Below are 576,716 nucleotides of genomic sequence, written 5' to 3' on the forward strand. Positions count from 1 at the left end.
ATATTTTCTGCCATTCTGTAGGTGGTCTTTTCGTTTTGTTTATGGTTTCCTTAGATGTGCAAAAGCTTATAAGTGTGATTAGGTCCCATTTGTTTATTTTTGGTTTTATTTCTATTGTTAAGGCATTGACTCTTAATCACTGGAGACAAGTCTGGACTCTTAACAGCCACTGAGAAGAATCTACCTAACAAATCTTACTAAATTAACCCTTATCTTTCATTAGTTTTCCTCCACGTATTATTTTCCCACAATTTTCCATCCCTAAAAGCCTAAACCACGTTTCCTTTGTCTTGTTGCTTCTTCTACAGATTTGTTGTTTTCTGTTGAGATGCTATTTAAGTCTAAGTTCTAACTGTCTCTTTGAGTTACTCACATCCCTGCATGTATGTGTACTGCATGTGTTAATAAACTTGTTTTTATCTTGTTAATCTGTCTTTTGACAGTTTAATTATCAGGGTCCCCGGCCACTGAACCTAGGAGCATAGAGGGAAAAAATTTCTTCCCCTACAAGAGGAAACCGCAGGATGCATCTAGACTTGAGCTCAGATCATGCAGGATGAGACTGACAGCCCTAAAGAGGCAGGCAGGCCAAATGTTGGCTGCTCACCTGGCACAGTGGAGAATCTAGAACCTCTCAGCCTCTTAGCTGAGATCCTTAATGTAGAAAAGGTGTACAAATGCCAGGGGGTGGTCAGGAAATGAGCTTGGAGCCCCAGGCTGGCTCCCTATGGCACCAGTCTCCCCTCCTGTGGACACTCCAGACTCTCCCCACACAGAGCTACTCAGCATTTCTGCCCTTCTTTTCCATACCTTCCTCCTCTCACCTCATCTCCAGATCAGCAGGGTAGTAGTAGGTTGTGTCAGTCAGCATCTAACCAGGAAAACAGAATCCTCATCTGGTACAGAGGGAATTTAGTATGGTGAAGTGGTTTTTGGAAGAGCTGTATGGCCAAACTGGAGACAGTGAGGCAGCCCAGAAATTAGCAATAGCAAGAAGCTCAGGTGATAAATGGAGAAAGTCATATAGCCCAGGAGGCACAGCTACCTGATGGGAGCTAGAAATGAGGTTGGGGCTTGCTCGGTAGCACCGAGGAAGACAGAGGGTGGAGTTTTCTTGGAGCTGGAATCCTGGAGATGAGACAAATGCTGCTGGAGACATTGCCCAAAGCAGAGAGTGGGGGGTGAGCTTTCTGGCTTCCCCTTCCTTCTGTCCCAGTATCTTCCCCTCACCCCACCTGCAGCCCCAGGCTCAAATAGGCTGAACCCAGATGGAAGTCAGTAGGAAGTGAGCCTAAGAAATGTAGTTTGCAGGTGTCAGCCTCCTGCAACACAGAGCAAAGCAGGGGAAGTATGGGGGGAATGGAAGCAAAAGCAAATGGAGAGCTAATCAGCACACGGATGAAGATGTCAGGACAGAGGGAGGGTTCTAGGATCCTATAGTTTATTTTAGTCTATGCATAGACTCTTACCAGACCTTATAGGACTAGCTTCTGTACTCTAAGCATCCCTGGACCTTGAATGCCTAAAGGAAGTTGTGGGGATCTCTGGGCTCTTAGACCCAGCCAAGGTGGTGAGCACAGAAGTATGTGGTCTGGTCTGAGTATGTGTCCTAAAGAGGACCAGTCTCAGCATCTCCATTCTGCATACAGAACCCATGAGCTGGCATGTGCATCACAGAGAGGCACTCTGACAAGCTCTAGCTAACAGAGGCTCAGTGGGATGGGCCTGAGGAATGAGTTAACTTCAGTGATTTCCCTGGGCCTGTGGAATGGAAGGCAAACTAAAATTGGAAGCTTCCAGCAGGAGTGAGGGGTGCAGCTTGTGGAAAAGAGATACAGTTTGTGGAAAGCAGAGCAGCACTGGGTAGAGTTATAGCACTCTGTGCCTTCTGAGGTGTTTTAAAGGAAATCAACGATATAAGGAGTCTATTACAAACCTCATAATGGCATTTCAGGGTCTGGAGTGAAACAGGAGGGGAGAATTTTGAATTTTGACTCTGCTGTTTACCAGCTCTGTGACCTCAACAAAGTTATCTAGTCTCCCACAGACTCAGTCTCTCCTCTATAAAATGAGGATAATTGTAATATCTCGTAAGATTGTTGAGATGATAAATATAAAACGATTTTCTCTATGCTTGGTATGTAGTAAGCACGCAATAAACAGTGTTAAGTTTTACTGAGTGCTCACTGCATGCCCAACAATAATTTTTGTATTGTTTATAACAATACTTAGAATAATAATTATTATTGTGAGATTTGTTATACATATTAGCCCATGACTAGAGTGGGACTTCTAGAATGGATCTACCATAATCTGCTATCTTAAGATTCCCTCAGGAGATAAAAATGGGGGTCAAGCCCTCCCCAATGTCCAGGATATAGCAAAGGAGGACACCTGTCTTTGAATGTCAGTCTACAGGTGAGCTACAAAGATGTGAATTGTATAAATGCTCACACTGCAGCAGCTGTGTTTGGGGAGAGATGTTTTAAACGCATGGTGTTGTCCCAGGTGCCATATAAGCTCTCTAAGGCCCTTTTGCCATCAGCCTATGCCTTGAACCTCTATCTAGAAACTGGTGTTGGACATAGCTGAGAGGTCCAATATTATGATAGGATCTTGCCCAGCAAGGTGGGCAGTCTGGTATATTGCAAAGAGCAGGGAATTTGGGTCAAAGGATCTGGATTCCAAACCTGGCTGAATGGGATCTTAGGCTTAATAGACTCTGAGCCTTAGTTTGTCCATTTGTAAAATAGTGATAATATAATCTGTTCTCTTCTTAACCACAGAGTTTTTGTGAAAGTTTTTGGAAATGATAAACATTTACATGTGCTGATATTATCATTTTGATATTATCATTACTGCCCTCAGGCACAATAGAAAGTCTTCTTTATCTATATAAATATAGAAAAATAATAAATGTACTAAAGGGATGAGAGGAGATGTTTTGTTCAGAAACCTAGAGAGATCTGATTTAGCGAAGAAGCTTTTGCCTACAGAAAGACAAGTACTGCATGATATCACTTACATGTGGAATCTAAAACAGTCAAACTGATAGAGGCAGAAACTAGAATGGTGGTTGCCAGGGGATGGGGGTGCATAGGGACAATGTTGGTCAAAGGGTTTAAAGGTTCAGTTATGCAGGGTGAATACATTCTGGGGATCTCATGTACAACATGGTGACTATAGTTAACAGTATCCTACTGTATACTTGAAATGTGCTATGAGAGTAGATCTTAAATTGTCATCACATACACACATACATGGTAACTATGTGAGGTGATAGATTTGTTAATTAACTTGATTGTGGCAATCATTTCACAATGTATATGTATATCAAAACATCACATTGTATACCGTAAATGTATACAATTTTTCTTTGTCAATTATACCTCAGTAGAGCTGGAAATAAAATTTAAAAAAGGAAGCACAGAAGAACATTGGAGTCTATGTAATTGTGCCCTTCACCCCACAGTGAGGTACCACCCCTTTGTCCTCCTATGGTTGTGTCAGTTAAGAAGTAGCTTCCAAAAAAAAGGTAGTTTCTGAATCACATGCAATCTGCCCAGCACTGCAGACTTTCTAGGATGTATTTCATAATGACTCTCAAGACAATTTTCTGAATCATTTGGGGGTAATGCTTCTCAGATCTTCATTCTGACATCTCAGTTTGAGACGGACATTTTGATGACATATGTTGGATGAGCCCACTGCTCTCATTTAAGAAAATTGCCTCTATTTGAATCCAGATGACTAGATCCCTTTTCCCCAAACATCTGCTTGGCTTATGTAAAGGGAGCTGGATGGTGTTCACAATCAGAGCTTAAAAATCTGTATGGGTCTGTCTGTATGTTTCTCTCTTTCCGGAAAAGTTAAAGACAAAATGAATTCAGATTTATGTTAAGTTTTGAATTAGTCTGTCCTCATTATAGTATTGGGTAAGTCATTTGCTCAGAGGGTATCAAAGTAAAATGGCTTTCCAACGGAATACCAAGCAATTACTTCTCTGTAAACTTTCCCACAGTCCTTACATACGGACAGGCTCTTCTGTTCGAACATCCATCTCTCTTCTAAATACTCAGGATACAGGCTAGTCTTACATCCTTTGATTAATAATGCACCCTTTGAGGTTTGTGATTATACAGAATGATGTTTCATTGTACCAAGTTTTCAGCCTGAAGTGGAGATCATGGAGACAATGAGAAGTCACATCAACATTCAATTCAGTTCTTTTTCACTAAAATCCAGTTTGGAATGAACCAAAAGAGCTCATCTGAAATTATAAATGACTATGAATACATTAAAGGGATAAAACAAGACAGCTCTTTGGAAAAGAGCAAAGGATAAATTAGTCAAGAATTATACTAAACTATCAACGAAGAGATTTTTAAAATATTATACTTCACATTTTCTTTGCTCTTTTTTTCAGGTTTTGTGATCCTTTCATGTCTTTTCAGCTTTAGATACTCAGGATTAAAATAATTACTTTCTATATAGTTTCTTCTGTTTCCTTGGTAGATCTTTCTTCAGAGACTCAGTTTAGTCATTCTCCAAACTTAGCTTTCTGTTAAGCGTGGCCTCTGAAATCTAATACTGGTCTAGGAAATTGGAAGCTTATAGGAATTGTGTCAACTTCACATACACATACACTCTTATTTTTTCTTTCTTTCTTTTTTTTTTTAAAGTCTTTCCTCTGAAAAGAATCTGCATCAAGTTTCCAAGAGTGGACAGTAGCTGTTGCCCCACTGATAGAGCACAACTCACGTCCAGTTCACTCATGACCTCCCTTGTGCGTTTCCAAGTTCCTCCTCTTTTTCTAGACCTGTCCAAGCCATCACTGTCTGCCCCATGTCTTAGACTTCAAACCTGATAGTTGGAAACATTGGATCCTGCTTTCCCCTCTTTCCATCTAATCCAGTTAGCCACCAAGCCCAATTCTGCCGATGAAATATTTTTCTAAACAATTGTGTTCAAGTCACTCTTCTGAACCAGAAAGATTTAGTGCTCCATATTGTTTATAGAATAAAGATCAAATTCCTCAACCTGGCGCTGTAGAATCTCCATGTCTTCATCCCAGCCTACCTTTGGCCTTATGTCTAATTTTACCCATGTGTTTATTTTATGCTTCTGGGAAACCAAGTTTATAAAGGTTTCCTGATTATATCTGGTTCTAAATCATACACATTTCTACCTTATTTTACATTAATTTAAAAAGTTATATAGTAACATATGGTGATTTTAGAAACCGTAGAAAATACAAATGAGCAAAATTTAAAAAAATCTATAACTCAAACTCAGAGATGATTACTGCCAACATTTTGCTGCATTTTCTTTCAGACTTTTTTCCATACATATTTTATACATATGTAAATTTATAAAACTGAATTTTACTATACATATACTGTAATCTAACTGTTTCAATAATTATATTTCTGAACATAATTACATGTTTACATTTCCATATCTTGGCTATCAAATGTATGGATGTTTAATTATTTATCTAATCTCTTATTTTGATCACGTAGGTTGTTTTCAATTTTTTTCACAATTAAAATTTCTTTTCCTACAAACTTTATTGTAGCAAACATTTTGTACAAATTCTTAGTTAATTTCTTGGGGTTAATTCCTACAATGAAATTGGTTCTTGAACATCTTTAATGTTTTCTTTTCTTTTTTTTTTTTTGCTGTACGCGGGCCTCTCACTGTTGTGGCCTCTCCCATTGCAGAGCACAGGCTCCAGACGTGCAGGCTCAGCAGCCGTGGCTCACGGGCCTAGCCACTCCGCGGCATGTGGGATCTTACCAGACCGGGGCACGAACCCGTTTCCCGTGCATCGGCAGGCGGACTCTCACCCACTGTGCCACCAGGGAAACCCTTTAATGTTTTCTTATCACTCACTTTCTAACTTGTAATAATTTTGATATTTCTTTTTTGGATCGAATTCAACTTCTTAATACCAGTGATTACAGAAAATCAGAGCTGGGGAGGACCTCTCGAGATCGTCTAGATCAGCACCTTCATCAACCAAAGGGAACCCGAGGCTCCAAGGGAATGTGCTTTGTCCCAGACCCCAAAGCCAGGGAGTGGAGCGGTCCTCCTGGAACCCAGGTGTCCTGACAGTCCAGGATTCATTCCAACACCTGAGGGTTTACGACCCACCTTCCTGCTTCCTGCTTCTTCCCTCTTCTCTGTACATGCTCACGCTGGTATCCCTTTTACCAGCTTTTGTGGTGCTAGGAAGATTTGCTACTATCTGCCATCTGTCTCCCAAGAAACCTACTTTAAACTGCTTTGTTTTAGATTTTAGAGAATAGAGCATTGTCTTTTGTTTTTGTTTTTTTTAATGAGAGAAGCTTAAAGAATTTGATCTCTGCTACAGTACAGTACAAATTAATATTTGAAATTTAAGAATATGCCTAATATACCTAATTGGAACATACCTAATTTCGACCAAAAAAGAAAAAGAAAAAGAAAAGATCAGGTCAGATCAGAGCTAAGGATAAGGTAGAGATGACATTTTGGCTCTTACAGTTCATAACGCTTATTAACTCCAACCAGAATTACATGTGCTGTTAATATAAAATTTGCTCGCAACATGGTTTATGTTTGGTTGGCCCCCATCCTCTCATCTCTGAGTGAATCAGCTCAGTCACTTCCCACAGTGCTGTTGATCCAGTTTAAGCTTTGTTACTGTGATATAAACTTTGTAAGTTTAGGTTTGCCTGGCTAGCTGCCAGAGACTGTTTTTTTTCTTAAGGGCAGTTGGTCTGTTATTCAGCCAATCCACCACTGAATGGATGTTCGTTTTATTCTCTTAATTGAAAAAAGCATTTATTGAGCCCTATTGTGAATATGACTCTGCTAGGCTCTGGGGCACAGTGACAAATAGGACAGGCTCTCCCAAGATGCTTAAGGTCTAGTAGGGAGGCTGACATGCAAATACCTAGATTCTTTCTCTGTCACGTGCAGCAATAGAAGCACGTGCAAGGTAACAGAGATAGTAACTCTTTAGGGAGGGGTCAGGGAAGGCAGCCTAGAACAGGGGACAGCTGAGATGCCTTTTTGAGGATAAACAGGAGTTTGTTTTTTGGTTGTGTAATGAGATGGGTAGCGAAGAGAGGGAAGAGGGAGAGCAGTATTTTTAAACACAAAGAAGACTAAAACAATATGGTGTACTTAGGAAACAATATGCAGTCTGTATTATCGGGAAAAATGCTGTGGAGAGAGGAAAGAGTGTGTGACAAGGTTTAGAGGAGGCCAGTGGCCAGGTCGTGAATGGCTTTGTGCTATCGTGAGCTTGGACTTGACTCTGGAGGCATTGGTGACTTGATGAGATTGTTGTTTTAGAAAGATGTATCAGATAGCAACACAGTGCCTGGATTTCAGATGAGAGGTACTGGAAAACAAGAAGACTAGTTAGGAGATAATAATAATTACCCACGAAAGAAATGAACGGAGTTGGGGACAGGAGAGTGATGATGGTAGAAAAGTACAGATGCCCAGGGTACTGGACCAGGGCAGGGACCTAGAGGGCTTGAATGGGCACAACACTGAGACAGGACTTGAAAAAAAAAAAAGAAACAGGGCAGGGCAGTTGAATGATTTACGAGCATCCGGGGGGACAAAATTAAGAGCCAGTGATTCTAAAAGAGAGAGGACAAGGTGGAGTAGAGAGAAGCCACGTGAGATACAACAGACTGGGCTCTGGGAATGCCAGGGAATACCCAGAGTATAAAATCCATGAATTTTCTAAGTAGGACAAACAAAAAAGCATCAACAGGGATATCCATAAATAGACTACAAAGTAAAATTTTCCTCCAACCTGGAAATCTGTAAAATACCAGCAAAAGAGAAGTCCTTGGAGAAAAATGTTGAATTGATTCCATGGTAATCTTGATCTGGATGTGGAAATCTCATTTAGAATAAAATTCCCTGGGCAACTCTAATAGGTACTGAACACTTCCCCTATTTTACTGGCTTCTTTATATCTCTGGTAGGGAGAAATTTTGTACACTTGCTTATAACCTTTACTGGATAAAGAGGCAAAAATATGTCATTTATAGATGCTGAAAACCATCCCTCTATGTGCTAACATTTGCCAGTTACCCTCTCCTTTTCCATGGGTATCATTCACTTCCTTTGGTTTGCACTGTGTTCTAGTTATGTAACACTGTGTAAACAAACCAGTTCAAAAGTTAGTGGCTTAAAACAACAATATTTTGCTTATGAACCTGTAACTTAGCAAGGTCTTGGCTGGGGCAGCTTGACTCTGATCCATTTGATGTAAGCTTTGGCAGAGGCATGGAAATCTCCCCACTGGCATATCTAGTGGAAGACTCAAACGGATGGGGTATGGAACAACTGGAGCTCCGTGGCCATCTCTCACTGTTTCTATGTAATCTCTCTAGTGCGGTGGCTTCAAGGTAGCCAGACATTCTTTGTATGTTGGTAGAGGGCTCCCAAGGCATGGAGAGAGGAAGAGAGAGAGAGAGTGTGAGAGCAAGAGCCAGGAGGGAGCCATAATGCCTTTTCTAACCTACCTTAGAAGACAGCGAGTATCTCTTTTGCTATATTAAAGTTATTAGAAATGAGTCACTAATGCCAGCCCACATACAGGGGAAGGGAATTAGATTCCACTTTCGGTAGGAGTGACAAATAATTTGTTTTAAACCAAAGCAGTCTAAATGAGGGATAGTTTGCAGGAAAGGAGAGCACACCTACCATTGTAGCCATAGTTTGGTTGTAGACCCTTTATTTTAGAGACCCTTAGCAGAGACTTTTTTTTTTTTTTAATGCCTGGAAGATTTTTGTTGTTGTTGTTGTTGGGGGTAGAAGTTTATTAATTAATTTATTTTTGCTGTGTTGGGTCTTCGTTTCTGTGCGAGGGCTTTCTCTAGTTGTGGCAAGCGGGGGCCACTGTTCATCGCGGTGTGCGGGCCTCTCACTATCGCGGCCTCTCTTGTTGCAGAGCACAGGCTCCAGATACGCAGGCTCAGTAGTTGTGGCTCACGGGCCTAGTTTCTCTGTGGCATGTGGGATCTTCCCAGACCAGGGCTCGAACCCGTGTCCCCTGCATTAACAGGCAGATTCTTAACCACTGTGCCACCAGGGAAGCCCCCAGAGACATTTTTGACTCCTCCCAAACCCTGCTTGGGTTCCACCTGACATAACCTTCCCAACTTCAGGCTTCCATAACTTCTGATGGCCCCAAAACAACATGGTATAGTGGAAAGAGCAGGTATTCAGAGTCAGAAAGGCCTGATTAGTACTCTCCTGGTCTCAGGTGTGCTACTGACTTGCTATGATTGCCCTGTGACTCAGACAAGCTTCTCACGGGGGTTGGGTGGGGGGTTTGGTCAGACCACAGTTGATATGCTTTTTCCTTTAGTTAGAAACAACCATAGGATTTATGTATGGAGCAATTAGCAAGTTTTCCTGAGCTCTTCTTACATGAGAAATGTTTGCTGGGCTCTGTGGAAGCACCAAAGACTGGCCCAGGAGCAGTGGAGTCTGGTTCTAATCAACAAGTGGGAGCAGGCTGTGCAGACAGAAACCAACAGCATTATTGTACTTAGACCTGGGGCAAGTGAAGCTCCCTGTGCCCTCCACTGCTCCTCTCCCCTGGCCCCCATAGACTGCAGGGCTCCTATGCTTTGAAATACCTTCCTCAAATTTTTTTAAGTGCCTCTCCAGTGTTAGTTCCAGCTAGGGCCCTTAGTGCCATCTGAGCAAAGGTGCTCTGACTCTGTACCAGGTCCAGCATAGGCCCTGGTCTCCCTTTCTCTCCTTCAGGGTGCTCTCTGACTCTACACCTCTGTGTGTAGGGTTGACCAGATGTCCAGGAGCTTCAGGACTCATGACTATAGGGTTGTTCCAGGATTCTGTGGCAGGGTCCAGGTTCTAGAAAAGCATCCTGGCAAGCAGATAGCTTCTCTTGGCTAGCAGAACATTTCTCTTGTAGGTGACTTATCAGAATATGCTGACATGCTGATTCTGAGGCCTGAGAATGTGAATTTCTAACAAGTTTCCAGATGATGTTGTTGATGCTTCTGGTCATAAACCACTGCACTAGCAAGAAACTGCCTTATGAGTGAACTGTGTTCTATTCTTTTTAGTCCTTTGAGAACTTTTGTTCTTACATCCTGTGGTATTGGTAAAATGCCTAGCTCAAGAGCAATACAGGTCTAAATGTCCTCATTCCAATACTAGACACACACAATGAAACTGACTCAGGCATCGCCCTGTGAAACGACCTCTGTAAATGCCTTTCCCGGCTGACCTGCACTATTGGTCAATGCTCAGTCAGAGCAATGGGTTTCTCATCTGTGTGGCTCACACAAACATGATACGTGATAGGCCAAGTACTTGGCTTGAGGACCAGAAGTGTGACTCTGCAGCTCTAGGACTATCTGACTCTTACTGTGGTTAAATGCCATGGGGATGGGTATGAGTGTGCCTTCTTTTACATATTTTCTCAAATTTTTGGTGAAAATAAGGTTTTAAAAAATCGAATCAATGTTTGCTGGAGGAAGTAGCTCTTCAAAGGAAAATGATAATGGATATTTGAAAGGCAGCATTGCTTTGGGAGTTTGGATTTTAAAGAAGGGGCTGAGTTTGTGGCCAGGGTTTCTGAAGTAAAAGAGACTAAAGTCACCCAAGGGGGACCAGCAGGCCAAATGATCCCTGAAGGGTTTTGGGACTTTGCAAAGACATCTCTAGTCCCTGTGACTGAAAACAGCAGGGGATCTTCAACAGTCAACATTTACTAAATAACAGGTGAGGACCAGGTCCACCCCAAGATGTGGGTTCAGATAATGTGGAGGCCTCCTTGGGCTCAAGTACAGTTGCCGCACATATAAGGCACTAAGGAGCATTGCTGATCAGGGAGGGAACTGAGAGGTGTCAACCAGGTGGTGATGCAGAAACCAGGGGAGGGAGGTGTGTGTGTGGGAAAGCGGAATGCAGTAAGGATTCCCATACGTTATCTTAGTTGTCATTCTATTTACTTAAGGAGGGATTATTATTCCTCTTTTCTAGGACTCAGGGGTTTGCTCGAGATCCTACAGCTAAAGTATCGCAGCCAGGATTTCAATCACCTACACATACATGGTGTATGTAGAAATGGATCTCTAGAATAGGTGATCTGTGTCAAATCATCACTCAACCATCTGCTGGCTAGTTAGCTCTTATAGAAAATAGGGTTGTTTACATAAACCAGGCTTATCAAGAGGAAGAGAGAGACAAGAGATATAAAGTGCCTACCTAGCCTGGTGTTGGACACAAAGTAGATGCTAGAAAGCTTGGCTTCCTTTCCTTCCCTTCTCTTCTCTGCCGAGGAGCCTAAGGACAGGGATTCACTCTGATTCACCAAGAGACACAAAACACAGGTTTTCTCTCAAGCAAGTTACTTAACCTTTTCAGGCCTCAATTTCCTCATTTACAAAATGGAGATAATAGTGCTTCCTACTTTATAGAATTGTTGGGGCATTTAAATGGGAAAATGCTTGTCAAGGTCTTAGCGTAATGCACAGCATGTGATTAGTACTCAGTAAATGTTAACTGTACATAATAATAAAAAAAAAGTGAAGATTTAAGAACCTAGGGTCATCAGAGCCAGAGGAACAGTAAGCCCTATACCTGTAGATTTGTATGCTGTGCCTGGCATGCCCTTCAATGCCGAGTTAGGGCAGGCCTAGGCCCAGGAGAAGGCCTAGAGGCCCCAGGAGGAATTCGGGACTCTTCTGAGTCATCCTATTTTATTTACTGTGCATGCTATGCAGCTCTTGCCAAGGAGATGGCAGGATTTTCTTTCAAATAAAACTGAATTTTGCACAGTTCTAAGAAGAAGGATTTTTTTCCCCCTCTGTTGCTAAACTAAGCTTCCTAAGGGCTTCTCGCTGGAATGAAGAGAATGAAATGCTTGACTTTTCAATAACAGCCTCTGGTTTAATAATTAGACATTCCAGGAATAACTGCTTTGGCAGAAGTCAGCTACGTTTTTTGACAGTGAAAGCGTCTTCTATTTTCTCCCTTCTTTCTATCCCATCATAATAATGGAAGAAACTATTTGGAAGCCTGGTGTTTTTGTAACACATTTCACTGTTTAAGGACATCATGTGTGCTAAGATTTTCCCCAAAGGTCACAACTAGAAATATTTTATGGTGGAGAGATCATGGAAAAGGCCAACTTCGTGTGTATCCCAGCCAGTAGTATCAATTTGAGAAGTTTTCAACTTAAAGCTATATTATAACTCCTCAAAATTTCATTCTATCTTTGCAATAGGGGGCTGGCACTGTGGAGTTTAAAGACTGGGAAGCTTTGGGGCAGAGAGACCAAAGCATAGATTCCAGCCCAGCCATTAACTTGTCCCTGGCAAGTTATTGAAAATCTGTAACCCTCAGTGTCCTCATCTGGAAAATGCTGGTGATAAACCAATGTTGCAGGATGGTTTGAAGGACGAAGGAATGTATATAAAGCCCACAGTGTGGCATGTGGTTAGCACTCACTCAGTACATTTCAATAAATACTGGATCTTTTCACTTACTTCCTCCACTGCTTTATAATTAGGTAATCATAGGCAAGTCTCTTAGGCCCCCCTGGTATCAGTTTACTCATCTGTAAAACTAAGGGGCTTGGCCAGGGACCAGAAGAATCTATGATTCTGTGATTCTTGATGATGTTATCATTCACTCACAAGCTGCTCCAACACTGAATTGAATCAGCTCCAAGGTGAAAGGTGGAATGACCACAGGGGGCTGGATGGCCTGTGTGGCCAAGGTGGCCCCTGGAAGACTTAGGTTTACAATTCAACAGGAAGAGATCCTCTCTCCCCCGTGTCCACATACCAAATCCTGTGGAAGGGCTCTGATTGGATTTTGTTCATTATAGCTTGTAAATGACATACCACAGTGCTCAAAATACAAAGGCCTGGATGATGTGGCCACCAATATGATGTAGGCCTTGTGATTTATAGTCCAATGATATCTACATGGAATAGAGGAGTTGCCATTTACCAACAAAAAAAGACATGCCAGGCAAAAACTAACAATCACAACCCAAGAGATACCCATGGCAGGAGGCCCAGCAAGCAGAACTAAATCCTTGTATTGATCTCAGCCTCCTGTCCACTCAGCCCTGACCCTTCAGAGACCACAGAGAAACAGCAGTGAACCAATGGGCCTGGCCTGCAAGAACTTGACCTTTTTTTTTTTTTCTATCAGCAGCTTCTTCTTTTCAGTGTCTTGTTCACAGATCTTACATATCATTATCCATCACATGTCTTTCCGGTGCCAATCTCCTCAACCCCCCATTGGGCTTCCATCCCACCTGCCTGAAAAAACCCAGCTTTGGGTCAACCAAACCATCCCATTTCTCCATGCTTACACCTCGACTGCTGAGCACTCCAGGGACAACCACAGGCCAGCACTCACAAGTGCCACTGAAATTCATGGCCTCCCACCTCAGGCAGGCCCCATCCCTAGGCAACTCCTCATCCATCTTCCACAGTGGCCATTTCAAACATTCTCCACTTGCTGGTTATTTGCTGTTTCTCCTGTGGATCAACTCTCCCCCATGTCTTTTCTGTGCCCTGACTGTCTGAACTCTACAGATGACATCATCTGGTTTCTTGCCCTCTAGCTTCCTGTTGGGTTTGGTCAAGGGAGGCGCCCACAGACGAATCAGAGGCCAAGAGGACAGAGAGGTTGGGTTTTCTGTTTCTGTGCTTCCTCCCTATCTCCGCATGGGCCTGGCAAGGGCCAAGTCCCTCTGACTAATGTCTGTGTTGAGCAATTCCCCTTTCGTGGCTCCAGCACTCAAGGGCTCCCTTCCCTCTTCCTGCCCACTGTTGCTAGTTCCTGGGTACCTCATCCTCCCTTATTTGTTCCCTTAACCCAGTCCACATCTATTTGACTCATTCCCTTTTTAATTATCTTTAGTTAAACTCTTTGGAGTGTGCCATCTGTTTCCTCCTGCAAAGCACCTGAGCACATCCTCTCTTCAAACACATGGCCTCGCCAATGACTCCTTAATCCCCATAAGGGAAGTGACCCCTTCATTATTACATCACAGAGAGGACAGAGACCACCAGAAGGCAGCCTTCTCAATTTCCTTCCATTAACTCTAAACCCTCCTGCATCTGTATCCACCCTCTTCCCACCATTTCTCCTGTGGTACTAACAGATTGTCCAGCCCCTGCCTGAAACCAATATATCTACTTGTGCTCTGGACTCCCTGACCCCATCTACTGGGGACCTTGTTCTGTCTGTCATCTTTTCTTTCTAGGATCTTCAGCCTGTCCCTCATACTGGATTCTCCCTTCCTTACAGCAATCAAATTTGCTCGAGCCTGTCCCATCTTTAAAACTCCTCCTCAACACCTACTTCTCTTTAGCTACCATCATATTCTCTCCCCCACGTCACTGCAATCTTCTGAAAAAGATTGTCTGCAATCTCCATATCCTCATCTCCTGTTTTCTGGGATGACACATGGCCTCTCTAGCCCCAGATGGGCAGCATATCTGTTTAGAGGATCACACCATCCTTTACTGACACATTTATAAAACACTCTAGGTGTTAAAATGTAAATAAAGTAATAATAAATGATAAGATGTTATCATAATAATGTCTACAGTTTTATTGAGCACTATACTTTCTACTCATTATCTATAATTCTCATAGAAATTGTAATCTGTACTTCCTTCTTGTGCCAATGGGGACACTGGGACTCAGAGAAGTTAATCAAATTTCCCAGGTCACACAGCTCATTCACAGCAGAGCCTGGGTTGCCAACCTCTGTCTGATGTGAAATCTCATTAAACTACTTCTGCTTCTCCAGATTTAAGTGATCTCTCAGACTCTCTTTTCATTAGACAACCACTTCCTTAAATACATGTCTTGTTTTACTGTTGCCAGTCACGTTCTCATTCATCATGTTTGTGGATTTTATTAATGAGGCTCCTCTTAACTTGAGGAAATGTGATCATCACATGGAAGATATCAGTGAGAGCCTTCTTCAGAATATTTTAGTGAGTTTAATCTTACACAAAATGGTATTCCTGAGGATGAAGAATGGGTGGGAAATGGAGTCACTTTTTCTACCAGGTAGTGAGGCAGTATCAGCCTACAAAAGGTGGGAACAATACATCAGAAATGTGGGCCATTACTTGCTTTTCCAACGTGGGGCTGAAGAAATATTTGACTTCATACTGAACTGCATGCTAAGAGCCCAGGTTTGTTATTTTTATTGTAAGTGATTGAATTGGGGTCAGCCCGTAGGACTGGGACCTAAATAGGAACTTGGTCAAAATCATCACCGCATCAATACTCCAACAAGGGAGGAGTGGATTTAGATATTGGACCCCAAAATAGTTTTTATGAACTGGAAGTACTTTCTAAGTCTATTAACAAGTGGTCTTTCAAGTTTTAAAGGAAGAAGTTTGAGTGAATTATAGCAATAAATGGCAAAGTTCGGGACAGGATTGTTGTTGGTCTGACATCCCAGACGTTTCCTGTAATCTCACAAAATGTCATTGATCCTGGTTGTTGCCTAGGAATAGGGTCTGCCTCAGGTTCGAGGCCATGAATTTAAGTGGCACTTATCATCAGAACTTGTCTACCTTAAAAAATAAGAAAATAATTACCTCCCATTTTGTACACTCTCTACTTTTCCTTTTTGGGACCCCTCTTCTCCTTCAAAGGGGAGAAGATGGAGAAAATGTAGATGATTTCTAAGTCTCTAGATTCTGTAAGAGGCTATAAAGCCTCATAGAGGAGAGTTGTTTTTTCCTGTTAAGCATTTTTTAATTTAAGTATAGTTGATTTATAATGTTGTGTTAGTTTCTGGTGTATCTCAATGTGATTCTGTTTTGTGTGTGTGTGTAAACACATATATTCTTTTTCATATTTTATTCCATTATGGTTTATTACAAGATATTGAATGTAGTTCCCTGTGCTATACAGTAGGACCTTACTGTTTGTCTGTTTTACGTACAGCAGTGTGTATCTGCTAATCCCAAACTCCTAATTTATCCCTCCCCATCTCTTTCCCCTTTGGTAACCATAAGTTTTTTTCTATGTCTGTGAGTCTGTTTCTGTTTTGTAAATTAGTTCATTTGTGTCATACTTTAGATTCCACATACAAGTGATATCATATGGTATTTGTCTTTCTCCTTCTGACTTACTTCACTTAGTATGATCATCTCTAGGTCCATCCATGTTGCTGCAGATGGCATTATTTCATTCTTTTTTATGGTTGAGTAATATTCCATTATATATATATGTACCACATCTTCTTCATCCATTTATCCGTTGATGGACATTTAGGTTGCTTCCATGTCTTGGCTATTGTAAATCGTGCTGCTGTGAACGCTGGGGAGCATGTATCTTTTCGAATTAGAGTTTTCTTCAGATATATGCCCAGGAGTGGGATTGCAGGATCATACTGTAATACTGCAGGACCTATTTTTAGTTTTTTAGGAACCTCCATACTGTTTTCCAAAGTGGTTGTACCAATTTACATTCCTACCAACAGTGTAGGAGGGTTCCCTTCTCTTCATACCAAGAGTGGTTTTTTCTGATGTTTCCCTAAAGCAGTGATTGCAGAGATAGCATAGCTTTCAGCACACATAGCACTGATGGCTTCAGGGTGTTTTCTTTGTTTACCAAACACTTAAATATTTTCAGAGAGGGTTGCTCCATGCTTTTTAAATAGCAATATTCTAAAATCTATCAAGAGGAACTGCATTTTCTTTCAACAATGGTATTCTAAAAGAAATGTGTAGCCTATTAAAGCAGCAAAAATGCTGTAGGAATACAAAGTGACCCACTACAAAGGGTTAAGCATTTAAAAGATAATAAAGATGACCAATAGCAATCCATGGTTAGCAAATTAACAGGAAAGAAGAAACCAACCTTATAACAGGCAGGTAAAGAAAAAAATCCAAGGCTTTAGTGGAGCAAAGAACCCATATGCTGTTTATTAATATCATAAACTGAGAGTGACAGGCAGTGACCTCTTAAGAAATATTCAGTGCATAGAGAGTTTGCTCCTGGATAGAATCCAGATTATTGGTGGTGTAAAGGACTCTTCTCCATGTCTCTGGGTGCTAGTCCTTAAACTGGCGATTTAAGGAAATTTATGGAACACAGTATCTGGATTTGAGTCCCTGAAAGCTGGTTAAAGTCAAGCAAGTCACACAACCTCTCTGGACCTGCATTTCCTCATCTAAAAATGGAGAATGAAATGTGAATACATGTGAAAGTACTTCGAATCTCTAGCCGCATGGGTATTAGCCATTGTGATAAATATTGTTGTTATTCTGACTGAAAGTAGTGACCCTCATTTGGAAAAGGCTCTGGTTCAAACTTCTTCCTGCTGAAACTTGAATGTTAGTATCCTCATGCTCTTCCCTCTAAACTCTACCCATCATAGCCTATATATGCAATCTTGCCTGTGGCAGATATACGTGTGATTCACTTACCTGGGAATGGCCTGATGGGTTCCACTAAGTTCCACCAAGTTCAGATGATGCAGGGGGACACTGAAACTATAAAAATATCAACAGTCTTAGGACGAGAGTTGAAAGAGTTTTAAATTTTACACAGACATTGCAGTCAGGAATACAAAAACATCAATATTCCTCAGTGTCTAGCTTATAAAACCTTCATTTCCGTTGAGAACTGAACAAAAATTCTGCCAATTCAAGATCAACAGTCACTTCTGAATGTTAAATTCAGTCAGTTTCAGATTGTCTCCTTGCCTCCTTTCTTTTTTGGGTGATCTAAGTTTCTAGGGGGACTTATATATTGTCTTGACCATAGGAAGACTGTCTGGTCTCAGTGCAATCCTCGACCCTGACAGGCCTGTACTTCAGGGCTGCTCGGCACCCTGGGGTAAGACTTCCTTCCCTCACATCAGACCACTTTGGAATTTCCTTTATCTTGACCCAGCTTTCATCACTGCTGGCTTCCCTCAGCATTTCTGGATGCCTTTTGATGGGAAGGACCACTGCTACAGAAACAGTGGATGCTGTTCCATATGATGCTGAGGGTTAGGGTGGACACTGCCAGGTTTCGCCTGTTGTTTCTATGTAATTGTTATTAATAGCACTCTCTTCACTCTCAAACCTGTCCTAGTTTCACAGTACATTCTACAGTCACCTTGGTATGTGGGACCCAGGGAGCCCTGCCCCCTCAGGCCCACATGGCTAAATGCCTCCCTCAGCCATTGCTTTCCTCCCACTCAGATGCCTTCTTTGATACAGAGTAGTAGACAGCTCCCAGTGGCATCTCAGTTCTAATAACTCCACTCCTATTCTCTCATCCTGCCTCAAGTTTCTTTTTGTTCTGAGAGAAAGCAGAGAAGGAAAATAATTCTTATGTAGTCAAATATCCTTCCCCACATCATGAACTTATGCTCTATGCTTTCACTCTTACTATTCAAATACAAGTTTCTAGAAATAAAGCAAAACAAAACCTTTCTTTTTCAGGTTCCTGGCCTTGTCATTGGCCTTCAAGAACTATGTTGGTGATGAAAGAGAAAGATACAGTGGATAGGACGCTGAAGGTGTGTGTGAAAGGAGGTACAGAGGAGAGAGACTAAGAGTAGGTGAAAGGGGGCAGGACATACATCAGAGAGAGCAAAATAGTCCAAGACAGCAGTAAAGAAGTTGTCACAAAGGCATGTGTGAACAAGGTACCCTAATTAGTTCAGACAATAGGGATGAAATGAGCAGTGAAGGAAATGCTCCTTTCAGGCTATAGGAGTCAGAGGAGGCCTATGACAGCCTGGGATTTCAATGAGGAAATAAGAAAGTGGGTAGGTAGAAAGCATTACTAATGGGAAGAAAGGGGAAGGGGTGATTAAAATGAGGTAGCAGGAAACAGTAGGTACTTCAGGGGACCAGTGAGCTAGCCAGGAGTAAAGCAGTCGAATTAGAACACATTCTTTGTGGAGAGAGGCAGCTGGATATGAAACTGAAAATCTAGACTGGAGACAGATAATGATTTGCCTTTAAAATCAGTTTGATAGGGAGTTCCCTGATGGTCCAGTAGTTAGGACTCTGGGCTGTCACTGCTGAGGGCCTGGGTTCAATCCCTGGTTGGGGAACTAAGATCCCACGTCCACAAGCTTCAAGCCATGGCCAAAAAATAAATAAGTAAATAAAATCAGTTTGATGAATTTCAACATTATCCTCTGGTATAATGGAAACGTTGAACGATTTGGGGCAAGATAGAGATATAATTTAAACATGTTTCTCTTCCCCCACTTCCATTTGTTTGTTTGTTTTTAAGAGAAATTTATCTGTCAGTTATGTAGACTGGATAAAACTTTGAAATGATTAGTGAGAGAAAGACCAGATAACGATTTAAAATCAGCTATTATAACTCTGCTCAGTGAGGTAAAGGAAAATATGCTTGCAGTGAATGAAAAGATAAGAAATCTCATCAGAGTAATAAAACTATAGAAAACAACCAAATGAAAATTCTAGAACTGAATAATACACAATCTGAAATTAAAAAGCTACTGGATACACTTAACATCAGAATATAGACAAAATGAGCTTGAAGAGAGATCAATAAAATTATCCAATCTAAAGAAGAGAAAAATAAGAATGAAAAACAATGAACAGAGCCTCACAAACATGAGGAACTGTATGAAAAGAGCTAATATAAGTGTTATTGGAGTCCCAGAGGAGAAGAGACTATAAAAATAATGGCCAAAGTTTCTCCATATTTGGTGAAAGACAAAAATTTACAGATTCAAGAAGCTCAGCAAATCCCAAGCAGTATAAATACAAAGAAAACCTGAGCACATCAGGGCCAAACTGTTCAGAACCAAAGATAAATAGAAAATATTGAAAACATCCAGCAAGAACTCAACCCACTGCAAACAAGGAAAAATAACTTGACATCACTGATTTCTCATCAGAAAATGTGGAGGTCAGAAGACAAGATGAAAAAACATCTTGAAAGTTATGGACGAAGAAGAACCCAGAGAAAATACCCATAAAGAATGAAGGTAAAATAGAGTTAGTTTTAGATAAAAGAGAATTTGTTGCTAATAGATCTATAAGAAATATTGAATGAAGTTCTTCAGACTGTAGGAAATGATAATGGATGGAAACATGGATCCTCAGAGCATCAAAAATGGAATATGTGAGTAAACACAAAGCAACCCTCTAATTACACACACTCCCACCCAGCAAACTTGAGGCTCCTGCATCTTCCCAGTCTCAGCAAATGGCTCAGGTCAAAATCCTTTGGGCCATTCTTAACTCCTCTCATTCTTTTATTTTGCTTTCCTGGTAGCAGTCCACCAGGAAATTCTGTCCTTTTCACCTCCAAAATATGCATGCAGTCTGAACAGTTTTTTTTTAACCTCCATTGTTTACCCCCTGGTTGTCTCTCCTAGATTATTGCAGCAGTCTCCAAACTGCCCTCTCTTCTGCTTCCCTTGACCCGCTACAGTCTGTTCTAGCAGAGTAGCCAGAAAGGTGCTTTTAATACATAAACCTGATCATATCACTCCTTTCCCACTGCCTTCTAAAACTCCCCATTTCAGGGTTTTCAGGGGATAGATATTAATACATAATTTAAAAATGATACAACATTGTGATTTTTATATATTTATCTGAGAAGACAATTAAAGAATGAATAATTTTACTATAGTAAAAAGTCTTCAATTTCCATTTATTTATCTATATGAACAAGGTCTCCCAGAACATATATCTTTAAAAGTAGAAAAAAAAAAAGGGAATAGACTTGATACTGAATCTTGTCTCATTCTACCAATAAATACTATTACTCTATGGTTACATGACCTAATTCAGAAAAAAAAAAATCCCAACCCTATCCATGTCATTAAAATATACATTTTCAACAAAATTTTATTTTTTATGTAAAGCAGTAACTTATCAAAATTTAGAAAATCTAGTTCTGACCAATTATGTCCAATAATAATTGTCACAATAATTCAACCCCTAAGATATTTTATAATACTTAGTCTTATGGACACAGAATATAAAAATTTAACATTTTAATTTATGTCCATATATTTGTTGCAGGGAATTATTTGATAGGGACATCTGTAAAATATTTTCCCACATACAAGTATTTTATATCAGAATAAAATTCTAGGTGAGGGATAAACAAACCTAAGGAGAAACATAGTAATCAAATTGACAAAAGACAAAGGAAAATTATTAAAAGCAACAAGGGAAAAATGACAAATAACATACAAGGGAATTCCCATAAGGTTAACAGCTGATTTCTTAGCAGAAACTCTACAAGCCAGAAGGGAGTGGAACGATATATTTAAAGTGATGAAAGGGAAGAACCTACAACCAAGATTACTCTACCTGGCAAGGATCTCATTCAGATTTGACAGAGAAATCAAAAGCTTTACAGACATGCAAAAGCTAAGAGAATTCAGCACTACCAAACCAGCTCTACAACAAATGCTAAAGGAACTTCTCTAAGTGGGAAACATAAGAGAAGAAAAGGACCTACAAAAACAAACCCAAAACAATTAAGAAAATGGTAATGGGAACATACATATTGATAATTACCTTAATTTGAATGGATTAAATGCTCCAACCAAAAGACACAGGCTTGCTGAATGGATACAAAAACATATTTATGCTGTCTACCAGAGACCCACTTCAGACCTACGGACACATACAGACTGAAAGTGAGGGGATGGAAAAAGATATTCCATGGAAATGGAAATCAAAAGAAAGCTGGAGTAGCAATACTAGTATCAGATAAAATAGACTTTAAAATAAAGAATGTTACAAGAGACAAGGAAGGTCACTACATAATGATCAAGGGATCAATCCAAGAAGAAGATATAACAATTATATATGCACCCAACATAGGAGCACCTCAATACATAAGGGAACTGCTAACAGCTATAAAAGAGGAAATCGACAGTAACACAGTAATAGTGGGGGACTTTAACACCTCACTTACACTAATGGACAGATAATCCAGACAGAAAATTAATAAGGAAACAGAAGCTTTAAATGACACAATAGGCCAGATAGATTTAATTGATATTTATAGGACATTCCATCCAAAAACAGCAGATTACACTTTCTTCTCAAGTGCACATGGAACATTCCCCAGGATAGATTACATCTCGGGTCACAAATCAAGTCTCAGTAAATTTAAGAAAATAGAACTCATATCAAGCATCTTTTCTGACTGCAATGCTATGAGATTAGAAATAAATTACAGGGAAAAAAACGTAAAAAACACAAACACATGGAGGCTAAACAATATGCTGCTAAATAACCAAGAGATCACTGAAGAAATCAAAGAGGAAATCAGAAAATACCTAGAGACAAATGACAATGAAAACAGGATGATCCAAAACCTATAGGATGCAGCAAAAGCAGTTCTAAGAGGGAAGTTTATAGCAATACAATCCTACCTCAAGAAATAAGAAAAATCTCAAATAGACAATCTAACCTTACACCTAAAGGAATTAGAGAAGGAAGAACAAAGAAAACCCAAGTTTAGTAGAAGGAAAGAAATAATAAAGATCAGAGCAGAAATAAATGAAATAGACACAAAGAAAACAATAGCAAAGATCAATAAAACTAAAAACTTGTTCTTTGAGAAGTAAACAAAATTGATAAACTTTTAGCCAGACTCATCAAGAAAAAGAGGGAGAGGACTCAAATCAATAAAATTAGAAATGAAAAAGGAGAAGTTACAGTGGACACCACAGAAATACAAAGCATCATAAGAGACTACTACAAGCAACTTTATGCCAACAAAATGGACAACCAGGAAGAAATGGACAACTTCTTAGAAAGGTATAAACTTCCAAGACTGAAACAGGCAGAAACAGAAAATATGAACAGACCAATGACAAGTAACAAAATTGAAACTGTGATTAAAAATCTTCCAACAAACAAAAGTCCATATCCAGATGGCTTCACAGGTGAATTCTATCAAACATTTAGAGAAGAGGTAACATCCATCCTTCTCAAACTCTTCCAAAAAATTGCAGAGGAAGGAACACTCCCAAACTCATTCTATGAGGCCACCAACACCCTGATACCAAAACCAGACAAAGATACTACAAAAAAGAAAATTACAGACCAATATCACTGATGAATATAAATGCAGAAACCCTCAACAAAATACTAGCAAACAGAATCCAACAACACATTAAAAGGATCATACACCATGATCAAGTGGGATTTATCCCAGGGATGCAAGGATTCTTCAATATATACAAATCAATCAATGTGATACACCGTATTAACAAATTGAAGAAGAAAAACCATATGATCATCTCAATAGATGCAGAAAAAGCTTTTGACAAAATTCAACACCCATTTATAATAAAAGCTCTCCAGAAAGTAGGCATAGAGGGAACTTACCTGAACATAATAAAGGCTATATACAACAAACTCACAGCAAACATCATTCTCAATGGTGAAAAAATGAAAGCATTTCCTCTAAGATCAGGAACAAGACAAGGATGTCCACTCTCGCCACTATTATTCAACATAGTTTTGAAGTCCTAGTCATGGTGATCAGAGAAGAAAAAGAAATAAAAGGAATACAAATTGGAAAAGAAGAAGTAAAACTGTCACTGTTTGCAGATGACATGATATTTAGGATTTTCTAAATCCTAAATCTTTAGGATTTTAAAAATCCTAAAGATGCCACCAGAAAACTACTAGAGGTAATCAATGAATCTGGTAAAGTTGCAGGATACAAAATTAATGCACAGAAATCTCTTACATTCCTATACACTAACAATGAAAGATCAGAAAGAGAAATTAAGGAAACAATCCCATTATCCATTGCAACAAAAAAGAATAAAATACCTAGGAATAAGCCTACCTAAGGAGACAAAAGACCTGTACTCAGAAAACTATAAGACACTGATGAAAGAAATCAAAGATGACACAAACAGATTAAGAGATATACCATGTTCTTGGATTGGAAGAATCAACACTGTGAAAATGACTCTACTACCCAAAACAATCTACAGATTCAATGCAATCCCTATTAAATTACCAGTGGCATTTTTTATAGAACTAGAACAAAAAATCTTAAAATTTGTATGAAGACACAAAAGATCCCAAATAGTCAAAGCAATCTTGAAGGAAGAAAACAGAGCTGGAGGAATCAGACTCCTTGACTTCAGACTATACTACAAAGCTACAGTAATCAAAACAATATGGTACTGGCACAAAAACAGAAATATAGATCAATGGAACAGGATGGAAAGCCCAGAGATAAACCCACACACCTATGGTCAACTAATCTATGACAAAAGAGGCAAGAATATACAATGGAGAAAAGCCAGTCTCCTCAATAAGTGGTGCTGGGAAAACTGGAGAGCTACATGTAAAAGAATGAAATTAGAACGTGTCCTAACACCACACACAAAAATAAACTCAAAATGGATTAAAGACATAAATGTAAGACCAGACACTATAAAACTCTTAGAGGAAAACACAGGAAGACACTCTTTGACATAAATCACAGCATGATCTTTTTTGACCCACCTCCTAGAGTAATGGAAATAAAAACAAAAATAAACAAATGGGGCCTAATGAGACTTAAAAGCTTTTGCACAGCAAAGGAAACTATAAACAAGCCGAAAAGACAACCCTCAGAATGGGAGAAAATATTTGCAAATGAATCAATGGACAAAGGATTAATCTCCAAAATATATAAACAGCTCATGCAGCTCAATATTAAGAAAACAAACAATGCAATCCAAAAATGGGCAGAAGACCTAAATAGACATTTCTCCAAAGAAGATATACAGATTGCCAAGAAGCACATGAAAGAATGCTCAACATCACTAATTATTAGAGAAATGCAAATCAAAACTACAATGAGGTATCACCTCACACTGGTTAGAATGGGCATCATCAGAAAATCTACAAACAACAAATGCTGGAGAGGGTGTGGAGAAAAGGGAACCCTCTTGCGCTGTTGGTGGGAATGTAGATTGATACAGCCACTCTGAAGAACAGTATGGAGGTTCCTTAAGAAACTAAAAATAGAGTTACCATATGACCCAGCAATCCCACTACTGGGCATATACCCAGAGAAAACCATAATTCAGAAAGACACATGCACCCCAATGTTCATTGCAGCACTCTTTACAATAGCCAGGTCATGGAAGCAACCTTAATGCCCATTGACAGACGAATGGATAAAGAAGATGTGGTACATATATACAATGGAATATTACTCAAGCATAAAAAGGAACAAAATTGAGTCATTTGTAGAGACATGGATGGACCTAGAGACTGTCATACAGAGTGAAGTAAGTCAGAAAGAGAAAAACAAATATCGTATATTAACACATGTATGTGGAATATAGAAAAATGGTACAGAAGAACTGGTTTACAGGGCAGAAATTGAGACATAGATGTAGAGAACAAACGTATGGACACCAACGGGGGAAATCTGGGGGTGGTGGTGGTGGTGGTGGGATGAATTGGGAGATTGGGATTGACATATATACACTAATGTGTATAAAATAGATAATAAGAACCTGCTGTATAAAAAATTAAAAAAAAAGAGACTGAGGCAGAAAAAAAAATTCTGGGTGGGGAAGATACTGGAAAAACAAGTTCAGAAAGAAAAAGGAGGAATGTAAAATTTCCAACTGCTAAAGAAGAGCATGTTCATGAATTTTTAATATGGATGACGATAGATATCAAATAGTTCTAGGATTTAAATTCCACTGGATACATTTAAGATAGTGATGTAACAATATCATTTTAAAAATAGCAATACTTATAATATGCTGGATGTGGCATCCTTTGTGACTATTTAAGTTTATGATGACAAATGTTGCATATTTAAAAATGTTTTAAGTTGATGCTTAGTTTTTCAAAAATTCAAAAGGGAAACATAAGCAGAAAGTTTGAATTCTAGTGCTGCAGTAGAATCTAACCTGGAGAATAAATATTAATACTTATTAAATGTTAATATATGCCAGACATTGTTCTAAGTATTTTATAACATTTTGTTAAAGATTTATAATAAGGGTGTATATAATAATGATGATCCAGACTTTATTAGCAGTAAGAAAGCAACTTTTATTTAGCTCACAGTGCTGTGGGTTAGGAACTTGGGCGGGGCTTGTGCCGTTCTCACTCGGGATATCTCATACAGTTGCAATCAGATGTTGGCTGGGAGTAGTCATCTGAAGGATTGACTGAGCCCGAATACCCAAGCTGGCTTGTTCCCAGAGTTGGTGGTTGACGTTGGACATTGTCTGACAACTTGTCTGGGGCTACTCATGAGAGCACCTACATGAGACTCTCCACCATGACGCTCTCAAGGTAGTCAGGTTCCTTAAATGGTAGCTCGCTTCCTCCAGAATGAACGTTCCAAGAGTGATGGATGAAAGCCATATGGCCTTTCCGAGGTAGCCGTGGAAGTCATATAGCATCTCTTTTACCGTATTTTACTGATGAAAGCGTAAGGAGGCGAGGCAGACGTGTGGCCGTTAGCGCACGACCATCATCTCGCGAGACCCTTAGTTCGGTGGTTAGAGGTTGCGCTCTGCTAATGGCTGGCGGCGGGACAGTAGTCCTCGCGGCGGACAGTGAGGTAAGAGGTGGGTGGAACTTCTCCCCCGGGTTATCTGGCCTCGGGCTGGCCGGTGAGCGGGGTGGGGGGTGGGGGCAGCCAGGGACAGGCTGAGGGCTGTGTCCTGCAGAGCTCCGGAGGCCTCGCCAATGCTGCCCACTGGCCGGGCCCAGGCCTGGAGGCAGCCGCTAACCTCTCCCCGATCCCCGTCTCCGCGACCTAATGGCAGTGGCTGTCACCCTGGGTTGCAGTCCACGGGACCTGGTACCCCGTCCCCCATTTGGGCGGCCTGAGGAGCCTTAGGACCGGCTGGGCCCTGGGCACCTGGCTCCCTCCCGGCTGGGCAGGGTCTGGGGACCTGGTCCTGAGGGCGTTGCCAGCTGAGGTCTGCCTCCTCAGCTGGACCTGGGCACTGGTGGGAGGACCCAGACTGGGTGCTGGGCTCCGGGGCAGGGTAACCGGCCCCCCCAGGGACCCCCTCCTCATAACTAGGGCCTGGACCTCAGAGGGCGAAAGTTGAGCCTTGCCCTTTCTTGTCAGAACAGAGAGTAACATTTTGGTGGAGGTTTCTGGGAACGTCGTGACCTGACCTCAAGAACAAAGAGTGACAGCAAGAATTTTGCAACAACTAATTGCACCCCTCCCTTGCCTTTCCTATGAAAGGGCTTTGCTGAAAGCTTTTGGGATTTGGGGTTTTTAAGGCATGAGCCACGCATTTCCTTGCAGGGCCCTGCAATAAACCTTTCTCTGCTCCAAACTCGGCCTTTTGGTATTGCTTGGCCTCACTGTGCCTCGGGCACAGGGACTTGTGTTTGGTAACAAAAGCAGTCAGAAGCCCACTCAGACTCAGGGGAAGGGAAACAGACCCCACCTCTCAATGAAAGGAATGTCAAAGAATTTTGAGGGCTGTATTTTAAAAATGCCACACATTTAAAATTACCTCTGGTTTTTGTTGTTGTTTTTATTAGATGAGGAAACTAAAGCACGGTGGGGTTAAGTGATTTGCCTAAGATCACAGAGCAGGTGGGTGATGGAGTTAGGATTCAAATCCAGGCAGTCTGACTCCAGAGCAGAGCTCTTAAACAAAACAACCCTGCCTCCTGAGAAAGGCAAGCCAAGGGGAGTGTGAAGCCCGCTCGGCTGAATGAGCATAGACTCCCCTCCCCAGTTCCACCGCAGAGCCCCCTGTTGACACATCCCCAACAATATCAATCTGCGGAGACTGTCCCCAGAGTCTACACTTTCAGGAGTCTGTTGCTATGGATACCATGTTGCCAGAGCTCTTCAATGACTCAAGGGATGGAGGGCAGGGAGAGCAGCTGGAGAGGCTGCAGACACTGGTGTTACAGGTTCCCGATCCCCCAGACTCAGGTGGGACAGATCTGGTGCTTGGTAGCAGCTGTCCTGTGGCCCTTTGATAGTTGTTTCAGGTGGCTCACAGCTTGGTGGTCACGGTTCTAAGACTACCCTGGATACTAATATTAAACAGCTTCTACCTAAATGTGGGAGAGTCCACGTGGTATGATTTGTTGTTCCCTCATCCTTGGCTTGGATTGACTAACAGCCAAGCTGCTCAGAGCTAACTCTTTAAGAAGGGCCTCTTCCCTTCTTTCTCTCCTGCCATTCTCAGAGGCTATAAGACCTCACTATACCTCTATGATTTATAATTTATGGTCTTGCATGGACAGAGAAATTCACTAACTTTCCTGAGTTCTTTACATGTAGCTGACACTGAGGCAGTTCATACAGGAGGTACTGAGGTTGGTTAGGGAGATGCCTGGGGCTTAGGGCATCACCAAATAACTTTGTGGTAGACATCTAAGTGGGCACTGATATCACTGTCCTCTGAGCTAGGACAGAGGTCAGACTGGTTGGTAGGCATGTGGGTCAGTCCCATGCATCTTAACCACAAGGGTCATTAACTGAATTGTCTTTCCATCTTCCAGAGCTAGTTTTCACGTGCAGTGGGCACATACCCCCCGCCCACACACACATCTGGACCTATGCACACATAGGCTCTCACCACTTCCTATCTACTGTTTTTTTTCATTCCAACTTAAGCCTCAGTCTCCTCGATTGTAAGGTGATTCTTATGCTTCCACCCATCATAAGTATTGAGAGGGTCAGTTACTGAATCAGTTGTGGTAGGCTGCAGAAATGAAAGCATGTTTAACATATATGGTTCACTGATATTCGAAAAACCTCCTTCTCCCAAAGGATTATAAAATAGATTGAAAATATTATTTTAAGGTTTACACAAAAGGAATAATCCTGCCCGTGCTTTGGTATTGTTAAACTTACTTGAGGAAATTCACATTAAAACTTTAAAAACTCAAAAAAAAACCTTTAAAAACTCTAAAGGGACTCTAATTAAGAATGCCTAATGAGCCTCCAGTTGTTATAACTCTGAAATGATGATCAAATATAATTTACCAAACTCTGCGGTTCAGAGTTATCATTGTTAAATGAAGCAGAAGTCCAAAGTTTGCAGAAGGAATAGCACCATAAAACTTCAGTGTTACCGAGTCGTTGGGGGTTGTTTTTAAAATTTCCATGTTCCAGGATATCACAAATAGTGGCCGCCTTAGCTCTTCCTTAGGAAACTTAGAGATACCCTTTCATCCCCAGCCGGCTCAATTACAGCTTTGCGGCAGGATAAGGTTAAGGGGATGGGGGAGGACAGGAAAGAGGAGGGAGGCGGAAACAGAAAAATCAATTCAAATTACTTTGATGACAGTGACTTCAAGTCTTCTCTGAAAGACAGACACGAACCTCCAGGATGCTGGCAGCCCGGACCCGGACGGTAGGGAGTCAGATCTCGGAAGAGGACCCCAAGTTAAGGAAACTATCTGGGCTTCCCATAGAGAGCAAAGACAAATCTCCCAAGAAAGCTTCAGAAAGTGGGAAAGACAGCAGCCTCAGCCCCTCGGGGCAAACCCAACTCAGGGCTCGGCAACTGGCTCTGGTGCGGGAAGTGGAGGTGAACTGGTACCTAAAACTCTGGGAGCTGTCCAGTGAGCACACCACTGCCTACACCACCGGCATGCCTCACAGGTAAGCCTTGCCCCTCCCCGTACTGGCTTTATGAGACCCTGTTTGGAAGTGCTCTCCAGAGTGGATGCTTAGATTTCTTTTCCCGTGCTGCTGGAGATTTAACAACTCTAACTGCCTTACAGATGATTGACATTTCAGAATGTGTAACTACAAAGAGCAGGAACTTGGTGAAAATGGCAAATAATACTCCCTGTATTGTTATTCAGAAAACACCCTTGTAAGGAGGCAGTAGACACTCAAGAGCTGAGAGGAAGAAGGAGTATGGCATTAAGATTTGTCTTAAGTAACAATCAGAGGAGTTCAAAGATTGTGTGAAAATGCCCCCTTCCAAAGCAACAACAAATTCTTTGCAATCTTTCTCTACTTCCTTTACCTTAAGACCTTGGCGATGAGGAAGGGAAATGTGTTTTGCCTCTTTGAAAAGTGTACAGTTGAATAGTGTGAACTTGTTGAATGAGAGCTCAGCGTGCAATGGGGGTACGGAGGAGAACACATTGAACACCAACCTGGGGATCTGGGCCCCCTGTCTAAGACAGAGAGCATCAGGAGAAAAAGGTACTTTTTTTAAAAAAGAGGTCAACGTAAGACAAATCCCTGTAGATTTTCTCTCTGTCCTTTTCTCAGCCTCAGCTTCAAATAATGCAGAGGAGGAATAATTTCACAAATCCCAATCTTATAAGGCAAAATGTATGGAGTAAAAGTGTCTGGAGTCCTGAAATTTAAGAATACTTACTCACTGTAACTGTTACTTTCAATGAAATGGTCAAAGAGTGGAAAACTTCTTTTGTAGAGACTGGTAGCATAGAAATTCTGGAATGTATTCTGTTTATCAAAGCATCCCAGTTTGCTCTGAGCTGCCCCATTTTTATATTTCTAATTCTAAAAAGATATTATAGGAAAACATTTAGCAATTGAATTAACTGATGCATATAAATTAAAAATTTGTTGGACCACAAACTTCAAAACACCTGAACTTTCATTTTTCAAACCTTTCCAAGGCAGGAATAAAATAGATATTTCTAAATCTAAGCCACTATTTAAAAATCAGCATTTAAAAAGTAGAAGAGGATAAAGTGTCTGGAAGTGTTTGGTGAAACACATTTAGTATTTATGGCTGAAGTGATTTGTCTGAAGCTCCTGTAAGCTGCTGTGCCTACATTTGGGATATAATAGAGGAAGGAGCAAGAACATTCTCAGTCAAAGAAAGCATGAATGAGTTTGTCCGTGTTGGGAATGTACCTCATATCTATAAATCTTAAACCTTAAAGCCATTATTAAAGAACTTCTGGAAAAAGAGTTAGATGGCAAAGGAAAGTCTCGATAATGTTTTCCTTCCTTAACATAGTCTTTTACTTACTCCAGACCAGAAACTTTCCATAAAGGAGTCTAACACAGAACTATAAAATTCCTACACTATTACATTGGAATAACATTTATCAGGTCAGAGGTGAATATAAATTAAGGTAATCGGTTTGAGCCAGCAACTTTTGGGAAAAGAAAAACAAACTCCCTTCTTTTCTGCTTTACTCAGACAATAACAATTTGTCATTATTCAGGAGAGATGATCCGGATGTGATTGTTTCCATGGTAACAATGGACATATTATTAATTATTGATTCACAATAGCCTTGTGAGTCCCTTGTCTAGTGACTGTGTTAAAGAACAGTGAAACTCATGTCTATCTTACATCATCAAACATGAAAAATGTCTCCTCCCCCTTTATTTTTATAGCATGACGTTTCCAGGAGGAAACTAGTGTGTGCAGATGGCACTAATCCCATTTATAAATTAGATTTATTGCAGAGCTCAATGTGTGTATAATTCAGAAAAAGGCAGTTTTACTTACCGCCAGCTCCTTTCCATTTTACACCCCAATGTTAGAACTACTGCCTCAGCTGAGTTCTTGAGGTTAGTGGGGCAATGACAATGAGCCGTGGTGCAGTCCCTTCAAATTGTAATGTAAGCATTAGAACGTGCAGTTCCCCAGGCCACCTGTTTTTCTTTCATTTATAGAGGTTGCCTGTGAAGAAGTTACAGAAAGTTTTTCTGGACTGCCAATTGTCCTTTCTTCCAACAGCACAGCCCAAGAGTGATATCTCCATTAGAGACCTGTAGGTAGAAGATAAATATGATTAATATAAAATATAAACAAACATATCCATCTGTGAAATTTTACTTAACAGGACAGAATATGAAATGCTTTGAAGAGTCCTTGAAGACATTGCACATTTGCTATGGGCAATAATTCTTTGGGTCTTTGGTTAATGGCCATCAGTAGGGAATTGCTAGAGAGCTGTCACTCCAATTTCTTTTCTGAGAAGATGGAATGAAAATATTTTACAGCAGGTTAATTCTAGTTCATGAGGGATTTGAGGACTGTCTTATGCCCAGATTCAATGGTAACTTATATTTGAAACAAAAGGTATTATTAATTGATTGGAAGAAATTGTTAGAGAAGGGTCCAGTAGTTTTGGTATATTTAAGAAATAAAATTACAGGAATCAGGGCAGACAATGCACATTAGTCTGGTGGTAAGTAGTTCTGACTCCCTTTCTGGGACTGTGTTTGCATATAGGACTATGTATGAAACAATCTAATATAATTTGCTTCATACTGACTGGCCATTTTGCATAGTTGTCTGATGACCCAGTGATGCTGATGTATTTATATGATGGCTCATTCCTCTGCATAGCGAGGGAGGGTAGTGCAGGGGCCAGAGTCCTGGAGTTGGAGGCAAAGGGCTAGCATTTACTTCCTGTGTAACTGTGGATGTGATTTTTAAAAAATTTATTTGTTGTTTTTATTTTTTATTTATAAATTTATTTATTATTTTTGGCTGCATTGGGTCTTCACTGCTGCACACAGGCTTTCTCTAGTTGCAGCGAGCGGGGTCTACTCTTCGTTGCGGTGCGCGGTCTTCTTATTGCAGTGGCTTCTCTTGTTGCTGAGCCCGGGCTCTAGGCGCGTGGGCTCAGTAGTTGTGGCGCGTGGGCTCTAGAGCACAGGCTCAGTAGTTGTGGCGCACGGGCTTAGTTGCTCTGCAGCATGTGGGATCTTCCCAGACCAGGGCTCGAACCCGTGTCCCCTGCATTGGCAGGTGGATTCTTAACCACTGCACTACAGGGAAGCCCTGTTGTTCTTAAATAACATTTTTTTTTATTTTACAAAAGTAACATCTGAACTTGGTAGGAAGTTTTAAAAACAGAAACATAAAAAGAAAGGGTAACCACTGGTAACATTTTGGTGTGCTTTCACCTAGCCTTTTGAATTGGAATCATACTATATTTTTTCACTTAATAGTATGACAGCCTATTTTGTTATCTTAAAAACCATTTAAAATTTTCTAAGGACTATATATTATGGCTGTATTATTGCTTAGCCATTCTTATTTTACTATTTATCATTATCATAAATAATATTATAATAAACATCTATATCAGACTTTAAAAAATCATATCTCTGATTATTTTCTTAGGCTCTATTTCTAGAATTGGAATTAATGGGAAATATTACATATATAATATTACCTATACATATATAAACTTGTATATATTTATTCTTAATGCAATTGCTTTCTGAAAATATTTTTGCAGTGTACATTCCCTCTGGTAATATTCTAGAGTGCTTATCTCATTGTTTTTTCTATACTAGATAGTGTTTATTTGGAACCTATAGGTTGAGTTTTATAGTTTAACAAATTGTTAGGTAGGTTAATTAACTTTCCTGAGTTTCAGTTTCTTCAACTGCAAAAGAGGACTAATAGCATTATAAAGGACTGTTGTAAAAATTAAATGAGATAATGTAGAAATGATTTGAAAAGTAATGTATTTTGCTTTCAAACTCTTTGAAGTAAGGGTCAAGATGAGTCCCCATGTTGTGTATGGTGTATTTAAGGCTTTCGAAGATAATTAAGGGTGACTCAACATATCTAGCAAAAATGTGCACTTCACCTAGAACCTGACTGCCGAGGATCCTATTGTGCTCAATTAAAATTTATGAGCGACCACTGTGTGTTCTTACAGAGGCTTTTTAGGAATTCATACGATCACCACCCTCCTGGAGAAAAGTGACTTACAGATCGAATAGAAAGAGCTTTTAAATACTATCAGAATTAACATTCCAAACCAGAACTGACTGAACTTATTTATTTGAACTGACTGGACATTTAGTCGGACAAGGCAACATATGAATGAATGTTGAGCTATAGCATTTCAATAGTGATTTCTACCATCTTAATAAATGTTTATTAGTTGGAGAGTAGTTACAGTGAGTAGTTATATTTCTAATATTTCCTCTCTGCTGTCAAAGCTCCCTGACTTCTTAGAAGTTATTAACTTTTGTGCGCTTCCAGAGGATCAGACATGGTCCTACGGAAAGACAGGCAGTTCTCCCAGGTGAGTTTTGGTGGACTCAGTTCCTGCCAGCAGGGCAGCAGGTGATCCATGAGCATAGCAACCTCTGGCTTGGGTTTATGCAGGAAGATCTGGCTGTTGAGAATCAAGCCTGCGGTCAGGGAATGAACACTGAAGAGCTGTTGATTGAACATCCTTTCTGTACAAAGACCTGTAGGTGACACAAAGGTGAATTAATTAAGAATTCTGCCCTCAAGTTAGGTGAAGCTTAGGGGAGATGAGACATGTATGTAAATAAGAAGTGCTACATAAAAGAATCATAACAGAGCTCGGAGGAAGGAGTGAGTGCTCCCAGCTGCAATGATTAGATCTGGAACCGCAAGATGCACAGGACTTGAGCAAGAGGAGATGGGGGCCGGGGAAGGCAACCCATGTGGGGAAGAGTGTGAGCAAAGGCACAGACGTTTGAAAGTATGGAATGGGAATGGAGAGCTGCTTCTATTCACAAGGCTCCTGCAAGCATCCTGGAAGTGTTCTCAGAGGCTGGAGCTGGGAGCATGGCCAGGAGAATGAGAAGAGAGGAGACCATTTCAGAGACTTGGGAGTTGGGCAGAGACCAAGTGTAAAGGAGAGGTGGAGCATGGAGGCTACTCTCAAGAAGATACAGTGGAGGTGGGGAGGGAGGATGATAGTTGAAGTCTGAAGCAGGGTCGGGGAGAAGTATGCAGGAGAAAGCAGATGTGTAGAAGTTTGTGAGCAGATTGGAGGAATCCAGGGGATAGAGAAAGTATGTAATGCAAGTAGTGAAGCAAAGTCCCTAAAGAGGAAGAAAATGGATTTAAGGGCACCAAATGCAGGTGCTGGCTTTGGCAAAGGGAAGTGTTGGTGGAATCCGGTGATGAAGAACACACTTCTGTAGTCCTGTAGTCTGCAGGCTGCACCCCAGTGGCACCACCTGCCAGATGGAGACTCTGGGCCTGACAGAGGCAGCTGACTTGGGGATTAAGGTCATAGATCCTGGAGCCAGGTTGTTGGGTTCAAGCCCTGCCTCTGGCACATAGTAAGTGTATTATTATACAAAAGTTCTAAGCATAATCCCTGCCCTTGTTATTATCATAAAACTATTATTGGATCTATCAAAATTAGGGATGCCTCCACTTTCTGCAGTCTACTGACTCTACTCTGGTTCTGTAAATGGGTATAAGAATATCAAGCTCAGAAGACTAGTTTTAAATGATGTTTAAAACTAGACATGTTTTAAATGATGTAAAACATATGCTGTAGATTGGACACGTGATCAATTTTGGTCCCCTTGTCACTTCCTCTTCCCCCTCCTCTATCGACCTACAACATGGTGAACAGCACCAGTAAAATGATGTCAGGAACCAGACAAAGATGTCACAAAGAAAGAAAACTACAGGCCAATATCACTGATGAACATAGATGCAAAAATCCTCAACAAAGTACTAGCGAACAGAATCCAACAGCACATTAAAAGGATCATACACTATGATCAAGTGGCGTTTATCCCAGGAATGCAAGGATTCTTCAATATATGCAAATCAATCAACATGATACACCATATTAACAAATTGAAGGAGAAAAACCATATGATCATCTCAATAGATGCAGAGAAAGCTTTTGACAAAATTCAACACCGATTTATGATAAAAACCCTGCAGAAAGTAGGCATAGAGGGAACTTTCCTCAACACAATAAAGGCCATATATGACAAACCCACAGCCAACATTGTCCTCAATGGTGAAAAACTGAAACCATTTCCACTAAGATCAGGAACAAGACAAGGTTTCCCACTCTCACCATTATTATTCAACATAGTCTTGGAAGTTTTAGCCACAGCAATTAGAGAAGAAAAAGAAATAAAAGGAATCCAAATCGGAAAACAAGAAGTAAAGCTGTCACTGTTTGCAGATGACATGATACTATATATGGAGAATCCTAAAGATGCTACCAGAAAACTACTAGAGCTAATCAATGAATTTGGTAAAGTAGCAGGATACAAAATTAATGCACAGAAATCTCTTGCATTCCTATACACTAATGATGAAAAATCTGAAAGTGAAATTAAGAAAACACTCCCATTTACCATTGCAACAAAAAGAATAAAATATCTAGGAATAAACCTACCTAAGGAGACAAAAGACCTGTATGCAGAAAATTATAAGACACTGATGAAAGAAATTAAAGATGATACAAATAGATGGAGAGACATACCATGTTCTTGGATTGGACGAATCAACATTGTGAAAATGACTCTACTACCCAAAGCAATCTACAGATTCAATGCAATCCCTATCAGACTACCACTGGCATTTTTCACAGAACTAGAGCAAAAAATTTTACAAAAGACCCCGAATAGCCAAAGCAATCTTGAGGAAGAAAAACGGAGCTGGAGGAATCAGGCTCCCTGACTTCAGACTATACTACAAAGCTACAGTAATAAAGACAGTATGGTACTGGCACAAAAACAGAAATATAGATCAATGTAACGGGATAGAAAGCCCAGAGATAAACCCATGCATGTATGGTCACCTTATCTTTGATAAAGGAGGCAAGTATATACATTGGAGAACAGACAGCCTCTTCAATAAGTGGTGCTGGGAAAACTGGACAGCTACATGTAAAAGAATGAAATTAGAACCTTCCTAACACCATACACAAAAATAAACTCAAAATGGATTAAAGACCTAACTGTAAGGCCAGACACCATCAAACTCTTAGAGGAAAACATAGGCAGAACACTCTTTGACATAAATCACAGCAAGATCCTTTTTGACCCACCTCCTAGAGAAATGGAAATAAAAACAAAAATAAACAAATGGGACCTAATGAAACTTCAAAGCTTTTGCACAGCAAAGGAAACCATAAACAAGATAAAAAGACAACCCTCAGAATGGGAGAAAATATTTGCAAATGAAGCAACTGACAAAGGATTAATCTCCAAAATATACAAGCAGCTCAATATCAAAAAAACAAACAACCCAATCCAAAAATGGGCAGAAGACCTAAATAGACATTTCTCCAAAGAAGATATACAGATTGCCAACAAACACATGAAAGAATGCTCAACATCATTAATCATTAGACAAATGCAAATCAAAACTACAAGAGATATCATCTCACACTGGTCAGAATGGCCATCAGCAAAAAATCTAGAAACAATAAATGCTGGAGAGGGTGTGGAGAAAAGGGAACCCTCTTGCACTGTTGGTGGGAATGTAAATTGATACAGCCACTATGGGAACAGTATGTATGGAGGTTCCTTAAAAAACCAAAAATAGAACTACCATATGACCCAGCAATCCCACTACTGGGCATATACCCTGAGAAAACCATAATTCAAAAAGAGTCATGTACCAAAATGTTCATTGCAGCTCTATTTACAACAGCCAGGACATGGAAGCAACCTAAGTGTCCATTGACAGATGGATGGATAAAGAAGATGTGGCACATATATACAATGGAATATTATTTAGCCATAAAAAGGTACAAAACTGAGTTATTTGTTGTGAGGTGGATGGACCTAGAGACTGTCAGAGTGAAGTAAGTCAGAAAAGGATAAACAAATACCATATGCTAACACATATATATGGAATCTACAAAAAAAAAGAAAATGGTCAGAAGAACCTAGGGGCAAGACGAGAATAAAGATGCAGACCTACTAGAGAATGAAGATACGGGATGGGGGGGAAAGGTAAGCTGGGACAAAGTGAGAAAGTGGCATGGACATATATACACTACCAAACATAAAATCGATAGCTAGTGGGAAGCAGCCGCATAGCACAGGGAGATGAGCTCGGTGCTTTGTGACCACCTAGAAGGGTGGGATAGGGAGTGTGGGAGAGAGGGAGATGCAAGAGGGAAGAGATATGGGGACATATGTATATGTATAATTGATTCACTTTGTTATAAAGCAGAAACTGATACACCATTATAAAGCAATTATACTCTAATAAAGATGTTAAAAAATGATATCAGGGATGACAGAGTGATGGAAATAGGCTACAATGGAATAACTCTAAATTTTTAAACCAATATTTTTTTCTTAGAAAACACTCTTGATTAGATTTTTTTCTTATTAAAGAGAAAGCTCTTCTTTTTTTAAAAAGATGATATATATTTCTTAGAGCAGGCACACTTTCTTTAAGTCTATAACTCTTGGAATATCTATATGAGAAATTACATAGAAGTATCTTTCCAGAGATATTAGAATATGAGGACATTGTTGGGTAGTTTACTGTGATTTTAGACATATGCTAGAAAGAATGCTTCCTAGCTCGTTGTCCTGTTGTTTTGAATATTAGCGTAAATCAGTCTGCTGAACGATTGGATGAGGAATGAGAGGGTGAACCTGAATAGGACAGGGATTAGGTAGCCAGAGCAAGTTCCTAGCATCCCAGCAGCAGCCTCTAGGGAGACGTGGGTCCTTAATGGTGACGATGATGTCCTGTGACTTAAGGACCATAAGGCTGTACTTGCCGTGTGCAGCTGTACCTCCAGGGTGGTGAGTCAGAAGCAGACATACCTGGGCAGGCACACCCACCCTCACCGTAGGGACTTGCTTCAGTCTGCATCTCTGTGATTGCTATTTGGGTTGTCTGGAGAAAATTGACCCAGTTTCTCACTGTTACATTCCTATGTTGGGCCATGTTGCTGCGTGTCCATTTCCTTCAGAAGAATTGCAGACACGTTGAAGGCACTGTCTATGTCTTGGTCCTCTGACTTGCTGTCAGGGTTCTCTCCTAACTGGATGTTAGTGGATTATATAGAGCACAGCAGCTGCAGTTCCTCTTCCCCTGGTATCCTCTGCCTTTCCAGAGGACAGGCTCGTGCAATGGCAGTAGCATTGGTTGAGGGGTTTGGAGACATGATTTGAATCCCATTTTGCTCCGTGACCATAGTTAGGTTTTAAAAGTTCTCCAGAACCACTGCCCCCTCTGTAAAATAGAAGACTAGGCAAGATGATCTCTTTGGGCTCTTTCCAGCTCCGAGAATACATGGTATAATGATATCATAATCCAGAGCGAAGGAGCAGAGTTTGATTTTCTGCTCACTGACCTTTATAGGGACTGTGCAGTTGTGTTAACTCTGAAAGAAAAAGGAAATGAGTTGATGCTTCGTTCTGAAGTTCTAAGAGCAGTAGAAAATTCTCTTTGATATTTAGAGTATATCATTTTAGTAATTGGTTGACCACTGCCAGATATGTTTGATTTTTTAGAAAATAAATTATTTAATAAATTCTTTAATAGAAGGAGAGTCACACAAACACCTTCAATTTGTAATGTCCCTGCTTATGAAATGTTTTCACCTTCATTATCTCGTGTGCCTTCTCGCAACATAAATCACATGTTCTTATTTCCTACTTTCTGATGGGAGAACGTGCCTCATGAAGGTGGCCTGTCTGATCGTCCAGGCCTAGACCTTGGGTCTCCTGGTACCTCAGCCAGGGCTCTTTACTTGCTTTCAGTGTTTCCAAAACTATGGCACACTAGTTGTACCTGAGATGATGTTGGGGGACATGTGGACATTAAATCTCTCAGTGGTTTTATATTTGTTTTCATGAGCATTAGGAAAAAATGTATAACTTACACCTTAAACTTATGAATTCATGGTTATCGTGTCAGGGGACAAAGCTAAGATTTAAAGTGAGTCAGTTTAAAGGAAAATATTCAGTAAATATGAGTAGAGGTGGAACTCAGATCTGACAAAATCCTGAAGATGGTTCACAGAAGACTATTTAGTTCATCTCCTTCATATTTATCAAGCACCTATAGAGCATCATGCCATCTGCCCAGGGCTTCTTATATTCATTCTATTTAATCCATACAACAGCCCCATGGACTTGTTACAACCCACATCCTCTCTGATGAAGAACATGGCTCTGCTTATTCACTTTCTGTCTATTGCTGCTTAATTTTTTCTTCTCTTCCCATCAAGAGACTAAAAGATTCCCTGGGCTGCCTCTCTGAGAATAGGCTCAAGTATATTCCAGGTTACCTCTTTGAGCCATTGCTATTTTACTCCATGTCCAAGGTCAGCCTTTCTAGTTCTGTCTCTGTATATTGAATATGCTTCTCCTGGGGTGGGGTGACATCATGCTGTGATTTTAAAATTTAGCTTTAGTTATTTAGCTTTATTTTATACAGCTTAGGTATATTTTATATAGCTTGGTTTATTAATTTTTTACATTCACCCTTCAGCTTGTTGTGTACTTCTGGTGTTAGTCAACGAGGGACATTGTACATCTTGCTTTCTGTATAAGCCTCCGGGGCTATATAACCTGGGGGCAGATCAGCACGAGCTCTGATGTCAGGCCAGCCCAGTTCTGAACTCTGACTCCACTGTGCACTACCCACGACTATCTATGTGACTTTGGACCTCAGTCTCCTTACTTGTAAAATGGGAATAACAATATTAGACATTCATAGAGTTGGGAATATTAAATGAGATATCTATCAAAGGTTTAGCACAGTGCTGAGTGCATAGAAAGGACCCTTCAGCAAATGCTATTATCACTGTTCCCCTTTGGAGTGCCATCAGCCTTCATCTGTTACTTTACTTCCACGGTCTTTCTTTCTCTGGATTCCTTCCGTGTGCTTCCTAAGCCTGGGAAGATTCCTGGACTCTAAGAGAAAGGTCTTGACATGCTGCTTCCCTCCTTGCTTCACTTAGAACCCTGTTCTTCTAAGTTTTACATTTATGCCCTCATTTAAAATCCTTTTTGATTAGCAAGGACCAAATGTCTGTCTGACATGTCCTCTCTCCATGTGGAGAGGATCAGTCCATTGTCTTTGGAATAGAGAGGCCTGGGTTTAAAGTATGGCTCTGTTGCTGGTTAGCTGTGTGGATTTCAGCAAATCGTGTAGCATCACTGAGCCTCAGTTTGTTCATCTCTATGGTGGAAATAGAAACATCTGCATTCTCTATCTTCCAGGATTTTAAAGGTTAGATCCAATAGTATGTGTGAAAATCCTTGGTATGCTATAAACCACTATCTATATATAAATAATCTATATATCTATATCTATATAAACCATAACCACTATATGTTTGCTACTTTATTATTTTTATTTTCTTCTGCCCTGAGACGTTGGCTCTGATTCAGTCTAGAACATGGCTTGAGAGCATGGTTACCCCTAATCTGCTTCTCTAGTAAACACAAGGGTAGATACAGCCACACTTCTCTCCCAGACCGTGGGCAGGGTTTCTTGGGTACACTGCAAAGACCATAACACCTGCCTTCCTTTCCTAATATCAGCAACTGCTTACTGAATACCTATTATAGACCCAGCCCTTTCCTTATATTATTCAATTTAATCCTTTCTAATAATCCGTGGTGTGGCTATTTTTTATCATCTCCACTTCATGGGAGGAAACTGAAACTTAGAAAAGATCCTCCCCATGGTCAGATTCGAGTAAGCAATAGAAATAGCACTTGAACCTGGATAGTGGGCTGCAGATGTTACCTCTTAACCCCACAGAATATTTCCTCCCCAAGTTTGGGTTAATTGTGGATGGCTACTGAGATGTTACTTTAGTAATTTTTCCTTCCACTTTCCATCACAGTACAAGGTTCTTTACTGGAACACAGTAAGGAATAACAGCTTCCCTCTTCCTGCTTAAGGTCCTTGCCTTTGCCCTGAAGGGCTGGGAGATGTCAGGCAGCAGCTCAGATGGGGAGGAAGTCACTCAGGTGGAGAGCAAAGCTCTGTGCAATAGAGTGGATTATGGATTTCAATATTTCTTCAGGCTTCTCTCCATCAAAAGAGCTATGTAAGAACAGAGGCCCAGGAGCCCCCCAAGCGGCATCCTCTATTAGATGAATTTTATTAGATGAATTTAACTCAATTTCAGATCTTAGGTTTGAGTCAGACTTTGGCCATCTCCCCTCACACAAGCTCTAAGAGGATGCAAAGGTTACACAGCAGCAGCTGCCCCGGCCTTTCCAATATTAGATTATGGTTGTCGCTAAATGGCATGTGCTAACGTTCTGCCAGAGATTTTCACTGTTGTATTTTGTGCTTTTGCTTTGCGGGAGGAGGAAGCCTCATAGTTCTGAGGAGCACTTGCTCCCACTTCTCTGGAAAGGACAGTTGAAACAATGTTTCCTTTCCCCAACAGCCTTTCTAGCGACCAGAGATACCATCAGGTGTCAGTCTTACAGTTTTGGAGGAAAATCTCCATTCCAAGGCAAGACAAATTGGGAGTTTTTTGTGCATTGGCACACACATTGCAACCTAATCACAAACAAAGACTTGCCAAATATTTCTTCAGTCATCAGGAAATTAAACTGGGCTCCAGACCAGATATTTGGTTCTGGTTTCCAATCCAGAAAGAGCTTATTAAGGTTAGGCTGTGGGTAAATGCCCTTTACAAAATAAAAGTCCATTGATTTTTTAATTAAAGGTAACCCTAGCTGCTAAATCCTGAAACCTCATTGACCTGATATAAGAAAGTTTATTTCCTACTCATGTAAGTCTAGTCAAGGGTAGGAAGTTCCAGTTAGGTGGGATCCAGGCTGATGCAAATTCTGTCATCTTCAGCTTTTGTTTTCTAAGCTGGCTGGTGGCTGAGTATTGACATTGATCCAGCAGACAGGAGAAGAATATGGGGGATCATACGGAAGATCACTGTAAGTGGCAGCTGTGGATAGAAGTCACATTGGCTGGAATCTAGTCACATGACCACACTGAACTGCAAGGGAGGCTGGGAATTGTAGTGCAAATGTGTTCCTAGGAAGAGAGGAAAACAGGCAAGGTGAGCAGCTGGCTGGTCTCTGCCACAGAACCATGGTCAGAGCAGAGTGAAGGAGGTGCTGAGGTAGAGTCTGGCTGCTTCCTGTAACAGGGAGGGGCCAAGGCACTACTTTCCCTTCAACGTTATACCTCAGGACTGACCCGCCTGACCTGGCCTTTGCCACATGGTGGGTAAATCTCTTTTGGCTTCTCTACTTGGAACTCAATTTCCCGTTTCACTGAGAAGATTGAAAAGATTGATGGCCTTTCAGAAACCTGCAGATGGTGATTTGATATCAGCTTGGCAGGCATTTGGAACACAGCCTTGCTAATGTCAATCCATGGGTGCTCAGCTCCCATTTTGAACCTCTCAGAGTTTTTTTTAAATTACCCTAAGAGTCACATATGGCTGAATGAGCCAGGAGCCTTCCTGCAGTTTCTGTTTTATTCCTACTGCAGGCGGTTGTGAGGTGGAGTTGCCACAGTGCAGCAGGTCACCCCTTCCCATGGTAACAGCCACAGGCTCTGGCTGACAGCTCATGAGGCAGGATAAGGCACATGGAAACAAAGACCAGAGAGCCTTGTTGAGAGCCAAGAGAGCTCACTGATTCAGTCTGTTGTTTCAGAACTGGGCAGGTATGTGTCTTTAAGAGGAGTATCTACGATAGTATGTTCATTCAAACAATGTAATCATTACATATGTTTTTCTATAATGCACTTGCAGGATTCTTGAAGACAGATAAGCCAGTTGCTCTGTTCCCAGCAGCAGGGTGCACCATGGTTTTGAATATAATATTATTAGTAAAACTGCATATCATTTATGATGTTCTGGCATTCCTTCTCCATTTCGCTATTTTCACACAAGATACATGCACATTTTTGTGTGGAAGGGTGAGGAATTTGAGGAACAATTCAAGAGCCGTTTTTTAATCAAGTTTGAAATAGTTCACTTAAAAAAATCAAAGCCCAAAGTGCATTTTGTAGCTTAATCTTCATATTTAATTTGATTATAGCAGTGAACATTAGGCATGAAACAAGCTGCCCAAAAGGACTGTTGAATTATTCAATTACCTATGGGACTGAGGAGGTGATAGTCAGCATAAACAATTCCACAAGTGGGGTGCATTAGAAAGATCAGCTCTTTCTGTCTCCAAGCTTAGTAAATTGCATTATGTGACTATCCAAACAGCAATTGCTTGTTGAACAAACTATTAAATGCTTAAGTCTGTTTGCAATATTTTAGGTTCCAGATGGTCATTTATATAAAAGAAATGGCAAAAAAATATTAAGTGTAAATGTGTTTTAGAAGTATTTTCAGTTGAATGAATTTCCAATGAAGTCAATATTCAGAATTCAAGGGCACTCTTTCCCTATATACAATATTGAAAAAATTTCTAACAAACTAGAAAATTAAGCAGAAATGCATTCAAGAGGTTTGATCATCTGTTATGTTCATTTCTGGCAATATGGTGATACATGAGGCAGGCTTCTTGCCCTGAATAATCTCAGAGTCTTCTCAGGGAAGACAAGTCTACAATAACATTTGTATCGGTGTGATGTTTGAAGTGTGAATGATGCGCTATGGAAATAAAGATAAGGAAATAATTAGTTCTACCAGGAGGCGGGGAGACGGAATAGAAATGTCAGGGAAAAATACACTCAAAATGCACCATTTCAACTCAACTTTTATAAGAATATGCAGGAATTTGTGTGTATGTGAACCAGCAAAGAGGCAGGTAGGAAAGGGGCAGCAGAAAGAAGTGTGTAGTCTGTAGCTCAAAAAGAAAGTTGACTCTTTCCTGGGCTAGGAATCAGCTAAGCCACTAAGTTACTAGTAACAGGGAAAAAGTTGGTGAGAATTGTCAAGATAATATTCCTAAATGCAGGAAATAATTCACTGTTAGGCCTCGTTCATTTGACATTGTCAGAGAGTGAAAATCTTCAGTCAAGAGATTTTCTCCAGTACCTGAAGCTTTCTAATTTAACTGTCAAGAATTTATTTTAACTTTTTAAACCTGAATAAGCAACTTGACACCGCTAGTTTATCTCAATAAATGTCAACTATTGTGCTATGTTAAAATGTCTTCAGGGACTTTTAAGGTCTATAGAACTATGTGCCTTGAAAATTAGAGGCCTTGTTTTGCTATTTGATTTTTAAATGTTGGCTTCTATATTTTTCCCCCTCCATGACTTTTTCTGTATCCTTACCTTGCTGTAAATTTTCCTTGTGCCTGTCAGGATGTCTGCCTCTAATAGCCCTTTTCATCAAATTTGCTATCTTTGCTGAGGAATGGGAAATAAGAAAATCTGTCTTGAATTATGATCAAGAAGGAGTGGGTTTATGAATTGAGGTACTCTCCCAGGAGGTTTGAAATGTGGGCTTTGTGATATCTTATTTGTTCATTTGTAGATTCCTGGCGATGTTATATCTAACCAGGTTGCTAAAAAGGTGACCTTTAAAAAAATTCAGTTGTGTTTTTAACATCTTTATTGGAGTATAATTGCTTTACAATGGTGTGTTAGTTTCTGCTTTAAAACAGAGTGAATCAGCTATACATATACATATATCCCCATGTCCCCTCCCTCTGCATCTCCCTCCCACCCTCCCTATCCCACTTCGCTAGGTGGTCACAAAGCACCAAGCTGATCTCCTTGTGCTATGCGGCTGGTTCCCACTAGCTATCTATTTTACATTTGGTAGTGTATATATGTCCATGCCACTCTCTCACTTCATCCCAACTTACCTTTCCCCCTCCTGCATCCTCAAGTCCATTCTCTATGTCTGCGTCTTTATTCCTGTCCTGCTCCTAGGTTCTTCAGAACGTTTTTGGTTTTTTTTTAGATTCCATATATATGTGTGAGGATATGGTATTTGTTTTTCTCCTTCTGCCTTACTTCACTCTGTATGACAGACTCTAGGTCCATCCACCTCACTACAAATAACTCAATTTCGTTTCTTTTTATGGCTGAGTAATATTCCATTGTATATATGTGCCACATCTTCTTTATCCATTCATCTGTCGATGGACACTTAGGTTGCTTCCATGTCCTGGCTATTGTAAATAGAGCTGCAATGAACATTTTGGTACATGACTCTTTTTAAATTATGGTTTTCTCAGGGTATATGCCCAGTAGTGGGATTGCTGGGTCATATGGTAGTTCTATTTTTGGTTTTTTAAGGAACCTCCATACATACTGTTCCCATAGTGGCTGTATCAATTTACATTCCCACCGACAGTGCAAGAGGGTTCACTTTTCTCCACACCCTCACCAGCATTTATTGTTTGTAGATTTTTTGATGATGTCCCTTCTGACTGGAGTGAGGTGATACCTCATTGTAGTTTTGATTTGCATTTCTCTAATGATTAGTGATGTTAAGCATCCTTTCATGTGTTTGTTGGCAATCTGTATATCTTCTGTATACCTGTCCATTGGTGAAAGTGGGATGTTAAAATCCCCTACTATGATTGTGTTACTGTCAATTTCCCCTTTTATGGCTGTTGGCATTTGCCTTATGTAATGAAGTGCTCCTATGTTGGGTGCATAAATATTAACAATTGTTATATCTACCTCTTGGATTGATCCCTTGATCATTATGTAGTGTCCTTCTTTGTCTCTTGTAATAGTCTTTATTTTAAAGTCTATTTTGTCTGATATGAGAATTGCTACTCCAGCTTTCTTTTGATTTCCATTTGCATGCATATCTTTTTCCATACCCTCACTTTCAGTGTGTTTGTGTCCCTAGGTCTGAAGTGGGTCTCTTGGAGATAGCATATATATGGGTCTTGTTTTTTTATCCATTCAGCCAGTCTGTGTCTTTTGGTTGGAGCATTTAATCCATTTACGTTTAAAGTAGTGATTGACATGTTTGTTCCTATTACCATTTTCTTAATTGTTTTGGGTTTGTTAATTGTAGGTCTTTTCCTTCTCTTGTGTTTCCTGCCTAGAGAAGTTCCTTTAGCATTTGTTGTAAAGCTGGTTTGGTGGTGCTGAATTCTCTTAGCTTTTGCTTGTTTGTAAAGGTTTTAATTTCTCTGGCGAATCTGAATGAGATCCTTGCTGGGTAGAGTAATCTTGGTTCTAGGTTTTACCCTTTCATCATTTTAAATATGTCCTGCCACTCCCTTCTGGCTTTCAGAGTTTCTGCTGAAAGATCAGCTGTTAACCTTATGGGGATTCCCTTGTGTGTTTTTTGTTGCTTTTCCCTTGCTGCTTTTAATATATATTTTTTGTATTTAATTTTTGATAGTTTGTTTAGTATGTGTCTTGGTGTGTTTCTCCTTGGATTTATCCTGTATGGGACTCTCTTTGCTTCCTGGACTTGATTGACTATTTCCTTTCCCATATTAGGGAAGCTTTCAACTATAATCTCTTCAAATATTTTCTCAGTCCCTTTCTTTTTCTCTTCTTCTGGGACCTCTATAATTCAAATGTTGGTGCATTTAATGTTGTCCCAGAGGTCTCTGAGACTGTCCTCAATTCTTTTCATTCTTTTTTCTTTATTCTGCTCTGCAGTAGTTTTTCCACTATTTTATTTTCCAGGTCACTTATCTGTTCTTCTGCCTCAGTTATTCTGCTATTGATTCCTTCTAGAGAATTTTTAATTTCATTTATTGTGTTGTTCATCATTGTTTGTTTGCTCTTTAATTCTTCTAGATCCTTGTTAAATGTTTCTTGCATTTTGTCTATTCTATTTCCAAGATTTTGGATTATCTTTACTCTCTTACTCTGAATTCTTTTTCAGGTAGACTGCCTATCTCCTCTTCATTTGTTAGGTCTGGTGGGTTTTTCCCTTGTTCCTTCATCTGCTGTGTGTTTCTCTGTCTTCTCATTTTGCTTAACTTACTGTGTTTGGGGTTTCCTTTTCATAGGCTGCAGGTTCGTAGTTCCCGTTGTTTTTGGTGTCTGCCCCCAGTGGCTAAGGTTGGTTCAGTGGGTTGTGTAGGCTTCCTTGTGGAGGGGACTGGCGCCTGTGTTCTGGTGGATGAGGCTGGATCTTGTCTTTCTGGTGGGCCAGGACCACATCTCGTGGTGTGTTTTGGGGTGTCTGTGACCTTATTATGATTTTAGGCAGCCTCTCTGCTAATGGGTGGGGTTGTGTTCCTGTCTTGCTAGTTGTTTGGCATGGGGTGTCTAGCACTGTAGCTTGCTGGTTGTTGAGTGGAGTTGGGTCTTAGCGTTGAGATGGAGATCTCTGGGAGAGCTTTTGCCATTTGATATTACGTGGAGCCGAGAGGTCTCTGGTGGACCAATGTCCTGAACTCGGCTCTCCCACCTCAGAGGCACAGGCCTGACACCTGGCTGGAGCACAAAGACCGTGTCAGCCACACGGCTCAGAAGAAAAGTGAGAATAAAAGAAAGAAAGAAAGAAAAATAAAATAAAATAAAGTTATTAAAATAAAAAATTTTAAAAATTATTAAAATTTTAAAAAACGCAAGCAAGAAAGAAGAGAGCAACCAAACCAAAGAAGAAATCCACCAATGATATCAAGCACTAAAAACTATACTAAAAAAAAACAAAAACAAAACTCAGACAAATGGTAAAAGCAAAGCTATAGAGACAAAATCACACAAAGACACATACACATGCACACTCACAAAAAGAGAAAAAGGAAAGAAATATATATATATAAAAAAAGGAAGAGAGCATCCAAATCAGTAAACGTATCTACCAATGATAATGAACTCTAAATACTAAACTAAGATAAACATAAAACCAGAAACAAATTAGATGCAGAAAGCAAACCCCAAGTGTACAGTTGTTCCCAAAGTCCACTGCCTCAGTTTTGGGATGATTCGTTGTCTATTCAGGTATTCCACAGATGCAGGGTTCAATCTAGTTGATTGTGGAGCTTTAATCCGCTGCTCCTGAGGCTGCTGGGAGAGATTTCCCTTTCTCTTCTTTGTTTGCACAGCTCCCGGGGTTCAGCTTTGGATTTGGCCCCATGTCTGTGTGTAGGTCACTGGAGGGCGTCTGTTCTTCGCCGAGACAGGACAGGGTTAAAGGAGCAGCTGACTCAGGGTCTCCAGCTCACTCAGGTGAGGGGAGGGAGGGGTACTGAGTGCAGGGCGAGCCTGCGGCGGCAGAGACCGGCATGACGTTGCACCTGAGGGGCGCCGTGTGTCCTCCCGGGGAAGTTGTCCCTAGATCACGGGACCCTGGCAGTGGCGGGCTGCACAGGCTCCCGGGAGGGGAGGTGTGGGTAGTGAGCTGTGCTTGCACACAGGCTTCTTGGTGGCGGCAGCAGCAGCCTTAGCGTTTTATGCCCGCCTCTGGGGTCTGCGTTGATAGCTGCGGCTTGCGCCCGTCTCTGGAGCTCCTTTAAGCAGCGCTCTTAATCCCTTCTCCTCGCGCACCAGGAAACAGAGGCAAGAAAAAGTCTCTTGCCTCTTGGGCAGCTCCAGAGTTTTTCCCGGACTCCCTCCAAGGTAGCCGTGGTGCACTAACCCCTTCAGGCTGTGTTCACGCCGCCAACCCCAGTCCTCTCCCTACATCCAACCGAAGCCCAAGCCTCGGCTCACAACCCCGCCCGCCCCGGCGGGTGAGCAGACAAGCCTCTCGGGCTGGTGAGTGCCGTTCGGCACCGATCCTCTGTGAGGGAATCTCTCTGCTTTGCCCTCTGGACCCCTGTTGCTGTGCTCTCCTCCATGGCTCTGAAGCTTCCCCCCCGCCCACCCCCGTCTCCGCCTGCAAAGGGGCTTCCCAGCATGTGGAAACTTTTCCTCCTTTACAGCTCCCTCCCACTGGTGCAGGTCCCGTCCCTATTCTTTTGTCTCTGTTTTTTCTTTTGCCCTACCCAGGTACATGGGGAGTTTCTTGCCTTTTGGGAGGTCTTAGGTCTTCTGCCAGCGTTCAGTAGGTGTTCTGTAGAAGTTGTTCCACGTGTGGATGTATTTCTGATGTATTTGTGGGGAGGAAGGTGATTTCCATGTCTTACTCCTCTTCCATCTTGAAGGTCTCCTCAGTTGTGATTTTATTTGAACTAACATTGGAATCTTTGGGAAAATGCCAAAAGCTGTACATGCCTCCAGTTGAAGTTTATCTTGGAATAACCCTTAGAGACTTTAGAAAAGCAAACCATGTAGATGCAATTTTTCAAAATGTTGATGGGACACTTGTGCTCTTAATTGTATAAATTTCCCCAGGTGAAAAGAACGTTCTATCATAAATAAAGTAAGCAAAGTGAAGCTATTCATTTGTCTTCCACGGCAGAAGCACAGGGCAGGTTTTTCAGCAGATTGATTTTCAGCAGGATTGCCTTGGCACTTTAGTCAGTGATGAAACATTTATAATTATGATACAGTGCAATGACATTTCAAGAGGCAAGGTAGTACACGTGGGGCTTCAAAATACATAAACCAGTATAGCGTAGTTAACTCTGAGGAGGTAATATTGTTTTCCCTATTTTTCTGAGGAAGAAACAGAAAACTCAGCACTCACATCACACAGTAGTACATTGTTGGGCAAGGCTTTAAACTCCTGTCTGTCTGGTTTCTAAAGCTCCTGGAAACTTGTACTTTATTCCAGTCCTTACAATAACTGACTTTTAATGTTGCCAATTTACCTGGATGTTTCTTTCCTCATTGGTAAAACAAGAGAATTGAACCAGCTGATTTCTAAGATTTCTTACAGTTTCAGTAGAATCATAGATTTTTTAGATTAACCTTAAGTGCCCAGAAGAAGATGATGAAGAGGTAGATTGGTTCAGACGGAATGATCCCAATAAGACCTCTCAACAATGTGTCATATCACAGCACTGAAACTATACATTTTTAGGCCTTGGTTTGTAGCTGAGGTTTACCTATAGGCCTCCCAGCCTTGTCTCGGACAAGTTCTAGACCCTGAAAGAATAATGTGCAGAAGACAATGGATGAGCCCGTTGGCAGAGCAGGAGCAGTAACCGCAGAGGTGAGGGAGTCTCTGCTGCTTTCAAATCTGCTTTCTGAGTAGATGCTTAAGGAGGGATGGAGGGATTTCTCGCCAGATGAGGAACAAATCAACTTTATCCAGATAATCTTTCACTTCTCTTTAGGAAGGAGAAAGTGAAGAGGGTAGAGACCCATAGACCCGTATTTAAAGCCATCCCATCCATTTTGCAGTCATGTAGCCCATAGCATTGAAATCTCCTGAAAATTGTTGCTTGCTCAGTCTGTCCACATCGGATGCATATAGCCAGGCCTGCTGTTCACTGCAACACAAGGGCATCATCCACACAGGCTTCAGTGTCGATGGGCAATTCCTTGAGTTGTGCAATGCAGCAGGTGCTATAACAACAACCACCGTTCATTCTGTGCCAGCTATTCAGATACCATATTCCCTTTAATCTTTGCAAGGCTGTGTTGTAATATGGTGAGGTGTATTTTCCAGAGGAAGAAATGGCACTCAGAAAGTGCCCGCGGTCAATCCACTACTTTGCTGTAGGGGTAGGAATCGAACCCAAGTCTTCCTGCTTTCACAGTCCATGCTCTTTCTACCATACTCCACCCCCAATCCATGGAAATTCTCCAAGTCAGGCCAAAGCAGACTGGGATAAGGGGGGAACGTGCTCTTAGCATTTTGGAAGCATTGCTTCAGTGATGATTCGACAGCATGTGACCACAATACTATCCTGACCTCAAGCCTTCTGTGGCTCAACATTACTTAAAAAGAGAGTGTGGGGCTTCCCTGGTGGTGCGGTGGTTGAAAGTCCGCCTGCCGATGCAGGGGACACGGGTTCTTGCCCTGGTCTGGGAAGATCCCACATGCCGCGGAGCGGCTGGGCCCGTGAGCCATGGCTGCTGAGCCTGCGCATCCGGAGCCTGTGCTCCATAACCGGAGAGGCCACAACAGTGAGAGGCCCGTGTACTGCAAAAAAAAAAAAAAAAAAAGAGAGTGTGAAGCCCATATAATAGGACTAAGGCCTCACCTCCCACCTTGCTTCCTCCTCACCTACCTCTTCTCCAAGGCACTCTGTGTCCCCAGTGGCCATATTTCAAGGCATTTCTGGCCACAGAGTGTACTTTTGCACATTGCAGCCCCATTGGCCACTTCCTTTGCATTAGCCTTAGAACAAAGGCCACGTTTTGTCATCTTTTGGGACACTTGCAGAAAGAGCAAGAGAGTCACACCCAAAGTAGTGAAAGGAGACTTGCTGCAAATACCAAAATTCAAAGATGCTTTCTGGTTGTGGATGTGGGTCAGTGTGGGATAAATGCAGGTGCAGTGAGATACCAAGGGTCAGTCCTGCGCACAAGCCCTTTAGTCAAGGAAGAGACCCGAAGACCTGGTGGCCCTTAAGTATGCTTCTATTTTTCTTAAGACAAGGCTACAATGTGTATCTCTCTGCATATATTAGCAATATGACAATTACACCTCGGGGAGGGGTTGTTTTTATGTTGTAGTGCAATAGTGTATAATATACCAGCTGCAAGGATAAGGAGAAGAGATAAAGCAGGCTGAGACTGAGGTGGAGGCGCTGTTTTTGGGAGCTGAGGCTGCCTTAACAGGGGCTCTCCATTACTCCCATGCTGTAACCCCATGCACTGAATGTGTGTCCCTTCCCCAGTCCTGCTGGGACGGTTTTATTCTATTCCTAAACACATTTTGGCCTAAAAGGAGGTGAGAGGGATTGTCTAGAAAAGGTCCAATCAATGATAAACAAACTTTCAAGATTAGCCTTCTTGCTTGATTGCAAACCTCTGAAAGAACTCCCTCCACCCTTCCAACCCCTTCCCTTTCCTGCTGCTGTCACTGACGCTGGGTTTCCATGTCTCCTCACTGCTTGCCGGTATTGTAGCTCATAGTGCTCTGCTCTGTAACCTTTACTGGTCTCCCTCCTCCCCTCTACTGTGAGCTTCTCGCAGTAAAGAGCAAAGATAATGTTTTCTTCATTGTGTGGCGTTCATACGACCCACACATCTTTAACTGTGCTCTCACCACATACAACTAGACCTGCAGGGAGCTCTGGCAAAGGTGAAGAGAAGATGGTAATGACAAGAAGAGAAACTCCTCTGATGGTTCCCAGCGGGATTGGAGGCAGACGTTTCAGTCAGGTGACTGCTTTCTGTCACAGCATCACCTGCAGAGCAAAAGGACGTAGTTCCCATAAGTAATCGGAATGGGAAGGCAGGCTCGGATCTGTGGTCTGGTGTCTCTTGTCTAAATTCATTTGGACAGAACCAGCACTCCTTCACCCCAGCCATGGAAACACAGTCCCATTCCCCTGGCCTCACTAGCTCCTGCTTCAGTTTTCAACTGTAGTCCAAGACAACTTTTAGATGACAGTACCCTGTCCATAAATCTAGGATACGGTGTTTAATAAGTCACCTCTTTAGCCAACAAAAGTTTAAAATTAGGCTATAAATACAATTGGTATATTCCAAGAATAATAGCATCAATCTCATGGGCCTGGTATGTTAGAGAACTAGCTAATAATTCATTGAGTCAACACAGGAAGGGTTTTCATCTCTGCAGAATTTTAGCCCAAGTAATTTTTAAGACTCACAGGACATCAGATCTGGAAGAATCTTAGAGATTACTTAAGCCTGAGCTCATACAAAAACTAAGGGGACAGAGAGGTCAAGACCTGCTCAAGGTCACACAGTTATTTATGAATGCTGAGCAGGTGTGGATAAAGCCTGTTCACCATCCAGGGCTATGTGAGCTTCTATTTGTGACTTCTAAGTCCCAGGGCCTCTTGCACCCCATCAGCAGAACATGGTTGGAAGCATCACTCTCATCAGTTGGCCATGTCATTTTTCCCACACTCTGCTGACCCTGGGTTTGCATAATAGTTCAAGATTCTGAACAGTATGTAGTAATTATCATCCCGAGACACAGAAAGACAGCAAGACATTAACTGTCCCCCTAGCTGCTCAGAGCCATTTCTTATAGTCTTATACTTGTCATTTAAAGTTGATTTTCATTTGCATTGACAGCCAAAGAGACACACAGTTCCCTTATAAATATAGTTTCTACTCCCCATCTTCAAACTGGGACTTTTTATGACAGTTTTCAACTTTTAGAACTTAGTGAAAAGAAACTTCAGTTTCAGACAAATACTGGCTTTCTTATCCCTCTCTCCTCTCTTGGGCCTGGTTCTGTATTCAGAGGGCAGAAAAAAACATTGAAGGGGGCTCATGTCTCATTATTCACGACTGCTCTTGTAGATCACCTCTGTTTCTTCCTTGGCTGGAACTCCACTGGAGGAACCACTTCTGTGGCTGATTTAACCAGTGGCTAGCGTAAGTGATTGAGCAATAGATAGAACTTTACTTGGGAATTCGAGTTTCTCTTTAACTCTGTCCTGCTGCCTGATTTCTCTTCTAACTTTTCTGGCCTTCTCCTTGTAAGCTTTTATTTCTCTCTTGAGTCTCAGAGCTTTGGCTGCTGGGGTGAAAATGGAAACAGATTGACAAGGGGAAAGGTAGCTTTGGGGAATTTAAAATTCAAGCAAGTAAACCATTAATATCCTTGAAGTGTCAGTCATGCACAGAACACCATGCTGATTATTATGGAGGTCACAAGCTTTTGCCAGATACAGTCGTCCCTCCCCTCAAAGAGGAGTAAGTCTAGAGGGGGAGTTAGATGTGCACTTGCAGGAGGAGGTATCTAATACTCTGGGGCAATATATTATCATTCTGTGTTTCCCAAGTTAGGTACAAGTACCACTGGTGGACAAGGAGATGATATTAGTGTGTACACAGATAGAACATTAAATAAATTTGATTCCAATTGTAAAGGTGGTATATTCCAATTTCAATTTCCTCTCAATTCTTCTGATAACCTAAAAAGAAAAAAGAGAGAGGAAAGAAAAGAAAGTCTCAGATCTGTGCTAAAATACCTTAAATACCTCTCTAACTCCTTTTAATCTTCTCAATAAAAACTGAAAAGATAGGACATTTGGACACCAATAATTTCCACCTACAGTTTAATACTATTCTTCATTTTAAATTTTATTTATTTTTTACAGTTTGCATTCTATTTTATTACAAGTGATAAAGTTTTTCTTTTTATGATGCTTGTAATGTTTCCTTACTGAATGTCTTAGTTAGGGTTGCTGTAACAAATTACTATAGAGTATGTGGTTTAAGCAACAAACACTTGCTTTTCATAGTTCTGGAGGTTAGGAAGTCCAAGATCAGGGTGTCAGCATGGTCAGGTTCTGCTGAGAGCCCTCTTCCTGTTTTACAGACAACCATATTTGGCTGTGTCCTTATATGGCAGAAGGAGAGTGAGTTAGCTCTCTGGCCTCTTCTTGTAAGGGCACTAATCCCATTCATGAGGGCTCCACTCTCATGACTTAATCAACTCTCAAAGACCTCATTTTCAAATACCATCACAATGGAGATTAATTTCAACACATGAAAATTTGGAGGGACACAAACATTCAGTTCATAACATTTAGGTTAAAAAACGCAAGCTAACTCCAAACGGTAAACAAATAATGGTATAGGTGTTACAAAAATATGGCAAAAACCATTGGGGATGTGCAAATGTTTGGGAACAGTTTAGAATTGTTAAGTGAATGCCTTAGAAGTGAATTGCAAGATGAATTTCAAGGAATGATTGTATACCAGGGGCTGGGATCTCGGGGAAGAATTCCTAGAGGAGGTGAGCTTTAAGGGAACATTTGAAGGGACTGGCTAGAAGCCAAGTGAGCAAAGATATGGTGATCGGTGGGCTGGGAGCAGGAAGCCTGTTGAACTGGATGAACCATTCATGTCCAGGAGTCATGGTTGGAGGAGAGTCACAGCTGGAATCACAAGGTGGAAGGACCTTATATGAGGAGACTCTTTGCTTTTTTTTAAACTTTGTATTTTCAGATAATTATGGATTCACATGCTGTTGTAAGAAACAATACAGAGAGATCCCATATCCCCTTTACCCAGTTTCCCCCAATGATGACATCTTACATAACTACAGTTCAAAATCTCAATTAGGAAATTGACAATGATACAAGCCACTGACATTATTCAGACTTCACTCATTTTACATGCACTCGTGTGTGTGTGTGTTTGTGTGTGTATTTAGTTCTATGCAGTTTTAGCACGTGTGTAAATTGGTGTGTCCGCCACCATAGTCAAGACATAACAGTCTTCTACCCTTTTATAGCCAGAGGCACCGTCCCCCACTTTCTTCTTCCCTCTCACCTGGCAACCACTAACTGGTTCTCCATCTCTATAATTCTGTCAGTTCAAAAATGTGATATAATTGGAATCATACAGTATGTAACCTTTGGCATTGGCTTTTTGTCATTCAGCATAAGATTTACCCACAATGTTGTTTGTATCAGTAGTTCATTCCTTTTTATTGCTGAGTAGTATTCATAACACGGATATACCATGGTTTACCATTCATCCTTTGTAGAAAATTTGGGTTGTTTCCAGTTTGGGGCTGTTATGAATAAACCTTCTATGAACATCTGTGTACAGGTTTTTGTGTGAACATAGATTTCATTTCTCAAGAGTAAATTTCTGTTTCATATGGTAAGTTTGGTGTGTTTAGCTTTATAAGAAACTGCCATACTCTTTATGGAAGTCGTGGTACAATTTTATATTCCTACCAGCAGTTTATGAGTGATCCAGGTTCTCTGAATCCTTGTCAGCATTTAGTGTTATCATTTTATTTTAGCTATTTTGATAGGTGTGTAGTGATATCTCATTGTGAATTTAGTTTGCATTTTCCCTAATGGTTAATAATTAAACATCTTTTCATGTGCTTATTTGCCATTCCTCCTCAGTGAAATGTCTGTTCATACCTTTTGTCCATTTGCTCATTGGATAGTTTATGCTTTTATTCTTGAGTTTGAGATTTTGTTTCTTTATATGTTCTAGATATAAGTTCTTTGTCAGATATGTGATTTGCAAATACTTTCTCTCAGTCTGTAATTTGCTTTTTTCATTCACTTTACAGGGTCATTCACAGATCAAAAGTTTTGAATGTTGATGTGATCCAATCTATAATTTTTTCCTTTTATGGATTGTGCTTTTGGCATCAAGTCTAAGATTCTTCTCTTAGCCCCGGTTCCTGGAGGTTTTCTCCTAAGTTTTTACCTAGAAGTTTTCTAGTTTTACATTTTACATTTATGTCTGTGATCCATTTTGAGTTAATTTTTGTAAAAGTGTGAGGTTTTAGTCAAGGGTTCGTTAATTTTGTTTGTTTGTTTTTGCTTATGAATGTCCAGTTGCTCCAGCACCGTTTGTCAAAATGCCTGTCCTTCTATTGAATTGCTCTTGCATCTTTGTCAAAAATCAATTGGGCATATTTGTGTGGGTCCTTTGCTTTTTAAAGTCACCTTATTAATATTTCCTATCATTTGACTGTAACATCTGAAAAAGAAAAATGGTGTGGGCCTTTCACCCAAATGAATCATGTCACTAGTATAATAAATTATTTGATTATGGAATATTTGATGATTTAGAGAGATCTCATTACACACTCATGAATCATCCCCAAGGCCTTATGAGAAGAGAATATTTGGCCTATCTCCCACCAAAATATTTCCTTTTACCTAAATAGAAAGACATGGGGAATGGTGCCCATACTTTTTTTTCCCCAGGGCCAATAAGGGGTTGCTTAAGTTCGACTTTTCAAACTTTACAGGGACGAGAAATGCGATTGGCCTTGGTCAGGCTTCGTTTTGCACAGGCTTTGGCAGGGACTTATAACCAGCAGTTCTGCCAGGAGCTCAGGAGCCTGCTCACATACAAAAACGATAAGGGACATCTAAGGAAAACAAGCTGCTCCCTTTTAGGGACACACCAAAGCTAGATAACCCAAGATAATCATAGCAAGATACAGCCAGTCTTAGAGCTAAGTACTGTGAAGTTAACTTTGCTTCCTTGAGTTTTTGAAGTATGCATCTGTATAAACCTGCTTGTGCAGACATCCCCAGCCCCAAGCTGGGTCTGCCCAAATCCAGCGAATCGGCTCTGAAATGTAGACGGCACCTAGCAGTAACAAAGCCTCCGCCTCAGGCAGCCTGTTGGCCTGTTAGGCCCAGTGGAGCAGCGGAACGGAAATATCTGGAGAAGTTTTTACGTGTCCATGGAATTTCGTTGCAGGAAACCACCAGGGCAGAGACGGGCATGGCTTACAGGTACTTGCTGGTTGCAATGTTATCCAACCAGGGCACTGCACTGAAGTCAAAGGTTGTTGTTATTAAAGAAAGAAGGATTGAAATAGCAAAAAAAATACTATATAGCAGAAGGAAAAGAAAAATGAACGCAGTGAGCCCTCTTCTTGGGCTGCCTTAGTCTTTCAAGCTTTAATTTGTCCACTTTCTCTTCGCTTCAAAGATTACATAAAGATAGTCCAATTCACCTGTAGAAGTTCCCAACCTTGTGCCATTAGAAATGTCTTTGGCTTGATACTTAAGCAAAAGTATGTGATTTAGCAGATCGTAATGAAGAATGGGTGCTCTATTCTTCTTAAGGGAATTTATAAATTAAGACTAGAATTTTTTTAATGCTGCCTGGCCTTCAAGGCTGTTATTTTCTTTTAAGCCTGAATCATGTGGTTGTGCTAATAGCTAATAAAGTAGTTCATGAGACTGAGCAGGTTCTTGAAATAACAGCACTTTTTATCAGTGTAGCCCAAGATAAATTACTGTTTGTTCTCTAACCTTCCAATACCATCATTTATTCTGTGAAAGATTAACAAAAAGGGGAAATTTTTTCCTAGTATGGGGTTGGATGTATAATCTTTTAAAATTGCTCTGGAATGGGAAGATCATTCTTTTTTCTGAGCAATTATTGTTCAAACCTCTATAAGATATGTCTGTGCTTAGCTAAATCACCCAGCTGTACCCGCACAAGTACTTCCTTGACAAATGCCTAGAGTTTTAAATATCCAGGAAGCTGAGCAAAAGCTGTTCAGAAGGACAAAGGTGCTGGAAACTGAAAACAAAAACAAAAAACAAAACCCGGAGCCCTTAGCGTTTATAAAGAACAGTTGTTTTAGGTCAAGTCAAAACTTCCAGTTCACAGAATAAGATTGTTTTTGCATAGACAAGATGTCCCTAAATGATTTTATTTTTCTATAATCAAAATGTTTATTTTAATGCAGTACCTACTGCTCTAGTTATCAGCTAATTTGATTAATAAAGCAATTTGCAATGAGATGGCTCATCTCTGGAGAGCAAAGTATTTCACACAGACTCTTTTTGCAGAAAAGGGCTCCTGCAGAAGACGAATGAAGTCTTCTAGGTTTATAGGGCATATAAACATAAGACAGCTCACCCCATCATGCTTTAGAAGTGGAGCCTAAGAAGAATCTAACAACCTTTCCAAGAGAACCTATGGCTCTACACCCTAGGATGGAGGAGATGATGTCATTCCTCACCCACCTTTCCTGAATCTGTCTTTACTAGAAGGAGCTACCTTCTCTCTGACTCTCCGTATTCTCTCACTCTATTCTCCATGCTTTCCTTGACCCTCAGTGGTAATAATGGTGGAATATAGATCTGGTGAAGATGGACTGTTTCGCTGTTTCAAAAACAATGTGTCTTTGCATCTTTGTCCCAGGATGGGTGGTATCACCATGAACACTTTTATAAATCTTCAGAGGGCAGGCCTCTTTCTCTCAAAGTCCTGGTTTGAATATCTACTACATATTTTGTGATGTGTGCCAGTGTTAGACAAAGATATGTTCTAGGACAGTGTTTTCTAAGCACTTATGGAGCACAGGAACGCTCCCCTCAAATAGGTAAGAACAAAGGTCTCCTAGTTGAGGGTGGGGGCTTGGAGCCCACCTGCTTGAGGGGAGCAGTCATCCCAGCTTGGTTTCCCAGGCACGCCTGCAGATCCCATCCTCTGCACGGCTTGAGAGTACAGTTCTGAGGTGACTCTTCAAGATGCCTTGGAGAGCAAGGCTGGCAGGTCCATCTCACAGAGGCAGGCTTTTAGGCAAGCGTATGTGCCACTAGACCACATTCTTGTAGGAAATGGGACTTAGAAGATCATTGTTCCTAGATCAGAATATGAGGAGAGAAAGTACAGTTAAATAGATACTTGGCCCCAGAAAATAGCCAAGGCTTTGAATTATGATGAACTTGCTATTCTCTGCCACCTCTTCCTGACACATGTCACCTTTACCCCTCCCCACTCCTTTCTCCAAATGTCCATAGTACTTTGTCTATTCTTTTTTCAAGGCACTTATTAAGTATCCTTATTTAAAACATTCTCCTTTAAGCATTAGGGATGGATTTTTAAGGAAGAGTATCCAGGTTCTCTTGGTTCCTGCCCAACCTGGCTTTTGACCTTGACTTCTTATAGCTGTAATTGGGGTTAGGTGAGGAGACTTTTTTATTCTTCTTTACCTTGATTTCCACCTCCCCCCAAGACCATGGCTATGTTAAAAGACCTCATTCAACCTGCCTTTTCTGTTTTCTTCTTTCTGAAGGGTATTATTTCATGTGTAGTGGAAAGAGAATGGGCTTTGGAGTTAATCAGGCCAGAGTTCAAATCCCAGCTCTTCTGCTTTACAAACTGTGTGACACTGGGAGTCATATAAGTTGGTGTGACATATAAGTTCCTAACACACAGTAGATGTTCACTAAATGTAGGTTCCGTTCCTGCTTATTCTGTGTCTCCTGTCAATCATTCTGGGGGCAGGGGATGAAAGCCCCCTATAGCTGAAACATACAAATGGAGAAGATAGAGTATTCTCAGAAAGAAAAGAAAGAATTAAAAACTTTGCAATAATAACCCTGTGTATATGCTAAAAATCATTATGTTGTACTTTAAACGGGTGAATTGTATGTATGTAAATTATATCTCAATAAAGTGGTTAAAAATAATAAGAGAAGTTTTTAAAAAATCTGCAGTAATTCACAATCTGTGTAGGTTTCCATGCTGAGCTTAGAATTCTGAGAGGTCTGGAAGAGCTGGGTAAACTGTTTTCTCTTCCTAATTTGGTCAGATGCCATTCCAGCCTTCAGCCCAATACCAGCTGCTCGGGTCCCTCGATCATCTGTGAGAGAGCATTATGTTGTGTTTCCATGGAGATTTGGTTATATTTCTAACTAAGGGTGACCAGGGGAGGGAAAAAAATCAGTAAATATGCAAACACATGTATCAACTGAAAAGAAATGGGAGGAAATTGTTTGAATGTGGTGTAAAAAGTGCCAAGTTGCTGTGTCGATCCTTCTGTTGGCTTAGAATTTTCAGCAAAAATAGAAGTTTTTTGTGAATTCATTTTTAAAATATCTATGAAATAGTCACCCAAGAGGGTCCTTCAGTTATTTCTAGGAGGCTATCTCTATTACAAAGCATTGGACTCTGAGCCAGACAGTGAACCTGAGCTTGTGTCAAAGTAGAAGTACACTGAGAATTAGTTTTATGGACAAAGCACAAAAACAATCTAGATGGAGTAAGGATGCAGTAGACACCCAGCTTTGAAGCAATTTTATAATACTCACATAAGCCGGGAGGAACTCAAATGGATGTAAAATGAAGGTCTAATCCAAGGGACCCCAAACTTTTTCTGTAAAAGGCCACATAGTAGATATTTTAAGATCATGGGCTACATCTGCCTTTGTCCTACCTACTGAACTCTGCCCTTGTAGGTGGAAGCAGCCATTGACAATAAGCAAAGGAGTGGGCGTGGCTATGTTCCAATTACACTTTACTTATGGATGCTGAAATTTGAGTTTCATATAATTTTCTCATACCACAAATCTTCTTCCTTTTTTTCCTCCCAAACCATTAAAAAAAAAAAGCCAATCTTATCTTACAGACCATATGAAAACAAGTGGCAGGCCAGATTTGGCCAGTAGGCCATAATTTGCTGACCCCTGGTCTAGAAAACAAAGCTTTCAGTTGTACAGACTATTTATTTGTTGTGTTTATTTATTTATTTTTAAACCTCCTTGTTTCCAGAGGTATTTAAGGTGCCCAACTGCATATAATTCAGAAAGATAAAAATAAATTAAAAAAGAGGTAATTCACTGGTGGTCCAGTGGTTAGGACTCTGTGCTTTCACTGCCGAGTTCAATCCCCTGGTTAGGGAACTAAGATCTCACAAGCCGCGTGGTGTGGCCAAAAAAAAAAAAAAAAAAAAGTATGAGACCTAGAAAGATTAAGAACAGGAAAGGAAGGCAGCCTGGGGTGAGTGAGGGTGACATGGGCAAGCCATGCCCTTGCACCTGGATTTGGCCCTGCGCTTTCCAGTAGCACCAAGCTGGGAAGAGGGCCGTGGAGCTCTTTACAGCAGTCTCAGGGTCCTTTAGGTGAACACGAGCCAGCTGCTCAGGGAGGGAACACTTCTCTCTGATGTGGAGATCAGAGAGAAAGTTCTCTCGTGGTTCTTCGTTGTGTAAATTAATATCTTCAAAACATGTAGTAAACACAGCAGTGTCCTCGGGCTCTTTCTCGTGGGGCCCCTAATATTAAAAAGGGGCATTATATAAAATAACAATTCAGTAAAAGCAAGTGGGTGTGGTAGAAGAAATGACATTGGTTTAATAGAAACTGCATCAATTAGTTTGAAATTATTTATACTTAAAAAATTCCCCAATAATAATGACACAGATTTTGCTATTTTATAATGACAGGGCTTGTCCAGGTTCATGGAATGAAACAATTGTTTCTCACATTTAAAACAAATGCTATTTGCCAACCAAAGACAAAATTTTCTATAGCCTTGAGCAGAAGGTGGGAGGGGACAAAAGTAGAAAAGGAGAGGTGGGGTGCGAAGTTTTGGAATTATTGATGTGGGACAGACCTCGGAGATAATCTGCTCCAATTTCTGGTCTTACAGCTGGAGAAAACTGAAGCTCAGAGATGTGTTTCCAGCCAACAACAAAGCCCTTGTCCTTTGGGTCCCAGTCCAGTGCTCGCTCCATAATCCATATTTATTCCCAGCCCTCCAACCCCCATCCCACCCTATGCCAACACACACCCTCACACACACACCCCACACCATACACATGCCATACACACACACCACACACACAGACACACCCCTACCACACATAACCTCACACACATCACACACACACCCACATACCCCCTTAGTCCACACACCACACACACCCCCCATACCCACATACCACATATACACACCCCACACACACTCCATATCGCCACACACCACACACATCACATATACAAACATACACACCCACACACCACACCCACACACACACCCATACACACACCACACACATGTACACACCCCCCCACATACCACACCCACACACCCACACCCACATACCACATATACACACCCCACCCACACTCCATATCCCCCACACCCCCCACACCCCCCCCACATCACATACACAAACATACACACCAACACACCACACACACACTCCATATTCCACACACACCACACTCACATCCCACACAGCCCCCACACACCTCCTCCCCTCCCCACACCCCCCTACACATTCCATATCCCCCCCCACACCACACACCCTATGCCCTGCCTCCCGGGGATGCTGCAGTCCCCCTCTAGTCCAGTCTTCCAGGCACTGCTCTCATTGCTCTGCTCTGCAATCTGCGTCAGTCCTACTTCTTGGCACACTGGCCCTCCATCCCTGTCCTGAAACATCGAGTCTCACTCATCATTGCTTTCCCCATCTAGAATATTCGCACACGTCCCCCTTGCTGAGACAAATCCAAACCACAGGCTCTCCCTTCTCTCTCACAGAATGACTTGTCTTTGTTCCATATAGTTTGGATTGTGTGTGTGTGTGTGTGTGTGTGTCTCAAAAGTATGCTGTTGTCATCTTGAGGAGAACAACTAGAGCTTATACTATTTTGCAATCCTCCTGTGCTTTGCACTTAGATAGCATGTATTGCTTCTTTGAGGTATATGCATTCAGAAGTTGGGGAACAGAAAGAAAGACTCGAAAGACAAGTAGGAATGTCCCTTTCCCCCATTTATAGTGCTCTAGCCCCATATTTCCTCCTGTATCTTAGATATAATATGTTACTTAGCCTTGCTGAGTCTCAGTTTCCTCTTCTGTAAAGTGGGCCTAATTCAACTTACCTCATGACAATGTTGTAAGAATTAAATGAAGTCACATTTATGAAAGTGCTTAGCTCACTGCCTGCCATGGTGGGAGCCTAACAAACAGGGTTTCCTCGCTTCACCTCCTTCTTAACCAATCCTAGGAATCCATCGTTTAGTCATCTTCCAGAGATTGAAAGAAAAAGGGTGTGGTGTTTTATCTAAAAAAGAGAGAGGGGCAGAAAATAAACACGTGTAATTAAATCTTGCACAGTTCTGAGCATATCACTCTCCTTTCCTCACTTGCTTACATACATTCTTTTTTTGCTTCTACTATTGGAATATATCCTCAGGATCTATTGAGAAGGTGTTTTTTTTCTTTTTACTTCACACATGGCCTCCTATTTAATGAAAACAGCCTCAGGAAACATTGGAATAAATTACTCTCCAAATGGTGTAATAGAATGATAAAAATCATCTTTTATCAGTCTGTGTATTTCCAGTGCCTAGCATTGTGTCTAGAACAGAAATATTTGAGACAGAATGAAATTAAAAGGGCTAAAATGCCCACTGGTACCTTCTGGTACCTCTCCCATTCACTTGCCACACTGCCTGAGAATTTCTTCAACTAGAAGCTCCAGTTCTGTTAAAATGGAGGTGTGTAATCTAAGCTAATAGACAGTAGAGCAAGAAGGAAACAGGACAACGGCCAGGCCGACCTGAAAACAGAGAAGATAGGAAAGAAGGCTCTAGACTGGATCAAGGGGCAAGCTTGGGTGTCGGGGCGTGGCACAGTGGTACAGGGGCTGTGTGGGGACACCGGCGGGCAGGCCTGAAGAAGAGGGCGGGAAAGCTAGAGAGAAACCTCACTCACCTACCAGCTTGTAACAAAGGTGTCCTGGCAAAGCGTTTGAAAACATTCATTAACTGATAGAATTTTCATTGATCTCTAAATGAAGATTCTAATGATAAGTAAGAACTAGTTTTCGCTCTGAACACTCTTCCCCTGGGTTCCGTCAAGGTGAGACTGTGGTGTCCTGGCTGGAGGATTTGCAGACCACCTTGCCCCCAACCCCTTTCTCTGATCCTCTGATTCCTTATCTATGAAATGAAAATGGACAGAAAGCCCTCCTCCCAGGATAGAGCTATTCACGCAGAGTCACGTAGCGGAAGCTTAGGAAAGACTATCCCTCTTGACTTCTCCGCTTTTCATGATTTCCATGACAGTGTGGAAGTTGAAAATTATTTTTGTTCCTAAATTGAGCTCACTGTCTTCCTCCCAGCCCCCCACCCCCAACCCTCCAAACCCTCCTTCACTGCATACTCCGCTGACCTACTTTTTTCATGGAATGCTTGGCACACTCAGACATGCTTGAAAAGTAGCTATGGCCATGGCCATGAAAATCAAAAGCCTAGAAAAAATGCTAGCTGAGCAGGGGGTTGTATTTTCCACATTAAAAAAAAAAGCCTACATGAGTTATTTTAGACTGGCCTCATTTTGGTCAGTCTCGGGGCCTGTGCTAATTTTCTCTGAGTCCTCTGGCTGTGGCTCTCCTGGCATCAGCTGGGCTGGAGGAACGTTGTAGACACTGAGATGGTCCAGTCTCAGAGCCTATGTGACTACTTGAAACCCTAAGAGCCTGCTGGTAAAGGACCTAGAAGGCTTAGTGAAAGGGGCCTGTTCAGAATGGGGCCGAATATTTATTTACTATTGAATGGAACAGCAGTTCTGAAATGAGTATGTTTTAGAAGTGTCAGTTTAGATAGAAAATGCTTTAAAATTTAAGCAAAAGTGAGAGATGAGTGCCCCTTGGATTTGAAATATTAATTTCATTCTGTTTTGAAATTTCCACATGTGGTTTTCCAGAGGGAAAGTTGTTTTATGCATAATGAAAACACTGGAAATTCAGGGCTCAAGAACAACACTGTGTTATATGAACACTCCCTTTCTCATATAGGAAAAAGTTGCAGCAGTTTCATATTAAAAACAAAGCATTTTGAGACCTGGTTTCCCTGCACAAGGAGCAACTGTGAGTCAAATATATTTTTACCCAAGGGAAAAAATACAAAACCTCTTCCTAAATTTCTCTGCAGTGCCCGTAACTGCCACTAGGATGCACTATTTCATTAAAAAAAATGAAGCGCTTCGTTCAGTTCCCTGAACCACAGAAAGCAGAAATCTTTAAACTTTTTCCAGGCAATCCTAGACCAGAACTTAAATTTGAATCTGTATATTTCCCTTGATTGTGAAAATTAAGAAGCATCTCTTTTTATACCACAATGGGAAATCTTCTATAGTGAGAAAAAGTAAGAAGTTATGACCAGTAACACTTAGGATTCTGAGAATCTTGTAGCAGGGATATGTTATCATAACCTAACCCAGTTAGATATTTGATAGAGCAAATTTTCTACATCTGGGAGTTTCCAAGAATGGGATTCTGAACTACACTACAGACCTCTGTGGGTGACTGGTGGAGAAAAGAAAGGCAGACATGTCATCCCCTTGGCCTTCCTTCAGAGAATGTTCTGTTAATGTTTTCTGCCCCATCTCAGGTGAAGGCATCTTGTCGCACAGTTAAGATGGAGCAGATGTAGTGAATCTGGAAGGATTGTGTTGTCAGGATTGCCTGGGAGAAGTCTGGCTCAGAACCCACGAATGTTCTTAGAACCATGACCCTGCAGGTCTGGCTCAGCACCAAATTAGAAGGTAGTCAAATGATGGTGCCCTTCCTCCTCTGTAACCAGGTTTTTGCTTATCATGGGACACCTCTCCACGCCTAACACTTTAGCCTCTCATCAGTGATTCCTCTGCCTTGCCCTTAGCTAGTTATCAACTGATGCTCCCTAAGATTTCAATTATACATTTTGTGATGTGCGCCAATGTTCAGATAAAGATACATTCCAGGACAGTGTGTTTCAAACAATCATGATGCAGAAAAACACATGAAGGCAAAGCGGTCCCAGTTGAAGGTGGGGTCCTGGGGTATCTGTAAAATATGTCATATCCAAAGAAACCTCTAATGGTGGAAGTTCAGGTAGTAGAGCAGCTATTTTTAGACAACCTGTCTAGTCTTAAAATCAGATTATAAAAAAAAACCTTTTTTATTGGAAAATAATTTCAAATATACAGAAAAATTGCAAGAATAATATATAGAATATCTGTAGCACTTTAATCTTTAATATATTGTTAACATTTTGCTCCATTTGATCGTGTTCTTACCTGCTTGTTTTCTGCATCCTCCCCCCACCTCCAATGTATTTTTCCAAGCCTTTTGAGAGTAAGTTACATCCATAATAGCCCTTTACCCCTCAGTACCTCCTAAGAGTAAGGATATTCTTTCATACACCCCCAAGTACAATTACCAACTTCAGTCAGATTTACCTAGTTTTTATCTGATCTACTGTCTGTATTCTCATTTTGCCAGCAGACACAATAGTGCCCTTTATAGCAATTTTTTTACTCCACCAGTACTGCATCTAGTTCAGGATCAAATATTGTATTTTGTTGTCATGGCTTTTTCATTTCCTTCAATCTGGCATAGTTCGGACTGGAATTAGTTTTAGCACAGGGAGGAGGTCAGTGGGAAAGAGGGTGGTGACTAATTGCAGTGTCTGCTTTGGGTTGGGAGGTGGTGCTATGGCACCAACACAGTCTCTAAGCTCGGCCCGAAGGCCTCCTGGCTACAGCTACCAATTCCGCATGGAGGACTGTGTCTTCCACAGCTCCCCAACAAGGCTACCACATCGTCATCTTGACCTTTAGGTTCAAAGCTGAGGTGGATCTCGAAGACATACTGACCTAACTGACCTACATAAATTCAGTCCCCTATGTTTATCTGCTTAGCACTTCTGCTGAGGGGCGTGCACTGTGGGGGGCTGTTGAGAATTACCAGGACCTGAGTGAGGTCCTCTGAGCACTGACAGGCAGGGAGGGCAGGCAGGGCCAAGTATGTGATTACCTGGGACCCTCTAGCCTCCAAATCAGGCACCATAAAGCTTGGCCAGGGAACCACCCCAAGAAACTAAAGCAGCAGCCAAAGGGAGAGGCCTCTTCCAAACTGGCTGCAGAGCAGAAGAGTGTGGCTTCTGGCCACACATCCTGGTGAGCCCACTGGGAGAGGTGGGAGTAGCTGAGAGGCCACAGCAGCCAGGGAGACACAGGCTCTCAGTGGGTCACGTGGAATATTTTTAGATAAGGGAGTTTTGACCCAATTGTCTCTTTTTCCCTCCATGATATTCCTTTTAATTTGTTAAGGCAGAATGAGATAGAAGCTCTGAAAATTGTAGAGTGTGGGTGCAGAATGTACAGCTCATTAAGTATCTAAGCTCTTGCTTTAGCATTTGGAGGGTCTGTAACAGATCACTGACTCACCCTGCTTTTGAAATTTTGCAGCATTAGATAACTCAACACACAGTGACAACATGTGCATTTAGAAACTGGTTATGGGTTTTAAAAGGAGCCGTGATTGCTTCTTGACATGACCATTGTGTAAGACCAGAATCTCTATGCATAATTTCCCAAAAGGTTAATCCTTGCTGTAACATCTTTGTAAAATTCATCAAATTAGCACCTCCTTCCTTTACCCCTATTTTTCCTCTTACTACTCTTTTTTTCCCCCCTTATGTTTTATGGCTCTAATGTCTTACTTCAAAAGGTCTTCCCCATAAAGGATAATATGTCTTTCTGCAATGTATTCTAGCACATTTATGGTTTCATCCTTCATGTGTAAGTCTCTATCCCAGCTCAAAGTTCTTATATGAGATAGCAACTTAAATTTATACTTTTAAAATTCCCAAAGTCAGTTTTGATAGCCTAAATTTTCCCCACTGATTTGAAATTACAACATATATAGCCCAAATATCAGAAAAACTTACCTTGTCTTTTGCACATCAGATGAAATGGTCTTGAACTGGAAACAAAGAATTCCTTCTACACTCCAGATATTCTTGTGGAAGTTTCTGTTCTTCTAGTCGTTTTGGGCTTAAATTGAATGACCTCAGTTTGTGTTTGTCTGAAAGAAAATTGTATTTAGTTTTCTTTTTCTTCTGTTTTTTTTTCCTCTTACCACTTGTATTTGTTTGTTTCCATATTGTTTGTCTCGTTCACTGGAGTGTGAACTCCAGGAGGACAGGGATGTTATCTGTATTGTTAATTGCAGAATTCCCAGAATCTGGTATCTAGTGTAAAACTCAATAAATGTTTGCTGAATAAATGAATGATTAAGCAAGTGTATGAGGAATAAGCCCTCATTTTTCACTGGCAGACAATCTGCTGGATTATCAGACACAGGGGGCTGCTCCACCAGACTCTCCATCCACAGCCTCCTTCCCACTTACTTCCCAACCATCTCTCTTTACTGAAAAGATCCAAAGTGCCCTCATTTGTTTTAGTGGTACTTGGGGGACAGCATTGTTCTCGTAGGAAATAGGTCCTTAAATCTTGGATGTTAGAATCCTTTGAAGCTGCCCATTATAATGTCATAAGTCCACTTTATTGTTTCTTCTCCTCAGACATCCATCTCGTTTCACTTTCCATTCACTCAGTTATTTCACTCTATTCACAGAGTCTTCACTGTACTTTCCTCCAGAAAGTTCTCTGTGATGTCACTGTCCAGTCCTAGTGGAGTCCTGGGTTGTGACCAGATGAGATACTCACAGCCTTCACTCTGCGTATTCCTTGCTTCTCCTCAGATGTGTTGCTAACATGCCCACATTACGGAGTCATGGGTCTCTCCTCCACTCCTTCCCACCACAAGCTCTCCCCTTCTTACCCCTGTCCATCAATCCCATAGACTAGCCCTCTTTAGTTTACTCTTTTCCTAATCAATTTCCATTTCCATCTCATTACAAGAAGGGTATCGTCTCATTATAATACCCAGGTGTCATTTCCCAAAAGACAGAGATGAGTCTGGAGGGTCAGCCCTCCTGTTGGGATTCCTGGATGACTCTACATCATCCTAAATATACTAGAAGGTTCTCTCTCTACTCAGCAATTGTGGATGATTGTGAGTTCTGATTGGATCTTCTTGTTCTTGGTACAGATCAGACTTTTCCAGGAACAACATGGCATGCAACAAAGGCACTCTTCGGCTGGTGATCAGCAATTGCAAGATGATACCTTGGGGTATCAATAGGTCATTGTGGGGTTTCTCTTTGGCCCCATTCCACCTCCTGAGCAAGACCCTGACCTGTTCAATTCAGTGTTAGTGGGATGGGCAATGGCAACAATAGGGTCGTACTTATCCACTCAGGGGCTTTAATTGCTTGAGGGAGCCTGGTTGAGACTCAATGACAGTGGACAGAGTCCAACTATCTTCTTTCTGCTCCTTCCTCACAACCATTTCCTATCCAAGGACCTTCCATTTCTGACTCCATGTTCACCTGTCCTTGGTTTCTGCATGTCCTGTATAGGTTAAATATTTTCCCTGCTATATCTCATGACCCCTTTAAATTGTTGGGTGATCCAAAACATATTCTCTCAGAAGATGGAAAATCAGGTTCACACAGCCAAATCTACAAATCCATATTTTAGTATTCATTGGTGGCACTCTTTTATGAAGTTATTTTGTACGACCGCTAACCAGTCCTTATTGTTTCGGGTGCAGTATCTCTTGTTCTGTTGAACTCTTTAGCTTATATCCTCCCAGACAGACACAGATTTTATTCTTTCATTCAAGAGCTATTGCCGAGTGCTCACCTGTATTATACACTATTCCAGACATGGGGGACACAGCAGTGACAAAACAGACTAAGTTCCCTGCTTTCTTTAAGATTTCATCCTAGCTGGGGTGAGGTAGACAATAAACTAACAAAATAAAGTGTGTAACATTTCAGAAAGGATAAGTTCTCTATAGAAACACAATACATGGAAGGAAGATGAGTATATGTGTCAGGGGAGAGTTACAATTTTAAATAGTGTAGCTAAGGAAGGCCAACTGAGAAGACAGCAGTTGAATAAATGTCTGAAGGAGGTGAAAAGGACAATCATATGGGCTTCTGGGGGAAGAATACTCCAGACAGAGTGTACAGCACAAGCCTAGAGTAAAAGTGTATAAGGGAGAAACATCACAGAAACCAGTGAGGCATGAGCAGAGTGAATGATCCGTAGAGTAGCAAGAAAACATGTTGAGAAAGTAAAGGAAGTGCTGCAAGTTCAGGAGGTTCCCAAGACCTCCCTAAGGTTCAGTGATTCATTATAAGGACTCACAGAATTCAGCAAAGCTTTTATGTTCACACGTATAGTTTTTATAGGAGAAAGATATAGATTACAATCAGCATAGGGATGAAGTGGCCAGAGTGGGGTCCAGGAGAACCAGGCACAGAGCTTCTAGCTGCCCTTTCCATTGGAGCCATGTGGAGAGCACTTTTCTCCCAGCAACAGTGTGTGACAGTGTGCATAGAACGTTGCCAACTAGGGAAACTTAGCAGAGCCTTGGTGCCCAGAGCTCTCATTGCAGATCGGCCACATAGACACATTGACCACCTGCGTGGTTGACCTTGGTCTCTTGCCTGTATGGAGGTCAAGCTGATTTTTTGTGGCCCAAGGACTCTACTGTATAGCATAGACCATCAGGCATGGCCCAAGGCCTCCAGGTAGATAAACACACTCCTGGTGGGTAGAGCATTCCAAGGGCTTAGAGGTCATCTCTCAGGAGCTGGGGGCAAAGGGTCAAACCTTTCTTTGGTCAAGGTTAATACTTCACTGCACAGAAGCCAAATCATGCAGGTCTTTGTAGGCCATTTACAAGATGTTGGCTTCCAGTCTGTTTGAGATGGAAGACTTTGGAGAGTATTGGTCAGGAGAGTGACATGATTTGATTTAGTTTTACACAGGGTTTCTTTTTTTAACAGGACCATCATGGAATGAATAACATTCCAACAGCTAAGTTGGAAAATAGACTGAAAGGTAGAAGCAGGGCTACTGATCAGGAAGTTACTATTATGGTCCAAGTAAGAGATATCAGTAGGTTGAATGAGGGTGAAAATGGTGAGAGGCAATCTGATTTTGGGTCACTTTTAATAGTGGAGTTAAGAGCATTTGCAAATAAATTAGATGTAGCATATGATAAAAGGAATAATCAAAGATGACTCTAAGTTACTTGGCTGAGCAGTTGGGACAGTCAAGTTGCCCTTAAATGGGATGAGTTAAGACTGCAGGGGAAGATCTGGTGGGAGGAAGAGTAGGAGCATGGCTTTTGGACACGTGAGGCCGAAACACCTATTAGACCACAAGGGAAAAATATCAAGTAGACAAGAGCCTGGAGTTCATGGGAGAGGTCTGGGCTGCAGGTTTATATTCAAGATATAAAGACATACGTCTTGAAGTCACCAATCTATCATGAGAGTGTCAAGCCATGAGACTGCCAAGTAAGTGTCAACAGAAAAGAGAAAAAGCCTAATGAAGAAAAAGCCAAATGAAGGAAGGAGGCTGGAGATATGAACTGTGTTAAATACTGCTGAGAGGTCAGTAAGGTGAGAACTGAGAGATCAAATGGATTTAGGAACATGGAGGCTACTGTTAACCTTAGTAAGAGCAGAGAGAGCTACTTATTTTATTTTATACCCAGAGATGTGCTTGATAGAAGAAAACAAAAAATATTTAGGAAAAATTTTAAAGTTAATTCGGAACTCCTAATTAGCAGAACTCTGACTACCACCCATTGAACAGCATCTCTGGATTTCCTCCTACCTATGAACAAAGAGAAAAATATACAAAATCGTAGCTGAAAACTTAAGTTGACCCAACATATAACCAGAAAATAGAGTGATTTTCTAATAATAATTATGTTTGTAAAGCTGGATTATTAAACAGATAACTCATGGAGTTATCTGTTTGCCTCATGAAACAGAGCTTCTCTGCTTCCTGAATGACATAATGCCTGTACCCTGTTGTCTGCTTTTCTGATTTTGGTGCTCCCTTTGTTCTGACATCTGGAGATTTCCCTTTCTAGGCCTTAAGCTTGCATTTAAATTTATTTTGTTACATTTTATTCAGCAACTCTTTTTGCTTGGAGTGTGTATGTGTGTGCGGGATGTTCCACATCAATTAAGTCTTTCATATGGACCTGAAGTTCACTTTTTAAATCAAGACAAACAGATATCATACTTAACAATCTGAATGGACTCAATTAAAGAAGAAAGGACAGGGCTTCCCTGGTGGCGCAGTGGTTGAGAGTCCACCTGCCGATGCAGGGGACACGGGTTCGTGCCCCGGTCCGGGAAGATCCCACATGCCACGAAGTGGCTGCACCCGTGAGCCATGGCCGCTGAGCCTGCGCGTCTGGAGCCTGTGCTCCGCAACGGGAGAGGCCACAACAGTGAGAGGCCCGCGAACCGCAAAAAAAAAAAAAAAAAAGAAAGAAAGAGAGAAAAAAGGACAGCAAAAAGTTTAGAAGAAAAACCAACCAAATATTAGGAGTTGTTATTTTTAGGTGGTAAGAATGTGAGTGATTTTTCCCCCTTCCTCTATTCCTAATTTCCGAATTTGTATATTACTATTATAAAAGGGAGGAAAATTGCAATTAAAATTAGATTCTAAGAATTTAAGGTACATGCTTTTGAAGTTCTTTTCTGAGCTACCTTGGATCTAAAACAAGTATTGAGATTGAGATTTGGCAGTTTGATCTGCAGTAAGGTTTACAGATAAGGACTCCCATTCTGAATTTAACCTGGAAAAAAATTTGCACCTTTATGTAGATAAATTGAAATGCATTCTATCAAAATGCTCCCATTCTATAGATAACCTTGAATAGCATAGACCATCTCTATCAGAAATATATGGGTTTATTTGTTGTTGTTTTGTTTTGTTTTGCAAGTAACAGAAAAACTAACTCAAGCTGGCTTAAGTAACAAAGGAAACTTACTGGCCATGTAACTAAAAAGTCCAGAGATAGGGAAAACTCCAGAGATAAGGGTGGATTTAAGGTACAAACACTGTAGACAGGATCTAGTTTCTCTCTCTCTCTGTACTTGTGACTTTCTTTTTGGTAATGGCTCCACACTCAGCTCTCTACGATGGAGGGTCTGTGCCAGCTCCAAGCTCTTCTCTCATCTTCAAGATGGCTGACAAAAGCACTCATTCACTTCCAGAAGGAAGGAAGAAAGAAGGAGCTTTCTTTTCCTAGGAGTTCCATCTTCTCATTGATTCCTTGGTTTTGATTGGATGACCTGTCCACTCTGGACCACTTCCTGGATCTGGGTGATGGGAGAAGCTAACTGACTTCTGTGGCTTCATTGCTCAACCCCTCACTGAGAAAGGAGGGGCAGGCTACTCTTGATGGGAGAAAAGGGGAGTAGATCATGGTGAGGCAAAGTCGACTGCATATGTTGACCACACTCCCTACTGATCATATCTGGAGGGGACAGCGTGGCAGTGAACTCATGGCAGTGAGATTCCAGTTAGTCAATCATCTGGAAATTGGGGATGAGGCTACCTCACCATTAACCACCTGTGTGCTGTCTCCATTCCTTGAACTTTAGATCTGGTTCTTAGTTCTCTTCTGGCTCCAAAATCCTCTTTTCATATTCAGAGGGATATTTTCCAATATTAGTCTACATCTCAGGTAGCTTGTGCTACTTAATCATATAACCAAAATAAGCAGAAATCTCATTTAACTAAAGGTAAGAAGGGAAATATCGCCTTTTTTTTAAACATCTTTATTGGAGTATAATTGCTTTACAATGTTGTGTGAGTTTCTACTGTATAACAAAGTAAATCAGCTATACGTATACATATATTCCCATATGCCCTCCCTCTTGCGTCTCCCTCCCACCCTCCCTATCCCACCCCTCTAGGTGGTCACAAAGCACTGAGCTGATCTCCCTGTGCTATGTGGCTGCTTCCCCCTAGCTATTTTACATTCCAAGCCCCTCTCTCATTTCGTCCCAGCTTACCCTTCCCCCTCCCCATGTCCTCAAGTCCATTGTCTACGTCTGCATCTTTATTCCTGTCCTGCCCCTGGGTTCATCAGAACTGTTTTTTTTTAAATTCTATATATATGTGTTAGCATATGGTATTTGTTTTTCTCTTTGTGGCTTACTTCATTCTGTATGACAGACTCTAAGTTAATCCACCTCACTACAAATAACTCAATTTCATTTCTTTTTATGGCTGAGTAATATTCCATTGTATACATGTGCCACATCTTTAACCATTCATCTGTCGATGGGCACTTATATTGCTTCCATGTCCTGGCTATTGTAAATACTGCTGCAATGAACATTGTGGTACATGACTCTTTTATGGTTTTCTCAGGGTATATGCCCAGTAGTGGGATTGCTGGGTCATATGGTAGTTCTATTTTTAGTTATTTCAGGAACCTCCATACTGTTCTCCATAGTGGCTGTATCAATTTACATTCCCACCAGCAGTGCAAGAGGATTCCCTTTTCTCCACACCTTCGCTAGCATTTATTGTTTGTATACTTTTTGATGATGGCCATTCTGACTAGTGTGAGGTGATACCTCATTGCAGTTTTGATTTACATTTCTCTAATGATTTGTGATGTTGAGCATCCTTTCATGTGTTTGTTGGCAATCTGTATATCTTCTTTGGAGAAATGTCTATTTAGGTTCTCTGCCCATTTTTGGATTGGGTTGTTTGTTTTTTTGATATTGAGCTGTATGAACTGCTTGTATATTTTGGAGATTAATCCTTTGTCCGTTGCTTCATTTGCAAATATTATCTCCCCTTCTGAGGGTTATCTTTTCATCTTGTTTATGGTTTCCTTTGCTGTGCAAAAGCTTTTGTTTCATTAGGTCCCATTTGTTTATTTTTGTTTTTATTTCCCTTTCTCTAGGAGGTGGGTCAAAAAGATCTTGCTGTGATTTATGTCATAGAGTGTTCTGCCTATGTTTTCCTCTAAGAGTTGTATAGTGTCTGGCCTTACATTTAGGTCTTTAATCCATTTTGACCTTATTTTTGTGTATGGAGTTAGGGAGTGTTCTAATTTCATTCTTTTACATATAGCTGTCCAGTTTTCCCAGCACCATATTAAAGAGCCTGTCTTTTCTCCATTGTATTTTCTTGCCTCCTTTGTCATAGATTAGTTGACCATATGTGTGTGGGTTTATCTCTGGGCTTTCTATCCTGTTCCATTGATCTATATTTCTGTTTTTGTGCCAGGACCATACTGTATGGATTACTGTAGCTTTGTAGTAGAGTCTGAAGTCAGGGAGCCTGATTCCTCCAGCTCCATTTTTCTTTCTCAAGATTGCTTTGGCTATTCAGGGTCTTTTGTGTTTCCATACAAATTGTAAAATTTTTTGTTCTAGTTCTGTGAAAAATGTCATTGGTAGTTTGATAGGGATTGCATTGAATCTGTAGATTGCTTTGGGTAGTAGAGTCATTTTCACAATGTTGATTCTTCCAATCCAAGAACATGGTATATCTCTCCATCTGTTTGTATTGTCTTTAATTTCTTTCATCAGTGTCTTATAGTTTTCTGCATATAGGTCTTCTGTCTCCTTAGGTAGGTTTATTCCTAGGTATTTTATTCTTTTTGTTGCAATGGTAAATGGGAGTGTTTCCTTAATTTCTCTTTCAGATTTTTCATCATTAGTGTATAGGAATGCAAGAGATTTCTGTGCATTGATTTTGTATCCTGCTACTTTACCAAATTCATTGATTAGCTCTAGTAGTTTTCTGGTAACATCTTTAGGATTCTTTATGTATAGTATCATGTCATCTGCAAACAGTGATAGTTTTACTTCTTTTCCAATTTGGATTCCTTTTATTTCTTTTTTAAAATAATTAATTAATTAATTAATTAATTTTTGGCTGCAGTGGGTCATCATTGCTCTGCGTGGGCTCTTCTCTAATTGTGGCGAATGGGGGCTACTCTTCATTGTGGTGCGCTGGCTTCTCATTGCAGCGGCTTCTCTTGTTGTGGAGCATGGGCTCTAGGCGCACGGGCTTCAGTAGTTGTGTCACGTGGGCTCAGTATTTGTGTCTTGCAGGCTCTAGAGCACAGGCTCATTAGTTGTGGCACATGGGCTTAGTTGCTCTGCGGCATGTGGGATCTTCCTGGACCACGGCTCGAACCTGTGTCCCTTGCTTTGTCAGGTGGATTCTTAACCACTGCGCCACCAGGGAAGCCCCTCCATGTATTTCTTTTTTGTCTCTGATTGCTGTGGCTAAAACTTCTAAAACTATGTTGAACAATAGTGGTGAGAGTGGGCAACCTTGTCTTGTTCCTGATGAAACGTCAGTTTTAAATGCTATTTATCATGGAAAGTAATGCATTTTTAATATGGAACACATTAAAAACTCATAAAGTGGTTTATTTATGAGATGGTTAGCCTCCCCCCCCAGTTACCCCATAAATACAGTTAAGTTCCATCAACTGTTCAGCAAGTGCAATTATACAAATGCTGTGTTTCATTTTGCATCTTATTACAGTAGTTTTCCCTCCACACACACTGTATGCAAAGAGTAAGTGTGCAGAATTTTAGAATCTGAGGAGATAATTGGGGACAATTCAGTACTCACCCCCAATTCCTCCATTAATTTTACAAATAAGTTTTCTGAGGCCTGAAGAGGTTAAACAATCTGCTAATACTCACATAGATGGTTTGCTAAATTCTAGTTAAGAATTTAACCAAAGGCTTTTGATCTACCAGTTTATTCTTTCCACAACACGATTGTTCAAATCAACAAAGATTGACTGAGTACCAGTTATGCCCTGGGTAGTATGCAAATCACTGAGCTCAGAACAAGGAAAGACATGGTTCCTGGCTTCAAGCAACTCCAAGAGCAGTCTAGTAAGGGAAAGAGTCATGTCAAGCAGATAATTAGAGGCTGGTATGACACATGCAATGTCGCTGTTTAAAACATAGTCATAATGTGGTAGAACAAGTTGATGAATGCTCTCTTGAGAGTCAAGGATGACGCTGAAGAGTTGATGATTCATGCACAGGGTTTTGTAGGATGAATAAAAGTTCAACAATTGGTCCAAGACAGGGGTGGGGGTAGCATTTGATATGGAGGGAATAGTATATTTGAAGACCGAGAAGCGATGGTTATAAAACAAGTTTTGGAGACAGATCTGGATTGATTGCTGGTTCTAAGTCTTACTACAAAGATGACTTACACAATTTATTTATCCCTTCTGCCCATTCACTTTTTTCCTCAATAAAATGGAAAGAGCAATACCTATCCCAAAAGGTTATGGAGAAAATGATATAATGTTACAACTATAAAGCACATAACACAGGAGGAACTCAGGAGCAGGCAGGTACTCTTCTCCATCCTGCTTCTCCTTCTCTTCCTCCTTGTGCTGGCCAACCTTCTGGGTGAGGTGAGTGCTAGAACAGGAGCTAAGAGGCAGGAAAGAAATAGATCATTGGAGGAACTGGCCATGGAAAACTGCTGAGGCGTTCCTAGGTAAGAAATAACAAGATCAAATTTACATCCTAAAAGGGTATTTTTGGAAGAATGGTGCATAGGCAACGGGTAGAAAGCTATTTTAATAATCTAGGTGCGAGGGCTTGAAGATATGAGTAAGGGTATGAATAGAAAGAAGAAGGCAGGGGTTGAGAGATTTGGGAGGTTCTGTGAGCGGAATGTATTCTGGTATAATTGTGTTCCCTGCATCCCAGTTTTCATTCCCACGTGTCTGGAAGGGAAATTGCCCACCGATCTAATTAGGCCCCGAGGTACCGCCACTGCCTCAGTAAGGAGGCGGTAGGGGAGTGCTGCACCGTTGCCGCTGCTCGTGGCTCTCGTCTCTAAAGTGCTTCCACACAATCGCTTAACTCATCTACCTTCTCATTCACATGAAAAGAAACCTCAGAGAGAGCCTGCGCTATCAAATCTGTTCTCCCTTGTCTAACTTTAAAGCAACTCCTTAAACTACTACATTCCTGAGGCAATTATCTTTTCACTGCAATTTAGTAACTTGGAGTAACCTCAAATACATTACTTTTAAGCAGCTCAGGACTTCCTTCTAAGGCAGGTCTGTGTCTCCTCTTTAACAGGAATTGAGGGCCTGGTGTGGGCAGGCTGGCTCCCGGGGAGCTCTCATCAAATGCCTGGAATCACCTGTATTACCTCCATCACCTCCAACATCAACGTTTTACTTCCTGTAAAAAAAAAAAAACCCTGTGACCTTAACTACCTGTTTGTCTTTCCTGTCTCATGTTACTATTAACGGCCCTTTTATTGATGCCCAAACTGAAATATGGAGTCATTAGTTTACACACACTCACCTTACCTGCCGTCCCCAGAGGACTGATACAAAGAAAAAGATTGTTGTTATCTGACTGCCAAACTCCTAACACGGGTGTGCCGGGCTCCTGTCAGAGGGAGGTTTTTTTCCCCTATAACTTCATTTCATGCTGATTTGAGATCTAACTAGTATTTCACTTTTGTCTTATTTTCTTTTTGAATATAGCCATCTATGTACATTTTGAAAAATGTTTTTAATTCTACCCACACATGGGTTTCTTCATAATCTCTGAAGGCTAGTCCACAGAAGCAAAGCACTGTGGCTTCACACTTTTCATAAAATGGTTGATCTTTGAATTAAATACCTACAAAGTATCTATGTATGTGAGACCAGATAAAAATGAGTGAAGAATTATTAGCAAGATATTTCTACTTTTATCTGTAAAAATAACTGCTTTGACTATCCATATTAAAAACACATTACTAACAATTTACTCACGATGACACGTATGAATTTTTTGATTTAGGTATGAAAGCATCCTGAGAACTCACAAAACCTCAGAACAAACATTAGAACAGTGCGCTTGGGATACCTGATTTTCAGCATTGGGCACATAAAAGAAGGCTTTGGAAAACTCACATCTGAAGTGCTTTCATCACTTGAAATCGTAACATGGTTTACTAAACATTGCTTGAGGCCAAATTGAATGGATTGTATATTTAGGATATATTTATACTGGATGCTTTAAAGAAAAAAAGAGCATAGGGTAGCAATATACTATCACTGTTTATTTTTGTGCAATATGTAAATCTGGTATTTCTTCCAATTTTAGGTCTATCAATTATGCAACAATCAGCTAATAATTTTGACCACCTCCTACATGCAACATTATGCTAGACGCTAATAAGGCTAACTAGCTCTCAAAACAAAACTTCCCATCAGCTGCCTTCAATCATCTCCCTCCTGACCATCTTGCCAGGACTGTTGTCTTATTTCATTATATGTTCAGCTGAGTCTGCAGCAGTTCAGAGTCAGGTTGAAGAGAATCACAGATGTTATTAACACATGGAGTCTTTTACTTAAAAAAGAATAAGGTGGCCACTAACATCCCTTGTAGACATGTGGTGCCGGAAATTTCTTCATATCATTCTTGTTGGTGACTCAAAGTGAAGCTATTTGCCAGGCAGCATCCCGGCATCCTTGGGTTAAAAAAAAACACAGCTTGACCTTGGAACAGCATGGGAGTCTGACTACTGTGCTGGCTCCAAATGAATAAAACAACTCTTCATCTCCTTTATTTGATTAGCTGCTTCAAGCTTAAACCAAAGGAAACTAGAATCGCCACTGACACTGCTTTAAGACAGAAATAAGATCAGAAAAACAAGGAAAAGCATTTTACAAAGTCAGTTATGGGATTCACAAAACTTTGGTGCTCTGAAGTTAGTAACTCATTGCAGAAGAATTAGGTAGTTTAGAAAACTGCTTTTAATACTTAAATTTAAATGTGGTGGAGTCAGTAGTGTTTGAGAACAGAACTCATACTGTGCTATCCGATATGGTAGCCACTAGTCACATGTGGCTGTATAAGTTAGTTAATTGACATTAAATTCAATTAAAATTAAAATTAAAATTCAGTTCCTCAGGTAGCATTAGCCACAGTCAAGTGCTTAACATTCACATGAGGATAATGGCTACTGTACTGGACAGTGAAGATACAGAACATCTCCATCATCCAATAGAATAGCCCTGCATTAAAATAGCAACTCAAGGCAGGAATCTCAGACTCAAACTCCGTAAGGTTGTCTTTGCTTTTATGAATTTTTTTACAGGTTTTCAAATGAACTATGTTATTAAAAAATTTTTACATAGTCCGCTACCTTGAGCCAAGCCAAGTAAGTAGTGGGGGCTCTGGTTAACCATCATGTCAACCTCATGGTGAAAGTATAGGAATAATGATCATTAAGTATCAAATTACTACCTGGCAGTAAGGTTGATTTAGTAACTTGTAAATAAAACTCTTTTATGGAGAAGATGTCAGAATGTGCCTCACCAAAAAGCATTTATGCTACTCTACATGTTCAGCTATTTTTCAAGTCAATGAGAAGTATTATTTGGCCTTGGTGATCAAATTACCACAGTGAACAGATTCCTGGTACCAGATGAACCCGAAAATTAGGGAAAGAAAAATATGAATTTTGTCTTTATTCTTGTAAGTTCAAATCCAGCCATAACTTTTTGCTGGATGTAGACATTTACATGAAGAAGTACTTTTTTTTTTTTTTTTTAGAAACTATCTGCTTGGTGTTTTTATTTTTACTTTTTTTAAACATCTTTATTGGAGTATAATTGCTTTACATTGCTGTGTTAGTTGCTGCCGTATAACTAAGTGAATCAGCTATACATACACATATATCCCCATGTCCCCTCCCTCTTGTGTCTCCCTCCCATCCTCCTTATCCCACCCTTCTAGGTGGTCACAAAGCACCGAGCTGATCTCCCTGTGTCTTTATTCTTGTCCAGCTCCTAGGTTCTTCAGAATCAATTTTTTCTTTTTTTTAGATTCCATATATATGTGTTAGCATATGGTATTTGTTTTTCCCTTTCTGACTTACTTCACTCTGTATGACAGACTCTAGGTCCATCCACCTCACTACAAATAACTCAATTTCATTTCTTTTTATGGTTGAGTAATATTCCATTGTATATATGTGCCACATCTTCTTTATCAATTCATCTGTTGATGGACACTTAGGTTGCTTCCATGTCCTGGCTATTGTAAATAGTGCTCCAATGAACAATGTGGTACATGACTTTTTGAATTATGGTTTTCTCCAGGTATATGCCCAGTAGTGGGATTGTTTAGTTTTTTAAGGAACCTCCACACTGTTCCCCATTGTGGCTGTATCAATTTACATTCCGACCAACAGTGCAAGAGGGTTCCCTTTGCTCCACACCCTTTCTAGTATTTATTGTGTGTAGACTTTTTGATGATGGCCATTTGACTGGTGTGAGGTGATACTTTGTAGTTTTGATTTGCATTTCTCTAATGATTAGTAACATTGAACATCCTTTCATGTGTTTGTTGGCAATCTGTATATCTTCTTTGGAGAAATGTCTATTTAGATCTTCTGCCCATTTTTGGATTGCGTTGTTTTTTTCTTTGATATTGAGCTGCATGAGCTGCTTGTATATTTTGGAGATTAATCCTTTGTCAGTTGCTTCATTTGCAAATATTTTCTCCCATTCTGAGGGTTGTCTTTTCATCTTGTTTATGGTTTCCTTGCTGTGCAAAAGCTTTTAAGTTTCATTAGGTCTCATTTCTTTATTTTTGTTTTTATTTCCCTTTCTCTAGGAGATGGGTCAAAAAGATCTTGCTGTGATTTATGTCACAGAGTGTTCTGCCTATGTTTTCCTCTAAGAGTTGTACAGTGTCTGGCCTTACATTTAGGTCTTTAATCCATTTTGACCTTATTTTTGTGTATGGAGTTAGGGAGTGTTCTAATTTCTTTCTTTTACATATAGCTGTCCAGTTTTCCCAGCACCATATTGAAGAGCCTGTCTTTTCTCCATTGTATTTTCTTGCCTCCTTTGTCATAGATTAGTTGACCATATGTGTGTGGGTTTATCTCTGGGCTTTCTATCCTGTATCATTGATCAATATTTCTGTTTTTGTGCCAGTACCATACTGTATGGATTACTGTAGTTTTGTACTAGAGTCTGAAGTCAGGGAGCCTGATTCCTCCAGCTCCGTTTTTCTTTCTCAAGATTGCTTTGGCTATTCAGGGTCTTTTGTGTTTCCATACAAATTGTGAAATTTTTTGTTCTAGTTCTGTGAAAAATGCCATTGGTAGTTTGATAGGGATTTCATTGAATCTGTAGATTGCTTTGGGTAGTAGAGTCATTTTCACAATGTTGATTCTTCCAATCCAAGAACATGGTCTATCTCTCCATCTGTTTGTATTGTCTTTAATTTCTTTCATCAGTGTCTTATAGTTTTCTGCATATAGGTCTTTTGTCTCCTTAGCTAGGTTTATTCCTAGGTATTTTATTCTTTTTGTTGCAACGGTAAATGGGAGTGTTTCCTTAATTTCTCTGTCAGATTTTTCATCATTAGTGTATAGGAATGCAAGAGATTTCTCTGCATTATTTTGTATCCTGCTATTTTACCAAATCCATTGATTAGCTCTAGTAGTTTTCTGGTAGCATCTTTAGGATTCTTTATGTATAGTATCATGTCATCTGCAGACAGTGACAGTTTTACTTCTTCTTTTCCTATTTAGATTCCTTTTATTTCTTTTTTGTCTCTGACTGCTGTGGCTAAAACTTCCAAAACTATGTTGAATAATAGTGGTGAGAGTGGACAACCTTGTCTTATTCCTGATCTTAATGGAAATGGTTTCAGATTTTCACCATTGAGAACGATGTTGGCTGTGGGTTTGTCATATATGGCCTTTATTATGTTGAGGTAAGTTCCCTCTATGCCTACTTTCTGGAGGATTTTTATCATAAATGGGTGTTGATTTTTTTTTTTTTTTTTTTTTGCGGTACGCGGGCCTCTCACTGTTGTGGCCTCTCCTGTTGCAGAGCACAGGCTCTGGACGCGCAGACTCAACGGCCATGGCTCACAGGCCCAGCCGCTCCACGGCATGTGGGATCTTCCCAGACCGGGGCACGAACCTGTGTTCCCTGCATCGGCAGGCAGACTCTCAACCACTGCGCCACCAAGGAAGCCCCAATGGGTGTTGATTTTGTTGAAAGCTTTTTCTGCATCTATTGAGATGATCATATGGTTTTTCTCCTTCTGTTGGTTAATATGGTTTATCACATTGATTGATTTGCATATACTGAAAAATCCTTGCATTCCTGGGATAAACCCCACTTGATCATGGTGTATGATCCTTTTAATGTGCTGCTGGATTCTGTTTGCTAGTATTTTATTGAGGATTTTTGCATCTACGTTCATCAGTGATATTGGCCTGAGTTTTCTTTTTTTGTAACATCTTTGTCTGGTTTTGGTATCAGGGTGATGGTGGCCTCATAGAATGAGTTTGGGAGTGTTCCTCCCTCTGCTGTATTTTGGAAGAGCTTGAGAAGGAGAGGTGTTAGCTCTTCTCTAAATGTTGGCTAGAATTCGCCTGTGAATCTATCTGATCCTGGGCTTTTGTTTGTTGGAAGATTTTTAATCACAGTTTCAATTTCAGTGCTTGTGATTGGTCTGTTTATATTTTCTATTGCTTCCTGGTTCAGTCACGGAAGATTGTGCTTTTCTAAGAATTTGTCCATTTCTTCCAGGTTGTCCATTTTATTGGCATATAGTTGCTTGTAGTAATCTCTTGTGATCCTTTGTATTTCTGCAGTGTTAGTTGTTACTTCTCCTTTTTCATTTCTAATCCTGTTGGTTTGAGTCTTCTCCCTTTTTTTCTTGATGAGTCTGGCTAATGTTTATCAATTTTATCTTCTTAAAGAACCAGCTTTTAGTTTTATTGATCTTTGCTAGCGTTTCCTTCATTACTTTTTCATTTATTTCTGATCTGATCTTTATGACTTCTTTCCTTCTGCTAACTTTGGTTTTTTTGGTTCTTCTTTCTCTAATTGCTTTAGGTGTAAAGTTAGGTTGTTTATTTGAGATTTTCTTGTTTCTTGAGGTAGGATTGTATTACTATAAACTTCCCTCTTAGAACTGCTTTTGCTGCATCCCATAGGTTTTGGGTCGTCATGTTTTCATCGTCATTTGTTTCTAGTTAATTTTTGATTTCCTCTGATTTCTTCAGTGATGTCTTGATTATTTAGTAGAGTATCGTTTAGCCTCCATGTTTTTGTATTTTTTACAGTTTTATTCCTGTAATTGATATCTAGTCTCATAGTGTTGTGGTCCGAAAAGATACTTGATACAATTTCAATTTTGTTAAATTTACCAAGGATTGATTTGTGACCCAAGATATGATCTATCCTGGGGAATGTTCCATGAGCACTTGAGAAGAAAGTGTATTCTGTTGTTTTTGGTTGGAATGTCCTATAAATATCAGTTAAGTTCATCTTGTTTAATGTATCATTTAAAGCTTGTGTTTCCTTATTTATTTTCATTTTGGTTGACCTGTCTGTTGGTGAAAGTGGGGTGTTAAAGTCCCCTACTATGATTGTGTTACTGTCGATTTCCTGTTTTATGGCTGTTAGCATTTGCCTTATGTAATGAGGTGCTCCTATGTTGGGTGCAGAAATATTTACAATTGTCACATCTTCTTCTTGGATTGATCCTTTGATCATTATGTAGTGTCCTTCCTTGTCTCTTGTAATAGTCTTTATTTTAAAGTCTATTTTGTCTGATATGAGAATTTCTGCTCCAGCGTTCTTTTTATTTCCATTTGCATGGAATATCTTTTTCCATCCGCTCACTTTCAGTCTGTATGTGTCTCTAGGTCTGAAGTGGGTCTCTTGTAGACAGCATATATATGGGTCTTGTTTTTGTATCTATTCAGCCTGTCTGTGTCTTTTGTTTAGACCATTTAATCCATTTACATTTAAGGTAATTATCAATATGTATGTTCCTATGACCATTTTCTTAATTGTTTTGGGTTTGTTATTGTAGGTCTTTCCTTCTCTTGTGTTTCTTGCCTAGAGAAGTTACTTTAGCTTTTGTTGTAAAGCTGGTTTGGTGGTGCTGAATTCTCTTAGCTTTTGCTTGTCTGTAAATGTTTTAATTTCTCCGCCAAATATGAATGAGATCCTTGCTGGCTAGAGTAATCTTGGTTGTAGGTTTTTCCCTTTCATCACTTTAAATATGTCCTGCCACTCCCTCTGGCTTGCAGAGTTTCTGCTGAAAGATCAGCTGTTAACCTTATGGGGATTCCCTTGTATGTTATTTGTTGCTTTTCCCTTGCTGCTTTTAATATTTTTTCTTTGTATTTAATTTTTGATAGTTTAATTAATATGTGCCTTTCGTGTTTCTCCTTTGATTTATCCTGTATGGGACTCTCTGTGCTTCCTGGACTTGATTAACTATTTCCTTTCCCATATTAGGGAAGTTTTCAACTATAATCTCTGCAAATATTTTCTCAGTCCCTTTCTTTTTCTCTTCTTCTTCTGGAACCCCTATAATTCGAATGTTGGTGCATTTAATGTTGTCCCAGAGGTCTCTGAGACTGTCCTCAGTTCCTTTTTTTCTTTAATCTACTCTGCAGTAGTTATTTCCACTACTTTATCGTCCAGGTCACTTATCCATTCTTCTGCTTCAGTTATTCCGCTCTTGATCCCATCTAGAGTATTTTTCATTTCATTTATTGTGTTGTTCATCAGTGCTTGTTTCATCTTTAGTTCTTCTAGGTCCTTGTTAAATGTTTCTTGCATTTTGTCTATTCTATTTCCAAGATTTTGGATCATCTTTACTATCATTACTCTGAATTCTTTTTCAGGTAGACTGCCTATTTCCTCTTCATTTGTTAGGTCTGGTGGGTTTTTTACCTTGTTCCTTCATCTGCTGTGTGTTTCTCTGTCTTCTCATTTTGCTTAACTTACTGTGTTTGGGGTTTCCTTTTCACAGGCTGCAAGTTTGTAGTTCCCGTTGTGTTTGTTGTCTGCCTCCAGTGGGTAAGGTTGGTTCAGTGAGTTGTGTAGGCTTCCTGGTAGAGGGGACTAGTGCCTGTTTTTTGGTGGATGAGGCTGGATATTGTCTTTTTGGTGGGCAGGACTGTGGCCAGTGATGTGTTTTGTGGTGTGTGTGAACTTAGTATGATTTTCGGCAGCCTCTCTGCTAATGGGTGGGGTTGTGTTCCTGTCTTGCTAGTTGTTTGGTATGGGGTTTCCAGCACTGGAGTTGGCTCGTCATTGAGTGGAGCTGGGTCTTAGTGTTGAGATGGAGGTCTCTGGGAGAGCTGTTGCCGGTTGATATTACATGTGGCCACCAGTTCTATGGTGGTCCAGTGTCCTGAGCTCGGCTCTTCCACCTCAGAGGCTCAGGCCTAACACCTGGCAGGAGCACCAAGATGCTGTCAGCCACACGGCAAAAATTGTGCACTCATTCAACAATTCTTGCTAGTCTTTGGTCGTTCTTCTGGCAATGGCTATCTGTAGCACCATCGACGTACCCTTGGTCCTGGCTGTGGACTTTTCAGTGTCTTGTAAACTGGCTCTCATCCTTCAGCGTGGTCTGGGAGCCCCTGAAGAACCTAGAGTTATACCCAAGGATGAGAGTGCCTTTGTAGAAGTCCAGGAATCCGGTAGAGTAGTTTCAGCATAATAGGCATATGGCCCTTCACCTGTGGCTGGCAGCATGGCTTCCCGAAGTTCGTGCCTCCAACTAGCTGGCCTGCTTGGTGTTTTTAATAAGAGGCAAAAAGAAAAGGCCTCTTAGAAAACACTTTGGGCTTTTGTCTCCTCTTTTCCCTTGATAGCTAGAACAGCCATCACCAGCTGCTGCTGGGAACCCGAAGGATTAGGCTGAGTAATGAGGGCTTCCTGGCTGCTGGCAGTGCCTGGTGGAGGAAAGAACCCTGAGAAACTTTCCCCATGGTCCATGCTCCCTGCTCCTGGTCAGCCAGCTGTCCTGAGGCCAGAGCCACAGGTCACACTCTTGTGAGCTGTGCTCAGACCCCTCATCTACTGAAGAAGTACTTTTAATTAAGCTTCATCTTGTTATTTTATTACCCTTTTCCATCAGTGACGAACTTTGTACAGAATTATAAATCAAGGCCAAACACCGCATGGATGCCACAGCACAAAGATTCATTTAGTGTGCATACAACCTTGTGACCTGCAACGTGATTCATCACTTGTTATCCTGTCTTCCCACTGAGGGATTGGATGACGCACACTAATATACAAAAGTCAATGCTGGGCGTCTAGCTTGCAACGTCTTACATATTATCCTTCTCAGTTCTAACTGATTCTTAACCCACTGGCTTCAGGGAAGGCTGCCTTTTAGAATCAATTACCTAAATATGGTGAACTAATCTGGGGAAGTAGTGAAATATGAAATATGAATTGCCCTATCTCCCCTTTGTCTGTTGACAATTTGCCCAACACTACAGTTTAGATGTGACCAGATAAGAAAGACAGGGAAGTGCGTTCACATATGGTGTCCCATTTGATCCTCACAACATTCTGTATACGAGCATTCGAGCAGGGAAGGTTTTGGTGTCACAAATGAGGCAGCTCTCTTGAGAAGAATTGATCATTTTCTACCTGTGTTCCTCCCTACATGCCTCTGTTTGTAATTATTTGTATACATGACCATCTCTCTCACCAGATTTGAAGGTATCTGGAGTGGGGACCATGTTCATATCCATCTTGTTTTCTGGGCATCTAGCATGATGCCTGGTGTATGAGTTGTTCATTTGCTCAGAAGAAGAAAGGTGAATGTAACACAAAAGATCTGTAAAGGAATTGGGTTTTTTTTTTTAAGGGAGAAAAACATTATGCTGGGTTTTGTTGCTCAGGGTATTTGCTCTACCCAAGTCCAGGAAGGTGCTGTTTAGCATGACCTGGGTCACACGGTAAGTACCCAGTGACGTAGTTGGATCTAGGACTCAGGTCTCCTTTCACAGGACATTTCCCACTAAAACCTCCTATTCTTTTTATACCATTGAATCTTTATTTTAAGACATTCCATCTCTTTTTGTAGCTAGTCCCGCAAAAGGGAGAATGAATTGTACCTGCATGTGGAATAAAAATAGATTACACATGCTTAAGTAGGAAGAATTGAAAAACTTTGCTGCTGATTATACTTTTGCTCCTGGGGATGTTGTGTAAAACCCTTTTGATGTGAAAGGAGATTGTGATGACAGCTAACATGTTACTAAAGTATTATACTGTAAGCTGCGCTGTGATTAATAGACGGATGGGTTAGCTGGTCACTGGTGCACACAGATGTGTGATATTGTGTGTGGTCAGTGCACCAAAGGTCTCAGCCTGAAGATTCAAGAGAAGGGGGAGACAGAGCTTAGATGAGCAGAATAGAGGGGACTGAGGAGGTAGCGGTCCCCACAATCAGCAGGACTTTGTGTTTCTCATGAGTTCATGCTCCTAACTAACAAAATGTAGCACGAAGTTGGCTCTATTAACAAACATCATAATTCCTCTACAGATTTATGTTGCATTCAGTTTTCCTCTTCTGAGCAATTGTTTTGGTATATTTAATGTTTTCACTTATGTTTAACATTCCTTTTGTTTTTTGGACAGGAAAGTAGGATTTATTGGGGGGTGTGAGTAAGGTGGGAACAGCCCTGAGATTCTTATGAGTGCAGGGCCCACCATTTGTCCAAGGGGCCACTATTAGGAATGTACTTGATCCCTCAGTCATCTGGGATGAGCCCCTTTTCTGCCACCATCTCCTCAAATTCTCTTGCATTAAACTTAGTAAATCCCCACTTCTTGGAGATGTGGCTCTTCTGGCAGCCAGGGAAGTTGAACTTGGCCCTGAGTAGGGCCTCAATCATATGTTCCTTGTTCTGCAGCTTGGTGTGGATGGACATGATGACTTGGCTGAAGTGGACCCTGGCCACTATGCTCTAGGGCTTTCCAAAGGTACCCCACATACATGTCTGGAGCCTAGTTTGGGGACAGCATGAGGTCAGGCATGAATGTCCACTGGAAAGGCTTGTCTCCAAGGTCCCTTAGGACAACCCACATGAGCAAAAGGCTGCATACACTACCAAGGAGGCTGCTGTTTGTGGTCATTGCCCGTGGGGCTCCCATGGGGAAAAGAGCATGGTTGGCTTAACTGGCTGCAGAGTAACATTACTTTTATATTTATGGTTTACTTGCCTTTTGTACTTCTGATCACTCCTTGTTTCAGTTTTCAAATGCAAATAATCAGTTCCCATTTTTGAATACCATTTCAAATCTTGTTGAATTGGGGACTTGTTTACTGTGTTCTTACATGCCCTTTCCTCCCCTCTGGATCACAGAGTGATTCCTTGAAGGGTAGTGAGGGATTTCTAGGTTGTGCAAAAGAAAGCCTATTGTGATGTTGGGAACTGAGGTGTGGGAATTGCCCGGCTTCTGGCTGGAGTTTACCTCCCTCCCTCATTTCTTCCCATATGCAGATGTTCAGTGACATGTGTTATTATAAGAGAAAGGGAAATGGCCTTACTGAAATAGAGGTAATGGGCCAAGATAAATTGTAAAAGTCATGAGAAAGTGTAATATGGCAAATAACATGCTGGGCTTGACTTTTAAGTGTAGTATGAGAATCATTCTCAGTGTTATGCTGTGGGAAAAAATAGAAATGAGGTGGCACATTAGTTCCTGCCTTGTGGTCCTGTGGCCTGTGGAGGCCACACTCAGATTCTAGTACAGACGAAGGCCCTGGAGGTTTTAGCCATCCACAGGCAAAGCGAGCAAAGGATGCATTTGAAAACAAATAGTAATGTAATGTAGGGACCTGTAAAGAAATGGTGTGGTAGAACTAGAGAGATAGTAACAGAGTAAGACTGCAAAGTAACAGGTAAGCCCCAAAGAAATAATGTCAATATATTATTTTTATCATTGCACTAGGAAAATTTTAAATTATGTGTATATAAGTAGACAATAACATGGGATATTTTAAAACCACTAATTAATGAAATTCAGTGAGATCTCTGTACTACTTACGTAGTTTTAAATCTGTTACAAGCCTTTCAGATCTTATCTGTTAGCTGTTTGCACAAAGTTTCTTTGCTTTTGTGGTACCTGCACTATTGTGCAGACAACCTTTCCAACTAAATGAATAGTTGAAATTGGTAGACAATGTGTTCAGTGAATAAACTGGTCGATAATTTTTATGACAACATCTTTATTCCATACAGGCTTCTCTCTTCCAAATAAAGTCCTTCTAGAAGATTGGGCTTTTTGAGTAACTTCTTATAAAGATTTTTATGAACGAGTTTATGTTTGAAATGGTTTAGTTTGGCAGAAAATTTGGGAGTCATCAGGACAGACACTGCTTGGCTGTGCTGGGCTATGCCTGCAGGGCAGCATGACTAGTATTGCCCCAGGCAGTCCAGGACCCTACTCTGACCCCAAGAGAGCAAAGAGTCCTTGGGACCCAAGGGATGTGCCCATCCAGCTGCTCCCCTTTCTGGACCATCTTACCTGCATACCCAGAATTCCCTGCCTGAAGGGCCTGTACAGCCTCTTCTATGGATCTCTTCCCTGGATAGTGTGGATGTACGGGCTGGGATGTCCACGTGGGCTGGGATGTCTGCAGCGGGTGGCATATGAGGTTTTTTACAGGGACCAAAGGAGTAGGGGGTGGAAAAGTAGGGAGCTTTCAACAAAGATTAGGCACAAGCTTGTCCCTGACTTATACCTACTAAAAGGCAGTGGCAATGTCATCAATGTTACAATCAAATCACTTCTGCAAATTTCTGAAATGCCCCCTAGGAAGTAATAGTACTACTGTTCTAAGTGAGAAGGTTGGCATGCTTTTCTAACAGATAAACTTCCTCTGAAAATGGCATCAAACAAACCCCAGGGATGTTTTGTACTCTGACAACATAGTACAAAATAAAATAAAAGTGTCTAATTTTCAAAGGTGCTTACTTTGAAGAAAAACTCATTGAAATGTGTAAGATCTGGTATGTTTGATAAAAACAAACAGCCAGTTTTAAACCAAATAGCTTTTTGACCGAAAGGAAAAAATGTCAGCGCAGATTGGGATTATTTATGAAATTTTTATCATGTAAAGTGGTGTGGTACGATGTATTCAGCCAAGAGTCAGGAAAACTGTACTCTGGTTCCAGTCCAAGGTTTCTGCACAAGCCATGTTCTCTCAGTCAGATATGTGACATAACATAATCATCAAATCAAAGATACCATCAGTTGTAAGATGCAGCGTTAATTTGTGTACCATTAAGAAAGAGACCCATTGCCTATGATAATTTTGACTATTGACTGTAAGAAGCATTCTAATTGAGATGTAAAAATATTAAAAAGTATATCTTAAATCTCTAATATACAATAAATCTTATTCATCTAAACATTCTTCACATTCTTGCAGAGTACCTACCACATCTAGTCATTCATTTATTCATTCAATAAATAAATATAAATTTAGTGTCTATTTCAGGCAATACAGCATGCATGTATCAACATGTATTGAATAATGGAATTTAGAAGTACATACACTTACCTTTCATAACATCAGCACGCACATGAAGCTGGAGGTGCTGGTGAGAAATCAGCTCAAGACAGTGGCGAGATTGTCCTCTTTTGAGAACAGCAAAATCACCATTAATCTCTAATGAGGACATTTGCTCCATAGAAATTTATACTGGTAAATGGAAGGCAGGTAAACAAGAATTCCCAGATCAGTTTCTTAGTAATCAAGGTGCCCTGTTTACTTTTTCCACATTTCTATGAAAATCTTGTTGAAAGAAGAACTTCTTAATTCTGAGACTCTAATGAAACTGCTCCTTCATCTGTCATTTCTTTTCCAGTAGGAATAAGGCAAAGAATGAGTGTTCTATGAAACACTTTTATACTATATCATATAAAACAATTTTACATGACTTATTATCATGCTACATTGTTAAATTGATTTTTATACACTTAAATCTTTATATTATCCATTTGTATCTAATAGTAGCCCAAGACGTAAATAAGCCCTTAAAGCAACATTTTGTAAAGAGTGATACTTCCCTAGTGAGCTCACTCTCAGAGTCAGAATCTTAAGTTCACCAGACAAGTGACAAATAAGGTTCATTCAGCCCCAATATCTTCATCTAGAGATGTTGCACTGGGACCTTAGAAAGATGAAAAAAGAATGAGTTGAAAATACCTGGACCTACTCTGTATAATCGAAACCATATGCAGTGATTTTAAGCCTCATTATATACAACAAACACTGATGGTCTGTCCCTCTTCAAGAAGGAACTGGCAAAACCCCTTAGAGAACAGTTTCTATTCTTGTTCTGTTTGAATTTTGCTTCTTGAGCTGTTCTTGCCACATGGGATATTTGACTATTTCTAAATGGCCTTTGCTTTTAGTCTTGTTCAAAGTTTGTTTTAAGCACAATATCCTAATCAACCTCATTTCCAAAGAGGCCCCTTTCCCTTGACTGCTGCAGGCTGCTTATCCCGAGAACGGCTTCTCTCTGGGCTCACAAGGTCCCAGCTTTCTGTTTCTCTTGGATCTGAGCACACTGTGTTTTCTGATCAGCTACGTCTCTTATCCAAACTGGGGTAAAGAGAGGAATTCCACATACTGCTCTCTGGGGGTGAACTGAACAAAACATGCCTGCGAGGACACTTCCTGAGGCATGACTCAAAGGTTATTGCACACTATCTGCTCAGAGTTTCTATGCTTACCCAATTATGTTGTCCTTACCTTTGTGTGATCTACCTGAGGAAAAAAAAATATCATTGGTTAAATATGTTGTTTAGGGCCATTTCTATCAAATCTGAGCATCAGATCAGTCAGAAACTTAATACACACAAACATATACACACACTTAAATCAGTTTCCACTTATATAATTTTGATCTACAATACCCTTTCCAGAAACATCATTGTAAGAGTAAGAATGTTCTATATTGGTTTCTCCCCACCTATAAATGTCATTGAATCATAGCTTTCCTGAGGAATCCTAATACATATGTCTATATTTTAGATATAAATTTCTCCCCAGTGGTCCTTTGGCTATGGAGAAATTAGCACAGGCTATATAAAGCAGAGTGCTTTAAAGAGTCTCCTTGAGGGAAATGGGATAGCAAGAAGGGAAGAGATTTGTACTTTTCATTTAGTGGCAATACTTATTTTATGCAATTTTATATCATTAGGCCCATTAAAGGACAAGAATGTGAAATATGTCCTCCCTGAAGACAGTTCTTTGTGTTTGCATAACATTTTCCACTTTGAATAAACCAATCACAAGGAAGAGTCCAGTGTGTATGTACTTCAGTGCTCTGAGCACTTATTTCAAGGGCTCTCCATTCCCCACCACCACCCCACCCCCCAGAGAGCTGAAAATGTGCAGAGCCTGCAATCTTTAAGTGCATAACCAATTGTTCTCTTTGGACAGTCTGTTTCTGAAAATTCCCTTTGAAATCAATGACAAAAAAGCCCAGCTACGGTGGATTCCATCTTGTAAGCTTCCCTCACAAACCACAGACCCTAATCTTTGTATTTATTCAATTGGACCAAGTCGCCAGAGATTTGGGGGAGTAGAATGTATTTGAGAATGTGAGTGTGTGCCAGGCAAGGAGGTTTCTTTAATAAGAAATGTTATCACAAACACTTTTAAAATGCTTTTCAGCTCAACCTGGACACAGAAGACTGGGTTTTGTATTTCTTGGCAATATGCCCAGTACATAGAATTAAATAAAAATATATATGTATGATTCAAAGATATTTTGAGAAAAATCCTTGAACTAGGAAAAAGATGAATATTTGATGCCCGGTGGATTCACACATAAACCTGGTGATTTTCTTGGTATCTGTATTCATCAGAAGCTGTGAGCAAACACACTCTAATTCCCTCTGGTGGGGAAGGACAGTGGAGTTTCATAACAATTTTTAAGCATTGCCCTATTGTATACTTAAATGACATTCTTTAAAGGGGAATTAAGAATGGTGACGTGGTTGGTCACATATCTAGGCCAGTGGTCAGTGGCAAGTGGTCACTGAGGGAAGATAGAGGCCTTTCTAGGTAAACTGATGCAGTCATCATGAAGTCACGTAGGAAGATAAGACTGGGAGATAAGACTCTCTGGCCAAAGGACTAAGGTGAGATTTGGAACGTCCTGTGGGTGATATCAGAGGCTGGGAAGACTCTCTGAGCCTGGGCCTTACCAACCATAGAAAGAGCTAAGGGCTTCTGATGCTTTTCAAGATAGAGTGGTTCCAGCCTGTCTTTGTAGCCCCACACGACTTCATCGACACCTCTGGATGTAAAGGTTTGGGCTGGGGAAAGATACGGAGGGCTCATCAAAAGCACCTGACAAGAGTTGTCTAGCAGAGAATGCTTCTCTGAAGGGAAAGAAAAGCCTGGAAGAAGATCTGAATGTCAGATGCCTCAACACGCTGTAGTCAACTTCTGAGAGGGGTAAGGGACCTGGTTACAAAACCCTGCCATGAAATTTGTCCGGTAGAAATGGACTCAGCACTTTTCTCATGGCACATCTATGATGTCTTAAGAAGTGCACCCCTGGTTTCACTGTTGGGAGGCAACAGAACTGTTATCAAGATGGCTGATGAGTTGGCCAGAGTGTTTCTGAGATGAAAGAATGATGGGGGACATGGCAAGGCAATGGGAAGAGGAGGAGAAAAAAGGAAGAAAATATTATCTTCTGGAAGGAGGACTCTTCCTCGTTTTAAGCAATTAATTAAAAATGTTAAATGCACCAGAAATGGGTGATGAATTATTTGGGTAATAAGAACAATTACCATACTGTGGTGGTAAGACAAAAAATGGCATAGTCCATCTGGGTTTTATTTCCAGCATGACCATCAAATGTCTGTGAGATTCTGTCTCTTAACTTCACTAGGAACCTCAGTTTCTCCACCTTTAAATGAGAGCATTAACTCCAGTCTCCTCCAGCATTAACAGTCTATGTAACTGACAGAAGTGCCACAAGGTGTAAGTGATGGTTAATTTTATGTGTCATCTTGATGGGCCAAAAAATGTCCACATATTTGTTTAAACATTGTTTCTGGGTTTGTCTGTGTGTTTCAAGCAGAGATTAGCATTTGAATCGGTAGACTGAGTAAAGCCCTCCTCAAAGTGAGTGGACAGCATTCAGTCATTTGAGGGCTTGAATAGATCCAAAAGGCAGAGAAAGGGAGAATTTGCTTTCTGCTTGGCTGCTTGAACTGAGACATTGGTCTTCTCCTGTCCTCAGACTAGGACTTACATCATGGGCTCTCCTGGTCCTTGGGCCTTTGGACTTGGATCTATAGCACCAGTTGTCCTGGGTCCCCAGCTTTCAGATGACAGATTGTGGAACTTCTCAGCCTTCATAATCACATGAAGCAATTCTTTATAATAAATCTCTTTATATGTAAATATATATATACACATATATATGTATATATTCTCTCTCTCTCTCGATACATACACACACATCTCCTATTGGTTCTGTTTCTCTGGAGAACCTAACATCTTGTGCATTTGGGAACAAAGATATTGCTCAGGTCTAGAGTTCTTGTCTCTAATTCACTTAACATAATTTTAGGGACTAAATACTTGGTATTTTCTGTCTTTGCTCCCTTCAAGTAATAATTAATTTTTAATGGGTTGTTCCCAGGTAAGAATTAGAAACATTGTGTGGCTGACAGTGTACTACATGCAGGGCTTATAAGGGGGAGCTGCTTTTCGCAGCTAGCTCCTTGATGAGAATTCAGCAGGAGGAGCTCTTTAGCTGTGCAAACAGCTGTCGGGGGGTGACTCATCAGCAGGGTCTATGGCACTCAAGAGAATAAAATTTTTCCCGCAGTGATCTGCCAGATCCCTCTGTAGGTTGTGTACAGGTGGCTAACTGCCCCTAAGTGTAAGGTGTGGGTAAGGTCCAAAGGGCTGGAGTAGCGGATTATTTAGCAAACGTGGTTGCTTCCGCTGGCTCTCTGGGTCTCACAGTTCAGTGAGAGCAGAAGGCATGGAGCCACTGATGCAGGCATGTAAAGAGGCAGTGGGAAGCCACGTGGCTTCGGCTGCCAATGAGGGAGCATCTTCAGTGAGCTCTCATTTCTAGACGATGTGCCAGCTTCTAGCTGACTCTGTCAGGTGCTAGTGGAATCCTTCAGGGCAACATGATGTTTCTCTGGCTGTCATGTGATGTATTTATTTTTTACTTACCTATTTATTTGTTTGATGGAGAATGCCACAGGGCTTAGAGTGGTCTCAGTCAAATAATCAGTTTGCTCATGAGGCTTCTGATCTTTTGCACTGGGTTTAGATTTATATCTTGCAGGGCTGTCATAAAAGGAAAACAGGGATGCTTTGGGCTTTTGAGGCCCACTTGTCTCCTATTTTCATTCTCCTTTCTCTGTCAGGCTGTCCCCGTTCCTCTGGGTGTGGTGTCCCTGCGGTCCCACTGCCTCCTTCACATCCTCCAAATCTGCTTTCAGCTCCTCCATAGCTCCCTCCATGGGAAGCTATATGATGACTTCATCTCCATTGCGTGTGGTAATGACTTGTTTTATTTCTCCAGGGGCATCTGTATTCAAATAGGGAAAACTAATTATATATTTTATTATATACATAATTATATATAACAAGGAAAATTCAGGCAAAAGTCCAGGGGTACACTGAGGAGTTCTTATACAGCGGGGCTCATACTGCATTCTTCATATCTCATGATGTGAGGGTTTTAACCCCCAGTCAAACATAGCTGGTCCTGTCTTACTCTACCCAGACATTTTGCAGAATTGCCTGGGAAGCAGCCAATGCAAATTTGAACTTATGTTTCTTAAATTTTTGGGTGATGGATCTTTTTGAGAGTTTGTTAAAAGCCATGGACCCTATCCCTAGTTAAATGTACATATTCACACATATCCAAATTTTGTATACAATTTTAGGAGGGTCACCAGACTTCCTAAAGCTCAACTTGGGATTCCAGGGTTAGAGAAGGATTAGTATTTGGAGTAAGCAGACCTGGATTTGAGGTTCCACTGTGATCTTGGGCAGGTTCCTCGTGTTTCCTGTGGACTATGTCAAAATCTTGGGTTTTACCAGTGGTTCTCAACTGGGGACAGTGCTGCAGGCATATTTTACCCCTCACACCATCCAGGACATATCTGAGCCTGGGGGGACAGGCAAGTGTTGTTTTGAAAGATATCCACAAGTGAGCTGATATGCCCCCAAGGGTTTGAGAACCACAGGGCAAGGAGACCTCTAAGATGGCCTCTGGCTCCATTGTTCTACGACTCTGAGGTTTCGCTCCAGAAATTCCACTGCACAAAGTCAGAGACTACTCCGCCAAGAGCTAGTGGAGAGAAGAGGGGTAGCGGGACAGAGAAGGCCAGAAGCTGGGCTTTCCCTTTCTTACAACTTTGCCCCACTGTTCATGGAGGAAGGTGGTGGGAAGGGAGCAGAGCCCTTCTAGAATTCTCTTTTCCTTGAGAGCCCATTGAATTGAGGATTTATCTATTTATTTAATCCTCTTGAGAGGATAGAGAATCTAATATATCTTTATTTTTTGAAAGCCTATGTACTTGGCATATTATAGATACAGAATAAATGTTGTTTGGATGCAATAAGTTTATTTCTCATTAGTTACTTTTTTAAGCAGATCATGTGATGAATTCCTGCCGTCCCATTCTGGTTGACACATTATCTAAGATTTTATTTTACTGAAGTCATTGAAATAGATATTAATTTAGTGATTAATTGAAATTCAAGGAATATTTACTAAGCTCTTATTATGTGCTTGACACAGTAGAGTATTCAATACAGTGGAGATTTGAGAAGAGAGTTAATAGTCCTGTGCTAATACCAAAACCCATATGTAAGTACTAACTATTGAAAAAAATTATTGTCCGTTTATGCTTTTCCTCTGTATTCCAGAAAGGGGTGTATAAACCTTAGAAAACAAAAGATAAATTTTTTGAATATCCTTTGTTATTCCCTGGTTTGGACCCTTCTAGAGTTTTTCTGTCTGAAAGCTCTTGTGGCTTCATGCTGAGGGGCCCAGTTACATATCAGTGTTTTAGGCTGAGGGAACAGCCCATTTTGTCATATAACTGAGCCAGTTTCACCAAGAGCTTTATCTCTCTGTCTACCATTGCATGAAATAACTCTATCATGTAGAGTTCTGGCTGCTAAAAGAGGGCGGTAACCACAGACACCAAAGCTATCAGTAGAAGAGATTAAAAGTGATGAGATTACATATTGTGGTGTCAGTGCTCTAGCTCAAAACCAGTTTCATTTGGGAGAAGATTAAATTCCTTCAAATACTAGAGTCCTCCCTTAGAAACTATAATTGGATGTAATAAAAGACTACTTTTCCCTCATGATAGTAGTTGTACTTTTGATGTAAATCCTCCTGGTAAAAGTAATAATAATAAAAGTGCTACTTATTGGATATCCTCTATGTGGTAGGCTCTGCATTAGACACTTTAATATTGACTTATCATATTACTTGACATATATTGACTATAGACTGTTTCAGGCACCCAAGTCATCAGCCTTATTAGCTTGGAACTATTATTATCATCATCCTCCTTTTATAGTTGAGAAAATTTAGGCTTAGAGCGATTGAGTAATTTGTCACAGGTCACTTAGCTGATAATGGTGGAAAGCTGGGACTCCAACCAGGTTCTCTAATCTTATTTCTAATTCACTCCTCACAGCAATCCTATAAAACAGTTTTGGACATTTCCATCCTACAGGGAAGGAAGCAGAGTTGGAGAGGTGAGCTACTCTAATAATGGTTATATAGCCAGTAAATGGCAGAGCCAGGTGTGGAACCAGGTTAGTCTGACTCATAAACGAATGCTTGTTTCACTCTGCTACACTGACTAGCCATGGACTTATAGCATGTTACAGTGTAAAAAGGGAAAAACTTACCTATGTACACTTTTAAAATAATAGATATTTATTTTGGTTTGCCTAATAACTTTCTTTCCTTGGATATTCAGTGTCAGAGGAAAATGCTTGGTACCTTGGTACCTAGAGTTTCTAGAAAATGTATGACATTTTTGTTACTGCTTACAATGATTTATCTGGTTCCTTTTTTTTTTGGAATACAGAAATATTTAAATGAATTATTCTGCAACAAAATTCTTTTTACTAGAATCCAGTATGTGGTTTTTGAATACTTACCACTTGCAAGGCTCTGAGTTAGGCACAATGATGCCTTAGAGATGAATAAAAAGTAGTCTATTGTGGGGGACGAGGCAGAATCCCAGATACCACACAGAAGGACGAATAAGCAAATAAATAAGCAAATAAGCAGTAACAGACGGTCATATAAGTCCCAAGGAGAGAGAACAGAAAATGTCACGTGGAGAATTTGAAAACAGATGTGGACCTTGAAGGGTGGTACATTAGTTTGCTAGGCAGCCACAACAATGTACCAACAACAGAAAAGAACAGCAAAAGTTTATTTTCTCACAGTCCTGGAGGCTAAAAGTCCAAGAGCAAGGTGTTGGCAGGTTTGGTTTCTTTGGCAGCCTCTTTCCTTGACTTAGAGACAGCTTCTTGCTGTGTCCTCACAGGGTTGTCCCTAGGTCTGCATCATAATCTCCTCTTCTTTTAAGGACATTAGTAATATTGGATGAGGGCCCACCCATATGACCTCATTTTATCTTAACTACCTCTTTAAAGGCCGGATCTTCAAATACAGTCACATTCTGAGGTACTCAGTGTTAGGACTTCAACATATGAATTTGGGGAAGACACAATTCAACCTACAACCGATGGGTAGGTAAACTATCAAAAGAAGGAGAGTCAGAGTTTAGAAGGGAAAAATATATTTGTGGGAGTATTTAGATGGAGAATAAATTACATTTCGGGGAATCCTGAATGCTGGGGTGGGAAGTTGGTGCTTACTTTGGTGGGCAATGGGAAGCCACTGAAAGTCTCCATCAGGAGAGTGACTTGATAATGTGGTACTCGGGGACTGTCAATCAAGCAGTAAGAAAGAATAGCGACAGGAAGCAAGGAGGTCATCTAGGAGGCTTATCCAGAAGTCTAGTCACGGAGAGATGAGGTTATGAGTGAGGGAGCTCATCAACATGGTGGGTACACAAAGAACAGATGAATCAGAGAAATACCACAGGGGTTTAACTCACTGACCTTGGTGCCTAATTGGCTGTGGGAGTTGACATGGAAGAAGGAGTCAAAGGTGGCTCCAAGGCTTGAGTCAAAGAATGGTCTTGTCATTAACTGGAAGAGCAAAGCCAGCGCAGGGCGGGGGGTGGGGGGGGGTTGGATGGGGGGGGTTCTACTTGGGACTGAAGATGTGGAACTAAATTTAGAATGTAAGTTAGATGTTCAATGGGAAGGAATTTGAAACCGTGGATCAAGAATTTGGGGGAGAGATAGGAGTATATGAAAGATTATTAAATTATGTGAAAATTTTTACTAGGAAAGAGATTAAAGAGTTGTACACTAAAGTGTTAGTAATGATTATGGGGGGGTTATAGTTAATTTGCATTCCTTCTTTTTACTTTTTTGGTATTATTCAAAATGTTTACCATGAGCAACATTATTAACTTTATACTACTGGGAAATAGTCTTTCTATTCAGCCTCTCACCTCCTTCCATTCTAGTTTGCAACTTCCATCACTCCAAAACACTGCCCTCGAAAAGGTGATGTGTGCTTTTCCTAAGAGCCACAAGAGAGGTTTCAGGCCTTGTTTTGAACTCTCCATCATTTTGGTGCACCTCTCTTAACTTTTCGGATATTGCTTTCCTGACCCATCTCAGCCCCTTTGACTCCCTCTTTGAATTCTGTCTGACAGGTCCTGTTTCTTCACTGATCATCTAACATTGGTACTCCTCAGAGCTTCATGCTCACCTTGGCTTTCCTTTCCCCTTTCTAATTCCCCATGAGTTATCTCATCTGCACCCTTGGTAGGTGAACTACCACATGTAACTCATAGCTCTGAAATCTTTTTCTCTTGTCCAATTGTCTCTTCTGACAGCCAGATCCATATTATTATTATCTGCCAATTGGGTATTTCTACCTGAATGACCCACAGTCATTTCAACTCAGTATATCCAAAATGAAATGAATTATTCTATTACCTCCTCACCCCCAGTCTGCTTCTTGAACCTCCCCCACTAAGGCTTATTCTTGGAAAAGAATACCATGAGGTAAATCATTGCTAGGTTAGAATCCTGGGCATCCTGCTGGACTCATCCTTCATCCCAACCCCTGCCCCATGAGCACGCAATGTTATTAAGTCCCATCTATGCTATTTCCTAATGACCTCTCACATCTAGATTTAATCTCATTACTTCTTACCATAACCACTGCAAAGCCTGATCTGTCTTCCCTCATTTCACTCCATCATCTACAGTGAAGCCAGCGATTTCAAACACCAATCAAATCATGTCACTTCTGTACTTAAAATACATCAGTGACTTCCTTGGCTTCCAGATTCAAGTCTAGATTCTCCCCCTACCCTCAGTTTTATTGAGATATAATTGACATACAGCACTTTACATGTTTAAAGTATACAGCATAATGATTTGACTTACATACATCATGAAATTATTACCACAATAAAATTAGTGAACATCCATCATCTCATATTGATTAAAAACAAAAACAAAAGTCTTTTTTCCTTGTGATGAGAACTTTTAGGATCTACTCTCTTAACTACTATCAAATGTATCATACCACAGTGTTAACTGTAGTCATCATTTTGAACTTTACATCCCTGGTACTTGTTTATTCTATAACTGGGAGTTTGTACCTTTTGACCACCTTCCTCCAACTCCTCCTCCCCCTCAAGTCTAGACTCTTTAGCACAAAGTAGATTCCTTTTCATTGGGCTTCACCTCCTGGCCTAATTTCTCATCCAGCTTCGCTCTTTCCTACTTGACAAGCTCATGCTGAACCACATGATGTTTCTTTTTTTTTTTTTACATCTTTATTGGAGTATAATTGCTTTACATTGGTGTGTTAGTTTCTGGTAGTTTGATAGGGATTGCATTGAATCTGTAGATTGCTTTCAGTACTAGAGTCATTTTCACAATGTTGATTCTTCCAATCCAAGAACATGGTATATCTCTCCATCTATTTGTATCATCTTTAATTTCTTTCATCAGTGTCTTATAATTTTCTGCATACAGGTCTTTTGTCTCCTTAGGTAGGTTTATTCCTAGATATTTTATTCTTTTTGTTGCAATGGTAAATGGGAGTGTTTTCTTGACTTCACTTTCAGATTTTTCATCATTAGTGTATAGGATTGCCAGAGATTTCTGTGCATTAATTTTGTATCTTGCTACTTTACCAAATTCATTGATTAGCCCTAGTAGTTTTCTGGTAGCATCTTTAGGATTCTGTATGTATAGTATCATGTCATCTGCAAACAGTGACAGCTTTACTTCTTCTTTTCTGATTTGGATTCCTTTTATTTCCTTTTCTTCTCTGATTGCTGCGGCTAAAAGTTCCAAAACTATGTTGAATAAGAGTGGTGAGAGTGGGCAACCTTGTCTTGTTCCTGATCTTTGTGGAAATGGTTTCGGTTTTTCACCATTGAGGACGATGTTGGCTGTGGGTTTGTCATATATGGCCTTTATTATGTTGAGGAAAGTTCCCTCTATGCCTACTTTCTGGAGGGTTTTTATCATAAATGGGTGTTGAATTTTGTGGAAAGCTTTTTCTGCATCTATTGTGATGATCATATGGTTTTTCTCCTTCAATTTGTTAATATGGTGTATCACGTTGATTGATTTGTGTATATTGAATAATCCTTGCATTCCTGGAATAAACCCCACTTGATCATGGCGTATGATCCTTTTAATGTGTTGTTGGATTCTGTTTGCTAGTATTTTGTTGAGGATTTTTGCATCTATGTTCATCAGTGATATTGGCCTGTAGTTTTCTTTCTTTGTGACATCTTTGTCTGGTTTTGGTATCAGGGTGATGGTGGCCTTGTAGAATGAGTTTGGGAGTGTTCCTCCCTCTGCTATATTTTGGAAGAGTTTGAGAAGGATAGGTGTTAGCTCTTTTCTAAATGTTTGATAGAATTCACCTGTGAATCCATATCATCCTGGGCTTTTGTTTGTTGGAAGATTTTTAATCACAGTCTCAATTTCAGTGCTTGTGATTGGTCTGTTCATATTTTCTATTTCCTCCTGATTCAGTCTTGGCAGGTTGTGCATTTCTAAGAATTTGTCCATTTCTTCCAGGTTGTCCATTTTATTGGCATAGTGTTGCTTGTAGTAATCTCTCATGATCTTTTGTATTTCTGCAGTGTCAGTTGTTACTTCTCCTTTTTCATTTCTATTTCTATTGATTTGAGTCTTCTCCCTTTTTTTCTTGATGAGTCTGGCTAATGGTTTGTCAATTTTGTTTATCTTCTCAAAGAACCAGCTTTTAATTTTACTGATCTTTGCAATCATTTCTTCATTTCTTTTTCATTTATTTCTGATCTGATCTTTATGATTTATTTCCTTCTGCTAACTTTGGGGTTTTTTTGTTCTTCTTTCTCTAATTGCTTTAGGTGCAAGATTAGGTTGTTTATTTGAGATGTTTCCTGTTTCTTAAGGTAGGATTGTGTTGCTATAAACTTCCCTCTTAGAACTGCTTTTGCTGCATCCCATAGGTTTTGGGTCGTCGTGTCTCCATTGTCATTTGTTTCTAGGTATTTTTTTATTTCCTCTTTGATTTCTTCAGTGATCACTTCGTTATTAAGTAGTGTATTGTTTAGCCTCCATGTGTTTGTATTTTTTACAGATCTTTTCCTGTAATTGATATCTAGTCTCATAGCGTTGTGGTCTGGTGGGTTTTTATCTTGCTCTTTCATCTGCTGTGTGTTTTTCTGTCTTCTCATTTTGCTTTTCTTACTGTGTTTGGGGTCTCCTTTCTGCAGCCTGCAGGTTCCTAGTTCCTGTTGTTTTTGGTATCTGTCCCCAGTGGCTAAAGTTGGTTCAGTGGGTTTGTAGGCTTCCTGGTGGAGGAGACTACTGCCTGTGTTCTGGTGGATGAGGCTGGATCTTGTCTTCCTGGTGGGCAGGTCCACATCTGGTGTTGTGTTTTGGGCTGTCTGTAGACTTATTATGATTTTAGGCAGCCTCTCTGCTAATGGGTGGGGTTGTGTTCCTGTCTTGCTAGTTGTTTGGCGTAGGGTGTCCAGCACTGTAGCTTGCTGGTCGTTGAGTGAAGCTGGGTATTGGTGTTGAGATGGAGATCTCTGGGAGATTTTCGCTGTTTGACATTTTGTGGTGCTGGGAGGTCTCTTTTGGACCAATGTCCTGAAGTTGGCTCTCCCACCTCAGAGGCACAGCAGTGACTCCTGGCAGCACCACCAAGAGCCTTTCATTCACATGGCTCAGAATAAAAGGGAGAAAAAGTAGACAGACAGAAAGAAAGAGGATAAAAGAAAAGAAAATAAAGTAAGGCAAAATAAAATAAAGTTATTAAAAAGAAAAATAATTATTAAGAAAAAAATTTTTAAGTAAAAAACAAAACAAAAAACAAGGGACGGATAGAACCCTAGGACAAATGGTGAAAGCAAAGCTATACAGACAAAATCTCACACAGAAGCATACACATACATGCTCACAAAAAGCGGAAAAGGGGAAAAAATAACCTATCTTGCTCCTAAAGGTCACCTCCTCAATTTGGGATGGTTCGTTGTCTATTCAGGTATTCCACAGATGCAGGGCACATGAAGTTGATTGTGGAAATTTAATCCGCTGCTCCTGAGGCTGCTGGGAGAGATTTCCCTTTCTCTTCTTTGTTCGCACAGCTCCCGGGGTTCAGCTTTGGATTTGGCCCCATGTCTATGTGTAGGTTACTTGAGGGCGTCTGTTCTTCGCTCAGACACAACAGGGTTAAAGGAGCAGCTGATTCGGGGGCTCTGGCTCACTCAGGACGGGGGGAGGGAGGGGACAGAGTGCGGAGCGAGCCTGCTGCGGTGACGGCATGCCGTGTGTTCTCCCGGGGAAGTTGTCCCTGGATCCCGGGACCCTGGCAGTGGCAGGCTGCACAGCCTCCCCGGAAGGGAAGTGTGGAGAGTGACCTGTGCTCGCACACAGGCTTCTTGGTGGCGGTAGCAGCAGCCTTAGCGTTTCAGGCCTGTCTCTGGGGTCCGCGCTGTTAGCCGCGGCTCGTGCCCGTCTCTGGAGCTCCTTTAAGCAGCGCTCTTAATCCCCTCTCCTCGCGCACCAGGAAACTAAGGGGGAAGAAAAAGTCTCTTGCCTCTTCAGCAGATCCGGACGTTTTCCGGGACTCCCTCCCGGCTAGCCGTGGTGTACTAACCCCTGCAGGCAGTGTTCACGCTGCCAACTTCAGTCCTCTCCCTGCGCTCTGACCGACCGAAGCCTGAGCCTCAACTCCCAGCCCCGCCCGCCCCGGCGGGTGAGCAGACAAGCCTCTCGGGCTGGTGAGTGCTGGTTGGCGCCGATCCTCTGTGCGGGAATCTCTCCACTTTGCCCTCCGCACCCCTGTAGCTGTGCTCTCCTCCGCAGCTCCGAAGCTCCCCCCGTCCGCCACCCACAGTCTCCGCCCACGAAGGGGTTTCTAGTGTGTGGAAACCTTTCCTTCTTCACGGCTCCCTCCCACTGGTGCAGGTTCCGTCCCTATTCTTTTGTCTCTGTTTATTCTTTTTTCTTTTGCCCTACCCAGGTATGTGGGGAGTTTCTTGCCTTTTGGGAGGTGTGAGGTCTTCTGCCAGCGTTCAGTAGGTGTTCTGTAGGAGGTGTTCCACGTGTAGATGTATTTCTGATGTATTTGTGGGGAAGAAGGTGATCTCCGCGTCTTACTCTTCCGCCATCTTCCCCCTCTCCCACCCATTTAACTCATTTCTAAATACAGTCAGTCACTTAGTACAAAGTACAAACACAAATTAAAGAGAGTAAATCGCTGTTATTTGTCTAACAATTGGGTGTCTGCCAGCTCCCTTTGAGACTGAGGGCAAACCACTAACCCTCCCTGAGCCTGATCCCTCATCCCAAAATGGGAGCAATAATAGTGGCCTTGCTTACCTCACATGGCTGTGTGAGGGCCGACTAGGCTGATGCCTAGGAAGTAGGAAAGCACTTTAAAAATGGTGTTTAATAATTTAAACGCATGGGACAGAGGTGATATAAAGGCATGCCTCTTCTAGAATGCAGGAGCGGAGGCTTATAAGGATTTCTGCACTTGCTAGAGATTTGAAGAAGAGATGAATTCACTTGTAATTCACCTGTAGAAATAAGCTAATACCAAATGGTTGGATCACAGAGGAGGAAACTCAGAGCATCACATCAAGAACATGCAGAAAAGATCTCATGGCAGCAGCTGGTCAAGTGAGGGTTTGCCCTGTCCCAGCAGCAGCCTTATAAGAGTTCCATGGTTTCCAAATGTCAGCACGTTATGACTGTGATCTGTCCCCAGGGAACTTAGTCCTTCATCCTTGCAAAGAAACTGCACTCACATCTGGGCCCCAATTTGCTTTGCAGGCCAGCAGCACTGTTCCTGCACAGGGCCTGAGTTTCATTTGAAAAGGATTTCATGGGAATGCTTTCTTGTGTTACCAAATCCTCTCTCATCTTTGTTCCTTACACTGGCTGCTCCTGTCAGTAAAACCTATATGTAACACCCATTTTTTTTTTCTGAATCCAGTTTAGAGACACATAATAAAATTATTATAAGTGAGAAAAGGTCTCAGTCAGAGGTTGACAAAATATGCCTAGAATCTTATAGTTATTGTGGTTTAAGAAAAATCGATTAAAAACCACTTTCAAAAATCTTCTTTGTCCCACAGAAGCAGCTGCATAGCACAGGGAGGTCAGCTCAGTGCTTTGTGACCACCTAGAGGGGTAGGATAGGGAGGGTGGGAGGGAGACACAAGAGGGAGGAGATATGGGGATGTATGTATATGTATAGCTGATTCACTTTGTTATACAGCAGAAACTAACACATCATTGTAAAGCAATTATACTCCAATAAAAATGTTAAAAAAAAACCCAACAAAAAACAAATGTCAAAGCATCAAAACAAACCAAATTCTAAGTAACTTAAAAAAAAAAGTCTTCTTTGTCCCACAGATAGAAACCTAAATAAAGAGCTACTGGCTGTTCATAACATTTGCTTTTGCTGCATTCTTGTTTTCCCTTATTTGTCTGTGCTTCCCCACATCACTTAATGCTATTTCCATGAACAAAGAGAGTCAAAGTCACAATCCCATGTGTTGACTGAGGCAAGCCTCCCAGACAAGGGACTGAATTTGATGTGAAGGAAGAGAAACTAGTTCTCCAAATGTCTTCCTTTCCAGCTGGCTAATATCTGAAGTTTTACAGTTAGAACTTAATTCCTTTGGCATGTGCCTCCATGTCCCCCTTCTTCATCACCAGGCAATCATTGATCTGCCTTCTGTCACTTTAAATTAGTTTGAATTTTCTGAAACTTTATATAAATAGGATCATACAATATGTACTCTTTTATGATCTGGCTTCTTTGACTCAACAAAATGTTGAGATTCATCTATGTTGTGTGTAGCACAAATTCATTCTTTTTATTGCTGAATAGTGCTCCATTAGATGGGTATATTGTTATTTGTTTATTTATTCACCTTTTGATGAGTATTTTGGTAATTTTAAGTTGTCATTAGTATTCTTGTACACGTCTGAGGATTTTCTAGAGATCTTCTTGTTATTAACTTTTATTTCCAAGGGGATTAAAGAACATATTTTATATGATTTGAATTTTTAAAAGTTTTATATTCTCTAGAATAGGTAATGGCAAACTATGGCCAAATCTGGCTCAGTTGCTTTTGTAAATAAAGTTCTGTTGGGAGATATTTACGACCATCCATTAATATATTATCTGTGGCTGCTTTCCCACTACAGTGGCAGAGTTGAGTAGTTGTAACAGAGACTGTATGGCCCATAAAATTGAAAATATTTGCTCTCTGGTCCTTTATAGAAAAAGTTTGCTGACTCCAGGCCTAGAATAATTTAGATAATACTGTATAGAAATGCTATCCATTTCTTGATGTTCTAGAGGAACTCACTTCTGAAACCAGAGCATGGGCTATAGATTAAAATAACATTGGGTTTGAACCCATATCCAGCCTGCATTACTAATGGTGTGCTTGCTGTTGGGTAACATATCCTTCCTATGGACAATTTCCCTCAACTATAAAATGTGAATAATAATAGTACTTATTTAAAATTATGCTATAAGGATGAAATATGTTAATGCATGTTCATAGTACTTGACACAATGCTAAGAACCCATAGATTCTTAACAAATGCAACTTTATTCTTGGGAGAGTTTCTTGACACTGCATTCAAATCATGGTTGGTTTTCTGCAGTACTCAATAGCCTAGCTGGTGCCAATGATGTATTCTTTTTTTTTTTTTTTTTTTTTTTTTTTTTTAAACATCTTTATTGGGGTATAATTGCTTTACAATGGTGTGTTAGTTTCTGCTTTATAACAAAGTGAATCAGCTATACATATACATATGTTCCCATATGTCTTCCCTCTTGCGTCTCCCTCCCTCCCACTCTCCCCATCCCACCCTTCCAGGCTGTCACAAAGCACCGAGCTAATATCCCTGTGCCTTGCGGCTGCTTCCCCCCAACTATCTACCTTACTACGTTTGTTAGTGTGTATATGTCCATGACTCTCTCTCGCCCTGTCAAAACTCACCCCTCCCCCTCCCCATACCCTCAAGTCCGTTCTCCAGTAGGTCTGCGTCTTTATTCCTATCTTACCCCTAGGTTCTTCATGACATTTTTTTCCCTTAAATTCCATATATATGTGTTAGCATACGGTATTTGTCTTTTTCTTTCTGACTTACTTCACTCTGTATGACAGACTCTAGGTCTATCCATCTCATTACAAATAGCTCAATTTCATTTCTTTTTAAGGCTGAGTAATATTCCATTGTGTATATGTGCCACATCTTCTTTATCCATTCATCCGATGATGGGCGCTTAGGTTGTTTCCATGTCCTGGCTATTGTAAATAGAGCTGCAATGAACATTTTGGTACATGACTCTTTTTGAATTTTGGTTTTCTCAGGGTATATGCCAAGTAGTGGGATTGCTGGGTCATATGGTAGTTCTATTTGTAGTTTTTTAAGGAACCTCCATACTGTTCTCCACAGTGGCTGAACCAATTCACATTCCCACCAGCAGTGCAAGAGTGTCCCCTTTTCTCCACACCCTCTCCAGCATTTATTGTTTCTAGATTTTTTGATGATGGCCATTCTGACTGGTGTGAGATGATATCTCATTGTAGTTTTGATTTGCATTTCTCTAATGATTAATGATGTTGAGCATTCTTTCATGTGTTTGTTGGCATTCTGTATATCTTCTTTGGAGAAATGTCTATTTAGGTCTTCTGCCCATTTTTGGATGGGGTTGTTTGTTTTTTTGTTATTGAGCTGCATGAGCTGCTTGTAAATTTTGGAGATTAATCCTTTGTCAGTTGCTTCATTTGCAAATGTTTTCTCCCATTCTGAGGGTTGTCTTTTGGTCTTGGTTATGGTTTCCTTTGCTGTGCAAAAGCTTTGAAGTTTCATTAGGTCCCATTTGTTTATTTTTGTTTTTATTTCCATTACTCTAGGAGGTGGGTCAGAAAGGATCTTGCTGTGATTTATGTCATAGAGTGTTCTTCCTATGTTTTCTTCTAAGAGTTTGATAGTTTCTGGCCTTACATTTAGGTCTTTAATCCATTTTGAGCTTATTTTTGTGTATGGTGTTAGGGAGTGATCTAATCTCATACTTTTACATTGATGTATTCTTATATTCAGTAATTTTAGTTTTTATCTGAAAGTATTTTTTCTAATCCACATTCTTTTTATTAAATACAATGTCTTTTAAAATCTTACTGAAATTACAAATTAAAGATTTCTAAAGTTTACTCTCCATCTTTTCGGGAAGTCTCTTTCATAGAGAAATATTTTCTTTGATTCTTCAGATCGTCTACTTTTAAACTTCTGTGATTCTACATATGTTCCGTGATTGTTTTCTGGTCATGCTTTTCAGGGGATCTTTTCACTCCTTGCTGGAACTGTAGTTAAGTCCGTATTGAACTTATTGGGTCCTTCTCCAATATTTCAGGTCTGGGCAAAGTGTGAAAGGAAGAAGAACAGAAACCAAGTTGTCAGTGGGACATCCACTGTTGTTGAGTTTAGCTATGACGTCAAAAGCTTCAACTGTCCAAACAAGTTTCTTTTCTATGATTATTGTTGCATTCAGAAGCTAGCTGAGCACTCTCCTCTTTCCAACCATCACACTTACTGCATTTTTAGGAGCCATCCACTCCCAGGTACGGTAGGTTTGGCTCTCCTACCGATTGCTGCATGACTCTCCTTTTCTCTAGCTCCTACCACTTGTAGAAGATTGGCTCAGAGGGCCATCCACTTACTTCCCAAGTGGACAATTCTGTTTTAGGTCATGATTCCAGATTCGGTCAACTCTTTCTAAAATCTGCTTTTGTGTGTATTATATCTTACAGATATTCTCAAAGCTATCAGCATATAGAAGACACACTTCCTCTGTCTAGAACTGACACAAATTCTCCACTCCTAGCAATAAGGAGTAGAAATAAGGGCATGCTAATTGGGCAGCTAGGTTGATGATTTTGAAACAGATATCGATTGATTTTCCTAGGTTTTAAATTGCAGTATTCAGACAAAAGAGAAAACATTTCAATGAAATAGTCAATATGTACAACACCAAAATTAAATGTCTCATAAGTGCCCAGGGAAATGATAATTACATATTTAAGTGAGCAGCTCTCTTTCCTTTTAGACTCAGCCTTCCTCTAAGCCCCACCCTCTACACTGCCTGTTCTACATTGTCTTTTTAAAATATGGACCTTGTCACTCCCCTGACTAAATGCTTTAATGCCTTTAAGGATAAGGCCTGAAATGCTTACTATTACATAAAGTGGTTCCAAACATCTTTACAGTCTGGAACATTCCCTAGGTCCCATGACACAGCCATGCTGGAGGTCCCATCATTCCTAGCACTCAACACACTATTTCATATCTCTGTGTGTTTGCACGTGCTGTTTCATTTACCAGGATCACCTTTTCCCCTTCACTACATTATCACGCACCATCTTGTCCTATATGTCCTTTAAGAATCAGGTAAAACGTCACCCAGCCCATTAGGGGAGTTTGTTACTCCCGTTTTCTTGCTTCTGGAACATTTTTGCACCTGTATTTATGTTGTGATGGTTGCTTCCCTGGCATTCATTCCCCTTTACTTCTGCCAACAGCCCTCAAATTGTCCCTTGGGGATCCGTCCCTCCTCCATTGTCAGGATATTGGGGTTAGACTGGCTCCACACTCAATCCAAATGATGGGCTCTCACTGACTTAAGTTTATCTGAGCATTTCGTTTTCCTGGCTCCAGTGACTGATTCAAGGTTGATTTAAGCCTGTCCAATCAGAGTGAATGAGAACTTTACAGGCATTGCTTCTCTTCTGGGTTTGGTGATGAGAGGGTGCAAGGCTTGGATTCCTATAACCATCCCTCCACCACAAAGAGAAACTTTCTGAGCATCTGTGAGGAGCACTGTGAGGAGAAAGAGCTGAGACAAGGAACCTGAAAACGTCAGAGAGCCCCAAATCAGACCAAGGCTGAAGCCAGACCTACCTTCTGAACTACCCTTTTTTGTGAGCCAAAAACAAACAAAAAATAACTACTTACATACCTGCCATCATTTTGGTTTAGCCAACATAGGTACGGTTTATTCGTTCATTTTTATCTTTATATCTCAATGCACTTGAGGAATAGTAGTTCCTTAATAAATGTTTGAAAAAATGTGAAGAAAGGAGAATTGTAGTTTTATCTTAGCATTTTATGCTCGACTATGTGAACCACAAAGCTTCACTCTGATATTTTTATTTTTTTAATTTATTTATTTTTAAAAATAAATTTATTTATTTTTAAAAATAAATTTATTTATTTTTAAAAATAAATTTATTTATTTTTGGCTGTGCTGGGTCGTCGTTGCTGTGTGCGGGCTCCCTCCATTTGGGGCGAGTGGGGGCTACTCCTCATTGCGGTGTGCGGGCTTCTCACCGGGGCGGCCTTTCCTACTGTGGAGCACGGACTCTAGGCTTGCGGGCCTCATCCGTTGTGGCACGTAGGCTCAGTAGTTGTGGCGCATGGGCTCTAGAGCGCAGGCTCAGTAGTTGTGGCGCACGGGCTTAGTTGCTCCGCTGCATGTGGGATCTTCCCGGACCAGGGCTTGAAGACGTGTCCCCGGCACCAGCAGGCAGGTTCCTAACCACTGGGCCACCAGGGAAGCCCCACTCTGATATTTTTAGATTTCAATCCTTTTATTCTTGGCCAAAGGACAGAAAAAATTGTGTCCATAAAAACAAAAGACTCTCACAAGGGAATCTTCCAGAATTTCTATTTTTCACTGATTTTTCAAGAAGCATATTTTTAAAAATTTGCAGAACCTGACATTGTCTGTCCCTGGAGGGGATGGAAATTAAGAAATTTAGACTGTGAACTTATAGCTGTTCTAGGTGAAAGAAAATACTAAATTTTAGTTTTTTAAAATAAAGCTTCTATTTGTGCCAGTTATCTTCTGTTTGCTTCTCCAGATCCACTCTCCATTTCTTCACCCCGGTCTCTGCCCCAGGAGGCAGACCTGTATGGCTTCCATGGGAGCCCTTACCATCTGGTTTAGCCAACGGAAGCCCCAGCTGCAGGGGAGTAAACTGATGTGGGGTATTGACTCCTTCCCTGCAGGGGATCACCTTAGGCTGATTGTGTCAACATTGTCAGGTTGTAAGTCCTTGACAATGAATTCATGGCAGCCTTCTCTGTAAGACTCTTCAATTCAACTGGGGAGACTTGTTTGGTTGCAGTTTTGGCAACCACGCCTTCCTCTCTGCTGCTACTCACCGTGGGTTACTGCAGTGTCTCATAATTCTTCTATACCTGTGCAAATACACCTCTTTTGAATTGACTAATTTGAGTGTGCCATCTGTTTTCTGTTGGGACCCCAAGTGATACATATTTATTTCAGAAATGTAAAAATTAAACATAAAACAAGTCTAATGCACTTTGATGGAGCTACATGAAACACTATCTTTTAAGACTGGTAGAAGAACAGAGTCTATGTTAGCTGTGCTCATGTGAAAATGACTAAAATGACAAACCAGGGAAGGGAAATGCTTAGAGGGCTTTCTTGATTTTTATTCGGGCGAGTCTTCCCATCACACAACCCCAGGGGTGCCATTCACAGGATGATTCAGGCTAACTTTAGGAATGTTTGACCGCCAGAACCATTTCTGCTTAACAAGAAGAGAATGAGAACAGATCAAGCAATTTTATTTGGGTGAAATGAGTTTAAAATGGGTACCAAGAAGAGCCACAAAGAGAAAAACAAATTGCCAAACTAGTTATCTTCTTTTGGCCTTAGAATTTGCTCTTTTAGCTCCAAAGCTGTATATCAGAGTAAGGACAGATAGCTAGCTTTGCTTTGGAGGTTTGGTATAGGTTAGAATATATAGTGGCCTCTAAGATTTTTATCTAATACCAGTTGGCAAAACTCCCAGTTTCCTTAGACCCGCCATACTGAATTCTTGTCCAGTTCTTTGATCAGGGCTAGGAGTGTGCCGTCCTGCACCCCGTTTGGAAAGGGGGTTGATCATGATTTCCTATTTCTTAGGGTTGCCTCTGGTCCATCTTGACCTTTGAAACAGTTCTGTTCTCTGAGAAGTGTTTAAAACTCCTCTCTAGATGCCGACCCTTGTTGATATTCTTTTTCACGGCCATGATTCCCAGGACTTGCTTCCCATCCTGTGAACAGGGCTGTGTCTCTGTCTCAGCTTGGCTTTCTCTGAAGTGCAGCTGTAGTGGTGTGGAGTTAAAAATAAAGAGATCTTGAGAGATTAGGAGGAGGATGGATTGGGGAGGGGGGAGCAGAAAGCATGTTCATTAAGAGCTTTTAAGTTTCCACATGCCCCTTCTGAGTCATTAACACGCTTGGCTAAGAACATCTCCGACAACTCAGAGAGGGAGAGAGGTGTTCCTGTGTTGTAGTGTGCTATGAGTGCTTATGTTAATAAGGAAGGGTAAAAGTACTTGCCCATGCTGAGGATGATGAGCTGGATTCCACACTGTGAGCAAACAGAACAAAATGTTAATTCTGGGTAAGTCAGCTGTCCGAGGAGCCTGCATACTTGGCCACCTGCCCTGTTCCCATAATGGGCAATAATTAGCCAGCACTCTTATTATTTAGGGACATGCTATATATACAAGGCAAGCCAAAGGTTCTGTATTGAAATGTCATTCACTCATACCAACTGAAAGTGACAACTAATGAGACTTGACAAGAAATCTCAGCTCTGGAATATTTATTTCAGAGATATAGTTTCCAAGAATACACAGTAACAAAAATGCATAACGGGCAGATATTCTCTCAGCCCTGTCTTCATGGATAACTAACCACTGTTATTAATGTATTCAGTGCTAAAAGAGGAATAGATTCTATGTTTTTTAAACTTTTTATTTATTTATTTTTAAAAGCTTTTTAAAAATGGGAGGGAAGTCCAAAAGGGAGGGGATATCTGTATGTGTATGGCTGATTCATTTTGTTGTGCAGTGGAGGCTAACACAACATTGTAAAGAAACCATACGCCAATAAAAATGAATAAAAAAAAATAAAACCCTCCTCTTGTAACCTGAAAAAAAGTGCTTTTTAAAAAAGAAACAGACAAGTGGAGAAGTAAATTTGTGTACAGTGACATTTAGAGGTGATAAGTGTCCTAATCAGAGTGTGCACAGTATTAATGGTACACAGAGGAGCCACAGTTTAACTTGGTGGAAAGAGAGCAGGAGCCAAGAAAGCCTTCTGGAAGGAATGTGGAAGTTGAATTGGAGTTGGATTTGGATGAGCATTCTAGGCAGCACAAATAGCATGTGCAAAGGTCCTGTGGCAGAGAAATAGACTGCACTTATGTTAATGGCTATCTTGTTTAAGATTTATTCAGAATGGTGGAGAATGCTTTCTTTTGGGGAATAGTCCTGAGGGGCTACTTCATATGTCAGTATTTATACTAATTAATAAGTCAAAATCCATGTCAATAAACCTTAGTATAAAAGTAGACCCTTTGAGAGTAAAACAGATTGTGCAAATATTTCCTGATAGATGTTATGGTTTTGATATTTTAGACAAAATATATGCCACATGCATTTCTGTTCATGCTGACACAGAGGCTTTCTGAAATGTGAGCATATAAATATTCCATACCGGGTCACAAACTGTCTGGAAAACTCCATAAAGAGACATAATGAAGCATGTTGTGTGGGGGGCTGATGTGGGTGCTCATGTTGGTATGTGAGCAAGCCTGTGAAATTCACTTCGAAGAGTTTATTCTCTTGTCAAGGTGAAACACGCCCAGCATCTTGTTCATGCCATTCATTGCATAGTAAACCTTCTTCAAGAATGGCAAAAAGAAAGATAAGCTGTAGCTTAGAGCACATGATGGAAATCAAAATGAGCTAATTTCACAGGAGTGGACTCTATGTTCCACATTAGAGAACATTTCTTGAAGACTGTTAAAAACATTACCTTGCTACTATTTCTTTAAAACTACTAAGTCATCAGTAGACTGTGCCCATTTCCCTCCCCCACCCCAACACATGGCATCTTCAATGGTCTGGACTCATCACAGGTGCTCACTAAGCAACCGTCAAGTCATATTGGGTTATGGACTTGGAAGGCAATGAGGAATGAGCTGAGCCCCTGATGGCGAGCAGAGGGCTGCTCAGGAGAGCGGCTCGCTGACCAGGAGTGCCTCTGCTTTCTCTTGCTTTGTTTTATTTTTTATATATCTTTTATACTTACTTATTTTTGTCTGTGTTGGGTCTTCGTTGCAGTGGTCAGGCTTCTCATTTTGGTGGCTTCTCTTGTTGCAGAGCATGGGCTTTAGGTGGGAGGGCTTCAGTAGTTGTGGCTCGCAGGCTGTAGAGCGCAGGCTCAGTAGTTGTGGCGCATGGGCTGAGTTGTTCCGTGGCATGTGGGATCTTCCTGCACCAAGGCTCGAACCTGTGTCCCCTGCATTGGCAGGCGGATTCTTAACTGCTGCACCAGCAGGGAAGTCCCTCTTCCTTTGTTTTAGAACATGGTCCTACTCTAGGAAGCCAGTTGCCCCTCCACTTAAATTTGTGTACATTTCACTTTTTCTGGAGCTTTGGATCAAGAGCAGAATTCAGGCCAGACTTGAATGTGTGCAGATTTCATCCTTAGATTTCATACTGTCCTAAATTACGATCCTCCCTCTCCTATGCAGGGAGCAGGATTGCATTTGTAGCATAGAAAATCTAAGCAGTTCCCCCTAGGTTTTGTCTGTGCTTTCCGGAGGTCAGAGGGCTAAAGGAGATCGATGCTGTTTGTCCAGCCTGCATTAGGGGAACAGGAAGCTATAATGCCCAACATTTACAAAACACTCACATTATTTATTCATCCGCTCATCCAAAAGACAGTTATCGATCACATTATGTGGAAGGTACCATACTAGGAGCAGCCATGCTAACTAAAATGGCACTCCACCCATCACCAGACCTAATCCAGAGACAGTCCTAAAATCACAGGAGTAAGTAGCAGCACTGACACCGAAAGCCATGTCTTCTGATCCCAGACCCTGTGCTTTTTCTACTCCCCACAGTGCCTTTGTCAGTGAGCTATGGACTGGCCTCAGCAGGTGCCTGCATCTGGAGCTGCCATTCACTCTCCCTCAGCTACATGCTGCCCTTCTGGAAACTTCCCTTACATTTTCAAGTTCCCTTTATTTTCTTCCTGCTCAAAGAGGACATGGGGTGGAGAAACAAGTGGGTGGGTGCCTTCAAGTATGATTTTCCATAAGGTTTGGTCCAGGAAGCAGGGTTGAACAAATGCAAAGTGGAGATTTCAAAGATTAAGAAAAAAGAAAAGAAAAATTCCTTCATGAGCAATAATGAAATCTGAGCTGCCAGACTGTATTTGATGTCATACAAGGGAAGATCTGAGACGGTCCTCAGTATGAGTGTGGGTAGTGAGGAAAGGGGTTACAGTGGGGTCCTAAGGACAATAGTGTAAGTTAGTCAGGGACAGGAATCAAATTACAGCACCTGAAGCTGCACTTTTCAACACCTTATTTTTATTTGTAGAGGACTACAAATCCCAGGGGAGAATGAGGAAGAGAGTCACAAAATGATGAGAAATTGTCTTTAAGTCTTGCCTACTGCCTGATGCTTTCTAGCAAATTATTATTTTCTGATTTTGTTGGGTAATTATCTGCAACGATTAATATTTGGAATTTGAAAGCATGCCATACTTTCAGACATATGATCAGTGCAATGAGCTGGATGTCTGGACAATTCAGTGGTTGGTTCTTCTGGATATCATCAGAAGGTGCAGATAGATGCCTTTCAGGCCTAATATAATGGACTCAATCCTGAAATGGCTCCCTCAGCTTCATAAACCCAGGTGCTATGCTAATGCACCCATATAGGGTGATCAGTTAAGCACTATTGTGGAAAAGACATTCAAAGGGGAGTTTGCTCATTGCTATCATGTTATGCTCCAACGAAGATGGAAATAGATGATGCATAATGGAAAAATAAGTTAGTTTACTTAACCCGTGACCAACAGACTTGCTTACTTTGATGCTTCTTATAATTCTGTGGTAATTACTCCAAGGAAATGAATGGCTCCAGGAAACTCAGGAATACGTTTGTATCCGTGTGACAATCCCAGATGGTGTCCAGGTATGTGGCAGGCTGCCCAGTGGAATAGAGGTGGAGATGGAGCAGACTCAGCAAGAGATGTTTACAGGAAGATGCTCTGAGGAGGGGCTGTGCTCGAATCAGAGGAAGAGGCTGGGCTCTCAGATCAAAACGGGGAGGGAAATCCGGCCAGAGATGGTGGTACTTACAAATGTGGCTGCACAGAGAGCTTTGTCCCCAAGATTCTAGGGATCCAACAATAATGGCAAGGGCTTTTATTTATCCCACACCTTGTAAGGGAACTTCACGACCCCCATTTATGTTAGGAAGGCAGCTATACTCACCACTATACCACCACACCGTATCCTCCAACCATGTTAGTTCTTGAGGAGAGTCAAGTCTCTTCCTGGTTCCAATAATGGTGGTAATTTACCCACACACGTGGATATAGAAGAGGGAGTGATGTAGAGAACAGAGGCTGCCCCAGTGCCGTGGAAGAGGCAGTAAATTTTTCATCTGGACCATTCATGTGAGCAGAGAAAAATTTTCTAATCTTTCCCAGGGATCATTTCATTTTATTGACCTCCTTAAGAGACTTGAAAATGACATAAAAGATATTTTTTATGAATAAAAAATAAAATATTTCTCATTCAACAATCAACAGCTAATTGTGACGTCCCTACTATGCACAGGCACTAGGCCAAGCTTTAGAGAGAGCCACAAACTGATGGGGGCACTCGTGGAACTGACTGTTTAGTTGGGGAATGCAGTGGGAGACAGAGTAAGATAACTGATTGTAAATGTGCACCCACTGCTAAGTGGCAAAGGGTGATACAAACTTGTTACTCATAGAGTGTGTTGCAAAACAGTTTGACCAAACTGGGCTATTTGCAAGGTAAGCATAGAGGGGAGGTGAACACTCCAAGTAGAAAGACTAGCAGGGGCTTCGGCCTGGGATGGAGGAATCCTGGGGAAGGCAAGGCTCTGAAAGTGTTAGTCACATTGAGAGGGCCCGAGGGAAGGACGTAAGAGGTGCCACTGCAGAGGCAGACGGGGGCCAGACCATGGGGCCTTCTGGACAATGCAGAGTTGTGACCGTATCAGAGGAGCAGTGGGGAGCCGTGGAGGGCTCTGAAGAAATGGAGAGGGATGTTTCAAAATGAAAACACTCTGACTGCCGTTTCAGAATGGATTTAGTGGGGCAAATGGAGAAACAGGGAGCCCAGGGCCAGATTTAAAAGCTACTTAGCAACTAAAACCAGTCGAATTTGAGATGGGCTGAGTATGGGGTGAGGGACTGAGAGCTGTCTTTCTGCAATCCTGTGCCTGTATTCTCTTAGTTACCCAAGTAAAGTACTTAGAGTCTTATCCGTCTAGTCAGCTGGAAGATCCGCCAAGGCTGTGACACCCACACGTCTGCACAGCTTCTAGGGGACATAGGACATGTCCCACTTTCCTCCTGGCAGGCTGGGACTGATTGGGGAAACTCTTGCCACCCCTGTCATTTGCCTTTGATTTGAGGAATCTGATAATACATAATAAGCCTCACTCCTTATCTATCCCTACCCAAGATAAAAAAAATGAAGCCTCATTAAAGATCAAAGTTCCCAAACGTCCTGTCATTGCCCCCATTATTGGAAGAAGGAGAGATTTTGTCACCTCAGAGCAAGTGGTTACCTGCTAAAGCGACCTCAGGGCGGGGCATCCATGTTAATGATTTCGGCCCAACCACAGGGCGTATAGACTTGGGAAACAGCCCTGCCTTTTTCTTGAATGGCAGCAGGATGGAGTGATTTAACAAGCACGCACAGCTCGATTCAAGCCAAACACTGATTTTGCAAAAGCTCAGATCCAGGCATATCTTCCCAGTGGATATGAGAAATAAACGTTGAAACATTCATTCTTGTCACCTGGGCGTAGTGGGATCCGTGTGTTTGCACCAAACACATCAGGCTGTCATGCACAATTAGGAGGTTCTCAAAACCCCAGTCTCTCAGAGAAGGCAGGCTTCTCTGCAAACGTCTGTTCCTCTATCTGCCTCTGGTGTTACTCCTTTTTTAAACCCATTACCCAACAGTTAATTATTTAAGAGGCAATCATAATTATTCTAAGAGTGATAAAATCATACTTGATCTCAGTTCTGAGTCCTTACTCTCTCTGACAGGCAGTACACTAAGTGTCCTCTTACACTATCTCATTTAATCTTTTTAACAACTCAGAGAAGTAGGGTCTCTCTTTGAGATGGCAACAGGGAGGCTATAGAAGTTGGGTAACTTACAGAGTGTAGCTCAGATATTAAATGGCAGAGGTGGGGGTTAAACAAAACCCATGCCCTTGACCTTGATACTGAACAAATCATCAGTCCTGGCAAGTTGGTCTGTGGCCCACAGTCAGTACTCAATTCAGTCAACATTTAATGACCGTCTGCTATGTGCCAGGTACTGTGCTCAGTATAAGGAACACAAGGTGGATAAACTGCGTTTCTTCTTTGACAGGGCTTAAAGTCTTTTGGGAAGTTAAGCTGTTGAAGGAAAATGGGGCGTGGGAGGATGGTCATGTCCCAGGTCTGAGGTGAGGCTGTGGAACTGGCTGCCAAGTGAGGGATATTGGCTTCGCGCAGGAAATAATTCAAGAGGGAGCCATAGTACAGTGAAAGCAAGTTTATTTAGAGAGATACGCATTCTATAGACAGAATGTGGTCCTTAGAAAGTGAGAGTGGCCCTGGAGGATACCAATTCCGTAGACAGAATGTGGGCCCTCTCGTAAGGTGAGACCAGGCCCCGAAATACGGGGTTGTTAGTTTTTATGGGCTGGGTAATTTCATAGGCTAATGAGTAGGAAGAATATTCCAACTATTTTGGAGAAGGGTCAGGGATTTCCAGGAATTGGGGCACTGCCCACTTTTTGGCCTTTCACTGTCATCCTCAGAGCGGTCACGGTGCCTGTGGGCGTGTCATTTGCATATGCCAATGTATTACAATGAGTGCATAATGAGGCTCAAGGTCTGCTGGGAGTCAAATATCCGCCATCTTGGACCTAGTTGGTTCTCACCGGTTTTTGTCGTATCCCGTTTTCCTCAAGGGGTGTGTTATTCTTTCCCTCGCGGCTCGAAACTTAGACGTCCACGTAACACCGAGACTTGTTGTGTTGAATGCTACCCTGGAGGTCAGGCAGAGCTATGGGAGTACTGAGGTGACAGAGGTGAATTCTGACGGGGGTGGAGGTGGGGTGGAAAGCACAAGGAAAAGTTTAGAAGAGGTGCCCTTTTCTGTTGCATCTTGAAAGACCAGCAAGCATCTGACAGGTAGTGGAGACTGCTGGAGGAGGTCATCTCGAGGCTGTGACCTCTGGTTAACCCACAACCTGTACCTGGGCAAGCAGGGTCTCCTCGCTCCCTCCGCTGGCCCAGGAATGTGCGTTCCGCCCGCCATTCCCACAGTGGGAGTCATTTCAAGGATGCAGCCTTGAAAGAGTAATGTGTCACTGGGCCCACGTGGACTGTGTACGGGACTGAACCCCCCGTTAAGGCTGCTGCATAAACTAAGATTCTGGCGGGCCAGTGTGGAGACCTACCTGTCTTGCTGCGCCCAAGACAAGCCTTGGATGTTAGCTCCCTGGCTCATCAGAACTGCCAATCTGGAGCGGCTGCCTCTTTCTTCAGCTGCGTGAGGGACCAGTTTGCGAGCCCACGAGAAGGAAGGGGCTTCCACGTCCATGCGGCAGCGGATCGAAGGCCCTGAGGTGAGAGGGTGCCTGGCGGGCTGGTGCTCCAGGACCGGCTGCTTTGGGGCCAGCACAGGTTGCGGGGAGGAGGGAAGAGGGGGATGCGGGGAGAGGCTGGGCTGGGGTGAGAATGTCTTGCAGTGCCGGCCATAGAAGATTTGTCAAGGAGAGAGGTGACGTGATCACACTCCTTCCGTGGGAGAGCAAAGCTCTCAGGGGTTGTTGCTGGTGCTGTGTGAGGTGCTACATTGAACTCTATAATACCGCTGACCTTTGACCATTTTGACCTGCAAAAATGACAATTTCATACAGTTCGACCTAATACATTTTGGGCTTTTGCTTCTGATTCTGGAAAAGCATTTCTGTATAGTGTGTAGCTATACATTTGGGACTTCCTGGCCTCTGGAGGCCCTAAGAAGTATTTTTGGTGTCCAGTGACTATTTTGAATATATTAGTTTAGCCAATTAGGCAATGAAATAAAATTTTATTTATTTTAGGCTGGAACTAGATTAACTCAGGATGGTAACCCCAGCCATTTCATGGAGATCGGGGTGCTGATTAGTTGTTGATGAAATCAGAAATTTCTGATATCTCTGGGGAAGGAGGTGGATAGGGAATGACGATTAAAGAAGGGCCTGATGGTAAGAACTGCTGGCTGACGTAGACCGCCAGGGAGAGGCAGCAGGAGCACAGACACACCATTCTTCTAAGCAGCCTTGGCTATCCTGGGGCTTGTGCTTACATTTCTTCATCCACAGACTGCTTTCTGAGTATCTAAATGTTTCATGAACAGTTCTAGGCACTGGGGATATGGTTGGATTTAAGCCAGATATATTTGTGTATCTGGTTCCTGGGTTTTAGTGGCAAAAGTAGAATCAATAACAGATGATTAAACTGTTGTTCAGGAAGGTTATATACTGCCAGCCCTGTTCATGAATGTGGCAGAGTAATCTCTCCATGTGGAGAAAGGGTGGGATAGGAGAAAGAGGATCATTTGATGAAGGCCAACTTAGTGCCAGACTTCTTTTAATCCTCTCCACCTCTGGGCACATTTGGTGTTGTTAGCCCCTTTTAACAGATTTAGAAATTGACTCTCAAGAAAATTGAGAAAATTGCTGGGGGGTCACCCAGCTGGAAGGTAGTGCAGCAGGGATTTAAGCCGGATCTGTTTGTCTTCAAAGCCTTAGTTCTTTTCATCAGTTTCCCTAACACGAAGTGATTTTAGGTTTTGCATGACAAACCTGGAGGATCAAATGCTTATTTGTCCAGGGGCTTATTTTCTTTTCAACCAGAATGGAACTAGAAGAGTGTAATCCTGACCATTTTTGTTGAAAATGGCAACACAAGCTGTAGTGATAGAATTAGAGTGTCAAGGCCAGGAGGCTGACATCTGCCGAAGGCATGAAAACAGAATTTCAAACCCAAGGTAAAGATGAAGCAGCATTCCTGCGAGTCAGATTCCACGAGGATTACTATGTTTAGAGAAAGTAGAAAGATATTGCTTAGAGTCAGCAAGCATGATGAGAATTTGGTCCCTGTTTTGATGAATTTGTACAAGTTGCAACCCAGAGGTCATGCTGTTAATTTGAGTGACATGAATTACCGTGGCTTCTCTATCCCAGATGTGTTAAAACAACAACAAAAGTTTACGTGGCTTAAAGCTGCTTTTCACATTATGCTTTGAGATATGTAATCAGGAAAGGAGTAAAATATGCAAAGAATTCCATTTTCTTTGTTTTAAAAATGACTTTCTGCAGACTTGAGTAAAAAAGACTTGTCCCGATGAGTCCATTCATCCTGCAAAGGTTTTTGTTCTTTTTAAAAGTCGTTTAATTTCCACCGTAGTTTGGTGTGAACAAAGAAAACCAGCAACTCTTCCTTTAGTTGGGTGCCAGGGACATAGTGTGCAGAGCTGATTTTCTTCTTATCATTTTAAAAATGCCCGAGTCCTGGAGTTGCTTTGGTATTTATTATTGATATGAAAAGGGAGCTCATCATTTAATACACTTGCTCCTACCTCCAGGTGATGACAAGTCCCTGTTATTGTGGCTCTGAAACAGACTTGTCATAATGTCCCATCAGATATGCATTTGTCAGGGAGTTGTGTACCTCCAGTGGCCTGGAATAGGGACTCAGGGGCTCAGTGGCAGAAAGTTTTATCTCCAAAAGCTTGTGAACAGCCTTCCATGTTTTGATCCTTTCCTCTCATATTCAGAAAACACCCTGCAGCCAAGCCCTGACTGCTTGGGGCTCTTCCTCTCTCTTGTATAAACAACAAGCACCATTAATGGTCCTTTCGGTCTTGATGAATTCTGTGCACAATGCTCAAGAGAGTATTTGGCTTTGGGGCAAGTCAAACCATGTGGAGTATGTAACACAGACATAAGGTATAAACATTTATTAAAAGAGAAAAGCCCAAAGCCTGGAGCTGGCAGGGCTTGCATAGAAATAAAAGCACATAAACATTGAATTCCAACTATACATTAAAAATGCCACAGGGATGATCAAGTACTTTTGGGTTATTCTATTCTATAATTTTTAATGGTTTCTAAAATCTGAGTACTGGTTGGTTATAATGTTAAAAAAAATTATCCATTAGGTCTTTGTGTGAATAGTATTAGGCCATTAAACCACTGATCGGTATCTCATGCAATGAAAAAGGTCTTTTTTATTCTTTTACAACATGAATCTGTTTTGATTTAGTGCTGAAATGACTGGCCTTTTGTAAGAATGTAACCAATTTCAAGGAAAATGGCAAAGGACCTTGTTCTCAAAGGTATTTAATAGGCCCTAAAAGTTTGACTTAGAGAAAAAAAAGTGCTTGGAATATATCCATACCCAGGATGCAGTAAAGTGTGACAATTCTGAGAGGACGGACAAGACTTTCTCTCTGATTTCAGTCAGAATTGTCTTTTCTCACGATGCTCCTACCAAGAGTGGGAAATATATATATATATATGTTTTTTACATGCAGCTTAGCATGTGATTCATGTTCGTTTTGACAATAGGTGATGTAGGTAAGATGGGCATTATCATCGAATTTTAGAAAGGGAGGAAATTGAAGTCAGAGAAGTTAAGAGATTTGTTCCTGGTCATGCAGTAAGTGAATAGAAATGCTTGTACGTGAACCCTGGTCACTCTGACACCAAATGGTTCTTCTCTTTATGTAGAAGCACCAGGGCCCCATTAGCAGGCCCAGTGATCAGTTCTCACCCCAAGCCCCAACACCACGCTTCCAGGGTGCCATCCCCGCTCAGAGCTTTTTCAGCAAGCTGTGCTTAAGGAGGGACCTCCCTGAACACAGCTTTTCTGCCCTGACATGGCTTTCCCCACCAGCCCTCTGTCATGTCAATAGTTCAAAGTCTGAAAGAAACACCACATCAGCAACTGGCGTGGGAAGTGACTGCATGGTCCGCAGTGGCCTCCTGGAGACACAGAAGAGGGGCAGGGAGCTGGTAGGACACGGTTTTAACCTTACCTTCTTGTTGCATAAATTGAAACTAAACATCAGAAATACCTCTCCCTTAAGGTTCTGCTCAGTAATTTCCTGGACCCTGCTCTGTTCATTCCTCTGCTCATTCCTCACGTCTTGATGGAGCCCTGGCCCCCTGGCAGACACTGAGCCTGCCCTCAGGACATGCACAGTCCTCAGGGGACAGGGATGGGAGAAAAGAAGCCAGTGCTGGTTTGGAGGTGGTAGGCAGCTAAAACCTTGCGAGTCCCAGAAAGCCATATATCTCTTGTCCCCAACCCCCTCCTGTGCTCTGCACATAACAGCAGCATTTGATGGTTTTGCCTCCCCCTGACTGTGATGTTCTCCTCAAGCATTTCTGGAAGCCCTTGGAATGTGTCTCATGTGTGGTCATAAACAAGTCTGGTCCGCCTTCACGTAGCATCTGCTGTTTCTTCCCTCTCCTCTCCAGCCTGCCTCTTCTGGGTTTTGTCGTGTCCCACCAGATACCAGAGCTGATGTGCTAGGCCAAGAGGTGGGAAGGCCTCTGTGTGTAGCCCTCTGCTGGAGGGCTTCCAGTGACTTACAGAGTTTTTAGAGAAATAGCTCATTCAGGTTGAGTTCCTGGCTTTCCTTCCCCCAGACCCAAGCTGGAGTTGATGTGAGATGGGCCAGAGAAAAACCTCAGTGACAGCCACTATGTGGTCCTCAGAATTTCCCTCCACTTCTGACGTCCACCATGTCTCTTTCCAATTGAGTGAGTTTTCTATCTGTGCCCACAGTCCCCCTTATAGGCCAATTGCTTCCTTATGTAAAGACTCCTGGGAAGCCCACTCATGAGTTCTGCTGCATGCCTGAACCCCAGCAGGCAGTCGGGGCCACACTGAGAGGGTGCCGTGCTAGTAGGGAGTTCAGGGAGAGGGCCCTGGGCTGTACCCCACTGCACTCTCCCACTCTTCTGTGGCAGGAAGGCTCTGGGGGCCCAGCTGCGGACACAGTCTCTTTGAGGGAGAGGCCTGAAACCCTGTTAAGGAACAAGACAGGTTTTCTTTCTATGGTTAGAAATAAAAATGTGTTACGATTATGTTGGTTACATGAATGGAAAGGACAGCACTTACTCATCCTGGGGTGTAATCAGTGGAGGAGTAAAATGACGTAAGGTCATTTGTTAATTTGACAAGAAGGTGAGGTGAAAAAAGCAGGAAGGCATTGGAGGTCTGACATAAAGGAGCTGGTAGGGAGAGTACAGAAGAGAGAGACAATGGGTGAAAGCAGAAATGTAGCAAAGACCGTCCAGTTTTAATGGGGGCAACACTTTCTCTTCAGTTGGGTGTTGCTTAATATTGGCTGTGCCCAGAGGTCCTTGTTTGTGTGGCAGGTAGTGCCAACCCTGCAATCTATATTTTAAACAGTAAGTTTTTTCTTAAAAACACAGACTACCTCCTATGTCCAAAAATGTGATAGTTGTGTACTCTAGGAAAACATTTCATTCAACTTTTTTTTTGCGGTACGCGGGCCTCTCACTGCTGTGGCCTCTCCCGTTGCAGAGCACAGGCTCTGGACGTGCAGGCTCAGCGGCCATGGCTCACAGGCCTAGCCGCTCCACGGCATGTGGGATCTTCCTGGACCGGGACACGAACCTGGGTCCCCTGCATCGGCAGGCGGACTCTCAACCACTGCACCACCAGGGAAGCCCTCATTCAACATTTGATGCATATTTATTGAGGACTTAATTATGTTTCAGGCATTGTACTGAACATTTATCTTGTGAAGATAAGATCACAGGCCTGGTTTATATGACATGAGCCAAAACAATTCATAGAAGGCACTAGCAGGCTTTGCACACTAACATGGAATTCGTAACAAATTTTGTGCCAATGCTGGTAGACATAGAAAAGGGAACATGGGGTAAGGGAAAGGGGAAGAGGGTTTTTACAATTTATCTGAATCTGAGTGTGGACACTTTATTTTGTTTCGGCAGACCTTGCAAAATATTATAATAATTACGAATTAATCTGTCTGAGAGTGGACACTCTTGAGGGAGGCTTGTGTCATGGAAGTGTCTGGGTTCTCACTCTGCCACTCACTGGGTATGTTTCCTTGGGTAAGTCACTGAATTCATTGCTCTGATACCTAGTTTCCTCATCTACAAAATTTGAAATTAGGCACAAGCTACATGGGATCCCTTCCAGTTTAAGATTTAATCATATTTCGGGCCTTGTGTTCATTTATTCCTTCATTTAACAATATTTACTAAGACATAGCTATGTGTCATATCCACTGTACAAGTCATACACAGTGGCATTGGGTATATAGTGGTAAATAAAGACAAGGAGCTTGGCTTGTGGAGTTTGCATATGAGAGGGAGAGGCAGACAACCAACAAGTCAACGTCCAAATAAATAAGTACATCAGCACGACTTGGGCTAAGAAGTAAACACGTGGGATGATGAGATAAAGAATAATTGTGAGGAGTGGTGCTTCAGAAACGGAAGCCAAGGAAGTCCTTTCTTGATCTGGGTGGTAGACACAGGATGTGTTCATTTGTGAGAATTACATAATTGGGCAATCTTTAGTATGTATTTCAGGAAAAAGACTTATTTGCTTTAACAAAAAGGCCAGGTTAAAATTGTGTGTATATACTTTAGAGATTCAACTAGTTCTGTTGGGTCTCTTGGGAGAAACAGCAGTCCACCTCTGTCTCCTATATTTCCCCTTCCCTGGGGGGAAAACTGCTTTTTCCTCTTAGATGGGTATGTTGGTACCTCCTTGTGTTTATGGTTTGCGGTATTTTAGCTTTCTTCCTCCTCCTTTCACCTGTGGGAAAGGCCCACAAGTGTCCCTTTCCAATCCTCCTGATACAGATTTATCCTCAGTGTGGTTAGAGTAATATTCAATATTCACATTATTATGACCACACAAACACTATTCATAGCTGAACTGTGATTACTTGTAATCACATAGGATGACATTTTTTTTCTGCATAACTTTTTGCTTTTCCTGGAATTAATAATGATCTTGTCTTTGAACTAAGTATATTTCCCATATATGTATCCCTTATTCAATCTCAGATACTCTTCTGGTTGTTGATATATCCTCTCAAAATAGCCATTTACATCAGGCATGCCATTTACATCAGTTTCGTGTTCTTGGAAAAGGCTCTCCTGAATTCTTCCAAGCTATGCCATTTGGGGTTAGCCTCTGTTCCTGCAGCCCAGCTCTCATCCTTCACCTCGCTCCCTCACTCCCCAGTTGGAATGGTTTCCTCAATCCTACATCTTTCCTTTTCATTGGTTTTATCCCTCATTTTGCTGAGGCATACTTCTAATAGTTCCCTGGAAAAGGGTTCATGGGAGGTAAAGTTATTGAAATTTTACTTGTCCAAATACATCTTTATTCTGTCTTCACACTTGCTTGGTGATTTGGTTGTATGGATTTCTAGGTCAGAAATCATCACCAAGAATTTTGAAGGCATTGCTTCCTTCCAGTCTTCCAGGCATTGTTTCTACCTTCCAGTGCTGCTGTTGAACTGTCCAGAGCTGTGGTTCTTTATCCTTTGTATACAACTTGTTTTTTATATTCTCCCTGGAAGCTTTTAAGACCTATTCTTTGGCCCTAGTAAACTGAAATTTCATACCGAATGTGCCACGGTGTGAATCTGTTTTTGTACATGGTGTTGGGCATTTTGTGGGGTCTTTCAGTCTGAGCACTCGTATCTTTTTTTCCTGGAAAGTTTTCTTAATTATTTCATTGTTGATTTCTTCCCCTTGGTTTTCTCTTTTCTCTAAGTACTGTAATTGAAATGTGAGGCCTCCTGAACTGTTTGTCTAATATTTTTATTGTTTTTTTCCCCCCTATTTAGCATCTGTTTGAGTTTTTATCTTTCTAGGAGATATCCTCAATTTTATCTTCAGAATTTTCTATTGAGTTTTTCTTTTCTCCTATCCTGTTTTTCATTTCCAGAGCCCTTTTTTTGTTCTCTGGGTGTCCTAAAAAAACAAACAAAAAAACCCCATCCCTTCCTTCTTTCTCTTCATTTTTTCTTATATCTCTAAAGCTGTTAATGAGTATTTTTTTTTCTTCTCTCTATATAGTTCTGTTTCTTGCAAATAGTCTCCCTGCAACCCTGCCCTTTAAAAATTTGTCTCTGTATTATTAGAGTCTTCCACTAAGTAGGTGGTAAGGTTGTGTTGTCTGCTCACATTGAAGAGTGTTGACCTAAAAGCTGATTAGAAACGTTGAACATGTGGGTAGGGCTTCTTAACTCCAAGTAGATCACTCCAAAGGTGATCCAGCTGGTATTTTTTTGTGGGAGAATCCTGGATGTTCATCATTTGGGGTCTTTCCTCTTGACTGGCCACATTCCCCAATAATTTTTCCAATCTCTTTGTGGAGAGTGAAGTCCTGGGAAAGAGGTCTGGGAGATCTAAGTGTACATTACACAAGCCTTCTCTCTCCCTCCATTTTCTGTATGGTACCCTTGCCCTCAACTGTGCATCATGTTCCCTGTACAGGGGTCCCATATTTCATCTTTTCTGGAGATAAACCTCTGATCTCTTGTTGGGATCGGGTGGGAGAGAGAACAGCGGCCCCGTTGCAGAGTCGGGGAGGGACTTTCTACACAGCTTTGGACTATGTTCCTTGTTTTATACCCCCATTCATCCCACTCCCTGAGGTGCCTAGGGCCACCGTTTTATGAACCATTTAGGATTCTACAGTGTACATCAGGTGTTTCGTAGCCTTTCTACAGCCAACTTAGGAGGCATCTTTCTCAGAACTGCTATCAGTTCTTACACTTCCCATTGCTTCCCAGCCTCCAAAATTTTATTATTGTGGTTTCCTTTTCTCTTTTCCCCATCCTTGTAGGTTTATGTCTTTTTGAAAAATCACTTTACTGTATATTTAGTGAGGTTTCAGGAGGGAATAAAAGTCAATATGTGTGTTTAATCCACCATCTTTACCTGTATGCTCCTGTGTGAAGCCTTTAAGGCATGGATGTGACATGAGCTGATTTATGTTTTAAAATATCATTTCTCTGCTACATTGGAGAATGGATTGGAAAAGAGCAAGGTGGGGCCACTTGCTGCAGTCTGTACTAGCAGAGACAAAGATGGGGCCAGGCAGGGGCAGGCGAGACAGAAAGAAATGCATGGCTCTGAAGCATGTTTTGTGTGTACAAACAAAGGACTTGCTGATGATGAGAAGTGAAGGAGAGGGAGGAACAAGGGTGAGCACTTACAGTTTTTGCTTGAGCAGCTGAATGCATGAAGGTGTTATTTACCAAGATGGAGAAAGCTGGGAGATAAAGGCCTTTCATATTAGAGACAAATAGTTATTTCAGGGCTGCTCAGAGGTCTTTGTAGACCTGGGCTCCAAAGGTTATTGTACAGTGAGAAAACAATTTTTGTATGGTTTTATTTCCTGGCTGTTTGTTTACATGATGGTAGCTTATAGGTGCTTAAGTAGCAGAAGAGTAAAAGGACTGACTGTGGTGTTGGCGTATAGCCAAATGCTACTCTAAGTAAATGTTCGTTCTTGCTGTTTCTTCTCCAGGTAGTGCTGTGCATTACAATAAGGTATGTTTTTTTGTTTTTTTAAAAAACTAAATTTATTTATTTATTTATTTATTTATGGCTGCGTTGGGTCTTCGTTGCTGCGTGTGGGCTTTCTCTAGTTGTGGCCAGCGGGGGCTACTCTTTGTCGCGGTGCACGGGCTTCTCATTGCGGTGACTTCTCTTGTTGCAGAGCGTGGGCTCTAGGTGTGCGGGCTTCAGTAGTTGTGGCACGCGGTCTCTAGAGCACAGGCTCAGTAATTGTGGTGCACGGGCTTAGTTGCTCCGCGGCATGTGGGATCTTCGGAGACCAGGGATGGAACCCATGTCCCCTGCATTGGCAAGTGGACTCTTAAGCACTGCACCACCAGGGAAGTCCCAGGTATGGGTTTTAACATCAGAACAAATCTAAGAAGTCACAGAATCTAAAGACATTCTTTCTGATTTAGGAAGCACCCATAGGAGTCTTAAAATTCTTAAATATCTTTTCTCATTCTCACAGTAGTTTTTAATATCATTTGATTTGACTTTATTTAAGAGCAAAAGAACTTGTTGGTTTAGTTCAACAAATAACCAATATTATAAGAAAATGAATCGAAGTTGCTGTATTCATTTGACATTCAAAGTAGTTAATTTGGTAGTAATTATGTGATCCCTTAGCTGACTTATTTTATGGACACAGATAGTGATATGGAGACAGTTTTACAGACCAACACGTTAAAAAAAAACAACCACCACACTTCCCTTCGTCATTTAAAACTATTTTCTATACCTATTTGTCTTATACAGTGACAATCTTTTTTTTTTTTTTTTTTTTTTTTTTGCGGGCCTCTCACCGCTGTGGCCTCCCCCGTTGCGGAGCACAGGCTCCGGACGCGCAGGCTCAGCGGCCATGGCTCACGGGCCCAGCCGCTCCGCGGCATGTGGGATCTTCCCGGACCGGGGCACAAACCCATGTCCCCTGCATCGGCAGGCGGACTCTCAACCACTGCGCCACCAGGGAAGCCCTACAGTGACAATCTTAGTGAGCTCTTTAATTTAAAGTTCAGTTCAGCAAATCACTTAAGGGACTGTTTAATCTTTACTGTGTTTTCACTGACTGTTTTATAGCGTTACATACTTAAAAAGAAATTACATATTGAAAGCTCAGTTCTAAAGACTTCAGGAGCAAATCTCCTGCTGAAGTCTGGGACGCTTATGACCACAGTGCTCATTTGTAGATTGCTTAAAAGATGTAAGTTTTTTTTTTTTTCCCCCTACAATTAACTGTTAGAGAAGAACTTGTCTCTAGGGTGGAATATGAATGTGTGAATGAAAAGCCATTTGCTGAAGAAGGGGGGAAAAGGAGAGGAAGAAAGTGCTAGATATCCCAATATTAGATCATAGCTATTTAGTAATGCTATCATATAAAAAAATAAAGGAAGAAAGGAAGGAAGGAAATGATTTCTAGTTAATGATTTGTTATAAATACTAGGTTATAGCATGTAGAAATCGATCAATGATCTTACTTAGAATTTAATAGTAAACAAGAGTTATCTGTAACTATGTGATTAGATAGATAACTTGTTTCCTAGTCTCTACTTTCATCCAAACTCTCACCTACCGCCCCCTCCCCCCACCCCCCCATTGGTTAAATGGAAATGTAGATTTGATTTACATGGGTGGTTAACATATGCAAACAAAGCTAAAAATAGATAAAACTATTCTGAATTGTGGTAAATATTAATTTACCTTTCAACACAGTAATACTTACTGGTACTTTTGTTCTGGATCTCAAAGTCCAGGGAAACTAGACTTCAGACTGGCTCTTCCTCACCTCTATCTGGATGCTTTTGTATAAGGAGGCCAATGAGTTCCTTGATTCTTAGTCTATAAGAATAAACACACTTCTCAGTAGTACCTGCACCACTCCTAGATCTCAGGCTTGGCTAAGAGGACAAGGACATGGCCAAGATATTGTACAACAGATCAAAAAACAGAAGCCCACGTGGGAAGGAGACAGAATTATCTTTCCTGTCTTTGTGAATACCCCAGGAATCAGAAATGCAAGGCTTATTTTTCATTTCAAAGTGAGACTGTAATGTTTTTCCTAAGTGTACAAGAATTTTAATCTGGAACTGTGAATTTTAAAAATAAAATTTAACAACTACCAAAGTTTTATAGACCATTTGGGGAGAATGAAGGGCAGGTAGTAATACATAAATACTGAAATACCTTAGTCACCATTCTAAAAATAAAATTACACTATAAAAGTATTTGATTTTCAGAAAAACACAAAGACTGCAGAGAAAAAGTTTTCTTTTGATTTTCCCTTTCTTTGTGGCTTATTTCCTTTCTGGCCTTTCTTCCTTGAGCTGAAAGGTCTCATGCGTTATTACGTCTTGGAGGGCCATCTATTCAGGAGGCTGAGATCTCAATGTTCAACTCTTACATTTATTCAGAAAATAATAGTTCTGCACTAAATCTGTCAGGCACTGTTTTAGGCACAATTTTGGGCATGGACAGGAGTGAACAAAACAGTTAAGTATCTTTGCCCTGTGGAACTTAAAGTGGGTGGCAAAGGGTACAGAAAATAGTAATGTTAATTTAAACATAGAATATATTAGATAGTGATAAGTGCTAAGGAGGACAATGAAATAGGGAGGATGATATGGAAGATGAGGGGGCGGCAATTGTAAACAGCACTGTCAGGGAAGGTCTCACTGAGAAGATGCCACCTGAATAAAAGCCTGAAGGAGATAGGGAGGGAGCCACTCAGAGATCTGGGCAGACAGAACAGCGAGTACAGAGCCCTAAGAAGGAGTGCAACTGATGAACAGAAGGACCAGAAGGAGGCAGGTGCAGCTGGAGGGAGAAGGTGGGTAGTAAGAAGTATCAGAGGGGTGATAGAGGCAAGTTGTGTAGAACCTTGTAGGCCATCAAAAGGACTTTTGCTTTCTCTCCCGAGTGAGATGGGAAGGCATACATTGAGCAATGTCTTAGGATATGGGGCTGAGAATCAAGTGAGGATTGGCAAGGGCAAAAACAGGGACCACTGTTGGGAAGCTCCTGCTGTAATCCAGGTGAAAAACGAGGTGGCCTGGGCCAGCGAAACACAGTGGAAGTGGGGAGGGGTGCTTAGACTCTGGATCTCTTTTGAAGAAAGAGTCGGGAGGATTTGCTGATTGAATGGATGTGAGGAATGAGCAAAAGAGAGGCCTCGAGGATAACTCTAGGGTTTCAAGCCTGAGATGCTGGAAGGGGCGCATGTATCTTCCTGAGAAAGGAAGCCTGTGGGGGAAGTGGAGCTGAGGGGAAGAGCAAGAGCGCAGTTTCGACATGTAACATCGGAAATGACCATCAGCTATCTAAGCAGAGACGTCAGGTGTGCTGCTGGGTATGTAGTTCTGGAGTTTAGGGGAGAAAACTGGCCTAGACATAGAAATTCGGGAGGTGTCAGCTCATAGATGATATTGATAATTCTGAGACCGGTGATATGGACAGAGAAGGGAATTGTTCCAAGCGTGCGACCTGGGGTTGGGAGAGGGCAGGAAGCAGCAAAGATGAGTGGGAAGGAACAGTCAGGGAGGCAGGAGGAAAACCAGGAGTGCGGGGTGCTCTGGAAGCCAGGTGAGGAGCATTTTAGAAGGAGGAGAGCATGATTGGGTCTGGCAAAATGTGTGTGTCTGCTTATGAGAAAGAGCCAGTGGAGAAGGGAAAATTGACACTGTAGGAGACAGAAGGGATGTGATTTCCTTCAGGACCCAAGGGGACCGGACGCAGAATGTAAGTGGGGGATGATTAACTAGGAGAGGACAGTTCATCCACAGTAACAGGGAAGAGGGAGAGGAAAGAGGCGCCTATGTAGGCGGTAAGGAGACCAGTGATGTGAGTATCCCACGCCTTCTGTTTCTCAGTGAAATAGGAAGTGAGGTCCATGGCTGAGACTGGGGATGGGTTGGTGGTGTCTCGAAGGTTTGAAGAGGGAAGACCAGGTGGGAAGAGAGGAAGAGTTAAAGGACTAGGGAAGCAGAGCATTTTCTCTGGACACACGAAAGGCCCCTTCAGGTCTGGATCATGAAGTTACATCAGCACTAGTAGGTATGGGTGTGGGTTTTGCTTCAGTTACAGCTGGCTACCTGGGTGCAAGTATGGAGCAGGAGGGTTAGATTTAAACAGAGTCAGTGTTTGTCCCAGAAAGAAGACTCATGATATCCAAACTCACAGGAGCTGCCGATATATACCAGAGTTGGCTAAAATATGAGAAATGTAGCTATTACTGTCTTTGATCTCTTCTCCTTCTCTGCTTGTACATCAGCACCACTAGATGTTGATTTTCTAGTTTTTAATTTCTTCATGTGAATATTACTGTATCAGCAAAGAGTCAGAACCCCAAGCTTATGTTCCGACATGTCTGTCCTCAGGTGACTGGGCTCGCTCACCAAGGGCTTCCCTCTGACCCAGCAGCCATGTCGTGAGTATAGGATTCCAAGTCATGATTCCAAAAATTCCTTTTTCTGGGAAAGCACAGCTGCTGAATTCATAGACCCCAGCAGTGTCTCTGCTTGGGTTCATGTTTGTCATACACCTTCTTTACTCAGGCTGCCCTGCTGGCATATCACTTACCCTCACATCAGCACACTGACTGCCCGGCATTGCTCTGTTCACATCTGGTGTCCACAACTGTAGCTCTTCATACCACCTTATATTTTGTGTCCTACCATCTCTTGTCCTCAAATCCTCAGCTTAATCTTTATATCCTGTCTGTTGTCTCACGTTGTTCTAATAAATGCTTCCTGACAATGTGGCCTCGCCTTGGCCTTCCTTTCCATTTATTAAATGCTCTTTCCCTTTCAACTCAGTCCACAGGCAGCTTCCCTGGGTGGCAGCCTTACTCAGTGCAAGCCAAGCCCTGGGGCTGGTGGCCCATAAAGCTGGCCCTTGTGTTTGTCGTGTATGACAAGTCTGCCTGGGGCCTGTGAAAAGCAGTGAGGCCACGGCAGATGCCTACGATGGCATATAGTAAAGAAACATAATGTCAAGTCTGTTACTTCTCTGCTTTTGAATGACAGATTCCTGCCAAGTGCAGATCGCCCTTAGCCTGGTTGCAAGAGGCCGAGGAGATGGGGAGGGTGGTTGTTCAGGATCAGGGTTTCTGAGAAGGTGGTCCTTGGATTCTCTGCAACATAATTGTTTGTCAAAGCTAGAAACTTCTGGATCCTGTCTACTGAATCAGAATCTTTGAGTTGCTTATTTAATTAGGGCCCGAGAGGTAGACACGCTCTGAAGTTTTAGGACTACTAGTCTAGAGCAATTGTTCATAAGCCACTGTCTCAGGATGGTTGCAGTGCAGATTCATGAACTTCGTCCCAGACACACTGCAGCAGACTCTGGGTGGGGCCTGAGACTCTGTATTAAAACAATAATACCAATAAAGAACAATAACAGTAACGAAATCAACAGCACTTCTCAAGTGATTCTGATGATCAGCCAGGTTGGAAATGTCAAGCTTTCCTTATGCCAAGTCATTTTCCAGTTCATCTGAAAAAGATCCTTTGTGCTGGAAAACTTTCTCACTCAGTAAGACAGCGGCAGCTTGGGGCGCTGGCTGCTATTCTGCTCCTGCCAAGTTCTACATCATGATGCATTGCAAACTGAGGGCCTGCCAGCTTTGTGCTCTAAAGCTCGGGCTCCCAAACCCGGTTCTGTCACCTGCAGGAGATTTGGGAGAACACAGATTCGGAAGCTCCAACCCAGACCTGATGAATCGTGGTGTCTGGGAGATGAGTCCAGAAATCCCTGTTTTTCAGAAATACCCCGGATGACTGCAAGTCTGAGGCAGGTTTGGGGACCACCAGTCTGTGACCACGATGCAAACTCCCAGTGTGCAGGGCCCATGACAACTCTTTAGAGGTGCTCCGGGAACTGCCAGGTTGATCAAAATGCAGATGAGCCTGCAAACAATACATTTCCTGATCACATCACACCTGACACTTTGTGCTGCCTCTTACCTAAGATCCTTGTCCATGAAAGTAATTTTCAGACTGCCTATTCTCTTACCTCAGCTCCCAGCACACTTCTATTTGTTTACTCACTGCTGCCACCACCTGCCCCCCTGTGTGGCCACCTCCAGTGCTCTGTCACTACTGTGTCTGGTCACTGAAACTGGAATTGTTTATTTCCCAGAATTATGTGTCTACTCTGTGATTGTAGTATTCTAGCTTCTATAATAAGACATATATGACATCTTAGCTGTTGTCAACATGATAAATTTACTAAGTGCAGCAAAACTCCTGGCCAGTTCCCTAACTGGGGCAAAGATGGAAGCAGGACCTGGTAAAAGGCTGAGTTAAAAGAACATTCTTAAGGAATTGCAGTGCTGTTGTTCTCAAGTGTAGGTGATGACCTGGGGCAGAGGTTGGGCTGGGCTTTTTGTAAGGAAGGCATGTAGACAAACGTTTGCTGTCGGTACCAATGGTGTTTGAATGGATAGCCTAGAAAAGAGCAGCTTGAAAACAGTTTATTGGTTTTAGCTCAACATTGGACTAATCACTTTCTTTGGATTACTTCCAATAATGTATTGCAATGGACAATAGCAAGGCAAAGTTCAGTTCACCATGGCCGGAATTGTCCCAGATTTTGAATTTAAAAAGTCTAAGTAAGTGAAGTTTATTAAACAGATAAAAATGATCATTTTCTTCTGAATTTGTATTTTATTGTTTTTAAGAAGGAAAATGAAACTTTTCAGAATAGTTGCTTTTATATTACGTAAGTAATTAATGTTAATTGTAGAGTAATTAGAAATTGCAAGAAATGTAAAGAAGAGAATAAAAGTTGCCCATATTTTTACCACCCAGAAAATGACTATTGATATTTTGTGGAAAAGCCTTTCAGACTTTGAACACACACACACACACACACACACACACACACACACACAATGTGTTGTTATGCAACGTTTAAAAACCATGATTTTAGAGACTGGGATTTTTTTGCAACCAGCTCTGCCTGAAATACTTTACCTACCCTCTCTTAAGTTTTTTTTTCAGATTCAGTGTCTCAGATCAAATGTCACCTCCTCAGAGAGGCCCTTCTGACTGTTCAGTCTAAGACTGCACCCCATTCTCCAGTCATTCCTGATCGATTTACCTCCTATGTCACTGTCTTCATAGTTTATACTTGTTTCCTGTTTGTCTTCCTCACTACAATGTAGGTACCATCATTCTGTCCTAGTCTACCATACCCCATTTCCTGGTGCAAATCCAGAGTAGGGGTTTAATAGGTATTTGTAGAATAAGTGAGGAAATGACTGACTGACTGACTGAATGAATGAATGAGACTGTTGGCCTGGGAGGGTGGAGGCCAGAGGCACAGATGAGAAGGGGAACAGAGCATCTGGGCAAGCAAACAAATGCATGAAGTGTAAGAGGCAGTTCTGAGGACAATCTATCACTTATAATAGGCCCAGAGGGATCTTAAAGGCACTGCTTGGCCCCTAACAAATGGCAAATAGCAAAACATAAAAAAAGTTTGTCTCAGAACCCGATTGAGGGTTTGGTAGGATTCAAATGCCTTTACACTTACCTTAGAGCTTTTAGATTCATATCCTCATTTTTGGTTATAGTTTTGCCTCTTGCAGATTAATTGTTTAAACTGAAAATTTATGATTACTCATCAATTTCCAGTAGTTGACTCCAGAAAAACATGGGTGATTTTCCCAAATGGTATTGCTTTTTGTGTCTTTGATTCGGCTCACTGGCACCTCCTTGCCTGTGATTTAAAATTATGTAAAATGAACAATATGTTGAGATATGAAATTATGCATGAATGCTCAGGCTATAAACTAGCTAGCTGACAATGAAGTTACTGTGAAAAATGTCTACAATAATACTTCGCTTTCGTATCACATAAGACCTTGACTTGAGGCAGGTAGAAAATTAATTATAGGTCCCTTAATTTTAACACTTTTGGGGGAAAAAAAGAGCAGGGTCATTACTCCCATTCAGAGATAAGATAATTGAGAAACAAGTATTTTAATTGAATATTGGTGTGGAAACTGTAATAAACTTGGAGGATTTTATCTAATATTCAGTTTCTCTAGCAGTCAAGGTACACCTGGATTGCATGTGAAATACATAGGGATTTATAAACAAATAGGTGGCCATTCTGCTCCTTTCCTGGGTATTCTGTGCTTGTTGGGGAAATGCTTCTTTTTATTGCCTTTTCTTTCAGGCGTAATATAAAGATAAAAAGATGAACTTAAAGGTAGTAGTTTGTACTCTAAATGACTATTAAGGAAATCCATCTCCTTGCTGTTGTGATCCGGAGCTGCTTAGCAGTCAGCTAGTAGAGTGAAACTGTAAAGTAGGTTAACCTTGTCCCTATCACCTTCCATCTCAAGCTGCTTTCCTCTCCTCCGGCCTAGGTTTCCTTCCCTAACCACCATTCCTCTGGGGTGGTGGAGACCTTATAGTTGTTGAAATGCCCATTCTAACCCTGGCTCTCAGGCAGCCCTCTGGAATGTTCTTCCTCAGGCATGTGCAATCCTCCAAGAAGCCTTGCTCAGCACCTGGTCTAAGTGAGTCTTTTGTGCACTTACTCTCAATCACATCCCACTGTTTAATTCCTTTTATAGCATTTATCATAATCGGTCTCTTGTTTTTTCATTTATTCGGTCTCCCCCATGGGACGTAGGTTCCATAAAAACAATGACTCTGTCTTGATCGTCTTTGTATCCTCTGCCCTCCAAGCCAACGAGGACTTAAGTCTGTCCCCTCATGTTGGGTATTTATTTAGAAAGGGAATAAAAATGCCTTTGAAGGGATGGGGGGGAAAACAAAGCTTCATGAGCTAGAGGTACTTTTTAGACTCCAGTGGCTGCAGGAAAAACATGTTGTGGGGAGAAAAGAAGAGAGAATGAGAACCACACACACGCTAATGAGGTCATTTATAACTTTAGTGAGTAATAGCAGATGTACTTAATTGTTTAAAATATTTCCTACAATAGACATGTTTTATGACTTCATGGTTCTTTAAAATATATTTGCCTAGCTTTGGATTTAACACAAGGCTTGGGGTTAAGGATAACAGTCCAGCTGGGGAAAGGCAGCTTCAGTCGTAAAACATTTTGACATTTCTAAGAGAGCTAGCCTCTTTTATCCTTCTCCTTTTTGAACTTCTTTCCTCTTCTCTCTTCCTTCCTTCCTTCCTCCCTCCCTCCCTCCCTTCTCTTCTCTTCTTTCTTTTTTTCTCAACTAAATGATATCAAAATAGTACATGCTAGGAGTAATGCTATTAAAAGTAATAGTACAATTAAAAGTCAAATGATAATAAAGGGTTTATGTATCAAAATATGGCAATACCTTATCCCTACCTCTCCATTCTCCTGATTTCCTTTTCCCAGAAACACCCACTTTTGATTCTTTCAGCTGTTCTTTCTGACATTTATAGATTTCCATGCTCTTAAATAATATGTGAATACTGCTCTCTTTTGATTCATCGATTAGAGACATAATCTATTGAATTCCTATATAGTAGATGAGGACTTAGCTCTCTTATGTCACCATACCCTCTTATTCTCCCCTATTCTCCTCATATAATTATACGATAAATTTTGGTTAAATATATATTGTTTTAACATTATTATGCCTGCAAGTTTTATTCCCTGAAATTTGTAATATCCAGGTTTCCCAGGAGCAGACCCTAGGGCAAGGATTCTGGTACAAGTAGCTTATTTGGGAGGCACAGGAAACACCAACAGGGAAGCAGGGAAGTGATCAAAGGAAGGAGAGACAGTCATAAAGTGTGCCTTGTCAAGTGGTTACCACTGTGGGTAACTGGAGCTTCAGTTCCATTGAGGGACATTCTGGGAAATGGTGTAGAACACACTACTCATGGCATCCCACCTGGAAGGTAAGGGAGCTAAGGTGTTAATATACTATATTAACATACCTGTTAATATATATTAACAGGTATAATATATATTAATAAACCTGTCAGAAATCTGTGGAGCGTTGCTCCCAAGGACCATTAATTCCTCAACACTTCCAGCATGCTGTGTGCAAATGCTGGCAGTTAGAAGTTGGCTAAGAACACCAACTATATAGTCCATTATGATTATGTTTTCATACTTTTTCCCTGAAATTAATAATTGCCTTTTAAAGTTTGCTTAATTTTCTTGATACCTATTGCAAATTCTCCCCCTGACTTCCAACAGTTTCTCAACACAAGATTTTACAAAGTAAATTATATCAAGTAATCTGTCAGCTCCAGTTTTTTTCCTTGGAGACCCTCCTGGTGGCCTCTATGACTTTCGATGGACTGCATGCTCTGGGGGTCTTTTTCAGAGATGTCATCCTGGAACTTCCTGTGCTCTCATCAAGGGAATGTGCTTTGACTTCTGAGCTGGATTCCTTTCTTTCCTGGTCAAAGTATATTTCCCTTTCTTGGTGGAGCACATTGTTTAGAGCATAGTCCGGTTAGAACACTGCTGGGGAGAGTATCTTATCTCCTGAGTCACACTTCTCTCATCCGGCGGGTTGCCCCACTTGTCTCTGCATTGCGGCCATTCTAGTGTCTCCCTTCTACTGCTAAGAAGACTCCCTTCAACATGATCCTGTGTTGGTTGGATCTCTTTTTTACGGTATTCTGTGTTTTTCTTTTTCTTGGATTATTTCCTCACGTTGATGGAATAAACCTTCTAGTGTCTTAGAAAAAGTGCCTGCGAGATTAATGTTTTAGATCTTGCATGTCTGAAAATGTCTTTATTTTCCCCTTAATTGATGGCTTGGCTGGATAAAGAGTTATATGTTGGAAGTAATTTACTTCCAGAATTGTGAAGACATTTTGGTAGTCTTCTACCTTCCGTATTTGGCCTGTTGTTGACATTAATTTTTAACCTCTGGAAGCTTACAGAATCTCTTCTTTTGTTCCAATATTTGAAACTTTATGATGAAGTCACTTGGTGTGGGCTGACTTGTACCCGTTGTGCTGTGTGCTCTATGGGCTGGGTCCTTTCAATCTGGAAATTAACGTCCTCAGTTCTGGGAAATGTTCTTAATTTTTTTTGTTGATTTTTTACTTTTTCTTTCTGGTGCTCCTGTTTTTCTAATGATGGACTTTCTGCTCTGGATCTCTAGTCATCTTACATTTTCTCTTCTACTTTCCATTTCTTTATTTTTAAAACCCTTCTTTCTGAAAAATCTTCTCAACTTTACCCTTCAGTTATTCCATTAGTTTTTCATTTTAGATAATGTGTTTTAAGTTTCTAAGAGCCCTTTTTAGTTTTTAGAATGTTCTTTTTTTAAAGCATCCTATTAGTACTATTTCATGGATGCAGTATTTTCTCTTAACTTTCCAAATAAACCAGTGATTTCAATGGTTGTTTTTTTTAAAAAAATTATTTATTTATTGATTTAATTGGCTGCACTGGGTCTTAATTGCGGCACGTGGGATCTTCGTTGCCGCATGTGTGATCCTCCTTGTGGCACAGGGGATCTTTATAGTTGCGGCATATGGGGTCTAGTTCCCTGAACAGGGGTCAAAGCCAGGCCCCCTGCATTGGGAGTGGGGAGTCTTAGCCACTGGACCAATAAGTCCCTCAATTGTTAGTTTTGTGTTATATTTTCTTCTCTGTGCATAGTCTCTATTTCCTTCAAGTTGCTTTTTTTGTTTTGATATTGATTTTTGCATCTTGATATGTATTTTTCATGTTCAAAGCTTTCCAGGTGTTTGATAATCCTTGATTGTCAGATTATAAGAGTGAGAAATTTAAACTGTGATTGGAAGCTCCAAGCACATGGGTGGGGCTTGTTGACTTAGAACTTTGCCGAGGGATGAGCTATCTGAGCCCTTTGTAAGGAAACCCCCAGAGCTTGGCTGTGTTTTGTCAGGTTGGCATTACTGCTCCTATTTAAGATTGGGAATTACCTTTCCCAGATCCCTCTTTCCTGTGTGATTAGCTTGAGCAAAGAGGGGAACCTGTGTAAGATTGGGAAAGTGGAGGTGAAGTAGGAGCCATTATTTTCAGAGGTCACAGTGATCAGAGACAATGACATATAGATACAGATGTATAGCCCATGGGATCCAGTCTCTCATCCTGCCTGCTGACCCTGCTAACTGAGAGTGGCCTCAGTCCATCAAGTGCTTGACAACAGTGCTCATAGAGCCATAGCTTCCACAGACCTGCCATGGGCCCCCTATTCACCATTCCATTTGGATGGCCAAACATGTACTCTTTCTGAAAATTTCCTGTATGCTCTATCCACACCCTTGCTTTTGTAAGTGCGTTTGTTTTCTATGTCTGCTATAACAAATCACACCAAACATACTGGTTTAAAACAACACAAATTTTCTTTTTTAAAAAATAATTAATTGATTTTTTTGAATGTTATTTTATTTTTTATACAGCAGGTTGTTATTAGTTATCTATTTTATACATATTAGTATATATATGTCAGTCCCAATCTCCCGATTCATCACACCACCACCACCCTCCCCCCGCCACTTTTCCCCCATTGGTGTCCATACGTAAAACAACACAGATTTATTCTCTTATAGTTCTAGAGTCAGAAGTCTAGAATTAAGGTGTTCCTTCTTGAAGCTTCAGGGGAGAAATCCATTTCCTTGCCTTTCTCAGTTTTTAGGGGCCAACTACGTGGCTCCTGACTCCTTCATCCTCAGAACACATCACTATAACCTCTGGTTTGTCTTCAAATCTCCTTTTCCTCATTTTGATCCTCCTGCCTCTCTCTTATAAGGGCTGCTGTGATAATATTGGGCCCATCTGGGTAATCCAGGATAATCTCCCATCTCAGGATCCCTAGTTTAATCACACCTATGAAGTTTCTATTGCCATGTAAGGGAACATATTCTGGGGAGTAGGATGTGGATGTCTTTGGGAGTTACTGTTTTGTCTACCACAGTGAGTAGTCACTTTCCCTGATCTTCTGATTCCTCTCCTCCAGACTTCCATTTCCCCAGCTCCTCCACATTTGTGCAAGCTCTAATTCCTAGGATAAGCCCCATGGTCCCCTAATACTTCTCTTGGCTCTGATTTCCTGACTGAACCCTGATTGGTACACTTGCAATATCAATATCTCCATGTGTTTTCTCTTGGGCTAGTCAGCTTCCCCCTAAATTATTCTTTTAGTTTCCAGCCTGGAGAATAAATACTTGGCCATCAAGGGTCTGGGAGTCAAGAAGGTGAAAATGGTAGAGGGGCCTTCATTGGTTGTATCCATTCATTGACTTTGCTTTTCTATTTTTGGTTTGACTCTCCCTCACTCATTTGCTATTGGAGTCCCCAGTACAGAGGTCCTTTGGCTTACTGTCTCTGGAACAGAGCTCCAGTCTCTGGCAATGTGTAGGGGGAGGAGCAGAGTTTCAAGGGTAGAGAAGGGGGAGGGGCTCTAGGGACCTAACTACTTCTACAAGAGTCTTTATCAGATCCTGCTTTCATTAGCCTTCACCCTCTCTTCACTCCATTTCCAAGGGGGCCTTTTGTTACCAGTTCCCAAACCTTTTGAAGCTTCTGTGGTTAAATAAGGTTGCTTCTCAACTTTCCTACTGATTTCTTGGAATTTGGCTTCTGGAGTCACCTGAGACAGTTATCACATATCTATCTGCTTGACTGCTTCCAAAATTTTATTGATGTTACCCATTCTTTTTCTTCCTATTTTCTCAGGTTTATTTTTTTAATTAGATTTTTTATTTTGTGATAATTCTATATTCACATGTAATAATAAGAAATAATTCAATATTGTACATCAACTATACTTCAATTTAAAAAATAAAGGAAGAGGGACTTCCCTGGCAGTCCAGTGGTTAAGACTTCGCCTTCCAATGCAGGAGGTGGGAGTTGGATCCCTGGTCGGGGAGCTAAGAACCCACATGCCTCGCAGCCAGAAAACCAAAACGTAAAACAGAAGCAGTATTGTAACAAGTTCAATAAAGACTTAAAAAATGGTCCACATCTAAAAAATCTTTTAAAAAAATAAACAAAGAATTCTGAGAAATCCCGTATACCCTTTACCCAGCTTTCCCAATTATAACATCTTGCATGAATAATACAATATCAGAATCAGGAAATTGACATTGATATAATCCACTGATCTTATTCAGATTTCATCAGTTTTACATGTACTTGTGTGCGTGTGTATTTAGTTCTATGCAATTTTGTAACATGTGTTTTATATTTTTTTGAGGGATAAAGGCTCCTTACTGTAGTTTAGTGGAGTTTTAGAAGGAACAAAATTAGATGCTGTGTCCCATGTGCCATCTTTATATGAAAGTTGAATGACAGAAAACATAACAGAGTATTATGAACTTGTGAACAAAAGCAGAGAGCATGGTCAAATTTTATCTTCTTTACAGCCTTGCCCACAAAGTGACAGGTCAGCTAACAAAGCTGTTCATTTAGCTCACTGGACTGTAAATACTGTTTTGTTTTTTTTTGTTTTTTGGTTTTTTTTCATCAACTCAGAGAAAGGCATTTTGCAACACAAAACTGAATAAACAGACTTTTTAGGATCATGATGTTGTATTTTCTCTGTGGTAGGTGCCTTGTCCATGCTGAATCATAACTGATGAGTTATATTAATTAAGCTTGGCTAAGAAGAGACATAGTATTTTTTTAAAATTTCACATTCTCTTCTAGAGGAAGAAAATTGTATTTTCTGATTTTTGCATAGATAAAGAATTAATAATCCAGTAGGATGTAGGAACAGAGAGGCCATGGGGATCTATCTTGGGATGTGTAGCTCTACCTGAGTCCCCTAAAATCACTCTTAGTAGTTGGGCACTCAGATGATTACATTGTCTCAGTGGATCACTTGGACTCAATTTAATATAGTTGTGGAAAATTCACAGTGTGTATTTACACTCAAAGTCAGGAAGTAAGAGTGGAGGCTATTTGAGACCATCAAAACCAGGCAACTTCTAAACTAAAAGTCAACATAGGCAGTAAAAGAAACCCAACATTTTATGTTTAGTTATTTATGTATATTGCTTCTGAATGTATTTAGTGAAAAAAAGGAATATTACTTTTCCTCTTTTCTTATTGACCTCTTCTAGGAGGTTGCTTCTGTGATTTCATGTACTGTGTTTGATCAGGCAGGGGAGGTGATGAACATGGTGGGTGTAACAGAATGATAACAAGAGAAGATTTTTCTTTTTACCCTTCAGTCTTTTGTTTTACTCTATCTGTGAGGCTGATCTAGAGGATGAGCGCTGCATTATTAAGGATTCATATAAGGAAACTATGATAGTTTAAAAGAATTAATGGAGGGCTTCCCTGGTGGCGCAGTGGTTGAGAGTCCGCCTGCCAATGCGGGGGACACGGGTTCGTGTCCCGGTCTGGGAAGATCCCACATGCTGCAGAGCAGCTGGGCCCGTGAGCCATGGCCGCTGAGCCTGTGCATCCGGAGCCTGTGCTCCGCAACGGGAGAGGCCACAACAGTGAGAGGCCCGCGTACCACAAAAAAAAAAAAAAAAAAAGAATTAATGGAAACTCCAAGAGGCTGATTACTACACTAAGTTAGGACTCAATTCATTCTTCTTCTTCTTAGCCCTAACAAAATTGTAAACTCAATTTGGAAGGAGCTCTTTCCATTAACTATAGATGCATAAGAAACCATTCCAAAATTTACTGTCTTAAAACAACCACCATTTATTATGGCTCATGAGTCTGTGGTTGACCCGAAGAAAAACTAGTGATCTTGACCAGCTCAGGCTGATCTTGGCTGCACTTGGACATGCATCTGTGGTCAGTTGGCAGACTGGCTGGGCCTGGCTGATTTAGGAAGGCTCTCTTCCTTCCGGTTACTCATCCTCTTGAAGACTAGCTTGGGCTTGTTCACATGGTGGTTGCAGGGGTCTGAGATGGTGATGAAAGTGTGCAAAGCCTCATGAGGGCTAGGCTTGGACTTGACACACTGTCACTTCTCTTGCATTCTATTGGCCAAAGTAACTCCCAAAGCCAATTCACATTCAGGCTGAATTCTATGGCAAAGAGAAAAGTACTAACACAGTAACATGATTGATATCTTCCTGTATTATTTTCTGCCCCGATAGGCTTTTTTTTTTTTTTTTTTCTTATGCTCCCAGGCAAACTCTTATTCATCCTTCAGGTCCTAGTTCAAGCACCACCTCCTGTGGCAAGCCTCCTCTGGCCCTTCGCCAAGCAGAGTGGACCACAGCTTCCTTTGTGTTACCACTGAACTATACTGCTACTGTCTGCTTATGGTTTTCAGTACCTTGAGGACAGAGACTATTTTCTAACCTTTTTATATCTCCAGTGCCTAGCACAGTACTTGGCCCAATAAATAATTTGGCCATTATGGCCATTTCTCAGTTCATTTACTTCACCCACTCATATTGTCTTGATGCTGCCATCTTGGGAAAACTCTTTTTTCCCCTCTTAATTTCTCTCTCTTGAATGCCTTAACAAAACTGTACTATTTGACAAATGGTAATCAATGGAATAATAATACTGTAGTCCTCTGTGTTTTGCAGTTAGAGTTTTGAGCATTTGTGAAGTTTACTAATTGCAATGTAGTGTCTCTATTTTAATTTTTCTGCTTGGGGAGGGCTCCCTTCTTTATTCTTTTTTGGTGCAGTTATGAGCACCCTGGTTCTTAGCATTTCCAGCACAGAAATGTTTATGATCAAATGTTCAGAACTCCCTGGCAGTTGTGCAAGACTCAGCTCTTAAAAGTACTTAAGAAAAAGTACTTACTTTAACTGGCTATTTGGTGCCACGGGAAGTTGTTACATAGTTCTTGGGGCCTATAATAAGGTTTCCCTTTTGTAACAAACCCCTCTGTTGCTCAGTGTTGATCTCTTATTGTATGTAATTCCTTAAGGGTATAAGCACTGTAAAATGAGTACCTATAGTTAAGACTCCTGGCATTGAAAGGATCAGAGATAACATGTAGTTCAATATAATCTTATTTTATAGAAGTGACAGTGAAGGGCCACAGAGGTGAAGTAACATACTCGAAGTTACATAGTGACTTTAGGGCTTTAGGAACAGGGTTTGTGCAGTTGGAATAATTCAGAAATGTTCTAGAGAAACAAGCTGCCCAGCCAGATGGTTCTTTTCTTCTAGTTAAGCCAGCTATAGTCCCATGTAATAAAAGTTCTCCCTTAACAGAAATTCATCCTCTTTGAAAATGCATCATTTACCTCCTGGGGGCCAAGTGTGGAGGGCAGCACTTCTTTGACTGGACCAGGAGTCCAGGTACCTATCTGAGGTACATATACATGGCTCAAAGTCACCTGGTTAAATGCAGATTGCTGGGCACCTTCCCAGATGTCCCAATTTCTGGGGATTTGGAACATAAATCTGTATTTTTAGCAAGTGCCCAGGTGATTCTAATGTATTGAAGTCTGAGAATAAGTGAATATAATGTGTAATGTCAGCAACGATAAGTGCTATGGAGAAAAATAAGTTAGAGTGAGGGAGGGTGGAAGGCACACTATTTGAATGGGTAAGTTAGTGGGAATGGCTTTGACCAGAGACCTGGAAAGATAAGAAGTAGCTGGCCATGCAAAGCTCTATGGTAAGAGGGAATATGTAAGAGTAAACACTGAGGAACTGCCCAGGAATGAGCTTTGCAGGTTCAAGGAGAAGGAAGGCCTTGCTGAAAACAGTCCAATGATTTCCTACCAATTGTAGAATAAAATCCAAGCTCCTTACCATGCTCTATGAGACCTTTTATGATCTAAATCTCTGTCCATTGACAAGAACTAGTTTCATGGCCACACATGGCTGTGGGGCTGGTTAGAGTCACTGGGAAAGGTAATTTCTAGTTCAGCATCCATCTCTCAGCATGGCTCCATGCTGTGGAATGGGGAGCACACACCTTTGGGGGAATCAGCTTTAGCAAGGTGAGCTGAAAACTGACCACTGGATTCAGCAAGATGAAGCTCATTAACGACCTCGATGAAAGCTGTTTGAGGGAAGCCAGGGGAAGCTTTGATCAGAGCAATTAATAACTTTTAGAGGATTTCTATTGTGTATGAATGAACAGCATGGTGGCTGGAGGGATGTTGGGTCTGGGAGATGCTATTTTAAATTGGAGGTTCTATAGCATCTTTGAATGTTGTCCGGAATGAGTCAGCTTGGAGGGAGAAACAGACAATTGTAGGAGAGAGGCAAGATCATAAACTTTGAGAAGGGAGGAAAGGAAGGACTTGTGTACCAGGGAGTGGTTGGCTGTAGACTGCAACAGGGACAGCTGTCCTTTTTTAACAGGGAGGAAAGCAAGTTTGAAGAATTTACAAGTGCTGAAGTCACGATCCAAATCAGTTCTGTCTCAAATCCTATTTTATAAATTTGTCCAAAGCCAGCTTTTGTTCAGGAAAAGGGGATTTCATTATTTTTCTCCTCCTCCTTCTTTTCCTCCTCTTCCTCCTATTGTGTACCATGCGGTCCTTTGTTCCTAGATCCTATAGTTCCAGCTAATACTACTTATACATTCAACAAGCTTTTCATGCACCCACTCCGCAGAGTGTGGTGTTCCCAAGTTTGACAGCTGGATGAGGGGTGCTTACCATCAGTGAGGAGCCATTCTCTTTTTCACCGTTGGATAGAGAAGCTGTCAGCATTCCCAGGAGAGCTGATGGTTTTGACTATCTGACCACATTCCTGGGCCTGGACCTGGGAGGAGGGCCCTCTCCCATGAACGGGTGGCCTCAGGGGATGATGTAAGAGAATTTCTGCCCTCTCAGCTAGATGAGCCAAAACACCCTGAGGATGGATGGGTGACAGATGTCACAGTCAGACCTCTCTCAACGCCTGAACTACCTTCAGGTCAATGCCTCATATAACTTAACGAGAATGTTCCTTCAAGGACTAGTTTTCTTGCTAGAAATTGATAAGTGGTTTTATGAATGTATAAGGAAACTCTGTTTATTTTAATATTTTATCTGCACAGGTTTTTTTTGAGTCTACTTTATCTCTCATCATTCTTTGATGCATAACTAAGAAGTTGGAAGGTACCCGGAGAGAGATCTTTATGAAAAATAGAAACTTAAGTTAGATATCCTGCTCATTGAAGAGTTTGGATTACTAATAAATAATTTACTAGGCACCAGGTGAAAACCTGATGCTAGGAGACACAGCCAGCAAAGAGAATACCTGAGTATGTGTACAACGTAAATTTAAATAGGCTTGTGTGAGATAGACTCTTTAAGTAATTTCTATGGTAAAATGTGTTCTGAGTTCCAAAGAATGGACTGAAGCCAAAGTTCGGATATACAAATCACTCATATATAAGAGGAAGTATGCTTAATTGCCTAATTGTCCTTATTACTAATATTTAAGGTAATTAGCAGAAATATATGAAGGATCCTGGGTAGGGAGAAAGGATAGTAATGTTAACACCAGGATTAACACCAGAGCTAAAGTTAATACAGAGAAACATATGCCAAAAGGTTATCTGTACTTGCAAGTAGGCAACAAAGCTTTATGCTTTAAGCTTCTTGGTGACCAGAAGAAAATGGGAAACGTGATTAATTCTGAGTCACAGTGTCCATAAGATGCAATCCGTTTGTAAATTAGAGGCGTTAAACCACTTTAAGGGAAGAACTTCTCTTCTTGAAACAGACAGGCGGGAGCAGCCTTGGGGGAAAAACAACACAATCCATACAGACTGTGGGGGCCACCCTGGACCCTGTCTAGGCCTCCCTGTTTTCTGGCTCACCTTTCTCTGTTCTCCCTTGGTGTGACCTGTTTGGTTTCTGGCACTCTGTACTCTTTTTGGTGGCAGAATGGCTGACTCTTGGCTGCAATCTGCCTGGTTCTGAGCTCTCTCTTCAGAAGCCACCTATAGCCACTGCCTTGTTCTGACTCCCCTAGCATCCTGCAGGCTTCCGACCTGCTCAAAGCTGGGGCTTGTCTCTCCCTTCAAACCCAGTCCCATTCCTTAGGCTCAAATCTCCTACTTGGGCAGATGTACACAAGGGAACAGTTGCCTGCTCTAAAATGGAGTTGCTTGAAATAAATATTACTCAACCTTTTCCTTATGGATATATTTGAATAAACTATTCTTAATGAAATGTGATACATTTTTGAATATTTTCTTTTATGATATTTGTTTATGTTGGTAATTTCTTCCTTCCAACTCTACGTGTTTAAATTTAGGTGCTGTAAAATGATAAAGTTCATGGAGCGGGGTGGGCAGAGTGGTGGCAAACCCTCTAATTTGCATTTGTGATTTGTCGTATCTAAATTAAGGTGGTGATATGTTCTGCTATACGCTTACATGCCTTGGAAGAGGAAGGAAGGAAGGATGGAAGGAAGGAAGGGAGGAAGTTTGTTCTAAGAGTGCAGCAATTGTCTTGAATATTTGGGTATATATTATAATACTGGCAGAAATATAGAACATGTTTGTCCCTGGATAGAGTAGCTGTCAGCATTCCCAGGAGGGCTGATAGCTTTTGCTCATCTGGCCACATTCCTGAGTCTGGGCCTGGAAGGCGCATCCTTTCCCATTAGTGGGTGGCCTCAGAGGATGATGCAGCAGAGAATTCCCACCCATTGGGTGGGTGGATTTATATTGATGAAAATATCTATTCATATGTTCTAAAATTTAGGTGTACAGTTAAACATCAAGAAGGAGCCTAAAATTTCCATAGGTGTGCTCTTTGAGAGTAGATACTCTACGAAATTAAAATTTAGGCTGCTAACTATATTTTAAAACTGTCTGTAAAGAGTCATAAAGTTTGGTGGATCTAATTATATTGTAGGTAAAAAACCCTGCTGCATGTCTATCAAAACCTTGTTAGTCAAAGCTGTGTTGGAGACCGAGAGCTTGTATTTTTCACACAGTCTTCTTTTGAAGGAAGTGTGACTTCTGATCTTGACTGTCCAAGTACCTCTTCCCTGGTCCCTTCCAGTGACAATTCTAGTTTCCTCATTGCTGGTGAGTTGGACCTTTTTCCTGGGCTCTGATGAACCCCCAGGAAATGGAAAGGTCTTACACACTGAGCATAGCAGATTAGAAGCACTGGTCTGCCCCTGACGGAGGGCATCATTGAACCAAACAGCCAAGGACACTCGCCTGGGACACTGCCTCAGCATCGTCTATGCTGGAATCATGTGGCCAGGCAGAGAACAATATGATGTGGATCTGTCCCCTGTCACAATGCTTAATGTTATTCATACCAGAACTAAATCACTGGACTGAAAGTGGTATCTTTTCTTTTACCTCTTATCAGTATATTTTCCTCTCTGTTTTCCCACTGGGTGGGAAGTAGAGCGATACTGTGTACAGTTGATAAGCCAGCACTTTTATTCTTTTGTTGTTTATTTTTTTTGTATTTCAAATTCTGCTTAAATCAGCAGGAGAAAGGCACAGCTAATGGATTTGTCTTTGACAGCACTGTGTTTCAAGAAGCTGATATCCTTTGGTTGAAAGGCAGTATTAGTGTGGTATACAATATATTTTCTCTTCCTTCAATATATGGAGTTACTGAGGCTGTCTTCAAAGAAACTGTCCTCCAGAATTGGCAAACAGATTAGAAGTGCCTCTTGGCTGACTTCAAATATATAAGGAAAAATACCCAGGGCCTTGGTGATAAAGTGGCTGTGAAAAGCTAAGTGCCCATGATGCATCACCTATAATGCTTTCCGTCATAATCCCCAAAGTACTCAGGGAGGACTCCTGTCTTAGTGCGGGAGCTTGGATGGGAATTTATGGCAGAAGAGGATCAACAGTTTCCCCGCACACATTGTTTCATAAGCTTTCATGTCCTGCCTGTTGGATTTTCTGAACAAGAAAGTGCACCCATTAGTCACTCCATGCCTGAATTTGGTTAAATGACCCTAAGCAATCCTTCCTAACACAGCTTAAACCCTAAACTAATGAGAATCAAAACTGTGCAGGGAGCCAACTTACCTTGTGAGGAACAGCCAAGAAAAGACCAAATTAACAGATTATTGAATGCTTTATGTTCTCAGAGCACTGATGGAGCAGTAATATCTGGCTCAGCTCATAGCATAGCTGTAATTAAATACTTGGGTGTTATTGCACATACAGAGAAGGCACATAAAAGGCACCTTGCTGCGCCAGGCTTGTATTTATAAAGTGCGGCTTAGTTCAGTTTAAAGGAGTAATTCAAGGTCATTGGTTGATTGTTTTATTTTGTTTTTTATCATGTTATAAAATGGAGGTTGTTCCCCCAAGACATTGGACTAGAACGACCTGCCAGCTGGTGCTACTTGCAGCTGTGCGTTGGTAAATGTGCCCTCCCATGGGGTCCTCTGGGCTGCATCCAGTGCCGATGGGCCATTGGCCATCTTTGGCGTCAATCAGCTCTGCCTCAGTTCTAGCCCTGAGCTTGTTGGGAGCAGCAGAGCTGAGTGTTATTAATCAGGAGAGCAAGAAGCCGGGCTCAATCTAGACCACAAAAGATTGGCTCTTTGTGAAAAAGTTTAGGTTTTAGTGGCTTCCAACCTAGGAGACTCAGATGGTTGCCATTTAACAGCCGCACACCCACCCTTTTCCTTGCTGAGGAAGCCCTGATTCTGTTCCTTTTCCTCCAAGCAACTGTGTGTTTAAGGGGAGGCTCAGCTTTCTCCCTCCACTTAAGTGTGAACCTTGACTTGTCTAAGCCACTCTCTCCACGCGTGGACCCACAGCATAAACAGCAGTCTGAGAACTTGGTAGAAACGCACGCTCTTAGGGCCCGCTCCAAGCTCACTGAATCAGAAATTCTGGGGAAGGAGACCAGCAACCTATTTCCAGGTGATTCTGACACCCACTCAAGTTTGAGAACCACTGGTCTAAGCCAAATACAGTGGCTTGTGCCCTTGGCTGTGCGATTCGCTTAGGTGGGGGCATGAGATGCATTCCCAGTCGATGAGATGGGCGGGGAAACTGGGGCTTCTTTAAAAAAGGAAGATATGTTCCCTCTTTTTCCCCACTTCTGACATTTATGTGCAAGGATACAGTGCCTTCTGCAGCCAGTTAACTGATGATTTTTATGTAACAAGAGTTGTTTATATAGAGGTTTGACAAACAGCTGTAATTACTACTTTGAAAACATAAACTGTTACACATAATAAGCAAGGAGGGACTAAATATAGTTTCTGTGAAGAATTTATTTGGAGTATTCTGACGGAGTGAGACCTTATTCCACTGCTTGTGTTTAGCAGGACCATACCTCAGTCAGTGCAGAACTGGACACACTAATGTCACCTCAAAGTAAGGCAGTGGCTACAGGGATGGGGCTGTTCAGTCCATGCAGATCCCTTGCCAAATGCTCTGTCTCCTGGGCGCAGCACTTTGCTGGGGCGGTGGAGAATGGTTGTTTGGACATCACTCAGCTCTTCCGTGCTAAGGCAAAGAGGATCCCCAGAGCTGTCTTCAGAGTTGCTCAGTGGCCATTGCTCAAGCCAAGAGCAGTGTTTGCAGAGCTCAACCACTTCTCATCAAGGACTGTTTGCTGTTCTTCCCAGGTTTGTGTGAAGTCTCTCTGTGGACTCCTCACAAGGGCATTCCAGTATCTGATATTTAGTTACAAAGGCTCACTGCTGAAAATGTGACCTTTCAGTTGGCTCCATTTTCTTAACAGAGCCTTAAAGCAGATGAAGCATTAGTTGCTAAGAGCTGAGCTGGGCCCTTTGGCTTCCTTTCCATCTCAGTGAGAGAGGTAACTTTACAATGGTCAATCTTATTTCACACAAGTTCCTTTCTATCCTCCAGTCTTCTGGAACATCAAAATCTGAAGCATTTCCTGATTTGGCCTTTGGGGTTAAGTAATATAGCCTATAAAGGAAGCAGGCTGATTTTTTTCTTTGCATTTTTAATACCAGTTGCCCTGGTAGAAATGAAACTGCTGTGAGTTACAATGGCAGAACATGGAGATTAATTAGCAGGCTCCTTCTCTTTCCCCTGCGGAGTTGACTGTGTGGGCCCCCTCTCTGTACGCACACTGAATTATGGAACATTCAGCCGATTAGTTGGAAGGCCTTTTAGCAACAGTGGCCTATCTGCCCCAGTATGACTATTTATAGGCTACTTTGTTCCAACAAGCCACTTTCGCTCTAGCTCCTTCATCTGGTTGTTATTGAACTATTTCCATTATCCATTAGGGTGCTGTGAGCCAAATTTTATTTACAGTTTGAGGCCATTAATATCATTGGTTGAAGGGATTTAATATGGCACATTAGGGATGAATGCCCTATAGATTTTACCATCACAGAAACAAATTGGGCACAGACACAAGGCAGTAAGATAGAGCAGCTATAGGCAGTGACACTCAAAATAAAACCACAAAAAATATATGTGACATTCATCCTGACCAGACACGGCACCCATCGGAGTCCCTATTACCTTGTGAATAGAGTTAAGTGAGCTGGTATTTAAGATGATCCATGATTTGACCCCAAACCTCTATCCTGCTCCATCTCCCTCTAACGTCCTCTTTCATCACCCCATCCACCTGTACTACCCTGCCCCCTGTGGTCTGCATCATGCTTCCATGTCTCTTCACACTTGACCTTGACTTGAGGTGCTGTTGGGCCCCTGTGTCTTCTAACAATATCCTGCTCATTTCCCAAAGTCCAGAGCTAGCATTACCTCCTCCATGCAGCCTTCTCTGATTTCCCTCAGTCAGAATTAATCTCTGCTTGGCATGCCCCCCAAAATTACCTGAGCCTCTTTTAGCAGGTACTCCATTCTGCCCTGTATTGTGGTTAGCTGTTTTCCTGTTTATCTTATTAGAATTTAAACTGCTTAAAGGAAGGATGGATCTTGTTTATCTAGGAATATTCCTTCTGTTCCTAGCACCTAGAACAGCGTTCAGCATGTGGTAGATATTTGACAAATATTTGTTTAATAAATGGAAGAGTAATGTGACTTCTCTCCCATATTAGCTTCTCCCCAGAAAAAGGTAGACAAAAAGCAGCCTTAGTTGGACTCCTGAGTTTGAATAATTTCAGTGAATTTATTTGTGTCTTTAGGTTTTAGGGGATTAATTTTAAATTAAAAAGTGGAAAAGCATTATGTTTTCGGCACCAGTTGTATTCCTATTTTAATCTTAAATGCAAAGCAATGCTCCCAGAAACCTGAGCTTTCTTTTCTATAATATTTTTCACTTCCTACTTTTCAAACATAATATTTCTTCACATTTTGATTAAAATTAGGTATTTGACTGAAAGAATGGAAGTATCGTATTCAACTGTCTCTTGGGAAATGCCTGAAGGATGGTGAACCCAGCCTTTATAGCTGGTGCCACTTTAAACAGATCACTCAAGATTGTCCTCCCTTTCCAGGGTCAATGTGCACTTAGTGGAGGGGGCAGGTTCTCATTTCATGGTACCCTTAGGCAGGGCAAGCTGGCTCCACCAACAGGAGTGGGTGCTCATTGTCTGGTCAGGCGTTGTCTTTGTTCTCTACTGAAAGCAGGACTGGATTGGCCTGTTGCAGTAAAGACTTATCAATGGGCCATGCTGGTTTGAGATATTTTTGCCTACTTGAAGGAAAATGTAGCTGAAATACATTTCCCCTCCGCCCTGTTTGTTGAATAATTTCCATTTACTGCTCCAGAGCCATGTCCTACCCTTTTCTACTCTACTTTATACCCCTACGAGGCTCCTCCATTCTCCTGTGGCCTCTGGCTTCCAGTTGGGTTCAGCCAATTGGCAGGGGATTGGGGGCAAGGGATATTTATTCCCTGAGCTTCTTCCCTGTGGGCAGGGTCACAGATTCTGCCAGGTAGCCTGCACTCAGCCTCCTCTGTTTCTAGGTTCTGGTAATCGTTCCTTCCAGTTATTCCTTCAGGCCTAGGGGTGGTCATAGACCAAGCTGCTACTAAGCCTGAAGCACCATGGTTTAGAGATATACTCCCTTTAAGGGCCACTTGTCAATAGTCCCTGTAGTACACTCTCCTCAGATGCCCTGTGAGTGTACCATCCTTTACCTGCTAGGACCCGACTGAATCGCCATGTCATATTAGCCAAGCCTGGGTGTTCCCCGCTTGGTTTTGTTTTTGAATCTCCTTCCCCTTGTCAAAAACTGATGCCCAAGCCTTCAGCAGGACAAGGTATTGGGTAGTAGGTGAGGGAAGGAGTAGAATGCATGATGCTCTCTGTTTGGCAACATCCTTTAAAAATCCAAACAGAACAACTGAAAGAGAATTAAAAAGAATTAAAAGAATTAAAAACAGCAACTGAAAGAGAATTAAAAAGAAAAAAAAGGAACTGTAAAAACCTAAAATTGCAAAGGACACTGGCAATTGTTTGAGGAGGGATCTGGTCCCTGCCTAGAGCTACATCCTGAAGACTGCTTCCACATCTACAATATCATTACATAAAAAAGAAGTTTGAAGCTCTAGTCTCTTCCTCTTCTTATAAGGACACTAATCCTATCATGGGTTGCCCCCACTCCCATGACCTCATCTAAACCTAATTACCTCCCAAAGGCCCACCTTCAGATATCACGTTGGCAGTTAGAGCTTCAACATATGAACTTGGGGGTGGGGGCCACAAATATTCAGTCTGTAACAGTGCCTGACATAAGGACAGCACTCCATGGTGGCTGAGTGTGACAGCCATACTTTACTTGGGTGCATCACATGGATGGTGACTGGCTGGTGCAGTCAGGTTCTTTTTCTTGGGGAATTTGAATAAGAAGTTTACCATTAGTCAGTCTGTAGTCCCAGCAGCCTGTGGGAGCAGAGACCAAGTAGCTGAGTCACTGTAACATGGTAGATAAAGCACCAGAGTAGGAAAGAGCAGATACCACTTGCTGAGGGAGGCCAGCAGGAGATGGACCACTAGAGAATGTAGTCTCCCTACTGACCTTCCAGTTCATGCTCCAGCAGGTCCTTTCCTTGGAATAGCCCCTGGATTACTTTAGGCTTGATTAGCTACAAGTCCAGAAGAAAAGGAGTTTCTCTTTTCCAATAAAAGTCCAAGATTTGAGCTGGAGATTATTGAACTGCAGGGTCACATGGCCATCCTGAGTCAATCACTGTGATGTGGGTGATGGAACTCTTTCACTATCTGGGCTGGGTCACATGCCCACACCAGGAGCTTGGGAGTGGGGTCTGTCCCACTTGACACGTAGGATGCTATTATCAGAAGAAAAGAAGAGGGATGTTGGACTTGCCAAAAGAACAAACCCACGTCATCGAAACCCATTCTGGTTTCTTACCGCCTGACAGAACCCATCGAACACAGCTACCATTCTGAGAAGTATTATAAATCCTCTCTTTTCTCTATCATATGCTGACATCTGGTACTGTGGCCACAACTGAAGTACTTGCAGTGACAGCAAGCCTACTGTATCTCCACGTGGGTAGCCTGATGTGCTGTTGAACAGCCCACATTGTCAGTCCTTTAGCCTGGGCCCCAACTTGCCGGTTGCCTGTTCTCCTCTGTTCTGTTTCTGTCCTACGTAACAACGTTCCCAAATGTCCTCCCTCCTCCACATGACAGCCTTTGAATTCAGAAGACAGTTAACAGTGAAGAATAATTACAGGGAAATTAAAATCAAGCAATTATTTGCTGGAAGGAACATATTTTCTCATTTACCTACATGTAACATCAAATAACTCACTCCTACTCAATTTTAAAAAAAAGCCCCAAGCCAAAAACATTAGGAATCCAAATATCTTTCCTCTCCTTCCCCCGCATGGAAGCTTTGCTAACAAACAACCATATTGCTATAAATAATGTGCTGTGCTGTTGAGTGAGTGACCGCTGGGCCTAAGCAATGGTGTTAGCTGTGGAACGGCAAATCCCCCTCTGGATGTGGAACACAACGGCTGTTTATACAGACAATCCAATCTGACTAGCAGGGAAATGGAATGATTCTGCTTCCAATTGGTTTTTGTTTAATGATCTCTCACTTCAAAATGTTACTTAAAGAGTTACAAATGGGTTAGCTGATCTGTAAATGAATCTAGAAACACCTGAGGTATAAACCAAAGAATGCTCTTGGGATCTAGTGTTTAGTGCAGAAGCGAACCCTGGCAGAGCCTCCTGTACCTAGGGAGTTCTCCTAAGGCTCAAAGTGAGAAGATTTCAGTGACAAGAAGCTAGTGCCCCAGCCATTATCTCTGGACACCTTGTCAATCTGCTCAGACCCCGCTTAAGAAGACCCGAGTCACACTCTGATAGGCAAGGAGACTTCCTAAGCTGATAAAGTGAGGTCCCTTTAAACCCAGAAGAGTTGGTCATTGTGGGACATGGAATGTTCTTCCTGGCAGGACAGCCTGGGAGGCTCGAGGTCAAAGGTGACAGCTCACTGGGAGCCTTTCACATCCTGCAAGTGTCCATCAATGGTCAGAAAGAGGAGTTGTTACTGACTGGCCTCTTCTGGTTCTAAAGCCCCTAGTTCTGCTAAGGGCAGGAAGAAGCCTGTAAAGTTAAGGTAATCCGTCGACTTCCTAAATAAAAGGTTTGGGTAATCATTTAGCTAGTTCAGAGTTCCAGCTCCCCATCAGAGCTGGTCTTCCTGCCATTCTCCAGGTTCTTGCTGACCTCCTCCGAGTTGTCCCTTGCTCACCTGGTTCCTCTGTATTCCAAAGCTGTCTCACCTGGTCTTTGGGGGATTCTGCTGCACCTTGTGTCTTTGACTGCAAACCTTGCACTGCCTGGGCACAGCTCTGTGCTCTGTGACCTCTTGTGTGCCCTGGAGGCCCTGATGATCCTTGGCTGCTTCGTTGCCTCACTCCACAATGTGGGTGACTGTGTGAGGCTGCCTCTGGCACCACGCTCTGCCATTGCTGCTCCGCCATCCGTTCAAGCCGTACCAGACCCAGGGTCATGCCCAATATGGAACTTCTTTGGGATGCCTTGGACTCTCCCTCAACCTAGGTAGGGTTTCTAGTATCTCAGCCCTATGATGGAGGAAGCACAGACGCTTCTGGGGAATCCCACAGAAGCTAAACTCATTATGCTTCCTGATCCTGCTTGAAACTCTTCTCAGAGACTTCCCAGACCTCTGACTACTATGGCATATAATAAATTCTATGTTCCAACCTCCAGTTTTTCTTCTAATATAGAAAGGGAAGTCTGGGGCTTAAAAAAACAGACTTTCTCTCTCAACAAAGTCATGCTTTGTTTTTTGTTTAAAAACCCAGCTTTATTGATATATAATTTCTATACCATAAAATTCATGCAAAATAAATGATTTTAGCCAAGAATTTCAGTGAATTTATAAAATCGTACAACCATAATCAGAATTCAGCTTTAGAATATTCCCAAAACCTGAAAAAAAATTTTGTGCCTATTTGTAGTTAATTCCTGTTCCTACTCCCAGTCCCAGGCAACCACTGATCTGTTTTGTCTCTATAAATGTGCCTTTCTAGACCTGTCATAAAAATAGAATTACATAAGATGTAGCCTTTTTGTCTAGCTTCTTTCACTTAGCTTAGTGTTTTTGAGGATGATTCAGGTTGTTAAATGTATCAGTAGTCCATTCTTTTAATTGCTGAATAGAATTATATAAATATAGCACTTTTATCCACTTACCATTTGATGGACATTTGGATAATTTTCTGGTTTTAGTTATTGTGAATAATGCTGTTATGAACATTCATGTACATGTCTTATATATGGCCATATGTTTTCATACTTGGAAGTAGAATTCCTTGGTCATATGGTAAATTTGTGCTTAACATTTTTGGAAACTACCAAACTGCTTTCCATAGTGGCTGTACTATTTGACATTCTCAAGAGCAATGCATGAGTGTTCCAGTTTCTCCACATAATCACTAACTCTTGGTATTATATGGATTTAAAAATATCATAGCCATTCTAGTGGTTGTGTAGGAGTGTCTCGATTTTTTTTGTGCATTTCCTTAGTGACTAATGAGGTTGAACTTCTTTTCATGTGTTTGTTAACCGTTCATATGCCTACTATATTTCACTTGGTAAAATGTTTATTAAAATCTTTCACCCATTTAAAAAAAATTGGGTTGTAAATCTTTCTAATTAGTTACTTGTGTTATTTTTCTGGATACAAATTCTTTACCAAGTGTATGATTTGCAAAATTTTTAAACCAGTCTATGGCTTGTCTTTACATTACTTAATGTTATGTTTTTAAGTAAAATGATTTTTATTTTTAGGAAGTCCTATTTATTTTTTCCCTTTTATGGATTGTGCTTTTGGTGTCATATCTTTGACAAACCAAAGTTCACAGAGATTTCTCCTATGTTTTCTTATAAATGATTTAGAGTTGTTTTTTTTTTTTTTTTTTTACGGTACGCGGGCCTCTGACTGTTGTGGCCTCTCCCGTTGCGGAGCACAGGCTCTGGACGCGCAGGCTCAGCGGCCATGGCTCACGGGCCCATCTGCTCCGTGGCATGTGGGATCTTCCCGGAGCGGGGCACTAACTCGTGTCCCCTGCATCGGCAGGCGGACTCTCAACCACTGCGCCACCAGGGAAGCCCTGATTTAGAGTTTTAGCTCTCAAATTTAGGTCTATGATCCATTTGGAGTTGATTTTTGTAGTGTGTGGGGTAAGGGTCTGAGTTCTTTTTTTGTTTTTTTCCATGTGAATATCCGATTGTACTAGCACGATTCTTTGAAAAGACTATCCTTTCCCAGTTGAATTGTTTTGGACACAATTGCTGAGAATCAATTGACCATAGTAAATTTTGAAATCAGATAGTGTAAGTCCTCTAGCTCTTCTTATTCAAAATGTTTTGGCTATTTAAGATTTCTGCATTTCCATATGAATTTTATAATAAGCTTATCAATTTTTACAAAAAATCTTGCTGAGATTTTGATAGGGATTGTATTGAATTTCAGTTTGGAGAGAATTGCCATCTTGACAATATTGACTATTTCAGTCTGTGAATATGAATATTATTTAGATGTTTAATGTCTCAGCAGTATTTGTAGTATTAAGGATATGACTTGAACCTTTTTTGTTAATTTATTTCTAAGAGTTTTATTCTCTTTGATGTTGCAGATAAATTTGTTTTCTTAATTTTGGATCGTTCATTGCTAGTATATAGAAATATAATAGATTTTTGTATATTGATCTTTTATTCTGTGACCTTGTTAAATTCATTTTGTACTTCTAGACTTACTTTTTTTGTTGATTGCCTTCCTCTCTGTTAAATAAATATTTCAATTCCTTTGTTGACTTTTAAAAGCTATTTCTTTCAGTTATTTTCTTATTGACTGCTCTGATGATTACAATATGCACTTTTAACTTTTTACAATCTACTTCAGAATAAAATTAACTTCATTTTGTTAAAACATAGAAATTTTGCTTCAGTATAGTTCCATGTTCCGTTCATTCCCCATCTTTTGTACTATTACATATATACATACATACATATATATTATATATACTATTATATACCATATATTATTACTATATGTACTGTGATATATATAAATGTATAAAATATTTAAATATATATATTTATATTTTATAATCCCAGCAACATAGTGTTAAAATTATTGATTTATACAGCATTATATCTTTTATTATTATCTTTTATTATTACATCCAAATTCCCTGTAAGTAATTTATGGGGACTAGAAAGTACTTTGGTTTAATATTTTCGGAACTATCCTTCCATTTTAGAGACTGGTCCACTTTGACCTCAGTGACCATTCTGCTGAATCAGTTCCTGACTATCTGTCTCAAGTTGTCCAGATTCCAAACTTCCTTTTTAATGAGCAGTGCTCAGTCCTTTTGGATTTGATGTCATTCCCGGCTCCTTGGTCTTAACATGAGTCATATGACTGAAATCCTCTTTTCTCATAACTGAGTCTGGAATTCAAGTTCCAGTTGAACTTGAGATGCTCTCGTCCTGGACCACATAATGCTATGACTACCAGATTTCAACATCTCTGCTGACATGATGGTTCAAACTTTTACCGAAAAGAAAGATAAACAAAAAACCTTGATCCGGAATATGGTAATAATAGTAAAAAACCAGCAGCCATTTCTTGGGGTTTTATCATTGCCTTGCTAGTTCCTCCATAGCTCGTATACCTCATAGCTTCCATCCTGCTTGTTTCATTGCCAGTTGACTGTGTTATGCTGCTTCTACCTCCCAAGTAGTCCAGACACCATTATCTAACCCCCACCTCCTGCCCAGGCCAATGCTCCTTCCAGAGAAGCCCTCTATTTAGCGAGCCATTCCATTCTCACCATGGATGTGATGATTGATGAACTTTTCCTATGGATCCTTTACGTGTGATCTCTATGCCTAAGCCAGTCCTGTCGTCCCTGGGCAAAGAGCGTCTGTGTGGGGCATGGGCAGGCCCACCTCCCTCATTTGACTGAGGAGAACTCTTCTTGTTCCTCTCTTCTCACCCCATCAAAGAAACCACTCTCAGATGAGAGCTGCTCAAACCTGTACTCTGAATGCCTTTACATCCCCATACAGTCTCAGACTGTTTTGTTGTATTTTCAGTTTTACTCTCTTGTCAGATTGGAAAGCAAGTGCAGTCCATAGCCTTCTCCTCTCCCCATCTTTCTTCTGTCCTCCTCCCACTTAAACCATGCCTTTCCCAAGCTGACTACAGTCAGTTGAATGGGAAGCCCCCAAAAGATATGTCCATGTCCTAATCCCTGAAACCTATTAATGTGACCTTATTTGGAAAAAGTATCTTTACAGATGTAATGAAGTTAAAGATCTTGGAATGAGATCGCTCTGTATTACCTAGGTGGGACTTAGACCCAATGACAATTGTTCTTGTGTCTAAGAGACAGAAGAGAAGACACAGACACATGGAGGAGAAGGCCATCTGAAGGTGGAGTCAGAGGCTGGAATAATACATTCCCAAGGAATGCTGGAAGAGGCAAAGACTGAATTGTCCCCTAGAGCATAGCCCTACTGATACCTTGATGTCAGACTTCTGGCCTCCAGAATTGTAAGAGTATAAATATTTGTTGTCTTAAGCCATCAAGTTTGTGATAATTTTTGATGGCAGTCCTAGGAAACTAATACCCTGACCTTTTCCCAAACCTGACCAACTACCTCCCCAGGGAGTTCAGTCAGCAGATTATGCTCAAACTTTGTGTCTCTCTTCCAAATCAATCCCTACGTTTGATTTTTGCTACAATTTTTTCCTTTCCCCAAACCCTCATTTCTACTCCTTTGTCAATATTTCTAACATCTGCACAGAAATACCATATTACATTTCTCCCCCCTTTCATTTCATCACCGTGGAACTTTGTAAAAAACAAGTAAAACGTAGGGCAAAGGGTGAATGCAGAATACTGGGGAAAAACAACAATCATCAGAGATGTCTTAGAAGTTTCAACATAGTGGTTTGATTTCTATGTAGCAGATTTCCACCCAGTTCTGGCACTACCCCAGGGATTGGTATAAATCCATTTATTCAGTCAAGGGGAATTAGTAAAGCACTCCTCTGCACAACTGTGTGATAGGATGGTTGAAACATGTCCTTTTCTCCTAAGAAGCTCAGCTTGCTTTAACTCAATTAACTACGGACTTGCATAGGTTCCTTCCTTTTAGTAGAGGCCAACTCCAGGGAGGGTCATCCAGGCTTAGGTTGGGAGAATTCATAGTCACTCTTACCAAAAGTCCCTTTAATAGTCCATGTTTAACTACTGCTGTCATTAGTGGATCAGACCACTTCTTGCCTGCCTCCCCAGCAGGAATCCAAAACAAATCTGTAGAGAAACAAATAAACAGTAATTTAATTTGCTAACTTTCTCCACATCAGTCAGCAAAGCTTAATGGTCACATCTAGGATAATCTGCTCCCAGATACTTGTGTGTTAAAAACTAAGCTGAGTTGGCTTAGTGGCATTAATACCACTGTACTGGGTGCTGTGAAATAAAAAATTTAAAAGTCATCAGTCTTTTCTCCCTGATAAGTATACCTACAGGCTCCTCATGGTTCAATCATCACTTCTTTTCTCTAGGTACCACTTTTTCTGTTCCATAATACAAAAATAATATGTATTCATAGCAGAAAATCATATACTATCAAAATAAAGAAAATAAAAATTATCCATAGTTCCACCACCCACAGGTAACTACTGATAGTATTTGGGTATATCTAATATATCCCATATAAGAATATATTTGCGTTCATCTTTTTGTTTATCTGCAGAGATAGGTAATTTTTGTTTCTGTCAAAATAGGCTCATACTGTGCATATTATTTTGTGGACTGTTTTTTCAGCTCACAGTGCTTGTGAACATTCCCATCTATCAGAACTGGCAGTAGGAAGTATCATTCCTCCATCAGCAGGTTTTACCTTATGGCTGGCTGATTCCAGCAGTCTCCTACTTGTCTTCCTGTATTGAGTCTCTTACATCTCCAGGCCACCCTATTGGCTTCCAGATGGATATTCCAAAAATACTGCTTACACCCTGGATCAGAATCCTTGATGAACTTTCTACCTTCAACCTCTCCCAACTGCCCCGAGGGGGGAGTCTTCACCCAGAATTTTATTCCAGGCTGTTCTCAACAGACTCCAATTGATTTATGTACATTTGTTTTGCATAATTTCTTATGTAAATCCCTTTTTCAAACAAGGTCCCATCCAAAATTATTAGTCATTATTCCCCAGTAAGCTCCTCCACCTCCTCATCTTTGCTACAGCTGCTTCCTCTGCTGATGTAGCCTCTCTCCCCTACTCTCTTTCCTTGCCTGGGAGATTCTCTGTACTCAATCTTTCAGATCTTTTCTGACACCACCATAGTTTCTCTAACTGCCACAACTCCCAATGATCGCTCCCTCTTCCTCTAGAGTGTGTATTGGCTATACCATTGTCCTCACATAATAGGGTAGGCAGTAATCGTCACTGAATGTCTGTACATGCCCCAGCCAGGAAGGGAGCCCTGTGAGGAGGCGCTGAGTCCTCTGCCTCTTTGCCTCATAGAACTTGGCAACTGAACAATGAAAAATGCATATTAATGTGAGCAATGCATGGTGAGGAAAAATAATTGACTTAAGGATAGATAATGTCCAAAGATGAAAAAACAAATGAACAAATGCCAAGTGATAGCATGAGGTAACTGATACATACCTTGAACAGTATTCACTTATATAGAACAACAACAGCAACATCAGTAACAACCGCCACAAAACTATGCGTAGAAAAGTAAAAACCCGAAAACCAAAAGAGGCTGTTGACAAAACTCTTAAAAATTGGAAGTCTGGATAAATGCATGATTTTTTTTTCCTTCTTGCTTCCATGTCTCACTGTTTCCTCTCAGCAGAATTTGTGATAAATTTATAATAGATAAAAGAACTTAAAAATTTTATTTATTTATTTATTTATTTACATCGTTATTGGAGTATAATTGCTTTACAGTGGTGTGTTAGTTTCTGCTTTATAACAAAGTGAATTAGTTATACATATACATATGTTCCCATATCTCTTCCCTCTTGTGTCTCCCTCCCTCCCACCCTCCCTATCCCACCAATCCAGGTGGTAACAAAGCACCGAGCTAATCTCCCTGTGCTATGCGGCTGCTTCCCACTAGCTATCTATTTTACGTTTGGTAGTGTATATATGTCCATGCCACTCTCTCACTTTGTAACAGCTTACCCTTCCCCCTCCCCATAACCTCAAGTCCATTCTCTAGTAGGTCTGTGTCTTTATTCCTGTCTTACCCCTAGGTTCTTCATGACACTTTTTTTCTTAAATTCCATATATGTGTTAGCATATGGTATTTGTTTTTCTCTTTCAGACTTACTCTGTATGACAGACTCTAGGTCGATCCACCTCACTACAAATAGCTCAATTTCGTTTCTTTTTATGGCTGAGTAATATTCCATTGTATATATGTGCCACATCTTCTTTATCCATTCATCCGATGATGGACACTTAGGTTGCTGCCATCTCCTGGCTATTGTAAACAGAGCTGCAGTGAACATTTTGGTACATGACTCTTTCTGAATTATGGTTTTCTCAGGGTATATGCCCAGGAGTGGGATTGCTGGGTCATATGGTAGTTCTATTTGTAGTTTTTTAAGGAACCTCCATACTGTTCTCCATAGTGGATGTACCAGTTCACATTCCCACCAGCAGTGCAAGAGTGTTCCCTTTTCTCCACACCCTCTCTAGCATTTACTGTTTCTAGATTTTTTGATGATGGCCATTCTGACTGGTGTGAGATGATATTTCATTATAGTTTTGATTTGCATTTCTCTAATGATTAATGATGTTGAGCATTCTTTCATGTGTTTGTTGGCAATCTGTATATCTTCTTTGGAGAAATGTCTATTTAGGTCTTCTGCCCATTTTTGGATTGGGTTGTTTGTCTTTTTGTTATTGAGCTGCATGAACTGCTTATAAATTTTGGAGATGAATCCTTTGTCAGTTGCTTCATTTGCAAATATTTTCTCCCATTCTGAGGGTTGTCTTTTGGTCTTGTTTATGGTTTCCTTTGCTGTGCAAAAGCTTTGAAGTTTCATTAGGTCCCATTTGTTTGTTTTTATTTCCATTTCTCTAGGAGGTGGGTCCAAAAGGATCTTGCTGTGATTTATGTCATAGAGTGCTCTGCCTATGTTTTCCTCTAAGAGTTTGATAGTTTCTGGCCTTACATTTAGGTCTTTAATCCATTTTGAGCTTATTTTTGTGTATGGTGTTAGAGAGTGTTCTAATCTCATACTTTCACATGTACCTGTCCAGTTTTCCCAGCACCAATTATTGAAGAGGCTGTCCTTTCTCCACTGAACATTCTTGCCTCCTTTATCAAAGATAAGGTGACCATATGTGCGTGGGTTTATCTCTGGGCTTTCTATCCTGTTCCATTGATCTGTCTTTCTGTTTTTGTGCCAGTACCATACTGTCTTGATTACTGTAGCTTTGTAGTATAGTCTGAAGTCAGGGAGCCTGATTCCTCCAGCTCCGTTTTTCGTTCTCAAGCTTGCTTTGGCTATTTGGGGTCTTTTGTGTTTCCATACAAATTGTGAAATTTTTAATTCTAATTCTGTGAAAAATGCCAGTGGTAGTTTGATAGGGATTGCATTGAATCTGTAGATTGCTTTGGGTAGTAGAGTCATTTTCATAATGTTGATTCTTCCAATCCAAGAACATGGTATATCTCTCCATCTATTTGTATCATCTTTAATTTCTTTCAGCAGTGTCTTATAATTTTCTCTATACAGGTCTTTTGTTTCCTTAGGTAGGTTTATTCCTAGGTATTTTATTCTTTTTGTTGCAGTGGTAAATGGGAGTGTTTTCTTGATTATACTTTCAGAGTTTTCATCATTAGTGTATAGGATTGCCAGAGATTTCTGTGCATTGATTTTGTATCCTAATACTTTACCAAATTCATTGATGAACTCTAGTAGTTTTCTGGTAGCATCTTTAGGATTCTCTGTGTATAGCATCATGTCATCTGCAAACAGTGACAGCTTTACTTCTTCTTTTCTGATTTGGATTCCTTTTATTTCCTTTTCTTCTCTGATTGCTGTGGCTAAAAGTTCCAAAACTATGTTGAATAAGAGTGGTGAGAGTGTGCAACCTTGTCTTGTTCCTGATCTTTGTGGAAATGCTTTCAGTTTTTCACGATTGAGGACGATGTTGGCTGTGGGTTTGTCATATGTGGCCTTTATTATGTTGAGGAAAGTTCCCTCTATGCCTACTTTCTGGAGGGTTTTTTCATAAATGGGTGTTGAATTTTGTGAAAAGCTTTCTCTGCATCGATTGAGAGGATCATATGGTTTTTATTCTTCAATTTGTTAATGAGGTGTATCACATTGATTGATTTGCATATACTGAAGAATCCTTGCATTCCTGGAATAAACCCCACTTGATCATGATGTATGATCCTTTTAATGTGCTGTTGGATTCTGTTTGCTAGTATTTTGTTGAGGATTTTTGCATCTATGTTCATCAGTGATATTGGCCTGTAGTTTTCTTTCTTTGTGGCATCCTCGTCTGGTTTCGTATCAGGGTGATGGTGGCCTCATAGAATGAGTTTGGGAGTGTTCCTCCCTCTTCTATATTTTGGAAGTGTTTGAGAAGGATAGGTGTTAGCTCTTCTCTAAATGTTTGATAGAATTCACCAGTAAAGCCATCTGGTCCTGGGATTTTGTTTGTTGGAAGATTTTTAATCACAGTTTCAATTTCAGTGCTTGTGATTGGTCTGTTCATATTTTCTATTTCTTCCTGGTTCAGTCTTGGCAGGTTGTGCATTTCTAAGAAGTTGTCCATTTCTTCCAGGTTGTCCATTTTATTGGCATAGAGTTGTTTGTAGTAATCTCTCATGATATTTTGTATTTCTGCAGTGTCAGTTGTTACTTCTCCTTTTTCATTTCTAATTCTATTGATTTGAGTCTTCTCCCTTTTTTCTTGATGAGTCTGGCTAATGGTTTATCAATTTTGTTTATCTTCTCAAAGAACGAGCTTTTAATTTTATTGATATTTGCAATCGTGTCCTTCATTTCTTTTTCATTTACTATTGATCTGATCTTTATGATTTCTTTCCTTCTGCTAACTTTGGGGGTTTTTTGTTCTTCTTTCTCTAATTGCTTTAGGTGCAAGGTTAGGTTGTTTATTTGAGATGTTTCCTGTTTCTTAAGGTAGGATTGTGTTGCTGTAAACTTCCCTGTTAGAACTGCTTTTGCTGCCTCCCATAGGTTTTGGGTTGTCGTGTCTCCATTGTCATTTGTTTCTAAGTATTTTTTTATTTCCTCTTTGATTTCTTCAGTGATCACTTCGTTATTAAGTAGTGTATTGTTTAGCCTCCATGTGTTTGTATATTTTACAGATCTTTTCCTGCAATTGGTATCTAGTCTTATAGCGTTGTGGTCGGAAAAGATACTTGATACAATTTCAATTTTCTTAAATTTACCAAGGCTTGACTTGTGACCCAAGATATGATCTATCCTGGAGAATGTTCCATGAGCACTTGAGAAAAATGTGTATTCTGTTGTTTTTGGATGGAATGTCCTATAAATATCAATTAAGTCCATCTTGTTTAATGTATCATTTAAAGCTTCTGTTTCCTTATTTATTTTCATTTTGGATGATCTTTCCATTGGTGAATGTGGGGTGTCAAAGTCCCCTACAATGAATGCATTACTGTGGATTTCCCCTTTTATGGCAGTTAGTATTTGCCTTATGTATTGAGGTGCTCCTATGTTGGGTGCATAAATATTTACAATTGTTATATGTTCTTCTTGGATTGATGCCTTGATCATTATGTAGTGTCCTTCTTTGTCTCTTCTAATAGTCTTTATTTTAAAGTCTATTTTGTCTGATATGAGAATTGCTACTCCAGCTTTCTTTTGGTATCCATCTGCATGGAATATCTTTTTCCATCCCCTCACTTTCAGTCTGTATGTGTCTCTGGATCTGAAGTGGGTCTCTTATAGACAGCATATATATGGATCTTGTTTTTTTATCCATTCAGCCAGTCTGTGTCTTTTCGTGGGAGCGTTTAATCCATTTACATTTAACTTAATTATTGATATGTATGTTCCTATTCCCATTTTCTTAATTGTTTTGAGTTTGTTATTGTAGGTCTTTTCCTTCTCTTGTGTTTCTTGCCTAGAGAAGTTTCTTTGGCATTTGTTGTAAAGCTGGTTTGGTGGTGCTCAACTCTCTCAGCTTTTGCTTGTCTGTAAAGGTTTTAATTTCTCCATCAAATCTGAATGAGATCCTTGCTGGGTAGAGTAATCTTGGTTGTAGGTTTTTCTCCTTCATCACTTTAAATATGTCCTGCCACTCCCTTCTGGCTTGCAAAGTTTCTGCTGAAAGATCAGCTGTTAACCTTATGGGGATTCCCTTGTGTGTTATTTGTTGTTTTTCCCTTGCTGCTTTTAATATGTTTTCTTTGTGTTTAATTTTTGACAGTTTGATTAATATGTGTCTCGGCGTGTTTCTCCTTGGATTTATCCTGTATGGGACTCCCTGTGCTTCCTGCACTTGATTAACTATTTCCTTTCCCATATTAGGGAAGTTTTCAACTATAATCTCTGCAAATATTTTCTCAGTCCCTTTCTTTTTCTCTTCTTCTTCTGGAACCTGTATAATTCAAATGTTGGTGCGTTTAATGTTGTCCCAGAGGTCTCTGAGACTGTCCTCAGTTCTTTTCATTCTTTTTTCTTTATTCTGCTCTGCAGTAGCTATTTCCACTATTTTATCTTCCAGGTCACTTATCCGTTCTTCTGCCTCAGTTATTCTGCTCTTGATCCCATCTAGAGTATTTTTCATTTCATTTATTGTGTTGTTCATCATTGCTTGTTTCATCTTTAGTTCTTCTAGGTCCTTGTTAAATGTTTCTTGCATTTTGTCTATTCTGTTTCCAAGATTTTGGATCATCTTTACTATCATTATTCTGAATTCTTTTTCCGGTAGACTGTGTATTTCCTCTTCATTTATTAGGTCTGGTGGGTTTTTATCTTGCTCCTTCATCTGCCGTGTGTTTTTCTGTCTTCTCATTTTACTTATCTTACTGTGTTTGGTGTCTCCTTTTTGCAGGCTGCAGGTTCGTAGTTCCCGTTGTTTTTGGTGTCTGTCCCCAGTGGCTAATGTTGGTTCAGTCGGTTGTGTAGGCTTCCTGGTGGAGCGGACTAGTGCCTGTGTTCTGGTGGATGAGGCTGGATCTTGTCTTTCTGGTGGGCAGGTCCATGTCTGGTGGTGTGCTTTGGGGTGTCTGTGGCCTTATTATGATTTTAGACAGCCTCTCTGCTAATGGGTGGGTTTGTGTTCCTGTCCTGCTAGTTGTTTGGCATAGGGTGTCCAGCCCTGTAGCTTGCTGGTCGTTGAGTGTAGCTGGGTGCTGGTGTTGAGATGGAGATCTCTGGGAGATTTTCGCCATTTGATATTATGTAGAGCTGGGAGGTCTCTTGTGGACCAGTGTCCTGAAGTCGGCTCTCCCACCTCAGAGGCACAGCAGTGACTCCTGGCTGCAGCACCAAGAGCCTTTCATCCACGTGGCTCAGAATAAAAGGGAGAAAAAGTAGAAAAGAAAGAAAGGGAAAGAAAGAAAGGAAGAAGGAGAAAGAAAGAAAGAAAGAAAGAAAGAAAGAGTAAGATAAAATAAAATAATTAAAATAAAAAATAATTATTAAGAAAAAAATTATTAAAAAAATAAATAAAAAGAAAAAAAACTGGACTGATACAGCCCTAGGACAAATGGTGAAAGCAAAGCTATACAGACAAAATCTCACACAGAAGCATACACATACGCACTCACAAAAAGAGGAAAAGGGGAAATAATCATAAATCTTGCTCTCAAAGTCCACCTCCTCAGTTTGGAATGATTTGTTGTCTGTTCATGTATTCCACAGATGCAGGGTACATCAAGTTGATTGTGGAGCTTTAATCCGCTGCTTCTGAGGCTGCTGGGAGAGATTTCCCTTTCTCTTCTTTGTTCATACAGCTCCTGGGGCTCAGCTTTGGATTTGGCCCTGCCTCTGCGTGTAGGTTGCCAGAGTGCGTCTGTTCTTCGCTCAGACAGGACAGGGTTAAAGGAGCAGCTGACTCGGGGGCTCTGGCTCACTCAGGCTGGGGGGAGGGAGGGGTACGGAGTGCGGGGCGAGCCTGCGGCGGCAGAGGCCGGCGGGACATTGCACCAGCCTGAAGCGCGCGGTGCCTTGTCCCGGGGAAGTTGTCCCTGGATCCCGGGACCCTGGCAGTGGCGGGCTGCACAGGCTCTCAGAAGGGAGGTGTGGATAGTGACTTGTGCTTGCACACAGGCCTCTTGGTGGCGGCAGCAGCAGCCTTAGCGTTTCATGCCCATCTCTGGGGTCCGTGCTGTTAGCCGTGGCTCGCGCCTGTCTCTGGAGCTCCTTTAAGCAGTGCTCTTAATCCCCTCTCCTCGCGCACCAGGAAACAAAGAGGGAAGAAAAAGTCCCTTGCCTCTTCGGCAGGTGCAGACTTTTCCCCGGACTCCCTCCCGGCTAGCCGTGGTGCACTAACCCCTTCAGGCTGTGTTCACGCCGCCAACCCCAGTTCTCTCCCTGTTCTCTGACCAAAGCCCAAGCCTCAGCTCCCAACCCCGCCCGCCCCGGCGGGTGAGCAGACAAGCCTCTCGCGCTGGTGAGTGCCGGTCAGGACCGATCCTCTGTGCGGGAATCTCACCTCTTTGCCCTCTGCACCCCTGTTGCTGTGCTCTCCTCTGCGGCTCCGAAGCTTCCCCCCCCCGCCACCCACAGTCTCAGCCCGCGAAGGGGCTTCCTAGTGTGTGGAAACCTTTCCTTCTTCACAGCTCCCTCCCACTGGTGCAGTTCCCATCCCTATTCTTTTGTCTCTGTTTTTTCTTTTTTCTTTTGCCCTACCCAGGTTCGTGGGGAGTTTCTTGCCTTTTGGGAGGTCTGAGGTTTTCTGCCAGTGTTCAGTAGGTGTTCTGCTGTAGGAGTTGTTCCATGTGGTGATGTATTTCTGGTGTATCATAAAGAAGGCTCAGAAATTCTTGGGTGGGTCCAAGGGAGGCACGAGGTGGCTGTGGGGTCAGCTGGTGGCTACAGTGATCACATGGTTCCTTCTGATGGGTTTGCAGCTCGATGTGGAATAGTGAATAAAAGGGTCAGTTCATCCTCAGGATTACTATAATTGACTCTAGAAGCCACCATGAGAGCTAAAATTTTTATTTTATTTTACTTACAAGAGTAATGCATGTAAATTATAAAAACTTCAGACAATACGAGCACTTGATGGAGCATAAGGTGAGAACCTGATATTTATATCATCCAAAATGAGTTTCATTTTAAATGTGGTGAAAGCTTGAAGCGTCTCTTACAAGAACTTCCTGTGATCTGCCACAGGGAAAGACTTAAATGAGAAAGAATCCCATAGGATCTTAGATCTCCTTCTTTTACAACATCTTCCCTTTGAAAATGAACAGAATAAAGAAGTGAAAGAATACATGTTTTATAAAAATATATTAGACATTATGCCGTAGAGTGACATGTGTAATAGTGGCTTTTCTCACCCTAAGAAGACCAACAGATTTGAACTGAAACAAGTGAATTTTTACCCATTAACATATTTTTGGAAAGACCTTCAGTTTGCTTATTTTTCTCAGCCCCATTGGGCAAGGGTGACTTTATGTGGAAAGCTCTTTTGGAGTCTGATTCACTTCTCAGTTTTGGAGGAGTGAAGATGAATGCTTATGTAACTCCACTGAGTTATAGAACACTGAGTTGAGAGCTCAATTAACTTACATGCTTAACAAAGGCTAGCTTTTTTTTCTTCCTTTCTTCTGGAATGAGATAATGGATGGCACATAGTGGCACAATGCCTGGCACATAGTGGGTGCTCAAAAATCTTTCCCTCCTCCCTCCCTTCCTTCCTTCTACAGTATTTTGATTTAAATTGCCATGAAATAAGAGTTTATAATAAACTGTCTTAGAAATCATCAATTCTTTGAAGCACATAGTTTTCCTTTGCTGAAATAGTGACTTGGTCTCTAGTTGCTCCCGGCTATGTGACCATCAAGATGTGGTTGTCAGTGCCTGTAAGTGTGCATCACAACTTTCAGATTAGGTGTCCACAGCTTGGAATAAACTGCCAGAGACTATAGTTGAGCACGTTTTAAAAAAATTCCTGCGTTACCAACACAAAGGATGACTGTGTGGAGAGATGTGGACATTGATGACTCTGAATAAAACATCCAGAAGCATCAAAATATGAATGTAAGGGCTTCCCTGATGGTGCAGTGGTTAAGAATCCGCCTGCCAATGCAGGGGACATGGGTTTGAGCCCTGGTCCGGGAAGATCCCACATGCCACGGAGCAACTAAACCCGTGCACTGTGACTACTGAGCCTGCGCTCTAGAGCTCGTGAGCCACAACTGCTGAGCCTGCGTGCCACAACTACTGAAGCCCACGTGCCTAGAGTCCATGCTCCACAAGAAGAGAAGCCATCGCAATGAGAAGCCCATGCATCGCCACGAAAAGTAGCCCCCGCTCACCACAACTAGGGAAAGCCTGTGCGCAGCAACGAACACCCAATGCAGCCAAAAAAAAAAAAAAAAAAATTCTGAATGTGAATACATTTTGGGAATACTTTAACCAATTTATTGCCCTTACATTTTCTTTTGTATGTATGTACAAGAATGAAATTTTGGGCAGAAAAATGTAAGTCTAAAAAGATTCTTTTGATAAATTGAAAATTGAAAGTTTGAGGGATGAAAAAAAGCATTGTTTTGTAATTAATTGGCCACAATTTCTATTTTAGTGGTGTACAAAATAACGATGTATCTTGTGGTTAATGGTATCTTAAATTGGATGAAGTATAATAATTCTAATTATCTATGAAAACAAATTCTCTGTGTGTTAAGCTCTTTAAGAAAATCTTTTATCCAAAAACATGTCAAATATTTCTGACCAGCTTGTTGTATTATAAGGCAATGGCAGAAATTATACTAATGGCTAATAATTTAGGAAGAACTAATGACATTTGTAAAAAAAATAAATAGGCCTTCTGTCCCTATTTCCTCCCAGCTCTACATCCAGGTTCCAGACAAGCTTATGAGAAATTACTTTCCATGAAGAAGCCTGAGCATAATAGTCTGAATTGTGAATTTTTTATTCTTCCACACCTGCTTCCTATAGCACTATGGTACCTTGCCTTGAATGTATAAAGTGATGGATAAATATTGGAGATCTTGCTGATACATCTGATGTGTCAGAAGTTTCAAATTAAGGAAATATCAGTGACTGAGGGTATAGTTTAAGTGTACATTGAGAAGCTTAACCATTCTTTAATTATATTTGGTTTTGGACTTGTGGCCTGGAGTATGAGAAGATTTGTATTGAGCCTGTCCTCAGGATTCCTGGTAGGGGCTCTCTGTTGAAACTTTTCTTCCTGTGAAGCGGAAGGGTAGACATCTGGAAATTTCTTCTATTCAGCATAGCCTTGAGTGTTTTCTTTTTCTTTTTTTCTTTTTTCTACGAGGACATATTAACATTTATTTATTTAACATCTTTATTGGAGTATAATTGCTTTACAATGGTGTGTTAATTTCTGCTTTATAACAAAGTGAATCAGCTATACATATACATATATCCCCATATCTCTTCCCTCTTGCGTCTCCCTCCCTCCAGCCCTCCCTATCCCACCCCTCTAGGTGGTCACAAAGCACCGAGCTGATCTCCCTGTGCTATGCGACTGCTTCCCACTAGCTATCTGTTTTACATTTGGTAGTGTATATATGTCCATGCCACTCTCTCACTTTGTCCCAGTTTACCCTTCCCCCTCCCCATGTCCTCAAGTCCATTCTCTAGTAGGTCTGTGTCTTCAGTTGGCCTCTCAATTTTACTTTCTCTATTATTGGCCTCTCAATTTTACTTTCTCTATTATTCCAAAACCTGTGCCTGTGCAAATGTGGGCCCCTGCTAATTTTCATGGCTGGTTCAATTTGTCAGAATGTAATAAATTGTTCTCCAAACCCACGTGTTAAGTATTTCTAATAAATAGGAAATTCTCACCCTAAAAATTTCTCTTTTAATCACAAATAATAGGCACATAAAGTGGCTTGCCATCTGTACATTTGCATGTTTAAAATTCTTCAGATATTAACAGATTCTTTTCTGTTTTGAATGAATCCAGTTTTGCCTGGCTGCATAATTAAATGCTTCCGGGCTCCCACAGGCCGTGGTTTCCAATGGAATATAAACCATAAGTTATAAGTGGACTCAGCACAAGTCATTTGGTTCTGACTTTATCTGTGGGAAATTAATCAAACAAATTTGCCAGGTAACTGGGAAATTTTCTTTTTCTTGAGTAATAAGAATAAAGTATTATGAAGTATTTGAAAGGTTGATAAAAAGGTATACTCAAAAGCTACCAAGCATGGCTGATCTAATTGTACTGAAATGTTTAGACTTTCAATATTGAATTTCTTTCTCTCATTCATAGTAAGACTAGGACTTCCTTCAAATTATAGTCATAAAATGGCACCATTTAAAGCCCTTCTCAGAGGAAGTCCTCGCAGTGAGGAGCAGTATGCACAGTGGTTAAGAACCAAGTCTCTGGAGGCAGGCTACCCTGAGGTAAATCCCAGGTCTCTGCCTGCGTCACCTTGGGCAAGTTATTTAACTTCTCTGTGTCTCCTGTTTTTTCATCTGTAGAATGGAGTTGATAACATAGCACCTCCTGTTGAGATTATGTGAGGATTAAGTGAGCTAATATGTGTAAAGTGTTCCTAAGAGTTCCCGGGACATAGGAGTGCTGTGTAAGTGTCACTGATACTGGTAATTGCTGAGGTCTCTGGGTGAGCTTGTTTGGGAGGAGGTTAATGACTTCCCAAAAGCCTGCTTTTAATAAATTGAAATGGATACTGATCAGTTACCAAGTGCCTGCTGTGGGTCACGCACTATTTCATGCCATTCTCAGAGTCATCTGGAGAGGAATGTTCGGGCACCCTGTTTTTCTATGAGGATAGAGGCAGGGAGGTTAAGCATCCCCCTCAGTGGCACATGGGAAGAAGAGGCAGAGCAGAGCTGGGATTCACACCCAGCTCCGACTGAGTCCACACCCTAGAGTCCTCCCATGTTACCATAAAGACTCTATGGACGAGCATGAGAAGACAGGGTGCAAGTTAACCAGCCTGGGTCTCTTCCTAACCAGCTCTGTCACCATGACCCAGTGACCCTTTGACATAAATGCCATAGAATCCCAAATATCAGGTAATGAATAGAGACCAGCTGAGACCCAGGCAAAACTGCAGAATAAGTGATAACTCTTTGTAATCTTGCAACCTCCACATCTCTCTGTAAAAGCACCTCAGGGAATCTTATAGCACAAAAGAGGATCTTGGAAATAAATACGTATCCCTCTTCTGTTTCAGGTGAAAGAACAGAGGCATATGGAATGATAATAACACCCAAGGTCACAGGCAAAGTGACAGAGCTGGGTTTACAGCAAGGCCTAGGCCCGCCAGTGCAGGCCTATCTCCATTGCCTCATGACATTTCTGAGGTTGCCAATTCTGGATGCCCAGGATAAAGCAAGCTCGTAAAAGGGTGAACTGTCAGAATAAGGAGATAATTAAGAACAAGTACTAGAAGTGTCTTGAAAACCACTACCTCTTGTATCAAGAGTCACCATGTAGAGGCTTCATGACTTGGTGGAAAGGAATAAATGGGTTGTATTTGGAACTCTTCTTTGGAGCACATTTGTAATATTTGCTTAGGATGTGTAGAGTGGCATGATAATGGTATCCATCATGGCCTAATAATGACTTTCAGGAGCATTTCTTTGGAGAATTCCAATAGTTTCTCTTGACCAATAATATAAGAATTAAAATAAAAACAATATTTATAGCTGTATTAGTCTGTTAGCACTGCTGTAAGAAAATACCATACATTGGGTGGCTGAAACAACAGAAATCTATTTTTTTTTTCACAATTCTAGAGGCTAGAAGTCCAAGATCAAGGTGTCAGCAGGGTTGATTTCTTCTGAGGCCTCTCTCCTTGGTTTGCAGATGGCTTCCTTCTCTCTGTGTCTTCACATGATCTTCCCTCTGTGAGTGTCTTAGTCTCCTTTTCTTATAAGGCCATCAGTCATGTTGGATTAGGGCCCACTGTAATGACCTCATTTTACCTCAATTACTTCTTTAAAGAGACTATCTCTAATACAGTCACATTCTGAGATACTTAGGGGGTTAGGACTTCAACATATGAATTTGGAGAGGGCCCAATTCTATTCATAGCAATAGCTACATCTATATCTATATCTACTTCTATATTTATATCATTTGTGTGTCTTATTTGAACCTGAAATAATAATAGAATCCTCCAAATCCTATTGTGTGACAATGGAAAGATACATATTTGAAATTTAATTTTCCCAGCTTAATTGGGATGTGGCCTGTTAGCACAAACTTAGGAGGAATGAGCATTCTCACAGCAACCATTATCTAATTTCTGGACCCCTGAGACCTACTGCTCCATTGATGCTGTGAAGGGTGAGCACGGGTGGGGTATGTCACCAAGCTGCTGGCTCGCTGTCAGAAAGCCCATGTAGGGTCAGATCTGGAAAGGCTCACTATGGGCAGCCAGAAAGATGCACTGTGAGCATTCTTCTGGCCTCAGTCCTTTGATTCTCTGAGGCATGTACTAAAGGTGGATACTTGCCTATACACAAGAGGTGCAGACATGAATGTGGGGCAGTTATTGGTACCTTTCAAGTGAGCAGCCTGTGCAAAACTAGAAAGTGCAGGGTTTTCTTTTTCTTTCTTTCTTTTTTTTTAAAGGATTCAAGTTTATCCAAGATTTTGGCAACATCCCATACCCCTTCCTTCCTCCCTGCTTCCCTCTTTCCCCCCTAAGCTTCCTAATCTCCCTCTCTCAATTATTTATAGAGTGAGGGCCTGCTCTAAACAAGGCGCCTTGCTTGGTCCTGTTGGGGCTGAGTAGGTGACTGAGAAGTGCTCTGCCTTGCATGTTTTATTCTGATAACCTAGGCCCTGTTCTGGTCTTGGATATGCTTTCAGGTGTTGCTCTGCTAGTTCCTGTCAAACCTGAAAGCCACTCAGTTAACTGTGTGCAGACCTTACACACCCTGAAACTCTCCCTCCTCCCTGTAGAACTGGCAGCTCTCATACCTTAGCCCTTAGCTGCCTTCCCACACCTCCTCCCCCTCAGTCAGTACCTAAGCCAGAGCCACTGGCTCTTGACCCCTCTGGCCCTATGGTAATCACCATGCTCCGTCTTGCTTCCCAGGATGCTTTATCCCCACCCCCACCCCACTTCTGAGCTGTTCATTCTGATTCCTCCCACTTCTTCCTCTTTTCACTTTGACTATTTTCCTGATTCATATTGACCATCCCCGATGAGCCAGTTTAGCATGAAAAAAATAAAACTTCTAATGATCTGCTTCCTCTCTGCCCACTGTTGTTTATTCCAGGAAAAAAAGCTTTGCTTCAGGAACTACTTCCTTGGAGTTGAGGGTAAAAAAGGAAGCCTAGGTTCATTTGTCCCTTTCTACAACCCTCACCCCATCCTGAAGTTACTTTCTAACCACTGAACAGTAGGCAGTATATTTATTTTTTAAAATGAGTGGGAAGAGCACGGAAGGTAGAGGATGAAATTCCACAATGTAATTTAAACCTCACCTGCAGGTTATAAGATGTTATGATTCTCTAGGCAAGAAACACAAGAGAAGGAAAAGACCTACAATAACAAACGCAAAACAATTAAGAAAATAGGAATAGGAACATACATACCGATAATTACCTTAAATGTAAATGTATTAAATGCTACTACCAAAAGACTTAGATGACTGAATGGATAGAAAAACAAGACCCGTATATATGCTGTCTACAAGAGACCCACTTCAGACCTAGAGACACATACAGACTGAAAGTGAGGGGGTGGAAAAAGATATTCCATGCAAATGGAAACCAAAAGAAAGCTGGAGTAGCAATTCTTATATCAGACAAAATAGACTTTAAAATAAAAACTATTAGAAGAGACAAAGAAGGGCACTACATAATGATCAAGGGATCGATCCAAGAAGAACATATAACAGTTGTAAATATTTATGTATCCAACATAGGAGCACCTCAGTACATAAGACAAATACTAACAGCCATAAAAGGGGAAATTGACAGTAATACATTCATAGTAGGGGACTTTAACACCCCACTTTCACCAATGGACAGATCATCCAAAATGAAAATAAATAAGGAAACACAAGCTTTAAATGATATATTAAACAAGATGGACTTAATTGATATTTATTGGACATTCCATCCAAAAACAACAGAATACACATTTTTCTCAAGTGCTCATGGAACATTCTCCAGGATAGATCATATCTTGGGTCACAAATCAAGCCTTGGTAAATTTAAGAAAATTGAAATTGTATCAAGTATCTTTTCCGACCACAACGCTATGAGACTAGATATCAATTGCAGGAAAAGATCTGTAAAAAATACAAACACATGGAGGCTAAACAATACACTACTTAATAACGAAGTGATCACTGAAGAAATCAAAGAGGAAATCAAAAAATACCTAGAAACAAATGACAATGGAGACACGACGACCCAAAATCTATGGGAGGCAGCAAAAGCAGTTCTAACAGGGAAGTTTACAGCAATACAATCCTACCTTAAGAAAAAGGAAACATCTCAAATAAACAACCTAACCTTGCACCTAAAGCAATTAAAGAAAGAAGAACAAAAAAACCCCAAAGTTAGCAGAAGGAAAGAAATCATAAAGCTCAGATCAGAAATAAATGAAATAGAAATGAAGGACATGATAACAAAGATCAATAAAACTAAAAGCTGGTTCTTTGAGAAGATAAACAAAATTGATAAACCATTAGCCAGACTCATCAAGAAAAAAAGGGAGAAGACTCAAATCAGTAGAATTAGAAATGAAAAAGGAAAAGTAACAACTGACAAAGGATACAAAGGGTCATGAGAGATTACTACAAGCAACTCTGTGCCAATAAAATGGACAACCTGGAAGAAATGGACAAATTCTTAGAAATGCACAACCTGCCAAGACTGAACCAGGAAGAAATAGAAAATATGAACAGACCAATCACAAGCACTGAAATTGAGACTGTGATTAAAAATCTTCCAACAAACAAAAGCCCAGGACCAGATGGCTTTACCGGTGAATTCTATCAAACATTTAGAGAAGAGCTAACACCTATTCTTCTCAAACACTTCCAAAATATAGCAGAGGGAGGAACACTCCCAAACTCAGTCTACGAGGCCACCATCAACCTGATACCAATACCAGACAAAGATATCACAAAGAAAGAAAACTACAGGCCAATATCACTGATGAACATAGATTCAAAAATCCTCAACAAAATAGTAGCAAACAGAATCCAACAGCACATTAGAGGATCATACACCATGATCAAGTGGGGTTTATTCCAGGAATGCAAGGATTCTTCAGTATATGCAAATTAATCAACGTGATACACCTTATCAACAAAATGAAGGAGAAAAACTATATGATCATCTCAATAGATGCAGAGAAAGCTTTTCACAAAATTCAACACCCATTTATGATAAAAACTCTGCAGAAAGTAGGCATAGAGGGCACTTTCTTCAACATAGTAAAGGCCATATATGACAAACCCACAGCCAACATCGTCCTCAGTGGTGAGAAACTGAAACCATTTCCGCTAAGATCAGGAGCAAGACAAGGTTGCCCACTCTCACCACTCTTATTCAACATACTTTTGGAAGTTTTAGCCACAGCAATCAGAGAAGAAAAAGAAATAAAAGGAATCCAAATCGGAAAAGAAGAAGTAAAGCTGTCACTGTTTGCCGATGACATGATACTATCATAGAGAACCCCAAAGATGCTACCAGAAAACTACTAGAGTTAATCAATGAATTTGGTAAAGTAGCAGGATACAAAATTAATGTGCATAAATCGCTGGCATTCCTATACACTAATATGAAAAATCTGAAAATGAAATCAAGAAAACACTCCAATTTACCATTGCAACAAAAAGAGTAAAATATCTAGGAATAAACCTACCTAAGGGGACAAAAGACCTGTATGCAGAAAATTATAAGACACTGATGAAAAAAATTAAAGATGATACAGATAGATGGAGAGATATACCATGTTCTTGGATTGGAAGAATCAACATTGTGAAAATGACTCTACTACCCAAAGCAATCTACAGATTCAATGCAATCCCTATCAAACTACCACTGGCATTTTTCACAGAACTAGAACAAAAAATTTCACAATTTGTATGGAAACACAAAAGACTCCGAATAGCAAAAGCAATCTTGAGAACGAAAAACGGAGCTGGAGGAATCAGGCTCCCTGACTTCAGACTATACTACAAAGCTACAGTAATCAAGACAGTATGGTACTGGCACAAAAACAGAAAGGTAGATCAATGAAACAGGATAGAAAGCCCAGAGATAAGCCCACACACATATGGTCACCTTATCTTTGATAAAAGAGGCAAGAATATACAGCGGAGAAAAGACAGCCTCTTCAATAATTGGTGCTGGGAAAACTGGACAGGTACATGTTAAAGTATAAGATTAGAACACTCCCTAACACCATACACAAAAATAAGCTCAAAATGGATTAAAGATCTATATGTGAGGCCAGAAACTATCAAACTCTTAGAGGAAAACATAGGCAGAACACTCTATGACATAAATCACAGGAAGATCCTTTTTGACCCACCTCATAGAGAAATGGAAATAAAAATAAACAAATGAGACCTAATGAAACTTCAAAGCTTTTGCACAGCAAAAGAAACCATAAACAAGGCCAAAAGACAACCTTCAGAATGGGAGAAAATATTTGCAAACGAAGCAACTGACAAAGGATTAATCTCCAAAATTTACAAGCAGCTCATGCAGCTCAATAACAAAAAACAAACAACGCAATCCAAAAATGGGTAGACGACCTAAATAGACATTTTTCCAAAGAAGATATACAGACTGCCAACAAACATATGAAAGAATGCTCAACATCATTAATCTTTAGAGAAATGCAAATCAAAACTACAATGAGATATCACCTCACACTGGTCAGAATGGCCATCATCAAAAAATCTAGAAACAATAAATGCTGGAGAGGGTGTGGAGAAAAGGGAACACTCCTGCACTGCTGGTGGGAATGTAAATTGATACAGCCAGTATGGAGAACAGTTTCGAGATTACTTAAAAAACTACAAATAGAACTACCATATGACCCAGCAATCCCACTACTGGGCATATACCCTGAGAAAACCATAATTCAAAAAGAGTCATGTACCAAAATGTTCATTGCAGCTCTGTTTACAATAGCCAGGAGATGGCAGCAACCTAAGTGTCCATCATCGGATGAATGGATAAAGAAGATGTGGCACATATATACAATGGAATATTACTCAGCCATAAAAAGAAACGAAATTGAGTTTTTTGTAGTGAGGTGGATGGACCTAGAGTCTGTCATGCAGAGAGAAGTAAGTCAGAAAGAGAAAAACAAATACCGTATGCTAACACATATATATGGAATCAAAAAAAAATGTCATGAAGAACCTAGGAGTAAGAGGGGAATAAAGACACAGACCTACTAGAGAATGGACTTGAGGATATGGTGAGGGGGAAGGGTAGCTGTGACAAAGTGAGAGAGTGACATGGACATATATACACTACCAAATGTAAAATAGATAGCTAGTTGGAAGCAGCTGCATAGCACAGGGAGATCAGGTCGGTGGTTTTTGACCACCTAGAGGGGTGGGATAGGGAGGGTGGGAAGGAGGGAGACGCAAGAGGGAAGAGATATGGGAACATATGTATATGTATAACTGATTCACTTTGTTATAAAGCAGAAACTAACACACCATTGTAAAGCAATTATAGTCCAATAAAGTTGTTAAAAAAAAGATGTTATGATTTATGTCTGGAATGGAATTCAAAACAGGTACCTATTCTACTTGAAAATTTCATTCCTACAACTTAATTTGGGAATAAGTGGTCAGAACTGCCATCTCTCTCCCTCTGTGTCTCTGTGTCTCTGTCTCTCTCTGTCTGTGTCTCTCTGTCTCTCTCTGTCTCTGTCTCTGTCTCTCTCTCTCTCTCTATATATATATATTTATATTTATCACATTGACACAGCCACAGTGTGTGTTCTCCTCACCCCAGCCAATCTCTGGGAAGACTGACCTTCTGCTCTCTAGCTAATCAAATTCATGTCCCAGGCAAAGTCCCGCAGTCTATGAGGGCTGCCTGGGCATCCATGAGCTCTTTGAGGTCCAGCCTCCATGTAAGCTATTTTGTATCCCAGCAACAAGCAGTCAGGTACCTAACTGGCATTCAGTAGAAGTGTAGGAAAATGAGGAACTTTCTCTAGCCTCCTGTAATCACTCCCCTGCTTAACTCTAGTGTACTTGGTGTCGGTACCATTCATTTAAACACTAATGTACCTCTGACATTGTTCATTAGCCTCTTTAAGACTGATTGTTTTATCCTTCCCATCCAGGTTGCCAGTTCCTTGAGGAGAAGGATAGTGCTATATTTTTTTCTCCATATTTCTCTCTAATGCTTAGTACAGAGATGGTGCTCATAAATATTGTTGATTTAAACACGGTTCCTTTTTGCTTGACAGCAGTTTCTGTTGGAAACCACTTTAGAGAACTGATGGTGCAGAAGGCACAATTTTATTGTAAGTACATCTATTAAAAAAACTGTCTGACTTCTATGCATTTCAGACGGAGAGAGAAATTGTTATCAGCCAGTTGGTGCTTAGTTTGGTTCAACCACATTTACTGAGGAGTTGCTTTGCACCTGCTACTAAACCAGGCAATGTTCCTGCCTCACAGGAACATTCCGAGATGACAGGAGGTGTCTTGCTGCCTACCCTTGCCCTGGGGATAATGCTTGTCCTCACCAATGGGTCATAGATGACCAGCAGGCAGTGTACACAGTTCCAGCCACCTGGCCTGGACCTTCCTGGATGGTGACTTGGACCTGCAGCTTACCTAGTGCAGACCCCTTCTGGGTGGTGCCAAATTGCTGCCTCCTCGCCCATCCTTCACCCTCCTTTGGGAGCCAGAAGAGATTTGGCAGTGAGTTAGGTAACTTGACTCTGAAAAGTCTGCACTGTGTCTTTTCAGTAAACTTCAAAGTTATTGGCTTAAGAAGTAATGTACAAAGGGGAAATAAACGCTGGTAAGGCTAATAACAGGGATCTCAAGCTGTGTTTTAACAAACCAGTCACAGAGTATTCACGTGTTCATTCACTGGCATGTTCCGTGGCAGGAGCACCCCCATCCTGCCTTCCCCCGGTTCCAACTGTTGTGCCGCCGCGGGATTTGGTCTGAGCCTGGGCAGAGCCCCCCTTTAAGAGCAGCTCTCCAGCTTCTATCACAGCAAGAGTCTGGTGGAAGTGATTCGTGCCTTCGCGTCGCACACAAAGGCGAGGAGCTCTTTAAAGGGACCTTCCTGCTCCTGCGTGCAGCTGCTAACCCGTGTTGGTGCGGACACAGTGACCCAGGCTTCCGCCTGAAAATGAGTGGGGAGGGGTCTTGAGGAGCCCCCACGACCTCCCGGAGTGGGGCAGGGAGGGAGCTGACAGCCGGAGTGGCTGGAGACCACCGGTCCCCAGGGAGCGGCTTGCGATTAGCTGCTTCTTGGGATGCTCAGCACGCCAGTAGAGCATCCTGCCTGTGGTCCAGAGGGTGCTGGCGGCGCATCTTGCGGTATGCCTGCGTGGATTTGAGCCATCGCCCAGAGGCGAGCCCGCATTCAAGCACCACGGACAGGCTCCTGGCAGGGCTGCGTTCAGTCAGCACAAATGCTTAGCTCCAGGCGTCTGCCCAAGCCTCCCGACTACATGGATTTGGCTGTTTAATCAACCGAGATTACTGTCCGGGAAGATTTGCCAGTCTGATCCGCGCTCCAGCTGCTGTGACAACTTCAGGGCTAGCTGTTTACTTCTCTCGGTGCCTGGGACTCTGTCCTGCACCGCAGTGACTGCTGCCACTTTCCCTAGCTCTGAAGTCAGCTGCAGGGACTCCCCGGCCCCGAGGAAGGGGGAGCAAGGAGGGGTTAAAAGACAAGCAGACCCTCCCAACTGCTCGACCTCTCTTGACTGCTTGTGTTCCGGCGTTCTGAGAGGGACCGTGCACTGCCCGGGGAAGCAATGCAAGTCTCCATAGCCTGCACAGAGCATAATTTGAAGAGTCGGAATGGCGAGGAGCGACTTCTGAGCAAGCAGAGCTCCACCGCCCCCAATGTGGTGAACGCAGCCCGGGCCAAATTCCGCACGGTCGCTATCATCGCACGCAGCCTGGGGACCTTCACCCCTCAGCATCACATCTCTCTCAAAGAGTCCACCGCAAAGCAGACTGGCATGAAATATAGGTATGGATGTAAGATTCTCTCTCTCCCGGGTTTCCGTGTTCTATACAGGTGCAGTGGAGACAGTTCAGCGGTTTTGAAAAGTGACTTACTCATTGGTGGGCTGCTTAATTTAGAATTCTCAGGTGTCTTTAAAATAGCTCCTTAGGAAAACCCAAGGTGGTTGTGTTGTGTTGTGTATGTATAGGATTTAAAAACTGTGGCCCATTTTGTATATTTTAAAGTGTTATGAATACCTTAGGAGCCATATGACTTCCAGTCTGCAGAGAATAACACAGCTGCTGGAAACTGGTATTGAGATCAGGGCAGCTTTTCAAGAGCAAATGTGCTTGTCCTATTTTATGGTGTAGACTGTAGTTTCTGTGATTATACTATTAAAAATAGTTTCTATCTAGTACTGTATAATTTATCTTTTGAAAGCCCAAGGGAACAAATGGTATGAAAGCTTTTAAGGAAGTTTTGTTGCAGGGAAGAAACACCTATAATGGTAAGCTAGTTTGAACGCTGACATACTTAAACCTAAATTACTGCTTGAAATACAATGCAGACCTTGTTGTGAAATATGGAGAAAATGTCAATTGTTGTAATACCGCTGGTTTCTTCATACATTTTTAAGCTCCCTCTTCCTCTATGTTGCTTTCTAGAGTTGGAAATCTTCCTGGTAATGGTTGATATTCTCTTTAATAGGGAATGACTGAAATTCGATAAGTAGAAAATTCCATTATTCAATTCTGTGACTCCTGCCTCCTTATTGTATCTGCTTTGTGCTGAGTCTTCCTGACTTTATTTCTTTAAAACTACTGTGCTTCTAGTCTCTAAAGGTCTTTGCGTATGTAGAGAAGAGCTTATGGTGCATCTCCCAAAGGCTTTGATGACTCTGGTTTGCAGATATGACTTTGTCCATTATTTATATTTAACTATTCCTCATCTTTGTTAGGAACCAGGTTTTAGGATATAAGGAACTTAATGCAATTAAAATAAGGTACACCTAAGACTATGTTTCCCATGTGAGGTTTCTGAAATAAGCATTCAAACCAATTTCTATAAAAGTTGTCCTTGAAAAAGTTTCTTTGCAGAGTTAAGAGGAAACTTTAACAGGAAATCTTCTCATTGAAAAACACCAAGCACTATTGTTTCGGTATATTTTTGAGCCATTAAGAAAGAAAGCGATGAATGGGGTGGATGGACCCACTAAAAATTATAGCTAAAGCTCTTTGCCCCAACTGCAGTACGATGCAAGCAGCTGACTCCAGGCAATTCCTTGAAGTGTTATCAGTGTGAGAACCTCTGCTTTTCTTGATATTTCCATGCTGGAGAATGGGACCCCATGACAGGTTGGTAACTAGGACTGCAATCTCGAGTGCATTGGCATTTTCTATTGCTGCTTCTGTGGCACACACCCAGCCTCTGCCCCGTGGCCATGGCGTTGCTCTGCATGCAGTTCAGCTGGCCAGATGGAGATGGAGAGGAGCTGCTGCCTTCCCGGGCAGCGCCCCTGGGAATGAGACACTCAGGGTTAAGGCAGATCGCAGAGGTGGTTTGAACTGTGGCCTCCAGCAGCACCTTGAGCTTTCTTTTTGTAAACCAGAAGGAATAAAAAGTAACACCCTTAATTTCTTGTGGCAGAGTTTCATACTTGCTTGTGGATCAGTGTATTGGAAGAGTTTGGTCTTATAAAGGCAGGAGATTTCCATTAAGTTTTTTCTGGTAATACAGCTCAGCTCAGATTAGATGGTAATTATCTCTCTTTACCAAAAGCTCAGTGTGTAAGATTCTCTTGGGCATCTTTCATTACTGACAACTAAAGACAGCTCTTTTCTGGCAAAAAGATAGCCATCTGCAGTCTTCAGGATAACTTGAGCTATTTGTTGTTTATGGTGACTGGACAAGTTACCTTGTTTCCACTCCCCCTCTTATTCTGAATTGTTCCATTGATGACAGGCCGGTGGCTTTGTGTGTTTGTGTAAGTGTGACTTAACCCCTTTCTCTTTCAATTTCAAATTCTACTTAGAGTGACCTTTAGGAAAGAGATTAGGAGGTTATACCAAATGTACACTAAGACTTTCTTAGGGTTGGAGAAAGAAAGAGAGAAAGACAGAAGTGGGAGGGAGAGAAACTAACTAATACACTTTATAAAAATGGCAGAAATATTTTTATGAGCTGAGTTATCTTTTTCTTTGACATTGATGTCACTAAAATATAATGTGCATGTAGGGACTATTTATTAATGATAACAAATAGCAAAACATAAAAAATAATGCCATCATGTTGGGGAGGTAATTGGCTTGGGTAAATAATCAGGAGAATGCCTGAAGGAACTAAAATCAGTGGCTAATTGTGTTTACAATAATATTCTCATCCTTGAAAATGATTTCCATATGCATAACTTAATCTGGGATCCATGAATCCTATAGAAAATAAAAAATATAGTCTTTCTGTGTGTATTTTTGAGGAGAGGGTTCATAGCTTTGGTCAGAATTTTAAAAGTGTCTACCACTGAATAATGGTGTAAAAACAGTGTTGTGGAGTGAAGAGGTATTCATTTAGTCAATAAATATTTACTGAAAACCTGTTCTGTATCAGGAACCCTATTAAAACTGGGTACAAAAAGGTGCAGAAACCAGACAATGTTTGGGGCTTGCATTCTTGGGAAAACAGACCATGAATAAGAAAACACACAAATACATAATAATTATCTACTATGAGATATTCTTATGAAAGTCATATTTTGGGGGGTCATAGTCATAGCTCAGCCAACCTGTTTGTCCATTTTGAGGTTACCATCTCTGTTTCAGTTCCAGAGTTATGGTTGCATCTTGGGGCACGAGTCATTGTGCCCATATCTGCCACCTATTTGCCATCCCAAGGACTTTGTTCAGGTTCCATCCTTGCTGTAGGGTGCTACCTGGCCATTGAGGACCTACTTATAACCCTGATAAATGAGTAGAACGCCTTCTACTCATTTAATACCTTATGATTTTTAAAGCACAGCTCTCATATCATAGCCTGTAATTACCATCCATTAATCAGGAACTCATGAACTTGGGATTTTAGAAAAAATTAATATACACTTGTATGGAGTATCTGAATTCTGCAAGAATAAAATACTCAAAGCCACTATTACCGTCACATCAGCATTGTGCAAGAATCTTGCATAAAATTAACTATTGTTTCAAGGCTGAGGATGAGAAAAAAAAAATCCCCTAGAACAATCTGCTATTCAAATGTCACTGTCAGAGCAAGAGAACAAGATTCCACCTACCATTTATCTTGGGGACTATCTTGTGTGTAAATAACACAGGACTATTATGTTTCTTATACTTGTGCCTTGTTAATACATGAGAGGTCCTTTATTTTAGTTTTGCATATATTTTTAATATTAGAGTTCATCATACCGTGTTAGAGTTTGTTGTATACTCTGTGACCATATATGATAGATGTATACATGATATATATATACATGATAGATATCACATAAATGTAAGTACATATGTGAACTTTTTATCCTAAGAAAGCCAAATCACTCAGAACACAAGTTAAGCCAGATTTGTTTGGTTGTTTTTGCTTGTTTGATGGGTGTTTTTTTAAAATAACTTTTTAGAATGATCTAGCTACTAGTGTTGGACATGATCTCAGAGCTTTTGATATTCAGAATTGAGCACATTTGTACTGAGCTACTCCCCTATTCTAAAATTGTTACTTTAGTTCCAGAACAAGTTGAATATCAATGAACCCAATTTCATGAAGAAAAATTTTATCTGTAACATATGCATTGTATCAATATAACCTTGTGTTATATAGTTGCATAAAACATGCTTTGAAATTCTTAAGAGAATTATTTACAAAAAGGAAACTGAGCAATAATCTTTAACTCCACTAGAAAACTTCTCTTTTTTTTTTGGAGTTAATACACTTACCACTTTTGTCATCATTAAATTTTTTTATTCAAATAATTATAGATCACAGGAATACACACACACAAAAAAAATGTACAAGGAATTTTGGCGTACCCTCAATCATGTTTTCTCCACTGGGAATATCTTGTATAACTATAGCACATCAAATCTAGTAGACTGACATTGGTACAATCCACAGAATTTATTCAGATTTTACCAGTTATACATGTATTCATGTGTGTGTATGTTTCTATGTCTATGTAATTTTACCACATATAGAAGTTTGTGTAACTACCACCACAATGAAACATTAGAATTGCTTCATCACCACAAGGCTCCCTCATACTACCTCTTTATAGCCACATCCACGTACTCCTCCCCAGTCCCTAATCCTCAGCAACTAATCTCTGATCCATCTTTATAATTTGTTTCAAGAACATTATACAAATGGGATCATACAGTTTATCATATTTTGGGAATTGGCTTTTTTCCATTCTGCATAACTCTCTTGAGACTTATCCAAATTGTGTGTATCAATAGTTCATTCCTCCTTCTTGCTGAGTAGTAGCTCATGGTATGTATGTTTCACAATTTTTTTTAACCATTCAGTCACTGAAGAGCAATCAGGTTGTTGTCATCATTAGATAACTTCAGATACAATGTTATCCCCAAATTTCTTCAGTGCCATTCTGTAGCTCAGGGGATAAAATCCAGACTACCTAACATGGTACCTGAAGTCCTTCATGGTCTGGCTTCCATCATGCTTTACAGTCACCACTCTCTGTTCTTATCTTATCTCTGACCACTTGTTTTATCAGAAGTACCTACTTGAGAGAGGACTCCTTATAGTACACTGGACCTTCTTGGTTTTTTGTGCCTCTGTATCATTTTCCATGCTCGTCCTTCTACCCTGGAATTCTCCTACCTTACTTGAACCGTTAGGCAAACTCCTATGCATCCTCCAAGACCCAACTCTAGCCTAACCTTCTCTGTGAAACCTTCCTTGGCTCCACCCCTTATAGCATTAAATACTTGTTCTTTAGTGCCGTCACTGCATCAGATTCTTACTTCTGATATGGAAATTATTGATTGCATAGTGTTGCTCTTATCCATTTACATCTATATCTTCCCCATTAGTCCGTAGCAGCTTGAGGTTTGGATTTTGCTCATCTGTGTAACCCCAGAGTCTAACCTGGCACGTGGCACATAATAGCTACTCAATAAATGCCTGGAAAATGTATGACTACATATGTGGGACACTATGTGAAATGCTGTGGTTACAGAGTCCTCTCTTGGGTAGTTCCTCTCTTGGTTGTTTACAGTTTAGTGTGAATAGATATCTACACAAAAAGGCTGCATATGTTAAGTGATACAAAGAAAAACTGTTGCTGTAGTTTGAGGAGCCATCATTCACCAGGGGCTGTAGGAATCAGGGAGAGGTTTCATGAGAAAGATCAGGGAAGCTTAATATTGAGAAAGGAGGAGGAGAGCAGACAGACTGCAGCAGCGGGAATAGCCTGTCCAAAGACTGTGCCTGCTGTGCTGAGAAATCATGGAGTAGGGCAGAGGGTTCATACAGGGAAGTGGTAAGAGAGCATCTTGTAGAGGCAAAGAGGAGTCAGATATGATACACTGGAGGTCAGGGCAACACAGTAAGACATAAGGTGAACATCAGCAATGGAAGAACCATTTCAGATTTTTAAACAAGGTGTCTGGTTACAAAGTTCTATTAAGAAATTAATCTAGCAGCTGTTAAAAAGAAATCTAAGAGTTGTAAGTTTGAAACAAGAGAATTTATGTTGAATTCCATAACACTCTGTATTTTCCTATAGAGAATCAAGACTACATAGAAAAGACTCAGACCAGATGCCTTTCCCAGGCTCTTCCTTCCCTAGCCTCTTTATTAAAGCACACGTCTCATCCACCGTTCTTTACCTCCCACGAATGGTGGGCAGATTTTGAATCAAAGCAATTGAAGTGAAAGATCAACCTTGTCAGCTGATTACGTAAAAGGCACTGAATGTGTGTATGTGTGTGAGTGAGAGTGTGTGTGTGTGTGTGTGTGAATTTGCTCGCGAGCCTCCGCATGGGGAAAAGTGGGAGGAAATAGGTGGGCTGAAGAGGAGGAAGGGGAGCAGTGCCAGCTCTGTGGCTGTGTTTCAAATAGAAATATCTGATTTTAGTCCAGAGAAGAGAGCAGCTTGGTTATTTAAAATGTCATTTTCTTGGGTAAAGATTGCCATTGTCATTTTCACTTACACCCATGGGTGTGGGCTTTCCTCTCTTCCTCAAAGCAAAATGGTGAGAATGGGAGGTGGAGAAACCTTCCCGAAAGTTAGTTGCTGATTCAGTCTCATAGAGTTTATTCCACCTCTGCAAAGCACCAGCCAGAAGTCTGGCATCCATGGGATGGTGAGAAAATGGTAGGAGGGGAGGGAGCCTCCTGGAAGTTGTTAGGCAAGCGTAGTTCCAGTTCTGCCATTCTGGAAGTGTGTGTGTGCACGATATGTGCACGTGTATGTGTGTGCACACATGCAAGTGAAGGAATCTATCCAAAGTGTTTCCAGAAACAGCTTGTCTTCTAGCTGAGATCTTCAATTGGGTTGCTACAGATGGAGCCCTTAATCCCAACTCCATTCAGTGACCCTCTTTAGAAGTGCGCTCATTTTATAGACATTCTTTTTTTAAAAAAATTTTCTGTAAACATTTGCACTTGTGGTAATTTGAGAAATGTTCTGACAGAAGAAGAAAAAAAGTCCCATTACATTAAAAAGGAAAGTCAGATTCATGTTTCACTTTGATTTTTTAAATTCATTTCATCAAATGCATAGTTTATCATTAGTATATGAATTCATGAACAGATGAGATTTTGGACCAGTGAATCTGATCAAAATATGGGACTCTTGGTTTCTTTGAGTATTCTTCAAAACTTTTTTTTTTGGAGAGAATACCACTTTATGAGAATTGAATTCACAAGCATTGATTCATACTTTTCCTTATAAGAATTTCAAAGCCATTCTGAGAAATAGTCATCAGAAATAATAAAAAATGATTTGATGTTGCAAATTAATCATGCTGTATGCTTACAAATATTTCTACAACCAGTTTTCCACTCTTTTCAGAATTAGAAAATAGAGTGATGGAGACTGAAGGATTTAAGGCCAAAAAAGTCTTTCAAATGTCCGTTTCAATATTCAGAAATTTTAATCCTATGTAACCACTAGAAATAAGTGAGTTAGCAGTGGATGTTGGCACTGAGGAAACTTCACATTCCATCTAGTTCAGTCACATCACTTTGTACAGAATGACCAGTGCCTTGGTTAGAGTTACTCAAGGAGCTGATGAAAGGGTCAAGGCCAAACTCAGGTCCTGACTCCAAGAGCAGGATTCCTTATGCTCTGTTAGCTTCTATGCTGCAGCTCCTTGATCATGCCCCATTTTTTAACACAGGAAAAAAGCACAGTGCATGAAACACTTCTAGAAGGGACAATTCCTTTCTATACGAATGCACAGTCTGCGGTTCAAGCTTTTATCTCTAGAAGAAGCAAAGCCCTGCTGTGCACTCAGAGAGCCAGACCCGCTTTCTTCATCTGCTGCCGAGTCGTGAGGACCCCAGAGTGCCCCCGCAGCAGCTCTCTACTTGTACATATTCTGAAGCTGGACATAAATTAACTTTCAGATGATAGTGTGCTTGGTGTCACAGTTTCTAAATAAATGGTGTGTCAGAAAGAAATCTACAAGCCCATGGGCACAGATGATCGGACAGGGCTACATATCAACCCTGGATATGAAATGCTCTTTAGGGCTTTCAGCACTGAACATACTTCACTCTCCTCCATGCTTTGAGAGATTACTTTGAAAACTTGTTCCTGAGAGTCAGAATCAAAATACATTTAAAAACCCTCCTTGCCGGTTGATTTTCAGTTACTCAGGTTGGAAACAAAAACAGAAGCCCAGCAGTGATTTTTTTTTCTTGGAATTGACAACTAGGGAGGACTCTGAGAGCCCTCGCACAGGCCATCTGGTCCAGCCCTCATGAGAAATCTGTCCTGTTTTTCCAGTTTGCACTGTGCAGCAACTACTTGTAAAGGCCCCTGAAGAAATACTGTGTAATCTCCTTTCACGGCAGTCATGAAAAAAATTTTGGCTTTTCTTTCTAAGAATTAGAATCATTTACTAAGCTCTGAAATCCTCAGAGGAAGCATAAAGTGAGGGCTCTTTGAATTCTTGTCTGTTGTCTGGACCTTAACAAAGTCAGGTTGAAAATGATGATAGAAGATTGAGAGGCAAGAAAGCAAGGGCCCAGCAGTGAGGCAAGAGGGGGAACACAGTGGTGTGCCGGAGGCTCCCAACCTCCTGTTGACACTTGGGGAGGGAGATTTCTTCCCATTCTGGTACCAGCACCTGCTCACCTGGCCTGAGTGTTCTGCTGCTAAACCATCCAAGAGTAAAAAAAAAAAACACGTCACCATGAGAAAATTCCTTCTTGCGATCGACTCAGCTCGTTTCAAGCTGCATTGGAAACTTCTTGGCCTGTACTCAATTGAAAGGAAAATGAGCTAGCCATAATTTCCTGCCTTGTAAGTCTTCTGCTACTTGAAAACCATTATTATGACTCAACCTTCTAATATCTATGATGGTTCCTCCTAGATTTAATTTTCTGATTCCCAACTGTAATTGTGACTCTCATCTAAACCCTCTATAACATGACTACATCTCTTTTAAGTCATCCAGAGCTGGATAAAATTTCAAGAAAAGGTCTAGACTTTTCAGTACAGAATCACAAGATTGCCTTAGAACAGAAACATGCTCTGTCCCCTTGTCTGCATTCCATGGTCATGCTTACTGTTTTAGAAGAAAAAAGTCATTTTTAACATTTTGAGCCAGTCTTTGAAAATATTGCTCTGAAACATTTTTAAACATTCTAACCTATTTATTTGAATAATGGAGGATCACTATGCTTATATGTAGCAACTCTTAGGAGATCATCAGCTCTGTACTTTTTAATGGTGACAATTGAAGTCTCTTGGGTTAAAGAAATATGAAAAGTTCAGATCTGGCTTATAGGTTTCAATAGCAGTTGAATATCCAGGTAGAAAAACTAACAGCTTATAATATGATTAATTTGCCTTTTGATTCACTCTTATAGAGTTTTTTTTTAATCAAGCAGATTTAAATGTAAAGGCAACTGTGCATGGCTAGTTTTATGAACAGAAGATGTTTATTGTATTGGTAATCAACATCTTCCAAGACAGTGCTCCTGAAGGGACTTAACTGCAGGAAATTCCAAGCACAGTGTTCTCCATGATGAGTTTGTATCTACTGGAAAGCCCATCTGCTTTGACAGAGCTCTTATATAAGAAAAGTGAGTTTTTCTCTGAAGAACATATGCTATTAAAGCACCCTCTTTTCCATTTCTTTGAAATTAACTTCCACTTTAAACTTGATTTTTATGTTATACGGTTTTTGTTGTTAGTATCTTTGGCCTGAGACCACAGCAACAAGCTCATTATAAAAATCAGTTGAGTAAATAGCATGGCTTTAATGAATACTGTTCTCTCTCAATCAGCAAAGAATTCCTCTGAGGCATTTGATGAAAATAGACCTTTTGACTCACTCCTTCTCCATTTTCTACCTCTATATGAACAAGCACTTCTGCATTATGGAGTTTTTGCACTTAATGAAAAGAGTGGACATGCTCAGAAGATGTCTTCATCTGATTCTAGAGGGTTTTCATCTTGATGGAAAGCATACTTGTTCCATTCTGATGAAGAGAAAATAAACTACTCAAGGAGACTCAAATAGAAAGTGGGAATTGGGAACTTCATGGTTAACATACAACTTCTCACTCAATAGTGGCTTATCTTTCATTTCCAAAGAAGTTTAAGGTTTCAGTTACACTCAAATACAGTTTTTCCAAAAGCAATCTTCTGGAAATCAGGAGGCTTGGATATCTTAGTCCATAAAAACACAGGATAATTCCTTAACCAGAGAAGCAAGTGTATATTTGCCTGAGGAGTCCAGACTCCACCAGATGTTTCCTGAGGGCTTCATCAGGACTTTATGTAGTCCTATATCAAAACAGGAAGTAATTTAGAAGGAGACATGGCAAGTATCTTTAGGAAACAAAGCTGGGCATTTTACACTGTAGTAGTTTCCTATTGCTCCTGCAACAAACTACCACAAAGTTAGTGCCTTAAAACAACACAAATGTATTCGTTCACAGTTCTGGAAGCCAGAAGTCTAAAAATCAAAGTGTCAGTAGGGCTGTGTTCCTTCTGGAAGCCTCAAGGTAGAAATTATTTTCTCACCTTTTCCAGCTTCCAGAGGCCACTTGCATTTCTTAGCTTGTGGCTCCTTCCTCTATCTTCTAAGCACATCTCTCCAACTTCTGGAGACATCTCACATCTCCTCTTTCTCACTTTGACCCTCCTGTCTTCCTCTTATAAGGACTGCTGATATAACATTGGTTCCAGCCGGATAATCTAGGATAATCACCCCATCTCAAAATCTTTAACTTAATCACATCTGCAAAGTCCCCTTTACCATGTAAAGTAATATTATTCACAACTTTCCAGAGATTAGGGTGTGAACATCTTACAGGGGCCATTATACAGCTTACCACATGTATCATGCAAATATGTTATGCAAAAGAGGGGAGAGTAAAGGAAACGAAAGTATCAAGCATTACATCCTCATTACTTTCTCTAGCATCTAAGGCTCATTCAGGTGAGGCAAGATACCAAAAGGAATAATGAGGTAGTGGAAAATGCAGGGCACGGGAATTTTCTCTGTGTAAGGTTACAGCTTAGGTTTGAATCAGAATAAAAAATTGTATTTACAGTGTGTAACTTCAGTGTGAAAAAGTTTAAACAGTTTTATCTTGACCTTGACAATTACTATAATGGCAGCTATTGCCTGAATCTGCTCTGCTTCTTAGGCCCCTTAATGAAACATCTGCCAGAAATATCCCTTTTTGCTTTTTTTTTTAAATCCCAAGACCTAAGTACAAATTTGGAAGTGGACAGTAATAGAAAAGTCAATGGATAGCCATAAAGATCAAGCTGTAATTAAAATTCCCATGACTTCAGAAATATATACCCGCTTCCAAATTTCATGACTATAATCAGTGAGCTATGGAATCTTACTCCTTCTGAGCACCTGGGGTGTGTGAGCCATGGCAACGCCTCTTTCATCCTGATGTGATGCATCTGTGAGGCTCTGTGCACCTCATATAATAACCTTTCCATAAAACTCATACTGTCCCCGCCTCCTTAATGTTGTCAATTAATGGTGGTGTTGGGGAAGAGGAAAGTAGGAGTTTCTTGCAGGGAGGTGAAATTCTTTTTTTGAATCCTTCTATTAAATATTATTCTCTTGAAGCCATTAGGTTGGCCAGTCATTTTATTTTAATCATGCTTTTATTCTTATTCATAAAATTTGTACATATTCTGATACAAATTTTCAAATGTTTTAACTCTCATGCAATTTTCCTCTGTGAAGCTTGGTCTCACATACCAGTAGGAGTATCTGGTTGTTCCTTAGTTCTCTTCATCCCTTTCTAAGACCCAAAGCTCCTCTATCACTGCCTAGAATATTGGACTTTGAAGAATTACACTCTTGATGCCAAATCATTTAAATCTGTGTACCTTCTCTTGGCCTGCAAGCAGTAAGTACCAAATTGTATCAGATTTGGAGAGAAATATTAGTGGCTGCAGATCAAAGTGACTTAGAAAAGATTAATTTGGAATTCAGAAATCAGAAGAGTCAAGAGTTAAAACTCAACCTTGGGTTATGATTCCTTCACTCATGGCCAGATATTATTTCCTGGAGCCTTTAAGGGACACAATACTTGAGTGAGAGGGAAATGAGGAAATGAGCCCTTTGGGACCTTGCTGATTTTGGACTGCACTGCCACACTGAACAACTATAGAGCTGGGATGCAAAGCATGGGTTAGAATGCAATGGAGGAAGTAATTCTACAATAGGAATGGGAAAGTATTGCTATAGAATCCCTTACAGGACTAGACAATACCACATGCATTTTCAACTCAGTTGTACCATCTTTATATTGACATGACAGTGTACTTACAGCCACCAGTGAACACCAAGCCCCTCTAGTAGTACATGGAGGGCAGGAAGGGGAGAAACAAGACCTATCCTTGATGCCCTCCAAATTATTGCCAACAGGGTCTGTATTCTAATTCAGAGAAGATATTTTCCTAATGCATATACAACAATGACAACATTGGCTAATGTTGACAGCAGAAAAGAAAAATAAACAAGTTGAAGTCTGTATGTCTATTCCACCAATAAATTCTGCTTGATTACAGGTCATTGATGGCCACTAATGAAGCAAATGTGGTAAGTTTAATAAGTGTACTTCAATTTTATTTGTTAGCAGGAAAGTGATATTGTCATGTGACAGTACCATTGATCAAAGTATTTGACTTTTAATAATGATTAGTTTTAGAAGTAGAGACATTCATAAAATGTTAGTTTATAATTTTTCTTGTTTGTTACTCTTGCTAAGGATATTAGCCTGAGGTATACCTACTTTGAGATGAAAATACCTTGGGGACAGGGTTTGACAAAGGACAATTACGAATTACCAAAATGTCTGAGTAACATCCTGTGCTACTAAAATCTTACTTTATGTTATTGCTTCACGTAAACATTTCAACCAAGGGATTGAAAGAGCTTAATTAGTATTATCTTTATCCTTGAGCAGAACTCTGACAGGGGTTAGCAAGTAGTGTTATGCCCATTTTCAGTTACAGCAACTCAGGCACAAAAATAGAACATAATGACATCTTGTGCAATCCCAAATATTGAGCTTTAGGTTTCAACTCTAAGTTCAGACAGCTTCCAGCCAATTTTTTCTTATGGTGACCAGCATCTGTTTATGCCAGTCGTGATTCAGGACTAAAAGGAATCCAACATGGGCAAGTGACATTTCTGGGCAAGGTTCTATTTTCCCTTGTTGATATGAGCCATAGAATGGTCCAGGTGCCTGGAGCCGTTCATCTTTACTCTGGCCAGAAAACCAGGGCAGAGTAGTGGTACAAAGAACACATATGCAGGAGCTCAGGACTGATCCAGAATCCACAGGCTGATGGAAGGTTCAGCAGCCATTATGCTTATTTTTGGCAGTTCAAACTATTAGAAGTTTTCCTCAAAGGGAGAATAGGACATCTTCAGGTCTTAGTAGGTAAATTTATATATAGCTCAAGAAGGTAACAAGTATTTTAAAGATGAACTTTTGGCAAATATTTATCACACATATTTAGTCCAGCAAGGTGTGTGTGTGTGTGAGTGTGTGTGTATGTTTAAGTTGCAAACACAAAGCGTGGAGTACTAGCAGTGAATATCTCTGCAGGAGCATGCCCAGTAGCTCAAGGTACTGTAATATTTATTTGCCCAGCTTTGTCTTTTTTTTTTAATTGAAGTATAGCTGATTTACAATGTCATGTTAGTTTCTGATGTATAGCAAAGTGATTTAATTATACATATATATATTCTTTTTCATATTATTTTCCATTATGGTTTACACAGGATATTGAATATAGTTCCTTGTGCTATACAATAGGACCTTGTTGTTTATCCATCCTATATATAATAGTTTGAATCTGCTAGTACCAAACACCAAATCCAACCTTCCCCCACCCTCATCCCCACCCACCCTGCAACCACAAGTCTGTTCTCTATACCTGTGAGTCTGTTTCTGTTTTGTAGATATGTTCATTTGTGCCATTAGAGAGAGAACATATGGTCTTTGTCCTTCTCTTTCTGACTTACTTCGCTTAGTATGATAATCTCCAGGTCCATCCATGTAGCTGCAGATGGCAGTATTTCGTTCCTTTTTATGGCTGAGTAATATTCCATTGTGTGTGTGTGTGTGTGTGTGTGTGTGTGTGTGTGTGTGTGTGTGTATGTGTGTGTGTATTTACATATATACATATATATGCCACATCTTCTTTATCCATTCATCTTTCAATGGACATTTGTTTCCATGTCTTGGCTATTGTAAGTAGTACTGCTATGAACATAAGGGTGCATGTATCTTTTCAAATTATAGTTTTGTCCAGATATATGCTCAGGAGTGGGATTGTACCTATCTTTGTCTTTACTAACAAATTCCTTAATTTCTCTGTGCCCCAGTATCTGTAAGAAGGACCTCGTAATCCTTTATGTGGTTGCTTGGAAGATTGCATGAGATAATATATGTAAAGTACCAACTGTTATCCATTATAATTGTCAATAATATTGAAAACAAGGGGACAAGAATGAATGAGGCTCTATGGGCATATGGTGATACCACTGCAATAGATCTTTCTTTAAACTTTTTTTTTGGAATATTCATATTTTAATCAGCCCCAGTTGCAGCACAGTATCTGACATTTTGCAGGTGATCAATAAAAGTTTGTTGGATGAGTAATTGGATGCATTAATGAGCCAGTTTTCATCAGTTTCTAAGGCTTCTGTGGGATTGTATTACAGTGTAACTCCCTTGGCTTCCCCTGCAGGCTTCATTCTCTACCAGACTTGCCCTCTTCACATTCATGATGAGTTCTCTCTTTTGGAGGCAGGAATCCTGTTTGCTTTTGACCTTGGCTACTGAAGAGCATGACTTATCCTTGCTGTCCCGTACTATTTCTGTTATATCTACTTACACACAGCCTTGTACCAGAAAAGAATGTAAGGTGGTTCCCAAAATGGCATGGATTACAACTGAAAAAAGAAAACTAAAATGACAGAGTAAAGACAGGGATCATGGATGCTTGTAACCATTCGTCCTAAAGCATGCACATTCCTTGAGAAACCTCCGCTGGCCATGCACTGTGTTGCTCCAAAAGAAAAAAGTGCAGCTATTTGCAGAGTCCTGGGGGGAGGATTGTGTGGGGACTACTTGAGTCTTTGTTTTTGTTGGTTTTCTGCTAAGAATGTAGTCTGCATAAGATGGTGATTCCCAAGTTATCACTTGATTCTTTACAAAGAAGGGACAATGAAAACAAGGTGGTTTATAAAACTATAGTTCTTATGGTAGTAAACAGATTAAGTCATAAAAAGAATACCTGCATGCAGACCAGACTTTGTAGGGAAATTATTTATATTGATACATAATATTCACAGGTTTATATTGGTCAATTAAAAAATGATACCCATTCCAAAACTCCTTCAGTGTGTGGATTTTGAACACATGATGCGCAGGTGGAGCTGGCTGAGTCTACTCATGGCATATCCAGTCACTCTGGCCTTTTCTCAAGGGCTACAGCAGCTTGAGGGCCTGAATTCCTTAGGGGTCCAGGTCGCAGGGCCTCTTGAAACCCCAAGTCCAGGTCCACTCCAGCCACACTGAGCTACAACTCCAGCCACAGTGAGCTGCAACATTTTCTTCTGAGATGCAGGAACAGAGAAGGGATCTTCTGGTTTGGTTGCAATGGGGGCTTTCAGTATCCACTGTAAGATGTTAACATATGTGGCTTCTCCCTGCATCTCTCTGCTGTCTTTTCTCCATTCGAGCAAGTAGCTTACGCTTTCTTATTTGCAGAAAGTGTGATTTTGTTTCCCCAAACCTAAGTCTGTTAAAGAGAGTCAGGTTTGAGAGCAAAGCCATTTCCCAGATTAAGCTGAGATTCTGTTGGATGGGAGGTTCAGTGGAAGGTCTATGAGCCCATGAGTCTTGCTCCCTAATAGCATCCAAAGTACATGATAGGATCTCAGAGGAAATGGCCCTGTGGTATCAGAGAGACTGGGTCCCCAGACAGGGGTTCAGCTTCTCCCAAGATCTGTGAAGCAACCTGTGTGGCATCAAAGTAGCAGAGTCAAGGACCGTGTGGTCTGGGACAAAGGCTGTCTCTGGGGTGACAGTGGACAGATGACCAATGATGGGAGGGATTCCCTGATGCCGGAAGGGTAAGACTGGGACCTTGGCCCAACTTCAGCAGCATGGAGAGAGCACAAGAGAGCCAGTATCATCTGAAAGTTAAATCTTCTCTCAGCTCGGCAGGAGGGGGTCCCTGAATTGAAATTAAGTGAATTTATAGAAAAATTTTAACATGCTGTATTTTGCAAACACCTAAGTTTGTGGCCTGAGATTCTTTGCTGCTTTTTGTACATTTTGGAAAGTGGACAAGTTGGACAGGAAGGACAATCCAGGCACCGTTTCAAGATGGGAAACAAGCCAACCAAAGTAAGAAGGACAAGGAAGAGGACAAATGCTTCCTGCTACAGAGACATTAGTGTACAGACTTCTCCCTGCAGACACCACAGTGTCCCTCAGTATCCACTGGGGATTGGGTCCAGGACCCCCACAGATATGAAAATCCCAGGATACTCAAGTCCCCTATATATAATGGCCTAGTATGTGTATGCATATAACCTCACACCTCCTCCTATATACTTTAATCATCTCTAGATCATATATAATACATAATACAATGTAAATGCTATGTAAATAGTTGCCAGCATATGGCAAATTCAAGTTAAGCTTTTTAGAACTTTCTGGAATTTTTTAAGGAATATTTTTGATCTGTGGTTGGTTAAATCTGTACATGTGGAACCTGCAGATACAAAGGGCCAACTATATGTGGGTTTAAGAATGGCAGAAGTTATTTTTATGGAAATAGAGAACTTTTTTTATTTAGAAATATTTTCATTATTTCTTTTTGTTCTACCTTCTCAAGAATAGAAATTATTTATATAGTTAAAAATTTCCTCTTACCAGCACACTTATTTCTCAAAAGAATGATTAAATGGTTTCCACTTCTGTTTAGGACAAGAGAGAATTTTATTAAAATGAAAGCTGAGTTTCATAGTGCAGAGCCAGGTAGAAAGAGAAAATTAAGGGCTCTGAAGTTGTCTTGGTGCTGTTACCGCCACTCGAGGGAGGAGAACTGAGGCCAAGGAAAGTGCAGACGTATAGATAAGGCATAGCGATGCCATCTCAGGGAGGCTGTGACTGACCACATTATTATTAAAATACTGTGCAGTGTTCTAACCATGAAATAGCAGGAATTAGAGGACAGAACTGTCTCATTATTAAACAGTTGGCATTAAAGCTTTTTCATATGTAATTGTGATTATCCACAAGGTAGTAGGTATTTTACAGAATAAATAGTTCCTAGAAGAGCATTTCGCCCATATATATGGATCCTTAACTATTAAGGCTGATGGGATTTCAAATGAATGGATTCATTCAACAAACACTCTCTGAGCACCTGCTCTGTGCCAGGCACTGCTCTGGGTGTTGAGGATAAGGAGGTGAGCAAAATGGAGTCTGCCTTTAAAAAGCTTACATTTTAGAAGAGGGAGAAAGAGAAACAAAGAAGTAAACATTTAGCATATCAGGAGGTGAGACCAGCTATGAAGATAAGCATGGCAAGATGCAGAGGCTCCTCGAGGGTGCTATTTAAAGAGGGTGGACAGACAGAATGGCCATCATCAAAAAGTCTACAATTAACGAATGTTGGTGAGGATGTGTAAAAAAGGGAACTCTTGTACACTGTTGGCGGGTATGTAAATTGCTACAGCCACTATAGAAAACAGGATGGAATTTTCTCAAAAAACTAAACTACTGTATGACCCAGCAATTCCATTCCTGTGTATATATTTGAGAAAACCAAAAACACTAATTTGAAAAGATACATGCACCCCTATGTTCATAGCAGCACTATTCACAATAGCCAAGACATGCAAACAATCTAAGTATCCATCAACAGATGAATGGCTAAAGAAGATGTGATATGTATATACAATGTAATACTACTCAGCCATAAAAATAGAGCAAAATTTTGCCAATTGCAGCAACATGGATGGACTTGAAGGGCATTATGCTAAGTGAAATAAGTCAGAGAAAGACAAATACTGTATGATATCACATGTGGAATCTAAAAAAACAACAAACTACTGAATATAACAAAACAGAGGCAGACTCATAGATATAGAGAACAAGCTAGTGGTTACCAGTGGGGAGGCAGGGGAGGGACAATATAGGGGTGGGGAAGTGGGAGGTACAAACTGTTGTGTGTAAGATAGGTTCAAGGATGCATTATACAACACGGGGAATATAGCCAATATTTTGTAATAACTGTAAATGGAAAGTAACCTTTAAAATTTTCATAAAAATAAAAAAATTTTTTAAATGAAGAGGGTGGAAAGGGATGTCTGTTGATAACTTTTGATCATGGACTGGAAGAAGGTGAGAGAATAAGCCTTTTGAGTATCTGGGGGAAGATCAATCCAGACAGAGGAAACAGCAAGCGCGAAGGCCCTGAGGGCATTTGCTGCATCTGGGAACAGTTGAGAGTCCAGTGAGTTTGGAATGGGCCAGGGAAGGAGAGGAGCAGCCAGGAGCCAGATCTGGAGGGCCTCATGGGCCATGGTGAGAACCTTGGATTTAATTCTGGGTAAGATGGAGCCATTGCAAGATTTTGAGCCGAAGTGTGACAAATCTGTTGTATGCTTTATAAAGATTGTTCGGGTATCTCAGTGGATAAGAGACTGTAGGGTGCAAGTTAAGAGGCCAATCAGGAAGATGCTGCAGTCATCTTCAGGAGGATGAAGGTGGCTGGAACCTGGGGAGTTAGGGATGGAAATAGTCAGATGTTGGGTAGACAAGTCTGTGATGATAATGGGGATGTCCTCTTACATATGGAGCTTCTAGTCTGGATCTGTTCACTGTAGTACTTAGACTCAAGTTTGAATCCCAGCTCTGCTACTTATACTGTCTTTGGTGCTGGACTAGCTTTTCATCAGTCTGGATGATGACAGTATCTATTGTATAGGCTGTTAAGAGGATTAAATAAAGAGCTTAGCACAGCAGTGATCTTAACATTTCAGCATTTTAACTCCATCCTGTTAATGTTAGGAAGCCTGTTACGACCAAAAATGAGTATTATTGTGGTCATGTTTCTTTGTTCTGAATAGCTATTATTAAATGGACCACACGTTTTCAGTTGACGTAATGTTTGAATTTAAGAAATACAGGGTATCAGCATAAAAAATTGGAACATACATATGTATCCTGAGGATTCATTAACATTAGCTTTCAGATTTTCACTAAAAGTTATTTTTCGCTTTTAGTTAGGGATCCATTTCTTATTTTTCCTTATTTTTTCTCTTCTGAAGAGAAAAAAACACCCCTTTCCCCAAATTTCAAAACTGGAAAACCAACATTTCTTTAGGGATGCTAGCAAGTTACTTCTTCTTGCCTTGCCTATTTCTCTCTGGCACTCTACTGATTTGCAAGCAATACATTATTGTTTTAGAAAAAGGAAAACATCCAATCATATGTATATTTTATTCCCCTGATACCATAAATCTGGATTTTAATTCTGGATTACTTGAGTTTTTGATGACCAGAATTAATCTTGACTATCATGCATGTACAGCCTATAGGTCAGCATGTAGCTTCTGCCCTCTCTGTTTCTACATGGCAGTGGGTAGCCACCACAGTTTGCCACAGCACAGGCTCCTGAGGTCTATAGCTCCTGTTGTTCCCCAGTCAAGTCAACAAGTCTATATGTAGTCCCTGTCTATTATGTTCATAGCACCCTGGTAGGGTCTGTGCATAAAGAAAAGGAAATACTGAACACTGCTTGTTCTTTAAGGATCATCTCAGCTTTTACCTTACTGGGGAGAAAAAATTCACCTGCTTAAATGAATTGAGAACAATAGCAGTAATGTAAAATAGATTACTCAGTAGAATTATAACAGTATATCAAGTTGAATGTTATAAACCATAGATCCCAACTCACCCAATTTTTGAGGTCAGCGTCAAAGAAAGAGGAGTTAGCTGACCTGTTCTCACAAAAGGAGGAGCCAAGAGAAGGCTGGAAGCCCCCAGTTTTCCTGCCATCTTGTGACCAACCTGGTCTATTAAGTGTCACATGCCAGAGAATGAAGGAGCAGAAGACTAGGGCTTCACAATTCTAGGAACTAGAGAGAAAGCTAGGTGCCTAGTGCAATGTTTCCCATTGCTCAGGGATTGAGATTAGTCCCATACATACTGTACAGTCCTGTACAACTGCCAAGTACGGTAGTCAACCATGTCCCCCAGGGCTTGCTGAGAGGTGGGATTTCAGCAGAACCAGCCCTGGAACCATCTCTACCAGCCGCTCACCCAAATGAATATAGAGAAACCTACTAGGGAGAGAATGAGAGGTCTCCTTGTAAAGTAGTGTGGTGGTCTTCCTCCTTTCACTAATGCCCTACAAGGGAATGGGGTATTTCACCTCCGACCCCAAAGCCAAGAGGGAGACTCCAGGAGAATCAGTCATCAACCTGCCAAACTGTCCACCATCCTCAAAATCAGGGACAGTGATGGATGCCATTCTGATAGTTATCAAGCCACTGGCAACTGCCAGGGTGTGGAGGAAAGATCAGGGGAGAGCTGGCTGGTACGACCTGGGGCAAGGGCATGAAGGGGCATAAAAGGGTGTGGGACAGCAATTAGGCCCTAAACGTGGAGGGGACAGGAACTCTCCGTAAACAGAGAAGCAGGGAGAGGTCTCTCTCTTCCCTCGTTCTCTTGGATTAGCACCAGGAGAAACGTGCAAGGAAGAGAGGAGAGAGGTATCCAAGGGGCAGAAGGCCTCCATCTTCCTCCACTCTCATGTGCCAAAAGTGTCTTGACTAGGGTAGGGTCAGGGAAGGGGAGGGAAGAAAGATGTGAATTAAATATGAGGTAGACATTTTAAAAGGAGCAGGTCTGAGTCTAGAAAGTGTTTTAAGAAAAGTGCCTAGAAAGATATGGAATTGAGCCAACATAGCCTCATGAAAAACATCACCCAGTGGAGGAGGTGGAGCAGGTCAAGCAGTGGAGTTGGAAGCAGTGACTGGGGAAAATGTTTATAATCCAGTGAGGTAAGAGTCTGTGTGGTGGGAGGTCAGGCAAGGGAGAGGTCAGTTTGACCAGAGAGGTATCAAGAAGACTTCAAGGAGGCGGCGCAGCTTAAGTCCTCTATTGAAGGGTGGGTAGTTGATGAGTGGAGCTGGGAGAACAGGTGAGCCATGTGGGGTGGTGAGGGGCCCAGCCTGGATGAAGTCCAGCCTCAGGGAATGTGACGAGGCTGCACACCTGGACCAGAGGTACCTCAAGCTCCCTGGTGAGAAATTGGGGCTCAGCCAGAAAGCCGGCAGGTAGTCATTGCATGTCCTTTAGCACCAAGTGATGTGATAGGAAGAGTGCCTTAGGAAGATGACCGGTCTGTGAAAGACAGGAGAGGAAAAGGTGCCCTTAGGAAGCTATTCCACCCTCCGTGTGTGGGGCAGAGGGACTCAGAAGCATGACTGTGCCTTGTTACGCCCGCACCTTTATCTAGCCCCATTTATTGACTACAAATAATGTAGTTGTGCACTTGTGCACCCTTCTTTTCAGCATGTAAAAGGCTCACTGGGTAGAGAGGTGGGGGCTTGAAGCTCTGCAGCCTGTTGATAGTTATCCGTACTGAAGCCAAGTCTCCATGTCCTCACCTGTGCAGCGATCAGCTTTGGAAACCCCAAATGTGCAGCACATATTTGATTTATGCTACTTACTTTTCTCCTGTTATCTATAATTTTACACTGCTCTATGCATTAGTCACCGTGGAAACGTGATGCTATGAGAACGGGTAGAACCAGTGACGTGCTCAATGGGATGGCAGTATTAAGGTGGTTTCACGTGACAGCTGGCAGTGTGGATGTCTTTGCTGAGTAAAGTAGGTGGCAGGTATTGTGACCACATTTATGTAGACTGTCACCTCTGGTAGGAGACATGGCTATTAAACTTAAAAAGAAAATAGGGCTACATCGTCACCTTGAAGAAGACCCGTTCCAGAGGTTTTAAATACAATGTAAAATGAACTATTGAGAGTACTAGAAAGAGGGAGACTTCTAATACGCTAAAACCAATCAAATTTCCCCAACATATGTGTACAAAAAAGAACTGTGGACATGTCAAATATCTCATAATAATGAGCGTAGTTCTCTGTGTATTTGAATGGCCCAAACTCTACTGTGAAGAAATGGGATTATTACTGCAAGCTCAGAGGGTGCATGTTGACTGTTCATTTGGCCCTTTCCCCATGGTTGTGGAAATTTCTCTCAAGGAAAGAGGAATGTCGGCAGCTGCCTTTTGGGACAGAAATGGCCCCAAGCCTGGTTCCAGCCAGGATGAGCCCTGAAGCCCTCTCTCACTTTGTGAGCACTCTGTTCCCTGCAGCTGAGTCTCCTTAACCTCTCACCCCACCCAGCATCTCTGACTGGGTCTTTTTTTGCTTCATGTTTCTATTTCTTATGAAATATTGACTATCTTACCCTGCCATGGCACCAGTAGCAAACAACATTTGCTCAAATCCATACATTCAAGTGAGATTCAGTGGAAGAATTTAAATAAATTCTAATTAACAGGAGACACAGTATGACTTGAGTATGTGTCTTACTGACTCACTGACATTTGCTGGATTCAGTGTTAAGATGGACTGGAACAAATCCACATTGTTTGGTAGGAACTTCCTTTCTCCTTATTTTATTGGCTATGGTGGTGGGCTGGATAACGGCCTTCAAAGATATCCAAGTCCTAATCCCTGGAACCTGTGAATATTACCTTATATGGCAAAAAGAACTTTCAGATGTGATTAAGTTGAGGATCTTGAGATGGGGAGATTATCCTGGATGATCCCAGCGGATCTTAAATGTAATCACAACTATCCTTACAAGAGGGCGGCAGAGAGGGATTTGACTACAGGAGAGTCATAGATAATGCATTGTGATGACAGAAGCAATGAGTGATTTGAAGATGTTATGCCACTGGCTTTGGAGATGAAGGACAGGGCCAAGAGTCAAGGAATGAAAAAGCTATAGAATCTGAAAAAGGTAAGGAAATAGATTCTCTCCTAGGGTCCCCAGAAAGAACCGGCCCTGTTTTCATCTGGACTTTAGCTCAGTAAAACTGATTTGGGTCTGACCTCCAGAACAGCAAGGCAATAAATTTGTGTTGTTTTAATTTAAGACACTAAGTTTGTGGTAGTTTGTTACAGCAGCAATAGGAAACTAATACAGCTGCCTATCAAGCTAAACCCAGGAAAATGGAGGGGAAATATCGTCAGTGTTTTAGTGACCAGAGCGTGGAGTGACATTCTTTTTGAGCATTGGCCAGTAGAGGGAGGGGAATGATTTAAGCTCCAAGCCCCCTTCTCCATTTAGCCTTCCTTTCCCATCTGGTCAGAAGGGAGCTCTCTCTTTTGCCTCTGTGTATACAACTCACATACGACTTACTTTCTGCCAAGCATAATTATTAATTATCTGGTAAACATCTTATCTGTCAATTTGACAGTAAACTCCTGGAGGGCAGAAACCCCATCTTATACTTGTCCTTGATTCATACATCCAACATTTATTGAACACCTGCTGTATAGTAGGCACAGTTCAGAGCACTGGAGGGACAGAGTGAGAGGTAGGTGTGAAAAGGCAAAAATGTAAGTAAATTTTTATAATAAGTGCTATGTCAAAAATGTACAGGCTGGAGTTACCACTCATTGCATTCTTACTATGCATAGACACATTGCTAAGTTCTTACATTTCTTCTAATTAAAACTCTTAAAAAAAAAACAACTCTAAACATGTCTGTGAGGTTGGTGCTTTTATCTTCATTTGACAGGCGAGTAAACTGAGGCTTAGAGAGGAAATCAGTCCAAGGTCACCCAACCTGCCTGACTCCACAGGTCAGCCTCTTAACTGTTCTGCTTTATTATTTCAACATGTCTGCCCAGCTAGAAAGCAGTGTGAGCAGGAACTTCAGGGATAAGTAACCTCCACAGCCCTGAGTCAGAATCTTGCACGTCAAAGGCATGGAATGCCAAATGCCTATTGTCTAATTAAAAGCTGGTCATAGATCAGGAGGCTGTGACAAGTGCACAGATAACTCCAGCTCAAGACACAAAGAATTAATTGTCCTTCATCTTTGTGTGGCAACATTTTCTTGGGTCCCTAAAAATATCTTTAGGAATCTTGTGAGCAAGAGGCTGGAAGCTGGTACATACTTTGTTGATAAGAAAATTGAGTCATCAAACAAATTACGTGATATTCCCTGTATCAGAGAATGAGCCAAAAAGATGGCCAAAGGAAGGTGGGCTTATCTCCGTGGTGCTGAGTGCCCAGTTTTCCCTCCTGAGGCTGTGGCTGGCCAACCCTGGCAAAGGGGGAAGAGGCCACTGTCACTGCAGCTATAAGCAGAGCAGTCTGGTGACCAGGGAACACTCAGGGGCTCCAGCTTTGCCTCTGCTTGACGGTGAACATCAGCCAAGTTGCTGAGTTCTCCGGGAGCTCCCTGGCTACCACTTCCACAGCAGGGAGCACCTTGCTCACTGAGCTGTCCTGGATTCCTCATGACCTGAGGCTTTATGGATTAAAACATTGATTCCCATTCCAAGCCAGTGTCCCAGAATATAGTCAAATATCTACCCACTTCCCAGCTTATGTAAAGGAGGGGAATCCATCTTTTCACTGTTCCTTACAGAAGCCTGTATTTATTTTTTTTATCTCAACCATAACCAGTATGGATTTTATATCTCAGCTATAGCGTAAATGAGCCCAATTTAAGAAAAGAGTCCTCGTTCCTGTTCCTGTGGGAGTGAAGCCATTTTATAAAATATATCTTCCTGTCTATATTATAATATTCCCTAAAGTTATAGGTGTGTCTTGTTACACAGGGAATTATCAATGATAAGTGAATTTTTCTTACTTTTTAAACTGATTGAATATAAATGTGGGATCCTAATAGTTAGGACTTACACGTATAAGTTTGAACTGTGGACAAATAGTAGTAGATGCCCTAACAAAGGGTTTGTATCATGGAAGAACAATGATGTTTTAACCTACAGAAAGAATATGACACATTCCACATGTGTGAGCACACACAGACATATATACATAAGTATTTATAGAGAGATCTACATCCTAATGCTGTTACAAATTGTTTTACCCAAGGAGAAATAACTTAAATTTACATAGTACTCACGTCCTTTTAAGGTCTTTTCACATCTCTTATCTCACTTTTATTCTTACAAGAATCCTGAGCAATAATTGGAACAAGTCTATTTCCCCCATTTTGTTTTATTTATGTATTAATTTCTTTCTTGAGGTATAATTGACATATAACATTACAGATCTTCCTCAACTTATGATGAAGTTACGTCCTGATAAACTCATTATAAGTAAGTCAAAACTGCATTTGATGCAAGTAACCTACCCAACATCATATCTCAGCCTAGCCTACCTTAAACGTGCTCAGAACACTTACATGAGTCTACAGTAGGACAAAAATCATCTACACAAAGCCCATTTTATAATAAAGTATTGAATATCTCATGTAATTTATTGAATACTGTACTGAAAGTGAAAAACCGAATGGTTATCTGGGTACAGAATGGTTGTAAGTGTATCCATTATTTACCCTGTGATGTGTGGCTGACTGCTGCCCAACATCCTGAGAGAGAGTATCGTACCACATGTTGCTAGCCTGAGAAAAGATCAACATTCAAAATTTGAAGTACAGTTTCTACTGAATGTGTAGAAAGATTGGCGAAAAATTTTAAGTTGAATCATTGCAAATCAGGAACCGTCTGTATATAGGTTTCAGGTGTACAACATAATGATTTGATATTTGTATACTTAGGAAAATGATCACCACAGTAAGTCTATTTACCACTTATTTACCCCATTTTATAGAAAATAAAACCAAGGTGGCTTTAGAAAACCAACATGGCCCAGTGCAACAGTGGTAAAGTTAAGCTAGCTACTCTTCTTGGGCTGGAAGTCCAGATGCTTTTCTTAACACTTTGCAGAAAACCAACATAATGGGGATTCTGTTATAGACCTTGTTCAGTATTGGGAAAGAGCTTGGGCTAACATCTCAGTTCAAATCTTGACTCTGGCATTTACTAGCTGTACAATCTTGTACATGTTACATAACATGTCAGAGCCTCAATTTTTTTTTTCAGTCTATAGAAGGGAAATGGTAGTACTGTGTTATTCAGAGTCCAGAAAATAGATGGCACTCTCAAAGTAACTGAGAGAGTTTAATGAGGGACTAGTGACAAGAGTATAGGCAGAAATAAGAGCACTCAACAAAGGATGGTAAAAAATCCTGGAGAGAGCAAAGTAGCTCCCATATCTGAAGGGATGAGGAGGGGAGCAATTACCGGAAGCTGAGGAGAGTGTGGTAGCTTTAGGAGAAGACCCCAGACGGGAGCCGGGGTGACAGAGAAAGAGCTAGCTCAGGGCCCCAAAGAGACAGAGGTGGAAGAATAAATACTCAGACTTCACTCTCATCCCACTCTGGGAACCTGACAGAAGCCAGAAGGCGTGGGAACTCGATGATGACATCTATAAAGGTCAGCACCCAGGGCACAGAATAGGATGAGGAAAGATGGAAAATGGACCCAAAGGGTTAAATGGAAAATAAACTGCAGAAGAACCATGTCTTAGGGTAGTCGTGATGATTATACAACATAAGGCAGGTACCATGTTTAGCACAGGGCCTAGAACATAACAAGTTAGCAATAAAAGTTCCTTGTTGAAATTATTTTTTATTATTGTTCCCATTAATATTTGGTGCTGTTTTTCAGCTTCTGGGAGATATTTCTAGAAACTTAACTGAAAGGAAACCACTTTAATCTGGATCTAGAGTAATTATTCTGCTCAGAGGTGGGATAGGTAGGTCAGACATTAGAAATATAATTCTAGACACATCTACAGGACTAATTCATAGGATTAAAAGGGAATATTTATAGGTACATTTTAACATTGTATCTGGTGACAGTGTAATTAAGACTGTGTCAGGGTTTCCCTCGTGTCTTGCTATTTTGAAGCTTTTATAACTTGATTATAAAGTTTTGCTCTGGTGGAAACTTGGCTTACTAAGTCTCAGCCATTAGATGAAAATTTTTACAGAGAAAAATGATCTTTTAGTTGTCTTTCACTTGAGTACTGGAATATGTGTGTGTGTGTGCTGTGGGTGTAGATGTGTGTGTATATATCCATTAAGATGTGTGGTAATAGCTTTGGTGTTCTGACTGACTTCTTCCCTATCTTGATACCATTAACCTGCTACTTATTAAGGAAATGACTCAAAATATGACTCATCTACAACCCCTCAGGAAGAGAGAAGAAAGGAAGAGCAAAAGAACAAGAAAAGAAAGAAATAAAAAGAATTGCTATAGGATAGACGACTTATAATAATCTTGCAAATAATTTTCTAGTACCTACCAGCCCACATACTTTTTACAAAGCCCATTCCCATTGGACCTGAAACACAAAACCATTACTCGGCACCCACATGCGTTCTTGCATTTGCTGTGAAGGAGAATGATGATGCCGTTAGTAAATAACATTGCAGAGCAAACAGAAGATGTTCCAGAATCTTGTTAAAGGGATATGCTAATTTCCATCCAACTGCTGAACTAAAATTTTAGACAGGTAATTAAACATTTAAGATACCTAAGGTATGTGCACCCCTGGTTATTTACAAAGCTAATCTGCATCTCCAGAATGAAAAGCCTGCCAGAGGGCAGCAACAGAGGGAGGGAAGGAGCAGGATTGAAGCCAAGGAGACATGGCAGGTGCTGGGTATATTTCTGTCTTTCCAGAATTGTACAGTCAAGTGAAAGATACTGGGGCAAGGAGGGAGAGAGGGCAGAGGCAATATCCTCTTTTTTACATATATCCACAGCTCAGCTTGTACAATTTGTAACAGTATTAAGATGTAGATTTTCTGTAACACACTTGAAAATACTGTTTTCATTTTATGTTGCCTGTACTTTTAGAATCCTGGCTGTTAGGAATAAAGGACTCTGAGAGGTCACTTAGTCCAAGCATCACAAATTTAGAAGCCTACATTGGCCAGACAGGTAAAGTGAGGGCCTGGCTGGGCCTTCCCCACACCTGCAGAGGTGGGACCCAATACCTAGTCTAAAGGTACAATTACTACTCAGCTTCTCAAGAATTCTTACTGTATTGAAATATGGGCCCCATGTCGCCAGATCTTCCAAATTTTTAAGATAAGCTGGAAATCCTCTAGAATGTTAACTCTAGGAGGGCATGGATTTTTTTTGCTTGTATTGTGTATTGCAGTAAATCCAGTGCTTAGAAGAGTACGTGGCATTCAGTGAGTGCTCAATAAATATTTGTTGAATGGATGCACGTAGAAAAGCAAGCAAGCAATCAGCAAGCTGGATTTTATGTGAATTCTTTTGACTTATAATGTTGACAAATAGATTTTTATGTTGTGACTGTCTGATTAAAATGTAGAAAACCACACCTATGTGGACTGAACAAAACCTATCTCAGGGCTGTATAAAATTCACGGGTTACTACTTTGCTACCTAGGGTCTAATTCAAGTTCCCTGTGCCACAGACAAGGAAACTGAGGCCCCAAAATATTACTGCTTTGTTTAGGGGTCACACAGATGGTTAATGGCAGAGCCAGTAAACCAATAAAACAACTTTCACTTTCTAATTCCCCATCTAGAGCCGTTTTCTCCTTCAAATCTCAATACTGCTTCAAAAACAACAACAGCAACAATGAGAGATCAAGAAATAAAGTTATATGCCTTTATAAGGGGTCAAAGCATAGCTAAGAGCTTTGAAATTAAAATATAATTGCAAGGGGGTCAATAAAATGGTTTAGAAAGATACAGGAGGGGTCCCTCTAGGGATTCCTGCCCAGCCAGCCTGGCAGCGAGAAAAGCTCTCCTATCCCAGTCTTTGTCTGTCAGAACCTAAAGTCCAGGTTATGCTGCAGGAGCAAACAGCCCCCAAATCTCAGTGGCTTCAGACACAAGGTTTATTTCTCACTCCAGCTGGGGACGCTCTGCATTGTCCTTTCTCTGGGACCCATGTTAACAAGCAGCCACCTCTGGGACATTGTCCATCACTCTGGCAGACTGATAAAGAGAGTATGGCAAATGGCACGCTGGCTCTTAGAGCTTCTGCCCAGAAGTGATGCCTGACACCTCTGCTCACATGTCATCGGTCTTGTAAGTCACATGGCCACACCTAACTTAAAAAGGGCAGCAAGGAACAATTTTACCACATGCTAGGAATGCACGGGGCAGAGCCTCTGGTGAAAGACTTCGCTAACACAGCTCGAGAGCCCTGAGAAAAAGACACCACTTGAAAAGCACTTACTTATGCCTAACTTTATTTCTTGGTAAAAGGAAAACTAAGTTTTCAATTTGTCAACATTTCCTATTGAATATTCTCTCTTGTGCTTTCTTTTTTTTTTCCAAATTATTCCTAATACCCTGGTAGTCAAGTGCTTAACCAGTTGGAAGGAAACAAAAAGCTTAGAAATCTGGCTTGTTATTACTCTGGATTTCCGAATAAATATGTGTCTGCTTTGGTGAAGTCCAGTTTTAACGCCAATCAGAGACTCCCCCCACAATTTCATGAGCATTTTTAAACATGCACACGACCAGCATACTCACTCTGGGCAAGAGCAGAGCTGGGTTCACTCCAGAAAATGCAAAATGTACTCAGAGACACCATATGCCCTTTTTACGCACTCTGAGCAACCTCCAGGCTATCAGCAGGGCCGTGCACAGAGAGGGCCAGGGAGCCACACTTTGGAAACTACAGGCTGAGTTGCTGTGTCCCAGCTGTACTGAAAAGCAGAGCTTTGGTTTGTCAACAACCAAAGATAAATAAGTCTGCTTCTAATCAAAGCTGACTATTTGTTCTCCCAGATCTAAACTGTGAGCTCTTTGGGGTAGGAAATATTCCTTAAACGAAAAACAAACAAGTAAAAGGCTTACTTATCCCTTTTTTAATGTTAAAAACTTTATAGTAACAGTTTTATTATGATTTGACTTCACATACAAAGTTAGAATGGCAATTACACTGATGATGAACTCATTAAAAATGTTTAAATATCATATTACAGATATGCACTATTGAAGTTCCAGAAGGTGTTCTCAGAATCTAACAAAATTCTAAACAAAAGATTTACTGAGTATGCGAATAAATGGATGAATGGTGCAAGCAATTGGGATATACTTAAATGCACTGAAAAGGGTCAGGAAATATAATTTTCTTTCCCCAAATATGTTTTATTTGAGGATACCTTTCTTGAGATCGAGAAAGTGGTGAGGATCCACCCAAGATTCTGGGTGTTTTTACTTTGTGTACAATCCACAGTCTTCTGCCATTTTCCTGTGGAGGACATTTGGGAGACCATGGAGAAGATCTAGAAGTGGGAGGCCAGCCAGTGGGCCTGTGTGGTGAAGAGCTAGATGTAGGAAGGCAGGGCTGAGGGGAAGCCCCAGGAAGTAGCCAGAAAAGCTCCCACTTGTCCTCACTGCTCTGGGGCTGCTCTGTAAAGACACTTCCATGAGAAATGTCCAGTGGACTTTGGGAAGCCTGGAGGAATTCTCCTCCCCCTCATCACCTCATGTCCTTATCTGCCCCTGGCTGCAGACACCTCCAGACTGGAGGGGAGCAGAATAGGGGCAGCACAGTGATTGGCCAAGCAAAGAAGCAGGTGTAGGAGCATGGTGAGGGGAACTTCTCCCAGCTCCCTTCTCTCAGCACACACCTCTCTTTTTCACCTTTTGAATTCAATCAAATATTCATTAGAGTGAATGTTTCTATACTAAGCATGATTTGGTTAAGATTTTTGAGTTCCCCCTTCTCAAGAATGGTTGGAATTTGGAGAAACACAGGTACTGGAAATTTTGTAGTGTGTGAGCAGTTCATACCCAGAGAAATAATTGTAGGAGCAAACACAGAACGTTTTAATGTGCAATGTGCATTATTTTGGCTGACTGTATCTTCACACATACCTCTGAGAGAAATACTCTATTAGCCCCATTTTATTGGTGAGCAAACTGAGACAGTTGGTCAAGGCCAAAAGCTAGTGAGCGATGGCCTTTGAACACAGGCAGCCTGGCTCGAGCACTCTTAGCCACTGGATTACATTTCCTTTTCTATACCCCTTTTCCTTGGCAAATACATGTATCTCAGAACAAAGATGTATGTGGTCTATTCTGGGAACACACATACCTTTTGCACCATTTATAGGATTGTTTTTATAGCAAAATGCATTCTGAGTTCCAAACAGCCAGCTTGCAAATAAACTTTTGAGCCTCAGTCTATTTATAAGCTTGATATATTTTGAATATCATTTCAAATCTCAGGTAGGGAAAACAGCATTTGAAAGGAAACAGAAAGTCTGGTTCCAGAAAGTCAATGTCCTCTGACATATCCTAGAATTAAAAATAGGGGAGATGCATTTTACAGGCCAGGTACATTCCAGAGTCAGGGGGTAAGGAGAAAACTAGGTATAATCAAAGTTACCCTTGAAAATCCTTTAGGAAGCCTCCACACTGAAGGCCAGCAGACTACCTCCCAGCCTCCTTGTTCTCCAATGCTGTTGAACACCAGGTGAAGTAGTCAGCTTGTGTTTAAGGCCATGAACTTCAGAATGGCTTAAGCCCAGTGAGATGGTCACTCTGTGTCAGCCATGAGAAACAGTGTTCAGTTGAGGAAATGGCAGACTCTCTCTCCCACCTTCTGCCCACCCCAGAACAGTCCTTAGAGGAAGGAAATCACCAGCAGAACGGCTTGAATTATTTCTCCTCCTTTCATTTTTCTGATCCAGTGCCTTTTGTTAAATTCGAGTATGTTAAATGGATATTTGATGTGACTGAACTCGAAATACATACATAGTAAGCAGGACGTAAGGCCTCAGACTTATCTTAAAAGCTTCACACAAGCTCTCATTCTTACATCTTCATCCACCTCTGAAGAGCACTTTAATATTTAACAGATTCCAAGAGAATTTCCACTAGAAACACGACATTAAGGAGCAGAGGAATACCAGACTGCTCAAAGCGCCTCTGAGGGTCCTGTCTCTCACTTACTGAGCCTGCTTTCTTAGCTCACGGCAGGCCTCAGGTCTTTAAAGTCAACATGTCTGAAGAGGCTTTATGTAGAGAGGGAGCTGCTTGGATTATGAGATATCAGCTCTCCTTTTTCTTTAAAAAAAGAAGATGATGCTACAGATGTGCCAAGAGGTAGCCCACATTTTAAATGATTTTTCTCAGAGGGTGAATCTACACCAATCAGCCCCACCTTTTCTTTGGCCTCTGCTTGGTGCCTAATCAGCAGGTCCCTCAACCCTCTGGTGGACTTATCCTCCATTGTTTGACTCCTAAATCCTTCTCAATTTTTCATGATTTGAAACTCATACAGGAAATGAGTTCTTTTTTCCTTCCACATTGCTGTGTGCATATAAGTGACTGGTTGCCAGAAAAATTCTTTAGGTAAGGTAGTAGATATTAAGGACCAATGACTGGAGTGTGTTGGATGTGCCTTTCAAAGCAGCATAAAACAAATGCTTCAATTGCACTGGTATTTGGGGAAGGGGTGGGAATGGCACTCACTTTCATTAAGCTTTTCCTCTAACCAATGTACACAGGTTCGTATTAATTTACATCATTACAGTAGAACTTCAAGCCAGTTAAACCTGCAAAAATATATAATAATCATTCATGTACTTGGTTCTTCATTTTGTGTATACATTGACCACCTGCTTCCTAAAATCTATCTTTCATCTATTAAAAATAGCATTGGAGAAGTATTTTTTAAACAAATCCCTTGATTCTGTGTGAGATCTGTGTCATTCCGAAGAAAGAATTTGAGGTGTTTCTTTTGTGTGTTTGAGGTTAAGTTGCCATGGTAATGGCTTATTGTTAAATACTGGGAGAAGTGCATTAGAAACATTGCATGTGGCAACTACATATTGGTTGGGTTCCTGTTGTTATAGCCTGGGCAGAACTTGACTTTTCTTGGTTCCAAACAATCTTTCCATACTTTATAAAAACAGGAATTTGCATTTCTAGCCTAAGGCTGCCTTTTTCCTACCCCATGCAGCTTTTAGAACACACACAAAAAGAAAAGGCTTTGTATTTAGGTGTTATAGAGAAACAAAATTCTCATGACTTTTACAGCATTTCAAACATTTAGAGCACTTTATTTTCAATTCCTTCACTTATGCACTGTTACTACTTCTTAAAACCCAGGAACATCACATAGAACAATTGCCAAGGACTGGAACAATTTATTTTGCATTTTTTTACTTTCACTTTCAATTCCTCAGGCTAACACATACGTTTTATGAAAATGCATGAGGAATTGAGTTTGCTTTCAGTTTCTTTCCAAGTAAATGTGACTCATAGACCTAGGAAGAAGTAGATACAATTATTTAATGCATTTCTGAAAGATTTAGGAGTTAAATAAAGAAAATAACTTTTCTTGATTTCCTTTGAATACTTGTTCCACTTTAAAAAAGCAAATTTTATATAGTAAGAAATGCATATTTTATTTTTTAAAATAGTAATGTTTCTGCATTAAGAAAATATAAAGTTTCAGCATAACATGAAAGTCTGTGTCACATGTCTTTGGCTGCTTTAAAGTTTTTCTCTATATCTTTGGTTTTTAGCAGTTTGACTTATGATGTGCTTTAGGGATGGGTTTCTTTGTATTTTGCTTGGGGTTTGCTGACCTTCATGAATCTGTAAATTAATATCTTCACGAAATTAAAATTCCAATACCAAATACTAAAGTTGGTAAGCACTGAGTAGAGCCTGAATTTTACTAACACCTTTGGCCTAATTAGATTTTTTAAGCAACAAAGGCCCCGTTGCTTTGCCTGGAGGAAGGTGGGATTTACTATCAGGATACTCACAATGTAATAGAACATGAATGACAAGTCTCATGGACTTCTCAGAAAATAACCATAGAACAGCCAGTTCTCCCCTGAAGGAGGTGCCAGGAAGCTCTAAAACCCTCAGAAGCAGGAGTTAGTGCATCATCCACCTATGGTGGGTGCTTCTCCCCCAGTCGCATGCAGCTACTCTCTGGCTGTCTGCTCCCTTCTACACCTCTGACTTGCTTATTCATTTTTTCTTTCCTGGATTTTTTCATCTATCACATTGGATCTACTTATTTATAATGTATAACTCATAACTTTCTTTGCCATGACATTTCCATACATCTTTTTATACTACCTGTCAATAACCTCATTTTCTCATGTCTCCTAGCTAGAATTTCTGCAGGAGAGCATCAGATAGGTCCAGTTTATGACCATCTTCTCTGTTCAGACAGAATCCTTGACACCATATGTCAGAACACTGGCAAGTATATAGAAATCTCAACTCCTGTAGGAGGGAACTCACCCATTCTAGTCCCAGCAGCTCTCAGTGTACAAGGGAGTGGGATTCTCATGATGTTGAAAATATGACTTCCTCATTGCTTCTAGAGCAAGGTCAGGAGTGGGATGTTTTCCATTAAGGGAAACTAGAGGCATGGTTGGTGCCGTGATGGACATGTCTAGTTTATTCTGAATACTTATTTCCATATGTAAAATTCCAAAGTTGCCCCCAGAAAACTGCTGTGGACAACTGTGCAGGTTGGGCTTTCTAGCTGGTGGCTTTCAGTGTAGACTATGATGTTTTTAACGAATTTTTCTTTGGTCTGGTTGTTCTGTCAGTTGCTGAAAGCTGAATTATTTCTCTTTTAAATTTTCAATTGTTTCATATATTTTGGAGCTCTGTTATTATACTGTATATAATTGTTATGTTTTCCTGATTAATTAAGTTTTTTTTCCGGACGCGCAGGCTCAGTGGCCATGGCTCACGGGCCTAGCCGCTCTGCGGCATGTGGGATCTTCCTGGACAGGGGCACAAACCCGTGTCCCCTGCATCGGCAGGCGGACTCTCAACCATTGCGCCACCAGGGAAGCCCTAACATTTTTATCATTATAAAATGTTTCACTTTCTTTCTTTTTTTTTTTTTTTTTTTTGCGGTACGTGGGCCCCTCACTGTTGTGGCCTCTCCTGTTGTGGAGCACAGGCTCCGGACGCGCAGGCTCAGCGGCCATGGCTCACGGGCCCAGGCGCTCCGCGGCATGTGGGATCTTCCCAGACCAGGGCACAAACCCACGTTCCCTGCATCAGCAGGCGGACTCTCAACCACTACACCACCAGGGAAGCTCTTCTTTTTTTTTTTAGAAGCAATATTTTTTGGATATTTTTATTTTATTTATTTATTTAGGCTGTGTCAGGTCTTCGTTGTGGTGTGCAGGCTTCTCTCTAGTTGTGGCGTGAGGGTTTTCTCTCTCTAGTTGTGGCGCACAGATTCCAGGGCGTGTGTACTCTGTAGTTTGCAGCATGCAGGCTCTCTTGTTGAGGCAGGCAAGCTCAGTAGTTGTGGCGCCTGGCTTAGTTGCCCCATGGCATGTGGGATCTTAGTTCCCTGACCAGTGATCCAACCCATGTCCCCTGCATTGGAAGGTGGATTTTTTACCACTGGACCACCAGGGAAGTCCCTCACTTTACTTCTGATAATACTCTTTGTCTTAAAGTTTATTTTATCTAATATTAATATAAATTCATATAGCCTCCCCAACATTCTTCTTATTATTGTTGGCATGGTATAATTTTATCCATCTACTTACTTTCAATTTACCTTTATATAAAAAGTGCATCTCTTGGGCTTCCCTGGTGGCACAGTGGCTGAGAGTCCACTTGCTGATGCAGGGGACACGGGTTCGTGACCCGGTCTGGGAAGATCCCACATGCCGTGGAGCGGCTGGGCCTGTGAACCATGGCCGCTGAGCCTGCACGTCCGGAACCTGTGCTCCGCAACAGGAGAGGCCACAGCAGTGAGAGGCCCGTGTACTGCAAAAAAAAAAAAAAAAAAAAAAAAGTGCATCTCTTGAGGAGAACTTATATTTGGATCTTGATTTTTTTTATCCATTCTAACAACCTCTGCTTTTTAGTTAGAGTGTTTAGTGTATTAACATTTAATATAATTATTGATAATGTTGGATTTATGTTTGGATTACGTTTTCTGTTTTTCCCCTCTTTTTTTTTTGATCTTTTTTACTGTCTTATTATGGCATTTTAAAATTGCATTTGTAAAAAAAATTGTATTTTGGTTTACCTATTATCTTTTTAGCTATACCACCTTGCATTATTTTTTTAAGTGGTTGCCCTAGGGAGTATACTATACATCCTTAACTTTTTACAGTTTACTTAGAGTTAATATTTTATTATTATTTTTTAAATTTATTTTTGGCTGCGTTGGGTCTTCATTGCTGTGTGCGGGCTTTTTCTAGTTGCGGTGAGTGGGGGCTACTCTTGGTTGCAGTGCACAGACTTCTCATTGCGGTGGCTTTTGTAATCGCGGGGCATGGGCTCTGGGCACACGGGCTTCAGTAGTTTTGGCTCGCGGGCTTAGCTGCTCCGCAGAATGTGGGATCTTCCCGGATCAGGGCTCGAACCTGTGTCCCCTGCATTGGCAGGCGGATTCTTAACCACTGTGCCACCAGGGAAGCCCAGAGTTAATATTTTAACACTGTATTTAGAATATAGAAACTTTGCAAACATATAGATCCATTTATAGCTACCACATATCCTTTAGATTATGTATGTTTTAAACTCTCAAGACAATGTTATAATTTTAAATTTATAGAGTCAAATGTACTTTAAAGAAATTAAGAGAGAAAGTCATTTTTTATATTTACCCACATATTTATTATTTCCAACACTCTTCATTCCTTCCTAAAGATTTTCTGTCTGGTATTATTTTCTTTCTACTTTAAGAAACTCCTTTAGCATTTCTTATACTAAAGATCTGCTGGTGATACTTTTTTTAGTTTTCTTTTATCTGAAAAATATTTTTATTTTGTGTTTGTTTTGTAGCATATAGAATTCTGGGTTGAAACTTTTCCACAGTAATTTGAAGATGTTGTTCTGTTGGTTTCTGGCTTTCTTATTTTCTACTGAGAGATTAGTCGATTGAAATCATTGTTACTCTGTCGATTATATGTCATGTGTCTTTGGTTGCATTCAAGTTTTTTTCTATATCTTTGGTTTTTAGTAGTTTGTCTATAATGTGCCTAGAGATGATTTTCTTTGTATTTATCTTTCTTAGGGTTTGATGAATATATAAATTAATGTCTTCACCATATTTGGGAAATTTTTAGTCATCACTTTTTAAAGTATATTTTCTTTCACTTACAATTGCATATTTTTAGACTCTTGAATATTATCTCTCTCAAGGGTCTGATCATTTCTTAAAATCTTTTTTTCTCTCATTTTAATTGTGCATCTTCTATTCATCTAGCTCCAGTTATTGAATTTAGTTTATTGAGTTTTTCCTGTTATCTTCATTCTAATGTTAAACCCATCTAGTAATTGTTTTCTCATACATTGTATTATATAATTCTGAGGTATGTATCTTTTAAAATTATGTGGCTTCTATTTATTGTCTGAAATAACCTTTTTTTTCATTATGAGGATATTTTACTTTCCATCCTTGAGCAGTTATAATTGCTGCTTTAAAAGTTTTGTCTGCTAATTCCATCATCTAGGTTACCTTAGGGTCATTCTCTATTTGTTGTTTTTATCTTGAGAATGGGTCATATTTTCTTGTTTCTTTGTATGTTAAATAATTTTGGATTATATTCTGGACCTTGTAAACATGTTGTAAAGACTCTGAATGCTACTATATTTGTCCAGAGAGTTTTTGTTGTTGTTGTTATAGCAGTCAATTAACTTGATTGAATTCAAAGTGCAAACTCTGCTCTTGGGCAGCTGCCTCAATCTTATTTCTGAAATTTTAGTCTCTCCTGGGCCGTTTGGAGTCTGCCTTGTAAACGCATGGTTCAGAGGTCAGCAGACATTTGGGCAAAATTAATACACAGAATTTATAATTCCTCCCTCGGACTCTCTGATTTCTGTGATTTCCCTTTCACTTTCCAGTGGCTGTGGTTGTCCCAAACTCTGCCCTCTGATTGTTTGAGCCAGAAATGCTGCAGGCTTTCTATCAGAGTCTTAGCTACTCCATATGGCATAGACTGAGACCTGCTATCAGGCCAGAAGTCATGAAAATGGAAATCCATCAGGTGCCATTCCCTTCTTTCAAGTGTCTGCTTCCCCTTGTCAAGGTCTGCCATTTGATTTTATGTATGTATAAGCCAGTAAATAAGCCTGGTACTATTTCATGGGTCAGAAACAAGGACACAGCAAGTATCGTGAGTATCAACATGCTGGCATTGATTTCTCTTGCCCTCAGGTCCCACAGGAGTGGCTTCATGGGCCCAGATGGAGGCCTGCACACACAGTGGGTTACATTACAGAGGAGGAATACTGAGGTTGGAGAATCTACCTGTTCTACATTAAGCAGTTAACACGCCCACTGTTTGTCTCTCAGGGAGACCTTATGTAATCCCTCAAGATTTCTCACTGCAAATTCAACCCTGAGTAATGGCCCAGGTATTCTGGGCCTTACCTCCTAGACATACCCAGAAAGAACATGCAAGGGCACTCAGAGTTTACGGCAGGTTGTTTCTCCCAACACTCTCCATAGTGTACCTTCTTTTGGTTGTTCCTCAGTGCCTTCAGGTAGTTGGGCTTTTTAAAATACTTTGTCCAGAGTTTTTTGTCGTTATCCTCAGGAGGATCATTCTGATAGGAGCTTATTTGGCCACTACAGGAAGTGGAGTTGGCAGCTTCGCCATTGTAAACAACATTGCGAATAGATTGGGAAGAGCCCCACCAAGCAGTGGCCCAGAATACATACTGCCTAGTATAGCACCCTAACCTTACAGTAAGTGGGTCTTGTTCAGACATCATAAACCTGGTTGTGTGTGAAAGATCAGCTAGAAGACAAGGCCCTGGGGTTCACAGGCATAGCCTTTCCACCCCTCTTCTTTCACAGTGCATTGAATCAGCAAATCTGACACACGCTTGCTCATCTTGGAGTTTGGTTTAATAAACTGAGTTGCTAGATAAGAAAATGTCAGACAACTAAGGTTCTCATAAATTGTACTAACAGAAAACCTCCGGGCCTGATAAATAGGGGTTTCTGTTGACTCAAGCCAATATAACAGAAGTGTCAGCCCCTTGAGGAAATCCCAGACCAGGATGCACAGGATGAGAAGACAGGTGGATCTGCCTTATTTGCTGATGCCAGAAGATGAGGACTTGCTGTCATCATGGGACTGCTTAATGGGGCAGTCCTCCCAGAGGGCAGAAACTTGGACAGGAAGATTTGCTGACCAAGAGGCTCTTTCTACTGCAAACAAGGTGAAGTAAAGAAGCTGTGCCTGTTGGGTCCATCAGTCTTACCACATTCCTTATCATCTACAAGCATGTGGACTTTACACTGCACTCCCTTCCACTGAAGCTAGAGTGACCCTTTTAAAATACAAATCATACCATTTGATTTGAACAGTTACAAGCCTTTTCAAATCTCCAGTGACTTCCCATCACACTGAGAATAAAATCCAGAATTCTTCTCTGACTCTGCAAGATCTGGCCTCTGGCAACTTCTCCAGCCTCAACTCATCACTGTTTTCCCCATTCACCATCCTAACAGTGATATAGTCTCACCAGTCCTCAAACACTGCAAGCATGTTCCTGCTGTTTCCTCTACTTGGAATGCTAGTATCCAAGCAATTAGCATAATTCCGTTCCCCACTTCATTCAGTTCTGTGCTCACATATTACCTCGTCCTTGAGGTCTTGTCTGGATACATTATCTAAAATGGCAATTGCTGTCTTTCTCTTTCCTTTTACCTCATTTATTTTTCATTACAGTATTTATGACCACCTAGAATAATGTTGTATATTTATTAAATTGTTTGTTTTTCTGCCCTCCCCACTAGAACATAAGGCCCTTGAAGGCAGGATGTTGCCAATTCTGCTGCGTGGTGTATTCCCAGTACCTCGAATAGTGCCTAACACAGTGGGTGCTCAATAAATATTTGTAGAACAAATGAATGACTAAAGCTTATTAGCACTAAGAGTAGAAAGAACATTTATAATATTGTAGCTCAGGCTCCATGCTCTGAAAAGCAGATAAGAAACAACTGACAAGAATGCTGGCCCATGAACCTCTCTGTGTCTAAGTTAGGTGTCATTCTTTTCGAAGTTTTCTCACCTACTTAAGCATATTAAAAAATCTGCTAAAGGCAAATGTAAGAGCAATAATAAAATAGCATGTTTCTATGGTAGGGATGTAGCCCACTCACATATTCAAGATGTGAAGGACAGTGAAAGGGTTTTATGTTAATATCAAGCATTATTATTTCCTTCTAAGCAGAATACTTACAATTCACCTAAATTGGCCCTAAGCATTCAGGAATGCACATAGTGAAGCCATATGATCCAAATGCCTTGCCTTTGAATAGTTATGACTAATTTAGAACATGGATTGAAAAGCATTTTCTACTCAATAATTATTTTTTAAAAAGATGATTCTCTCATAATGAGATAGTTCAGGATGCACTGATTCCTACATGCTAATATTGGCCTTATACCTTGAGAAATATCATTTTCAAGCAAGATTTAACAGGGTAGATTCACCATTAATTTATTAAATATATATTATATACATATATGTATATATATGTGTGTACATGCATACATATAAATACACAGGTGTGTGTATATATTTATATAGTGTATACTATGTGTCAGATACTGTGTTACTGATACAGATGTAGTACTATGGCCTGGATCCTGGGATTACATAGGTAAATCATGGCCATCAAGCAAGCGTTCAGTCCAGTATGAGAATTGGAAATGTAACAAATAATTGAATATCTGGGCTACATGCAATTTTGTTTGTTTTTTTTTTCGGTACGTGGGCCTCTCACTGTTGTGGCCTCTCCCGTTGCGGAGCACAGGCTCCGGATGCGCAGGCTCAGCGGCCATGGCTCACGGGCCCAGCCGCTCCACGGCATGTGGGATCTTCCCGGACCGGGTCACGAACCCGTGTCCCCTGCATCAGCAGGCAGACTCTCAACCACTGCGCCACCAGGGAAACCCCTACATGCAATTTAATAGAGAAATATTCGGGGTACAGAGTTGCTACAAGGAAGAGAGTAGTCAACTCTATCTTGAAGTCAGGAGAGACGGGAAAAATAAAGATTTTTAAAGATTTGGGAAATTATTAAGATAGCAAAGGAGGCAAACATCCCAGGTAGCTGGCTCCCCTCATTCCCACTTAACTCTTTTGCTTAAACTCCTTGACTCTCTACCATAGCTTTGATGTTTCCCTTTGGCACCCACCCAACATTTGGGCTTCCCCAAATGTGCACAACCCCTGTCTTTGTCTGTTACTTTTCATCTGTGCTCTCATGCTGTCCAGTTCCTCACTCCATGGGATTCTGTTCCCCACACCTACCCACTACCCCTAATTCTGGCCCAACAGTCAGCATTCCTTCCCATCCACACTTTCCCATACCTCACAGCAGAGGTGAAATTTTAGACAAGGACAAGCTAGACAAAGAAACAAAAGCACAAAAAAGCATTTGGAGGGAGTTGCATGTTTGGAATGAGACAGCAGGTAGGAAACCAGAACAATGGGAAATGAAACTGGATAGTTGAAGTAGGTCATGTGGGCATGGCACACCATAAAAGGAGCTTGAACTTTGTTCTGGAGGCAGTAAAGAGCTATAGAATGCTTTTGAGGGTGAGCTGTAACACTTGGAGGTTGGATTGAGGAAAGATGTAGTTTTCTAGAACAAACTCTAATGAGATACAGACTTATTATGGATGCGGATCTTCTATTAACACAGCCCCAAATCCACTAGATTTTCCAACTGTCATGTCTCATTCCTGGCACATATTATTATAATGGTTAAGTCTTCTAGGATATGAATTTGGTGCACCTTTGTTATTTAATTGGGTCACCTTTATCCTGTAGTTATGACATTATTATATTAAATATAATTGCAAGGCAGAATTATTATTGAGTTGAGTTTCATCAAGTTAGTCTTGGCCTATTGTTGCAGCCACTCTGTCTGTCCTTCTTAATTGTGAGCCAACTACAAATTTGATAATCACATCTTCTGTTCTCAGCAAAATCATTAATAGACTTGTTGAACAGAGTGCAGTATATTACAAAACAATGTTTCACAGCATTAAAGATTTTCTCCCAAGGAGAAATTGATCTGTAATTCAATAAGCTTCAAGCAAGTTGTTCAGTCAGCTATAAATCCACTTGACTCCACAGTCCATCTGGTGAGTCTTTGCCTTATCAGAATGAAGGTATTTGATATTTATATCATTTTTCTAATCTGCCAATCTAGTATATCTAAGCATCTAGCATCTAAATGGGAAACGAATTTACCTTTCTGTATTATCCAAATTTTCTATAGTGGGTTGTTTTCCGGGTGGGAAGTTATGGTGAAGTTCTACAAATGTACTTTTGCTGCATTTCCTTTTCGCTGGTGAGTACCTTGCATTCAGCCAGTCAACTCAAGCTCTCTAATACTTCCAGAGAGTCGTGGAACCAGGAACAAAACCACGGAATTCTTGACTTTAAAGATCAAAAAGCCAAAAGACGGGAAAAGATTTAAAATGCCTTCAGACTGAGGTAGTCCCCATCTTACTACATCTTCTTCCCTTTATCCCCCTGTATGGATGTAAAATCAAGATACTGGGCAGAGGAAGGAGAAAGTGGAAAGCAAGCAAGAGAGTTAGATTCTGGGGTGGGGTTGAGGGAGCAGGTCCCCTACCTACAGCCATAGGTCAAGAAGAGAATGGAGATAACGGAACTCTACTTTTAGGGATCCAAGAGTAGAGGGAACCTGGGACCTGCTGCTGAGCTGGAGCTTTGGGAGTGAGCTGCCTTGCAGACTGGCGTTATGCACCAGAAGCATGAGATGGGGCTAGTGTGGGTAGTAGAATAGAGAGGGCTGTGAGGAGTGTCTTGGATGAGTGGTCCTAATGCAGCCACACAGAGCTTTCTGTAGCCCCAAAGGAGAGTGGGAAAGCAGCTGAACTCTCCCAGTGTCCCAAGTAAAGCAGAGAAAGATTAAGAGAGTGGGAGGATGAGGCCATTCCACTTTTGCAGAGAGGGAACAGCAGAGAAGAGAGTGGCATGGACCTTCCAATAGATAGCAGTAGGAGGACCAGACCAGCAACTCTTAGCAGATGTGGACATAGAGGTAACTGTCCTTTGATTAACCTCAGGCAATTCTACATTTCAAGAAAGTCCAGACCAGGCTAGATTAAGATGTAGAAGTAAAAGCTTTTCTTCATTCAACACTGGCATTTGCATAAACCCAGAGCTTATAATCAATCCCAGGAGAAAGGAGGTGAATAGAGAAAGGAATCCTGAATAAGACTGAGTTTTAATTGCAAAATGACTTTGAAATCATAACATTTCATTGACTTTCCCCCAATATAATTAGATTAAGTTTTCGGAGAATGAGACCCTGAGATAGTTACATAAAAATTTTAAAACTTGCTTTCTTGCAAACTATATCCCCTCTGCCACACTTTCATAGTAAAACAATGAAAAGTGAGAAAATAGGACTGGCTTTGTCTGGCTTATCCATGCTGTTGGTTAATTATGAGTTATCACCTTTTTCTCTGCTAAGTACATATCACTGGTCCAACTTAACCAGTGTAACACTTCAAGGCCCCATTTTTTTCTCATTAAAAAAAATCACGGCAGCATTTACCTGTCTCTGTTCTTCAGGCACTTCTCCTGCTCACCATGATTTCTCCCAGACCCTTGACCAGTTCTAGAGTCTCGATCTCTAAGCTCATTGACAGTGACCTGGAAGTCTTCCAAACAGAGCATTTATATGGCCACAGGGCTGTTTTATTCTCATTCCCAGTGCTGGGTCTCAGTTCCACTTTGAGTCATTTCTTCTGACATTTTCCCCTTGAGAACATTGTTCTTCAAGGAGAAAGATGGGCTCAAAAGGAGAGCTGAGAAGTTTTGCTCCTAGTTGTCACCAGCCACAGGAGATCACCTGCCCCACACAGTGACCATTCTTTTATGACTCCCCAGGACTGTCTGACACAAGAAAACGTCTGTGGAGTGAATGAGCACTCACAGCATCATCTTCTATGGCCCTTGAGCCGTTTTAGTGGTCCTTTATGCTTCTGGTAAACCTTAGCTCACTCACTTCTCCTCTCAGGACACACAGCAGGCTTTGAGGTCTTCCAAGCTTTGCGGCAAAAAGCCTGGCATTCCTGCTTCTAGGTTCATGTTTGGGGCTTCTCTTTTAGAGTGTGCCCCTTATCCCTTATTAAAGCTGTTTTTAAAGAAAAGGGCAAGGAGACTGAACCTCCCCCTCACTGTGAGTATAGCCATCACCTTAGTCCAGGACGATATTTTGTGGGCATGGACGTGGCTCTGGCCCCAGCGCATTGCTGGAGAGGGACTCCTCATCCATGGTCAACACTCAGGCACTGGAAACCGGTTCCTAGAAGCCTTGAAGTGATTGACTTGGATTTGCAAACAAATATTTTTTAATCAGTTCTTAAAACCTCAGATTCTGTTCTGAACACTTAACCCCATAAATCCTGTAGATATTCTAAAAATGGACAGCACATTCCTGTGTGGACTTGGTATTCAGAGGCAACTAGAAAACAGTCAAGCTGAGGAAATGGAAGAAACAGGCAGGTGCTGTGCAGATCAATGGGATCAAACCACCTGGCTGCATCCCACAACAGTTTTGGAAGAAAATTTCAACAGTACCTGCAGAATTAAAAAAAAAAAAAGTATCCTTCTTAAGATAATTTTAAAAATATTTTTACATGTAGACACATATCTAGTTTTACATGGATGACAGCATATATGTGACTTTTAAAGTAAAATTTAGAGAGAGTATTTCCTTTCACTTTTTGTGGTCTTAAAGGCTTTTTAAAATTTATGAAAGCCTGGTAATAGCAGATGGTGGTGGGCATTTTGTTTGTACATTTGTTAATGTCCTAACATGGCAAAATAAAAGTTAGCCACCTTATGTCCATCCCCCAGCTTCTTTTAGAATCTTTGCTTGTACTTGAAATCCAGACATCTGGAAACCCCTAGTATTGATGAATTTCATGTGCACCAAGTTTTGGCAGTAGGGGGTCGCATTTTTCCCAACAGTCTTGTGTTCTGAGACCCACGGGGATGAGCCAGACAACCAGTAAAAGAAGGGGGGATCGGGAATTTCCTGGTGGTCCAGTGGTTAAGAATTGGCGCTTCCACTGCCATGGGCCTGGGTTCAATCCATGGTCAGGGAATTAAGATCCCATAGGCCTCACGGCGTGGCCAAAAAAAAAAGGGTGTGGGGAGGATCTACATCTAGGTAGAGTTCAGCAGGGATCTGGAAGTTCTCCCCGCCCCTGTCAAATCATTGCTGAGCTCAGAGGTCTAAGGCTGAGATGCAATACGATTGCCTTGCAGCGTTAATCCAAGTGACCACGTGTAAATATTACTCTAACTCGGTCTGATCTTGATCAGTTACACCTCTTGACAAATTTTATTTAAAATAGTAAGCCATGAATAATATGAGCTTTTGTTTTCTTTTTTCCACAGCATGCCTAACTTCTTGGTTGTCTTTAAGATTCTTTATTTTGCTTAACTGTAGGTTTATTTTATTTTTTTATTTTTTTTTAACGTCTTTATTGGAGTATAATTTCTTTACAATGGTGTGTTAGTTTCTGCTTTAAACAAAGCGAGTCAGCTATACGTATACATATATACCCATATCTCCTCCCTCTTGCGTATCCCTCCCACCCTCCCTACCTCACCCCTCTAGGTGATCAAAAAACACCGAGCTGATCTCCCTGTGCTATGCGGCTGCCTCCCACTAGCTATCTGTTTTACATTTGGTAGCGTATATATGTCCATGCCACTCTCTCACTTCGTCCCAGGTTGCCCTTCCCCTTCCCCATGTCCTCAAGTCCATTCTCTACGTGTGCATCTTTATTCACGTCCTGCCCCTAGGTTCTTCAGAATCTTTTTTTTTTTTTTTTAGATTCCATATATATGTGTTAGCATATGGTGTTTGTTTTTCTCTTTCTGACTTACTTCACTCTGTATGACAGACTCTAGGTCCATCCACCTCACTACAAATAACTCAATTTCATTTCTTTTTATGGCTGAGTAATATTCCATTGTATATATGTGCCACATCTTCTTTATCCATTCATCTGTCGATGGACACTTAGGTTGCTTTCAAGTCCTGGCTATTGTAAATAGTGCTGCAGTGAAAATTGTGGTACATGACTCTTTTTGAATTATGGTGTTCTCAGGGTATATGCCCAGTAGTGGGATTGCTGGGTTGTATGGCAGTTCTATTTTTAGTTTTTTAAGGAACCTCCATACTGTTCTCCATAGTGGCTGTATGAATTTACATTCCCACCAACAGTGCAAGAGGGTTCCCTTTTCTCCACACCCTCTCCAGCATTTATTGTTTGTAGATTTTTGGACGATGGCCATTCTGATTGGTGTGAGGTGATACCTCATTTTAATTTTGGTTTGCATTTCTCTAATGATTAGTGAAGTTGAGCATCGTTTCATGACTTTGTTGGCAATCTGTATGTCTTCTTTGGAGAAATGTCTATTTAGGTCTTCTGCCCATTTTTCGATTGGGTTGTTTGTTTTTTCGATATTGAGCTGCATGAGCTGCTTGTAAATGTTGGATATTAATCCTTTGCTTCATTTGCAAATATTTTCTCCCATTCTGAGGATTGTCTTTTCATCTTGTTTATGGTTTCCTTTGCTGTGCAAAAGCTTTTAAGTTTCATTAGGTCCCGTTTGTTTATTTTTGTTTTTATTTCCATTTCTCTAGGAGGTGGGTCAAAAAGGATCTTTCTGTGATTTATGTCATAGAGTGTTCTGCCTATGTTTTCCTTTAAGAGTTTTATAGTGTCTGGCCTTACATTTAGGTCTTTAATCCATTTTGAGTTTATTTTTGTGTATGGTGTTATGGAGTGTTCTAATTTCATTTTTACATGTAGCTGTCCAGTTTTCCCAGCACCACTTACTGAAGAGGCTGTCTTTGCTCCATTGTATATTCTTGCCTACTTTGTCAAAGATAAGGTGACCATATGTGCATGGGTTTATCTCTGGGCTTTCTATCCTGTTCCATTGATCTATATTTCTGTTTTTGTGCCAGTACCATACTGTCTTGATTACTGTAGCTTTGTAGTAGAGTCTGAAGTCTGGGAGCCTGATTCCTCCAGCTCTGTTACTCTTTCTCAAGATTGCTTTGGCTATGCGGGGTCTTTTGTGTTTCCATACAAACTGTGCAGTTTTTGTTCTAGTTCTGTGAAAAATGCCAGTGGTAATTTGATAGGACTTGCATTGAATCTGTAGATTGCTTTGGGTAGTAGAGTCATTTTCACAATGTTGATTCTTCCAGTCAAAGAACATGGTATATCTCTCCATCTGTTTTTATCATCTTTAATTTCTTTTATCAGTGTCTTATAGCTTTCTGCAACAGGTCTTTTGTCTCCTTAGGTAGGTTTATTCCTAGGTATTTTATTCTTTTTGCTGCAATGGTAAATGGAGTATTTCCTTAATTTCTCTTTCAGATTTTTTATCATTAGTGTATAGAAATGTCAGAGATTTCTGTGCATTAATTTTGTATCCTGCTACTTTACCAAATTCATTGATGAGCTCTAGTAGTTTTCTGGTAGCATCTTTAGGATTCTCTATGTATAGTATCATGTCATTTGCAAACACTGGCAGTTTCACTTCGTGTCTTCCGATTTGGATTCCTTTTATTTATTTTCCTTCTCTGATTGCTGTGGCTAAAACGTCCAAAACTATGTTGGATAATAGTGGTAAGAGTGGACAGCCTTGTCTTGTTCTGGGTTTTAGAGGAAATGCTTTCAGTTTTTCACCATTGAGAACGATGTTGGCTGTGCATTTGTCACATGTGGCCTTTATTATGTTGAGGTAAGTTCCCTCTATGCCTACTTTCTGGAGAGTTTTTATCATAAATGGGTGTTGAATTTTGTCAAAAGCTTTTTCTGCATCTATTGAGATGATCATATGGTTTTTCTCTTTCAGTTGGTTAATATGGTTGATCACATTGATTGATTTGCATATATTGAAGACTCCTGGCATTCCTGGGATAAACCCCACTTGATCGTGGTGTATGATCCTTTTAATGTGCTGTTGGATTCTGTTTGCTAGTATTTTGTTGAGGATTTTTGCATCTATGTTCATCAGTGATATTGGCCTGTAGTTTTCTTTCTTTGTGACGTCTTTGTCTGGTGTTGGTATCAGGGTGATGGTGGCCTTGTAGACTGAGTTTGGGAGTGTTCCTCCCTCTGCTATATTTTGGAGGAGTTTGAGAAGGATAGGTGTTAGCTCTTCTCTAAATGTTTGATAGAATTCACCGGTAAAGCCATCTTGTCCTGGGCTTTCGTTTGTTGGAAGATTTTTAATCACAGTTTCAATTTCAGTGCTTGTGATTGGTCTGTTCATAATTTCTATTTCTTCCTGGTTCAGTCTCGGGAGATTGTGTTTTTCTAAGAATTTGTCCATTTTTTCCAGGTTGTCCATTTTATTGGCATATAGTTGCTTGTAGTAATCTCTCATGATTCTTTGTATTTCTGCAGTGTCAGTTGTTACTTCTCCTTTTTCATTTCTAATTCTATTGATTTGAGTCTTCTCCCTTTTTTTCTTGATGAGTCTGGCTAATGGTTTATCAATTTTGTTTATCTTCTCAAAGAACCACTTTTCTTGACCTTTGTTTTCTTGACCTTTGCTATCATTTCCTTCATTTCTTTTTCATTTATTTCTCATCTGATCTTTATGATTTCTTTCCTTCTGCTAACTTTGGGGTTCTTTTGTTCTTCTTTCTCTAATTGCTTTAGGTGTAAGGTTAGGTTGTTTATTTGAGATTTTTCTTGTTTCTTGAGATACGGTTGTATTGCTATAAACTTCCCTGTTAGAACTGCTTTTGCTGCATCCCATAGGTTTTGGGTCATCGTGCTTTCATTGTCATTTTTTTCTAGGTATTTTTTGATTTCCTTTTTGATTTCTTCGGTGATCTCTTGGTTATTTAGGAGTGTATTGTTTAGCCTCCATGTGTTTGTATTTTTTACAGATTTTTCCTGTAATTGGTATCTAGTCACATGGCATTATGGTCAGAAAAGATACTTGATACAATTTCAATTTTCTTAAATTTACCAAGGCTTGATTTGTGACCCAAGATATGATCTATCCTGGAGAATGTTCCATGAGCACTTGAGAAGAAAGTGTATTCTGTTGTTTTTGGATGGAATGTTGTTTAAATATCAATTAAGTCCATCTCGTTTAATGTATCATTTAAAGCTTGTGTTTCCTTATTTATTTTCATTCTGGATGATCTGTCCATTGGTGAAAGTGGGGTGTTAAAGTCCCCTACTATGATTGTGTTACTGTCGATTTCCCCTTTTATGGCTGTTAGCATTTGCTTTATGTATTGAGGTGCTGCTGTGTTGGGTTCATAAATATTTACAATTATTATATCTTCTTCTTGGATTGATCCCTTGATCATTATGTAGTGTCCTTCTTTGTCTCTTCTAATAGTCTTTATTCTAAAGTCTATTTTGTCTGATATGAGAATTGCTACTCCAGCTTTCTTTTGATTTTCATTTTTATGGAATATCTTTTTCCATCCCCTCACTTTCAGTCTGTATGTGTCCCTAGGTCTGAAGTGGGTCTCTTGTAGACAGCATATATATGAGGCTTGTTTTTGTATCCATTCAGCCAGTCTGTGTCTTTTGGTGGGAGCATTTAATCCATTTACATTTCAGATAATTATCGATATGTATGTTCCTATTACCATTTTCTTAATTGTTTTGGGTTTGCTATTGTAGGTCTTTTCCTTCTCTTGTGTTTCCTGCCGGAGAAGTTCCTTCAGCATTTGTTGTAAAGCTGGTTTGGTGGTGCTAAATTCTCTTAGGTTTTGCTTGTCTGTAAAGATTTTAATTTCTCTGACGAATCTGAAAGAATGAGATCCTGCTGGGTAGAGTAATCTTGGTTGTAGGTTTTTCCCTTTCATCACCTTAAATATGTTCTGCCACACACTTCTGGCTTTCAGAGTTTCTGCTGAAAGATCTGCTGTTAAACTTATGAGGATTCCCTTGTATGTCATTTGTTGTTTTTCCCTTGCTGCTTTTAATAATTTTTCTTTGTACTTAATTTTTGATAGTTTGATTAATGTGTGTCTTGGCGTGTTTCTCCTTGGATTTATCCTGTATGGGGCTCTCTGTGCTTCCTGGACTTGACTATTTCCTCTCCCATATTAGGGAAGTTTTCAACTATATCTTTTCAAATATTTTCTCAGACCCTTTCCTTTTCTCTTTTTCTTCTGGGACCCCTATGATTTGAATGTTGGTGCATTTAACATTGTTCCAGAGGTCTCTGAGACTGTCCTCAGTTCTTTTCATTCTTTTTTCTTTATTCTGCTCTGCAGTAGTTATGTACACTATTTTATCTTCCAGGTCACTTATCCATTCTTCTGCCCTAGTTATTCTGCCATTGATTCCTTCTAGAGAATTTTTAATTTCATTTACTGTGTTGTTCATCATTGTTTGTTTGCTCTTTAGTTCTTCTAGGTCCTTGTTAAAACTTTCTTGTATTTTCTCCATTCTATTTCCAAGATTTTGGATCATCTTTACTATCATTACTCTGAATTCTTTTTCAGGTAGACTGCCTATTTCCTCTTCATTGTTTGGTCTGGTGGGTTTTTACCTTTCTCCTTCATCTGCTGTGTGTTTCTCTGTCTTCTCATTTTGCTTAACTTACTGTGTTTGGGGTCTCCTTTTCGCAGGCTGTAGGTTCGTAGTTCCTGTTGTTTTTGGTGTCTGTCCCCAGTGGCTCAGGTTGGTTCAGTGGGTTGTGTACGCTTCCTGGTGGAAGGGACTGGTGCCTGTGTTCTGGTGGTTGAGGCTGGATCTTGTCTTTCTGGTGGGCAGGTCCATGTCCGGTGGTGTGTTTTGGGGTTTCTGTGATCTTGTTATGATTTTAGGCAGCCTCTCTGCTAATGGGTGGGGTTGTGTTCCTGTCTTGCTAGTTGTTTGGCATGGGTTGTCCAGCACTGTAGCTTGCTGGTCATAGAGTTCAGCTGGGTCTTAGTGTTGAGATGGAGATCTGGGAGAGCTTTTGTTGTTTGATATTACTTAGAGCTGGGAGGTCTCTGGTGCACCAGTGTCTTGAACTCAGCTCTCCCACCACAGAGGCACAGGCCTGACCCCTGGCCAGAGCACCAAGACGTGTCAGCCACACAGCTCAGAACAGGGAGGAAAAAAAAGAAAGCAAGAAAATAATAATAAAATAAGGTTATTAAAAATATATAATAGTAAAAATAAAATATTAAAAAGTCATAAAAAAAGAAAGAAGAGTGCAACCAAACCAATAAATAAATCCACCAATGATAACAAGTGCTAAAAAGTATACTAAGAAAAACAAACAAAAAAAACGGACAGACAGAACCCTAGGACAAATGGTAAAAGCAGCAAAGCTATACAGACAAAAATGACAGAAAGACACATACACATACACACACACAAAAAGAGAAAAAGGAAAAAAAATATATATCTATATATATTAAAAAAAGGAAGGGCTTCCCTGGTGGCGCAGTGGTTGAGAGTCTGCCTGCTGATGCAGGGAACACGGGTTCGTGCCCCGGTCCAGGAAGATCCCACATGCTGTGGAGCGGCTGGGCCCGTGAACCATGGCTGCTGAGCCTGCGCGTCCGGAGCCTGTGCTCCGCAACGGGAGAGGCCACAACAGTGAGAGGCCCACGTAACGCAAAAAAAAAAAAAAAGATGAGAGCAACCAAATCAATAAACAAATCTACCAATGATAATAAAGTCTACATAGTAAGCTAAGATAAACATAAAACTGGAAACAACTTAGATGCCGAAAGCAAATGCCAAGTCTACAGTTGCTCCCAAAGTCCACCGCCTCAATTTTGGGATGATTCATTGTCTATTCAGGTATTCCAGAGATGCAGGGTACATCAAGTTGATTGTGGAGATTTAATCCGCAGCTCCTGAGGCTGCTGGGAGAAATTTCCCTTTCTCTTCTTTGTTCACACAGCTCCTCGGGTTCTGCTTTGGATTTGGACCCACCTCTGCATGTAGTTCGCCTGAGGGCATCTCTTCCCCGCCCAGACAGGACAGGGTTAAAGGAGCAGCTGATTGCGGGCTCTGGCTCACTCAGGCCCGGGGTACGGAATGCGGGACAAGCCTGCAGCGGCAGATACCAGCATGACATGACGTTGCACCAGCCTGAGGCACGCCATGCGTTCTCCTGGGGAAGTTGACCCTGGATCACAGGGCCCTGGCAGTGGCGGGCTGCACAGGCTCCCAGGAGGGGAGGTGTGGATAGTGACCTGTGCTTGCACACAGGCTTCTTGGTGGCTGCAGTAGCAGCCTTAGCGTTTCATGCCCGTCTCTGGGGTCTGCGCTGATAGCTGCAGCTCGCACCCGGCTCTGGAGCTCATTTATGCGGTGCTCTGAATACCCTCTCCTCATGTACCCCTAAACAATGGTCTCTTGCCTCTTCAGCAGCTCCATACTTTTTCCCGAACTCCCTCCCGGCTAGCTGTGGTGCACTAGCCCCCTTTAGGTTGTGTTCACGCAGCCAACCCCAGTCCTCTCCCTGGGCTCTGTGGGAAGCCCGAGCCTCAACTCCCAGCCCCGCCCACCCCGGCGGGTGAGCAGACAAGCCTCTCGGGTTGGTGAGTGCCGGTCAGCCCTGATCCTCTGTGCGGGAATCTCCCTGCTTTGCTCTCCGCACCCCTGTTGCTGTGCTCTCCTCTGGGGCTCTGAAGCTCCTCCCTCTGCCCCCCGCAGTCTCCGCCCGCAAAGGGGCTTCTAGTGTGTGGAAACCTTTCCTTCTTCACAGCTCCCTCCCACTGGTGCAGGTCCCGTTCCTATTCTTTTGTCTCTATTTTTTCTTTTTTCTTTTGCCCTACCCAGGTACTTGGGGAGTTTCTTGCCTTTTGGGAGGTCTGAGGTCTTCTGCCAGCGTTCAGTAGGTGTTCTGTAGGAGTTGTTCCACGTGTAGATGTATTTCTGATGTATTTGTGGGGAGGAAGCTGATCTCCATGTCTTACTCCTCCGCCATCTTGAAGGTCTCTCCTAATATGAGTTTTTTAATTAAAATATGTTGGTTTTTAAAAAAGGTTATTTCTTGGCTTTGTGTGTTTGGATTTTTAATTAGAGATTGTGGATGTGCTTTTATTTGAATGGTGTATTTTAAAATATGAAACACTAATGAAACTTTATACATGAGTAAAAAGGTCAGGCATAAGTCATTTGAAGCCAAGTTTTTCTTGCTTGCATACAGGATCCCACTCCTTCACCAAAAGGTTTTCACTAAGTTTGGTCATCCAATTTCTTTTCATAAAGTGGATCGTTTATACTCTGACCGTTTAACCAAATCAGTTGTACAGTATTTACTCATATACCTGTGCATTTCATTTACTTGGAACTGGTGTGTAATGGAATAGTGCGCCCCCTAGTGTGCGGGTTAGTTCCAGCCAGTATTTGTCATGGTCCATTCCTGCACAAGCACAGCTTTTCCACCGAGAAATGTCCAGGCATTTGGCAGATGATTCAAACCAAGTCCTCCTAAAACTGAGTTCCTCTGCTGAGTTTATTATTAACACCTCTATCCAAAATAATATTACCTTTCCTGTCCAACACCTGTTCTCCTCAAGATTGAGGAGTACCAAAGAAAAGGGAGGTTTGTAACTGAGCAGAACCCTGTGGGGCTCCTGGGCACAAAAGCCTTTCTGTGTCCCCAGGTTTCGGCAACATGACTCCACCTGCCAGATGAGGCCGAGGCCTCCATACTCAGTAAACATCTACCCTCCCTGTAAATGCAGTGATTTCCATCCAGTACTCAGACCACAATCAGAGCAAGACCATGGTCAGACCAAGAGGCCTGATTTTTTCTTTTTATCAGAAAATATGGCTATTGTGATATAAACCCTTTTGGTAAAATTTTAAAGTAATAATGAAATTGTGATTTATTGTTATGAAAACTGATTTATCCTTAGGTTAAGGAAAATGACAACACAGTACTGCCTACAATTTGTGACTTCCTCTGGGGAGACCAGTTTCACCCTGGATTTTATGATTAATTGTTGATTTCTAAGTTTTCATAACTGAGTTTGGTAGGAAGTCTAACTGTAAAATAGTTCTTATCTTTTCCTTGGTCCCTTAGCCAACCTTTGTGGGGTTAGCCTTACAGTGTGAAGCCTCAAGGAGCCTTGAAGCTGGCCAGAGATGAATGGGAACAGGGCTAAAATGTGGTTGGTAGTATTCCTGCACTCCTATCCTTCTTGTGCATCATTGCTCACTCCCTTTGCCCTTCTTTATTGCCTTTCTCCTTTTATTTTGGAAGGGGAAATGAATGCACACAGTAAAAAAATTTCAAACAATAAAAAAGGTACACAGTGACAAGTAAATCTCCCTCCCTTATCTGTCCTTAGTTCTTCCACCTTCGACTGTTACCCATTTTCCATGCATTTTAATAGTTTATGAATAGACAGACACATGTACACGCATACATGTATACTTTTTCCTTAAAATATGGTGATATATTACATACATTGTTCTTCTTCTTTCCTTTAAAAATATATCTTGGAAATCAGGTGACTTCCATATGTATCTTCCGCATTCATTTTAGTAGAATATTCTTTGGGTAGCTGTATTATAACTGACTTCGGAGGGTTCCTATTTAAATTGTTCCTAGTTCTTTTCTGCATGCAAACACAATCACTGCACTGATCAGCATGATACATGCATTTTTATGTATAAGTGTAAGTATAATCATAGGAGAAATTTCTAGAAGTAAAATTGCATGGTCAAATGGAAAGTCTATTTAAATTTTCCATGCATATTGCCAAATCACTATGTAATAAGGTAGCTTCATAATATACTCCTACTGATGATACTCGAGAATATCTGTTTCCCATACCGTAGTAATGAATAATAATAACAAAATTTTTGATCTTTGTTAATCTGATAGGTAAAAAGTAGTATCACAATGAAGTTTTAATTTTTGTCTTTTCACATATTTAAAATTCACTTCTGTTTCTGTTTTCTCTCAACTTTCTGTGAAAGTGTTCATTTTTCAATTGGGTTGTTGGTCTTTTCATATTGATGTGTTCGAGCTCTTTATGATTTATTTATTTATTTATTTATTTTTATTTATTTATTTTTGGCAGTGTTGGGTCGTCGTTTCTGTGCGAGGGCTTTCTCTAGTTGCGTCGAGCGGGGTCCACTCTTCATCGCGGTGCGCAGTGCGCGGGCCTTTCACTGTCTCAGCCTCTCTTGTTGCGGAGCACAGGCTCCAGACACGCAGGCTCAGTAGTTGTGGCTCACGGGCCCAGTTGCTCCGTGACATGTGGGATCTTCCCAGACCAGGGCTCGAACCCGTGTTCCCTGCATTGGCAGGCAGGTTCTCAACCACGAGCGCCACCAGGGAAGCCCTTTATGATTTATTAAGAAAATTATCTTTTTGTATAGAAGATTGATTTTTCCAGAAATGTTTAGTTTTTATGTAGTTAAATATATCAGGCTTTAGAGTTTGTGTCATGCTTTGAAAGTTGTTCTAGATCTTTTTTTTTTCTTTGGCCTCGCTGAGAGGCATGTGGGATCTTAGTTCCCTGAGGAGTGATCGAACCCACGCCCCCTGCATTTGGAGGCGCAGAGTCTTAACCACTGGATCGCCCGGGAAGTCCCTCTAGATAATTTTTTTTAAGTCCCAAATTTTCTTCTCAACTTTTTAGGTTTCATCTTTTTACATTTAAGTTCTTGATTCCTCAGAAATTAATTTTGGGGTAGTGAGTATGTGCCTCTCTTTATTTTAGAAGAAATGAACGTTTCCAGTTGTGGCAGCACAGGGTCAGGGAAATAGAGACGCAGAGCCTAGTGGACCAGCTACACCATCAATAAGTAGCCTTCGCTGACCAGAGGCTCCATCTCCCTGGCTCCTTTTGACAAACAAATGACGTGTCGATAGAATGATGCTGTGGGCTCCTGAACACCAAGGCCTGTGGAGAAGTCTTCTTCCTTTGCCTCTTGCTTGCAGCATGGGTTCAGAGGCACACAGACCTGGGAGCGAAGCTCTGCTTTCCCCTTGTGAATAGTGAAGTTTCGGACAACTTATTTTATTTGCCTCAGTTTCTGCACCTGTGAAACTAACAACAACCAGTTCCTATACATGGTAGCTACTGTGAGGGTTAAGAAAGGAAAGGTACATGTTGCTGGCTGGCACTGTGGCAAGCCTCTGAATGCTGCCCAATAAATGCAGTTTGAGCTTTAATTTCCCTTTGGATTTTTTTTTTTAATTTAACTTTGGCTTTTTTTCTCATATAAGTAGAAGTCAAGCCTAGTCAGAAATCATGATCCCTAGCTTCCCATTTTGGGAACACATCTCAACCCCTGCACCCACCCTTTTCTGGGACCTGAGACCCTCCGCACTACACCCATCAGAACTCACCGTGGACCATGTGCACCTTGTGGTGAATATCTAAGCCTGAACCTGGAATTCCACCTGGATTCCCTCAACTTCCAAACTTCCAGACTATCTCAGTGCTAAGATCAGACACTTCCCTCTCGATCATTTCCTTGACTCCAGCCTTGCCCCCTCCTCCAAATGTGTGCTAGAACCTGCTGCTAAATTGCTAGATTCTGCTTCTAAAAACCAATCCGTTCTTGTTACTTCCCTGCTTAAAGGTTAAAACCCCAGTGGCTCTCAACAGATACAGCTCTCCATGTGCTCATTCCTGTTGTCAGGTGCTTCTCTCCAGATGCTTCTAGATTCCCTAACGCTCTGTTCTTTCCCACACCCCCCTGGCTTGTCCCTTGCTATTTTTTCATCCCAGAATGCTCTTTCCTGTATTCTTCTTTTGCCAGAAAACTCTCCCTTATACCTCTAGACCCTGTTCCCGCTTCCTCTTCCTTCTCTCTGCGAGTTCACACCCCTCTCTTCCTTACCACTTCATTACTTTGCCTTTGCCTCCACCTTGACCTGAGAAGGGTGGCTTTGAGTTCCTACTTTACTTCATACACACATGGATTACAACACTTACCACATGACACCTCTTTTATCCTTGCATGGGATTCAGTTATTCATATCTATGTCCGTTTTTTCCCTGGACTGTGAGCTCCTTGCACTTGAGGGCTACAGCTCTATTTACCACCAGCACACTGCCTAATACATAGTACATTCTCAAAATTATTTGTTAAAAATAAAACATTAACCTGTCAATATCCAGACATTTTCTGGGTCTCCAGGAATAATCGAGTTAGGATTTCCAGGCTTTTGGAACATGTCGTTTTCAACTGACACCAAGATACCTCAAGGAAGAGCTTCCATTTTCTTTTCCTCTGTCAGCATTTTATCTGTTGTTTTGTATTTTATAACGTGAACCTATTATAAAACAGTAGCTAATGAATCAGAATTTTGCTTAGATATGAAAAGAGCACAAAGACCTTTTTAAAAAGAGATGCTATAAAGCTGCTTTGGAGTTTTTATTTTTGTTTGTTTTTTGCATCACACAGATAATGAAAATAATAGCTTGACATCCCTTTGGCCAACATTGTGTGTATCTTAACGTTTTTATGAGATTAATTTGTGGTTATCTACTTGGGAGTAAGATATCAGAAACATTGATTACAACCCAAGGAACTATAATTATATGTCTAATTTTTGTAATTGAGAACATATTTAAGAGTAAAAATACTGCTAACCATAGTGCTAAAATCTTGCTTATTATTGAATTAGTTTCACGACTGATGGGGGGCAGCAACAAAGCTCATCTACAGACTAAAACTCTGGACAGCAACTTGAAGAGAATTTGGAGCTTAATTCTGATGATCCATGGAGTTGACATATCCAGGATGGCACAGGTTAAGGAAATGTGGTTGCTGATGTTTATAGTGAGGAAAAATTAGAATAACTTATTTGTACATATGTGACCCTGGCAAATTTCCAGAGATTAATCCAGCACATGACTTACGGAGATTATAAGAGAGCTTGTAGTCAGTCCTCTTCTCTTGGAGATTTTTCTCTCTTTTGAACAAGTCTTCACCATGAGAAAGAAATACAAGGAATGGTCAGGAAAGGAGGATGCCCATTGGGCAGTCCCGTTTGCAGAAACAGTTGTGGAGTTCAGTGAGTTGATACATCACAACTCAGTCATACTCAGGTCTATAAGCAAGTTTCACATGACATATCCAAGGACCACAATTTCAAAACTAAAAGTTTTTATCATAAATGCAGATTAGATCAGAGTATATGTTTATAGCCATTGATTGTGTAAGTATAGGGCATAAGTGCCAGTGAGAGTGCTATTGCCATGTAACAGAATTGGTAGGCAAGTAAAAATCAGTGTCTTACTAATGAGACCCTGTTGTATAGCACTAGGATCTCTACTGCACTTCGCTGTATGGTAGAAACTAACACAACATTGTAAAACAACTATACCCCAATAAAAAAAATGTAATCACTCTATAAGAGGGAGGAGAGGGAGCAAGGGATGTGACTAGGGAGGCAAGAGGGCTGGGGTGAGGTGAGGAAGGGGCCACAAGGCCAGGGATGCAGGTGGTCTGCAGCAGCTAGAAAAGTCAAGGAAACACATTCTCCCCTACAGATTCCCCTACACAGGCTCCTCTACAGCCTCCAGGAGGAACCAGCCCTGCTGACACCTTGACTTTAGCCCAGTGAGACTGTTTCCAGACTCCTGGCTTCCAGATGTAAGAAAATAAATTTGTGTTGTATTAAGTAAGTTAAAAAAAAAGTCAGTGTGTTAAAGTACTACTATTCCTGTCATCATTATTGTCTCATTTTTTTGCCTTTGCTACCAATCTCACTAATTTTAACATAATTCACATAGCGTTTAGATGCACAGAAATTATTCAAATTATTTCCTTCTGCCTGAAGACATCAAAACTCTTCCTCTAGAAATAAAGTTTTGTTATATATCAGTGAGATAAGGTGGAAATAAATCATCATCTGGGGACACTGATGTTGGGAGGTTGCGGGGAGAGGAATTTGCTGTTTTGAAGAGTAGGTGGTGGGTGGCTTCAGAGCTATTTACTGGGAGAGGTGAGAGCATTTTTTATCGGAGTCAGAGAGCTGAGTAATACATTTGACTTGCTTTCACTTTCTTTCTTCCCCACTTTCTTCTTTTTTCCTGTACTTGTCTTTTATCCTCTGTCCTTATTTTTCTTATTCCTTCACCCTTCCTTCTGTTTCCTTTCCTTCTTCCTCTCCTCCATCCTCCCCTAGGAGCCTAGTGACACCAATAGAAACTGCCTTCTCCACTAACAAAGCCCCCTTCGTGGAGCTGTAGCACATCCAGTGATGTGCGACGCCCTATGGGCATTGTACCATGTCCCATGACATGTACAGGGGGTGCATGCATGGTCATTGGTATGTTTCCTTCCATTCTGGGAGCTTCTAGGACAGCATGGTGAGGGTAAAGAGAGCAGACTTGGAGTTAGACAAATCTGGGCTCAAGCCCTACCTTCTCCACTTGGTATTGGTCACTAGTAACCTTAGGTAAGCTACCCAGCCTTACATGTGGAAGGGGAGCAGCAACGCCTATCTCAAACGATTGTTGTGAGAATTAAATACAGTGAGAGTTCAGAGCCTGGCATAGCTACACAGCATGTGTTTGATAAATACCAATTTTCTTCCTTTATCCGGTTCCCCATTCAAAGTATTGCCTATTTCTCTCTTCCAAACCCAGTGCAGTATGAACTAACAGCATACCCCATCCTTAGGAAGCTCATAATCTGGCTGGGAAGCGGATGTATACACTAGCAATGAGACACCAGCACTGTGTGACATGTGCTGCCAGCCTCCAGAGGTGACAGGAGACCCATCTCCATGCCCCTCCCCTCACTGCCTGCCCCTCAGAGGGGTGGTCACAAATCTGATTGATCAAGTTCCAGGACACATGGATTAGGTCAAGTCTGCCAGGCTGGTAGTGGGCAGGGTTCTGTCTGTTCAAAGATTTTGCATATGAGCACAGAACTCTCCTCTCCCTTTTAGGTTGGAAAGCGATGGCCCACTTTCACTTGAGAAGGCAGTCATCTTATACTTATGTTGGCATTTCCACTTCCTTTCACTTCATTAAGGCTTTCAGAGTACGGCAAATTTCAGATTTAAACTTAAGGAGGAAAAAACAGACCCTTTAGATCTCTATCCTTTTCCCATGATTCGGCTCCAGGATTGCCAGCGGATCCCCAGCTGGCAGCAGAGTGAGCGGTTTGCTCATTGCTCATCCTAAGTGTGTCCTTGTCCTGTGCTTGTATCTCCCTTGGTGCCTCATGGGGCTGTGGGATGGGTGGGCAGTATGCCACAGGGCAGGATCAGGCAAAACTAGGACCCCTGACCATGATACCATTACCACCACCAAAACCCACCAACACTTCTAACACACACCTTCGAGAAGATAAAATCAAAATATAGAGAAATTCCCAGAAGGGGAACATTATTCCCAGGAGGGGGGCATAATGAGGGGTGGGGAGGCAGCTCAGATTGGAAGAAGCAGTCAGGAACCTGGCCTAGGCTTGAGGGACAGGGATATGAATGACCCAGGGGGGTTGGTCTACACTAAATGATTGTGACATTTTGTCCAAGAAAGTAGGAATGTGGACCTCGATATTATATTCCAGGTAGAAGTGTGGTATGTCTGTTCTAGCAAATATTTAATAATGGTCCATAGTCACCCTTTTCTGATATCCTGGAACATAAAGACTATCTTATTTACTTCTTATAATAAAGTTTAAAGCAACAGGGTTTATTCCAAATGTTGTATGCCCCAGTTGGGGCCCAAGAAAATAGTAATAGCACCCTCCTCCAATTATTTAAGTGACTACCATGTGTAACCTTCTGATCTTTACAAAAACCCTGGATGGTGACTTTTAACTAATTTTACAGAATAGGAGTTGGTGCTCAGAGAGGTGAAGTGAGCTGCCCAAAGCCTCACAGGTAATAAGTGGCAGAGCCATGATTGGAACTTCAGATTTGTGGCTCCAGTGCCTGAGTTATCATGGCCTCTCCCCACAACTCTGACAACTTCAGTTCAGCCAAAAGACCAGCCCGTTTCAATCACAGTAACACCTGTGTCCATCTACTGACCTTCTTCCCAGGCAGGCAGCAGGCATGTGCTATGGAGTGTCCCAGTAGCAGTCGCAAACCTGCCCCAGGGTGGGTGCCTTCTGTTGCCTTTGTGCCCCTGGAAACTACAGGACCCAGTGGAGGGTAGAGAGCTCACAGGCATCAGGATAATGAGCCTCACTCTGGTTTCGTGGCCTCTTGTCCTCCTCCTGTGTGGGTCCTAGAGAGAGGGATGCTGGTTCATTCCACATCTTTCTGCTGCCTAGTCACATGAGGGAAACTCCTCTCAAGCTTCTGTGTCTCCATTCTCTCACCTGTGACGGTGGATAATAACATCTGCTCAACTTCTCTCAAGCTTATCATAAACATCAAATATGACTGTGAATGTAAAAAACAATTTCTGAAGTTAAAGTACTGTGTATTATCATGGTTTGTATTAAAGGTAACTGGGGGAGGCATTATTTCTTAATATTAGAACAGAAGCATTTCTGAGAGACCCACAGAAGAATCCTACATATCTTGTTGCCTGGATATCAGCGTGACTCTGAAATATCCTTCACTAGGGCCCAGTGGAAAAGTCCATCTTGACTAGCATTCAGCTTAACTAAAAGGAAAAATCCAATGGAAGCTAACTCTGGATAAGCTAAAAAATTATAATCCCTAGAGGTGTTAGCAGTGACTCAGGATTCCTTCTGAAAGGGAGGAAAAACTCTTGACAACCACCCGCCATGACACCTCTTTCAGAGTAACGGGGGGGGGGGGGGGCTTTAAAAACCACCACAGTCCACCATCCCCTGTGGGAAGCTCCTTTCCTGAGAGTTCCAGGTTCCTCCCTCAGGCTTCCAGCCAGAATGCCCTCCTCGCCCCCTCAGACAAGGCTATCGGAAATAAATAACCAACATAGGAACCTTGTAGGCAGAATCACCACCTGCATCTTCAATGGGCCTGTGATGATCTCAACGGATAGGCCAAGTCAGTGAGTGTGAGGAGAGGAAATAGGTTTTATAATTTGGATGCCTTCCCGGATCGTTATTGCCGTTTCCTCATTGGCCATCTTTGCTGCCAAGATAGTAGTGGCTTCTTCCTGACATGTAATAGCAGAATATTTCACTTTTCTTATTGTTGTTATTTTTTACTGAGAGTTTTAGACTCTCCTAACAACCCCCCTCTCCGCTTTGCTACCCACTGCCCCAAATTAAGGTGAGTAGTAGAGAGATCTTGGTCTTACCAAATGATTATCAATGAAAAGAGACCCTCTTCCCTTTGTATAATATGCTGGTTGGGAAATTGTAACATATTTTTACATGTAAGCATATTTTCATGGTAAACTTAATCATTTGAAATGCACTTATAAACTGGACTGTACAAGGAATATAAAAACTTCTTTTGTAATGTAAAGCCACTCTATGTATAGATATATATTTAACATATACATGTTAGTTTCTCTTAGGGTATTACTAACCTATATTTCTGGATAAGTCATAGGGTTGAAATCTGGTAGAAAGTTGTTGACTCTCAATGAAGGAAACTTATAAAATAAAACACAGATCTAGACCTAGGGGGAGTTCTTTTTAGGCCCTTAAACCCATCAGACTCATACCAAGTTTGGGGTGAGTACCAAGAAAAAGCCAAGGTGAGATGGTGAACTCAGCTGTCAGCATCTTAACCACATTGTCTTTCTCTGAATTTGTGCTGCAATTAAAGCCCGACTCCTGCTATTGAACGTCAGTACACATGCTGTTATACCTTCTACTCCTCTTAACGCCTGTTGCTCTCATAGCCCTATCAGTCCCTAAGCTTTGTCCAGCTGAGATCATGGCTTATCTTCCTGGTGGCCTGTCTCATGGTGACATACAGTGCTGTGTCCAATAAAATTTATTTTTTATTCTGTTGCAAAGAAATGTAATCCAGTGGCTCTCAAATTCTTTGACCATAACCATAGAAGGAAATACACTTTCCACTGTAAACAAATATACACATACATATACATGCATACCATAAACCGAAGTTTCACAAAACAGTAATTATCCTTAGAAGGACTCTGAACTCCGATATTTTCTATTCTATTCCACTCCATGCCATTTTATCCTGCTTAAAAATACTGGACGTGACCTTTAAAAGAGATTTTATGACAAACTAATGGGTCACAGCTGTCAACTTGAAAAACACTACCTAGTGTATGTCAGGAAAGGATTATACATATCAGAGCCACCCCCTGGCAGCTGCTCCCTGCCCCATACACAGCCCCATGCTTCCAGTTGAGCTTGGGTCACCCTCAGATCCTCCAGGGGCACCACCCAAACACCTGGCAAAGTCCCCTCAATAATACCCTATTCCCAAAAAACACATGAATTTCAAATAAGGTGTGACTGTGGAGGAAGCTAAACTTCCTTTTACGTCTACATTTCTTTTTCCCTCTACAGCACCAATACTACAGGTAATGCTAAAGGGAGACTACACTTCCGGTTTGGGGAGACCTCAAAGGAATTAAAATATTCAATTGGAAAAGTTGACTGTAAGCTGCATTGCCTGTCCTCTTGATCCAAAGGAAAGCACCACAATAAGTTCAGCTCTTCACATAGGGTCTCCCTATGGACAGGCCCCCGTCTAACTGTCCCCCAGTTCCCTAGTTCTGCAGTATTTCTATGCTGTGGACCTCCATCCCCTGGAGTTGACCGAGGAGCATGTCTAAATGCCACCTCCTTCACCCCCATGGTTTCTTGTGACACACTGTTCACTTTTCAATTCTGGAAGGAGTTAGCCTGACCTGCACACACAGTAGCTTTTTAAAAATATCTCTGCCCAGAGCCTCATCCCCAGGAATTCCCATTTAAGTGGCCTGAAGTGGGGTGTGGGTGTTGGAGTTTATGAGAGCTCTCAGGTGTTCCTGATGAACAACCAGGGCCGAGCAACACTGGGATTGGCTGACATTGCACGGGGGACTTCAGGAACAAAGTCCAGGGGTCTCAGCTTCCAGGCTCAGTTCTCCTCAAGATGTTCTAACCACCCTGAGGTGCACAACGAGAATTCCTCTTGGTCACAGAGATGGGAGCGATGGAATCAGACACACAGGGACTTCTCCCAGACAAATGATTAATTAGTAGAGTCGGTGCAGTTTACATACATGTTAAGGAAAAAAACTCTTACAGCAAACAATCTGCACAGACCCCTTCATTATTATAAAGAATTGTGTCAGCTTGCCTCCCCCCACCCCCTTCTTCAATCTCTACCTTCCAGGCTGTGAACTTAGATCTTCCTGCATAAAATGGGCTCCAGATACAAGCTCTCTAACTGCCACAGCTTTGAAACATTTTTCTCTGTGCCTTAGGCCAATGTTTCTTGTATTTTTTAAAACTTTTTAAAAAACTTTTTCTTTAAATAAATTAATTTACTTTTGGCTGTGTTGGGTCTTCGCTGCTGTGCACGGGCTTTCTCTAGTTGTGGCGAGTGGGAGCTACTCTTTGTTGTGGTGCACGGGCTTCTCATTGTGGTGGCTTCTCTTGTTGCAGAGCACGGGCTCTAGGAGCGCGGACTTCAGTAATTGTGGCACTCAGGCTCAGTAGTTGTGGCTCGTGGGCTCTGGAGTGCAGGCTCAGTAGTTGTATGGCACGGGCTTAGTTGCTCCGCGGCATGTGGGATCTTCCCGGACCAGGGCTCGAACCCGTGTCCCCTGCATTGGCATGCAGATTCTTAACCATTGCACCACTAGGGAAGCCCAGGACAATGTTTTTTAAACTTTAGCATGCACAGGACTCACCTAACGATTCTTGTTAAGTTGCAGTTTGTGATTCAGTAGGTCTGAGGAGGGGCCCCGGGTTCTGCATTCCTAACAAGCTCCCACATGTTGCTAATGCTACTGTTCCACTCTGAGTATAGGTCTTAAACCAGACTGGCTTCTGACCAGGGATCCCCTACATGATATAGATCAGATCTTTAATATCAGATCACAAGATCCTGATCCCAAAGATTCTGCTCTAGTGCATCTGGGATGATTCTGGATGATTCTGATCTGATCTATGGACTGCACTTCTAGAAATACTACGTAAGAGGTAAAAAATAAAGAAGTAAACTGAGAGAGTAGCATACAAGTAAGTAGGATCTGTTTGTAAGTTTATGATCTGAGGCTCCAAGAGCCCATCATGACCTATGTCCAGTCTGGCCTTCCGCTCTCCTGTCATTCTAGACCCCGAGGGGGCAATCCTGAACAGAGGGATATCCCTGCTCCTTCCCGTCAAGGTTAATCATCCAAGTTCTGAGACCTGGCCTCTTTCTTTAATAATTGATAGTAAAACCCTCTGTTTTTTCAGAGGGCCTCACCCTCCACCAGAAGGGGTAGCTCATTATGCCACTGAGTCAATAGGACAACCACATCTGAACCCAAAACAACATGCCTAATAGCTGCTCAAAAAGGAGACATAAACATATAGTGTTAATTAGTGGAGGGTGGGAGTGTGCCATTGGTCGTTAAAGAATAATGTTTAAAAGTTTATAAGTAAACAGCATAATTTGTTTTATCCACTTGTACTTTAATTGCATGCTGTGTTCAGCAAGCAGTAGATCAGATTCAGGAGGCTTTGTAATTCTCCTTTTCCTAGTGACAAAGGGGAAAAACAAATTACTACATTAATAATGTTTGTTTGGGGGCTAAAGAAATGGATTGATGTTTTAGAAATAAATGTACCAGTTTTAAAGTTGCATTTTAATTTGGTTAAATTTTTGGTCCTTAATTCTCTAACTTTATTGTATAATTGAAAATAAATAGTCTATTTGTTCAAGTGTAATCTTAACACGAGGAAAAACTCAAGTTCACTCTGTGAATTTGGAATTTGAGATTATGAAACTTGAATTTAGAACAGATTTATGGATTTGTATCTCCATTGTTAACACCTAATAGCCTACAAAATAAAAATGTTTTAGTTTGGGAATGTTCCATTTGAGATTCCTGGTCTCAAGGTAATGGAAATGTACAAAATTGTTTGTATTATTACATTTTGCTGGAACAAGCTCTATTAGAAGCAGAGTTGATAAGTTGGCCCTGGTGCTGGAGCAGGTTTTAGCCATTAAGTTCCTGGATAGTGGGGACAGATGGAGGGGACAAGGTAGTAGCTGGGACTGTGGTGGTTGGGACACTTGGGGAGAACTCAAGGCAGGAATTATTTTTCAACTGATTTGGAAGTTCTGTGTTAGAATAGTCTCAACCAACCCTAATTTGAACTACAAACAGAGAGAAGAATAATGACCAAATCCAGCCTCTATGTGAAAGGAGTAGAGAAAAAAGGGAAAAGAAGAAGAAAAGAGAAAGGGAAATAAATCGATGAGGGTGTCTCATGCTGTGCTACTGAACAGCGTCTCACCATAGAGCTAACTGAATTAAAACAAATTCAATTTTCCTAAGCCTAATTTTTGGAGACGTCTCATTGTTCTGAACGAACAAGAGCAAGCTCGAATTAAATGAACATTAAGCATTTACACTACCTGAAATAACAGCAAGGTATTTGTGTCTGTCATGGTCTGATAGATAAAATTTCCAAGTTCATATAGTTAATTATATGATCTGGAGTAGTTATTAGCAAAAAACTCTTATCGCAGACACTTGAAGGGAAATAAAGCAAATCAACTACAGTTTAAGCTCTACATTTCATTATTTTTTAACTGGTAGGAGAGAAGCTCAGAGGAAATCATGTAACGCATCCTGTATGAAGTACTGATGTACATGCGGTCCATGACACATTAAAGTCCATTAAAAAATAAGTTAGCAGGAACATCATGTCTCCAGGCAAATAAGGAGCCAGCCACACTTCACTAAGGAGTGTGGTGCCTGGTGCAAAAAGGCTCAGAATTTGGAGTTGACCATGATTTCAGCTCAAAATATGACTTTGTCTCTAAGATGCTATATGATCAGGAGAAATCTTATTGTGTGTCAGTTTTCTTTTCTAAAAAGCAAGTGTAGTAAGCCTCAGGGTTTGTGTGAGGATTAAATGAAGTAACATATGTAAATTATCTTATTCATAAGTGATTGTCCAATGCTAGCTATGATAATCATCAAAAATTAAGTAGTCAAATATGAAGGACTCTAGGAAAAATGAAGTTGATTAATGTTAGGAAAACATGTTTTGTTTTGTTTTTCAGTTATAGCCCTTACATTAATTCAGCAGATGAATTTTCAGATGTTTTTCAGGCATCTTGCCCACGTGATTCTGTTCTTGTCAGCATGCCACTGTCTTAAAACCTGTGAATAGAGCGATCAGAGTGCTAGAATAAACACAACTCTCTCACTGAGATATGTTAAAAAGAGAGAGTAAGGGAGAGAAGAAGAATTTAAATGTGTCTGCAGCATAAATATATAAAGATGAAAAATAATCCTGAAATAGGAAACATGTATTTATTAATATTTTATCCATAAGGTTAAAAAATAACACAAAATTTAATAAGTCAAAAAAACAAAGAAAAAGTAAAAGTTTACCCTCAAGTACCAGGTGAAAAGTGTGATCCAAAATTTGGAATGTGACAAAGGAAACTCTAGAGTCAAGAAAAACAGGGCACCTGGGGCTGAAATAATCCCAGGAGAAATGAGATCACTGGTCACACCTAACTCAGCTGAAAATGCAGTTTTCAGCCCCTAGGAATCAGGCCTGACAGGTGAGTTGGGGCACTGGCACTTGCTGTTGGAGAAAAGGTCATGTTTCTGGGCCTGAGCCCTCTGCAGACTCCTTGTGACCCTAAGAAGATACCTCTGTCTTTCATGGATTTGTCATCAATGAGAACCTGATTCACTGGAAGGAGTTAGAGAGTCAATAGACTTGGGCTTTTATGATTTCACATCATAAGAAACTCATCCACCAGTTAGCATATTATGTACAGAAACGCACCCATTATAGTATTTCATTGCCTCTGTGAGGAGATTAGTCAAAACAGCACTTAAAGAATCTGGAAACTTCCAGCCTTCAAATTCTTTCATAGACTCACATAACAACTAATTGAGAAAGCTTGTGCATCATTTCTGAGTGTTATTTTTCTTCCAAACGTTATTTTTTAGCTCTTTAAAGTTGTGACCTTTAAATTTTTTCAAGATTCACATCTTTGTATATTTTAAACTAACTTGGTGCTTCTGTGAGATTTCCACTGGAATTTCTCCAAATATGTGCAATGTAAATCTGACAGGGCAGAGTCAATGAAACCAGGAACAGAGGGAGGGATCAATTAGGAGGATTCTGATCCAGTCTTCATTCATTTTTATTCAGAAAATATATATGGGCCATCTCTCTGCCAAGGGCCAGACAGTGTTCTAGACAATGGGGAGACAAAAAGAACAGGACACACAGGGCTCCCGTCCTCAAGTCACAAGAAACAAAAACACATTAATAAAGGAATACAGGGGGTAGTCAGAGCTATAAAAGAAAACAAACTAGTAGTTGAGATATAAAGCATGATGGAAGACTTATTTTATATAGAGTGATCAGGGTGGGCTCTTTGAAGCTGTGATATTTAGACTGAAGTCTAAAAATGAAGAGACAGTCAAGAGTGGGTGGAAGAGCATCCTGAGAGTGGGAACAGCATATGCAAAGGCCATATGCTTGGGAGAATGGCTTGGAGGGATGCAGGAGAAGAAGCAAACCAGACAAAGAGCTATGTAGCAGTCCAGACAAGTGATACTAGGGATCAGATTAGGGTGGTTGCAGCAGAGATTCAGGGAAGAGGTTAGAGTTGAGATATATGCTGGAGATGGAACTGACATTTCTTGCTGGTGAATTGGACATGAGAGATTGAGAAACAGGACTTCTCCCTGCTTTCTGGTTTGAGTCATTGGGAGGATGGTGGTGTTATTAACTCAGCTGAGGAGCAGGTTTAGGGAAAAAAATTGAGTTCCATTTTGGACATGTAAGGTTTGAGGTGTGCATGACACGTGGAGCTGTAAGACAGACAGTTGTACTTGTGTCTGAACGCAGAGGAGTGCTCTGATCTGAAGAAATAACTTTGGGAGTCATCAGCGTAAATTCAATATTGCTGTTGAATCCATGGGAATCTATGTGATTCCCTTCAAGGCATGCACCTAGGATGGGCTCTCCTCTGTGTGAAGGGAGAGAGTCATGGTACTCATTCTTGATGAGTCTCTTCATTTTCAAAACCTCAGCTTAAAAATTAGTATTTACGGAGAGTCCTTCCATTCTCCTGGACCCTCCAAAACTCTCTTCTGGACCAAGTCAGGACTCTGACTCATGTCAGATGAGAAAACTGAGGCACAGGGAGGTTAAGTAACTTGTGCTTTGTTTTGCAGTTCCTGAACTGTTAAACACTTCATTTTACCACATTGACTAACAGAAACGGTAACCAGTTCTAGAGGCACTGTCTTCTTTGTCCCTACAAGATTATTTAGGGGCAAATGGAAGAAAAGCAAAAGTAGAGGAATTTCGAGGCAGTACCTTCCTGTCATGTTCCAGCCAATAGTGGGACTGCAGCAGAAACCACCCTTCCTATCTCTAGCCCAGCGCCATATTGGACCACCAGCCCACTAATATTCCCATTAAAATTCCACAGGAGGTCAAAGTTCCCTGTTTAAGCACCTCTTTGTTTCAGGAGTACCTTCTAATGGAGAAAAGATAATCAGTAGCAATTGAGGTAGTTGTTGGTGACCTTCGCCCCACTACCTCAATCTACAACTTCTTGCTTTGTTTCTCTTCTTTAATTTTCATTTCCTACTGAGTTCTTCTCTCCTCTTTATAATTTCTTTGTTTCCCTGTTATTTCTTACACATGCCTAGCCCTATTGCTGTTGGCTAAAACAATTTCTGAGTTTTCTTCTTAGCTTAAGACAGGGAGCATTTGGAATTTTGTTCATCTTTCTTTCACACTATTTTCAAAATGCAGAGCTAAGTATTCTGTTTTACATGTATCAACATTTGTGTGATTATCTTGCTGTTATATTTTTATATTGTTATCTGTGTCTTCCATCATTTTATTTTTGAAACACTTTGTGGACAGTAATCATGTCAGGATAATTAAAAGTTTGCCTCAGTGCTGAGCACACGAGTGCAAGTGGATTTTTTTGTTTGTTTTTTGTTTTAAATAGATTAGATAAGCATATTGATCAAACAAATTAGTTAAAGGAGGTGATTTTCTTCATGAGGAAAAATTATTCTTGGGACGGTAGTGTTCTTAATACCTTCAGATTTTTGTTTGTAGAGCATTTACTTGACAGAGAGGTTGAATGAAGAAAGCTAGAATTCTAAATTGCTTCATAGCCATTGCCCCCTAAAGATGAGCAAAACATAAAAAGAAAGCATTTCAGAAGTTAAAGCATATGTCCATGAAGATACATGTTTTGATTCCCCCTAATTTCCAGGAAAACATTGTGTATGTAGTGCCAGAGACCCTGCATCACAAGTTCAACTTCAGTATTCAATAAGATCTGGTTGAATTAGAGAATTCCAAGTATGTGCCACGTCCCTGGCACCAGGCTAGGTGCAGGGGGAGGTGTTGCCAGGTGCAGCCTCTGCCCTCACCCAGGGGTGGGGAGCAGGAGAGCAGAGACTCAGCAGTTGGAACACCGTGTGTTAAAGATTCTTTGAGAGATACACACGGGGTGCAAGGAGGCACTTGGTGAATGAACGGAATCAGACAGACTAAAAGATGTTGCAGTGGGGGAACAACTTATTTTTTTTTAATCATCCAGTGTGGAAAGGCAATGAAAACCTGAACTAGTCTGGAAGCTCTCATAAGAAAAGTCTCTGAAATTTTTTGAGAAATCTCAGCAGACGCAGCAATACTTTTGTTATTCTCCTAGTTGGCAACACCGAGCAGATCTTGTGCCATATGCGTTGGGGAAGGGAAGGAAGAGAGCAAATGGAATCCTACTGAACAGAAGAGTCAGGGCTAAGCAGACAGCTCTGGGATAACAAAGGAAAGTTCCATGTCACAGGAGAGCGTGGACTTCGAGGAAGAGGCAGCAGAGATGACGGAGGGCGGCAGGAAGAGAGGCAGGCTCTCTGTCCCTCTCGCTGCCCGGGGTGCTGGGCTCAAGCCAGTCTTATAGCATCCCTTCCCCCCCCTCCCCACGTTAATTAAACCCCAGTTTATCTCTAATTTAGCACTTAGTGTCCTATGGTTCAGTGACCCCTGGTTTCCTTTTACTTTTTAATCCTCATTTGGGGTTTAACTGGTAGTACAAACTTCTGGACTCACACAGAGAATTTCTCCCAGCCTGTGTGCAAGTGGAGGGGCCTGGGGTAGTGGGTCATGGCAGAAGATTTCCTCGATCCATAAACCCTCTCATCTGCCCTCCTGACAAGTGGAAGGCACCGAGATGGGTAAGAGTCTCACCCCACCCAGTGAGCTGTGGGAGACCCATGACATTCTTCACTTCTCTGTAACCGAGCTTAATTTTATGTGTTTTGTCCCTCATCCTGGCGGGTGTGTTAAACAATCTCAGGTAATTCAGTGTCTTTCCCTGCACTTCCTCTGGGGCTGTGGCTCTGTTCCAGGGGACTCTCGTGGTGCCAGAGCTAGTGTGAGCCGGGCTGCCCTCGGGCCCATTCAGCCTTGAGTCTCCATCCCCACAGGTCCCACCAGGGAGACTCCTCAGGCCTGGGATGCTGGCCAGGGCCCAGGGCACATACAGCTGGCCCCTTCCTACTCCCCTCCTCGCAGCTGGGGGGAACTGAGGAGCGTTGAGAGGCTGGCCCAGGCTCATCTGCCCAGGCCTCCCACCAGCCATTTCAGCTCAAGTCCACCGTGAGGCCCAGGGCCTGAGACTGGGGGATGTTGCTTCCTCCCCTGGCCACACTTCTGTCCCCAGACTCAGCATCCCCCAGTCTATCTAGAGCATCTACCTCTCCTGAGATTTCCTCTCCAGGACCCACATCAATATCTAGTTCTCTTCCTTCCCTCTTCAGAGTCTGTTGTCCACAGGCTGGGAGGTTCACAGGTTCTTCCAAAGCAGTTATTTGTGCCCAGTGTTCTTTCTCTTCTCCTCTGAGGGTGAACATCCTCATTCTGTGGTGTCACCATCACTCAGCGATGATGAGAATTGCGATTCCAGCTTCTGAAATGGGATGTCATGGAGGCAGGGGTGGTTGAGGTCGCAGGAAGTGCAAGAGAATGACACCTCAGTGAATATGTCACAGTATTATGTCCACACACAGCTTACACTGTTGAAAAGGACCTCAGAGTTTATCCACCCCAATTCCTCACCCCAGTTTAGCCCTTTCTATGTATCTAACACTTTAATGGCAGGTACCTCACCAGACGCTGGGATTAACCCCTTTAGTGGCTGTCTGTCTCCTCTTTACCAAAGTCTCCCAGTCAGATTCTGCCCTGGGGTCCCACTCAACGGATCTCTTCCCTGTTCCCTTGATGTTCCTGGCCACCCAGGCTGCAGGTGAGCAGCCTGGAAAGGAACCACCCCTCCACCCTCAGGAGAAAGGCTTTGACTGGTCCTGGGCAAGGTAAGGCTGCAGCGCCCCCCAGAAGCCAGCTAGCCCCTTCCTGCTGTCTGCCCTCTTCTCTGATAAGCTTCGCCTCACAGATTCCCCACCGGCACCTCCCCGCCATGGGGTGGGATTGGCTACATGGTATCAAGCCCGGCTGTGGACTCCTTTGTGCTGATGCTTAGGCTTGGGCCTCTCACCAGGAGCGGCAGGCTGTCTAGGATAATGGGTCTGGCATTCTGAGCTCACATGTTTGACAAAAGCTCCTGAGATGATTTCAGCACACACCCAAGGGGAGAACTCTGCTAGGAGCAATTGTTAAGCCATTTACCAAATATAAAATTAATTAGAAGTGGAGGTAAAGTCTGTCACAGGCAGTGGGCTGTTAATTCTCAGCTTCTGTAAGCCTGAGTTTCCATTCTTTCACAGATACCTACCTTTTCCCCTTCCTCTCTCCTTCTGCCTGTCATTTTCTCCTTCTTTTTCTACTTCCCTTTCTCAAACATTTATTGAGCTTCTGCTATGTGCCAGGCAGTGTGCTGGGTGCCAGACATACAAGGATGAATCAGACCCAAACTCTGGCCTGGAGGAGCTCACAGACAAGTGAATATAATATTGTAAGTGTTGGAGGTTGTATTAGTTGTTAATTGCTGTGTAACGAATTACTCCAAAATGTAGTGGCTTAAGAACCACACATTATCTCACAGTTTCTCAGGAATCTAGGTGTCACTTCGCTGGGTCCTCTGGCTCCAGGCCTCTCACCAGCTGACATTCAAGTGCTGGCCTGGGCAGCGGTCATCTCAAGGCTGAGCTGGGGGAAGCTCCATTTCCAAACTCACTCACAAGCTCCCACATAGGTCAGCTCCTTGCTGGCTGTTGGCTGGAGGCTTCTCTCAGTTCCTTGCCATACGGTCCTCTCTGTGGAGGAGCTCATGACATAGAGGCTGGCTTCCATCAGAGAGAGCAAGTAAGAGAGCAAGAGAGGGTGAGCAAGAGAGGATAGAAGGAAGCTGGAGTCTTTTTGTAAGCTAATCTTGAAGGTGGCATCCAATCACTCACTGTATTCTGTTTGTTAGAAGCAAGTTACTGAGTCCAGCCCACACTCAAAGGGAGGGGATTACATGAGGGTGTGAATACTGGAGGGAAGGGATGTTGGGGGATGTCAGAGGCTGTCTACCATGAAGGTGTTGCCATAATGTCTTTAAAAACATTTAAGTATCAGATCCCTTGGCTGAAACACAGTGAGTTAAAAATGTCAATTACCCTTTTTTTTTAAGATGCAATGAGGAAGACAGGTGAGAGAATAAAGCCCCAAAGGTAGAATAAAGATGTTTCATTATTCCTGTTTCCTAACTTTGTGAAAATTTACATCTCAGTTTCTGTTTCTAATGGAGAATTGAGATAACCTCAGCAATCCTGTCTGACTGAGCATATTCCTCCCACCCATCCCCCAAAAAGACCAGTGCCAGTGAGGCAAGTAGAGGATGGTCAACTGAATATTAAATATTAAGTTCAATAGTTGTCCCTATTTAGTTCCAGATAAACTAAGTCTCTACAGCTTGTGATGTATCTACTTTGACTCAATATGTTTTGTATTCATTTCCAAACAGCAAAACCTGCTGCCTTAAGAAGAATAGTAGCTCACACAAAATACCCAAATGAAAGATGTCCATTCAAGAATCTACCCTACAAGCCCTGTTATTATTCATTTACTGTGTCAGATGACAGAAAGATTGAAGGCATTCCTAATTGGCTGCCTTGGGATAAGGCATTTGAAATGGAGTCGATTGATATTTCAGTATCTGTTCGACCTTATTTATTGGGACACATGTTTCATTCTAAAAGATTAATAATGTATCATACAAATGGATCCTGTGGTGAAATTTAAGACTTTTAAGAGTATATTCACACTTGGGCTATCATTTTTAAAGAAACAAATGCAGATTGGAAAGATCTAAATATTTTATACAGAACACATGACACATCACCAAAGAATCTACTATTTTTAATTTACATAAGTTTCCAGCATTGAATGAGACCCATGTCCTTAGATTCTAACTCAGACTCACAAGCATTAACACAGTGGCCCTGGAAAGCTCTCTAAGAGGTAGGTCACAGATGGTGGGACTGAGGTAGAGGGGATGTACCACTGCCTGGCCGGTGTCCTCACTCATGGTCAGTGCTCCACTTGCCTTCTTACAAGGCAGTTAGCTCTGTATGTGTTGACCTACTGTAAAGGTTCTTGTTAATTGAAGTACTGCAGCAAATTCATAGTGGAGGGCTTTTTTTGGGAAAAAAATAAAATCATATTTACTCTATAATTCAAAACTTAGAATCATGTTGCTAATTTTGTCAAGGAGTAAATTTGTCTCCACGATCAAAATTCAGTTTGGGAGGGGTTCCCTGGTGGCGCAATGGTTGAGAGTCCGCCTGCTGATGCAGGGGACACGGGTTTGTGCCCTGGTCCGGGAAGATCCCACATGCCGCGGAGTGGCTGGGCCCGTGAGCCATGGCTGCTGAGCCTGTGCGTCCGGAGCCTGTGCTCCGCAATGGGAGAGGCCACAACAGTGAGAGGCCTGCGTACCGCAAAAAAGAAAAAAAAAAAACACACACACACCACACACCACACACACACCACACACACACACACACACATATATATACACACCATATCTTCTTTATCCATTCATCTTTTGATAGACACTTAAGTTGCTTCCATATCTTGGCTATTGTAAATAATATTGCAATGAGTACAAGAGTACATATATCTTTTCTAATTAGTGTTTTCCTTTTTTCTAATAAATACCAAGGAGTGGAATTGCTGGATCATATAATAGTTCTATTTTTAATTTTGAGGGAAATCCCTACACGGTTTTCTATAAGTGGCTGCACCAATTTACATTCCTACCAACAGTGCATGAGGATTCCTTTTTCTCCGCATCATCGCCAACACTTGTTATTTCTTCTCTTTTTGTTGATAGCCATTCTGACAGGTGTGAGGAGTTATCTCATTGTGGTTTTGAGTTGCGTTTCCCTGATGATTAGTGGTGTTGAGCATATTTTCATGTGCCTGTTGTCCATCCATATGTCTTCTTTGGAAAAATGTCTATTCAGATCCTCTGCCTATTTTTTTAATCAGGTTGTTTGGTTTTTTTGATGTTGAGTTGTATGAGTTCTCTGTGTATTTTGGATATTAACTCCTTATCAGATATATCATTTGCAAATATCTTCTCTCATTCAATAGACAGCCTTTTCCCTTTGTGGATAGTTTCCTTCACTGTGCAAAAGCTTTAAACTTGATGTAGCCCCATTTGTTTATTTTTGCTTTTGTTTCCCTTGCCTGAGGAGACATATCCAAAAAAATATTGCTAAGACCAATGTCAAAGAGCATACTGCCTAAGATTTCTTCTAGGAGTTTTATGGTTTCAGGTCTCTAATCTATTTTGAATTTATTTTTGTGCATGGTGGGAGAAAGTAGTCCAGTTTCATTCCTTTGCATGTAGCTGTCCAGTTTTCCAAACAGCATTTATTGAAGAGGCTGTCTTTTCTCCATTGTATATTCTTGCCTCCTTTCTTGTAGATTAATTGCTCGTATAATGTGGGTTTATTTCTGGACTCTCTGTTCTGTTCCATTAATCTATGTGTCTGTTTGGGGCCAATACTCTCCGGTTTTGATGACTGTGAATTTGTAGTATAGTTTGAAATCAGGGATTTTTTTTTAACATCTTTATTGCAGTATAATTGCTTTACAATGGTGTGTTAGTTTCTGCTGTATAACAAAGTGAATCAGCTATACATATACATATATCCCCATATCTCCTCCCTCTTGCTTCTCCCTCCCACCCCTCTAGGTGGTCACAAAGCACCAAGCTGATCTCCCTGTGCTATGCGGCTGCTTCCCACTAGCTATTTTACATTTGGTAGTGTATATATGTCCATGCCACTCTCTTACTTCGTCCCAACTTACCATTCCCCCTCCCCATGTCCTCAAGTCCATTCTCTATGTCTGCATCTTTATTCCTGGCCTGCCCCTAGGTTCTTAAGAATCTTTTTTTTTTTTGATTCCATATATATGTCTTAACATACGGTATTTGTTTTTCTCTTTCTGACTTACTGCACTCTGTATGACAGTCTCTAGGTCCATCCACCTCACTACAAATAACTCAATTTTGTTTCTTTTTATAGGTGAGTAATATTCCATTGTATATATGTGCCACATCTTCTTTATCCATTCATCTGTCGATGGACACTTAGGTTGCTTGCATGTCCTCACTATTGTAAATAGTGCTGCAATGAACATTGTGGTACATGACTCTTTTTGAATTATGGTTTTCTCAGGGTATATGCCTAGGAGTGGGATTGCTGGGTCCTATGGTAGTTCTATTTTTAGTTTCTTGAGGAACCTCCATACTGTTCTCCATAGTGGCTGTACCAATTTACATTCCCACCAACAGTGTAAGAGGGTTCCCTTTTCTCCACACCCTCTCCAGCATTTATTGTTTGTAGATTTTTTGATGATGGCCATTCTCACTGGTGTGAAGTGATACCTCATTGTAGTTTTGACCTGCATTTCTCTAATGATTAGTGATGTTGAGCATCCTTTCATGACTTTGTTGGCAATCTGTATATCTTCTTTGGAGAAATGTCTATTTCGGTCTTCTGCCCATTTTTGGATGGGTTTGTTTGTTTTTTTGATATTGAGCTGCATGAGCTGCTTGTAAATTTTGGAGATTAATCCTTTGTCAATTGCTTTGTTTGCAAATATTTTCTCCCATTCTGAGGATTGTCTTTTCATCTTGTTTATGGTTTCCTTTCCTGTGCAAAAGATTTTTGGTTTCATTAGGTCCCATTTGTTTATACTTGTTTTTATTTCCATTTCTCTATGAGGTGGGTCAAAAAAGATCTTGCTGTGATTTATGTCACAGAGTGTTCTGCCTATGTTTTCCTCTAAGAGTTTTATAGTGTCTGGCCTTACATTTAGGCCTTTAATCCGTTTTGAGTTTATTTTTGTGTATGGTGTTATGGAGTGTTCTAATTTCATTCTTTTACATGTAGCTGTCCAGTTTTCCCAGCACCACTTATTGAAAAGGCTGTCTTTGCTCCATTGTATATTCTTGCCTCCTTTGTCAAAGATAAGGTGACCATATGTGCATGGGTTTATCTCTGGGCTTTCTATCCTGTTCCATTGATCTATATTTCTGTTTTTGTGCCAGTACCATGCTGTTTTGAATACTGTAGGTTTGTAGTAGAGTCTGAAGTCTGGGAGCCTGATTCCTCCAGCTCTGTTTTTCCTTCTCAAGATTGCTTTGGCTATTAGGGGTCTTTAGCGTCTCCATAAAAATTGTGAAAGTTTTTGTTCTAGTTCTGTGAAAAATGCCATTGGTAGTTTGATAGAGATTGCATTCAATCTGTAGATTGCTTTGAGTTGTAGAGTCAATTTCACAATGTTGAATCTGCCAATCCAAGAACATGGTATATCTCTCCATCTGTTGGTATCATCTTTAATTTCTTTCATCAGTGTCTTATAGTTTTCTGCATACAGGTCTTTTGTCTCCTTAGGTAGGCTTATTCCTAGGTATTTTATTCTTTTTGTTGCAATGGTAAATGGGAGTGTTTTCTTCATATCTCTTTCAGATTTTTCATCATCAGTGTATAGGAATGCCAGAGATTTCTATGCATTAATTTTGTATGCTGCTACCTTACCAATTCATTGATTAGCTCTAGTAGTTTTCTGGTAGCATCTTTAGAATTCTCTGTGTATAGTATCATGTCATCTGCAAACAGTGACAGTTTTACTTCTTCTTTTCCAATTTGGATTCCTTTTATTTCTTTCTCTTCTCTGATTGCTGTGGCTAAAACTTCCAAAAGTATGTTGAATAAGAGTGCTGAGAGTGGACAACCTTGTCTTGTTCCTGATATTAGTGGAAGTGGTTTCAGTTTTTCACCATTGAGAATGATGTTGGCTGTGGGTTTGTCATATATGGACTTTATTATGTTAAGGTAGGCTCCCTCTATGCCTATTTTCTGGAGGATTTTTGTCATAAATGGGTGTTGATTTTGTCGAAAGCTTTTTCTGCATCTATTGAGATGATCATATGGTTTTTCTCCTTCTGTTGGTTAATATGGTTTATGACATTGATTTGCGTATACTTAAGAATCCTTGCATTCCTGGGATAAACTCCACTTGATCATAGTGTATGATCCTTTTAATGTGCTGTTGGATTCTGTTTGCTAGTATTTTGTTGAGGATTTTTGCATCTATGTTCATCAGTGATACTGGCCTGTAGTTTTCTTTCTTTGTGACATCTTTGTCTAGTGTTGGTATCAGGGTGATGGTAGCCTCGTAGACTGAGTTTGGGAGTGTTCCTCCCTCTGCTATATTTTGGAGGAGTTTGAGAAGGATAGGTGTTAGTTCTTCTCTAAATGTTTGATAGAATTCGCCTGTGAAGCCATCTGGTCCTGGGCTTTTGTTTGTTGGAAGATTTTTAATCACAGTTTCAATTTCAGTGCTTGTGATTGGTCTGTTTATATTTTCTGTTTCTTCCTGGTTCAGTCTTGGAAGGTTGTGCTTTTCTAAGAATTTGTCCATTTTTTCCAGGTTGTCCATTTTATTGGCATATAGTTGCTTGTAGTAATCTCTCATGATCCTTTGTATTTCTGCAGTGTCAGTTGTTACTTCTCCTTTTTCATTTCTAATTCTATTGATTTGAGTCTTCTCCCTTTTTTTCTTGATGAGTCTGGTTAATGGTTTATCAATTTTGTTTTTCTTCTCAAAGAACCAGCTTTTAGTTTTATTGATCTTTGCTATTGTGTCCTTCATTACTTTTTCATGTATTTATGATCTTATTTTTATGATTTCTTTCTTTCTGCTACCTTTGGGGTTTTATGGTTCTTCTTTCTCCAATTGCTTTAGTTGTAAGGTTAGGTTGTTTATTTGAGATTTTTCTTGTTTCTTGAGATATGGTTGTATTGCTATAAACTTCCCTTTTAGAACTGCTTTTGCTGCATCCCATAGGTTTTGGGTCATAGTGTTTTCATTGTCATTGGTTTCTAGGTATTTTTTTGATTTCCTCTTTGGCTTCTTCAGTGATCTCTTGGTTATTTAGTAATGTATTGTTTAATGTCCATGTGTTTTGTAGTTTTTTACAGATCATTTCCTGTAATTGATATCTAGTCACATAGCCTTGTGGTCAGAAAAGATACTTGATACAATTTCAATTTTCTTAAATTTACCAAGGCTTGATTTGTGACCCACGATATGATCTATCCTGGAGAATGTTCCATGAGCACTTGAGAAGAAAGTGTGTTCTGTTGTTTTTGGATGGAATGTCGTTTAAATATCAATTACATCCATCTCGTTTAATATATCATTTAAAGCTTGTGTTTCCTTACTTATTTTCATTTTGGATGATCTGTCCATTGGTGAAAGTGGGGTGTTAAAGTCCCCTACTATGATTGTGTTACTGTCGATTTCCCCTTTTATGGCTGTTAGCATTTTCCTTATGTATTGAGGTGCTCCTATGTTGGGTGCATAAATATTTACAATTGTTATATCTTCTTCTTGGATTGATCTCTTGATCATTATGTAGTGTTCTTCTTTGTCTCTTGTAATAGTCTTTATTTTAAAGTCTATTTGTCTGATATGAGAATTGCTACTCCAGCTTTCTTTTGATTTCCATTTGCATGGAATATCTTTTCCATTCCCTCACTTTCAGTCTGTATGTGTCCCTAGGTCTGAAGTGGGTCTCCTGTAGACAGCATATATATGGGTCTTGTTTTTCTATCCATTCAGTCATCTATGTCTTTTGGTAGGAGCATTTAATACATTTACATTTAAGGTAATTATTGGTATGTATGTTCCTGTTGCCATTTTCTTAATTGTTTTGGGTTTGTTATTGTAGGTCTTTTCCTTCTCTTGTGTTACCTGCCTAGAGAAGTTCCTTTAGCATTGGTTGTAAAACTGGTTTGGTGGTGCTGAATTCTCTTAGCTTTTACTTATCTGTATAGATTTTAATTTCTCCGACAAATCTGAATGAGATCCTTGCTGGGTAGAGTAATCTGGTTGTAGGTTTTTCCCTTTCATCACCTTAAATATGTCCTGCCACACCCTTCTGGCTTTCAGAGTTTCTGCTGAAAGATCAGCTCTTAACCTTATGAGGATTCCCTTGTATGTTATTTGTTGTTTTTCCCTTGCTGCTTTTAATATTCTTTCTTTGCATTTAATTTTTGATAGTTTGATTAGTATGTGTCTTTGTGTGTTTCTCCTTGGATTTATCCTGTATGGGACTCTCTGTGCTTCCTGGACTTGATTGACTATTTCCTTTCCCATATTAGGGAAGTTTTCAACTATAATCTCTTCGAATATTTTCTCAGACCCTTTCTTTTCCTCTTTTTTGTTCTGTGACCCCCATAATTTGAACGTTGGTGCATTTAACGTTGTTCCAGAGGTCTCTGAGACTGTCCTCAATTCTTTTCATTCTTTTTCTTTATTCTGCTCTGCGGTAGTTATGTACGCTATTTTATCTTCCAGGTCACTTATCCGTTCTTCTACCCTAGTTATTTTGCCATTGATTCTTCCTAGAGAATTTTTAATTTCATTTATTGTGTTGTTCATCATTGTTTGTTTGGTCTTTAGTTCTTCTAGGTCCTTGTGAAATGTTTCTTGTATTTTCTCCATTCTATTTCCAAGATTTTGGATCATCTTTACTATCATTACTCTGAATTCTTTTTCAGGTAGACTGCCTATTTCCTCGTCATTGTTTGGTCTGGTGGGTTTTTACCTTGCTCCTTCATCTGCTGCATATTTCTCTGTCTTCTCATTTTGCTTAACTTACTGTGTTTGGAGTCTCCTCTTCACAGCTGCATGTTTGTCATTCCCGTTGTTTTTGGTGTCTGTCCCCAGTGGCTCAGGTTGGTTCAGTGGGTTGTGTAGGCTTCCTGCTGGGGGGGGGACTAGTGCCTGTGTTCTGGTGGATGAGGCTGGATCTTGTCTTTCTGTTGGGCAGGTCTATGTCCGGTGGTGTGTTTTGGGGTTTCTGTGACCTTGTTATGATTTTAGGCAGCCTCTCTGCTAATGGGTGGGGTTGTTTTCCTGTTTTGCTGTTTGTTTGGCATAGGGTGTCCAGCACTGGAGCTTGCTGGTCGTTGAGTTCAGCTGGATCTTAGCATTGAGACAGAGATCTCTGGGAGAGCTTTTGCTGATTTATATTACGTGGGACCAGAAGGTCTCTCTGGTGCTCCAATATCCTGAACTCGTCTCTCCAACCTCAGAGACTTAGGCCTGAAACCTGGCTGGAGCACCAAGACCCTGTCAGCCACATGGCCAGGTACTTGGGGGGTTTCTTGCCTTTTGGGAAGTCTGAGGTCTTCTTCCAGCATTCAGTAGGTGTTCTGTAGGGGTTTTTCCATATGTAGATGTATTGTTGATGTATTTGTGGGGAGGAAGGTGATCTCCATGTCTTATTCCTCCGTCATCTTGAAGTTCCCCCTGAAATCAGGGATATGTATACTTCCAGCTTTGTTCTTTTTTCTCAAGATTGTTTTGGCTATTCTGGATCTTTTGTGTTTCCATACAGATTTTAGAATTATTTGTTTTAGTTCATGAAAAATGCCATTGACATTTTGATAGGGATTGGAAAATTTAGTAATATAAAAAATACAGTTTCTCAGTTGCATTAGCTACATTTCAAGTGAACAATAGCCACATGTGGCTAGTAGCTACCCTATTAGACAGCACAGGTTTAGAACAATGAATCTTTTCATCATTTCAGCCATCATGAATCTCCCAGCGAATGGACTTATTTTAAAGGATTAGAACTTTTGGCAAAATGAGGCTTAAGAATTTTTCCTGATTATTCCATATCATCCCTTCACTTAAATCAAACCAACACCATTGATAAATGAAAACCCCCAAATCAAAGGTCATGACATAATTTTGGTTGGTCATTTCTGTCCCTCCATCTGCCAACAGCTGTCCAGAGTCAGATAAGCTCCATTCTCCTATGAGGTCTGCATTTTAGGGGAAGGAAGGAGATAGGGAGAGAGGGAACTGTGCTCTGGACCCTGCACAGGATACCAGAAAGGCCAGAGGAGGAGCCCAGAGGAAGCTGAGGCCCTGCTCACCTCACTGTGTTCTCACCTCCTGCAGTGCCTGTCCATTTCCTTCCCTCATGGTGCCTTTCTGTCACTGCAAACAAGCTTATAACAACTTGGACCTCTGAGATTTCCTTGGAAGTCCCTTGGGAAGTGCTAGAAGTTTTCACACAAATTAGAAACTACTGCATATACCAGTGGAAATGATTACAATTTTGGTTTTCCTTGATTTTTTTCCCAATTTTTTGGAAGAAAGAGCCTGAGCCAGCCTTTGGGTCAGACTTCCACTCCCCAACTTCCCACCTGTGTGGCCTCCCATGAGAAAAGATGGCTTAGTTTCCCCATGGTAAAACATGGTTTCGATGAGAATAAAATTAGCCAGTATTTAAAATACTTCTCAGGAGATCTGATGGATGAAAAGTCCTCAAGAAACAGTAGAGCTTATCATTATTGTTTTAGACTATGACCACTTACAAAGTTTAGCAACAAAGAACTATATAACCACTATGCACAAAATATGAGTATTTTAAGGGCAGTGCATTCTACAGTACTCAAAAGAGAAAATGCCTTGTATGATGTGGCAAAAAAAAAAAAAAAAAAATCTTGTGCTTATTTCATATGAATGTACCTAGCAGCAACACCATTCCAATTCCATTCTGAAGAAGAGTATATATTACCTGTAAACCTTCTTTCAAGATTGGATTGAATCGTTCTGTTGGTGTGCATTAAAAATGAATGCAGCTCCTTGCATTGCAGAAAAATTAAAATTCTGCCAGTGGTCACTCTGATTTTCTCTGTGAACTCATGACTTTTTCCTTTTTTTTTTTTTTTTAAAGATTTATTTATTTTTGGCTGCGTTGGGTCTTCGTTGCTGAGCGTGGACTTTCTGTAGTTGTGGCGAGTGGGGGCAACTCTTCATTGCGGTGCACGGGCTTCTCATTGCGGTAGCTTCTCTTGTTGCAGAGCATGGGCTCTAGGCACATGGGCTTCAATAGTTGCAGCATGCGGGCTCTAGAGCACAGGCTCAGTAGCTGTGGTGCACAGGCTTAGTTGCTCCGCAGCATGTGGGATCTTCCTGGACCAGGGGTTGAACCCATGTCCCCTGTGTTGGCAGGCAGATTCTTATCCACTGTGCCACTAGGGAAGTCCAACTTATTCCATTTTTGCCAATTTCTTCTCTCCTCAGCTTCCTAGCCAGCACCCTATGGTATCACGGGCCTCAGGTCTGGCTCGGAAGGCACATAAGAGGCCCAGCTTCTATAGCTCTAAGAGAATTTGTGATGACCTTACACCTTGTCCTTCCTCTCCCATAACACGCTGCCATTGGTTTTTAAAGGGATTTCAAAAGGTGAAGCCCTGTGAATAAGCAGTGATTTCCCTCTAGCTCATCAGCTCACATCAGTGGGCCCTTATTACCTTGAGATTAGAAAGGTCAGTGACCTTCAACCAAGATCCAAGAGGACAAAAATGAGCAAGGACACCAGGAAAGCGACGAATGATTTGCTTATGTAACACTGAGGAAATGATCACCGTGGTGTATGTGAACCATTATGTGAATTTATGCCATCTGCAAATGATCAGATTAGATAGAAGTTGTGCATCACCATGTTATGCAATACATAGAGTGTGTCATTATAGATTCTATTTTTGGGCAACATCCTGAGACACTTAACAGATATTTAGCTGCAATAAACTTTCTATAGATTTGTCATAGAAAAAAGTAAAACTGAGAATGTTACCTTAGAGGCAAACATGGTGTAGAAAACGCCTTGGAAAATACAAGTTTGTATCCTATCCCCCCACGTGCTGGTGGTGACCTTGAGCAAGTCATTTTACCTCATTGAAGCCTCAGTTCCTCATGTAAATGAGCATCAAAATAACTACACCATGGTGTTTGTGTGAGGATTAAACAAAATAACAAATATGGTTTCCAGAGCTATTCTTAACCTCAAGTGTTTGGGTGATGTTTATTTTAAACATATATAATTTTATTTAACATGAGAAAGTGTCCATAATATGTTAAATGAAAACAGTAGATTACCATATTATTCATAAGATAATCTAAATTTTGTAATTAGATATTCACATCACGGTTTCCAGCATGAATTTCTCCCTCAGGCTCTGGATTTGTACCTGCAACTGCCCACTTGACATCTCTGCTTGGATCTTAGACTTGCCGTGTCAAAAACCAAACTCCTGACTCCCCAACCCCACCCAACCTGCCTTTCATCCAGCATTCTCCATCTCAATTAATGACAGTTAATTTCCTCCATCCTCTTAGTTGCAAAAGCCAAAACTTGGGAATCATTCTTGGCTCTTCTTTCAAAATATATACAAATTCCGACTGTTCCTCGCCTCCTCCACTGCTGCCATCCAACTCAACTCCCATCCCTCCCCTGGGTTACTGCCATGGCCTCCTAACTGGTCCTAATGCTATTGCCCTTACACAGCCTACTTGCAACCCAGCGGACAGAAGGATTCTTTTAAACCCTAAGTTATTTCATGTCACTGTTCTGTGTAGAACTCTCCAGTGCCTCTCCATCCACTCAGAGTCAAAGCCAAAGCCTTTACAGTGGTCCAACAAAGCCCTACCTGATCTGGCACTCCCAACTCCACAATCCTTCCTGGCCCTCTTCATTCTTCCTGCCTCTGCTCACTCTGCTCCTGCCACATGGGCCTCTTGCATGTTCCTGACACAGACCAAGTCCACTCATGCTCCAGCGCCTTGTACCTGCATTTACCTGCCTGTTCTTCCCCAGCCAACCGCATGACTACCCCTTCACCACTTTCAGGTCTCATCTCTCAGAGAGCACCTTCTCAGTGAGGTCTTCACAGCTCCCTATTTCATATAGCCACCCCACCTCTACCCTGTACTCCCCATCCCCCTTCCCTGCATTTTTCTTCATGAAACTTCTCACCATTTGACATTACTAACACTTGGTGTGTGTATATGTGTGTATGTATGTGCATATATGTATACACACACAAGCATATGTGTAATTTGTTTATTTGTTCAATGTCAGACAGTCCCCAGTAGCATATAAGCCCCATGAGGGCAGGGATCTCTATCACTGCTATAGCCCCACTACTCAGAATGGTGCCTGGCACAGAGAAGGCTCTGAATAAATATTTTTGGAGTAAGTAAGTGAATTATTTAGCTGTATTTATTAAACAAATGTTTTTGAACCCCCACCCTGTGCCAAGCGTTGTTCCAAGAGGTTGAAATACCACAGTAAATAAAACAGACAAACTGTTCTTACAGAGCCTTATCTATCTATCTATCTATCAACTATCTATCTCTACCTGTACTTGTATCTATATGTATACCTACATATATCTATCTGTTTGTCTGTCTGTCTATCTATTTACCTACTTATCAAACACTGGAAAATATATAGTGATGGGATTATGGGTGATTTTCCATATTTGTGCCCTTCTGTACTTTCTAAGTTTTCTAAGTTGATGGGTGATTGCTAATCAGAAACAACTACGTGGGTAGGAAAGAGGAGTGAAGGAACAGTTAAATGCAGAGGAAAACCTATCGTGTGCTCGTGTGAACTCAGTCAAACATCCGACGAAGTATCAAACCTTTGTATTCCTGGTTGGTTGGTTTGTTTGTTTTGGCTGTGCGGCTTGTGGGATCTCAGTTCCCTGACCAGGGATTAAACCTGGGCCACAGCAGTGAAAGCCAGAATCCTAACCACTAGGCAACCAGGGAACACTCTCCTGCTGTTTTTGAAGCAATTGTGGCATTGAAATTAAGAGCAAGATTGCTGGGGACAAATTGTCTAGGTTTTAATCCCTACTGGTTACATGACCTTAATTAAGCACTTTCTGTAGTTGTTTCCTCATCTGAAATTGGAAATAATAATAGTATCTACTTTATAGGTTCATGTGAGGATTGAGTTGATATATGTAAAGTACTTAGAAAAGTACACAACACAGAACTAATACTCAATCAGTGATACACACTATTATTGTTTTGTTGGCATTATAGTTATCTTTATTATTATTGAATAAAGGGGGGGATATTTATTCTCCAGACCATTTCATTTAATTATGCATCCACTGGCTCCTAGAAAAAAATACTGCTTAGAATTTTACTCTCACACACAAATTTGAACAACTTATTCATAGTAATGTCTTCTGCTGGTAAATTCCTTGGGAACTAAAGAACAATTCTTAGAATAGGAGCAGTCCAGCCTCAGGAGTCCAGTTCAGCTCTTTGAACTGTCTCAGGCACGGTCTGTGGCAGCCGATTTTCTGATCATGTGAGTGGAGAGTCAGGATACCGTCTCCCGAGCTGCTACAGAAAGAGCAGTGACAATGAATCTGTGTAATTGGCACTCCAGTGTGAATGCCTGGATGTTCAAGGTGAAGCTAGTTATATTAACTAGAGAAACACTATGTTGTCTCAGAAAAAATAATTGATTTAACCCCAGATCACATTTAAGATTTATAACACTACTGTGTATCAGGTGAATATAGGTAACTCTTTGAGAAACTTATTTAAATGCCCCATAGTTTGACAAGTGGTTATACCGTATCAAGTTCAACCTTGCAGGTTTTAGTACTTCAGTACTTTAGTAATTATTTATTTGTTCATTTGTTTGTGGTTCTCTGACTATGTCCAGCCCAAACCAATTATATTATTATTTGAAAATGTTTTCATTTAGCATTTTGTTATACTCATTTACAGATAATCCAATTAAGCTGATCAAACATAGTGCTTATTACAGGAAGTAAGTGTTAAGATATCTGTGAATTCTACACTTCAGCAGTTATTTTTATTATAGTTAGGGATGTTTACAAGTGTAGGGGAGGAAAAACGTTCCTCCTACCCTTTTAGATTCTGTGACTGGTCTAACAATAAAAATTGGCTTACGACAGATTACAGGAGAAAAACAAATTTAGTTTTGTACATACAGGAGCCATAAAAATATGAGACCCAAAGGCAGTCCAGCAGTTAAGGCTTATATTCCATCCTGAGCTAAGGAAAGGGATGGGGGCTTGGGGCTTCAAAGGGGAGGAGGGTAATTCACAGAAAGTTAAGAAAAGCAAATGTTTATCCTGTCATGCAGGTTAAGTCTTCCAGATAAAAAAATACCTCTGGTATTAGCTCCTTTTCTGGGCCAGGCCCACTATCTAAATTCTTTTAGACAGTTAAGAGAGAAGTAAGAGTTTTTCCTGAGTCTGCTGGGTCTTCATTGTTTCAGCTCAAAATAATCCATGTGCCAAAGTGCCACATTTTGGGGTGGCATAAACTGCTCCCCTTTGCAAGGCAACTTCATAATATGGTACAAAATCTCAATGTTAACCCATGTCCTCCTAGACTAGGATGCTCCAAGGCAAGACTCCACGACTGCATTCCCATTTCAACAGCTAAACAGAAGTGACAAACTTCAAGTCCATTGCAGTAGCCTAGGTGCGCTTTGCTTATATACTTGACATTTGAACGCTTATTTTCTCTCTGTTCCACACAATACTTAGCACTGTCTCTGTCACTACCTGCTCAATTCTTGTAATTTTAAGAGCCATGCCAGGGTAGCATGCCAAAGAGGGTGCAGAATTATCAGTCTGAAGGAAGTATCAGAGGCAATCTGTTCCATTCCTCTGGTTTCAGGCTGGGTTGGACAATTAAGAGTCTAAACTTGCACAGTCCTTTACCTTCTTCTGAGCAATTGAGATGTTTGCGTAATAAATGAGGTGTATTTGTTTATTTTTTATTTATTTATTTTTGCGGTACGCGGGCCTCTCACTGCTGTGACCTCTCCCATTGCGGAGCACAGGCTCCGGATGTGCAGGCTCAGCGGCCATGGCCCACGGGCCCAGCCGCTCCGCGGCACGCGGGATCTTCCCAGACCGGGGCACGAACCCGTGTCCCCTGCATCGGCAGGCGGACTCTCAACCACTGCGCCACCAGGGAAGCCCAAATGAGGTGTATTTGAACACCAGTGTAGAGTGCTTAATTCTAGTTAAGCTCAGTCCATTTTTCATGTCAGCAGTTCTCCCCTTAGACCTCAGCTGAGCATGAATCCAAGTCCTTTGATGAATATCTAATGATCATCAGCTCATGACAACATGTATTAGGAATCAATCTGGAGTATGTGCCTCTCAGCAGAGAATCGATGATACCTGTGGATGATTTAAAGCTGCAACGCAAATAAACATAGCCATCTGAATGCGAAAAAGAAGCAATATTCAAAAATCTGTTTCATTAAAAGTCCCTTTGTACTTAACTATCAGAGAAGGTGTCCAAGGAGAAATCATGGGAAGGACAACACCCAGGAAGGAGGTAGAATCAAAGCTAAATATCAAACACAATCCATTAGTGATGAAAATGTGGATTGTCCTCTCCTGAAATGAAGTATAATAGTTACTTGAGGGACTTAGACCAGAGCTGTGGAAAGGAAGAGGAAATTCAGGGTTTTTCTAATGTTTGTTGTCCCAGAGACAGGAAGCTTGCCCCAAACCTAGGCTGTGTAGTAAAAGAGTTAAAGAGCAGGGCTGTGGACTAACATGGCCTGGGTTCATATCCTGCTTCTACCAGTTACTGTGTGATCCCAGTCAGTTTGCCAAAGCTCTTGGTTTCCCATTTGTTAAATGGGAAAAACGTAGTCAGTGGTAGCAATGGTACCTACTTCATAAGGGGGTTGGGATGCTTAATGATAGAACATGTGTAAGGGGCCTGGTACATAAATAGTGTCAATAACTATTGGTTTCTTTTCTCTGTATAGAGTAGAATAGGAGACAAATGAGGGCAAGAAGCTCATCTTCCTCCTGACCTCAGGAAGATGCTTATTGCCATTAAAATTCCCTTAGCCCCACAAAATGTCAGCTACATTATTCAGGCAATTTCAATCCCCCCAGATTCTCCCTTTCCAATACAACTCTCCTAGCTTTGCACCCCTTTTCAGTGTTCGCTCTTATGCATCCATATTTTTTCACAATTGTTATCATAGTGACTGCATGCTTTTATATTTGGGTTTTTTATTTTCCTTTGAGTCTAAGCTCCTGCTGGACCACCTTGTGCTCTTTTGTCTGCTGTGACTTGGGAAGTGACTTGGGGGCCAGGACGAATCAAGCTATTTTGTCAGGAAGAGCCTGAGCCCTTTCATCTTGAATTTCAACTCCTGATTGCTCACGATTTTCAAAGCATTTAGCCCCAGCCTCACCCTTCCCAAAATGAATTAAAATAGACAAGGTCCCACCTCCAAGAGTTTACAGTCTTGTACATTCCAAACAGATGCAGACCAGACATGACCCAGGCAAACAAGTTTTGAAAAATTGCAGAAATTAAATTGTATGTGCAGACTGAGAAAGCACAAAGGGTGAACACACTTCCAGCCTAGCAGGGTGGGCTTACTGTTCAGAAAGGCTGGGGCAGGAGGGGGAAATGCTCCTCTTCCAAGCTTTTCTCTTCCTCTCTGTTGAACACTTCGTATTTTGTTCTATACTTGGCCTCTGACATAAAAGTTAATGAAAGATAGAAGTTCTTAGCCCTCAAGGACATGCACGCAATATGGCATTTTCATGAATACTGAAGATGGAAAATAGAAAATATTTATGGTCTACAGTTTCTCTTTTGAGACTATATGTTCCCTCCTCTTCTCCTATCATGTTTAAAATAAATGACAGGATGAGAAGAGGGTAGACTTTGAATAACTGAGCAGAAATTGAAACTGTAGAAGGATGATGCTAGAGGATGGTGGAGGGAGAAAATATGGAATCATGACTTAGTCACTGATTTGTGGTTTGTCTCCTATGCTGAAACATGAACTCCTTAATAGTAAGGATACTGGCAGCCTTATCCAAGTTCCATGTACCTAGAAGAGGGCTGGTCCACAGTAAGTGCTCAATAGACATCCATTAAAAAATAAGAAAATAGAGAACAGAATTTTGACCTCCTGAGGTTGCGGGGTTAATGAAGTTGTGTATGATAGCCTCCCCACTGCCCCTCCCTGGAATATGGAAAGTATACCAATGCAGCATCCAGCTCTCAGCAGCCCTAATATCTTCTAAGGTCACTTGAGGGAGAACTCCAAATCAGGATTTGAGAATTCCCAGCATCTCGTTCTTTAAATTAATGGGAGGAGCACTCCAGAGCCTGCAGCAAAGACTGCCGCACTGCCACCTGAGCCCACATTTAAAGCTATAATTTGGAATCATTACCTAGTTAGAAGGGGAATCCAGTATCTCTGCATCTTAATTTTGTTTTATTAACATTCAAATAGGAAACCGCTTTGCTCAGTGTGAACTTTCATGCAGCATATAGGTTGTGTGTGTCTCATTTTAAAGTCTTAACAGCATTTACATTTAAACCACATGGCTCTCAAGAATAATATTATTTAGCTACTGAGAATAAGCATATAGTTAGCAGAAGGAAGGGACGTGGTCCCTGGAGTATTTCGAGAAACCTGCAAGGGAAGCAGAAAGTCTTAACTGTGTCGTGGCTAATCCAATACCTGGGCAGGTTGATTAGATTCTTGAATTTAAATGGAAAAATTTTAGAGATTTCTGTAGTTCATAAAAGTTCTTTGCATGAATGGTAAGTGCCCTTAACAGTTCCCCTCCCCAGTAAGTGGCATCTCAGAGCCATCTGACCGCCTTAACACAAATCATCTATTTATAAAAAGAAGCTGTCTGGAGAATATGAAAAATCAATTCCCCCCTCAAAAATTGCAGCTGGTGCTATTTTAGTACTTGGCAATTTTGTGGAGACACTTCATTTTCCTTAACAAATTGCCAAATGGAAATGGCTATAGCACAATACCATGAAGGCATAAGAGGGACCCAGTGTTTAGCCCCTCTACCTCCCTGCTTCCAACACTATGGACAAATAAACCAGAAATGTGAAGGAACTCTGTCATAATTCATCTACAAAGCTAGGAGATCTTCCCCCCTTCCCTCTTTTTGAAAGTTGAAGCTCTTTTAACAAAAAACGGACAAGACAAAATTTTTGATGCAAAGTTTCCCTACAAAATTTCCCTTTCCCTACCCTGAACCCCGGGGCTCAACGATTCTCCTTTCCTCACCAAAACTCTTTCAAGGTTGTGTTCGTGTGTGTGCTTGGTTAGTTACACCTAAGCTCTAACTGTGAAATGAAAGGCTCTAGTACTTACGGGTATCATGAAAACAGATGGGATGGGAGCAGGATAAGTTGCCAAATTTAGCAAAAAAAAAAACAACCCACAGTTACTTTTAAATTTGGATCTCAGATAGATAAATCACCAATAATTTTTCAGTATAAGTATCCTGCATGTAATACTTTGGACATACTTATACTAAAATAATTATCCATCATTTGTCTGAAATTCAGATTTAGCCAGGCATCCTCCATATTATCTGGCAACCCCTAGGAGGAACAGTGCCCTGTGCCCCTGAAACCTTAGTGAGTCCATCTGTACATAAACAGACCTGGTCAGCCACCCAAGGAGGGCCAGAGTTTCTTCTGATGAAGACCCTCTGTTGTCTTCTACTACTCTTTGTTGTTGTTGTTTGAAGAGAGTGTCACCCTTTGCTTTGTTATCTTTATTTGCAAATAAAGTTTGCCTTGGAAAGCAGCTCAGTAGAATAGAAAGGGCACCCATCTTGGCAACAACACCTCCTAGATGTAATTCCCACTCTGACATTTATTTGCAGTGTCACCTCAGACTAATTAACTTAGGGATGATAAATACCTGTTCTGCACACCTCCCAGGTGGGAGTGAGAATTAAAAGGAAAAATAAAGTTACTACTAACACAATGCCCAGTATACAAGACATTGCACAATCTGCTCCTTAGCAAAGAAAATGCAGGAATTACTGTATCTCCAAACCTCTTGGTATAGCACTGATGGGTAGTTTTTCCTTCTACAGCTCTTTCTTTGTTTCTTTCTTTAATATTTCTGTTGATATATAATTTATATGTGGTAAAGTACACAAGTATTCAACGTTCAGCTTGATAAATTTTTTCATCTGTGTATGCTCCTGGAGCACAGATCAGGCAGATCAAGATCTAACAACATTTCCATCTCCCCAGAAACTTCCCTCATACATCTTCCCAGTCAGTACCACCTCCACAGAGATAACCGCTATTCTGATTTCTTCTACCACAGATTAGTTTTCCTGTTCTGAAAGTTCACATAAATGAAAGCAAACAGAATGTATCCTTTTGGGTTTGGCTTCTTTCACATAACATTACATGTCTGAGATTCATCTGTACTGTTGTGTCTATCAGTGGTTTGATGTTTTTCATTCCAGTATGACATTCCATTATATGAATATACCATGGTTTACTTACTCATTTTATTGTTGATGGATATTAGGGTTGTTTCCATCGAATTATTATTAATAAAGCCACCCACCATGAACATTCTTGTTTATGTATTTTTGTGAGCAGACGTATTCATTTCTTTAAGATGCATAGGAGTAGAATAGCTGGGGCATAAGATATCTATGTGCTCACTCTTTCAAACTCCAGGTGGAACAGAAGTGCACAGCTTGCATTGTAAAATTCAAATCTTTTTTTTTTAAAAAGAGGGAGGTAGGGAAGAATTAAATAATTCTAGAAGGAACTGCTAGCCTAGTTCCTTCACCAAACCTCACCACATGAAGGTGCATGCTTTAAACTCACATTTCACTATAGGAGAAGCCCCTGGATTTACAGGGAGGAGCTTCTTTGACACAGTTCAGAAAACAGAATCCACAGAGAATCTTGGGACTTATACCCTTAGTCACATAGGAGGGATGTAGTTAATTTAAGTTTAAACAAATATCATTAAATTAAAAGTGGTAGTTTTGTCTTACGTAAAATTTATCTTCCAACTTTCACATTCGTCCTTCATTGATCTTAACAATATTTTTGTCAGTTCTCGAGTTGCTCTGTCACATCATAGCAGATTAACTCTTAGAAAAAAAAAATCAGTATTTTACAGACAAGGTTTTAAAAGTCAAAGATACACGAAATATCATTAAAGTTGAAAGAAAAAATATATTGAATTTTATGCAAAATAAAGTTTTCATAAACAGGGACAATATAATGAGTTCACTTTGAGTTCCCTTGGGCAGTTTGTGCCTCTTACTGCAATTTCCCTGTATAGGGATAAAATTCTCCCTCCTGTTAGGACAGTGAGTGCTGCTGCATTTTCGGCACTAGGAGGGGTGGGGCATTTGGCCTTGAGCTGGATCACCACTTGCAGTCATCCAGTACTGAGATTAGTACTAATCCACACAGGTCTGGGCTGTTGGAACTACTCAGGTAAGGAGGCTTGTGGGGGAACAAGGTCAGGGAGCAGAAGTGAAGACCAAAACACTATTATTATTTATTAGACGTCTTTCTAATAAAACTCCAAAGAGTTAAGAACAGGGTTGTAAAGTAAAATCATTTGTAAGTTGTTGTGAAATGTATTATTCTGCCTAAAAACATATTTCTTTAAATGTATAATTTAAAAAATTTTTTCTTTGAAGTATAGTTGATTTACAATATTGTGTTAGTTTCAGGTATACAGCAAAGTGATTCAGTTATATACATAGAATATATATAAAATATATATAAAAGAATATATCTATTCTTTTTCAGATTCTTTTCCATTATAGGTTATTATAAGACATTGAATGTAGTTCCCTGTGCTGCTGTATACTAAATTGTTGCTGTTTATCTGTTTTATATGTGGTAGTGTGTACCTGTTAATCCCATACTCCTGATTTATCCCTCCCCCACCTTTCTGCTTTGGTAACTGTAAGTGTGTTTTCTGTGTCTGTGAGTCTGTTTCTGTTTTGTAAATAAGTTCCTTTGTACCATTTTCTAGATTCCACATATAAGTGCTGTAAAGACAATATTTGTCTATTTTTTTTTTTGTCACTGAAATAATCAACAATACCAAAAGCCCAGTGCCAGGATTATAAGATTAAGCACTCCAAGGACACATTTATCATGCCACAGGGCACTAGGAGGGATGAGGGCTCTGGCATGGTATCTGTTCTTTCAAAACCCATCTAGCAGGAACTGGTGTACAGGACTAAAGCAGGTAACTGGTAAGGGAGGGAGACCAGAGACAAAAGAAGCTGAGTGCTGGTCCCTGACCTCTAGGATTGATGAATTAAAGCCCTTCCTGAACTGTGCCTCTCCCACCGTCCCCCTCGAGGAGTCAAGGAAATTGATTACAGAGCAACATGGCCCTAGGAGGTAGCAGACCCAGGGCCAAATCTCAGCCTTGCCACTTGCCAGCTCTGTGACTTTGTAAAGATGAACCTTTTGAGCTCCAGTTTCCTCACCTGGAAAAGGTGGCATCCGCAGTGGCCACCACAGGATGCTTGTGAGCGTCAAGTCAAATAAGGAAGTTCATTCAGCAAATGTTAGTTCCTTCCCCCTCCCTCGCCCCACCCTCCCCCATTCTGTGTCTCTGCTCAAATACCCCTAGCCAGTCAGTACTCCCGTCTTCCTCTGGAGATTGTCTTGTCTTGCCTGCTGACACTGTTGTTTCACTTCCTGAGTCTTGATTCTATTTAGAGAAAAATAAGATACCTCAGACTAGAGTCTACGATAACTTTCGGAAAATTACAGAAATGCAATCTGAAATGGGGGTATTCAGGGTAGATTTTTCCCATGAGAGAAAGAAACCAGGGAAACTAGTGTTTAAATTAATTGCAATGCTAATCAATTTGAGAAAACCCTGCCCCTCAGTTTTCACAGTATTTTGCATATGATAAATACTCAGTATAACCAATAGGTGTTGAAACAAATTATAATGGTCATTCTAACTCTGCATGCAACATAAGCAGAGCCAAAGCCAATTTTCCTCATAAAAACTGTTGTTTATAACCAGAAGGCAATGAAACAAAAAAATGGTGAATCTTTAAATCTTTGCCTCTTAGAGAATACTTGAAATGGTTTCAAACTCATTTTATTGCAGCAAACTGTTGATAAAACCTTGTGATTGTTTCATTTTTTCATTCATTAAACAAACGTTCATCGACCGTCAATGCCAGACCAGGCACAGGGTTTAAGATGAATTACTTGCAGCATCTCTGTCCTGGAGGGCCTCACTGGTCTCTGGCAAACGAGAGACTTACAGTTATTTATTATAATAACAAAATATGAAAAGAGAGATTATAGACTGGATACAACATACAGTTCTTCCCTCTCAAGTTTTACCTCTCTTGCAAGTCTTCAGCTACTGGAGGGCAGCACACGCCAGACACCTCATGAGCATTTAATATGTGCTTGTAGGCTGAAAGCATATTAGCAGAAAGGGTAAAATTTTTTTTATTATAAAAATTATAAAGGGCAGCAAGTGACTAGTTAGTATCTTCCTAACTGGGAAAACACAGGCAGTCCTGAGCTTCTAGGCTAAACACAAGACTTCAAGGTAGCTGAGTAGCTGAAACTGTCTCCTTTTGTTATTTCAACCCAACAGAACAGGGCAAATCCACAAAGCAATTTTATCTACTGAAAATCAATTACAGCTGGGTGGGGGAAGAATGTCACAAAAGCCTTGGAAATTTCCTGAGAGCCACGGTATATGAAACCCGGGCAGATTTAATTGCCCTTGCTGCAACCAATCCTTAAATGGAGAGCTTAATCTCATTTTTATTTTTCATAAAAAATAATTTGGAGAGGCTCCAGGAAGTAAGAGGCAAAGCTGCTCCAAGTTCGAGGGAGACCTTGGCAGTTCAAGGGTAAAAGGAAGAAGAAATGTAAAATGAAGGTTTCAGAAGCTGAAGTGCTTTTAAATCTTTATATCCTATAAATCCACCCTTTTAACATGAAATGTTAAGTGTAAAATAATTGTAAGTTACAGAATAACAAAAGAATTTATGTTAAAAAAAACCCCACTAAGTTTCTAAGGTAAGTTCTGTTGTCAGGTTGTGTGATAAAGATCATTTATTTCCACCTTGTCTATGCCTCTCTGAGACTGTGTGTGTGGCCACAGTAAGAGGAATGTCAAAGATCTAAATATGAGGCCCTTCATGATAAGTAGGCCTGGAGCAAATGACCTTTCCAGCCCCGACTATGATAGGCCTTGGCAAGCTAAACCAAAAGGGGTTGAACTCACCTCAGGTATTGATCAGAGGAGGACTCTTAAAGGCTTCTGTCTGTACAGGCCAGACAAGGGACGGGCTCCCCGGCTGTGTCTGTCCTATGTGAAAATGGGATGTGTTGATGTGTCATTGAAGATCCAGAAGGAAGCAGTGAAGAGGAGCCAGATGGCCCGGGGTAGACTCTTGGCACTGCCTTCAGTGGGCAAGTCACTCAACCTCTCTATACTTCAGTTTCTTCAACTGTAAAATGAGGGTGATAATGGTAGCTACCTTACTGAGCTGTTGTGACCATTGAATGACCTAGGTCTTACATATCACTCACCAATAGGCAGTAACCAGATGCCTACCAGCTGTGTGGCCTTATGAAACTCATTTAACCTCTCTGGGCTTTGGTTTCTCAAAGAAGGCAGTTGGATGAGAACCTATGTCTCCATCTCTGAGAACCTTCTTGTTCTGAAACTCTTTGATTCTGTGACCCTGCTGTGAACATGCTGCCTTAAAGTAGAATAGAAATAAAGGGATGGAGAGGAGTGAAAGACTAACTTCTGTTTCCTCTCCTCACTCATTTTGGCCATGAATTCCTGAGTTACTTCAGCGTTTGAACCTCATCCTGAGGACATTTTATAATACTTGCCTTGGGAAGCTTGATTTGTTCCTGACAGTTTGCAAATAGCAAGTATTTATTTGTCAAACGTCATTTTTTAGAAGGTACACCAATAAGGAGGTTTAATTCCTAGTACTAGATAGTTCCAGTCCAAAAGCTTTATGTGGGAAAATTACAGCAGAAATGTCAGCCTTTCTGATCCATTGGGTAGAGAACTTAAAGCAGGACTCCACTGGCCACAGCCCTCAGCATCACTGAGTCCTGGGAACCAGTCCCTTTGCCTTTCCCACTAGAGATGGGCGGCAGAGTGCAGTGGCGAGTGGCACAAACTTCAGCCACATTGAGACAGATGTGGGGACCACACCCTGCTCGGCCATTAACAATGCCTACTTCGGTAAGTTGCTGTAAAGATTAGATTTTTTTTTTAATGTAGGTTAAGTGCTTAACATGATGTTCAAAGTGAGTGCTCAGTAAAAGTGAGCTCTCGTGATAGGCCACATAAATTTAAAATGTTAAACCAGTGTCATTCCTGTGATATAAATATACAAGGGCTATATTCAACATGTAAGTCTCCCTTACTTCTCCCTTTTTTGACCATTGCACTGATATAGTTTAATTTAGTTTTGTGTTTAGAGTAGGTTAAGGCAAAATAATAATAAAGTAACAATATCTTGGGACTTCCCTGGTGGTCCAGTGTTTAAAACTCTGTGCTTTAAAACTCTGTGCTTCCAATGCGGGGGTCGCAGGTTTGATCCCTGGTCGAGGAACTAAGATCCCACATGCCACGCAAAAAAAAAAAAAAAGAAGTAGCAATGTCTTGCATTAGACATTCACCCTTTACAAAGCAATATTGCATGCATTATCTCCTATATTCCACAACCCAGATTTCTTCAAACATGAAAATTAACTCTAGTTTCACAGGGCTGATGAACAGCAGAATGGGGAATAAAATGCTGTTTGCCTGACTCTCTGTTCCTTGCAGAAGCCACAACTTTCCTTTGTTGAGTTTACAAAGCCCACCCATATGCAGCCTCTTATTCCCAGCTGCCCTATGATCGAAGCTGGGCTGGTGTTACTCCCTCTATTAGTTAAGTGAGGACATTGACACTCCAAGAAGTTCAATGACTTTATGAATATCCCATGGCCAGTGAGGGGCAGAGATAAGACCAGACTTGTTCGTTGTCTAGTGACACAAACTGAAATATAAATAAGCAAATCAAAACAACATAATAAGTGTTATAACTCTTTTTAAAATGAATTATAAGGCATTATGGGATCCCAGAGGCCAAAGAAAAAAATTGTGTGTGTGGGTACCTTTGCAGGTATGTGTCGTCCAGGGAAGGATTCCTAGAAGAAGTAATGCTTGAATTGATATTTAAAGGAAGAATAAGCAGCAAAATAGGCACTTGAAGGAAAAGGAGGTAGTGGGGAAACCATGTGCAAAAGGACAGAAGTTCAAAATAACTTTGCCAGGCTGGCAGGAAATTCTCTATGCCTTGCGTTCGGTGTCTTACATTTTGGGGATGTTTTCATTTATGCTTTCAACAGTTCTTTATTGACATCTGCTACGTGCGGGGCTCTGTAAGCTTGAGGTCCCTGTAACCTGTTCAACAGGGTATTCACAGGCAATTGGAAATGCCCACATGGAACTCAGGCATCCTGTGAACAATAATGGGAGGCAGTGGAGTGGATGAAGTCACACGCAGGAGGAGAGAGCAGTGAGAGAAGGGAGGACAGAAGAGGACCAGCTCTGGAGTCCAACATGAAGCAGGGGACAGAAGATGAAAGGTAGCGAAGATTAGAAAACAAAGGTCAGAGGGAGGATGGGGAGAGGATGAAAGGAGAGGATGAAAAATACGGGCGAGGTCAACACTATAACATCCCCTAGAGGAGATAAAGAAGCTGAGGGTGGAAAGGCAACCACAGGAAAGGACTGTTAAGAGGTCACCTCTGGTTTTAATGAGCACAGTTTTAATGACGTGCTGGGGAAAGAAGCTAGACGGTTGTTGGCTGATGAGTAATGAGAGGTAAATAAGGAAAGAGTCTGAGATCAGAGGACTTTGGTAAGCTATTTGGAAAGAAAAGGGAGGCTCTGGGGTAGCCAAGGCGATGGGAGAGCTCAGGACACAACTGAGGAGTTTTTTGGGGTTTTTTTAAGCGTGTAAGAGACTTGAGGAAAACACAAGGCACTGAAGATGAGAGAGGAGATAACAATAGAATAAGGACCCAAGGAGATAGGAGGAGATGTGATCAAGCACATTGGTGGATAGAAGGAAGGACACTTTCTCCCCAGATAGGGGTAGGTCTCTTGTTTTGTTGCAAATAACAGCAGGAACAGAAATTAATCACTGGTTTGCAGAATGAAGGTTTGAGGGTGAGGACGTTCTTGAGGAAAACCAGGGTGCTGTTGGCAGAAAAGTAGCGAAGGATGTTGGGTCAGAAAAATAAATAAATATTAAAAAACAACAAAACCCCAGAAAACTAGGTATCTGCTACCGCTGTGACCAGGAAGTGAGGATACTCTGGAGGAGGGGACACTGAGGAAGTCCAGGTGAACGGCCTCTGTTTCATGTGCGAGGCAGGAGGCCTGACTTGGCAATGCTGTACAGGCTTTGCAGCAGCCTCCATGGACCGCAGCACTCCCACCCACCCACATCCCCCTCTTCCCCTTTCCTCAGGAGTGAGGGGGAATGAAAGTTGATGAGGTGAACTAATACCGAATGAAAGAAGAAATGCCGATCCTGAGTTGGAAAGAGGTCCCGTGCAGAGATGGAAATACCTGTGGGTGTGATGGGGGGTGCGAGGGAGAAAATACAAGCCATGCCAATCAGGGAAGATAGCTTTTCAAGTTCATTACTTAGGGGGAAAAAAAAAGGCCCAGTAAAGATTGCAGAAGAACAAGCTAAGCTCATGGAAAGTGCTGAGAAAAGCTGGTTTATTCTCGGTGCGTCTCCCTATTTTTATAACTTACCTCAACTCTTCTTCAGACAGGAATGGTGGGTCCCAATAATGTTGGGTGGTGAGAGACACCATCAGTGTAGATAATCACGGGGTAGTCTCCAGCTATGGAAGGTGCTGGGGAGCGTGGGTAGTTAGCCTGCCTGGCTTTCTGAACAAGGAGGATTAATGTGCATGTGGACATGCAGAGAGGCATTATCTTCAGAACAGATTTCAGAAATGAAAAAGCACACAAAGCTGATTATGAGGAAAATGGATTTGCCGGAACCAAACTGTAGGAACAGACCGGGGGCAGAAGTAATGGTTACAAGCTCTCCAAAGTCTGAATGCCCCAGAGCTCAGACGTGGAGACTGTGTATGTTTGGGTCTGCCAACTAGGGCGCCTCCGTGGTCCCAGAACAAATCGGGGAGGAATGAGGGAACAGGAGCCATTGTTCTGAGGAGCTGCCCCACCCTTGGAGTCTGCACAGAAAGAAGGCAGACACCTGCCTCCAGCCCGGATTTGGAGGAGGCCCCCGGCCTTGCTCACCCCAGAATTTTGCCCCTAGAATTTGGGCATTGAACTATGGATGTTTGGATGTCTCCAGAAAACCTGCCCCTTCAGATTGGCCTATCTCCTCTCAACCCTTCTGAGCCAATTTCAACTCTGCCTCTTCCATGGACCCTTTGGGCATCCACGTTCCAGGGCTCCCTCATCCCTTCTCGGAATTCCAATGATGGATCCTTCATTTAACACTTAAATGGGGTCCCTCTTCACTGCCTTCCCTTCCTTGTGCATTCGCCTCCTCTCCCCAGTGGGGCTGTAGAATCCTAGAGGGCAGGGTCCTTGACTGGTTCTTTTGGGGTCCCTAGAACCTAGTACAGTGCCTGGCAGGTTGCTGGTGCTCAGAACACGTTTATTGGTTGGATGCTCCCTTGCCTTAAGGTGGCTCTGAGCTCAGGAACCAGGAGGGCCAAAAGACACGTCAGCCCCCACTGAAGCCAGGAGTAGAGGACCAAGGACAGAAGGAGAAGGACATAGGAGAGAGAAATATCCCCAACACCTGGAGGTGCCGTGGAGCCATCCCATAGTCAAAGCCTGTCTCTTTTGACAGTTGCTGCTGAAAGTCCCCAGAGCTGTGGGAGGTCCTTGCCTGCAAGGATCACGCTTCCTGTGGGATTTCCAGTCATCCACTTGCTGATTCATTTGTTTTAACTTCTCTGAGAATTATTCCATGTGAGCATTCCATGGCAGCGCTGTGAAGGCAGGTGGCCCTCCTCCTGGGAGAAGCTGGGTTCCTGTTCACTTCTGAGCTGGGTTCTAGAGTTCCCCCCCTCAGTTCTGTGAGCTACCCCAAGCCATTCATTCATTCACTTGACAAATATTCCCCAGACCCCTCTTACATCTGCTCTAGGCACTGGGGATAGAGCAAAAGCAAAATCGGCAAAAATCCTTGCCCTCGAAGAGCTTACATTTTAGTTTGGGGAAACAGATTATAAAGAAGATGAGAAATGTGTACTGTTAGGTGGATGTAAGTGCATAAAAATAAAAGAAGGAAGGTGGATGAGGGCATTTGTGTGGGAACTGTATTTTTTTAACAAGGCAGTCAGGGAAGTCACCCTTGGGAAAGTGACACATGAGCTGAAGGAGGTGGGGAAGTCAGCCCTGTGATAGTCTAGGGAAGTGTCCAGAGCAGGAATGTGTCCCAGCATGTTAAGGAAAAGCAAGGGGTCAGGGTAGTGACCACAGAGGGAACCAGTGGAGATTACAGAGGAGGTCAGAGAGGCAGTGGAGGCCAGGTCCTGGAGAGCTCCGTATGCTTTGCATGGTGGGAGATGGAAATTCACCAGAAGTTTCGGAGCACAGCAGCAATGAGCTCTGACTTGTGTTTTAACAATATTCCTCTGGCCACCAAGTAAAAGAAAGGTTAGAGGCAAGGAGACCGTCGTGAGGCTATTGCAGTGATCTAGGAGAGAGATGGTGGCAATAGAAGTGGTGAGAAATGACTCAGGTCCAGATATATTTTGAAGGAAGAACAGGCAGAATTTACTTCCCGGTGGGTTGGGTGGGTTGGGTATGGGTGTGAGATGAAGAGAGGAATGAGAACTGATGTCATCTTAGTCCTTTCAAGCTGCTATAACAAAATACCACAGACTGGGTGACCTATAAACAAAATTTAGTTCTCTTAGTTCTGGAGGCTGAAGTCTAAGATCCTGGCATCAGCATGGTCAGGTGAGGACTCCCTTCTAAGTCGCAGAGTTTTGTTTTGTCCTCACATGGTGGAATGGGGCAAGGCAGCTCTCGGGGGTTTCTTTTATAAGGGTATCAATCTCATTAGGTCATGACAATCTTCATGACTTAAGGACCTCCCAAACGCCCCACCTCCAAACACCATCACCTTGAATTTCAACATACAAATTTGGCAGTTGGGGTTTGGGTGGGGCACAAACATTCAGATTATGACAGATGCCATTGTTTTAGCCTGAAGGACTGGAAGGATATGGTTGCTCCAAATCTTTGCAGCAAGTTCCATTTCCTACAGCTTGTGTTTCTAGATATGGGGGTTGCCACTGCAAGCATGTCAGCCACTGGATAGGTGACTTTCTGCTTCCTGATACCTTCCCATCAGCCAAGATCTGTAAACACATTTGGTCCTTCTCCAGCACCTTCCTCTCTATCCTCCATTACCAAGGAAGAGAACAAAAGCCAAGGTGACCAACATGTAGCAGCTTTGTTTTCTCACCCAGCTTGGATTATAGAGAAATACTTGCCATCGTTCTCCTTCAGAGCTGCTTGATTTGATTTATGAATCATGTATTCTGTACATGGCCAATATTTATCTTTGCAAGTGATGTGCGTTCTTTTTGTACTGAGGATTCATCTGGGAAACCCTGAAGGATATTTTGAATCCTTTTGATTTAGATTTAAGAAAACTAAGGCCTAACTCTCACAACAGCACAACTAGTTCACAGAAAAGCAGAATTAGATCCCAGTCTCCAGGTCAAAAAAAAAAAAAAAATTCCTAGTGCACTTACCATATGAAATCATTGCTAAATTGAGTGATATCGGGGATGAGATGTAAATTCAAAGATGAATAACATACAGCCTTAGAGAGATTGGAATCTATGGAGAAAGGTGAAACAACCTTCTCCTTTTCCTTCCTTCCTCCTTTCCTCCTTACTTCCAGAAAGATGTATTCAATGTCAAACATTACAGGAATTATGCAAGATGCTAGAGAGACAAACACGCCAAATAGACCTGGTCCCTTCTCTTGAAGGGCACCCTGCTGAGGGAGACATTGGCCTCCAAGTTAACTAATAAAAGGAAGTGGAAAAAATCTGTTTTAGAAGAGAGCTATAAACAAAGAGCCATTAGATTCTAGAGAAAGGAGTATTTAAACAAATTTTTTTTTTGAAATATAGTTGATTTACACTATTGTGTTTCAGGTATACAGTATAGTGATTTTTTTTTGCAGATATATTTGATTATAGGTTATTGCAAGGTATTGGATATAATTCCCTGTGCTATCCAGTAAATCCTTGTTGCTTATCTATTTCATGTATAATATTGTGTATCTGATAATGCCATACTCCTAATTTGTCCCTCCCCCTCCTTCCTCTCCCCTTTGGCAACCATAAGTTTGTTTTCTATGTCTCTGAGTCTGTTTCTGTTAGTATATAGATTCATTGGTATTATTTTTTAGATTTCACATATAAGTGATATCATATAGTATTTGTCTTTCTCTGTGTGACTTACTTCATTAAGTATGATATCCTCTAGGTCCATCCATGTTGCCCAGAATGACAACATATTATTCTTTTTTATGGCTGGGTAGTATTCCATTGTATATACCACATCATCTTTACTATTCATCTATTGATGGGCACTTGGGTAGCTTCCATGTCTTGGCTATTGTAAACAGTGTTGCTATGAACATTGGGGTGCATATGTCTTGAGAAAGGAGTATTTAATACTGAGTTTTGGGACTAGGGAACTTTGCAGAGAAGTGGCAATACGTGAGCTGGTTAGTTAAAGAATGGAAATTGCAGCAAAAGGGGGTGGAATATTTCAGACTGAGGGAACAGTGAGAGTTGCCATAGCAGGTGGCAGTTTTAGAGAACAGCTCTGAGCTGACACTTGAGGGGGTTTCAGGAGGAGATGAGGAGGTGGGTCAGAAAAGGGAGTGAAACCTCCCTTGTGGAGAGAATAAGCATGTTCACTCACTGTTAAAGTGGGAGTGTGGTCCTCACAGGCTGGCGTTCTCATGTGTTGCCCTCCAAGGAGACACATAGGCAGGGAGAGGCTTGTGGCAGAGCTCCCTCCTGGACTTTTCAGGGGAATGTACGGAACATCTCATCTAACTAAGTAAATCAGTGCACACAGAGAGAGAAGGCACTTACCAGCTAGGCCAGAAACACAGTGAGGAAAGGACCTGGTTTGGGGAAGGGGAGGAGCTTCGGTGGGCAGGACACACAGGGAAGTGGACCAAACAGACTCTTCTACCTCATTCCTCCCTGCTCACCCCAATATCCTCTTGCCTCTGGAAAAGCTGGGGCCTGGGTAAAATTGGGAGGGCCCATCAACTTATCTGACATGTGAGGGAGTACCCAAGATTCCAAAAACTGCCCATTGGTCTCACACAGATGCTCAATATTTCATGAAAGACTTAATCCTTTAGCTGAAAAAAAAAAAGATAAAATGCAAACTCTTTTGAGGAAGCAGTGCAGCTTGAAAGAGCACTGGATCAAGAGTCCAGAAACCTGACCTCATTTGACTCTTCACCTAAGTAGATCACCTCATCTGTAGTTTCCCAACAGGCTGCCCCTTCTAAAATCCTGGAGAGTCTTCAAATCTACCTTGATCCCCAGGTTTCACTCAGATCCACTGAATCAGAAGCTCCATGAAGCTGAATTCAGTACCTGCATTGTATAGGCTTTTTGTGTACTCAGTGCTATTCACTGGCTATTTCCTGTCCAGCTCACTTCTGGGAACCAGGCAGAGTTGCATTCCGTGGCCCTCCTGCAGTTATGTGGGGCTCTGTGACCGGTTCTGGCCACTGAGTTGTGAGTGGAAAGGACCATTGTCTGCTCCTGGATGAGCACTGAATGGACAGAGTGAGATAGTCCCCCATTGCCTTTTCCTTCTGGCATGGGATCAGCCACTTTGGGGTCTCTGAGTTACCACAAGAAGCAGAGCACTCTGCCTGCCTGCAATAGATACAGATAGAGCCTGAGTAGAAAGTAACCCTTGTCATGATAAGCCACTGGAATGGGGAGCTTGCTGCTTACACAGCATAACCTGGTTCAGACCAACTGATAAACATCCTCGAGTGATTCTTGTACAGCCAGCCTGACACTGGACAGACCTCAAAGAACCCCTGCCTAGGTGACATTTCAGGTGCTTTCCAAATCTAAACGTTTTTGGTTTTGGAAGCAGGTTATTAGCTATTAACCACTGATAAGATGCTAACTGGCCATCAGATTGGTAAGGCGTTTCTGAGGTGTTTCTGCTGAAGAATGGGATGTGTGGGGAGATCAGACTGGTGAAGGGGGTATCTAGAGTAGGAGGTACAGCAGAGCTCTCAGAGAGCAGCTATAGGTGAGGGCAAGGCTGGACATATTCTCAAGACTCAGATCACCATTGGGCGGAGGGCCAACTCAGCAGCTAGGATTCCTGCCTTTACCATGTCAAATTTTCCTGGCATTAGAAATTTTAGAATGGGTTGATAATCTGCTTTTGCAGGGAGGCAGTTCATCATGGGTGAAGACAGTCCTTTAAAATTCCATTGCCTGGAAACTCTTTTGTGAGTTTGAGGCCTAATCTCCTTAGCACCAGAATTTGGGTCACCTCAACCCAGTTTTAGGGTAAGCAATCATCCTGGTGTTCCCAGAACTATTCTGGTTTTAGCACTGAAAGTCCCGTGTCCAGGGAACTCCTCACTTCTGGGCAGACTGGGACAGCTGGTCACTGTACGGGCCTCGTTGTTTCTTTCTAATAATGTCACTATGAAGATAAACTCCCACCACCCCACCCCCAACCCACTCCAATCTCTGATCATTGGCAAAGTTAGATTTCAGGATCTTTCCATGTGCTGTAGCTCAAGTCAGGAAAAAATAAACCCTCAACAGCTTCTGTTCTACAGAAAGAGGTTTACAGATTTCAATATGCCAGCCAAAAAGAAAAAAATATTCTCAGCTTGAGTCTTGTGCCAGCTTGATAGGCAATGGCAGAGATGGGTGGTTTCCAATGGAGTTTTTCACCCCTGAGCTGGTTTTGAACCTCACAGCTCTGCCACTTGACGGCATCCAGGTTTACAGACACTGGCAGGGATGCCACAGTCTGTCACCATCAGGGCTGCTATGAATTTTCCTGTTCTGACAACTAGACAAGATGTCTTTTGAAGGGTGTTTAGTACTTGGATGGTTTGTTTTCAAGAGAGATGAACCCCAGAGTAGATTTGCTTCAGAAAATACGAAATGCTGGAGACTGGTCGGCATCCTACTTAAAGAGTCTGCTTAAAGAGTTACACAGTTAGATGCTTTTTGTTCCTCAATTAAATCAATGCACTGACCTTTTGCTGAAAATGGTATAAGAACTGAAGGGGAGATGTTGGGAAATGACTGAAACCCTGAATTTAGGTTAAAACTGATACAGCATTTGCTTCACCTCTGGCTTATACAAGGCATTATGAAGTGACTAAGGAGATTATATTGAACTTTAAGAAGATACCTCAGAAGCAAGCTATTTGCCTGAATGTCCTTCTACTCTGCAGCCCAATAGAAAAAAGAGGGATGCAAGGAAAGGCCAGATGCCGCCAGCTTTATCACCCTTCTCCCCCCTTTAATTCTCAGAGGTACTGGGTCCAGACCAGAGGTTGTTGCAGAAACAGTTTGCCCCTGGAACAATGCACAAAGGGAAATAAAGTGCCGAAGGAAATATCTGCTTCCAGGGAGACAAAATTGGGAAGAAATGAGAACGTGAGATGTCAACCACAATGAGTGGAAAGATAAGGAGGGGAAGTGAGGACGTTCTGGGGGCAGAGGTACTGGTGCCAGGCAATGCAGTTTGTGAAATGTTAGGATAGACTTTTTATTTCATATATGCAGTCTGGCACAGGAACAACGAACGATACCAAAAATTCTACCCTTCTTTCTTTTAGATTAAGTTCAGTCCTCCTTGGAAAACTTCTACCGTTTTGAACTGTCCCATCTACTGGGATAACGTGTGCATATGAATGGGTTGATCACATAGGTTTTATTCTGCTGGCAGTAGAGTATGGCCCCTGAGGGGCAGGGGAAACCAGAAGGCCAAAAGGTATAGGAACAAACATTGTGAAATGCAACAAACATTATTTGCCCTACTTCAGCACTTTTCCAGTAGCTGACCCTGTGGGGAGGATAAGAAAAGAAGAAAGCCGAAAGTTGTTTGGACTGGGCTTTTTCTCCTCACCAGCCTCCTCGTGAATTTAATCCCAGTAAGATTTGTGGCATTAGATCTCGCCTTCATGTCTTTCATTTCTACAAGACTTTTCCTTGTAGGCTGACCAAGGTGCCAGTCAGCCTCCTTCATGGATTTCTAAGTCATGGGCTTTGAGGGAGACACCAATGTTTGAGGAACATGTGGCTCAGTGATGGGAAAGAAGAGTAAGAAAGATGTGGCCCTGGGAATCTCATCTGGTTCCAATAGGCCATGTCACTCACTCGGACCACGTGGATTCCAGTACTTGCAAGATCTTTAAGTCTGACTCTAGAAAAAGGAGCGTATCAGAGAAAGAACAAGTTTGCATTCTCGTTTAGACACAAGAAGGATCTGGCTGAATGGAGGAAAAAGAAAAACTTTTAAACTGAAGACATAGATATTGTCTAAAATAAAAAATTGATCATTTTAATGCATTTTTCAAAAGAGCATGTTTTAAAAATTGATTCAAAGTTAGATAAAAAGTCAGATATGACACAGCTACCTAATGTGAGGGAAATGAAGGCAAAAATAGATTATGGTAAAGGAAATTTTTACAGAATATTATTTCAGATAAGACCAGCAAATGAAGTTTAATTTATATAATAATTTTAATAACAAAGTAAATACTTGAAATTTTTCAGAATGTTAGAACCTTTCATAAGTTTATTCTCATAAGTAATGATTTCCATATAATGACTAGCTAATTAAGTGTATCTGTAAATTCAAGTGAGCCCTTTCTATTTTGTGTATTTGTTTTATTCTGCAGATTGGGATTTGAATTTTTTTAAGTAGTTTTTCTGGTTGTAAAATTATTAAAGATTTTATCACCTGTTTAGGCCTCTAAGAAGAAGCCTAAAGAGGTGATATGGCCCTTCCTACTTCCTCCAAGCTTCCAAGCAGTGGGTAGTTCAAATGATTCAACTATCATTGCTGATATCAATGTCAAATTGGACCCAATGTATACATTAGACACAGAGCACTGGTTAAAGTCATCTCACCTCTGTGAGGAAGCCTATTAACTCCTTTACCAAATTGAGCCAAGTTCCTTTAAGACTCTCTTAAAGGATAGTGGCCACCACTATACTTAGAGCAAATGAGAGAGGTCCCAAAGAAAGGATGAACCTTGGAGAACAAGAGTCAGGGCACAAAGCTTTGCTTCCCTTCCATGTCAAGTCTCCACCTTTTGCTGACTTTGGAGGATCTGAGCTTGAATTTTTTTTGTCTTAAAGGGAGTCAGCATGCTACTCTACGATCTCCATGAAACTACAAATTCTTCCTAAAATTGAAAGGTTCTTATGTGCCAGTCAGAGTGCTGGGCGTGTGGGTGATTAGTACAGGGCTGAGGTCCCAGGGGTACAAAGCTGGTGGAGATGGGTGAATACTGAAGCAGGCCAGGGCAGGAAAAGCCAGGGTATAAATCTAGGGATTGCCCAAGGCCAAGCCAGGGAAGATGAATGTTGTGATCGAATCCCAGGAGATAAGCACAGAGCTAGGATGAGAGACAAGCCTAAAGGTTAGAAACCAGATAGGCTGGGGATGTGATGGAGACCAAGCAGCGAGTGATGCAGGGGGTCCGAGATGGCTCCATGTTCTCAACTGAAAATGTAGACTCCTGCCTTTTAATCCAGGCTATGATGTTTTTACATTATCCAGTATCTTAAGGGATTTTTGATGGCTGCATATATTCCATCACATGGCTGTAGTATAAGATCCTCATTTTCCTATTGTTAGATTACAGTGATTTTTAAGATCAATACTAATTTTTCATACATTTTAAAAGGAATATTACTAAACAAATCTGAATTTACCAATTTAGGAAGAAAAATGTAGATGTTCATTATTAACAATATAAATACATTTAAGAGGTAGGGGAAATCTGGAAGCCATTAGGATGATCAGCGTTTTAGACACCAAGTAGCTTTGAACCCTGAAGAAGGTAGTGAATGAACAGGCAAAGTCTTGGAGATGTATGTAAGATACGGACTTTTTCTCTTTTTTTTTAATCCAAAACACTGTAAATGGAAAAATGTTAGAGATTTTCTTTTTTAGTGAAGAATAAATAAAGTCAGGACTAAATTAGATGGTGAAGAAGAAGATTCACCTCAGATCTGTTATAGTATTTTTAAAAAACTTGCTCTAAATTCAGTTTCCATTTGTTAATTTTAAAAACCTTTGAGTGCTATTTATAGTGAGTTTTGTTCTTGTAGACAAGGCATAAGTGATTTAGGGCCAAAGGGCTGCTCTCTGTGCTGGGGGAAGTCCAATAAATTCGGTCATGAAGCCCAAGGGAGATAACTGCTTACCAGTTACCTGGTAACTGCTGATTGAAAGGCAGGTATGGTAACCAGTGCTAGGACCCTCCCTTCAAGCCAGCAAAAAGCAGAGGAGGATGGATCTTGTATCTGGAGCCAATTCCATCTAAAATTTTTTTGCTTCTGAAAATAAGATTCGAGCAAGGTCTTCAACAGGAACCAAGAGTGGAATTGAGTTCAGAGTTCCTAGAAGATTGGGTGGATGCAGAGAAGTTCAACACTGGGACTGTGAGAACCCTTTCACAGAACAAAGAGCAGTATGGCCAGGACATCCTGCTTCTCCCAGCCTGGTTCCGACATCATGCCTTAGATGTCCTAAATAAGAGTCCAACACCAGGGTTCTCAATACTTTGTGACTCTGAGCTGATTCTCTTCAGTCTGCCCTCTTAGTCAGTCCTAGTGCGGCCCCTAATCAAGATAGCATCTCTGTAGTGCAGGATGAGTTACACATTTGAGCAAGCAGCCATGGGAATGATTATGCCCATCCACATTCTTCGCAGCAGAGCCCCAGGACATGCTGGAATATCTGGAATCCTGTGGGCAGTTCCTCTTGCAGCTCCCACCATTTCCAGTATCTGCTCACAGCTGGCCTGCAAATCCCTTGACACATTCACAGGGTTGAGGACTTGGTATCCAAGCTCTTTGTATACCAGCCTCTGGCTTTGACAAGTCTGTCCTCTCACATCAGGGGCATTTGATGATTAAAGAATCTTAACTCTACTTGGCAGGTGAGAGAGAGTGGGACTGATCTGATGGGGGTGTTCTGGCAGGTTCCCTTCCTGGGTGCCCCAGATGTTTCATTGCAGCCTGCGTTTCCACAACAACAAACCTAGTAAATCAAATGTGAAGGTATATGATCTGATACAATAACAAAGTAACAGGGGCCTGAATGTGCTGCAGCCCACTCGGGGTGAGCTAGGTCTTTGTGAATTCCCCCTGAGCACTCTTCACTTGGCTCAGAAAGTTCCCCTGTTCTCTCCTGTGCCTGGACGCAAGCAAGTACAGTCAGCCAGGCCAGCAAGAAAAGGGGACAGTCCAACCCTCTCACAGCTTTTCTCTCTGCAGAGCTTGCTGGTAGTGCTAGCTCCAGAAGCTCCTCACTTTCCCATGACCTTGGCTCCTTTTGCTTCCTTGCCCATCCTACCCTCACCCCAACAAAGAGTCAGTTACAGGAACAGGCAAGTCTGAATCTCCCTGCTATTGCTGCCCCAGTAGCCCCTACCATCCCTATGTTATGACTGCCTGCCCCGCTCCCCAGATCCTAGGTACAGGAAGACATCTGTTTATTACAGTGGTTCTCAAAATGTAGTCCCTCACCTGCAGCAGCCATGTCATCTGGGAACTTGTGAGAAAGACAAATTCTTAGGCCCCAAGCCAGACCTCCCAAATGAGAAATACTGGGATTGGGGCCCAGTTCTATACCTAGCAAGACTACCAGGTGATTCTGATACATGCCAAAGTTTGATAATTCGCATTTCTAACAATTTCCCAGGTAATGCTGATGCTGTTGATTGGAAGGCCACACACTGAGCACCACTGTTTGTGGGCTTGGAGAAATTATTCTCTACTAGGGTTTGCCAAAGGAGAGCCATGGTCCAAATCCAGCCTGCTGTCTGTTTTGTAAATAAAGTTTTATTGGAACATGGCCACACCCATTAATTTACATATTGTCTCTGGATGTTCTCATACTACAGTCGCAGAATTGAATAGTTGCAACAGAGACGATATGGCTAGCAAAGCTGAAAATATTTACAGATAAATGTGGTTGACCCCTGCTCTACACAGGCATATCCTCTTTGGCACAGACTACGTGGCCCCTTTCCAAATGGAGTTTAGGCAAAGACCATAACAGTAATAACACAGCGGGGAACCAGACACTTGCATATTGCTTCTGTCTAGAAATGAAAGGGCTTTCTTCAAACCCATGAAAGCAGCTGTAGCTGAGATCAGAAGTCTCTGGTGGAGGCTGTCACTGGCAATGTGACTGGGGCTACCTCAGCACTGGGGGCTGGACCAGTAGCAGAATTTGCAGGCACACATGAATGGAGAGGCAGAAGTGCTGGGCTGTCAGTTATGTACCGAAGAAGCTAATTTTTAGTAGTATACTCATTCCTTGACTTAAAAAAAAAAAAAAAAGCAACTCTATAGATTTTTTAAGGCAGCATACTCATTGCTCTTTCAGATCAACATGTCGAAACACTGAAAGATTTTAAAGGCATATTTGATTAGTTTGGACTCTTTTTAAAAAGCGGCAATTGAATTCTTTCCCGTAGCATCTAAGAAACCCCATTTTTCTCTGTTGACTCTCTCTTCAGTGATTAAAAATGCTTTCCCCACACTTCCCAGTTGCAAGCTTTTCCAGAACATGAGCAGTCTGTAAATGTCTAAAGCTGGAGGATGTCATTAGATCAGGCTTCCAATTTAGATGTGTGGTTCTGTCTCTGATATTCATGGGGAGGGAGGGTATCCTCTGCTTTGAAAAGAGGGTATTTTCACTTTTTCTTGAGAAATACAGAAAATGGGAATAGCCATTCTGAGACAGCAATCTCTGAAGTTCAAGAAGGCAGTCTAGTAGAGTGGCAAGAAATAGCTACTGGAATTTTTGAATACCCAGATTGAAATCTCAGTCCTATATTTCTCTACTACTGTGGCCTTGGGCAAGTTGCTTAATCTTTGCCTCTCTGAACCTGGTTCCTCATCCATAAAATAAGGATAATCACATCTAGATCAAATATTAACTTAAACTTGATGTGATAGGTCCCTAACATGGTATGGGGACCCTCAATCAAAGTTATCTGCATTTGTTCCTCTGGCCTGTTGGTAGAAATTTTCTTTTTCTGTTTTAGAATTTCTTTGCTTTGTAATTTCAGAAAATTTAGCAGAACTGAGAAAAGAGAGGTGAGGTTCTTTGGAAACAAATTGTGCTGCTTTAGGAGAGCTAAAAGAACATCTCTAATGTGAGGAAAGTGATCCTTTTATTCATCTCTCCTGAGTAGCCGCCTTTGAAATTGCTTAGTTCTGGGTTAAATATCTCTCCAAGATGCTGGAGGAGGAATTCCTGGCCGAGGAAAAGGATTCGAGGCACATCCTAACTAACACCTGTGGCGGGGGAGAAACTATGTGTATAGATAATTCTAACAGAATTATCAAAGATGAGATCTAACAGCTCCACAAAGATAATAATTATTAACTAATATCTCAGCCTCTGTAGTTTTCAGATACCCAATAACTTATGGATCCATTAAGAGGAGAATCTTCGTGATCTCCAGAAATAAAAATACCTTGTCAACAGGTGTTTGGTTATTAAAGGCTCTGTGTGTTATTAAATTATTTATTAGTTTAACTAATAAATTAATTAGAGAAAAGGACTGCCATGTTCTTGCTATTCAACATGAGTTCTCATTCAAGGCAAAATTCACATTCACTTCCTCAGAGAGGACTTTCCATCCACCAGTCTGAAGTGACCTCTCTCCAGCCACACTCTTACCCCAGCCATGTCACTATATCATTATTTGAAATGGTATGTTTTATTTATCTGATTACTTGTTTTTTGTTGGTCTCTCCAACCAGAATGAAAAATGCCTTGGCCTTATTCATTGCCGAATCCTCAGGGCTCAGAGTGGTATCTGACAGGTACTCAATAAACAAGTATTTGATGAAGGACTTGATTTCTCCCCAAAACAATTTTTAAAAATCTGTCTAGAATTCGAGTTCCACCGTAAAAGGGAGCTTTCAAACTTAAGTGATTTAGTAGTCTCTCGTTTTAGAAAGAATTTCTTCTATTTTGGGGTTTGTGGTTATCATTCATTGGCTCATTTCTGATCCTTATACCTTTTATTTCTAGCCTTACTGTACTGGTTCAGTCAATACAATATTGAATATAATCATAATAATGGGCATCTTTTGCTTATTTCTGATCTCGAAGGGAAAGCTTTCAACATTTCCCAATAAGTATGATATTTGCTATAGGATGCTCATTATCAAGTTAGGAAAGTTCTCTTCTATTCCTAATTTGCTAAGGTATTTTTTAAATTATGTATGGATGATAAACAAATATTTTTGCTGTACCTATTACAATGATCATAGGATTTTTCTCTTATATTATCAAATGTTAAACCATCCTTACATTCCTGATATGAATTCACCTGGGTCATGATACATTATCTTTTCCATATTTTGCTGGGCTTAATTTGCTAATGTTTTGCTTAGGATCTTGGCACCTATGTTTATGAGTGGGATTAACCAGTAATTCTCCTTTCTCGTAATGTCCTTTGTCCAGTATGGATATCAAGGTTATGCTGGCCTCATAGATAAAGTAGGAATATTCCTTCTTTTTCTAATTTCTGGAAGTTTGTGTAGGATGTGTGTTATTTCTCCCTACAATATTTGATAGAGTTCACTAATGAAGCCATCTAGGCCTTGAGTTTTCCTGTGCTTCTCCGGTGTTAGGAAGGCAGCAGATCTTATTAATTCAATTTTAGGGCTTGAGAGGATGCAAAGTTGGACTGCAGTCCCTTCAATGACCAGTCTACTTCCAATTCAGTCTAACTTCTGGGGTTTAGCTATTCAGGGTCCCAAAGTAAAGTGTAGGGAGTTTACCAAGCCCCCTACCATCATCCAGGCCCAGGAAGGATGTACAAAGTGCTGTTCAGCTCATCAGCCTTTTCCTTTGATAATCAGCATAAGAACCTGAGGGCAAGGCCGCCCCTAAATCCAAGCTTATTGCTCGGGTTTCCAGCTTCTCCCAGATCTTGGTTCGATGGTGCTCCACTGTCCTCTTACTTTTCTAATGTCTTCAAACATATGTACTTTTATTCTGTCCAGCTTTTTTATTCTCTTCAGTTGGATAGCTTTTCTGAACTACATAGTCCATTATTACCAGATAGTTGTTTGATTTTTCCTTCCTCAAACAAAAAAGCAGACTAGAATCTGGACACCCAAGTGAAGTCTTTCAAAATAATAACTTGTGGTGGTCCTGGTGGTCCACATACCTATTCCTAATATGCTGCCTTTGCCCCAAAACTCTGTGGATCTCCTCATTAGCATCATCTTCAGGGCCAGGCTTGATCCACACCCCCTTATGCAAATCAGTTCAAAAAGTATTCCAGAATTCTTACTGGTACCAGATGCCCTGTAGGTACTAAGAATACAGAGCAGAATAACAGGGGTCACAGTCTACTGCAGAGACAGGCATCAAGACAGAAACATTACAGCAAAATGTAGGTACTATTACAGACAGGAACCAAGGTTATTTGCACAGAGAGGACAGACAGCTTACTGATACTGCCTGAGGAGCTAGTTAATAGGTTATATTCTAGTCTGGCTCTAAAGGAAGAGCAGAAGTTCAACAGTAGAGAAGAGTAGGAATTGTCACTCCAGGGAGAGGACAAAGAGTGCAAAGAGGAAACAGGGACAAGTTGAGAGGCCACCAGGCACACCATGAAGAAAGTGACACTCTGTGTGAAGATATTGGCTCTGATAGCGCTTCCCTGGTCATGTTACTTAACCTTCTAAGTCTCACTTCCCACTTCTGTAAAATAAGGGTAACAGTCATTTCTACCTCATCAGACAGTTTAATTAAATGAGATGTTACCTGTAAAGGGCATGAAACAATACTTAATACATAACAAGCACTCATTAATTATTATAGTATATGATGTAGGGGAAGAGGATGGTAAGGGATAGGAAAAACAGACTTATTTCAGCTGGCTATTAAAGAAAAGAAAACACTATTGGGAATATTCAGAGAGTTATGTTAGAGTTGGAAAAACATGGAAAGGAGTTAGAGGATCCCCCCCAAAGAGCTCTAGGACCAGTTTGCATGAGGCAGGATTATAGGAATTAGTGTTTAGATTCCCAAGGACACAGCTCTGAAGGAGATGGCACTTATCTGGATGAACAAGGCTGAACTTATTTTATTTATTTATTTATACATTTGTATTAAATATTTTATTTAACTCTATATCAAAAGTATTATTTCAACATGTGAATGATACACACATTATTAAGGACATGCTGTATATACTTTGCAATTTGATATGTATTTATCATTTTGGAGTAGCCACATTTCAAGTGGCTTGGCAGGTGGCTGTCATACTGGATTTCTCAGGTCTTGATGATATCTAGGATTTTTATTGCCTACTTTCCAATTAACTGATTTAAAACCATGCTGTTGCTTTATCTTAAGCTAGAATGACGGTGAAAGTGTAAGCTTATGCTGTGTATAGCATTCTGTAGGCAACTTTACAGTATCTTTCCACCAGTTCAACCTTTGCTAGCTTGGCGATGGTCAGTGGTGGTTCTCTCAGGGGCCCTACAGTTACTTCAAAGTACAATAGGTCGTCTCTCTGGTGTGTTTGTCCCCTAGGCATATCCCCTTCCTCAGAGCAACCCCACCTGTTCCTCTCCACTTCTGCACCTTCACTGCCTCTTTCTCTCTCTGGAGATGTCTCCCCCAGCCCCCAGCCCATGGCTGCTCAAATCCCACCTTACTGCCAAGCCCCACCTCTTCTGTGGACCCCTCCTCTTACTAATCCAGTCTCCACTACCTTCCTCACGGCTGCAGCAAACGCACTGCACAACTAAGCATTTTACTCCTTCCCTCTTTGCTTTTCTGTATTTATTCTTCCAAGTCACCATTCATGTCTGTCAACCCAAAGGGCAACCTTTTTCAAGGTAAGGATCAAGCTTCCCCGCCTCATGTGGTACTCCCTTCTCCATAAATGCTCTTGAATTCAAAAATAACAGCCAGCGAGTGACAGAATAAGTGGTGAGGTCTTATTCTCCCTCCATACCCTCATTCTGGAGAGGGTTGAAGACAGGATATTCAAAAGAAAATAGCTCGATCTAGTTGAGAAATATGTGATTAATGTATTCATCTGCACAAATTGGAACCTGTGTTAAATTGCCAAGCTGAAAATGGTTACCACAGCAGTGCCAGGAAGAAGATGCTGGAGAGAAAGGCTTTTTCTTATCTTTAAAACCTTTTCTTCACTGGATGAGAGTGGCACGGTAGCTTAAGGAGAGAACACCAGCCCAGGAATCGGATGAATTGGGTTAGAGGTCAGCGTCTATCCTGTCATTTCTTCTCTGCAAAGTCAGTTAACCTCTGGAGTGTCAATTAGACACTCATGAGGCAAGAGCAGGACCTACCCTGCCCACTTTGAATCAGAATAATGAGTCTAGTGGGTTCAAATGAGACAGATCTATATGGATACACAGTAGCTCTTTCACAGAGGCAGGATCTGGCTTATGCTCAGGAAGAAAAACCTGGAAATAAACATTCCATCTCTATTAGCCTCACCACCTCTCCTACAGTCTTCTAGAGTGGGGCTCAGCAGTAGTGAGGGAGCTAGAATAAGACAGATGTTGATTCTGCCATATTCTAAAAAGGATCCCACAGGAGTGAAGCCTATTTTCAAAGGTAGGGGCAAGAAGTAGGTGGGGGGGAATTTGGGCTAAGATTAGAACAAAGAGCTTTGGAGGTGTTTTGGCCCTCAGGGATGTCGCACAGTGCTAATTTGGGGCAGAGGAGAGGGGAAGAGAAACCTCCTCCTCAGCTGACTTGTGCAAGGGAGGGGGTGCCCTCCCAACCATGTGTCAGCCTCTTACCTCTACTGACACGGCGAGGACAAGCCCCGTGGGGCTGGAAAGAAAAAAAAGTATATTTGAGGCCAAATCTCTTAGAGGAATTTGACATGTTTGCCTCAGGTAGATACCGTGAAGCTGTTTGGCCTCCATGTCACCCCTAAACACAGCACGCCAAGCACAGTCACTACACTAATTTTTGTAACTACCAATTAATTTCCAGTTTTTGTATATTTTTGTTTTCCAGCTTTATTCTGTTCTCCTCAAGTCCAGGAAAGACTGCGATAGGAGTTCCCTCCTCTTTTCCATTCAGTGAAACTAGGAAATGTCTCAGGATATAAATGAACATAATAATTCTGTGTCAATCATCCAGTGTTATTGAAAGCTGCTCGCAGCAAAAATGGATGTATTCTTAAATAACCAAAGACAGCGATTTGGGAGCTGTTTTAAATGCAAGCTCTTATTCCTCTTTTGCCATTCTATTTCATATAACTTTCAGGTATAAAGTAGAACTTCTCTAAATTAGTTTTCTTAGCCTTCTTTGTTCAAAATATTGAAGTAATGGACTTGCAGTCTTTAATCCTAAGAATGCGGTCATCTTTCTTTCCAGATATAAATGCTCACAATACATGGTCCAATTTTCATGTATCAAGACAAATGCCTTTGTGTACTTAATCAATAAGCTTTCAGCCACATTGTAACTTGTAGCCTCAACACCAGGAGTTCTGATTGGTGAAGGCCATCTTCGGTCCCAACCGTTTTTGAAAGGAAGCTGGTGTTGACATTTTCATTGTTTTGTTTTTTTTTCCTCCTAAGAAAACAATAGATTGTGGATTTGAGGTAAACATTCCCAAAGCAGAATGTTTTATTTGAGGAAGCTCTGTCTTTCCATGTCTGAATATGTACACTGCCAATGGGGTGCATGAACCCCTACGTGAGCAGGCAGTAAGGGGCAGACTGAGGACTGTAAAGAGCCTCAAATACTCAGGAAAAGCAGCCTCCTTCCTTCCTCCTTTACACCTGGTGACCAATGTGGGAAACATCCGCTCAGCCCTGCCCAGGTTTGGTACTTTTAAAGGACAGTCAAACTGAACTGGATGAATATTACTCTGAAGGTTAGGGACAATGTGCCGGGGACTAGCAAAGAGAAGTTTAAACCGTACAGTGAACTCAGAAGATTCTGGTGGAACAATCTGGCTGTGTAAACCTTGTTTTAGATGACTTTGAATGGCTAAAGAACATCCCCATTTGGAAAAGTCTTGTTTGTTTTCTTCTCTGAAGTCAGCTGTAATCATTCTAATGCATGTATTGGCCCTTGATGGTTTTTCAGGCAATAGCCAGCGCTAATCTTACTGTTTGCAGGTAGGTAGAGCTAACTCCGATGGACCTATTTCAACATGTATATTATGCAAATTCTAAAAAGAAGTGAGAAACTCTGTTTTGTTTAATTTTTTTAAAAGCCACAAAAACTATAAAATTAAAATTCAATATAATTATTGAACAGGGCAACCACTTTCATTCTCCTATACTCAAAATGCAACTTTTCTACCAGAACAGGGCAAAGATTTCTCACCATGTTTTGCTTAGATTGGCCTCATTTGCCAAAGAGCTCAGTCACAGCACGTCAGAACCAATCAACCAGATAGAATGTTCAATATTTCTGCTTGTTTGTCTCTGCCTCCTGTGACTTTAATCCCTTCCACCAATTATAGGACCAAAAGAACATTGTAGAGGGGTCTAAAGCTTTCTGGCAAGTACACAGTTTAATTAAACATATGATTTCTACTGCCTAAGTTTTCTGGGTAAGCCTTATCTGTCTGGGTATATATTTGACAGGAATACTAATTTTTTCAACATTTTCAGTGACAATTAATTATTCTAAAAATAGGAGTAGACAGCAGATGTGTAATCACTCAGGAAGTTTACACGAGCAGCATTGGGGCTGGGAAGCCTGAGGTTCACAAGGAATTCTATTCGAGTGGCTCTGGCATTCACAGAACCAGTTACTTCAGTTCAGATTCCGATTCCTTTCATCGTAATTAGGACAGGCGACGTAATGACACAAACAAACACATATGGAAGAATTAGAAAACATTTGGGAAGACTGCTGGCTGCTGATTTGGTGGTATTTACTAGAATATATTGATGTGCATGTGTAAAAATATTGGGCTGAGGAGTAGGAATCACCACTGTGCCTTGAGGCAAGAGAAATAACACACCCTGGCTACCAGAAACCACACCAGGTCATCAGAAGCTAGGCATCCTTTTACAAAACATTCAAGAGCCATGTGACATGGCAGAGTCAGGCAGGATTGAGTGGAATTCTCATAACGCTTGCTAGCTAAGAGACCTTGTATCAGTCACGAAAATTCTCTGTGACTCAGGGTTCTTCCATGAAAAATGGGAGAGCTATCAAGTCTCAGTTGTTATTTATAAGGCATAGATGAGGTAATGTATGTAAAGAGCTTGGTACAAGTTCTCTGTAAAGAGAATATTACTGTGAGTACTGGGTACCTACTGTGCAGATTTGAATCTCTTTGCAAACTTCTGAATTGCCTATATGTTTAGTTTACGCTAACTTGAAGAAAGATCTCTAGAACAGTTCACATGGGAGGTCAATCTGCCTTTGTGAAGAAATGGAATTATCAAAATTTTCCATGCCTTTCTGTTCTGCTTTGTAATGACGCACACTGCCTCCTGGAGAACTGTAATGGCTTGGCTTCCGACAGCCGATATGAAGATGTCTGTGTTTCCTTCCTATTTCCTTTCATAGGGCATTTAAAAACTCCTTTCCTTTGGTGTATTAAGAATCCCATACACACAAGAATAACATCATCAACCCCCAGGGACCCATCCTATTACTGGTAAAACGGATGATCTTTGTTCTTCATCTCCATTCTACTCATTCTTTTTGTTACATCTGTCCTGATCTTTGAGAACCATTACCGTGCTCGTGTGTGTGTGTGTGTGTGTGTGTGTGTGTGTGTGTATCGGGAAAACAGCAGCTATTGAATGTATGTTATGTATATGTGTATTTTCAGCTCCCTAACTAGAATGTCACCTCTTCGAAAACAGGACCTTTGATGGATGAATTGTTTGTGCCATGGCAGGTATCTCCACGGTGCTTTCATTGTGTGCCTTAATTGGAAAAACCAGGCACTTCCAATAAACGAATATTTATTTTTAGAATATGTGCATGTATTACTATGCCAATATTATAAAGTATATTTTAAAGTAGACATTTTAAAAAGAAGGGAATTAAAGATGCAAATATGAGTACTTGTCATCTTTCTTCCCACACTGCAGTGAGCTGTCTTGTAGGGCAAGTACATCCCTTTTGGAGACTGCTGCCCCCAGCACTGAGGAGGGGACCAGTTTGTTTTAGGGCTGAGCGGTAACACTGGCCACCCAGGACCCAGATGTCACCTCCAGGTAGCTTTTATCCTGCCCACCAGTCTTCTGCCCACCATGCTCTCTCTCTTCAGTGCCTCCCCCGCACACACTGACTCTGCAGGTATTTGGGGGGACATCTGGGTGACTAATTTCTTACTTAACTCACACTCGTGCTTTTCTTGATTGTTTTCCTGGATGCAAAAGGTGCACCAGCAGCCTGCATTTTCCCTTCTTGCTAATAGATACAAGATGCCCCTAGAGGCTGTGGTTCGCAGGGATCCTGCAGTCTGCCCGGTTACTCAGTCACGTTAAGTGTGCCGTGTGGAACGGCCACCCACGAAAATTGTGGAAAACATTCTTTACAGAAACAATCTGGCTTTTCATTCCAGGGTGCAGATGATGGTGTGGTAAAGGGGTGGTGGGGATGGCTGGGGTATGTGTGACAGTAGAACCTGGGCCATCTTGTGGGTTTTTCAGGAAGCCCACACAATAACTCTCACCAAACATGTGCTGAGGTCCTATTATAGGCTGAGAACTTCAAGACAGGGTTATTCTCTTCAGGGAGTTTTCGGTCTTTCTGTGAAGAGAAAGTAGGGACTAGAGAAATGAAATTACACAGCAAGCAGCTGCTATTGACAGGACATGGCAAACTCATCCAGAGGAAGATGTTTGTGTCCTATTCGAGGCCTGCCAACACAGCCTATGAGACCATGACTGCCCAAAAGAGATGCCCAAATTGACCAGAAATGGAAACTCACGCTGAACGGGGTTCTGAATGCAACCCTTGCAGTGGTTCCAGAAGCCATTCTTCATGAGTAGAATCAGCCTTGAAAAAGCAGACTGTAAAGTAAAATTTAAGAGGTGGGCAAGTCTCATCGCTGGGAAAATTTTCCATCACTAAAAGCAGAAAAATAAAAATCATTCAATCGTAAAACAGTCTGCAGTCATCCACTTCAGAAGCAATCTCACATTGCTGCCTCACCTTTTCAACCATCACTCTTCCCTGGGGCTTTGGGCCTCCATTTCTCCAGCTCAGGTCCCAGCATCGTCTGTTATTTTCTACAGCCCACAGAGGCAACACTGTGCTCCTCACTCACCTATATCAGAAGGGGTGCCCCTCTGTGGTGGCCACAGTTCTAAGCACCTGCGAGTCAAGACGAATCTATGAGTTCTTCTCAGGATTCCCAAATGTGAGCCTTTCATTTGCTTTCCACGCCTCCTAGGGAGGAAAAGAAGTTATCCATCAGTGACATAGAAACGAGGAGGAAAGGTTGCAAAGGTCTGAGGTTATTGCAAAAAAAAAAATGTTTATATTTCCTGAAGATGATTCCTGGGTTGGTCTCCCTTCATTCACCAAACACACAAGCAATGTTTTTAGAGCCTGTAAAACTCTGCAGTCTGTGAGGATAACAGCTGCTGTACCCCAGATCCCTTACAGACCTCTGGTCAATCAAAGGCAGCTGCTCTTGTTCAGACTCTGAGACTCTCTTCTGTGACTACTGAGATCACCTCCTAATTGATCTCCCTCCCGCCAATCACTGCCTCCTCCAAGCCATCCTCCACACTGCTGTCAGTATCTTTCTGCAATGTAAATTGGATGATAGTTTATCCTTGCTTAAGTACTCTGATAGCTCTAATCACCCACAGGTGACATTTCAAATTAATTAAACATGGCATTCAAGCCCTTCTCACTCTAGTCCTGATTGACCTTTCTAGCCCTGTTTCAAGATCCTCACTTTGACCCACTGTTAATCCATTCAACCATACCATCTGGTTTAGGTGCATCTCTATTCAAACTAGCTCCTCTGCTTGGGACGCCTTCCCCCCAGCCCTCTCTTCACCTGTAAATACCTCCTCTCTCTTCAAATCTTACTCAGAGCCTCCCTTCCTGAAGCTTCATCCAAACACCACCAAGCAGGGGTCCTCACCCACTTCTCTGCTCCTATCCCACCTCACAGTTAGCTCTGCTGTGCACTCCCCATTGGCATACACTGATTCTTGTCTACATATCATCCTTTTTGCCTCTATACCCCCAGAAACTAATACAGTGATACCAAGGGTTACTCACTAAATCCTCCATGAGTGACTACACAAAAGGAATTTAGTGATCTTTAAGGTTTCCCAATGAGGGAATCTCCTTCCTGAGGGGTTTATATAATCCTTGTTTGTAATTGGCCCAATCCCCAGGTCTGGACATGGAGGACCTCAGACGCAGCCACCACTTCTCTATAAACATCTTAAAATTATAGGGCTTTCTGTAAAACCTCAAACTGAAATAGAATATAAACAGCAACATTATTCAGAAAATGTCCTTCAGTGCTAATTTGTCTTCCTCTCACAGATATTGGCCACCTTTTAGATCTTAGTTCTGCTTTATGCATACATGTATGTGCAAACTGCATAAATCCTGGGCAAACCAGCTGCAAGTTGGATTTCATCAGCAACTCTACATCCGATGTTCTGTGATTGGACCGGCCCTCGACGTATAAGATGTACTTAATGAGTCACTGAATTGGGTCTTGATTGTCTTTTTTTCCCCTAATTTTATAGGGAGGCAGTGAATTCCAAGTTAATGGTGGTGGCTAATTGCTGCATCTTGGTAACGAAATGAGGCTGCTTTGACCCATCAATGTCCAGGTTCATTCATTTAATCCGTAGAAAAGACTCCAGGAGTGTCTGAGTCCAGATTTCCATTCTCTTTTGTCTAACGATTAGAATCCACTTTCCTTTCAGCTATCGATTCACCACACCAAGGAACCGGCCCCCCCAGTGGAATCGTCATGTTTTATAGAACAGCAACAAAGGCATATAGCCAGTTTTCCAAAGTACTCTTTCCAAAATGAGCCAAATTAAATTTAAAGCTCGTTCCAGAACATTTTCCTCTCTACATTTGTAAAAGAATGACTGCTTGGCAAGGCACTATTAAGAGAAAAGGGCAGAGTCTCCACAAAGATTTTCAACTTTATTTTTTACACCAGTTAGAAAACTGTTTGGAAAAGCAAATTTCAGTTTGACTTAAAAAAAGAAAAGAAAAAGTGTTATGGGTGGGAACACGTTAAGAAATGCAACAATCATAGCGTTCTATAATCCTTTGAGACCCATATTAAGTACTAGCAGAATCTAATATGTCTAAATGTAGAAATATTTACCAGTTAATCTAAGGGATACATTTTGTTGTTGTTGTTCACTGAGAGAAAAGAAATAGTTCTGTTCTCAAACTTCACACAAGCTCTCTTTGTAAACACACACTTTTGGCTTACCAGGATTTTCACTGAAAATATTTATTTAAAATGTAATTGTCATCAAACTGCCCAGAGTTAAATAAATAGATTCTCAATAATTTAATCCACATTCCTCCAACACCTGCTATTTTAATGATAAATCTAGAGCATATTTTTCCCCCTTTGCAGAACAGACAGGGCAATAATATGTAATTATTCAAAATGTATCTTATGCAGCTAGAGAAGATTGGGACACTGGGATTTCCTTATCCGAGTAAGATCAATAGAGACTATAATCTATTAGCTTGCCTCTGGTGGATCCTGTGTAAAGTGCCATAAAGGAAGGTTAAATCCTTGTAATATCTGAGACTAGCTTGTAGTATGATACCACGGGGAGATATAGTGCTGTCTAAGGCTCGGTAGCTGGCAAAGATGATTCTCTAAATTCCTTAGTTGTTTTTTTCCTTCCCTGTTATGGTAACTAGATTTATGAATATTAGTTCAGGAAGCGTTTTAATATTTCTGCAGGATTATACTTGAATAGTCCAGGGTTGTTTTGTCTTTTTTGGTGTGATTTGAAGTTAGAGTCTCCATTCAATGAACACTTGTTGAGGGTCTCCCCTTTCCCTGGCCCTGAGCTGAGCTCTGAGGATATAAGTGTAGACTGGATGATATTTGCCCCTACTATTGAGACTTACGTGTGAAGGAAAAAAGACATTTCTTTGATTCTTATAACTGATCTTATTTTTCACTAAAGTCCCCATTCTTGCTGAGGCAGATGAGAGGGCATTTAAAATATCCCATTCAAAGCTAATTGTCTCTCTTCTGATTTTAAGGGTCAAACTCTCGATTAGGAATCTCTTCCCTCTTCCCCAAATGGTGTCAATGAGTAGGAGAAAGTTAGGAGGCTTGCTGTCCTGCTCTCCTAGCCACATGAGATTAGTGTGAAGCTTCCTGCTAGGTCTCAGAATTCTCCTGGGCACCCTGGAGCCCAAGGAGCATGCACTTGGTCTGAGATTCTCACAGACCAATCTGGTTATTTCTAATCCCTTCTTACTCTGGAGAGTCTTAACCATAGTGGGCAGGTGGGAGGAAGGTGGGAAGGTGTGAGCCTAGTCACTCACTTCTGATATTTCTTTTCCTCTCTTCCCCTCTCTGGCTGAAGGAGGCTCTATTTTCCTTCCAGTCTGATGCTGAAGGTCACATAGTTAGCAACTACATTAGATTAAGGTGATCACATACTTTATTATCCAAAGTAGTATACTTTGGAAAGTGAAAGAAGGGGTGGTCCCAAGAATAACTGTGCACCAAGTAATCAGAGACTGGCCTGGATAACCAAGATGTATGGTCTCTAGTTAAGTGGGACTATTCCACTTCCAGATTTAAGATTCTTTGCTTTTTGTTTCTATTATTCTTCCTAAATAACAGTACACAGTGATGCAGCAAGAAATCTCCCAGTAGATTCTTTGTATATACTGGAGTTCTGAAAGGAAAGATTACCTGTGTGTGTATACATCCAAGAGTCTAGAGACATAAGTAGCCATTGACTGAACCCAGTAATGGAGTCATCTTGACAGCTTCTTTTGTATTATAGCCACGGAAGGAAAGACACAAACAATAGAGCATAGGTGCATAGGTGAATTTTGACCTGTAAAACATTGTCTGAGTCTACCTTGTGGATTACTCAGTTGATTCTTGTGGTGGTGGTGGTTGTTTTTTGCAGCATTTAGATCCATTCAGTGTTAACTCAGGGAAGCAATATATCCATTCACGTCTAAGGAGATATAAAAGTCAAGGAATGAGTTAGTATGAGTCAGAGTTCTCCTTGTTCTGTGAAATTGTACGCAGAATGTCCAACTCCCAAGCACTATTTATCTACCTGAAAGATCTATTTCTTGACTTAGTTGAGAGAGTTCATTCATGTATCCATCTGTCACTCCATCCTTCCATCCACCCATTCATCCATACCATGTATTATTCTAGTCAAGAAAAACAAGGTGGTGACCAAAAATGGAGCCAAGGATGAGATTAAATATGCATACTCTAACGATGCAAAATTGTTATCCTCTGGGCCACATATTTGATTCTAAGCTTTCTAGGAGCCTATCAAAAGTTGCTCGCAAGTTTCACAACTTAAAGTCCATTAAACAATAGCTTATAAGGTAATAATTATAACAGGTGACACTTACTGAGTGCTTATTGTATGGTGGGTAGTGAGCTAGGCTTTGTACATGAATAATTTTTAAGTCCCTTCAGTAATCCTAAGAGATAAAACCTAAGAAATATCTATTTTATAGATGTGGAAGTAAAGCCTTAAACAGAATAAGTGAAATAGCCATAATCAGATCCAGGGACTGACCTTGAAAGCCCTTATTCTCTGCTTTAAATGCTCAAAAAAATTCACTCCTTTGTGGTTTTGGTTCTAGATTTCACAGTAACTTCTTCTGGAGGGGTTTTATAATAAGGATATCTTAGGCTGTGATACACTAGGCCTTTGACAACATGGGGGATGTGCTCATTGTACCCTGTACTTCTCCTTTGTTAACACTAACACAATGTAATGATATAATTATTTGTGTAATGTTTATTTCCTCAACTAGACTTTGAAGACCATGAGGGCAAAGCGTGTTTGTCTTTTCTACTGCCTTGTCACATCCCTTGCATACAGTGGATGTTTAACACATACTTGTTGAATAAACAAATGAAATAGGAGACTCGGAACTATTTATAAAATAATTTGCAGTTGCACAAAGGAACTTCAGTTTAGTCTGAACGTGATATTTTATTTTTCTTCCTATTTTTCGCCTCAATTCTCCTATTCCTCTCCACCCGTCGCACACACACACACACACACACACACACACATTATTTACTACCTTGATAATTTAAGCGAAATCACTTCCTAATTTCTTTCCTTGTCCTGAATTTGAGTGCAGGTCTCAATGAAAAAGGAGGGAATATGAACTTTCTTTTGTCACAAAATATTTGTCTTCACTTCTATTCAGAATATTTCTTTTTTTTTAATTGGAGTATAATTGCTTTATACATATTAGTGTATACATGTCAATCTCAATCTCCCAATTCATACCACCACCACCACCCCCACCGCCACTTTCCCCCCTTCGTGTCCATACGTTTGTTCTCTACATCTGTGTCTCTATTTCTGCCGTTTGTTCTCTACGTCTGTGTCTCTATTTCTGCCCTGCAAACCGGTTCATCTGTACCCTTTTTCTAGGTTCCACATATATGCGTTAATATATGATGTTTATTTTTCTCTTTCTGACTTACTTCACTCTGTATGGCAGTCTCTAGATCCATCTATGTCTCTACAAATGACCCAATTTCATTCCTTTTTATGGCTGAGTAATATTCCATTGTATATATGTGCCACATCTTCTTTATCCATTCATCTGTCGATGGACACTTAGGTTGTTTCCATGTCCTGGCTATTGTAAACAGTGCTGCAGTGAACATTGGGGTGCATGTGTCTTTTTGAATTATGGTTTTCTCAGGGTATATGCCCGGTAGAGGGATTGCGGGGTCATATGTTAGTTCTATTTTTAGTTTTTTAAGGAACCTCCATACTGTTCTCCACAGTGGCTGTATCAATTCACATTCCCACTAACACTGCAAGAGGGTTCCCTTTTCTCCACACCCTCTCCAGCATTTATTGTTTGTAGATTTTTTGATGATGGCCATTCTGACCCGTGTAAGGTGATACCTCATTGTATCATTGTATCATATTCTCTAATAATTAGTGATTTTGAGGATCTTTTCATGTGCCTCTTGACCATCTGTATGTATTCTTTGGTGAAATGTCTATTTAGGTCTTCCACAATTTTTTGATTGGATTGTCTGTTTTCTTGATATTGAACTGCATGAGCTGTTCGTATATTTTGGAGATTAATCCTTTGTCCATTGCTTCATTTGCAAATATTTTCTCCCATTCTGTGTGTTATCTTTTCGTCTTGTTTATGATTTCCTTTGCTGTGCAAAAGCTTTCAAATTTAATTAGGTCCCTTTTGTTTTTATTTTCATTACTCTAGGAGGTGGGTCATAAAAGATCTTGCTGTGATTTATGTCAAAGGGTGTTTTTCCTATGTTTTCCTCTAAGAGTTTTATAGTGTCTGGTCTTACATTTAGGTCTTTAATCCATTTTGAGTTTATTTTTGTGTATGGTATTAGGTAGTGTTCTAATTTCATCCTTTTAACCCTTTTTTTTTCTTTTTGCTGCATAACTGGCTACACAGAACATTTCAGCAGAGTTCTTAACAGTGTGAACGATTTGATTCACTACAAAGTCTGTCCACCTGTCCATGGAATCTTAAGGCTACTGTTCCCCCTGAGAGCACAGAAATGATGGATTGCCTTTTCCCCACTGTTTCACCTTATGCAGCAGCTCCTGAAACTATTAATCCCATTAGTTATTATCATGGCAATAACTAAGATTTGTAAAGAACTCTAAAACTCTGTAGGCCTTAACATACTTTATCTCATTTGATCCTCTCTACTACCCGAGAGCAGATTAGGCAGGCACTGTGTTCATGCATATTTCACGTATGGAGACACTGAGGCTTGGGGAGGTTAAGTGACTAGCCCAGCAACCTGGTTTGAGTGATGGGTGGAGCCCAGCCTTAAAATCAGACATCTTTGCTGCTGATTCCAGCTTCTCAACATTACACCTCCTTGTCTCCACTTTCACTTGAAATCTTTTTTTTTTTTTTTTTGAGGAGGGTAGGGCTGTTATGGGAAGAGTAGTCAAAAATGACTTTCTGCAAAACAGTTTGAGGGCTTTGCTGCTGAATGTTTCTGTTTGAGGAGAATGAGAAAAGAAGGTATCAGCCATAAGCAAGATGAGCTTAAGATTCAGAAGCAAAACTTAAGAGAGCTCACTGGGAGTCCCGAGCTGTATGTGGGTGTTTTGTTCCTGTGGGGTCAGGGTTGAGTTTCTGCAGCCCTCGGAGATCTGCTGTAACTTTCAGTCAGGCCTAGAAGTTCAGCTCCTTGTGATGGTTAGTTAACATTGCTATATGGTGATAAACTACACTAACAACAGAGTCTTAAGCTACAGAAATGCCAAAAGAAAGTGATCCCTGCTGAGATTAAAAGCTCACTATAGCTGTGTTGAAACAAACCCAGAAAGGTGGTTCTTGCTCAGCTGGGCAGCTAGTCTGGGACCGAGTCTTTGTTCTACTTGGCCAAACCTGGAGGAGTCACAGTTTAATCCTAGGCTTGGCCTAGGCAAGATGGAGCTACCCCAGAACGTGTCTTCTGTGCCCTCCCATCTCCTGGTATTCGCTCTTCCCAATTCCACTTGCAGGGGGCAGCATCCTAGACTGCCAGCTGGGCCCTCCGTGCTGTCCTCACACAGGCGCAGGCTCATCTTGCCTATAAAGCTGTCTCCATCCCCTCCGGTCCTATTCTCTTTCTGTGATTGATCTTAGCAACTAGGAAAAGTGGTCCTGGTTTTCCAATACAATAAATTTCCTTTTTTCCATCATAAAAGCAATACATGCTTAGTACAAAACGTTTGTAAAATATAAATATATAGAAACTAAAAGTCAACCAATATCTTACCACTTGGAAGAACTACCACTATTTACATTTTTAGTGAATTTCCTCACAGGATTTCTTCTGTGTGTTTTAAAAGATCATACTGCAACAAGTTTTATATCCTGCTTTTATCATTTAACATGGTAATGCAAACATTTCTTGTGTTAATAAAACATTCTTTTTAATGTAATTTTAAGTAGTTACATAAGAATCCATCATACTGATGAAACTTTAATTTGATTATTCTCGTGTTATTGAATGGTTTTCTTCCTTTGACCATTATAAATAATGATTACAATCCATATTTTTGTACATAAAACTAATTGCAGATCTCTAAATTTTTCCGCTAGGTAGCTTAGAAAAAGTAGAATTATAAGGCCTTGACTTGGGATTCTTGATTCATTACATGGGGGGAAAAAAGCAGTTCCTTGTAAACTCCTTAGTATTTTGGTGTGAGTCATGAGGCAGTGTGTTGCACAGAGCAGAGACACGATAAATGTGTTTTGTATGAATGAATGGACTTAACCCCATTAGGAATATTTGCATTTTAAAAGAGGAAATTTGTCAACCAATGCATCTTAAATGGGTAGTAATTCAGGCTGCAGTATTTACAGTATTGAAGAAATCAAAGTTGTAATCAATACAGGTCTGTCAAGAAAGGAAGTTTTTCTAATAAGCATTAATTAAACTCAGCCCCGTGAAAATCATAGCCTACTATGATCAAAGTAAACACAGCTCTTATGACCGTTCCCAGCTCCTTGGTCAGATGGTCAACATGAGCATGGCATCATGTCAGTGTCCGAGGAACAGGAGAATGAGATATGGTGTCTGTCTTCAAGAAGTCCACAAGCTTGTAGGGCGACAGATCAATCAGACAATGAACAAAGTAACACAGGAAGGGCAGAACTGAGATGCAAACTCAGTGGAGGAAGTTAATAGCTCTTCCTTAGGGAGCCTCCTTGGAAAGGGAAATTTGGAGCTAGGTCTTGAGTGAGAATATGTGAGAAAAGCATTCCAAACAGATGCACATGCAAAGAGCACTTCTTCCTGATTCCTGAGAATCATAGGGTGCTGATTTCCTCTTCCAGCACTTTGTTCATGTTGATCATTTACACCTTAGTGAGAATGAGTTGTTCTGACTTTCCTGAGAGCAGAATTTGATAAAAGGAAAAGAGACAGAGCCTGAGAACTGGAGATACTTGAGACCAGAAGGGGCAAAAGAGAATACCATAAAGGAAAGGGGTACAGAAAGGGGAAGCAAGGAGCCCAAGACAGGACCACTGGACTGTACAGCTGGGAAATGGAGGTTATGCACACAGAATACAATGGGCCCCCAGAGCTGTGCAACAAGGCAACCCGAGGTCCCAAACACCACAACCGTCACCAGTCTAGGGAGGTGTGACCTGGCCTCAGGTGAAGCTTCCTTACCCTGATCTACAAAGTCTCAGTTCTCTTCTAAAACTTCTCCAGCAAAGATTCATCCCCTCTCTATTTTACAGCTCTATTTAAATAAAATAGTTAGTCGTATACAGTCCATAGCAATTTGGGGACCATTTCTACCTTCACTGCCCAGGTAGAGAGTTAAGCTGGTTGCCAGCAGCCTTGTAAGTCCTGCCTCCCATCTCTCTCTCTAACCTCATCTTGAACTGCTCCTGCCTCACACACTGACCTCCATCACAGTCTCTTCCTTCTGCTCCTCGAGCTTGTCCCACCTCAGGGCCTTGCTTATCTCTCTGTCTGAAACTCTTTTCCCCAAGATCTTTTTGGGGTTGACTTGGCTCCTTCTCATCCTTCATGTCCCTGCTCAGGTGTCAGCTCTTCAGAGGGGCTGCCACTGACCACCTTGCCTTTGCCATGAGCCAGCATCTATGTTTTCAGAGCACCTCTCATTCACTGAACTTATTACTGTGTTGACTTATTTACTGTGGCCACCCCACTAGAATGTAAGCCTTATGACATCAAGAATTTGATTTGTTTTGTTCACTGTCACAGCCCTGGAACCTAGAAGAGTGTCTGCCTTAACAGTAGGTGCTCAATAAACATGTACTGAGTGAATGAAAAATCCAGCTTTGAGATGTGAATTATTCAAGGTTATATCCTTAGCTCCCTGCCCACAGTAGCTCCAAAGTGTTCATTGGATGGTTGTGCTAAAAATCATTCTTGATCCAGCCTTCTTTTTCAGGCAAGGCTACCTCAGTCCTTCTGAACTCTCCTTCCCATTCCCCCTTCCATGCCCTTAACCCCACACCCCACAAGTTGTGAACATGGTCTATTCCAGCCCCATTGGTCATCCTATCTCCAATCAGCAGAGCACGCTGATGACTTCATTTTTTTTCTCTTTTCAAAGAGCGAAGAACAGGAGGAAATCAATTCTGTTGAAATGTGAACCAGTATGAGTGGTACATTTCCTTCTGCCTATTTTCTTCTCCAGTTGTTTCCAATCTGATGGGGAGAAGGGTGAGATGAATGGCAGTTCAACTCCCACCACTGCCATGGCATCAATCACAGAGACTGTGGAAAGCTACAGTCAGGGGTGGGAGGTTGGGGGGCCCAGAACAGATGGGGAGGCACCAGGAGCGGGTGTGGATGCCTAGCAAGAGTTGCAGAAACTCAATTTCTCTCTTCCCTAGGCCTCCCAAAATGGCCTACCCCGGGCAGGGACCCCATCACCGCCTGTCTCTCTAGGGAATCACTAACAGTTGGATCATTTCTGATGTGCAGGCCATGTGAAGGCAGGGAACAGTGGAAGGAACACACACTTCAACAGCAGAGAGTTCTGCTCCTGACTCTGCCACATGCTAGGTGTGTGGGACCCTGGTCTGTTACTTAACCTCAGCCACCACCTCCTCAGGGATAAAATGAGCATAGGAGCGTCTACTTGGAAAGACTGTGTGCCTTTATATGTGTGAATTATGTGTAAAAGCACCTAGGACAGTGCTGGCATATGGTAGGTACTCTATAAATTGTTGCTATTATTAAAAAGCCGAGTTCAGGTACAGGGAAAATAAAGTATGTTTATGTTTACTCAATACGTGAAAAATAAAAAATAGATGATTGCCTGTACTTTTCCATTTTATTTATTTATTTATTATTTTTGGCTGCATTGGGTCTTTGTTGCTGCTCATGGGCTTTCGCTAGTTGCAGCGAGTGGGGGCTACTCTTTGTTGTGGTGAGCGGGCTTCTCATTGCAGTGGCTCCTCTCATTGTGGAGCACGGACTGTAGGCGCGAGGGCTTCAGTAGTTGCGGCACGCAGTCTTAATTGCTCCTCCACATGTGGGATCTTCCCAGACCAGGGATCGAACCCATGTCCCCTGCATTGGCAGGCAGATTCTTAACCACCATGCCACCAGGAAAGTCCTACTTTTCCATTTTAAAAGTCAAAGACATGTGTTATAGATGTTAAACATCCTAGTAGATTCAAAGTGGATTCAAAACTTTTATTCAATCGTCCAGTTTGGCATCATACTGTCTAAAAATTAGGCTTCATCAGTTTTTACTAAAATAACTAGCTCTTTGCCTGCCATTGTGTAGATAGCACCTACTTCCCATCATGATTTTCCTTCTCATCATATGATGATGATACTAGAGTTGGAAATTGACTTCTTTGGGGCCACATCAAAGAATTATCAGATCCTCAGCTATTCTGCCATCAATATTGAGCCCTATCCTGTGAATTCCTACCATCTAAATCTTGCTTAGGACCAGTTAGTCAACTTGAATGAAGTACCATAATGATTTTAACCAACTGAAATTAATTAATTTCTAAGGATGGACTAATTCACAAATGCATAAAGCAAGGTTATTTCACAGGATTCTATAGTTGCCATGCGGTGATTATTTTAAAATGCCTGGAGTCAATTTTTAAAAATTATATGTATTAGTAAAAATTTACCCAAGCCCAAGGAGAGAGAACTTTGATTTCATTTTCAAGAGAATTTCAGAAAGATCTTAAGGTCCTAAAGAATATATTCTGATGCCTTGCTGTTTCATAAGAGGGTGGTCTTCTCTCCCTTCCTCCCTTTCATGGATCTATAGGCAGAGCTTTCCCTTTGTATTAAGTGCAATCAGAAAAGACTGGAACAGAGAGAGCTCCTCATTTTGGAGAGCAATTCTCGTGGCTGTAGGTGGGTATTTTCCTAGTCACCAAGAGAAGGTGCAGTTCTCTGCCCTCTAGTGAGCACTGTCACCACAGAATGAGATGCAATTTCCCTACTTTTGAGACATCACAAGCTAAGATATCCAGAAGAATTAAAAAAGACCAACATAGAGGTTGGAGAATGAAAATAAACTAAATCCAGCACTCCAGACTGACTAATCATTAGCCATTTATAACAGGGCTTAAAATCGTCACGGGCCAACTGCATTCAGTTCTCACTAGTTCCCAGGTCAGTTTTTGATTTGTTATTCTTCTGGAGAGAAAGAGCATGCATTAACCTCAAAATCAGTGACGAACTCTGGATACATCTTAGTAGCTGCTGAGTAAACATCTGCTGAATTAGAAAAGCAAAAAAGCAAAGAAGAAACAAACAAAAACCAATGTTCTGTCAACGTGAGAGTGTTTACATATAAAATGAAATTAAATGATAAAGGGATGTTGGCTTCAAAGGGTCCTCAATTTTGTTCTGTTTTTGTTTAGTTTCTGGGTCTAGTGTTCACTCACTACCTTTCTTATTTGTCAACGTTAGTATTCAACCTTAGTTTCAAAATTGCTAACTCATACCCCTGTGAGAGACAAATTTGCCAACTAGACAACAGTGTTTGTGTACAATTCTTTTTGTTCTTAGCCTTACGGTATCCAGTCAAAAGTTATTTAAGTTAGGTCCTTCATTCCCCACCCACTTCTGTGTGGTATGTCATCCATTTGTAATACAGTTAGATTCATATCTCACAGTCTGCATCTCATCTTGTGTTCCCCTGACATCCTGGTAGATTTTTTTTTTAATTTGCATAGAGTATAATTCATTTTTTGTGTTTGTTCAGTTCTATGGATTTTGATAAATGCACAGTCATTCCACCACAGCACCATACAGAATAAATTTCATAACCCCAAAGTATCCCTCATACTGCCTCTTTGTAGTCAGTCTCTCCACCCACCTCTAACTCTTGATAATTACTCATCTTTCTCTGCCCTTATAATCCTTCCCAGAATGTCATATAAATGGACTCATACAATATGTAGCCTTTTGATTTAGCAAAATGTATTTAACTGCATTTATATTATTGCATGAATCATGAATCAATAGTTTATTTCTTTTTCTTGTTGAGTGGTATTCCATTGTATGAATACACCTTAATTTGACTATCCATTCATCAGTTGACAGGCATCTGGGTGGTTTCTAGTTTTCAGTGGATTATGAATAAATTTGCTATAAATATTTTCCTAAAGTTGTTTGTGTAAACATAAGTTTTTGATTGACTTGGGTAAATATCTAGGAGTGGAATTGCTGAGTCATATGGTATGAGTATGTTTAACTTTATAAGAAATTGTTAAACTGTTTTCCAAAGGGGGGCATATCATTTTGCATTTCCACCAGCAATGTATGAGTTTCCATTTGTTCTGCATCTTTGCCAGCACTTGGCATTGTGTTTGGTTTTGGTTTTATCTTATACATTCAAATAAGTGTGTAGTGGTATCTCATTATGGTTTTAATTTGTGTTTCCCTAATGCCTAATGACGTTGAGCACTTTTTCGTATGTTTAATTGCTATCCAAATATCTTCTTTAGTGAAGTGTCTGTTCAACACTTTTGACCAGACACAGGCCACCTTTTATTGGGTTTTTGCAGTTATTTTCTTTCAGTGTGTAGCTTGTCTTTTTATTCTACTAACAGTGTCTTTCACAGAGCAAAAGTTTTAAATTTTTATGAAGACCAATTTTTCAAATTTTTTATGGATCATTCTTTTGGTACTATATCTAAAAAACTTTTACCTAACCTAAAGTCTCACAGATTCTCTCGTATCATTTTTTTCTAGAAGTTTCATAATTTAAAATTTTACATTTAGGACTATGATCCATTTTGAGTTAATTTTTACCTAAGATGAGAGGTGTGTATCAGGTTTTTTTCTCTTTCTTTTACATATGGACAATTGTTCCATTTGTTCCAACACCATTTCTTGAAAAGACTATCCTTTCTCTGTTGAATTGTTTTTGCACCTTTGTCAAAAATCAGTTGACTATATTTGTGTGGGCCTGTTTCTGGCTTATCTATTCTATTCCATTTACTATCTATTCTGTTCCATTTATGTGTGCTTCATTCCTTGTGATAATACCACACTGCTTTGATTACTGTAGCTTTATATTAAATCTTGAAATCAAGTAATGTGAGTGATTCCTACTTTATTCTTTTTCAAATTCTTTTGAATATTCCAGTTCTTTCACCTTGACGTATAAAGTTGAGAATCACCTTGTTGATCTGTATAAAACATTTTCCTAGGATTTGAGTTGGGATTATCTTTACTCCACAGATCAAATTGAGGGGAATAGATAGTTTAGCAATATTGAGTCTTGCAATCCATGAACATGTTATGTCTCTCCGTTTAGTTAAATCCTTTTTCATTTCTTTCTTTAATGTTTTATAGCTTTTAGTATACAGATACTGCCCATATTTGGATAGATTTGTGAATAAATATTTCATTCTTGGGGTGCTATTGCAAATAGTTTTTTCTTTGAAGTTTCAGATTCCAATTGTTCATTGCTAGGAATACAATTGACTTTCGTATATTGGCCTTATATTCTGCAACCTTGCTAAATCCACTTATTAGTTCAAGGAGCTCTTTGGTAGATTCTTTGGGATTTTTCTACATAGACAATCATGTTGTCTTCAACAAGAGTCAGTTTATTATTCCTTTTCGATCTGCATGCCTTTTATTTCTTTGTATCACCTTATTGCCCTATGATGTTGAATAGGTACAACTGAATTTTAATAGTCAATCTAAACACAAAAGAATTAGGACTAAAATAATATCAAACTCTGGAAGTTCACATCAGGAAGGTAAGAAAGGATTCTCAGACTTAGTCATTTGATTGTTAATTTAGTCAATGAAATATTTACTGGTATCTCCATGAGACAAAGTATTATAAGGAAGTCAAATATAAAATCAGGCTTGGATTTCTCCATCAAGTACTTTGCAGTTGAGGAAAGGTAATAAGACATGAAAAATAGTTACTACATACAAATAAGAAGGTATAAAGCTAATCAGAGATAAACAGCAAAGAGTAGGAGAGGCTCTAAGGCAGAAGAACAGGTAGGAAGCCATTAATATAAAGGTCTGATCTGGTGGTGGTAACGAAGAAGTCAGGATGTAGGTGAGAGATGGTGCAGAAGTGGGCTCCTCAGATTTTGCTGACTGATGGGTTGTGGAGGCCAAAGGAGAAGGAAGAGATCTGTGGGAGTTAAAATATGTTGCTTATTTTTTGGAGGGGGTAGAGGTGGGGCCACAGATTGATATTCTGGATTTGAAGTGTACACTGAAAGTTCAGATGGGGTGACCTGCAGGTGGACTGACTGAACCAACAAGTAAGAGCAGGCTGGACATAGAAGTTGACCTTGGCCATGATTCTCCCTTTAGCCCCAGCTCTAGGCTTTGAGGCTGTAAATACTCGAGGGCTGGGATTCACCCTCCCATTGGAACAGTGACCACACTTAACTGAAGGGTCAGGGAGAAGAGGAATGGTATGGATAGAATGCATCTTGCTAAGCAGGTTCCCAAGCTCCAGCCTCTTGTAAAATAGAAGAAGGTGCCCTAACACCTACATTGGTTGAAAGAGTGAAAGGCTACAATGTTTACTGTATCCCTCCACTCAGGGAGGGCATAGAACCTCATTTTACAGAAGAGGGAACCTGTATGAGGTGAAATGAGATGTCCATAGCTACCAGGAACAGAGCTTGGATTCAAACCTGTGTCTATCTGATAACAGCTTGCACTTAGCATTTACCATGTGTGAAGCATTACTTTAAAGGCTTTAATCCTCACACTTTAACCTCACAAAAACCCTGTGAGGTAGCTTCTATTATTATCCCCAGTAACGTATGGGGCACAGAGAGGTTTGGTAACTTCCCAAGGTTTCAATGATAGGAAATAGTACAGGCACTTCTTCACTATAAGTATATCATCACCACACTATGCTGCCCAGTGTTTTCCAGTAAACCACAGAGCCTCCCTAGCCAACAAGAGTAGAACAAGTGAGTGACAATGCAGTCTTTATCCACAGCAAAACGATGGCATCAGAGCACCCACTGTGAGCATCACTGAACACCAACTATGTGCCCAGAACCTTGCTAAGTGCTGGGAATAAACAGATGCACTAGACACAGTCACTACCCTCACAGATCTCAGTCTGGAAGGAGAAACAACCTTGTACACAATGAGTACAATATGCGCCGTGATATATGGTACTCTGACAGCAGGTGTAAAGGATTGGGCACACAGAGAAAACAGGCATTAATTTTATGTTCGTCTGTCAAGGAAAGTGAAAGGCAAACTGATGCATAATGGCTAGAAGCAACCTTATACTTTTGATTAAGTGCATATTTAAATATCACCCTGCCCCTCAGTCGGGATCATGCCTCAGTCTCCATCACATGGCTAACTTTACTTTCTAAAGAGAAAGCAAGAAATTCATGCACAGTAAAAGGAATTGGAAAGATGCGGAGCATGAGCTCTGTCTCAGATGCTTTTTTGTTTGTTTTACTTCGCCTTTGAAAACGACACAGCTCATTACAGTGGAAACTAGCACAGCTCTCATTACAAAGTAGATGACAGAGAAGGCTTTACCTTTGCCTCATCTTGTGGAACTTCTTTGAAAATAAATCATCACCCCAGGGTGAAGAAAACTTTGAAATCTTTAGGTTCTCTCTTCTTAGTGTTGAAAATGCAAGTACCTGTGTGATATTCACATAGGAAAGTGTGATCATTCTGTTGTGAGGAGAGATGTGATCTTGGACAAAATTTGGAAGGTGGAAAACTGTGTTCTCCCATTTGGGGGCCCACTTCCTTCATCCTCCTGCCACTCCACTTTTTTTTTTTTTTTTTTTTTTTTTTACGGTACGTGGGCCTCTCACTGCTGTGGCCTCTCCCGCTGCGGAGCACAGGCTCCGGACGCACAGGCTCAGCGGCCATGGCTCACGGGCCCAGCCGCTCCGCGGCATGTGGGATCCTCCCAGACCGGAGCACGAACCCACGTCCCCTGCATCGGCAGGCGGACTCTCAACCACTGTGCCATCAGGGAAGCCCCTGCCACTCCACTTTTATTCCCCCTTCCAATTCTGTCAGAGGTTTAGTGCTTTATTTCTTGATTGCTCCTTCTAATCCCTCCAAACTATGTAAGAAAAAGCTCTGAAACTTCTTCACACTAAGGTATAAATGACTGATAATAGTTTATAGACAAGCCTCTCAAACTGGGACAGCAGAGAGTGCCAAGGGATACCTAGTAAAGCCACGGGACCAACATGGCACATCTCTGAGACAACAAACTTGCTTGAAAATTTAGGAAGGAAACATTATTTTATGTTAAAACAAACACAAATATAATACGGAATGAAATAGGAAATGGTTGAATGAATGAATCACATTAAAGTAAATTGTTACAAAAGAAATATCGTGCATGATGCTGAAACCCAGAGCCCCGGGGGTGGCAAATCCTTTTCTGTCTCCTCTGCCCTCAGGGGTAAGCATGGCAGACTCCCCGGCTGTAGGTGGGAGGATGAGGCCCTTGAGGAGCCCTGTAATGGGAGACCTTAGGGTCATGGATTTATACCCATGTAGAGATAATACAAGCAGCAGGCCTGAATTTGGAAGTAAATTCAGCAAGGGCCTTAAAAATGTTTTGTAATTTACTAAAATTAAACAAAGGGATAATAAACACCAACACTATAACTTTATTATACACATTTTAAATAGTAGCTCTGGGGTATGGCATATTTAATTTCGCTTTCAAAACTTTTCAGGATTGCCTTCCCTCCCAGTTTGCAAAAGATGCTTGTAAACTCATGTTGCTTTGTGGCAGATGGATGAACCAAGAGGGTTTTTTTTAAAACAACATTTCTCTTTTAGCTACATTCGAGACTCTTGATGCATGGACCCCTCTAGCAGTCTGGTGAAGCCTACAGACTCCTTAGGAAAAGTGCTTTTGGACTTCACTGGTGGCGCAGTGGTTAAGAACCCACAACTACTGAAGTCTGTGAGCCTAGAGCCTGTGGTCCACAACAAGAGAAGCCACCGCAATGAGAAGCCTGCACACTGCAACGAAGAGTAGCCCCCGCTCACCACAAGTAGAGAAAGCCCATGTGCAGCAACAAAGACCCAATGCAGCCAAAAATAAATAAATTTATAAGAAAAAAACAAAACAAAGACGTGCATATCTTTTTTTTTAACATCTTTATTAGAGTGTAATTGCTTTACAATGTTGTGTTAGTTTCTGCTTTATAACAAAGTGAATCAGCTATACATACACATATATCCCCATATCCCCTCCCTCTTGCATCTCCCTCCCACTCTCCCTAACCCACCCCACTAGGTGGACACAAAGCACCGAGCTGATCTCCCTGTGCTATGCGGCTGCTTCCCACTAGCTATCTATTTTACGTTTGGTAGTGTATATATGTCCATGCCACTCTTTCACTTTGTCCCAGCTTACCCTTCCCCCTCCCCGTGTCCTCAAGTCCATTCTCTACGTCTGCATCTTTATTCCTGTCCTGCCCCTAGGTTCTTCAGAATCTTTTTTTTTTTTTGAAGTGCATGTCTTACTAGGTCACAAATTTGGATTTTAAATATTTTGAACTGTATTTCCATTTAATCGGATTCCTGTATATTTTATGTTATGTGTTTAAAAGCACTTTTTAGTTATTTATTTTTTTAAAAAATTTATTTATTTTATTTTATTTATATTTGGCTGCATTGGGTCTTTGTTGCTGTGCGCGGGCTTTCTCTAGTGGCGAGTAGAGGCTACTCTTTGTTGCGGTGCGCAGGCTTCTCATTGCGGTGGCTTTGCTTGTTGTGGAGCCCGGACTCTAGGTGAGCAGGCTTCAGGAGTTGTGGCACACAGGCTCTAGAGTACAGGCTCAGTAGTTGTGGTGCACGGGCTTAGTTGCTCCGCGGCATGTGGGATCTTCTGGACCAGGGCTGCTCCGTGTCCCCTGCATTGGCAGGAGGATTCTTAACCACTGCGCCACCAGGGAAGTCCATGCACTTCTTTGTGAATATATTAAACAACAAGCTCTAGGAGTGCGTCGAATACCACAGTTTCCAAAAAGTGATGAGTGTAAATGGTGAGTGCAAATAATTTTTTGAGGCAACTGTGATGTGGTAGAAAAATACCTGTAATTCCTTTTGGTGGCAAAGTAACAGTTAATGTGGGTACTTCTGTGGTTTCTTGCCTACATTCATACTTGAAGGAGAAGCTACATTTCAGTTAGATGTTGGTGAAAATAAAAATGTATTTTTTCTCATTCAAGTTCATGAACCCCAAGTGATATGCCCTGAGATAAAGGTTCTAGATTCTTCTGACTTAAGACTCTGAATTATTGAGTTCCAGATATTCTGATGCCTTGGATACTTGAGACAGAAAAAGCAGTGAGTAACTTTTATTGAAGTGATAAGTAGATTTTGGTGAGCATTTCTCAACCCTTCTCCCCATCCCCACCCCTGCAGAACATCCAAGTTCTGCCCCATCCACACAACTTTGTGTTCCAACTCCATTTCCTTCCTCCTGGCAATCACGAAAGAAACGTTCTAAATTTCTCAGACCCACGTGATTTCTCCAAACTGCCTTTACCAACCAAGTGTCACCTTCTCCTTCACCTCCCTTATCTATCTTTATCCCCTGTTTCCCACTATCCTAATGATTCTAGCAAAATGACTCACAATTCACATGAAATAGATTCAGGAAGTTTGCAATGTCTAAGCACAAATCCACAAAGTAAGAGGATCATAGAGTCACAGAAGTAGGTCTTGAAAACCACAGAGGCAACGTCCTAACAGGTTTAGTACCTGAACTAGAACCTCACCAGATTGAGTGTTTGAGACACCACTTTTCCTAGAAAATAAGAAAGGAAGACAGTAAATAGCAGTTATTGAACACTGAAGCATCCTGGGACTGGTGCTGTATTTATATTTTCTCACTCTTTGGAAAATAAAAAGCAGTGAGCCATTAATATCCCATTTATGAATGAGGAAAGAGACTTAAAAAGTTTAAGTAACCTGTCCAAGGTCACACACAGTTAGTAAGCATTATTTGTGTACCTCCCCCTCCTCAGTCTGACCGACCTGACACTCACAGAACCACTGAACAGGAGCACTGAAACCACTCACAGAACCACTGAAATGACTGCCCAGAAGTTGTCAGCAGTCCCTGTGGGGCTGAACGTGAAGGACATTACTCTGTCCTCCCGATGCTGGATCTCCCGCAGCCTTCAATACTGACCACTTATACCCTGTTGAAACTGACTCCACCTTTAGCTTTGGCAGCATCACTTTCTTGTTTCCTCCTACATCTTGACCCCTCCTTCTCAGTTTCCTTTGCCAGTGTAGCTTCCTCTCAGCCACCTATAATGTTGGAGCCCATCAAAGCTGAGCCTTGGCCCCCTCTCTAACTGAACGCTGTCTCCCTTGGCAGCTGACCCCAGCCCATGGCACTCATTACCCTTGATACCCAGAAAAACCCTCTCCCTGCTCTGAGCTCCAGGCAACTAACGTGGATATCTTGTCCACATGCCCAAAGGTGGTCAAAACCCTTCTGTTTGTCGAATGAACCCCACTTCAGTGAAAAACACCTTTCTTCAGCCAGCTGCCCAATTCAGAAACCTGAGAATGGCCTCTTCTTCTCTTTTACCCTCCTATTCAAACACCAAGTTCTGTAGATTTTGCCCACTAAGAATACCTGGACTGAATCTGAACCATCACTTCTCATCATCATTGCCAAAGCAGCCTCCAAGCTCCTCTTCTTGCCTCCCTTCACCCCATTTCTTCTGTTTAAGATTTTCAGCAATTTTCCATTACTCCTTCATATTAAGACCAAAATCGGTAACATAATCGGTAAGGCCCAGTTTGAGCTGCTTCATACCACCCCCAGCAGACTCACCTGGGCTCACTCTGCGCCCTACTCTTCCCCTGACCTGTACTTCTTTTAGTTCTTCAATTACCCATGCTTCCTGCAGCCTCTGAGCCTTTGCATGTGCTGTTGACTCTGCTTGGAATGCTGATCCCTACTCTTTTCATTAAGTTACTTCCTACTTGTTTGGATTTCAGTTTAAATGCTGCTTCCCTAGGGAAGCTTTTCCTGGCCATCCAGACCAGGTCAGCTTCCCCAACAGGGCAATTTTTCACTTAGGGCATACTGTTCTTTTATTTAGTACTATGGTCAAATAATCAATTCACTATTTGACATGTTTCCCCTTCTATGATGTAAGCTCCATGAAAGCAGCAACTATCTGCTACTCAGCCCATCCCCACACCCTAATACAAGGCTTGGTATGTAGTTGAAACTCAGTACGTCTCTATTGAACTAATTAATTAATTATAGGGAAGTCTCTTTTTGCCATACTTCTGTAGACTTTTCTAGAATGACACAGACCAACAGGTGATTTTATATGTCCAAAGAAAATGAAAAAGAACCTAGTTGGAATTTACAACAGACAATGACTTGAACCTTTAAATCAAAAAATCTGAAATAATCCCATTCTACTTTGCTGCTACTTAGATAAAGGAAAGAAAGTTTCGTTGTGCTACTTATCAATGTCTGTCATCCAAATGCATGGCTAAGTCATTTATGTGCCTGGTGGTTTCCAAATGAATCATTATTCACTATCAACAGTGATGAACGGTGCCCTCATAAGAAAACGTTATTACCATTTGTAGTCACCTTCACGGTTCTCATACAACTATCAAAACCAGCTGGCTGACAAATGCACATACTTTCTGCTCTGGATTTTTCAGGAAAGATTAAATGTACATTTCTTTCTTTCTTTCTTTTTTTTTCTTTCATTCCATACCCCGGATTTGACTAGTAGCTTCCAGGTAGGGCACCGCACACAGCAGAGTGTGATTTAGAGGGACCAGAAAGTTGTTCAAGTAGACTAAAACAGCAGATGATGTAATGATCTGAGCACATGAAAACCAGGTCAAACCAAACTTGTTTCTGCCAGCTTGACAAGGCCACTGGAGTCCCTTACCTGTGCTTTCAGGTTGTCTCTGTTGTGTCAACCTTTAAATAAGGGATTTTTGTCCTATGCGATATGCATCTTTCTTGGTCAAATGCAAGATACCTATTTTAGCTAGCTATTCCTCTCTTCCAAGCAGTTTACAACTCTGAGTAATGTCTAAGATATATGTATTCAGAAGCAAGCAATTTGAAACAGCACATTTAGGTTGCTAATCTTCTGCTTTAAGCATCTTTTGATTTGTAAAGGACCTGTAAGCATCAAATGGCATTTGATACTGTGCCTAAGTGACACTGGATTTTAGTTCTCACAATTCTATTATCGCCTTAAAATAAAAAGTGCATGATGGATGCTCCACAAAATGACACTAGAAATTATATTTAATGCATCTGCCATGGAACTAACCATTGTCCTAAAACAAGTTCAGACACTGAGAGGACAATTCTGCCTTCAGAAAGAAGAAATGTAACCTTGGCTTCTCAAGAAGCTATATCCCTTCTGCAGTAACTCTTTCCTGAAGCTTTGATTTAAGATTTAGGATTTCCAAAATTTGACTGACAAAGCTATGTGTCCCGTGCCCCCATACTGATGTCATTCATTTCTAATATTAGCAGACGAGCAGCTCAGGTTCACCTGGGAAAGAGGAGCTTTTATTTTGAGTTGAACAGGAGCGCATACTAAAAATGAACACAGTGAGACTTCCTTCTGGTATATCTGACACAGATAAAATAGGAAAACCAGTACAATGCAACTGTTTTGAATCAAAGAAATTCAATCAATCTAATTATACATTTGATGTGCTTACAGAATCTTTTTATGGGCTCACCTGTGCTAACGCTGAGGAATTAAGAAATAAAATGCAATTACATTAAGTTGTTTCAATGCACAATGCCACACAAGGTCATGAAGTGTGCATGAAAATTCCTTATGATTGGGATAGAGAAGGTTCCAGGACATCTGTCACAGCCCAGCATGATGTGTAAACTTGGCCATTATTCGGTGTTATAGCCACACAAACAAGCTTTCAGATGATGTATTTTAGGCTCATTAGATCAAATGTGTCAAGTATTTGGGCTTCTGTTATCCAGCAGAGCTTAAATGGATCAGAGGGGCTAAACAATTACCTTACCTCCACTTAGTATTGTGCAGACATGAACGTGGGATTACCCCTGGAAAAAATAAGACTTAGAGACCAGATATGGCTTATGCATGGAAAATACCTCTCACTTTAGAAACAACCAACTGTAAGGAATTCCCTGGTGGTCCAGTGACTAACGCTCCCTGCTCCCAATGCAGGGGGCCCAGGTTCGATCCCTGGTCAGGGAACTAGATCCCACGTGCCACAACTAAAGATCCCGTGTGCTGCAACTAAGACCTGGCGCAGCCAAATAAATAAATATCAAAAATAAAAAATAAAAACAACGAGCTCTATTTGGTAATCATTCCTTCCAGCAGGTAAAAATATTCAGAGAAAGAGTTAAAGGAAATAAAAACACTAAGGCTCAGTGCGGGACCTATCATCACTGTATCAATATTTGTCTCTAATTGAACTTTTCTTACAGTACAAAATCTTCTAAGGCTTTCATTCCAGAAAATCTGGCCTGGGTGTTTAAACAGCAATGGCAATAAAATGGGCCATGTTGAGTACTTGTTACTTTGCAGTTTGTGTTGGCTGACAACTCTCAAGTTTCTCAAGTGTGGCTTCCAAACCCATAGCAGAGTGATCATTATCTCCCTAAGTCACTGTCGCAAGGAAACTTAGGGCAGGTCTCCCTACCTTGGGTGCTGAGATGCTGCTCAGCAAGTGCCCAGTGTCATAACCTTGCCCTATTTGAGTTTGTTAGAAAAATTTCTTCCTTTGCATAGTTTTCTGCACCAAGTTACGGTTCCCTATTGTGCGCAGAGTCACTGAAAGATATTAAAATTACATGAAACTCCTTACCTTGATCTTTTCCCCCATGACACCCACATAGTTATGCAAATACAAACCTGAGATAGCTCCTCCATGTGCTCTCAAAGACCTCCATGGGAGGATATACCCCACTGTATTGTGATTATATGGTTGCTTTTCTGTGTCCCTCAGAAAAGGTAGAGGATAGAGAACTCCTTAAGGGTAAACTGTGCCTTGTTCCTCTCTGTATCTGCATGTCCTTGCACGTTGCCTTGAACATGGTAACCTGTGAATAAATCTTCACTAATTCATCAATGTCAAGTATCTCTACCTGGAAGACTGTTATTCACTTATGTATTTTTTTGCTTTTTTTGTTCTGGTGTAGGTCTTTTTTTTTTCTCCCCACTATATAGCTTTTGCTCTAGATTCCTATCCTTTAAAATCAGCAGACTTTGGGAATTCCCTGACAGTCCAGTGGTTAGGACTCGGCGCTTAACTGCAAGGGGCATGGGTTCCATCCCTGGTAGGGGAAATAATATCCCACATGCCCCCCCCCCAAAAAAGTAGACTTTTAGACCACAAAGCAAGATCTTTTGGCTGTACATCCTGTGGTTTTCTGAGAAACTACTAAAAGAACAATTCCTGGTGCAAATTATTTTCATGGGAGAGGTCCAATTATTTTTCTCCTATTTAGCAGTTCAAAATATTTTTCACACATACCTTTATGTGATAGTTTCCTGCCAGGTGGACATATCCAATTCATATGGAAAATTTAGCACTATGTCTGTGAGAGGGTGAGTAGAGTCAGAAAGCACCAAAAATAATTACGCTTTGCATTCGTTTACTGTGAACACATTAGCATACATTATCATGTTCCAGCCCCACCACAGTGATGCTGAATGAATGGCATAAGTATAAATACCCCATCATACTATGAAGAAATTGAACTCCAAGGAAGGAAGTGATTTCTCCAAGGTCACCTAGCTAGTTACAACAAATGCAGAAAAAACTGGGTCTTTCAACTCTGTAGTGTGATGTACTTTGGACCATGCTAGGAAATGAAATGTGTTGCTTAGGTGGAATTTTATAGACAATAATAGCAAGCAGGGAAAAGAAATAGATGTAAAAACAAGAGCACTGGTTACTAGCTCTAAAGAAGGCAAACTGTGGAGGAATCAAGAGAGAACCTGGAAGAACCGAGCTGTGGAAAATTTTATTGGAAAAGTTGGTGCTGTTTTGTTTGGGTAGAAGCAAGGAGAAAAGTTGTGCTCTTATAAGAGCATCTGATCAGAGAATAAGGAATACACTTTTCTACCATGTTTCAATAGTGTAAGATTCATCTCCTCACACTGGACCCCTACAAAATTCTATGAGGCATCCTCTCTCTGAGAATTTGATTTCTTCTCTGATGGCAGTTAGGTGGATGACAGAAAAATGGGTTGGGTCTGGGTCTCCACAGACAAACACTTTACAGTGAAGATTAGAGCACCTAGTTCTCTCCCTACTTAGAGAATGAAAATATATTTCCTTTCCCTGGATTAACTTTTAAGGATGAAAAGCAAAGGTGTTCATGAGGAAAGGAAGAATCGTTTAAGGACTATCCGACCTTCTTGTAGGAATTTTGTGTAGTTTTTTTTTTTAGGTTTGCATTTTCAGCTTTTTTATTTTTATTTTATTTTATTTTATTAATTAATTTTATTCATTCATTCATTCATTTTGGCTGCATTGGGTCTTAGTTGCAGCACTCAGGATCTTTGTTACGGCATGCGGGATCGTTTGTTGCAGCACACAGGCTCTTTGTTGAAGTGTGCGGGCTTCTCTCTAGTTGTGGCATGTGGGTTCCAGAGGGTGCCAGCTCAGTAGTTGCGGTGCACAGGCTTAGTTGCTCCGTGGCACGTGGGATCTTAGTTCCCGACCAGGGATCGAACCCACATCCCCTGCTTTGGAAGGCGGATTCTTAACCACTGGACCACCAGGGAAGTCCCTGTGTAGTGTTTTTGTTTTTTTTTTTTAATATATCAGCCATAAAAAGAAATGAAATTGAGTTATTTGTAGTGAGGTGGATGGACCTGGAGTCTGTCATACAGAGTGAAATAAGTCAGAAAGAGAAAAATAAATACCGTATGCTAACACATATATATGGAATCTAAAAAAAAAAAAAAAATGGTTCTGAAGAACCTGGGGGCAGGATATGAGTAAAGACGCACATGTAGAGAATGGACTTGAGGACACAGGGAGGGGGAAGGGTAAGCTGGGACGAAGTGAGAGAGAGGCATGGACTTATATACACTACCAAATGTAAAATAGATAGGTAGTGGGAAGCAGCCACATAGCACAGGGAAATCAGCTCGGTGCTTTGTGACCACCTAGAGGCATGGGATAGGGAGGGTGGGAGGAAGACTCAAGAGGGAGGAGATATAGGGATATATGTATGTGTATAGCTGATTCACTTTGTTGTACAGCAGAAACTAACACACCATTGTAAAGCAATTATACTCCAATAAAGATGTTAAGTGTATATATATATATATATATATATATATATATATATATATATATATATAAAATTTAGTTTAAATAACCTAAAGGATTATTTTGTATTTGTTCTTTTAATAATCCCTATCCATCAAGTTGCCCTCAAGGAACTCACATTCTAGAAGGAGAGAGACAATACATTTGTAAGCAAATTAATGAAGAAGATCATTAGGTCTGAAAAGCTATGTTTTGTGGGGACACTTTGTTGTTGTGCTGAGCCTGAGCACATTTTGGGCTTTCTAGTGCCCAAATGGAGATGAAAGAGTCTCTTCCCCAAACCACAGGCCTGCGTCTGAGGCTCTGCCTCTACCATGGCTCTAGTCAGGAGCAACATCATCAAAAATGAGATTTATACACCTGAAACTAACACAACATTGCAAACCAACTGTATTTCAATTAAAAAAATTTTTAAGTGAGATTTAATACTCCCAGTTAAAATTCACCTGATGAAATGACCATGTGTTGCTTTATTTTTATTCTAGGAATCTTGGAAAATCAGGACTCAGAGTTTCTTGCTTGGGTCTTGGTAAGTACTCAGGGTATCATGTGGGGGTGGGCTGGGAGGTGGGAGATTGGGGAGGATACCAGGGAATGACTGGGGTGTAGGTAGGACCCAGTCTCAGGTGAGAAGGGACTTCGTGACCAACGTTGCCTCATTTCTCCTTCTGAGCCTTTCCTGCCCCACACAGCCCTCCCCTTCTCAGACTCAAGGAGCCACTGTGATCATGATGCCTTATGGGGGCCCATTAAGCAAAAAGAAACCTGATATTAAAGCACATCTTAGAGGAAGGGACTCCTCTGTTATTCCCATTTAGCAAGTGTGAAGAACCTCATGGCATGTATTTGTATGCTGACCTCACCTGCAGCATCATATGAATTTTTTTCTATCCTTATCTTCCCTTTGCCTAATTTTCTCACTTTTTTCTATATTTTAATGTATTTTATGTACTTTTATAATGTACCTTAAATGTTTTAGGGACAAAGTTTTATATATACATTTCCCCCCAGAAGCTGTAAATATTTAAAGAATAGTAAGTAGAGATGGCAATTTTAATATCATAAGAATGAATCTGAAATGGTAAAATCTGAATGTGAGACTTGGGGTAGCATACAGCTTTCAGACATCCCCCAGACAAGGGAAAAGGCAACCTTGGTGTTCAGGCAATTCAACATCATCAGAACTATTTCTGTAACCTAAGAGAGTCTAGACCAGGATGGTAGCTGAGGAAGTAGTGAGAAATGGTCAGATTATAGCTATGTTTTGAAGGTCAAGCCTGGCAGATCTTCTGTTGGACTCTATTTGGGATGCAAGAGAAAAGAGAAGAGTCAAATATGACTGTAAGGGTTTTTTTGCCTGAGAAACAGAAAAGATGGAGTTGCCAGTAAGTGAGATGTGGAAGAATGAAGGAAGAGAGACTTAGGAAGGAGGGAGAACCAACTGATTTCGGACATATTAGACATCCAAGAAAAGAGGTATATAGGCTAGTGGATATATGAATCTAGAGTTTAGAAGAGAGGATGTGAGCTGGATGTAGGATGACTTGAGAGTCACCAACATGTAGAAACTGTTTAAGCCATGAGACTGAATAAGAATATTAAGGGAGTGAGCATAGATATTACAGAAAGCAAAAGCACGTGGTCTGTGACCTGGGAAGTCCATTAAGAAGTTGGGGAAATGAGGAAGAGCCAACAAAGAACATTGAAAACAAGCAGTGGGTATGGAGGAGGAGAACCAGGAGACCAGGGAGTCCTAAGAATCCAGCGTTTCAAGAGGGATGGAGACCAGCCCTGTCAAACGCTGCTCATAGGTCAAGCAAGATGAGGGCCAAGAATTGATCGTTCAGTTTAGCAACATGGAAGTCACTGATGACTTTGAAAAGATCGGTTTTGGTGGAGTCAGGGGCTCACGCATGATTGGAATAGGTTTAAGAGAAACACTGGCGGCTGCTCTTTTGATGACTATTTTTATAAAGAGAAGCCTAGAAATGGAATGGAAGCTGGACAGGCAAGTGTGGTCAGAGAGGGTACCTTTACACACAAAAGAAATGACAGTATATTTACATACTGATTAAGAAATTCTTTTGAGAAGGAAAAAAATGGTTAAGATAAGTAGAGAAGAAAAATACCTGGAATGATTTCTTGAGGACACAAGAGGAAAGTAACATGAAAGAAGGCAGAGTACATGGGCTTTGAGACTGGTAGGTGGGTTGATGGGTTGGCAGTGGCGGTATCTTTAGACATTATCTTCTACTGCTTCTGTATTCTCAGTGAAATCAGAAGCAAGGTCATCAGCTGTTAGTGAGGATGAAAGGGAGGTGTTGAAAGTTTGAGGAGAGAGAGGATGATGAGAGCAGAAGAGTGAATGGACCAAGGGGATGGATCAAAGTGGCCAGACAGCATTAAGGATCTGCTTGAGATTCATGCTAATAAATTTGAAGTGAGACCATCTCTATGGCTGTGTGTTTTTTCTCCAGTCTTGTTCAACCATGCAGGTCCAGGTGGGGTTTTTCAAGGGCATAAGATAAGAAAAGAGAGGCAGAGATACTGAGAGTTTATGCAGAGGGGTGATTGTAATGGTGGACTTTGGGGTTGAAGCTGAGCAGGGAGGAAAATGAGGACTGAAGCCAGGAAAATGAGGAGGCAGAGGGACAGTGAAAAGTGGGCAGGATCAGTGAATTGTACCTCCAGAGGCCCAAAGGATTGTTGGAGTAAGATCAGCAGAGATAGTAAGTTGGAAGAATAGAAAGTGGTGGTTTGAAAGGGGGATGCTTGAAACTGTGGTCATGGGGGGTTCAGCTATTGGTAATGACAAAGTCTAAGGCATGTCCATTGGGGGAGAGTGGCTGAGGTTGTGCTGAGTGCAAGATCAGTAGACCAGAAGAGGTCAAGGGCCTGAAAGATAAAGGTTCAGGGAAGGATGACTTTGGGGGTCATTGAAATCACTGAAACATATGGCAAAACTAATATTGGAGAGAGTGACAGTGAACCAGAGCTAAAAGTTTCAGATGAGAGGGATTGACTAGGGATGGGTACGTGACTACAACATGAGGGGACTGATGATGTGAGATCCAAAGCTAGTTGGGGGGAGGAATTGGGAGGAGGGTTTCTTGAACCCTGTTGAATGGAAGTGTGGAGACCAGGGAAGGGATTGGTAGTGAAAGAATAAAAGATAGTGGCAACAAAAAATAAATAAAAGATAGTGGCAACAATTTCTGCCTCCTTTTACAGTATTGCAAAAACATTGAAGGCTAGTGATGCCTGAGTTTTTCTGATTCTTCTTAATGATATGATTTGGGAGGTGAGGGTGGTCTTTGCTCCCCATAAGACTAAGGGAATTTGACATTTGCTTAATTTATGGCTTTGATTTTGTTACCACTTACTTGTATTTGAAAGACCCTGTAGATTCATTATCAGGGATATTCTAACCTTAGCTTTTTTTGAGAGTGCTTAATGGTAAATAACTATTCACTATTTATTATTGAAGGAAATTAAGAAATATAGCAATTTAAGAAAATATGAATTAAGAAATATGGTAATCATACACAATTATCTCATAGAATCAGTATCTATGGTGGAAAATAATTTCATCAAAAGGACTGAGAAAATCAACCGAAAGCCCTAAGACTATAAAAAATTCAGGTGCCTATGAAGTGCCACATGTAAATGAGTCTCCAGAGGGCAGACTACAGTTTTTTAAAACTGTGTGTGAGCTGTAGCTATTTTGGTGAACTTTGAAACAGACTTGATTCAGGAGCAGAAAGTCCTGATTTGAGCTTCAAGTTTTTTCTAAGAGCTTGAATGCTTGTGATTAGATACTGCATGAAAAATTAGGAGGAAACAAGGAAGTTCATGGGATTGACTGGCTTCATTCAAAACATGTAACAAAGCTTGAATAAGTATTCTTTGAGAACTTTTCTGAGCTACCTCCGTAAACCATAGGAGACCAAAAAAAATCATAGAAAGGAATAATGCACCAGGCTTAGATAATTTGTCAGGCTCTGCAAACCTCAGCTCTCAAGTCCAGGTGGAGCTGGGTTTACTGTTATAGGCTTGGGATATCAGTTCAGATACAGCCCGTGTTCAACTGAGGCTTTGAAAATTAAGTATTAAATATTCCAAGCAATCACACAACTACAGATGTCTTTTATTGAAGTACCTTAAAGGTCATATTAAAACTAACAATTCTGACTTTCTTCTCCACCAGAGAAGGACAGGCTGGGAATTTCTTGCCCTGCCAAGCTTCCTTTTGATAAACTAAGAGCATATGTAAATGGAAGCAGAAAGGTGAAATAACCCAAGGACGAACTGAAGATACATCTAAAGGAACACAGTTCTGCTAACAAAAGAATAGGGGAAAAAAATAAAGTGGAAACCTGCCTGTGGGCTGCTGTGGCTGGACTGATTTATTAATACACTGACCACTGCTATCAAGACCCAAAGTCAAAGAAACTGATGGGAAGGGAGAAAATCCACCAAAGAGTGATTGAACATCATCTCAGTCTAGTGGGAAGTAGGATCATCTTCTGAGAGAGGAAGAGAGAATTTATGTATTCATTCATTCATTCACTCATTCATTCTCAGCAAACATTTAGGAAGCCAGGCATCATGCTGGTTGCAGGGGATATCCAGATGAAAGAAGCAAGGGCCCTGCTCTCAAACTGCTCACAGCGTAGTAGGAGTCAGGCACACAAAAATAGTGCATTGGACGGATGCCATGATGGAGAGTACAGGATGAATCAAGCATGAGGAAGGTCATTTGGGGCATCTGGAGCAGCTTCACAGGGGAAGTACTGCTTGAGTTGAGACTTGAAGGGAGTCATTAAGTAGAGAAAGAGGGCGAAGGATGCAAGACAGAGGAGGCAACACGAGCAATGGCCTGGAGGGAGACCCATGGAGCAGGAGGTACTGTGGGAAACACTAGTGTATGTGCAGAATATTTCGAATGCAGGGTATTAGGGAACCACAAGAACCGAGCCTGGAAGGAAAGCTAGGCCTGATCAGGAGGGCCATTGTTTGCCTTGCTAAGGCATTGAGCTCTAGTCCTCTAGGTCTCTGGTGTTCCTCCAAGTCCTACATCCCCAAGGTCTCAGGGAATACTCGGGGGATGAGGCACGGGCAGGGCTCCACCTCTCCCTGCCCTCCTCCTTCCATTGCCACCGCTTCCATCAATGTAGCTCCACTTTTTCTAAATGAAAATATAAATATGACTTTTACTGTAAATTTAAATGTAAAATTTTAATGTAGTATGTCATAAATGACTTCATGTTTTACAACAGGAGTAGGTTCACAGCAAAATTGAGCAGAAAGTGCAGAAATTTCCCCTTACCTCATATGCACACAACTTCCCCCACTATCAACAACCCACATCAGAGTAGTACATTTGTTACAGTCCTGCACTGACACACCATTATCACCCAAAGACTATAGTTTACACTGGGTATATGTATAACTTTGGTGTTCTACATTCTGTGGGTTCGGACAAATGTAATGACAGGTATCTGCCATTATAGTATCATACAGAGTAGTTTCACTGCCCTTAAAATCCTCTGTGCTCTGCCTATTTATTTCTCTCTGACCCCTAACACCTGGCATCCACTGATCCTTTTACTGTTTTCATAGTTTCGCATTTTCCAGAATTTCATATAGTATGGACATCCTACAGTATCTAGCCTTTGCAATTGGCTTCTTTTGCTTAGTAATATGCATTTAAGTTTCCTCCGTGTCTTTTCATGGTTTGATAGCTCATTTCTTTTTAGTGCTTCATATTACATTTTGAAGGAAAATAAGCATCCTTCTTCCAAAAAAAAAGAGTTTTAAAACCCTGCTCCAGCTTGTGAAAAGCCATTGAAAAACTTGGATCAGGAGTAGGACATGATAAGATGTATTAGAATTGTTTTCCGGCAATGATGCGAAGGCTAGATTAGAGGGGGAAAGGGTTGAGACTGGAGTCAAGATGATGAGATAGTGATATTAAAGATGTACAGGAAGAGGGTGATTTTTTAGGAGGAAAAATAAACAGGACTCGGTGACCTTGGGATGCAGAATGAGAGGTCTACCTGAGCAGGGGAGGGTGCCCCAGTTCCTGGGTTGGGTGTGCAGATGGACGGGCTGAAATCTCAGAAGAAGGAGATGCAGGAGGGAGCAGTAAGAGGAAGGAGAATGGAGGAGAAGCAGGAGCAGTGTTGGGAAGAGGAGACCCGAGAGCCTGCCAGCTTCAGCCTCAGATATCCAGGGGGCACGGGGAGGGCTGGAGAGAGCTCCAGCTGGAAATAAAGACCCAGGAAATTCTAACAAGGCTGAACCCATGGTTGTCACTGAGGTCACCTGCAAATACAGAGGACTGAGGTATTTAGACAGGTTTAGGACACCTGCCTTTTGGAGTCTGTCAGATTCCATGCTCCCAGAGATCACCTCTGTTTTTTCTACACCCGTATCATACTGTCAGCAGATCACAGTATCTAGCAAGTAGTAGGTGCACAAATATAGTTATTGAATGTATGACTGGGTACGTGGATCAATCTCTAAGGAATGACAAAATGCACAGTGGGTAATAGTGAAGATCCAGGGAAAGTCAGAAATCATGAAATGTTGCAGTCCAGCCAACCTGGTTCTTTGGCTTTCTCCAGTAACATATCAACACAGAAACTGAGAAGGCCAAGTGGAGGTGAGGAGAGGGGATAGAGAGAGGCCCAGCATCGAGGGTTATCCCCAACATGAGTCAGGGACCAGGGGCTCTACTCTATACACAGTGACACGAGTCTAGGCTGGATTGGGGCTCAGAGTATGCAGCAGGGCTCTCACTGCTGCAGATGGAAGGGGCATCTACCCACACACATTAGGAGCAGGGGCCGCTTCTGATTCATGCCACTGGAGGTGACACCCCACAGCAGGCAGCTGCTCCTACAGGCGCTCAAAAGGGGCAGACTTTACCCTGTGCCACTCACTGTGGGATATACGTGCTTCCCTCCACATAAGAGGCTTGCAGGAAGAAAGGCATGTGATGGTTAATTTTATGTCAACTGTGACTGTGCCACAGGGTGCCTGAATTGGTCAAACGTTATTCTGGGTGTGTCGTGAGGATGACTTTGGATGTAATGAACATTTGAATTCATAGACTATGTAACGCAGATTGCCTTCCCTAATGTGGGTGATGGGCCTCCTTCAGTCAGCTGAAGGCCTGAATAATACAAAAAGGCTGAGCCCCCTCAAATAAGAGGGGACTCCTCCTGCCTGACTGCTTTGAGCTAGAACATCAGATGTTCCTGACCCTTGGACTCAAAATGAAACATTATCTCTTCCTGGGTCCTGCTGGCTTTTGGACTGGAACTTACACACCATCGGCTCTTTTGGTCCTCAGGCCTTCAGACTCAGACTGAATCTATACATGGGTTATCGTGGGTCCTGAACTGCAGAAGACAGATCTTGGGACTTCTCAGCCTTCACAATCATGGGACACAATTCTTTACAATAAATCAATCTCTCTCTCTCTCTTTCTCTCTCCCTCTCTCTCTCTCTCTCTCTCTCTCTCTATATATATATATATATATATACTCAATTTCTCTCTATGTAAATTTATTTTATTATATATTATAATTATATATAATATATATAAGTATAAAATATATTTATATATATATAAATATATAATAACAAATTTTATAAGAAATTATAAGGTTCTATTTCTCTGGAGAACCCTAACTAATAAAAGCATTTTGCTAGTTTTGTGAAACATTGCACAGGTATACGTGGCAAAGCAAACAGTCAGGTATTTCTAGGGAGTGAGCAAGGTTATGGGAAGGTGGGAGGAGCACAGATCAGGGGGTATGTGGTCACTTGCTCATTTTTTCAGCTGAGCACATATGGATCCTCATGTAGAAGACCATCATCCCCAAAGGAGTCCTCCTGGGCTGTTCACTGGTCAGGAGGGCATGTTACGTGTTCCTGCCAGACAGGGCTGGGTCTGGATCTAGCAGTGAAGAAGGGAAGGAACATCCTGTGCCTTTGGTGCCTGATTTCCATAAACCTCAAGGCGGTAATTCCCAGGCAGAGCAAACTGACTCCACGATCATCTTGTCCTGTGTTCATTCAGGCAGACCTTTCACACTTCATCCTTGAAGGAATGAAGTCATAAAGTAAAATATTTAACACCTTGGAGACACTGAGTCTCTCAAGAGGTGTTTCTTCCCAACTCTGGCTGCACAGCAGAATTACCTGTGGTGCTTTTTACAAAGCAGATAACCAGTCTCCACCCAGACCTTTTGAATAAGAGTCTCCCAAGGCACAGGTGTTTTAAAAAGACTGTCCCGATGATTCTGAGGCATAGTGGTAGGGTTGGAACCCGTTGTCCTCACCAGGTGGAAGGAGATGGCAACATGTGTGGACTGGTATCTGGTGAGCCAGGTGCTGGCTGTGTTTCTATCCTGGCTGCTGCCTCCAGGCCCAGGCCCTGGAGCTGGCTGAGGCATCTCCACCTGAACTGCGGTCACCAAGAGGAAAACCTGCCCAGCTCAGAGTTGTCCTCGGGGTTCTCTGGAGCCAGTGTCCTGGGAAGGCTCCTGGGGTGGGCAGATTGAGCTCACCTCCCCTTCCATTCAGCGCCTGCCACCTGGGCCTGTCTGCCTTGTGCCCTGCCCTAGCCGAGGGAACCTTCTAGAGCAAAAGCAGTGAATCTTATGATTAAACTGTGTGGGCTTCTTCTTAATGTGTTGCATATGTGCAGAATGTACTCCTGGCTCATCTCCCTCTGCCTTAGAGATGCTCTCACTGCACTAAATATTTTGACACTGGGAAAACATGACATTAAATGTTTAACATGAATGATATTATTTTTGACACCCTTTGTGACTCTCATTCTTGTTGCTAAACCCAATGTAAACTAGCCATCTCTCCTATTATTATAATAACGTAACAACGACAACATTAAGTATTTATAAAATGCCTCTGAGACACGAGAAACAATTTTAAAGGGCAATTTCTTCTCTCAGAACGTTTACCAATTTTTTTGCTTAACACAGAGTGAACTATCTTAAGACCAGGACACCCACAGAATTTAAATCGTGCATGAATATTAAACATATAACAAGAGAATTATAGGCTTGTCACTTTTCCTGGAACATCTACCTTGAATAAATGCCATGGTGCATACACATTAAAAATGAAGAGGCATTTATATTTTTATAAAATTGTTTTAGAATATTTCTTCCTCATTTTCTACTTTGATGGATAAAATCCATCTTCAGAATTGCTGACAGCTTGGTTGCCCTCTGAATTATCAGTGGCTGCCGACCATGTGCCATTGCTCCCCTCATAGAGGGTGTCAGGAGCTAAGACACAGCTGGGTGACAAACGGACAGCCTGATGCCCCACACATTGTCAGAGTTGGGTTCAGGGAAGAACTGGAGAAGAGGAAGCAGAAGAGTCTACACAACCTCAAGTGTACATACACACACACACACACACACACACACACACCCTAATCTCCCTCAGTGCAGTTATAAAAGGATGAGTAGCCCTCATTTGTTAATCTGTGATCCAAAAGTGAAACAAGTAGTTGCAAAACCATCAGATAGTGGGGGAGAAAAGGTTTTCCCCAGACCCAGATATGGGCAATGTGTTGGAAGTGATGACAGTTTGTAAACATGGTCTCACAGCTGTGAGAGGAATTAGTCTTTGCAGTCATCCCTGTCTTTACAGATGAGAAAAACAGAGGCAGGAAGAGGAGACATGTCTCGTTCAAGGCCAGTGGTAGAGACGACAAAGCCCGCATCTCCTGCCCCTCCACCAGCCGCCTGTTCCCCGCCATCCCCCGCCTCCAGTCTCCATGGGCCCACAGCCACTGCCCTCTGCACCTCTCTCCTCCTTGAGAAGTGAATAGCTGGACCAGGCATGTAAGGCCCCCTCCAGCTCTATCAGCCGTGATATGGGCAACAGTCAAGTTCACTAAGACTCCAGGGTGGCAGCTGGGTGAAAGTGCCTTTACTCTACTTTAGAACTAGAAAACGTCAGAGCCTAAACAACTCCTGGCATCACTCTCCAGAGTAGGGTAGACAAAGATCCGTCCAAGCTCCACAGGCAGAATGGGGGCCAGAATCTGTGACCCTGGTGCATGATCAGGTGAGCTGTCTCCGTAAGAGATTTCAAAGTGAGAAGGCAGCTGAGTGCAAACCTTTTGTTTCTGTGTGGATGCCCTGAATGACTTACCCTCCCGTGCATCCCTGAAGACCTAAAGACCTCATGAAGTCCTGCCATAGCTCCTGTACTCAAAGAAAAAACATACCTGTGTATATGCAAGTGTATTCATATTGTTTACCCAGACTGTGCCCTATACACACTCTACATTTATGAAGAGTACATTTATAAGATTATTTTCCTATACCCCCTTATTTTTTTTAAATCCAGGGATCGAACCCGTGCCCCCTGCATTGGAAGGGCAGAGTCTTAACTACTGGACTGCCAGGGAACTCCCTCCTATACCCTTTGCAATATAAAAACCAAAATGAAAGTTTGAATTTCAATCAACCATGCAGTTGAGCTACTCCAATAGTGAGGCTAAAACATGAGGGAACCCGATGGGGTGCTGTCCTCTCGTATGGTTGGGGCCATGCCTCTGGTGTGCTTGGCTTAAGTGAGGCAGGGCCATGGGGAGCCATTCCTGGAGGGCAGTATAAATGCCTGAGGGGTAGGCTGCTGTGGGTTAACACACTGAGGGGAAATGTATGGAGATTTGTATGTAGGCCTTTGAGGCCTCAGCTGGATGAAGTTAGGAATAAAATCCCAGTTATTTTTAGCACTACTAAACCAACCAGGAGCCTTCTAGAGTCAGTGAACAGAAAACCCAGTTCGAAGCAAAGCAAAAGCATCAGCTTAAGCAGAAACAGAAATTTTTAGGCTCATAGGGACAGTGGACCCAAATGGCTTGATCCAGGGATCAGACTATGAGCTCTGCAAGCTGGAGGCTTGTCCATTCTCAGGCTGCCCTCAGAGTGACAAGATGGCTGCACATGCTCCAAGCCATATATCCCATCGGCTCTGACTGCCTTATATATCCATCTGTGAATCAGTCACTGAAGAACTGCCGGCAATCAAGAACCACCCCTGAAGCTGGGGAAGGGTTTAAATCCACCCCAACCACAGAATGCAGATTCCTAAAGGAAATTTAAAGCACTCTTGCTTAAAGTGCTCTGAGTTTCTCTGCTCTGAGTTAAGAAGAAAAGATATCCCTGGATCCTGAAAGCCCTTCCCCCACTTATTTTAGCTTATCTGAGCCTTTTCTGTGTCTTTGGTAGCCAAGGATGAAAATCAAAATTCTCCCAGCCCTTTCTGTAGCATGAGGTATGCTCACAGTTTGCTGAGTCAGCTCATGTTTACCTTCTGCTTCCTCAGTTTGCCTAATGGACAGAATTTTCCTCAGCAGGATAAACATGTAGCTTTGCCTTTTTAATACTTCCCCATCATGTTGAAGGATCAGTGAGACCTGAGGCTCATTTGCAAATAAAAGCTTCATCCTAACACCTGGAATATGCAAAGGAGGACCTCCAGGAGAGCAAAGCAGAAAATACCATCAATGCTCACTTTATATCTGACTACTAATTAAAATGAGAGGAGGAGGAGGTTACCCAACATGCAATTACAGAAAATGGCTGATGAGGTAATGAGCTGTAGCTAAATTAGCGCTGACAATCTAACCACGGGGATTTCTTCAGGCTGAAGAGAAGGAAACAGGAGATGAAGGTCCTGGCTTGGCTCTGCTTGCAATTACTGGAAACAAGTTTTCTGGGGGAACTTGTCGTGTTTCTTCTTAGTCTCTTACTCTACCTTCCTTCCCGTTTCTCCACACTCTGCTCTATGCCACCCTTTCCTTTGACCCTTTCTGAGCAGAAACTGTAGCCCAACTCAGCCAACCTGCTTTCAGTGGTGATACTTAACTGCTTCTGGCTGAAGACAGAAGGCAAGACTGGCCCTGAGACTCATTTCTAGGAGTGACCCTCTGTCTGGCTTTGTTACCTGTCACACCATTCCAGTCACCCTTCCTTCCAGCACCTTCCTGGGAGGGCTGGTTGGCTGCCCTGGTCCTGCTGGTGGATGGGCTGCCTCTGATGCCACCCATGTCTCAGTTTGAGCTCTTAGAGGGTAGAAACTGAGGCTGATTCCATCATCCCTGGAAAGCACGGGATCAGCACTCCTCTCCTTCATTCGTGTGTCCAAAGATTTCACAAGATGTGCCAGACGGCATGCTGGGGAAACAGGAGAAAAAACACACCAGAGCACCAGTGGCCACCCTCACACAGCCCACAAGCGGGGAGGCGGGGAGGGGGCAGTGACCTGATTCCCAGGCAAAATGAGATCCTTGGGCTGTGTGCCCCCAGAGGACACCTTGCATTTATGTTTGCTGGTGATAGCTTATTAATGTCTGACTTATTACCTGCTTGATTATCAGTTCAGAACACATGCCTAGATCAGAGAAGCTGCTTATATATACTCATTTATAGAATCAATGAATGAATGAATGAATGAATCACGGTGTGACCAGGGCTCTGAGAGAAATATGAGGTGCATGTGAACACATATGAGGGCTGCCTAAGAGGAGATCATGGAAGGATTCCTGGGGCAAGAAATATCTGAGCTGAGTATGAAAGGATGAATAGGGTAGGATAGAGCCAGCTGAAAGAGAAAACAAGGAAAAAAGCAGTTTAACAATAATAGAGGTAGAGAGACAGAGAGATAGAGGTATAGGACACAGAAATGGCACAGGTGATGAAGCAACCACCTCTTCTGGGGAATGAGGAAGGTGCTGATAGGGGCGGTGGGGTTTTGAAGGATGGATAGGAATCTGTCGGGTGGATAAGGAAAAAAAGCCACAGGCATTCCTTTTAAAGAAATTTCCTACTTACCCTTCACTCAGATCTAGGTTTGATGGTTACTTTCCTGACATCCACGTCTAGACAGAGGCTTCCTGTTAGTTCTCATCACAGCCCCTCTTACCAGGATGTGGTATTTTTCTGTCTTCCCCACTGGACTGGGAGCTCCAGGAAAAAGACACCGTTATTATTATTTGCCATTTTGACCCCACCATCTGGCATGGCTCTGAAAAATTATGGGGCTCAATAAGTATTTTCTAAATGAATTGATAAATAAATTGCAGGAAGAGAAGCCTGGGAGTCTGAACCAGCATGGCCTGGAGAAGGAACTATGTGGGAGAGAAAATGATGAGAGATGACTTTGGGAAGATTATGAATAACGTTGGAAGCCATGCCACGAAGCTTGGAATGTATCTGTTTTGTGATGAGGAGTCGCTGAAATATTTCACTCCAGGTGTTGCTTGGCCAGATGCATTTTAGGAAGCTCACTCTGGGCGCTGTGGTCACACTGCAGACAGCAAATTCGAGAGGACTGGGAATAGAGACAAGGAGACAGGCTGCAAACGACTCAAATGTTCTCAGTTTTACAGAAGATTAAATGTAACAGTCAGTTAATTGCCCACTAACTGTCAGCCCAGTTGCTCACACTGTGAGCGTATACACAGATCCTGCGCAGAATATGTAGGGGGACTGTGAGGTAAATGAGGCTTGACCAAATTAGCAAAAGACTGGTAAAATACAAAAGGAAGTGTTTTTAAAAGCATAAAATATCTGAAGTAAAGAACTAACATAGGTGTCAGTGTAGTAAATTACAAAGTTTCAGAGATTGGGTTAAAAAAAAAAAAGTTCCTAGATACCTTCTTTAAGGAAGAAGATGGAGATAAATGGAAAATTTTTAAACAGGCAAATAAAAATCAGACAAATATGAACCAAAAGTAAGTGAAATGTGGGTGTAAAATTAATGAAATAAAGTGGGGGGTGGGATGGATTGGAAGATTGGGATTTATATATATACACTACTATGTATAAAATAGATAGCTAATGAGAACAGACTGTATAGCACAGGGAACTCTACTCAGTGCTCTGCGATGACCTAAATCGGAAGAAACTCCAAGGAAGAGGGGTTATGTGTATACGTATAGCTGATTCACTTTGCTGTACAGCAGAAACTAACACAACATTGTAAAGCAACTATACTCCAATAAAAAAAAAAAAAGTAGAATTCAAGCAAAGAGAAGATGCAGTAATGAGAGATGATAATCAATGGAGTGAGGGCCCCGAGAAGGAGCAAGGAGATGGGATCAGCAGAGAAACAGCCTTGGAAGGAAAAGGGACATTCTTCCACAGGGACAGGAATAAAGGAGGAAAGGATGGGTGTTGTCTTATTCTGTGCTCCCTGACCTCGGAAGCCAGTGTTGAGCACCCACCTGAGGGTGAGGGAGGTGGGCTGTTCTCATACCAGAGGCAGCTGGAAGCCCACATGGAAGTGGGCAGTCACGTCTGATAGTTTGATAGCTTTGGTAGCAGGAAGTAGAGGGGTTTACATTTTATTTCTTTTATGTTCTCTGTGAAGCAGGAGGCAGGTTTATCTGGTGACATTAAAGAAGGAGGAGGTAGGACTGAGGTTGAGAAAAGTAGGGCAGGTTTGAAATCCAACCGGGGTGGGGGGAATGATTAAAACGCAGAGGACTGGTGGGCTCTCTGTGTAGTTACTGTAGATCAAGAATTTACGATGCATGTTTCTCTGCAGTCCGTGATTTTCTCCAACACAGCTCAGCATCTTGGTTATAGGTGATGAGCAGCCAGACAGTCAGACTCATCCAGGTGTGAACTTTTGCCAGGCAGGTGAAATGAAGGAACAGTGAAGTAATGGAGCTGAGAATAGGGCAAGAGAATCTTCTAAATGGTGAACCACGTCATCCAGCTAGCCTAAGCTCCCTGGTTAAGGAAGGAATTGAAGTCAGAATAGATAGACTGGAGGAAGGTAAAGAGTTTGAGGACAACGTGTGTGGGGATGTACCTACACAAAATCTGCAAGAGTGACAGCTTGTAGTATGCGAGGGCTTATGACCTGGTCGTTAATGCATATATTTGGAATACAAATGAGGCACACCTCCACCCAAGTTCTCTTGTGTGCAAATTCAGTTCTATTTTTCATGGCACTGTTGTGGTCTTCTGTTTCCACCCCATCAACCTTTACTATGGTTTCTTCTGATAATCATTGCCTACATTTTCTGAAACTGAGTTTTATACTTGAGAGTTTGCAAATTCCAGGGTGTGCTAAATGTCTGTAGTTTCAGTACCAGTGTGACTTTAAAAAGACTGGGCACTTTATTCGGACACTTTGGTGGCTGCTGTGTTGCCCTTCCAGTTGAGCCACTGGAGACGGACATAAGGAAAAGACAGTGGACTCTCGACTACCTCTGATAAGAGAGGGGACAGTGACACAGAAAACTGAACATGCATTTACGTTTGTCTTTGGAGTGAACTTTGTATTTCTTTTGAATACGGGTGCCATAGACATGAAAACCTGTTAGTGAAAAATCAAGAGTTGTCTTAGAGGGAATAAAACATGTAGGAACAGTCTAATGATCTCATAGCCCATCTCTGACTAGGCTTCAGCGAAGCTTTCAACTCTCCATAATGAAGTAATCATTCTATATGGCACCAGTGGGAGAAATTCCACCCTGACCCCATCAAACTGATGTGTCTAACTTGCACCCTATCCTGTTAGGATTGGTGGCCCTCGTCATCTTGTCCCAGAAAACAAGACTGCTGATGCTCTTTTTTATTCCACCCTTTTTTATTTCCACTAAGCTATTTTTGCTGCAGTCATTTACTGCCCCTGGGATTTTTGCAGAAGATTAATAGTACTAATAAAATGAAGGGCAAAGTGCCAAAGAGAGCATCTTGAAAGAATAGTCTGTAACCCTTTATGTGGTCAGGGCTAAAGACTCTAAAAAGGCAACTTCCACCTTCTTTGTGGAATTGTTCTTCAGCCTGTGGGCCCAGTACGTAATGTCTCTCTCCCTACCACTCTGGGGCTTCCCATCAAACTGGGAGCTTGCAGAGGGATTAAGTTCATTCAATAACATCCTGACTGCTGCCTAGACCAGTTTTCAACTCTGGCTACCAGTACAGTTGCATGGGAGCTTTTAAAAAATACCTGTGCCTGGGCACTCCCTCAGATCAACCAGACTACAATATCTGGGGTGGGGCAGGGTATCAGCTCCCAAGTGGTCCTACTAACTGGGCCAGAGTTGAGGATAGCTGGCCGGCTCGCCACCTGAGTTACTTGCTCATCAGATGGCTGGGTCCACCATGGAGGCTTTGAGCACTTAAGAGATTTGGATTCCCAGGCAGCATGCAGGAGGCACAACCAGAGAACAAGACGGATGCCACTTCTGGTGCCCAATGAAGAAACAAGTACCATGTGGGGTGTTTGTCTTTCATCTAGCTTTGGTCCAACTGAAACTCAGAATTTAGCAGCATTTTTGACGTTTTAGTCTATTCATCACTCTCCGTGTGTCACTTCAGAATGATCTGTAATAAATAATAAATCTTCCTGAGCTTTGTTGAGATGAATAGACTGTTAGAATTGGTGCATTCCAATGTTGACTTTGGCTTTCACTGCCATCTCAGGAAAAGTCATTTATCTTCCTATGGAACTTCTGCTGCTTCAAATAGTATCTCTCGGGAAGATAAGAAGGAAAGTAACATTTAGTGAGCACCTGTTGTATGCTCGGTACTGTACTAGACACTTGGCATATACTACTGAAATTGTTGAGGGTGTGGACTGTGGAGTCACTCTACCTGGGCTCACATCCCGGCTCAACCACCCCCTCCCCCTCCCCAGCAAATAAACTCAAATCAGAGTGGTCATGAGTTCCAAATGAGATCATGTCTATAAAGTGTGTAGCACAGCGCCTGGCACAACGTAAGTTCTCCAAAAAGTGTTCATCGTTGTCTCGTTTAGTTCTCACAGCAATACTGGAGTAGGTATCAGTGTCTATTTTAGAGATGAACCAGGTCTCAAAGGTGAACCTATTTAGCCACAGACATAATGAACCTCAGGTGTATCTGAAAGAAAATGAAAATACCTACCCTTCCTGATTTTTTGAAAAATAAGAGATGATTTTAGAATGTGTTGCATAGGACATGTGAGATAGTTGATCTGCAAAACTCAAATCTATGCTAGGTGTTGGAGAGGCAGTGATGAACAAGACAGAGAGATCCCCTGTCCTTGGGGAGGGTAGGCTGAGCTCTCCACCCAGCCTTCAGGAATCATGAGGGGTTGTACACACCCAACTTTTTGGTAGCACACTCTTCACTGCCGTTAGGTACTCTTTTTCTTTCCTAGTTAACAGCAGGTTCTGATTTCTTCATAGTGAGTGATCCTTAAGGTTCTTGACTAACCACAAAATGATCAAAGATGGAGAGTCACCAGGAGGTTATCTTTGCTGCCCCAGCAGTTCCTTCTGGGCACACCCTCCCTTGCTTCCCCAATTCAGGGCCCCTGGTGCTAGCAGAAGAAGAAATAGATGCCATCACTGCTTTAAGATGGCAAAAGCAAGTGTTATTTCTAACATAATGACTCCCTAGATCCAGGCCAAGCTGCCAGCCACCCTTCAGAATGTTCTCTCACTGTGTATATCAGTGTGGTGGCTGATGGGTACCCAGGTCACAAACTCATATAAAGGCCACAGACGGATTTATTCATATTTACTCATTTCCAAGCAATGAATTAATGAAAAGAAAATCAGCAGGCAATTAAAGAGTTTATTGAGCACCACTTCTCTGAGGATCACTTCTTCTCTGCTGTTCTTGAATTCATTCATTCAAACACTTAATAAGCCCCTCCTATGTACCAGGTTTATGTAGTCTCTGGGGATACAGAGATTATCCCAAGATGTTAGCAGTTTTGAAAATGTCTCAAGAAGGGCTGTCCTCTGTGTTTGAGAACAATCCAAAGTATTGTTGACATAGCAGTATATTTTTTATATTTTTGATGCCTCTGGTTTTCTACATTTAACTTTCTATATAGCATGTTAGGAAATTTCATTCCAACCTGTAAAATCGGACTATGGGTTTATAATACTGCCATTGCCTCAGTGCCAAAGCCTGGGGGCTCCAGTGTCCAGATGAGGCTGCCAGGAGCTGTTCTGGGCTTCTTCCATACCACAATTAAGCTTTCAGTATAATATAAAATATCATTTCAAAGGTGAGTGACTCTATGTAGAATTTGAATTAAACGGGATCTCCTAAAACTAAAGATATACCAACATGGTTTTATGATTTAGTATTGCTCTGTTTTCTTCAACATGATAAATTTCTACATACATTTACTGAAAGAGGAAGACCTTTGTAGCTTAGTTAGAAATAGAGAAAGAGTGCATAAAAAATTTCATGCATAGTTCTATGGAAAATGCTAAAATACCTCCTAATTTTAATCTATAATGTCATTTTCCTAATTTTCCATTAGGAAAATGACATTATAGATTAAAAAGAAAAAGTTGAAATCATTAACAGCTACAGATAAAATAAGCTAATCTTTGTATGTAAATATATAAATCCACAGGGAAACATGGGAATTGGGTTAATTTGAGTGTAATAGGGTTGGGAACTTTTTAAAATCTTTAGGTTTTTGCTAAATTATCCCTTATATATTTCCTCAGTTTTAATTTCTCTACATTTCAAAAACTTCTTAGTCAAAAAGTATGTGAAGCACTTTGTATTCCAACTTTGAGTTTTCATTAGTGATATTTAATACAATAAACATCATGAAACTCACAGCACAAGAGGGAGAATTTGAAAGGACTGTTAAAAATTTTTTTCATTCTTTTTCACAATATATTATCCCTATCTTGTTTTCACTAAGTAAGTTTCTTTGCCTCGCCATGGAATTAAAATTTATTTCCCAGTATATCTTGATAGTCCTATGAGCACAAACTGTTTTTTATGTACAGCTACACCAGAGTTATTCAAAATTATTACTGTTTGGGGGAGAATAACTCACTGAACTATCAAAGAAATATATCCCTGCACAAAGATAAAGATTTGCCGTGAACTTTTTAAAGATAAAAGTAAGTGTAAAGGAGGTCACCTTGACTTTCAAACTTCTTGACAGTAGTGTTTTTCCAGAGAGTTCTTATTCATAGTGACTTACTGTGGAAAGACAAGAGATAAAGCCAAAAATAAAAATATGTATTTGAGCACATACTGTGTTTCAGGTCCCATGTTAGGAGTTCACAGAAAAAGAAAAAAATATATATTTATATATATACTTTCAACCTTAATGATAGATTCCATTTTAGAATAAGATATTGAAAATATCTGAATTTGTTTAAAAAAAACAGAAGTTGCCATTTAGTCCTAGTATCCCATAGTGTCTAATTTTATTCCAACAGTGTTATTTCACTTATGTTAAATATTCTGTACATTTCTTTTTTTTAATTGAAGTATAGTTGACTTACAAAATTATATTAGTTTTGGGTGTACAACATAGGGATTCAATATTTTTATAGATTATACCCCATTTAAAGTCATTATAAAATATTGGCCATAGTCCCTGTGCTATACAGTATATCTGTGTAGCTTATTTATTACATACATAATGGTTTGTACCTCTTAATCCCCTACCCCTCTCTTGCCCCTCCTTTTTCTCCCCTCCCCACTGGTAACCACTAGTTGGTTCTCTATATCTGTGAGTCTGTTTCTGTTCTGTTATATTCATTTGTTTGTTTTATTTTTTAGATTCCACATATAAGTGATAAAATACAGTATTTGTCTTTCTCTGTCCTACTTATTTCATTCAACATAATGCCCTCCAAGTCTATCCATGTTACTGCAGATGGCAAAATTTCATTCTTTTTTTATGGCTGAGTAGTACTCCATTTGTGTGTGTATGTGTGTGTGTACACACACACATACACCACATCTTCTTTATCCATTCATCTGTTGATGGACACTTAGGTTGCTTCCATATCTTGGCTCTTGTAAATAATGCTGCTGTGAACATTGGGGTGCATATATTTTTCTGAATTAGTGTTTTCATTTTCTTTGGATATATACCCAGGAGTGGAATTGCTGGTTCATATAGTAGTTCTATTTCCAGTTTTTTGAGGAGCCTACATGCTGTTTTCCACAGTGGATGTATCAATTTACATTTTCACCAACAGTGTGCTAGGGTTCTCTTTTCTCCACATCCTTGCCAACGTTTTTTATTTATTGTCCTTTGGCAATAGTCAGTCCGACAGGTGTGAAGTGTGAAGTGGTATCTCATTGTGGTTTTGATTTGCATTTCCCTGATGATTAGTAATGCTCAGCATCTTTTCATGTGCCTATTGGCTATCTGTATATCTTCTTTGGGAAAATATTCAGGTCTCCTGCCCATTTTGTAGTCAGGTTATTTGTTTTTCAGGGTTTTTTTATAGTGAGTTGTATGAACTGTTTATACATTTTGGATATTAACCCCGTATCGGTCATATCATTTGCAAATATTTTTTCCCATTCTGTAGGTTTTTTCGTTTTGTTGATGGTTTCCTTTGCTGTGCAAAAGCTTTTAAGTTTAATTAGGTTCCGTTGTTTATTTTTCCTTTTGTTTCCTTTGCCTGAGGAGACAGATCCAAGAAAACATTGCTAAGACTTATGTCAAAGAGTGTTCTGCCTATGCTTTCTTCTAGGAGTTTTATGGTTTCTGGTCTTACATTTAGGTCTTTAATCCATTTTGAATCTATTTTTTTATGTGGCATGAGAAAATGTTCTGATTTTGTTCTTTTACATGTCCAGCTGTCCAGTTTTCCCAGCACCACTATTCTGTTCATTTCTTATAGGAGTGCTTCCAAAGAACAAAATGAATAAGGCACCTTAATGATGCATGCTGGTTATAAGTGCCCTGGAAACTTTGTTGTAAGAAATAATTTTCAACATGTAAATATTAGTACGGTAAAACATGAGAAATTTGACCAAGAAACTTAGGACAAAGTATTAACAAAATGTAAACAGTGCCTCTGCCTCTTTTTCATGTTCAGGAAATAGGAAGAGTTGTAATTTGTTAGAATCCTTGTTTATCAATGGATTTCCCAGTAAAGCAATACGGATTTTTTTTTTTAACTTTTGCTGCTTATTATAAAAGTAGTAATATTCATTCCAATAGTGTGGGCAGAAAATTAAAACACCCTAGGAAGAAAAACTCATCAAAGAATTTTTTGGCTTTATTTTATTTAAACTTTTCATAACAGGCTAAAGGTGCTAGATCAACCAATTCAGGAGTCACACCTACATGAGGAAATGTAAGAAGCTTTAGCCATGGATTTACATTACTATGTATCATTAATTCTAACATCTAAATTTGGGCAGTGGGTCATTGCTTTCTGGGGGAAGATTTAAGGCAGTGAAATTTCATTCCTATGCTTTGTGCGCAGCAGCTCCTCAGGGGACTGTCAACCCTGGCATTCTGCTTTATAGAACAAAACTGCCTCTTCTAAACTTCTCCCCCAATCCTTCATCCTACTTCTGTTACTACACTGCCTTGTCTTTAAACTTTACTGATCAGATTAATGGAGAAACAGAACAAAGTGGCTCCAGGTAGATTTGCCCTGAAACAAATCTTAAGACAAAATGGAGCTAGCAGTATCCCTTGGAATTAAAAGTACATAAAACTTTAAGTCAAAGAAAGAAGGAAAATATCAAATATTTGTACATTCTCTATAAGGATCACGAAGGATGTAATGTCAGTCCTAGACGCTTAACCCTCAAAACCGCCAGCCTTCAGACAAGTATTAGAAGAAGGTCCACAGGCTTTTCTGGAAGACCCAGCCAGCCAGCTCTACGTTGGCCTTGCCTAATCTAAGACCAGGCTCCCCTCTGCCACTGCCTTGCCCACCGGTACACTCTGCTCCTTCATACACCCAAGAATACACCCAAGAATTCCTTCAATGACAGGTACATCTCATTATGACTCCACTCTCAGTCCTGGCTCTTAAGGGTTTGAGAGCTTAAAGCCCAGGATGGCTCTGTGCATGAGGTCTCATGGGAAGACAAGATAAAACCTGTCCTCAGGTGGAAATGGGAGAATCTGGGAGCAGGGAGGTGGCCCAGAGGAGTGGCCTGTTCTTCATCCATAGACAAGGAAGTTTGTGGGCAGAAACAGATGTAAAGCTTATCATAAGGAAGGTTCAGTCAGGAGGCATTTGGCAGAGGGAAGAAAGTGGGAAGATTCATGAAAGCAAGATATTGTTACAAGCATTCAGAGCACACGCTAGGCCATACCATTTTGGCTGGAGCAGAGTATGTGGGGGAGATGGGGAGGCATCATTACCAGAAAACAGCATGAGGCTGGAGGAGGCCACGGCCATGGAGATCCCACCACTAACCACCTGTGGAAAGTCATTTCTCTACCACTTCACTTCCTCATCTTTATATACATGGAATTGTTCAGGTCTTGCAGAGTTGCCTGTGATGAGTATACTACTTGCACTTCCCTTGCCTGAGAGCCCACTTTTATTCTGCATGGCCTTTACCACTTCCTTGCCTAGTTGCATCGCTATTTCAAGCTCTTTTATAAAGTGTAGGTGTGAAAGCAGCCCTTCATTGCCCCCTCCCTGCCCAGAGTTTAAATAGTATTATTGGCTCTTGCAAGAAAAGGTAACCAAAGTAAAACAGTAAAGGCTAGGCTGTTATCACTCCTGTTATCTCAGGCCAGATGCTCATTAGCAATACACTAGTAGCCAAAAAAACGAGAGACCAGACTGCAGCTTGGATCCAAAAATAAGCGCCAGGCTCGGTGGAAAACAAATACAAACCAGATATAAGAAAGAATGCTTTGTCTGTACCATTTGAAAAAGATAGAGCCTTGAGCTATGTCCCACATGCCCAGACATAGGTCTACATCCAGTTCATCTACAGTGGCCACAGTGGGGTTGCTCAGAATGTTGTTTTGCTACTTAGCCACTCACTCTGCTGCATCCCCAGCAGGAGGACAGCTCCATTCCATGCCCTTCAAGAGGGCACCAAGGGCAATAAGCCAATTTCTTCACCTCTCTCACCTGTCTGTACATCTCAATACCATTTTCTGAGACTTTCTCTCAGGCCAGATTTCTAGGTATCTGCTTTCTGTTTGTTTTGTTTTGATCCTGCATCAATATGAACATTAAGGTAACTGTGCAACTCACCTATCTTACTGAAAGAACAGCAATCTTTCCGTACCATACTGTGATTAAGAGTGTGACATTGGTTAAATCCTGGCTCCACCTCCACCAATTACTAGTTACTTGGACTCTGGGCAAGTAACTTAACCTCTGAAAATGGAAATGGTGAAGTAACAGCTGAGTATAAGAATTAGAAAGGCAAGTCAGAGTGTAAAGAAAAGGAAGAGGTACTAAAATATCAGTATGTGAAGAATCTAGAACTGTGGTCCTCCAGTTAGTCTTCGACAAAAGAGGCAAGAGCATACAATGGGGAAAAGAGAGTCTTTTCAGCAAGTGATGTTGGGAAAGTTGGACAGCCACATGTAAATCAATGAAGCTAGAACACACCCTCACACCATATACAAAAATAAATTCAAAATGGCTTAAAGACTTAAATATAAAACAATACACCATAAAACTCCTGGAAGAGAACATAGGCAAAACATTTTCTGACATAAATCGTACCAATGTTTTTAGGTCAGTCTCCCAGGGCGATAGAAATAAAAGCAAAAATAAACAAATGGGACCTAATCAAACCTATAAGACTTTGCACAACAAAGGAAACCATAAACAAAATGAAAAGACATTCTATGGACTGGGAGAAATATTTGCAGATGAAGTGACCAACAAGGGCTTAATTTCCAAAATATACAAACAGCTCCTACAATGCAATAACAACAACAACAAAACAAACAACCCAATCGAAAAATGGGCAGAAGAACTAAGTAGACATTTCTCCAAAGAAGACATACAGTTGGACAATAGGCACATGAAAAGATGCTCATCATCGCTAATTATTAGAGAAATGCGAATCAAAACTACAACAAGGTACCACCTCCCACCAGTCAGAATGGCCATCATTTAAAAGTCTACAAATAATAAATGCTGGAGAGGGTGTGGAGAAAAGGGAACCCTCTTACACTGTTGGTGGGAATGTAAATTGGTGCACCCACTATGGAAAACAGTATGGAGTTTCCTCAAAAAACTAAAAATAGAGTTGCCATATGATCTAGCAATCCCACTCCTGGGCATATACCCAGACAAAACTATAATTAAAGAAGATGCATGCACCCCTATCTTCATAGCCGCACTGTTGACAATAGCCAAGACATGGAAACAACCTAAATGTCCATCAACAGATGAATGGATAAAGAAGATGTGATATAGATAGGTAGATAGATATAGATACATATATATATATATATATATATATATATATATATACACACACACACACAATGGACTATTACTCAACCATTTAAAAGAACGACATAATGCCATTTGCAGCAACATGGAAGCACCTAGAGATTATCATACTAAGCAAAATAAATCAGAAAGAGAAAGACAAATACCATATGATATCACTTATATGTGGAATCTAAAATACGACAGAAGTGAACATATCTACAAAACAGAAACAGACTCACAGACATAGAGAACAGACTTGTGGTTGCCAAGGAAGGGGGTTGTGGGAGGGAAGGATTAGGAGTTTGGGATTAGCAGATGCAAGCTACTATATATAGGATGAATAAACAAGATCCTACTACATAGCACAGGGAACTATATTCAATATCCTGAGATAAACCATAATGGAAAAGAGTATGAAAAAATATATATGTGTATAATGGAGTCACTTTGCTGTACAGCAGAAAATAACACAACATTGTAAATCAACTATACTTCAATAAAATTTTTAAAAAATAGAACTATGGTCCTCAACCCTGGCTGCAATTAGGATTATCTGAAGATCTTTTAAGAATTCTGATGCTGGGGGTCCTGTTCCCAGAGATTCTGATTTAACTGGTCTGATGAGGGACCAGGTCATTTAAAGCTCCCCACTATATTCAAATGTGCAGCCAGGCTTGAAAACCTCTGATCCAATGTAGTGAATCAGGGAAACAACCAACATGTTCTCATGGTAGAGACATTTCTTACAGGGCTGGATGCCCGAGTTTTTTTGTTTTGTTTATTTTCCTTACTTTTTTGGCTGCGTCGGGTCTTAGTTGCGGCACACAGGATCTTCGTTGAGGCACGTGGGATCTTTTGTCGCAGCTCACAGGCTTCTCTCTAGTTGTGGCGCGCGGGCTCCAGGGCGTATGGGCTCTGTAGTTTGCAGCACGCGGGCTCTCTTGTTGAGGTGCACGAGATCAATAGTTGTGGAGCACAGGCTTGGTTGCCCTGTGGCATGTGGGATCTCAGTTCCCTGACCAGGGATCGAACCCATATCCCTTGCATTGGAAGGTGGATTCTTTACCACTGGACTACCAGGGGGAAGTCCCTGGACACCCAAATTTTTAAAGTGTTTATTTACTGATTCAGCGAATGATTATTAAACACCTACTATGTGCCAGGCTTCACTTCAGTGGCTAGAATTAAAGATTTAGATTAAACCTGGTCCCTCCCCTCAGGAGATGCAGTCCGGTGAACAAGTCATATGTGAAAAAAAAATTATGTAGTTACAGTGTGATATGGTTGGTGTGGTAATAATGCTTTGTTCAAAGTGGTAGAATGGTATGAGTTCTTCACCCTTCAAAGCCCAGCCACAGAATCACAAAATCATAGAGATGAAGGAAGCTTAAGGTCCCTAATTTTGTGTGTGAGGAAACTTGAAATCAAGAAGTTGAGACTTCCCTAGGGTCATGGAGTTAATGGAACAGAGACCTACAGGAGAGGAAGTGTTAAGGAACTGGTCCAGCAGCACTGGACTCTGAGGCTGAAGTTCTGGGTCCTGAGGAATAAGTAGGATTTGGATGTAAGGTCATGGGGAAGGGTTCCATTCTCAGAAGACTCAGCCCAGAGCTAAGAGGGGAAGTGCACACAGTGCACTTGGAATGTGCAAGGAATGCCCTGGCCCTGGTGTCAGGTAGTGGCCAACAGCTTAGCACTTTGTCCTCCAAGTCAATACTGATTTGGGCTACACTCTGTTTCCTGCTTTCCATGGAAATTGGGGGGATGCTCTACACTCTGTTTCCTGCTTTCCATGAAACTTGGGGGAATGCTCCCACCCCCAGTTCTACCTCTCTCTGGGAATAATTCTATTAAAATGAGATGGTGAACACATTAATTTTGTGCAGTGTGTAGTCTTAAGTTCACTGAGATCTGGGGTTTGAATCTCCAACCTTAAATTCTTCAGTGATGTAACAGATGAATAACTCTAAACACCAGTAGATTAAATACCTCTCGATCATTTGGTCAGCCTTGACTACATTAACCTGGAGTCAATGTGTGCTCTATTTACCAAACTTAAAAATTGTTAAATCCAGAGTGAAGTGTGTTGAATTGGCTCTCTATTCTCCCCCGGTTCTGACCTTGATGTTGTACTTGAAGTCTCACCTTCTCTCACACCCTACCTCCTTTTAATCAGCAAATCTTATTGCCTCTCCTTCAAAATCTATCAGAAACTCAAGCACTTCTGACCATCCTCACTACCACCACCTCAGACCAAACCACTGTCATGTCTCACCTGGATTTACCACGACAGCCTCCTCACTGGTGCTGGTGCTTCAGCCTCAGCCTCAGAGGTGTGCTGTCAACACCACAGCAGAGGTTCCTTTTCAAAGAGTGTTAGACTGTGTCACTTCTCTATTTAAAACTCCTCTCCAAGGTCCTTCTTATGATTGATATCACCCCATACAATCTGTTCCCCATTACCCCTCAGACCTCATCTTCTCTTCTCTGGCCACACTGGCTTCCTCATTGACCTTGAACATGCCAAGTAAGCCCCCTCCACATTGTTTTCCCCATTTTCCCCGTTGAAACGTTCTTCCCTAAGGTAACTGCATGGCAAGCTCCTTTACTTTCTTTGGGTCTTTTCTCAAAAGCCACTTTCATTGTGAACCTTATCTGGCCACCCCATCTAAAATCTCAGCCCCATCCCCTGGCATTTTACCTACTGTAGCCCACCTTATAAACATGACTTTCTTTAACAGTCATCAATCAACTGCATTTTATATTTTATTTATTGATGAAATTAACATTCATAAATAAACACTATGTATTTAACTTATTTTTCTTATTATTTATTATTTCTTATTATTTTGTCTTTCCTCTTAAATCTCCTCCATGAGGGGAGAAATAATTTTCTCACTGTTGTATCCTGATAATTTAAGTACAAGGCCTGGCACATGGTAGACTCAAATAAATACTTGTTTAATAAAAGAATGAAGAAAAGTTAACTGTGGCATAATAAATATTATAATTGCATTTTTATATTGCCTTCTTGATAGTTATAAAAAATATATCCAAAACATAAACAAGTCAAAATACAGTATAGAAAAAGAAGTCACCAAATCTATAAACCTAAAATGATCCAAACCCTAATTGAGGGACATTCTATCAAGTACTTGATCAGTGCTCTTCAAAAGTGTCAGACAAGGAAAAGACTGAGGACTGTCACAGATCAGAGGACACTAAGGAGACGTGAACATGAAATGCAATGTTGGGTCCTGCCTAGGATCCTGGAACAGAAGAAAAGGACAATGAAATTCAAAACAAAGTCTGTAGTTTAGTTAACTAGTACTGTACTAGTGTTCATTTCCCAGTTCTGATAATTGCACTATGGTGATGTGAGATGTTAGAGGGCCAGGGAGGTAACCTACCTGCACAAACATTATTACTTCTGAATATCTAAATATGGCTTCCTACAGGCAAGGGGATCATTTAAATGATATGCATGTTTCCTTATGCTTAGCAGTTACCCTGTAAACCACCACCAAGGTAATTAAGTAACCAAGATAGGTATGTGTGTGTGTGTCAGGGTAGTTTTCTTTTTCTTTTTATGTTTCACCGATCATTTTCTGTGCCCTGGTAGGTGTATGCCAAGGGCCTCAAACAGAGGTTTTCAAAGCATATATTCCTTGGTCCATGAAGGAGTTTCAACAGAAGACACAATAACAGTTCAAAGTTCGCTTTATACTCCCTCTGCTTTTAAAAGGTTAGAAATAACAAGTGTCAGTTAAGTAAAATGATCTTCTAAATGACATCCCACTAATTTGAGATTTCACAGTGAAATAATCATATGCCATCCTATGTCTCAAGCAGGCGTGTTCTCATTAGAGGGAGAAAAACGATCAAGAAAACTGCCACCAAAGGTTTTTGAGAATTGTATTAATTAATAAACCACCTTACATCTTGTGGAGGGGGCTAGTAGAGATAAAATCGTACAAGCAGAGTTCCCTTGTCTGGAAAGCTGCCACTTGATCCCTCTCCATCCTGAGGGAATGTGTCCCATTTTTAAGTGGCAACTCATCCTCATGGGTGGCGGTGGACCCTGCCTACACTGTGCCCTCACCCCCCCACCCCCAGGCCTTCCAGCCAGGGAGAAGGACCTTCCACCTGCCCTTCTCCAGGAGGGGGCACTGCTGCGTGGGTACCAGAGGATGAGGAGAAACACATCAATCTCATAGGGACTAGAACTGAAGACTATTGATGAGTATTTTTCATGTTTCTATAAATCAAAATAAATGTTTATTTGGTGGGAAACTATCCCAGTATTTTGTACATTAATGATAGTCAAAAAGCCAATTCAATTCAATTTAACCAGATAATTACCAACCATCTACTAAGGACTCACTTTCATTCTAGGGCTGTGGAGGTAAGAAGATAAATTAAATAAAACCCTAATCCTCAGATAGCTTACTCTCTAGTAAAGGATATAAAGTTTGTAAACAAGTAACTATAAAAAGATATAAATAACAAATGTCTAAAGGGCCAGGGATGTATCCTACCTAAACAAAGTAAGCTGAATGGAGGAATGACAAAATCCCCAAAAGGAACCAAACTCTTCATTTTTACTACATTATGGTGTAGGCATATAACTTAATGTAAATATATATGATAGCCATACTCTTTTTTTTTTAGTAAAAAGGACTACAACTTTATTAAAAGTATATAAATGTAACATATAATGTGTACAGATGGCACATGGTGCCAATTGTATTTGCAGATTTTATAGTATTCCAAAGTTTGCAAGTTACACCTTTGCCACAGCCTTGGCTAAATCTTGAACTAGTGCAGAATTCAGCTGTGCTAGAGTGCTGATCTTAGTGTGCTTAGACGCGGCATACTTGTTCTTGATAGTCATGTGCTTTGTAAGCCCACGATTCACCATGACTCTATTCTTAGCCAGGTGTTGCATAACAACAAGAAGGGATTCTTCAGTGTATGACAGGTAATGCTGTAGCGCTGGTGTCCATTCACCATTCTCAAGAATTTTCAGTGCTAAGCAAAAAGCTCTCGCTGCAACCTGAGAAGGAGGAAAGTGCACCATACGGTAGTTCAACATAGCTAGTTCCATCAGATACTTGGCCAAAGTATGTAGCTCAACATCAACCTCTCCAATCTTAGATGCTCTCCGAAGGGAACACAGGGGTAGGGGGCGACCCAGACTAAAATTTAAAGCTCTTAGAAATCTTCATTTCCATCTGTCTGATTTGGTACTTAGTGTAAGTGTTGTCAGTCACAAAGGGCAAAGTCACCAATTTCTGGAGGGTACATTTCCTCGTATTTGTTTGCAATAAACATGGCAGTGACACCAACCAGCTGCAGCATCTTCTCGGGCACACAGTTATCTGCATGAACCGATTCAATAATGGAAACAGTCATGTACATGATCTCCTGGAGTAACCTGAATTTCATTTGAACCTGCACTAGCCAGTCAATTAGGATGGCTCTCATGTTTCCAGTCACTTCATGACCAGTAGGTATTTTGGTCTGACTGCTTGCTCTTCCTCAAGTTGTCTCAGATAAGCATAGATATCTTTTACATCTTCACTACAAAGGTTTGGATCCGCTCCATCTTCTGCATCCACATCACTTCACTGTAAGAATACATCAGAGAAAGCCTGACACACATATTCTCCTGCAGGGGCACAGCCAGGTGTTTCCATGGGGCTTGGAGAGGGAGTATCAACCAAAATAGGCTCAGGGGGAAGTTTCTGTTCTTTAACAGGCTCGGGTTCTGGCTCTGGCTCCAGATCCGGCTCCAGCTGGGGCTTCAGCGCAGGTACAGGTGTCTTTTCCAGAGGTTTTGGTAGTTTTTTAGCAATAACTTTTCCAGCAGCTAAAGTTTTTGCTTCCTTTTTCAGGGGCAGTTTGGCCTGTGGCTCTTCACTGACTCTGTTACCGATGTCCCCACGAGCTGTTCTTGGCCTCAGCCCGGGCTTAGAGGCTGCAACAGTGGCCACAGGCACTCACTTTGCGCCTGCCATACTGACCTTCACCTTATTTTCAGCATTAATGTTCAGTTCCTGGTGATCCAGAGCGCCATGGCTTCCTCTGCACCAGGCAGTAGCTCAGTGGGGAGAAGCAGAGCACGGGAGACCCCAACCAGCCAGGGATCTTGAACCCACCACAGGCCAACAGCCATTCCTCCGCAGCACTGATATCCATATTCTATTTTATATTTAAACTTTTAATCTGAAACTGAAAAAGAAAAGCATTTATTATTATTATTATCATTACTTTATAATTCATTACTGCTTTGACCTGACATCAGAAACCTAATGTCTTTTCTTATGTACCAAAATGTCAGTCAGGCCCTGTGGTTTGCTCTGTGATGTATGGTATGCAGCCTTAAATATGTAAACTGGGGTTGGTAAGTAGTTTTTTCAGATTAATTTTGGAATAAAACTGCTCCTAAACATAAGCTCTTCCCAATGTGGATAGGAGGATTATTTCCTCCAAGATGGGTGTACAGTCCCAGCTTTCAGTGTTGTCATAGTCTTCAATACCATTTTGTAGTACAGTTTGATAACTTCATAGCCCTGCGTCTGTACTATCAAAAATCAATTAAGAAAGGTAAGCTAAATAATACCAGTTTATTTTCCTAAAGCGTGCAATCCTGTATTCAAAAGCCCCATTTCAGAGAATAAATTTCAGGCTACCACTTTCATATCTGGAAACTGACTGCAATGTAGGAAGGTGAACCAAATTATTCTTTAACAAATGAATTTTCCAAAGACTTTGTTGTCAGTGCTGAGAGAAGCAAATGAGACATTTGTGCAAATACTTCTGAATGCCCCAATAGAAAAATATTCACAAGGTGTCGATGAGGCATAATGTCAGCAAGAAGCTTGGGACTTTGAGCCAATCTTTGCTGCTAAGTGGAAATCGGACTATTTCCTTTGATGACATGAACAGTTAAAAAAAATTCTTTCCAACATCACAGCACAAGTAAACCAGCAAATTCATTAAGCAAACACTGACCTGATTTTGCTCCAAGATGTAGAAGAATAGCTGATTCATGATATTAATTAGTGAATCCATGGCCTGTTTCGTTTTAGCCCAAAGCAATTTCTGATGAATGAGGAAATTAATGGATTTATGCATAGTGCCCCTACAAAATACTGTCACCTCTGATCTGTCACTTGATGGGTCCAAGGTCAGCCCCACCCTTTGTGAGAACCTGATCTGTAGTAACACTAAAATTTGGAACAGTGCCTTCTATATCCAATGGTCTGAGACCCTTCTCATCACAAAGTAATTTTGCCTTGCAGAGACTTCTTGTTCAAAAATTCTTTGACCCCTCCAAGATTCTCAAAACATCGCAAATAAATATAGCTAACAGTGTGCTGTTATTTATATCTGTGTGCTCATTTGCTGCAATAGAAGATGCCACCAATAATTTAACTTATCCTGAAAGTTCTCAGCTGTATTTTTTTAAATTAATTAATTTATTGGCTGTGTTGGGTCTTCGTTTCTGTGCGAGAGCTATCTCTAGTTGTGGCAAGCGGGGGCTACTCTTCATCGCGGTGCGCGGGCCTCTCACTATCGCGGTCTCTCTTGTTGCAGAGCACAGGCTCCAGACGCGCAGGCTCAGTAGCTGTGGTGCACGGGCCTAGTTGTTCAGTGGCATGTGGGATCTTCCCAGACCAGGGCTCGAACCCGTGTCCCCTGCATTGGCAGGCAGATTCTCAACCACTGCGCCACCAGTGAAACGCTCAGCTGTATTTTTAACATGCTGAGCGACAATGTTTCTGATTATACAAACATTTGCAAGTGCTTTTTATGCTCTGGACACAATTTCTGCTACATTCAAAAGAAACTCTTTTATAAAAGTGTTGTCTGTAAAAAGGTTTAGATGCTGAGGCAATTTTTTCACTTAATAGAGAACTGCATTTCACAGCAGATCATTTGTTTTATTCTCATTCAAAACAAATGCTGCCATTTCTTCAGTCCATTAAGTTTCCCAACACCCATCTTTTCTGTATACCAGTCATGGCTTGTTTAATTATAGTGCCTTAAGTTGTAATTTTTCTGTTGTAAATATTTTTTGTTTGGATATTCTTCACATCCACCAAAAAAGAGTGCACCCCTATTTTTTCTTGAAATACTAAACTTTGTCTTTTAGGAGATGCACAAGTCCATTTTTCTCTAAATTTTACAATAAGAAAAAGAGCAGTAAACACGTGGTACTAAATAACAACTGCCAATTAATTTCAGTGTTGGAAATACAAAGGAAAGTGTGTGACCTTTGACTAAACAGGGAGGGTATAGCCCTTCCACAGAGGGCATTGCCCCTCAGATTTAGGGGATGTCTGCCGTGTGGGGCCACTGATCCTCTGTTGTTAAGAGAAGCTAGAAATCAGACTTTTAAAAGAAATATCTACTAAGATTAAGTTATCAAAATGTTGGTAACTTATTCCAAGTTTATTAAAATATCAAGTGGGTCAACATTGTTCTTGCCAGGCAAAACAAGTCTGCAAGCTGAGTGCAATCTGTAAGCCACCCATTTTCAACCTCTGGGGGTGTAGAGTGTAACAGTAAAATAACCTATATTCTACATCTGTGTAGTCCCTGAGAACTAAGAAGAAAACAGGTACAGCCACATCAGAATGCTTCTATGGAATATGAATCCAAGTGCCATAATTAATTTGGAAGCTTACTGATGAGGCAGCAAAATGCAGTGGAAAGGAAGCCCAGCATGTGTGGGAATCCTGAGTGTATCACTTATTAGGTTGGTTGATGTTAGAGTCCTCATCTGGAAATTGGGATAATAAAATTGCCTTGTAAGTTTGTCAAAATTATTAGAGATGAAACGTCTTATACACGTTTCTCAGTGTACTGTTGGCATTTGGAAGATGTTCCATAAACAGTAGCTATCCTGTTATTACCATAAAACGTAAGTTTCCAACCATATGTCTTCGTTGCCCCCACAAGCACGAACGGTGCCCAGCCACCTCCTGCCACCCCTCCCTCTCCACATCATGTTTCACTCCTCGGAGCAGCAGCCCACGCCGCGGCTCATCAGCCCACTCAAGTTTTCTACTTGCCTTGCCCATGCTCTTACCTGTACCTGGAATGCCTGTCCCCCCCCCCCCCTCCTTCATTCAGCTCCTTCCTTTGCAACTCAACCAAAGTGTCACCTCTTCTGGGAAGTCTTTCCTGAGGGCCACCTCCAGTCTGAGTAGAGCACTCCTTCCCTTCCTGCCTTGTGTTTGCCTCCGTCATAGCATTTGTTGATAGTATTGTCAACTGTGAGCTCCTGAGACAGAGGAGCTAGGGCAGTCACCTCACTGTCCTGAGCACCTGGGTGCAGTGTCTTTGCCTGGCATGTAATTAGGGCTCAAAAAAAAAAAAAAAACAGATCAAGGAGAGAATTATGAATACGAATGAGGTGACTATAGACTGGAGTGGAAACAGCCCACTCAGTGTCTGCTTCCCTCTTGTTTTACAAATGCGAATCTTTGGCTACTGGTTATGCCTCTCCTCCTTGCCTTCCCAAACCTCATGCTGGCTACTGCCTCTACCCCACCCCAAAACCAATGGCAATTTCCATTCTGGAGTAGCAGGTCATAAGAGAGAAGATGATTAAGTGTCATCTCCTGGGGCTTGGAAGTGGGGACTGGAAGGACCCCTCAGAGGGTTCCTTTGAAAGGGAATAGAGAACACAAAATAGAGTCCCTCACTGGAGGCAAAGAAAGGGAGAAATGTGACCCAAGGTCTTACCTTCGCTTTCAAAACTGATAACTTCTTAGCTAAGCTGGAGCAAGAATAGGTGTGCACCAAAGTGGGCTTGGGGCTTCTTGCACAGCAGCATACATGGTCCTACGTCAGAAGAAAAAGAATTTAGTAGACAGGGCTGCCATTAGCATATACTGGGCCTTTGAATGAAGAAAAGGCATCCAGAGGGATGCAGAGGAATACAGATCCCTGTTGGGGAACTTAGCGACAGGAGGAGGATGGGCAGGACTTCAGCCCCCAAGTGCCCCTCATCCAAGTACCTTCATGAACAGCCTACTGAAGTAGCCCTGATGTAAGAAAAAGTGCTTCCCTTAATGGGCAATATTAGAAAAATGATTAAGAATAACATGCAAATATTTATTCTTTTCCAGGAACATGGGTGACATTTGGAGGCCAAATTTCAGATGAGGTGAGTTACTTTTGGCTTCCATTATGCTGATTGGAGAAAATGCAGAGCAAACTATTTTACAATACAGTTCCTGGGATTCTGGCATTTTACAAGGATAATAGTTTAGTCACAGGAAATGGGTAAGACTGACTTAAAGATTATTTTCCATTTTATCTTGTTTCCCCTTTACAAAGGTAGTTCTTACTATCATTCCTAAGGAGATGCTTGGGGAGATAAGGGTCTTTTCCACAACTTGCAAGGTCACCATGTTATTTAATAGGTCCATAGGGAGGAGTCTTTTTTTTTTTTTTTTTTTTTTTGCGGTACGCGGGCCTCTCACTGTTGTGGCCTCTCCCGTTGCGGAGCGCAGGCTCAGCGGCCACGGCTCACGGGCCTAGCCGCTCTGCAACATGTGGGATCTTCCCGGACTGGGGCATGAACCCGTGTCCCCTGCATCGGCAGGCGGACTCTCAACCACTGCGCCACCAGGGAAGCCCTAGGGAGGAGTCTTATCTGCATATTTTTATCTGTCTGAATTTCTGTTCCCAGTATTGGGCATAGGTCACCACAGAGAGCTTGTTGCAGAGTGGAGTCTTTGGGAAGCAGACCTCTGGTGGAAATTAGCATGCAGAACAGTTATCAGGAAGTTGGGCCATGATGCATTCTCAGCAATGACCTCAGCTGACCCCGTGGGGAGCTCTGAAGCTCAGATGGACCTGCAGGGTTGTCCCAAGTTGGGGCAAGAGGAGTTGAGCGTTTATATCCCTTGTATGACCAGTCGTTGGATAGAGGCAGCCCTGGGAGGCAGGTCTGACCTTGGGGTAGGTGACTCGCTTTAGCCAGGTGCCTTCTGAGGGCAGCATTCCTACGAGCTGGGGGAATAAGTCCTTGAGCGCTGAAGGAGGACCAGGGTGGCCATCACAGGCTCCACTCCAGGGTCCTCTGACTGGCATCAGGGAGGGTGAATTGAGGAGGCACAGAGGCAGATCCACAGATATCAAAGCAATGGCTGCAGACTTTAACCAGATGCACAATAAATGACAAGGAAGAAAGGAGGTCTAAAGTTAATAATCCCCTCTATCTAGCATGTGCATAACCTTTTACTGCCTCGTATGGTTTTTGGAGCAGAGAAAGACAAATACATCTTCCCTTTTGGAGCAGAAGGATCAACTATAAGCATATTATTTCCCCCTTCATCTTTGCTCTCCCCTTGCCAGTGTCTGCTCCCTGCTGCAGTGAGCCCAGCTTGCCCAGGTCAGAGTATGCAGGGCTGGCCTCTGAAATAAATCATTTCAAAATTATGATTCTAAAAACTACACAATAAAGCTGTTGTGAATGACTGCAGAGGCTCTCACCTCAAACGCAGAACAAATAGCGATTGTCCTTCCCAAGGGCAGCTGTGGCTTCCCCCCAGGGCCCGGCAGAGAGACTGCCAGCAAGCAGGAATGAAGGCACAGCCAGACCACAGTCACACCCATGGCTGAATTGATGGAGCTCAACTATTTCCATGTGGCAACGTAGGCACAAAGCAGATACAAATATTGGATCCCGGGATGAGCGCACCGTAATGTGCTGAGTGACATAATCATTAGTGCCACCTTGGGAGGTGGTGATGTCCCCATTATTGGGAGAGTTCAACCATTTATTGAATAGCCACTTGGCAGGAATATTATCGAAAGGATTCAAACTGGAAACTAGATAACTGTGAGGTACCTCCCAAAGATGATTTGGCTTCATCATAAAACCAAGATAGATGTTACTCACGTGAATTATAATACTTTAAAATAATGATAAGAGTATATTACCATCTTATAGCACTTAATTTTCAGAGTTTTATTTATGTTTTCTCATCTGTGACATAGATAAGCTTCCTTCATATGCAGGTAACAGTAAACTCAACTGAAATTGGCTTAACCAATAAGGGAAAAAATATTTTTACTTTTAAATTAGAAGTGCAGAGATAGAGCAGGCTTCCAGGTTGACTCATTCAGAGCCTCCACTCCATTTCCTAGTGATTCTCCTGACCCTGTGTTCCTTTGTATATCAACTTCATCCTCAGGTAGCAGCAGGGATTCTAGACCTCAGTTAGAATAGTAACTCCAGAGAAAGAGTGTTGCTTCTAGAAACTCTGCAAGCAAGTGTTCCCAGAAGTCCTCAGCCAATCTCCTCTCACATCTCATTGGCCCAGATGTGTCACATGACCTTCCCTGAACCATGTCAGGCCCACCAGGCCCCCCTTAGAGGGAGGTAAGGTCAGCTTCCCCTGAGACCTGTGGGCTCCCTAGGGGGCCTGAACAGAATCATCCTCATTTTGCAGATAAAGAAACTAAAACACAGAGAGGTCAAATGATTTGCCCATGTTTATGTATCTAGTAAGTGATACACTCAAGGCCAGACACTGATGCTCTGACTTAGTTCAGTGATTTCTTTTCATTATTCCACATTCGGATCTTCAAATCCCATCACTGGGAAACATCTCAGCAATCATTTAGTTCAATTCTCCATTCAGAATTCTCCATCTTATCTTAAAATTTCTCCCTAGATAAGATTTATTATAAACATTTCCCAGTCATAATCTACTAGTATGTCATGTGACATAACACAAGGATGATACACAATACAAGCAAGCAAAATAATTTCTAAAATATAGGGACTTCCCTGGTGGTCCAGTGGTTAAGATTCCATGCTTCCACTGCATGGGGCATGGGATCGATCCCTGGTCAGGGAACTAGGATCCCACGTAATGCACGGGGCAGCCAAAAATATTTTAAAAATTAAAAATATATATATATGGCAGTCATGATGGAAAAACTATACTGTTCTTAACTTTTAACTTCTACTTAGGAGAAATGTCATAATGGTAGCAAATTTAAAGCAGTAAGAACATTTTTGCTGCTATTATTCTAAAGGATTTGCATGGAGTCCATTGTGCTAGCCTGACAATTTTCTTGGTATGCCAATTTAAAAACAACAGGAAAAGAGTTTATCTTGGAAATGCTGATGAAGCACCTTTAGCCCACAATGAAAAACATAATGGAAAAGTCAATTTCAAATATTTGTGAGGTGTGTAATTTTTCAGTTGACTAATAAGTCTATCAGCAAAATGAAAAAAATGTCCTTTCTCCAGTGTTATCGCTGTCCCTCCAGCGCCATCCCTCAAGGTGTGGTTTATAGCTACTCCCTGTGCTCTTCTGTTGCACTTGCCGCTCGTGTTCAGCAGCACGAAGGAAGGAACAAGGAGCTTGGAGGTCTTAGGCTGACCTGTGAGGCACCGGTGCACTCACCCCCTCCTCTCCATGTAGTGTCAGTGCGGCTAGTGGTCGTTCTGTGATGGTGCCTGGGGTGGTGCTGAGCTGTGCGTGGCGGGAGTTTTCCAACAGTCCCAGCTCCATGTAACTTTTGGTTCATCAGTACAGTCTGCTAAGCCTCCAGGGAAAAATGTTACAAACTTTTAGGTCAGGAGTCACCCAGCTGCCAGAACCTGTTGGCTTGGGGAAAAGAGAAAGAAGAGAAATGAAGTCACCAGGGATATAAATGACCCTCTTGGTCAGTGAGATTGCAGTGCCACAGAGCATGTTGTCAAACCACGTCTTCCAAGCAGAGTGAGAAACACAAGTCTCTCCATCTCACTGTGTTCCTTGTGGCTGACTTATCCCAGCGCTGAAGGAAATCCCTCAGTGCCCAGTATAGGTCTGAGGGAAGGGGTACTTTTACCCTATTCAGGCCGGTTGAATCTTCTTTCTTCTTTCTTTCTTTAATATAACTGAGAAAAACAAGAATGGTCGGTGAAATTTCCATGTTCATAAAGACCACCAGAGGATTCCAAGTTGCTTCCCAGCTTTAGAAAGTATTTGGCTTTTACGACTGACCTTTTTTTTCTTTAACATCTTTATTGGAGTATAATTGCTTTACAATGTTGTGTTAGTTTCTACTGTATAACAAAGTGAATCAGCTATAGGTATACATATATCCCTATATCTCCTCCCTCTTGCGTCTCCCTCCCTCCCACCCTCCCTATCCCACCCCTCTAGGTGGTCACAAAGCACCAAGCTGATCTCCCTGTGCTGTGCGGCTGCTTCCCACTAGCCATCTGTTTTACATTTGGTAGTGTATATATGTCCATGCCACTCTCTCACTTCGTCCCAGCTTACCCTTCCCCCTCCCCGTGACCTGTGCATCCTCTTGCAGGTTGCTGAACGGCTGATGACAATTGCCTACGAGAGTGGAGTGAATCTCTTTGATACGGCTGAGGTCTACGCCGCTGGAAAGTAAGTCAGTGCCTGATGTGTCTCTCAGGTGTCATTTCTGGAACCAAGAGACTCTGCCCAGACCATTGCTGACAAGGGTCTGTCCTCCCCACACATGTTGATGCCGCTGCTTTTCTCCCTCCCTCTCCCACCATCACCAGAATTGGGGCTATTGACCATCTCTGGGCCCCTCTGCCTACCTCTGGTCCCTATATGAAGAATGGACTGGAAGCAATTGCCACACGAGGGGCAGAGGTGGTTGAGATCAGAGTGGTGGCAGTGGAGATCTATAAATATTAGCTGAATGTAATTAACATAAGTGAGCAGATTCCAGCGTGGTGTTCCAAAGCTAGTCTCATAATTTCATAACCACACCTCGTAGTTCCTCAGCCTCTCTGCAGGGAAGCAGGCCTGTCCCTCCACCAGGCATTACAGGTAAATCAGAGATTAAAGGAGGGACTCCCAAAGATGCCAAGAAACCCAATATCTTTTGTAAGAGGACATTTCAGACCCCATTCTAAGGACAGAGAGCACAGCAAAGAGGCCTTGCTTCTTTTGCTGGAGAAGTCACAACTAGCTATAACCTTCTTATGGACCTGAGAGCAGGTTTGGGGCGCTAGGATAGGGCTCACTGCTAAGTCAGAACACATGGGTGCTGTGCCTTCAAGGTCCATGCCCTCTGTTCCTGCACAATAAGCACATTCAACAGAAGTGGAACGCCTTGGCCTCCTGCTGTGAGCGTGGATGCAGGAAAGAAGCTAAACATCTGGACAGCTGCTTGAGCAGCTCTGCAATTTTCTAACAGGGCTGAGGAGTGTAATCACCTGTACGCCTAATTCCCCCACTTCCAGGTAAGAATAACAGACTGCTGAATCAGGTTCATCACTGCTTGATAAAAGTGCATTTTCCTAGCCTGGATTTCCTCCTTTTCAAGGGCATGTCTATGTTTAAGGACCATCAGGGAGGTTCAGAGCCCACATCCTTGATGTTTTCTATTGAGTCCAAGGAGAGAAAATACAATTGACGAGGCCTTGTTCCTTTCCACATGCTACCCTATCTCAGCGTTTTCTTCTTTTGTTAAATCCTGCTTATTACCAAGTGGGCCTAAGGCTGAAAAAGGGGGAGTGATTAGCAAGTCTTTTAGAGCTATGTTTGTATTCCTGTTGTCAAGGATAATCGGTCCTGATTAATTATTGATTGATTGTCCTCGTGTAATGAGATAGGTTCCCACTGTGAAATGCAAGGTTGCAAGAGAGTCTGGGGAAAGAGCCCAGAAGTAACATTCAACACATACCTGCTTGGGGCATGCCCCGCAGCCAACCCACCTCATGGTTTATTGCCAGGCTGTACACTCCAACAGAGACAGATGCTAATGGATAAAGTGCTGATTATATTGATGTCACCATTCACGAAGCCTGAGAGCCCACCTACTTCTTACAATGTTGGTCTGGCTGGGAGGAACCTAGAAGGAAGTTTTGGTCTCCTTAAGCTTGGGTCCCAGCTGGGGTAGGTGGAGGGGGAGAGGATGGTGAGGGTGTCTTCAGTATAACTCTCCACGACCGGAGTCAGCGGCAGGAAGGACACTTCCCTACGACTTCTTATATCCTTCTCCTGTGACAACGCTTGTCACTGGAATCCAGGACATTCTCTATGTGGGCTGCTGCATCTACAATCCTGGCTTTGGGACATCTAAAGCCACACATAGGTTCTTTTACCCTGCAAGATCGCCTGGAGTCAGTATTTTCTGTCTGAAAAGCATGAGGTCTCATTGTCCTCCCCAGTCACAATCGGAGACCACAGCCATTAGAAAGAAACCCTTGACTCCCGTTGGATACCGCCAAAGAGGACAGTTATATATGGGATCATTGGTTCAAAAACACCAAACTGCCAAGTGACTCTGCTGTTTCCTAGTATCAGGACTGCCGGCGGTCTCCTGCCAGTGTGTCAGGATTTGGCAGGTGCTTCTGGAATGCTCCAGGAGCAGGATTCCGCAGGCACAAGCAGAAACAGTGGAAACTGCTACCAGCCAAGAGCAGCTTCTATTTTCGGGACATGTAGGCACTGAGAGTTCAAACAAGGAGGGGATCTTGTGTTTTGGATTGACTCTTGCGTTTCCAGGACACTGTATCCTAAGACATTATCTGTTTCCTCTTCAGGGCGGAAGTGATTCTGGGGAGCATTATCAAGAAGAAAGGCTGGAGGTAATGCATTCACCGTAATCATTTACTTGCCTTTAAAAAGACTGTTGTTGTTTTGTACCAGAGAAGAGAAAATAAAATTGCATGACAACTGACCAAAAGGCTGTCAAAAAAAGTCAATTCTTTGTAAAGAAATGATTTACAGTGCCTTGAAAATAAATATTAGCGAGCTCATTACTTGTGCTTCAAAAATTATTGACTTGTCATTGATCACAATGAATTACCATGGGTTGAGCAGAGAATGTTCATGAGATATTTGTGCGTAAAAGAAAGTGGCATTTTCATGGTTTCTGACTGCCATTTGTGGTAATCTGGTGAAGGAAGCCAGCTGACAGAAAACTTATCTCTACACACATATTTATGTTCATTGTTCATTTTATTAACAACTCTGGATGCAAAGAAATGATGCAACAAGAAACCCTTGGGATAAATATCCCAAAGCTTTCTTATCTGAACACGATTAGCCAGCATCTCTCCTGTGCGCTGGGAGCCCTGTTATCTGGGCATTCAGGAAAGTGCTTCATCTGCTATCCTTGAGGGGTCCTGTTGCATCCCATCACCTTCTGGAGCCAAAGCAAGTAGTAACGAGTGATGCAATAGTGGTGGCGGGGTGGGGGGCCAACCCCCTCCATATCGCTACACCTGTCAGCACCAGTAGCTGCTTCTCCCCCAGCATGAGTACAGGATCAGGCCGAGTCCAGCCAAGGCCACAGGACAAATCTGGAGTCCTCTTTTGCTCTGGTATAAGATCTGCTGACGGCCAAATAAATAACCATTCTATGGGACGAGTGGAAATGGAGACCCAGAAGTGTATGGCGATATGAACAAATAAACTTTGGTGACCTCTTTCTCCCTCTCCCTCTCCTCTTTCCCTACTCCAGGGACTGTAAGAGTGTGAAAAGAATATTGTATTCAACCTTAAATACGGAAAAATATTCACATCCCCACCCAGTCCTCCACCTTGCCTGAGTCACCTTCCTACTCAGAATGTTGGCTCATCCATCACTGCTCAGATACGACTGTATCACTTTCTTAGGGCTGCTGTAACAATGTGCTACAAACTGGGTGGCTTAAAACAACAGTAATTTATTCTCTCTGTTCTGGGGTCCAAAAGTACAAAATGAATATTTGGGCAAGGACATGCTCTTTCTGAATCCTTCTTTGCCTCTTCCTAGCTTCTAGTGGTTGCTGGCCATCATTGGCATTCTGTGGCTTACAACTGCAGCTCTTCAACCTCTGCCTCTGGCTTCATATGGCATTCTCCCCTCGTGTTTCTGTGCGTCTTCTTATAAAGACACCAGTCATATTGGATAAAGGGCCCACCTTACTCCAGTATCACCTCATCTTAATTTAACTAATTACATCTGCAATGACCCTATTTCCAAATAATCTCACATTCTGAGGTACTGAGGGATAGGATTTCAACATACCTTTTGCGGGGGACACAATTCAACCTATAACAGAGACCTTGGAGATGAGTCCACTAATGTCCAGTGAAATCAACAGTGAGGTGTCAGCTGCCAGAGTACACCTGAGGATGAAGGGGAGACTTCGGTGCTGTAGTTCTCTTCCCCTCTGCATCCAGAGAATGTCTACTCATCACTCACCATACTTTGCAAAGCTTCTTCTACACGTTTTGTAGAAAATAGATTAACATGTATCTTTCACAAACTGCCTTTCTGTCTTGCAAATAAAAACTCAAGCTATCCCCATGCTACAGAAAATTGATATCAGGTCATGTCAGTTCACAGCTGCCCACCCGAGATTGCTGAAAAGATAAACCATAACATCACAGCATGGAGGCTACAAAAGCAGTTTCAACCAGCATCCTTGCCTACTTGTCCCAAGACCACTGCTTGCTAGGTGTGTTATCCAGGGCAAGTTACTTCTCTTTTCTGAGCCTCACTTTCCCCACCTATAAAATGGATGGCATAACTATTCATGGAGTGTTGTGCTGATAAAGTGAGATAAGGTGGACAAAAGAATATTGAAAGCTGTGCTATATCAATATGAAATACTCACAATATCATTCTTCACCCACTCAGAAGAGTTGCTCTAGATGCCTCCGTGAGGTCAGTGATGATTCATCAGGTTGTTGTCTACTCTTGCTATTTGAACATAAATATCAGTGTGCACATCCATAGAGGCCAAACATTTTACAGAAAGCCTAATTTTGGAAAAATGTGCGGCCTCGGCAGGCCCAATTGCTCTGAATAATCCAGAGGGCTGTACTCATTTTTTAATCAGATTCCATCCAGAGCTTTGTGTTGAAGCTCTGAAAATGTTTGCTGAAGGAGACCCAGCTCCCCTGTGGCAGATTGCTGTTATACTACGTATCACGAGGTTGATGGATTAACCTGGAAAGTGCATCAGCCCTTTTGGGGTGTGTAATCTCCAGATGCATATATTCGTAGACCTTCTGTTACAGTGATTCAAATTACTTTTCAGGGAATTAACTTCAGGGGGATGGGGTTACTGACATTTTCTACAAATTTTTCTTGTTGCAGCCAAGTTGTCAGAGTTGTCACCGCCATTCCGCATTGGTTATCATTAATCATGCTAGGCTTTTATATCTGAGGGCGCCAGGCATCGACTCCACAGCTGAATTATAAATGCCTTGTTTCAAATACTCCTGAAGTTTGGTCTTAACCTTTGAATCTCAAATGCCTTTTTTTTTCCTCGACCAGTTCAATTGAATTATATACTTGGAGAAAGTAAATTACATTGAGATCTGCCTCCCAATTTTAAATTATATGACTATAGTTCTCAAGACATATTCATATTCCACAATCATAATGGTGTGATTGCATTTCCTGCCCTTGGGTGTGGTTTTGAGGAAGTAATGAATTTGCTGACAAGATTCCCACATTTCATTCCCTTAGGAATAAAGTGGTGAAACTTTGAGTTAAGGATTTTTAGGATTGTTTTTCTAAAATAACATTTCCATTTAATAAGACACTCAAAGAAATTTTATTCCTATTTATTGACTAAATTTATTCGTATTTCCATGTAGTCAGTTCTTTCCTGTGAATGCAATTGGTTGCATGACTCTTTCCAGTTGGTTGGAAAGAGTCATAACTCAGAGACACTAAGGTCCATTGTCCTTGGCAGAGGGTGGATGTACCCCCAGGAAAGTTCATGATCAATCAACACTATGTCAGATGCTCGATGAGTGTTAGTTGGTGACTGTCTATTTGAGTTCCTAATGCAGTCCATGCTTTAAGTCTTCTTACTTACTCTTCTCACTTTCCTTTCTGACTCTCCATGCCTACCACTCACCTTTGCTTTACTACCACCCAATCACCTGTGTGTTGTCACAGCCCTCCTCCTCCTCGTCTGGCCCCTCCAAGTAAAGTTCCCTTCCCTTCAGAACTCTTTCTCTTGGATCTGACTTCAAGTCCCCACTCATCAGCTTCCCTTTGTCCTTAGGTTTCAATGACATAAATTTATCTCTTCACCAGTTTCTTAAAATGTGAGGTACAATAAATTTTTCTGGTGCTATAATAATAATATGACTCAGTACTATAACCAGCAATTCATTTACTATTTCTCTGTGTTTGTTTAACATACAGGAGGTCCAGCCTGGTCATAACAACCAAACTCTACTGGGGTGGAAAGTAAGTTAAACACCTTTTATTTCCTTGACAAGAAGCAACTAGTAGTTCGTGCTTTGATCCTTTTAGGCAACCATTTTACATCTAACATACTAAAATTAATTGGTTTGGAAAGAAAGATTTATTTTTTTTCACTTGAAAGAAATAGCAATTAGCCTAGGATTCAATTTTAGCTAGATACCCCCAAAGAAGTTTAGTGCAAAGCATGTGGTCACTTGTTACTGAGTGATTCATGGAGATTTTCAAATACCAACATCATACTTAGAACCATTTCCAAAATAGAGTTCAAATTTCAGGAAAAGAAAATAAGCACATAGCATCACAGAAGAAAAGCTACTCAAATCTGCCAAAAACTCAGAGACTTCTACGGAAAACGATGATAAAAATATCTTGTCTGGCCCCACGTGTAAGTCTCTGATCATTTCTGCAGAGGGCTCTGAAAATGCTGATCAAAAGGACCATTTCATCGAAGAATAACAGAAAGCTGCCTGTATCACTCTCTGTCAGGCCAAATAAAAGAGTGGTCCTCTCTCTGTTGTGGGATGCAGAACAAATTTCACAGGATGAATTGGCTTCTGATGGGCCTACTGGTATTTGAACTGGTACTTATGTTATTCAGCAGGACTTAGAAGACTGGCCTCTTTGTCAAACATGTGAGAAAACAGCAAACTATTCCCTATTCTTTTTCATGGAAATCTCAACGATCTCCATGGAGTTCTAACAAAAAACAAAGACAAACACAAACAAACAAAACCTTATTTATTTCCCTATAATTCATAAGGAATCGTTAAAGATAAAATTGAAGGGGAATTTTCCAATCAAAATGTATATGTGTATACACACACTCATATTTTAATGCTGATTTTGAGTTTGTTTATGATAAATATGAAACTTAGATTTTTATACCTATTGTAGTCTATATGAAAATAAAGCCGCATGGTGCATATGAGAAACGTAGGTTTATATTGTGTATACTCTGATTCATGGTGCCATTGCCTGGTGCTATTGTCTGTGATTTAGTAGTACTCAAAACCTTGCCTATGATTTAGAAATAAACAGGAAATATGACAGTCTGAAAGAACCATTATGTAATAGAGTACTACATACAGTATTATCTAATATACTTTTAAAAGATACAAAATCACCAAAGGCACATGATAAACTACTATGTTTTAAAAGGGGGTTGCTGGGACTTCCCTGGTGGTGCAGTAGTTAAGAATCCACCTGCCAATGCAGGGGACACAGGTTCGATCCCTGGTCTAAGATCCCACATGCCACGGAGCAACTAAGCCTGTGTGCTGTGCGCCACAACTACTGAGCCTGTGCTCTAGAGCCCGCGAGCCATAACCACTGAAGCCCGCATGCCTAGAGCCCATGCTGCGCAACAAGAGAAGCTACCACAATGAGAAACATGCACACCGCAACAAAGAGTAGCCCCTGCTCACAACTAGAGAAAGACGGCATGCAGCAATGAAGACCCGACGCAGCCAAAAATAAAATAAAATAAATAAATTTTTTAAAAAGGGGGTTGCCAAAGGCATTGGTGTTAAAGAAGTATTTCATCAGTACTTTAAAACTCAAGGACCACATTTCTTTCTAATTGGCTAGAGTCTGAGAATGGTCTGGGCAGGCAAAAGTCCATTAAATATTCATCTTCTTAGAAAACTAAGGAAGACTCGGTACATCACCTTTTAAAAGAAAATAGTTGTTTAATTTCTTTTGAAAGTCAAAAGTCACTTTCAGATTTGCTTCCTTTCTCAGAAAAGCCAATGCTGTCAGTAGCCCGACAATCTTATAGTAAGCTCGCAAACTTACGTCAAGCTTTCGTTTTGTTTTGTTTTGTTTAGCTTGGGATTGGTTAAAAACAAGGTGGGAAGTTGAGCCATGTGTCAAGTGTCAAATTATATATGGACAAGGTGTGCACAGCTGAGTTGTTATTTACATGGTATGATGACAGTGATGGTTAGTTTATCTCCTGGGGTCTACAAAGAAAAGCCGCTGGGTGTGCTGCCCACCAGCCTTCTCTCCCCAGCCTGCAGTGGTGCAGAATTTGCTAAGAACAGGGAATACCATTAACAATTCAGTCTAGAATGATTATTCTGTCCTTTTGAAACAGTGATTTTTAAAAAAGCACACCTCCACTCAAAGTCATTTGCTTCTTTTTCTTGTCAGAGCTGAGACGGAAAGAGGGTTGTCAAGAAAACATATTATTGAAGGTGAGTATTGCTTCCATTTTATTTTCGTTTGTCGGCTGCCGATTCAAGAAAGGTATCAACCAAACAAGTTCAGAACACATTGGAAGGGGAAAAAAATTCTCTATAAAAAGAACCACAATCAACCACGTTTCTTCCTGGGGTTGAGTGTGGGGAGTGTAGTGATATAGAGGGGAAAATGAAAACTCAAAAAGACTGGATCCTCTAGAACTCTTCTCTTTTACAGCTATGCTAACGTTAATAAAGCACTTTTGTAAGATTTTTTAAAAACTTTATTGAGATATAATTTATATACCATAAAAGTTTACCCATTTAAAGTATACAATTCATTGGTTCTGAGAATAATTACAGAGTGTGCACTCATCATCATAATTTGATTTTAAAACACCTTCATCTCCCCAAAAAGAAACCTTGTACCTACTAAGAGTCACTTCTTATCCCCTCCTTACCTACAGCCCAAGCAACCACTAATTTACTTTTGTCTCATTTCATACACATGAGATCATACAATATGTAATATTTTGTGACTGGCTTCTTTCACTTAGCATAAAGTTCATCCATGTTGTAGCATGTATCAGTACTTCATTCCTTTTTGTTGCCAAATAAAATTCCATTGTATGAGTATACCACAGTTTGTTTATCCAATCATCAGTCGATGGACATTTGAGTTTTCACTTTTTGACCATCATGAATAATGCTGCTTTGAACATCTGTGTACAAGTTTTTATGTGGACATACGTTAAGACTACTATGCTTTTTTAAAAAGAGCATCTATGCATTAAAAGAAACTGGTGGAAAGTGACTACTAGGTAATTGATTCACAGTGCCATTGCTTTTGCAATGGTACTCAAAAATGGTATCATTTAGAAATAAACAAGAAATAATACAGTCTCCAAGATCTATTATGTAGTAGAGTACTGGTACTCTACTGTAAGGATTATGAGAATTGTGAGGAATTTTTTATTTATTTCTTGCTTGTCTATATATTACAAAAATTTTATGCTTCTACATTTTGCAATAAAGGAAAAATGTTAAAAGGGGCCGCCATATGTTTCTAACATCTTTACACTAGTTCATGAACAATTCCATAAAAATTCAAGATTTTTATAACTTTAGATTCATAATTAATCATTGAGACAAATGATTCTTCTCCATTTTAAAACTAATTTCATTTATGAAATACCAGAGTCACCCAAAACATAAGATGTACTCTAATCCCACTACTTTCAAAATAAATACAGTGAAAGAAGTAAATTCCCCCCTCGGGTCACCTCATCTCATTCCAGTTTGACAATACAGTGCATAGCCTTCCCTGCTTTTCCCTGTAGTGTCACTGACTTGTCTATCTACCTATACACACTTACTTACAAATACAAAAATGTATGTATTAATCACTAACTGTTTTTTAGTATATTTGTAGGCTTCTGGGCTTTGAAATCAGAAAAACATTGCTTCAAGTTCCAACTCCTGTCATTTATGAGCTGGGGGACTTTGTGCAAGTTACTTAACCTCACTCATCCTCATCTCCTGGACTCTGAGATGGGCTATCAATATCCTACCTCACAAGGTTACTATTCAGGGATTGAACTTAGATTGTTTACATTGAGCACAGTGTCTGTCATATAATAAGCACTTAATACATGTAATTTTTGTCATCATCACCATCATCATCGTTCTTAATAGTGTAACTACCAGTCTTCTTCCTATGGATAAGGACACTAAGTAAGTAATATTCTGAGGCTGCCACAATGAATGACCACATTCTAGCTCTTGAGAAAGCTTGCAAATTCCTTACCCAAACAAAATCCCTCCTCAGTTCATAGTATCCAGTTTGACATTGTACAGTCAAACCCAGCCTGCCTCCCCAAACTGTTACCATTCCTGCTCTGGCATTTGCCCCATGACTTTTGTCATCTACCACAAAGTTTGTCAAACAGAAAAAATCCAAGTCTTTGGCTTGTGTACCAAGCTGAACAAACATGGTGGCAGTGTGCTGCCTAGAAAGTTCTTGTTTTTCTTTTCTTTTCTTTTTGATCTAATTGATTCAAAAAGAGATTCAGAAAGTGATTTACACTAACTATCAACAAAGAAATAGAAAAATTGATGAGAAAAAGAATGGAGAAGTTGTGCTACTGTGCTTTTCACTGAATCTCTATTGCTTTAATATTTACCAGTGTGTATGCATAATTTCAGAACTCTCCTTTTTAAGTCAGTTTTCTTCAAGCCACATACAACTCAATAGAAATAAAATTCTCTCTCCTTTTAAATAAGTCAGAAATCCTCTTGGGAACTAATCTCTCAGGATGGATAAACCAGTTCAGCTGAAATTCAAATTGACCCAGATTCAAGCTAATACAAAATTTCAAACTTTTGAGGTTGAAGAAGAATTGGGATCAATTATTATGTTGTTACTGTTGGTGGTATTTTGCAGTTTATAGTTTCAGCCAAAGACAAAAATACTCATGACTGCAAGATTCAGCTCAAAGGGTATTTCTAGGCAGGCTGAAATTAGGGAATTGAGTGAATTTTACAGAAAAAAAGAAGGGACGTGAGATTTCTAGACCCAGAATAAATTTTGAAAAAGTTTACAAATCATTATCCTCAGGTTTCATTGGTACTTGGCCTGTGATGAGGATGACTCTATTCAACATTGGGGTTTCATATGCACATTAAATTTGAGAAGCACTGTTAAAGAATGAGACAGAAGTCCAATTCATGTAGAGTTCAGGCCACTTGTGGGCTGGGTGACCTTGGCCACCTGAGTTAGTTTTTAGAGTGTAAAATTAGCTTGATTTGGGCATAATGCAATTTTGAAAAAAGTCATATGAAAGACCTTTTCAGTGAGCCCAAAGTCCTTGACTTAGATCCAGCTAGAAACAACATTCTCCTTAGATTAATAAGGAGGGAGTAGAAATTTCACTAATAGTTTTATTATATTCATTTGGAATCACAGGATCCTCCCAGGCTCTGAAAGTCTATTTATCCATTCAGCCATTCCACAAACATTCATTAAACCCAAATTTGTGCCAGTGTTAAAATTTAGCAGATCAAAGCTCTTTAGTATCTAACATGAAAGAATGGAAATAGTTTGGTAAGTCAAATTGTAAGCATAAGTAAATTGTTTCTGTGATTTTATAGGCAAAAGCTGTGTTTAAGTCTGTATTTGCCTTTCAGGTAAACAACAGTTTTGTTATGTGATTCAATACACAAACCCACTGTCCTTGTTTTAGGAGGAGGAGAGGAAAATAATCTGAGAAAGCTCCGCTTGAAACTTTTTAATGAATGGCAAATATTAAACCCTACTATCTGAACTTTTTAAAAAAGAGACAATTGATGATTTTTCAATTAAAGAATGAATTTCTTAACAAATGGATTCACCACAGGATTCCTTCCCAGTGCACCATGTTCATGGTAAACTGAAATCACCCACCCAAAACAATCATGTTTCATAATGGGAGGTGTAGCCAGTTACATTATTCTAATGCAGGGCAGTCTTTATAAAAATAAGCATGTCTCAAATCATGACAGAGAGGTCTGCCGAGAAGAAGCTGGAAAATTATATTGGGAAGCAGTGTACATTATTTAAGGCAACATTTTTTTCAAGCCTGATCGGAAAACAAATATGCCATAGGAGTAGAAGATGATGACACAGCCTATTTGAAGAGAACATTGCAGAATTTCCAAACTACTCGTGGCCTTGTTTCTACAGAGTTAAATCTGCAATGATGAACACATGTTCCACCTCTAACCCTGCCGAAACTGCTTAACATCTGGAATGAACATATTCCTTTAGACGCCCATGAAAGAGGCTTAAATTGAATCAATTTTCACCTTATGAACAATACAGTTCCTGTTACACTTCAGAACCTAAAAGAGAGATTAACTTAGATTTCTTTTTACTATAGTCACTTGAAAGCTATTTTCTTTACATAATTTATTCTCCTGTGGACTTCTGAGGACTTGCCAGTTAACATCTAGACATCTCCTCAAGAGGAGGGAGCGTTTCTCCTGCTTCTCCTGTCTTCACTCCCACAGACACTGGGTTAGCGCCAAGGGACAGGCTAATGTCAAAAGTGCCTTCAGCAAGTGCATTCGCTGCACGGGATCACTTACCTCCTTAGGTCATGATTAGCCATTCGGATGCCTCTCTGGAGCCAAGGTTAATGCATTTTTGCACATCTACTTAAACTTAAAACAATACTTGGCCCCAAGCCAATGCTCAACAAACATTTGCTAAGTAGAGGTAGAATATGACGATTTGTTTATTGGAGATAAACCCTAAATGGCTCTCAAGGAGACACTTGTTAGCATGTCTTTATGTTGCTACAAGATTAAAGCATCCAAATAGAAAAAGCCAGGACTACCTGGTTTGTTTTGTAGTCACATGAAAGATCAAAACAGAAAGACCATCTAGCTCCATTTTGTCTGTGGACAGATGAGGCTACTAAGGTCCAAAGAGGCTAAGAGACTGGCAAAGTCATTGAAGCCAGCGCGATTTAGTACCCTGGATCCCAAGGCCTGTGCCGCACCTGCATGAAGACCTCTCCTCTGAATGCCAGACTGGTCCATCCTGCAGCCAAGAGCTCCGTGGGGTTGACTGATGTGCTGCTCAGACCCATCATGGCTCCCAACACCACCATCAATCTGCTTCTCCCGTGACTTTCTCATTTACTAACAGTCACTTAACTTCTCAGGCCAAACATCTAAGAGTCCTCCTTGATACCTCTACCTCCACACTTTATATTCAGTACACCAAGAGTCCTCTTATTTCTACCTATACAACTTGTCCCGAATTTGAACACTTCTCATCAACTTGGTCCAAGCGTTGTCTACTACAGTGACCTCCTCACTGGTCTCCCCTCCCTGCTGTCACTCTCGCCCCTGAAGGTCACTCTCAGCAGGCCAAGAGATCAGTTCAAAACACAAATCTTATATCATCATTTCCCCAACTTAACTCCATTTCTTTACCTCCCAGCCCCTCACCAACGTCTTTCCATCTCACAAAGAGTAAAATCCAAAATTCATGCCATGGATTACAAGACTTTATGTGATTGAGATTTTCAAAGTGAGCAGACAGTGTCTCTTAGGTGCACAACCTCCTTTTACTCCACTTCAGAGTCAGAGTAGAGACCTGGTGGATCATTGACAGGATACAACACATCATTTCTTATATTCTCACGTGAATACTCTTGAATCTTGGCCTAAATATCAAGAAAAAAGACTTTCCGGAGAAAGAACTGAGAGATGAGGAATGACTGAATACAATGGGACTGTCATTCTATCAAGTCCATGTCATTATTTATGGGTGCATACTATTACCTTGAACTATGAACCTTTGCCAACAGATGCTCTCAGTATGTACTGTTTGGTCCCTGGAGATAAATACAAATACCATGTCCATGCATCTTTAACCCCCCAGAGCCCAGCACAGTTTCAGATCAAATTGGAACTCAGTACTTGCTTATGGCATGGAAGAGGAAAGGACTTACGTTGTGACTGATCACACTGCATTCCAACAGGTCAGAGTTAGTCATAGCTCCTTCTGGTTTCTCTCAGCCCACACTGAGCTGTTCAGAAGAGCACAGAGGAAGAGTGCCATCATCAGAAAGGAGGACACTTCGTTTCCAGTGCCAGGCATGGGCCAGAACTGTCACTAAATGTCTCCCTTTAAAACCAGGAGGTCCAGTGAAAATCTTTGGCATCTAGTCTTTGGCACCATTCATCTTGAGTCTTTCCAGATGTGAGCACCACTGTTATAACTACCGCACTTCTATAGACTGTTGCACTTACCAAGTGCTTGCCAACTGATTTTATCTGCTCTCTGGAGCAGCGATCCTGAAGGTTGTAAGTATTGTTATCTCCACTACAGGTTAGAGAACTGAGTCACACACAAAAAGGTCAAATAACCCAAGTGGGATCACACGCTAGAGTACAGATTTCCAACCCTTCAGACCTTGGGATACCCTATTATTGTTTGCTTAATTATCTTTTCCTCTCCTTACCTCCTCCATACACACAGCTGCTTCCAAAGGTGGCTCATATCATAGTGCTTTTTAAGCCGAATTTAATTTCAAGATGCCCATTGAGATAGCTGGTAATACCCTGAGCCTGAAAGCCAGTGGTTTTTTAAGAACAGGCATTAGACTTTACAACACCTGTCTGCCCTAATCTCTTCATCAGTGCTTCTTTTAACAAGCTACCATCACAGACAATCCTTTCTCAATTAATGAAAAAATATTTCCAGAACTGTATTCAAGCACTCCATCTTCCTGTCAGAAAAGTAATTGTGGCTGGCTGATAAGCCAGTTTGAAAAATCAAATTTAAATGAGCCAAATTTAAATTTATAAGCGCCTCATTTAACATGCAATTAATTTTACGCCTATAATAAAAAGAGAAAAACCCCCGGTCTTCCTGTGGAATTAAATAGGCTGATAAGGAAATGCTGTGCCTCATAGAAATGAGAAAATAATTCTTGAACACTGTCATCTTTTTGGTTGCATAATACTATATACAATATGTTCTGTCTCAGGGAAGTATTAATTTTACTGAAATTAAATATTTTTTCTGCATAATCATAGGAATGTGACTCAGTGTTTAGGGTTGAGACGTAGATTATTGGCTCCAGATTTTTTTTTTTAAGCTCTCACTCTCTCCTTTATATTACCCCTTAAATCTTTAGGGCTTCTAGTGTTTTTGTTTCTTCTCAAAAGAATGGGGAATAATAGAAACGGTAGGGCTCAGCTATATTTAAGGTTCTTCGAACTTTTGTTTTCATTAGTAAAATGTTGAGCGAAGCCTTCATTTGCCAACCCTTTTATTCCTATTAAAACCCATGTGTACATTATGATGGGGTTATCAGTCACTTATTTATGACTTACACCATTTTATTGTTTTTGATATGCAATAAATATAGCTCCATCCCATTATAAGCCCATTAAGTAATTCAAAACATGACATTAATTTGCATTTTTCAAGAAGAAAGAAGTTAAACTCAGGCTGCTTTTTATTACTTTGCTTCTAGACACAGCCACACAGGAGCCACCGTGAAAAGTCATTACCAACTGTGGATTTCCAGTGGAGCACTAATACCATTGAGAAAGTTCTAAGGCTTTTCTTTGTTGGGGACAACGTCAGCCCTTGATATATTTTTAAAAGGTTCTAGGGGCCAATAAACACATCACAGTATTCGATGTCTTTTTTGAAACTAATCCAATGCTTTTTCTTTTTTAAAGTAAATTCTTGAAGGAAACCAAGCTTCAACTATTTCTAATAGTGCTCATATTTAGATTTTTTGAGGTTTTCCTGCTTCTGTTCCCAGGACTGAAGGGCTCCCTCCAGAGGCTGCAGCTCGAGTATGTGGATGTAGTCTTCGCAAATCGACCAGACAGTAACACCCCCATGGAAGGTGAGTGAAGAAATGTAATAAAAGACTCTAGAGTTACTGATTCTAGCTTGACGACTTATTCCACTCACAGTAGGAAATGAAATATATTCAGACTGATTTGACTGAACATGAAAGATAAAAACCTTTCCAGTCGATGTCTTTCAGCCTCAATATTTACCCACAAAGTCAGTGCTCCGCATCTTGCATCTTCATTAATTTTTGAGCAGTTGCAGGCGCCGGGAGTGTGGCTCCTACCATTACAGTGCTCACTTTCTCCAGGTTCCTTTCACTTCTGTGATTTTATCAACTAAAACAATAAACGTAATTGGAAGGGGAGTTTATAACCCAGCCATCATTATTTTGGAGTGAGTTCTCTGAGGGTATTCTTACTTTATAATGACTCTAGGTCAGATTAGTCTCCAATCTGTTGTGATAAGTGCTAAGTGCTACCATGAGCAGAGGCTTTACAGGAGCGACTACTTGAAAATGTGACTCTTCGTTGCAATCTGGTTTTTGATTCTCAAGGAGCTGCAATATTTTATCTCCATTGTGTTAACAACTGTTTAAAGACAATTTAAGTATCTCCCTGTGGAAGCTTTCAGAATGTTCCTAAAACCAGATCTTCTTCAATCTGCATTTATTTATGGAAACTACCTAGGATGATTGAAGATAGTTTGGGAGGAAAAATTTAAAAGAAGGTTCTAGTTAATTGAGATTTATAGTCATATGGATTATCATATACCTGAGGTGAATGAGAATGAAGATATTTGGGAAAAAGAAGGAAAAAAATAATGTTTTGGTTATTTGAGATTTACTATATGACATGGATTTTACAAATTTTTAAAGAATTAGAATACTTGACATAAAATTACACTAAGGTAAATTTAGTTTTGATGATTCAGAAGGTAGTTCAGGATCCTGTAATAAATCAGGTTCTGTAAAGATTTGTTCTTGCTAGAGGGTTATAGAAGTTATGGAAGTTATAAATGATTGCAGTGTATATAAATATTTCTGTAGGCTGCATTTCTGAAAATAAAAGTTGTGGAAACTATTTTCCTTGCTATTTATGTCTTTTACAACCACAGAGAAATGGTTAAAATATATATTTATATATCTAGTTTTCTCTTAGAGTTTTCTGCTTTTTTGATTTGAGTAAATTAGGAGTTTATTATAAAGCAATATCAGTGTTGGAACTTCATAATAAGAAATTATCCATGGAAATGACATAAAATGCATATTTTTATCAAAGCAAAGAATAGGTGTTTGATAAAGCAAATCATAAACATTTTATTAGTGTAAGAAGTGCTTATTGCAAGGATAATATGATGTCACACTATTCTCAATGCCACATTAAAACAGAGCACTGAAGCTATGGCGTGAGCACAATCGTCAAGTAAAATGCCATTCAGTGGCAGCTGTGAAAGACTGAAATTGCTTCCCATTTTAAGTGCCTAGTGACTATTTTCCTCTTTGGAAAAATGTCCTTTGCAATTATGCTATGTACAGGAAAGAAGAACATCTGGGATTTTTCAGCATCTTTTTGGGTTTTTTTGGCTCATTTTCCCCATTCTACCACTATCTTTAATCTGAGGGATATAATATAGAAGTCTCTGAAACAGAAAACATTATAATTTGCATTATATACCTACAGAAGGAGAAAATTCTCAATTAGGAGCCAAACTATGTGATACTGATAAGATAATGGTATCTCTTATATAAAGACTAATATGTGTTGACATTTATCAGAAGGGAGCTTCAGAACATAGAAAACAAAAACAAACCAGATTGCTACCTGATAGAATGTATAACTGCAGCATTAACCAGTCTCCGCTGGAATCAGAGAATATTTACATTTTCTCTGAGTTTCTTACAAAAAATACCACAAAGCAGAATAAGAAGCTGTTTTTTGGTTGTTTTTTTTTTGTAGTATGCGGGCCTCTCACTGTTGTGGCCTCTCCCACTGTGGAGCACAGGCTCCGGACGTGCAGGCCCAGGGGCCATGGCTCACGGGCCTAGCTGCTCTGTGGCATGTGGGATCTTCCCAGACCAGGGTTCGGGGCATGAACCCATGTCTCCTGCATCGTCAGGCAGACTCTCAACCACTGCGCCACCAGGGAAGCCCTGGAAGCTGTTTTATCATGAGTCATTGTCCAAGTTCAGAAGTCTAATGAAGGGTGTCAAGTAGAGATTTGTACTTGTTGATAAGGTCAAGAAACATGGCATTTCAAAGCTCTGCAGCAACCAACCTCCTTATGCTGGAATGTAGCCTTCTCTCTCCCACCCCCAGCAAAGGGAGATCCACTCCTGGCTGGCACATAAGACTCCGAGGCTTATTATTCCTCTGGGATGACTTAGCAGGTTCACACTACAGGCAAGTCCCCATGTAGGACTTATTCCAGATTGAAATAGCTTCCCTGTGATGTCTCCCTAGCTTTGCAGAAAATGTGTATCCTCAAACAATATACTCATTTGTTCCAAGGTGAGCCAGATGGAAGGGCCAGTTTGGTATTAGTCTCTAGAAACTCATTCTCTATATTTAGTCTTTCCTTCTTTACTGTAACAGAGGAAAGGACTGATCTGGGCAACAGAGAGAAGAAGAAATAGGAAATAAGAAAAAAATAAGAAATAGACAGGGATTTCCAGGTAGCCTTGGGTGCATTTTCTCTTCTAAAAATGAAAAAAAAAAAAAAAAAAAAGGTGTGTAAGCTATGTCTGGATTCCGTGTTGTTATTAAGTTTCATTTTTGCAATGATTTTGTGAATCATATATGTGTGTATGTGAGTGAAAGTTCTACCTTAGGAAGGCTATTAGGGTTTCTAAAAACAATGGAAAACTAAATGTTACGTATAGTCAAAATTACCCTTGAAAACCCTATAGTAATGACTTGTTGTCAGTGTTACTCTATAGCCTTTAATTACTCAATTTCTTCTCCATATATAGTGACAAAACCATCACTAGATACTTTCCCAGACACCTTTTTTTTTTTTTGGTAACGGCCTTAATATCATTCACATACTTTTCTTACTTTAGCAACTCACATTGGCAATTTTAGGCTCAACTGCATCCATTTCTGTCTAATATAAGAGATGGAACAGTGGTTGCCAAGTGCATATTGCTGAATTTTCCTATATTAAATCTACATATGTTGGCACTGTTCTTTGTATGTGTGCCTCACGGTAAACCCTTAACATTTGTAGATCACCTTTATTGGTTTCAACCATTCCCATCAATTCCATGGACCCACAACACACCCTAACTTATGATTTTGCCAAGGCACCTATATTAAACCCTGGGGAACTAATGAGAGAACTTAGCCCAGCTTTCTAAGACTCATTTTAAACAACTTTGATTTAAATTTATTAAAATGCCAACCCCATCCTCTTGATTCGCACCATGAAAGGATGTTAATTGGGAATAAACCAACGCGAGTTTCATCCAGTTTCTACATATCAGATGACAACAAATTGAGCCAGAAAAAGATTAGCAGTAGCATCTTCATAATATTGGCATCATGTATCAAATTCGTTGTTGCCTTCCCTCCTTCCTTAGAAAGCCACTAGACAAAAAGTGAGTCCTTTCAAAAGAATGGCCATAAATTCCCGAAGTGCAACCAATGGAGAAGGAGGTGAGACTGCCTTTGTAATCTACAACCCTGTGGAATGTGATTAGACATTTTACAGCTATGGGAAGATGTTCCTGACAACAGAGGGGAACTTGTATACTTTTTCCTCTGTCCTTCTTGTTTATTTTTTCTGGTTCACCTAGTAGTAATTCATTTTTCTTTCACAGCACCTGCCATGCCATCTGTCTCTGCTATAATATCTGGCGTTGATGGCACGTTTTCCAATTCCAGAAAAGATCAGTCCCATGTCCCATTTCTTCTTTCTTATACTTCTGTGTTCTTCCCAGTAGAGTCACTGACAGTTCCTTGAGCTCCATGATACTCACATTCTTAAGTCTCTCACTTCCATAAATCCCCAAAGTATATTTCAAAATCTTCTCTTAAGCTCATTAGTCAAGAGAAAGTTCATTCCAACATGAATCATGTTGGACATGGATAGACACAGAGCATTTGTGTGTCTGAGGACCTGCACTAGGAGTTTTTGGTGTGGTTTTCTGTCATTCACAAGTGCTGGGCTAACTTCTCCATCCATACTCTTCTCATTGATCCAGAGAGGAAATAACTGAGCATGACTGCGGGCATGAAAGGAGGCTATAAACCATGTACCACTTGTGAATAGTAGAAAAAAGAGGGGACCCATTTTAGTTTATGTAGCTTTTTAAAAAAGGAAAGAAGAAAGGCCACTAAATTCATTGATCTGAGAATATGATGATTTTAAAATTAAATTATATTTTAATTAAATTTTAATTTAAAAAAATTTGGAATTGAGTCCTCTTTTATTTATTTAGAATTTTTTGCCAAAACTAGTTAATCTCGCAAACTCCCAGAGTCATTAGATGTTATTCTCAATCTAATTACAGTTCAAATTATTTATTTTTTTCCTGCTATTAGGTCAATGCAGACATAAAACAACCCAGATGTCTTATTTCAAATAAGAGAGACAAGATCAAAGTTAGCTTCACTTAATTCCCATAACATCATCATGTCAAACAACCTATTCCAAAAGAATTTCCTTCTTTCTAAGCCATCTTTTTACTGTCCACATATGCCAGCAGGAATCTACAGATATTCAGGAATCTAGGACATCCAATGACAGCTCAGGAAATACCAGAGAGTGGCAAACATTGCAGGATCCCAAATTTTCTACACTTTCTCAATTCCGGAACACTGGACCTGGATATTTAGCATCCAAAGTGAAGTTTTCAGAACAAAAATGTAATGATCCCCAAACCTAGAAATATTGTCTAACCACCATGGATCATCCCTTCTGCCTTTGTATTTTATTGTCTTCCCTGAAAAACACCCTCAATCTGTCCCCCGCAAAAGAACATAATAGGAAGAAATCTTCTGCCAATAGGCTATAACAGTGTTGTTCCATAGAAATATTTTGAAAGCCACATACGTATTTTCAATTTTCTATTACTTACATTTAAAAAGTAAAAAGAAACAGGTGAGATTAATTGTAAAAATATATTTTAATTTAAGCCAATATATAAAAAATTATCATTTCAACATGAAATCAATATAAAAATTACTGAGGAGATATTTTACATTACTTTTTTTCATACTAAGTCTTTGAAATCTGTTATGTATTTCACACTTATAGCACATCTTAATTTGGACCAGCCACATTTCAAGTGCTCAATAACCACATGTGGCTAGTGGCTACTATTTGGCCACACAGGTCTATAAACTCTAGTTCAAGTCTAGCAGAGCACCAGACACATACTGGGGGCTCAATAAGTATTTATTGTGTGGATGGATGGATAGATAGATGGATGATTAGATGGATGAGTGAACAAGTTGTTTGATTGAATGAATGAAGCTCTAACGTTAAATAGATCCACCATCACCTTTCTCTACTTGAAAACCTATTTTGGTTTCCTAACATCTATGAACATTCTGGTACCTGATCTGGTTCAGCATATTTTAGGGTGATATTAAGAAGGATAGGTTGCTGGCAAAGGGCGCCAGGACACTCTTTACATCCCATTTCTCCTCATCTCTCTTAACAGCAGCATCCAGATGCCAGATCTCTCTCCAGAAATCTAGCTGATACCTAAATGAGCAGAAACGAATGGAGGCATGATTCTTTTGCAGTTCAGTTGCCCCTGAGGATTACTATATCAAATATTAAAATTATCTAACCCATTTCATTTATGACCCTGGCCAGGATGCTCTGAGGGATTCTGGTGTTCGTCAGATCAATCTAACCTCCTGGCTTGAAAGGCTAGGACAGCTAGTTTTCAAGAAATTAATTTGGAGAAAGTGATTTTCATATCTAAGAGGATGAGCCAAACCCTACCAAGCCCATGGCAAAAAAAAAAAATTGTGTTCCAATTTTACTAAATCAGTTTTATTTCCATTTTAACTGTGAATTCACCAAACAGTTTACTGCTGCTTTAGACGTATTCAGCTGATATTTTATCCTTTACAGAACACCAAGTCATGCTGTTAAAAAAGAAATTAATTTCATTCATTCTAAGAAATAACATGGGGGGATGGTTGAGTTCATTTTGTGTTCTTTCAGTCTCTGGTGTGGTTTTTTAGAAAAATCTCATGTTTCTGTCATCGTGGGCCTCCTTCTCATTAGGACAATATTTCTATAAAATGGACTGGGAAGGCATCAGATAGACACAGCTTTAAATCCTGGCTTTGCTACCTGTTAGACTGTATGCCTAGGGCAAGTTTCTATCCTCACTGAGGCTCAGTCTCCTCCCCTGAAAATGGAGGTAACATATAAAGTGGCTTCTGAAGGAGTTAGCATTGTGGGTACAGCACCTCACTCACAGCAGGGGAAGAAACAGAAGCCTCATTTCTAGAACGCCCCGCACAACACACATACACATAAAGCTCCCTTCTCTCTGGGTCTCTCTCAAAGGTAAGCATAGGAGACGACTAAGACCCTAAAATTAGGTGATGAAAATCAAATGAAGGTAGCCAAGCTGCAGGGTTAGCCAGGGTCTGCGGTGAGGCCATGTAGAATCAAGGTACACAGTTGGTAATAGAATTATTTTCTAGCTCACATTTTTCTCCTTGAAATTTTTGCTCTGAAATTCTCCATGCCCTTTAAAATTATGTAATTATAGATTTTCCAGGGTTAATCTATTCAGTCAAAAGGTGATCTTAAGCCTGTGATTTTATTTTCAAAAGTGTATCTAGAAAAAAACTCAATAATAAGATTCACTCATTCATTCAATTGATATTTTTTGAATATCTGTACCAGCAGACAGAAGGTGCCTGGGTCAATAGCACACTTGCTCTATTGGAAAGACTCAGGGACAAATCCACCTAGCCATTAACTGTAGTTCACCAGTTAGTCTGATGTGCAGATATGGACTCTTTGCATTTCTTGCACAGAGGATTTTTGAAGCCAGAATGGGGTCACCAGTGGGTGACTAATTTAAGACCACACTTGACAATGAAAAGTATACAAAAAAAAAGACTTTGAGTCCTCATATGGTTCATGTATATTTAGTGTATCTTTTTTCTTTAAATTTATTTATTTTACTTTTGGCTGCATTGGGTCTTCGTTGCTGCGTGCAGGCTTTCTCTAGTTGCGGCGAGCAGGGGCTACTCTTCATTGCAGTGAGCAGGCATCTCACCACGGTGGCTTTTCTTGTTGCAGAGTACGGGCTCTAGGCGCACAGGCTTCAGTAGTTGTGGCACGGGGGCTCAGTAGTTGTGGCTCACGGGCTCTAGAGCACAGGCTCAGTAGTTGTACGGCATGGGCTTAGTTGCTCCGTGGCATGTGGGATCTTCCTGGACCAGGGCTCAAACCCGTGCCCGCTGCATTGGCAGGCAGATTCTTAACCACTGCGCCACCAGGGAAGCCCTATTTAGTGTATCTTGAATGTTTTGTGTTTCATGTCATAGGCATAAGGATGCATTGTGAATATCATTGTGAATATCATCACCCTTCCCTCAATGCTCAGTACACACATTTTCTACTTTGTCTATGGCTACCATGACTCAGAGCTTACTAATCCACTTAGTCTTACTGTTATGTGAACTCTGCCTGTCTCACAAGCTTCTTGTTTCTCTAGCCAGTTTCATTTATCCTCCTTATTCACTTCTCTCACTTTCTTGAGCAGAACTGAATAATCTTAAGTAACACAGCAAAGGCACATTACGGAGTTCACCACCCTTACTTGTTGGCATGCTGCCTCAGATTTGCAGAGTCAACTTCTAGGGCCATTGGAAAAATTTCCAGAGTTTGGACCATGGATCACTCTGATATGTATCTAACAGGAACAGAGCCCTGGTTAACAATTTTCATTTTCCAACTAGATTCCATAGAGAGAATAGGAGTTTTAGAACATACTGAGAAGTTAAGTTTGCCAAGGCTAAAGAAAATATGTGATAAGCTGGCTTTAAAGGAAACAATATTCCCGATAATAATTTGTAAACATTTATGGGTGTATTTTGTGCTTTCTATGGAAGCCAAAGATTCCTAACCTCATTTCATAAAATCCTTTTGGAAGGGAGTATCCTGGTAATATTCTATGCAATTTACCTACTTCCTCTACTCTCTCTCCCTTTTTTCCCTTTCTTCACATCTTCAGTCAACAGTGAAGGCAGAAGGGATACAACTGCTATCACTAGTAACACACAAAAGGAGAAACAACGTGGGCCATGTGTCTGGAGGCCCGTTGTACCTCCTCACCACAAATCTGTGGTCTTCACCAAGCTCAGAAAGGGTGTTTTTTTTTTTTTTCCTTAAGTTGTTTTTAATCAAGAAAAAAAAGAGAGAGAACGGAGACGGCTTCTGCTCACCCCAGCTGTCAGGTGGAAACAGAATTGCTTAGTATTCTGGGGCTGTGGGTTTGTGACTCATGGGAGCTTCCTTCTGTGTGAGTTATCTCTCTGAAAGTAGCTGGAGTTGTGACAATATTCACCTCCATATACTGAGGGGATGTCAACTCAATCTCAGGGGAATTCATCTTTTTAAGTTCCTCATTGTGCTGTAGCTGATCTGCGGTGACATGGGGAGACTAACATTATCCAGCTCTCCAGCCCGGGCAGGTGGGGCTGTGGGTTTTACCTGTCTGTCAGAGCAGCGTCTCGCTCAGGGTTTACTAGTATGTGAATTCAGTGGGCTGAGCAGAGCCACCTGTGGCATGGCTAATCTGGAATTCTCAGACAGTGGGGATAAACAAATACCCTTAAGACTCTCTCTCACTTTCTGTAAAAAATGAAGTAATGAAAGGCTCAATGGCTTTTTAAAGCCCTCCTGGATGTTGAATATGTGTAATGAAAAAATACAGGATCTGCAATCAGAGGACGAGGGTGATAGTCTTAGGTGTGTGAACTTGCTTGAGTTGCTCAGTTACTGCTGCTCCGTTTTTCATTTGGAAAATGGGAAGAATAGAAACAGTACCTGGTCTAGCTATTTCCAAGATTGTTGTGACAATAACGTGAGATAAATGGGAACGTTTGATTCGTAATGCCCTGCACAAATATTTTGAGATTGTTAGTTACGTGTGTGTGTGTGTGTGTGTGTGTGTGTGTGTGTGTATAATACATATATTAAGGTGTCGTAACTGAAGTTTCAACCAGGCATGGAGACACAGCTGAAAATTGGTGAATTTCAAAGAGAGATGTCAAATCTTCATTTGTATATAGTAAGTATCCAACATATGAACGAATTCTGTTCCAAGAGCGCGTTTTATGTCCAATTTGTTCATAAGTCTAACAAAGTTAGCCTAGGTACCCAACTAACGCAATCACCTGTATAGTACTGTACTGTAATAGGTTTATAATACTTTTCACACAAATAATACATAGAAAACAAACACAAAAAATAAATAAAACAGTTTTAATCTTACAGTACAGTACCTTGAAAAGTACAGTAGTACCAGCTACATCACCGCTGCTTTTACGCTTGCTTCCGGACATCCTGGGCTTGAAATAAAGATACTGTACTCTATAGAGTACTGTACAGTAAAGTACACAAAAGCACAACCACTTGTAGAGTATGCACACACGTGACAGTGTACACCAGACACATGAACTAACTTAGGTGATTGGACATGCGAACGCACGTTCCCATCTTTGAAAATTTGCACCTTGCAGGTGCATATGTAGGGGACTTACTGTACTCGCAAAGGAAAAGGGCCAGAGCTGGCTCCGTGTCTCTTTCTTCCCCTGACATTTTATTTTGAGAAATTAAAAACCTACAGAAAAGTTGAAGCAATAAACAGCCAATGCTCTTTACCTAGATTTACCAAATTGTGCTATATTTTGCCTCTATTTTGCCCTCTCTTGTTCTCTTGCACTGTGACCTTTCACCCATAAATACTTTCTTCTCTCTCTCCTGAGATGCAGCATTCTTCCACAAAAGCATCATGCACTCATCACACTCAAGAACTTTAACGTTGATACACCACTGTTGTCTACACAAGCCATACTTAAATTTCCTAAAATGTCCTTTTTAGGATTCCGTTGTTGTTGTTTGAGAGGGAGATGAGTCTGTGATTCAATTAAGAGCCCCACATTGCACTTAGTAGTAATGGTTTTTTAATCTCTTATAGTCTAAAATCGTTCCTCACCTTTTTTTCTCTTTAACAACAATGACATTTTTTTAAAAAATCCAAGCCAGTTGTTTTGGAGCATGTCTCTCAGTCTGGATTTGTCTGATTGTTTTCTCATGATTATATTAAGATCAAGCCTCTTTGGCAAGAAGATACACAGGTGATGTTGGGTCCTTCTCAGTGTGTCTCTCTGCGGTCCCAGGAGGGTCACTCTCTACTACTGGTCATATTAAAGTTGATCACTCGGTTAAGGTGATATCTGTCAGTTTTCTCCACTGTGACGGTACCTTTAAGACTTGGTACCATAGTGAATAAATATGCTGGGGTGTGATTCTTTGTGACCACGTGAATAGCCTGGTTCCTCACAACCCGGATTTGGCATCCACTGCCGATCCCTGCCTGCAGCAGTTATTATAGTAGGGAGTTATTACAATTACCCTCCCCCATTTATGAATGGGCATTCTGCCGTAAAGACGAACTTTCCCTCACTCTCAGTTCTATGCCTCTGGAGTCCCCTCACCTTGCTTTAAGAAAATAAAAGTTGAAAGAGAAAAGGAGAAAGGATCTAGTGAGAAGGGCATATCTGGAGAAAACTATGCTGTGAGCCCCATAGTTGGGGAGTAGATAGGCTTGGGAGCTGACTCATGTCTGGCACATCTAGAGCTGGAGAAGTGGGCTGAATCTCTACGGTGCAGCCAGGAGAGTGTAGCCTCCCTGGGGGCGACCGGAAGGGCAACTGTGAATGTTTGCCGTGTGGGGTCATCTTGGGTCTGTTCTCTAGGAGGACAGCCTCCTTGGAGGGTGTGGGATAGAGCTGGACACCCAGAGCCACTAGGAGAGGGCTCAGGGGAGAAGCAGAAAGTAGAGGAATAGAGAAGCCAGCCATGCCCCATCTCACTACCCACTGCTGCAGGTGTTCAGCCTAAGCAGGTCCCAGCTAGGAAAGGGAAAGGAATTTGAGTTTGGAGCTTTGACTGAGATCTCTAGAGGCTGTGTTTACAATCTAAAAGGGTGTCAGGACTGTCTATTACCCAAGAGTGGGCAGAAAAGCTGTGGGACCAGTCTGAGTTTTCATCAGGGCCAAGTTTTCATTGTTCCTACTGAATGTAAAGGGCTAGCGGGAGATTAAAAAATAAAGCTGGGTTGTAATTACATTATAACGAGTATGCTTGTTCCACATACTATTTACATATGTTTAAATACCTAATTTTAAATTGATCTGACTTAAATTACACATGAAAAAATTAACTCTTCCATTAATTTCAGAAAACAAATTTGTTTGCTTTATAATACCATTATGTCCAATATAATTGGAAATTCAGGAAAACCTTGTGTGCTAAAGATTCAGATCTCCACAAATAACAAAATAACGCTCTTGGTCACCAGTATGAAATGTGTACACTACACACAGACATCCCTTGTACCTCGCAAACCCTCCCGAGGTATCTGAGGACTTTTGAAAGTGTCACTTCTATTTTGGGGAGTAATTGTTTGTCAGTGTTCAAACACTAGAAAAGATGATAAGCCACAAAACCTCGACCTCTGCAGTTTGAACTTTATCCATCCATTCTAAATGCATTTTTATGTTAGGTTTTATTTATTTGTTTTAAATACTGAAAGGTGACCAGTGTGACTAGCTTCAATGAAACCAATCATACAAAATTAATAACTAAATGAGATCCTTTTAGACAACTTTCTGAAACCCTAGTAGAGTCAATACAGAATTTATTTATATAAGAAAATTCATTTTTTGTTGTTTTTTTTTTTTTTTTTTTTTTGCGGTATGCGGGCCTCTCACTGTTGTGGCCTCTCCCGTTGCAGAGCACAGACACCAGACGCGCAGGCTCAGCGACCATGGCTCATGGGCCCAGCCACTCCGCGGCATGTGGAATCTTCCCAGACTGGGGCACGAACCCATGTCCCCTGCATCGGCAGGCGGACTCTCAACCACTGTGCCACCAGGGAAGCCCTGTTGTTGTTATTTTTTAAAGGCCAATGGACCAGAAGGTCTGGGCACAGGAAAGCAGTAGAAAGAAGAGGAAAGTTTAGTATTATCAATATCTTCCTTTACTTGCATGAAAAAAGAAAATGTATCACTCACATGGAAAATGGAAGTATATTTGGTGATGGAATGAACCAAATTACCCCTAGAAATGAGTGCATAATAAGACAAGAGAGAAAACAAAATGACATAAGAATGCACACAAAACTTAACAGAAAGCAAAAAGAGGAGATATGGGGACCAAAAAGAAAAATTGGGGAAGGGAAAAAGAAGGAAATTTTATTTCTCCCATCCATTTCCCCTACTTCCTTCTCAAGCACAGTACAAATCTCACAAGCCCCTCCTCAAAACATAATGTCATCATACCACACTCAGGATGGCCCAGAAGAGAACATTATATAGTAAAAATACTCAGGTCTAAAACCTGCCTCATTCATTTATTCGTATTCAACTAATATTTTTGAGTGCCTGCTATACACTAGACATTGTTCTTGGTGCATGGGATAGACAAGAGAACAAAATAGACAAAGATCCCCATCCCTGTGGGACACAGTTGTTCTAGCAGGAGAGACAGGAAATAAACAGTAAAACAATAAAAATTAACTTATATAGGCTATTAGAAGATGATAAGTGTCATGGAATAAAGAAAAAGTAGAACAGGGTAATGAAAATGGGAATGCTGGGAGTCAGTCAGGAGTGGTCACTGAAAAGGTAGAGACTTGAAGGAGTAAAGTGAGTAACTGGGAGGGAGATAAGGATAGTGTTTCTGGCTGTAGAAACAGTGCAGAGGCCCTGAGATGGGAGCATCCTGCTGTGTTTGGGGAACATCAAGGACACCAGAGTGGCTGCAGAAGGTCAGGAAGGAGGAGTGCAGAAAAAGGTGAGTTTAGAGAGATTACAGGGTCCAGATCTTTTGGGACCCTCCAAATTTTGGACAAAGAAGTGATGTGATTTGACTTACATTTTTAAAGGATCCCTTTGGCCTGGAATTAAAATAAATTATAAAGGGGCAAATGTAGGAGCAGGGAGACACGTTAGGAAATAACTTTAGGGATTCCCCTGGCGGTCTAGTGGTTAAGAATCCCCGCTTCCACTGCAGGGGGTGTGGGTTCAATCCCTGATCCCTGGTCAGGGAACTAAGATCCCGCGTGCCGCGAGGTGTGGCCAAAAAAAAAAGAAAGAGTTGTAACAATCTAGGTGAGAGATGATAATGGCTCAGACAAGGGTGCTAGCTGTGGAAGTGTAAAAGTGGTCTGATTTAGAGAAATATTGAATGTAGAGCCAGAAGTTCCTGATGGATTAGATGTGGGTGTAACAGAAAGAAAGGAGTGAAAAATGATGCCAAGGTTTTTGACCTGAGTCAACAGAAGAATGGAGCTGCCAGCAACTGATATGGGGAATACCATAGGTGGAGCTGGTTTGTGGGGGAAGATCGGGGGTCTGGGTTTAGCCATCTTGAGCTTGAGATGTTCATGAGACATCCAAATGGAGATGTTGAGTAGGCAGTTGGACACTGATTCTGAAACTCAGGAGACAGTCTTGGGATGGAGATGCAAATTTGGAAGTTGTCTGCATGTAAATGGTATTTAAAGCTTTGAGAATTGATAAAACCACACAGGGAGTAAAAACAGAAAGACAGAAAAAGCAATAAAAGGACATAGAAGGAAAGGACCAAGGACTGAGCCCTGGAGATTCCAGTATTAGGAGGTTGGGAGGAGGGGGAGAAGAGTGTGATGCCCAAGGAGCAGGTAAAGAAAACATATCAAGGAAGAGGAAGTAATCAACTGTATCAAATGCTACTGATGGGTCAAGTAAGATGAGAACTGTGAATTGTCCATTGGTGTTAACAGTGTGGAGATCGTCAATAACTTTGACAAAAAGTGGTTTGGGCGAAACAGGGAGTGGGTGAGGAAGTGAAAGCCATCTAATCTCTGAGTCTCAGTTTCCTCATTTGGAAAACAGTGAGGAAACCTCTTGATTTAGGATGACCAAGTAATATATTTCTGCTCCTTTCTCTTAAAAAAAAAAAATAACATACAAGGAACAGAAATAGAAACTTCCTTTCTGATGAAAGTAGCAGACAACTGGAAACCTGGACCAATATATATGAAAGTGGAAAAGGGATGGAGGAATGGTAAATGACTTAGCAAAACTGAGGAAAGATTTATTTAAAGTGCCCACAAGAAGCAAGTTAATTTGTACCACACAACCTCCGAATGGTTAAGGCATGAGAGGCACAAATGTCACAGAAGATGGGGGTGAGGTGGGAGCTAGAAACAAGGCAGTTTTTCAAAAAACTATACAGAACCATTAGAGCTCCATATCCCCAGGTCTGCAGGCAGGGTCCTGCCTTTCCCCTCCAGTGAAGGAGGCAAGAGATACATTACCTCGAGAAATTGGGTTGAGAGGCTCTAGACTGAGGGGTACCAGATACAGAGGAAGGTGAGGCCAGGCTGGAAAAAAAAAGAATTATGAAGTTTGAGATCCCCAGACCTCTCCTCTCACTTACCTCCAGGTCACTAACAGCCAAGTTACACTTTCCCCAGGCAGAAAATAATAGAATATTTCTCTGGAGAAAATAAACTATCCCAGAAAAAAAAAAAATCTACATTGTGTGGAAGAAAATCCCAGTGGGAAAAGGTGACAAGTGCCCTAACTTCTCCCACAGTGACAAATGCCGTCCACGCACAATTTTAGCACTTTATTCTTAAATGTGAACGGAAACCCAAGAATCACCTGACATTCAAAGAAAGCTACTGATGAAAAAAAGAGACCTCAAGTAAGTAGAAGAAAAGAAAACAGACTAATGCAGAGAGATATAAGAATGTTCAAAGAAACTATAATTAATATACTTGATGAGATAAGAGAAGATATGGCATCAATTAAATAAGAACAGGATGAAAGAGAGAGCAAGAACAGCATAGAACTAGAAAAAAAAACCTTAGCCATTAAAAAATATAATGGCTAGGGCTTCCCTGGTGGCACAGTGGTTGAGAGTCCACCTGCCGATGCAGGGGACACGGGTTCGTGCCCCGGTCTGGGAGGATCCCACATTCGGCGGAGTGGCTGGGCCCGTGAGCCATGGCCACTGAGCCTGCGCGTCCGGAGCCTGTGCTCCGCAACGGGAGAGGCCACAACAGTGAGAGGCCCGCGTACCGCAAAAATAAATAAATAAATAAATTTTAAAACTGGGCCAAGAAAATAATATGTACATATTATTGAGAAATGTAGAGGTTAATATCAGAAAAAACAGCTACATATGTTGGAAGTGGTTACCACCTCTGGCGTGCAGGCAAAGTCAAAAGACTGCTGCTTTTTGTTACAAGCCTTTTGGCATCGACTCTTTAAACACTGCAAGTGTTACTTTGACATGTGTTACTTTGACAAAGCTAGAGATTAGAACAATAACCACACATACACACAAATGAGATAAAAATGCCAGTGGTATTGAGTTGTCAACATTAACTATGATATCATGGCTGTCCAAGTCCAGGCATAGTCCTGGGGATTTAGAAATACACAATCAATACTAGCTTTCCTACCCCAGATTCCATGATCAGAAGCCAACCCATTTCTCACTGCATCCTTCCAAAAACACGCCAGCACCAGAGACCCACCCACCATTTCCTAAACTAGCTGTGCTGAGCCAGACTCCCTCCCTCGGTGGCCTCCAAAGCAGGCTGTGCCAGATAACCCTTTGCAGGATGAAAAGAAAACATAATTTCCACTTATTTTATATCATTATTTTTAAAGTTTCTATTTGCTGTATATGTTTTACTTTTTCTATTTTTAAACTATCCACTGGTATAATTTCAGACATTAAAAAGTAGCAAAAATAGTACAAAAGACTCCTATATACCCCTTACCCAGATTCCCTGTTAGCATCTTACATTACCATTGTGTAAGTATCAAAATCTGGAAATTTACATTGACACAATAATATTGTATAATCTATGGATCTTATTCATATTTCTCCAATCATCCCATTAATATCCTTTTCTGGCCCAAATCCAACTCAAAATCACATGTTGCAGTTCACTGTGATGTGTCTTGGGCTACTTTAAGCTGGATTAGTTGCTCATTCTTTCTTTGTCTTTCATAATTTTGACACTTTAGAATACTATTAGCCAGTTATTTTGTAGAATGTCCCTCAGTTGGAGTTTTTCAGATGTTTACTAGTGATTAAATTCAGGTTAGGCATTTTTGGCAAGAGTACCACAGAAATGATGTTGTGTCCTTCTTGGTGTATTACATCAGGGGGTGCATACTGTCTGTTTTTCCCATTAGTGATGATGTTAACTTTGCTCACTTGGTTAAGGTGATTTCTCCATTGTAAAGTTACTTTGTAAAGTTACTATTTTTCCTTTAGTATATACCTTTTCCTTTAGTATGTATTAGGTATGTGTGTGTATTCATATATCACTCCAGTGAGTATCTTTGGGGGAGACACTTCAAAATTATGCAAATATCTTATTTCTCATCACATTTTGCCTACTTGATTTTAGTACTCTTCAATGATTCTTGCCTGAAACTAGTACTGTGGTGTTTGCCAGATGGTGATTTTTCTATTTCCATCATAATTTCTGCTGGCATTATACTGTAGGGAAGAGAGTTCCCTTCTCCCCATTTATTTATTCAGTTACTTAATAATTTTATTCAGTTATTTATATCAGTATGAACTCGTGGATTCTGATTTTTTTCCAAAGATTTATGATTCATTACTATCATTATTTTGTTGCTACAGTTATCCCCAACATGGCCATTTGAAGCATCTTTGACAGGTCTTTTGTGTTCTTTTGGCATGTCTCCATCTTTTTTCTTTTTTAAGGACTTATTTTGCTTCCCAGCACAAGGTGTTCCAAGCTCACCTGTGCTTTCCCCAGCCCTGTAATCAGCCATTTCTCTAAGGAGCCTTGGTTCCTTTTAATTGAAGCCAAGATGTGGGTGCCATTATATATATTTTATAACGTATTAGCTTGGTAGTACAGGTACTTACTTTATATATTAACCAATGTATCTTTGTTTAATTGATTGGAAAGCATAATAAATATTTTTGAAAAGCAGTGCTCTTTGTTTAAAAAACACTGCTCATTGCTTCCTTAGCCTGGGAAGCCGTGGTGGGATTAACAATTCTCCCTTCTCACCTGTACCGCACGATCGATGCCTCTTTCTCTATTTAGCACTTACCTTTTCCTGCCTTATGTCGTAGATGGTAGTTTACTCAATCGTCTGTGTCTATCCTTCAACTTCCTATATTGAAGGAGGTTCATATGTAAAAGTTGAATGGCAGTGAAAGCCAAGCAGGGAAGAGAGACTGTCCATAGTGTTGCTCTGTCCCAGAGGAGCACCAGGTGGTCACACACACACTGGGCAGCCACGCATATAAAGGGCATGCTCTCAGAAAACAGAGAAAGCTTTCTGTGGTTCCCAGAGGAGCCCTGTAGTTAGCATTTAACTTCATAAATGTAACTGTGATGCTCTATCACGGCTTCCGGGTCCACCTTGCTGGATACAAGTCTGTCATTTATAACTTGCCCAAGTGTTCTCTGTGGTTAAAAGCAGAGGAGAGGGACTTCCCTGGTGGCGCAGTGGTTAAGAATCCGCCTGCCAATGCAGGGGACACGGGTTCAAGCCCTGGTCCAGGAAGATCCCACATGCCGCGGAGCAACTAAGCCTGTGTGCCACAACTACTGAGCCTGTGCTCTAGAGCCCACGCGCCACAACTACTGAAGCCCACGTGCCTAGAGCCCATGCTGCGCAACAAGAGAAGCCACCGCAATGAGAAGTCCGCGCACCGAAATGAAAAGTAGCCCCTGCTCGCCACAACTAGAGAAAGCCCGTGCGCAGCAACGAAGACCCAACGCAGCCAAAAATAAATTAATCTATTTACAAAAAAGCAGAGGAGAGCCAGATTGCTTACTTTCAAATCCTGACCCCGACACTTACTAGCTGGGTAACCTTGAGTAATTTACTCCCCTTTGTTGTGCCTCAGTTTCCTCATGTGCAAAACAAGATAATAACAACAACAGACCTATGCTATAATAAGGTTGTTGTGCAGATTAAATGCGTTAATATACATAAGGTGTTCAGAACAAAACCAAGTACATTATACGTGCTAAATTAGTGTAAATTATTGTCATTAATACTCCAGAAGACAGAAGACCTTTATGTCTATGTGAGGGAGCCTCATAAAATGTGGCATGGAAATATATAAAACTTCAGGGCATAACAAGGGCTCTGTGTCTAATTAAAGAGGGACAACTCATTCCACCTTTTCAGTCACTGACCCCCTCTCCCTGCTCTTTGCCTCACAGCCAGGCATGCATTTCCCCTGAAGCACAGGAAGTGTGCTGTGTGTGGATAAGGTGGCTGTGGGTGGCTGAGGGGAGTCGGACAAAAGCCACAGAGTAGACAGGAGACTTTCCTTTCTTGGCAGTTTTACTCAAAGATTTATAAAGAAAAATATTATTGTTTTAAAGCAAATGCTTTATTACGGTATAGAATAGAGATTTGCATAAATTTCTATGGTAAAGCCAAGCCTTCTAATAACATACGCTTTTGTGTCCACTTTAGTGGGTCACATGATAGGAATGTTTAAGAAGCACCATCTTACCGTGAAACACATTGATAAATCTTCCGTCAGCATAAAATTGTAATGGAGAAAATTGGGAGAAACAGCCATCTTTGGGTGGGGGGGTGGAAAAGAACCTCAGAAATGGGAAAGCCCCCCCCCCCCGCAAAAAAAAAGAGATTAAGAGTCCTAGATACAAGCAGACAACTGTGGAACAGTGAAGTAGGTACTAGGAGAAGAAGGTGGGTGTCCCTGTGGACAGGGCAGCCTCCTCTACAATGGCTTTTGCAGTGAATATTGCCCAGCCACTACTGGGCCTGCCTTACATTTGAACATAACAGAGCAGAAGGTGCCTCATTTTAAAATATTAACAGAGTGAGTAGCTCCTCTTTTTACCAAGTAGTTCACTGTTGAAAAGCTGAGAAAATGATTCCACTCTACCGTGTCAAGTTTAAAGTTGCCTTTTGTTTAGTTACCAGATACCTGGCAAATACAGATAAGTGCTGCGGAGCCAAAATGGATTTGGGGCTGCCAGTGAGTTGCATCTGCTGTAGGGTAGAGGTTTTAATATCATTAAGATTAAGACAGCATCTCCTTCCAGACACCTCCCATGGTAGAACCAGGAAGTAAAGCCAGCTCTACACTTTCAAAGAAGCAATAAAGATTGCCTCCTGTTACAGCATGAAACTGGATTTGCCAGTAGAAAATCTCATTAGGGTAAATATTTTTTACTCTTATCAATCCTCTGCCAAGTTGGCTTGCTTTATTCTTTCCTCCAGAAGATAGAATTCCTTTCAAAATAAAGCCTGTCCCAAGAAGCTGATACACACTTGTATAAATAAAAAGCTCCAGATAGTATAATAGAATAAGAAGCTTCATGTCAACTTTCCACATCTGTCTGTCTGACCAATGAGGATGACAGTCACACAGTTTAAAAGATCAGAAACTCGGGCTTCCCTGGTGGCGCAGTGGTTGAGAGTCCGCCTGCCAATGCAGGGGACACGGGTTCGTGCCCCGGTCCGGGAAGATCTCACGTGCCGCGGCGCGGCTGGGCCTGTGAGCCATGGCCGCTGAGCTTGCGCATCCAGAGCCTGTGCTCCGCAATGGGAGAGGCCACAACAGTGAGAGGCCCGCGTACCACAAAGAAAAAAAGAAAAGATCAGAAATTCAAGGCTTGAGTCAGGTAATCTACAATGCAATGACAGATGCTCCCAAATATAAGAACAACCACTGATAATGGATACAGAAATATTAGGCACCATGTAGAATGGGTGGATTTGGGTTAAATTTATTTTTTAGTATCTCAGTGAACATTTAGAAAACTATTCTTTATCGAGTGTTTTGCATAATACATTTCCTTTTGATATGTCTATATAATTTATGTACTCAAATAGCAGAATCAAAAGAGTGGGCATAAAATATACAAATATGGATGAAAAAGGGAAAAAGATACTCTGTTTCATTTTGTTTGAGCATGGGGCTGGTTTAGGAGGAAATGTGCAAACCTGGCTTCATCAAGTTTTTAATCTCTTTGAGCTTCAATTGCTTCAAATGTAAAATGGAAATGTAATAATACCACCGCATAGGACTGCAGTAAAACTCGAATGCAGTAATGTTGGTAAAATGCCCAGCACGGAGCCCAGCACATAGTAGGCACTCAATAGAGTTAGGTCTCTCCCTGGACCCTCTGTTGTTGGTGTGCCCAGCAAGACCCTGTCTGAGAATAGTGAAAATTGTTGGTTGTCTGCCCAGCAGACATCCCTCCTCAGGTATCCACATTTTCATGTGGGTGATGACCCTTCCCCAGACTGCCAATTGACCCAGAGGAAGGCTGCTTCCTTTCCTTTTGCTGGACCTCGTTCCAAGGTGGGCTCTGGGTTGTGTTAAACTTATCAGCCCATCTTTTCCTTAGCTGGAGTCACTGGTTCGTGTGACCAAAGCAGCCTAATTAGAGTGAATCTCAGGGGTCTTGGAATACTGAGGCAAAAGGGCCCTGCTCAGTATGGATAAAAAACCACATGGCCATAAATACTACTGAGAGCCACCCTAATGCGACAAGGGAAACCAGCCTGGGGATAGCAGAGCAGAGAGTTAGAAAAAAGCTGATCCTCAACAACTTGGTTCTCTTTTATAATTTAAGGACTTTCAACTGAGTTTTCAATAACTTACTCCATACAAAAAGCCCTGAAACCTAACTGATACACTAAGAAGTTTGAAACATCCTCATTTCTCAGTGAGGAAAGCTACAACCCACAGCTCAAGAGGATTGCAAAATAAAAAGCTAATAATTCTCAAATCTTCAGACTTTTTATATATTATAGCTGACTGAAGGGTATCTGTAACTTCTATCATATCTTTCTATGTGTTGCTGATATGTTTTATTGTCATATACCAGAATTAACGTCTACCATAATTGTTTCTGATACATAAGAATCACTTCACTTTAGCTATTCTAAAGTTAGAATAAATTGGTTCTATCAAATAAATCTACAAGGCAGATTAATTTCCTTGTTTATTTCTGCATACATTTTGTAGATCATTCATCCTGGTACATTCACTGGAAAAAAATCAGATGTTCACGGGAATGTCATCTATGGAAAGGATAAGCAGCTAGTAACAACTGCTTTGAGAATTTCCTAGGACATTTCTGTAGCCTGAATGTTTGTGTCCCCGCAAAATCCATATGTTGAAACTTAACCCCCAAAATGATGCTATTAAGAGGTGGGGCCTTGGTAAGTGACTAGCTCATGAGGGTGGAGCCCTCATGAAAGGGATTAGTGCCCTTATAAAAGAGAACCCAGACAGCTCCCTCACCTCTTACACCATGTGACAACAAAGCGAGAAGGTGGCCTGTCTATGAACCAGGAAGAGAGCTCTCACCAGATAACAAATCTGCCAGAGTCTTGATCTTGGACTTCCCAGGCTCCAGACTGAGAAATGAATGTTTGCTGTTTAAGCCATCTATGGTATTTTTGTTACATGTCTATGGTATATTTGTTACTGCAGCCCAAATGGACTAAGACAGCCATATTCTATGATAAAATTTGTGGGACTTAATTGACAAGAGCAAAACGTTAAAAATTTTAGAAAAAAGAATCTTTTTCCAAATTTTAATGTTTTTAATTTATGTCAGAGGGATATAAATTAAATGTGGGATATCCCGCATTTGAATATGGGGAATGCTCATATTCAAACTACTAAGCCTTTTTTAAAGGTTGACTAATAAGATTGTCAAAGGAAATCCCAGATGTCAAAGGAAACAAACCATTGATGATATAACTTTTAGCTTCACAAATGAATATATAAGTGAGGTATCTAGGAAATATGCTCAAGCCTGGAGTTTTATAGTTCATTTAGATTTCTTTCTTTAAATTTGTTTGTTGCCTTGCTCCAGACAAAATTTAAGGCAACGGGTTTACTTATTCTCATTTTGAATGTTTTTAAATGAATTGGAATGCATTCCCCTGTTCACAAATCCTATAGAATTTGACCTATGCAGGAAGAGCACTGTACTCTCTGCTCCTCATAAATGCTGCCTCCCTTTCATCAGGACAGAAATCACCTCTTTAATTAGTATTAACCAACAGAAGAATTACAAACTGATAGGTTGGAATCATCAGGTTTTAGTAGGAAATAGTGGGCACCATGTTTAGATTATGTTCAGAGAAGAGGTGCAAAATTTTTTTTTAACATCTTTATTGGAGTGTAATTGCTTTACAATGGTGTGTTAGTTTCTGCTTTATAACAAAGTGAATCAGCTATACATATACATATATCCCTATATCCCCTCCCTCTGCGTCTCCCTCCCACCCTCCGTATCCCACCCCTCTAGGTGGTTACAAAACACCGAGCTGATCTCCCTGTGCTATGCGGCTGCTTCCCACTAGCTATCTATTTTACATTTGGTACTGTGTATATATGTCCATGCCACTCTCTCACTTTGTCCCAGCTTACCCTTCCTCCTCCACGTGTCCTCAAGTTCATTCTCTATGTCTGTGTCTTTATTACTGTCCTGCCCCTAGGTTCTTCAGAACCATTTTTTTTTTAAGATTCCATATATATGTGTTAGTGTACGGTATTTGTTTTTCTTTCTGACTTACTTCACTCTGTATAACAGACTCTAGGTCCATCCACCTCACTACAAATAACTCAATTTCGTTTCTTTTTATGGCTGAGTAATATTCCATTGTATATATGTGCCACATCTTCTTTATCCATTCATCTGTCGATGGACACTTAGGTTGCTTCCATGTCCTGGCTATTGTAAATAGTGCTGCAATGAACATTGTGGTACATGACTCTTTTTGAATTATGGTTTTCTCTGGGTATATGCCCAGTAGTGGGATTGCTGGGTCGTATGGTAGTTCTATTTTTAATTTTTTAGGAATCTCCATACTGTTCTCCATAGTGGCTGTATCAATTTACATTCCCACCAACAGTGCAAGAGGGTTCCTTTTTCTCCACACCCTCTCCAACATTTATTGTTTGTAGACATTTTCATGATGGCCATTCTGACCAGTGTGAGGTGATAACCTCATTGTACTTTTGATTTGCATTTCTCTAATGATTAGTGAAGTTGAGCATCCTTTCACGTGTTTGTTGGCAATCTGTATATCTTCTTTGGAGAAATGTCTATTTAGGTCTTCTGCCCATTTTTGAATTGGGTTGTTTGTTTTTTTGATATTGAGCTGCATGAGCTGCTTGTATATTTTGGTAATTAATCCTTTGTTAGCTGCTTCGTTTGCAAATATTTTCTCCCATTCTGCAGATTGTCTTTTCATCTTGTTTATGGTTTCCTTTGCTGTGCAAAAGCTTTTAAGTTTCATTAGGTCCCATTTGTTTATTTTTGTTTTTATTTCCATTTCTCTAAGAGGTGGGTCAAAAAGGATCTTGCTGTGATTTATGCCATAGAGTGTTCTGCCTATGTTTTCCTCTAAGAGTTTCATAGTGTCTGGCCTTACATTTAGGTCTTTAATCCATTTTGAGTTTATTTTTGTGTATGGTGTTAGGAAGTGTTCTAATTTCATTCTTTTAAATGTAGCTGTCCAGTTTCCCCAGCACCACTTATTGAAGAGCCTGCCTTTTCTCCATTGTATATTCTTTCCTCCTTTATCAAACATAACGTGACCATATGTGCATGTGTTTACCTCTGCACTTTCTATCCTGTTCCATTGATCTATATTTCTGTTTTTGTACCATGCTGTCTTAAATACTGTAGGTTTGTAGTAGAGTCTGAAGTCCGGGAGCCTGATTCCTCCAGCTCTGTTTTTCTTTCTCAAGATTGCTTTGGCTATTCAGGGTCTTTTGTGTTTCCATACAAATTGTGAAATTTTTTGTTCTAGTTCTGTGAAAAATTCCATTGGTAGGTGGATAGGGATTGCATTGATTGTGTAGATCGCTTTGGGTAGTATAGTCATTTTTACAATGTTGATTCTTCCAATCCAGGAACATGGTATATCTCTCCATCTGTTGGTATCATCTTTAATTTCGTTCATCAGTGTCTTATAGTTTTCTGCATACAGGTCTTTTGTCTCCTTAGGCAGGCATATTCCTAGGTATTTTATTCTTTTTGTTGCAATGGTAAATGGGAGTGTTTCTTTCATTTCTCTTTCATATTTTTCATCATTAGTGTATAGGAATGCAAGAGATTTCAGTGCATTAATTTTGTATCCTACTACTTTACCAAATTCATTGATGAACTCTAGTAGTTTTCTGGTAGCATCTTTAGGATTCTCTATATATAGTATCATGTCATCTGCAAACAGTGACAGCTTTACTTCTTCTTTTCTGATTTGGATTCCTTTTATTTCTTTCTCTTCTCTGATTGCTGTGGCTAAAACTTCCAAAACTATGTTGAATAAGAGTGGTGAGAGTGGACAACCTTGTCTTGTTCCTGATCTTAGTGGAAGTGGTTTCAGTTTTTCACCATTGAGAACGATGTTGGCTGTGGGTTGTCATATATGGCCTTTATTATGTTGAGGTAAGTTCCCTCTATGCCTACTTTCTGGAGGGTTTTTTATCATAAATGGGTGTTGAATCTTGTTGATAGTTTTTCTGCATCTATTGAGATGATCATATGGTTTTTCTCCTTCAATTTGTTAATATGGTGTATCACATTGACTGATTTGTGTATCTTGAAGAATACTTGCATTTCTGAGATAAACCCCATTTGATCATGGTGTTTGATCCTTTTAATGTGCTGTTGGATTCTGTTTGCTAGTATTTTGTTGAGGATTTTTGCATCTATGTTCATCAGTGATATTGGCCTGTAGTTTTCTTTTCTGTGACATCTTTGTCTGGTTTTGGTATCAGGGTGATGGTGACTCGTAGAATGAGTTTGGGAGTGTTCCTCCCTCTGCTATATTTTGGAAGAGTTTGAGAAGCATAGGTGTTAGCTCTTCTCTAAATGTTTGATAGAATTCGCCCGTGAAGCCATCTGGTCCTGGGCTTATGTTTGTTGGAAGATTTTAAATCACAGTTTCAATTTCAGTGCTTGTGATTGGTCTGTTTATATTTCCTATTTCTTCCTGGTTCAGTCTCGGAAGGTTGTGCCTTTCTAAGAATGTGTCCATTTCTTCCAGGTTGTCCATTTTATTGGCATAGTGTTGCTTGTAGTAATCTCTCATGATCCTTTGTATTTCTGCAGTGTCAGTTGTTACTTCTCCTTTTTCGTTTCTAATTCTATTGATTTGAGTCTTCTCCCTTTTTTTCTTGATGAGTCTGGCTAATGGTTTATCAATTTTGTTTATCTTCTCAAGGAACCAGCTTTTAGTCTTATTGATCTTTGCTAGCATTTCCTTCATTTCTTTTCATTTATTGCTGATCCAATCTTTATGATTTCTTTCCTTCTGCTAACTTTGGGGGTTTTTTGTTCTTTCTCTAATTGCTTCAGGTGTAAGTTTAGGTTGTTTGAGATGTTTCTTGTTTCTTGAGGTAGGATTGTATTACTATAAACTTCCCTGTTAGAACTGCTTTTGCTGCATCCCATAGGTTTTGGGTCGTCGTGTTTTCATTGTCATTTGTTTCTAGGTACTTTTTGATTTCTTCAGTGATCTCTTGGTTATTTAGTAGTGTATTGTTTAGCCTCCATGTTTTTTTCCTGTAGTTGATATCTAGTCTTATAGTGTTGTGGTCGGAAAAGATACTTGATACGATTTCAGTTTTCTTAAATTTACCAAGGCTTGATTTGCGACCCAAGATATGATCTATCCTGGAGAATGTTCCATGAGCACTTGAGAAGAGAGTGTATTCTGTTGTTTTTGTCCTATAAGTATCAATTAAGTCCATTTTGTTTAATGTATCATTTAAAGCTTGTATTTCCTTACTTATTTTCATTTTGGATGATCTGTCCCTTGGTGAAAGTGGGATGTTTTTAATGTCCCCTACTATCATTGTGTTACTGTTGATTTCCCCTTTTATGGCTGTTAGCACTTGCCTTATGTATTGAGGTGCTCCTATGTTGGATGCATAAATATTTACAATTGTTATATCTTCTTCTTGGATTGATCCCTTGATCATTATATAGTGTCCATCTTTGTCTCTTGTAATAATCTTTATTTTAAAGTCTATTTTGTCTGATATGAGAATTGCTACTCCAGCTTTCTTGTGATTTCCATTTGCATGGAACATCTTTTTCTATCCCATCACTTTCAGTCTGTATGGGTCCCTAGGTCTGAAGTGGGTCTCCTGTAGACAGCATATATACGGGTCTGGTTTTTTTATCCATTCAGCCAGTCTATGTCTGTTGGTTCGAGCATTTAATCCATTTACATCTAAGGTAATTATCAATATGTATGTTCCTGTTACCATTTTTGTAATTGTTTTGGGTTTGTTATTGTAGGTCATTTCCTCCTCTTGTGTTTCCTGCCTAGAGAAGTTCCTTTAGTATTTGTTGTAAATGTGGTTTGGTGGTGCTGAATTCTCTTAGCTTTTGCTTGTCCGAAGAGGTTTTAATTTCTCCCTTGAATCTCAATGAGATCCCTGCTGGGTAGAGTAATCTTGATTGTAGGTGTTTCCCTCTCATCATTTTAAATATGTCCTGCCACTCCCTTCTGGCTTGCAGAGTTTCTGCTGAAAAATCAGCTGTTAACCTTATGGGGATTCCCTTGTATGTTATTTGTTGCTTTTCCCTTGCTGCTTTTAGTATTTTTTCCTTGTATTTAATTTTTGATAGTTTGATAAATATGTGTCTTGGCATGTTTCTCCTTGGATTTATCTTATATTAACTATTTATAGTTGATTAACTATTTCCTTTCCCATATTAGGGAAGTTTTCAACTATAATCTCTTCAAATATTTTCTCAGTCCCTTTCTTTTTCTCTTCTTCTTCTGGGACCCCTATAATTTGAATGTTGGTGCGTTTAATGTTGTCCCAGAGGGCTGTCCTCAGTTCTTTTCATTCTTTTTTCTTTATTCTGCTCTGCGGTAGTTATTTCCACTATTTTATCTTCCAGGTTACTTATCCGTCCTTCTGCCTCAGTATTCTGCTACTGACCCCTTCTAGAGAATTTTTAATTTCATGTATTGTGTTGTTCATCATTGTTTGTTTGCTCTTTAGTTCTAGGTCCTTGTTAAATGTTTCTTGTATTTTCTTCATTCTCTTTCCAAGATTTTGGATCATCTTTACTATCATTATTCTGAATTCTTTTTCAGGTAGAGTGCCTATTTCCTCTTCATTTGTTTGGTCTGGTGAGTTTTTATCTTGCTCCCTCATCTGCTGTGTATTTGTCTGTATTCTCATTTTGCTTAACTTACTGTGTTTGGGGTCTCCTTTTCACAGGCTGCAGGTTTGTAGTTCCTGTTGTTTTTGATGTCTTCCCCCAGTGGGTAAAGTTGATTCAATGGGTTGTGTAGGCTTCCTGGTGGAGGGGACTGGTGCCTTTTTTCTGGTGGATGAGGCTGGATCTTGTCTTTCTGGTGGGCAGGACCATGTCCGGTGGTGTGTTTTGGGGTATCTGTGACCTTTTTATGATTTTAGGCAGCCTCTCTGCTAATGGGTGGGGTTGTGTTCCTGTCTTGCTAGTTGTTTGGCATGGTGTGTCCAGCACTGGAGTTTGCTGGTCGTTGAGTGGAGCTGGGTCTTAGCATTGAGATGGAGATCTGGGAGAGCTTTCGACAATTGATATTACGAGGGGCCAGGAGGTCTCTGTGGACCAATGTCCTGAACTCGGCTCTCCCACCACAGAGGCTCAGGCCTGACACCCAGCCGGAGCACCAGGACCCTATTAGCCACATGGCCAGGTACGTGGGGAGTTTCTTGCCTCTTGGGAAGTCTGAGGTCTTCTGCCAGCATTCAGTAGGTGTTCTATAGGAGTTGTTCCACATGTAGATGTATTTTTGATGTATTTGTGGGGAGGAAGGTGATCTCCACGTCTTACTGCTCCGCCATCTTGAAGGTCCTCTCTCCAAACTCCAGAATTCCACACTCCAGAGGCCCTCCTTTCAACGTGCTGCCCCTCCGCTTCTGCCTAAATGACGAATCTCTATTTACTTTACCACTCTGTTCTGACAGCATGTTACAAGTAGAGTGGGTACTGAGGGGTGTAGCTGGACCCCCAAAATCCCAGCATTCCCTTCGGGACTCCACCAACATGGCAGCACCCATGTTGCAGTTCTTTACCTCAGGCAGGTGGTTTGGTGCCCCAGGTCCTTCAGGAGTCTTGCCCCTGCGGCTGCTGCGTGAGGCCCACTCTCAAGAGGTGCAATTTTATGATCCATATTCTACATTATTTCTTGGAGTGTCAGCAGGTGAGAAGCTGGAAAGACTTGACGTAGTGATAAGAGGATTACAGAGAAATAATGAGGATAGTGAAGTATTGAAAGATAAGAAAGCTATTCATTGCCTGAAGCAAGTCACTTGGCCATTCTTATCTAAATGCAAAATGAACATTTGCTGTCTTGCCAGGATTAAAGAGCACATGTCTGGTGCAGGAAGAAATAATATTAAAAGTATACAGCATCAAGTAGCCTCCCCCTCTGTAGTGGGGAGCTGAACAAGGAATGAGCAGAATCCCCAGGACAGCCTGTGTTTGCCTGTTGGAAAAAAAAGCACAGCATTCAGATCTTTACTGCAGGGAGCTTTCCTTATTTGCGAGTTCTGCAAATGGGATTTTTAGGTTCTGGAGTTTTATTCAGTTTGAGACAAGGTGAAAGATGGAGCGGGAGGGTGGCATCACAGGGGAAGGTAGGAAAATGTCACAGAACTCAAACAAGTCCAAATAAATTGTCTCTCAACCCTCACCTCCACCCACTGATTCTTTTAAGGTAGGGATTGAGCTAAAGACGGCCAAACCTTTTTTAACCAGTCCTACACAGGTGGCCTAGTACCTCACTTCGGAACTTAGGGGTACTTACCAGCTACTGCTTTTGTTCAGGACCTTTGGTCTTTAGGTAAAAGTGAGGCTAAAAATGTCCCACTTCAATAACCTTTTCTATGTTTCAGAAAAAGTTTCGGAAATCACATCTGGGCAATTTCAAAGGCTCAGTTCAAACTGTCGGGTCAGGGAAAACCAGTGTGTCAGAGCAGAGAGGCTGAGGACCCTGTGCCCTTAGAGAGGGTGTTCTGGGAAGCTTCAGGGTGAGGTTGGTGTATTGTCCTTGGAGACACACAGCTCTATTCTGGGGTGAGAATTTGGAACAAGGTTTAATTTCTCCAGATAGGAGAGGTTTTACTGACTTGGCTTGGTATGTGTAATCCTTCCTAGTCTCTTGAATGTGGTCTGTTCTGATAGAGAATCATTTTGGCCATCGCCCTGACCCAGAAAGCTTATTCCTAGCAAACTATCTTGTGAAGACCACTCTGTTTCTAAGCTTCAACAGGTCACACACAGACTCAAACCCATTTTTTGGTTCTTTTTTCAAAGAATCATCAGATTTGAGGTCTTTCTTCAAGGAAGCAAAAAGATAGCTCACATTTCCCAAGTCATTCATATACATCATGAACTATAAGTCATCGGCGTATGAAATGCAAAGGGATGGAGAGACCCACACACAAGGCATCGTACATTCACAAATACACAATGAGGTCAATTAAGTAAATGCCCTGTTATTTTTTCGTCCCCAACCCACCTTCTTCCACAGTGTACTATGCACAAAGCCTTCCAGGATGACCACTTCTAGCTTCAAAGCTAGAAGTGGCCTTACCGACTATCTGCTGAGAAGCTGCCCAAGTGGCCTTTTTGAGTCTCAGGTTCCTCATCAATAAAATAAGGATAAAGATATTACCCACCTAAACAGTTATTATAAAGATTACCTATATCTCAATTAATATCAGTCTGTTCATTTGTGTTGAAGAAACTGAGATTCAGCAAGGTTGAAGAACATGTCCAAGTTCATGACAATGATGGGACAAAACCCAGAGTCTCCCGTGTGGTCTGGAAGGCAGATGGAGCCAGGCTGTCTTCAGACAGTCGGCAAACCTTTAAGGATAAACATGGCATGACTCCATTTATGGTTATGAGTTTCCATTCCAGTGAGAAAAGGTGGTCCTCTATCTCCAGATAGTGGAGCACTGAGAGAGGATTCTCCACAGCCATGATGGTAAATGACTGATGAATATCCAAGAGGAATCCTCTAAGCCACAAAGAGGCACAATTATAAACCACCACCACCACAAGCTTCTGAAGTTAAAGTAAATAAACAGCTGAAGTTAGATAAATAACAAACAAACAACTGGTCTGGAGTAAAAATTGTACCCGTGTCTAGACGTGTTTTTATTAGTGTTTATGACTCCTCTGTTGAAACCAAGTCTCTGCATTCTACCAGTGCCCCAGCCTCCACATGGTCCCCTCCCAGTAAAAAAGATCAACCATTTTTGACCTTTAAAAGTGGAAATTGCATTTAGTTAAACCTAATGTTTGTGAATTAACCTATAACATGTTAGTGTTTTAAAGTGGTGCTTTGCTGTGTTAGGGAATCTTCTTTCTTTTTTAAATTATGAAAGTATGATAACACATTTACAGGGGACTTGAAAAATACAGAACAAAGTTACATACAGTTCCACTACATATTACAATTATTATTTTGTGTATTTACTCTCAGCATTTTGTAAGCATATCTGAAATATTTATAATTGTTAACAATATTCAAGTTTTTAATTATTCCTTAAAACAATGAACTCCTAGCCTGTTTCCTTATCTAGAGTAAGAGGAAACTACACTGAATTATCTCTAAGGTTTCTTTTGTTTTCATCATTTTGTGTCCATGTGGCCAGATTAACTTGAGTACATTGGAGCTGATAAAAACACTAATTTCTGCATATTTGTATCTTTAGTCCCTATGATTTATTGTTCATGCAGTATAACCACTTGCGTACAACTTTCAAAGTTCTAGGGAACATTTCACATGTAAAAGGCTTAATGTGAGCAGCCATTTTTTTGCATGAGAGCCAACTGAAAAAATAAACAAGTTTATCAACAAATTTCTTTCACTCAAAATAAATAGTTTTATTAAGTCCTTTCACATAAAATACATATTTTTAAACAGATGACCTATGTTACTGAAAAGAATATCAACTTTTTTTTTTTTTTTTTTGGTAACTAAAATGTTAGAATCTGAGCTTATTTGAGAAGAAATAACCAGGGCCACATCCTGCTTACTTGTTACTCAGTTTGTGTTACTCTTTCAGATTCACAAATTGGTCTTCTCATATCATCTCATGTCAAGCTTTGAAAGAATTACACAGGATCAATACAGACTCACTTTACAGATGGGAAATTGGGATACTCAGAGAAACAAAGTTGACTTGCAGCTTTTATAGAGGCCAGCTTTCTGACAGGAGTCCAGGGAATAAGAGAGAGTGCAGGCTGCCTGGGGGCTGTGCGTTATATAATAATGATTTCAACCTGGAAAGGAGTGCACAGGAAGGATTTAACCAAGTTTTCCCATAGTTTAGAAGTGTTTCTCAAACACTGAGATTTGAGAGCTAACGAACATAATACAAAGGCCCAGGATCATTGAAGTAGACTAGAACTTGGACCTCTGCATTTTCTTCAAATTCCTCTAATTCATACTAAAGTGTGTATGTGCTTGTGTGTGTGTGTACATGCATGCATGCATGTCACAGTGACTGTTTGCATATGTACTAAAGCAAATAAAGGTTAAAGTATAGCATGAAGCGCTAAGATTAGATGACAAAGCAGAAGAGGAAATATGGGAGGAAGTTGATACTCACTGACATGGCTTACTTGGGGATGATATAAAGCAGTGTTTCTCAACCTTTAGTCTGTACTAAAATTGCTTGGAGAGCTACTTAAAACAGAATGCTGGGGCCTACCCATGTCCAGAATTTGTAATTCTGTACATCTGGAGTAAGACCCTAGGATATGCATTTCTACCGGGTTCCAGAGGTTGCTGCTGGTGGTCTAGGGGCCATACTTTAGGACCAGCCGTGTAGACAAGCACAGCGAGCGGCCCTGAACCCTGGCTGCACACTGGAATCATCTGGGATGAGACTGATGCCCAGCCTCACCCCCAGAGATTCTGATATAATAGAACTTCCGTGGAGCCTGGATAGTGTAGTTTTCAAAGCTCCCCAGGTGTTTTAATGTGCAGTCAGGGTTGAGAACCACTGGTGCCAAGGCTTCCTGGAAAAGCTGGCGAGTCTGGGCTCCAGGAGCCACATTCAGTCCTGAGTTGCCGGATTTAATCAGTTAAATTGTCTGCATGTCCTTTCCCAGGGGCAGGTGAAAGCAATGCACTAAATGATCTTCCTAAGGGCCTTTTCCCCACTCAGTATCGAGGCTCTGACTAGGATGCTTTAAAAACGCATTTAAGTGATGTACAAGTAAAACAAGCATTCAAACTCAGTTGATTTTTTCTTAACAATGCTGCCCTCTAGTGTCCTTTTGGTAGAATTATGTTAAAAACCCACCCCAGCTATCAGTACAGTTATTTCCTATTATGCTAGATAGCTAAAAACTTGGGGGATTTTTCTCTGACATTAAAAAAAAAAAAAAAAGAAGTGGGAATTCCCTGGCGGTCCAGTGGTTAGGGCTCCACGCTTCCACTGCAGGGGGCACAGGTTCAATCCCTGGTTGGGGAACTAAGGCTCTGCATGCCCATGTGAGGAAAAAAAAAAAAAATTGAGTATGCATTAAATTCAGTTTTACTTTGTGGCAATGTGAATCTCTAACTGTGGCCTCTACATTCTCTGCATTCCTCCCTGCATTCCGTGCTGCAGCCTTCTCCTCCCAGACTCCTTTCTGCATTCCACCAGCCCTTTCCTGCAGAGTCAGTAGCCAAACAAATCACGGAGCAAAGAAATTACCCCTCAGCTAAAGTACCTGGGGCATAAGGGCATCTTGCATAGGCTCTTCCACGCTCAGAACTGTTCCTTCTCACCTTTTCCTCACTTCCCACCTCTTTTTCACTTGGTTGATAGTTTATTGAGAATTGAATTCATCAAACAGGGGCTCCCCTGTCTTCCTATGATGAGTTCTCCAAACCTCCTGAGGTCCCACCATCTTGCCAGAAGTGTCCTTCCCACCCCCAGGAGTGTTGTTCTCCTCCATCTCCCTGTGTCAAGTCTCTCTCCCTCCATACTCCCCAACCCTCTAGCCCACATCCTCAGTAACTCCCCTATCTAGATCACTCCCAGTGGCATACAGGCTTACTCTTACATCTTCCAGTTTTAAAATAAAACTCTCCTTTGACTCTAAGTACCCCTTCAGCTGCTGCCCTCTTTCTCTGCTCCATTCATTTCCTAACTTGAGTCTACCCAGGTTGTCTCTAACGCCTTCCCTTCCCCACGCCCATTCTACCACTGGCTCCAGCCTGGCCTTGGTCCCAACGCACCACAGACACTTACAGCACTCTTTTCATGGTCTGCAGCGACCTCCCTGTCACACAGCCAAATCCTGTGGACGCTGTTTTGTGCCCTTCTGACTCGAATGCTCCTGTGTTCCAGTCCTCGGGCACAGCTCCTTCTGCAAGCACTCCCTATTCTTGATTCTGAACTGTCCCCCCATCTGGCTTCCTTCCTGCCCCTCTGGCTGCAGTGACCTCTCCCCGACTCCTGCTCTGGCTCTTAGAACCTCTACTCTTTTCTCTGGGCAGACTTCCCTTTTATAGTCTCATCCACTTCCATGGATTTAAATACAGTTAAAGACTGGTAATTAATAAATAGCTCGCTTCCAGCCCAGGTTGTTCACCGTGTCATTACCCAGTTATCTCCACTCGACATCTCCCCTCAGTCTCTCACAGTCATCTCCATTTTTGGTGTGTCCAAGGGGAGACCCTGGCTCTTCCTCCCAAACCTGTTCCTCGCTCAGTCTCCTGCATCTCGGTGAATGGCCAGTTATCTGGGAGATCGCCTTCATTCCTCTTCGTCCTCACTTGCCATGTTCAGTCCATCTGCAAGTCTAGGGGATACTACCCCCCAAACAGATTTTGATCCATTCATGCCTCTGTCTTTGCTACCACCTCCCGATTCCAAGCCCCCTCAATTCCTGCCTGGAGTACTGCAATACCTTCCTAAAGATCTTCCTGCTTCCTCCAGCCCCCCTCCAGCCCCACAGCACGGTCAGATAGTGTTCTGAAATGTTCACTGCATCGTCATTTCCTTACCTAAAAATGTTAGTGACTTCCCATCAAGCCCTGAATAACAGACAAATAACACGGTTTGCCCTCTGCCAACTTCATCCTGTAGCCCTGTCCTGCTTCCTGACTCAGCTTCCATGGCTTCCTGATTGCGGGAACTCACCAAGCTCTGTCCAGCCTCAGGGCCTTTGCACGTGCTGCTCCAGTGGCCTACAATCCTCCTCCACTGTTCTTCACCTGACTGGCCCCTATTTATTTTTTGTGCCTAAACATTACTCCTCAGGGAGACCTTCCTTAACCAACTAAAATCGGGTCTTCCCTCTTATTCCCTATCTCAGCCCCCTATTGGTTTTCTTCATAACATGTCACATTTTGTAATTACCTACTTGTTTACATCTCCATGTTCTCTACTCAATTCAGAACTCAAGGAGCTTTGTATCTGTTTTACTCACAGATGAGCCCAGTGCCTGGCAAATATTAAGTTCTTAATACATGTGTGTGAAATAAGGGAATGAAGGTACAGGAGGAGTACCACCTCCACTCCACCTTACCTGCTCTTGCCAAGGCCTTGGGAGCTGCCGCATGGCCAAGCCACTGGCCAGTCCTGTGCTCACCTTACGTGATTACAGAATGGAGACAGGGGAGGCTCTCGGGCTCATTTTATTCTGTTAACCTCCTCAGTGTTTACCAACGTGTTTGATTTGCCCCAATATCCCCAACCCCCAGCGTAGCAGACGCCTCATAAATCCTGTTGACTGGATGAACATCTCAGCTCTGGGTGAAACAGGATGTGAAAGGAAAGGGAACTAGCACAACGATGGAGATCTCCAAAGAGAGAATACTTTGGGGCAGAGATTTAAATAATGGCTTTAGACTTTCAGAAATTTTAGCACAGGTACTCATTTCCATTTGTATAATAAAAGGAAAGAAAAGGTTTCATATAACCTTTTGTATCTCGTTTGCTTTATCAAGGGAGAACTATCTTCATAGATTTAGTTGCTGAGTAATAAACTGATATTTAGAAGTCTTTCTCCAAGAAAGAAAAATATTTTCCTTATAAGCCAAGTTCTACCTCTGTTGGGACTCTGGTGAGTAAAAGCATTCCCATCTTCCAGAGAAACCAAGGGCAATTTTAAATGGTTTACATAAGCCAAACAAGCAAGCAAGCTAAGACCCTAACCCTCGCTGTCTCGTTCCAAATCCCGTCCCTGATCAATTAAGACAGTGATTGCTGGTGAGAAATAAAAGAAGAACACATCTACTCAACTTGAGTTTGAGAAAGGATTTGATTCTTCTGAAGGACACGTAACCTACCAGATATTAGTGGGGCAAGAAAAGCCCGTGGCCTGCAACCCCTTGAAAATGTCAAATGACCTGGCATCCTGGGTATTTGGCTGACCTGCTTTATAGAAGAAATCCAACCGTGTCTGTGACTTATCACTCAATTGAACTTGAGGTTCTCCATGCTCCCTGGTTCTGCATCACATCGGCTGGTGCCAAGAAGATTAGCTCAGCTCCACCCCTCTGGGAAGGGGTTCATTCTCCTGTTTAGGATATATGATGTCAAGCTGAAAGAGGCTGATGAGCAAGCGGGGCGGGGCCACACGCAGGCCCCAGTGAAATGCATGACATGGGTGTCTTAGAATGAACTTTGGTCCAAAGTGGTCAAGGACAGAGTAGCCCATACGGGCTGGGAGCCACTGTGGCTTTGGCTGTTTGTTCAGCATTTAATATGTTTATCTTTCTGCCAAACACATTGTTGTTGAGTCATCTCTATTAAACAGCCACCCTGAGTGAGTCTTAGCTCTGCAGATCCCACACACAGAGGCAGGCCTTCTATCCCCAATGACCCTCCATTCTACAAAGTGAAAACAAATGCTTTCTCTCACTTCTCACTTTAGTGAGCCCTTAAGGTCCCCATGTTCTGAAAGAGGTGAATCATGTGTTCTTTTATCCAGCCAGGAATCCTGAAGCGATAAAAGTAAAGGAAGAACTTAAAGTGGTCATTCTGTTTTTAATATCATTTCATGTTGTTGCTGCAATCTGAAAATGGAACGTCAGTTTACCCAAAAGTACCAACCACCTCCAAACTATCAATATTTTATGTTAGACTATTATGTTATCACCAGTGTCAAAGTAATTATATTAATCCAACAAATAATTGCATTAAATATCGAAGTTTGGGCAGGAAAAGGAAAAAAAAGACTATATAACTTTGAAAAGTATATGTAGTGCTAACCATTTGGCTTTCCATAGAAATCGTTCGAGCCATGACACATGTGATAAACCAAGGAATGGCAATGTACTGGGGAACCTCCCGCTGGAGTGCCATGGAGATCATGGTAATTTCATTTCTATTTTTAAATGGCCATTGAGTACCTATTATTGTTTGTTAGATATCATGTGTAAGTTGTAAGATCTTTTGCAAACTTTCTTCACAATCACAATGGCACTAGAATTCTATGATCAATTCCATCAGTAATAGAGATGGATATGGGGGGTGGATCTCCTCAGCTCAGAATACAGTAGGGAGGGTGCAGGTGTCTAACAGGAATTGTGCTTTAGCATGTTCTCTGGTAGTAAGAGAGTAAATTTCTCAGCTAACGAGACATATGAACACAATATTCCAGGGTTTTTTTAAATGTATTAAATAATGGTACTGTTCATAACATGCTAATTACAGATCATTTTTATATTATTATATTAGTTAAGTTTTATTTCTTTAGGAACCTAGAAATAGTCAAACTACGTTTTCTTTGTATTAGTCCATAATTCATACTTTGACTAATTTTCCCCGGACCTTACTCATTCCAAAACCTCTCAAAGAATAATAAGGATTCCCTGCATTGGTATTTCTTAGTGAAATTGATGGTCATAACTTTGCTTACTCTTTGGCAATCTGCATTCTTCTTGGTTTGTATTGATTTCACCAAGATGAAATTTTTTCATGCATACAGCCTTATTTCTCATCAGCTACAAATTCAGTTGCACTTTTATCTCCCCCTAGGAAGCCTACTCTGTAGCAAGACAATTCAACATGATCCCACCAGTCTGTGAACAAGCTGAGTACCATCTTTTCCAGAGAGAGAAAGTGGAGGTTCAGCTACCGGAGCTCTACCATAAAATAGGTAATCTTCACAATCAAATTTACTGATTATTTTTAACAGCAGGACGATCAGTGATCCAGAAAAAAATGTTACTGAAGTGCTTTCCTAAATGTTCCTAATTAACCTAGGGGTTGTCAGCACTATGCATTCCAGAGACTGGAAGAATCAAAAGCGCCTGTACTTAACCTCCAGAGTATCACTCATGACAGCCAAGCAGAGCTGTCACTTGTGACTGGTGTACAAGCTGTACTCAGTAGGTGTTCAAAAAATGCATGTAGAATGAAGGGAAGAAATAATGAAGTTCCCCGTAACCAACAGTGCACGTTTGGTAGGTTTATAAAAATGAAGCACGATTGGCAGATGCCTGAACTGTAATGAAAAGATTTATGCTGATATTAGCTCACATATCTGGCCAGTTTTCCCCACAACTAACCAAGTCCTTTCTAAGCACCCCGACACTTTTGATCCCAGTTTGCAGAAGTAACTTTTTAAGGTTTTTTCTTCTGTAGGCGTCGGAGCGATGACATGGTCTCCACTGGCCTGTGGCATCATCTCAGGAAAATATGGAAATGGGGTGCCTGAAAGTTCCAGGGCTTCACTGAAGGTATTTTCCTCCACCTCTAGGAAAGGGTCTGGGGATAGGAGCAAGGGAAAAAAGGAGATCGAACAGAACAGTTCTGCAGCGGCCGGTGTTCCCTGGTCAGCTCCCCAAGCCCTCTGGAGGTCTCTACTTCTGGTCAGGCATCAGTGCAGAAAGTTCTCCTCTGGGGACCGGGGGAGATGCCCAGTGACCTGGTTGGATTCATAGACTCGAATTCCTACACTAATTCTATATTCAAGAAGGCATTTCATTCCTCCTTCGAAACTTAGGAAACGTAAAATCCCTTTTCTATATAAGAGGATCTAATTTTACTTTTCTTGACAAAACAAAATTTAAGCCATAGAGGTTTAATCCACATGTGGCAAACCGGTTGTAGTTGAATAGGTTTGAGTTCGGTTGACGTTTTTTAATATGTGAGGATGGGGAGTAAGGAGGGAGGGTTTGGGAAGCAGATACAGAGCCAAGCCTCTGTCACGGGGGCTCAGGGCTGGCATTTGCAGAGATCAACTCCAGCTGCTGAGTCTTGCAGCTTAATTTCTTCTCTGAAGCATAAAGATATTTAAGATCATTGACATAAAGTTACCTCCATTCAGAAGATCTTGATGATTAATTTACTGGAGGGTACTCCAAAATCTCTCCTTGTTAATAACAACATGTCTGTTTTTTAAAACTTGAGAGAATGTGTAATATCATTAGAATCACAAATTACTCTGTAATGTCTAGGGAGAGAACATAGGCATTTTCAAAATTCACACATGCCAAAGGCCCCAAAGAGGAAGCAGAAGTCTGACACAGCCTCTTGTCTCCATCAGCACAAAGTCAGCACAAGGACAACTCAAGTTAAGCCCAAACCAGCGACCTTTTAATCAGTGTGGCTGGAACCACCGTGTGCTTCCCTAATCAGGACCTTCTCCAGACTCTAGGTCTATCACTTTTCTCTCTGCTGTATCAGTTGACCTATTAGCTTGTTTGTTCTCTAAGATAATACAACATAAACATTTCCTAAAACATGGTGACATGGTCCTGCTTCTAGTTTTGCATTATTACACTAATTATCCTAGAATATTATGTAGGGTCTTGTTTCTGAAAAATGGAAGGTTTTGAATAAGTCAGCAAAGAAAAACGAAAAGCATCTTAGGAAAGAAGGGATAAAAGGTGGATGGCAAGAAAAGAGTGAAGAAAGAGAAGCATTGAAAATTGTGATTTTGCTGAGCACCTACTATGTGCCAAGCACCAGGCTAAGTGTTTTTATTCATCTCCTTTTTTCCTCACAAAGATAAATGGATACAGATGGCTTTTAGCCAGTTGTAGCCAAGCATGTTGTCTTACAGTCTTTCAGAGACTTTGTGAAAAACTCAAAGTGCTTCCATATATACCAGGTGTTTGTTCCAGACTATCCTTATAAGAGGGTAAACCTTTTCCAGATGCAGAAACTGAGCACAAAGAGATTAGATAACAATCCAACAGCATAAACTCATAATAGAAAAAGTTAATAGTAGAACCCAGGTCTCCTGGCTCTCAGTGCATCTCCCTAAAGGCATTTTTGTTTCCCTCCAAACTCAGGTTTTTAAAGGAGGAAGAAGTAGCTACTACACTGTATTTGAAGTATATGACTGGCTGATCTCCATCACTATTTGAGAAAAGCTTACAAACAGCTGAAAAGCTTCTAAAAATGCACTAACGAAAGGAGGAAAAGAAAAGGAGATGCAAAATATTTGAAGGTGACTAAGCCCAAAAGCAACCGGAAAAATATTTCTGTTGTTGACTTTTCAGCATCTGTTGAAACATCCTTAGCAATAAATAAGGACTCTCAACAGGCGAAAGGCAGCCAGTCACAAAGCACGCTTCTTTAGAGCTCCGCAAACCCTCAAGGCTTCTTAATTCATCAGTCCAAGTGCTTTCTGGACTAATATATGTACACTTAGAAAAGCCACTTGAGTAACTAAAGCAAAAACTACTACTACTACTGATTATATACATATACATACATATATATATATATATATATATATTTCAACCTTAAGATTGAATGAGAATTCTAATAGTAAAAACATTTTTTAAAAAATAAAGACCTAGGCAAATAGATAAATAAGATGGCAACTTTCACCTTCCCCCAAAATAGAATAAATGGTTGGTATTTCACACTGGCTGTTTTAAGTTACACCAATAAAATAAGGTTGCTAATACTTTGTTTCTGCTATAAATATTGAACTAGATTTGAAGGATAAACTAACTGAGTGTGAAAAAATACCTATCTTTTAGAAAATAGTACTGCCCAGGGGGTTTTCTGGGAGGCTGCATCTGGCCCACCACTGTTACAAAGACTTCTAAATCAGTGTCATCAGCACTGACTCACCGCTGAGCTAAACACCACTACTTCTTCGTGCCTATCAGACATGTCCATGTGGCTGTCCCATGGGCATCTGTCATGCCTAATGGAGTCTGTCCTCACTCCCCAGAATCTACTCTTCCTTCTCATTTAACAATGCCTCCACCCATGCATCTGGTCATCCCAGTCAGAAGCCAAGGCATTATCTCAGCTGCCTCTTCTCCTCCTTCAGTCTTCTTCAGCGGGGCACCAACTCCTCCAGTCCACATGCTGACGCTCTGTGGTCCATTCCTTGTACCACCCTTGTTCAGATCTTCATCATTGCTTACTTGGTTTGCTGCATTAACCTCCCATCTGGACTCTCTGATTCCCCCCTCCCTTTTTCAGCTACCCACCAATTTTCTATTATCTATCTCAATTATGTGACCAATTATCTTTCTAAAAGATTAATCTGACTATATCGTAACCCTGCTTAAAATCCTTTAATGACTTCCCAATCACTGATTATAGGACAAAACCTAAAACCCACAAAAAGCATTCAAGGAAATACTCTTGAACCCGTTTTTCGTTCTTGTCTCTCCCCAAATCATATTACTTCATTTTTCACCCAAATGCACTGTGCTCTTTTTTGCCTCCCCAAAATGCCCTTCTTTACATCCTGCTGTGGAAGCTCTCCTCATCCCTAAAGACAAATCTTGGTTGTCTTCACTCTGTGAAACCTGTCCTCACTTTATGAAACTCAGTTATTGGTACTTTCTTCTGTCATTCCATAAACACTTCTTACAGAGTCTTAGAATCCTCTGGCTGCAAGCAATAGAATGCAGTTCAACCTAATTTAATCAAAGAAGGGAACGCATAGACAGACACTCCCTGGGAAGGATGGAGTGGGATGGCCTCAGGGGTGACTCCATCCATAGATTTGCACATCGTCAGGACTCTCCATCTCCTCTATTTCTCCCTGCATGTGAGTGACATTTTCTTCTACTACAAGTGGGTCTTCTCCACGAGGCCAGGAGCAGGAATGCTGGTGACTGCAGGCTTACATCCTTAAAGTCATGTAACCTGAGAGAAAAGAGACTTTTTCTTTATCAGCTTCAGTCCAGAGAAGAGTGGCCAAGCTTGGGTCATGTGCCAACCTGATAAACCAATGACAGTGGCCCAAAGTATAAGGTGCTGTGACCAGCTCACGTCATGCACCTATGGTGACCTATTTCCCATAAAGAGGCAGTACAAACAAGGCTTCTGAGGAAATCATTGAGGGGGCAATCCAACTAAAAACAACACTTCTCAAGTTACCAGACAATGATCTGTGAGTACTTACAGGACAGAAACTGAAACTCACGTTAACTCATCACAGAGCCTGGCACATGCTAGGTACTCAATAAATGGTTCTTGAATGAGTGCAATGAGCCATAACTGAGGATCAACAAAGTCTGATCAAGAGACCAAGTGAGCAGCTTTTAAATAGAAATTTTAAATAGAAATGAAAAGTGCAATAAAATTTATGGACAGCTCTTCCCTACTGTTGGGAAAATACCTTATAGAAAAATCATAAAAATATGTACCCTTCTGTCAAAGGTAAACAGGAAACATGCAAACTTACGTAGATCAAAGTGGGTGGAGAGGGGCAGTCCAAGTACTCCAGGTGTTCACATTAAGAAACTAAGGATATTGCCCATTATGGTACAATTTCAGAAGGAAATTTTTTAGCTCCAGCATTTTACCTAGAGATTTTCACCTCAATAGTGAAGACTTTTCTGCTCTTTTGAGCCAAAGACTTCGATGTTTAGATAGAAATAGTCAATGATCTTGAATGCTAAATTATTCTAGACAAGGCCCAGTAATGAAATGTGACTGATTCTGTCCATGGCTTTACAGTTGCTCCCTGAGTTCTAATCTACTATTAACTAACAGGCAACTGGGGGATTTGGGGCTGATCTCACAGACTAGTCCCACCCTGTTATGGCTACCTGTAATATGGGTGTCACACAGATAATGGTCACAGCAATAGGAGATGGCAAAGAAAGAGGCTTTTGGAAAATTTAAAGAATTTTGTGACATGTATAAAAGCAATAGCCCACTAATCTGTGGAGAAAAGCTCATTCAGTTGTTCCTTTGGCAAATATTTACTGAGTGTCTACTCAGTGCCGGGCCCTGTGCTGAGGGCTGAGATTCAGGGACTTGCTGGAGACAGACATGAGAAGGGGTGAATTATGAAACTATGTGGAATCCACAAGCACTGTGGAAGCACGCAGGGCTGCCAGCTGAGTTGTACTTCTTTAAGGAGGAAGTGTCTGTGCTCAATCTGAAAAATTGAAGAGATCTATCTTTACCCTGTGGAACCCTGGTTTCTCAGATCCCTTCCTCACCACCATATTGGCTGAGCCCCTCTGGGCCAACCACTGTGTCAAGACTGGAGATGTTGAGATGAACGAGAAGCCATCCCTGCCTTCCACTAACTTAGAAAGCACAATCAACATGTAATCAAACCACTGCAGGAATAGGATTAAGCAAGTGGAATGGAAGATGAAATTTCATCTTCTGATTCATGGATTACTGCCCACAGTCAACAAGTTGGGTTTATTATTGCATACAACCACACCCACCACCAACCTTCTTACCAAAAACACTGTTTCACTTCCATATTTAATTAATATTTTAGTTAAGCCTCATCTCCTGCCTATGCTAACAGTTTCCTACTTGTAAAGCAGTTAAAGTTATGTATTTCCAAAACACATTTGTTTCCTTTGGTATGAGGAAAGCAGTAGAAATACTATGCATCTACTTTTTAAAAACCCTAACCTAGGGGCTTCCCTGGTGGCACAGTGGTTGAGAGTCCGCCTGCCGATGCATGGGACGCGGGTTCGTGCCCCGGTCCGGGAAGATCCCACATGCCGCGGAGCGGCTGGGCCTGTGAGCCATGGCTGCTGAGCCTGCGCGTCTGGAGCCTGTGCTCCGCAACGGGAGAGGCCACAACAGTGCGAGGCCCGCGTACCGAAAAAAAAAAAAAAAAAAAAACCCTAACCTGCTTATGTTTTCCAGTGATTAGAGTGAGATTTATGTTGAGGGTGGGAAGAAAGGTACTCAATAAATGAATGTTTGGTATTTGTTACTTTTAGAAATCTTCCTAAAGATTGATGAATCAGTCAGTCTTCATATGTGTGGTATATGTTGAAACCTCAGGAACTCTCCTAGTTCTAATAAAAAGCAATTGTTCAAGAAGAACTTGGCTATTGGTTTTCAACCATGGTTTGTTTTTTTTTTTTTCATTTGAATAACATTCAGAGATACTCGTCCTCTGAAAAATGTTATGAAACTAAAGTGCGGATTGGTGATGTTTTTCCCCTTGAGGACAGTAGAAGTAAGTTCAGGGGCTCTCTGATGTACCCAGCATGCTGCCAGGGAAGGCTGCTCGGCCCCCATCATGGTGCTCATTGCTCCTAACTGTCCACCTACCTCATCACCACTGGCACCAGCCATCATCTCTGGAGAGATGCTCAAGGCCACACTTCCTCCTGGAGGAAGCTAAGGTCTCCGGAGCCGAGACTGGGAAGACTTTTGGCCGTCTCTCTAAGCAAACTTCATGTGAGGAGCCAGACCATAAGCCTCTGAGATCTAGGAGGAGAACAGAACTGGGGCTGCTTGTTGTTTTTTCTTTTCATATCTGCAAAATCATTCCAAAAATCATAACAAAACATGATGCGGTTTTTTTCTTTGGAAATACTGTCTTAGAATGATGAAAAAAATACTTAAAAAAAAACCAAAAGCCAGCAGCCCATTGAAATCATATGGGTGGAGATTTTGTGATGATTGCCCAGCTTTCCACTGCCTTTGGGAAGGTAAAGGTCTGTGGTGGTAATTATGTCACGAATGCATGCAATGGAGAATACGTTGCTACACAGGGAGATGGTTTTTATTATTGTCACTAAAACAGACTAACCGATTCTTACAAATATTCTTTTCCTTTGGGTGTTGCTGCATAGTGCTAGCTTTGTACGTAAGGGTCTATTGTTCCTTGTTTCATAGCAAGAGCAGAACCTTCTGGAAAATAGGGCATTGAGAAATTCTAAAATATTCTTTTCCTTATATTTAGGAAATCAGGCTCACTTCACAGTCTACATCAGGGTCAGTCTCTTCTCAGAGGTTTTAAAGATTAGTTTCTCATTTACCTTTTTAAGTTCCCTTGCCTTTTTAACTTTCAAACATTATACAAAAGGTAATACACGTTTGGGAAAGTGTTTATCCACTTTAAAACTTTAAAATGGGACTTCTCTGGTGGTCCAGTGGTTAAAACTCTGCGCTTCCACTGCAGGGGGCACAGGTTCCATCCCTGGTCGGGGAAGTTTCAAATGCCTCATGGTGTGACTTTAAAATGTACTCGGTACCTATCAATTACACCATTCACATCTGCTTCTAGGAAGGAGCAGAGAAAGCTAACAATAAAACACTATTATAAGAATACTGAAGAGACTAGGAGTAAATTGAAGGCAAGAGGGAGAAAGATAGTTACAGCAGGAAATGTAAGATAATGACTTCCTTTGAGAAGAAAGCTTGGCACCCAACTTCCTTGACAAAAAGGAAACATAATAGACCCTGGTGAAATGTAAATGCCTTTTTTCCCCTACATTCTAAGGGCTATTGCAATATGAAACATCATGTCCAGATGGGATCTAATTGATTATATGTTAGGATTTTAACAACCTTTGTGCGTGTCGATGGATCTGAATCGTGAGTTTTAGTCAAAATCAATCTGTCTTGAATCAGTAAACAAGGAAGGAGACGGTGGGGAACATTTCCTTGCATGAAGACATAGGCATCCTTGTCACCATCAAACAGAAAGGTCAGAGCCAAGAAGATTGAGGAATTCACCACGAGGCTCTTACATTTTATTGAATTAACAATCTTTGCATCAAACCCTTACCAGACATTAATATTTAAATGTTCTTCTTATCTCTAGTGCTACCAGTGGTTGAAGGAAAGGATTGTGAGTGAAGAAGGGAGAAAACAGCAAAACAAGCTGAAAGACCTTTCCCCGATTGCGGAGCGTCTGGGATGCACGCTACCTCAGCTAGCCGTGGGTGAGAAAGTCACTTGGGAGGGGAAGCCTTGCTGGATCACGGAAAATGAAATCATTCTCTATTGCTGCTCCACATCTCTTGCATGATAACATACCTATTGCAGGGGCAGATGATCTCTGAAGCATAGACTCCTGGTTCATACTATCTAAAATGAGACATAGCATTAGATAGGTTTTTCAGAGTTCCCTAGAGTGGTTCCACATGCTGAAACACTTTTCTTACTTCCTTCTCCTTTCCCTTATAACACAGTTTAAACAAGAACACATCAGTGAAAACGCACACATCCTCACAGTGTCAAGGGTGAGCACCCCTGAGCTGTGTAGTGACATCCGTTGCTTCTGGTTCAATTTTCCATCCCCGTCGAAGGTAAGGCGGGGTTGGTGAGAGGCTGAGGAGCAGGGCTGCGAGCATGGCCAAGGCTACTGCCACATGGAAGGCCTATCCCATGGGAGCAGCGTCACCGCGAAACTTCCAGAGCCACAACAATGGCTCTTCCGACATAGTGGAGTCAATGAAAGGTCACGGTCACGGGTAACAATTGAAAGCCACGTTGCACCAGAACCGTCCTGTAGAAATATAATGTGCACCGTGCGTTTAATCTTTAAATTTCCAGTGGCCATATTAAAATAGTAAAATGGAAATAGGTGAAATTAATTTTTAAATGGATTTTATTTAACCCAATATAGCCAACATATTATCATTTTTAACATGTAATAAATATAAAAAGTTACTGAGATATGTCACACTCTATTTTTCATACTAAGTCTTCAAAATCCAGAGTGTATTTTACACCTACAGCACATGTCAATTCAGGCTAAACACATCTCCTGGGTTCAATAGCCAAAAGTGGCTAGAGACTAGGGATTAGACAGAAAAGCATTTAAACTTTCAGTTCCCTTGCTGGAGAGTATCTGCCAGGCTCTGTGATGAGCTCTTTAATGCTCATCTTGTCTCCTTAATCGTGGGTCCCGCGAGGTGTATACTAATCGAGGTGATACTAATCGTAGCCCTATCTTACAGATGTTAATGGAGTTTTGCTACTATTATCTCCACTTTACAAATGAAGAAGAGGCTGAAGAGAAAACAATTCATGTGGTAGCTATGAGAAAAGAATAAAATGGGTATAGAGTCTAGAAAAAACTCCTAAGGATTAAGAAATAGCAGGAATTGGGACAAATCAGATACAGTGAGCCAACGAGATAAAAAGCTCAAGATAAGTTCTATGCAAATAAAATAAAAGAATATTTGTTAGATGCTTGACTCTTCTGAGGCTGGAAGGCAGGAAAATGGTAGCTGCAGCTAATAGTCACAGAAAGATGGGAATGGGAGACGGTTTTAGGAGGGAAATACCAGTTATCTAAGTATATGTGTAACTATTGCTGTAATCCTTTCTTCCAAAAAACAAAAAAACAAAGATTATATTTAATGTGATTAGTTAGCATCGCTGCTACAATGGCTTTAATGAGCCCAGTAAAAGGTATTAGCTATCGACCATTAGCAAGTTATTTAACCTGATTATCAATTTTCTCATCTGTAAAATGGGTATAGTAGTATATATCTTACAAACTTGTTGAGCAAAAGGAAATTATGTATGTAAAGAAAAGAGTAGGTGCTCAGTAACTGGTGAAGATGAGGATGAAGATGATGGTGTTTTTGCAAAGGATTAGACACCCTCTGCTGAAACTCTGTCCACTCCTAGCTGTCATATATGGTCAGAGGCACAAGCACAAAGAGAAACACCTATTCTTAAACCATAGCCATAAATACAATCTTTAGGTGGTAACAAGAAAGCAAGTATTGAATCTAGCTCTGAAAGAGATAGAAGAACACTGTCTTTCTAAAGAGAAAATCTTTACAACATTTAGACTTTCACTGGATGTCAGATGTACATGACTCTTTACAGAGTCTGAGTTTAAATTAAAACATGCTTTGTTTCTCCTTTTCCTCCCTCTGTGCCCCCAGATGTCTTTCTCGCCTGTCATTTTTTTCTTTTCTTTGTAAACAGGTAGTTTTGTTTTTAACCACAGAACTCTCAAACCAAGAGGGAGATTATTTCCAGGCATATTACCTTTGATCTGCTAGAAGCGTGTCGGGGGAGGGGAGATCCTCGGGCAGGAAACAAACTACTTCAACCCAACTGTGGGCTGGTGCCCGTGTCTCACGCCTACACAGGAGCCAGCATTCACACCTTGCTCATAGACACTCTGGATGTGCCTGTGGGGGACACTTGAGTAGATGCTAATTATCTGGAATCATCTACGTTACCTCTGGCATTGGCCAGCTCTACCCAGTGGGTTCTCCTACATGGCCCAGCAGCCCATGGGGGAATCATCTGTTGCTGGCATTAGGTAGTTTATGGGCAATAATTCTCTCAGTGCCCTGCTTTGCCCTCAGAACTTCCACTAGTGCCAAAAAAGAGTTCTAAGTGCAAAGTAGGAAATAAGGCAGCCAAAAAAAGAAAATAGAAAGAAAGAAAAAGCCCAGGATCACTTGGCTTGTTGCCTTCATAGAGCATTATTTTTCCCATGTGGAAGGATTTAGTGATTGCCTTAAAAGGTCTGAGTGTGGTAACAGCTTAACAGTATCAGTTGACAGCATGGCCTGACCAAATGGGGGCAGAAGAGTAGGTGTTCAGGGATGTCCATCCATCATCCATGTCTCCGTTTATTCAACAAACATCTAATGAGCACCTACTATGCGCAGGTGCTGGGCTGGGTGCTGAGCATCCAACTGCAAATAACACACATCTCACAGTCTGGTGGGCAAGTCAAGAAATTAACAGATAATTTTAATATAGTGTGAGAGTAAAATAATTGAGAAGGGCAGGGTGGGCTGGGGGCAGGGGTGGGGGGTGGGTTTGGAAGTAAAATGTAGGAGCTCCCAACCCGGCCTGGGGCTCAGGGAAGGACTTTAGGAGAAGGCGGTGCCCACGAGGAATCCCAGATGATGAGTAGATATTAGTGAGGCAAAGGAAGGGAGGAGGCAAAGGGACATTCCAGACCCAGGGGACCGCTTGAGCCAAGGGCTTGGGGAGGAGAAACACAGCATGATATTTGGGGTTGGAGAGGATTTACAAATAGTGCTGTTGGAGCACTAAGTTCAAGGCAGGGAGTGAGGAGACCGGAAGCTGGAGTGGAGGGCTTTCTAGTAAGGTTTGTCAGGGTGAGAAGTGAGAGCTTCACCTCACAGGACCAGGATCCCGTCAGGCACACGTTGAAGAACGTTTAGCAGGCAAGTGACTTGAACAGATTTGTATCTGGAGAAGCTACTGCTGGATGTGTGCGGGGTAGGCAGGGAGAATCCAAACAAGACGTAGGAAAACCAGTTGTGCAGGAGAGACGGTGAGGGCCTGAGGGAGTCGACAGTTGAACCAGAGCAGTGATTCTCCAAGTGTGTTCCCATATCCACACACTGGAATACTATTCTGCAGTAAAAGAAATGATATACTGACCCATGCTATAACATGGATGAACCGCACAGACATTATGCTAAGTGAAAGAAGCCAGACACAAAGACGTACTCCATGATTCCATTTAGGTGAAATGTCCAGAAATAATAAATCCATAGGGGCACAAAGTAGATGAGTGGTTTCCTTGGGTTGGGGGTAGAAATGGGATTAACTGCGAATGGGTATGAAGGATCTTATTGGGATGATGGGAATGTTCTAAAACTGGATTGTAAATGGTGATGATTGCACACATGATAAATTTATGAAAAATTATTGAATTGTACACCTAAAATGGGTACATTTTACCTCAATAAAGTTGTTTAAAAAAAAAGAGTACCTGTACCGGCAGCATCAGCATCACCTGGGAACTTGTCAGAAATGCAGATCCTCAGGCCCCACTCCAGACGTTCTGGGTCAGAAATGCAAGGTGAAGCACTGAGTAATCAATGTTTCACAGGCCCTCCAGGTGACTGAGGCATGCTAAAATTTGAGAACTACTGGATTAGAGAAATATTTAGGAAGGACAATCAACTAGATGACAATTAAAAGGGAATGTGGGATCAGAAAAGGACAGTGCCCAAGGATAACTCCCAGGTTTCTGGTTTGGGAGGCCAAGTTACTGGTGATGCCACCAAATGAGACTGGTAACCCAAGAGGGACAGGCTTATTAAGTAGCAAGAAGTTCACAGTGGCTGTGGGGTGTCTAGCAGGGACATCCAGCAGACACTGCATCCCTGGGCCTAGAGCAATATCTAGTTCCAGGCAGGTACAAACTGCAAAGTCTACCTGAACCACAGGGAGTTTCCTGGGCACCCTGGCTTCTGACATGGTGAGAAGGGGACTGGGATGTGAGGGGGATGCAGGGAGTCTCAACTGGCCTTTTACAAGTTTAAGAGGAGGAGAAGGGTAGGGTGGCAGCTACACAGGTATGAAGGGCCTGAGGAGGCTTATTTTAGAATGGGAGAAATTTGATTATGCCTTCTTGATAAAGAGAAAGAGGATAGTAAGAAATCAAACATCCAGGAGAGCAAGAGAGGGGGAGAAATAATGGATGAATCAAATCCAAGAAAAGGCAAAAGGAATGGGACCAGGGCAGAGTTTGGCTTTGAACAGACAGCACCCTATAGCCTCTGAAACTGGAGTATGTGTGTGTGTACTTGTGTCCATAGGTGAGTGGGAAATTAAGGAATATGCTACCTGAGGGACTCAATTTTCTACATAAAGTAGGCAGCTAGGCCATCTGCTGAGAGGGAGGAGGCCTGGGTTGAAGAGGGTTTAAGGGTAGAGGTTGCTAGAGGCAGAAGGAGGGGTGAGGGGTTTGAGGGCTGGTGAGAGAGACGGTCTCCTCAGAATGAACCTCGCGTCAGGAAGAAAGGCAGGTCCAGAGAGGGCTGACAGGTCAGTGGAGACAGAGGACCCAGGTACTCAGAATCTACACGGACTCTATGTAACAGATGAGGGGAAAGTGAGAGCATGAATGAGATGGAAAAGACAGATGCAAACAGGAATCCAGACGTTCGCCCAGGAGCAGTGTCAGGTGTCTTCAGGAACACGACAGTGTTCCTGGGCTGGGCAGCTAGATTGGATGCCCCAGTTGTGGGGCAGAGGAGCCCTAAGCCCACAGTTCACGTGCACGGATTCTACCGAGTCCTCCACACAACAGGGGTTGCTGCTGACGTTTTTAATCCTGGAGCATACTGTCCATCCTCCCCCCAAATTAATATGTTTTGGTTGTGACAACGGAAGCTACAAATGGTGTGTGCAGACTCATCAACAGTCAGAAGTGCTTTGACTTCCTGACCTACTGCTCTCTCTTCCCAGCGTGGTGCCTGAGAAACGAGGGTGTGAGTTCCGTGCTCCTGGGATCATCCACTCCTGAACAACTCATTGAAAACCTCGGTGCCATTCAGGCAAGTACTGCAGCCCTTTCCAACCAACTCCAGGCAATTCCCTGGTGCCTTTGAAGATGCCCCCAGGCAGTGTCCCATCTCCCCACCTCTGTCCTTCATTGTGTCACAGCTGAGTTGCATGAAAGCCCCTAATATAGGGAATAGGCTACCTGTTCCTACATAGGGGAAGAAGGGAAATGGGGACAAAGGCAAAAGAAGCAACAGAACTTTCACAGTATGTGGATCCAGGGATGTCCTCTTCTGATTAACAGGCAGTCTCCTCCGGGCTCATTTCTCAGGATGGCTTGTGTCTGTGGGACAGTGTATTCTATGACCCAAGCAATGTTACACCTGACGACTGGGTTCCCAGGTCGAACCACACAAGCCTGCCTAATAACCAGACTGAAATGTAGGAGCCGCAGGACAATATCCACACATCATGTATTTACTTTTTTCCCCACAAATATTTATTGCCAATCTACAGTGTGCCAGGCCCCTCATTTCTGCTCTCCTAGCATCCTGGATCTCTCTCCCCATCACAGCACTTACGATAATGTAGTATAATCGCCTATCTCCCCTGAGGTCAGAGACTTGTGTCTTTCTTGCTTCTCCACTGATTTTCCAGTTCCTAGACTCTATGGCCCTTAGTCAACACTCAAGAAATACCTATTGAATGAATGAATGTTTGCCGCTTTTAAGACAAATAGGCTCAGAATTCCAGGAACACATCTCCCTAACAGCAATTTCAGGAGCGCCCACCCCCATTCCCTCCCCTGCAGGGATTGCTAGACCTGGAGGGAGCCTGCAGCTGTACCTGGAGAGCCTGTAAGGCAGCAGGAGGGGAAGTGGGAAAGAGATGTTCCTGGGAGTTCTGAGGAGAGGGTGGAGGTTGGTGGCTGTGGTGATCATCCCCTGCCCCCAAAGGTCACATCTCAGTCCTGAGCCTGCCCCACTCTCAGCCCAGCCAGAGGCTGCAGGAACGAGCCCGTCCACAGCTCTTGCCGTAGCTGTATCACCTGCCCAAACAGAAGTGCCTCACAGCCTCTCCCCTGTCCATCTGTCCCCGAAACCAGCACTTAGCCCTGTTACCTCTCCCAGAAGGACGTAGATGGAGGTGGGGACAAGCTTGATTAAACTTAAAACTTTTAAAAATCCTTTTGAAGAATAGCCTCGAATATGCTGGCAGATAAAACGGTGCAGACCTCCTCCTTCTCTACCGTCACCTTTCTTAGGGCTGTGCAGCTGGGTAATCATCTCTGCCTCTCAGCTTCTGAGAATTCCTCCCAGATTGTGGGGTTCCCTGTCCCTGCCTGGGGAATGCTCCCTCTTAAGAAAGCCTCCCCACCTTCTCTTATTTTCACTTGTGCTCTGGGAACAGATAAAGGCTCCACAATGACGAGGAGGAAACGGCAACAGTCTATACACAAAAGAACTGAAATGCAACCCAGTGATTTCAATTCCACTAATACTCATTGAGTACTTATTCTGTGTCTGGCACCATGCTAGGCAGAGAGTGTTCCGAGATAAGCACAGGACGGTGCCCTCAAGAGCTCACAGGCTGCCTGAGAAAGAGGGAATTAAGATTCACTCTTCTATCCCGTGGTTCATTCAGGAGATCTCTAAGAGCTTACTCTGTACTCAGCACTGGGGACACCACAGGAAACCAGAAAGATATTACCCAGCCTTCAAGGAGCTTATATTCCAGTGGCAGAGGCACATGATAAAGAAACATATAAAGTAATTTCAAGTGAGAAGGTTTACTAAGTAAATAAAGATGGTATTGTAATAGAGACTAACTGGGAAATGAGTGAGCCCACTTTAGATAATGTCCTTGCCAAAAGCTCCTCTGGGATATGCTTATTCTGAAGCCTTCAAGTGGAGGATGCAGCGCGTGAAAAGCCCTGGAAGGAGCAGACACACAGAAGAGCAGTGCAAAGGCCCTGAGACGCAGACGCACTTGGCTTTTTCCAGGAAGCACCAGCCTAAGGCGAATGTGGTCAGCATGCAGTGAGCATAAAGGATGGTGGGCGCGGGCAGGGGACAGATCACACGGAACACTAGAGAAGTCAGAATTCTGTTCTCCTCACAGCAAATCCTTTGGAGGGTTTTAAGAGGAGGGACACACTGTTATTTGAATTTTTAAAGATTGCTTTGGCTGTTGTGTGAAAAGCAGAATGAAGAAAGGCAAGGACAGGTTGTCCGGGTAACGGGTGATGGTGGCTTGGACCAGCAAGGATGGTGGCCATGAAGGTCAAGGAGTCCGTAGGTTTTGGAAAGAGAGGCATGACTTGCAGATGGCTTGGCAAGAAAAAGGATTCCTGTCAGCTAATAGAGTGATCGCTGCCATTCCAAGGGGGGACTCATACTGCCTGGGACGGTAAAAAAGAAAAAAGGTAGTTCCTGGGCTGTGGCAATACTCCAGGTAGCCAAAGATAACATTTCAGAGGAAAACTGAGGCAGTCATCTTGCCAAAGCACTTCCTCCCTAGCAAGGCTCTGGCTGGTAGCACGATGGGGCTTCCATGCTCAAAGGGTAAGAGAAAAGGGATGTTGTCCAAGCAGGGAGGCTGCTACCAGGAGGGTTTACCTTCCCTTTTCCCTTTCAACTCCACCTCCCGTGAGCCCAGCGCCACAGATTCCACCCTTGGCAAGCTGTAACTGGGCCCCTTGATGTGGTGAGAGTAGATTGTGTGGCTGCACCACCTGCAGCAGTTGGTGGGACTGGATAGAAAGAGTGCAGTGCCAGCATCTGTAAGGAAAATAAGTTTCTAATGGGCAAAGGAAGGCAGCTGCTCCACGGAATGAATGTGCCTAATGTGAGCATAAACTGGAGAGGCATTTATAAATCAGAGCCTCAAGAGATGAGAGACTGGAGAGAAGCCACAGCTGCAGGCAGCCCATCACCTGCACAGGTCCCCATCCTCCAGCCTTAAAGCACTTCTGAGGCTCCCCACCATCCACTCAGAAAAGTCCAGGCTCCTCAGCAGTCGGGCCTTCCCGTCCACGGCTCATCTCCCCTCCCCCACCTTCCCTGGGATCCTACTCCCCAGAATAGTGGCCCTCCTCCTGCAAAGTGTCCACCACCCCAGGCTGGCCAAATCCGGCTCCATCCCCAAGGTCCATCTTGACAGTGACCCAGTCCTGGGAGAGCTCCCCTAATGCCTCCAGCCGGCAACGCTAGCCAGACCTCCCCTCACCCGCCAATTACTGCAGTCAGGATACTACTACGCCTGCAGTTTGCTAGCTCATGGGATGTTTGTGTGACCTGCAGGGACGAAAATGTTTTAAAACAGTTGCCAACATTAAAAAATTGGGCAACTTCACATAAAATTCTTAATGTATGGCTTCTCTCGAACGTTATTTTTTTTTCATGTTTTATTCAAGTACTTTTATGGTTTTTTACTAATGTTTAGATCTCTTTTCTTATTGGTGTAGTGAATGAAGAATTTTTTTCCTCGCATGGCTAACCCGCTGTATTCTAGACACAAAACTTCCAACCAACTTCTAGATTTGAGTCTCAGTGTTGCAGTCTCACATTTAAATCACACAGTAGCTGAGATCCTCTGATGCTCCAAGGCTAGTGGGAAACCAAATCTGCTTTAGCTTCATTCGGAGAGGAAAATGTTACCAGACCAGTGAGGAAGGAGCTCTACTACCCTGCCAAACCCTGAGGCTTCTGGGGAGAGCATGTGAGTGGAGACAAGGTCACGCTGGCCAACATGACTGCAGCAGAGGAAGGGTGAGGTGGAAACCTCAGAATCAGTCATCATGAATGTATTTCACCACAGACTCCACACAGGCTCAGACTATTCCTGCAAGAAGCCTGCCTCTGTCCCTTGTCTTATGGTGTAATGTGTGCCCTTGGCCCACTTCTTGCAATAAGTGCTAGCTGGCCCTAGATGATCTCATCCTTCCCCAGGGCTTCAATGAGCATGACCGTGCAAATGACTTGCAAATTCTCAACTCCAGTCCTTCCACTGCCACTAAGCTCCACAGCTGCACTTCTGGCTGCCTGCAAGTCACTTCTACATGGGATCCCAAAGGCACCTTCACCTCAACATATCCTACCCCAAACTGAGGCTCCAAACTTCTCCCCCTGTGGTCTCTCAATAATTAATTACCTACACCAGTATCTTCCTAGTCACCCAGTTGTGAGCTCACCATCAGCCTCCAAAATGTCCCGCAGAGGCACTCTCCTTTTCTCCTCTACCGCCACTGTCCAGTTAAGGCTCTCAGTGTCTGGCTAGGACTGCAACAAATTTCTAACGTGTCCCCTTTCAATCTCCTTCCAACTCTTCCTTCAGAATACCTCCATGTGTCTGATGGGGTCACTCCCAGCTAAGAAGTCCTGAGAGGTTCCCCACCACCTACAGCATAAAGTCCCAACTCCAAAAAATGGCATTCAAGGCCTTCCATTGTTTACCTCAACTTCCCTTTCCTCTATTCCCACCATCCCCACCCCTCCCCCACTCACTCTACACTTGTATCACCCCGTTTCACAGACTTTTCACTTCTTCATGCTGTTCCATCTACCTGGGATGCCTGTTAACCTGTGGCCATCCTTCACCAGGATTCTGTCCACCAGCTGGACTGAATCTCTCCTTAGTCTCTAGACCTGTGCTATCCACTACTGTAGCCTCTGGCCACCTGTGGCTATTAAAGCTAATCCAAATGGAGATGCGCTCCAAGTGTAAAATGTACTTAAAAACATGTAAAGCATCTAATAATATTCTATACTGACTACCTGTTCAAATGATATTTCGAATATAATGGAGTAAAACATGTATTAATTTCACCTGCTTTCCACTTTCATTTACTGTGGCCACTAGAAAATCTAAATTTACATATATGGCTCTCATTTTATTTCTATTGGACAGAGCTGCTCTAGATATTCTGTATTTCTGTGAGCCTTCATTTACTCAGTCAACCAATAATTATGAGCACCTACTATGGGCCAAGTACTTTACAGGCTCTGGAGATAAAGTGTGAACAAAACAAGGTCCCTGACCTTAGGGAGCTTCCTGTCTGCTGGGGAGGTAGCATTCTGGTGGTGGTTTATAAATGTATCCAATTCTAGATGACTTTGCTTAATATTGAGCACAAAGAACAAGTACTAACCACATTCTTTGTTCCTCTCATACTCTCAGGTTCTCCCAAAGATGACATCACACGTGGTAAATGAGATCGATAACATATTGCGCAACAAGCCCTACAGCAAAAAGGACTATAGATCATAAGGCACTGCATGAGCCGCAGGAGCTGCACGGGTAAAGCAGCAGTCTGTACAGGTACAGAACGGTGTTACTAGCCAGTGTTCTGAATCACTTAGCAGCCCACTGCTCAACCTCTAGCGTCCCCGGATTCTGAGGTCTCTGCTGTCGCTACCACTGTGCACCTGAATTACGAACACACCTGAAAACTCACAACCAGGAAAACCCATTCTATTTTCTTATCTGGGACTGCAGTCACCTGTTCTTACATTGCTCTGCACATCTCATGTTTATGCAAAGGAAAACATGTGGCGGGGGAAAGACATATTACCCTCAGGCATTTAGTAACTTAAAGAAGGTTGTACAGATATATTTTTTCAAATGAACAACATCCACAGATGCAATGTGGATTGCATCAGAAAGAGTAGGCTCTGTTCACTCCGAAGTCTTGCTTGAAAAATCAGCTGAAACAATTTTACATTTTTTTTTCTATTTTCACATTCATGTTAGCAAGAGTTGTTTTCACTTGTCATTCAACAGAAGTGAAATGCCTAGGTATTTGCTTTCGTTACCTTTTAAATATTTAGTGTTCCTTGGCCTCAAACATGGCCCTGTATAGCAATTCCTCCAAGGTGGTCTATTAGGATTCTAATGTTATGTCCATTTACATGGAGAGATGGTAAAAGGATGAAGACCCTAGTCTTTCACCAGAGACAGTCTGGTTAACTTATGAAAGGGAGAATTACACTACTATGGAAGCCTAGCTTTGAATAAAATGTATCTGCAATGAAGTGTTCATTTTTACCTACGTTTTCCTAAAACCTGCTTTATACTTTTGACTGCTTGTAGGCACAGCTTCTGCAAGTTTAAATATTTGAGCTTTAAAAATAAATATACACATGCTCAGTTTTGTAAGTAAATCTGTAAAATACCCAGAAAGGCAAATGTTTGCTGTTTAATTAGCACTGGGATTTTACATGCTTGGTGTTTTTGAGAAGTTATTAACATGAAAAGTGAATCATGGGCTTTGAGAAAAATGCTGTCACTACTCAGCATATGCTGGGTGAAGTAACTTGCCCAAAGAAAAGTAAATGTTAAAGAACTTCCTAATTCCATAATCACACTGTGTGCATTAAACTATATGCATGAAAGTTCTTTGCATGGATTAATGGAGCCTAGCCTTGTGGCACGCAGAAGCTGAGGTATATCCCGCCCTGCCACTACTTGGCTACCTACTCTCATGAATATATGACTTGAGAAAAACTGACAGTATACTGCGTGTACCTGTAAGGAGGGAGAAAACTTTTTCCCCCACTTTTAAGGTGTATGTGGAGGGGGGAGGGTCCTCTATCTCTATTTGGACACCTGAGCATGTACGAAATTCTAATTTAATTTTCTGGCCAACAGGACCCCATGTAGAAACCACTGAGACTTACAGAAGAAATGTACTATCAGCTTAAAATGCTATTTTCTGCCATCATTTCCAGATATGTATTTCATGATTAAGTTCTCAAACTTAAAATGTTAGTGTGAAGTACCAACGAATTTTCTTTTTGATTACTATTACCTGTATTCTAATAGGGAAACAGTGCGTTTTTTACCCAAGAGTATCAGATTAATGATAGAAATGGATCATTTTTCAGTTGTTCATTGTGCATTCTATCAATCCAGTATGCATAAGTGAGCTGAAGTTGTCTAATTGGAATTGCAGTTTATTTGCTTAGAGTAATAAAAGCATTTGTGCATTTAATCTCACAATTAGTTTTTATCTGATCTATCATTATAAGGCTATATATATATCATTATAGGAGATATATACACACATACACACACCCATCTTCATAAAACAGGCAGTAAGAATCACTTAAATAAAAATAATGTTGGGGGCTTCCCTGGTGGCGCAGTGGTTGAGAGTCCGCCTGCTGATGCAGGGGACACGTGTTTGTGCCCCGGTCCGGGAAGATCCCACATGGCGCGGAGCGGCTGGGCCCGTGAGCCGTGGCCGCTGAGCCTGCGCGTCCGGAGCCTGTGCTCCGCAACGGGAGAGGCCACAGCAGTGAGAGGCCCGCGTACTGCAAAAAACAAACGTTGGCCGGTAAGCTGCGCTGAGTGATACCTAACAGAAATAGATTTATCAAAAGATTTAATTTGCAACCCAGACTTTTTTTCTCTTGTTAATGGAGAAAATGATTAGCTACTGGAGATATTTCTCCTTGGGTTTTAGATATGTTCTGTACTAAGGTTAAAGCTTCTCAAACTCATTTAAAAGAACCTGCAAATTAAAATCAAATACCAACATTGCTTGGCCGTGGGAACATCTAGTTTTATATACAAATCATCTGCCATGGTAAATATACTAGATAAATACATTTCACAGTTCTATCCTTAAGAAAAATTTCCATGCACTCTCATTTTCTTTTCTTTTCTGGAAAGATTTCCTTGGCAGAGAACATACCATTCCAAAGGGTAACCTGGGTGGCAGCCAGCCACATACTGAAACCTCAGCCAAGAGAAATGAAAACTAGAAGCCCTGTGCCTGGCTTCTCACTTTAAGAACTGCCACTTCATCTTCATCCATAGTGTGCACCAAGGGTCACCAGATAGATGTCAGGGCTTCAAGGGGCCTTCGCCACCTTTGAGACCACCCCACTCCCTGCAAATGAGGAACCCAGGCCTAAAGAGATTAAAGGACTCGCCCAAACTCATACTGCAAGTTGATGGCAGAACCAGGCCTAGAACCCAAGTATTTTGTGTTCCAGTCCAGTGCTCTTTTAGGGGTGATTTTTTTTAGCTTTAAAGCTTTATGAAAAAGTAAGTGTGTGCGATTTTTTAAGTTAAAAAAACTTGGAAATGAATCCAAATTCAGGATCAGTTAAGAAGAAGGAAAGGTCAAAGAAATGCAATGAAAACTCATGAAGGCCAATGAGAAGTTCATCTCTAACCACCTCCATGAAAATCAAACCAACCACCCAAAAGACCCTCCTAATCTTCAATGAATCCCCCTACTTGGGAGTCCAAGGAGGTGTGGGAGATAACCCCTTACAGCCCTTACAAGCATTTGATCAGTAACTACAAAAATGTGCATTTACATGCATGGGAAATTAATGGTTAACATGAAATAATGTAATAAAGATGATATACTTAATCACACGGTTCTTATAAAGAAGTCTAGGGAAAATATAAATTTTACAAAGCAAAACTTAATGATACTCAATAAGCAAGACCTTTTGGGAATTCCCTGGCGGTCCAGCTGTTAGGACTCTGTGCTTTCACTGCTGAGGGCGTGGGTTCAATCCCTGGTCAGGGAACTAAGATCCCACAAGCCGTGCAGTGTGACCAAAAAAAGAAAAAACTTAGTAAGACCTTTCATAAGAATTTTGGGTATAAAGCCAATCTCCACATTTGTTAACTTCAAACTTGCTTCAAATTATTCTATCCAAGTTAGAATAATATACCATATAGGTCAACCAGTAGATTTTTACTGGCTAAGAATAATTTCAACCCAAGTATTAAGTTATAAATGAACTTCTAACTTATCACAAGGGGTGTAAAAACAGGAATTAAATCACTTTGAATCCCAATTACAGCAAAACCCCTTTTATTTTACTGGTGTTGGATAAGAGGCATTTTTTTGTTTTGTTTTTTTAGCGGTACGTGGGCCTCTCACCGTTGTGGCCTCTCCCGTTGTGGAGCACAGGCTCCGGATGCGCAGGCTCAACGGCCACGGCTCACGGGCCCAGCCGCTCCGTGGCATGTGGGATCTTCCCAGACCGGGGCACGAACCCGTATCCCCTGCATCGGCAGGCGGACTCTCAACCACTGCGCCACCAGGGAAGCCCGATAAGAGGTATTTTTAAGATAAAAAGTCTCCAGCAGGCTTTTACTAAACTAAGCCAGATCCAGCACATCATAATTCTATGCGCTACACAGTCTTTCTAGGTGACACGGAGAGTGCTGGGGAAAAGGTTCCACAGCTCCTAAGAGTAAAGCACTGGTACAGTAAATCCTTAGTTAAAACTGCAGAACCATCAGAATATGTCTTATGAACTTATATGTCAGAATTTATCTGACAGTATAGAAAGTTAGAAACTATTATCAGGATTAAAAACAAAAAGTGCCATAGGAAAATTTCAGGACCAAAACCAAATTTTGCTTCCTCACTTTTCTACAAATTATTCAGTTTATTAACTCAAGAGGCACTCTATTAAGAACGTCACACTGATGCCCCTATTTTGCCACCCCGTCTCAGGTATACTGTATAATAAGAATTTTTTTCCCATCTATACAGGCACTGCCACCTAGTGGCAATTTTTTACCTGCAAGTTAAAAATTACAGGTAAAAAATTACTTGACCCAGCTCTGGTAACAAAGAGTAGACGTTGATGGTTTGTCAAATAGTCATTTTGTCAAATATGCAACTGGTACAAACGCCACGCCACCAAACTACTGACCAGTTATTAATCAACAGAAAAAAAAAAGTTAAAACATAATAAAAATAAACTTCTTATGTGCTACACTAACTACTATGCAGGGTCTTTCTTCTGACTTCCCCATTAACCCCTTATTACCCAGTGGTGGCACATGGATGACAATGTACCAGAGAAAAGTAAAGAACTGCAGACTTCTAAAAGCAATGATGAAATCTAGTCCTCAGTTGAAGATAATGATGATCTGGGTCACTAGGCCAACGTACTCCTGGCCTGGCTTCCTTCCAGGTTCTTAGATGTGACTTCCCAAAACATCCAACAGCATGGAATTGGAAGATGGGCTCCTGGTGAATATCTTTCTATAGTTATAAATGGTGAATATTATTTGCAACATTCACCTTAAATTTAGAAGTGGAAACCAAACATTAAAGTTAAAGTTAATAGCCATTGGGAATATATTTCCTTTAAGATATTGTTTGTAGAAAAGTACTGGATGTGGTCAAAAGCTGAAAGGAATTATCACCTGTGAGTCCATAACCTTCTAAGTGATGTAGGTTCAAGAAGAGTTTCCCAAACTTTCTCAAATCGTGGCACATAGAAAAAAATAATTACCTGTAAACACACTGGTTAAAAAATGCAAGAGACTGCTCTTGGCTGGACCCACAAGGTCTAAAGAGATCAATATTTTGTTTACAATTGATAGGAACCTTTGGACTAAAGGGTCAAATTTACGAAAAGTCCTCATGGAAAAATGCTGACCAGCACCAAAACCACTGTAATTTCTTGGAGAGTTCTTAGAATTCCAGAACTAAGATCACAAAAATTACTTTGGTCTTTTACACATCAATATTCAGGAAAGAGCTTCTCTTATTGAACATTCCTCCAGTGATGTGAGACCCTGGTCAAGAGAAAACAATGATTCCATTCTCTTAATAGGTCAAACCAACATGGTAGGGTCAAGCTAACTTCCCTGGACACCCAGGACCAAAGCTATAGAGCTGAACAGTGTGTACTTTAATAACCGCATAGGACAACTCTCATATGCCTAGGCACTATTTTTAGATTATTACCTTGGCTGCCTTTCTTCCTTTAAAAAAAAAAAAAAAAGAACAACTTTTCCACAAGTTTCTCTTCTCCAAGTTGGAGAAACTAATGTTTTAACTTTGAGTTATTTCAAATCACAAATTCAGACTTGCAAACATGAAGCTTCTGTTCATCCCCCAGAGGGAGAGGACTCATTCTGATATTTGTGGTTCAAAAAAAAGTTGTAATATTGTGCTTGGAACACACAGAACCAATTATTAACTTCTTGCTACTATTATAAATAATAACAGCTCAGTCCAGGTTACTGTGACCTCTGACAAGTCAAGGAAACAAGTTATTTTCTCCTCTTGTGATTATAACATATTGCAACACTTTTGCCTTTTAATAAATGTCCTGGTACTCTTGAGTTTCCCTTTCAATTCATTTAATTTCAACAATCTGTCAAAAAAAAAAAAGAGCCAATAAACAAATATTGAATTACATTTTGTTGGGTTTTTCAAACCCTCAAACTCCAGACTTACAAAAACAGCTTGTGTGTCTTCCACCCTGACCACCCTGCTACTTTTCCATATACCACAGGCCACCCATAGACACAAAGCCAGGGCGGTGGAGGGAAGCTGACGTGCTCTACTTGGAGCCAGTAGACAGGAGGGCGATGAGGCCCGACGAAGCACTTATGGACAAAATGTAGTTCCTGTAAGAATTTAATGTTAAGGAAAAATCAACCCCAAATTGGTTTTCAACAAAACAAAAAGAACCCATCTCTTTGGAATGTACTGTTTCCCTCCTGCCGCTGTCTAATGACAATAATGTGCAGTCCCAATGTCTGCAAATGCAATTTACAAGAGAGGAGATTATAAAGAATGAAGAACATTCACAGGAAATGTGTTCCAATTTTAAAAAGAAAACACTTGAGACAGAAACCTAGAACACATGATCACAAATAAAACATCTGAATTCCATTTAACCTGCAGGAAACAAACTGATCAAAGAACATGGGGAGGAAGAAGGGACTTGATTTCCCTAACCCCCCAACCCCCACATCAAGAGCAAAGGAAAAATAAGTCTTCCCTGTCTATCAGTGTTTTGGCTACAACTAGCCTGTAAAAGCAAGGAGGTTCTGCAAGTCTGCAGCTACTCTCAGCCTCAGGACTAGAGTGTTTGGGGCACACCACTCCAGTATTCCCAGGAGATATAAGCTGGAGGGTGTCTGATATTTTATTACATCAAAATCTCCAATGGTTAAAAGTGTGGCTGCACATTCCTGGATAATACCTTTAATAAATTACCTTAACAAGAGAAGACTGATTCTTGCCCAAAAGCTCAATTTAAGAGCAGCTTGAAACACCGTTAAGCTACTATGAAATGTGCCAATTTAACTCCACTGCCTATCCACCCAACCCCAAAGCCCCAAAGTACCAGCAGACACAGAGCTCATGCCAGGAGGTAGCAAAGAAGGCAAGTTTGCTTTGTCTCCTTAGAACTTTTTTTAAACTAGGCAGGTACACATCATCATGTACGTAAGACTGCTTTGTAATACTTATTTATCATGAAGTCTTAATTCATAAACTTAAAAGAACTTCAAATCAAACCAAAAGCCCGTATGTTAAATGTCCAGAAACTTGCCTGAGGTCACGGTGCTTTTTAAAGGACTGACCCCCTGTGTAGTTTTTTGTTACCAGAAAATACTCAGACAAATCAAAACTAAAACGAACCGTTTCTAGACTTCTAAAAGAGATAATCAACCTTTAAAAGGATACACTGTGGGGTTGAAGTTCTTCAATATAAAGAAGGAAGCAACAATGACCAAGACCAGAAATAGGGTGTTATTATAGAAGATGGAAAATGTTGTAGCTTCATAATCAGCAACTTCATTCTTCTTCCACAAGATTCTATGGACACAAAACAAGTCATTTAAGTTTTTAAATAGGTACTAAAAATTTTAAATACCACATGGCTCTAGCTCACAGTAAGTTTTTCCTTAAGTCTTCTGGGCAGATCTGTTTTTAATATTCAGTTCAGTCAGCACTGTCTCCTTTTTCCTACTGAAAAAGATATTTCACTTTACTGATGCTCAGGAATTTCCCTGGTGGTCCTGTGGTTAGGACTCGGTGCTGTCACTGCTGGGGTCCAGATTCAATCCCTGGTCAGGGAACTAAGATCCCGCAAGCCGCACGATGCAGCCAAAAAAACCAAAAACTTTATCCATGCTCAAGAAACAGCTGCTGGGTATGTTACCTTTTTCCCAGGCAGTTAGAGCTTTGCAGGAAGGGACTGATTAATTGACATTAGCTTGGTTTCATCAGCAACTGAAAGAGGCATCTTTCTCTAGGTACTCACGGAAAACAAACTTGATGATTAGCAGCCTGACAGGGCTTTCTCAGCTGTTTGAGGCTTGAGACTCTCTACAGTCTACAGATGTCAGCCTTCAATATTTCGCCTTAGGACAAGCCCGTGGACAAAGCTAGCTGTGGCATCACAGAAGCAGACTTGTCTGTGACTCTCTTTATCCATCTTTATTTAATTCAAACTAAGAATCTGCTTGATCATTAGGAGGAGTTTTTAACTTCTGTGAAACCCATTTACTTTTTATTTAATCTTCTTTACGCATTATGATATCATAGTAATTTACTAGTACTTTATCAACCTTTTCTTTTACCTCTTCACACAGGCAACAGGAAGTTCCAGGGTGCCTATGAATAAGGGAACCTTTATTTCCCTCAGTTAATTAACTTTGTAAAGCAATTTACAAAGTTAAAAGAGTAGGTAGTTTGTGACCCATTAGTGGGACATGAAATCAACTGAGTGGATCTGATGTTCCGGAAAAACTAAGTGAGTTGAGACCAGCACGTTAAAGAAAAAAAGGAAAAAATAGAAAAGTATCAAGTGCATCACATACAGTAGGGTAATAATTATTGTTCTGTGAAACATTTACATGTGTGTATGTAAAAGTGTATTTGGTCAAAGAGTAAAATATATATATATATATTTTTTTTTCCTGTAGGTCATTATCAAAAAGGCTGTAACTCATTGCCATAGATGTTTTCTCCCCCAGAAAGATACATTACTCTGGGGCCAGATAGTACCCCCAACTAATCCTAAGGACAGCACTATGGCTAACGTCAGTACTAACTGCCATGTTTTAGTCACCAAATGTTCTACTCCAAAGTCAACAAACATGGCTGTAAAGGAGCTAAATAGAAGGTATTAGCATCTTATCTTTGTCAGAAGAAATTTGTGGTCTCTAATACATATGCCATATTTCCTTGATTCTGTAGATACCATCAAATTAATAAATCTTCAATTTGCTGTAAACTTTGGAAGAAGTGAAGGACATTACATTAAATGCAGCTATTAACTATAAAATAGCTTCTGATTTCAGAGAAGTTTAAATGTAAATTTAAAAACTATACGTGACTTGGAATTCATACATTACACCATTCTAACAATGATCAAAGAAAACACCAGCCCAGAAATATCCATAGTCCCAACATGGTTTAATGCTACAAAACACTCAGAACAATTGCCTCTGTTTTTAAGACTCTGGCACAAGACCCAGTGAAGACAGGTTCCTTAAGTAGGCCACTAGCATGCCTTTACTGCTGGTGATTAAATTATCACACCTCCACCGCAGCACTTTTTCCTAACTCCCCATCATGCCCTGAATCAGAACCATCTTCAAGACATTTTTGATGAAAGAGTGGCTTAATCCTTTAGGTTATCCCAGCTCGCAAAGACCGTGTGTTACATCAGGGTATACACAGTCAGGATTGTCTGACAGCTCTCAACTTTTTCTAGTCCACCCTGGTTTATTTTGAAAATGTTTAGGACCTCCATTTGCCCTCATCAGCAATGGTTCCGCAAAAGCTTCACTGGTAGGAAATCTAGTTTGGGAGAACACTTCTCAAGCAGTCATTTTTCTAAGGAGCACTTCCTAAAACAGGAGAAAAGTTGAGACCAAAAAAGTCAACAACTCTTACAATCTGATAATACTAAATGATGGACCGTCAGTAAGTCAAGGAGAAATAACATTCGTACCTTGGGACAAATGTTAATGAATCTGAATCTCCTCTACTAATTTCCTTGGAAAGGTAGAAAAGTAGGTTCAAAGTGGCATGTAGTCCATATTCCAAATGATTTTAGATAGAGGTTTGAAGATACCCATCTGGGCAGAAAGATGCCGATAAGCCTTCTCTTAAATCTATTGGAAGTAACTAATCCTTTGAGGAAGAAAAATACTGGATCTTAAAGGGAGTCTTGGATCCAGTTATCAGCATCAGTAATGAGTACAGACCTGGGTACAACTGTATCCAGCATGGCCTTTGCGAGAGAATTACAAACAGCACAAGTTTCTACTGGTGACAAGAATGAAAATTTTATAATCTTCTGACACTCTGCATTTTATATATCAATAAAACCTCCATTTCATCCTACTCTGAAATACCTGGTCTAGGCAATGGCAAAGAGGTTTCATTTCCAATTCCAACTCTGATCCAGTAGTAGAGACTACCTGAATACCACACTGAGAAAGATTCTGAGACACATCCCAGGATCAAGAAAAAGTGCCAGACCAAATCAGGCAAGTCTGTAGTGGGCAGAAGAGACCCATCTGCCATCTCTGATACAATTAATCACCTAAAACCTGTAAGACCTGTAAGAGCTTGTAACAAGCATTTTGAAATTTGGGTAACTATGATGTGCATTCCATTTAAGAACCAATGTTCTAATGAATATTATAATTTGATGAAAAGGTTAAAAGAAAGTGGTCTAGATTCTCTAATATCTATCCCTATGCAAAAACTTGCAATTAAAAAGCTATGCAGGGCCTCCCTGGTGGCGCAGTGGTTGAGAGTCCGCCTGCCGATGCAGGGGACACGGGCTCGTGTCCCGGTCCGGGAAGATCCCACATGCCATGGAGCAACTAAGCCCGTGAGCCACAACTACTGAGCCTGCGCGTCTGGAGCCTGTGCTCTGCAACAGGAGAGGCTGCGACAGTGAGAGGCCCGCGCACCGCGATGAAGAGTGGCCCTGGCTCGCCACAACTGGAGAAAGCCCTTGCACAGAAACGAAGACCCAACACAGCCAAAAATAAATATTAATTAATTTTTTAAAAAATGGTCCACATCAAAAAAATCTTTAAAAAAAAAAAAAACTTTGCAATTCTAAAAACAAAAGCTATGCAGAGCCAGAGGTCTTTAAAGCTGCTCCATAAAAAATAGGCCTTCACTGTCATGAGTTTAATATTGTGCCTTCAGTTTTATGAAGGATCCATAGGACATAATCATTTCAATAATGTTTTGGTGCCTGTCCAAAACCACTGTAGAAGACACTGTTCATTAAGTAACTCAGTGTCCCTTAAATAAGGATCCACTTGATAAAGTCCTTCCAAGATCCAGTGCCAGGAAAGTTTCTTTTGAGAAGGACGTGCATGCTGTGTCTCATCCAACAATGAAAGCTGGGTGACTTTGGATGCTTCCTCTGACACTTGGAAGCTCAGAGCTGAGTTTAGTGCCCAACTGCTGTAACTAATGCTGAGGTCCTTGTTCATCCACCTTTTCTTACTTTTAAACGGTTTCTCATCTTTTTAAATTGTATTGCTTTGTTTCACATGCAATTTAATATTGCAAGTCCCCACAAAGTCTTTCTGGAGAAAAGTGGGATAAAAATTCCATTTCATAAAGCACCTCGTAGATACTAAAATTTAAGATCCATGAAAACAGCCTCGACTCATGACTCTATTAAACCATCTGGCAACTCTTAAGCACAAGTTTACTCAATCATTCAGACTTCTATTCAGATGTCAGACTGTTTATTAGCCTTCTAACAGCAGCTGTCAGGAAAAATTGGGGGTGGGACTAACAAATGTGGCACAGAATTCGGCAACAGGAGACAAACCTAATTCTTTTCTTTTTCCCAAACAATGCAGATAACCAAGAACCAGATGTCCCCAGGAAAGCTCAGGAGCAGAAATACCACCACCTAAAAATGCTAACACAACACAACATAAACTCTTCAGACCCAGAGGGGTTAGGTGATAGCCTCAAGGTCACACAGCTACCAAGTGGCAGAGCTCCTAAATTCCAGCAGAGCAGCTGAATACAAGCTCTCAAGTCAGACTGGCTGCACTCTTATCCTGGTTTTACCACACACTAATCTATGGCCTTGGGCAAGGTACCCAAACTTTCTGTACCTCAGATTCCTCAGGTGTAAAGTGGAGAAAACAACAGTACCTACCTCATGGAGCTCTTTGGAGGAATAAATGAACTGTGTACAGCACAAAGAAAAGTATCTGGTAGTAATAAAAACTCAAAAAGTCAGTTATTATTCTCATTACCCTGACTTCTAATACCAACGTTTTCCTCAGATAATTCTAATATCCACATGCTCTAAGCAGAAACCAAAAACTTATTTTCTACAAATAACCCCCTTTTTGATTACCACAAACACTTTAAATAGGGAGCCAAACCTTTCATCTTTTTCCTTCCGAGACATCTTTCTGTTATCAGCTTCAGAAAGTTTTCGAGTCACTTCTTTGGAAACAGCATCCTCCCTCTTCTGTGCTACTCTGGAATGAAAAGAAAAAAGGTTTCCACATGCTCCAGGAGTGAACATCACACTCTCTCAGAAACACTCTGTACTCGTATCTTGTATTGGCAACTATATACTTTACATTTCAAGAAAATAAGCTGGACAGAAAGTTCCAAGTTTATTACACTGTGCTAGCCAAAAGAGAGGGAGTTCAAGAAACTTCCAAGATGTGGTTTATTAGTGATGTGTTTTGATTTCTGCTTAAAAGGGAGAATTTTCCTAAGTTAGGTATTTAATATGGAAATAAAAGTCAAATGCTATTAACACAGTTTAGTTATGAATCATTATAGCTCCACTTTGTTTTAACTCATAATTTAACTGTTCCACAAATAAATTTGTTAAGGCATTAGCAAATGATACATGATTTCAATTCCAATAAATAACAGGAGAGAAAACTAAGCTTAACAAAGAGAGAATTAATAGCTGTAATATCTTAAAGTAAAGCTTTTAACTTTACTCCAAAGGGGAATTTCACTAAAAAGAAATAATACCACATGGTTAAGGAGTGACCACAGCACTTTTAGTTAAACAAACTACTGGTTTGAGAGTTGCACCAAGAGATAATATGGAATTAGCCAGAAAAGGCTGGAAGTGTTATTCAAGAAATCAGATCAGAATCTTTAGTGATAAGTCAGATAAAGAAAGAAATGACATAATCCTAAAAAAATCTATGAGGTGAATTTTATCAGATGGGGTTGCTAGTGAAAGATAGGATAAAATTTAACCTGTGATGAAACACAAAAAGCCTCCCAAAGATTAGACATTTAAATTCAACATGATTTATTTTTCATAATATGGGAGAAACTGATTAGCCATAAACATAGAAAAAGTAATAACTGATCACAAGCAAATTATAACAATTACAAAGTTCCACTAAGAAAACATTCAACACGATACTGAGATGTATTGAAAGCAACAGGATGTGCACCATAGAGACAGACATCTGTTCAATCTATGTTCAATTACTCAATCCCTCATTACTATGTATATTAAGTTCTGGTCAGTGGACCAAAGGAAACTGTGGGAAAATCAGGATGAATTCCTGAAAAGCCCAAGATCATTCAAGGCAATAGTTCTCAACCTTTCTCCAACCACATGAGCTTCTGGGCTACAAATTAAGCACAAATTCAGGCTGGTTTTACCTATATCTCCATCTCTATCTCTCACTCAAGAATCAAGTTAGAAGTGACATTATTAAAAAGAAAACCTTTAGTCAGCTTCAACTGATGTATTTTTCCACAAATTGATAACTGGAGAGAGGAAAATCAGTTTGTCTAAAAAAAACAGGTTAAAAGGAAATAAGTTCTGAAACGTAAAGAAAAAGGCAGCTAAGAGAGCAGGTAGCTGCTTTAAGAGATACTTTAAGACACTATAATGTCCAACTTTCCCTGACTCATTTTATTATGTAAAAGTTCAGTTCCGCAGGGCAGAGACTCTCATCTCTTAATCTCTAGCAAATCCCACGCACTTATTAAGTGTTTCCTGAACTTCACATAAGACTGCTTTTTTCTAGGAAAGGCCAATTGATAAGAAATGGACATGGTTTACAGCAGAAACCTTCCTTAGCAGAACAGAGGGTAAAAAAAAATACACACACACACCACCACCCCCAACTGTCAGGGTGCTAGGACACAGGAATAAACTATTTTCAGAGGAGTTGGCTCTAAGCATCTCTTGGACAAATAGTCAATCATCTGTCCACATGACAAATCTTCCTGAAGACATTGAACCAGATAACTAGTTAATTTCTCTTCTATGTCTACAATTCTATACTCGCCTAACAGAGACATTAACAGCCACACTGTAGGTTTATTACAACTCAAGAAGCCCTACCCTCCATCTCAGTGCTCTTAGAAAACAAACCTCACTCAGCGCTGAATGCTCTAAAACAAAACAGGGAAATCCACGGGCCCAGCTCTCAGCCAACTGAGATAAAAAAAATCTTTGCAAACATTTTTAAAATCATGCCATCTTAAAAAAAAAATTCCTATGGGATCTCTCACCCCCAACCTCTCCAACACTGCACACAAACATTTATTACATGCCAGACACCATGGTTTATGTCGCACGTATCATATTTAATCCTCACCATCCCACGAGGTACCATTAGTACTCCCATTTTACAGCTCAAGAATCTGAAGTCTAGAAAGATGAAATGCATGTCCAAGGCTCTGCATTTAAGAGCAGCAGAGCTGGGACTGGAATCCAGACTGTCGACTCTGAAGCCATTCTCTCTACCAACACCTACCCACACTCAGAATCTTGCTGGCTCTTTAAGCCTTAACAATCTTGCCAATCTGTAGGAGTTTTGATGTCAGTAGCAATATTTAATATTACACCAAAACTATGACTAAAAAATAATTCCATTCAGAGAGTGTATTAAGTCAGTAGGTCACTGAAATTTTACTGAACTAAATTAAATGTACCATTAACTATTGTAAGGGAAATAAACAAAAGACATGGCAGTTGCCCTCAAGAAGCCGAAAGGAGAAATGAGGGGAAAGAACATGATTTTTGACTCCAAAAAGGCGAATAAAAATGATATGCAGAACAAGTGAAAAAACACTAGGTCCCAAAGGGACTGAGTTCCAAGGGAATCACAAAGGATGGGTCATGCAAAACGCCCACTTCTGAGGGCTTCGCTATCCACATATGGCCATGCCTCACAAGAAGGACAGCCCAAGACAGCAGAGGCCGAGATGGGCTGAATCCTGGCATGGCAGTTAGTGAAGAGGGGCTGTCAAGCAGGGAGACAACAAAGATGACCTGGATTTAGCCGTTCTAGCAACAGCCATGCACAACCTGGACTCCAGCCTGGACTCAAGAACGACAGTGGAGAGGCTGCTGAGGCCAGTTTCAGCTGCTGAGACCATTTCTGGCCTCCTTACAATAAATCCCTGTTAACTGAGATCATCTCAATGTGTTTCTACTCATCACTAGAAAGCTTAACACAGGAACAATAAGGACAGTTAAGATTTCTCTGGAAAAGATTCCGAAGTCTTGAAATACCAGACATGTAAGAATGGAAAGAAAGGGAGATGATTCTAAATGAGGGAGGGAACGAGTCACGTTCAAAGGATGACACAAAAGCTGAGTCAGAAGATCTAAGGCCCAATCCGAAAAGACAAGGCCCCACTGGTAGGAGGCAGAAGACTTGCATTCCAGGGCCTGGAAGAATCTGGATTTAATACATTTAGAAAAGAGAAGGCCATGAAGAGTTGTCAGGAGAGTGACATGATAAAATGAAGGTATAAATAGAGGAAATAGAGTAACCTTTTACATTTTCATATTCTCATAAGAAAAATGCAATTAGCATTAAAAATGTCAGTGTTGAATATAAGAAAAAAAGACCACTTCTTTCACATCCAAAAATTCTACATGGTGAGCCCGGAACAATTCCTTCTAGAAAGAATTCCATTTGACTTCTAAAATGTTACTTTACTTGGTGGGTTTGTTTTTCTGAACCCCATGATTAAGGATGGTACTTAAGTGTTTTAATTCCACCATCAATACCCACTTCCATAGCAGTGTTAGAAGCACTGTCTCTGCTTTTCGGTTAGTTGCTACTCCTTCATACCATTAATGTGCCTCCCCCTCCAAATATACATACATATGTATCTCAAAATAGTGCTTACTGAAACCCACACACACACAAATGGTCTTTAAGAAGACCTCCTACTATATAAAAATGCAACAATATATACTTTCTCTTGAGAAATATACTTACTTGTGCTTGAGAACAAATTTCACATTTTTGTATGCAAAGGCTACCAAATACGTGCTTACTAGGGTCATCACACTATACAGAACAGCAGACTGAATAAGATCCATATGCCATATTCGCCAATATAGCCCTGAATTAAGATAAAAGGGGGAGAGGGGGATACAAAAAGAAACAAAATATTACCAGCCAGTTACAAGAGCCTGCTGAATTAATTATAGCTAAACCTGGTAAAATACAGCCCTGATTAGAGAATCCAGTACAGTATAAGGGGAACTTCAGAAGTGTGATATCCAGTAAAACGTTAGTCTCAAGTTTCCCTAGTTGAGAACACTTGAAAAACATAACCTTTCTATAACTAGTACATTATGAGATTTCTGCTTCTAAAATGAGAACCCTGGCTCAACAAAATCACAATTCAGACTTCAAATTTCATTCTAAAGGGTACTATCACGCTAACTACAGGCCATTCCAAAACGCCATGTGCAGCCCCAAACCAGAGTTTACACACTGACGTGGCTGTTATCTGAAATCAAGGCAGTGCCCCGTGCAGCCAGTGAACCAAAAGGCTCCACACCACGTTAACTGCACGCTGGGTTTTATAAAGCCGAAAGAGAAAATACATCTGGATTTGACTGTCCAACAACAGTGCAGCAATGTGAGAGGAAATTCACATTCGGGAACCCTGAGCTCTAAAAACAACCTTGGCCAAGACTGTATAGTTTTTCCATCCAAGTAAGAATTCCAGAATTGCCCTAATAGGCTTATTAAAAGGGTTACTACACATTGTAGAGCGGGCCCTTGACAACTTCTCTCGTCAAACTAGGAAAATAATGTTCTGCGTAAAGCAGTTCTCCTAAAGCTACACTTCTAATTCAGTGCAGGTGTTAATGTCTCTCATCTTAATTCATGAGTTTCTCCAAAATAAGTAATAAGTTTAAGATCTCGTAAGAGCAAGCGATAGTTGTAGGGAAAAAAAGCAAATAGGCTATATGCCTAAATGTTAACATCACAAGATCTTAACCCGAGCGTTAGTTTTAATACTGATTCGGGGCCGCCATCCCGGAACGAGTAACTCAATCCGCAGGAGTGAGGCCCGGGAACGAGCTAGCGTACTTTTAAAACGCGCCACAGGTGACTCTCCTGGGATGCCGCTCACCACTACCCTGGACCAGATCACGGAGGCCCACAGAGGCTACGTGCTGCCCCCGAGCCCAGGGCGAGCTGGGGAGAGTGCGGGCCCCGGCTCACGCCTCGCCGGTCCGCCCGGCCCTGCCACGTCCCCGCCCAGGCCGACCCGCCGGCGGCCTCCCCGCCCGCCTCTCTCCAAGCGCTCACAAATGGGGATGGCGGACACGATGAAGGCGTTCCCGAAGAAGAGCGCCGAGGACTTGGCCGAGAGGTTGCGGCTGAAATCCTGCAGGAGCAGGTCCTCCTCGGACTGCTGCTTGGAGCCGCCTTTGGGAGCCATGGTGGAACCGCAGCTGCGAGACGAGAGGGCTGAGTCAGGCTCCGAGCCGGGCGCCAAGCCGGGCAGAGGCCGGTGACACCACCCCCGCGGCCACCGTATCCGCTAACGACCCATCAGCGCCGCGCGCGGAAGAGGGACCCGGCGTTGCGCGGCGCGGGGCAAGCGTCCGCAGGATTGGCCATCCTGGCGCCGCTACGTAGGTTTCTCGGCATGATTGGGCGAGCGGGCCAGACTTCCGGATTCCTGGCAAGTCACGTGACTCGTCAATTTCTAGGAAAAAGCCGGGACTTGTAGTTTAGTGGGTGCTTTTTTTTTTTTTTTTTTTTAATTAACAAAACGTTATTGACGTTACACTTCACAGATGCTGGTAGACTCATGCTTTCCAAGCGGTCGAAATGCCAAAATAAGGAGCTCTGAGTCATATGGTCATTCATTCAACGGGCGCATGGTTAGCCGGCCCTGTGGGTACCTACACTGGGGCGTTGGAAGAGGAAGAGGAGAAAGATAAGTATAGGTAGGTAGCATGTGTTGAGCCCCTTCTTTACACAGCCATTATTTCATTAAATATCCTCAAGAATCCTATGATATGCCCATTCTGAGGGTGAGAGACCAGCAATGCTGGTCTCCAGGGTGTGGGATCTTTTCAACAAAGTAACAGCCTTCCTTTGTACAAAAAAGGCACTCTTGCTTATAAGGAACTCATGTTCTCATTGCTGAAGATAATATTTAACATGTGTCCAATACATTTACAAATTACTACACTTTTATTACTTTAAAGATTTAGTTGAAATAATGTGGCCTCCAAAGCCATGCTAGGTAAAACAATACTAAGACAATATGTTGGCTGTACAGGCCTCTGAAGTTCAGAAAATTGAATATGCTGATTAAAACAACTAAATACCATTAACTCGAGTTATCACTTTTTCTTCAAAAATTAATCCTCATCCACTTCATTCTCAGCAAAAGCTTCTTTCATCTACTGACAGGCAAAACTTCAACAACCAACTTAACAGATCTGTTAATAGAGATCTTTCTCACCTTCTCCAGTTGTAATTGACCTTCACAGCTTCCGTTCTAATGGAGCTTTCTGTCTTCAGGCTTTTTCAACCTATTCTCTTTTTCAAAAATAATTATTTATATTTTTAAAATTTTTGGCTGCATTGGGTTTTTGTTGCTGTGCACAGGCTTTTCTCTGGTTGCCGCAAAAGCGGGGTATACTCTTGGTTGCGGTGCGTGGACTTCTCATTGCGTTGGCTTCTCTTACTGCGGAGCACGGGCTCTAGGCGTGCTGGCTTAGTTGCTCCGCGGCATGTGGGATCTTCGCGGACCAGGGCTCGAACCCGTGTCTCCTGCATTGGCAGGCAGATGCTTAACTACTGCACCACCAGGGAAGTCCTCAACCTATTTTCTGTATAGATACCACAATGAGTTTTCCTGAAATATAAATCTTTTCATCATCTACAGCAAGTATTCCCAAATGCCAGAAGTTTTCACCAATCACAGCAAAATAAGAAGAAAAAATGGACCATCTAGTGAATTTTTCAGAAAACAAACTATTCATTTAAAAAATCTACATTTATGTCTTCTTTTTTTAATGTTTAAATGTGCTTTCTTTTATTATGTGGTGGTGGTGATAGTGAAGAAACTCGTATTTTTCTCTTCCAAAATATTCCTCTCTGTTTTTCCTACCTTAATAAATCACATCCTTTTTCACCCATTTGCTAGGGCTAAAATGTTAAGTTTCAACACTTAATTCCTTCCTTTTGCTCTCCATTTGTGACCAATTCATCAGCAAAACCTTTTGGATCTGTCTCTTTAACTAGATTTCTTGCTTGCTATTTATAAATCAATGATATAAAAAGAAGATAACAGATAAAATCAGAAACTGTAAGATCAAAATCAACAAGCTAGTTAAAAGTAAAAGAGGAAGAAAATAAGAAACAATAATGATGAGGTTACAAATAATTACACCTGAGAAAAATATCTAAACAAAAAAAGATAAAAGTTTGAAATGTTAGTAGATAAAAATTAATGCACTTTGTAAACCAAGAATAGAAACTAAAGGTAATAAATTTAAACAGAAGAGAATCTAAAATAGTAAGAATTTATAATTTATGGGGTAAGTATAAGAACTATGATAAGCAATGATGCTTATGACAGAGGTCTTCCCATTATGTTAACAATGAAAATCATGAAGGTAATAGCACACCTGAAGTACTGGAGCAGTGTTTTGGGGGGGTTTTTTTGGTTTTTTTGTTTTTTTATTTTTGGCTGTGTTGGTTCTTCATTGCTGTGCGCAGGCTTTCTCTAGTTGTGGCAAGCAGGGGCTACTCTTCATTGAGGTGTGCAGCCTTCTCATTGCGGTGGCTTCTCTTGTTGCGGAGCATGGGCTCTAGGCACACGGGCTTCAGTAGTTGTGGCTCACAGGCTCTAGAACGCAGGCTCAGTAGTTGTGGTGCACGGGCTTAGTTGTTCCGCGACATGCGGGATCTTCCCAGACCAGGGCTCGAACCCGTGTCTCCTGCATCAGCAGGTGGATTCTTAACCACTGCGCCACCAGGGAAGCCCAGGAGCAGTGTCTTTTTATACCAAATGCTATCTAGTACCTTTGGAAGAATAGCAAGGTCTAAGGATCATCTATATATGGTATATATGTCTGTGGCACATTGGACAAGCAGAGATAACAATCTGCTAAAAAACAAAAAGAAGGGTGGGCAATAGATTCTATCCAAACAAGGATCTGCAATATATTTTTCCTATTTCAATACAGTTCAATTCTATGAAGGAGACAGACAGATGGACTTGATTCCATACCAGCCGGCTTCTATGAATTTCAAGCTTAACATTTTCATTATATCACTTCACATTATCAGAATGAAAAAAAAGAAGAAGAAAAAGAGAAAAAATTTAAAGCAGTAATATTTATTGCTGGCAGGGATATGGATCATAAATTTCTCTCATCCACTGCTATTGGCTTTGTGGAAGAAAATCTGGCAAGTTAAAAATTAATATATCTTTCTGTGGCAGACACTGCAAGTTGCCTACCCAATAAAGAAAACTACTGCTAGCTTTACACTGGGACATCATGAAGATTAACAAATGGATCATCTAGTACTACTCTAGGGACTGTGGGGTGGGGAAGCTCTCTGTTAAAAAGCCAATTTTCTATGCAACTCTCATTATGGAAATAATTTTTGAAAGAAGAGATGAAACACTTATATTAGTTTCTAGGTACAGTATTTTAAAGTCCCACCTGGGAGACAATTTACTCAGCCAAACTACATATTTCAGGCACTGCTCTGTGATTAATTCATTGCTTCATGAATTCATTCAGCAATTATTTTTTAAAAGCTACTATGTAAGAGGCACTGTGCTAGACCTTTGGAAGTATCCAAATAACAGCCATGATAATTATGATTATGATAACCAACATTTATTGAGTCTTTCTGTTTTATGTCCAGCTCTATGCTACACCCTTCACATACATCATTTAATTTAATCCTTACAGCAGCACTATGAGATGTGTGTTATTATTATCCCCATTTGTCAGATGAAGAAACTGAGGCACAGATTAGTACAGTAACTCACCTAAGGTGCCACAACTAGTAAGTGGTAGAGTCAAGCTATGAACCACAGGCAATATGACTCCAGGATGTATGCTCTTAACTGCAATTGAGTTCTGGTCTCCTCTGTACCAGTGACGTCGCAGATTCTAAGTGCTTGCCCCCAAAAGTTCTATTTTGGACAAGCAGCCAAGCGTAGTTTCTTGTGTATCAGTTGCCTTGCAGAGTCATGTCACACACAGCAGCTCTGGCCAGCACATCCTTGGACAGATAGGATTCTGCATCTTATCCATAGGGAAACCTCAGTGAGCAAGCTGGGCTCTCCATAGCGGATTCTCTGTCTCAGTGGGTTTGAACATAAAATCCCCCGGAAAGCGACACAATTAATAGAGGTGTACAGAAACAGGACATACTGAGAAGAGGTGGAAAGCACAAACCGTAACTCACCAGCAGCCATATATTAGAGAAAGAGTGATTGGAGAAATGCTTGAGGCTTCCTCATTTCCCTCTGTAAGCCCGAAAGAGACCCCCCATCACCTGCAATAAAGCAAAAATGCTCCAAAAATGAAGACAAAACAGATGTGAAGTACAGGAAAAATAATATAAACAGATATAAAAATAATATAAAATAATATAAACAGATAAATAATATAAACAAACGAAAACATAGATGAATGATTTTGCTCAATGTATTTTATCAATTTATATATCACCCCTCCCCCAATATGTTTAAGGCCAAAGTAACGAGATCAAATGCATACAAGATTCAAGCAAGTACCCTGTGACATAATAAGAATTACATATTTGGTCTCTGCCCCGCTTCCTAACAGAGCTCCTAAAATCCTTGGAATTACCTGAGTAATGGGGGTGAGAAAAGCATCTCTGGTTTTTCTTCATAAACCCCTTTCAGTCATCTCTGAGTTTGTGCTAACGAGCTGGCCCTGGGAGAATGGGGTTTGATTGCTGGAGGAACCAACCCTGTGAGGGTTGGAACTTTCAGCCCCATTCCACCCGCCACTGCCCTGGGGAGCAGAAGAAGATAAGGGCCTGGAGATGACTTAATCACCAGTGGCTAATGATTTAATCAGTCATACCTGCTTAATGAGCCTCCATAAAACCCTTAAACAATGGGGTTCAGAGAGCCTCTGGGTTGGTGCTGGGAGGGCAGGGCGCCCGGAGAGCACAGGGTATCTTCCTCCACCTTCCCACATAATTTGCCCCCATGCATCTCTTCCATTTGGCTGTTCCTGAGTTGTAAACTTTGTCATAAGCCAGTAATCATAAGTAAAGCACTTTCCTGAGTTCTCTGATCCATTCTCACAAATTATCAAACCTGAGGAGGGAATTGTGGGAACCCTCGATGTACAGTCATTTAGTCAGAAGCACAAGCAACAACCTGGGACGTGAGATTGGCATCTGAAGTGGGGGGCAGTCTTGTGGGACTAAGCCCTTAACCTACGAGGTTTGCACTGACTCCGGGTAGTTCGTGTCAGAATTGAGTTAAATTGTAGGACACCCAGTCGGTGTCCACCAAAAATTAGAGGCTAGCTTAGGGTGGAGAAACATACACCTTTGGTGTCAGAAATGTTGGGAGTAGTGTAGAAGGAAATAGGTTTTTTCCTTTTATAACCCCAGTGAGTGAATTGTGCCAGGTATAGAACATAAGACATAAGGGATCTTGTAAAGCAACCATACTCCAATAAAAAATTTTTTAGAAAAGAAAAAAAGACAGTGGCGGGATCGATATAACTGAAAAGCTCACTTTGCCAAAGGCCGTCAAACTAAGATAGACAGAATCAACAACCAATGTGATGTAGGCCAAATACAACATGTTTGGGGGGTGAATCTGCACCATAAACTCCCTGATTTATGGAGACTTAACTGTACACAGAAAAGAAAAAAATTAAGGTGTTATGTTTTTTTTTCCCATACCTCTAAGCAATTAACTCAATTCCCTGAAACTGACCAGGTGTCCCACAAATTGAACTTAATTCTGGCACTATATACCTGACCTGTCAGATTCCACAGGCTAAGGGCTCAGTCCCTCAAAACTGCCCCCCAAGTCAGACACCAATTGCAAGTCCAGGTTGTCACCCGCACTTCTGACTGACTGGCTATAAATTGGAGGTTCCCGCGACCCCCTCCTAGGGTTGAATTAATTTGCTAGAGCAGCTCACAGAACTCAGGAAATCAGCTTACTCCCTAGTTTATCTTTTTTTTTTTTTTACAAAAGATATTAGAGGGTAAGAATTGAACAGCCAGATAAAGAGACACAGGGATCGAAGTCTAGCACACAGGACCTTCTATCCCAATAGACTCTGGGGCCCAGCACGTGAAAGCATTCTGATTCACCAACCTGGAAGCTTTTCCAACCTTCCTTTTGGGTTTTTATGGAGGCTCCATTGTACAGGCATAGTTGATTAAATCATTGGCCACTGGTGATTGATTCAACTTCTAGCCCCTCTTCCCTCCCCAAAGGTCAGTGGGGTGGGAATGAAAGGTCCGACCCTCTTATCAGGCTTGGTTCCCCTGGCAACCAGCCCCTATCCTTACATTACCAAGGGGCTTTCCAAAAGTAATCTCATTAACATAACAAAGGACATCCTTATTACTCTCAACACTTTAGGAAATCCCGTGGGTTTTAGGAGCTGCCTGCAGGAACAATGGACAAAGACCAAATATACATTTCTCATTAAAGTCACAATGTCACAGGTGTAATGAAAAAAGCCTTACCATTTAGAAAGAAAGGTGCCCTTTTGTAGAGAATGCTGGGGAATGTTGGCCCTTAGACTTGTGCAGGCCCCTTCTCCCACCCACCAAACACACACCTTGACATTGACAGATGTTTTCCAGCTCTTTTGTTTTGGTTTTTTTAATATAAAGATAAGGTCTTGAGAATTCTAAATTCGCACTTTACCGCGGAATTGATTTTGAAACCAATTGAGACATTAAAATACTTGAGGGACAAGAATTTGTCTTAGAGCTTGAAGCTTTTATTTTCCAAGATAAATATTTTCCTTTTTTAGGAAATGCTGATTAGCCTGTGTAAGTCAGAGACTATTTCTGAAGCAGACAGAAAATCCTGTTTCTTTTGTGCCTAAGGGAATTTATAAAGTCACTCACTTCTTTATGAAAATGATACAGATCTCCAGAAAATATATTATCTTAATATCCACTGATAGAAGCCATAATACTTTAACTCTCAAAACTCCCCCTGGAATCTGCTAAATGTGAGACTTATCACACATGCATCATCCATGCAGCACTGCAGGGCACAATAAAAATTAAGATTTGCACTGGAAATCAGTTTTCTTTAGTTACACATTTAACCTAAGCACTATGGCAACAGAATATAAGATAAAGTAGGTCATGAATTTCAATTGGAATGGCTTAGTTGATAGAAAAGCTCAGTTGTAATTTGTTGCTCATTTTTTAGGAGTCTTTACATAAAAATTCTTCCATTCCACACACCCCTGCCAATGTAATCTAACAACAACCTCGCAGATAAAAATCATAAGACTAAATTCTTGAATGGGACTCATTCAATCTCAGTAGTTATTTGGTTTGCCACTTAACGAGTAGTGTCCATCTCCATACTCATAAATAGATGAGGAAGGGAATTCCAGGTAAAAGGAATAGCTTTATGAGTGCACAGTCCTCAAGTGTACAGTATACAACTTGAGATCATTTGGAGGATGATCAAAATCAGACACGAGGGGCTTCCCTGGTGGCGCAGTGGTTGAGAGTCTGCCTGCCGATGCAGGGGACACGGGTTCGTGCCCCGGTCCGGGAAGATCCCACATGCTGCAGAGCGGCTGGGCCCGTGAGCCATGGCCGCTGAGCCTGCGCGTCCGGAGCCTGTGCTCCGCGACGGGAGAGGTCACAACAGTGAGAGGCCCGCGTACCGCAAAAAAAAAAAACCAGACACGATAAGAGGATTTAAAAAAGGATATGTTTCTGTCACTGTAAGCCTAATGGAATCATAGGTGGAATCCTAGGAACCTAGCTGGACACCTACACCAGCTATGTAGGCTATTTTTATCCAAGAAATAAAATGAAATTAAGTTCTAATCTCTTTTATAGGATTTTCTGATTCCATCTTTCTTTGCTTCTGGGGTAAATATGTCCCTTGGTCTTACGGACCCATATTTTAAAATTCCAACTCCTCTAGGACCTTTCTGTACTAAATATTCTTTCTGCTTTTCCATCTCTTCCACGCATAGAGCTTATAGGTCTCTAGAGTACGAAAGATCTGTCTGTTTAATCTGCCAGAATAATACCTGTGTGATCTTGGGCAAATTACTTACCTTCTCTAATCCTCACTTTCCTCTCAAGGTTGCCATGTGCATTAAATGAAACAATACGAAGCCCTATCTGGAGCAGAGTAAGCTCTCAGTGGCAGTAGTTATTCTTCTTCCTCTTCTCTTCTGTCTAGACGTGTTGCTTCCTACACTACTTATAATGTGCTCCGCAGCCTTCTCACCTCCTGCACACACACACTCACATGTGCACTCTGGCAAGCACACACTTTCCCTCAACTCTTTCACATGCTTAAACTCTCCACCTGCTCTTCACTGCCAAAGAAAGAAGCATCTGCTCCGACTCACTCAGTCCCTTACTTCCCACTCATTCCTAACCACACTGCAACCTGAATTATACTTCTGCCTCTCTTCCATATCTGCCCCAGCAACAGTCTACTAAATTGCCAAAGCCAAACAATGTTCCTCAGCTTTTAACCACCTCACCTATCTTCAGCATTTAGTACCATTGGACATCTCATCTTCTCGAAAGTTTCTCTTCTCTAGTCTCCAGTCAGCTGCCCTGACTACCCTGACCCTCCCTGCTTCTTGGGTAGGTTTGCCCACTCAGGCAGCTATGAGTGAGTCAAGGGGTAAAATCATAGTGGCTCTGATCAGAGGCCTCAAAAAGTAGAACCACGCTGGCAATAATTTTGGCAAAATGGAGATAACTTTTGCAGATAAGTCTTAAACTCAGTGTTGCTCCCTAATCAACAAAAACTGAGGAGATTTTTAAACTGCTTCATACCCCAGCAACACAGAACAAAGTGAAGGGAAACCAGCAAATGTGCCCAGAGCTTTACAGTAAGCACATCAGAGAATATCCTTCCTCATCTTTTCCTACACAGATCTATGCATTAGCTGGCAGGAGCAGAAATATCTAAAACTACATGCACAACCACTGAACTGCGTGTGTTTAAAGTCTGAGCTGCAATCAGTTACAGATAGTTGAGATTCTTCTACAATTATTTTTAAATTCCTTGATCCAAAGAGGTCTTCATTTTGCTGTATATCAGTTGTGAATCTCATACAGATGAATGTCAAGAGATGGTGCAGAATCAGATAATTAACGAAGAAAGGAACTAAAACAAGGAACTGAAACTTTTCCCTTACCACCTTTTGCAAGGGTTTCACAGATTCGCAGCTAAGAAGTCATTAGAGTTAATGCAGAAATCATGATGTATATTACCTCAGTGTGTCGTATACATATTGGTTAACAGCACAGGTCCTAGAATAAGATTGCCTGGGTTCACATCCCACTTCCACCACTTATTGGTTGTGTGAAGGTGAAGTTATCGCATATCTCTTTCTAAGACTTTGTTTTGCTAAGCTATTAATCAGGGGAAATGATGATACTTTTTTCTGAGGGATTTTGAAAAGATTAAATGACAAAAATGTATGTAAACTATTTAGCTTGCATTCAAAATATGTTACGTAAATCTTCCGCTTTCTTTTGCTACATTTTCTGCTTTAGCTCCTCTCTGAGAAATTCTGCTTTAATTATTTGTAAATATACAAGCGTGTGTGTGTGTGTTTGTGTGTGTGTTGTATAGCTAAATTGGAAGATAAAGCGGGGGAAACTTGGCCTCAAGAAGACAGTCACCCCTGGTGGAAGATTACAAGGCCTGTCTCTACCCAGAGTAGAAATTGACCGCAATCCACTTCTTCCTTAAACAGAGGCAGAGGGGACTTCTGCCCCTGACCTGGAGAAAGGAGGAAAGGTGTGGGGCATCCTACATCAAAGGGGTAGGAGAGAGGGCGAGTTGCCTTCTCAAATCTATTCTCCACCAGAGTAACATTTTACTGTTTTATTATGATTATAAAATAATTCTGATTCTGAAAGCTGGAAAACACAAACACACATTAAAGAAGAAACCAAAAATGAACCCTGATCTCATAGGTCAGAGGTAACTTCTATTAATATTTTGAAGCAATTTCTTTAGTCATTTCCTATGCATCTATTTGCACATCTATAATTAACATAATTGAGATCAGTGATATATATAGTTTTGTCTACCTTTCCAATTGTTCCATTATGAGCATTTTTCAATGTTACTGAAATATCTTCAAAACTTTCTTTCCAATGACTACAAAATTGTCCTTTGGATGAATGTACTACAATTTATGTATTTATTTTAATAACTTATTGTTTTCTAATGACAAAATAATTGTATGTCCATTTATACACTTAGAAAATATAATATATAAATCACCCATAATCTTATCACTCAGATATAACCACTGTTAACATTTTGATAAATTTCTTTCTAGTAGTTTTCTATAACTAGCTGTTATTACATACTTAACTAATTGAGGTCATATATTACAAGTATTTTCCCATGTCATTAAAAATGCTCTGGAAATTTTTAGTGCCTATAAATAATAAATGACATATGTCTGATCTCACTCTCTTACTGGTAGGGAGGAAAGAAATTTCCAGCCAACAAGGATAGAAAATGTCCACAAATAGAGGGAAAAGGATTGTCTAGGGCCATGCCCTCTAAGTCAAGAGTTTCTCTAGAAAGAGTCCAGACTTCCTTGGCATGTGAGGCTGAACAGTTGCTTCCAAAAACCAAGTTGCCAAATCCAGCGTAGGGTAACTGTTTGAGTCAGAACTCCTTCGGTTACAAGCAACAGAGCCCTTTCTCAAACAAGCTTAAGAAAAAATCAACAACAGAAACAAACAAATAATAGGGATAAGGGAAAAAGGAAGGGAGGGAGGAATGGGAGAAGTTTATTAACTGAGGAAAATAAAAAGTTCTGTCACTGCTGAGTTCAGAGGCTCAAACAATGTCTTTAGAACTTATTTGTCATCTCTCATCTCTCTTCACCTGTGTTGGTATCATCCTCTCCAATATGGACAATATGGACATTTTCCTGAAAGAAAGCTATCCATATGACTCTCTGGCTTATATCTTTATAGCTCTTGATCCCAGAGGAGGAGATAGCAGTTTTCCTGATGGCTTCTGAAGAAATATCAGTGGGGCTCGTGGTTGCCTAAGCTGAATGACTCACTGGGTCAGAGAGATGGAGTATCCAGTGGCAAAGCTGGCGTCTGGGAACCACACTTAGCCGGATGCAGGAGGGCCAGTTCTACTGAATTGCATGGTAGGAGGAGTAGGGTTCTCTCAACAAGAAATGCCAGCAGAGTCATGTCCAAGCTAGTAAGAGGTTGATGGTCACATCATCACAGGCAGCAGGATCAGGAGAGGACAGAGAGGAGGAAGCTGGGGGTGAGTCGGGGCCTGACCGGCCAGGTGCCCTCCACCCACTCAGGAGGAGGTGAGGCCCTCAGTGGCAACGGGACACATGCATGCACTTCCATGTATTTAACCATTCGCATGTTGTTAACCGTTTAGCTTGTTCCAGTTCTTTTTTTATCAGTTACTCTGCTAAGAAATACTTTCTTTTTACATTTACTTTACAACATTTCTTCACCTATGACTGTAAAATAAACATATGTTCATGATAAAATGCAGAAGGCTAAATAAATACCTATATTTCTGCTACCCAGGGGGCAACCAGATTATGTGTGTGTTGTGTGTATATACACATGCACATACAAACATATATGTACACATATACACAATTGATGGCATACTTCAAGTAGAATTTCCATTCCTGATTTTTAGTTAACACTGAATTAGAAACATGTTATTAAATATTCTTTGATATCAGAATTCTGATAGTATATGGTATTTCATCGTATAAATTATCAAAAATTTTAGCCATTTCTTGGTTTGGGGACACTTAGGTCATGCCTATTTTTTCACTATTATAAGTAAACCTATATTTGGTGTAGCTATGTGTCTGCGTCTCTGAAATTTCTTTGGCATGGAGTCCTAGAAGTGGGGACACAGGGCTACACTACGTGAGCACCCTTATGAGTACAGTCACACAGACCGGCCTAGGGTCGGCTATACCAAGTTTGACGGGGAAGGGGAACGAGGGCATTCTATGTGGCCCAAGACAATCAGAATGGGGATGGTGGGATGCTGAGAAGAACTAAGCTGACCGTGAAGGCTGTAACTCTGACCTCATGGGGAAAAAAACAAGGTTTGTTTACGTTGCCATTTCACAAGATCAAATCTTAACATAGCGGCATTGGGAGTTTCACATTTTAACTTACACAGCTGTTCCTAGTGGACTGACCCACAGAAAAACAAGCCCTGCTTTACCCCTGACCTCCACTTCACTTCTACTCTGAGTTGAGCCCACCTGCTTCCAGCCCCTCAAGCCGTCCCAGAGAGAATGATCTCCACCCAGGAATGCGGGTAGAACAAACTGGAGAAGCTTATTTGCCAGAAATGGGCCACACAAGGGTTTTTTTCACAAAACAGTCAGAGGGAGGGGCTCCACTTCCCAGAGGACTCTACAAACTCTGCTCTGTGCGAAGCGAGGGGGAACAGGGTGGGGGAGGAACAGAGAATTCTCCAGCAACCTGGAGCAGCCTGGCAGGGCTGGCAGTTAGGGGCGGGAGTCCTGACAGCCAGCTGCAACTGCGAAAGGAGCGTGTAGGTGGAGAAGGACCACTTCGTGGACCAGGGTGAGTAGCAGTAATTTTACTTTTAGGGGCTGCCATGAATACAGATTTTTGGAGAAAAGAACTATGGCCAGGGAGAATTTCTGGGATGCTTTCTGCAAGGTGCCATGTATTTGGTCTGGTTCTTTAAAAAAACACCCACAGCAGAGATATGAGTTCATCTTTAAGGCTGCCAGACAGTCATGTTTCTTTTGAGTGTGACTCTGTACAGATGCTGGGCCACACGAAACCTGGGAAGAAACTTTAAAAAGCAACCAAAATATGAACCACCATATCCTCCTTAGAGGCACTCACCACGTTTTATACAGGGTCTGTAAAGTTCGTTCACTCTACTCTTTTCCTCTCTGATCCTCCACCCAAATGTTTGATACTTTTCTATTTTATGATGGGATTGACACGCCATGTGGCTGTGGAAGAGGTATTCTGAGGTAAGTTCTGGTCTTCTCGGCTCTGTAATTTTCTTTCCTCACCTTACCACATTCTCCTAACTGATCACAGCTTATTATTATTGCAAGGGCCTTGCTTTACTTGCCCTTGTGTACTCCGTACCCTGGATCCAGAGCTTTACACCTCGTGTTGTAAAATGCATACTCGCTAAGTTAAAGTGAAGGCAAGGAGTAACTCTTCCATGATTAAAGAAATCTGCTTTGTCTTCATTTATTCATCAAATCAACACACATGGATTAAGGATTTAATAGAGGAAAACCTCCTTTCTTCACTCTATTATATAAACTGCTTTTCTGTTCTCCTTCAAGAATGTGACTTTTCACCTGTGGATGATTTTAAAATGGGCTCTAAGCAAAGCACATCCTGGAATGAAGAAGAAAGCAGTTTCTTTTTGATAAAGACCTGGCTTCTGTTGTCAAAGGACAGAAGAGGTCAGGCAGTATCCTCCCTTTCTACAGAGTAAGGCACCTTTTTTGTATTGAGATGTTTAAAATTCTTTAATCAAGAAGTGCTCTGGCCTGATAATTAAGGGATGTGTTTGGCTTAGTTTATCTTTTCTGAGGATGAAAGGAGAAAAGAACTGTGGTTTGGGAAGAGAGAGGAGGCCTTCTTATGACACTAGCCACAAGACAGAAAACGGTCTTGGGACCAATATAGGCCAGAACGGCCTCATCAAAGCAACAGAGGTGGCAAAGGAAAATGGACAGGGGTTTTAGGAGTTAACCACGCGTGGGTGCTCTGCTACCCCACGCTGAGAAGCCAGATGGAGCAGAAGGAAGGGAAGAGAGGAGTTTGTGGTCTCCAAGTAACTCTTGGTCCCCTTTCACCACATGGGCTTCTGGCCTGGAAACTGGCTTGCAGACATTTTCTCTGCTGGTCTCTCAGGCACGGGTCACCAGTGAGCGAGGGAGGGACAGTTGTAGGGGGGAGAGCGTCGAGTGACCAACCCTCCAGGTTTGCCCGGGACACTCTAGGTTTTCTGTTGACAGTCTTGCATCCTGGGAAACCCTTCAGTTCCTTGCAAAACTGGACACTTGGTTATCCTACTCACCAACCTGGAGTCGTCTCATGGAAAAATCAGGTATTCACGGATTCACGAAAAGTTACTTTTTTTTTCACAATTTCAAATGTTCAGATTGCATGTCCACAAATACCGAGTCACTCAGTCATAAAACCAGAAAGCCAGCGAGTATTGGATTAGACCGAATGTGGGAAGTGGGGAGATTTGTGCAACAGATTTGTAAACAACTCACTGCAAATGTAGGGGAGGGAGATGCTAATGTTTTTAAGCAGCAAACAATGGTAAAAATGTAGAGTATTTAATTTTTATTCATTTGAAATATGTAGAAATGCTGTTGATTTTCCCTTTATTATTATGTTTTATATCAATATAAGAGTTTTGTTTGTTCTTTGTTTTGGATTCAGAGAATGTAACTATTCACAAGGGATGTCATTGGTCTTAGCTGTTTATCTCTGAATCCTCCCAACAGTGGGGTTTGAAGAACGTAAACCTCATGCTTAGGGAAGTACTGTTTCCACATTTCTTAATGTTCTGCTGAAAACCATTGGCTTCACGTACCACTGACGGTACAAGTCAGGGTCGCTACCCTAAAGCAGGCACTCAACCTGTGAGTCCTCTCCATGCTCCAAATGCTGATCTCGTCACACACCCACCCACCCCCTTCTTTTTCCTCTTACTGATTCACAAAGAGCACGGGCTTCATTAGAAGGCTTCCATCCTGCCAGCAGAACCTCAATCCTGACCCCATCCACATTTCTTTCTCTCCCTTTCTCCTGCCGTAATAAAGGAATTGCTTTGTTTCTAAGTCACTGGCCTCTACTTTGCTGACTCCATCCTCACCTCCCTCCCAGGAGCTCCCATGTCAATCACCATCACCTCTACTTCCATATCTTCAGTTGCCCCTTCTCTATGGCTCCATCCTTCAGCGTTTCACATGCTGAATTTACTCCCATCTTTAAAAGAAATTATTTTCCTATCCCAATTGTTCTCAGCGCTAGCTACTCATTAGAATCACCTGGGAAGCTTTAAAAACTTTACCGTGCCCAGGCTGCACCTCAGAACAATTAAGTCAGAATTGGCAGGGTGGGACCCAGGTGTCAGAATTTATTTTGCAAGCTCCCCAGGTGATTCCAGTGTGTAGCCAGGATTAAGAAACACTGATCCAACCTACCTAACCGTCCAGCTACCCCCAGCTGTGCTCATTCACTGTCAAACTCGACTTGCTACTCCTTTCCCCGACCCCTCATTCATGCCTCTACCAGTGTGACCCTGCACGCCCCCTCCACCCACCAAGGCATCAAGGTCACTGAAGGGCTTCTCATTGCTAAATCCCACACTCTGACCCAGCAGCCTTGACCTGTTGGCCATCCCTTCCTTCTTGAAGCATTCCTGTCCCCTGGTTCCCACACTGCCCTCTCCTTTCTCCTTATCCCCCTTGCCTTCCAATTTCCTGGTCTCCCTCTCCTCAGATTCCCTCCTTATCCCTTTCTCTGCCCACTCTTTTTGGGCCGTCTCATCCACTCTCTTGGCTTTTATTGCCACCCAATGTCGAGGACTCCCAAAGAGCCTACCCAGCTTTCTGGACACCCCTGTCCTACCTCCTGCTGCCTCCTGCACAGCTCCACCCAGAGCTCTCAGGAGCACCCTCCAATTAAATGCCAAGACTGAACGCGTCATCTCACCCCGTACTCCCAAACATGTTCTTTCTTCATTGTTTCCTACGTCTATTTACATCCGGTTGCCCCAGTAATGTGGGCATTGCCCTTGCTCTTGGAAACCTCTCATGCAGTCGTTCAATTCCAGTTTGTGCTACCTCCTAAGTCATTTTAATTCAGCTGTCTTTTAAAATGCTACTCCTCTAGGAGGGCTTCTCTGATGCCTAGACTAGGTTTGGCTCCCTGCTATGTGCTTTGAGAGCACGTGATCCTTGCCCTAGCATAACACTCAGCAAAACCTATAGGAACTGCTTAATGCCTGACTTCCACTGAGGACAGGAAGGTGCTAGGGACTCAGCAACACAGTCTTTACCCACAAGCATCTTAGAGTCTAGAGAAGAAAATGGACCATTGTAATAGACACAGAAAAATGCACAAGTATGTGTAGGGCTCTCAACAGTCTGTATAAGGATTGCTTGACTATTCATAGATGGCTTGAGGGGTCCAGCCGAAGAAGGGCTGTGGAGCAGGTGGGGCCCCTCCTGGCTTCAGTCTAGCACCTCACTGATAAGTAGGTCTACTGAATTGATTCCAAGTGAATTCTTTTGGAAAGAATAGAATAAATTGCATGTATCTTCATTTAGAAATGCTGACTCTAATGGTTAAGAATATTGTATTGTATATTTGAAAGTTGCTGAGAGAGTAGATCTTAAAATTTCTTATCACAAGAAAAAAATTGTTATGTGGGGTGATGGATGTTAACTAAACTTATTGTGGTCATCGTTTCCCAATATATACATAAATCATTATGTTGTACACCTAGAATTAATATAGTGTTATATGTCAATTATATTTCATTAAAGAAAAAAAATGAAGGGAAGAAAAAAAGATGCTGACTAATTCTGAAGCTCTTAGACCTAAGTATGGTCTGAAAATCTAAGCATTTTAATTCTCTAAACTATTCTGAAATAAACAATCTTACTAAAAAGGCTTGGTATACCTTTGCAAAATCTATTATGTATTTATAAATATGATGGGCATATTAAATATTTGAAAATGTATTATAAGTTATTGTATGGCACCCCAAATTCAACCTACTTTCCCTTCCTAAAAAGAATCATGCAGCTGTTAGTTCATTTAAGGAAGCCTATCCTCCAGTTCTCTTGCACTATATGCACTAAGGAGGCGTGATTCATGTGTGGTGATAGCTGTGGAGAAAAGATCAAATTTGGTCATCTTGCAGCTGATTGAAATTTTGTGACCTTTCAGGTGTTTGTTTTCAAAGAGGGCAATGCCAAAAAAAATAAAAATAAAGTTCTAAAGTCTGTTTTTCTTACGCTTTTTATTAAACTACAGTTTCTGAAATCTAAAATAAGTTCCAATTACCAGTTCTCTACGAGAGCCCTGTTTTCCACAGGGCTCCTATGTGGCTTTTAGGAATTCCCAGGGTTAATAATTTGTCTTCGCGCCAAACCCCTGGCTTCATTTTCCTTTGCCCATCTGCACATTTTGCATGCATACAGGCTGTTGGTGTGCATATGTATCCAAGCCTTTGCATATGGAATGAGTATGCTTTCAAAAAGCAGGCCCATAAAAGTTCTAAAGCAGGCAGTGAGTTACTTGGAGGCGGTCCAGCCGCACGCTGCAGATGGCGCTACTGCGATGGAGTAGGGGGAGTTCGTAGCTCGGATCAAACCTCCCCAACGAACCTCTGCGCTCTCCAGCGGGAGGTGCGGGCTCTGTGCGCTTACTCTTTGTGAGGGCCTTCCACACAGCACTAAGTATGAAATTAATGGAGGAAAATGCAAGGCTCTTTGTAATGAATGCAGAACAACGTCTGCACGCCTTTGTTTGCAACTTGGAGGAAAAAAATGGTCTAAAGGCTGAAACCAGTGTCAGTATTTGATAATAATGAGGAATAGTTACAGTGATCATCAAACCCTCTAACTTGCTATAAAAGAGGAAACCGCAGGGCTTCCCTGGTGGCGCAGTGGTTGAGAGTCTGCCTGCCGATAGAGGGGACAAGGGTTCGTGCCCCGGTCCGGGAATATCCCACATGCTGCAGAGCGGCTAGGCCTGTGAGCCATGGCCGCTGAGCCTGCGCGTCAGGAGCCTGTACTCCGCACAGGAGAGGCCACAACAGTGAGAGGCCCGCGTACCACAAAAAAAAAAAAAAAGAGGAAACCACAATGGGCTGGTTACGATCTTGGGGGTGTCTCAATATCTTTTTCACTTAGTTCCACAGAAAGCCAATTGTCTAGTGAAAGTAATGGTTTATACAGATTTAAGTCATGTTACTGCCCGAGGAGGCTGCTAGATGGGAAAGGAGAGCAGAGAGAGTATATTTGATCTAAGAAAGAATATTTAAAACATGAGGTCAGAATAGCTGGGGAGCGTTTGGAATGTCTAATTCTGAATTCAGGGTGTTTTACACCTAAGTTTGTACTAAGTTAAAGTTTGCAATAAAGGCTGTGATCAAGAACACAATAAACGGCACCAGCCCCTGACTGGTTTTGACCCTGAGCTCCAACCACAAAGCCCTTGTATCTGGGGATAGTGGCTGACAGCTCAGCTCAGGCCTGAAAGCTAGAGGAAAGGGACAGAAGTGATTTATTTTTGAAGATTCTTGTTCCATTATCTTGCTCTCCACAGTGCCTGGCACAGCTCTTCGTACATAGTTGGCACCCCAAATATTTGTTGAGCTGAAATGATTGTCTACCAACTGAACAAGCACAAAAAGGGCAGGGTGTGCAGGACAGGACAATACTGAGCTGAGCTTGTGCAGTTGCGAGAGAATTGCCTTAAAGAGTTCGGAGCGGAGGGGGGACTTCCCTGGCGGTCTAGTGGTTAAGACTCAGCGCTCCACCGCAGGGGGTGGGGGGTTGGAACTAAGATCCCACGTGCCCTGAGGTGTCCCAAAAGGGAAAAAAAAAAAAAAAGAGTTCAGGGGGACCTCTGAGGGAGGGAAAGAGGAAGGGGAAGTGGCTGATGTGCCTTACCATAAATCTTTTGATGGGCTGAAAACACAAATGCCTTGATTCTCAGACAATGCAAAGCAATGAAAATCAAACACTATGTAAACCATTTACAAGGAAAGGTGGAGTTTGCTTAGGAAGGACAATTTGGGAGTTATCATGTTTTCCATTTATACAGAAATTCATTCCTGGAATAGCTATTCTCCTTAGCAGGTGTCCCTCTGGTCCCTCATTAGGCATGGCCAGGAGGTGGCCCATGAAGTGGCTGTACCCTGAGTGCCTTCTTCAACATGTGGCTTCCTCAAGTGAATTTTTCAAAGTACTGTGTTGACTGGACAATGGTTAAAACTATGGTGAGGGCTACCCTGGTGGCGCAGTGGTTGAGAGTCCGCCTGCCGATGTAGGGGACGCGGGTTCGTGCCCCGGTCCGGGAAGATCCCACATGCTGCGGAGCGGCTAGGCCCGTGAGCCATGGCCGCTGAGCCTGCGCGTCTGGAGCCTGTGTTCTGCAGCGGGAGAGGCCACAACGGTGAGAGGCCCGTGTACCACAAAAAAAAAAAAAAAAAATCTGGTGAAATAACTTCAGAGGAAGCACATTGAACACAAGAGACGATCTAGTCACCCCCACTCTGAAACATCAGCAGTCAGACAGACAGGTAGAAAAGGTAATCAAAAGACAACACATAGGGTTTCCCTGGTGGCGCAGTGGTTGAGAGTCCGCCTGCTGATGCAGGGGACACGGGTTCGTGCCCTGGTCCGAGAAGCTCCCACATGCCGCGGAGCGGCTGGGCCCGTGAGCCATGGCCACTGAGCCTGCGCGTCCGGAGCCTGTGCTCCGCAATGGGAGAGGCCACAACAGTGAAAGGCCCACGTACCGCAAAAAAAAAAAAAAAAAAAAAAAAAAGATATAAAAGATAACACATATACACTGTTCTTTGAAAACCATTTTGGAGAGTCATCTGTTATTTAAAAATAAAGGCTAGGGCTTCCCTGGTGGTGCAGTGGTTAAGAATCTGCCTGCCAATGCAGGGGACACAGATTTGAGCCCTGGGCTGGGAAGATCCCACGTGCCGCAGAGCCACTAAGCCCGTGCACCACAGCTACTGAACCTGTGTGCTAGAGTCCCCAAGCCACAACTACTGATCCCAGGTGCCATAACTACTGAAGCCCGCATGCCTGGAGCCCGTGCTCTGCAACAAGAGAAACCACTGCAATGAGAAGCCCGTGCACCACAAAAAAGAGTAGCCCCCGCTCACCACAACTAGAGAAAGCCCGCGTGCAGCAACAAAGACCCAACACAGCCAAAAATAAATAATTTTTTTTAAAAAATGAAGGCTAATGAAAACGTTTATATTAAACCTATTTCTAAGTTATTAATACCAGCTTTTAGGGGCTGTTAGAGGCTGACTACTATTCAGAGGGCAGCAAGAGCTGAGGGAGTAGATGAGGTTGTCCAGGCGAGGGTGTAGAGAGAGGAGCTAAGGGCCTGGAGAGACAAGGTGAGCACGTAGATTTTGGAGAAGTGCCAAGTGGAGAGCCTCACAGGAGACAGAACAACCAGCCAGAGATGATGGGAGGACAACCAGGAGAGATCGCTGGGTGATGCAGACACCGAGAGAGTGTTTCCAGAAAGAAGGAATGACTGTTAATAAATGATATTAATGAGCTTTGTAGATTTACTCCATGATAGAATTTTTGCTTGCTACTCAAGCTTCAGAGACTTCTGCATCTCCCTAGATATTTCTGGGGTTAGCAATCCAGAAACATATGTAACCTACCCAGGTACTTTATATAAGTGTTGAATAAGTTTCCCATGGTCATGCTTCCTGAACCAAATACTGAACCACATGAGCTGACAGAGGGGCAAAATATTTGACGTCAGGTTGCCCTGGTAAACTGTGAGTGAGGATAGCCATGGGTGTCTCCTCCCGGCCTTTCCTTTGAGCACTGAGGAATCACAATTAGAATGTCTTCATGTGAAGCCTCTCCACCCCTCAGTAATTTTTACTGTCTAAATAAAGATGTTTTCCAAGACCTTTACACCTTTTTCAAAATAAAGATTATCAGGAGTATTTCTGCTCTAAAAGTAGTACTCATTAGAGAACATTCTCATTACATAAGATACAAGAAATTAGAGAAAATCACCCATTATACAGGGATCTAGTCTCTTAACATTTTTAAGCATGTTTTTTCTCCATCTTTTTTTCTACACCTTTAAAATTTTCTTTTTGACAGTTCTGAATAATTTTTATACTCTTATGTGTTGTTTTTTCTCCATTTGATATAATACAGTTTCCCACTTTAAAGTCCTCATAAAGATTATTTGTAACAGTTACATTACATAATTTAATTAACAAGGCCCCTATGGTTAAAGATTTGTATGAACTTCTAATTTTTATTATTATTAAAAACTCTGCCTCTAACACATTTATTTTTAATGCTTTTACAATTTTTCACAACATTTGTTATGTGTGGTAGAACAGAATATTTAATTTAACAGATTAAGAAATATAGGTGTTCTTGAGGCTACTGATTTATTTTGCTAAATTGCGTTCTAAGTTGGGTCCCAGTAGTCTTTATTGTAAGTACAGGCTTTAGAGTCGGATCTGGGTTGAATCTTGACTCCAGGGGCTGCAGTGAGACCCTTAGAGACGCTCACCAATGGCAAGGGTGCCACCAGCCCAAGCCCCCAACAAGTAACTCAAAATAAATTCAATACCCAGCTGAAAATCTATTGTGAGGAAGGCTAGGAATAGATATTTCCCCGTGATGACTACCTTTAATGCTTTGATTTTTTTGACTATCAAACTTCAAACTCTATGTTTTCCCTCTTTTTTCGTGCCCCTATTTTGCCAGACCCCTTGGCGCATGTTGTTTCACTTTGTAGAGTGATGGAGCCCCAGAGAACCACCCTTTGTGCCTGTGAGAATTCAGCAAGGTCAGCAGGTCTCTCCAAACCTTATCTTTAAACTGAGGATAACAATATCTATTTTATGACCTTGTTTTAAGAGTTAAATCAAATTTGCTCGCTTTGTATAGTATCTGTCATGTATTGATAGTAAGCACTCAATAAATGATAGCTGCTGTTGTTATTTTTTTATTTTTTGCGGTACGCCGGCCTCTCATTGTTGTGGCCTCTCCTGTTGTGGAGCACAGGCTCCAGACGCGCAGGCTCAGCGGCCATGGCTCACGGGCCTAGCTGCTCCGCGGCATGTGGGATCTTCCCGGACCGAACCCATGTCCCCTGCATCGGCAGGCGGACTCTCAACCACTGTGCCACCAGGGAACCCCGCTGTTGTTATTTTTGAGGAGATGTGATGGTTTACCTTCTTAAACACCAGCAAAGTATGACAATACTTACCATTAAAATTTTTTTAATCACGTAATAATTTTTAAAAATGGAGTCTCAATCTTGTTTAGTTTACTTTTCTTTGCTTACTAATGAGGTTAAACCTTTTTTCCGTGTGTGTTAATAGGTTATATTTTCATTTAGAATTGTGTGTATGGGTTCAAATCTCAGTGCTTCCACTCACTTGCTGTTACAAGGCCTTTGGTGGCAAGCAACAGAAGACCCAGGCTCAATGGGACTAAATAAGAAATGTACTATCTCCCACATGATAGAGCCCCAAATAGAGCCTCTGGCAGGCCGGGTGGGGTGGGGGGCGGAGTATGATTAGGATTCCGGCCTTTTTCCCTGCGAAGACTTGGTTCTGACCCACCACCAATGATCACAACACGTCTATAGCATCCCCAGGAATCACATCCACACCCAACCCTAAAAGTGTAGGTGAATTTTCTTCTGTTTTCTCGTTGGGAAAGAACTTTATACTCTTAAAAAAAACAGTGGGAAATTAGTACGTAAAAAGATCAATTCATTTAAATTCACAAGCATTGTTAGTTTCTTTAGGATATTTATTGCATTAGGTATTGCTTGTTTGGTTTTGCATTACTCAGAGAAATGCAAATTAAAATCACAACAAAACACCACTACACATCTATTAAATTTGCTAAACTATGAAACAAACCCAGAGACAAACAAACAATAAACTGGCAATACCAAGGGCCAGCAAAGATGTGGAACAGCCCATTAAATTTTCATATAAACCTGGTAGGAATACAAAATGGTAGAGTGAAAAGGCAAAGAAGGCACTGTCTGTTTATAAGAGCGAGAAGTTATTTCCCACAAGCCCGTGAGAAGATTTCTCCCTGTCATTTTCTTAGCCAGAATTTGGCACTTGTCCACTCCTAAACCTAATCACTTGGCAAGAGGAATGGGTCCACACCTTCAATAACTGAGACTATTGAGGACCCATCTCCTGGGCCAGGGGCAGGGCCATGAAAGAAATCAAGGTGTAAATATGAGCCAGGGACCGGGAGGGAACACACGACCGATAGGCAGAAACAGCGCCTGACCCTTGAGGCGAGTAACTAGGCAAGAACCTTCACACCTCCGACCCTCAGGTTCTTCCTGGACCAGCTGGGGATGGCCACCTTAACTGAATGTTTGCGAGCCATCCAGCACAGACTTGACCTGGGCTAGGTGCTCAGAAATTGTATTTCTGCTGATTTCAATTTATCTGAATGAGCATTTTATATAATACAGTTGGCCCTTGAACAACACGGGGGGAGAGGAGGATTAATCCGCGTGTAATTTATAGTCAGCCCTCCGTATCGGCGTTTCCTCTGCATCCCCAGATTCAACCAACCTCAGACTGTATAGCACTGTAATAGTTACCATTGAAAAATATCTGCATCTAAGTGGACTCTCGCAGTGCTAGCCAGCATTTGTTCAAGGGTCAACTGTAATATGTTGTCTTTCATATTGATGCAAGATTTTTCTCTAAGGATATTGAGGATATATTAACTGAGTAAGACATCTATGGAAATTTGTAATGACTGTGTGGTCAAGCTTATTTAATCTCTTCTTTTAAAAAATTTCTTCTAACACCATCAAGCTTAGAAAGTGCTTCCAAACCCTTTTGCACTTCTCTTTACTGATACCTAACACAAAGTCGTATTTTTGCTTCTAGTCTTTTTTTGATGTGATTTGTTTCATTCTGCTCTCTTTAATCCATATTGGATTTGGTATGGTCTAGCTGTCAAATGAGGATCTACATTGATTTCTTTCCTAAAACTATAACCAGTTGTTTCACTATTACTTATTAAATAATGCTCTCCCACATCGATCACATTGATCGTGATACCTTTGTTACAAAGAATTATATTCTTATACAATTTGAAGCTAGAGACCAGGAAAATCTCTCCTCGTGAAAACCAAAGGAGCAGGGAAGACACAGCCCAATAGCCACTCCCTGCACACACTGCAACCAAACCTATAAGTTTAAGAATTGGCAGTTGCGTAAAAGTTCAGTTTTTCTACCTGGTCGATCGCTCTTCCTCTCAAACCTTCATTACGACATTTGGTTGACTCTCTGTAGCTTCCCTTATATCAAATCCTCACAATGCTGATTAAGATCATTATAGGTCTAGTTATTTTTCCTGAATGTTTGACATGTTGGAAATAACCTAATAGATAAAGATATGTAAATTCAATGGAATGTTATATCCTAACCAAAAATGAACAGAAATGAAGGCAATAAAGAAGACGAGGAGGATGAGGGGGAAAATGTTTACTAAAATATCTATAAATGAATTGTATGAGCAACTTAATTACAAGTAGGCGTATTTGTCAGTGTTTGGTTAGATGACAGAAGGGCTACAGGAATTGGGCAGCTGTGGAGAGGCCAGAGCCTGTCCTAATATTTGTCTTTGCGAGAACTCTGTCTGTCTCTGTCTATCTGTCTCTGTCCCTCGCTGTCTTTCTCCCCTGCACCCTGCCCCACACCTCTCTCTCTCTCTCTCTCTCTCTCTCTCTCTCTCTCTCTCTCTCGCTCGCTCTCTCTCCTCCCCTTTCTCATTGTTACTTTTTCCTATTTAACTTAATTCTCTTGCACCGCACTTAGCCTTTCTCCTTGGGGGTGGCGGACACGATGCAGACAATGACTACCAGAATCTACAGCTCTGTGAGCCAGTTTGAAAATTTTTAAATCTTGGGAAGGACTCTGACAGGTATGGATTGACTCACAGGCTCACCTTAGGCCAATCAGCGCCATCTTAGGAATGTCTACCTTGATGGTCAGACTTGGAACAAGACTGTCCCTGGCATCAGGGAGAAGGGCTAGTGTGACTGGGTGTCTCATCAAGATCGTTTGATTCGAATGGAGAAGCAGCAGCTTCCCAAAGGGAATGTGGGTGTGTTGGGGGGAAGAGCAGAGGGGAAGATCCAGGGAGAAGCGGCCAGGGTGCTGAGTAGACAGATGAACAACAGCTGCAGTCTTCGAATTGGCGTGCAAGGTCATTTGTGACTCTCCCCTGACCTGGCCACAGTGTCCTTTTTCGTCCTTTTTCCTCCCTCCATACTCCTGATCCTGTGTTAAGGACCTTGAACTAATTAGAGCACTGCATCTCCTGGGCTCCACTTTGCACATGCCGTTCCTTCTCCATCTGAGCTCCCCTACCCCTCCTGTCTCCACCTGGCTAGTTCCAGCTCACTCTTCAGCTCATTGCAGCTGTCACCTGCTCTAGGAAGGCCACCAGGATTCCACACTTCCCCCATCAGAATTAGAATCCCGTTAAGTGCTGGTCGTACTCAGGCTTACGTCTAGCATAGCAGGTATCACATCAACTTGCGAAACCCTCCCACTAGTTTAAGCAGAAAGGGATTTATTACGGGGTAGAAGGTAGCTTACAGAATTTCAGAGAGGCTAGGGAGCCAAGCCTGGGTGTTTCCCAGCCTGTGAGCGGCACAGCCAGGAGAAATATCCAACATCCTATAGAAACCCCACAGCCAGCCGCTGCCTGCCACTTGGCCTCTCCAGTGCTATAGAGACAGAACTTGAGAACCCTTCCAACAACGGTCACCGAAGAACCAAGCGCCTCCACCACCCTTCCTGCCTGAAGGGGATCGTGGCCACCACTTCACAGTGTTTTCTTTTACCCTCCACATCTCTGTTTGGCAGAAGCCTGGTCACAGAGAGAAAGGAAACTGGAAAATGTAGTCTTTACCACAATAAACAGAGGGTTGGAGTAGCGTTGAATGAGCCATTCTTCAGTATCTTCCACAAAAACTCTGTTGTTAAAGGCATACACATTTATGTTTTTTATACTATCTTGGTGAATAGTTTCATAATCTATATAAAATCTCTGTGCCCAGAAATACTTTAAATTTAGCATCCACTTTACCTGATATTAGTATTGCTAAGCCAGCTTTCTTCTGGGTACTAATTTCCTGGTATTGTATGTCTTTTTTTCCCATCCCTTTATTTGCAATCTTTCTATGTTATTTTGTTGGTGGTGTATAACTTGCAAGTAGTGTGGATAACTGAATTTTTTAAAAAGCCAATCTAAGAGTCCCATCGTTTAATAGGCAAGTTAAAAATATTCATTTTTCACTGTGATTAGAAATCAAACAACTTATCTCTGACATTTTATAGTTTCTAATTTATAAAGACTGTTCTTTTCTTCCCTTCTGTTCTTCTTTTGGATTGTCAGGTTTTCCTAATTCCTTTTCATTTTCTTCAAGTTCGGAAATTACACATTCTATGTCTAATCGATTAGTGGTTTTAAGAAACTTAGGTTTACATTTTCCTAATGAAGTCAATAGCTAATCCATATCTCCAGCCTCCTCCTGGACAAGACATTAGAACAGTGTAACTTCCCTCCTGACTCACCACTTTCCCCAAAGTCCCATGTTATCATTGTCTAGACTTCTCAAAATGTTTTTATCTGTGCTTGGAAAGAAGAAAGAAGTTTCTCTGTGTGATCACCCTACCATCTTGATCTAGATGTTACAACAGCCATTGGATGGATCTCTTCCTTTCTCCTAGTTCCTCCTGACTCACAGCCTTTCACCTGCATCCTTGACTTCCCGTTTCAACCATATTGTATGAAGACCCACAGCTCCCTCCCTCCCTACCTCACCACTGCACCATCCTGCAGGCCTTCGACCTGGGAGAGGCAGGCAGGTGCTCATGCACCAAGGAACATGTGCCCTGAGCATGAAGAACATAAAACCACTGCAGTGTCTCAAGCTCCCTCACCCACTCTTGCCTTTCTCTTTTTCAGCATATGACCTTGCCTCCTACTTCAAAGGAAATAGAAGCCATCAAGTAATAACTCTTAAAAATTTATTAATATTTATAGAGGCAATGAATGAATACATTTGTCATACAGGATATTTTGAAATGGCCACAGTAGCTGAGATGTTGTTAAGAATATCAAGATAGGGCTTCCCTGGTGGCGCAGTGGTTGGGAGTCCGCCTGCCAATGCAGGGGACACGGGTTCGTGCCCTGGTCCGGGAGGATCCCACGTGCCGTGGAGCGGCTGGGACCGTGAGCCGTGGCCGCTGGGCCTGCGCGTCCGGAGCCTGTGCTCCGCAGCGGGAGAGGCCACGGCAGTGAGAGGCCCACGTACCACAAAAAAAAAAAAAAAAAAAAAAAAAAAAAAAAAAAAAAAAAGAATATCAAGATAGGGCTTCCCTGGTGGCGCAGTGGTTAAGAATCCACCTGCCAATGCAGGGGACACGGGTTCGATCTCTGGTCCGGGAAGATCCCACATGCCGTGGAGCAACTAAGCCCATGCGCCACAACTACTGAGCCTGCGTGCCACAACTACTGAAGCCCACGCACCTAGAGCCCGTGCTCCACAACAAGAGAAGCCACCACAATGAGAAGTCCACTCACCGCAATGAAGAGTAACCCCTGCTCACCACAACTAGAGAAAGCCCGCGTGCAGCAACGAAGACCCAATGCAGCCAAAAATAAATAAATAAACTAAATTTTAAAAAAGAATATCAACGTATTGTAAACACTCAGAAGTGTAACTTTCTACTCATATTTGAAGATCATGTCATGAATCCATACCACAAATATCTGAGTCCAACAATTGCCCTATTGTAGGTGCTGGGGATAGAGAGTGAATAAAATAGACAAGGACCCCACCCTCATGTAGCAGGTACTCCAGAGGAAGGCAGGAAATAAGTAGTCAAATAAAATAATTTCAAATGGTGGCAGAGGCTTCAAAGAAAATAAAATGGAGTAATGGGTAGGAAGCAGCATGTCTGAGGGAAAACGAGAAGGCTGGTGTGGAAAAGCATAAAGAACAAGGGGAATGAAGTATGAGGTGAGGAAAAGAGGGTGGGAGCCAGACCGTGACATCACGTGTAGCTTCCATCCTAAGTGCATTAGTGTGCTGTTGACTCTTTTAAACTGAAGTAAAACATACATCGTAAGGTGCACAGAAAGTGCACCACTTGATGACAACACGCACACGACTCAGGAAACAACCCCCCAGTTCAAGATACAGAACATTTCCAAACCTCAGATGCTTCCCTCGTGCCACTTCTCTGTCTAGCCGTCCCTCCACCCCAGTCCCCAGCAAAGGTAAAGACCAAGTAACCACCAGCTGGTCTTCTATCACTACAGATTAGTTTTTCTTATTCTTGAACTTATAAATCGAATCATACAGTACAGACTTTTGTCTGTCTTCATTTGTCCGTTTGAGAGATTCATCTTTGTTGTTGCATGTGCCAGGAGTCTACTCTTTTCTATTACTTGTTATACTTTGTTATATAAATACATCATAGTTTATCTATTGTACTGTTGATGGACATTTAGATTGTTGCCAGTTTTTGTCTATTATAGATAAAGCCTCTATAAATATTCTTGAACATCTTATAGTGGACATAGGCACTCATTTATCCTGGATGTATATATATACATACCCAGGAGTGGAATTGCCAGGTCACGGGGTAAGCATATGTTTAGCTTTCTTAGCTATCACCAAACAATTTTCCGAACTCATTACATATTCCCTTCCACTAGCATTGTCTAGAGTCCTAGTTCCTCTATATTCTCAGCAATACTTCGTATTGTCAATCTTTTTAACTTTTAAAATTGTAGCCATTCTAGCAGGTGTGCAGTAGTCTCTCATTGTAGCTTTAATTTTACTTTCCCCGATGGTTAATGATGTCAAACACCTTTTCATATTCCAACCGTCTATTTGGATTTTGACTTTTGATAGGTTTAAAGCAGGAGATTGACCCAATGAGTAGCTTATAAAATATCTCTCTGGGGAATTCCCTGGTGCTCCAGTGGTTAGGACTCCGAATTTTCACTGCTGAGGGTGTGGGTTCAATCCCTGGTCGGGGAACACAGATCCCGCAAGCTGTGGGGTGTGGCCAAAAAAATAAAAAATAAACTCTCTCTCTGGTTGTTCTGTGGAGGGCTGACTCCAGGGAGCCCAGTGGAGACAGAGGGCACTTTTAAAAGCCGATTATGTAGTCTGGGAAGGAGAGGTAGGTAGCTGAGACTAGCAGTGGCAAAGAAGTTAGAAGTGAAAAGATTCAAGACATATTTTGGAGGAGGCCTGCCAAATGTACCCATAGGCTGGACGTGGGAGAGAAAAGGAGGAATCACCGATGATCTGAACAGCTGAATGGCCGGTGGTGCATTTTCCACAGGGTAGAAATCTGCGGGGGGAGCTGGTTCCTTGAGTGTTAGAAGGAAAGTTGTAGGAGATGAAAGAAGAGACTGAATCACACCATAGCAAACTGTGCTCCTTCCCGAATAAAAAAAAATTCTGGACACAAACTGTGCTCAAAGGAACATTCTGGGCACTGAGAGAACTGCACTGGACTTTGATTGGCTTCCCTGCCTTGCAAATGAGCTCTGTAGCACTGGGCAGTGTGAGTTTGCCAGGAAAACTTCTATAACTTCATTTATCACTCATGTCCTTGGGGTTTTATTTTTCCTTCCAAGAATAAGTGCATCTCCACAAGATGAAATGAAAAATCCAGAAATTTAAAATTAGATTAGTTTGGAAATTACTGGAGTTTTTCTTCTCATGTAAGGTCACTCTGCCCTTTCAGGCCAGTGCTGGGGAAGTGACACATTTCTTTCCGTCTCACACTTCTGCTTATTTTCGTGCAATAAAAAAGCAAATCCTCAACATTTCAAATGCTTCGCGCATGTGACAAATATTTTTATTGTCATTTAAACCTTTAATTTGAAGTTATATTATGTAAAAGGTAGGGTGTCAGACCACTAGTTTACCAGGCCACTTCTATGTGGAAAATTTTGTACTTGCAGAAATAATAAGCCGACTCTCCAAGTCTCCATGACATTAGGCTGCCTGCTGCTTTGATTTGTGGGTGCTTTTCAGTTCTTAAACCGGTGACAATACTACATAAAAGAGGGGCCTCACGATTAATAACGGCTTACTACAGATAGTCCCTGTACTAAACAGCAACCCTATGAGAGATGCACTATTATTATCTCCATTTAGCATATGAGAGAACTGACTTCAGTCATTTGCCCATGATCGCTTGGCTGGTAAACGAGATCAGAACCCAGGTTTATGTGAATCTAAAACGAACTCTTTTGATGGCTCCCAAACTGGGAGAGTGTAGAGTGGAAGTTAAGCGTGAGCCAGAGCCAGAGCCAGTCATCCTGGGTTCATATCACAGCTCTTCCACTTACTGGCTGTGGGTTCCTGGGCAGTCTCTGCTGGGGACCATCATGGTACCTATCTCATTGGGTAAGGTAAGAATTAAATAGTTAACATATACAGTATACAACACTTAGAACTGTGCTTAGATTATGCTTTGAGAGTGTTAGCAATTACTTTAAAAAATAGCTTTATTAAGATACAATTCACATACTACAATTCAAACATTTAAAGTGTACAGTTCAGTGGTTTTTAGTATATTCAGAGAGTTGTATGACCATCATCATGATCAATCCTAGAGCATTTCTACCCAGAAAGAAACCCAGTCCCCATTAGCGAGCACTAACCACCCTTACCCTACCTCTAGCCGTAGGCAACCACTAGTCTACTTTCTGTCCTTATAGATTTATAAGAATCTATTGAATATACATTGCCTATTCTGGACGTCACATGTAAGTGGAATTGTGTAATATGTGACCTTTTGTTTCTGGCTTCTTTCTCTCAGTATAATGTTTTAAGGTTCATACCTGTTGTAACAGGTATCAGTACTTCATTTCTTTTTATTGCCAAATAATATTGCATTGTATAGATATCTCATATTTTATTTACCCATTCATCAGTTGATGGGCATTTGGGTTGTTTCCACTTTTTGGCTAATATGAATAACGATGTTATGAATACTTGTGGACAAATTTCTATGTGGACATATATTTTCATTTCTCTTGTGTATATAACTAGGAGTGGAATGGTAGCTATTACTTGGCACTGCTCCCCTCTCTCTATATGTATCTCTCTCTGAAAATGCAGACAGATAATTCTCACAGATAAACACATACCTTAGTGTTTTTGTTCTAAGTGACCTAATGAGGTAAGTATCCTTCCTATTTCACACCACAAATGAAGAAACCGAGACTCTGGGAGATTTGCCTTATTGTTTCTTGGTCTGCAGCTTTGCCCATGATATATACCTTTTTAAGCATGCTCTCCCCTCTGCCCCTTGCCAATCTTTTGGGTTTGAGCTAAGACTCTACTTCTTGCCAGGAAACTTTGCTCAGACCCCACGGGTGGGTCAGGTGCTCTGCTCTGTGCCTCCATGATGTCCTGAACATTGCTTTACCATAATCTTCGTCATTTTCTACAACACTTATCACAACTACCAGATGGTAGGACTCTAGGGAAGGAATACTGTCTTCCTCAACTGTGTCTTTCATACCAGGCACAAGCCTTGCATGTACTGGTTGCTGAATAGATACCAGTGGAAGTTAAGAAAAAAGAGAGCAAGAAATCTGGTCCAGATACATGATAGAAAGTAAAATCTTTTCTGTCACATCATGCAGCCTCAGTTTGAATTGACAAAATAGAAAAACCGGGGAGTGATCATTCGGATCAGAAAAACAAAAAAACCCTTCACTTTATTAAATCACTGAGCACAACCTTCTTACAAATAGTGAGACCTCCTGGGAGAATGTTGCCTAAAAGATGTTGTGTGTGTGCCATAGGGCAGTGGTCCCCAACCTTTTTGGCACCAGGGACCGGTTTCATGGAAGACAGTTTTTCCACAGATGAGGGAGGGGGAGATGGTTCAAGCGGTAAGGCAAGCGCTGGGGAGCGGTGGGGAGGGCTGGGGAGCGGCAGATGAAGCTTTGCTCGCCGGCCTGCCGCTTACCGGCCTGCCGCTCACCTCTAGCTGTGCGACCTGGCTCCTAACAGACTGCGGACCGGTACCAGGCCCCGGCCCAGGTGTTGGGGACCTCTGCCATAGGGATACCCAGGATGGTTTTACTGGTGCATGAGGACATTTTTTTGCTTAATAGCTAATTATTTATCTCAATCTATATTAGAAATAAATATAACTAGGATATCAAACCTTTTATATCATTGTTCAGGAGCAAGTTAAAGTCTTTTTTAAAAAATTAGGACTATTCAAAATGTGTATTAACAGTGGTGAAGATGAAACAGACAGCAAGCATTGTGTAGATGGTACAAAAGAATTCAAGTTTAAGGACACTATTTAAGGATATTTAAAATATAAAATGTACCAAGTACACTTTATAAAGCTAAGCTTTCTCCAGCTTGACTGGGAACATGGATCACCTGCAATCTTTCTAAAATTCAGATATTGATTCAAATACATGTTATGGACTGAAAGTTTGAATCTCCCAAAACTCATATGTTGAAATCTAATCCCCAGGCATTTGGAGGTGAGGCCTTTTAAGAGGTAATTAAGTCGTGAGGGTGGAGTGCTCATGGATGGGATTAGTGCTCTTATAAGAAGAGGCCAGAAAGCTAGCTCACTCTCTTCCCACCATGTGAGGACACAGCAAGGAGACCGCCCTCTGTAAACAAGGAAGAGGGCACACACCCAGAACCTGACCAAGCTGGCACACTGCTCTCTGACTGGCGGCCTCCAGAACTGTGAGAAATAAGTATTTGTTGTGTAAGCCACCCGTCTGTGCTAAATTGTTATAGCAGCCCGAACAGGCTAAGCCAGTAAGTCTGGGGAAGGAACTGAGATCCTGTATTTCCAACAAGCACCCAGAGGATGCTGACCCTGCTGATCCCAGGCCACACTCAGAGCCACAAGGTCATAAAGCATAAATGAAAGTGTAAAGTATTGATAATAGCAATACTACTACCTGCTATCTTTTCAGTTCTACTAGGTACTGGGTACTCTTCTAGTTGGTCGATAAATGTTAAACTTATCAATGCTCACAAAAATCCTACAAGGTAGTGATTAGTATCTCCAATTTACAAATGAAAATTGAAAAAGCAGAATTGGCTTGGCTTTTAGTCACAACCTTTTTTTCCCCCACAAAGTAAGACACACAGGCAGAATGGAAATGATAGTATCATTGTCTTTATTTTCATTATTAATATAAAACAAAAGAAATCAAGCTACAGGAGCCCGCACCACTGCCATGGCTTTGGCCAGTGAAGGTTTTCAGTGTCTGTTCTATTCACATGTCCTTTCTCTGGCCTCATTGTGAGTCAGAAAGTAATCTGGTCCAGGGATCAAAGCCTGAAAAGTTTTCCCATTTCCTTCCCCACATTCAAAACAAAACAGCTCTGGGCAAGGGACGCATTTCTGTCGCATGGTTATTTGATGAAGGAAAATAACTACTAAAACCTGATTTGGAATAAAAAAGCATTCTTAAAATAAATATTAACCACCTATGGTAAAAAAAAAATACACACACATGGACACACACATACACGTACAGATACACATGACAGTTTCAGCTTCTGGCAGAGGAGTTGTGCTGTTGTCTCTGGCTGATAGTACGAATTCATTCCCACATGGGTGTTCTGTGAGTTAACTGCTTCACATTTATGTGGTTCTTTTTTCGTAAAGATTCCAAAATGCCTCATTAAAAATAAATCCAAGAGAAAAATAAAAGCTAGGTTTCCTTTCAGAGGATCCTAGGGCCCCTTGTAGCTGGTGGGGAGGAGATTTTCTATTGCTCTGCACAGACCACCAAGGTGCCTTAGGTGTCTTCCTTATCATAAAAGACTTCACCAGCGAAATTTACCCCCTACTTGGCTAAACAGCCAAGATTTCAAGAGATTTCAAAAACCTGAGGGTTTAGGGCTCAATCTGGCCTGCTCAATTGGGCCTTTTTTTGTTGTGTTGTTTACTGTCTGTATAAGTCAGATGCCTGGCTTCACTTAAAAACATCAGAAGACCTTGCAACACTGGACCCAGATTTCTGCATTAGCTTTAGCTACTTGTAGGGGGTGGAATGGCCGTCCCTCCTGACTGTACCAGCAACTTTCACTCATGTCTACTACCTGCCTGGCCCTGTAGGCTCCTGAGTTTGGAATTCCTGATTTATAAGCAGGATCTATAAACAGCCAACATTTGCTCATCATTATCCTGGGGAAAATCTGGCCGAGTACGTTGGAACACTGACAAACAGCTTCCTTTTAACAAAGCAAAAGCAGCTGGCTGACACAGAATTATTCACTGAGTTTGTGGAACCTGGGTGCGCCCTGATTTAAATGTATTGCTTAAATACACAAGCAACAAATCCCGTGTTCCTCCCTGTAGAGCAGCTGGTCATCAGTTGGTATACTCTTGGCTCATTTCCTGGGAGGCTCATTTAAAGCGCTGGAAGGGAGTTTAGAGGTGGCCCAGTAATTTCCCTGTCTAGTTTGCGGGTTAGCAGGAGGTGAACTTCCTGAGGGTCATAACGGTCCATGGAATGGATGTATGGTATACGGTAGAAAGAGATGACACCCAGAGAACTGAACTACTTTTATTTTTTTAAAAAAAGCAAATACCTTCTTGTACTCAATTTAGAGGGTGGAGAACATTAAGTCATCTGATCTTTTACTCATTCCATAAATATTTCCTAAACACCAACTTTGTGCCATGCACTGTGCTAAACTGGGGATGTGAATGATGAAGGAGAATGAGTCCCCTGGCCTGGAGAAGTTCAGTCTGGAGGTGGTTATCCAAATATTTATACCCTGATAGCGACCCGAGAGGTTGTTGGTGCCATCTTACAGGTAGAGCAAAGACCTGTCCATTAGGGTTCTCAAAGAGATCCCACAATACTCCCATCTGTTTGCTTTCAAACAGATATATTTTGCCTCAAGAAAGATTTTCCAGAGGTCCTACTGTTCTTCACCCCTAAGACACCTCCACCAACATAAATACCCTGGGTAAGGGTGAAATCTCAAAATCCTCCAGGGCCTGGCAGCTAAAAGATGAGTGGGAGACGCCACTCAGCGACTGCCAGCTGTTGGTGGGCCAGAACACTGGTCCAGTGTTGCCGGAACCTCAGGGTTTGTGAGAGAAGCCAGAAATTGGGATTTTAAAAAAATGTGACATCTTCTTTTGTGAGAGTTAGGGTTCGAAAATATTTTTAAACCCAGTGTAGATCATCAAAAATGGCAGATTTCATCAAAAGGCAGATTTCAGTTAAGGGTCCCCAGATTGTGATCTCAGTTCCAGGAGACCCAATGCCCCACCCACTCACTGTACTTAACAGAAATCTTACCAAGAACTGGCAACCTGGAATTTGCCTTTTCCAGGAAGTCCCAATGGGCCTTTCATGTTTTTGAAGATCCAACACATGGAGATATTGACTTCCTGCATCTCTCTCCCTCTCTCTCTCTCTCTCTCTCTCTCTCTCTCTCTCTCTCTCTCTCCCTCCCTCCCTCCCCCTCCCTCTCTCCCTCTCTCCCTCTCTCCCTCTCTCCCTCTCTCCCTCTCTCCCCCTTTCCCTCCCCCCCTCTCCCCCCCACTCTCTCTCTCTATTTCTCTTTCTTTGTTACTCTTGCTGTCTATCCAAAAATATTCTCATTATAAGTGTGAAACTTGAACACATTCGTCAATACAAGTTATTCTTTAAGAGTAACCTTTGGATGATATGTGTATATGATCAAAATGTAATTGGGTTCTTCTGACACTCAAGCTTAACTGTCACATTCACGTCATTCTGGCTTGGAATCAGATCCTTTCCTGGGCACTTTTACTTTTGGACTGGTCTTGAGCTAAAAGTCCCTGAGTGGCTTACCTTTCAATGCCTGCAAAAACTTCATTCTCTACCATTCACAGGTGCTCTATTTGCCCTACCTGGATTGTATAAACTAATTACATGAAAGATTTTGTTTTGATTTTCCATCTCCCTGTTTTCAGAGCTGCTTTCTTTTTATCCAAATTCGGCTGAAGAGAAACAAGGTAGAATTGAGAATATAAAGCCTCCCTGGTTTTGTTTTTATTCAGAGAAGATATTTTCATTCTTTAATTATTTTACTGCAGTTTCTCACCTCATTAGGACCTAAGTTATGCGCAATAAGTAGAATTAATTTTAATTAGTAGCCCTGAATTGTGAACTTTCCTTAGCAAATCCCAGAAAAGGCCTCAGCTTTAATAATGCTTCAGATTCCCTGCCTTTCTAGAACAGTATTTGAAAAAACAAAAACAGAACCGATATATAAACCAGTTTCCCTAACACAATATAGTTATTTAAAACATTCTAATCACCTTGGGGTGCTTTGACTAATGCTGGGTCTTTTTTTCCTAATCTCCTTCTAGTTGCCATCAAAAGAACCTGTTGAGTATTGCGGACACTTCTCTAGAACTACCTGTCCCTCGGGAATTTAAAAATGACGGTTTGATCATCATCACTTCAAGCTGAGGCCTTAGTAGTTAGTAATGCCTAAATGTGATCCAATTTTCTGAGAATGAGGAAAGTGACAATTGATGGAAATCAAGACAATAATAATAGCTGGCATTTTTAAATTGCTTGCTACATTCCAGCATTGTTCAAATCACTCTGCCTCTGTCTGTCAGCTCATTGAACTCCTATTATCATCCCATTCTTCTAGGTGGCATAGCTGAGGCATGGAGAAGCCGTGTGACTTGCCCAAGGTCACAGAAGTGAGAGCAGAGTACGGATCTGAATCCACACCCTATGCCCAGAGCCTGAAGCCTTAACCACTTGACAGCCCCGCCTGCTGGGACTGAGGAAAACCGAAGCAGAGGTATGGTTAAAGCTGATGCTTTTTCCTTGTTTTTTTTCCTTAGTTTGCCTTGGGTAGCCTTAGTTATTCCGTTTGTCCCAAATTCTTCATTTGTAAATTCCAACAGTCTATTTCCCAGGATGTTGTGGCGACTCATTATTTAAATGTATTCATAGTTCCTTGGAAGAAAGGCTACATAAATATTACAGAACCATTTAAAAATAGATGAAATGCCTTCACCTGAGTATATGACGGTCACGTTTCTCATTCTGAATAAATGAATGGGTGCTGACTTTCTGAGTCCCGAGCACGCAGTTGCTCTGGGCCCCTCTGCGTCATCTCACAATAGGGGCTCACATCCGACTCTTCAGACTAGAACGAGGCCCCCTGAGGCCTCAGGAAACCACCTCCCAGGCAGTGGCTATGCCTCAGTGGGCCTTATTCTTCAAACCTTCCACTATGCTAAGTGCCAAAAGAGAAATACGATGAAGCAGCAAGAGAATGGATAAATTATGATGTACTCATACCGTGGAATACTACTCAGCAAGACAAAATGAACTAAATATTTGTACAACGTGGGTGAACTTCCCAAGCATTTATGTTGAAAGAAGACAGACAAAAAGTAATACATGTTGTATCATTTTATTCATATAAAGTTTAAAAACAGGCAAAACCCAGGGTGATGGGTGGGGTGTGTATAGGCCAGGAAACTTAGCATGGAGGGAAAGTTTTACGTCTCGGTCTGGGTGTGGTTAACCATGGATGCAGACGTGTGTGACAATGGTAAGGCCATACACTTGTGATGAATGAACTTCATACATATTATACCTCAATAAAAAATAAAAGGAAAGGAAGAGTACGTTTGTAGAAGACTGTGTAGCTGAAAATGCATGGAGGGGAGCCACAGCCAGAGCTGAAGGCTGGGACCAGCTTGCAGCGGGGCTTGGATGTCAAGCTAAGGGGTTCGCCCAGGGCCCTCATGAAGGAGCCAGGGGATCAGATGGGAGTGTTGAAATCTCACCCAACATCATTCGGCAGAGAGGGAGGCCCGGAGTGGGGGCCAAGCAGAAAGCTGGGAGATGAGATAACTGTAAATAGTCCTCATCTGAGAAAACTTGAATTGTATTTCTACTCCCTTGATGAGTAGAAATCATCAAGCACATGTTGGGTGATACACATGTCCACCCATGAGGCTGGGGGAGCAGGCAGTAGCCACGTGGACCCACCGCGCCACCCAGGCACACGGACAGTGTTTAAACAGTCTGTCTGTGGCTGCACCACTGCAGGCCCAGAAAGCCTTGGGGTTCCCCAGGGCAGGCTTTCCCGGCTCCCCTCCCTGCTGGGCTTCTCCTACGTCCCCACTCCTCACTCCTGTCTGGTTGCAGTTTTCTTCTTCTCTTCACAGCATTTGCATGGAGGAGGAAGAAGCAGGCCCTGCTGGCCACACTGACCTAAATAAAATGCAAGGGTCACCAGGTCATCTCCATGGGGATTGTATATGATTTGCACATTCTCACTCAGGCATGCTGTCAAAATTTAAGACATTTTCCAAATTAAAATTAAATACTGCTGACTTAAAGATAAGCATTTTTGAATAACTGAATTGAACATAGATGATTTTTTAATGCAGGTCCTTTTTTTGTATTTGTTTTGAGCTCTTTCTACTTATTCAATGAACATTTCTAACAAAAAAACTGAAGTTTATCTGTTTATGTGCTTTAAATATATATACATTGGGCATAGTGCTGTGTCAGTAATCTGGGCTCTGTTCTGACGTAAGCTTTTTCAGGTATGGTCATGTATTTTTCATCAGACACACTAAAGTAGCCACTTACAGGCCATTAAGTAAATAAGATATTTGGATTTAAAACGAATGCATTTCTGCAAATGTAATACTCTAATTTTAAAAATGAATTTGTGTGTGTGTGTACGTGTGCGTGCTTGTGCATGTGTAATGTACAAGTACTAATTTACAAATGAACCTTCTGGTACTCTCAAAATGAAGTTGTGTGCATTTGTTTGTGTGATTACCCTTTCCTCTTTCATATGGCTACCTTAGTTTCCAGATAATATATTTTTATGAGTGAGAGAGAAAGAGGAAACCATAGTACCTCCTGAGTCAGGAGGAATGGCTCAAAAGCTCACCAGGCCAGTCGGGAGCAGAGACACTAATAGATCCAGGGCCTCAACTAGTGTTTTAGCAATTCCCACATTACTTCAGAGTCTAGTATCCTCTACTCTCACATTTATATCTCCCCAAGATTCATGTGAAAGCCCCTTTAGTCAGTTTTAAGTATGCACTGTGGTTCAAAAGCAACTCAGGCTTCCAAAGAAAACCACAATCCAAAGACGAAATCAGAATTTCTTCAGGATTTAAGTGGGCATTTATCTCAGTCTTACGATTCTTAGACACTCGTTTCCCAAATAATCTCATCTGAAAGAACACATCTGAAATGTTCCACCTCCTGCAAGAATGTACAGTACAATGATTCCCTGTTCCAGGACATTATATGCTTTAGTGAGTCTTTAACAGACTTTGGATACTTTGTTTTCCTACTGAGGTGTCAACTGAACTCATAATTGCGTTTAGGGTCACCGTGGCTTCCTTCTGACTGATCTAGTACATACTTAAAGACTTCCTGATGTCCAGACCTGAGAACATCATCACCCATGGGGTCATCATGAAAGTAGTTACAGTTGTCTTTAAAATCTGCAAACAGTTCTCAGAATGGCTAATGTGATGTTTGCGCACACACACCCCTCCCCCAACTCAAACTATTAATTTGGTTGTGCTGGAACTCTTTGGACTCATCTATACAGCCATTTATTCTGGAACAAGTTCATTTCTTGCCATGAGAATTGGAGCTATTTTGTATTATAGCTTTTGGACTTGATTGCTGCCAACTGGGATAATTGTATCCATGAAAGGTTTTTTCTTCTCTCTCTCACGTTTGAAGTTTTCCGTTGTTGTCATTGTTGATTCCTGAAGATATGGCGAGGTTTCTTTTTCTTTATATCATCCCAGCTAAACTGTTTGGTGTTTCACAAATAAATAATACATAGCACATAGTCATTCATTCAGGAAAAGAAAGTTAAGTCCCACTGAATTTTCTGGAGCCAAAGAACACCCCTTTATCTTTTCTCTCAGGGGGTGGTTAGGATATAAAATTAGAGCAAACTGGAGGACATGTTAGCATGCATCAATGTACTTTGGCTGCCAAGTACAAGAGGTAAAATGAGTCTCTGATAAATATCTTAGAGGGTACACACTCGTACTGGACAGCCCCAAAATGACTGCCCTGTACTGGGAAGAACACAGTGCTCCCTTCAGTAATTTAGAGGCTTCTGTCTTTGTTTGTGGCAGCCCGTACACGCTGGGTAGCTCAGTTGGCTGGAGTATTAGGTACCCACTGCTCCACAGGAGAGAATAGGCCCAGAGTTCTCCGGGGGCTCTGAGATGGGAATGCCTGGCACGGACCCAAGGGGAGGGAGTGCAGAGATGGGCCCTGACCAAGGTGGGCTGGATGCCACCGGGAGCCATCTGGCCGGTAGGGCCTTTCTGAAGTTGAGGGACACCAGGCCTACTTCCATTTATTTTCAGGGTCCTGGTGTATTATAAAATAAATGCTGAAAAAGGTATTGAAATTGTGGCATATTTTAAATATTTGCAACAATTACAACTACAAATTGAACATCTTTTTTTCCCATTGCTGTATTTCTGGGGTTGTTTTATCTCATTGGAGCTTATAGCCAAAGTCTACATTTGAGGCCCTCAGGGAATGGTAGGCTCTGGCCTTCCTGGGACACCACTGCCCATAGTTCATGCCCAACTCGGACCAGACAGCCTGACAGGCAAGGCCCACACTGTCCTTAGAGCTTCTTTCTTACCCGATCCTCTGTGCTGTCTGTGCCCCCAAGTAAGTATCTGTCAACTACGTGAACTGAATGTTCTTTAAACATAAGCAAGAACTTTTAAATCTCATTCCTCTTCTGAAATGCCTCCTGATTTGGCTCCCAACTAACTGTGCATCTTACTCACCTTTGAAGTTCTAGCCAAGCTCCATGTTTTTTTTTTAAAGATTTTTTTGATGTGGACCATTTTTAAAGTCTTTATTGAATTTGTTACAATATTGCTTCTGTTTTATGTTCTTTTGGGTTTTTTGGCCACGAGGCATATGGGATCTTAGCTCCCTGACCAGGGATCGAACCCCACACCCCCTGCATTGCAAGGTGAAGTCTTAACCACTGGACCGCCGGGGAAGTCCCAAGCTCCATGTTTTTTTTATGAAGTCTACCCGTCGCAGTCACTGTACCGTATTTCCTGGATATGCTCAGAAGTCCTCCCGCGCTTTTACCGACAGAACCATTTACAACAGTTTGACACTCCCACACCTCCATCCCCAACTCGCACCCCCGCCTGAAGAATTCAAGCTCTTTTCAGTCAGGAAACATGTCTTATTCTTCTTTTGTATCTATAGCGTAAGGCCTAAAATTTCATGGGCTACCTTGACATCTTCGAGCCCCACGGGGCCCCAGAAGCCTAACCATAAGTTCTCCTGCTTTTGCCAGATGTCCCCCACCCAGTGGGTATGGCACCCCACTTGGGTAGTTCCCCTATTAACCCCACCAGCTTCATTCCCCCTGGTCCTCAACCTGATGGATATTAGTTCCCTGTCAGCCATGAAGTTGTTCAAACTAGCCAATCACATCCTCCCGCCAGAACCAGGGGTCACCCTACCCTCTGGTTAATAGAAAGCCTACCTCCTCCCGCCCCTGCTTGTTTACTCAACTCCCAAGAGCAACCCCCACGTGGCCCTACGTGGTGTGTGATGTCTTCCCACAGGCTGTGAGTATATGTGGCTAATAACCTGCTGTCCATCTCATCTGTCCAGGGCCAGGTGTGGTATGTTTGGCCATCTTGTACTACTTCGTGTGAGGAATCCCTCCTTCAATGACGGGGTGAATAGGAGGTGATCAGAGCAGTATCCTAAACAGAGCTGGCACTCAACAACTTTGTGTTGATTCCATGATCTTCCTTCTGTGAAGTTCCTAGCCCCAGTTAGGAGACTGGAAATTAAATAAATGTTCCCTGTAGATAACGACAGATATATTCTCCTACAAAGAATCCATATCCATTAGAATCATACAGCAGTGGCTTCCATTCACTTAATTATATTTCAAACAATCTTTTCTCTACTACTCACCATGTTGTTGACCAATAAAAGTAAAGCTGCCTTAGGGCAAATCTGTACTTAATTTCTATACTACTGATCTGGCATCTACATTGTAATTCCTAATTGCTAATAGAAATAAACTATAACATTATCCACTTATGAAAACAAGATGCTAAGTATCAGTTGATATGATCAAGAGACTAAAATAACTGAAAGCATATGAGAACTCAGGCTTTTCCCACAAAAGAATTTACTTAATCTGCGCCATCGCTTTCATTTATCTCACTTCTTTGTAAGCAAAAATGGCAACACTAAAGGCACTGAAAATCAAAGAGCATCTTCCTCCAGGAATACTACTGCAGTTAGCATTAAGCTTATTAGTGCTTCAGAGAGAGTTTCATTGGTTACTCTTCTATTTTATCACTGGGTTTCCCAAGGTCCAAGAAAAAAAAAAGCCACATGTTTTTACTTCTGAGGGCTCCTGCTTATCCTAAAGCAGCAGGTAAAATAATGCACAACAGCCAGCAGCTCTCCCATGCAGTTTCCAACTCACACTCATGCTCACATGGGTCACCTCCTCCCAGCGCCCTGCCACTCCTCTCCTAGGGCTAGTGCTGGTGACTCAGGGACAGAGGTTCTGAGAGGGATCAGGAAGGCTGATGAAACCTCAGATCCACGCTGGTACCACTCCTCCACCACACTGGGCATGTCATGACTCGCTTTCTAGCCTCAGCTTGCCAAGAGGAAAACTCCAGGAGGCAAAAGCTATGGGAAAATGGTCATTAAATAATTCCAGAAAGCTTCAAACCATAAGCCAAGTACAGGGCCCTTCTCTAATGCCCGTCCCCGTCAGGTGCCTAAAAGTCTGCGCTCCCAGCCTCTTCACTGCTCCTCCTCCAGAAGGGATGGCATGCGTGAAACACTCAGTATACCGTGATGCGCATGTGCTGATCACATGATAATTATAAGGCTATTGCCAGAGGCAAGGGTATGCGCTCAGGGTGGGGAAGCAGACAAGGAAAAGAGATTGCCCAACAACCCCAATGGCTTGCTGCTGGTGTCTAACACTTCACTGGCACGTGGAAGAGGGAGCCAACCGGGCCAGGCGTGCGTGTACTCGTTAGTTCTGCAGGCTCCACACGTGGATGTCTTAGCTGCGCACCACGCATGCGTCAGTTCCAGAGCGTGGCTCTCCATGCTTATGCAGCTACTGGCCTCTGCCTACAAAGGAGGATGGACTTTGCTTCCCACAACAACTGGAAACAACTGGAAAAGGCGGAAGTACAAAATAAAAGACATTTCCCCTCCTTTACAGAGAGGGAAGGCAGGGTGCCAAGCCCCTAAGAAAAAGCAGAAATGATTCCTCTTGAGATAAGAATTCTGTGTCAAATGGAGAGAGCTCTTGGGAAAGCATCTGGTTTGCAGTTTTTTGTACCCAGAGTTTATCTGCTTTGCTCCTCATTGCTGCCAGCTTAATCAGCCAAAAAAAAAAGTCCCCAAAAGTCCCCACATGTGACCTGTAGATATGGAGACCTTTCTCAGTAGTCAATATACAAACTTTCCAGATTTATTTAAATTTTTTCAGAAAAAAAATCAAAAGAGAAAAATTGTTTTTCCATAATCCAAGTATCCAATACTAATACTGATACACTAATGTGTATATTCCAGTAATTACATGGGTACATATATGTATGTTTTAAAAGCAGAACATACCATATAGTTGTGTGATCTTTGTAAATTTTTAAAAACTTGCATCATGCTTATATTTCCATGATAAGAAATACCTATATCTACTTCATAATTTTTAAGGCTGCAAGTGGATGGATATGCCAGTCAATTCTCTATTATTAGATAGTGTGGAAATGTTCCATTCTTCTGGATCATAAAATCAAGATGCCCTCTCTGTATAATTGGGTTCTCAAGCTGGCAGGTCAGAATTGCTTTTTGGAGCCTCCACATTCCTGCTAAATCTCACCTCCACCCTTTTCTAAATGCTACTCTGATTCCTTCTAACAATTTTCATCATAATCCATACAGAAATTACACAGAAATTCGATATTCCTTTCACTGTGGTAAGAAAACACACCTAGGAGTCAGGGAGCATGGATCCTAGTCTGACATCTGGCATTGTGTGAAGAAAGTTCAGCGCAACCATTATGGACTGAATTATTCACCCCCCTGCGCCTGTTAACATGTTGAAGCCCTAACCCCCAGTACCTGCAACTGTATTTGGATATAGGGACATTAAAGAGGTGATTATGTTAAAATGAGGCTTTGCGGGTGGGTGCCTCTCTGTGAACACACAGAGAGACCCCAGAGGAGTTTGAGCATAGGAAAGGCCACATGAGGCCACAGCAGCAAGCTGGTTGTCTGCAAACCAAGGAGAGAGGCTTCAAAAGAAACCAAACTTGCCCACACCTTGATTTTGGACTTCCAGCCTCCAGAACTGTGATAAGTTTCTGTTGCTTAAGCCACTGAGTCCGTGGTGTTCTATTATGGCAGCCCTAGCAAACAAATGCAGCAAATGCTGAGTAAGTGATTTGAATCCATGAGTCTCAGTGTCCTTCCAATAAACTAGGGGGTGAGATTCCGAGATCTGCATGATTCCTAAACCTAAATATGTCATTTATTTTAAATGAGATTGGTATTGAAGAGGACACTGAGCTTCACTAGCACACACCCCTGGAAGTCCAGAGGACAGTCAGAGACTTCAGGGCTGTTGATTTAGTGGATTCACCATGTTTTCAAGGGCCCAGATCTTTTTCTGTTTCTTTGTTCTGCACACCACAAGTGTGGGCTTTGTCTTAAGCCTAGGTCTCTTTATGGTTCCCAGATAGATGGCTGTCCACAGCAATAAGGGCAAAATCCTTCCTTACTCACAACCAGAAGTGGGGAGAGAAGGCCAGTACCCTTCTATTCATATTTCATTGGCCCAAAGGGCTTAGACCTCTCCATTCCCAACTTAATCACTCACTCAGAAGTACAGGTCCTGTGAAAGGCTTGGATTGATCATCTGGCTGGAAAGGATGTGGAGAGTCTACTGTAATGTCCTCTAAAGCTCGGAGTAAATCATTTCATTTCTGGTTGGCTATGATTTCTGTGTAATCAGTATGCATACTCAGGAAAGTGACACCATAATCTGCAAATATATTTCAAGCATAATAACATTTTTGTGAATACTAAATGTAACAATTAATGTATGAACATAACTATATAGCTCAGAGACACTTAACTAAACATTTAATGAGTTTTGATATCACTGTTTTCTTTGTGCATTTAGAAGCCAATACATTTTCTTCAGGTTTAAAATATTCAGACCCCTGAAAAGCTCTTAGACTCCAGGCATCGTGCACAATGAACAAAAAGTCCCCAGAGGCAAGACTAGAATGTGAAGGTAATTAAGAAAATCAAAAATGTGATAAACGATTGCGTTCTTTGCCTGAAGGAAAACTGTTTATGGGCGAAACAAAATCCCTCAGGAAGGGGGAAGCAAAAATAGAAAAAAATTTCAGTGTGTATCCAGGGAAATAAATTTTGACCACTAAAATCAAAGATGTGGGCAGGCACTACTAGAATCCCCTTTTCTTTACTAATATGTCCTTGCAGCAATGTGTCCAGCAAAAAAAATAATAAATCAAAACCAAAGCCAACAACAAGGGCAGCAACAACAGGAAAAACCAAAAGAACTGTAATTCCTCTCTCTCTTGCAAACTGGGATCTTTGTTTGACATAATACAGGCCAATGAGAAACAAGTGAAAGTCCACTGAAGATTTCTGGAAAAGTCTGCTTTCCTATTATAGATGTCTCCCTTCCTCTTTGTTACTTTTCTTTTTCTTCTCCCTACCTGGAATGCAGATTTATGGCTGGAGGTGGAGCAGCCATCTTGTGACTATAAAGTGACCATGAATAGAAAAGCCCCATGCCAAGGTTATGGTAAAATAAAAAGGCAGAAAGCACCTGAAGGTTGATGGTATCACGGAGCTGCTGCACAAGTCCTGAACTGCTCACCTCTGGACACAAGAGAAAGAGAAACACCTACTTGATAGAGGTATCTGACTGGTTTCTACTGCATGCAGCTGAATAGGATCCCTATTTAATGCAGAAAGCCTCATTGATATGGCAGCATTTTAGTTGGGCCTAAGGATGAATAGGATTTAAACATGAATTAAGATGGAGAAAGGCACTGCATCCTGAGGAAACAGCAGCAAAAAAGTGCCCAACTAATAGCATTTTATCTTATGGGAATGAAGAAGAGGGTCTACATCGTTTATTCCTGTGCAAACATGAGGGAGAAAATAACGCTCAAAGGCTAGATTGAGAACAGATTTTAAAACGGCTCTTCCCAATAGACATATAATGCAAGCTATATATATAACTTAACATTTTCTGGTAACCACATTGAAAAAGTAAAAAGAAATAGGTGAAATTAATTTTAATAACACATTTTATTTAACCTACATATACAGCATGACATTTCAACGTGTATCAATATAAAAAATTATTAATGATATATTTTATATTCTTCTCTTCATTTGAGGCCTTCAGAACCTCTCAGTTAATTCTGGCCACAGTTCAAGTGCTCACTAGCCACGTGTGACTAGCGGCTACCATAATGGACAGTGACGCCTTAGAGAGTCTTGAATCTCATATTTAAAAATTTGAACTCTGGGAATTCCCCAGTGGCCAGTGGTTAGGACTCCACACTCTCACTGCCGAGGGCCTGGGTTCGATCCCTGGTCAGGGACCTAAGATCCCACAAGCCTCGCGGTGTGGCCAAAAAATAAAATAAAAGTTTGAACTCTAACTACAGAAGTATAAATAGCCATAATTTAATTTCTAAGAAAATCTCTAATATAACCCAAACATTATTGTATTTTATTTCTTTTTTTAAAATAAATTTATTTATTTTTTTATTGTTGGCCGCATTGGGTCTTCATTGATGCATGTGGGCTTTTTCTAGTTGCAACTTCTCATTGCGGTGGCTTCTCTTGTGGAGCACGGGCTCTATAGGTGCACGGGCTTCAGTAGTTGTGGCTCATGGGCTCTAGAGCACAGGCTCAGTAGTTGTGGTGCACGGGCTTAGCTGCTCTGCAGCATGTGGAATCTTCCCAGACCAGAGATCGAACCCGTGTCCCCTGCATTAGCAGGCAGATTCTTAGCCACTGCATCACCAGGGAAGTCCCTATATTTTATTTCAAAATATTATGTTTTATGGTTTTTGGAGGCAAAACCTACAAACAGTAAATTTTCAAGCTTCTGTGGAACAGTAACACCAGTGGTCTGGAACTCAAGGTCAGGGATGTCTGCTGAGTCCCCTTAGCATTAGAATGCTTCTTTCACAAGAACATTTTTTGGGGGTATTTTAAAGAAAAAAACAGAAGTCAATAAGAAAGAAAATAAAGTCAGTTACCCCAGATAACTATGGTCAACATGTTAGCAAATTGACTTCTTGAACTTTTTTATGTATGAATACTTTTACACAGTTGAGATTATGCTTTTTATACTATTCTATATTCTTAACATTATTTCATAAGCACTTTTTCTGTTAAAAATTCTTCAAAAACATCATTCTCAATGGCTACCTTATACTATTTCTTCATATGAATAAACTATAATTATTTTGAACATTACCTTAAAATAGACACTTAGGTTGTTCCAAACTTTTTGCTGCTGTAAATAATTTGTGCCAATCATCTTTATATACAAAACTATTCTCATACCTCGGTTTATTTCCTTAGGACAGATTCTTAGAGGTAAAATTACTGTAATAAAGTTCATGAACTCTTCTTCATCTCTTGATATCGATCTTCCAGACTACTTCCCAGGAAGATATGAAGCAATTTACACTCTCACTGAAATTGTGTGAGCATATATATCCCTCCACACTGTTACCCATATTCTGTATTAACCTTATAAAAAGGCAGTGGAGGAAGAGAATAAATGTGGGAAATCATATGTCAATGTGCTTTAATTTCAATTAGTTGATTACTAGTTAGAATGAACATTTTTTTCCTTTGTTATTTAGCAACTAGTGTTTCTCATCAGTTTTACGTGTACTGTTTATCTGTTAACAATATGCATACTTTGTCATGCTTTTTTTTTTTAAAACATCTTTATTGGAGTATAATTGCTTTACAATGGTGTGTTACTTTCTGCTTTATAACAAAGTCTTTGTTATGCTTTTTAGAAAACATTTTCCAGTTTGATTACCTTCTAAATTTCTCTTTTTTTTTTAAAGTCAGGTTTATTGTGATATATTTTACATGTAGTAAAATTCACCCTTTTAGTATAAATTTCTATGGATTTTTACAAACACATACAGTTGGGTAACCAGCATCACATTCAATTTATAGAATATTTCCATCACCTCCAAAAACCTTCCCCATGTCCTTCTGTAGTCAACCCTTCTCCTCTCTTCTGCTGCCTCTAGCCCCTGGCAACTACCCATCTCTTTTCTGTCCCTATAGTTTTGCCTTTTCCAGAATGTCATATAAAGAAATCATATAGAATATAGCCTTTTAAGTCTGGCTTCTTTCAATTAGTATAAGGCATTTGAGACATTCATCCATGTTATTGTATATGTCAATACCTTGTTCCTTTTTATTGCTGAGTAATATGTATGGAATCCCATATTTTGTTTATCCAAATACCAGTTGAAGGACATTTGGTTTATTTTCAGTTTTTGTCAACAATGAATATAGCCACTATAAACACTCACATACAAGTGTTTGAACGTAAATTTTCATTTCTCTCAGGCAAACACCTCAAAGTGGTATCACTGGGCTATAAGGTGAGTGAATATTTAACTTTATAAGAAAACCACCAAACTATTTTCCAGAATGGATCTACCATTTTATATTCTGACCAAAACTTCATGAAAATTTCCTTTGCTCCACATCTTTGCTGGTCCTCAGTATTGCCAGTTTTGTTTTGGGTTTGTTTTGTTTTTTTTTTTTTTTGGCTGTGCCCTGAGGCTTGCAGAATCTTAGTTCCCCAATCAGGGATCGAACCCAGGTCCTCTCAGTGAGAATGCGGAATCCTAACCACTGGACTTCCAGGGAATTCCCTGTTTTGGGGTTCTGTTTTTAAGCCATTGTAATAGATGTGTAGTGGTATTTCATTGTGATTATAATTTGCATTTCCCTGAGAAATGCAAAAACAAATAAATAATGCTTAATGCAATAAATATCCTAAAGAAGTTAAGTTTATGAATTCAAATGTAGTGAACTTTTCATTTGTTATTCTTCCACTGTTTTTTAGATTAGAAAGTTCTTTCCCAATGAGAAATCAGAAGAAAATTCAGCTATATTTTTAGTTTTTATAAAAAAATTGTTTTCTCTAAATTATCCACATTTTTAATCCATATTTAGTTAGTTGTATGATGGTGACAAGTATCTATATTCACTTTTTTTAAAAAAAAGGCTAGTCAGCTTTCTCTATAACCTTTATTGACTAATCCATTCATCCTATTTATTTGTGAAGCCTCCGTTATTAAATAATAGGGTCTATACCTCAGAAATCAAATCTATTCCATTTTTCTATCTGTCCCTCCATTCAACAATTGCTTATTAAGCACTTACTCTGTTCTAGGCTCCGTGGTAGGTTCTGGGAATACAACAGTGAACTAAAAAGTAAAGGCCCCTGATTTCTTGGTGCTTACATTCTAGCCAGGGGAGATAGGTAATAATTAAAGACACGAACAATTGTATAATATTTTGGGTGGTAATAAACGCTAAGAAGGAAAGTAAAGCAGGGTAAAGGGCATAAAATGACAAGCAAGTGTCATTTGGGGCTATTTGGTCAGATCACTGTCTCTGAGAAAGAGCTACTTCTGACCAGCATGTATCGAGGTTGTGCAATGTATCAGTGCTCTTCTAGAGGAGGAGCCTTCCAGGCAGAGCCACCCTCAAATGCAAAGACTGTGTCTGGAATGAGCTTGACATGTTGGGGAAGAAGCAGGGGGGCCACTGTGGATGAAGCTAAGTGATGGAGATGGAGCATGTAGATGAGGTGAGGAGGGCACGTAGAGGCACAAATCACAAAGATCCTTGTAGACGATGTATGTTCTAAAACAGATCAAAGTTATTGGAAGATTTTGAGCAGAGGGGTGATGTGACCTGACATTTAAAAAATGACGTTCTGGTTACTTTGTGAACAATAGTTTCATACATTTAATTTAAATAAAAATCTATTGAAAGAAAAATTAGTAAGTAACAGCAGAGTCGTACTTGAATATAACCCAAAACGATAAAGGTCGTATTTTAATGCCCACCATGTGGGAAACACTGGCTTAACTGATTATTGCTAGTATCCAGGCAACAATTCCTACAAGATTCTCTCATGACAAGCCATTTTCCTGAACTTTCCTGTTACTTCTCAGAGTTCTCCCACTGATTCTTCAACAGGGATTTCTCTCCTCCCTGGTATTCAAGCCCAGTTACAGAGCTTCATGGTTTTCAAAGTTATCGTACATCTATGATTACAGCAGAGCTCGGAGGAACTCACCTCGGAAAGGTCTGGAACCCTGAAGCCAACCAGAGCTATCCGAGCCTCCATCAGTGATCCATCAGTGATCCAACTGTGTGCTGAGAACAAAGTACCAGAGACAGAAGGACAAATAACCACAGATAAACTGTCTCAAAGGCACGCCCAGGCACAACCTCCTCCATCACTGCGCCTGTTCTGGATTGGCATTATCAGTGAGCAGTTTGGAGAGCTGTGGTGTGATTCCAGATATGCCTAGAGAATCTCCATGAACTGTCTTGTGATCCAAAAAACAGAGTTTGAAAGATGCTTTCCTACCCAACTGAATAAACTGGGCAAAACTACCTATTTATTTTGGAAAAAGTAATATATACACGATTTTAAAAATTCAAATAATATGAGAGTATACAGTGAAAAGTTTCAAGTGGGAAGTATGTACACGTGGCTATGAATGAGTTAGCATATGCATGGAATGTTTCTGGAAAGATGCCCAAGAAATTATTTGCAGAGGTTGCCTCTGCAGAGGGGAACTACAGGGGTCCAAATTGAGGAAAATTAGAAGAGCTTACTTTTCATAGACTCTTGTACTTTCTAAACTTTTATTGGATTTTTTACTATGTGTATATATTAAATTTCAATTAAACAAATTAACTCAAAATGATACAAATATGGCATTTGTTTCTATCACTCATGTGAGGGATCCTGGAAGTTCACAGTGCAGAGGCATTCAGCCAGGTACATCAATTCTAGCCAGAGAGAAAGACAGTCCACCTGAATCTCAGCTTCCTAGCTGCTGCTGAGCCAGGAGGCCCTGAGCTCCCTCCTGGAAACAGAACTCTAGCCTTGCCTGAGATACGACTGGAAAGTTCAGTTTGAATCCCAGCTATGAAACCCACTGTGGGACATACAGCAAATTACTTAACTACTCTGAGCCTCACTTCCTTCATTTGTGAAATGGGAGAAATAATACCTGCTGGTGTTTTTTTTTCCTTTTCAAATTGAAGTAGAGTTGATTTACAATGTTGTGTTAGTTTCAGGTGTACAGCACAGTGATTCAGATATATATATATATATATATGTATGTATGTATGTGTGTATATATATTCTTTGTCAGGTTCTTTTCCCTTATAGTTTATCACAAAATATTGAGTAGCGTTCCCTGTGCTATACAGTAGGTCCTTGTTGGTTATCTATTTTATATACAGTAGTGTGTATTTGTCAGTCCCAAACTCCTAATTTATCTCTCCCATCCTTCCCCTTTGGTAACCATAAATTTGTTTTTCTATGTCTGTGGGTCTATTTCTGTTTTGTAAATAAGTTCATTTGTATCTTTTTTGTAGATTCCACATATAAGCAATATGTGTGTCTTTGTCTGACTTACTTAGTATGATGATCTCTAGGTCCATCCATGTTGCTGCAAATGGCATTATTCCATTCTTTTTTTATGGCTGAGTAACATTCCATTGTGTATATATATATATATATATACCACATCTTCTTTATCTGTTCTTCCTTTGATGGACATTTACTGCTGGTGAATTTTTAATGATAGAGAGGGCTTTTTTGTGTGCAAAGGAACACTCCCAATTACTTGGATTTTAATTAATATTCACTATGTTGAAAGTTTTCATTTTTAAGCCATTAAATACTATTTTCAAATAGTACTTTTATATTTTTATGCTGCTATATATTAGATCATATATATATGTTTTTAAGAAATTTATTTATTTATTTCTGGCTGCGTTGGGTCTGCATGCGGGCTTTCTCTAGTTGCAGCAAGCGGGGGCTGCTCTTTGTTGCGGTGCATGGGCTTCTCATTGCAGTGGCTTCTCTTGTTGTGGAGCATGGGCTCTAGGGGCGTGGGCTTCAGTAGTCATGGCACACGGGCTCAGTAGTTGTGACACATGGGCTTAGTTGCTCCACGGCATGTGGGATCTTCCTGGACCAGGGCTCGAACCCATGGCCGCTGCATTGACAGGCAGATTCCACTGTGCCACCAGGGAAGTTCCAGAACATATCTTTTTAAAAATCAAAAAAACTCATTCTTTGATTAATGTTTAGTTCATTCATAAATTTAATAAATGAGCATTTCTTAAATGGTCAATACCTCCTACATAGTTAATGAGATTCCTTTAGACATTTCAAATATGAATTTACCACATTTTATTCTCTCAAACACTTAACAGTACAGATTTATAAATCTCACAAACAAAATCTTTCTTAGAGTTTAAACAATTCTTTATCTAATAGATCAGACTTAAACATTTAATCATCACATTCTCCTAAGCTTATCAAATATCTTTTAAAAAATCATATATAGAAAACGGCCCAAGGATTTTTTAAAAAAACTTGCTACTAAACAATTTATACAAAAATATCACTAACTCAAAGATTTAAAATATTCTAAATACTTTTCTGGGGTTTTACTCACTACCACTGTAGGTCAGCTGAGATGACTCAATTGAAAAGGAATCAGAATTTGAACCCACGTACTGAGTTGTTATTGTATCCCATTTTGTTTCATAATTTTAGATGTCTGTTGACTCCCATCCTGTGGCATTTTATTGACTATATGACGGTTTTTATGTTAATTTATATACAGATTCTTACCAAATATTCAGAACACTGGGAGTATTCAGTTATTCATCACAATTTACAGTTAGAAAGGAAGTGGAAGAAGATTGTGAATAGCCTCCCAATATTGTCCTCCCATTCCTTATAACAAAACCTAATTTTTCTCTGGCCACCCTACAGGCAGCTAATAGATAACATTTGTCAGCTTCCCTTGCAACTGGGTGTGGCCATGTGACTAAGTTCTGACCAATCAGATGGAAGCAGAAAAAAGTTGCAACTGTAGAATGTATAGGAAGCCTCCCTAAAAGGAAGGGGTACACCCTTCAGTTTCCCTGTCACCTTCCTGCTGCTTCAAATGAGGAGCTCCAGCAACCATCAAGTGCCACAGCCCAAGGATGACAGACACAAAGAGTTCTGTTCCCTGGTGACCACAGAGCACCATGCTACTCCTGGACTGACTTCCTAAAGATTTCTTTTAAATGAAAAAAAATAAGGTTCTATCTTGTTTAAACTGTTATTTTTTCAGGACGCTGCTACTCATAGCCAGACTTAATCCAATTGCCCCACCTTCCTCAATAACAGGAACCCTGCATTATGAGCTAGGAAACCAAAAATGTTACATATATTAGTTACAAGGACCCAGTGTTAATAAAATACATATTTTTCATTGTTGCCACATTAGGGTCATAGGTTTTTAAATTTTTCTTTCATAATATCTTACAGATGCTAATTCATCTTTCATAAGATTAAATTGTTAATTTAAAAAGTATTTAAAACGTCTCCAGAAGAAAATAAGTAGCCTGAATCAATGCTGCCCTATGCCAGGGTCTGTGTAAGATGTGGGCCCCTCTGGGGTGCATGAAGCAAGCCCTGGGCTCTCAGCCAAGTTAATTGGAGCCTTGGGGGTGCTAGCTTGTCCCTCCTCACCTATGGGCCCTCCTATAGCCTTTGGCTCAACCTCTCCCACACCTCACACTGCCAGATTGGCTCTCCTCATCCATTGTTCCCAAAGAAGCTTGGTGGAAATATAACAAGAGGTTGGAGCTTTTCTTTCATTTAGCACTTCAAATATTTGAATTTGTATGGGATGACTCAATTCCAGGAAACTTCAGACATCCTGTGACACTTGTTCAGTGCAGTGTTAAAAAAAGACCTACTCCAGGGTCTTACGGAAAGATGTGAGCAAGCCAGCTTGTGGGAGGCAAGGACAAAATGTAACTTCAGAAGAGCGTCTCTTTCATTGCCTTGTGGTTTGCAATGCTGGGCTTCCCTGCCCCACTCCCACAGTGTTCTCCTGAGCCCAACCCTGTGTGCTTGGCTCCAGAAAAGCCTGGCTACTGACTTTCCCATAGCAACTGGCTTGCACGCTCTTCCAAATGCTATTTATGAACGTGTGTGTTTAATCATAAACTCTTTCAAATCCTTCGCGGGAAATATTTACCAAATGCTCATTAAAGTCTTGATACAAACACTATCTCCTTTACTTCTCTTATCTATCCTTCAAAGTAGGCTTCGTGAGACCCATTTTACAGAGGAGAAAACTGAAGCTCAGAGGTTAAGAAACTTGCTCAGGGTCTCAAAGTAAGTACTTACTGGAGTTTGCATTAATCTCAAATTCAGGCAGTTTTTCCTACTGCCTGGCTCAACCATGCCAGAAAGGAACTGAATTTTTTTTTTTTTTTTTTGGCTGCGTTGGGTCTCCGTTGCTGCACGTGGGTTTTCTCTAGTTGCGCGAGCGGGGGATACTCTTAGTTGTGGAGCGTGGACTTCTCATTGCTGTGGCTTCTCTTGTTGCGGAGCACGGGTTCTGGGCGTGCGGGCTTAGTAGTTGTGGCTCAAGGGCTCTAGAGCACAAGCTCAGTAGCTGTGGCGCACGGGCTTAGTAGCTCTGTGGCATGTGAGATCTTCCCAGACAAGGGCTCGAACCCGTGTCCCCTGCATTGGCAGGTGGATTCTTAACCACTGCGCCACCGGGGAAGCCCCAGGAACTGAATTTTTAATGTCATTTGTTACCAACAAAATAGAAAAATCACAGGCTTTGGAATAAGACACACCTGGGTTTAATTCCACTTGGTTGTTTCTGAGCTGTATGACCGTGGGCAATGTATTAAACTTGGTTCTTTCATCTGTAAAATGGAATAATAACAGTACCTACCTAGTGGGACTGTCAAGAGAATGTAAAAAAGAGCTTGCACGTGCGAGATACTGGATGAATAGTAAGCAATGATGGCTTTTTTGTTGTTGTTGTTGCTTTTTTAAAAAAATTGAAGTAGAGTTGATTTACAACGTTGTGTTAATTTCTGCTATGTAGCAAAGTGATTCAGTTATATATATATATATATATATGCATTCTTTTTCATATTCTTTTCCATTATGGTTTATCACAGGATATTGAATATAGTTCCCTGTGCTATACAGTAGGATCGTGTTGTTTATCCAATGATGGCTTTTTAAAATTAATTTATTCTTCAAGATGATGACTGAGTGCCTAGACTATATCAGGCCTAGGTGTTTCAATTGCTTTTAAAATGGCGTTAGAGAAATAGCAATTCATTTTTTCTACAACTGTTTATTAACACCTACTCTTTGCCACGACTGTTCTGGGGACCGAGGGTCCTGGAGCTTACAGTCTATCGAGGTGGTGCAGGAGGATCAGTAAATCTAATAAATAAGTTAATTATATAGTATGTTGAAAGATAAGTGCTGTGGGGAAAAATGTTGACGAGAGGAGGAACACGTTGCAGTGTTACACAGAGAGGTCTTGGCAGGCCTCAGCGAGAAAGCAAGATTACAACAAAACTTTGAAGGAGGTGAGTGAGTCAGCCAAGCAGACATCTGAGAAAAAAAAGAAAAAGAAGTGGATTTACCGTAAAGCTAGTGATGCTGAAATTTCAAGATCCCTAACTTGCAGGGCCCCTTTAAGGACTTGCATCTAATTTTATTCTTGTGATTTTTTTTAAGAGACTATTAAACAGTTACTTTTTTTTTTAAGAAGATGTTGGGGGTAGGAGTTTATTAATTTATTTATTTTTGCTGTGTTGCGTCTTCGTTGCTGTGCGAGGGCTTTCTCTAGTTGCGACGGGCGGGGGCGACTCTTCATTGCGGTGCGCGGGCCTCTCACTATCGCGGCCTCTCTTGTTGCGGAGCACAGGCTCCAGACGCGCAGGCTCAGTAGTTGTGGCTCACGGGCCTAGTTGCTCCGCGGCATGTGGGATCTTCCCAGACCAGGGCTCGAACCCGTGTCCCCTGCATTAGCAGGCAGATTCTCAACCACTGCGCCACCAGGGAAGCCCTATTTTTGTGATTTTTTAACAAAGTTGAATATATTTCAGTATTTAATCCTGTGGAAAAGTATTTCCAGCAGAAGAACCAGTTAGAGCAAAGCCTGTGAAGTGAGTCCACCTGCCTTGCTCGATTCATAGCAAGCAGACCCCTGTGGCAGGAGCGGAATGAGCAGGAGACGTGGGAAGAGGGAGATAGATTACGTAGGGCCTTGGAGGCCACTGTAAGGACTTTGACTTCTATGAGAAGCCATTGGGGGTTTTGAGCAGAGTTGTGACGTTATCTGATTTACACTGTAAAGCATTGTTTTGCCTGGTATTCTGAGCAGAAACATGGGAATGGTTGGGAGTCCATGGCAGAAATCCAGGGGAGAAAGTTGATGGTGGCTTGGACCAGTATGGCAGCAATGATAGTGGAGAAGTACTGGATTCCGAATATACTTTGAAGGTCAAGTCAATAGGATTTCCTGATGGAGTTACTGTGGGCTGTGAAGAAGAGTGAGGCAGAGGCACTACTATTTAAAGTAGTGAAACAGCAGGAGATGACCAATAAAGTGCACCTAGAGAAGGGAAGAGGACCGAGGTTCTTTTTGTTTTTTTTTTTTTTTGCGGTACGCGGGCCTCTCACTGTTGCGGCCTCTCCCATTGCGCAGCACGGGCTCCGGACGCGCAGGCTCAGAGGCCATGGCTCACGGGCGCAGCCGCTCCACGGCATGTGGGATCTTCCTGGACCGGGGCACGAACCCGTGTCCCCTGCATTGGCAGGCGGACTCTCAACCACTGCGCCACCAGGGAAGCCCCAAGGACAGAGTTTTGAGGCAGGAGGCATACCAACTTTTCAACAAGAGTTTGGAAACTCTGGCCTAATATTTGATTGAGGTAATTCATTCAGACAAAGGCTGAGATTTAATTCGCTCAACATGCCCTTGTAATTTAATTGTCCTGATTGTTTAAGTAAATTAAATAAAACTAAGGTGTGTGTGAGGCTTTTCCTTCCCTCTCCCACTCTGTGAAATTCAGCTAAGAAGATGTATTATATTAGGTCAAAGAAAAAGGCATCAGAACTGGAGTTTACAGTTAAGTGTTCTAGTCCCTGCCTACGGAAAACGGGACGTGGACAAGTCACTTAAAGCCCCAGTCACTGATCTCCGCATCTGTGAGATGAGAGGATTGGAACAAATGTCCCTTCCCCTTCCATAGTTATTCTTTTTTGAGATGAGTCTGTAATTGGTAAGATTTCTTGTTTTGTTTGTTTTGTTCTTGATATAGTATAAGAAGGATAATTTTGAGCAGAAGCAACTTGAAGCACGCTTTATTCATCTCCCTCACACCCATCTTGGTCTGCAAGGGAAGGACATAGCCTGAACCAAATGCTTCCATTAAAACTGAGTTAGACATGACATTGTAAATCAACTATACCCCAATATAAAATAAAAATTAAATTAAAAAAGAAGAACTGAGTTAGAACACCATCCCCGCTCTCTCTGCAGGATTCCTCTGGGAATATACTATGTACTTCCTGCTGAGAAAGGGGTGTTTCATTGGCCTGGCAACCTGGGGCTCTCCTGCAGGTATTTCATCAGATTTTTGCCAGTAAGCAGTTTACAGGGCTGAAGCCAGAAGCAGCAGCTCTTACGTGCGTTGGATCATGAAACCCCTTGAGAATCTGATGCAACAGCTGCTCTATCAGGTCAACAGGAAAGATATCATTGCCACCAAATATTAGAAATGGAAACCTCATCCTTTAATAAATGAAGAGGCTGAAGACAGAAGTGAAGAGATTTGCCCTAGGCCTTGCTGTTGGTAAGTAGTGACTGCAGACCAAAAATCTAGGTCTTGACTCTTGGCCAATGTTCTTTCCATTATATGATGATGCCTTGGCAAATTTTATATTTCTCTTATTTTCCTACAAAGCTACTTTTTAAAAATATTTTTTGGGGGGCATGCCATGTTTTGTTCTTAACAGCATTACTGAGATATAACTCCCATACCATAATATTCAACCATTTAAAGGTACAACTCAATGGTCTTTAGTACAGTCACAGAGCTGTGCAACTATCAACACTACCTAATTTTAGAACATTTTATCACCCCAAAAGGAAACCCTATACCTATTATCAGTCATTCCCATTCCCCCATCCCAGCCCTAGGCAGCCACTAACCTACTTTCTATCTCCATGGCTTTGTCTATTCTGGGCATTTCATATAAGTGAAATTATACAGTATGTGGGGTTTTGTGACTAGCTTCTTTCACTTAGAATAATGTTTATAAGGTCCATCCATACTATAGCATGTATCAATACTTCCCTCCTTTTTAGTGCCAAATAATATTCCATTGTATGGAACGTTTTGTTTACCCATTCATCAGTGGATGGACATTTGGGTTTTTTCCACTTTTTGACCATTGTGAATAATGGTGCTATGAACACTGGTACAAAAACGTGTACAAGTTTTTGTGTGGACATATGTTTTTGTTTCTCTTGATTTATACCTAAGAGAATTGCTGGGTCATGTGATGTCTGTGTTTAACATTTTGAGGAGCTGCCAAACTGTTTTCTAAAGTGGTTACACCATTTTACATTCCTACCAGCAATGTATCCAGGTTCCAATTTCTCCATATTCAAGCCAACACCTGTTATCATCTTTTTTCTTGTGGTTTTTTTTTTTTTTTTTTTTTTTTTTTTTTTTTTGCGGTACACGGGCCTCTCCCATTGCAGAGCACAGGCTCCGGATGCGCAGGCTCAGCGGCCATGGCTCACGGGCCCAGCCGCTCCGTGGCACGTGGGATCTTCCCGGCCCTGGGCACGAACCCATTTCCCCTGCATCGGCAGGCAGACTCTCAACCACTGCGCCACCAGGGAAGCCCTGTTACTATCTTTTTTAATCGTAGCCATCCTAGTAAGTGTGAAGTGGTGATATATGTGGTTAGTGGCTACCACAGTGGACAAAGTAGAACCAAATAGTCAGGTACTAAAATGTAATTCAAATCCAGATCATAAATTCTACCCTCATTTTTTTCCCTGCAGCCCACACTTAATGAGCCTTTACTATGTGACATTTACTATACTAAGCACTGTCTTAGATTATCTCATTTAATTCTCATGATACTACCAGCAATAGGTACTATTACTGGCCCATTTTATAAATGAGGAAACTGGCTTAAAAAAGCTAAGTTGGCTTGACTTTGTGACCAGTAAGTGGCAAGTCCAGGATTTAAGTCTAGGTCTATTTATCCCCTGAAATGAAGTCTTTAATCACTACACTTTACTGCTAAATATTTTATTCAGTAGATTTGCTTTTCAAAATGAATCTTAGCACTCATTACTTTTCAAAGTTTTACCCTCACCATGCCTCTCTCTAGCTCCCAGGGATATCTGAATAGTTGTTCGCAAACTTAGGTATTAGAATCACCAACTTCAATATGCTTTATTAACCTTATGGGTGTTTCTGATATAAACCAAAATTTGAGAACCACTGAGTCTGTTAGAATTAAGTGCAGCTGCAATGAAAAGAAACAGTGCCACAACCAACTTAGAAGTTTATTTTTCTTATCCATTAAGAAGCCCAGAGATGGTCGGTCAGTCTAGGGTGGGTATCAAGCTCTGCAGTGCTGGGAACCAGGCTCCATCCGTCTCTTTGCTTTGTGTGGCTTTCGTTTTCCCAAAGTCATCTCATTGTCCAACTTGCTGTTGGAGCTTCATCTATTATGTTTGCATTCCAGCTAGCAAGAAGGTAGAAGGGGAGAGGAATACATACATTCCCTTTAAGGATTGTCCAGGAATATGCACGCACCACTTCCACTTATTCCCACTGGCCAGAATTGAGGTGAAGGGCCACACTCTGCTACAAGGGAGGCTGAGAAAAGCAGCCTTTATTTTGAGTGGCCATGTAGTCAGAGAACTATTATAAGTTCTTTTATGAGGGAGGAATTAGGAAGAGTAAGTATTTGGGACAATTAATCTCTGGCACACCCAGCAAAGAGAAAAATTTACCTAATTCCACCTCTACTTTTGACATGAGACCTAAGAGACATTCTTTTTATCAGCGATTTTAGATCCCATAATGAAGGTGGCTAGGGCAGTGGTTCTCAAACTGCCGCACATAGGAATCACCTGGGGATCTTAAAGACCACTGACGCCTGGCTTCCACAGTGGCCCCCCATGGTGATTCTAAGGTGCAGCAAGTGTGGGAACAAGACTCCTAAATCTTTGATCGTCAACCTAAGATCCATTGCATGTGGATTTGCTTCATTCTATTTTTTTCTTCTGAATTGAAACCCCAGCAGTTGGACTGATACATATTACTGGTAACAGGGTTAGGTATGATCAGGGTAAATCCACTACCAGCCCTGAAAAAGACAATTCAGGGGGCATGTCCTCCTGACAATAGCCAGTGCCATTCTCACATATGGAGGAAAACACATTTTCATTGTAGCTATATTGAAACACATGTATTATTTCTGTGTGGCATGAAAATAACTATTCTGGTCGTGTGTGTGTGTGTGTGTGTGTGTGTGTGTGTGTGTGTAGCAGGGCTCAGATATGATGATGTATCATCCTTGAGCATTTATATTTCAAACAGAAGAACTCATTCAAATCAAATTCAGATGACCCTCTCTATTTGGCAGTATGTTTGTCATCTAGGAGCTCAAAATAGCACTTTAGAGATCCAAACAGCCTGAGCTAGTGGCATCTCAAACCATTACTAGCTGTCAGATATTTTATCCATTCAAGGAGTTAGGTGGACAAAGGTTATGTTTCTTTGAATTGTTAATGCAGAGGCCTGTTTTCTAAGTTGAGCTGTGAAAGGAGGAGAAGAGGAGTAAAATGGAAAATTTTCAAAGAAGAAATCTAGACAGGTCATTTCATCCACCTCTTCCCCTTCAGGAAGAATGACACTAAAACATTCCAAGCAGATGAGAATCTATACTATTTTTATAGCCCTTAAATGACAGGATTGCACAACCCCATTCCCCCTGTACCACATTTCATTGTAATAATTGTAATTGTAATTGAAATAATTTGCAGCTAGGAAATTTTTCTTTGCGTTGAAGCCAAAGGCTCTAACCAGGTTAATCCTGTTTCCTCCTTGCTGGTCTTCAGTTCAGTGCAACAGCATCCTTTGTGAAATTTTCTCACACACTTGGAAACTATAATTAAATAAATCTTCAGGTTTCTCTTTTCCAATCTGAATAACCTCCCTTCACGCCTACGTATTACATTGCTTTCAAACTTGTGGGATCAAACTTGTGGTTCTTAAACTTGTGAGTTTCTCAAACTTGTCTGCACATTGGAATCACCTGGAGAGCTTCAAGAAAACTACTGGTGCCTGTGTCCCACTCCAGAGATTGTGATTTAACTGTCTGGGTTATGTTGTGAACTTCGGACTTTTTAAAAGATTTCCAAGTGATTTGAAATTGTGGACAAGTTTTCGAACCCCTGTCTGAACCTGCAACTGGCCTATCACACTCTCCTCCTTCCTCCTTGCTACTAGACCTCAATAACAGCCCCAGATTAGGGATCATAATTGACCTGAAAAAGTGGTTCCCATCCCTGAGTACCATTAGAATCATCTGCAGAGCTTTGACATTAGGAATGCCTGGACCCCACCAACAAATTAAATCAGAACATGTAGGGGGTGGCACCGGGAAACTTATACCGTTAAAAATGCTCTCCAGGTGTTCCTAATGCACCACCAGGGTTGGGAGCCATTGGTGAGAAGTCAGTGGTTCTCAAAGTGTTTTCCTAAGACCAGCAGTATCTACATCACCTGAGAACTTAATTTTTTTTTTTTTGCAGTACGCGGGCCTCTCACTGTTGTGGCCTCTCCCGTTGCGGAGCACAGGCTCCGGACGCGCAGGCTCAGTGTCCCTGGCTCACGGGCCCAGCCAATCCGCGGCATGTGGGATCCTCCCGGACGGGGGCACAAACCCGCGTCCCCTGCATCGGCAGGCGGACTCTTAACCACTGCGCCACCAGGGAAGCCCTTAGTTATCTATTTTATACATAGCAGTGTATATATGTCAATCCCAATCCCCCAATTCATCCCACCCCTCCCTTCCCCGCCTTGGTATCCATACATTTGTACCTGAGAACTCTAAATAATACAGATCCTCAGGTTCTAATCCAGGCCTACTGAATCAGAATCTCTGGGGGTGTTTTAACAAGCCCTCCAAGTGATTCCAGCGCCTGTTAAACTTTGGGAAGCACTAGTCTACGCCCATTACAATGAGCCTGGTCCCTGATTTCCCAGCCTCCCTTTCAACAACAGGTGGTCATGTGACCCACTTCTGGCCAATGAGACCTGGTAGAGATCTGGGAAGAGGTGGTTTCTGGGAAGGCTTTTACTTTCTTGATACGGGAGAACGGTTAAGGCTAGCAGTGCACTTCTGCGTCTTCCTCCGTCGCCATCTTGAAGGTAGGAGACCCCTCCCTGGAACTGTAGCTGCCATCTGGGGGCCATGAGACAAACAAACCCAAGAGACTCTCAGAGACCTTGACCCCGATTATAGCATGCTGCTGACCAATACCAGCAGTAACCCACCTCCATACTTCTAGTTATGGGGAAAATAAATCCCTACTTATTTATGTAAGGTCGGATCTTAACAAACGGCACCGCAAAACAGAGGAAAGCTTCAAGTGAGCTTTATTAGGGAGCGCTCCCGGGCGAGGTTCACTTGTCCGAGAGAAAGGGGCCGGAGAAGTCGCACCCGGGCGAGGGTTGGGCAAGATTTTATAGGGGAAGAAGGGAAAGGGGTGTGGTGAATTTGGGAGGGCGCAGGGTATTCCTTATTTGGTGGTCTCTTCGGGTATCGTGGCAGTATCTGGTGCCGGTTGCATCAGTCTTGGGACCCGTTAGTCCCGCCCCTCGAAAGGCGGGAAGGCTGGGCCGGGTGGAAAGTCCTCAGGTCAGTCCCTGGACCTGGGTGGTCCGGAAAGTCTCCAGGTCAGTTTCTGGAACTGGGTGGTCCGGAGAGTTTCGGTCTGATGCAACCTGTGAATCTGATTGCGTTCCCCTGCCTCGGGCCAGTTGGCCTTACATCTTAAGCCGCTGTTAGTAGGATTTTATGTTGCTTACAGCAGAACACTATCCTTACTGATAGAGAATCAGATCTCCCAGTACTTTCTACACGGAGAAAACTCAGAATTGGATTCAGTATTTATAGTTGGAGTTAATGCTAACTTTAAGGGAATGTCACCTTCTAATTGTGGTATCCTAAATATTACATCAGTGGACCCCAAACCTGGCTACGTATCAGTACTACATGAGGAAGCTTATTTTAAATGATTCCTGAACCTCACCCCAGATGTTCTGAATTGGAATCGCCCAGATTTGTACTGGGAAACTGCAACTTAACAAGGTAACTTTTGCTCCCAGCTGGCCACAGACTATGTGTGGCTGAGACTGGGGTGAGGCTAGTAAGGAGCCCAAGGGCAAATTTTAAAGAGACACTCACTCTCAGTGTCATGCAGCTGTGGATCCTACACTTGCAAGCCCCTGCGAGTGAGTGCCTCCTTAAATTTTGTGTCCTAGGCATGTCACTTGGCCTCACCCTGATTCAGATTAGGTACATTTAACAGATGATATCTATCTTTAAGAGGAAACCCCAAATAATCCTTTATAAAAAACAATCAGCTCAGTCAACTAAATTATCTAATTTTTCAGTGGTGGTTCTAGCATCATAAAGACAGACACATTTATTTATAAATTATGCAACATACAGTTTAATTTCAGTTTGGGGTCTGCATCTTGGTGTCAGGTGACATCGGTTCCCTTCTGAGTTGAAAAATAACCACAGCACTGATTGTCTCAGTCCCTGTTCACCCACATGAAAACAGATATGTGATCTTGTGAGAGAAGAATTTAATTAGGTGAGTCAAAGGGTGTCAGATAGCGTGCTAGTGGCAGAATCCAGGACTGAGGTCCTCCTGTAGCTACAAAGCAGTCAAGTATCCATTACTTGAATTAAAAGTAGAAACTAGTAGGTGTTTGTAAAAATATGTGTTGCGCTTGGCTATTCCTGTTTCCCGAAAGCATTTTAGGACACATATAGGCTGCGGTCTCCCAGAAATAGAAGTGTGGGTAACTTAACCCAAAGTTGTGGTTCCTGTGTGCAGCCTGTGTTGGATGGTGCGTCAGCAGAATGCATGGTGAAGAGTCTGAGTGGCCTGACCTTCAGGAGCTTCCTCAGGATGCCTCGTTAGGGTCGGCAGGGAGGTGGGGGTGCTGGCCAGGCAGACTAAGGGAAGTCGCACATGACTTTGGTCGAGGCAGAGCCAAAGGTCCGGGCTAAAGCTTAGGTGCACGTGTTTCACTCCACGTTTCATGGCCCTGGCTTTTGATTTCATAGATATAGTACTGATGGCAACAGCTGGAGGCTTGTAGCAGGACAGCCTTCACCAAGTGAACCATAAAAGGGCCCTCTTGTCACACTGCCCTCCTGCTGCAGAGGTGGCCTTAGATTACCTGTCATCTTGGTGTGGCTGGTGGGCACCCCAGCACAGATCAGGCAAATATTTAACAAGTAGTTGCTACTTGTTAAAAATAATGACCACACTTTCCTGTCTGATGTAGGCTAGAGACTCCGACTGACCTCTCTCTGTGTGATTGTCTCAGATTTACGGCAGCAAGATTAGATGTCCTGTCTCACTGCGGAGGGGGATTAGTTACAAATTCTACCTGTGAACCAGGAATTGAGTAACTGTTGTCTTGAGGCTACTTCCCTATTTCCTTTTCTGACAGTCTTGAAGCAGGCAAGGTAGCACTCAGCAGCTACTGGCAAACCAAGACCAGATTAAATCAAAACTCAAATGTGTCAGAGGGTTTGGAGGGAGCCCAAAAAAGTGTTTGCTAGCCAGGATGACTGAGAACCCACACGTGGTGCCAGAGTGCAGCCAGCCCAGACAGCGCACCCAGGCAGATCTGCGGCGCTCGCTGGAATCTGTGCTGCGAGGGCCCAGCTGGCTCTTTGCAGAGTCACCCTCCTTCAAACACAAACCCTGGGTGTTTTTGTTTTTGTTTTTTTTTGTGGTACACGGGCCTCTCACTGCTGTGGCCTCTCCCGTTGCGGAGCACAGGCTCCGGACGCGCAGGCTCAGCGGCCACGGCTCACGGGCCCAGCCGCTCCGCAGCATGTGGGATCTTCCCGGACCGGGGCACGAACCTGTGTCCCCTGCGTCGGCAGGCGGACTCTCAACCACTGCGCCACCAGGGAAGCCCAACCCTGGGTGTTTTGATGAGATGCATCCAGAAATATGAAGGGAAGAAATGGCATGATGTCTGGGATTTGTTTTAAAAGTATTTAAGAATTTCAGTGAAGAAGAAAAATAATAAAAGGGGCTTGATAGAGCAACTATGGCAAAATCATGATGGTGGTTGACTCTGGAGTTTGGGTAAATAGGAATTTATTATTCTATTCTTTCTGAGTTTGTATATTTGAACAGTTTCATAGTTAAAAATCTGCTTAAAAGGTTAAACTGTCATTGTAAAGATTGTAAACGCTGCAATAAGTTGATGTATTTTTTGTATACTACTCATTTCTTTTGGGTGACATCAAGCAATAAGGGGCTAGAACTATCTGGAATTTGATCTGGAATATCCTTGCTACTCAGCCCCGTCCACCTCCTGCTTGGGCTCAGGACCTTTATTTTTCGGTGAAAAGATGACAGGACAGGGCTTCCCTGGTGGCGCAGTGGTTGAGAGTCCGCTTGCCGATGCAGGGGACACGGGTTTGTGCCCTGGTCTGGGAAGATCCCACATGCCGCGGAGAGGCTGGGCCCGTGAGCCATGGCCGCTGAGCCTGCGCGTCCGGAGCCTGTGCTCCGCAATGGGAGAGGCCACAACAGTGAGAAAAAAAAAAAAAAAAAAGATGGCAGGACTGGGGCTCAAGAAATGTGGGTGCAAATTTGATCTGTTCTTTAACAGTAAGACCTTAGATAAGTCACTTGCCTGTCCCACAGCTGCTTTCCTTCCTCTGTGAACTGAGGCTGATCCTGTGATAACACCAGCCTCGCAGGTTCTTGGAAGATCACATGAAATAAGGTACCCTGTGAAGTGTTAGGGAAGTGTTAGTAACAGCAGCATGACCTTGGACCAGGTGGCCAAGTGCTCTGGCCTCGGATTCCTCATTTATAAGATGAGAGGCGAGGTCACATCAGCATTCCCAGAGCCGTGTGAGAACCGCCCCAGAGGAGTGTTAAAATTCAGATTCCAGGCCCCACCATAACCTCCTGAATCAGGATTTCCAGAGGTGAAGCCCAGGAAATGTATGCAGCTGATTCTGCATTGCAGCCTGCTGGGGTTGGTGGGGGGGGTGGGCAGGCACTGAGTTAAATAATAGAGGTTCTTTCCTGCTCTAACAGCTGAAATGGCTGTTTGGAGGATTGGGAGTCTTTTGGTGCCCAGTTATTTTGATGGTTAGCTGCAGGTCACAGATTTGGGGTAATTTCATGGTGAAAAACAGAGAACCATAATAAATGAGGAGGAGGGAGTCTGAACTAGTCTGGTGGACCAAGGCCCTCATAGCCAGAGGTAGACACACAAATTAAGAGTGGAAGGTAGCGTCAACAGTTGTTCTGCTCTTGCAGCTGCTGTGTAAAAATGCCCAGTGAGAGGGCCTCAGCTAGCCACTACAAGAGCCTAGGGTGGGAGAGCGAACTGTCTCCAGTGAGAGCACCCATAGTTTCTGCTGTCTAGGGGACCCTGGGTGGCCAGTCCAGACAGCAGGACCACGTGTGGGAGGGTGACTTTGCAGTCCTGTCTCCAGGCGTGCGCCTCCGTCACCATCACCGCTGGCTGGAGAGGGGGACTGGCTGCCCACCACACCCGCGTCCGTCTCTTCGGCGCCCCTCCACTTTCGCCTGAGGCACATTCCAACACTGGTTCGTGTTTGCTCACCAGTCACTCTCTCCCCATTCTGAGTTCTCTCAGAATTCTTGCTTGTCTCATCTGAAAAGCAGTCCAAGTCAGTGTTTGTTGACTGTCTGATGTGTTCAAGGTCTTGTGCTACTGACCTCAGATGAGGCAAACAAGAGGAAAAGGGAGCCCTTGCCCTTAAAGCACCGGACTGATGTGGGGAGGGAGGAGAGACTGAGAAAAGCACACAGATAACCCCGATGCAAAGGACCTGGCAAGCACCACAGGAATCCTGTGAGTTGTGGAAGGATTTTAAGGAGGTTGGTCACATTCAAAAGACTTGATAGATAAAGCACGGGGACTTCCCTGGTGGTCCAGTGGTTAAGACTCCGTGCTTCCACTGCAGGGGGTGCGGGTTCGATCCCTGGTCGGGGAACTAAGATCCCGCATGATGCTTGGTGTAGCTAAAAAAAAAGAGGAAGAAGAAAGTGTGGTATTAGAGATGCATCTTGAATGGTAAGTAGGTCTTCTAGAGGCAGAAAAGGATGGGCAAAGTATTTGGGGAAGAGCAGGAACAAAAGCATGGAGGTAGGAAAAGGGTGTGTGTGTGTGTGTGTGTGTGTGTGTGTGTGTGTGTGTGTGTGTGTGTGTGTGTGTGTACATGTGGAGAAAAACAAGCAAAGACATTTCAGCTGGATCCTGGTCTGAGTAGGAGACCAGTGGGACACAGATGTAGGCTGGGGCCATTCAGAAGAGGCACTTACTTCAGCTTGCTAAGTAAGAAGGTTTTTGAGAAAAAAACCTGATGTGATCCAAGCAGTACTTTGGGAACACTGAGTTAGTGGCCAGTGTGCAGACTGCAGAGACAGACGGACCAAGCTGCCTACCGTAGAGAGGACAAGAGAGTGGTGACCCTCAGGATGGGCCACACGGGGCCACCACATGGTGGTACCCAGAGTCCAGGAAACTCTGGAGTCGGGCTGAGGAGGAGATGTCATGAGGTGTTATTTTAAACTCTAGTTAGTCTGAGGTGAGCCACCCTCTGTTCCGACCTATACTTGAGGTCTGGAGAGGCCAACATTTTCCTGTCTTACACAAGAAACACAAAATCAAGGTTCCTCCCCAAGGGAGCCGCCAAATTCATCTTTCTCTAATATCCACAACCATTCCCGCAGCCATTCCACAGGGATCTGCAAGAGAAAAAAACAAGCGGTTGAAATGCAGGTCGGAGTACCCTGTCTTTGTGCCTCAGAACTTCTAAACAGCCCCAAGGGTAGATGATTTCACTTGCGTGTAACAGCCTCCCTCCTCCACCTGTGCCCTCAGTTCTGTCCCTTCCCTGCCCACAGCTCCTGCGAGGTCTCCCTCTCCCATGGCTCCATCCCTCCACCATCCATCCCATGCGCCTTCTACTCCAAACCTCGACCACTGCTGGAGCCTCCTGACTGCCTCTTTGCCCTCTTGCCCCCTCCCTGGCCCTGCCCTTTGAGCCACAGACAGACAGACACCCGGAGTGGTCCTTTTCAGAGTGAAATAACACTATGTCACTATCTTGCTTCAACCCTCCAAGGAGACCACTCTGGCCTCCTTGCTGCTTTCACACCCGCCAAGCGTGTGTGAAAGCAGCTTGGCCCTTGCTCTACCCTCTGCCTGTGATATTCTCCCTCAGCTACTGGTATGGCCCACTCCCTCGCTTTAGGCTTTTATCTGAATGCCACCTCCTCAGAGAGGACTTTTTGGGCTGCCCTGTCACTCCTATCCACGGACCCCGCTTCATTGTTCTTTGTAACGGAGATGGCGTCAGTATCTGTGTGGTGTCCATCTGCACCAGCAGCAGGATGTGAGCTCCACGAGGATGGGGTCTCTGTTTTGCCCACCTCAGTTTGCTCAGGGCCTGGATAAGGGCCAGGTTCTCAAATATTTGTCGAATGAATGAATGTGGAGATCTCTCCGGAAAACACTTTCCTTTGGCTCTGCTTCTGTTTCTTGGTCCTCATTCACTTTGGTCCTTGAAGGTTTTGACTTACCTGAGCACCATGGCCGGGCCCCTCGACCAGCATGGAGCTAAATGTTTCTCCTCCTCCGTCTCAGACCACTCCCAGTACTTTCACGGGCTCCCTAAATACAAATACGTCCCAAGATTCACTCCTTACTCTCCTCTCACTCCCTCTGCCTTTTCTCCATCTTCCTCTCTTATCTCTGTGCAGATGATACCTTACTGTTCACTTTCAGCCTAGATCTCTATAAACTCCAGTCCTTCCAATGCCCAGTAGACGGGACGGCACCTCATATTTCATATATTCAATACTTAAAATTTTCCTCCCCCTCCTCACTTTTCTACGCAATATGTTTCTTGCGTTACTGTTTCCTTGGCTTCCAAGTTAGAAGTCTTAGAGTCCTCTTTTTTTATTCCTCCTTCAGACTCTCTTTCCTTATTAGTCACCAGTCCTATTGAATCTGCCTTTGAAGTGCCTCTTAATGTCTCTTCAGCAATCACCCTGTTATGACCTTTGCCTGCCTGGCCAGAACCAGCTTGACCTCTTTGGTGGTTCCCTTCCTGCTGGCAGGCCCCTATTTAGGACCCCCTCCCCTTATATCTCTGCTTCGAGGAGTCGCTCCCGGCTCTGATCCACCAGCCTCACCTCACTGCGTCTCCAGCCCAGCTGTGGCTCCCTGCTTGCCCCTGCACTGCCCAAGGCTCCCAACCCTGCTCTTAAGTAAAAGTCTAAAAGCCAGGTAGGCCAGGCCCACTCCTTCCTCCCCATAGGCCCAGCTCCTAGCACCTCGGTCCACTCAGAGGCCCCAACTGCCATCTCCCCAGGCAATGAGGTTTGAAGTCACTTCTTCACCAGCACCTCTCACCCCGCTCCAGTTTCTTCCCCTCATTCTGTCAGATGTGACGTCAAATAACAGTCAGAATCATTTTTGGAAGAGTAGCTTTAAGGGCTTGGCCACCCTGCTAAAAAATGAATAGCTCTGTATTTCCTATATAATGAAGACCGAATACCTCATCTTACAACTCAAATTTGAGTATGATCTACCTTTTAGCCATAAAATTCCTAAAATAGGCCTAAGCCTCAAATGCTTAGAGGGGCTGGGAAGGTAATGGAAATGAACAATATGTATACTACAATAGGGAGTGGTGGAGACTGGCACACTGGAGAGCACGTGTGCTCTTTAAAGAGGAGAACCAGTTGTTGCCATGAAGAAATTTGGGCCTGGTAGTGCCAGATGTTCTCATTATTCAACAGAAGCTAGAAATCTGAATTTTTATGCAAAATTTCCTGAGTTTTTAAATGTTGGCTTAAAAAAACATTTGGTACAGTGCAAATCATGTCTGCAGGCTGGATCCAGCTGCAGAGATACAGATTGGAATTCTGCCCTCTGTACCAAGCAAACCAGCCAAAAGCTCTGAGCCTACACCTGTGAAAATAGTAATAATAGCAATAAGCAAGTGTTAGTATGGTGTTAAAGATCTATTAGCTCCCAACTGAGACCTCCTCCTTGGTGTAATCAGAAGGAAAGAGAATTCAAGTGCTAATAACTTTCTCACTATGTGAGTCAGTGGCATTTGCTGCCTGGTCCATGTACAACCTAAAACCATCCCGTAGCGCCAGTAGCAATGGCCCCATTTGTGTCTCAACCTGGCATAAGGTACACAAACCATGCTTGTTGTAGTAAATAAGTGGCATTTCCAGAGGCTTTGAGACAAAATTCTTTAAAGAGTTCGTGTTCCAAATGTTTGTTTATAAGGGTTTTGGGTTTTTTCCAACATGGAGCACACTTTCCCCAGAAATGGGGATATAAATAGGACCACAGAAGCAACACTGCAGATGGATTACTTTACATTTGCAATGAAAAAGAGTAGCCAAGAAGGCTGTTACAAATATATGGTATGACACATCAGCCCCACAAACCTCGTCTGCCCTAGTGGCTCCTGGTCAGAAATAAACCTCTGGGAGTCAGGCCTTTGAGAGGAGCCAGGACACACAGAAGGGTGGGGTGGGCTGGTGGAGGAGAGTGTCTGACAGGATATAGAGTTTGTGAAGTCCCTGGAGGGAAGGTGTTGGCCCTCCAACCGCTCTCCCTGGACTTGTCATCAGCACTGGCCTAGGAATGGCCCTCCTTTGAGGCTGAGGGCCTTGGGGTTTGGCCAGGAGTAAGGAAGGGGAGAACACAGGTTAGGGGAGCAATCCTCCAGCTATCCTAGAGCCAGAGAGCACCACAGGACAGGACAGTTTTCCCTCCTGACCAGGGTGCTAGTGCCGTGAGTTTGGGAGAATGAGCAGGCAGACACGTCTGGAAACGTCTCCAACGCACTCAGGTCAGAGGCCCCTCTCACCTCCCCACTTCTTTCTCCCAGCCCTGCCTCTCCCTGGGAGCTGGCTGGAGGCACTTCCTTTACCTCACATTTCAGTCTTTCTCCACAAGTTCAGCAAATGGAGCTGACAGCACCCCAGGGGACTCCTACCGTCTCCTCAGTCTCCAGGGAGATGCCTCCTGAATGAAAAGATCTAAAAAGAGACACACACGCACACATTTATACACATGGCTTCCTGTTCCCTCAAGCCCCAGGATAGTTCCTGCTCTGGTCTCCCACACTCAGCAGCCTCATTATCTTCTCAGAGATATTTTCTCCTTCCTCATACCACTGCCTCGGCTTCCACACCCACCCGACACACACACACACACACACACACACACACACACACACACTTCCCACTGTCACCTCTGAGGGCTAGGAGAGCTATTGAGAAGAGAGAAGTGTCTAGAGCTTCATCTACCTGGCGACTTTACCTCAGTCTCACTGTGGGATACTAAGAAAGCTGTTCCCAGAAGTATGGAGGGCACGTTGCTCTTTTCTCCTCCTCTCTTCACTCCCCTCAATCTCATTCCCATTGATCAGTGAGCCCATAATTAATTTCAAGGCTTCTGTTCAAACCTAATTTTCCTGCGTCAAGACAGCCACCAACCCCTATACCTCTTCCTCCTCCCCCCGCGCTCCTCCCTCCACACCTCCATACCCCAAGGTTGGGAGACTGTGTGTCTGGCTTTTCTATTTCTGCCACTGATGAGATGCAATTCTAAGGGTAAGACACCACAGGGTGCTCAAAATGTCAGCCAACTTTGTTTGTAAACAGTATTTTAGTTACCTTTCCAAGTAATATGCTGAATGTTTTTCTTCAACCTTCAAACCCCTTCTCAGGTGAAGCATCTTTAAATGTAATGCAGTAGGCCCAACTGTTAATCTGAAAAGTGCACTAAAAACACTACAGACGTATCCAAGAATCTGGAAAGGCAGACAAAATTGTATTTATTGTACTTTTTTCAGATTAACAATTAAACCCACTGTTTTTTTAAAGGGAGTGATTCCTCCCCCGGTATATAGTTGAAAACGAAACCATATTGAGCATTTTTTAAAAATGTAAAGACTATGCCCTAAAAGGTCAGTTTCTCCTATGCTTCCTGACTTTACAAACACTCAGCATCATACCCTGTAATTTAAAAACCTTAAAAAGTGGCCAGTATAATAGGTGTATGTTCCCTTATTGCCTTCTGAGCTAATTGGATTAATAGAAGAGCTATTTAGCCACATGCAAACCCTCCCATGAGGATGACCAATTCAAATTCAGAGTAGGCTTATAATATATTTATCAGAATATGCCAGAAACGAGGATGATTTTGAGTTTTGCATTTTAATGAAATCCTGGAGCCTCCAATGAGAAGCAGAGTAGAAAAGGGTCATAGTGTCCTATTTCTCCTTTTCTCTAAAAATAGATTTCTTATTGTATAAATATTCTATCTGTATTACACAATAAATCTAAATAAGTGCAAGAGAACTTCTGCTCAGAATCTTGTTGCCTCAGCAGAGCTGACTTTTCATTTGACCCTGCTCCTTCCAGCCCTTGTGAAAAAACTTCAGTGAGTTCATTCTCCCATTTTCAGTTCATACCTTCTCAGAAGCATGTTCCGTGTTGCTGTGTAGTCTTTCTAATTTAAATTTTAATTACTACACCATATTTTAAATTATTCCCCTGCTGTCAGGCATCTATTTTATAATCTTTTCTATAATAATTAATGTAGCAGCTAATCTTTATTTCACATTTTTTCCTTGTGGGCTGTTTCTTCAGATTACATTCCAAGAGGTAGGATAAAAGGTCAGAAGACTGGATGTGAGGAGGTTTTGATGTCACCCTGTGACCAAGGGGCTCTGAGAGCCCTGCCCATGGGCTCCACCTTTTCCATCAGAGATGGACAGTACTCCATCAGAGGTTTATCAAGCAGCTGCCGTCCCCCACTAGAATGTTGGGACAAGGTCAGGGTCCATTTCAGGAAAATATAGCTTAAATATTATGACCTTTAACCCATATGAGCTTGTTATATGTTGTTATTACATGGTTCTCAAGAAGGAGCATTACCAGCACTTTAAGATTATAACAGTCTAACTGAAGGAAAAAAAAACCCCATGACCAAGTAGTGACATTTTAAGAGTTGTATGCCCCTTTAATAAGTGTAAAATGTTCCTCATTGTTGTTTTAATTTGCATTTCTTTTACATTAGTGAGACTGAATACGTTTCCATGTATTTACTAGTTATTTCCTTTTGAATGTAGCATCTGTTTCTTTCTGAGATAGTTCCTATATTCTATAATAAGGACCTAATATTTTTTATGAGCATTCTATATAACATAGATTTAAAGCCTTTTTAATACACGCTAATAATATTTCCCAGTTTTTCTTTTTAATGTAATTCTAAAGTTGTGTTAATGAGCTATGTCCACCTTCAATTCTCATAGAATTGCTGCAGAAAGCTTTGGAGATTGATTTTGGTTCAAAGGTCAGGTACAAATCACTAACATACATGCTTCCAGAGACAATAATACAAAAGTGTCAAATGTTGGGATTTTTACAATATGCCAGGCATAAATAATGGTAATATTTTGATAAATGCTGAATTATGTAGTAATTCATTTTGGGGGATGGGGGTACCGCATAAACAGAATAATCAGTTAAAATATATTGGGGGCGGGCTTCCCTGGTGGCACAGTGGTTGAGAGTCCGCCTGCCGATGCAGGGGACACGGGTTCGTGCCCCGGTCCGGGAAGATCCCACATGCCGCGGAGTGGCTGGGCCCGTGAGCCGTGGCCGCTGAGCCTACGAGCCTGTGCTCTGCAACGGGAGAGGCCACAACAGTGAGAGGCCCGTGTACCACAAAAACAAAAATTATATATATATATATATATATATATATATATATATACATACACACACACACACACACACACACACACACACACACACATATGTATATATATTGGGGGTTTCCCTGGCCGTCCAGTGGTTAAGACTCTGCACTTACACTGCAGGGGACGCTGGTTTGATCCCTGTTCGTGGGAACTAAGATCCTGCATGCCGTGCTGCGTGGCCAAATAAATAAATAAATTTTAAAAAATAGATTGGGATTTGGGGGAATCTCAATGCAGGTAATAGGGTTAGGGCCTTTTAGAATGTGGAGAGACAGGAGCTGGGTTTTCATGGGCTGGTGTGAGATAGGGGCGTGTGGAAGGGGATGGACATAAGATGAGGAGTGGACTGGGAAGAACTGAGATGAGAAGAGTTTTCTCCTGTCTCTGGCCTTCTCCATTCCCTTCCCCTTACCCCTTTCTGATCCCTGGATTGGAGTTCTGTAGGAAGTTGTTTGCAATTACGTTTGGTGTCTCCCTTCATTGCCTCTCTGCTACATTCCTTCCCAGACTCCCCTGCTCCTTCTCCTCCTTTTCTCTTATGGCAGGATAGCACTATTATATTGGGGTCAAACAAGCTGGGTCCCGGCCCTGCCATTTGATTCTTGTTTGACTTTTACCAGGTTACTCTCTGAGCTTCTGTTTCCTCATCTGTAAAATGGAGACAATTATAGTACCTATTTCTAGAAGGCTGTTATGAAAATTAAAGGAGAAAGTGTTTGAATGCATAGCATAGTATGGTGGGCTATTTTATTGTTCACAAACATTCGGTGCTTCTTCCTGGGGGAGGATTAGACTTCCCAATCCAAGTGATATCAGCCTTGGCCATGAGGGTTGATTTAGCCAATAAAATATGAATGGAGGTGACATATGACACTTTGAGGCAGAAGATTTAAGAGCCAGGACACAGCTTGCCATGTTCTCTTTTCCCTCTGCATAACAACAAACAATGTTCTAGGGAGCAACTGCTGCATCGCATTGAGTCTCAAAGAAAATGTAGAATAGATAGTTGCAGGCAACATGCAGTGAACATGTAGCATGAGCAAGAAAGAAAGCTTTGTTGTAAGTTATAAGCCACTGAGCTTTGGGGGTTGCCTGTTATCAGAACATAATCTAGCCCATGCTCATTGATGAACACAGTATCTGGCTTATTGTAAGAGCTCATATAGTGACTGGGGAGCTGTAAACCAATTCCAGTGCTCACATAGGCCTGGAAGACATTTGAGTCCAGCTAGAGTGGAGTGTCCTTGATGACACCTAGTAACAAAGCTTCAAAATACATGAAGTGAGAATTAACAGAATGGCAAGGCAAAATAGACAAATCCACAGTTATTGTCAGAGATTTCAATACTACTATCTCAACAATCTATTGAATAAGTAGACAGAAAATTAAGGGCACAGATTACTTGACCAACAACCAACTTGACCTAATTGACATTTATAGACTATTCCACCCGACAGTAGCAGAATACATTCTTTTCAAGTGAACACAAAACAGTCATCAAGATACACCAGATTCTAGGCCATTAAACAAGTCTCAATTCAAATCATTCAGAGGATATTCTCTGACTACAAGGTAAATTAACTAGAAATCAGTAACAGATATCTGGAAAATCCCTAAATATTTGGAAGTTACACTACACATGTCTAAACCTATGCATCAAAGAAGAAACACAAGGAAATTAGAAAACATCTTGAATAGAATGAAAATGAAAGCATAACATACCAAATTTGTGAGATGCAGCAAAAGCAGTGTTTAGGGGGAGATTTATACCTTTAATGCCTTATTTTAGAAAAGAAGAAATGTGCAAAATCAACAAAACTTTCAACTTAAGAAGCTACAAAAAGAAGAGAATTTAAACCAAAGTAAGCAGAAGGAAAGACATAATAAGGATAAGAGCAGAAATTAATAGAATCAGTTAAACCCAAAGCTAGTTTTTTGAAAAGATTAATAAAATCAATAGACAAGAAGAAAGAAGAATATTAGAAACCGAAGAGGGGACATCGTTACAGATTCTATAAATATCAAAAGCTTAATAAATTAATATGAACACCTTTGTCAATAAATTTGACAACTTAAATGAGATGAACAAATTCCTTAAAAGACTCAGTCAACATTGATTCGAGAAGAAATGGAAAACCTGCTTAGCCTCATATCTATTAAAGAAATTGAATTCCTAATATCTATTTTTTTTTCCTAATATCTATTTAAAATATTAAAGTTAGGCCCTAATCTGGGCCTAACTGTAGATGTGAATAGCTTAACTGGTAAATTTCACCAAACATTTAAAGAAAAATAATATCAATTCTATATAAACTCCCTCACAAAAGAGAGGAGGGGGGCGTATTTCCCAACTCATTTTATGAAGCCAGGATTACTGATACCAAAACTTGTTAAAAACATTATAAGAAGATCACTGACCAGTATCCCTCATGAATGTATATGTAAAGATCCTTAGCAAAATATTAGCAAATTGAATCCAGCAGTGTTAAGAGGAGACTCTGTCACGATCCAGAGAGGTTTATCTCAGGAAAATAAGATTGATTTGAAATTCAAAAATGGATTGATGTTATTTACCATATTAACAAAATAAAGGAAAATACAATATGATCATCTTGATAGATACAGAAAATCATTTGACAAATGTTTCATTATGACAAAATCTCTCAGCAAATCAGGAGTAGAAACTTCCTAAACCTGAGCTAAAACATCTACAAAAGTCTGCAACTAACACCATACTTAATTGTAAAAGAGTGGATAAGAAAACAAGGGAGAAAGTCTTTCTGAAGTTGGGATAGGCAAAGATTTCTTAAAACAAGGATACGGACAATTTAAAAGAAAAAAAAAAGTTGAACTTTGTCAAAATGAAAAACCTCTGCTCTTAGACAAATTCAGGCAAGCCCAGACTGGAAAAAATATTTGCAAAATACACTTTAGATGAAAGACTAGAATCCAGAATATACAAAGTACTCCTATAGCTCAGCAGTATGAAGATAAAACAATCCAATAAAACAAGGGGCAAATGATTTGAACTTCACAAAAGAAGGTATATGAGTGGCCAGTAAACACATGAAAAGATGCTTCATATCATTAGTCTTCAGGGAGGTGCAAAGTAAAACCACAATGAGTCACCACAACATATCCATTGGAAAGGCTAAAATTAAAAAGACCAAAAATACCAACTGTTGGCAAGGATATTGAGCACCTAGAGCTGTCATACATTGCTGGTGGAAACAGAAAATGCTACCATGACTTTGAAAAATAATTGGGCAGTTTCTTAAACATACACATACAATCCATCAATGCCATTCGTAAGTATTTACCCGAGACAAAGGAAAATATGTATGGGTATATATCTATACATGAATATTTGCAGCAGATTTATTCATAGTAGTCAAACTGCAAATCAAATGTCCATCAACAGATGAAATAATAAATTATGGAAAATCCATACAGTGGAATATCACTCAGCTATTAAAAGGAACTACTAGTGCACACAACAGTATCAATGATCTCAAATAGTATGCTGAGCAAAAGAAACTAGACATAAAAGAGTGCATAGTGTATGATTCTATTTATATGAAATTCTAGAAAGGAAAAATCTAATCTAGTTACAGAAAACACACTAGTGGTTGCCTAAGACTAAGGGTTGTGGGTCTAGGAAGCATGGACTGCAAAATGGTACAACAGAACGGTTAGGGTGATGAAAGTGTGCTGTTTCTTGACTGTGGTTGTGGTATGGTTGTATACACTTGTTTAAACTCATTAAACCGTAACTTAAATTAGGTGCATTTTATTTTATGGAAATTATACCCCAATAAAACTTATTGTTTTAAAAAGTTACAGAAGTGCTTCAAGGGCACACACACTGAACCTATCAGCCTGGGTTGGAAACCCCAGCTCCAACTCTTATTAGTGATACAACTTTGGTCAAGTTATTTAACCTCCCTTTGCCTCTGTTTCATTATCTGTAGCATCAGGATGATAATAATAGTATCTACCTCATAGGATTGTTGTAGGGATTAAATGAATTAACATACAGAAAGCGCTTAGATCAGACAGCAAATATTAATATTATTACTGATATTTTCATTGGTCACTGGACGATCCACAGAAAGGCACAAATATTCAAAAATGAGCCACTCCCTCCATTGTTCATTTTTGTTCATCATCCGTGTTTATTGTTCATCTCCAGCATCAAGCATGGGATGATAAACCTGATGATAAACTTGATAAATATTTTTTTAGTGGATGAACTACTTATTTAATGAATAAGCACTTATTCAACATGTTGCATAAAATATACCTAGTGATACAGAGTTTCTGTTTAGAATAATGAAAAAGTTTTGAAAATAGATAGTGGTGATGGTTGTACAACATTGTGAATGTAGTTAATGCCACTGAACTATATGGTTAAAATGGCATACTTTATGTTAAGGACATTACCACAATAAAAGAAAAAATTTTAAGTATCTAATGAAAAAGAACCTACAGCTTTGGATTCCAGCTTTGCAGAGGCTACAAATAACCTCAGAAGAGTCGCTGCAGTTGTTTTGTCTGTGGTTAAAATGTGGAGGAAAATGTTCATTTGTAAAGGCCTTTAAGGTCTGAAGATGGGGATGTTTGTGATCATCTTGAAGGAAAAAAGTGGAAATTTGGATCCATCGTAGGGTGCATTAAGAACCAAAAAACTTGATCAAGCATTTGTCTAGTAACATAAAACTTCCACCAACTAAACTACAGCTTGCTTCCCCCACAAGCTATAAAAATATAGAAGAATCAGCACCTGTTAGCAAAATTATGAATTGAAATATCTTGAGTTCCGGTGTTAAGTTGCTTGATAATTTTATGGTTAACATTCCTCTTCTTTAGAAATGTTGTAATATGATTTGCTTGCATATCTTGAACACCTCTATAGAAACACTGATTTTGCTGAAGTGGTCAGTTTTTAGGAAATGTTGTCAAAATGACCACTTGAAAAATATCATTGGTTTATTTCTGACACTTCTAAAGCACATGGAGAAGTGTTCATTTTATGGATATAAAATACTTACATGTTGTTCCTCCGCTTGGTGGAAATTAAGAATTCATGTCCTGGTGTCTAAGATGATTAAAGTTACATAACAAGTACAGAAGAAAAACAGTTTTAGTGGTCAAATCAGTTTGACTAGCATGTAGTGTTACTTCCTATCATAAAGACAGAATTAAAAGATACCCAATAGTTCCATTAAAAAGGAAAGTTTTATTCATTTCTTTCTTCTCCATTCCTGTCTCTACTGCTTCATGGCAAACATTGAAGAAAAGAGGAGGCGTGTTAGATTCCGTGGTGGCATCTGCTGTGACGTAGAGCAATGCTTTGCTGTCTGCTACGTATTTGGGGGCTGGTAGACTATCTAAACCTTGAATAACTTATTATCAAAATACCACAATGATGAGTTTCTCTCCCTCAAATAATCTGATTCACTTTACAGTTACTAATCAGCAAAGAGCACAGGGAAACTTTTATGAAGAAAACTAGATATAAAGTGTATTATTTTCTTTACAAAATACATAGGCTAAAGCTTTGAATGGAATACTTGAGGGAGTTTTGCAAGATATTTTAAATATTTCAAAAAGCCCAATGAAAATTCAGTCGATAATAAGAGCTACCTGACTGTACTTTTGGCTTGCATATTTTTATAGCATGCTGATTAAGTGCTCTAATTAGGGGTTTTATATGTCTAACTAAGGCATTACATATGATTAAAAATGGAAAAGTATATTATTGCATATGATAAATATAGTTTGTTTACTAGACATATTTTTTAAAAAAATAATGAGGGAAAAGCATAATGAAACAAATACGAGGTGATGAAAACATTGGGAACCACAAATCTATACTAATCACTTGGCAATTAGTCACCTTTCTATACTGCTGCTTTAGTGAGTATTATTAATTTGTGATTTATACCTTACATTTTTCTGAAAGAATTTAAAGTGTCTCATGCTAGCTAAATATTGTTCTTTCAGTATTTTGGTTACTTTCTTATGCGTCCAATGAGATTATAGAATCCTTAAGGAAAAGAAGCACCAGTCTTAGATATCCTTATGAACTTCATCCTGTTTTTCTAGCAGGTATTTTCTGGCATAGAGTAAGTGGTTTCCCCTTGTCCTACTCATTGACCAATGGATTGTTGGTAGAATTTACTAGTCAGATCCACTTGTTGCCCTCATTCGGCAAATACTGATTCAAAGACTACTATGTGTCAACTACGGTACCTAATGTCAAGTGTAATTAGGCAAAGGGAATAAACATAAAAGGAGTAGGCTGAAAGTGTTCAAGGAAAAGGGAACAGTTTATGCAAAACTGAAACTGAGAAAGAGCTGGGCTGGTGCCAGGAACTGAAAGGACAAGAGGTTTAAGCTCTGTGGGCGAAGGAATGAGATGAGCTTGAAGAGGCTAGCGAAAGCCACATCATGCATGACCTGGTAGGCCACGGTATGATGTTCTTAAAATTTTACTTTCTGACTGTTTGGGTGAAGAGATTGGGGTTGGGGTGAGGGTGACAAGAGGTGTATCAGAGAAATCAGCACAGAGGCCAGGTGTTGGCTTAGACCAAAGTGGTAGAAGAGGAATAAAGAGAAATACATTTAAGATTTTTTGTGAAGGTAGAACCATAGGGCTTACAGATGAGTTAGATGTAGGAGATGAGGGAAAGGCAGAGGTTTCTGGCTTGCACAGTTGCATGATACTGAATATACCACTGTCTGAGTTGGGTAGACTGGGGGAGGACAGGTAGAGCTGGGAGACTTTGAAAGAGAATCAAGAGTTTGACTGGAAAAAAAAAAAAAAGTTTGACTGGGGCTATGTTGTGTTTGAGATGCCTGAGAGAGATTGAGAGAGAGATGGCAAGTTAGTAATTATGTTTACAATCTGGAGCCTACTGGATATATGGTTGATCAGTGTATATAATATTTATATACAATGTATATTTATTTAATTAAAATAGTATTTAAAGATATGTTAGTGGGACTCCATATTTCAGAGATTGAAGAGGATAGTGTAAGAAGATAGAGAAGGAATGGGGAAAGGAAATAGGAAGGAAACTGGGATGTGTAATGTACCAGAGGTCAAGAGAAGAGAACGGTCAACTGAGAAGTGTGCAGCTTGAAGGCTACTGAGAAGTGAGCGTGAGGATAATAAAGTGACCATTAGATTGGACAACACCAAGGTCACTGGAGGCCTTAATCAGGTAGTTTGGAGAGCATGACAGAGGTGAGCAATTTAAGACAGTACAAGTAGATAAGTCTTTGGGGAGATTAGGATAGCATATAAAAAGGAAATTCAAAAAAAAAGAGACAGATCTGGGGAAGGAGATGGGGCTGAAATGAACTAAGTTTTTAGGTACGGTGAGCTTCAGGTTGCTACAGAACATCTGAGTGATAATATCTTACAGGAGGCTGGATTATGAATTGAGAACTTTGGAACCATGTATGTGCAGCCAAAGCTGGGACAGGCATCTCTGGCCCAGATGCCCTTTTAACATACCAGGTCCCCTCGTACTGTCCCTGCTCAAGGTCGTGATGTAAAAGAGATTTAGCATCTAACCTGTCTTCCAGACATGAGGCTTGAACTACTCACCTCAGCTAGTAGCCACTGACTCCATCCTCTCTCTAGAATCTACAAGCCACCTTAGCCCTTTCCGTGGCCCTACAGTTTTTTTCTGTAAGCGAAATTTCTAGAAGTAGCATTTCTGGGCCACAAGATATGTCTTGATCTGACATTTCAGAGGCATGACCGTGGCAGGTTGGAGAAAGCTGAATGAGATATGCTGTCTCTCTCTGTTCCTGCTCTGAGTGGTACCTTACTTCTGCTTGGTTTCTGTAGCCTTTGCTAAATAAATCAAGAACTTCATCTTTCTTGGGTCAGTTAGTGTGGTCTCTTGAGCCACTCCATGGCCCAAGACTTTCTTTCAGTGTTGGGAAGGAGAAAATAGCTATGAAAATCAGAGGAGGTGGGAGGACTTTTGGAAGTGGAACCCATTATATATGATTACTGAGAACTTTTCTCAGCACTTTGGTTTAGACTGTTTTAAGATTCCTCATGGGAACACTTTCTTGTGAGAGTTGCATGCAGGTATATTTTACAGACTCCTTTTCCTTTTTTCAAAATAACTTTAACATACACCTACTCAAATAAGCCACCCATCTTATATGAACTGAGTCATTTGTCAATAACAAGTGCAGAAGCCAGTGTGGAGGCTGACTGCTCCATCAAGAGCACAAAGTGTATTGTATTTCAGCTTAAGCACGTCGAGCAGTGAACTTTTCCTTGTTCATAGGACATCCATTGACTTACATGTGGGTCCTCAGTGTCCTGAAAGAGACTGTAAGTTCAATGCAAAGGGGACAGGGACACAACATGGGTAGAACATGATAGAGATGATGTATGGTACATCAAGAAAGGACTATCTCATTGTATTCGTTATTGTATTAGTGTCCTAGGGTGGCCACAACAAAGTACCACAAAGGGGTGGCTTAGAACAACAGAGATGTATTGTCTCCCAGTTCTGAAGGCTAGGAGCCCCAAATCAAGGTGTTGGCAGGGCCATGCCTTCTTCTGAAACCTGCAGAAGAAGTCTTCTTTGCTTCTTTCTAGCTTCTGGTGGTTGGCCAGCGACCTTTGGTGTTTGTTGGTTTACAGCTGCATAATTAGTCTCTGCCTTCATCCTCACGTGGTATTCTGTGTCTGCATGTGGCTGCCGTCTCTCAAGAACACTAATTATGTTGGATTAGGGCCCACCCTACTCCAGTATGACCTCATCTTAACTAATTATGTCCATTTCCAAACTTTTGTGACCCTGTTTCCAATTAAGTTCACAGCCTAAAGTACTAGGGATAAGGACTTCAACCTATCTTTTTTCTTTTTTTGAGGAGACGCAGTTCAGCCCACAACACTCATGTTCACATCAAGGAAGGGATGGGAGGGAGGAAAGGGGGAAAGAAAAGTGATAGTTATGGATAATGAGTTGGAAGGCTAGTTGTCCCCATTACTGTTTCCAGACCACTACTTCCCTACCCTTTTCTAACAAAAAATTGCTTCCAGGGGGCCCTGCTATTTGGCTAAACTACCCTCTCTTCCTTTCTTCTGGTAGATATTGTTATGTACTGAACAGTCTTCTGTTCTTTGCACTAAATACTGGGCAGTGGTTCTCAAACTCTTCTGGATATTCCAGATCACCTGGGAACTCGGTAAAAATACACAGAAGTCCAGGCCCTATCCTGCTTCAACCAGCCTGTCTCTGTATCTTCTAAGGCTCCCTCAAGTTTGAGAACCACTGGCTTTGGACATATGGCTTGCAGTCTTTACCCCAACCTTCGCCAACATCGTGGGTACGTCATCATCAGAGTCACAAAGATGACTCTGCCAGCACCAGACCTTTCATTTCTTGACCTCTTCACCCTCAGTGACCTTCTACTCACTCCTTCAGAGCCAGCCTGTCCCACAGCCACACCCTGGACCTTGTTGGCATTATCTCATTAATGTGCGGAAGCAATGTCTCTTGCCTCCTACTGGCTTCCTACAATTCCTTCCTCAGCCCCTGGCCATCTGGTGGCAGCTCCTTCCAGCCCGTCTTGAAATCTGAGATAGCTCCTGACTGCCTCTTCCCACAGGCCCCCACGTGGTCTAGGAGAAATACCCACCGCTGGGAGGGGTGCTCCCAATGCCGCCTTACCGCTCCCCCCCCCCCCCCCCCCCCCCCCCCCGTCCCCTTTGGTCAGAGCTTCTCTTACCAGTCCTTACACTTTTCAAACTTAAGGAGGCACATTTGAAGCTCTTCAGGTTGCTTCCTTAAAGTATCTCTCTCACTTGGTTTAAGAAGAGAGGAGAACCATTCCCTTCACCTGGGGGGGTGGGCGCGGAAAGAAAAAGCCAAGGTATTCCAACAATTCTCCAAAGAAAACTTCTCTCAATTTTTCAGCTCTTGTGCTTATACAAACTCCAGTTGGGTGGATTAAAGGTCACAAAACCAGTTTGACCCCTCTTTACAAGTTCTGCATTGGTGGTATAGCCCCTCATTATAGCACCTATTGTTTTCTTCTCAGTCTTTAGGCCAAAACTAAAACAGAAAGAGCCCCAACTGAACATCCTGTTTACACAGTACACTGCTCCCTAATTTAGGAAATGGCTAGTTCCTTTGTTAAACAATTTTCACTAGGACCATTCCTTGACCTTAAGGGGACCCTTCCCTAATTCGTGGTCCCATTTACTTTCACCACTAGCCTTCTCCCACCTCCCTGCATCACAGGTTAGATTTCATGGTTCCTACTCTCAGTAATCCTCTTGCCAATGCCATAAATTTCCTTGTCTTCTTATCTTTTCCTCACATCAATCTGGAAAAACCTCCATCCTGGATGAACTCTACAGCCTCCATGCCTGCACCCAGGCAGCTGTGCACCACACTTTAGAAACACAAAACCGAAGTCATTATACTGTAACACCTTCTCCCTAGCAAATTTGCCACCCAACCTTCAACTGCACCCATCCTATTCTCTTTCCCTCCTGTTAAAATAGAGATATTCCCCCTTTGGTCCAAGACCAATGCCTCTGTTTCTTCTTTGGATCTCATTCCCTCTTACCTTCTTAGGAACCATACACCATTAATTATCCCTTCTTCCATCTGGATTCCTATCAGTGTCTAAATATACTAAAGTCTCCCCTAGATTAACAAACCTGTAACAGCTTACACTATATAAAGTACTGTGCATCACTATTATGCTAAGTACTTCATATATGCAAATTATTTAGTCATCATATTACCCTGTGAAGTAGGTAGTATTTTTATCTCCATTTTTTAAAGAGGAAACAGATTCAGAGAGATTACATAACTTGCCCAAGATCACACAGCTGATGAGTAAAGTGGGATTCAAACCCAAGGAGTTTGGTTCCACAGCCTTTTCTATTCTCTGGATTCCCTGTTGGTCTGTTTTTGTTGTCTGTTGTTTCTCCAGATTTTCCATTTCATTGTCTTGTCTCCTCCATGAACTGCTTATTCCCCCCATCCCGCTCTAACTTTTATTATGATAAATTCAAAATTTACAGAAAAGCTGCAAGAATAGTGCAGTGGGCCCCTATATACACTTTACTGAGATTCACACACATAAATAGGTTATACACACACACACACACACACACAGTTACACAATGACATGATTTAAATTTCAGTTACCATGGTATACTTACTGTAATTGTGTAAAGACTTCCCTGCCAGAGCTTCAAATAGCTACATAATGAACAGATGCCCATGATGATCGGTGACAGTGACCAATCATGACACTTCTTTCAAAAATCCATGATTGGTCACTGCACATCTGTTACTCAGTTCATGCAGACAGCAAAGCATGCAATTGTGTTGCCTCCTTGTCTCTCAGTGATAAACTCACATGACATTTTATAAAAATGGATACTGATCAAAAAAGATGAAAGTGCAGGAACGAAATTAAAAGTGATAATGCTAAAAGTGAAATTCCAATCAAACATAAATGGAGTTGTAGAAGACAGAACTGGGAATATTGACACTGCCACCATTAGAAACACTCTAGATATGCAGCCAGAGGAACTTAGTGAAGGCAAACCTATCAAGATTAATGAGGAAAGTGGTTGTGATGAAAAGGATGAAGATGTCCTGGGGGGAAGTGACATTAGCAAAAACTTCACATTAAAAGAGCTTTTGGAGATATTTCACAGCATTGTAAGTGCAAATGATAAAAGGATGCAAGCTGATCCAAACTTAGAAAGGAGTATGACAATTTGCAAAGGCATAGAGAAGGTTCTATATAGTTAGTTATATGATCAGAAGAACTGTTCAAACTACTCTGTTTTACAAAGAAAATATTTTAATCCTCAATGTTTCTAATGGTTTAAATTACAGTATACTAAATAAAAATTAGTTTTACTAGTATTTCATTTTCCTACATTTATAACTGACCATAAGAGTTCATAGTGTTTTGACAAAACTGTTTAAAGGTCATGCAACAGTGGTAATTTTCCCCATCGATTATTAAAAATAAGTTTGCACAGATTCACTTTACACAGTCATTTCTGAGTCCTGTACTACGATGCAAAGTGAGGACTGCATATATGTATACATATATATATATTTTTTGCCTGAGCCATTTGAAAGTACTCTGCAGATATCATGATGCTTCATCCCCTAAATATTTCAACATGTATCTCTATCTCTTAAGAACGGGGCATTCTTCTAGGTAATCACAGTACCTCTCTTACCACTCTGAAGAACTTTAACATTGATACCATATCTAATATTCATTATGTATTCAAATTTTCCCAACTGTCTGAATAATATCCTTTGTAGCATTTTTTAAAATCCAATGGCTACATAAAGGCCAAACATAGCCTTTAGTTGCCTTTAACGTAGAATAGTTCTGCTGCTTTTTTTTTCCTTTTCTTCTCCTGACATTCATATTCTTTAATGAGTTCTGTAGAGTGTCCCACTACTTGGATTTGTGTGATTCTCTCATGCTTAGATCTAGATATTTATGTTCTAGAACTTGTTTCTTTCACCTGCCCTCCTCCCATTTCCCAACCAGTGCCCAGGTAGCTATGGTAAGGTATGGTGAAATTTCTGTAATGTCCTTCTCTCCTTTTTATTCCTTTCTCTCTCCTTAACCAAGTAACCAACCAATCCTCTTCTCTCAAAAAAAAAAAAAAACCAAACTACTCTAAGTAACTCCCTCAACCCTGCCACACATTCTTATGACTGACTGAAATTCCATCATCCATTCCCTTCATTCTGTTATTTCTAGGAGAGTCTCTCTTTTCACCCCTTGGGTGCTCAAATGCCTGTACATTCTCTATCCCAATCAAAATCTGCTCTCAAGAAAAGACTGAAAACCCTTATATTCAAAGTGAAATGACTACCAGCAATTTAAAAAGGCACATCTCCCAAGGGAAGATTTGCCTTTTAGCAAAGTTCTGTGGAGATATATGCCCAGTGCTCAGCCAGTTGCCAGGGCATAATAGAGTCTCTAATTTTTTGTTGAATTAAATTGCCATATAGCTCAGCAGGCAAATTAGAGATTTCCATATCAAACTCTGTCTTCATTAAAGCACTGCTTTCAGTGGTAACTCTTTCTACTGATAAGTTCATATAGGAGGGCTAGAGTCTTGGATGACCAGGTGGGCATTTGAAGAAAATCTTTGAAATATTGTTGTTTTACTCTTGGCAAACAAAGTAATTCTTGTAATATAATTTTCATGGATGGCTTGTCTCATGAACTAGTTTATAAACTTGAATTCAGAGAAAACAAAGTTATGATATCTTTAGGTCTCATTCTCCCACGACTCCTAACACATGCCTTACCTGTAATCAAAGTTCAGCAGATGTATACATTTGACAAGAATGCTACATAGATGATGGTTTGTCCTCTTTTGTTCATCATATCACAAGGTATATAATGTCTGTTCATAGTCATTTAAGTTTTATCATTGGGTTAAGGTGGTGTGTGAGATTTCTTTAATTGTCAGATTACCTCTTTCCTTTAATTATTAATGAGTACTGTATAAGGAGGTACTTAGAGACTATGTGAATATTTTATTTTCCAATCTTTCACCCAGTAGTGTTAACATCCATTGATAATCCTTCCCTTCTCAGTTATTATTTTGGTGGTTACAAAATGAAGATTTTCTAATCCCATCAATCCATCTACATTTATTACCTGACATTTTTCTGTAAAGAAGAGCTTTCCTTCCTCTCTTGCACCCTACCCCCACCCCCTGCCTTTTTTTTGAGTATTTTAATTGACTCATGGATCCTTTTTCATTCAATATGCTATAATGAATTGCCATCATTATTTTTATCTTTCAGATTGCCCTGTTTTGGCTAGTAGGAGGACCTTTAATCTGGCTTCTGTGTCTTTTGACATATCCCATTAGTTTGGAATGCTTATTTGGTTGCTTTTAATTGAGTGCCAGATATTGCATTTGGATAATTGTACAAATAGTTGGAGGCCTACAATAATATTAGCTTTCTCCAAGGAGGATTTATGTTTGCTTCTGGCAAGAGGTTAAGGCCACTAGCAATCCTAGATCATTTTAATCCAATTGGAGAACCTGAGAGGATTTGAAGCTGGGAGGGCTGGTCTATTTCTGGTTTACCCTCACTCCCAATGCAGCTCTTTGGGTCCCAACCCAAAACCTGGCGTCACTCCCTTTGACCTTCCCTGAACTTCAGTTTTTATACCCCTATCCCTGCTAGTCTGTCAAAAGTTCTGTTCAGCTTCTTAGCCACCTCTTTGGAAAAAGTGGCTTGAAATGTTCTGCTCACCTCTGAGTTTTCTTCTCTCAGGTCTTATTACCTTAAATCTTTGTGTTAGCTCTTGGAGTAATTTTTAAAGTATTTTTTTTCCAGCTTTTGTGGGTTTTCTGGGTAAGGTGCTAGCCTGAATTACCTAATCCATTACTAGAAGTGGTAGTTCTCCTGACCCCAGAGTTGACTTTTAAAAATAAAGTATGGTCACATCATCTTTCTAATTTAAACACTTCAGTGACTGCCTATCTTTCTGCAGAATTGTTAATTAAGCCTGAACGTCTACATCCCCAAATCATCTCCAGCCACTCTCCCTCTCACTTTCTGCTTTCCAAACCCACTCACTCTTTTTTGCATGCCACACCTTCACAATTCTGGCTTTGCACTTGCCGTTCCCATCTCCTGACCGCTGTTCGTTTCTCCCACCCATCTCCCTCTGAGCTAGTTAATGCTTACTTAATCATCAGAGCTCAGTCAAATATTTCTTCGCCAAGGAAGCCTTCCCTGGCTCTCCCTCTCATCCTCATGGCTAGCTCCTTTATCTTCCTCAGACTTCTGCTTAAATGTTTCCCTTTAGGAAATGCCTTTCCTGAACAGCACACCATTTTTAAAAAGCACCATCTTACCCAGAGTGACTATACATCTCGATTTATCCAGGACAGTCCTGGTTTTATTGGCATCGTCTTAACATAATTGTGAATAATTACTCTCAATGTGTCCTTGTGTGATATACTATGTGGTTGTCCACCCTTAACATGTCTTATTTTTACAGCTTTCGTCACTACCTGATATCACCTGTCTGTCTCCTCCCATTAGAATATTTGATAAGAGTTAACCATTTGTTCTATTCTCTAGTATCCCTAGCACTTAGAAATGTCTAGAACATAAATACTCAGTAAATGGGTTGAATGAATGAATGAGTGAATAGGACATTAAGTACCTGATAATGTCAAGTGCTCTCCTGGGAACCAGAGAGGAAAAGATAAATAAGACAGTCTATATTCAACGCACCAGCCCCACCTGAGAGATTCTGGTTTGACTGGTCTTGTGTAGAGACTGGAAACAGATGTATACATATAGGGTGTGTGTGTGTGTACACATATATATAGTCAGTGGCTCAAGTGATTATCACAGGCCAAGTTGCAAACCTATGGTCTAGGAGCTACATGCCTGTAGAGGAGTCAGAGGTGAAAGGCAAGTGCACTTCAGAGCCATCTCTTTTCAGTGAATGGCTAGGATGTCCAATCTGCCAAAATCACCATATTGAGTTTGGACATTAGCATTAAAATTTATGCTCTGTACATGATCTTGCCCAGTGTGGCTGGCCAGGACTACGATGAATTAAATTCCTAACTTCTGTTTTTGTCACTGGAAACAGTGTTTACTGTAGGGATAGAGTACTGGTTTTACAGAGCCTGAACAGCAAGACTGGGAACTATTTATGGTCCAGAATGTCTTAAGACAATATAAAAAGTAGGGACAGGGAAGTTGTCCATGGAGAACAGATTCTGGGACTTGATGAAAATGAGCAGTTGGACACAATTTATTTGCTGCAGGGAATAGCTTTGTAATCAAACCTGTGCATAACCCTAATTATATCCTTAGGATAAATTTACACAGTAGAAATGCTGTTAACTCAGATGATCTCTGCATACAATTTTCAAGATCATCTTTAATTACTTGGGAATTCACTTTTTTAAAAAGTAAACTTTTCTTATTAAATTTAGGAGTACTTCAAGAAGAAACAATTGGGTTGCTTAACATTCTAAGGAATAATAATTCTAGATACTTCAAGAAATCTTGGTAATTCTCTCCTCTGACAATTTATAGTCAGGCTTAATTCTTCCTCACTATGTATTCTTAGCACTTTGCAGGTGTAACTCTATTATAGCACTTACCACACTATAGTGTATTTATTTGTTTTCCTCTTTGGCCATACCCTCCACATCTCCTTTCCCTCCCAGCACTACCTACCCCTGCTCCAAGTCCACCTCCCCAACCCGAGAGTGTTTTAAACTCTGAACTCTTAAAGCAGCAGTGCCTAGAACATCTTCAAAGTGCAGAATCCTCTGCCCTCTGAGATTCTGATTTAGGAGGTCTAGGGTGGGGCTGGGGAATCTGCAGCCAACTTTCCCAGGTGATCTGGGTGGTCAGTTCACAAACAACTGACAGAAAGTAGGAATTATCTTAGTCATCATTGCATAACTAGTACCTGGTACATATACACCCAATAAATGAATAAACTGAATGAATGGCCTGGAAAAAATGTGGGACTTCTCTGAAGGAATCATTTCATATAGACCAAAACCAGTTACATCAGAAAGCACTTTATGTGCTGTGTGAATTACTCAACAGGTCCAAAATGAAGGGGATGAAAGAGCACACTTGGCTGTCATGGATCCTGTGAAGATAAGAACAGTCCAGCAGATGATTAGGCAGTTTACAAATACAAATCTTGGCTAAACAGAATAGCTGGTGATCTGGCATAAGCATTTTAGAATTCATCCTATTCATATTTTATCTATCATTTTCCAGTAGGCCTTCACTTTTCCTAGACATACGTACCTTGTTGCCTCATCAGAGGTGGAGAAAAGAAGTTTCAAGAAAAAGATTATAAATGAGAAATATTTTTAAAACTTGGAAATGGTCTGCAAAGCGAATATTCTATCACTTTATGAAAATATGAATCTTAAGTTTACATTTATCAAGGCATGTTCATGTCAAGCTCTAAACCAACCTACCTCTGAGCTTTGAATTAATTCACCATTCATGCTGATGAAATTCTCTACTTTTAGTTGCTGTGACATATTCTCTAGTAGCTTTTTCCAATCTTCTTCCACCAACACCATATTTAAGACCCACTTGAGGTAAATACATTTCAGCCAAAATCTTTTCTTACTCTAGGATCCAAGGGTGCCGAACTGCCTCTCAGGAAACTAGGAAATCTTCCTTCAGATACATTCCAGGAGTTGGCCCATTAGTACAACATCAAGACAGAATTTTCAATAATAGGTTTTACGTTTTAAAACATCAGTAATTCAGTTGCATAATATCAATTCGGCTTTTCTTTCACTTTGAATACAGTACATACATGCACTTTGAGTTAGAAAATAAGTTTTCCTTATGTACATAGAAAAAAATTATAGCTTGGACTTAGCACTGACAGATAAGGAATTGTCAATCTGCCATTTATGCAAATTGGCTGTGTTCTCAGAACAGCATTGCTAAGAGCCAAGGCCTCTGCTTTCAAATCTCAGGTCTTTAATGACTCTCTGAGTCATGCTAGTCAGTTTCCTTCTTGGTGTGGTAACCAGAAATGATTATCTTTCCACCAGAAGGTTGTTGGGGAATTAAGTATTACTGATAAATGTGAAAACAGAAAGGAAGAAAGAGATATTAATACTTTGAAGCATGTATTCTGTTAATAAAAATGAAAACAGGAGGTCTTTGGTCACTTGAAATTTCAGGTGGTCTCAGCTTTTACATAAGTTGTTCATTGGAAGTGCTATACTGATCAGTCACGCTAAAGCAAATCCAGCAGACAAGGATAACAGAAATTATCAATAAAAGGAGTACATGGAAAGGTAATTAGAATATTTCAATCCTATAAGCATATTTAAAAGCAATTAAATGGCTTAGGGCCACATACAGAAAGTGTGCACATGCATATGCTATATATGTCGAATGTTATGTTTTGTCTTTTGTAGTTCTGAAGAGCGTTCAAATAGGAGCCACTTCTTCATGTACTTATAATGTTTAATCCAGTGACTTGAATGTCGTAGATACTCAGTGAATGAATGATTTTTTTTAAAAGTGAATTAAGTTCAGTGACAAGAAACAAGTTAGGTAAAACTTATTATAGTTACTTGGAATGTTAAACAGCTATTTGTTTAAAAGCTATTTGTTTCCATGTGTTAACATGGAAAACTGCTTATAATATAGTGTTAGGTAAAATAGGAATACACTGTAATGTTATTGTGAAAAACCTGTGAATAAAATAAGATAGCATAACTATAGGAAAATGTTAAAATGGGACTTGAGAAGTTTCAACTATGGGTAGTCTTATGTCTCCTCTCTACTTTCTATTTTTTCTTTAATAAACATGTATTTCTTAATCATATAATTTGGCATATCTGGAATTGGCAGCAAATGCTATAGGAGTTGATGTATTGCTTTGTGATAGCTCTTATATTTCTGACATGCTAGGTCATGCTGCTGCTAACTGGTAGAGCCTGCAAGCAGGAAGACTAGTTAGAAGATAACTTATGACAGTTTATGTATTAGCCAAGAATATGTTTAGCTACACATAACAGAAAACAGTTTAACCAAATTGGAGTTTATTTTTCAGACTTACTAAGTCCAGGGGTAGCCACTCTAGGGCTGCTGCAGCAGCTTTAAGATGTCCTGAATGACCCAGGCTCCTCCTCTCATTCTGCTCCAGGATCCTTAGCTTATAGACTTCATATTTTCCACATCATGTTCACCTTCATTTTTGTCATGAGGTTCCATCTCCATCTTCATGTTAATATTCTAGGAGGAAGAAAAAAAAGGAAGAAATGAATTGGGGTATATCTACATTAGGAAAAAAATTCCTTTTTAGACATCTTCACCGTGTGTCTAGAACTATATCCATGGCCACCCAAAAGTGTATGGGATCTAGGGAAAAGCATTTGTGGCTAGGCACATTGCTAGCCCTTCTCCTCAAAAAAAAAGTGTCAGGATCTTTCTAATAAGAAAGAGGTAACAAGCAATGTCTTTCCCTTCTTCTCATATAAGGAATACTCATCCCCTCCCTTAAAGAAAGAAAAAATCCCAAAGTCTCTGCCATGAGCTTAGAGTCCAAGATTCAGGAGTCCCAATGATGTGGAGTACTCCCCAGTAAGAGTGTGGATCCTCATGGACCGGCACCAATTAAAAAAGTTACCTGCCTCAATACTCCTATTAAGTAATGATGGATAGACAGGGTACATGATGTTGGTAAAACTCCTATTCAGAAAGGCGAAGATGGAAACACCCAGTGGTCACTGGTCCATAGAACATCTCATATCCTGTTGGAAAGAGCAAAGATTCCCTGCCCTTGCTTCATCAGTCAATTCTTGGTTCTGTTCTTTAGGAGGATCTTACTACTCCATTATATTCCAGGGATCACATCTGAGGCAGACAATGTGGAAGATACATTTTCTGGAGAAGTAAAATTTTAGCAGTCTGAGAAGTCTAGATCCAAGAGTGGTGAGTCCAGAATCTGGTGCCATTTTTCCATTTGGGCCAATTGACACTCTGAAAACAGTAATGGAGAGGTTGAGAACTAGCTAGAGTTCTCTGTTGCCTCAAGGGGAGTAACTGGGGAGTGGAGGGTGAAAAATAAGTTGGATTCCAAAGAGCTACATCCTGGGAGTAACTTTTAATTATTAATCCTTGATTGGGGATTAAGGTGATCTGCTCTTAGTCTAAGCATCTCCCAATATTCATGGCCTCAAGCAGTCCCCCTCCCACATAGACTCTGAGCCGGGTAGTGTGACTTGCTTTGGCCAATAACACATTATTAAGCATAACGTAAGCAAAGGCTTGCATATTGAGGCTTGTGTTCTTGGAATGCTCCCTCTTGGAACCCCGAGAGGGGTCCATGCTGTGAGGAAGCCCAAGTTAGCCACATGAAGAAGCCTTGTAGAGGAAAACCAGGGAATTCAGCCAAGGGCCCGAACAGAGGCCCAAGACATGTGGCCCTAGTTGAGCCAGGCCTCAGCCATCTGAGACACCCCAAGTGAGACTCCAGATATGGAGCAGAGATGAGCCATCTGCACTACGCCCTGACTGAATTCCTGAGCCAGAGAATCCCGGATCATAAGCAAACAAGAGTTGTTGTTTTAAGTCATAAGTTTTGGGGTCACTTGTTCACAGCAATAAATAACTGAAACACTGCTAAAAGAATAAAGAATGTATAACAAGTAACCTAATTGTTGAGAGGGAATAGAATTTAAAATACTTCAAAAGAAGGCAGGAAAGGAAAGAAAAGAACACAGAACAGATGAAACAAATAGAAAGCAAACAGTAAAATGGTAGATTTAAACTCAGATACTTGCTTTTAGGAAATTCCATATGTGAGTAGGCACACATCAAGATTTTGTCTCAATACAATTTGTAAAGCCTGGAAATTCTAGACTTTTACTTAGTAGTACCTGAATTCTGTCCATATCATTCTCACCTTAGTTTAAATGGCATCAACGCACCTGCCCTGATGCCATTTGTAATAAGCCTGCTGGGGTAGGATACTACCCTTAATCTGTTCTTTGCTGATGTGTCACTCAAGTTTGGTTTAGAACAGTTTAAGAAAGGCTTGGAACCCTAATATTTATTACAAAAACCTCTTATTTTTTACAGGCTTCTATGTTTGGTAAGGTAATAGCTGACTTTTTCAACCCAGAATGCCTCCAAGTTACAGAATTAAGCCACTTTAGATTTCAGGCCACATGAAGAGAGTATCTCTTTGCGAGCTGTGTTCCTTTTTCTGCCAGCTGTTGGGGATACAGTCGTGATTAATTTTCTTTGATTTTGACCAGGGCCTCTCCCCCCGCCCGACACACACACATATATGGCGATTATATGAATTTAACGTAGTGTTTCTTCCTCCACCGCTGAAAAATTATTCAACAGACTCACCATCCAGGGCATTTTACAATCCAGAAAATATGGAAAATTCACAGGCGGTGTATATTTTAGAGGTGAGTACATGGTGCTCCGAAAGCTCCATGAGGACAGGCAAGGTGTCTTGGCTGATCGGGGCTGTAGTCTAAGCCTCCACTTCACCCGGCATGCAATAGGCACTCGACAAATTTGTTGAATGAATAAACAAGTCTCTACCGTGTTTGTGGCCTTTAAGACACATATACGTGCTTCTACTGTCAAAGGTTGGTTTCCCTTCTGCAATGCTGAGAATGTTTCCCGTGAAACAGGAATGCGTGCACCAGGTCGGGCAATCGCAGGGCATGGTGCGCCGCAGGGCCTGCTTGTGCGGAACGGGGCGGGCGACCCCGTCTGGCCGCAACGGCCATAGCAGCTGATCGCCTCCTCTCGGGGTCGGTGGCGTCAGGGGTAGGAGGCCTCTAGTGAGGAGGCAAATAAACAAAGCCAACCGCACAGAAACGGGTTGTTCCGTTTCACATCCTCCCTCTCCTCCCTCGGGTGCCTGAGTTTCCTCCGAACAAAGTGACCCTCCATCTGTCTGCAGGTAGGTGGAGCCCGCCGCACGGTGCGAACCTCCCCTCCTCTCAGCCACGCGATCCCGGACGCTTGCGGACGTAGACCCTCCGGGACCCAGCTGGCGGCGAAAGGACACGCCCCCTCCAGGGAGCACGGGGCCGCTGCACGCACACCTCGAGCGCGCCTCCCCGCGAGTAAGCGCGCATGCGCACGCGGGGCGGGCCGCCTACCCGTCACCCACTGAGCTCCCGATCCCCTCACCCCACCCCAGCCCCCCTGCCTCTCAGGCTCCGCCTCCGCGACGGGGCTGCCGAGAGGAGGCGACCGGAAGCCACTTTAAAGCAGAGCTCGAGGTGACAGGCGAGCGAGCCGGGTCGGGAGTGCAGTCGCGGTTTTCTGCGCTCCCGGCGGCGGAATGGCCCGAGCGCCGCTCGCCGCGTCTCCGGCCTGCGACCCCTAGACGCCCGAGCCCGTCCCCCACGCCCACCCCCACACCCCCCCTCCCCCCTCCCCCCCCCCCCCGGCGCGAACAGTGTAAGCTGGCGGCACCGCGACTCGGCTCCTGTGGTCCGTTTTCTCAGGCTGCCCGTTCAGGTAAAGGGCTCCGGGTGGGCTCTGAGGGGCCGAAGAGGGACCCTCGCTGGGAAGGCGGGCGCGGAAGGGTCGTCGGCCTCGCTGCCGGCTTGCTTTCACGTACAGGGGTGAGTGCTGTTTAGACTGTGCCTTTTTGTACTGAATTCACTCGGATCCCGTCAATATCAGGACGGCATTGGTTTACACTTCTTAGTCACTTCGGGCCTCTAGCAGGTGTATAAATTGGAGTTAATTCGCTGAAGGGTTTAGTCTGGGGCGCCGGCGTCTCCCCATTCCCACTGGGTCGGGGAGACTCGGGGGTGCGTCTGTGCGGTTGCCCCCGCTGGGCAGACCCTGCGCGCTCTGGGGCGCAGATCGAGGGGGGAGGGCACGGCCGCTGAGAGGAGCCTTCCGGAGGACCCGTGTTCCGGCTGCAGCCCAGAAGTTTGAAAGCTGATTTCAGTTTAACTTTGAAGTCGTCGCCTTCCTCCCCGCCGGCCCGAGAAGCGCCCGCCGCGTTTCCCCGGCTCTTCTCGGGTCGAGCCTCCGAGCCTTGCAGGACGGTCTTCGCGGGAAGGTCGGTCGAGGAGAGAAAGAAATTAACTGTGGAAGGCGCCACGAGTGGCTTCTGGAAGGGAGGGCAGCCAGGGCGGGAGTCTCTCGTTGGGTGGGAGGAGGCTGGCCCGGGGGTGTGAGGGCAGGCGGGGGCAGGATGCTCGGGAACACACGGGATGGGCCGCGTTGCGCGGAGTTGGTGCGGCCCGGGGGGCCGAGCTGACCAAACTACCGCGGCCGGCAGGAGGCGTCGCTCGGACCCGAGCGTGGCGCTGCGCCCGGCCGGAGTGCTGAGTTTGGAGCGGGCAGTTTCCCCGGATGGTGCGAGGGGTCGGGAGTGCCCGAGAACCGGGGGCATCACGAGGTGAAGGGTAGAGCGGTAGGTCGCCTACAGCGGGGACTGGAAGAAGGTGTCCTTCCAATCTTTATTTTTCTGTTATGCAAACTAATTGAGGAACTAGGTTCTAGTGACTTCCCCACTCCAGCCACTCCTCCAGTTCTCTGCCCCTTTCTCGGTTTTATTTCTGAGGTTGACAGAGGGCAAAAATAGGAAAAGTTGTGGCGTGTGTGTATGCACCCGTATAAATGAACTGGGTTTCGTCTGTTTTGCCTTGATTGGGTGTGATAGGAGTGGGGTATGTGTGTGTGTGTGCGCGCGCGTGGGGGAAGGCACAGGCCGGTTTGGTGTGGTGAAGAGGGAATACCACAATCTGTGCCAATTGTGCCTTGAGGCAAGAGCACCAAATGATGAATAATAACGCCTGGTTTGGCTGCTTTCCAGTTGATTTATGTCTTACGTCAAGTCTCTCCTTCTTCATGAAGCTTTTCCTAACAATGCCAGCTCACATTGAACTTTCCTTTTTCTACCTTTTTTTTGTACTTACTGTGTGCATTAAAACCTTGTTATAAAAAAAAAAACCTTGTTATATGCTGTGTTTTTACTTCTTTTGAGTTTGATCATTAAGCACTTTTTACACATGTACATTTATGAATCTCTCCAATTAGTTCTTTTTAATATTCATTTTTCTGGGTACTCAGTTTTATCATTTTGTTGCTATTGTTGACTCATAAAGCCTCACAGAAGTAGGCATTTAATAGGTGCTTTTTCTTCAGTAATTCAGCAAAAAAATATTGTGGAGCACCCACTATGTGCATTGTGCCAGGCACTGTACTGGGTACCTGGGATGCATACTTGATGAAGTCATGAGCCCTTGCATCAAAGATTTCTTTCAGTCTGTTGGACAAGGGAGAAGATTAATTGCTCATCACCACCCCTTTACCACCTGGCACAATGCTCAGTAAATATTTTCAGAATTAGTTAATGAATGCTAGATTGTGGAGGAGACACCATTCATCACTTTACAAAGTTTTCTTTGCTTTTTACTTAAAGTTCCAGTTTCTTTCAAGGGGTCTGATTCTTTGAAGAAAGCACTTTTTTAGTCACTGAGTAGTTCTTTAGGGATCTGAAATTTGGTGTGTTTTTTTTTTTTCTTGTGTTATTTTTCTATGCCTTCATTTGTCTTTTTGAAGAAATGCATATATGTAACTTTTCTGAAGAGAAGGAGGCCCCTTTCTGTATTAGGAAGTTGTGTTTGGTTTCTGAAACAGTGTGCAGTGGTTGTTGCTGATGTAGCTTCTGTTACTAACAAGCCCTGATATTCTTCCTCCAGTAGTGGTGATGTTTGGGGATTGCAAAAGTAGACCCTTAACATCCTTGGGGAATATATTGGAACTTTCTGAATCTAGAAATGCTTCAGTAGGCTTTCTCCCATATAATATTTCGATTGAGAAGCCCCTGTTTCCTGAGTGTATCCTTACACCCCAAATTCACTCACAGTTAACTTTGCAGTTTTTCCTGCGTTTGACAAACTTTTTTTTTTAACAAAGAAGTAGTTTTTGTCACCTCATGAGATAGGCAATACATAAACAACTGTGAAGAGAACCACAAAGCAGTAGAGATGTGGTTTCCCCACTGTCATTAGATGCACTTATTTCTACCCCTCACCCTCCACCCCATCCTAGACGTACTGTAAACATTCATACCCCAGCAGAATTACAAGTCATATATTAAGTCCACAAATAAATGTCAAGAGCCTATTGGAAGATACTATCTCTCTTTCACCTTTACCTGTTGTGGGCTTTTGAATAACCTTGGCTGCTTTGGAGCCTTGATTTCTCAGTAAAATTTAAAACTGACCTGTAAAGGTGAAATACAGTATAAGAGGAATGATTTCAGGGACTTAGAGACTAGAACAAAACACGTTGATGAATGAATAGGATTCGGTTGTTGTCAGCTTGTAAATGATATTCTTTCTTTTCCTGGTAGGATTTTTTAGACTGAGGAGCAATTGGAGCTAATCCACATCATGGAAATGGAAACCACCGAACCTGAGCCAGACTGTGTAGTGCAGCCTCCCTCTCCTCCTGATGACTTTTCATGCCAAATGAGACTCTCTGAGAAGATCACTCCATTGAAGACTTGTTTTAAGAAAAAGGATCAGAAGAGATTGGGAGCCGGAACCCTGAGGTCTTTGAGACCAATATTAAATACTTTGTTAGAATCTGGCTCACTTGATGGGGTTTTTAGACCTAGAAATCAGAGTGCAGAAGAGAGTAGCTTACATGAATCTATGGTGAAAAAACCTTTGGAAATCAATGCATCGTGTCCACCAGCAGAAGACAGTATGTCTGTCCTGATTCCTGATGGAACAAATGTCGGGGGCCAGATACCAGAAGCCCATCCTACCACTGATGATCCTGAACAAGTGGTTCCAATCCAGGATCATAGCTTTCCACCAGAAACCATCAGTGGGACAGTGGCAGATTCTACAGCGGGGCACTTCCAGGCTGACCTTTTGCACCCAGTTTCAAGTGATGTTCCTGCTAGTCCTGACTGCATAGACAAAGTCATGGATTACGTTCCAGGGGTTTTCCAAGACAACAGTTTTACAATCCAGTACATTTTGGATACCAGTGATAAGTTGAATACTGAGCTCTTTCAGGACAAAAGTGAAGAGGCCTCCCTTGACCTTGTGTTTGAGCTGGTGAACCAGCTACAGTACCACACTCACCAAGAGAACGGAATTGAAATTTGCATGGACTTTTTGCAAGGCACTTGTATTTATGGCAGGGATTGTTTGAAGCACCACACGATCTTGCCATATCATTGGCAGATCAAGAGGACAACTACTCAGAAGTGGCAGAGTGTATCCAATGATTCCCAGGAGCACTTGGAAAGATTTTACTGTAACCCAGAGAATGATAGAATGAGAATGAAGTATGGGTATGTATTTATAACTACTTTAAAGCTATTATTAAATCCTATAGAGAAGGTAAAGAGGCTTTAGTAGGGTAGTTTCTTTCAGTAGTAACCTAACAGGTTTGGTTTTTTTTTTCTACTGTTATTCTTTTGGCTGTATGCTATCCTGATTTTTCATGGCAGTTGAATGCAGGCTATTTATCTAACCAGACAATGAAGGTTTTATGATTTGAACAATTCACATGTCACTCTGTGCAATATGTGTGTGACTGAGAAGTTGCATATACATTGAGTGTTGTGAATCAAATACTATTTTAATCATACAGGAGAGCTTGCTTTTGAAAGAAAATCCATGGAGAATCATAAATTACGAATGCCTAATTTATCTAATTTTAAAGTTTTGTATATTGAGTAGTTCCTGTTTTTTAAAGGAAAATAGTATTATTTGGAGTTTTTGTGGCCCTCTTTACATTTTGAATAGTCCAAACAGTTTTTCTGTGAATGATTCCGAAGTACCTCCCAAACTTCTGAATCATGCCCAAACATGTTAAATCTCTTTTTTAGTTTCCTTAAAGCTTTTTACCATTAATTTTATTATTCTGTTTATCTTACAGATAAAATAAATTGTCCCACAACTCAGGGTATTTTTTTAAACCTGAAAGAGTCTTACAACAGTGAGTGAAGGGAAAATTTATGTTAATGGACATATCTGTTTGTCATTTACATAAAAAAAAGTTATTCTCATGTTTTTGTAGGCAAGATATGTATATAAATAATTTGGTTCTTTTATGGATGTCCAAGCATTATTCACTGATAGGGAACTGAAATTTCCACATCTCAGTTCTTCTTTAATGAACTTGAAAGTGGAGAAAATAATACTTGCCACATGTAAAGTTGCTAGTGCAAAAATGGCTATATAATAAGCATTGATCTTTAAATTCCTAAGTTGTTTCTCCTGTAGTATAAAGGGACTTAAAATAGTAGGCTGACCATCCTAACCCAGAAGTTCGGGAGAAAAACTTTGTGGAGAGTCATCTTTGTTCACAAATAAGTCAGGTTACACTACCCAAGTGTCTGGAGAGTTAGAAGGCAAATGGTGGCAGTGAACCATTTTCATGTTGTCTAATTCTATTAGTTTTGATGTTAACCTTCTGTGTTCTAACAGTGCCAGAGCGTTGTTGACATTACAGTAACCTGGTCTTTGTTTAACTTCTCTTGCTCCTATTTAGTATTAGCTAGGTGGTTTTCTTTGAATATTTCAGTTGTATAGTACACAGATCTATGTGTCTTTTTAGCAACTTAATTACCATGAGATTGGAATTTTGCGTCTTGTGTTTCAAAAGCGACATATGGAACAAGATGAGAAACAATATAAAGCCCAAGTTTAAAGGCGTTATTTTGTAGAAGACCTCTTCGGATAAAAGTAAAGCTTATATCAAAAATGTAGTTCTCCTGATCATAAATGCATTCTCTTGATAATGTAAATGCATTCAAGATTCTGTCTTGCTTGGGTAGCAAAATTCTCAGATCCTGTAACAAAGCTAAGTACTTCTGACTTATTTTTTTTAGCCAGCATTGGAAGAGAGAAAAATGTTTTCCATTTTGTCTTAAAAATCTTTTTAATAAGGTATTGTCCAAAATCTCTGTTGCCCATGAGCTAGCAATTCTGATTGGTATGTCAAGGGTAATTAATTTTATATACTCTCAAAGCCACTCTAATCCTTCCATCTCCAGATTGCAAAACTGTGCAGAACAGTGGCCTCCCACTTCACTTCTTATAAAGCAAATTTCCAGTCTGCTAAGTACTTCAGCATCTTGGTACATTAAGTTTCTATCTGTTTGAATTGCTCAGGAAAAAACTAGCAGGATTATTGTCCAACACATTACGTTCTATTACCTTGAGCAAGGCAAGACAGATATTTTGATTCCCAGAAAATCCAGGAACTCTTATGATAGCAGCACACTGAATATTTTATCCTTTGGTAAAATGTCTTTGCTGAAGAATAGACACAGATAAAAGCCCATACACATTCATTGTTGGATCAGTTATAAAGTAGTTGCAGTGAGTGCTTGATTTCCAGATCAGTTTTAAGGAAGTAAATTAGTGTTTATTTGACACTTGAGAGGAGAAGTATGAGTGAATTATTATACGTGGTTCTGCCCTGATAAAAATGGCAAAAAGTATTAACAGTTAATTACTAGTAAAGTGAAGTTCTCTGTGGACTACAGTAAGAAATGTTATAAGATTGTAGATAGCTAAATGTCAAAAATTAGGCTTTTGGGAAGTTGACCTGTAGTCATTGCAACCTGGTTTTCCTTGTATTCCAAAGCGATGTTGTGTTTCCTGGCAACAAGATGCAGATAACGGCATGTTGAGCCTTGCTGAGAGATTCACAAACAAGCTGGAGCAGCCCAGGTTCACATGGTTACCACATTATTTGGCTAAAGCTATTAATCTCTGTGGTCAGGCCTGTAAAGCTGGTCTATCTGTGCAGATTGCACATAACCAGGAAGTGTGTGTTCAGCTGTGTATATGCCCAAGTCGAACCAGTCTTTAGATTCAGGAATAATGAATGGCAGTTGTTTATCCCACTTGTTTTCAGCAGTTTATATGACTTGGTAAATCATTATTATATACTATACCCATAATAGTTCATTGTGTGGAACTTGGGGAAAGTTCATAGTTCTGAGTCTCTAGCAGAGACAAAAGTTCATAGTTTCAAACTGTGTAGATAAAATTCTTTGGTTTTTGCAAATGGATTTAACATCTAACTTAATCCAAATTAGATGTGCAGTGTTCATTTTATTCTCAAGAGTGAATGGAAGGAAAGTTGAGCTAGATAAGTTCACAGGTGCCTTCCAACTCCTTAGTCAAGATGCTTAGATACTAAAAACACATGTAAAAACAGGATTTTAATAATAAAAGTGCCTACTTGGTTCGTTATAATGAAATTATTTTAATTACTCTTTTCCAATTTTGCCTTCACCCCAAATTATACCATTCCACTTTGCTTTCTCATTCCTTTCGTACATCTGCAAAATCAACTGGAAAGTAGTTGTATGTATGAACTCCCCATATTTAGATGCTAAGGCTTTTGCACACGGGATGGGCTTTGGAGAATTTCCAAATTCCAGATAAGCACTTAAGAAAACAACATCGAATGTTGTGTTTTCCATTAAGAAAACATAGTCTCTGACAGTTTAGGCACTCATCCTTAGTAGAAAATGATATTAAATGGCAGGACTAAGCAGTTTTAAAAGGGTCTCGGTAGCTGTGCGGAATACTGTTGTGGATAATTGAAATTGTGGAGGATGTGCAAATCTCCCTTTAGCAACTGCGAGCACCATAGGTTTTCACATTACATTCATTTTAAAGTGTGCCAGAATAGTCTTCTAGTTATTATCACCCATAAGGAAGAGGCACTGTGCTGACCTTATTTTGTAGGTAATTTCACCTACTGTGAAAATATGACTAGTGATTATTTCTAATTCTGAATTTCCTGCAAAGGGGGGAGGATGAAGAAGAAAGTTGCAAGCTCTGACTCCATGATTAATTTTTCTTAGAAGACAGTGTTCTTTTCTCCTCTTTAGAATTAAAGCTTATTGATAAAAAAGGAGTTTAAATTTTATAGCTTAAGCCTAGAGTGTTGTCATAGTCTTAGCTAATTAGTTTTGAGTGATTTTGATTGCTGGTGGCTCTTAGAAGTTTTTGTTCTTTTAAAAACTGTCCAAAGGACAATACCATTAGAAGACTTCACAGGAACTCTGTGAAAGAAGACAAGGAGAATTGCATATTAGTGATAATAAAGAGCATATGCTGTTCTTTTCTATATGACTTGCAGAGTGGATTATCTAAAGTAGAGCAAGCTCTTGACTGAACTCTACTGGAATAGTTAAATTAGCCAAGTTAGCTCTGGCCTGCACAGCTGTGATGATGTATGAACTAACTCATTATGTGTTATTGATAATACTGGAGAGAGGAGAACAGCTGAAACTTACTATGCCTTGTGACTTTCTGGTATTTCTTGAATATACACAGCTGGATGAGTTTGAATTTATTTTAAAAATTCTTGCCTAAGAGAAAGCAAGAGCTCCATAAGCAAGAACTGTGTTTAAAGTGACTTTCAAAATAATGTGCCTTGTGCTTTAGGAGAGAGCAATCCAGTGAATTATTTTCTGTACCTCTTTATGATGCTATTTACATATGAAATAAAACTAATTGGCTTCTGTCTATACGAATCCAGGGAAGTTAATGGGTCTGTGTAGAGCTGTCATGGGAATCAATAGCAATCATTCATTTATTCCCTTTCTAAGCAGATTAGACTTTTTGAAGCAGCTGTCACCTGGCTTCAGGTTGGGGTCAGTCTGTTCCTGATATATTCATGGTAATGAAAATGAAGCTTGCAAAGATGTGTAACTTTTAAATCAGACAGTTGGAGGAGATAACTTACAAGGTTATCTCACAGTTCCTAAAAATAATGGCGTGATACATTCATTTTACTTTTTATTGTAAATAGAAAAAAATAATAACTCCATTCAGCATTTAAAACTTCATTCTGCATATGTGAACGTGCAAAAAAATGCAACTTTTGACTGATTACTGTGTTCCTGTAAAACTACTTCCATTGTTACACTAGAATTTCTAGATTCTAGATTAGCATTCTACCGTAAAACAAAGGTAAATTCATAAATTCCGTCTGTGTGCATCTTTGATCTTAGTGATTCTTAGTTTCATATTGGGTTTGGGGGGGCTCTTTCTAAAGGGTGTAAAGCAGTATGTAGCCTTTACAAACCTTGACTACTTATGGAATTCTACTAAAATTGAGCCATTTGAGATGGTGACTGTTTTCCTATGGCCTCTTATATCTCATCCCCTGATTTGAGACCACCAGATTCTGCATCCTTTGTCTGATGGTAATAATTTTGATCACATTTAAAATAGGACCTGAGATCCTCTTAACCTAGGTCATCAGCCTTTGATAATTACCAGTATCCTGTTTGTGAGTTGTAGTTGCCTTTTTGTGGAAGGAAAGCTTAAGTACTTTTGAGTTACAAGATGATTCTTGATTATCCTGGAACAACTTTCTGTAAGGCTGGTTCAAATTGGACACTGGTAAGTTTTGCAAGAAACTCCCTTTGTAAAAGCAGTAGAATTTCTCTTTTAAATAAGTCTGAGAGTCTTAAGCTAAAAGGAAGTGAATATGAATGATATTTGTATCTTTGGAAAATACCAGAGTGCTGAGGATTGAGCCATTTTGTGTTTCATTCTGGGCTTGAAATGGTTAGGTAATAGCTTAAGCCCTTGAGGTAAACTGTACTTTGCGACACCATAAACAGAAACTGTACAAAAGAATAAAATATTTCTAATTAAAGTTCATTTCTAGGAGCAAACAAGTCACGTTTTTAAATATGAAGGAACTCCCTTAACAAAACCAAATATTATTTTTGTATTTATGGCAGTGCCTTCTAGGGATCAGGGATCATACTGCACAGACTTACCTCTATTTAAAATCCCTGTAAGTGTTAAACGTAATCCAGCCCAGTCCCCAACACATTAACTGAAAGCCTCAAATTTCTAATGTAGATGAATTCCTTGTTAATAGGGGGATTTTAAATTACAAGGGATAGGTTCTGAAATACATTTTGAAATCTTTGAAAATAAAGGATTTTACGTAAAAATAAATTCCACTTATTTAGCTTGGTAGTTTGATATATATTTGATTTGTGCAAAAGATAGTATTGCAGTCTTGTTCTAAATAAATATGACTAATTCTGTGATCAGGCACTCAAATTTTAGAAGTTGCTTATATTAATAAACTTCTGATTATGAAAATTCCAATTTTCCTTGCTGACCTGTCCAGTCGCTGTTGCTAAGACAAGCATAGAAGGGAGTTAACTGAGCATTCCTATTTGCCGTGACCACACCGCAAAATGTGTCTGTCTCCTCCATCTTTCTCTGCTATTGCTGTTTACTTACTGGTAACACCCACTTGACCAGTAAAGAACCTTTGCATGGTCATCACAATGAAAGGATAAGCATGTATGAGAGTGGGAATGCTAGAGCAAGTGTTTCTTTTCACATTCTACAGAAACCAGTGATTTGCGAGTATGTGTGCCACAAAATGTTGTGTAAGGAGTGTATTAGAATCCCTCGTGACTAAGTTATCTGAGAGGGGAGATCGGGAAATTTGTATTCCTTATGCAAATAGATATCCTTTGTTTTGGTGCTATTGCTTCTGAGCTTAAGGAAGAATTTGTGAATAGTCTTATGTTGAAACTTAGCACTACTCATAATGATTGGAAAATGTATAGTTTAAGCCACATTTACTGGAATTTCTCATTATTACATTAATTTTTTGTTTCCTTTTCGGATTAAGAGATTCTTAAACTGTCCCTCTCATTTGACATATAGCCATAGAGTTTGTGTGACTTTCTTTGCTCTAGGTTTTTACCAGCACTGAATAGTCAGGGAAGAATGGCAGGGGTAGGGGTCCCAGGGTGAACTTTGCTTGCAGTGTAGTACATGTGCTTTCAGAATCTTGCCTGCACCCTGTGATCTTCAAAGCTCCTGCAGCTGATCTGGGCATAGGGAGGGCAAATGGCACAAAATACTTTAAGTAATTTCCTGCTGCGGTTGGTCTTTGGTTTCTGACTGTCACCTGGCTTCGCTCTTTCATTTCCAGGCATTGTGAGAATAAAAATAAGCACAGGAGAAATACCAGGTTTGCCTTCCAAGGTAATAAAAGAAAGACATCGTTGAATGGGGGTGGGTAGAGTATGTGAAACAGGAGGAACTTTGCTTGCTTGCCTTCTGATGTTCGGATTGTCAGAAATGCTGCCACACATCAAAAACTTTGTGTAAAGTCTTCTATTGATACAATTAATTTGTTACTAAAAATTAATTTAGACTGTCTTAACTAATTGATAAAATTGAAAGAAACTTGGCTTTGTAGAATCTCTCTCCCCTAGGAAAAGTTACTGACTTAAGACCCTTTTGAAAGGTTTTGTGGTCATAGTTTACAAAACCTAGACAATAAAAAAAATTCTCTTAATATGTTTTCTGTAGGAAGTTTTTATTTTTCTTTCGGAAATTTGCTTTAAAAACTCTCAGTGATAAATTCTTTATATAGTCTGTATACATTTAAGTCTCTTATGCTAAGAGCCTCTTAGTTATATCTGGGTTCTCATGATAAGCCATCAATGAGTATATTTTTAATTTGGTCACTTATCAATTAGTTTATCTGTACTAATTGGGGAAAAAGACATGGCAAAATTTTAAATAAAAAGGATTTGTTTATAATTTTAGAAGTCAATTCAGAAATAAGCTAATAGATTGTATCTTACTAGGGGTTATTAGGGGATATATTTTATGATAATTCTAATTAGTATTTCATTTATGAGTAAATGAGTTCCAAATTGTTTGAAGTTATTTGGAAACAGTTATTTTAAAGAAATTTTAGCATTTGCATATAACTGATTTTATAATTATATAGAAAAGTTTTATAAGTAAATATATTTCAGCCCACTTTAAACGTCAAATTTCATATACACAAAATTTAATTAATCAGCTGAGAACACAGCAGACATTTTTTATTGTCTACTTTGAGACAATTAACCTCCTTTCTTGATAGAAACCTCTCAGTTTTAAAAATATTTCACTTAAAGGGGATATTTACTATTCTTCATAAAAAACAATAACTGCATAATTTAAGGTAGTATAAGGCATGATACATTTCTTTTTAATCTGTTGCGTGCTTTCTATCCCAGCTGTTCTTGTAGAAGTTGTTTCACTTCCTTTTCAGGCCATGGTTGAGAAGTATGTCTCACTTAAGTTACCTTCTAGGAGTCTCAGGACATGTGACTGAACTGGGATAAAAGTTAAGGCTATATGACATTTTTGATGTCTTCAGTGTGCAAATTTAAGCCCGTGCCTCCATAAATAGATAGCAGTGAGATCTTCTGATCTTATAAGCATAATTTTTATTTATGAAAGATTTTAGGCTTATCCACATTGTATTCAAAAGTTCTTTTGTATTCTTTGCTTTGAACTGATAGTTTTGTAATTAAAAAAAAGCCCAACGTAACAGTATTTTAGTAGGTTCTCTTCCTCAGGTGGCTATTGTAATTTGCTTTAAGTGGTTGTATGGGGTAGAGGGGACTTCAATGTATGATATATTTAGGGGTTTAGGAAACAGGTGTACTCAGATGGCTGTGTCTTAGTACAAAATTTTTTGAGAATAAACTTACACGTATTTGTTTAGTTCCCCGCATGCTTTAGAGAATATAGAATAATAAAAGCTTAAAAACAAGTATCCTTTCACTTAGAAAGCCTACCTCACTGCCTTTTTTCTCCTATTTCTTATCCTCTTGTTTCTATTTCACTGTGTTCACTTCTAGAATCACTTTAATACCACAGATTATATGTCTGACAATTTGTAAATCAAACATGGGGTTTACAAATAAATGTGGTTCCACACAGCATCCACTCATTAACTTACTGCCTTCTCATTCACCTGTTTCGAAGATGTCCTAGGAGGGACCAAGAGAGCAGCACACACAGCCAGAAGTTTGCCCTAAGAAAGTTGATCCCCAGAAACTCATTGACTCTTAAAGTATGGAATATTTTTACCTACCCAAAAATCTTTTGAGGTAAATCCATGAACCAGGTTTAATGTTAATTGTTTTACGGAGTGATCTAAATCTCAGTAATCCTGCCTTGAATAGGTCAGTGTCTCCTTAGAGGTGGGCAGGTTTAGTTGTGAGTCAACATTTGATTCTTAGTCTGCTCATAAGTACTGAGGGCCATATGCAAAATAATTAAAAAAAAAAAAAACTCCCAATTTTGATTTGTTCGTATGTCTGTGCCTACAACTACTTCTGGATACAAAGGGGAAAACCCAGTTGTTACCAGGGCCCGATGTCATAGTGTAGAAGTTAAGTAGAGAATTTTAACCTCTGGTACATATTGAAAGATATTGCTTTGTATATAGGCAACATACAAAGATAGATAATTTTATAGATAATTTTTATTGCCTCCCCAAATAGCTCTGCGCTATTTATTCGAGTCAGTGTTAGCAAAAGTCTTAATTAGTAACAGAATAAATGACAGTTACTATGCTTCTAAAGCAGAAAGAGTACATAGTCCTCTGAAGTTTAATAACTACACTGCTATCACAAAGTATGTTGGTATTATATATGCCATGGCTTTGATTCTCATCACCTTGTAACATATTTGAAGGGATCTATAAGCTGCCAGATATTCCAACATTGCTAAATGAGTTCCTGGAAACATCAAAGCCAGGTATCAAAAGCCAGCTATATTTCGTGCGCCTGTGAAATTTCTTTAGCAGCAGCAAACATACCCCATCTGTCATGCCTGTCTCAAGTCTGTAGCAGAAGAGCCTAAATACTCTCCATATTGCATTTGATCTTTATCTTTCTATCATTATGACCCTTAGTTTGGGGAGACATTTTCACTTTACATCATAGTAATAAGTAATTGTGTCTGATTAATCCAGCTATGAGGGTGGGTGTTGATTAGTTTGAGGTCACAGGTTTATCCTTGTAGAAACCAGTTAACTTTTATAGGCAGGAAGCCAAGGTTCCGAAGTCTAACCCACCTGGTTAAAACTGTACAGAGTAGTGTCCAGAAAACTTTATACTTAATTGACCTTTGCTAAAGTCTGAGTTCTATATCTTATTTGCCTCATCTTCCCACTTAAATGTTTTCCATCTCCTGTGTCTCCTGTTTCATTTAATGGCACCATTATCCAGTCATCCAGATCAGAAACATGGGACACATTCTGGACCCTTTCTACTCCCTTCAGCTCCCCCATGCAGTTAGAGTCTAACTCTTAAATACTCTCCAATCATCCCCACTGTTACCTCCTGAGTTCTCTACCATCATTTGCTTTATATGCAGTTCTAGTAGCTATAGGTGGCTAAGCATAGAATAATAAATATTAATAATAAACATGCTAATAAATATTTAGCAAATAAGGGCCTGTCTCCACCCTTCCCCCACCTTCCTCTACCAAAAATAAACAAATCAGTCCTCCATATCACTACTGTTGGAGTGATGTTTATAAAAAGGCAAGTCTCTGACCCTTTTTGAAACCCACCAGTGATTCCTACTGCCCACAGAATCAAGTCCTAACTTCTTAACCTAGCATACAAAGCTCTTCATTATCTGGCCCCAGCCAGCCTATCCAGTCCAGTCTTATCTCTTATCATCCCACTCACACACACATACACCCTGACCTCCCACATGAACTGCATGTGCTGCTTACTCTGGGTCTCTTGTGCCTCGCTTGGTTGGCTTCTACACATGTCAGTCACTCTGCATGTGGTGACTCTCATTGTCTGCCTGGTGGCTGGCCAAACTTGGCTCCCGTTTCATCCATTCTGGGACACCTTCCTTGACCACCTTGCGTGACCCCTTTCCCAGCAGAGTTAGGCCCTCTGCCTCTGAATTGTTCCAGACCACCTTTGTGCCACATTTCACACTGTGCCACAGGGTTTGCTTGTCTCTCTCTCTCCCCACTGACTTTGGGTATTTTGCCTTTTTCATCTTCTTATCCCAAGATGTAGTCCAGTGCCTAATCAGTGTGTCTACTTAAGATTACTTTCGTTTGTTTTCAGTTGTCACATTTCTTTCTTGGTTTCAAACAATTTATAGAGAAATTGCCTAAAATGGTTACACTCTCCTGAGCTCCCAAATGCATAGTCCCAAGAACTATTTATCCAGCAAAGAGATCATGTCCTGACTAATTTCTGTTTCATTCAGCAACTATTCTTTAATAGTTTTGGCTTTCATTACGGCTCTATTATTTATGTCGCAGGCCCTTTTTACTTTTTAGTATCTAAAATATACATAGAAGAAATGATGGTGTGTGGGGCAGACTTTCTGACTTAGTGTGGGTGTTGGTGCTCTGTGTGTTAATAATATATGTTGGAAATGTTGGTATGTCAAGGTGTTTGTTAAGTAGGAAGAAAACCACTGTTAGAAAGCATCTAAGTTATGAGAATGGGTGTTCTTTTCAGAATTTTTAATTAGTTTTGTATCTGGATTCTTGTATTGGTATATGTGGTGGTATGTTTGTTGGTGAAGCATGTGGACACAGAACTGTTAATATTTCAGCAGTTCATGTTCATTCTTCCCATCAAAACAAAAATCAGCAATCTGTTCACAATATTTTTTTTAATTCATCATGATAAGGTTATATTTTGGGTGAGTCCAGATTGATTGATGGTAGCCGCATGATATATTTAACGAAATCTAAATCCTACTGTGCAGTGGCTATCTCCCATACTCACTCTTTTCTGGCCATCCCTCAGTAGGGCTACTATTAAGTCAGATAGGGTTCTCATCTGCCAGGATGATTGCATCTTGCCTTTGTGAAGCCCTATCCTCCCCACCTCCACCCCCATCTCTAGCACTGTCTCTGTTGCTCAGTTTTTACACATCCTGTATTTACTACTTTGACCTTTTACCACAGTCTGCTCAATACTCTAAATTCCAACCTTTATTTAAGGCTCTGAGACCCTGGACTTAGCTCCTTAGCTCATGGCCCGACATCTCTCACAGTGTCTGTTATATATCCTGTTCACATTTTCTCATCTCTTATGTACCCTTGTTTAGGCTTCCTTTTCCAGCTCTCTGTTCCTGTCCTTCCCTGTCCCTACCCTTCAAGCAAAATACTGGAAGAACTCTTTTTTTCTCGTTCTTCCACACAACCTTCACTTACTGGTAATTATTTCCTATTAAACTATTCCTAAAATTCTTTCTCTTACAGAAAGCTATCTTGGATTGATACTGGAAAGCCTCTTACTTTTCCTGACCTTTACCCATTCCTGGAGGAGTAACCATCTCCTCTCCCATAATGCTGCATTATTCTGTTCTTTGTCCTCTCATTCTATTCTTTGTCCTCTCATTCCCAGAGTGTACTTGCCACCGATGAGTTTAGATAGGCAAATGTACTGCTGCTTTGGTTTTAGATTTTGTTAGTTATTTCCCTCTTGAAGCCCTGGAAGTCAGGGACTACATCTGCTTAATTATTTGTGTGTTGCCTTACAGCCCACCATCACCATTTCCACACACACGACTCATAACTGCTTTCTGGTAACATGAAACAATGGCTTGATAAGAGTGGTAAATGTTGAACATTTGGCATTCGTGTTGCATGAATTTTACACTGATGCACATTGAGGAGAATAAAAACTCTTGGCATTGTTTTTTTTGGCTGCATTGGGTCTTTGTCGCTGCACACAGGCTTTCTCTAGTCGCGGCGAGCAGGGGCTACTTTGCAGTATGCGGGCTTCTCACTGCGGTGGCTTCTCTTGTTGCGGAGCACGGGCTCTAGGCGCGCGGGCTTCAGTAGTTGTGGCACATGGGCTTCAGTAGTTGTGGCTCACGGGCTCTAGAGTGCAGGCTCAGTAGTTGTGGTGCACGGGCTTAGTTGCTTCACGGCTGTCGGATCTTCCCGGACCAGGGCTCGAACCCATGTCCCCTGCATTGGCAGGCGGATTGTTTAACCACTGCACCACCAGGGAAATCCCAGCGTTGGATTTTTTAAGGATTCCCTGTTTAAGGGAGAACAGGTGGTAAAATTAATCTTATAAAAAGATAATGTTTTTCAGATTTGTTGTTTTGTCTCTGTCAAGTCTACTAAAGCATATTGAAAATCAAATAGAGCTAAAACAGTACTTTGATACATCAATCCACAGAACAGTTGATTGTAGTAAATTAGGATTTGTCATAAAAACTTCATAATGCCCAAAGGACTGAAGTACACAGAGAACGTAGCAAAAGCTGCAGTTTTAGATATCTTTCTCATGCAGATCATTATCTATGAAGTCTCAATAATACAGGAGTAAACAGAAATTGCTAGAGAGATGTCCAGAATAAAATCTGATACTTTAATAGCAAAAAGCATTGGCTGTTTATATTATAATGTATGTTATTAACATAATGACTGCTCTTCTAAGAACTCCATAAAGAAAATACTGAGGATTTATTAACTCATAATTGGGAACAGTTACTGGGAAATAAACTTAAAATAGGAAAATCTGTTTAGAAACTGGAAATGATCTTAACAGGGAGAAGGAGGTTAATATCTCTCCACTCAGTGATAACATCAGATTCTCCTAAAGTTAAGGAAAAATTGTTTAAAGCAACTTGTTGTGAAATTTAATTTAGGTATAGGGGTTCCAGTTTTCAGTGTTTTTCTTTTTTGAAGAATTTCCCAGAAATGTTTTTTAAAATTTTGGATTAAGTATTCTTTTTGACCATAAATAATTTTAAACAAAGTAGTGTTCAAATGTGATGTAAACTACATTTTATTGTCTTCTTCCCATTTCACACTTAAAATTATATGTTCCATTTAAGACTACATCCTACTAGTTAGGTTGAAATTAGGTATCCTAATCCTAACTTGAAATTAAGCAAGAAATTAGGGTTTTTGGAAGCTTTTTAGGAATTTTTTAAGGACCATACTGCTTTTTACAAGTTACGTGCTCCATGGCACCATCAGTTGGTATATGACTTTTTTTTTCTTTTTTCAAATAGAACCTGATTCACAAATTGTGAACATTGGGGTGGAGGGTGGGAAATATTTTCTTTCCCTCATATTTGCCAGGGTGTTTAGTGAGAGATGTTAATAGGTCTTTATGGGTAAAAGGGAGAGAGCACTGTCATAGGTTTAAAAGAGTACCTTCTAGCCCTCATCATGGTACTTCAGTATCTACCTTAGCATATTAAAGGGACTGAGGAGTGGCTGCAGTAAGTAAATTGTTTAACTTTGTGTAACCAAGTTTTTCAAACTTTTGACCACAGAATGCTTTTTGCCCAGAATACTTATTAACAGTCCTTGAAACAAATGTTCGAAGAGCAGTCTGGAGCGTCATACTAACCAACAAAACCCATAGATCAAAATTAATACCTTTTTCAAAATCTTGATTTACTGAAAGGAAATATGTTAATTATTGGGAATATCTGTCCAAACACCTGGATTTCACCTGAGCCAGTTCTGAGTGCCACTGGATCTGGAGTATTTGGATGTGTGTTATAGACAGTCATTTAGAAATCTGTGGTTGAAAGAATGTATTTGGAAGCTTAGTCACTCTGCTTATATCTGTGATGTTATTATTTTATGTTTTCTTAGGGGAATTTTGAAATACACATGAAGAGAGAGAAAAATAAAATGAACATTTTGCCATTAATGGTTCAGATGTTTCAAACACTAGATGAAGTTCCATTAAAAAAGGAACACGTTTTTTAGACCACCCATTATAATTTTTTAAGTGATTCTGATTTATATAGCAGGACCTACACACACACACACACACACACACACACACACACACACACACACACACACACACACACACACACACACACACACACACACGTAAAGTGCTTATTAAGCAGCAGCAGACCAGATAACAGAATGACAAAACTATTCTCATAGCTGAACTTTACAGTAATCCAAACTATTTTCTCTCATGTTTCGTCAACTTTTTTTTCTACCCACAGGATAAAGGACAATATTAATGTTGGGTAGATGAGCAGTACTTGCCTCATCTGGGGTCATTTTATTTTTCCTGTCTTTCATCAGACAATATTGTGTATTCCTATGTTGACTTACGAAAACTGATGCCTCTTGAAAAAGAGAAGTTCGTTTCTCTGCTTTCTGTGGCAGCTTCATCTTAGAGCTGACTCCCTGATTGGTTGAGACCAGGTTTGGCTCATCCCACTGTGGTAGGGAGGGTGGGACTGTGTTAATTGGTTTAGGCCAGTGATGTTAAGGGATGGAATCAATCCCTACTCCATGGCTTGCACGTTTTGGTCTTAAGGCATATATGAAATGGGGAAAAAAACAGGAATGATGTCCTTTTACTCCAAACAAGACAAGCTTTGAAAATTCTACAGTATGCTATACTAGATAT

The 576,716-nt window shown here is 41.2% G+C and overlaps 3 protein-coding genes, 1 non-coding gene and 1 pseudogene across 8 annotated transcripts in view; 2 read left to right on the plus strand and 3 right to left on the minus strand.

Annotated features, from left to right (window-relative positions):
* Nucleotides 1-29,362: 29,362 nt before the first annotated feature.
* Nucleotides 29,363-446,283, plus strand: KCNAB1 (potassium voltage-gated channel subfamily A regulatory beta subunit 1). 5 transcript variants are annotated; one of them, XM_065876516.1, is made up of 14 exons: nt 29,363-29,637; nt 335,042-335,085; nt 368,937-368,974; nt 373,142-373,221; nt 375,357-375,401; nt 378,971-379,015; nt 381,185-381,228; nt 388,545-388,631; nt 425,131-425,216; nt 425,882-426,002; nt 426,491-426,585; nt 433,869-433,989; nt 439,259-439,347; nt 444,473-444,562. In XM_065876516.1, the coding sequence occupies exons 1-14, from the start codon at nt 29,363-29,365 to the stop codon at nt 444,560-444,562; spliced, it is 1,260 nt and encodes a 419-aa protein (XP_065732588.1). The 5 variants fall into 5 exon arrangements, with proteins under 5 accessions (XP_065732588.1, XP_065732591.1, XP_065732589.1 ...); XM_065876517.1 differs by lacking the exon at nt 29,363-29,637 and adding an exon at nt 57,471-57,825 and having other exon boundaries at nt 444,473-446,283; XM_065876518.1 differs by lacking the exon at nt 29,363-29,637 and adding an exon at nt 185,460-186,546 and having other exon boundaries at nt 444,473-446,283.
* Nucleotides 89,443-89,577, minus strand: LOC136122963 (small nucleolar RNA SNORA70). The gene has a single exon (XR_010655854.1). It is a non-coding gene; the product is annotated as a small nucleolar RNA SNORA70 (small nucleolar RNA).
* LOC136122542 (G2/mitotic-specific cyclin-B1 pseudogene) lies at nt 363,575-364,870 on the minus strand (annotated as a pseudogene).
* A 4,130-nt stretch (nt 446,284-450,413) lies between the features above and the next one.
* Nucleotides 450,414-479,024, minus strand: SSR3 (signal sequence receptor subunit 3). The gene is made up of 6 exons (XM_065876124.1): nt 479,019-479,024; nt 461,654-461,815; nt 460,322-460,448; nt 456,473-456,571; nt 451,767-451,898; nt 450,414-450,700 (listed from the first exon to the last, which is right to left on the minus strand). The coding sequence occupies exons 2-6, from the start codon at nt 461,784-461,786 to the stop codon at nt 450,634-450,636; spliced, it is 558 nt and encodes a 185-aa protein (XP_065732196.1). The 5' UTR covers nt 461,787-461,815; nt 479,019-479,024; the 3' UTR covers nt 450,414-450,633.
* Nucleotides 479,025-560,877: 81,853 nt separating this feature from the next.
* The window catches only part of TIPARP (TCDD inducible poly(ADP-ribose) polymerase), a 24,225-nt gene continuing 8,386 nt past the window's right edge, over nt 560,878-576,716 (plus strand). Inside the window, exon 1 of the mRNA XM_065876784.1 lies at nt 560,878-561,794. Coding sequence (XP_065732856.1) covers nt 560,878-561,794 — 917 coding nt within the window. The remainder of the gene's footprint in view (nt 561,795-576,716) is intronic.

Source organism: Phocoena phocoena, chromosome 4 (assembly GCF_963924675.1).
Source record: "Phocoena phocoena chromosome 4, mPhoPho1.1, whole genome shotgun sequence".
In the NCBI taxonomy this organism is placed as follows: Eukaryota; Metazoa; Chordata; class Mammalia; order Artiodactyla; family Phocoenidae; genus Phocoena; species Phocoena phocoena.

What these genes read in the sequence shown, in the direction of transcription:
- KCNAB1 (XM_065876516.1), top strand. Translation starts at nt 29,363, where the DNA reads ATGCTGGCAGCCCGGACCCGGACGGTAGGGAGTCAGATCTCGGAAGAG. An exon ending in CAGTAACACCCCCATGGAAG is followed by an intron (nt 388,632 to 425,130) that starts GTGAGTGAAGAA and finishes GGCTTTCCATAG; the next exon opens with AAATCGTTCGAGCCATGACA. An exon ending in GGAGTGCCATGGAGATCATG is followed by an intron (nt 425,217 to 425,881) that starts GTAATTTCATTT and finishes ATCTCCCCCTAG; the next exon opens with GAAGCCTACTCTGTAGCAAG.
- SSR3 (XM_065876124.1), bottom strand. Translation starts at nt 461,786, where the DNA reads ATGGCTCCCAAAGGCGGCTCCAAGCAGCAGTCCGAGGAGGACCTGCTC. An exon ending in AAATTTGTTCTCAAGCACAA is followed by an intron (nt 456,572 to 460,321) that starts GTAAGTATATTT and finishes TTTTCATTCCAG; the next exon opens with AGTAGCACAGAAGAGGGAGG. An exon ending in CGGAAGGAAAAAGATGAAAG is followed by an intron (nt 451,899 to 456,472) that starts GTTTGGCTCCCT and finishes TTGTGTCCATAG; the next exon opens with AATCTTGTGGAAGAAGAATG.